The following is a 465547-nucleotide window of genomic DNA, read 5'->3' on the forward strand; positions in this document are numbered from 1 at the left end:
TCCAACAATTACTCAAGGCAATGGTACTTCTCTTCAGTCTCTGTCCAAATTCCCCAGGGAGTATCTATCTGATTATCCAACCCGACTTCCCCTAGGGCTGGGGTGTTCTAGTATTATCACCCCATTTCGTCCTAGGGGTTCACCCAGAAACCCAAGGCTAGTCAGAAACAGATGTCCAGGGAAATCCTTGGTCACAGAAAGGTGAACAAATGGGATTTTTAATGACTGGAGTTTAAAAGTACGATCTTATTGCGAGCAGTGAACATGCTGTGAACACTGAGCTGGTGGGGTGGGGAAAATAGTGTCTCGGACCATCCTTTTAGTTGACCGTGTTTTAACTTGTGTCAAGCTACAAGGCCCTGAAAGCAGCTTAATACAGGTTATTTTAGGTGAGATCTTAACTACAGACTTTTGCAGGCATAGCTATGTCAGACAAGGGCGTGCAAGGTGTAATTTGTGCTGGCAAAAGCCTCTAGTGTAGATACACCCATACCACCAAAGGAACTGCTTGCATTTTCATATGACAGTGAATTTACATAAGATATTGGAAAGCAAAAGTGCTCTGCACCAGGAGATATGTGTATGTAGCTGATGGTGACTGAACTATACAAACCAATTTTTAAAAAGATGAGGCATCAGAAATTAAAGTTCACTTGGAAAATTAGAAGTAAAACAGATGGGAAAGACCTGTTAGACTATTCTGTCCATCTCCCAAATACTGTACATCTGGCAGATATTGTGGCTAAACGCAGTAACTTGTTATGCAACAAGGGAAGAGGCAGAGATCAGAGTGGGGAAGATGAAGAAAAATCCATCAGTATCCAAGCAGAGAGGTCTATTACAGGTTTCGCCTAGGAGTTGGACTGAGCTACTATGCACTATTACCATTTGCTGGAAGCCTAGTGGTTCCTCCATCATTTAAGCCCTCATACATTGGTTTAATTTACACCATAAGGGGACAGAAGCGGGGGCCCTGGCAAGAAAAGCAACAGCAGAGTCTAAGAAAGCAGCTCCCACCTGACTTTAATGCATACCTTTTTACACCATCTTCTGGTTCCTCAGTATGGAAATTACAGCAGCTTAGACTCCATATCATGTTCGCAATTGGATATAAGCAGGTCTAGGGAACTCAGTGTAAAATAATCTAGTTTGCACGTACCACTTTAGCCATCACCTCTGGACACCCAGTGGCAAACAAAGAATAGCATGAACAGTAGTCCAGTTTGAGAGGATTGTGTTTATGACTATGAAGTTAATTCTCTAAATCCTCCCTCTCGCACCCTGAGATCAGAAATGCAGCAGTTTTATTAAAATCAACATACAGCTGGTTATAGCCCAGTGTTTAGGCCACAGAGTTCTCCACTCAGATGCAGTTCCAAGTTTCCCGATACTTTAAAAACTGTGGCAACCAGAGGAATTATTAACCCTCTTGGTCCTCCAGATAAGTCACAGGATAAAGAAAACAGATTATTTAGCTTTCACACACACACAAGCATCTGAGACAAGACCATTTTTCCTGGAACTTGGCATAGGAAATAATACCTTCTCAAATACCAATGTGGGCAAATGGTGATACTGTAATGGTGACCACTGTATCAGTGTTTTATGATACAGAGCACTGATTTCTTTAACACAAGCTGTGCTTTACAAATGAAATAGTTTTAAAAACAGGCCTGTCACCTTCTTCTATGATTTACCTTCTAACGCACCAGAAATGTTATTTTTGGAAGTGACCTAATAATTAGCAGAATTGAAAACTGAAGCCTACACATCTGAGATGAAAACAGAAAGAGGATCTTTTAATCAGAGGCTGATTCACAAGACGAAGCACAAAAGCGATCCATGAATTAAATCCTCCGATGGTTGCAGAAAGTTCATTCAGAATATTTCAGCTCTCTCTGTCAAGGCGTCCGGCAGCACTGAGGAAGTGTTTGGTGCCGTATACTCCTGCATCCCCCTTTTCAATTATTAAAGCTGTTTAGATTTCTGCTGGCTGCTCCATTATTCAAGTAATCTGAAGCATGCAGGAGTTTCAGTAGTGTGATAACTGAGCTGGGCAGAGGCAGGGAAAAGCGGCCAGCGAGAGATGTAATTTGTTAAGATAAACATGGTCTAAGGCTCCACACTTATGTTAAAAAATAAACATTAAGAGATATGAACTCAAACTGGCTTTGCTACATCAGGCTCAGAGGTTCTCAAAAAGACCTTGTCAACCATACAAAATAATCTTCTCCCACCAAGCAGGTGAGAAGGCTGTTCACGACTTTAGATCAGCAATGCCTCCTTTAACATTCAACAAATACTACTTCTGTGGCCCACTCTCAGGGGATCAAAGTTTTGGGCACCCCCAAGGAGCAGGAAGGCAGGTATTCAGTCTCTGAAATGAACATTGAAAAGACTTGGCACAATGACTATGATGATTCCGTGTTAGTGGTTGTTCTTTGCTGCTTCTTTTGCAGCAATAATCAGAGGAGTGAGACTAGAAAGGGGCTTCGCAATTTTCAGGAACTGGTGCTAGGAGAGAAGGAGAAAACCAAATTATTGATGACGCCTTTGAGGTCAAGTCTCACCACAGAGTGAAACGTTTGCACCAAAACCATGTAGAGCTCAGTTTAGTTTAGTTACAAGCTCAAAACTCAAACCAGGTTAAACTCAAAGTTTTGCTGAAGTCACAAACCTTTCAAGCAAGCCTGGACTGAGTTCCAGCTTTGCACCAAAATCAGGCTAAATTCCCAGCTTTATGGGCTTGTGACACAAAACTAGTTGACAGGTTTCAGAGTAACAGCCGTGTTAGTCTGTATTCGCAAAAAAAAAAAAGGAGTACTTGTGGCACCTTAGAGACTAACCAATTTATTTGAGCATGAGCTTTCGTGAGCTACAGCTCACTTCATCGGATGCATCCAATGAAGTGAGCTGTAGCTCACGAAAGCTCATGCTCAAATAAATTGGTTAGTCTCTAAGGTGCCACAAGTACTCCTTTTCTTTTTACAAAACTAGTTGAAACTCAGGAAATTCTTCATGGATTCTGAGTTAATTCAAAAATATAAATTGAAAGTTAGAGGATCTTAGTCCTGGATGGAATGAAGTCACAGAGCTCTGCTCTAGTTCATCCACAAGTTATTGAGCTGGATGTGGGAGTCACTGGGTGATTTTCTACGGCCTGTGTTATACAAGAGGTCAGACTCTATCATAACAGTGCCTTCTAGCCTTTCAATCTATTAATATCTGCAAAGCAGAACTGGAGTTTGGCACAGCTATAGTCAAACTAACAATCCAAGTCATTTACTAGATATCCAGGGGTCCATTTGCAGGACACCTTCCACTTACTACAATGCAACACAGATACTGTTGTGCGTCCATCACTATACGTGGTGCCGCAAAGCACTGTATGGAGAGATCCTCCTGAGCTGCAGGAGGTGGGTTTTGAGGTAAATTTCAAGAAGTGGAAATACCTGCTGCAGTGGGGAAATAATTCCATGTATAGTGGGTAACAAGTAAAGTTTCTAATGCCCAATCCTACTATAGCACGTCTGGGGGGGAGAGCAGAAGACAGATTCAAAGAGGATCTCAAGTGAGGGAAGTCAGGTACAGCCCAACCACTGAGCACTTGAGGGACATGACCATGCCAACAGTCACACATACACAACTCCCACTGGACTTCTGTGGGAGTGGAACATACACAAACTGATGGGGTTGAATTCAGTCCTGGAACTGGACATCCATGAAAACAGAGGGGAAGTGGGTGAGAGGACAGTACTGTTCTGCCCCCTGGACGCATTTTGGCTAGAGCACCCGAGCTCCTGAAACAGAAACAGCAGGGATTTAAGGAAGAGCATTACTCTGAAAAGTGAGAGAATGGTACCCAACAAATGGCTAGCGTTTAAGGCATGAGTAGCAGTGTCTCAGGGGAAGCAGACTAGCAGAGAATGGACAGGGAGGAAGTCCCCTTTGTAGCCAAGCTGAGGTGAATTAAGGAGAGAGACAGCAGGGTCTGAGACATGGTATAAAAAGACACTTGCAGCAGAAGGGCTGTCGTGGGGAATCATGCAGTTGACAAGGCCAAGAAGAGCAGGGAGAGAAGTCTGAGCAATGAGGGAAGAGTGCTGAGACACACAGGGTGGGCACCAGCTGTGGAGAAACCATGGGAATAAGGGGCTCTGCATCTTGAAGGATCAGGCCCCAGGTGAGCATTTTGAATTTGGTTACAGAATATTCCACCCAGCAGTGGCCAAAACAAAAAGATACGGGAACCAGGAAAAGAGTCCTAAAGTAAAAAAATCCTCATCAATCCACTCCCTGTGCCCCTTCAGGCATGTGTGTGCCATCAGCCATGCCATTTTAAACATAAAAGGAATCCTTAGCAAAGGCCAGAGTGCTGACTTGACTTGAGCGCGCCCCTCCACCCCCATCCCAGTGGTTACCTGTAGCAGTTCTTTGGCAGAGCCTCTTTTCTCTACATCCATCTCGAGACAGCGGTTTAGGAAGTCTCTAAATATGGGCGAAAGCTTCTCAGGGTTCTGCAGCTCTGGAGTACCATTGGTAGCAATGAGATACAGGGCCTGAAGGAAATGAGCACCAAGGAAACAAAAGGAAATGAGGGGCAATTCAGATTCACCCCTTGTTTGAGTGAGATCCCTCCTCCTACAGATTACACAGGCTTCTATTTTTCCTGCACATTCCGTTAGGAACAAATTGTTGCATGATTCATACACGCTTATGTCCATCCATGTTTATTATAAAACAACACTGCTGTCTGCCCTATTTTTAAATGGACAGGATCCAGTCCTCTAGTATTTTACCCTATTTAATCCAGGTTTGGATCCTGTAGCCATCTGGAGGGATTTGCAAGAAGAAAAACATTTCATGCCTTGTCTAAGGGCTTTTATATACAGAGGAGTTTACTAGCATAACTATATCAATATAATTATGCCACTGTGGTTTATACTGGTATAACTCCTTGAGTGGATACTTTTTTTCTGCAAGAAGAATGTCAACACAGGGAGTTATACCACTATAATTACAGCAGTGTAACGCTACTGGCATAGTCATGCCTGTAAATGTCCCTGCAAACACAAACCCAGGCCTTGTCTACACTGCCACTTTACAGTGCTGAAACTTTCTCGCTCAGGGGTGTGAAAAAACAACCCCCGCTCCCAGCACTGGTAGCTACTCCCCTCGGGCGGGGGGTGGTTTACAGAGCTGGGAGAGCTCATATAAGGGAAGGTCTGGTGTATATCATATATAGTGTCTATCATATATGGACAATGTCAGGCAGGTTAGAGCCAACATTTTTAGATTATGTAAAAACCCCAAAGTTTTACGAAACTATTAACAGGAACATTTTCTATTTTTTTTAAATAGTTGATGAATGTGCTTGGATTTGAAACTTCTCCTGCAATGCTTGCAGCTCATCCACTGCCTGGGCTCAGCCTTTGCAACCCATCCACCACTGCCACAGTATGAGAACCAGGCAGTGAAATGATGGAGTGGGATTGCACAGGAGGGGCTGGGCTTGAGGATTTGAGAAGCCAGCCACAATTACAAAACACTATGCCTATCGGTGCTCCTGCTGCCACATGCTCATAACTTGGGATAGGAAGTAACTACCCACAATCTGGCCCTCCACATCTTACGAGTGAGTCTACGAAAGCGCTTGCCATGCTTTGAAGTGGGCCACTGGAAAGGTATTCCTGGAAAGACAGCTTGCGAAGGACAGTTAAATCACTTCACAAAACCGAGACCACGGGTTTCCACTATCTAGAACCAAATTCAGACTTTTAAGGCTCTGAAATGGTCAGAATTTTCCTCATTTCTAATTTCTAGGCAGCATAGGGACTGAACAGAGAGAAATGTCACGAAAGGCCATTCACGCATTGCTTCTGGCCTAATATAGCAGAGAGGTTCAGAGAAGCATCCAGGATGCATCCGTTCACCCTAATGCAGAAACTTCTGAGGTTTCCTTATTAACATATGACTATACAGTAACTATCACAAAAGTGAAGCCAGGTTTGACGCATCTGGCTGACTCTCACATGGCACTACAGTGACACAGCATTGGCTTACTCTCAGGGGGTTCTCATTGAGGTAAGGAGGCTCTCCCTCAATCATTTCAATAGCCATGATTCCCAGAGACCAGATGTCCACTTTCGGCCCATAAGCTTTCCGCGTCACCACTTCAGGAGCCATCCAGTAAGGTGTCCCCACCATGGTGCTGCGTTTGCTCTGCTCTGGTGTTATCTGGGCACAGAAACCAAAGTCAGCTGAAAGAGAAAATGAGGGTTGGGAAGCAAGGAGACATTTTAAAGATAAGTTAGTTTGTTCACAAAGATATAAAAGAACATAAGAACAGCCATAATGGGTCAGACCATCTTCTGACAGTGGTCAGTGCCAGGTGCTTCAGAGGGAATGAACAGAACAGGTAATCATCAAGTGATCTATCCCATGTCATCCATTCCCAGTTTCTGACAAACAGACGCTAGGGACACCATCCCCGCCCACCCTGGCTAATAGCCATTGATGGACCTATCCTCCATGAACTTGTCTAGGTCCTTTCTGAACCCTGGTATAGTCTTGGCCTTCACAACATCCTCTGGCAAAGAGTTCCACAGGTTGACTGTGTGTTGTGTGGAGAAATACTTCCTTTTGTTTGTTTTAAATCTGCTGTCCATTAATTTCATTTGGTGACCCCTAGTTCTTGTGTTATGAGAATGCCATTAATGCCAGAGAATTGACTGAAAACAAGGCTGAAAATGGAGTTCATATTATGCACTGGCTGATGTAAGTTACGGCAGCAGTTATGAAAGGAAGGATAGTTATGTGATTAAGACACAAGGCATCTGGATTCTGTAACTGACTCACTGTCATGCCGTTGGACAAGTGAACACCTCCACAACCACGTATAAAATGGAGACAGTATTTCTTGTCTCACAACCTCCCTGAGAAAGTAATGTCCTTATAGCACCTTGAAAGCGTAAAGTGCTATATATGCTGTACATTCTAAATGTCATTATTCTAAGGTGACACTGCCAGAAAAGTTAACTGATGCTAAATCTAATCTGGGATTAAGATAGTCTATGTTTTTTCTCATCAGATGTGTCACAGTCGTATTATTTCCACAGTAGATATGTCATCCCATCTAGCTGTATTTGCTTTACAGTGTGAACGCTTATGTCCATACTAAAATTAATTTACTTTTAGACATTTAAATTCAGTTATGGTCAAAAGTAGGAAGGGAACCTTTAAGCAAAGATTTCTGATCCCCATGTCTTTTCAACTCATCTGCTTATTTTGCTGATTAAAACAAGTGTTTACTCCTGTTAGCCTTGCAAAGCCAACACAGCAAGCTGGTTTCTTTCATGCCTCGTGCACCATAAGAAATGTTTTCTTACTGGAACTGTGATTCTTCGAGATGTGCTACAGATGCGTATAGTCCACGTAAGTGCGTGTTCGCCCAGTGCACCGAGCTGGAGAAATTTCCCTAGCAGTACCCATAGAGAGGCAGCACTTGTGCCTTGTGGCCACAGCCCCTCCCTTGGCTACATGGGACCACGCTGTCCTAACCCTCCCTCAGGTCCTTAGCACCAACTGCCTGGAAACGAGACTCGAATGCAGAGAGAATGGAGGGTGCGTCATGGAATACATGTCTGCAGTATATCTCAAAGAGCCACAGTTACAGTAAGTGACCATTATTTCTTCTTCAAGTAGACACAGCTGTGTATTCCACTTGAGTGACTCACAAGCAGCAGCCCGCCAGGAGGTGAGGATCCGTGTCTACCTAAACGATGACTGCAAGGACACTCTACCAAAGCCTGCATCCACCCTGGAACGTGCGGTTATGGCATAATGGTTCATGAACGTATGTATCGATAACCACGTAGCAGCCCTGCAAATGTCCAATATGGAAACGTCACTGAGGAATGCTATGGATGTTGCTTGAGCCATCACAGAATGAGCTCACACTCGTGGAGAGGGGGTAACCAGAGCTATTTCCTATGCAGTCTTGATGCAGGATGCTATCCATTTGGAGATGGTCTCTGCAGAGACTGTTTGACCCTTCATGCGATCTGCATACGACACAAATGAGGCAAAGCATGAAATGGTTTAGGCCTGTCCAGATGTCAGGCTAGCCTGACATCTAAGATATGGAGATGCTGCTCCTTTGGAGATGAATGTGGCTTAGGAAAGAACACAGGTATATACATCACCTGGTTCAAATGAAACTGAGAAACCACTTCAGAAAAAAATTTTGGATGCAGGCCATAAGGTCACTTTGTCTTTGGAGAACTGTGAATAAGGAGGCTCTGCCATCAAAGCCTGTAACTCTCTCACTCTCCTTGGGGATGTGATCACTACCAGGAAAGCAGTTTTCTGACACACAAGCGGGAAGGGACAAGATGCCAGGAGCTCGAACAGAGGTCCCATTAAGGCTGCGAGGATGAGGTAAGGTCCCATAGGGGAACTGGTTCTAGGAATGGAGGATGCAGATGAAGAAGCCCTTTTAAGAATCTTGCTACCGTGGCACTGAAGACAACTGATCTTCCCTGAATGATTGGGGGTGGGGGGAGGGGATGAAATGCCGATATCGCTGCCAGATATACTATCAATTAACTAAATACAAGCCCCAATGACAGAAGGTGCGGCAGGTTCTCCAAAATGCCCTGGATAGAGGTCACCAATGGTTGGATTCTGCGGGCTAATGGTCACACCAAAAGTCACTTCCATTTCACTGAATAGGGCACCCTGGTGGAGGGTCCTCTACTGTTAAAGAGGACTTGTTGGACAGCCACCAAACACTGTTCTTCCTCCTCATTCAGCTGTGCCACAACCATGCCACTTCCAAAGCCAGCAGAGAGCAGATCTGCTCAAAGAGCAATATCTCGTGAGAGGGGGCCCTGAAGGGGGATGGGGAGGGAGGGTGGGAAGGAGTTGTGGAGAGGAACTGGATGGCATAACCCCATCTGATGGTGCTTAGGACCCAGCTGTGGGTGGTGATCAAGCCCCAAGCATTGTGAAAGCAGGCCAGCCTGTCCTCAAAGCAGGGAGATGAGGAGAGGAGCAATGATTGGAACAGTGCTCTGGACCAAGGAGGCCCAATGGGCGCTTGGAGGACAGTGTGTGGACTTGCCGAACCCCAAGACCAACTGCTTTTTCCTGCTGAATCTATCCCTCTTTCTGGGTTTGTCCCATTGCCTTGGAGGAGGGCAAGGCTGGCCAAATGTGTGCTATGGACGATACTGCTGCTGAACGCCTCAGTGGCACCTCTGCCCCACTGGTGTGTACACCCCCAAGGACCGCAGGGTAGTCCTGGAGTCCTTGAAGGAATACAGCTTCTCGTCAGTTTTGTCCAAAAACAGCAGTTGGCTATTGCAGGGCAAATCCTCAATGGCTTGCTGGACAGCAGGGGCAATGCCCAGATTCTGCAGCCAGGAAGCCCTCCTCATGGTGACTGCAGAGGCCGTCACCCAGACCAAAGTGTTCACCATGTCTAGCACAGGCTGCCAGGTCACCTTAGCCACCAAGCAGCCTTCAGTGACAAATGCCCAAAATTCCTCTCACAAGGCCTCGAGCAGCTGGTCTGTGAACTCTGACATGCTGTCCAGTTAACAAAATCATACTTGGACCACAAGGGTTGCTAGTTAGCAATTCGCATCCATAAGGAAGAGGAGTTGTAAATCTTCCTGCCCAGGAGGTCCAATCATTTAGAGTCCCTATCCTTGGGGGACTACCCTGCTGGGCTCTGTCATTCACCACAGTTACAACTAGGGAATTTGGGGCTGGAGGGGAGTAAAACCCCTCAAATCTCTGCATGGGAATGAAACAGCACTTTTCAATGCTCTTAGCTGCAGGTGGTAACGAAGCCAGCATGCTCCAGAGGGCCTTAGTTCATTCAAGGAGCGCATACTTGACAGGAGGGCAACTCTCACAGGAGCAGACTGCTGCAGGATATCCACTAATTAGTGGGTATTCTCTTGCAAGAGCTCCGCTTGGATACTGAGGGAAGAAGCTATGCGCAATTCGCATCCATAAGGAAGAGGAGTTGTAAATCTTCCTGCCCAGGAGGTCCAATCATTTAGAGTCCCTATCCTTGGGGGACTACCCTGCTGGGCTCTGTCATTCACCACAGTTACAACTAGGGAATTTGGGGCTGGAGGGGAGTAAAACCCCTCAAATCTCTGCATGGGAATGAAACAGCACTTTTCAATGCTCTTAGCTGCAGGTGGTAACGAAGCCAGCATGCTCCAGAGGGCCTTAGTTCATTCAAGGAGCGCATACTTGACAGGAGGGCATCTCTCACAGGAGCAGACTGCTGCAGGATATCCACTAATTAGTGGGTATTCTCTTGCAAGAGCTCCGCTTGGATACTGAGGGAAGAAGCTATGCCCCGCAAAAGCTCTCGGTATGCCTTAAAATCCTCCGGTACCTAAGGCAAGGATGAGCCAGGCAGCACAGAATTGTCCAGAAACGAAGACTAGGCCCTTACTTGAGCCAAAGCCAGATCCTGTTCCAGGGCTGATGGACCCAGATGGAAAGACTGCGGAGGCTCCTCAGGGAGAAGGACCCCCAGAGCCTGGGACTGCGGTGTACCATGATGGTCATCACTGCAGACCTGGCCAGCAATTTTGCCTTAAAGCAAAATGAAGAGCAGGACCTCTGCAACCGAGGAACATCCCATGGATTCCATGGAGACCATTGACATGGATAATGGCCAGTAAGTGCCAGGCCACAGGACTCCCTCCTGATCATGAGACAAGCACCAATCCTGGTACTTGTAACGTTCCATCAAAGGGCCCCAATGCTGGTCAGGCCATGGAGAGCAGGAGAACGACGACCCTGACTCAGTTGCCAAGGAGCCTTGGGATCCTGGAAAAAAGGGTGAAGTGAGACCAGAGGGAGCAAGTAACTGGTCTGATGAGTCCCCCGTCCAGAACAAGTCAGGAAGAGGCGCTATCCATGGAAACGGTACCATCAGTATTGAGCGTGCTGGTTCTGGAAGCGTTGTCGGGCCCGAAGTCAGCAGCAGTACCAGACTGTCTGACGGTACCGACGTTGAGGGAGGTGAAAGCCGCCGTGGAAGCACTTGCAGAGCCAACGGTAGCAGTGAAGAGGAGATTCCTGGTACTGAGGTCCCTGTACTGATTCTGGCACCGACCCTGCTTCCAACACCTGTGGAAGGGGAACATTGGGGTATGGTGCCAACAGACCCGAGGGCTCAGCAGCTCATTCAATCAACAGGGCTACAGATGACACAGCCCTGGCGAAGTTCTGGACCAAAGGAGAGATTGGGACCAAGAGGCAGAGGAGGTCTGTAGCTGCCTGATACACCACCAATGTGGAAACAGTCAGTATCAGTATCTCCCTTGTCGGTACCAGACTCAAGATGCCAGAACCGGAGTCAACTGCACAGGGTTTCTAGCCTTCCTTCTTGGTACCGGGGAAGGGTTAGAGGTACCTGTGCCCTCCCACGCGCCGGCAACAATTCTGTGCTGGTCCGCGCTTTTCCTGGGTCAGGCAGAAGAGTCACCCCCAGACCTGAAGCAATCTCAGTTGGTGTCATGGGACCTTTTCCTCGGCGCCGTCAGCAGGTAGGGCTCCTCAGTTTCTTTAGAGAGGTGACTGCTCCAGAACATGAAGTGGCAGCTCTCTCAGAACCCAAGGGTGATCTGCAACCCAGTGAGGGCCCTGGTACCGAAGCAGGCCTGTTCAAGCAGGGGCTGCTTCAGGCAAAGGTCCCACACCTCGAGTCTGTTTTCTTAAACGAGTTGCCAATCCCACAACACTCTGATGTGGGCCTCACCGAGGCAGAGCAAGCACTGGATGTGCAGATCGCTCCTCCACAGAAAGGACAATGTTTAAACATTGATGGGGTCATCACCAAGGAAACAAACTACCACAACTAACACTACTCTAACACTAAGGCTACTACAAACTAAAAGAACTAGATAAGTTCATGAAGGATCGGTCCATCAATGGCTATTAGCCAGGATGGGCAGAGATGGTGTCCCTAGCCTCCGTTTGCCAGAAGCTGGGAATAGGCGACAGGGGATGGATCACTTGATGATTACCTGTTCTGTTCATTCCCTGTGGGGCACCTGGCATTGGCCACTGTCGGTAGACAGGATACTGAGCTAGATGGACCATTCGTCTGACCCAGCATGGCCGTTCTTATGTTCTAACTACACACAAGGGAAAATAGTAAACTAGTTGAGAGGTAATGAGGTTAAGATCACACAGGGCTCCGACTCCAGCCACAGGCAGTAAGAAGAAACTGAGGGAGGGTCAGGACAGCATTGCCTCATGTAGCTAAGGGAGGGGTTATGGCCATGAGGCATGAGTGGTGCCCCCTTTGGGTACTGCTAGGCAAATTTCTTCAGCTCTAGTGCACTGGGTGCACGCACACCTAAGTGGAATACATATCTGCATCTGCTCAAAGAAGAAACATAACTACCAGCAAAGTTCTGCCGGTAGAATTTTATTTCAGGTTGAGGTAAGGGGGAAGAACACACACAGCTTAAATTTTAGATCCCAGGTTGAGCCTTGCACCCAGGCTAATAGTTAGAAAAATCATCTATGGGTTACAACTGAGTACATTTGTATTGGAGCCATTGAGAGAATCAGCCTGAAAGCTTACTGCACCATTTTCACAGAGAGACTTTTCTAACTTAATCCACACTAGGCAGCTATCAGAATACAGTTTAAAAAAAAATTCTATAACGCACATGGCATCTTTGCCTCTGGCTAGCTATTCATAGCTTGATACAAAGTCAAAACAGTGGGATATTGAACTGCAGTTCTACTCTGAAAAGGGATTACGTAAAAAATATAAATGACACCTTCTTACTCAGCAGATCTGCTCCTAGAGTGAATTTGGAGTTATATCTGCTCGTGTTACTGACTAAAGCAGAGGTTTATTTATTTATTTATTTATGTCTCCTGTTAACCCTGGAGCGGGTTTCTCTTCCATCCAGTACACCATCAACAGAGTTCTTTACTAGGTTCCAACCAATTACCCCTGTGCCACCCCATGGAAAGCAATATGATTGCACAGGTGACATTAAGGACATAATGTGGCATGCAGAATCTTTACCACTGGTGATAATGTGCAAGAAGGAAAGAACTCAGCTTGACTCTCAGAGCCCAGGCTGAGTGGGCATGACTGACAGTTTGTAAAGATGGAAAACATGGAACCCCCTCAATGCTAGTTCATTGTTTTTCATACTAATGGTGCTCAGTCTGCAAGTAACGAGATCTCTTCTGCCCATCCTAAGTCATCCTTTTTAATCTAGCCCAACCATATCTAAAGCTATGGTCTCAGCGCACAGCTATTTATCCCTGCAGCTACCATTAACGCAAATAGGTGTCACTGCCTATTGCTATCCTCACAACACAACTGTGCCTTGGAAGGACAACCTGCCCTTTAATTTGCAAGCTCACAGTTCGAGTCATCATCAAGGCTGCCTTCTGCATACTTAGTTTGACGGAGCCATCCATTCCTAGTAGAATGTTGTCGCTCTTGATGTCTCTGTGAATGACTTGGCTTGAATGCAGGAATTCCAGAGCCTGAAGACACTATGAGAAAGTTCACAACATGGTATTTTTTTAATAAAGCCATTCAACAACCTAGGAAATTGCATTTAAAAAGGAGCAACTGACCAACTAGTCGAATCTGAAGATATGCACTTTTAAATAACATGGCCTTAGTTCCTTTACTATAAGCAACATATTCTATCTCCACAGTTTAATGACCGCATTTCTGATGTGACACACAAGTGATATGTCAGAGTATCTCAAATCTGTGTGTAATGGAGACCGATCTGGGTAGAAACAAAGGACCCAACTTGGAATGAATCATCATGAACTGAGCAAAAAATGGATTTTTCTGTTCATTGGCAATTGCCCCCAAAATAAACATATTCATAAATAAATTATTTTGGGGTCAAACCGAAAAAGGCATTTTTTAAACTTTTTAGCAAATCAAAAAAAAAATTTTTTTTAAGTCAAAACTAATCAAAATGTCTCAATAATGTCAAAACAAAAAGTTTCACTTCTACCCAAAACATCTTGTTTCAGTTTTCCGGCATTTTGACAAAAGCAAAGGGAAGGATTCTCAAACAGGGAGGAGGAGGTTGGGTGGAGCCTCCCGTATAAGCTTTTGCCCACAGATGAGAGCAGCCGCATGGGATGTGGGAAACTGAGGGCTAGTCTACACTGGCAACGCTAAAGCGCTTTCATGTGGTTTGTGTAGCCACGGCAGAGCACTAAAAAAAACCACCTCCACGACGGGCGCAGCTCCCGACGCCGGTGCACTGTCAACACTGGTACTTTATAGCGCTGAAACCTGCTGCACGCAGGGGGGTGCTCTTTCACACCCGCGAGCGAGAAAGTTGCTGCACTGTAAATTGCCAGTGTAGACGAGCCCTGAGATTCTCAACAGCATCCCAGGGCAAGGGGCTCACTGGCATCCGGGAGCGAGTTTCAGCTGCCCTGACGAGTTGATGTACCCCAACTCATTAATGACATACATGACGCCTTGTAGATACAGGTTACGATATCAATAGAAAGCTAATGCCAGATTCTTAATATTATTGAGTGTGTATGTACAGGGGACAAATTCAAATTTACAAACATGGGGAATTATGTTCTTAAAGTGTATCTGCCAGGCAGAGCTGAAGTTACCCTACCCTAGACAAAGGAATGTGGTTCTGCCACCTTGAAGGTACTTCCAAGGTTGAATAAGTGACAATGGGAATGCAATTTACACAGAAAGTTAATAGGACCATCAAGTAAACAAGGGGAGGAGATAACCACTCAGTATTACAACACAGGGGGAGGGGGAACGGACTGCAAGAAACAGATCAATTTGCATTTTAACAAACACCAGCAGGGGAAGAAAACAGCATGAAATTCCCTTCACCAGGAGACTCCATGGTGCCTTCCTCACAGCTTGAATGAACTTTACTTTGGGGAGATTAACCTTTAGAAAAATCCATTGCAACAGTTCACTACATTATGAAAGAGAGGGGCAAAAAAAATTCCAAGTTATCTTCCATCTGAAAAGACAATCTTCCTGGACTTTGTGGAAGAACCCAACCAGAGGGGAGGTCAGCCATCTTGCTGGAAAGTAGACTGGTACATTGAACAATGGTTGTAGCTTGCTTTGTTAAGTCTTAGCTGCTAGAAAGCATTTTTCACTTCTATTTGCCTGTAACCACTTCTAGCTCTATTCTTTATACTGGAACTCACTTAAAATCCTCTCCCCTCTTGTTAATAAACTTGTTTTACTTTTAATCTAACCCAACCCAGCATTGCCTTTGAACTGAACTGATAGTTAACTCCAGTTAAAAAGTGATGAGTTGGAGCAAACAAGCCTTATTATTCCTCTGAATAGTCCAGGAAAGGACTGGACATTTCAGAGTTGGGACAATTCAGGACTGGGGGCTGTTCGTGGGCTAGGGGCTGTTCATATCGTCATGTGTGACTAAAGAGAGCAAGAATGAACCTTCAGCCTTGCAGTGAGGGCACTTATTTAAAACTTGAGCTGGGAGAACAAAGTTGAAGTCCCAGTTCGGCATCAGGCAGATGAGGAAACTGAACCCAAGTCTCCCACATCCCAGGTAACTGCTCTAGCCACAGGGCTATTATAAGGAAGGCACCACCACCACCATTTTGTGAAGCCTTTGCTTTGTTTTCTTCAAAAGGCCCAAAAACTGAAATGAATTGTTGTGGGGTTGAAACAAAATATTTCCTTTCCATGGTACTGAAAACATTTCAACTTTTTCTGTTTGGCTGAAACATGTTGGTGAACTCAACACAAATTTGCGAATAGCTTCACTCACCCAAAACTGAGTTTTTCAGGAAAGAAACTTCTGGACAAATTTGCCTAACTCTAGATCTGAGGGTTAAGGCATCAAAATGTTACCATGCTGCAAGGGATCATGTGTTGGGAGCCCTAAAAGTGATTTTGAGCCAAATTAACTAGATGTGGGATCTGGGATTGCCCTGAAAACAGGGACTATCCTAGAAACTCCAGAATAGGTTGCAAGCCTGTCTGCAAACTGAATGTTAATACTGAGATGATGGATCCACTAACGAGGCTGTGAAGAAATAGGTCAAACCAAATTTAAAAAATAAACACTGTGTATGGGCTCCTCTGGCACAACCTGGAATAAATAGTTTTGCAATATCACAAGAGTACTCCCAGAAAACTCCTCTGTAGTAGTGAGCTGGCCCATAAAGGCCCAGGAAATAACAGAGCTTCCACAGTTCTTCTCTCTGATGCATGTTTTTCAAAGTTTCTTCGGTATAATTATTGAATTGTAAACAACATTTGAAAAGGAGAGAGATTTAAGAACTGCACCACAAGTGGAAAAAGAGCAGCTTTACATTCAAGATTTTCAGGCCAGATGGGACCATTGTGATCACCTAGTCTGCCTTCCTGCATATCGCAGAGCACAGAACCTTACCTAGCATTATTTCCATCAGGCCCATAACTTGTTTGAGTTATAGCACAGCTTTTCAAAAGGTATCCAGTGTTGACTTAATGATTGCAAGTGACGGAGAATCCACCATGTCCCTAGGCAGACATTGGCAGGCAGGCCTTACTTCAAACAAGGAACTTTAGGTAACAGAGATTCAAATTGTTAAAGATTTACTCTGTTAACAAGACTGCATCCATTAGCTAATGTTTGAACAGCACTGTGGCATGCTACTTCTGTGCTCAACTCATTGGTGATATTTCTTTTAAATGTTTCTGTCGCAGTTAAGCTATGTCCAACAGAACTATTAAATATCTAGTACCAAGTCAAAGCAATCTAGCTCCATGTCAAAGAACGTTCCAAGTTATACTGTAAAACCATGACACTTCATGGAAACTTTAATTTTATTTATACATTTCATGGTAAGAACTCGTTCTGACGAGCAGAGCATAATCTTACCTCTCGACACACAGCTGCTATTTGTCCTTCATCCATGCAGGTCTCTGTTACAACATCCGTCAGGGAGCCGCCTGCCAAATACTCCATAACTACCCACAGTTCGTCTCCTACAAGGTAACTATAAAGGGCCAAAAAAAATAAAACAGACGGTAGTTGTATTTCTTTAGCCAAAAAAACTCTGAGTAAAGCTATTTTTAAAAATGTAGTGGGCCACTAGGCATCTGTGCCTCATTGTAAAGTCCAAAATGCCTGGAGAGAGAGTGTGGAGTGATGGGAACAGCTTACAAGCATGGCTGAGAGCTCTTTTTTGTTCAGCATATCACCAGGTTGAATCATCACTGGGATTCAGTCTGTTATCATCCAACTTTAAGTTCTTGGCCATTTTTACTTTATGCATTACACTTGTGTGGTGTACAGCGATAGTAATGCATGCATCTATGCCATGCCAAGAGTCCCAGACCATTGTTATATGAGAGGTAACTCAACCAATCTCCACCCTTACTTTGCAGCTTTCATTGGCTGTCTGACGGAAACTGCGCAGATGATGGATTAGTGGCCAAATCGCCACACCTCTGTACCTAACTGCCACCACACAAACCCACACAACTCTCCCAGCACAACACAACCACCCCTACAACACCAAAACGAGCACATACAATAAACCCCAAAATGCGCACACACACTGCTTAACCGCAGCACACTCTCTTCATTCACCACTTTTGTACAAATCAACAAATATTCTAGCACAGTCTCTCCTGGAGACACAAATCAACACAACCACCCACACGACATAACCAGCATACACATGGAATTTGCTGTCTGTTATATCCAATTATTAAGTTCTCAGCCATTTTAATCCTTTTATTTTATTTTTGACATATGTGACTATGAATTAACCCTGTGACGGCATGGGCTTTCAGCTATTAGTTAACAGACAGTTAATTTAGCAGTGCTAGAGATTTAAGTTACTCAGATAATATTTCTGGTACTCCAGTGATTTATGATTTGATGTACCCGCCCCAAAGATCTTCGATCTTCGTTTAAGACAAGAGAGAACATGTAGATAAAATAAAAGGTGTGGGAGGGGAAAGGGAGGATGGGGAAATAGTAATATGCTCCTGTTTTGTCATGGATCAGCTGTGTGCACAGTGTAAGAGTCATTTTTTTAGAAAATATTGTACATCCTTAAAGTCTGATCATTAATTTTTTTCTTGCACCTATGACACCTAAGGATCTCAAAGCAATTTGTGAATGACAGTATCCTGCAAGGTATGCAAGCATTATCACCATTTTACACAGAGGGAAAATGAAGGCACAGAGGTTAAACAGATTTTCCCCAAACAACATCACAGAGTAGCAGAGCCAAGCTTACAGACCAGGCTTCTGGCTCCTAGTTCTGTGGGTTAATCACAAGAACATCCTTGGGCCAGATTCTCACCTGCATCAAGCTCTGCTTGGTGCAGGGGCAAAGGGCATGTCCACTGGGGAGCTGATTATGGCTGCCTGATCCTCAAATTGCTCTGGCTCAGGCATTAAATTAGAGCTACCTAAAGGACCATAATGCCAGCTGTGAATCTAGTACAGCAGGGCTCAGTCCTGACCCTTTCCTGGTATGTCCACAACAGAATGGGACAGGTAAGGAGATGGCTGCATATGACCTGGTTCTGTTGGCCAGTTCCCAATTTCCCTCTTCCAGGGGGCTGTGGTGAAATCCTAGTCCCTTTAAGGAATACATGTGCTCTTGAGGTTATAAACAAGACATTGGGACAGCAGACAGAAAAACAAGAACTCAAATCAGATTAAGAGCTGCTGTGCTGGTGTTGACATTGTGCACTAGCATCGATTAAAGGACGCTTCAGCCTGATCAGATGATCAATCCTACTGCATCTTGAAGGCCAGAGGAAAATGTAATAGACAGTCTCAAAGTAATGAATAATTCTCCAAGTTGTCAAAGGTAGAAAGCAAGGTGAGTGTCTCATTCAGCGATTAGCTAAAATCTTTCAAATAGGAGAATCAAGAAGTTTTAAAGCATATTCTGGCTTTAAAATAGACAGTAATGATTCTGAGGCCACACAGGACTGCTTCGGGGTGTGGGCTTTTGCTCCAAAGTAACACAGACCATTTACACTTGCACTAAAAAGGAGACTCTTTAGTTAAATGAGGACAGGTACGGTCTAGTGGTCCGAGCATGTGACTAGGAGCCAAGGAGATCAGAATCCTAGCTCAACAATGTCTTTCAGAGTAGTACTGGGCAAATCCCTTGAGAATCCCTGCAGGAGTGTACACAGGGCCCAGGAACATTCACCGACTGGCCTACGTTTCCCTGCACGTGCAGAGAACACAGTCTCCGGACACCAGACATCCATGGGGAAAGGAAGCGGTGGTGCAATGCCCCCTTTGCTGCTCTGTTTGGAGTCTCTTCCCCAGCAGTACAGATTCCATAGGAACTGGGCTATGACTGGTTCGGCTGCCTGTGCAATAACTCCCTCTTGAAGGGGACTATAGGGTTGGAACAGTACAAATTTCTTCACGAATATTCTGGCTGACCCTATGAAACTGGGTTATCCTCCTCCTAATGGACCACCAAAGCTATTGTATTCCAAATTCCCCCCCACCCACTTTTAAGGTTTTGTGTCTTACCCATCATCATCATCTTTCCAGCCAAGTACAATTAGACATGGGTGCCTTGCAGATTCCATCAGTACCTTTAATTGATCAGTGGCACTTTCCTTCCCTGCCATTAGTGTCTTCAGCAGCATAACTCAACTTGCCCAATGGGCAAGAAATTGGGAGATCACATGTCCCGCATGACCATACACAGCGCAACCCAGTGAGCACCAGCTGGAAGCTGAAAGTAATTTTGAGCAGCGGACAGTACAAGCCAAGAAGCACGCTGGGAATCTGAAGCTAGGCCATCAGCAGCCGTATGTGCATGCCAGAGCCTGGGCACCTAAATAACTGAGAGATCTTACACAACCTGCAAGGATGCAGAATTAATTCAAGCTTCCTGCCAGCTCCAGCTGAGTAAATGTGATTTGAGGAAGCAGGCTGATGCCACCTCCAGGCTCGTTTTGATCTTTAACCACAGCAGAGGCCAGTATTAGTCACTGAATTGTTTATTGCAGATATGTTTCAAATACTTTTTTTTTCCCCCTGGCAGTTTGTGAGACAGGAAAGGGGACTGTGATTACAGATACAGGACTGAGTTCTGTTCCCTCCTACTGACCTGCTGTATGACCTTGGGCACATAACTTGGGGTCAAATTCTGCTACCCTGACTCATGCTATGTAGTCCTACTGAAATGGGGCTCCTTATGTGATGAGATGTTACTCAGCGAGAGTCAGGGTGGGAGAATCAGGCCCAGATCCTCTCTGTACCTCTGTCTCCCCAGCTGTAGAACAGTGATATGTGTTTCTCAGGCTTACAGTTTACAAGGTACTTTGAGATTTTTCTATAGAAGACAACATATAAACACCAACCATCACTATAAACCCACTCTTGTGAAAAATCCTATAGAATTCAGTAGAAAATGATAACTCTTCCACAGGGTTTTTGGACAATCACAAGGTATTTGATACAAAGTTATATTCCTACTATAGAGCACTATTAATGTTTTAAAATCTTATAGAGAAATTAGCATTAGCTATTAAATTTTTAGAGGCGCACAGTACAGTATTACATTCCTGGTAGCCCTATGAGTCTATTCCTATTCAATTGCATAGGGCTTTTCCATATAGGTGACTACAACTGAAGGTTTTTATTTCTGTGGGGCTGGTTGGTTGGTTGGTTGGTTGGTTGGTTGGTTGGTTGGTTTGTAAAGGAGATTTCTCTCAAAAGTTGAGAAACAAAAAGCCTCTATGTTTACCTCACTGGGGCTCTGTGTTGGTACAGGGGTCCATCCGTATGCAAAGCACTAGAAGATTGGGATTCAAAGTAAAAAATACATTGCACTTGCATAGTATTTTTATACAGCACCTAGCACAATGGGGACCCAATCTGGTTGGAACCTCTAAGCACTCCTGTAATAAAATACATTTCAGATGGAGTTCCTAGTGATGTTCAAACGTGGATAAAGCATGATTTTACAGTCAGAGGAATTGGGGCACTAGAAAGGCCTATGATCTGGTTTTCACACAGCTGCTGGAAGCCTATAGATCCATAAGGGGCTTAGATCCCTCTCTCCCCAGTCCAGTCGCCTAATTGCAAGGGTATCCTTCCCCATGCTGCCTTTCGTAATAATAGATTTGCTAAAGCAAATTTGGGTTCCAATCGGAAATGCATTCAGTGTCCAAGAAAGGACAGGCCTGATTCACCACTACATTATTCCCTTTTTACTCACCAGCAGAGCCCCAGGTTCACACTGGTGTAAAACTGAAGTACTGCAGTAGACCTAATCTCTACATAGCATTCCCCCATCTTGTAAGTATTACAGAACTATTTGGGAGCTGCTTTGCACATTGCCTACAGCAGTAGAATGATCAGTTCTATTCAAGATGTCTTTTGAAAGAAGGGCGATGACAAAAGCTGCAGCTTGTTTAAATGCCTCCAGTACATAATACGACAGGGCATGTAATTACCTTATAGCCCAGATTTTCTTAACGGAGAAGGCAAGTGCAATACATGTACTGTTGCACAGCTTCTCTAATTAGATAATAAATGCCTCTTTTAAGCAACCTTATTGTCAAAGGAAGTTGTCACACTGCACTCCATCAACCAAGTTAAATTCACAGCATTTAATCTTGTGTTCTTTGCAACACTCTACACAGATGGGAAGAGACATTTAAAATATAAACCAAAAAAGAGAACAGTCAAGAACTAACTCCCAGAAGTCACATTACAAGTCACTGATGGCCAAATATTTATGAACGTTCTCCATTCAATAGTGGGACAGGTTCAGCCCTCTGCAGGGCTTGAATTAACAGCTCTGTTTTAATTGTGAGAGGGTTGGTGGCAGGGTGCAGGGGTCTGGATCCCCTTCTCCTGCCTCGGTTCACCTGGATTCAGAATCCCATACAGATGTGCTACAAGGCTCACTCCTCTCCCAAGTTTTCCTGGAATCATGGGGAGAACTGTATAAACGGGGTATGGTGGGTGGTGTGACTGAAGGTTCTGGTGAACGTGTCGGTGGTTGGGAAGGATTCTCAGGACTTACTTGAATAAAATTAGTATGTGATTTAGAGGATTATTGTATGTGATGTGCTGAGAGAAGCAGATACAGCAGAACCTCAGAGTTAGGAACACCAGAGTTACAAACTGACAGGTCAACCACACACCTCACTTGGAACTGGAAGTATTCAATCAGGCAGCAGCAGAGACTGGGGGAAAAAAGCCAATATAGCATAGTACAGTGTTAAACAAACTACTAAAAAAAATAAAGGGAAAGTTTAAAAAAAAAATTGACAAGGTAAAGAAGCTATTTCTGTGCTTGTTTCATTTAAATTAAGATGGTTAAAAGCAACATTTTTCTTCTGCATAGTAACTTTCCAAGGCTGAATTAAGTCAATGTTCAATTGTAAACTTTTGAAAAAACCACCATAACGTTTTGTTCAGAGTCACAAACATTTCAGAGTTACGAACGAACAACCTCCATTCCCACAGTGTTTGTAACGCTGAGGTCCTACTGTAGGCAGAAAAATAGCTAGACTGATCAATAACGGACTGGTGTCTGTCTCAGATACACACTGGGAAAAAGCTGAAGGTAATATAACCCTCCAGTGCCTTTGCAATGTCACTTCTCCATCTCAACACACCCTTTGTTTTATTCATAACAATTTACATTTATATAGCTGCACCTGTCATCCCTAAAGGTACTAAAATGCTTTACAAGATTGCAGTATATAGAGCTCCACTGAACTGCAGCTCACTGATGCAAAAGTGTGAGGAGCAGCATTTTTCGGTAAAAAAGGGCAGACCCCTTAAGAAAAGATCTTGGGGACTTTAATATCTGTGCAGAGCAGATGCGTATTCTGTTACACAGTCTAATCTGAGAGATCCAGAGACAAAACTTCATGGCTATTTACCTACAGTGTTTTTGAAGGGCTGGAGTAAGTCAAGATTTAAGTGTGTGGCCCAGAGCCAAGGGGCTGTATTCAGGGCCCTGAATGCTCTGCAGCAACCCGGGCCTTAATTCTGTGGCAGTTCCATTGAAGTTAAATATGGAGAACTTTAATAAAGTATGAAAATGGCTCATGCAACCAATACACAGTGCTCCACATTATTTGATACTAAATTCAAGTCACTGTATGCAGTCCCCACAGTTTTGGACATGCCACAAATGTTTGTTCTGACAGCTCATAATTGCATCTTAATAGTTACTGGGGGAGGTTAGAGGTTCTGGAAGCTGGGAAGGAAACAAGTGAAGTTTTTGGCAATTGGGAAGGTAGTTTGGGATTAGAGTAAAAGCCTTTTAACTGGATGTTCCTTCTAAAATGGTCAACAATAAAACAATTGACAATGCTGATGTTTCTGCCGTCATTGTTAGGTTTCAGTGTGAACACACTGTTGGGCTGAAAGAGGCAGTTCACGGCTCTCACAGATGTGTTTCAAACTGTCTACAGCAGTGGTCACCAACCGGTCGATTGCGATCGACTGGTCGATCCTGGACACTCTCACAGTCGATCACGATCTCCGGCCACAGCAGCCCCAAGCCACTCCCAGAAGCAGCCAGCATGGACCTGCGGGGGGGGAAGGGTCTCTGCATGCTGCTCCTCTCTGCGGGCACCACCCCTGCAGCTCCAATTGGATGGAAACGGGGACCTGTGGCCAATGGGAGCTGCGGGGGCGGTGCCTGCAGAGAGGAGCAGCACACAGAGCCATGTTTCCCCCCCCCCCCCAAGGGGCTGCAGAGGCATGTTGTCCCCTTCCAGGAGCAGCGTGGCCACGTGGTGCACTACTGGCTGTCAGGGTGGGGAGTGGCCAGGCTCGTGATGGGGAGGAGGTGCCGATGTGCCTGAGTGGGGCCGGGGTAGGCAGGGAGCCTGCCTAAGCCCCGCTGTGCCAACACCCGGGAGCCACCAGAGGTAAGTGCTGCCTGGAGGGAGCCTGCACCCCAAACCCCAGCCCTGAGCCCCCTCCCAGAGCCAGCACCCCATAAGCCCTCCTTCACCCCAACACTCTGCAAAGCCCAGAGCCCCCTCCTGCAACCAAACTCCCTCCCAGAGCTTGCACCCTGCACCCCACCCCCTACCCCAGGCTCAACCCAGAGCTCTCTCTCGCACTGCGAACCCCTCAGCCCCAGCCCAGAGCCTGCACCCCCTGCTGAACCCCAAGCCCCTGACCAAGCCTGGTGAAAGTGAGTGAGGGTGCGGAAAAGCAAGCGACAGAGAGAGTGGGGGATGGAGTGAGAGGGGTGGGGCTTCAGGGAAAGGGTGGGGCCTCAGGGAAGTGGCGGGGTAGATCCTGGGTTGCCCTTAAATTCAAAAAGTGATTTTGGGCGTAGAAAGGTTGAAGACCACTGGTCTATGGACTCGGGGAAACATCGCCGCATTGATATATACACTGGGCACATATACATGGCGATTTTCACGGTCATGAGGACTAGAAGCATTTTATTTTTTTTTAAAGGTGAAAGCTTAACTTCTGTGTGGAAAGGTGGATTTTGTGGCTGTGGTATCAGAACGCACAGCGCAGCCAGAACGTTGTGCCCCAGGGCTTGTCTACACACAGTTTTGTACGGATTTAACAATATTGGCTTAGAAATACAGACAGCTAAATCAGTACCAAAAGTACCCGCGGACAAGCACAAGAGGTGGTGCTGGGGCACAACAGTCCAGTGGGAGCTCCAGGAGATGGCATGTCTGAAGCAGGCCAGTGCCTCCAGGGGTCTAACAGGAAAGCAGCAGCTGATGTGCTCTTCCAAAGGGCACAGCATGTGCTCCCAACCCTAGGAGGGCCAGCTCTGTGAAGGGAAGAGCCCTGCTCCCTTTGGAGAGGTTACTGCCACCTTGGGCAATACCTCTGCTCAGCCCTGGGGCTCCCTGAACAGAAAGGGCTTGGATTGTATCCAGCCCCAGAGAAGGGGTGCGTAGGATAGGGAGAAAGGCTCCTTGCACTCCATTATTCATACCTAGATTGTGCCCAGCCCTGGGTATGTTTTCTATTCAGCAGCTAAACTATTATATCCTGACTCAGAGAGGAACAGTCATCTTAAGAAACTGCTAAAGGAGAGTGTTCCCTGGGATCCTGGCAGGCTTATTTCTCTGCAAGCTGAATGTCAGCACCAGTACAAGAGGAAAGAAAATGTACATATCATGGCTTAGTTTCCATTTCTCCTTGGGTGGCCAGAAGGAAATTGCTTTCAGTGTCTAAAATGCAGCAAAGGAGAGGGATACAACTTGGAATCCTGACTGTATAGCACTAAAGCCTTCCATGCCAGCATTTTTACAGTGAATCAAGTGCCAGCGAAGGCTATTTGATGCAGACACCTGCCCACTAAGAACTGGACTGAGAGCACCAAACTCATGGCACATAGTTACTATACAGTGTTACTGTCATCACCCTGGGTTGGATTCAAACAAGATCACCGAGGAAGGTGAAAGGGCTGCCAGTGGCTATACACAGCCCATCTTTTAAATCAGAACATACCTGTCCAGGTAGTTGACAATGTTGGGGTTTTTGTTTTCCCTCATTACAAGGATTTCATTAATTATAAGTTCTTTCTTGGGCTGCTGTTGCAAATTCATCTGTTTGATTGCCACCTAAGAGTAGGAGAGAAAAAGATATGTAAAGCATTCATATATTAACATCCCTAAAAATCTGCCAGTTGCTACTCTCTGCTACTTAAGTCCAATTTTCAAATAAAGTTTAACACCACTTTATTATCTCAGGGTACTCAGCTGTTTTGTAACAGGGCAAGTACTTTCATCCAGTCCACTTCCAGAAGCATTCAGTGTCGCAAGCAAAAAAATATAGAGAGGCAAGTATTTTCCTACTAGAAGTCTGCGTCATAGCTGGACAGGCTTGCTCCTTGCAGTGCTCTTGGCAAAATAACAAATAGCTCCTTACTACAATATGGATTGATTTCTCTAAAAAGCTCATTCTTTAAGGAATCCAGCTCTCTTTATTTTGGATCAGCATCTTCTTTCAAATGCAAGTCAGGCTCCAAGAAATTTGTGGGACAAATTCATTTAGCTTAAGTGCAGTTTTCCAAGGTACTAATTTCACTCTGTTATAACTAGAGCTACAACGGTGAGCAGCAGTGTTCAGATCCAAAGTTTGGTGGTGTTTAGATCTGAGAGTCTGGTTCAGGCCCATCTCTAGCCAAAACTTGGGGGATGGGGTGGACTCTTATTATAGTCTCTTGGTCTGTATCTTTCTGCAGTGCATCACTGCACATACACAAATCTGTGTGTGTGTGTATAAACAGACAGAATGGACAGAGGTCTCATGCAATGTGCTCTTCGCCATTATATCCAAATAGTCACAATACCAGTATACAAAGGCCAATTCAGGCACTCTTACTCATAGTATAGTCACTTAACTGTTAAATCAATGGGACTGCTCAGTGTGAATAAGCTGGCAGAATCAGTTTGACTGTATTAACGTCCTGTTGGTTTTTTGTACAATATTTAGACCAGGGATCTCAAACTTGAATCACCACGAGGGCCACATGAGGACTAATACATTGGCCTGAGGGCAGCATCACTGACATCCCCCGCCGCCCCTGCTGCCTCTGGCCCCGTCGCCACTCCACTCCTTTCAAGAGGCCCACCCCTTCCCCGCCCCCATTCCAACCCCTTCCCCAAAGTCCCCGCCCCAACTCCGCCCCCTCCCTGCCCCTATTCCAACCCTTCCCCAAATCCCTGCCCATGCCCCGCCTCTTCTCTGCCTCCTTCCCTGAGCATGTGGCTCCCTGCTCCTCCCCCTGCCTCCTGGAAAGTGCTAAGTGCCGCCAAACAGCTGTTTGGTGGCAGGAAGCGCCTGGAGGTAGGCAGAGGAGCAGGGACGCAGCATGCTGAGGGGAGAGAGAGCAGGAGGGAGGGGAGCTTGATGGCCCCAGGAAATAACCCTGCAGGTCACATGTTTGAGACCCCTGATTTAGGCAAAGATAAAGTGAAGGGAATGTAGTTGTGCCTTTATGGCGAAGAGCTATTTGCAGAAAAGGCAGCATTTCTAATGATGGGAGCCAGCAAGGAAAATGCCAGTGTAGACAGTTTTGGGCCCCACACTACAAGAAGGATGTGGAAAAATTGGAAAGAGTCCAGCGAAGGGCAACAAAAATTATTAGGGGACTGGAACACATGAGTTATGAGCAGAGGCTGAGGGAACTGGGGATGTTTAGTCTACGGAAGAGAAGAATGAGGGGGGATTTGATAGCTGCTTTCAACTACCTGAAAGGGGGTTCCAAAGAGGATGGATCTAGACTGTTCTCAGTGGTAGCAGATGACAGAACAAGGAGTAATAGTCTCAAGTTGCAGTGGGGGAGATTTAGGTTGGATATTAGGAAAAACTTTTTCACTAGGAGGGTGGTGAAACACTGGAATGCGTTACCTTGGGAGGTGGTGGAATCTCCTTCCTTAGAAGTTTTTAAGGTCAGGCTTGACAAAGCCCTGGCTGGGATGATTTAGTTGGGGATTGGTCCTGCTTTGAGCAGGGGGTTGGACTAGGTGACCTCCTGAGGTCCCTTCCAACCCTGATATTCTATGATAGGTACAATCAGCACTTAGATATTATGGTGATAGATGCTAGAGGAAACCCTGACACAGGTGAGAATAGAGAGAACGTGCTGCTTGTCAACAGTTTGACAGCCAAACATGCAGTGGTAACATTTGTTCCCTTAGGACAGGAGGAATGAAAAACAGAGGGTATCTGCTCCAGACCTCACAGAGCTGGAAGACAAGAAATCCCTAGATCAGGGGAATTTTAACCACCCATATATCAGTTAGATAACAAACAGCCTAACAGTCAAAGAGATTCCTTTTATAAACAAGACAGTTTTATGACACATGGAATATAGAACACAGCCAGAGGAGAAGCCATCTTGGATCTAAAGAAGAAGTGGTGAGAACCTAGGAGCACAGGAATTGCCAGACTGGATCAGAACAGTGGTCCAACTAACCCACCCCTCTATTTTGTCTGACAGTAACCAGTATCAGACACTTCAGAGCAAAGAAGGCCTCTAGTATATAGTTATGGGATAGCCTGCCCCCACACTCCCCTGGGAAAGTTTCTTTCTAATCCATTAGTCAGTGTGTGGCTTATGCACTGAAGCATCCATCCCTTCCAAAATTCTGGTTTCATCTTTTATTTTTAATTCATACACTAGTAACTCTGGATGTTCATTATCCATATAGTTGTAGAGTCTTTTTATAATCCTACTAAGTTCTTAGCCTGTTGTATATTGTGACAAGCAGTTGCACAGGTTACATGCATTGTATAAATAAAATATTTCCTTTTATTACTTTTAAATGTGCTGCCATTCAATGTCAATGAACTTCAGAATAATAGGAAAGATTGATACCGCTGTCCAAAAATGACTTGAACTCCGTGTAGCAAGGAATGGGTTAACTGAATACAAGGAAGGATTTCAGGAATGTAAAGTCTAGGGCCTGATCATGCTCTCACCAAGTTGAGAACCAGGAATTACTGGAAGTAATTTAAGTCCATGGGTTACGCAGTTGTGTATAATGAGTTTGAGTATCAGTATGGAACTCAGCAAAGGGATCCTAAGAGGCAACATACAGGGACAATGAACTTTCATACTACTTTTCCAAAGGAATTGCAAGAAACAAGCAGCAGTCAACATGGTTCCCCTTTTCAAAAATGCGAACTCAAACTTATATTAGTGCTTTGTCATCTCCCCCCTTTTCAGTCCCTAATAGTGTCAGCAAAAAGCAGATAGTTGCAAGACTACTGGTATTTAATTGTTGGCTTTGTATAATTGCAAAATTGACCTATATTTCAAGTACCAATAATACTACAAACTTTCCTGTTTATCTCAACACTAGCTTTAATATTATTAGAATGAACATTATTCTATCATTGCAAAATTCTTATTTGTCTAATAGACGTAATATATAGGACCTTATTTTCTGAGGTGCTGTGAAACCATCGTCATTAGTTTATGGTACTGCCCATGATGTGCTGGTGCTTTCTAGACATTCAGAATGGGATCGTACCTGCCTCAGTGATCTATCAGCCTTAGGGCAGACAAGCAAGTAGACAGAGGTTGTACTGAGAAAGAGAAACAAAGATTTTCGGAGCAGGTCAATTAGATTCCCTGTAGGCAGTGGATAGAAAGTGGGTCTTTAAGGGGGACTTAAATGAGGATAGAGTAGATGGGCCCCTCTATGGAAGAGCTCAGGGAAATTGAACTATACAGGTGAATATACAACATGTATGTTAATATCACATATAATTAGTATATTTTTACACACACACCCCCATCCTCATGGCTGCAAAAAGAAAAAAAAAATCCTTCCAAATGTGAAGTTAGGCAGGGTGTAGAATTTAGGAGCGCCTCGTTTTTTCCAGTCTTATGCTCAGACCACTAGCCCAGGCCTCTCATTAAATTAAACCAAGCGTTCTCATTAAAAGCTACATGTCATGAATCTTTGAAATAAGCTCTATATTTGGTAGTGTCAATTAGAATTTGTAGGGCCTCTTCCAAAGCCCAGTGAAGAAGTAATCTGGCAGCACTCACCTCCTGTCCTGTAGCTACATCCATTGCAGTATATACTGTGCCTGAAGCGCTAATCAAAGAGGAGAGAAAACACATGATTAGTGCTAAGCAGCAAGAGGGATATCTTTACATAAAAGAAGAATTTTCCAATCCATTAAATTTTTATCTTAAATGAACATTTCATTTCAACTCTGTTTCCGCACAACACTTCCAAGAGCAAATAGCAATCGGAAATATTTATGAGCAAACCCCAATGGCTAAAAAGTGACATAGAACACAACAATCTCTTGACATGGTTAGGGTCTTGGACTGAACCTTGTTCTGGAAAATCACTAATTCGGAACATTTGATCCCATCATTCGATTTGATCCCATCTAAACTGACATGACAGCACCAAGGTTCCCGCAACATGGCAGAGATTAAAGGGTAGACTGAATCAGCGAGGCAAGACAGTCATGGCATTTGTAATGAGGGACAAAAAACTTGATCCTGCACCCACTGGATTCAGTAGCAAATCTTCCATTGTCTTTAATGGCCCAAAGAGAGAGAGAGAGAGAGAGAGAAGCCTGCATAGTTTTAAATGGAACAAAAGTTAACCATCTGTATACTCACTACAGGGAGAAAACATTTGTACAATAGATCAACAGCCATCTTAAAAAATAAAGTCAGTAAAGAAAGAGGTAGTACATCTGATACTCCTCCTCCTACACCCCATTGCGAGGGGACACAAAACCAACGCTGAGCAGAGAGGGTTAATTCTGAAAGCAAATCTGTAATTTGAAGATGCGCACTAGAAATAAGCAGTTCTTTCCCTGCACACAGATATATTTAGCAACACGGTCATCTAATGACATGTATTTTAATATTAAACAATCACACAAAACCTCACAGTCACTATGACTCAAGAGTATGAGGGGAGGGGGAAGGAAGGAAAATGTTATGATACTGTTTCCAGCAAACAAACCCAGCTTGGGTTTTCTGCTGTGTGTATAGTGAGTGGGGGGAAGCAGCATATACTAACCCTTGCCCGATCTTCTCAAACCGTGTGTATTTCTTTTTGGGGTCCCCCACGCTCACGATACTTCCTTTAAAAAAAAAAAAAAGGAGGAAGAGCGTGATTTAAAATTCTTGTTATACACCAATGCAAAAGCAATCCGTTATGCATCAAGGCCCCAACCTCACAATGAGCTCTGCATGGGTAAATGCCTGCGGCTGCACTGGGCAGATGCAGGAGCTGCTCACATGGAGTTCTCTGCAGGATCAGGGCTCAAAAGAGAACTCGTTTGCTGGAAGGCCATAAGCTTCACTGTCACCACAGTTAACATGCGGTGGATCCTCATACTTTCCCACCAGCACGGCTGCTCAGCTCCCTTGAAGGGAGAGGGCTGAGTGTAGAGGATAGGGATTTGTACCTAGTAGAGCTGGGCAGAGGAAAATATTCCATTTCACAGAGGATTTTGATAGCTGGAGATCTGGTTTCATTCCAATTTGGAACAAAACCCCAAAATGTTGAAGTTCTCCATGGAAGGGGACAGAACCCTCGCATGGGGCAGACTGCTTAAGGGGCTGCCCCAGTGCCACACCTTGGAAGCCAGGGGGGTCCCCAGCTGCAGGGCATATTGCTTGGTGGGCTGCCCCAAAGCCACAGACCCTGGAAGCCCTGGGATGCCTGGTTCCAAGGCAGTCTGCCTGGCTGGCAACCTGGCAGGAAACCAGGCAGGATTCTGAGAGAAACCTTCCTGGTTTCTAGAAGACCTTTGTCAAAAATCAGTGGAGTGTTTCGATTTCAATGTTACTTGTCCTTCCAGTTACTGTTTGCAAAGAGCTTTGATCTTCACAACACCTGTGAGGGGTAAGGAAGTATCATCATCCCCCTGGGTAGGTTGGGAATCAGAGGGGAAATTAAAGCCAACCTTTCTGAAAGCACAGGCAGATGGAAAGAGCCAAAGCGGTGCCATTCTAGGAGTTAATATGGGAATTGGGAACAGAAGCGTTTTTCAAAGTTAGTGTTTGCAAGTTACCTGAGCAGTCAGTATATGGTGGGATTTTCACAAGTGCCCAGAGCTGAGCAAGAAATACCAACTAGATGCATAGTAGCCTTTGCAGACCACTTTGCATTTAGTAATGAGGCCTGGAAACCCAGTGGCAAGCGATGTAAAAACAGGCTATTTTCAGACACCACTGGGGCGCAGCCAAAACACAGGATCTGGGGCAGACAGAAGTAATGGAGAGGAACAAGGGGGCAGCCCAACTACACAAAGCAAGAATTGACACCACAATTATAAAAATGACCATTGCTCCTTGAGGATGAACTGCTAGGCAAGGGCTCAAGACACCTCTTTTCCAGTGTAAGGCCTGGGCCTTGGGTTCAGACTGTAAGTTTGATAACTGCTAGAGAGGGGTAATGACAGGATTTAGGAGGAGTTGGGATATTATTAAACGTTGGCCTTAATCTCTGCTTCAGAGTCCCCATCTGTAAAATGGGGTAATATTTCCCTGCCTCACAGGAGGTTGGCAAGATTAGTAAGGTTTGCAAAGTGCTGCATATGCGCTAAAAGTTCTTTAAAATCTTTCTATATTTGCAGGTGCAAGAAAAGCTGTTAAACTTTGCCAGACGCTGGGAAAGGGTGATGGGATGGATCACTTGATGATGACCTGTTCCGTTCACTCCCTCTGAAGCACCTGGCATTAGCCACTGTCAGAAGACAGGATACTGAGCTAGGTGGACCTTGGTCTGACCCGTATGGCTGTTCTTATGTTCCTAATTATGTTTGCAGGAGCTCTAAGTGGTTGTCAGAAAACCCATCTATGGGCCAAACTTGAACCCCAGTATGAGCAAGTTCAACTCTGCTCTCTTCAACAGAATTACACTGGGGAGACAATGGATGGCAAAGCTAGCAAAAAAACAATCTTGCAGCTGCCAGAGGGTGTTGCTAAAGGCACCAATGTGAAAGAATTAACACAATGCAGAACACATGGCCCTTTAAAGCAGATCCAGCAAGGCTGACGCATTTAACACAACACAGCTGTGGTGACTTTGCAAGTGTTGCACTCACATTGCCTTAAATTAAATTATTCAGCGGATTCTATTTAATAGCCTTTTGTTACACAATAGTCACTCCTTTGCTCTCTGGGGCCAGGGGCTGTCTTTTGGGCCTGTATTTGTGCAGCACCGAGCACAATGGGGTCCAGATCCATGACTGGGGACCACGGTAACACAAACAACAGTAAATCACAGAAATGTCAGGCTAGAAGGGACCTCGAGAGGTCATCTAATCCAGCCCATTGTGCTGAAGCAGGGCCAAGTAAATCTAGACCAGCCCTGACAGATGTTTACCCAACATGTTCTTAAAAACCTCCAATGACAGGGATTCCACAGCCTCCCTTGGAAGTCTATTCCAGAGCTTAACTACCCTGAGAGTTGGAAAGTTTTTTCCTAATTGCCTTCAGAGGCGCTACCCTAATTTATACCAGTTGAGGAGCTGGTCCTGGATTTCATTGATTCATATTTGTGTTACAGTTGATCTGCAAGTCATGTTTTATTGTCTTACATTTTTAAAATTTGCTTGTGCCAACTGACTACTTAAACGTCAGAGGTTGGGGACCTTCAGGATAGCAATTTTACCCAGGTTTTGGAGCAGGGCCTGGTAAAGGCTTCTGTTTAAGGGAGTGGGAGTTTTAGTGGGGAAAGTCCCTTTTATTTGGTTTTGTTGGGAAGAATGTGAATTGCCAAGGAATGTGTGGGCCCCTTACTGAATGAGGGAGGCAACCTAGTGACAGAGGATGTGGAAAAAGCTAATGTACTCAATGCTTTTTTTGCCTCTGTTTTCACTAACAAGGTCAGCTCCCAGACTGCTGCGCTGGGCATCACAAAATGGGGAAGAGATGGCCAGCCCTCTGTGGAGATAGAGGTGGTTAGGGACTATTTAGAAAAGCTGGACGTGCACAAGTCCATGGGGCTGGACGAGTTGCATCCGAGAGTGCTGAAGGAATTGGCGGCTGTGATTGCAGAGCCATTGGCCATTATCTTTGAAAACTCGTGGCGAATGGGGGAAGTCCCGGATGACTGGAAAAAGGCTAATGTAGTGCCAATCTTTAAAAAAGGGAAGAAGGAGGATCCTGGGAACTACAGGCCAGTCAGCCTCACCTCAGTCCCTGGAAAAATCATGGAGCAGGTCCTCAAAGAATCAATCCTGAAGCACTTGCATGAGAGGAAAGTGATCAGGAACAGCCAGCATGGATTCACCAAGGGAAGGTCATGCCTGACTAATCTAATCGCCTTCTATGATGAGATTACTGGTTCTGTGGATGAAGGGAAAGCAGTGGATGTATTGTTTCTTGACTTTAGCAAAGCTTTTGACACGGTCTCCCACAGTATTCTTGTCAGCAAGTTAAGGAAGTATGGGCTGGATGAATGCACTATAAGGTGGGTAGAAAGCTGGCTAGATTGTCGGGCTCAACGGGTAGTGATCAATGGCTCCATGTCTAGTTGGCAGCCGGTATCAAGTGGAGTGCCCCAAGGGTCGGTCCTGGGGCCGATTTTGTTCAATATCTTCATAAATGATCTGGAGGATGGTGTGGATTGCACACTCAGCAAATTTGTGGATGATACTAAACTGGGAGGAGTGGTAGATACGCTGGAGGGGAGCGATAGGATACAGAAGGACCTAGACAAATTGGAGGATTGGGCCAAAAGAAATCTGATGAGGTTCAATAAGGATAAGTGCAGGGTCCTGCACTTAGGATGGAAGAACCCAATGCACAGCTACAGACTAGGGACCGAATGGCTAGGCAGCAGTTCTGCGGAAAAGGACCTAGGGGTGACAGTGGACGAGAAGCTGGATATGAGTCAGCAGTGTGCCCTTGTTGCCAAGAAGGCCAATGGCATTTTGGGATGTATAAGTAGGGGCATAGCCAGCAGATCGAGGGACGTGATCGTTCCCCTCTATTTGACATTGGTGAGGCCTCATCTGGAGTACTGTGTCCAGTTTTGGGCCCCACACTTCAAGAAGGATGTGGATAAATTGGAGAGAGTCCAGCGAAGGGCAACAAAAATGATTAGGGGACTGGAACACGTGAGTTATGAGGAGAGGCTGAGGGAGCTGGGATTGTTTAGCCTGCAGAAGAGAAGAATGAGGGGGGATTTGATAGCTGCTTTCAACTACCTGAAAGGGGGTTCCAAAGAGGATGGCTCTAGACTGTTCTCAATGGTAGCAGATGACAGAACGAGGAGTAATGGTCTCAAGTTGCAGTGGGGGAGGTTTAGATTGGATATTAGGAAAAACTTTTTCACTAAGAGGGTGGTGAAACACTGGAATGCGTTACCTAGGGAGGTGGTAGAATCTCCTTCCTTAGAGGTATTTAAGGTCAGGCTTGACAAAGCCCTGGCTGGGATGATTTAACTGGGAATTGGTCCTGCTTCGAGCAGGGGGTTGGACGAGATGACCTTCTGGGGTCCCTTCCGACCCTGATATTCTATGATTCTATGATTCTAAGAGGGGAGAAGATTTTCTGAGGGTTGCTGCTGCTCTCAGCTGTACCAGAATGCTTTTAAAATGTTACAGATAGAAAGCAATTGTTGAACCATTGGGAGACATGATGGAAAGCTGGGCCTATGTTTTCCAAAACAACCAGTGATTTGGGGCATCTCAATTTTTGAGATGCCTTACCAGGACCTGATTTACAGAAAATGGTGAGTGAGCAACCGACCCTCTGACCACCAGTCCCCTTCAAAAAGGTGCCGGCCTCATGTTGGGCACCAGTCCCTTTAGGCCATGGTGTCTATGGGAGGAGAGCAATGTGGAAGTTTTCTAGCTATATCCTTTTGCTGATTTTATTTAGGTTTTTTGGGTGGTTTTTTGGTTTGGGTCACAGTAACACGCTTTGCTCACCTTCAGCCTAACAAAGTTAAATATAATTATCCTAGAGTTGAGAAAAAGCAACATCTAGGTTGGCTTCAGCTTTCACACTGAAAAAAATATATATGTCTATATTCAGGGCTTAATTGCCACAGGGTTTGAGCATCTGCAGCTCCCACTGGGCTTCACTTGTAATCATCATACTCAGCATGCCCGAAAATAAGTCTCTCGGTGCTTAAATTTGCACTTGAATTGGTCATTGAATAACACAAACATTGAGTCATCAAATGAAGCCTGAAGTGAAAGATCTCAGAATGTAACTGTCACAGGATCTCTGCTTATTAAGGATTTGGGAACGGAATTTGCCTCTAAGTCACCAAATAAATCAGAATATGGATTTTAAAAGATGACATACTTAATTTTTCCAAGATTTCTTCATCTGACATCTTCGGCTTTTTCTTCTGTTTCTCTGTATTCCTGGTCATTGTGTCAGGGGATGCTGTGTTGTTTTCAGAGGGTGAAGAGATAGGCGAGGTGGCCACATCTCTGGTAGGAGGCGGTGGAAGGGGCTCTATCACAGAACGGGTGTACACCTTTGCGTTGGGAGGCAAATATGTTTTATTAAAGGAAGATTAAAAATAAAAGACCGCTATGCACAAGACATATGTCCTTAGCAGTAGCATGTGCCAAACACTGAAAGAAATATTACTACAGTAAATAGCATTACAACATTAAGAGCTCCATGGTTGGATGCACGGAGGCTACTCCATTAAGCTGCTCTATGAAAAGCCATGAAGTAATTTACTCCTCTCCCAGAGCAAAGGAGTGTGATTCCCAGCTCAAGGAGACATACTCATGCTGGCTCTGATCGCCTAGCATGCTAAAAATAGCAGTTTGGCTGCAGTGACATGCAACAGGAGGGGTAGGCGCTCCAAGTATGTACCCATCTCAGACCATAGATACGTATTTGGGGAGGCTAACCCCCACACCTCCTGCCACCCCGGCCATATTGCTATTTTTAGCATGCTAGCTCAATCAGAGCTAGCGTGACTATGTCTCCTCGAGCTAGGAATCACACACCCAGCTCAAAATATAGACATACTCTGGGTCACAATTTGTTCTCAAGTATGTTCCTGGGGAAGTGCAGCTGTGCACCACCCCTTACCCTGGCCAGACTCAAGTTGCAGACTAGCCCAAAGTAGTGAAATCTGTAGGAAGGGAACAAAGATTTCCAGCTTGCTCACTGATTTTGTGTGTTCAGGTCGTGGAGCTATCACTGGGGGTGGAGCAGCATCATCCTCGTCATCTTCATCTTCTGAAACTGGCGGTACTGCAGGGGTCTCTGATACAGCCTTCACATTCTGCATTTTGGTTAAAAGACAAAAGATAGCCTTTGGAGTCCCAGAATAATTTTTTTTTTAAATCACTCCCCACAGAAATGGAATCATGCTTCTAACATTTAAGCCCTTCAAATCACAACTGGAATGATTATCAAATGGGTTTGACAAGAAACCGTGGTCAGATCTCTTGGATTATGCTATAAAGTGACAATTTGATGGCCTACGCATACAAACACTTAAACCCACTAGGAAAGTTATGGAACTATTCACATGAGCACATGGGTGTTTGCAGGATCAGGCCCTAAAAAAAATCCATTAACCAGGTTTCTTGGACTCCTGAAGGCTTGCTCAAAATTCTCTGTTGGATAGTAATGCACGCTGGAGGTAATTTGAGATGCATTATGCAGCAACGCCTCAATATCAGATATTTCTGGTTGTTTATAGAAATAGTATTGCACTATAAATTACTAGCTAAGGCTCTGATCCTGAAATGTCCCTGCAGGGAACCTGTTAAGAGCTTAACCAACACATTCCATTTCAAATGGGTTTAGCACAAGCCCTCACTTAAGAGAGAGGGCTGCCCAGAAATTAGCATTATGTGGGTGGAGAGATCCACTGGGTATGGTTTGACCAAAGGTGTCTACGCAAAAAGCATGGGAGAGACACTGAGTAAGCAGCTGGCAACTTAATCCTGAAAATAACCTAAAGAAATCTAGGGTACTATCTGGAAAGAGTAGTTTGGGTGCTGAGAGCCAGAACATTGTACCCTGTTTGATTCATTCTCAGGGAAACAGGATTTTCTACATTCCTTGTAAATAAACAATGTTGCAAAATACCAGACTCCATCACTGACTTCTATTCCCAACTAGAAAGCCCTAGGGCCTCGAACTTTGACTAGCTGCTCAGATCAGCAGGGGTATGAAGTGTCATTGAAGGCGATGAAGCTCTACACATGGTCAGATTGTAGAATGAGGCTAAGTCAAAACTATACTTTGCTACATGATTTTTTTCATTACATGAAACCACAAAGCCAGATAAAAGGGAGTGCAATTGCACATGGCTGTATGAAGAGACTGATCTTTAGAAGCAGGAAAAGCTTGTTTTCAATTTAAAGAGATCTGTGCCTCAATTTCCCCTCTATACAATGGGGATAACTTATGCTCATGGCATACAAACAAAAATCAGAGTATTTTATGGTGGGTTTTTGGGGGGTTTTTGGTCTTTCTGGAAGGTTGGAACATAATTACTTTTATTCTTAGAATCCAGAATGATAACACACAGTAACCAAAATCAGAGATAGACAAAGCAGGCTGCTCCATAAGACAGCAAGGCACAACTCACCCCACCTTGTTCTTGAATTGTTCTCTGCAGATTGATGAGTGAGTGTATGTTTCCCTACAGACCCCCTAACTTACGAGCAGGACCAGGAAACACCCCATACCACTCAAAGTGATAGCTTGCAATTCCAACAAGTTTCTCAGTGCACCACAATAATAATAATAATCTTTCATCTGACTAGGTTCTAGGCGCTCCCGGTGGGGACTGTCTCTCACTGCACATTTGTAATGACCAAAACTGAATTTAATAGAAGTCAGTTTGATCTAGAGATGTGTCCAGGAAACAAAATTTTGGGTGCAGATCCAAACTGCATAGTTCAGGGGTGTTTGGATCCCATGTTTTGGTTCAGGTCATCTAAATCTGATCTAGTGCAAAGTACACTGCAATTTTAGGTAAGAGGCTTCCGATTTTAGGACTGGACTCAACAGCAGTATGTCCAGCACCCATATTTTACACAGCTCCTACAGTGTGGATATCTGACTTGTTTTTAATCTGGTCTATATGTGCTTAATACCTATGTCCCTGAAAGCAGCATGATTTATGCATAAAATGTTCCCAAATCAAAGCAACTAGTGGTGACCTGCATATCCAAATCGACATTATGAAATGTGCCTAGGACACCTGTCCCACTGGGAATTGAACGAAGTCTACCAACAGTCATCAGATGGTAATGATCTGGGACAGATCTGAACAGGGCTCTTAGAGAATAAAGGGCTCCTTCTTCATTTACCATTCTCCTGAGCCATCATGTCACCCAGCTACAGGTGAAGGTAGTTTTCAGTCCTCAGATTTGTTTTGTGCCACTTTGAGTCTAGGGACTGTGAGAGTTTTTCTTCAAGTATGGCAAGCAAACAGACAGGCTCGCTACTTCTTTCCCAAAGATATTATTAAAAATAGTGACCACACCTGTGATTAGTACCAGTACCGCCCCCCCCCCCCCGCCCCCCGTGCAAAAGAAACCAACCTGCTTTTCCAGTAGATTCTCATTCTGGGACAACCCTAAGTGGCAGGAATAGATCCTGGGCAGATTGTTAGCACAGCTAAAGCATGTTGCTGTGCCAACAAAACAAGGGTTGGCAGAAGCACCACACTGATTTTAATAACCAGAGTAATAAATAACACGGCTCTGGGTGCAGATTAACTTCTGTTGCACGGTGTTTGTTATGGTCTCACCTACTGAGAAACAAGACTGACTTGTTCTCACCTAAACAGATGGCTGAGATCACTGTGGCCTCAGCACCTCTATATCCTTACAGCGATACCATATTCTCCAGCAGCAGTCAGACACTGTCCCCTGCACTGATGCTGTGGAAGGTCTGCATGCCACCCCTTTCCATATTATGGTCAGGATTGGGCCCAAGCCATGAAGTTTAGATCCAAATCCACACACTTTTCCAAAGTTAAAGGATCAGGCTGAAATCAAATTTAGTGTTGTGGATCAGGCTCAATACTGACAGGTCCTACTTCAGTAATACATATGGGATATAGTAGCTATATGGATCTAGAAAGCCTTTTCAAATCTGATAGAGTCTCCTTATTTCTACATATTCATAACTGAAAAATAATACACTTCACAATCCCTTCCTACATAAGGGACACAGTCAACAAACAAAAACCAAAATCACTACTGCCTGAATTTTTTGTAAACTTACTATTGATAGAAGTGACAGCCTAAACTGACTATAACAAAGACTGGTAAAAACAAAACTTCTCTATTTTTCCAGTTTCCTTTGTTTATCTGAGCACACTTTGTATACAGTCAATTTCACAGTTTCCCTGTTATTGTCATTCTCCTGTTCGTGTGGGACAGAAACAGGACAAATTTAAGTGTGATTGTAAAACTACAAAAATTAGCAAGGGCTACTCAGGGAGAAGAGTAGAACCTGAAATTATTTTTATTTATTATTTTGAAATAGACTAGATTTAAAAATCCTAGTATTACTTTACAAAATAGTGACTGTATCAAAGTGCATATTTCCCCTGATCACCACAACAGTAATATTTGTCTTCATGCTTTGGGTTCATTTTTAGTTTTGATTGTTCGGTTTCCCACCAGTTCCTTAGAGCTGGCAGAGAGACAATAATATGACAATATTAAACCAAAGTTACATCCGTAAAAGTTAGTAAGTTTAACTGACCCTACGTCTCCAGCCTTCCTCATACATTTAAAAACTGAGGGGCGCTTGCTTTATCAAAATTTGAGGGCCTAATTCTGCAAGACATTGAACGTTACCTAAGGAGGTTCTGACTCAAAAATTAGTAAGATAAGGCTGCTGAGCTCCTCACAGAATCAGGCCCCAGGTCAACAGCCGGGCAAGATGACAGCTTCCCGCTTCCTTATTAGATGTTAGCACAGTTAAACAGTTTAAGTTACTAATGACAGACACATTTTTACAACAAGAGGAAACAGTTACAAAAGCTTACAATGTAAGTTTTCCGTTTCCTTTATAAGGCAGACCCAAACATAGTTGGATAGGCATGCATTGCCTCTGGATGAAGAGACAGCAAACTCACTCCAGATAAAGGTATTGTAGTGAGGAAATGCATTTAGGGATTAATAACAAGAATTTTAGTTATAAGCTAGGGACGCATCAATTAGAAGTAACGGAGGAGGAAAAGGACCTTGGAGTATTGGTTGATCATAGGATGACTATGAGCTGCCAATGTAATATGGTCGTGAAAAAAAGCTAATGTGGTCTTGGGATGCATCAGGAGAGATATTTCCAGTAGGGATAAGGAGGTTTTAGTACCGTTATACAAGGCACTGGTGAGACCTCACCTGGAATACTGGGTGCAGTTCTGGTCTCCCATGTTTAAGAAGGATGAATTCAAACTGGAACAGGTACAGAGAAGGGCTACTAGGATGATCCGAGGAATGGAAAACTTGTCTTATGCAAGGAGACTCAAGGAGCTTGGCTTGTTTAGCCTAACTAAAAGAAGGTTGAGGGGAGATATGATTGCTCTCTATAAATATATCAGAGGGATAAATACCAGAGAGGGAGAGGAATTATTTAAGCTCAGTACCAATGTGGACACAAGAACAAATGGATATAAACTGGCTACCAGGAAATTTAGAGTAGAAATTAGACGAAGGTTTCTAACCATCAGAGGAGTGAAGTTTTGGAATAGCCTTCCAAGGGAAGCAGTGGGGGCAAAAGATCTATCTGGCTTTAAGATTTTAAACTCAATAACTTTATGGAGGAGATGGTATGATGGGATAACATGGTTTTGGTAATTAAATATTCATGGTAAATAGGCCCAATGGCCTGTGATGGGATATTAGATGGGGTGGGATCCTAGCTACCCAGGAAAGAATTTTCTTTAGTATCTGGCTGATGAATCTTGCCCATATGCTCAGGGTTTAGCTGATCGCCATATTTGGGGTCGGGAAGGAATTTTCCTCCAGGGCAGATTGGAAGAGGCCCTGGAGGTTTCTCGCCTTCCTCTGTAGCATGGGTCACTTGCTGGAGGATTCTCTGCTCCTTGAAGTCTTTAAACTACTATTTGAGGACTTCAATAGCACAGATATGAGTGTGAGGTTTTTTGTAGGAGTGGTGGGTGAAATTCTGTGGCCTGCGTTGTGCAGGAGGTCAGACTAGATGATCATAATGGTCCCTTCTGACCTAAATATCTATGAATCTAAGATGATGATGGAGCGGTTATATTTTTGTAAATTATTTTGTTTAATCCTTTTGTGTTTGCTTACTTAAAAAATACCGCACACACGCACACACACACACCTCCAATGTCCAACAAACAGCAAAACTTTTAAATTGTATCTTCTCAGTAAAAGGAGGTGCTGAACATGTGCTGGAATAGTTGGAGTACAGGTCAAGAAGAGAGAAGACCTTTCATTTTATTTGTCAAGATTAATTTAGTTAATCATCAACAGTGGTTCACTAATCAGACCTTGCATGCTAATAATTAAATTTGGTCAGACCATAGACATTTATTGATATCTGATAAAAAACAGGCTGGCTTTCATTTTCCAGATTATTTCGCATAGGGGAAACTGCTGTTCACTAATATAGAGTCCAGAAATAGATCTGTTTCTATGAACGCAGCAATATTCGCTAACAAAAATCACTTGGAATATAAAGCAGTAAACTCAATAGCAGAGTTTACAGGAAAAGGAAAAGAAACATTTGTAGGCCAGAATGACAGACACCCCAATTTATACCAATTTTTAAAAGTTAAGATGACAATTAATTCTGCTTAGCAGTGTTCCCTCTAATTCTTCCCACACATGTGTGGGATGAATTTTGTTATGTGCACCAACATAGGGATGAGGGGTTTGGGATGTAGGAGGGGGCTCCAGGACTATAGTGAGGAGAGAGGACTCTCTTCCCACAGCAGCTCCGGGCTTGGGCTGGGTTTGGATCGGGCGCCTCTCCGCCGGCCGCAGCACGTCCCTCACCAGCAGCCCAGAGCAGCAGCAGCGGCTGTGGGCTCCTTTCAGCCCCCTCCCGCCCCACCTCTCCCTGTCACTGGCAGGCAGCCAGCGGCTGCTGCCTACTGGTGGGTGATGGAGGCAGAGAGAGGAGCCCTCAGCCGGCCACCTGAGAGGAGCAAGTGGGTTGGGGGGAGCGGGGTCGTAGAAGCCCTGGGCCAGTGGGCCTAGAGAAGCGTGAGGGAGGGGCTGGAGAGGAGCCAGTCTTGCAGCCGCTGGGCTGCAACACAAGTGAAGTGGAGCACCGGGCCGGGCTGCGGGGCCCCTGCCGAGTGTGGGCCCGGTGCCATGATAAACCAGGTACTGTCTGGGCCAGGCTGGTTCTGGGGTGCCCCGGCAGGTCCAGGGCTGGGGGAGAGGCATCTCTGCCCTCCGCAGCTGTAAGCACGTGCGCAGTGCTTGACAGACAACTGCACGGCGACACAGCCTCGCTGCTTAGAGGGAACTTAGCTGCTCAGCCATATTTTGGGTAGGCTAGAAGTGAAAGAGAATGTTGATTTTAAATATAAAAATGTCTCTACAGCTATAGTTTTATTTTATGCACATTGTTAAACTTAAAATATAAAAAATATATGATGTTTTTAAGGCCCGGCTTGACAAAGCCCTGGCTAGGATGATTTAGTTGGGGTTGGTCCTGCTTTGAGCAGGGGGTTGGACTAGATGACCTCCTGAGGTCCCTTCCAACCCTGATATTCTATGATTCTATGAAACAAACATTAATAAAAGAAACAGAAAGCTCACCAGTGTATTTGATGAACTGTACTCCTCTGCAGATTTATCTGAAAACAAAACAGAACAGATACAATTGGAATTATTATAAATTACTTGTATTGCTGCCCAAGCATGCCAGGCACTGCACGAACCCATAGTGACAAACACTGCTCCTAAGAACTTTCAAGCTAAACAGAGGGTAGGAGAAAGGAAGTATTATCCCCAATTCACAGATTGTGACTCATGGCACAGAGTGATTAAGGGGTTTAAGTGACCTACCCTGCATCACACAGCAAGTCTGTGGCAGAACCAGGGATTCAACCCAGATCTCCTGGGTCCCAGTCCAGTGCCTTAGCCACAAGACACCAGACTAGCATACTGAGCCCCATGAATACAAATGGAAAACTCAGAAGTGCTCAAAGGTGTTTTTCTTCAATCTTTGGCCTCTAGAGAATGCAAGGGTAGCAGATGATCAAGAACAGCTTAGCACTTAAAAAAAAATTAAAAAGGGACAGAGTATTATGAAGAAGACTTAAAGTATAGTTCCAGGTGTAGATATTCCATGTTTTTGTCCCACTACTAATGTGACACCTTTTGTTCCGAAAAGTCCAGAAGTGCTTTCCAAGATATACATGTCACTTCCCCCAGCACTGGAATGCAGCCATCTCAGATGCTGAGCCACCACCAGGGGTGTTTGGTGGGTAACAAACCTGTGACCTTAGCTGGTAGCAACAGCAGGTTCTGATCCTCTATGTAAACCAGCCCCTACTGTTGGCGCAATACATGTAGCCAGGGCCTTATGCAGGCTTTTCCAGAAGAGTGAAAAATGCCAGTGAACAAAAGTCTGTGCAGAAGCACTCAAGAACTGAGGATGGAGCACACAGACCCCAGCAGGGGAAGCTATTACAAATTCCAAGACATTTCTCGCTTCTTTGAGCAGTTTTTAAAAGAGGCCCCAGAACCATGACTTCCCCAGCCCCAACCTCACTGCCACAGACAGAGCCGGCTCTAGGCACCAGCAAAACAAGCAGGTGCTTGGGGCGACACATTTCTAGGGGTGGCATTCCGGCACCGGCCATGCCGCCCCTAGAAATGTGCCCCCGTCGCCCCAGCTCGCCTCCGCTCTGCCTGCTCCCCTGAGCGCGCCACCGCCACTCCGCTTCTCCCCCTCTCCTCCCTCCCAGGCTTGCCGCGCGCAAAACAGCTGTTTCGCGCAGCAAGCCTGGGGGGGAGGGAGGAGAAGCCGAGTGGAAGAAAATCGCATTTCCTTTGTAAAAACAACTCTCAAGGTGTTTTGGCATTTGTTTGTTCGTTTATTTTAATTTTTAAAAGAAAAGTCACAAGGACTTATCAGGGAGTCACATTCAGTAATGCAGAATCAGAGATTTACCACATACCTGTGAAACTCATGTACTTCTGACTGTTGGAGGTCTTTTTGGAATTGTAGAATTCTAGCACATCGAGCACTGCCTGGGGGTTTTTCTTCTGCTCCGATTTGGTGATGTTGGAGGTCTGCAATAACCGAGCCCACTGCTCTGGCATACCCTGTTTGAGACATTCCAAGCAGTTACCACCAAACTCTTGGATGCAGTCTACACTCGGCCTAAGGTTGTTTAAAACATTTAGTTCGGCCACTCAGTTTTTGGGATTTTTCATTGTTTGTGAGAAGGCTTATTGGATTCACACCTTCTCTTCGCCCAGCAACCTAGGTTTGAAATCTAAATCCAGATACTGCAGTCCCATCCATGCAGGCGAACCCTCATGCTCACGTGGAGTTTCACTGAAATCAGCAGGCTCTGAATAGCCCCATAGCTCTGAATCCCGAAGTTCAGATCCAGCTCCCAAAGTTCAAAAGAGGAAGAGGCAGACCCTGTGTTTTGGTTCAGGAAAGTCTTATATGCAATATAAGAAATGTATTATTATGTGACTATCCACTTGTAAAATGACTACAGTGGTAATTTAGATTGGAAGCTCTTTTACCACGTTTGCACAGCACCCAGCACAATCGGGGCTCTGATCCGGATTCAGGCCTCCTGGTGCTATTGTAATGCAGTAGTTCGATAGGCACCAAATCATATTTTGGCCCAGTGCTGGTTGTGACCATTTTGTAATTCTAACAGCATCTAATTGAGTGTCTCCCAAACATTAAATACAGAATTTCAACACAGAAACGTGGCTTTAGCCACAAGTGAAATAAATTTGGTGACCGCATTTGTCAAGCTCACAAAAGACACTGAATAATTTGGTATTATTGTTTTTCATACTAGTGTGTTAGGGACTTTACAGGTTACGGCTCCGCCGCCCCTCCCCCAATAGCTAGTCTACATTCAAGGATAGATTGGTGGATCTGCTAGTCAGATGTGACAAACTGTTGCCTTTTGGTTAGCTCAGGAGAGCCCCAGAGGCAGTGATATGAACTACTACTGAGTGTAAGCAGGATTACAGCATAACCCTGTCCTCCCAATATTCTGCACATCAATAAAAAGGATAATGCGAAATAGATGCCATTAGCCTAAGGAAAGCACATGCTGCACACGAACAGGAGTGTTTGTGGGGAGCTGGCTGCTTCCTAAAGGAGAACTTTGAAGCTCAGTGAGACATAGCTGTCAGGGACAGCTTAACCTTTTCTGTTGCCCTGGCTCAGCAATGCAAAAAAAGCTGGCTCACTGTCCACTTCAACTAAGAACAGCTAGTGAAAAACTGGCCCACAGACCACCTTTCTGGAGCATATTGGTGCCAGGTTTGACAACTGGCAAACTTCCGGCAACCAGGTTATATTACTCCTGAGGGAATTCTGTGCCAAAAAAAAAAAAAAAAAAATTCTGCGCACATTTTAAAATTCCACAAAATTCTGCAAATTTTATTTGTCAATAAATAAATGTGGAGGCTCCAGCAATGGAGGCAGTGAGGAACACAAGCCACTGGCTGTACAGAGATGGGAGATCACCTGCAGCCCCTGCCCCAGGACAGGGACTCAGCAGTGAGGCTGCACCTGACCCTGACACAGCACAAGGGCCAGGCCTCCTCAGAAACACCCGGGGCCCTGCCCCTCTGTGCCAGGCGCACCAGGTGTGGACGGGCAGGCTCAACCCAGCAGAATCCAAGTGTGGAGGGGCTCAGTGTGGGTTGAGAGGGTTCTGTGTGGTGCAATCTGGGTGTGGGCAGCTCAGTGGTGAATGTGGATGCACAAGGGCTCATTGGGGGGATTCCAGGTGCAGGGGGAATGGGATTCTGCAGAGGGGTCCAGGTGAAGGTGATTGGAGCTTGGCAGGGAGGGGGGGCCTCAGGAGGGTGGGGGTGCTGCTGCTGAGGGGACACCGCATGCCGGGTTTCTACTTCCCACCCCCATTCCTTCCCCCTTCCCCATTCCCTCCTTTTCCCCTCCCCATAGTCTCCTACCCCTATCCCCCTCCCCTCACTCCTATCCCACTCCCCCTGCCCTATCCCACCCCCCTTACTTCCGCACTGCCCTGCCCCACTGTGGGCACTCAACCTTGTACAGAAAACAGGAAGGCTCCCAAGCACACAGAAGAGGAGCACAACCAGCACTAGGCCCCAGAAGGCAACATCCAGCTGCAGAGTCAGCAGCCGGAGCTGAACCTTCCTTCAGCCAGGTAGGTCTGCTCTTGCAGAAATGGGGGGCCTCCCCACTGGAGGCAATGGCATGTGACCCCACATGCTCCCCCACACCTTGCCTCTGTTGGAGGGCTGGGGCAATGCCTCCCCCAAACTCGCTGCTCTGTGCACCAGAAACCATGTGGGCGCATGACTGCTCTTGAGGCTTTCCTTTGCTTCCTTGTTATTTTCTGCAGAGAAGCAAAGAAATATGCGGAGGAACCTGAATTCTGCATCCACGCAGTGGCACAGAATTCCCCCAGGAGTACTCTACACATGAATTACACTGGGTGGGATTCTCTGGCCCGTGTTATGCTGGCGATCGGACAAGATGATCACAATAGTCCCTTCTGGCATTACTTTATGAAAGATGAATATGTCCCAGCTCCATTAATGATAAACAACTGTGTAATCCTCCTTTCCCCCCAGAAACACTTACCGTGAATTCTCCTGTGACAGCATCAAATCCAACATGAATCGTGTGTTCAAAATCTGAAGGGAGGGAAATTTCTGGCCGTTCTTTCTCCTTCTTTTTATTGGCTGTATATGAGAGAGAGAGAGAGAGAGAACGAACATCAAGAACAAAGAATACTTCCATGGCAGTTCACAGTACATCCTCTGCAACCAAATACACAACAAAAACATATGATCTGTGGCAACGTGAAAAAGATTCTGACTGCACACTGATAAAGATTTAATCTTATGGGACAACCATATTCTGATATTCTTGATATTTGCATTTGTAGGCCACACAGAGCCCAGAGAGGGTGATGAGTCCACACACAAATGGGAGAGACTGTCCCGCATAGTTTATGTTTTCCAGCTGCTGTCTTGTCAAATGCAAAACAAATGCTACTCAGCTATATAGGCAGACCTTGTTCCCCAAAGTATTCATATCACCAAAACGGAGGTTTTAAAGACACCCACCTACCCTAAAAGCCACCATTTTAACCCATTATATTGCAAACATGTATTGTGTTTTCCAAGTTTAACCAGGTAGTCTTATTTGAGTCCTGTGCTCATAAGACCAGATTCTGCTCTCAACTGTATCCATAAAAATCCAGAGTAACATTATAGAGGTTAATGGCTTTACTCCAGATTGATCATGTACTGCGAAACAGAGCAGAATAAGGTACATAGCCTTAAACGTTTGTCTAAAACAACATTAAGTCCTTGGGTATTTTTCAGTGTAAGTGGAGAGAATGTTAAATAGTGACAGCTTTGGAAAAGGGAGGAATGAAAGAAGGGCAGATGGAATACTGGAGGATCCCACACGGAGAGAGACACTAGGAGGAACCAGAAGTATCTTCTGGTGAACAGATGTTGAGCATCTGCAGCATGCAGGGCAACCAAAGAGGGGAGTAGCAGCCGCAATTGGCAGAAATACAGAGGAAGCTGAGGGCAGGGAGAAGGAAAGTGAGACAAAGGTATGCTGAGAAAGCCAATAGATCAAGGAGGCTCAGGAACTCTAAGACAACTGAAATGGATGTGTGAAGTACTAGAACAGTGGTTCTTAACCTTTACTGCAGCCTGCACCCCTTTGGTTCTCAAAATATGTTTTTGCACCCCTTATCAAAAATTGTTGAAATAGGTCAGTTCTTTAAACCTAGATATATCATAATTACAGCATGAAAGAGAGAGAGAATTATATACATATAAACATAGGTTTGATTAAACAAAGTAGTTGTACTTACGTGCCTGTGCTTAATTTGTGTTTTCGATGATTTACCAACTAAAAAAATCTGGCATGTCTCGCACCCCCAGAAAGGGCATCTTGCACCCCAGGTTAAGAATCACTGTACTAGAGCATTAAAGAATGTTAGAACATTTACTGTCGAGAATTCATGGCACGGAACTTTTTAACTTCTATATTTGGATTTACTGAATACCAGGATATCCTGCTAAACACCTAAATTCTGCGTCTGTAAGGATACAACTTTTCACTAACCAACATCTCCAGCATCCATTTTCAAACAGCATAATGAGCAAGTCAAGCTTTGCTCCACTGATTGCAGCTACTGCTTTCAAATTCATATTAAATACAAAAATGCATATTCAAGAAGAAGTCTCAATAAAACAGGGCTGTAGCTTGGATAAGCCTAAATTACAGACTGGGTAAACAATGTTTTCAATAATGAATTAAATAATTTAATTGCATCTACTGCATTAAAAATTCATAGTTCTCTCAATATCCAGCTCTCATGCAGAGATTAAATTGGAGATAAAGCCGCATTGGCTCATTCTAGTAAACATGACTGTGCTTTGTATACATGTGGACATGAATTGTAATCTTTGTCGGGAATCTCACGATTCTTTTGAGGCCCACGTAACTGAAGTGAGTAACCATGTGATCTTATGGCTGTAACATTGGTCTTTCCTCAAAGCACCAGCTTCCTACTGCTTATCCACCAGTCATGTCATGTCATGTCTAAAATTTGATTGTAAACTCTTTGGGGCAACCACCAACGACCTGATTCTAATCTCTCTTAATTTGTGCGATTCCTAACCGATGTGAGCAAGATTAGAATCAAGCCCCACGTTTTCCTATTTGTCCAGTAGAGCCCCAAACACAGCTTTGGAGGTGGTAAAAATAAGAATAACTACTTCTAGACCCGGTTTAAATAAGCAGGCACTCAATGCTTAAACAGGCTTTCTGATTCTAATGAACTTGCTCAAATCGGAGAAACAGATCTCAAAGCATAAATGCATTAAAATATTAACACTATCATTGCTTTTCATTGACGATACTGTATATCACAGAATGAGGTATAGGCTAAAAAGGATTAGATTTAAAGACACTGCCAGCCTTGCGCTACACTTTAATCCCACTTTATAGCCTTTATGGATATCTTACCCTGGGCTTTGTAATGGCACATATGGGACAAACGAAAACTCTTTAGGAGTTTCAGAAGAAAAACAATCTTCCTAGAAATACCCATCTATTGTTGATTACTTTATTTCCATTAATGCCCCCATTAAACTGTAAGGTTCTGAGGAATAAAAGTAAACTGAAATGTATGCTTGAAAAATTTCAGTGAGTGGCCATGATTACATTCTCACAGTGAACCTTTCATAAACTAGCAAGTTTTTTCTGTAATGTGCCAGACACTGGGTATGAGTTCCTCAGATGAAGATAATAATTCTCTCTCAATACAAGGGGGACTTGCTAACTCAAAATCCTCGGTTGAGAATTCCAAGACAATAATAGACTTTCCAACTAATTAATATCTCGCGAGAGAGGCTGAGCACCCACAAATCTCACTGAAGACAACGAAGCTGTGGATCAGCACGTCTAGGCATGACACCCCCTCACCGTTAAGTCTATATCCAAACATCAGAATTATGTCAGAAGCTGAACTACCCAGTAAGGAGGCCAGAATTCCACAATGCTACCCAACCCGCACAATGGAAAAGCTAGCCACATAACACCATAGCTCCCAGGCATTCTAAGTTGGAGCTCCACCAGGGACAGCTTCTGATTCACCCCACAGAACCTCAAGTCATCTTACCACCTCTTCCTGAGCCACTTGGAAAAGTCACCTGGAACACTTCCTACCCCTCTAGCATTTCAGTAGGTGGTGCTATTGTAGCCATACAGCAGACACAGCTCTGCAAAGGAGAAACCATCATCATTCAGCTCATTGAATCAATGAGGTTCTTTCCATAATTGTTTTATATGACTTGCTACCGAAGTATTTGCCAATACTGCTTTCTGCAATCCTCAATTTATAATAGTATAAAAAAATCAATCTAAAGTCCAATATTATTGGTCAGGCCTGCTCCTCAGTGTGCCAGAGCTGTACAGTCTTTATGCAGTTCCATCACAGTAGAGATTATACCCTACCTTAATTAGCCCTTCTTTTACTCCAGCCAACTCAGTAGCTGAACTGTAAGCCTTAATTAAGCTGGGTTCTTGTAGTAATTAGGTTCGTGCATTAGGAGATTCTCTAAGGCTGATCAGCCAACGGATTTTCTATTGACAATTCATCAGCACTTCACGTCAGGAGTGTGGTAGGCAGTCGGAGGTTACTTGAATGAACTCACATATTGGTCTGTCAGTCGTCCTACCAGGAGCCAGGGTGGCAATCAGGCTAAAAGGCCTCTGACAGAGGCAGCAGGAGAAAGCTGCCACTCTGGTTCGGGCAGGTGCATTGCAACAGAAGACTCTTCTGGCCTTGGCAATGATTCTCTTTTGCCTGAGTGGCTACCATGTTGGAATGTCCACAAGAAGCCAACATCCTCTGACATCAATGGTGGTCTGCTCACGGACTTCAAATTGGAGATGGATCACACCCTCGATGCAAAGAAAACCCAGAGTTGCTGAAGCATCACATTATGGCACTCCTCCTCTTTAGCTCCCAGTTTTGGTGGGGAAGGAAACAATCATGTCAGTATAGAAACAGACCTGGTAGCGTAGCCCTTTTATGGGAAGTATGCAGACAGTGGTCAGCAAACAAGCCTGCAACAGCCAACAGCAAGGGTGCTGTCCTATCTGCTAGAGACAAAAACTACGCAGGACTCAGATCTGGAAAGCTCCTTTGGAACAAGTTACATAACCTCAAAAGGCTCTATTACCTTGTCGTCGCCTATTGGTAGAAAAAAACTATGTATCTGGTGCTGAGACACCAAACACTGTACTTACCATTGTATACACAGTGGGAGAGAGAAACCTGGGCCAGTTTAAAAAAAAAATAATAAGTAGATGTTTTATTAACATTTGAGAGCATGACAGGTAAAGGGGGGATAGGGAAAAGTTATAGACGTGTTATGACAGCCAAGGCTTATTTTCACCTAACTGCATGTGAACTGACTCACTTTTAACCAAGTGCTTTGCATTCATGTTTAATGGCATCGCGCATCCTTAACATACCTACACGCCTACTGGAGAATGGCACTGTAATAGATATGAAACTGACTGTCTGCTTCCCAGAGGTGGTTAACTAGTATAAACAGCAATTAAGTTACTCTTAGGCCACAGAACTAGGATTAGTCTTTTCCTTCTAGCAAGGATTTAGGAGCCTGACTCCTTATTGAAACAGCTGAAAATGTAGATACAAAAATTAGAGAAAGATCTTATTTATTTAGCACCCAACTACCATGGCGATGGACACTATGAATCCTTAAAAAGAGACTGAAAAAGGGATATATCACAGAGATGGGCTCCTTACAAACAGATTAAACAGAGATATAAAAGGAAGCAGCACAAATTAAGGACTAGAGAATTTCTTTCATCATTGATTCATGTGATAAATGTACAACCTTCAAAATATACTAATGGAAGAAATTAAAATTGCATGTACAGTACATCAGTTCTGTCCCTTATTCCCATCTTGCCTGTTATATTCCTTATTATAGCTGAAGGAATTCATTCAATACAAGTTAATGGGCAAGAAGTTATAGGGATAGATTATTTTTAGCAGTGGACAATGTTGGTTCCAAAATTCTGAAATAAGATAGGATGACAAAGACTCATCTTAGACATTAAGCTCTTCAGGGCTATGGCTCACATAGCAACATGTGACAGGACTGGTAAGAAATAGTCTTTTAGGCATACTTGCACTCTTCCAGCCTGCTTTCAGTTTCACCAATGCAGAAGGCCAGCAGAGCTCCTTCAGAAGGCCCATCTGCAGTGGTTGCAAAAACCAAGACCAAAAAAACCCCAAAAAAACCCAACAAACAAACCTCACTGAACTTTGGAAAGGCAGCTGTGACAGGCCCTGAGAACAGGGACATTCCCAGTTGTCAGGGACAAAGACACTGTAATCACAGATCTCACAGAAACACACACACACATACTTTATCAACCAACAGACTAAGAGAAGGAATGGCGAGTTTGTGAGAGTAATGGCATGAATTATTAGGAAAGCAGATACCCAGCTAGTCACCACAGGCAGTCCTTATTCCCAGTATGGCCAAAAAATTTATGTGAACTATTAGACCTTGTGAACTATCCTCTACATTCTAAAGAATCATTAACATCATTCCCCAGCAACATGCAAAGAGGAAACTATTGTAAAGATTAAAATACTGTACTTTTATCTCCTGGCAATATAGATCGGTAAAATCGGTCTCTCTTTTTCTTTTCTTCAGGGTTGGGAGGCAAAGGTTTTGAGCCATGATTTAAAGTCCCAGTGTCTTTGCTTCCAGATCCAATCATAGTGCTGGTATTTCTCATTGGAGGGGCTGGAGGCTTGTCTTCCGCTTCCACACCATTATTAGACATCTTCAGCAAAAGAAGCTGTTACTAGGACCAGGAAAAAGAAATAATCACTTTTGTGCATTTTTTTTTAATTACAGTAGCAAATTGATCCTTCAAATAAATTGTGCATCAGCTCTGTCTTTTAGTTTATGTTAATTACCTGCAGATAACAAACTTGCATAAAAAATTTCTTATGGGGGCCAATGCACAGTCCCACTGAAGTGGTGCCAAAATTCCCATTTATTCACTAGCAATCAGGATTTGGCCCTTGGACCACAACTCTTAATCCGGTCATAATTATTTCCCATACAAAGACAAAGTTTAAAGGTTCTTTCAGAGTTACTGACATCATGCACTGCCTTTTAGGGCTATTTCATTTCATTGAGCTGGTAAAAAAACCACTGGATCCTCCACATGCATACAGTAACTCTTCATGTAAATCATCCTTAAAATGCAGATTTAAACAAAGAAGCTACTGTACTTGCAGAATAACCCATTAGCAGCACAATTAACTCATTCCTCTCACCAAGTGAGATCAAAAGCAATCTTTATACAGCCCAACTGCACATACAACCTGTTGAAAAATGTTGAAATTTTTCATTAAAAATTCAAACAATTTCTGACCAACTCTAGCTGTAAAACAAACCAACCCTATTCCTCAGAATAATCAGATAACTTTCCAAATTTCACAAACAATTAAAAACAAAAAACAAAAACAAAAAAAAACACCTCCTGATTTGAGTCCTTTTATTTGGTAGCAGGTTCTGTCACTAAGAAAAGCCCAGCTCCAAAAAGTGATACAGTAAAATCAGAGCAAAGTTAATTTACAACTTCCAAATCTCCGAGTTGCTCCGGCAGGTGAATCTATGCAGGGACACAGTAATTGCAACCCAGTCTGAGGCGACAGCTACACTACAGAGCTTACAGTGGTGCTGCTGTAGCACTGACGGTGCAAACGTTTACACCAATGGGAGAGAGCTCTCCCGTCGGCTGAGTCACTCCAGCCCCTGCGAGCAGGGGTAGCTACGTAGTTGGCGGGAGAAGCGCTCCCACCGACATAGGCCACCCACTCCAGCACTTATGTAGGCGTCACTTACATCGCTCTGGGGGGTGGCTTATTCACACCTCTGATCAACATAAATTATGCCAACATAAGCTATAGGGCATGGCGTAAGAAAGCCACATTCCAGCAGGGGGCTTTAAAGTACAATAACCCCTCACTTAACGTTGTAGTTATGTTCCTGAAAAAATGCGAGTTTAAGCGAAACAATGTTAAACGAATCCAATTTCCCCATAAAAATTAATGTAAATGGGGGGAGTTCGGTTCCAGGGAAATTTTTTTCACCAGACAAAAGACTATATTATATATTTATATACATATATATATATTATATTACACATACACACAGTATAAGTTTTAAACAAACAATTTAACACGGGTACACAGCGACGATGGTTGTGAAGCTTGGTTGAGGTGGTGGAGTCAGAGGGGGGGATATTTCCCAGGGAACGCCTTGCTGCTAAATGATGAACTAGCCCTCAGCTGAGCCCTCAAGGGTTAACCCATTGTTGTTAATGTAGCCTCACAGTTTACAAGGCAGACAGAGACAAAGACACACACCGCATGTGAGAGAGAGAGGCGACACTGACCCTACTCTAAGTACACTGCCTTTTTAAGTAGATCAGCAAGTTGAAACAGAAGCTGCTGCCAGGAAGCTCCCTCCATCCTGAGCCCTGTCATGTCCCCACCCTGCTCTATATGGAGAAGGGGTAAGCGACAGGGCGGGAGCAGGAGTGAGGGGGACACCCTGACATTAGCCCCCCTCCCTCTTCCTCCCCCCCAGCAAGCAGGAGGCTCCCTGGAGCAGCTCCAAGGCAGAAGGCAGGAGCAGCACACGGCAGTGGGGGGAGGAACAGCTGAACTGCCAGCAATTGATCACCTGCTGGGCAGCTGCCACACAGGGAACTTAGGGGAGCTGACGGGGGGGCTGCCAGTCCACCCTGGTTCCGAGCACCCCCCAGCTCGCTCCAACGGGCTGCTCTTCCTGCAAGCAGTGGACAAAGCAGGCGGCTGCCAAACAACGTTATAAGGGAGCACTGCACAACTTCAAATGAGCACGTTCTCTAACGGATCAGCAACGTAGCAACGAAACAACGTTGACCAGGACGACTAAGTGAGGAGTTACTGTATCAAAGCAGAACTTCATTGATTAGTCTGGCAGTCACAGCAGAGCTTGAGCGACACATTCAAGAGAGTCCCTAAGATCCTAATTTCCAGAGATACAGATGCTCCGCACCTCTGCAAATCAGGCCCTAGACCTAAGTTTCCCAGAGTGGCCATTGATTTTGAGTACCTCCTGCTGGACAGTTACAATGGAGACACCTTGGGCCACTGGATTCAATGTGACTTCTGGGTGCTGATGGCACCCAGTATTTGGAACCTAAGAAAGCCAAACCACAGCAAAGGCAGGTTATTACACCTCACCGAACATGTTTAACTTAGAAGCAGTGACTCCACACAAGCCTGTCTGGAGTCAGTGCTCCTAGAAATGAAATTTGTTTAAAGATTCTCATTTGGGACATTGGTTTGAATGTCAGAGGATAATTTTTGGCAGCCAGGTGGGGCTATTCAGCTTTCCACTTGTCTGGGCGTGTTCTGGCATCTACCTCCTGCCTCCTCCATAATTCAGGTCACTGGCCATCAGCCCCATGCCATTCCCCAGTGTGAAAATGAGCAAGAGCAAAAACAAAGCTGACAGCTGGAGATGCAGAGACCAGGAGCTGCATAAGAAGTTTGGGGGATTTCTTTTGGCACAAATGAAAACACACCAGTAACTCTGACAGCCTTTGGTGAGTAAATATCCTGTTTGACATGAAAACACCCGAGACCATGCTTATACTGAGCTGTCTAGCGTACAGCAGCATCTCTGGTGCCTATAAAATTAGCAGCTCATCTGGATCCAACTGAAACAGAGAAAGGAACAAGCACAGGCTGCCCGGCAATCACTAAAGAAGCCCTGTGTTCATTGCCCTCACACACCTATGATCAGGAGGAAGCAAGTTACTAGGAGGCTGCTAGACAAAGATAGCAGCAGAAAGAGAGATAAATAGCCTCATACTTACCCAATGCCACTCCTCGGGAGCGAGAGTCACTTTTGTCACTGCTGCCTCTTTCCCACTCATCCCAGGTCAGGAAGTGTTGAGGGGGAATGATCAAGCTTTGACAAAAGTGACTATCGCTCCCGAGGAGTGGCATTGGACAAGTATGAGGCTATTTATCTCTCTTTCTGCTGCTATCTTTGTCTAGCAGCCTCCTAATAACTTGCTTCCTCCTGATCATAGGTGTGTGAGGGCAATGAACACAGGGCTTCTTTAGTGACTGCCTGGCAGCCTGTGCTTGTTCCTTTCTCTGTTTCAGTTGGACCCAGATGAGCTGCTAATCAGCCTCCTGGCTACTAGGAACTAGTACCTGGCCTGGTAAGCAGCCAGGCAAAAAAACCTACCTCCCCACTGACTCCCTCTCTCTTGCTGTGCCTTACTGCAGCACACTACCAGGAAACAGCGAGAAAAAAGAGGCAAAAAGAAAAGGAGTACTTGTGGCACCTTAGAGACTAACCAATTTATTAGAGCATAAGCTTTCGTGAGCTACAGCTCACTTCCTCAGATGCATATTGTGGAAACTGCAGCAGGCTTTATATATACACAGAGAATATGAAACAATACCTCCTCCCACCCCACTGTCCTGCTGGTAATAGCTTATCTAAAGTGATCATCAGGTGGGCCATTTCCAGCACAAATCCAGGTTTTCTCACCCTCCACCCCCCCACACAAATTCACTCTCCTGCTGGTGATAGCCCATCCAAAGTGACAACTCTTTACACAATGTGCATGACAATCAAGTTGAGCTATTTCCTGCACAAATCCAGGTTTTCTCACATCCCCCCCACCCCCACACACACACAAACTCACTCTCCTGCTGGTAATAGCTCATCCAAACTGACCACTCTTCAAGTTTAAATCCAAGTTAAACCAGAACATCTGGGGGGTGTAGGAAAAAACAAGAGGAAACAGGCTACCTTGCATAATGACTTAGCCACTCCCAGTCTCTATTTAAGCCTAAATTAATAGTATCCAATTTGCAAATGAATTCCAATTCAGCAGTTTCTCCCTGGAGTCTGGATTTGAAGTTTTTTTGTTTTAAGATAGCGACCTTCATGTCTGTGATTGCGTGACCAGAGAGATTGAAGTGTTCTCCGACTGGTTTATGAATGTTATAATTCTTGACATCTGATTTGTGTCCATTTATTCTTTTATGTAGAGACTGTCCAGTTTGACCAATGTATATGGCAGAGGGGCATTGCTGGCACATGATGGCATATATCACATTGGTGGATGTGCATATATCATGTGCATATATCACATTGGTGGATGTGCATATTCTCTGTGTATATATAAAGCCTGCTGCAGTTTCCACGATATGCATCTGAGGAAGTGAGCTGTAGCTCACGAAAGCTTATGCTCTAATAAATTGGTTAGTCTCTAAGGTGCCACAAGTACTCCTTTTCTTTTTGCGAATACAGACTAACACGGCTGTTACTCTGAAAAAAGAGGCAGTGAACACCAGCTGATCCCTTCACTCACCCATCTCCTGCCATGTTGGAAGGGACGCAGGACCAGAGGGGTGACCACAAGAAATAGGGAAGGAAACTGAGGAGAGCTCTGGGGACAGGGCTGGTGGATACAGTGAGGAGAAAGGATGATTGGGTGAAAAGGAGGGAGATAGTGGTGAAGAGAGGAGAGAACCATTTAGATAAAAATGGGGAAAGGGCTTGTAGCTAATGCCCGAGACCAGGAGACAGTTCAGCCACTCACCTGCTGTGAAACCCTGGAGAGGTCACTTTATCTACATGTGCTTCAGTTTCCTCATCTATAAAATGGGGATAATACCCCCTTCCTCACTAGATGGAAGCACTTTAAGATCCTCAAATGGAAGGGGCTACAGGAGTGCCAGTTTCAGCTATTTTATTAAATAGGGGAAACTCGGGTGATCTGAAAATGCTCACTCACTTTACACACGCCCCCCAAAAGTGACATTGCTCACCAGTGGATACCAGTTTTTCACATCTATTTGAGAACTCAGATTTGCAGCTCTCACCTAGGCAACATACACTGGATTCCTCCTCCCATTCAAGCCAGCCAAACCCTTCCTTGGGATTGCCCCACACAACATCTAGGATTGTATTAAAATCTACACTTCCCCTGCTCCTCCAACCAGTACACAGAATGTGTATGGTCAGCCTCCTTCCTCCCCACAACATTTGGAAGGGGGAAAGGGGGAAACACTCCAAGCCACAGGTTTTTTGTTTGTTTCAGGAACTTCCTTGGAAAGCCCTGCAAGTTCCAGCAGCCCAGTCCTAGCAGCCCCGTTCCATATGCATACACCTGAGGTGGTGTTTTCACAGAACTTTGGGACATCAGCCTGGGATGTTTACTTGCCTGAAACAGAAAGAAAACTCACATATTCTGAAGTCCAAAGATTAAAATACAGAACACTGTCAATAGGACAGAGATTCTAAACGTACATTATTGTCAACATCCCACTAAGCTCAGGTTTTGCAGGATAGGTAGGAGCCTCGAGCGGAGTATCCCGATTTGCATTTTCTTCTTAGCGTATGCACAACGTGCCTCACGTGGCAGGTGACCAGGATTCATTGCCAAAATTTGGTCTGCTGGTTGGAGCATTAACTTCCCTGGCAGGGCCTGTGCAATGATATTTTGCACCCTAGGCGAAACTTCCACCTTGCGCCCTCCCTCCCCCCAGAGCATCGCTTATTATAAACTTTCAGAAATGAATACTGCATAATGTGGCATTGTTCATTAGAATTAATACACATTCAGCTTTTTTCTCTATTTGCAATGAGGCTGCATCAACTGAAAACGAAAAAAATGAAATTTTATTCCTATCAGTTCTTTTTCTTGTTCACTATTAAAAGTAAAGGATAGAGAACACATGTCACTTACTAACTATGAGTCACTATTAGAATTTCATCAGCTTTTTGATGTAAACATTGATTAAGAGATCAAGATGACTTTTCCTTAAAATTAAGCAATGTTGATTGTAATCGGAAATACACCCTTTTTAGTCATGTATACTTCCTTCCTTCATTCTTTCATATCAAAATCTACTTCATTTTATTCTACCTTTAGAATATCCAATTATTGTTATTAATAAAATTTATAAAATTAGATTGGTGGATACTCCGTTATACAACAACTGACAATATCAATATGACAAATTTCAACAACCTACACATGCATATTCGCACAGGATAAACATATACACTCAAATACTGAACATACACACACAATTGACACAAAGGATTAGCAAACTGATGCAGCAGCAATTGCCAGAGTCTTAGATCTGAAACAACTCAACGAAAATAGGTTTCAGAGTAACAGCCGTGTTAGTCTGTATTCGCAAAAAGAAAAGGAGTACTTGTGGCACCTTAGAGACTAACGAATTTATTTGAGCATAAGCTTTCGTGAGCTACAGCTCACTTCATCAGATGCATACTGTGGAAAATACAGAAGATGTTTTTATACACACAAACCATGAAAAAATGGGTGTTTACCACTACAAAAGGTTTTCTCTCCCCCCACCCTACTCTCCTGCTGGTAATAGCTTATCTAAAGTGATCACTCTCCTTACAATGTGTATGATAATCAAGGTGGGCCATTTCCAGCACAAATCCAGGGTTTAATTCAGCAGTCTCTCATTGGAGTCTGTTCTCGAAGTTTTTTTTGTTGAAGGATAGTCACTTTGAGATCAGAAATCAAGTGACCAGAGAGATTGGAGTGTTCTCTGACTGGTTTTTGAATGTTATAATTCTTGACATCTGATTTGGCCTCAGTCAACAACCTCCGAAAACTAGTAAACTAGTCAACTTAGCACTAAAAACAGCCTGTCAGAACGGGGAACGGCCGCGCGCGAGGAAAAAAATGACGTCTTTGCCACTTTGTACCGTAGTGAAGCAGTACACCTGTGCCCGCAACGCAGAGCTGGCGTAGGCTATAGCTGTGATGTACAAGAGAACGACAAGTTAAAATGCAAGTTCAACAACGTTTGTCTTTTCTTTATTAATTTGTTTTCCAGCAATAGCGGAAAAAAAAATTGGGGGGGGCACTGCTTTTTGGTGCCCCCAAATCTTGGAGCCCTAGGCGGCCGCCTAGTTCGGGTAGTGATTACACCAGCCCTGTTCCCTGGCCCAGGCTGGGTACTGGCAGGGAGTGTGATGTGAACACTGATCCAGGCCAGAGTTATTCTGAAGGTATCGGAAGGTGGCATTCTCCCCTCAAAGTGCAGCGTCTATGCAAATTATTTTCTTACCATGATAATCTGTAGCCAACTCACTGCCCTTTCCATCTTTAAACATAAAGGAGCAGTTTTATTTGCATTCTGCTTGAATTCCAGTAGCACCAGCAAGTACTTGCTTTCAGCAAACCATCACAGTTGTCAGAGCTCCATTACACCAAAGTGAGTCACTGAATAATCTCTGCTCTAAGCAATCAAGATTGCAAAAGCCAGTCAAAGTAACGTCAATCAACCTAATTTCCTTTACTTTTCACAACACTATGATTGTTCTGTTTGCAATGGCAGAACACTCCACAAGAAACGGATTTTATATTTCAATGACAGGACTAACAATGGAAATGTAATTACCCAGCAAACGAACCTTTCATCTGAAGTTAGATAAGGGATGCCTCTCAGAGCATGTCTTCACTTGCAAGGTTAACACGGCTGTGTAGTCACGGCATAGCGCTGGGAGAGAGCTCTCCCAACGCTACAAAAAAACCCACCTCCACGAAGGGAATGGCTCCCAGCACTGGGGCACTGTCTACACTGGCACTTTACAGCACTGAAAGTTGCAACACTCGGGGGGGTGTTTTTTCACACCCCAGAGCAAGAAAGTTGCAGCGCTGTAAAGTGCCCGTGGAGACCAGCCCTTAGATATAGATACAATTTGCTCAATTCCCATATATTAAAATGCCAGCACTCAGACCAAATCCCACAGTCACTACTACAAGGGCATCTCCGTTGTCTAAAGCTATTGTTTCTGTGGTCACTCTGGAGCATTACATTTCAAAAGAACCATATGGTTCAATCACACAGCAGGTCCTGGAAATACACTGTGGTATATACTAAGAATAGTAAGAAACTTTTGTCCGCAGTGAATCCAGAATACAGTTAGTATCTGTACTCCTGAAATCTCTTTTTACCTTTTCAAATCAGCTATCAGCCAAAGTAAGTGATCCCAGTGGCCCAATATAAATGCACTCACTGAATGTATATGTCCTATCCACATGAATAATTATGAATGGGAGAGGAGGTGATCCAACAGATCATCTCTCCAACACAGATTTGATATGCTGTTCGTCCTAAGAGCAGAATTTTACCCTTAACAGATGCATAAGAATGGTTTCCAAAAACACTATATCTAAAACTACCTAGACAGATTTGTAATTTCTCCCAGTTTGTTTTAAGCAGATATGGGCCCAAACCACAAAGTTCACGTCTGGAGAGGAACTTTCCTAAACTTTGGGGGTGTTTGGATCTGGGAGTTTGGTTTGGACCTTACCTCTAGTTTTAAAACTTATATGCTATATGGGTCAAGGTCTGTCTCTTACTATGTATGTCTACAGGGCCTAGCACAATGTAGCTCTGATCTCAAATGGAGCCTCTCTAGGCTCTATTGTAATAGAAATAAAAAGTAATAGCTTTATCCTAACTAAAAACAAAATAAGACCATCTAATAGAAATTCTACACTAAACATTTATGATATGCAAATAATGTTTTCCTTTGGAAAGCCAAGTCATTTTAAGTTGATGTTCCCACCATTGAACATCAAGCTGGATTATTATTTTCTTGTAGTATTTTCCTTTAGCAAATCTAATTGCTAAAGAGAAAGCAATTAGGGAAAAATCAGTATTATAGCTGAAACCTACCCTAAAGTAGATGCCATAAACATAACTATGTCCAGTCCATACGGATTGCTTGAGTCAACATGAAACTCAAAAGAGCCATCTATAATGCATCCGATGAAGTGAGCTGTAGCTCACGAAAGCTTGTGCTCAAATAAATTTGTTAGTCTCTAAGGTGCCAAAAATCCTCCTTTTCTTTTTGCGGATACAGACTCACACGGCTGCTCCTCTGAAATCTATAATTCAGGCAGTCTGGGAAGACAATAGCTGAGAATTACTTACTATAACTTCTAGATGAAATAAACCATACTAAAAAAAGAGATTAACTCAGCAGTTATTCTCTCAGCAAGTACAAAATTTTAATTGCTGCTGAAGCACTGGTTTTCCACTGTTACCACAACTACTGGTCATCTTGACCAGATACCAAAACAAAGAAGTCTTAACTGTTACGCTGATTACGATCAGCCCGGTTATGCATTTTACCTCTGTGTCAACATTCCTATTCTACTCTGATCCCCAGCAGGATAACTGATCCTAGTAAAGTACACACACATTAAAGTCTCCTTCTTCCTTATAAGACCAATTGTTCCCACAGCTAAGAAGGGGAGGGAAAGGGGCAAAGGTACTGCTGTGACACATACGGTGCTGGGATGCTATAAGTAGAGGAGATTCAAAACACATGAACTAGGTGTCACCCAATGAAATTAATAGGCAGCAGGTTTAAAACCAACAAAAGGAAGTATTTCTTCACACAATGCACAGTCAACCTGTGGAACTCCTTGCCAGAGGCTGTTGTGAAGGCCAAGACTATAACAGGGTTCAAAAAAGAACTAGATAAGTTCATGGAGGACAGGTCCATCAATGGCTATTAGCCAGGATGGGCAGGGATGATGTCCCTAGCCTCTGTCTGTCGGAAGACGGGAATGGGCAACAGGATTAGACATTTTAATGAAAATTCTAGCAAAGTAGAAATCAATGGAAGTTGTGTTTCACCATCCCTCGCCCTTAACTCTCTCTTGCACCATTCTAAAAACGGTAAACTCTTTCTCCGTTACACGAACTGTGGTGCGCGCCCCCCTCCATTAGATTATAGCTACTGGTTGCAGTTTTCCTCCACTGCTAGTTTTATTATTTATATAGCGCTAAAAGATAATTCACCAAATCCCTTGGGAAGGTGTTGCAATGGCTGAGTCTCTTCCACTTTGAATCTTTAAATCAAGACAGAATGTCTTTTAAAAACATGCTCTAGTTTAACCACAAGCTATTGGTCTTGATGCAGAAATAACTGGGTGAAGTTCTATGACCTGTGTTACGCAGGAAGCCAGACCACCACCACAAGGATGCCTTCCAGCCTTAGACTCTATATAACAAGGTCCCTGCCCAGGGGCAGTGCTAGGAGGGGCTTGTAGGGGCTATAGCTACCCCAAAATTTTCCTTAGCGCCCCCCCCATAGTCATTCCTCCCCACACAAAGGTCAGATGTTACGTGAAGTAAGGACGGCATGGTCTGGCATTGCCACCCTTACTTCTGTGCTCTCCAGTCACCCAGCTCTGAATGTTGATGATGTCCAGGACCAGCCTTAGGGAAAACGGCACCCTGGGAGAATGGGGGGTGGGAGTTCCCCATACAGTGACCCTCTCCCCGTGACTGGGGAGCGACAGGGGTGGGGCGGGAACTTCCTGCAGTCGGTCTGACCTTAGGGTTACCCCGGGCCTGTATTTGACAGGCCTTGCCAGTTTTTTTAGGGCTTTGCCAGGTGCCAGAAAAATAAGTTAATCTGCCAGGTTTGGTTTTTTTATGTGGGTCTAAAGATTTGCATTATCACCACAATACACTGGGATATCGAAAGGTAAAAGTTTCTGTGTCCAGCATGCTGCAGTGTGTGCTCTTCTGCAGTTTAAGTAAGAAAATGATGTTGTCAGTCTTATCTTAATGTGTCATCTCTCAGATACTACAAGTGGCTGCTGAAGGGGGCAGGGTGTTGCAGAGTTGTGTTGTGGTTGGGACTGCGGCAGGCTTGCCTTGTGGGGAGTGGGAAAGATGTTGGTGTTTTTATATTTCAGACATGCTAACCCTAGTCTGACCTGGCCCCAGGAGCAGCCTGTGCAGAGGAAGAGGATGTCTCAGCCCTCCCCAGCGCCCAGCTGCAACTAGCAGCAGAAGCCCCTGCCAGAGCACCCCCAGTCCAACCCCTCCCCAGCTCTGAACCCAGTGCTCAGAGTTAAAGAGGCCTTGTGTTGAGGTGGGGGGGGGAGGGATTAATATGTATAGCGCAGCCCTCCCAGCTCAGCTACCCAACACCGGGAAGTGGCTGGCACCACCCCTCTCCATGCCCCTTACGTGGTACATTACATTAGTGCACATGATCACCTCACTTTATTAGAGGATCCTAGTTATCTCTCTCTCTCTCTCATAAAGGCCTAGGTTCAATCCCTGCTGACTGCCATGATGTCCGCACATCGATAGCCGTTGTTACACTAACCAAAACCCATTGGTTACTCAACACCATTAAATTCTCTCCTTCGAATTAACATATGTCTTTGTATGGCTCCCATCACGGAAGTATTTGAATACTATGTTAGGTGCTTATACTATAGGACTTCAGTAGGGTACCTACAAGTCCTTCAAGGCTGGACAGATAGCAGAGGTATCCCTCATACCAGAAAGAAAAGGAGGATTTGTGGCACCTTAGACACTAACAAATTTATCTGAGCATAAGCTTTCGTGAGCTACAGCTCACTTCATCGGATGCAGAGACAATCTTTATTTCTCCAAAATGCCATTGACAGACTGGTCAGAGTGCTTTTCCATTCCAGCCATAGCTCCATGTGACAGAGGGGATCTTTCGGTGGTTTACTTCTCCGTGTCAGCCAACTCTTAGCCTGACAAACTCACTACACCCAACACATAGCTGTCATAATATTTATCTATAAAGAATGTTGTGTAAGGTATCAAATGAAAACTTGCATCCGATGAAGTGAGCTGTAGCTCACAAAAGCTTATGCTCAAATAAATTGGTTAGTCTCTACGGTGCCAGAAGGGGAGGCACTGAGGCGAGGCGGAGGAAGGGACGGTTAGGCCGGGGCTCCAGCTCCCTCGCCACAGTGGGGCCGCTTGGGCGCCTCTGCTGACACCCCACGTCCGGTCCCATCCCCTGCCTGGGCCCCTGCAGCGGGGCGAGGAGTGCGGCCCCCAGCCCGGCTAGAAGCCGCTGGGCGACCGGCTAACGCCAGCGCGCACCCATCTGGCCCCGGGACCGCACGGCACGAGTCTTGTCCTCCGCTATGGCGGGAGGAAGGGGGTGGGGGCGGCGCAGGCTCTGGACTGGGCCTGGGGAGCCCTGGGCTCCTTTCCCAGCTGTGCCGCGGGCCGTGCAACCAGGGGCGAGTCACTCCGTCAGCCCTGGGCGATCGTGAGCAAGTCATTCCCTCAGTCCTGTTCCTCTGTTCTCCGGCTGTGACGGGGTGGGGGGGATGGTTCCCCGCCTCCCCAGGCCTGCTTGTGAAGCTAGGTTACAAGGCTCTCAGCTCCCACGTTGCTGAGACCCATGGAAATGCCGAATGTCAAATAGCAAAGATGGAGGTTGGCCAAGCCATCCAAAAACATCTCAACAGAAGAATCAGCCCCTCCCCTCGAGCAGGATCCACCCTCAGCCTCATCAGAAATGTCTAAAATAGACAATCTCCCTAAGGCGGTAGCTTGGCATATGTAAAATGGAGAACCTTTGGCCTGAATCTCAGTCCGGGTCTATGCGGGGGGGGCCGTGCACAGTAGACTGTTTTGCTGGGTTGCTGTTGGTGGTGGTTTGGGTTTCCTTCCACTCCACTGCTTTTGCTGAAATCATTGGTATTTTCTTGTTGACATAGTTTCCTATCGGATTGCCAAAGCCTTCATGGCCATGTGGGTTTGCTGGTCCTTGGTAAACTTTCAGGTGGAATGCTTTACTCATGATGATGATATAAACTGATCTTCAACAAAACTCAGGAAAAGATACATTTCCAAAACTCCTCTCTGGCAGAAGGTAAATCCTCCCCTTTCTATACTTTGTTGAACCCTATTCTACACTGAAGGTAGACTACAAGCATTCCCCCACTGGATACATTTTATGGTGCTATGAGTTTTGGTCACTTACCAAAGGAGACCTGATCAAACTAATGAGACCCAGAATATTCGCTTGAGGTTATGTTGAAAGTTAGATGGACATTTAAGCCTAGCTTCTCAAAGGTATTTAGGACCCTAACTGCCACTGAAATCAATGGAAGTTAGTCACCTAAATACTATTGGCAATCTGGGCCTTGTTCTAGGAACATTTTGTGCTCGTAGTCTAATGCAGTGTTTTCCCAAAATGTGCTTTGTGCAAAGGACTGTCTGCTATGGTAGGAGGGCACAGACAGGTCTCTAGAATCTCAGCTTTCATTTTAAAAAAAGAGTAAGTCTCGAGCTCAGTGGTTCTCAAACTTTTTTTTTTCCCCCTCCTATGGAACACTTGAAAATTGCTGAGGGTCTCAATGGACCACTTAATGATATCTCCGAATGTGGTTTGTACTGTTAGCTAACTATTGCAAAGCACTTTGGATAAAAGTGCTGTATATAAAAAAAAAAACCTTCATGATAAACTTTGTTTGTTCTACAAATAAAAGCACACCTCCTTTTAATATCAGTAGTCTTACCTTTCTAATGTGATGGATGTGCCCTCTCTCCCCTGCCATGGCAGTCCCCAAGCTTGGGCTGGGAAGTGGGGGGTCTCTCCCCTGCCACAGAGCTTAGGCTGGGAAGGAGGGCCATCTTTCCCTGGCAACTGCAGCCCTGGAGCTGGGGAAAGTCGCCTCCTTCTCTGGCCACCACCGCCCTGCACATCCCAAATTCCTCCCACCCCCTCTTTTCACCCCACTGCCTCCTCCCACCTACTGCCTATTCCCCCCCACAAGGCCACCACCTCACCTTACATGTGTGTCTTCTCCAGGGTCCAGGCACCTAATTAGTGGAGCCATGCCTGCACAACTCCACTAATTAGGTGGGTGGCCCTTCATTCTCTCATGTGCAGCTGCCCAGGCACGTTCATGGACCACAGTTTGAGAACCTCTGCTCTAGCTGTTACATTTGCAAAGAAAACCTTCAAAGTGTGATACAAGGGTAACTGGTGCAGAGATGTTTTCAGAGATCCTGAAACAACAGCTTTGAAGTGTGAACTGGTCTATTCATTTCAATGTTGCTAACTTGGATGCCAGTAATTATACTATTAGTTTCAACACTGAATGACTATTTCACTGCAGGGTGGATAAAAATTGATGATTAAAAAAAATTTGAATCAGATTTTTTTATTTCATTTAAATTATAAAAATGAATATGAAAAATAAACCTGTTTAAAATGAAATTCAAATTTATACAAAACCTACCACAAAACTTTTCAAAAAAAATATGCTGAATCCATGAGCCTCTACTAAAAAATGTAGAGTTAAAGGCTGCTTTTCTATGTAAAGAAAGATGTTTTCCCCCTGATTTCTAACTTTTGAGGTCAAGCTCTGTAACTATGGCACAGTAGGTCATGTACTGTATTAAGGGTTTGATTCTGTGGGTTACCCAGTGTGACGAAGTGGGACCGTTCTTAATGTTTCCTCTGAATACCGTAGGGGTGCCTCAGTTTCCTCTATGAATTTCTTAAGTCTCTAGGTGGTGGGATAAGGGGGTGTAATTGTTGCAGAGCAAAGGGCCAGTGTACATAAATGGCTGACACTCTGTCTCCTGGCAACTGATGGCCTGGGCCCTTCCCCCCTGCAAGGTAATAGCTAAAGGGTTGGAGAACAAAGGAATCAGGTGACCTCCTGGCCCTGGAAAGGGACAAATCCAGAAGAACTTGACTCAGTGGTTTGAGCATTGGTCTGCTAAACTCAGGGTTGTGAGTTCAATCCCTGAGGGGGCCATTTTGGGATCTAAGGCAAAACTTGGGGATTGGTCCTGCTTTGAGCAGGGGGTTGGACTAGATGGTCTCCTGAGGTCCCTTCCAACCCTGATATCCTATGAAGTACTCCTTTTCTTAAATCGTACTGGCCACTATAATCACTGCGTGATATATGTATGAGCAACTGTCATAAACATACAGCTCAGGGTAGCATAAAATCCCTCCTTTACCTGTAAAGGGTTAAGAAGCTCAAATAACCTGGTTGGCACCCCACCAAAAGGACCAATAAGGGGAGAAGATACTTTCAAGTCTGTGGGGGAAGGTTTTTGCTTTTTCGTTTTGTGGGGGTTCTCTCGGAGCCAGAGAGGGACCAGGGGCAGGAAAAACCATCTCTTAAAACCCTGCCTGAATTAAGACCTAGGATTACAAAAATTGTAAGTAAAGCAAGGAAAGGCATTAGATTATCTTTTGTTTTAGCTTGTGAATTTTCCCTGTGCTAAGAGGGAGGTTTATCCCTGTTTTTCTGTAACTTTAAAGTTTTGCCTAGAGGGGAATACTCTGTGTTTTGAATCTGATTACCCTGTAAAGTTACCTTCCATACTGATTTTACAGAGGTGCTTCTTTTACTTTTTTTTTTCTTTATAATAAAGTTCTATTTTTTAAGAATCTAGTTTACCTATTTGGTTGGTAATTCTCAAGCCTCCCCAGGAAAGGGGGTGAAGGGATATTTTAGGGAAACAGGAACTCCAAGGGGTCCTTTTCCTGAATCTTAACTTACTTGGTGGTGGCAGCAGTACCCATCCAAGGACAAGGAAGGATTTGTGCCTTGGGGAAGTTTTAACGTAAGCAGGTAGAAATAAGCTTCGGGGGTCTTTCATGCAGGTCCCCACATCTGTAACCCAGAGTTCAGAGTGGGGAGGGAACCTTGACAGCAACAATTACAAGTTGTAGGTATGTACTAAAAATATGCTCACACCGGGAAAGCAGATAGGTTGGTGAACAAGTTTGCCCCAGACAAAGGAATGATTGTCTGCCTGAGTATTGAGTGTAAATGAAGCAGGGTAAGCCACAGACCATGGGAATTATATTTGCATCTTCAGTCAACAGAAAAAGAAAATTAACAAAGGGATGAGAAAGGGGACATGGTGCCAACACTCTGGGGAATAAACAGTAAGAATACTTTTTGAAGGTTTACTGAGAATGGGAAAAAAGACATTGTGGTTATCCATCACTGAGGGGAAAAAAAGGAAAAGCAACATTTGTATCCATGAATGGCAGATCCACAGCCACATGGTTTGGTGACACAGAGGGGTGGCTTTGGGTGAGAATCTGCCGTAGATAAGGACTGCAGCCTGTTAAGTTCTAGTCACTAGAAAGCATGTTATACTTTTTGTTTTATCTGTAATCATTTTCTGTGTTTATTATCTTTGCTTAGTATCCCTTAAATCTCTGTTCTTTTTTTTAAATAAACGTATTCTTAGTTTTACTAGAAACTCATCTCAGCAATACGTTCTGTTTATAGACATAACGCAAAAGGACACTCAGATGGAGCCAAGTGTTTCTAATTTAAATGATCTCACTCAGCAAATAATCCTCAGCATTTCAGGGAAGGGGGAACTGCTGTTACCATGCCAGTTCTACGCCAGACCAAGCAAGCTCACTTTATTGCTGCCGTTGCCGTCAGCGATGGCTCCTCTTTTGCTACCACACTTGAAACTCTCCCTTGGCTTTCGTTCTGCTTGAGCTCACAGAATGGCAGGGTAGGGTTTCAACTTTCAGCTGCAAAAGTCAGAGTAGAGAGGGGAGCCAGAACTGGCAGCAGAAACACACACACAATCTCTCTCTCTCTCTCTCTCTCTCTCTCTCTCTCTCTCTCGCCCCCCAGCCTCCCGCTCAATAAAATCTTCATCCCTCACCCAAGTCTCACTCCCCCTGCCCCAGAATGTAGAAGATGATAGTGGTGGGAGTGCTTAACATATTAAACCACATGTACAATAAATAAAAAGAACATTTGTGGGGTACTTAGCAATAATTCAAATTGAAACTGCGCTACAGGCAACTGCATTATGAATTAGCTCTCTGCTGCAAGGAATCCGTTCAGAGGATGGGCCTGGGCCACAAAGGTCAGATTAGACTCAAGCTTCCCTCTGGATCTCAAACTGGTCTAAACCTGGAGTAACTCCATTGACTACAACGGAGTCACTTTGAATTCCCATGGCATAACCAAGATAAAGAGTCTGATCCAAAATGCTTCAGCTTTGAAATGGGGACACCACCTTTAACTACAACAAAAAGGTTATTAGTCTCTATTCTTTTTCAGTACTTAGCATCCTTGTTGAGACTTCCAACACTGATGCTAAATGTTGAGTTGTTCACTTAGAACTCAGCTTGTGCCAGCATTTCACACGGATCAATGAACCACGAGAGTTTAAAAGTCTTTCAGTCACTACCAACCCAGACCAGTTTCAAACCAGTGACCATTAACCCTGAGCCCCCTGTTCAAGTTTTTATTATTTTTAGACAAACTGTAATTTGACAATCGTTATTTTAGCTGTGCGAGTATAAGATGAACATCTTGCCATGAAGATGGAACACTGGCTAATGATATCACAGAATGCATGGTGGACCAGACAGCGAGGGGGTGGGTAAGAAGATATGGAACCCAAGTCTTGGGAAACCTGCACTAAAGCTGCCAATAATGTACCTGCTCTGATAACAATAGATTTCACTTTCCATGGTAGGCATCTTTCATGAGCACTCATTCATAGAACCATAGAATATCAGGGTTGGAAGGGACCTCAGGAGATCATCTAGTCCAACCCCCTGCTCAAAGCAGGGCCAGTCCCCAATTTTTGCCCCAGATCCCTAAAGGGCCCCCTCAAGGATTGAACTCACAACCCTGGGTTTAGCAGGCCAATGCTCAAACCACTGAGCTATCCCTCCCCCCCTTATTTAACTCATTTAACTCCATCCCCAAAAGGATAAATTTCACAGGGAGGCATGCAATTTTCAAGACTAAAAAACACATTAGCCATGACCGTTTGTGTAACCATAGTTTCGATCTATTTAACAACATATCAGACTGATAAACAGGCATTTTAAGTGCAGCCAGAATGTGTTATAATCTGAGGGTTTACACTCAGTCCCAGCACAGAGTCCGTGAGGGAAAAAAGTCTAAGTGGGGCAAGAAGAGGTTGAGGTGGAAAGTCTGCGAGGCAAGGGGATGTTGTGACAGTGGAAAGCAGAGGTAGCTTCCTGCCCACTGGGAAAGGGGTGCACAGGGGAACAGCAGTGCCCAAAGGCTGGGTGGTGTTGGCTGGGAGCTGGCTTAATCAGCGCTGAGAGGGATGCCTGGATTCAGCATGGTCTCTCTGCCCCCTCGCCGGCAGGGCTCCTGTGGAATCCACAGTAGATTTAAAAGCACGAGAGAAGAGAGCAGCAGCGTTACTTGGGGGCACAGGGCGAGGCTGATGCGAGGAGGTACCGTTAACACATCCCAGCACCACACTACACTGAATCTAGCGCTGAGCATATGGAGATTACAGGTTGATCCTGGAAACGTAGTGACTCCTTGCATGGGTCTGCAGCAGGTTCTGAAAATGGGACTTTTAGCCTCACAGTACAGCCATTGTCATTTGAGTTAAATGAATACAACTCCACTTGCTGGTAACAGTATTAGGCTGTTGTCCTCTAGTGGCCAGCCCTTAGAGAGGGATGTGACATCTTTGCCAGTGAGTTACCCTACTGAATACGGTGCTTCCTACTGGCAGTAGTCTCACTGAAGGCAAAGGAAACAGTCAAGGGAGCAAGCACAGCACTCAGTTACAAGTGCTTGTAGGTTCAGGATGCATGTTTCTAATCAATGCCATACTGAGGGTTGTTATACTGACAGATCATATCAATCGCTTTAGCTTAATATTGTTTCCTTAAGTCTCATGGCTTTTGAGCTAGACAAAAGAAAGAATCACGAATGTTCCAATATAAAGTCAGCTTTGCACAAAATCTACAAAACTTCACAGCAACTGGATTAGAAAACAACAAGAATAGCAGCAAATTTAGGGATCCGCCAACTGAAAAAGGAGAAGCTAATTTAGAGTCAATGGAGACAAACTCATTAAAAACTGTGCATCTAAATTCTTTGAGTTTGCAACGATTATTCCTTCAACTGTCACAGCATTAATATCCTAACAGCATTTTATGGAAGATGATAAACAAAGCTAAAGTGACTAAAATATGCTAGGGTTTCCTCCAATTTAGCTTTTAAGAATCTGTCCTTGCTGCTACAGCATTAACTATATATGTTTACTATGATATTCTATCTGATTCTAGTGGAACTTCACCAATATGCACAATTTATAATCCACATATACACAAAAATATCTGCTGGGAGGTGGGAGGGAAAGAACAAGCTAAGATATGATACCCGAATGCCACAGTGAAGTCTCATATTACTAAAACTTCATTACTTTTCCTAAGTGTACTGTATAGATCATTTACTAGTGCATTAAAAATCCTAATCAATAAATAATTAAAAACAACTACAATTGTCACAGTCAGCAAGCAAAGTACATTTGGTGATACATTATCTTGCCTTTTATTGTATTGTTCACTTAGACCACAATTCTGCAGGTGGATGGAGCCCCATTAAAGTCAATGGAAGTTTACATAGAAACTGGGATCTACCCAAACACACCACATTGCTGGATTGACTTGTGAAGTTTACACAGTAAGGTACTAGTCATATTCATTAGGTCTTCCAGTAATTAGTGAGATTCTACTGCAATAACTTATACTTCGTATATAGTGTCATGCATCCGAAGATATCAAAGCATTTTAAGATGCCTAAACCCAAAAAACCTCTCTTTTGCAGTTGCTAAATATAATAAAACCTGTAGCCCCACAGAAGGTTTAGAGCTGAACCTCCTGCTTCAAAAAACACAGACCCCCACCATTTAAGCAAAAGGTGTTTCTTCATTAGCTGTTAGCAGTAGACCCCATGAAACACAGTTGGGCCCTTCAGATTCCATCCAATTGAGGGTAGTGGTAAGCACATACGCGTTTATTACGGTTTATGCCCATTTTACAGATACTATTTCTCAGTGCATCTTGTGGTTAAAGAACACAAAGTCAATAATGGAACCAGAAATAGAACCTGGTGTCCCCCGAAGACAGAGGCCTAATCCTATGATGTGACCTCTTTGGGGCATGGATCATCTTTTTGTTCCGTGTTTGTAGAGCGTCTAGCACAATGGGGTCATGGTCTGTGACAGAAGTTCCTGGGCACTAACTGCAATACACGTAACTACTATACCACACTCCCTGCACAAAGATGTTTATAAATAAAATATCTATGATAAAACCGCATTAGCACGATTCATATGCACAGTTACTTCTGACACCAATATCTTGTTTAACTTATTCCTTCTTAATGCCTGTAAAAGGCAACAGCTCTGTTATTTATATTTAAGTTTCCATGCTTATGAAAGTGATGGTGTAACCTACACCCTGCCTGGGTGCAGCGTTCTGTCCCATCTTGTGACACCAAGACCACTTAGAGAGTTAAATGAGTCTGCTCTACAGCCTTAGCTAAGAGGCAGTTGGCTTTTAGCTCATGCAGTAGAGGCTTACACACTAAGATCCAGAGGTCCCCGGTTCGATCCCACCTACCAACAACTGGGGTCTGTCAGCATTACAAGTTGGGGTTCATCTGGGATTTCAACTGGGAAGTCTCTGAAGCTTGGAACGCGATTTCTCAGCTAGGGTAAGTATGTAACCCACACACCTCCTGGGTGCGGTGTTCTGTCCCAGTTAGTGGCACTGAGACCACTTAAGAGAGCGCAATTAATGAGTCTGCTCTACAACCTTAGCTCACAGCCAGCTGGCTTTTAGCTCATGCGGTAGAGGCTCATGCACTAAACTCCAGAGGCCCCTGGTTCAATGCCGACGACCGGGGTCTGTTGGCATTACAATGGCACCAACTGCAGCTAAGCACAATGTAGCAGGGGCACTGCAGACTTCTACACACAGCCCGGCACCAGTGTCCATTCAAAACGAGTTGGTTGCATCAATCCAATTCCTAGTGGACAATGTCTACCTCACAGAATTACAATAGGGCTGGCACAGTACTCTTCGGATTACAAGGACAAGCAGCTAGTAAGCATGTTTTTACCCTCCATATAGGGTTTCGATATCCGTCACTTCTAAATCCTTCAGAAAATAATGTTGCTTCACCATAGGATGGCTAGATATTTTTTGCTGCTGTTGTTGTTACTAAATTATGGAAAGCATCCTCATTGCATTGGGCCCCAACATCAGCTCCGCATCTAATCTATGTTTGGTCTGGGAAGTGATGACGAGGGCTGGTTTCCCCATTGAATAACAGAAACGGGTTGGTTGTAACAATTTACAAGTAAGAGCGTTTTATTTTGCAACAATTCTCCCTACCAAGCCAGGTGAGCTGCTGCCCGTCGTGAGGATACAATTACCTATCTAGGCAGTAACAGGTGGAGAGAGGCTCCGATTACTCTTACTTTGAGTGACAAAGGCATGTGCATTAGCACACATCCCATCCAGCAGGCAGATCCAGGACCCAGAACTTTCTGCACATTCTGCCCAAGGTTTATCTGTATTCTTGTACAATGGAGCTCTGGTGGGAAGGGCCAGAAACGGAGATTCAAGGATGTCTAATACATCCTGTCCAGTTCAGAATGTAAAGTTATTGCTAGCTACGCTACATATAATGCCTCCTCAAATACAAATGGGACACACTATTTCTGAAAGGGCCCTTCCGTAGCCTAGAGGAGCTTATACGTGTAATTTAACGTGCAAGATTCAAGCAGGAGCTACTTACTCTTGCTGGAGAGTTTCCACAGAAAAATCTAAAAGTAACCCTCTTATCAGGCCATGGGAGGAGTGCTTAGAGGAGGTGATCTACAGACCAAGCACAGTCAGAAATGGAACATAACCTACTAGGTTAGCTAGTCCATTTCGCTGCCAGTGTAGGATTATTCCCCACAGTATGTTCTCCTGAGATTTTTCCAGGGCAAATTCTTCTTTATCTTGGTGTTTTCATACTTCAGGTATTTGCAGTGGTCATCCTGGCCTCCCATTAACCAAGCTGTGCCTATTTGGCACTTTTAATTCTTTTCTTATAAGAATCCTTACAGCTCCCCTAGTAATTTTTGTTGTTTTCCCTGAATTCCCTCCAATGTCCAATATGGTTTTGGTATTATGGAGCCCAAAACTCAAAGCAATATTCAAAACATAGTCTCAACAGAACTGCCTTGGCCTTTTTTTTTTGCCACTCTCCCATGTTTCCAATACACAGCTAATTTATGGTCTACTGTCACTGCTAGGTCACTTAGAGATGGGCCAAAACCAGAAACCCTATACTACATAACCTTTCAGAAGGGTTTGGCTATCTGAACCTACCCCTATGATTTTGTTCCTGGTCTGATCCCAAGCTGCTTCTAGCTCTGATTCAAATGAGGCTGACTCATGATGAGATTTCAGCCCAAGAATGTTGGCTCCAAAATGCCACCATTTTGATATGAAGTCTCATCAGAACCTATCACTAAATTTTAGAGCCATCCCAACTAAAATCATCTCTCTGTTTCAACCTCTAATCCAATCTCCAAACCTCAGCCTATAAACTAATCTAGATCTGAATCTAAATACTGTCCCCGGGCCCACTGCTTCTCCAGTCTTCTCCCTCCCATTATCTATGTTTTGGATTACTTTCCTCCAGATTTGTTAGCTCTTTTTAAACAACCTAATTTTGCTGTTTTCTGCCCATACTTCTAAACTCTTTAAAAAGACTAGTCAGGCCAGAGCAATAAGAAAAGGGGATCTATACTCCTTTCAATTCAGTTTAATCTGCAAGGCTGTGTCTAAACTAGGAAAATTGGTCATGTTTAAAAACATTTTAACTAAATAGTTTTTAAAACAGACAATTTTTCTGATCTAGGCATGGTGTGTATGTCATTTAAGCATGGTGATAGTCCAGTTCACATCATTAATGTCAGAGTCCAGCAGGGAAAAATGGAAAAAATTACAACCTTGGTATTTCTAATGTAAAAGACAATTATATTAATGTCAAGAACCTAAATGGCACCGAGTATTAAAAAATACAACTAGATGAATTTTATAATAGGATTATTTGTCTGATTTAATTAGTGTGGATTACCTACTAAGAATTATGCCACGTGAGCTAACTTCCTTGTTGCTTTTAGTTGTTAATCAAAAAAAAAAAATCAACTTTTTTATGGAGAACTGACGAGAACTACATTTTCTTTTGTAAAACAGATTCTTTTTACCTTCATGCACACTATTCTTTCAAATAGGGATAGGAAAATTTTACAGAGAAAGGGTGATTATTTCTTAGTTTCTTTCAGTTACCAATTGATTAGCTGAATTATTAATAGAAAAGAGCCATCTCGTGGAGCTTAAATATTAAACTTCTGTCCTCATCTCACCCTCTTTATATTTTCCCTACTACCCACTTACCATATTTCAGCCAGTTCATCTCATCCCCACTCTTTTTTCCTATTTGCTAAGCACACTGTGCAGGTTTTCTATGGCTAAATAGAGTTCATGGTAATAAACCAGGATCAGACTCAAAAATCTCAGACTGTTACAATTTCAACTACACACAGATCATCTTTAGCTGTCACTAGCATTAGATATCATGCGCCAGACCCTCCCTGATTTCAGTGGAGCTATGCTCCATCAATTGTGGATCTCGCCCCATATCCTTTCGTAGGTTACCACCATGGATAAACAAGCTACCTAATAGAGCAGAGGTCCCCAAACTGGGGTGTGTGCCCCCCTAGGGGGGCGCAGAGGAACATTCAGAGGGGAATGGCTGGGGCCCGAGCTAGCCCCCACATGGGGTGGGAAGGGAGCACCACACAGCTCCACTCCTGCCCTGGGGACCTGGCACCCAGGCTCGGCTGAGGCTCCACTCCCAGTCCCACCCCCACCGTGGACCCAGTCTCAGCCCCCTTACTCCTGTCTGCCCCACCCCCCGCCTGAGCCAGGGCCCTGCTCCAGGGGTGGGGTGCAGACAGGGATAAGGCAGGGCGCGAGGTAAAAAGTTTGGGGACCACTGGAACAGAGTATGATGATACATGGACAAACCCACTTGCCAGGACATTACAAGTGGACTGAAGCAATGAGAAGGGCTGGACAGAAGGGAATGATTAAATGTTGGGTTAGGGAAGGGAAAGGACAAGTTCAAAACCCAAGTTCACAACAGCACTGAGTTTTGGGCATAGGTGCTGGAACTAGAGGTGCTGGGGGTTGTCAATTTTGGTTGGACATATTCCTGGAGGTTTCATCACATGACAACCTTTAATTCCTGGAGACTCCAGGACAATCCTGGAGGGTTGGCAAACCTAGCCACAACCCATAGCTTGAAGTGGATTCTATTATATACAGCAGTTTGGTTCTATGGCTCTCACCACCCCCACTATAAAAATTGCTCCAGCACCCCTAGTTCTGGGGAGATTCAACATTTGCATAAGACTGATCTTTAGTTAGAAGAAAAAATGAAGGAATGTTTAAGGTGATAAGGAGGAAGGAAGCAGAGAGATTGAGGGAGAGTCTAGCCATGTGGAAGATGACAGAAGGGAAAAGAACAAAAATAAATAAAGGAAGACAGTCATCATTTAAATATCTTAAACATTTTGCAATATAATGCAAAATTAACCCTAAATGGCTGCAGCATTTATGAGCGGGATATCAGAGACAGTGATCAGCAATGTGGCGGGACGCTTATGTGGCCTTGGTGCAGCCTTAAGATTGATAGTTGGCCCCAACTCAAAAGCTGGAGTATTATTTACAAAGTGCCAACCACGCACTACGTGCCTTCCCAACAGTCAAGGATTAAGAGCTTGCCCCTGCTCCAAGATGCTTAAAATCTGAGGCCCTGAGTCAGCAAAACACTTAAGGGCATGCCTAATTTCCACTGGGAGTAAGTGAATCTGACTCCAACAGTACTTAAGCATGCACTTCAGTGTTTTGCTCTACTGAGGCCTAAACAGGAGCAGGGATGGGATTTACCAGAACAGCAAAGAGATGGATCAGTGTAGTGGAGTACACAGCTTGCTAGCTACATGTTTTCTGGGTTTGTTTAGCTCCTATCTAATTTCGTTTACACTGCCAGAGGGACGATGAAAGTTTTATTGTTATTAGAACACATATGCTCAGAAGTACTTTGAGTGGCTAACCTATCTGAAAAACACACGGAACAAAAATGCACAGTATACAATGTAAATTCTTGTTCACTTGTTAAATCAAATGATAGGTATGTGAAGTTTGGGCATAATTCATCAAATAGCTATCCATATTTTGGCACTCCACTAAAAAAAATAAGCCTCAAAAGGACACAGATATTTGCAAAATTATTCATTTGCTACATGTGTGTCATCATGACAACACCACATACTATGTTATAATGCACACTGAAGGAAGATGTAATGAGGCCCTCAAGAGGAGATGATGTTTATTCACATCTTGGGTTTTCATCTCCTAATGGCAACAACCAATTGTGTAAAATATGGATAAAAGCAATCAATAGAACAAGACCTCAAGTTTTTTGTGGTGGATGAAATCAGATTCTTTATGCTTCTCTAGAAGCTCCAGGGAGCTGTTTTCCCTTCCCTCTCAAAAGTACACCCTAGTATAGTCTAAGTCTGTGGGATAACAGATGGTGTTAAAAGGAGGGGAGGGAAGCAATTTGCATTTAAACAGTTGAAATAAAAAAGGGTCATGGCACAAAGACCAGCAACATTCACCTGCTGTTTAAATCCTCTGAGAAGCATCCTTAGTTTTTAACATCTGTGCACGCTATATTTACCCTCAGAAGCATGCTCTCCTAAAAAAAGCTACAAGCCCATCTATCACACTGGATTGACACAGTTTCAGTCACTGGAAATGTGACAATATGCAAACTCCACTGTTTAACTAGGAAGCACATGGCTGTTTGATGAATGAGTACAACTGGGTTCTTACCATGAGGCCCTCAATCACAACTACCACTGGAGAAGGACTGCTTTTGGATAGAGTAGCTGGTTCTGGGCAAACAAAAACACTGCATATGGTTCTTCAAATACAACCACCAAGTTTTCCAAGTTGGTGTTGTATCCATATGGCTCTGCATAGGAACCAGTCTACAAAGACAAAATTTACTATGTCAGGACATAGCACTGTAGCGTATATGCTTCCTACATGGACAGAAGTGTTCTTTTCCATCATGTAGCAAATCAACCTCTCCCAAGAGGCGGTAGCTAGGTCATCAGAAGAACTCCTGTGTTGGCCTAGCTGCCACTGGCGGTTAGGGCAATGTAATTACATCACACCGGACAAGAACATTTTCACAGCCCTGAGCAATGCAGCTAGGTCAATCTAATTTTAGGTGAACGCCAGGCCCCAGGTTCTATTCCCAGTTCTGCCATTGACCTGCAGCATCATCTCCAGAAGTAGAGCTCTCCCACCTTAGCTGGAGATAATTTCCTGCCAGGTCAGGTTAACAGTGCACCATTTTAAAGGTTCTTGGCAATGCAAATTTTGCCCAAGAAATCATCTCACGATTTGTCCCATTAGGTTACATCCCACAAACATGAAACTGAGCCTAAAACTAGCTGACAGGGTCCCTTTATTATTGGCACAAGAAAGATGGCATGCTAATACCTTCTGAAATGCAGATCCTGTGTGTTTATTTTGCAGCTATTCAGTTCAACGGCTAAAAAAATATTCTGGAATTTCCAAATTCGTGGGCGTGGCTGTTTCTGATTTTGTTTAAAGGTGTACCATGAAACAAGCCAGTAGAATAGCATGCTGCAAACCTATTCAACAGTCAAACTCAAGCAGCAGTGTTTGTGTCCAACATCAGTAGAACTGTAGCATGTCATCAATAACTATTCAACAATCCCCAGTGTCTCTTTAAAGGTGCTTAGATTCTTTCCTTCCAACTGTCAGCTATTAAAAACAGGATCAAAGAACAGCACTGGAGATGGAAATTGTCTACTAGGACATCTATATCCTGTATCTATCCTTCTGGGAGGACCGTTTCCCAGAAAATAAAATTGTTTCTGTAACCAGTTGAGTTTTGAAGGTCTTCAGGAAGAGGGTTTGAAGGTAAGGTAAAGCTCAACTGATGTAAAACCTGCTTGCCCACATTGGAAAATGCTGTGTTAGAACAGGTGACAAATAAGATGTTAAAACATTACTTGCATTCTGTGTAGAAAAAAGACTGTTGCATTTCACGTCACATCAACTGGTTCTGATTTATTCCAGGGCTAACCATAACTAGAGCTGATTGAATATTTTAGTTTTTAGTTTGGTGGCTGAACTTTGGAAAAAAAATATTAGACATTGTTTGACCCAAAACAATTCCTCCTCTCCCCCTTCCCCCATGGTTTTGGTTATTTTTTGGCTTCATTTTTTAAAATAAATCTTGCTAAATTTTAAAACAAATTTCATTTTGAAATGAAAAGTCAAAATGTTTCATTCCACCCTTGGGGTGGGGGGAAGGTCATTTTTCCCCCCTGGAAGAAACCATTTGATCAGTTTGACCCGGAACTATTCCCAAGTTCAGTCAACCCAAAACTGCAGTTTTTGGTGAACTATTCATCCAAAAACTTTTGCCCAGCTCTAACCATGACTAGCCATTTAACTTATTCCTTTCTATGTACTGCATCTTTAAGTTTCCAGTAGTAGCTGTTTGCAGAAGGCTGCCGCCATTTAGCAAAGCAGAGATAATGCAGTACGTTCCAGAGGAGATGCGCTCACACAGCGCTTTCCATAACTGACAATAAAAATTACATAGGCTGGAAATATAGGACTGCACTCTGTGGACAGTATACAGAACAAAAGAATTCAACCTGGATACATGATTCTCCCTGAGCAAGGACTGAAAAACCCACCTGCCCTTGGCAAGTAGGAATCTGCTATGAGATTTTCAAAAGAACCTGAGTTTGGAGCACAAGTCTCCCTGAATTTCTGAAAATTCAACTCATGGAGCTTTGGTATAGATAGTAGAATTGTTAGTGTGTGTTAATCAAGATCCTTAACAGACGTTCTCATTAGGAAACCCTAGGGATGGAATGAATCTTTCATTCATAAAGGAATATATTACTGGTATACAGCTATTCATCTCTTACGGGGCAACCCAAAGCAGCCACAGAAGAATAAATATGGCCACCAGCATCTTGATCCAGGAGAAGCAGCATAGGAAAGAGACGACATAGCTGGGGGACATTCTGATCTACCCCTCTGAACAGGGAGCCAACAGCTACATTCACTTTTCCTGCATGGGCGCGCTGGGTACATACAGACTGTAACAATATTGATACCCAGGAAAGCTCTCCTGCCCCTGGCTTGAGGGCACCTGCCCATGCTCTCTACTCCTAGGTAGTAACTATATGTTTGGCTGTCTAAGATAGATGGCAGTTTTCCTCCAGGGCAACATTCAAACAAACCTGTTTACCCTTGCTCCAACCCTCCTCCTGTGAGGACTAAAGTGACAGGCGGCTGATGTTTTGACTCGTATGAAATGCATTTTAGCGCAGTATCCCCTTAGAGAGCGATTATTCTCCCACTGCAATCACCGATTTCAATGAGCACAGGATTGGGATCTGAGAGCCTGATCCTCAGGTGCACCTTTATCTGGAGTAGCAGGTGCTCCACACATTTCAGGATCAGCCCCTCTTTTGCAAACCAGGTCACAGCCATTTAAGTAATCAATGCAGTGCCTAGGTAACAATATGTAATATTCAACACTGAATCTCCAGCTATCAGAAAAGGTCCTTGGCACAATGATTTAAAAAAAAAGTAGCCAAGGGGAAACTTGACAGTGGATCTTCTGGGGATTGAATTAGGACTCATTTTGGAACAGGGGCATAAGAGGGAATGTAAGCACACTGTTGAAATGACAAGACAGGTTCTGATTTAAATGAAGCAAAAGCATTTCTGCTGAAAATCGCACGGTTATCAAATGCTAAAGAGACTTCCACATAAACACTGGATTAAAGAACTCACATAAAGGCAGGATTATTTTTCCATAAGTAATTTACATTTGAAGAAATAGGCTGAATGAGAAATATACAGTGATATTTTATTTACTCAGAGATCAGATGGACATAATCCAATAGTTGGTCATTGTCACAGAAAGGTATCAAACATATACACCAAAAACTATTATTCTTTGTATTACAGTAGCACCTAGAAGCCCCAAATGAAATCGGGGCCCCACTGGGCTACATACTGAACAAAACGCCTAGTAATAGACAGTCCCTGCCCCAAAGAGCTTGCAATCTAAAAAGGCAAAACTAAAAAGGGGGAAAGGTTACTTTTCCCACGGTCATGCAGCAGAGCCAGGAACAGAAGGCAGGTTTCCTGAATCCCAGTCTGACTCCCTATCCACTGGACCATGTTGCCTCTCAGTGTTTCAGGATCTATATAATACTATGTTTCAGTACCTTCAATGGTGCCTAGCTCTTGAAGTGAATTAAAAGGCAACCTCTGAAAGCTTAGTGCCTGTGATGCCTTATATCATCTCTAGTGCTTCTAGTTTACAGTTTAACAAGAAAGGCTCACTGCTTTCAATGCCCTCACCGCTTCAAACAGAACTTTCTTCTGCACTGGCCAAGAGTGAGGATGTTCAACCCCGTGTGCTCACTTCCAGGAGTCAGTTTAGCAACTTGGCTTCTGAGAAATCTGCAGAGTAGCCCATTGCTGTATTACCTGACACTATTTCTTACAGTCCACACAGACCTAGATCTTTGAAAGCTCCAGATCAGCTGTGTAGCAGAATTTAGCCTCTCTGACCCACAATACTTAAAATTAAGGGCCAGGTTCTGACCCCCTTTGAAAATGCCTTCCAGATGGGTGTGCACACACAATGTAAGATATAAGAGTAGCGTCATCTTTCATCCATATTCTCACCACCAATATCATTTCCCTCCCAACCAGTTCCTGATACAATCCTCTATTTTGGAGATTTTTACGTATCACTGCAGAATCAACAGGAACATACTCACAAGCATACAGACCCTCTGCCAAAACCCAGAATGCATCTGCAGAGTGGCCTCTTCACAGATTTTGTGGGTGTTACTGTCAAGCACCAGGTAGCCAAATTTTGTTCCCTCCCTTATTTCAGGATATTCTATGGCCCCAATAACCCTGGCATATGAGCACTATGATGATGAGCACTGTATAAGAACACCACACTTTTTTTTCTTAATGTATTTATCCTCACAACATCTTCATTGCTATTATCCCATTTTACAGATAGGCAACTGAGGTAGAGAGAGACTTGGCCCTAGTCAAATAGGAAGACTGAGGTGGAGCAGGGAATGGAATGCAGGTCTTCCAAGTCCAAAGACTAGTGCCCTAATCAGGGGACCATCCTTCCTCTCCTGCTCCCCAATGTAGCTAGCACCAAGTTTCTGTATGAAACCTATGATCCAGTTCCTATTAGGATTCTTTCCCTTGACTTGGATCAAGCCCTAATCTTGTTTAACACACACACACACACACATAACCAAGCTACCTCTCTAAAAAAGAAATTAAAAAAAAAAGTTTTTAAACTAGTCATCTGTACTAATTTGCAGAAAGCATATCTGAACCTGGATTTCACTTGTTGCACCACCCCTCAGGAAAAATGCAGATAAGGTTTTAATATGGCAATTAGGTACAGAAAGCCTTAAGTACAAAAGCTTGTGTGACAGTAGCACACAGTAATACTGCATATGAAGACTGAGCTTGAGTAGTTTTACCCCTGTTATCTGGAGTTTCTTTCAAATGCATACGGTTCTTCCTCAACATAAGCTTTCAGCCCCAGGAGCTTCCCAAATGAGACCCATCTGGAAGAAAACTTGGCAGTGACAAAGAAGGGAAGAAAAGTTCATCTCTTCTCTCAGACCTACTTTTGTTAGTAGCCGGCAGATGCAGATGCATCTTTGTATGCTTATGATCTTAAATATCAGCTTGATGATAAGGCTGAATATCCAGAGATGTGAGAGGGTTTCCAAACAACAACTTAGAGGAAAGGCAATCCTATACTTTCGGTTGCATAGAACAAAGGCATCACAAATCCATTCTTGCCCTGTATTCCCCTGGATAGAATTCCACACTGCCTCATATCTTGCATTTACACCTATGCAATGTGGGTGTAACGACCATTTTGCTCTGGTAGAACTGTACATCCATTTTGCACGAGTGTAAGTGACTACACAAGTAGTAGAAAAAGTCAGGCCCTCCATCTCACCTCTCATTTTCTGTCTCTCTTCCCCTCCTTTCCCAGGTCTAATCTCCCAGTAGGATGCAACCACCAGAAGTAAACATGATCACACTTAATCAGGGCCAGTAATGACATGCCAACCAGTAGAGGACAGGATTCTGGAGAATCACATGAAAGACTTGTACATTATCATTCAGATGTTTATTCCATTTTGTCTTAGGTTCTACTCCATATTCTCTGCCCTCTCCTTCCCTCCCCCAATATACACACACTTCCTTTTTGGGATTATATTTTTTAAAGGCAGTTCTTTTCTGAAAAGAGTGACTCTGTAGAAATGACAGGTTTCAGAGTAGCAGCTGTGTTAGTCTGTATTCACAAAAAGAAAAGGAGTACTTGTGGCACCTTAGAGACTAACAAATTTATTTGAGCATAAGCTTTCGTGAGCTACAGCTCACTTCATCGGATTCCGATGAAGTGAGCTGTAGCTCACGAAAGCTTATGCTCAAATAAATTTGTTAGTCTCTAAGGTGCCACAAGTACTCCTTTTCTTTTTGTAGAAATGGCACCTTCTTACCTCAGCAAAAGTTTCCAAGTACACTGAGGCTCATCTGCTGGCTCCTTAAAAAAAAAAAAAAGAGGATTTTACTTATTTATTACTCCATACAGCCCGACAGTCAGTACACTTGAAAGAGTGAGCAGGATTGTACTCTTGCTTGTGGATCATCAACAAAATTGTATGCTAAGTTTCAATCAGTTACACTTGTGCAAACCCACTGACGGCAACTGGGTTGCATCAGTGTCACTGAGGGCAGATTTTGTCCTGCAGAATGTCTAGTGCTAGCTATGAACCATGAGAAGGAAAAGACCTCACTTGATACTCCCATCCCCAGGCTGAGCTTGCAAGGCTGGCAGATAGAGAAAGCATCTCTTTAACTGTGAGCAGAGTACATTTGATCCGGAGACACTGAGACAAGCACAGAGCCCTATAAAGCCACTTTTGAGAGTCACTTTTCGAAATTGTACCACCCCAAGACCCCCCCGTTCAGCAAGATATGTCAGCATGTGCCTAACTTCCAGCACATCAGCAGTCGCATTGACTTCACTGAGACTAGTCAAATGATTAAAGTTTGGCACATACTTAAATACCTCGCTGAATCAGGGTCTAACACAGGGGCAGGCAAACTTTTTGGCCTGAGGGCTGCATCAGGTTTTGGAAATTGTATGAAGGGCCAGATAGGGGAGGCTGTGCCTCCCCAAACAGCCAGGCATGGCCTGGCCACTGCCCCTTATTCCCCCCACCCCCGATTCTCGCTCCCTGATGCACCCACCCCCTTGTGACTCCTGCCCCGTCCAACCCCCCCGTTCCCTGATGACCCCTGCCCCATCCCCTGACCGCCCCCAGAACCCCCACCCCAACTGCCCCCTGCTGCCCCATCCAACCCCTCCTCTCATTCCTGACTGCCCCGGGACCCCTGCCCCATCCAACCACCCCTTCTCCCTGACTGCCCCCAGAACCACTGCCCCCCGCCACCCCATCCAGCCCCCCCCTTTCCTGCTCCCCCCAGGATCCCTGCCCCCATTCAATCCCCCGGTTCCCTGCCCTCTGACCGCCCCAATTCCCCTGCCCTCTATCCAACACCGCCCCCCCCGCCCCACTCTGCCCCCTTACTGCGCTGCCTGGAGCGCCAGTGGCTGGCGACGTTACAGCTCCACTGCCCGGCTGGAGCCGGCCACGCACCGTACAGCACAGAGCACCGGGTCAGGCCAGGCTCTGCAGCTGCGCTGCCCCAGGAGCTCGCAGCCCCCTGCCCAGAGCATGGCGCCAGCAGCTCAGTGAGCTGAGGCTGCGGGGGAGGAGGAGGAGCAGCAGGGGAGGGGCCAGAAGCTCCAGGGCCGGGCAGGAGGGTCCCGTGGGCCAGATGTGGCTCGCGGGCCTTAGTTTGCCCACCTCTGGTCTAACAAATAACAGGCCTGCCTACCGATTCTTGTAATCTAGGATTTAATCTGGTGCCTTGGAATATATAAATAACTTCATTTAGAAAAGTTATTACTTACAGGGCCTGCTGTAAATCTCACTAGGATTTAATAGGCTAGTTTCTCAGAGATCATTGCAGCTTTTTTAAAAACAACTTTATATCATTAGTTTTAGAAAGAGTAAAAACAAACAGTAACAGCTACATTTATCTGTGCAACAATTGTCAACCTAGTCATCATTGGGGATTGTAGCTATGACCTCCAGAACAAAGAGCAGGACCACTACAGCTTGAGCGGAAGGACTAAGCCATATGGCTCAGTGGCTCTCAACCTTTCCAGACTACTGTACCCCTTTCAGGAGGCTGCTTTGTCATGCATACCCCAAGTTTCACCTGACTTAAAAACTACTTGATTACAAAATCAGACATAAAAATACAAAAAAGTGTCACAGCATACTTTTACTGAAAAATTGCTCACTTTTTCATTTTTACCATATAATTATAAATCAATTGGAATATAAATATTCTACTTACATTTCAGTGTACAGTATATAGAAAAGTATAAACAAGTCATATGAAATTTTAGTTTGTACTGACTTCACTAGTACTTTTAATGTTGCCTGTTGTAAAACTAGGGCAAATATCTAGATGAGTTGATGTAACTCTGGAAGACCTCTGCATACCCCTAGCAGTACACATACCCCTGGTCGAGACCCATGGGTGAAGCAGTCTAGTATCCTCTGTGGATCAGGCTCAGAGGGAAATGCATAACACACTGTACGACAGATTACCTATGCGCATGTGAATAAGATGAACACCGCAGGAGTCTGACGTGGGAGAATCTTTACATACCTAGGGCATGGCTACACTTGTAGATGTAGAGAGCTTTGAGTTAAACCCACCTTCATAGAACGCAGTAGGGAAAGCACTGCAATCTGTTCACACTGACCGCTACAAGCGCACTGGCATGGCCACATTAGCAGCTCTTGTAATGGCCACAGAGAGCACTGCATTGTGGTAGCTATCCCAACATGCAAGTGGCTGCAACATGCTTTTCAAATGGGGGTGGGGGGTTTGGAGTGTGACAGGGAGTGTGTTGTGTGTATGTGGAGGGAGAGGGAGTGGGTTTGGGGGCAGCTGAGAGCATGTCCGCATGCTGTCTTGTAAGTTCAGACAGCAGCAGACCCCCTCTCCCCTCCACCTCTCTCTCTCTCACACAGCATTCCACAGTAATGGCTGCTTTGTCTCGGAGCAGATAAACATGCCGGCTGTCAGAAACGGAGCTTTCAAAGGGCATAGCCGCATTCCTACAGCGAGTTCAAAACAATGAGAAGAGTGGCCACTTGACTTAAGGAGATTATGGGACGTTTCCGGAGGCTGATCAGAGCACAGTAATGCAACACCTCGTCCACTCTGGCGCTGCGGCACTCCAGTGGGGGCGCAGCAAACGTTATTCCACTCGCTGAGGTGGAGCTACAATGCTGCTGGTACCACGGAGTCAGAACACTCTACGTGATTTGCCAGTTTGGATGAGTAGTGAGCTAGTGCGCCCGGGGCTCCTTTATTGCGCTGTAACTTGCAAGCGTAGCCAAGGTCCTAGTGACAAGAGTGTTAGGCCTTGTCTACACTACAGAGTATTGTCCGGAAAAGACAGCTTTTGTCAACAAAACAGTGAATGCGTACACACTGTGATGCAACTTTTGCTGGCAAAAATGCCCTGTTTTGACGACAAAATAAAATCACCCCAATGATGCATCAATGGTGTGGTTTCCAGCCTTAAAGCTGAATTTCCTGTAGGCTTTTTTGTGATTTTAAAATGAGATCTATAATGTTACCCTAATTTTTTTTGTCATCATCGTTTAGTAACATCTTTTAGCTACTGAAATGTTAAGTCGGGGGTGACAGTTTAAGAATAGGTTTAGGTCTGAAGCCACAGTCCATTAAATCAGGGATTTGTGTCTAGTTATGTAAAACGTGAATTCAAGAGCATGCTCCTATAATTTTGCCACACCCACAATATTGTGTTTAGCTAGTGTGTTAAGTCGAAACAGGCCTTTTCAAGAGAGCCTTCCTCTAGGAAGGGTACCTACAACAAAGTTACATCCACAGACCTCTGTTTATTGGCGAGCAGAGCGAAACTGCAGCATTTTTGTTCTATAGACAGATACTTAATTGTACAGCATTTAGACATTCAGGTGACAGGCATCTTTCTACAGGAATAAGCTATACCCATATAAGAACCTTTATATCGGTATAACTATGCCCACATTAGGAGTTTTTTTTAGAAAATTAACTATTTCTCTATTAAAAAAAAAAATCACACCCCTAACCAAAAACATACCAAAAATGTTTGTAGACCAGGCTTTAGAAATGCCTTAAGATGGGCTGGGCAGCCTAACCAATGGGTCAGTGTTATTTACAGTATCTGCTGGACCTATATTCTGATCTGCTTGAAGAAAGTTGACATTTGACTGAACACAGTTGAGCGGCTGGGTGATTTTTATTAGAGGCCAGCCTGAACCCGGAAGTTTAAAGCAAGATTCAGAACCCTTCTCGGAGATCAGCAATGTTCCTCTCTAGGATTTTGCACACAGACACAGGCATACACTTAAAGGACACTCAAATCTGGGGTTTTATTCAGATCCTAACAGAGATAGGAGCCATTTGTAGAAGTTCAGAGTTAAGGTTTTGGCTCAGGCCCATCCCTGATTTCATCTCTAATTTCTCTCTTCAAACCCCACCCCCAAATATCACCCAAAAAAAATAAAGCTGCCAGTAGCTAAAACAAAGGTTTTAGGGGATTGGGCAAAGAACACAACATTCCTGTCTGAGTGCAATGAAAACAGTTTGAACAAGCTTTCAAAGGTCATTATCATGACAAACTGCCAGAAACAGGTCATCCATTTGCAATTAGGGTTGCGCAATTCAGCTCATTTCAAGCCCAATACTTTTGCTAAATTTGCTCAGTTTCCCTGAATGGCTTCCAGAGTACTTGGCCCCCCACACTGGCTGCCACCCGAAGCCAGGTCAAACGGAGCACTTTGCCTGAGTTTTGCTTTGAGATATTGGGGTTCTGGATGTCTTTGTACAAGGAAAATCTGAGAGCATCATTTTTTCAGTTACACAGCATTCCATGGAGCACCAAGCTCTGTATGAGGCAGGAAAATGCTCGTAATCCCAAGTGCATAAGGATCATTCTGACTGAAAACGTTAATTAACTGAATTGCTTCGTAACTGTGAAGCAATCTCTGGAAATTGATCTGTTTAAAGGGAAGAGGAAAATATACACAGACCACCTATTGCGAGCAATATAGCTTTTCCATCTAATACTTATGACTTCTGTTAAGAACTCCACATATTCTTTTGTCCTGTCATTTTTGTGGATTCAGAATTCCAGGATCAGTGCAAGGCATACTAGCTGTCAACCAAATAGATGGGAGACAAAATAGAAGAAATTACTGCAGGGAAGGAAACGGTTGATATTCCTTCAGCACTTGTCAATACCGGTCACCGTGAGAATAACTCTTCCGGGGAGTTTTTAAAGCAGTCTATAGCAAAAGTTCTCTCTGCTATAGACTTTTATTGGACTCTCACCCACACCAAGAATTTCTATAGAACTATCAGTTTCATTTCCATTCAACCCTATAAGGTTTTTCCAAGAGGGTAATATAGTGTCTCTAGAACAGTGGTTCTCAAACTTTTGTACTGGTGACCCCTTTCACATAGCAAGCCTCTGAGTCTCTAATAAATTAAAAACACTTTTTTATATATTTAACACCATTATAAATGCTGGAGGCAAAGCGGGGCTTGGGGGTGGAGGCTGACAGCTCACGCCCCCTCAGGTAATATCCTCATGACCCCCTGAGGGGTCCTGACTCCCAGTTTGAGAACCCCTGCTCTAGAACAACAATATTTGCAAATGGATAGCATTTATCCATAGCCTCATTTCACAGTGGTGTAAACTGAGGCACAGAGATGAAGGGTCTTGAACAAGGTCACAAAGCAAGTTAATGGCAGAGAGGAGACAGAATGCAGATCTACAGACTCCCAGTGTGGTGCCCTGTCCCCTGGATCATGCCATCTGCCCCTCCTTTCCTCCTCTCCACAAGAGAGACTTCCCATCAAAAGAAGCAGGTTAGTTTGTGGTTATCAGATTATAAACCTGTTCCAACATTTTTTCCCTCTACAGACTAGAAGTGATGCTGAACTGTGGAATCCAGGTACGGATCCACATTCTTACAATGTTAGGAAGCATATTCATTTTAGCCATTAGAATTAGAGAGGGTTCTGACCCAAAACCCCGGCTCCAATTCATTCCTTTTCTCCTCATGAAGATTTCCCACAGTTTCTGCACTTCGAGCAACGAAAAGTCCTTAAAAGCTCTTTCACAAAGCAACCGTAAAATGCCACCAGATCAGAATATTCACATTTAACATCCATTTTGCACTCGCATTACACTGGAGTAAATGACTGTACATGGTGGAAGGCAACAGGGAATCAGATCCTCTTATTCTGCTTTCCATAGTCCACTTAGAATATGAGCTCAAAGTTCAATGCTAGCTCAACTCTTCTGGCCCATGCTGTGACATGATCATCAGCTGAAGTATGTAACATGCGCTGAAATACATTCATTTACCCATCTTTGTTTCAAACATCCCAAGAATATCTTTTTGAACTGCAATTTGCTTATTCTTGATGCCCCTTCTTGCACACACACTTTTCAGTGTCTATCTGCATACTTTTGCGGGTGACTGAAGGCAGGTGCTCAGTCTCATTTACTTACAGTTCCAATAGGACATGTCCCTGAAAACAAAGAGTATCCCAGTTTATCCTGATGTTTTTATGTAATCTTAGGCAGACTCAGATCCTAGCAGTGTCATTAATCCGCTAATCCAATAAAACTGACAGGTACCTGGCTAAGCTCATGGGCCCCCTCAGGGACCATTCCTACAAACCTGTCTCACATCACTAGCCTTCCCCATCCAAGTAGGGTTAGCAGAGGTTCCAGAAAACAAATAATCTCCTGAGTTTCTAGGCCTATCAGGTAGCATCTCCCATGACAGAGAACAGCCAATATTCTGTTGCAATGAATACAAGAATGATCCTTCATGTAAACTGCAGGATAAAGACCAACCTTACAGTTTTTTGGCTATCCATCTCCAAAACTGCCTAATGCCTCCCTGCATTGCCTAGAATCACTATATAATCTCCCTGTATTTTCTCTCAAACTAAGCAGCCATGAAACAAAGTGATAACTGCACTGCACATCACAGCCCAGTTTACGTAAAAACTGCTTTTGCTTGTGTTATCTTTCCCCAGAGCTGCTCCTAGCCCACTTGTGTTCCTACAGTAAGGAGAAGGCATATTTCTCCCCACCCCCGCAGTTTCAAAATTCTCCTGGCCCTAGGAGAGCCCTCTCTCCTTGTGCCGTATCCTTCTAGCTCTTCACTTTGAAAATCTGTTGAGCCTACAATTGAATCATTAGTGATGTTGCTGATCTATTAGCACACAGTAATCATTAAGTACAGCTGCTGCTTGGATTTCTCAGCCCAGGATCTAAGCTTTTGGGGATACGTCCATAAAATATATGTAGTGCTCCGATTCACTCCCCTAGGTTAAGCAAGTGTGCCATTTATTTATTTATTTTTAATAGGAAAGATGGTGAAACATGTACACACAGAGATAGATAAACTCAGCTTTGTGCGAGGATCAACTTTCAAAACACGGTGTCAATTATATCCCCCTGCACCAGCTTGGGTGACATTGGCACATAGTATCACACATTTTAATAGGATTATTACCCTGCCGGCAGTAAATCAATAGAGTGAAACCTGCAGTAAAAGCCACCTCCAATCAGTAACCCGCTGTCTTAAATGGTCACTCAACTTAATCATATATTAACAAACACCACCGGTAAAAATGTGCTAGCCACACCTCAGAATATTAGAATTAGGGAATTTTTTAAATCCAATTTACTTGCCTTTACTGTGCTCATGGTTTACTTTTGGTATTTCTCTCAGTGAACAATGAAAATCAATTATGCTAGTTTCACTTTTGCGTAATGTTTGGCTTTTAAAAATTGCAGGGGAACTAGTTGTTAAAAAATTACTGATTTCATTGGATTTTATTTTAAATTAACTTATATGAACTCTTGCTGATTTTTTTCCGCTCTAAATTTTAAATCTGGTTCCAAATTTAAGTTGACAGCATCTCTTTACAGGAACCCCTTTAAAAGGTCCCTTTGAGTTTTCCTGTACAATTTTGTTTTCCAGTTTTAACCTTTTGATTTCAATGAAATTACACTGGTGTAATACCTTGTCCGCACTAGGGATTTCTCCCATTGGTGGCCAGCCACCAATGAATGAAAATCCCCAACATAGGCTGGCAATACCATAAACCGCAATCTGCATGTGTGCACTTTACACTTACTTGAAGCTGAGACAAGCTCTGCTGATGCAAATTGCTGCTTGCAGTGGCTTTACCCCAGAGAGGGTGGCCAACCAAAGCTTTTATTGGAGTAGATCCCCAGGATAAATAAGGCCTATGGCTATACTAGAGAGCTTACAGTGGTGCAGCTGCATCGGTGCAGCTGCACTGCTGGAAGCGCTCTAATGTAGCCACTCCAAGCTGATGACAGAGAGCTCTCCCACCGGCTTAACTATTCCAGCCCCGCGAGCCGCGGTAGCTGTGTCGGCGACAGCAGCTCTCCTGCCAGCATAGCACTGTCCACACTGCACTTATGTTGGTGTAACTTACATCACTCGAGGGGCTGATTTATTGGACATAAGCTATGCCAACATAAGCTGTAGTGTGGACATAGCCTAAGAGAGATCAAATTTAGGCTCCGTGTCTACCAGGCAACTTATTTTTGCTGGCCCCTCAGGCTGTCCCTCAGGGCAGTTTCACTTTCTAATGCAAAGCCTGTACCGAGCAATATAAAATAGATTCTTTGCTCTTAATTAACATGCATACATTGCTGAAGGCAGTATTTAAAATCGCATCAATCAGGGATATGTCACCTGTAATTAAAAATCTTAAAGCATGCACAGTAGAGCCGTGTATTAATCCTACCAGAGGCCAGATAATCACCTCCCATGGAAAACTTGAGAAGTGGGGTCTGAGAAAGAACGGTCCGTGAGGATCCTCCATATCCTCCTCTTGGGAGGGCAAGGGACATGGGGTTTGCCACAGCGTAGGAAAAAATGCTGCAAAATCGACCTCTAAATGTGACAGATTCCTAATCCCCCTGCACTGGCTCTGGTCCCCGGCAACCTGTCCCCACACACCTTTGTCACATTGAAACTGTGTTATCAGAAACTCTCCCACCACTGGCTATCTCTGTACTCCTGACGAGAGCTCCATGGAAGACGCCACAACCTTCCGTTAATTTCCACCCCCCTCCTGCATAGAATCTCCCAAGGGGCCAGAAAGAGGTGAGGGGGAAGAGAGATGCATCTGCCTCAAACCTTGCACTGCCTCCACCCAGCCCATTCCTCCTTCCTACATTACACCAGAAAGCTGTTCTCCAGGGTGTGAGTCACCTCTGTTTGCACCTTTGTGTAATCAGTTACATCTGTGCACCGTGGCTGTAGAAATGCTGCCATGCTGGTTTGGTAGCATTTTCCACCCACTTTGAACCGATTTAGGTGACTACACAAGATGGAAGGCGGTGGAGAATCAAGCACTCCGAATCGGCCCAAACTCTCCATTCTTCAGAATGCTGATTTACACACTTTAAGAACAACTTGTTTCAGATGGACACCAGTAAGAGGTTCCAGCCCAGAACACGGTTTGTAACTTACTGGAAAATTCTAAATTGTCTTTTTTGGTTTTTGAATTGAAGAATCCATTTACTCACCATCAAAGGAGGACTAATTGATTCAGGGATAATGCAGGCAGGTGCAGCGGAAGCACCACACAGCGCTCCGCCTCTGCCAAGAATTATAATAATTTTATTTCCGAAGCTCCTGCTGGGCAAGGTGCTTGGGGCCCTGCATAACATTCAAAACCAGGATCAAATCCAATAATTACAAGAGCTATCCAGGCTCAGAATTTGAAATGAATAAAAACAAATTGAAGGGCACTCCAATGCCAGGAAAACAAAGGAGACTCGAGGAAGTAATAATACAAGGCCCGACAATGATCGTTAGTAAGTACCTTAGGGAGAAGATGCTAAGTGTTTTCAAAGGAGACCCAATCAACTTAAAATACAGTCAGTGTCAAAGAGCACGTTAAAATTAGTTCCAAGTACTGAGAATGGGCTGGCCAATGGCAGGAGTAGACAGGATGGGTACAATAGGATCACACTTCATTCCCCGTCAGTCCTACAGAGAATCCTTGAGATAGGAAGAGGGAAATAAAGTCCCAGGGGAAAGCTGGGGCTACTGGAAGATAGGCCCTGGGGATCCACTATGCTTGGCTTTTGGATTTGAACTACCTGTAGTTCCATGCTTTTGGATTTGAACCACCTGTAGTTTATTTGTTAATGTTATTCACCTATATGTCTTAATATTCTCCAAAGCTGAGTTCTGCTAATTAAGATATACGATGAGGAAAGTAGCAGGTCCCTCTGTTCTATTCAACTCCGTAAAGGACATCACATAAAACTTTACTGACAGAGCATCTGGAAAATGATAAAACACAAAAACACCCTGTCACCAGTGGGTGAATTCTTTTCACAAAGCGATTGCTGTGTCTGACCTATCAGTCCTCAAAGGAAACCTGCACACCACTTTCAGAAGACAAGCCTGGGAGCTTAAATTCATAACTCTGCTAGACACTAAAAATCATGGATTGAACAGAGACACTGGATTTATAGCTCATTGTAACAATCTGTAACCCACGAACCCCCCTCATTTTGTCCTATGACTGAAGAAATGTTAACGGACCACTCTACCTTGAATAGTCTCTTACAATATGTGGTAACTACTTAGTCTAAACAATCTATTCCCCCTCGCATTTAGCTGTGACGCTCGAAGTACCTTTCCCATATATGAAGAAGGGCTCTGTGTGGCTCAAAAGCTTCTCTCTCTCTCTCTCACCAACAGAAGTTGGTCCAGTAAAATTACCTCACCCACCTTATCTCTCAAAAAGCACATGAAGTTGGATTTAGAAGTGTAGTCTTTATCCTTAAATGTGTGCGTTACCCAACTAGTACATTTCTTACGACTGTAAAGGCAAATGCTTTAAGCTATTTCTCGACTGACCAAAAACACTATGGGCTTCTGTTGCTTTTACAAAGCAATCTGCATAATGCTCAGACACTGACTTTCCAAAAAGCCTAATTTGAGACTGTTCTCCATTGGATAGGAGAGATTGACACTATAAGGTCTTCACTGTCCACACAATGTCCTAAGAGTTATTTCAAATTAAAATGTACATTAATATTATGTTTGTGTCAAACAGACCAGAAGGACAGCAGCTGCAGATATGCACATACACAGCTAGAGTTGCTAAAGATCTCTAATCACATGCCAGATTCACAGGAAGACCATTTTTCATCTGCCCATCTTGTTCACATGAAAAAGTCAAGGTCAGCGACAGAATTTCTCCATTCTGCAATCCCAAATTAAGCTTATGTTGAATTTCGATTCCCAGGCTGGAGCTCACACAAGGAACACAACTTTCTAGGGCCAAAACACATTATGGCTCTGGCCTAAAAACCCAAACATACTAGTATTGCCTCAGCTAAAGAATAACGTAAATACTACTTGAAAAAATGTAGGTAAGAGGAAGTTGTTTTATGAAAGTGTGTGTCTCAGGCAAATAAACCAGATCAGGCCCTTGAATACTGAAGCCAAGAGATTAGTAGGATTTAAGAAGTGACTGGGCATTTATATGGATATATGAGAACATCTGCTTTTAGACCCCTTGCACATTTATAGCCAGTGTAAGTCATCATGCTGTAAGACACAAGTCCATTACTGTCTGAGGTTAGGAAGAATCTTCCCTTATGAACAGGCTACTACACAGTTGACTTCTTGAACCATTCTCTAGAATATCTGATACTGGCCACCGTCAGAGACAGACTACTACTAGATGGGCCACTGGCTTGATCTTGTATAGCAGTCGTTAAGTTCTTAAAATCCTTTTTACTCATTAAGGTTCTCATTTACTTAAATAAAAAGAACTAGGAATACTTAGAGACTAGGTACCTTAGAGACTAACAAATTTATTTGGGCATAAGCTAAAACCCACTTCACCAGATGCATGGAGTGGAAAATACAGTAGGGGTAGATACATAGATTAGATAGATAGATAAGACAGATTCACACACACATGGAGAACATGAAAAGATGGGGGTTGCCTTACCAACTCTAACAAGACAAATCAATTAAGGCAATGGTGGGATCACATCGTCATGCATGTCTGGAATGAGGAGCAGTGGCTGCAGACCTTTTGCATGAGGAAAGTCACATTCATGGGACTGCGTGATGAGCTCGCCCCAGCCGTGCAGCGCAAGGACACAAGAATTAGAGCCGCCTTGCCACTGGAGAAGTGCGTGGCTACTCCAGACTGCTACCGATCGGTCGCTAACCAGTTTGGAATGGGAAAGTTGACCTCTGGACTCGTGTTGGCGGAAGTGTGCAGGGCCATTAATTGCATCCTGCTTCGAAAGATCGTGATTCTGGGCAACGTGCGTGACATTGTGGATGGCTTTGCACAAATGGGCTTCCCTAACTGCAGGGGGTGATTGATGGCACGCATATTCCAATTCTGGCACCAGACCACCTAGCCACTGAGTACATTAATCAGAAGGAGTATTTCTCTGTGGCTCTCCAGGCGCTTGTGGATCACCGTGGGCGTTTCACAGACATTAACGCAGACTGGTCCGGAAAGGTGCATGATGCATGCATGCATCTTTCGGAACGCTGGCCTGTTCAGGAAGCTGCAAGCTGGGACTTTCTTCCTGGACCAGTAGATCACCATAGGGGAAGCCAAAATGCGGAGACCCCGCCTATCCCTTAATGCTGATGTTTTATGAAGCTGTACATGGGGCACCTTGACAGCAGCAAGGAGCGGTTCAACAACATGCTGAGGAAGTGCAGAATGACTGTTGACTGCGCTTTTGGCCATTTAAAGGCCCGCTGGCACTGCCTATATGGAAAGCTAGCCCTTGCTGATGACAATATTCCTATGCATATAGCAGCATGCTATACGCTCCATAATATTTGTGAAGAGAAGGGTGAGAGCTTCACTCAGGGCTGGACCGCTAAGGCTGAGCGCCTGGAGGCTGAATTCGAACAGCCAGAGACCAGGGCTATTAGAGGGGCACAGCGCAGGGCCATAGGCGCTGACTTCATAGGTGCGCTGGGACTGGAGCACCCATGGGGAAAAATTAGCGGGTGCTCTGCACCCACTGGCAGCCAAGCTCCCCTCACCCCCTGCCCCACCTCCTCCTCCCCTGAGCATGCAGCATCCCCGCTCCTCCACCTACCTCCCAACGCTTCCCACCCAGCTGCCACCAAACACCTGTTTGACAGCATTAGCACGCTCCAGGGGGCGGGAGGGAGAGGAGTGGGAACGTGGTGCGCTCAGGGGAGGAGGTGGGGCCGGGGCAGGGATTTGGGGAAGGAGTTGGAATAGGGGCAGGGAGGGGGCAGGGACTTTGAGCACCCACAGGAAAGAGGGGAAGTGATGCCTTGAGGCAGCAAGTTGAAGCTGAAAGCCACTAATACTTGTTACTATGCTCTGGAATGCAGTGCTTGTAATGTTAGGAGGTGATTGTGATTGGTGCAGATGATGCACTGTGAAGGTTTAAGATAATTGTCTGTTGCTTTGCAGGGCTGTGTCTGCTTTCAATTAATGGAATAAAGATTGCTTTCAAACCAACACAATTCTTTTATTAAAAAACAACAACTGGAGGAGAGAGAGAGAAACAAAAAACACACATCAGCACTGTGGGGGATGGGGGAAGGGAAGGTCTCAGGAGGAGGTGGGGTCCTGGGACGGTTAAAGATTTGTGTATGTCCAGGGATCATCTCCAACCTTCTCCTTTGGAGTACAATGCAGCGGGTACTGTGCTTCAGCAGGGCTAAACTGCCGAGGGACAGGTGTTGAGTGCAGTGGGTACTGGGAGTCTGCAGTGCTGGACTGTGACCGGGGAGGAGTGGAATGCCGTGGGTACAGACTGGAGCCAGGAGATGGAGAAGAGCGTGCTGGTGGTGTCTGGGGGGAGCATGGGAAAGAGTTTTGTGACAGCGGCTGCAGGGGGGGGCGGGCACAGAGCTGCTCGGTTTGCAGTGGTAGTAGCACCTGACGCGTGTCCGCTTGGCGCTCCATAACTCCGTGGCTTCGTCCCAGTGTGCCACAATCTCCTTTCGGTCCCTCTTCTTGCTGTCCCCGCCACTCCTTCAATTCCTGCTTTTCGGCCGCGGAGTGCATCATGACGTCACGCAGAAAGTCCCCTTTAATTCTTTGTGGCTTCTTTCTAATTCTGCGCAGCCGTTCAGTTGGCGATAACAAAGAGGGAGGGCGGGCTCCCAAGGTCATACCTGTGAAGCCAAAATGCAAACAATACCGTGTCCGTAAAATGTTGCAACACACAGACCTCTGATTCAGTGATTTAAAACACAGCCACTATTCACATACCTGTCACTAACTGTCTGACCCCAGGAAAGCACACATGAGCCACAAGACCCCCAAAATGGTGAGTAGCTGCAGGAGCAGGGAAAATCACTCCCCCTAGATTCCGCTGTACACTGGACACGTGGCTCTTGGGGAGAGCCAGCACTGTAAGGGGTCGGGGGGGGGGGGGCGGGGGCTATAATCATTCCTGTCGCCACATTTTCCACAGGCTGCTCATTAAGGAAGATATCTTGCTGCTGAGGGTGAGCAGGGAATCAAGGGAGGGTCTTCTCCAAGACTGCAGCTTCTGCCCTGGCCCTTACGCGGCTCGCCTGTGTGCAGAAATACTTCCCCACCCCCATGACAGCAAAGCAGCTTGGGAAAGTTACTCTTAATGGGGCAAGAAACAAAGCAGTTCTGCCAAAGAACCTGTGGCAGCGGATTGCCCAGTATCTCCATCAGAGTTTCGTGGAGATCTCTGAGGCAGATTCCATGAAGTGAGGGAGTCAATCACTAACCTTGTTCCGCCGTTCAGACTAGGCATATGGTGATATGCACATCATACAGACACAAGCCTGCTTTCTGCAACCCTCCTGCCCCCAACAACTTGCTTTAGCAATTCCCAAAATCAAAGCCACTTACCAGGGGCCTCCTCTCCTGTTTGCACTTCGTCAAGCTCCGACAGCTGTGACTGGCTAGCCTCCACTGGGGTAAAGAAGAGCTCCTGGCTGCATGCATCTCTGACCTTCAAGTTGTCCTCTGCCTCTGGGGCCCCCTCCCCCTCCACGTCCTCGTCCAAAATTTCCTCCTACTAGCTTGGTCCACTCTTGACTGGCATGTGAGCCACTGAAGTATCCACAGTGGCCTTCGCAATGGAGGTGGGTTTGCTACTGAGTATCACGTCCAGCTCTTTGTAGAACCGGAAGCTCGTGGGAGCAGCACCGGAGCGGCGGTTTGCCTCCCGTGCCTTGTGGTAGGTGTTCCGCAGCTCCTTCACTTTGACCCTGCACTGCAATGTGTCCCGGTCACAGCCCCTTTCTGTCATGCATCGTGAAATCTGTCCGTAGGTATCATAATTCCTGTGGCTAGAGCGCAGCTGGTACTGGACAGCCTCCTGTCCCCAAATGCTGATGAGGTCCAGCACCTCGGCATTGCTCTAAGCGGGGGATTGCCTGGAGCGTGGAGCAAGCCTGGCCACCTGGAAAGATGCGCTGAGACCACTGCACGCATCACTGAGCAAACAGGAAGGGGACTTTCAAAATTCCCAAGGAATTTAAGGGGTGGGGCTCACAGTTGGTCACCTGAGGGCAGGGCAGTAGTGTTCCAACCGATGACCAGAGAGGCGAGAACAAGCAGCATTGTGGGTCGCCTCCCGGAGGCCAATCGCAGCGCTGTAATCAACCAGGGTGTCTACACTGGCACCATGGCGCTGTAGCCCCGGCGCAGAAAGCTCTACGCCGCTCGTCAGGGTGGGTTTTTTCACAGCGCTGCAACTGCACCGTTTCTGCTCACTAAGTGGCTTGGCAGAGAGAACACCTCAGGAGTTACACCGCAGAAAGCTGCTTTACTGCGCAGAAATCTGCCAGTGTAGACAAGGCCTACGTGCTTGATCAATCATAGACACACAGACACGTAGGACTGGAAGGGACCTTAGTAGGTCATCTAGTCCAGTTCCCTGCACTCAAGGCAGGACTCTGGCCTGGTCTACACTACAGATTTAGTTTCACGTAAGGCAGCTTACGTCTACCTAACTGTGTAAGCGGCTACACTACAATGTTCCTCCCAATGATTGGGCACACGGTGACATTTCTCAAGGTACAATCTGGACCACTGAACAGCTGTGTCCCCTCAATTCTCCAACCTGGGGTGCCTTTTACACTGCTTCGCTGTGAGAGCAACCACTCCTGGTCTGCCCACACACAGCTTCCAGCATGTAAATCACTCCGTTATACTGTATGAATGCTGTAGCCAGCCACTCTTGAATTACACTGCAGAGAAACACCAGCAAATTCCTAGTCCCAGGCTTGCCCCCAGAAATGTGCATCTTCTACTGCCCAGCTTTCTCCTTCTGGATAACATAAGCTCACAGAAAGTTTGTCATTTTATTAATAAACAGTGATATGCAGAAATCCTGTTATCTCAGATGGAGTTTTCCAAACACTTCAATACAATCACACTGGTTTAGATAAAAGAGTACCCGACGCTGAAAGTGCTCCTGGCCAAACAGAAACCGAAGGAGTCTCTTGCGAGATGGGTGACTCATGCTATGGATATACACATCCTGAAAGTCAAGGGGCAAAAGCCAATCCCCTGGATTCCCTGATATAATAGCTGTAAGAGTCACCATCCTGAATTTCTTCTTTCACTTTCTTTTTTGGGGCCAGAAGATACTTCAAAACGCCTTTTCCCTCTGTGCTAACTAGGAACTGGTTCTACAACTCCTAAGCAATTTTCTGTCTCAACAAGTGTTCATGAGAGGGCGTGGAAGGAGGGTGGGAGATAAAATGGATGGAGTAGCCTAATGTTATAAACCTCCAAGACCCATTTGTCTCATGTAATCTGCTCCCATGCCAGCTGAAAGGGGGGGGGGGAGGAGAGGCCCAAAAGGGAAGGAGGTAAACTGTTGCAGCTGAACATACAAAAACCAGGACTGATTCAGTCCCTCAACCAGACCATCAAAATTCTGATGAGGAAGATTGAATGGTTGAACCAGATGTAGTACGTGGTCTCTCTCTGAAACCCTGGTTTCTTCCCAGGTGGCTATGAAGGTCTTTCGAAACCAGAAAACTGTACAGAGCAGGATCTCTGGGATGTTTGGGATTTATTATATTTCCATTTACTTGCAGGTGTATAAATCTCAGAAGATTGCAAGGTGGCTCTGGAGTATTTTGAAGTGTAAAATGACTCATTGGTGGTCCCAGCAGAGAGTTTTAAAACATCAAGAGGAAGATCTTCAACTATATTTTGGATGTTCCTAAGGATCCCAGAGAGCTGGCCAAGATGTCCAACACATGACAACTGCTGTGGAGATGGAGTGAGCTGTCACATCAGCGGCAGCCAGGGCAGCTTATAAAAATGCTCTAGTTATGACCTTTGGGCTAGGATGGCCTGGAACTGTTTGCGATGTTCTGCTGGAAGGTGTTCAACAAACATGTGAGACTTAGACAGGGTGATTGTATTTTGCCCTACGAATTTGGTAATTTGCTATTCTAAACTGCAGGTCACAGATGAATAGTTCTTATGGCCAAAGAGGTCACATGGGGTCGATTTAGCATGGGGCTATCTTTCACATTCATTTACAGCTTCAACATTCCAGGAGTTAGGAATGTGGTGAGGGGAAAAATTCAGACAATACTTGGTTGGGCTGGGACAGAATACATTTTTATCAGCACACAGATGGTACTGCTGCTGAGGTCTGCCAGATGGTCTTGGCAGAAGGGCCTTGTTAATGGGCAAGGCCATTCGAGGAGACAGTGCTGTCTGCCAAGTGTGCAATAGTTTGTGTTGTGACTCTCTGACTTCTTCAGGGGGTGTCTGCAAAGAATCTGCTTTCCATTTCGTGAGGTCCTGAAACCATTTGAAGTCATCGGCCCGAGAGGGTGGGGAAGGCATCATGGCCTTATCTGGGGAAGAAGAGAAATATTACTCTTTTGGGTGGCCTCCTTGTCTTCTACAGCCTGTTGCTCTTCACAGGTTTCCTCCAGCTGCTCAGGTAGTTAAGGAGGAATAGATGGGGTAGGAGACTGGCAGTCCTGATGAGAACAACAAGGAGTACAGTGGCACCTTAAAGAGAGAGGCTGGGGGCTCTTGAAAGCTGCTACCAGTAGGCAGCCACCCCAAGGGTCCCAATACGACCACTTAGTGGAATTCGGAATATGGAGTGGAATTCATGGCTGCTCATACCAGTGATGGGGACTCAGATCTGTCCCCTCCCTGTAAGTCAACCCTCTCCTTGTAGGTGTCAGGGAAAGGGTTCCTATAAAGGTAAGTAGGAGGGTCTTGCACCAAGATGTGTGAGACTGAGGAAAGTTGCTGCTCATCATCCAACAGAGGAGCTCTGCCAGAGAATGGTGGGGAAATCAGGCAGTACCAGAGAGACATGTAATTCCAGTGACCATGTGGATCTTGCTACCAAGGCACTTGGTACCATCAAGAGTGGAGGCTCCGGTTCATTTGACAAAAATAGGTCTTTCCAATATCTAAATTCCTGCAGTACCAGATGAACTAGAAGTACTGAATTAGGTCCCTTGCAGTAGCAGGTCAATGGTACCAACAATGCTGACTGCTTCTAAGCTATCATGGGCTGAAGCATTTGCTTGGACTTCTGTGGTAACTGGGGGAATCACAATTCAGGCTACCAGAAAAAGTAACAGGGGGTCCATCAGTATCAACTTGCTAGAAACAGGCTGCTTCTCTCTGCTGCCCCAGTCACTTTTTATGGTACCAACGTTGACTTAGGTACTGAAGCATGCTGAGGGTCGTGGCTCCTGGAGGAGCCAGAGTCTGAGGAGTGCTAGCAGTACTGGAGGATTCTGGAGACTTAGCGGTGTCCAGCCCAGAACTTGAGGGCTTGGACAGATTGAACAGATTGATTTTTGTAGAGACTTGAGATCTTTTTGAAGTAGGCTCTTTCGGAGGAGAACTAGAACTCCTTTTCTCAGAGACTTTCCCAGGACCTTCTGACTCTTCCCTTAAAGGTTGAGGTGAACACAGCATCAAGGTGGACAGGGCACGAGGGTCACTCGGAGACTGATGTACGGGGGCGGGTCCCCTGAGCTGGGTCTGAGATCAGGCGAAGAGGTTGCTCCATCATAAGCAGTTCCAACGTAATCTCCTGGTTCTTCCTGGCCCAGCTCTTAAGGGCACTTCTGAGGGACATGCGTGTCCCCCAGGCAATACATGCACCAGGACTAACCCCTGCGGACCAGGATAGCCTCCTAGCAAGTAAAACAACATTTGAATACAGGTGATCCTGGCACAGCCCCTCAACAGAGAGAGAACCTCCCGGGGGGGGGGGGGGGAGAGAGATTACAATCCTCTTTAGAAAACAAATTTAACTAAACCCTAACCTCACTTAACTAAAGGCTAGCCGAAGCAAGACTGACAATTGAAGTGAGCACTCTGAATGCTCAGGCCAAGGTTATGGAGGAGGAACTGAGGGCAGTCTGCCCATGCAACCCTATATAGCCTCAGTGTGGGCCGCAAGCATGTGTAAGGTGCCTCTGCAAGCCAAAGAGTCACTGCTTCCAAACACCTTTGATGGAAGACGCAGGGGGCCACCTGTGCACCTGAAGCAGAGCACCCACCGGGACACACAGCTTGAAGAACTTATTGCTGTTCTTACGTACCACAGAGCTGATTTATTTTTAACATACATAAAGGTGACCTACAAAGGAAACAAAAACTGGTTGTGTGTCATGTTTGGCTTTTCACACGTATACAGGAGGCGTGAAAGGTTGGGGTGGAGGGGCGTAGGTTTTCTTCAGCACAGAAAAACAAGTCTGCTTTTTTTTGCCTTTAGAAATATCAGGTGTGGCCTTGCTTAGTTTTGCTGGTAGACTGCTTGGACAATCCCAAATGTGGACTATAAGCTTTGGACTTAAAGAGAGTCAGAGTGTTGAACATTTAAGACATCTTTCCACCCAAGTGTTTCTCAGATATATATATATATATATATATATATATGTGTGTGTGTGTAGCTTTAACCCAGTCTCAAATATCATTTCCCTTCTCAATTAATTGGTTTTGCTTGACTGGCGTCTCCAGTATCACTCATGTATTGGTTCTCTATTTGTCTAAAGTCTTTCAGAAAAAACAAGGCAGACAAAACAAATATTTAATGTAGAAAGCAAGCACAAAAACAAACTTGGGGTGGGAGAGAAGGAAGCAGAAGGTACGAGAGTGCTTACATAAAACAGTCACAAACCTAACACTTTTCCTAAGCAAGTTACATCTAAAGTGATTAGTGTCAGGGCTTTCATTAAAAACAAAGAGGAGTCCTTGTGGCACCTTAGAGACTAACAAATTTATTTGGGCATAAGTTTTTGTGGGCTAGAACCCACTTCGTTAGATGCATGGAGTGGAAAATACAGTAGGCAGATATAAATATACAGCACATGAAAAGATGGGAGTTGCCTTACCAAGTTGGGGGGAGGGGTCAGTGCTAATGAGGCCAATTCAATCAAGGTGGATGTGGCCTATTCCCAACAGTTGACAAGAAGGGGTGAATATCAACAGAGGGAAAATTACTTTTTGTAGTGCTAACAAGTCCAATTCAATCAGGGTGGATGTGGCCCATTCCCAACAGTTGACAAGAAGGTGTGAGTGCACTGCTTCTAGATTTAAGGGAGAAACCAGCCTGACAGATTATATACATACTTATACACAAGATACAAGGTCAGCTTAATTTTGTGCTTAAAAATCTCTTAATCTTGTTTGGGAACATCAGCAGGGGATTAGGACAGGTCCTAAAGGAACAATTATGTCCCTATTCTCAGTGCCTTTTGGCACTGGATTGATGGCACAGGGAGGAATACATTACAAAGAGGTGAAATTCATTAAATTCCTAAGAAAGGAAGTCAGAAATATACAAGTGATGGGTTAAAATAGCAAAGTATAGATATTTAAAAGAATTGTGGGTTTTTACTAATCCCTTTATTAGAAAGATGTGTGGGCTGGTGCAGTAGATTGAGAATTTATTTAAACCAGAAATGAAATATTTAAGTGGTTTTATTAGGTCAATGCAACAGCAATCCAACATGCTCATTTATTGTCCTGCAGCACTTCTCCCCACCCCCAAACAGTTTTACATCTCTCACTCTCTCCCCACAAGGATGCCTAATGGACATTTCAGTGGATATATGGAGCTTTTGCAGACTAAGCAATGTTGTTACTGCAACTTCATTATACTTTATAAAGGCAGTATTACCAACTCCAGACATTCAACAAAGATAATGAGTTGGGTTCTCAAAAGTAATATATATATTTTTTTAATCTCATTTTATGTTCTTAGTACTTGCTTACTAGTTTTCACATCTTTAGAGTGCACCTGGGCCACTTTTTTGAGCTTTTCACCATAGTCATTAGGGCGGGAAACTTACTTTGTTTTTTTAAACAAATGCTGAGAATCTCAGCACACTGAACGCCTCCAGGAGGCAGGACTAAGAAAAGCTACCAAATATTATGACACTCAGGATATAGATCACAAGAGTTAGCAACAATCACAGAGACTCCTAATAAAAGTACTCGTAAGGAAGAACGGATACCTTAGAGGTCAGTGGTGCGCAAACTTTTATAGTCACACCCCCTTTACTGTTCACTGAATTTGTCACGTACCCCTGCCCCATTACCTGTAATCTGAAACTGGAGGTTTTTTGCAAGTTGGCAGAAGGAATGAAAAAATTTGTTTTTATTACTAAATGTATGTCACCCTACAGTGGGACTGGGATCCCGCAGGTCCCAGAGCCATAGTAGTGGATGTGGGATAAAATTTCAATAAACAATGTGGAAGCAGGTGGGAGTGGGTACTGTGGGGTGTGACAGGAGCAGGATTAAAAAAAAATAATCCTCCTGCACCGCAAACAACATGAACACCCTGGGCAGCAGCAGCCGCCATTCTCCAGCCGCCCAACTCTGAAGGCAGTGCTGCCGCCAACAGCAGCACAGAAGTAATGGGGCACAAGTCAGTCTGCTGTAAAAAGTGATGCGTGTGTGTTTGTTTTTTAAAAGGGTGAAAGGCCAAAGTTTCTTCACACACCCCAGTTTGCACACCACTGCCTTAGCTCATAAATCAGATTGCCATCAGCATTTATATCTAGGTTACCTCAGCAAGTTAAGTTCCGGTATAGAATAAAAACTGTTCCCTTCTGGGAGCCTGTGATATCCAGTGACTAGGATTCAGGAGCCCTAAACAGAGCAACTGAACTATTTTCTTAGCCCTGGAGGTCAGCATTGAGGCATGGTGGCAGGATAGAGTAAGGAAAGCATCAATGGACTTCTGTGCTGAAACAAATAATTTAAAATCTCTTGGGGAATCTGGCAATAAAATTCATACAAACATTTGTGAAAGGAAAAAGTTATTCACTGGGGATAATCATTTGCTACAAGATAATCACCAAAGACATAGTGATCCATCCAATATATCATTTTCACTTTGCATCTTACGGTTTTTTTCAGGTGGAAGCTGGCTATTCCTAGGACAATTTCTATTTTTAGAAACAGGCTTCCAGAGTTTAGGAATTCAAATCATCCTCAAAAAACCCCATAACATTAAGGATGTTACTTAACTCCACAAAATATAGGGATAAGCATAGATAGGGATTCATGCTGGAAATCCAGCACTAAATCTTTTTAACCACTAAGGTCCATCAGGTCACCAATACTGCTTGAACCAAGATAGAGCAACATACAGTAAGACCAGTGGTCTTCACAGGCAACATTTCCGTATTGAAGATGCCCTCCAAAGCAGAAGAGGACTGCTTTTTTCTCTCCCTTCTTTAAAGTGTGCCTAAAGACAGCTTTTTTTTTTTTCCCCCAAAAGTTCCTGTATGACTTTAGTTGAAAAGGCAGGGTTGTCAAATCCTTAAAGAAAGTTTCTCTCCCAAGTGTTTTAGTTAACTAAATATCAACCAAACCAGAAGTGACAAAGTTTTAAACAATCAAATAAAAATCCCTTCCCCTCTCTAACCAGGCTGTTCTTCTGCAGTGCCCATAATATCATAATCCTACCATTTCTCCATTCATCCATAGATTCTTCTAGGGTACAAGACCTGACTCTACGGTGGTTAAAAAAAAAAATCCTCCAAGCATTATATATAAAATAAAAGCCTTCCGGGAGCGCTTTATAAAGCAGCGAAGCAGACAAGCTCATTTCTCCCCCACCTCCCTTCTGCTGGTGACCTTTAACTACAATATCATTGGTCCAGTAATAGAACACTCACATTTGGCACCATCTCACTGAATGCCTGTTGGCTAGCAAATGCTGCCGGTGTTAACCTGCTTGGTGTCACTGGTCCATTAAGAAGAATGTGTTATAAAGCAGGAAATCTAGGTTCCATCAAGATTTAATATGTTCTGTAGTTTCTGAAGAAAATGAGCATTTCACTCATGATATTTATTTGCATCACTTTCAGGTCACTATATGCAAATTACTCTCTTTCCAGAAAAGATGCACAATGTAATGGAGTTTTATAATTGAGTGTCTGATTAATTTTAATAAACTAATCAATATCACATTTCAAAGCCCGATGTGTCCGTTTGCCTTTAAATCTCTTTAGATTATATGCCCCTCACTGACAAGCTGTTACCTGACCGTTAGCTTTATCTTTGAATGTGAAGGGTCACAGAAGTTCATGCCCAGGAGGCTGGTTTAATGAACTAGTGTAATGAAGGGATATCATCAGGACATCATCCACTGGGCCTTGTTATATTTTTTTTCCCCTGACCCCGTGGGTCTGAGAACCCAATTATGCCTTCACATGCACGACTACTCACTTTGAGTTGCACCTTGTATTGAGCTAAGAATTGCACTTTAAATCCCTATCACAGACACAAAGCTAGATACTTGTCAAATTGTTAAAAACCTCAAAACAGCCCAAGTTCTGTCTCTTGTTATACCCATGCAACTGCATAGACTTCCGATGGGTTATACTGGTGTAATAGAGTACAGATCATTTGGTGCCTAGCCTTAGTAAACAAATTCATAGCAGGAAAAAAAATCCTTAAAGCGTAGGATACCATCTTAAAGAAAAAAAAAAAACTTAATTTTTCCTTTATCCTGAACTGGTATGAACTAAAGATGGACCTGAGCTGTTTAGTTCCAGATCCAAATAGAAGTTTCCCCAAATAAGACAAATTCTTGAAACAGTTTACAAAGGGAAAAAGGTAAATCCAACATCACATAAAGTCTTTAAATTGAGGTTGGATGTATTTCTAAAAGACATGCTCTAACTCAGCAGTACTCAAAGCAGTGGTCCGCGGACCGGAGCCATCGGCTGCCGGTCTGCGTGCACATTGGAAAAAAAAATGCCGGTCCCCCACATCAGATAGCTTGAGAAGCACTGCTCTAACTCATTCACAAGTTTCTGTGCTGAATAGTTTTCCGTACTGTATGAGTGAACATTAATTCCCTCCGCTGGAAAAATCACTGGGTAAAAATTCTAGTCTGACCTCCTGCCTAACACAGGCGAGAGAGAGGATCATAGTGATCTCTGCTGGCCTTAAAATAAACAATGTGTGTGCATGTCTGGGCACATGCATGTATATAAAATGAGAATTATTAAATCTGGAACCATATTTAGCATAAACAGTTGCAAAAGAGATCTGACGAGGCATATGTATTTCACAAGCCACAAAGCTTTCTATATGCAAATATAAGAACACATTGTAACAAACACCACTATCTGAAAGCCCCACTATCTGAATGAAAATTATTTCTCTTCCCCATCCCCCACTTCATGAATAAAACATAACCCATAATCCATCAGAAAGTAAAAGAGAACCCCTGCTAGATAGGGGTACGAAACACTTGTGTCATTTGAGCTAGCAGGTATTTTAACAACCATAAAGCTTTAGTTTTATTGCATCAGGAAGACTGTTCTTTCTACCAAAGTTAAAAAAAAATAATAATAATCCAAAATCCATCACTGCCACCATGACAGACAACACGTCAGTAGAAGGAGTTATAACCACACCAAAACTGGAACTCTTTGTTCTGACCTTTGGTATTTCTGTTTTTTTTAAAGTCAGTGATTGCAGTTGACATTTCATCAACACAATCAGGGATGATGGATGGTCTTGTGCTGAAGACAGTGGACTGGGACACAGAAGATCTAGATTTAAATTCCCAGCTCTGCAACAGCTTAGACAAACCATTTACCTCAGTTCTCCATCTGTAAAATGGAACAATTGTACTTCCTTTCTCCCATCCTCTCTCATTTGTTTAGAGTGTAAGCTCTTCAAGGCATGCACTATATATTATGTGCAGCGCCAAGCACAGTGGGGTCCAACTGTCAGTAAGGGTCTCTGGGTGCTACTGTCAAATAATTTCAAATGCAGGAGTAAAACAGAGTACACATGCTATGCTGTTACAGCCTTTGACATGGTCTGTTCCTGTGTTGAAGAAAGATACACATCATTGGGGACAGAAAAAGAGTGTTGTGCTAAATCTCTTAAAAAAATAAAATCAAATAAAGCACCTGATTCACCAAACTAGGGATGCCAGTTAACTGCTGTTAACTCAAGCAATCAACTCAAACCAAATTAACTATCAAAAAATTGCAATTAATCTCAGTTTTAATTGCACTGTTAAATACAGACACTCCCCAGTTTATGCAAGACACGATTTACGCAAACCTGCATTTACAGAAAAAGTTCCATAAGCTAGAAATAGGAAGGGGGAGGGGGAGTTGGCCTAACGGTCAGGTATGCATTTCCGACTTACGCAAAATTCGAGTTACGCAAGGCGTTCCGGAACGGAACTATTGCGTAAGTCGGGGAGCGTCTGTAATAATAGAATACCAATTGAAATTTATTATAAATATTTTGGATGTTTTCTACAATTTCAAATATACTGATTTCAATTAACACCACACAATACAAAGTATACAGTGCTCACTTTATTTTTATTACAAATATTTGCACTGTAAAAGAAGAAATAGTATTTTTCAGTTCACCTCATCGAAGTACTGTAGTGCAATCCCTTTATCGTGAAAGTCCAATTTACAAATGTAGAATTTTTTTTTTTAACATAACTGTACTCAAAAACAAAACAATGTAAAACTTTAGAGCCTATAAGTCCTACTTCTTGTTCAACCAATCGCTAAGACAAACAAGGTTGTTTACATTTATGGGAGATAATGCTGCCCGCTTCTTAGTTACAAGATCACCTGAAAGTGAGAATAGGTGTTTGCATGGCACCGTGATAGCCAGCACTGCAAGGTATTTACATGCTAGATATGCTAAACATTCATATGCCACTTCATGCTTTGACGTGTAGATTGCACTCTCTTTTGTTTATCTTTTTTTACAATGCAAATATCTGTAATCCAAAATAATATAAAGTGAGCACTCTTCACTTTGTATTCTGCTTTGTAAGTGAAATCAATATATTTGAAAATGTAGAAAAACCTCCAAAAAGATTTACACTACATTTAAATTGGTATTCTATTATTCTTTAACAGTGGGATTAGTTTTTTTTTAATCTCGTGATTAATCGCGATTAATTTTATCATTTGAGAGCCCTACTTTGTTGCACTCTTCCACTGATGTTAACACCATTGATTTCAGTGTTGAAGTGGACTAAAGCAGGTACAAAGAGCACAGACCATCCAAAGAAACTGCACTGGGAAAAAGCTATTGTTTAACCTGCACCCCAGATCAGAGGCAAGAGGTCAAAAAAGCCCCTGTTTTAGCTTTAATAACAGAAACCAAATGTATGGTGCTCCAGTTCACATAATCATTCTGAAGTCTGGATGATTACCTGAAGCACCGTAATTGATCTGCAAAACAGAACAGGATGCCTCCACCATTCTTCCATCCTCTCCTTCAGTGACTCTGTGACACACTGTACTTCAAAATAGCACCCTGAAAAAACCCCAAACTCATCATTCGTAGATTGTCATATTTCATACAAAGCATGCCATGTAAGATGCTATATGAAAGGTCACGATCTGCTGAAACCCATTGTTCTGGCCAAATATGTAGATCATTAGTGTGTATAAAGTTATAAAAGTTGCTGTACAGTGTTACTGAAATATGCTGTACATTTACTAGTGACATACAAAGGACCTCCACCCAGAAGGCCATTAATTAGCAGGGGAGTTGTAATCCAGGGATTTACAATTCTATGAAGGCAACCCAAGCACCACACAATGGGAACTGCTCAACTCTATGACTCAGACCACACCAGGTTGATTGCTCAACCCAGGCACTCAGCAAAGCCTACCAGGACATGTCTGGGCGAGTGCATCTAGGCACATGGACTAAGGATATAAAATAGGGAACAGTAACAGCAGGCCTTTACCTTTCTCCTCCCCCACACCTATGCTAGAAGCAACAGGAATGTGGAGAAGGTGAGGGTAATCTGAGGAGATTGGTCCGGGCTTAAGGAGAAGCCTGTGCATTAAGAAGTGTAACATCCAGTGGGCTGAGAAAAATTCTGATCTAAATACTGCCTTGTGTAATAAGGTTTAAGATTTAGATTGTACATTTATATTTTATTTTCTTTGCTAACTTTCTCTGATCCTTTATGCCTACCACTTAAAATCTATCTTTCTATAGCTAATAAATCTGTTTTATACTTTACCTAAAACAGTGTATTTTGTTTGAAGTGCTTGGGAAATCTCAGCTCAGTTACAGAGTTCGGACCAGGGCAAGAAGGTACAGCCCGGAGTGTAAGGCTGGGGAGGAATTGGCTGGAGCCTCTCTATTGTTGGTTCATGAGTGGCTGGTTGGGTTCATTGGGTACAAGCATTCATGTAACTAGGTTGGGTGTGTTCCTGCTTGTGGATGGCTGTGTAAATTCAGTAACTGCCAGACAACAGTGAGAGGGAGTGCAGGCTGGTGGGTCAGAGGGCTCAGCAGTACCCCAGTTCCAAGTTGCACTCCAGGGATCCTGTCACACCCTCCTGAAAACACATACGAATTCAAAAGGCCTCTAAACCCTACCTCTCCTCATCCCAAATAAGCATTAGATAAAGGAACTTGCAATTCCTATGTGAACAGAAAGAAAAGGAGTACTTGTGGCACCTTAGAGACTAACAAATTTAAGTTTTTTCATGAAATTGGTTAGTCTCTAAGGTGCCACAAGTACTCCTTTTCTTTTTGCGAATACAGACTAACACGGCTGTTACTCTGAAATATGTGAACAGAGTACTTTGTCACTGGACTTGCTGTTGCTTCCCCTTCCTCTGTACTTCATGTAAACTGTCTGTTTAGACTATAAGCTCTTTGAGGCAGGGATCCAGTCCTCATACTTTGCACTGGTGATTTTTAAAAGTTACCCTTTCAAAAGAAAAGCTTTGCAGGACAGCTGCACCAAAAGGGAAAAATGAGAAAACATGTCTCCGTAAACAGGATTAAGAACTCAAGCCTGCCCCCTCTCAAGTTAATAGGAATATTGCAATTGGCTTTGATGAGAGTAGAAGGGCAGGCTCTAAGTCAGCAAGGAAGACACTCAGATACTACACTTATGAATGCCATATAAGTGTCTAGAGAGAGCAAAACATAGGACCAGTGATTTCCTCCATGCAAACACCACAAGTGTCTGACATAATGGTGATTTTTCTGATCAGCTAGATGTTAACAAAAATAAACCCCAAATAGCTAGTAATAGTGAGGTAGATAGATGTTTGGAGCTCTGACCTATTTGATGAGAAGGTTAGCACTGAATTTAAAACTGTTGCAAGCAAACTGATACAAAGAAAACTCTCATTCATTTTTTGTAAATAACTAATTGTTGGGGGAGGGGGGAGGAGAAACCAGGCTTGACATCTTTAAGGTATTAGAAAATTCAAATCTTTCTATTTATATTTCCCCCCCCCCAACACACACACACAGACACACTTCTTCCTCATCTAGGAAGAAGACCTGAAAAGCAGCCCTATGTAAGCTCCAAAGCTTGTCTCTCTCAACAACAGTTTGTCCAATAAAAGATGCCATTTCCTCCACCTGGTCTCATCCATAACATTCACTGAGCAGATATACATGATGGTCAGTGCACTAACGTTCTTATTCTACAAGAGTGGTTTCTTCCTCAGGTTTAACTTTTATTTCAATGCCACATATAGGACGGGTACCTGAGTAGCTTTAGCATCACATCTGAAAAGAGAAAAAAAAAATCCAGTCTCCCTGCCGAGTTCAGGTATGACAACTATCCACCTGGCTATCACCCTCCACCCATTACTTTCAGTATTATGTGGTGTTGTATGTATACAAGGCCAAATTCTGGCTCAAGGTTCAAAAGAAAAATAATCAATCTTCAAATAAACTAAAGCAAATACTGGAATAGCAGCATTAATGTTTTCCTATATTCTGGCTGTCCTCTCTCTAGACAGATTACACCTGTTTATAGGAGCAACCTGCATTAAGGAGGGTGGGGGGCATCAAGTAACCTCAACTGCTCACTGGACACCTATAAGGATTGCATCAAAGCCTTTCTGAGGGCAGGTCTACACTACTGCATAAGTCGGTCTAAGCTATGTCGCTCAGGGGAGTGAAAAAGACACCCACACCCCATAGCAATGCAAGTTACCGTGACCTAAGCACGGTCATAGAACATACAACAGCGCAGCTGCACCGATGTAGCATTTCTAGTGTCGACCTGCCCTGAGCCTGAAAAGTGACAAGCATCCTCGACTTCTCCTTAAGTCCCTGAAGATTGAAAGCACTCAGGACCTCGTGGGATAAGGCCTAACTCATCAAGCAGCTCCCAAAATATGGGGGAGAGGGAGGAATGCAATCACTGTACACAGAGGTTAAGTACTGTATTGGGATTACTCTCTAATTCCCAATGGAAGGAACAGACTTTCTTCCTTCTGCTCCTTGACTTGCTGAAAATCTTTTAGAAACATTACCTCACTCTAAGAAATCCTGCCTAGTGACAACACCTACACTTCTTTTGCTTTTAAAACTTGGTTAAGACTAAATAGTTTAACCATGCAGTCCTCACAATTATTACCACATATTATAATGTACATAATAATCATAGGTTTCAGAGTAACAGCCGTGTTAGTCTGTATCCGCAAAAAGAAAAGGAGTACTTGTGGCATGTTAGAGTCTAATAAATTTGTGTAGCTTACAGCAGATGATGTTTCTCAAATAACAAGCCAAATTCTGAAGCCTTTTATTCAGTTTCTACTCATCTTTCTCCCCAGGAGAAACTCTTACTGGAGGTTGGGGATGAATAAGGACGGAGTAATTGCCAGTGCGAACAAATGTTCTGTGACATCCAGACAGCTCGCATAGGGTTGTGATTTTTAAAGCCTCTGGAAGAGGAAAGTAGCCAGAATCACAGTAGACATCAGGTAGGAATACGAGGCTTTCTGAATCCGGGCAATTTCACATTGCAGTATGTGCAGAGTTGCAGAATGAGATAAAGTCATTCCTCCAGCAGAACCCTCCTGTGGCTGCTCCCCTTCCTCCCCAGGAACAGCCTTGAAGAAAGCCACCCACTGAGACACACCCACGCTCCCTGAATTCTCCGTTCATCACATTCAAAAAGTTGAGTTCTGCCGCCCGAGTTCTCGCCAAGCACCAAAAATAAAACCCCAGAAGAGCTGCACTTTGCGTTTTCACCCAACACCGACACACACACTGCAAGAAGCTATACCAACCTCCTGTCCCCGCCACCTATGGCTCTGTTCACTGGGCACACAAAGCCGGGGGCGGGAGGGGTCGCATCTCCATTCCCCAAACCCCTCCCCACTTGTGTCACTAGCCACACAACCCGCTGGCTGGAGGTGCAACCCCCTCCTCAGGATTCCTGGTCCTCAATTCTCTGCCTGCACCCCAAACCCCACACAACCTCCCCTTCCCCCCGCCAGCTCTCAGTCCGCTCACCACCAGCAGAAGGGCGCTCCGAATCGCGACACGATCTTCATCTGCCCTGCTCCTTAAAGACTCCCATCAAGTCAGGGCCGAAGCTTCTGCCAGCCCCAGGCACCCCCACTGCTTCAGTTCACTCGACAAAAAGCCCAACAGCGCTGAACCCCGCGACTGCCTCGGCGGCTCTCCCCCTTCCCACAAAACCCCAGCGCCCGTGCCCCGATCTCTCTACTACGAGCTATGAGAAAGCAAGGGGGGGACCCCCCGCCCCCGGTTCTCTCTAGTCAATGAGCCCCATCAGAGCCAGGAAAAGCTGCAGCTCCAGGGTAGGTCCCAACACCCCCCCCCCAACACACACAATCCCTTCGGTTCACGCTGGCCCAGGCTAAGGGGGGGGGGGCTGGGAACGACGCTCCCTTTGTTAAATGAACCAGCGTCGTGCGCAGGATGGAAGCAGCCGGCCCCTCTCCCTGGGCTGAGCGGGTCTCCCCCAACCCCAGCCGCGCGGCTTCGCCCACCGGCGCGGCTGGGAGCCCGGCTCGCCAGAGCCGCCCCCGCCCGCCCGCCCGCCCGCCCGGCAAACTCGAAGCGCCTCCGTGCGCCCCGCGCCCCGGTTAGCCACTTGCCGCCCGCCAGGGACTCCGGGCGCCGCAGAGCAGCGGGGGACCGAACCAGCGCCGGGCAGGAGGCGCCCCAGCGCCCGGCACTCACCGCGGGGCGGCAGAGCGGCTCCCTGCCTCTCGCCCGGCAGCGGCGTTCGCTCCCCCTCTTTCTGCTCCCTCCGAGACCCGGCCCCGCCTCCCCCGGCACGCCGCGCCGGCGTCCCCTATTGTCAGCCGCGCCGAGCCCAGGCGGCAGCCCCCGGCCGCCCTCCCAGCGGCTCTGCCCCCCGCCCTGGGCTGGGTCCCTCTCCCATTGGCTGCTGGGGGTGGCCTCTCCCCTCCCCCCCGGGAGGTAAGGAGTGGGAGCGGGACACGTGAGGGTGAAGCAGACAGGAGGCTTGCAGGGTGATGTCATTTGGGAATGAGGTAGAGGCGGCTGGGATGGGGCGGGGGGGCTGCGAGCCGGCAGCGGGAGCCCAGGCAATCCGCCCCCCCCCCCCCCCCCACTCCCCAGCCAAGCTCCCTGCGCCGCAGTATCTTCCGCAGTTTGCCCGGCCCACCATGTGCTCGGGAGAGTTTTGGGAGAATCAGCACTTTTCACCGTCCGAGCCCTTCACAGACATCCACTCATCGAGCTCCCCACCCCGCCATAGGCACTTTGAGGTAAACGTGGAAAGAATTACCTCCCATCCCCCTTTTACAGTGTGGGAAACGGGAGATTTGTTCTGCTTCGGAAACTATATGACCACACCTTCGTCGCGAGGAAACCTGCTCCCTGGGTCTGTTCAGAGATACCTTTGCTACTTGCCTAGAAAAATGCCTGCTCCTTTTGTTTTACTCCTGCTAGCCCCACAAAGCCACATAAGGGACTCAGAGAGCCAGCTGGGTTCTGGTCCTTCTTGTGCATCATCAGCTGAATTGTTTACTAGATCAGTTACATCGGGTGCCTGTGCAAACCTGCCGATGGTATTGGGGCTACCATAAAATCTCCCACGGTTTCACTACCACTAGGGGCTTGTTAATCTCTATGGTGCCACAAATACTCCTTTTCTTTTTGCAGCTACAGACTAACACGGCTGCTACTCTGAAACTAGGGGCTCTGTGTAAACTCAAAAGTTTGTCTCTTTCACCAACAGAAGTTGGTCCAATGAAAGATATTAGCTCCCCACTCACCCTTTTCTCTCATGTTATTTGTGTTGTGGTACAGCTAGGGCTCCATTGTGCTCAGCACTGTACAAACACATAGCCAAGGATGGTTCTTGTCCAAAAAGACCTTACAATCTGAGCCCTTGTCTAATCTCAGAAGTTGTGTGACTTTATCCTAAATGTGTTTTTAAACTGGTGCAACTCCCTAAGCGGACCCTCTTATTTTGGAACGGTAGCCGTGTTAGTCTGTATCAACAAAAACAATGAGTATTTGTAGCACCTTATAGACTAACAAATTTATTTGGGCATAAGCTTTTGTGATGAAGTGGGTTTTAGCCCACGAAAACTTATGGCCAAATAAATTTGTTAGTCTCTAAGGTGCTACAAGTACTCCTCGTTCTTTCCTCTTATTTTGGTTTAGCTTAAACCTGTTCCTAACCTATTTAAGTTAAATTAAAGAAAGCTGGTTTAAACCAAAATAAAAACATCCCACTGCACAAGTTTAAAATCACAGCTTTAGTTAAAGGTGCATCTTTCTCATGAGAACAAGCTCTAAGTAAGGGATAAGAGACAAGTGGTGGATAGGACAGACAAGGGGAACAAAAAACAGCAGGACAACACTGTTTCGCATGATAAGCTGTGGTCTTAGAACACCAGCTGGCTATCTGTTGTCATGGTGGTAGAGAGAGCAACAGCAGGCCCATACGAGGAATCCCACTGTTACTAGCATCAGTGGAGCTGCATGATGCATTGCAACAGTGAGAGATCTGGCAAAAAAGCTCAGTGTAGACACACCCTTAGATGTGTGGGCAGGGACTGGTAAGAAGTGGACATACATGGCATTTTACACCTAGGACCTTAAAGACTGAAATGGCAGGGAGTAGCCAAAGCATTTCACACTCCCCAGGAAAGGGGGATGGGTGAGGAATGACCCATTGCAGGGGGATAGTGTGAAACGGCACCCTGTAAATATTGTTAGTGTCTGCATCCTAATTCAGTGATGAATCAGAACACATAGTCCCCTTGATTACTCCCCATTCCTATAGTGGAGGACCTGAAGCAGATGATCAGTCCCAAACACACTGAAGCACCCCTCTCGTCCTATTGGGATAATATACATACCAAATTAAACATGAACCACTCCTAAACCAATTTAAATGTGTCCACACAAGGGAGTTCCACAAGTTTAACTCGACCTGGTCTACACATAGTTTTTGTATCACTTTAATCATCCCCCAGTCTGGATGTAGTTATGCCAGCAGTTCTCAAACTGTGGGTCAGGACCCTAAAGTGGGTCAGGACTCTGTTTTAATGGGGTCGCCAGGGCTGGCATTAGACTTGCTGTGGGCCTGGGCTGAAGCCAAAGTCAGAGCCCCACCGCCCAGGGCTGAAGCCCTTCTGTCCCTCTCTGGGTGACAGGGCTCAGACTTTTGGTTTGGTGGGGCTTAGGCTTCAGTCCCCCTTCCCCATGTAGTAATTTTTGTTGTTAGAAGTGGATCACGATGCAATGAAGTTTGAGAAATCCTGAGTTATACTGTATAAAGGCATTTATATCGGTATAGTTTAGGAAACTAACTCCATCCCAGCTAGGGGTTATATTGCTTTTAACTAGTTGACACGGTTAGGTTAGGTTAGGTTAGGCTGACACAGCTATGGCACTCAGGGGTGTGAATATTTTCATAGCTATGCTGACCTAACCCCTGGTGTAGATGCAGCGAGGTTGAAAGAAGAATTCTTCTGTTGACCTAGCTACTGCTGCTTGGAGAGGTGGATTACCTACAGCAACAGAAAAATCCCTTCCATTCCATGGCAGCAGCTATAGTATAGATATGACCTATATCTCTTACTAAAACAATATAGTTAAAGTGATACAAAAACTGTGTGTAGAAAACCAAGCCTTAAATCAATTTAGAAACCAATTTAGTTAAATCTGTACAATTTTTGTGTATAGATTAGAGCTAAGGAAGCAAAAAGGGGGCACAAAGGCTTTTTCCCTTTGCAGATCGCCGTTAAGAGACCATTTCAAAGTATCCCCAAAGGAATAGAGCATACTTCTGCTCCATTATTATTAGGAGCTTAGGACAGGTGGTGCCATAATTTGGGACCCCAAAGGGGTTCCTTGTGGTGATGGTACTCCTAGTGGCAGAGCCAGGTTTTGCAAGCAGGGGTCAATGGGTCATTGGTGGTAGGCTGGAGGGTGAGCCTTCCCCATGCTCACCTAGAACAGCAGTTCCTCCTTGCTCTCCATCCCCATGTGAAAATTTTACACCTCCTTTTGTCAACTGCATAAAAGCCTTGAAAAAGGACCACACATACACCTGAAGGCTGCTGGGGGCAGGGTGGGGGGCAGTTGCCACTCTTGTTCCTTTGTTACTCCACCGCTGGGTACCCTGTTTCTTGAATCCAGACAAACTCTATCAGTCCTTCATACCTACCTACTGTTGGGCATCTAAGACCTGCTCGATGACCAAAGACAGGAGGAGATGCTCAGGGATGTCTGGCCATAAAGTGGCAGTAGTAAATGGACTTCTCATCGTAAAAGATAAGTCTTGCTTAAGAGGTGACTGATTGAAAGCCAAACAATGTTTTTTTTTTATTTGTGTTCTGAACTTAATAGGCAGAGCAGATGCACTGAGAGTCTTTGGGAAAAGACTGTGATTTTCCTTGGTACTGAGAACGAATTCATATGGCTTCATTCCAAAAAGTTCTTTTCCACCGTTACCTCAAAAGGGTCCCTTGTGTTCTGTGGGCAGGAATTGAGCACCAGGCCCCAACCTCAAAGACCAACTCTGTTAATTGATTTTTGAGTAATCACTTGAGAAGCTAAATTTCCTCCTTTTTAGACTAATAGCAAAGAGTGTTGGCTTGCAGCCTGAGGCCCTGTCTAGACTAGGAAAATAGGTAGCAGCTAACAGGATTTTAAACACCACTTAGCAATCTTTCAAAACATGTTAGATAGTAGTGGTCAGCTCTAAGGGGGAGTCTAGGGCTGATCATAACCATCTTAGACCTCTTTAAAACTGTTAAACCTTTGTCTACACTAGGTGCTAAGTAGAGTTTAAAAATTTGTTAATTAAAACATGTCAGCTACCACCCATTTTCCTCCTCTAAATAAGTCTCTAGTGGTCTTGCTTTGAGCGTTAACAGCCATTATTTATCCTAGTCTACATTGGCAACTGTAACCCTATTGGTCTCATTCTATGAGCAGTAGACCAGAGTTTATGAATGTCCTACAGAACTACCACGTGTGAAGAACACAAAACTAATTACAAAGTGTCTAAACCTTAACCTGGTCTATGTCTGGCTTCCATCAACATAGCTACAGTCTCTCCAGAAGGTGGAGTTCCTACACCGATGGACAAACAGCTAAGGCACTATATCAATATAGTTCCCGTATCATAGACATGGCCTGGTTCTTCAGTCAAGTTTAGGGGAATAGCTGCATCCCTTCTAGGGGTTTGTACTGCTTTAATTATATCTGATTCTAAAACAATATAGTTAACATGGTACAAAAACTCTGTGTAGACAAGCCCCATATTTCATATATATATGAAGACACAATATCTGTCCTGAAAAACTCATTAAGAAGAGATAGCAGTGGAAGATAGTGAACAGCAAGTTATGGCTCTCATTCTTCTCTCACTTAAAGTATTGTAAATCAAGAGAAACTCCATTGAAAGTAATGTAGTTACACCAGTGCACAATTCTGTGTTAGAAGAATCAGAGCCTCAGGGCCTGATTCAGCAGTGACTTCCTTCTTGTGTAGTTATTTTCACACCTATGCAAAGTGGGTGTAAAACACTGCCAAATCAGAATGGTAACATTTTAAAACCATCTTGCCCAGATGTAAATGACAACATAAGGTGCAAGGCAGTAGAGAATCAAGCCCTAGATGTGAATTTGTGATGCAAAATGTTCAATGTATTCCTAGCTACATATGCAAAAGCATGATAGAGAATATACAGGTAATAATCCCTCTCTGTACAACTCTGGTGAGACAACTCTTGGGATAGTTCTGGTTGCCTCCTTACCAGAAAGGTGTACACTGATTAGAGAGCGTTCAGAAAAGAGAAACAAGGTAATTAAAGGACTGAAGGGATAGACTAATAAAGAACTGTGGGACTAATTCTCCTCTCACTTACACTGGGGTAAAAATGGTGTTACACTGGTTTAACTGTTGCAAATGAGGGGTGAACCAGGCCCTAAATATATCAAAGGTGCACAAACATTGGTTTTGGAGTATTTCCACCTAACTATAAGATCTACTTCTTTTTTTGTCATCCTAGAGCAACCATCATAATCGTAGCCAACTAATTTGAAGAGCTCAGCCCAAACTCAGAAGTACATGCTAAAATTTTATTAACTATGGCTTATACACTCCGTTCAAATATTGGGACAAACCCCAAGAATGCCCCTTGAATACAGGCGTTTCCATGCTTCAGTTCAACAAACCTCACTCCCAATCCCAGCAGTGTCTGCAGTTTTATCAATTAAAATTGAAAACCCTCCTCATATGTTCCCTGCCCCTACAGTATCATTTCTCAGAATTTAACCACATATTTCAATCAGTTCATTTCTGGGTTGTATTGTAGAAGTTTCCAAATGCTGCCTAATACTTTCATCCCCATATTGCTAGACTTATCATGGAGAATAATGACTTGCATAGCACAAAGCATGATGGTACAAACAATCAAGTACAGTCTCCCTTAATAAGCTTCTGGGAGTCTTCAGTTGCTCCTTAAAGGTTCCTTTCTTCTTGGTCAGTATATCCAAGAAGTTGGGTGCTCATAGAAATCTTCCTGCCATTCTGATTTTACATGATCTCTCCCTACTTAATTGAAGACCTGGTATGTGGTGAAACTTCTGGCAATTAATTCACTTTTTACACCTCAGATAATTTTGGCCAGAAAATATTCCAATAACAGCAAAGATTTCCTTTGATGGAGGAGTAAGGTAAATAAGGTAAAGCCATAAATGATTACATGATCTTGGACTTACTGTGAAACTCTGGAAGTCATAAAATGCAAATGGGGTCCATAGGTTAGCAATGATATCATACTTTGATTCATCAGCTAGTAGGTGAGTCTGATCACATATACGACAATATCAAGGCATGCTGCTGATTCTGAGCTGAAGGTTGGTGCTTTTGTTGGCTGTATAGTCTCAGTTTCTGCTGAGCAGCATTGCTCCAAATTTTTAGCATAGAATCTGTGGTGTTTATTAGTCATCTGAAGTTTTTTGCTTCTTGAAAAGGTTATGAATATTCATAGTTAACCTGAGGTGGAAAACAAATTAAAATACATTTGAATATTTAAAGTGGAATTTGAATACCCTGGATCAGCCAATGGGGCTATGCTGATTTACAACAACTGAGGATCTGGCCCTTTAAATTTTAATCCTACAATTTGTAAGGCTCTATGGAGATGAATGATTGGCATGGCAGATCGACCTACACTCAAATATCAATGGAGGCAGTGATATGCAAAAAACCCAGAGTTTTATCCTTAATTTTAATTATGCTATTTATGTCTTTAACTGAACATAGAATTCAACTAATGAGTGCACATAGGGCATGTTACAAAAATCTTCTCCTTCAGTCTCCCAACCCCATTAATCTCATCTATGCCTCTGTGTCTCTAAAGTCGTGATTCTGCCCCACTAAAATCCACCCTTCTCTACCCTCTCCCCAGCCAAGGTCACCATCTGAAATATTCCTCCTCACTCCTCCCCCCACCTCCATATCTGCGCCTTTCCACACAATATCCCAGGAACTCCCCTCCCTGCCAACTTCCACACCTATCTTTGCCTCATTCCACACATTGCCCCATCATCCAAGAATGTCCCCCACCCTGTTTTGGCTGGAAATTATGATGGCAGCTGAGCATAGCAAAATACATACATCATGGCAGCATTACAGGCAGCCAGGGAACAGGAATAGGTACCAAGAGGCAGTTGGAAGGGGATATCACTGAGGGGGAGAAAAAGTTGGGGGGGGGGGAGAAGGGGAGACAACTCTCCCATGCTTCCCTATGTATTGAGCCTTTGGATGGCTATAGAAAAACATTTGTGAATGACAAGATAATATTGGGGAAGGTAAGACAGACTGTAGAATCAGCAGAATGGCAATGGCATGCGAAGATCTCACCCACGAATCCACTTGTGTGTAACGTTCATACCTGCCAATGCCAAGAACATGTACCGTGCATAATATGCAATCAGTGGCAGCAGGTGTAATAATAGTGCATTTCACTATTTGTGTTTCAAATCCCTCTTTTCACACTTTACATGCATTTTTAATGGAAATTTCAGAATGAGTTGGGGGGGGGAATATTGTCTCTTACCCCATTGTCACTATGAGCAAATAACCCTATCCTATTATTTAATTTGGTAAAACTTTCTCAGTCATCTTTCAGATACTTTTCTGGATGCTGGAAGGAGACTAGCATCAAAATCAGAACTATTTTTCTGACCCTTTCCCCTGAATCTAGAGAATTCAGATAAAGTGGGACCCAGAGACTGAGGTTCTGTAAAATCTAAATAACCGACTGCTTCAAGCAGCAACTCTCTATTTCCCACAGGCAAAGCCATTTGATTTAAGCTTTTCTTACAGGGCCAGAATTTGGCCTATAGGGCCAATATTTGCCACCAGCCCAGTATGGTTTTATAAAATACATCTAGAAGTTCTTGTCATGTCCATGAATCATTTTCTATTCAATTTATTCTATCCATGTTTTAATCCAGTGATGTGGTTAATTCTTGTCTTTCAGCCTCTGAAGGAATATAGTGGAGGCTGATATAATCAGAGCTCAGTGGGCCAAATCCTGCTCATAGATCAATCATGAAGGGTATATCTACACTACGAAATTAGGTCGATTTTATAGAAGTCAATTTTTAGAAATTGATTTTATACAGTCGATTGTGTATGTCCCCACTGAGCGCATTAAGTCAGCAGAGTGTGTCCTCAATACCGTGGCTAGCATCGACTTACGGAGTGGTTCACTGTGGGTAGCTATCCCACAGTTCCCGCAGTCTCTGCTGCCCATTGGAATTCTGGGTTAAGCTCCCAATGCCTGATGGGGCAAAAACATGTCGCCCCTCCCTCCCTCCATGAAAGCAATGGCAGACAATCGTTTTGTGCCTTTTTTCCTGGGTTACCCGGGCAGACACCATATCACGGCAAACATGGAGCCCACTCAGCTCACCACTGCTGTTGAGCATTGTAAAAACACCTCACACATTATCCTGGAGTATGTGCAGAACCGAACTAAGAGACGCCAGCACGAGGATGATTGAGGACATGGACACAGATGTTTCTGAAAGCACGGGCTGTGGCACTTGGGACATCATGGCGGCAGTGGGGCTGGTTGATACAGTAGAATGCCGATTCTGGGCCCAGCAAACAAGCACACACTGGTGGGACCACATAGTGTTGCAGGTATGGGATGATTCACAGTGGCTGCAAAACTTTGGCATGCATAGGGCCACTTTCCTTGAACTTTGTGAGTTGCTTTCCCCCACCCTGAAGTGTAGAAATATCAAGATGAGAGCTGCCTTGACAGTTGAGAAGCGAGTGGCGATAGCCCTGTGGAAGCTTGCAACGCCTGACTGCTACCGATCAGTTGGGAATCAATTTGGAGTGGGCAAGTCTACTGTGGGGACTGCTGTGAGCCTGGTAGCCAATGCAATCACTGATGTTCTGCTATCAAGTGTAGTGACTCTGGGAAATGTGCAGGTCATACTGGATGGTTTTGCTGCAATGGGGTTCCCTAACTGTGGTGGGGTGATAGACGGAACACATATCCCTATCTTGGCACCAGAACACCTTGCCAACTAGTATATAAACCGCAAGGGGTACTTCTCAATGGTGCTGCAAGCACTGGTGGATCACAAGGGACATTTCACCGACATCAACGTGGGATGGCCGGGAAAGGTACAGATGCTCGCATCTTTAGGAACTCAGGGCTGTTCAAGCAGTTGCAAGAAGGGACTTACTTGCCAGACCAGAAAATTACCACTGGGGATGTTGAAACGCCAATAGTTATCCTTGGGGACCCAGCCTACCCCTTGCTCCCATGGCTCATGAAGCCATACACAGGCAGCCTGGACAGTAGTAAGGAGCAGTTCAACTCTAGGCTGAGCAAGTGCAGAACGGTGGTAGAATGTGCCTTTGGACGTTTAAAAGCTCGCTGGCACTGTTTGCTGACTAGGTTAGACCTCTGCGCAACCAACATTCCCATTGTTATTGCTGCTTGCTGTGTGCTCTATAATATCTGTGAGAGTAAGGGGGAGACGTTTATGGTGGGGTGGGAGGTTGAGGCAAATCGCCTGGTAGCCGATTTTGCGCACCCAGACACCAGGGCGATTAGAAGAGCACAGCTAAGCATGCTATGCATCAGAGAGGCTTTGAAAACCAGTTTCATGACTGGCCAGGCTACGATGTGACAGCTGGTGTGTGTTTCTCCTTGCTGCAAACCCACCCCCTTTGTTGATTTTAATTCCCTGTAAGCCAACCACCCTTGCCCCTTCGATCACAGCTGGCAAAGGAAATAAAGTAACTATTGTTTTGAAACCACACATTCTTTCTTTATTAATTAAAAAAAAAAGTGAGATAACTGACAAGGTGGCCCAGGTGGGGTGGGGTGCGGGAGGAGGGAAGGACAAGGCCACATTGTTTATTGTAGCCACCCTACAAATCAAAACTGTTTGAATGACAGCCTTCTGTTGCTTGGGCCATCCTCTGGAGTGGAGTAGCTGGGTGCCCGGAGCCTCCCCCCGCGTTCTTGGGCATCTGGGTGAGGAGGATATGGAACTTGGGGAGGAGGGCAGGCAGTTATACAATGGATGCAGCGGGGGTTTGTGCTCTTGTTGGCTTTCCTGCAGCTCCAACAGATGCTTCATCATGTCCGTTTGTTCCCCCATTAGCCTCAGCATCGCCTCCTGCCTCTGCTCTTTGCGCTCACTTAATGCTTTCCTGGCCTCTGCCACTGAATGTCTCCATGCATTAAGCCATGCCGTATCAGTGCGGGAGGACTGCATGAGCTCGGAAAACATGTCATCACGAGTGCGTTTTTTTCACCTTCTAATCTGCAATAGCCTCAGGGATGGAGATGATAGGGGGAGTGTAGAAACATTTGCACCTGTGGGGAGTTAAAGGGAGAGTAAAATTTAAGATGATACATTTCTGAGAACAAAAGGGAGACTCTTTCACAGTGAATCAAGCAATTTACAGCAGACAGCACATGTGCTTTAGGTACAAGGTCGCATTTTGCCTTTTATATTGAGCGCCTGCCAGTGTGGTGACACATCACACATGGCTGGGCAACAGAATTCGGTTTCCAGGCACCCATGGTAAGCCTTTTGGTACGTGAGCTTGGCTTCTTACGCCTTCATAACATATGGGAATGGTTTCAAACTGCAGAGCCATCCTTTCCAATAGCAAGTAATGCAGTTGGATTTCACATTTAAAAGAAGGGGCTGCGATTTTCGGGTGGATGTGCAGCACACACCTTCCCCCACCCCACCACATGGCTATTCTCTGGGATGATCCCTTCACCCCTCTCCCCACCACATGGCTATTCTCTGGGATTATCACTTTTAGCCAAGTGCAAACAACCCAGCATGAACAGGGTCCTTTTACTATTCCCTTACAAAAATTCCTCTATTTCAACCAGGTGACCATGAATGATATCACTCTCCTGAGGCTAACACAGAAAGATAAAAACCGAATGTTGCTTGAATGCGACCAAAACCCAGGACCATTCGCTGCCATGCTTTGTGCTGCAATGATTCCAGACTACTTGCTACTGGTTTGGCGTGGTAAAGTGTCCTACCGTGGAGGATGAAATAAGGCAGCCCTCGCCAGAAACCTTCTGCAAAGGCTTTCAGAGTACCTCCAGGAGAGCTTCATGGAGATGTCCCTGGAGGATTCCTGCTCTGTCCCCAGACACATTAACAGACTTTTCCAGTAGCTGCACTGGCCGCGAATGCATCCCAATTCTTCAGGGCAAATCAAACATTAAACACTATTACTTTTAATCCCTGTACTGTAGTTACAAATGTGCACTCATCAGAGGTGCCTTCTCTGGCTTCAGGGTTGGGGATCCCACCTTGGGAGGGTATTGGCTCCAGGGTGAAGAAAAGGTCATGGCTGCCAAGGAGAACGGATTCACCGCTTGCCTGCTCCGCATTCTCCTCTGCCTCCTCTTCTTCATCCACAAATTCCTCCTCCCTGTTGTGTGAGACTGCCACCTTGCCCGTGTCCATGGACAGTGGTGGGGTAGTGGTAGGGTGCCCCCCTAGAATGCCATGCAGCTGATCATAGAAGCGGCATGTATGGGGCTCTGACCCAGAGCAACTGTTTGCCTCCTTTGTCTTTTGGTAGGCTTGCCTGAGCTCCTTAACATTCACGCAGCACTGCTGTATGTCCCAGTTGTAGCCTCTCTCCACCGTGCCCTGTGCGATTTTAGCATATATATTAGCATTTCTTCCTTTTGATCGGCGTTTGGCCTGCACAGATTCTTCTCCCCATACAGCAATCAGATCCAGTGTCTCCCGTTCATTCCATGCTGGAGCTCGTTTGCGATTCTGGGGGGACTGCATGGTCACCTGTGCTGCTGAGCTCGCCACGGTGACCAAATAGGAAATGAAATTCAAAATTTCCCGGGGCTTTTCCTGTGTACCTGGGTAGCGCATCGGAGTTCAAAGTGCTGTCCAGAGCGGTCACATCGGAGCGTTCTGGGTTAGCTCCCGGAGGCCAATACCGTTGAATTCCATCAGCACTACCCCAAATTTGACCCAGCAAGGTCGATTTTAGCGCTACTCCCTTCGCCGGGGAGGAGTACAGAAGTCAATTTTAAGAGCCCTTTAGGTCAACAGAATGGAGTTGGTTGCATAGATGCATTCATTTTAAAATCGACCTAACGTGGCTAAATTCGACCTAACCCCGTAGTGTAGACCAGGGCTAACAAATCCAGTTTCATGCCCTTTAAATTTACATTTAATCCAGATTTACATAGGTGTAAATGATAGAATAATTTGCCCAATACATATGAGTAGAAGACGTGGTAGCCATAGAATAACAAAGGAAGAGTCAACTTTGAGTGAAAGTCGTGAAGGTTGAAGTTTATACACTGAATCTCAGCAAACCTGTCTTTCATTATAGACAGGACAAGTTTAATAGGCTTTCCTCTAGTTAAAGAAAATTTTAAAAAATCAATCTGCTTTTCCTCTCTTTATTGATTTCTTAAAGTATGCTTTTGGAGAGTTCCCATTCCCATTACCAGTGTAAAGAGAGCTAAGCACTGCAACAGCCAGCCTGAGTGAGATATCAGGAGAGACTGAGGAGTACTTGTGGCACCTTAGAGACTAACCAATTTATTTGAGCATAAGCTTTCGTGAGCTACAGCTCATTTCATCGGATGCATACTGTGGAAAGTATAGAAGATCTTTTTATGCATACAAAGCATGAAAAAATGGGTGTTTACCACTACAAAAGGTTTTCTCTCCCCCCACCCCACTCTCCTGCTGGTAATAGCTTATCTAAAGTGATCACTCTCCTTACAATGTGTATGATAATCAATGGGCCATTTCCAGCACAAATCCAGGGTTTAATAAGAACGTCTGTGGGGGGGGGGGGAGGGGAAAAGGGGAAATAGGTTACCTTGCATAATGACTTAACCACTCCCAGTCTCTATTCAAGCCTAAGTTAATTGTATCCAATTTGCAAATGAATTCCAATTCAACAGTCTCTCGCTGGAGTCTGGTTTTGAAGTTTTTTTGTTGTAATATTGCAACTTACTTTCCACAGTAGGCATCCAATGAAGTGAGCTGTAGCTCACGAAAGCTTATGCTCAAATAAATTGGTTCGTCTCTAAGGTGCCACAAGTACTCCTTTTCTTTTTGCGAATACAGACTAACACGGCTGTTACTCTGAAACCTATCAGGAGAGACTATTAATCCAGGGCTATTTTATCCGTTGAGCACTAACAAAGAAGCTCATTTTTATGTAGAAAATCTTGCCTGTGAAGAGGCATATTGTAAATATATGGGAGAGAGTGAAAGAGAATATAACAGCATAATAGAATTAGGGTTTTTTTCTCTTTTGCTTTTTTGATGTGCCTATTCAAGACCCAGTCCTTCTCCAGTTGAAGTCAATGGGAATTCTGCCATTGATTTCAGTGTGGACAGAATCAAGCCTTTAGTCATTGCATCTCTGCCAGATTTTATTTCATACCCTGCCAAAACATCACCACATGAACCAATCCATAGCTTGAGTCATTTAGAACTGGACTGAACAAAGCCTTAGAAAATAAAATGTAGGGAATAATCCTGCTCTGGCAAAGGAATTGACTGAATGATCAAATGCATCTTTTTCCATGCCTTTGTGATTCTGTCTTGCTGCATTACATGAGTGACAACCAGGCGGTGCAAAGCATTGACAGACACTCATTCTTTGTGAGTGTTGTGCAAATATTTCACAAATATCATGCAGTTTAAGCAAGCTGTAAAAATATAAAATCATGATGTCTCTTTCCTATATATTTGTACCCACCTAACACTTCTTGGGTGGATCTCAGTATAAATAATAATAGAAAAGATTATTGCTGATAATTGAAGATTAAATCTGTGTTTCATGAAACTTATTTTTTTATATCAGTGCAGTTAAATTCATCCATCAAATGCATAGCTCTTCTATAGTAACACTCTGAGTTTATAGCTGCTCCATATGATGTCATTAACAGCAAGAGGATCCAAATTCAATATCCTGGTCTCCTCTAAAAAAAAGGGAAGTGGGGTCCTCATCTGTGGCTGATAAAGTAGCAACTTCAATAGTTAATCCAGCAGAGAGAACTGTAATAAACAAACAGCTGTATTGCAATCTAGCAGAGGACAGTGGTATGCAAATAATTATATCAGCTCTAGACTGATTGTTACAGAATGGGCCACATGGGGTTCAAAACCACTTTGGAGATGCACATTGTTTTAGACCTGATGCTAGAGATTTCCTTTAATATGATGTACTTTCTCTCAGCTCTCTCGGAACTGCTGATGAGCGGTGTATTATTCTTGGGGAAGCAGGGCATCTCAGGTTTTAGTGAAACACTTTTATTTAACTATATCATAAACCTGATGGATGGAACTGGATTCAGTGTCAATTAGAGAACCCCTAAACTCAGTCTGTCTCCATGTCTCTCTATAGACTACTTCCTGTTATGTACCTGCAAGGTCCACAAGATAAACAATGTCACAAGCTGGACTCCTGCTCTGGGCTTTTCTCAAATCTAGTACATCACCTTTTAGATCTTCTGAGATTTTGGGGTGAAGCTGCTCTGAAATCTGGTGAATATGCCATTCAAGATCATTCCAAGGCTGCTTCTGGGAGTCATTTGTATGGTATGTTGTACTAGTTGCTGAGTCTTTTCACCCTAGGCGTTCTTTTCAGTCCAAATTCCAGAAGTACTTTTTCTGACACTGATGATAATCTCTCCGCTGGCTCTGATATTGGTTGGGCCATGTGTTCTGCAATACAGAATGTATGGTTTTCTCATATAAGTGCCAGGGCTGGCTTTCTTCTTGTTTCCTCTTTTCTGGGATACATAGAGACATCCAATTCTTGCCCATAATTCACTTTACAAACATTCGTGACTTAAGCTCTTACCTCATTTTCCCCATCTGTAAAACGAGGGTAAGAATGCTTACTCACAGGATGCTTTAAGGATTAATTACAGGTTTCAGAGTAGCAGCCATGTTAGTCTGTATCCGCAAAAAGAACAGGAGTACTTGTGGCACCTTAGAGACTAACAAATTTATTTGAGCATAAGCTTTTGTGGGGTACAGCCCACTTCATCAGATGCATAGAATGCTGATAATAGCTCATCTTAATTAATTAGCCTCTTACTCCATCTTTTCATGTTCTCTGTATGTATGTATATATATATCTTCTTACTACATGTTCCATTCTATGCATCCGATGAAGTGAGCTGTACCTCACAAAAGCTTATGCTCAAATAAATTTGTTAGTCTCTAAGGTGCCACAAGTACTCCTGTTCTTTTTGCGGATACAGACTAACACGGCTGCTACTCTGAAACCTGTAATTAATCCTTAAAGCTTCCTGTGAGTAAGTATTCTTACCCTTTTTTCCCTTGGGGAAAATGAGGTAAGAGATTAAGTCACACAACAAAACATTGGCAACACTGGAATTTGAACTCAGGGGCTCCTGTCTCCCAGTCCTGTGCTCAGACCTGTAAATTGCACCCTCTCTTGCTAACATCTTTGAAAGAGTCACATTTTCAGCAAATGTAACTTGGTAGACTGCTGCAGAGTATAATGTACTACTATCCTCCAGAACGGTGAGTTGAAGTGTGAAGTGATTTATGGGAGGAAAGTTTTTTATTTATGGGGGAGTGCATCAGGTTGGCAGCATTTATCTGAAATCTCCACCTGCTAGCAGACTATGGTCCTGCTAGAAAATGTTAAGTATGTTTTTCTGTTCATTCACAGTTGCAGGTAGCTCACTGTCCTACCGGACATAAGGGAAGAAGGAGTGGCTCTGTTCAGAGAAAGGACATGGGTCATGAACTGGGCAGTTCTCAAGGAGCAGCCAGTCTGGGGAACTGGGGGGATAAGGTGCATTGCTTCCTTTCTTTTCTGAATAAAGCCAAACCCCAGGAAGGGGATGACCCACTCTAGTGACTGAAATGGACTGCATCTGAAACTGTGAGGAAGCTACCCGCTTACAGTAGGTTTGTAGAGCTGTGGTTGTAAGGTGGACAATGCTCCACTGTGAAATTTGTATGTATTGTTCTTTGCATGTATATCCAGAGCTCTGGATTAGCACATTTAATCAAATGAAATAAATAAAATAAATAAATAAATGAAAACATACATTGCATTTAAGAGGATTGTATTAAAGTAACTCTTCTTCCCCTCTAAGTGGTTACAAAACAATGAAGCTTTCAGTGCTTTACACTTCACAGGGTAAAAAGTACAATGAGCTGCTTAACATCCCTCAGTTCAGCTCTTCTATCTCATGGGTATCCAGTTGCAATGTATCCACATCAACCTCTCAATTCTCAGCTGATCCCAAAGCAGAGAGCATCTGGCTATGAGCTCTTCTGTTTTAAGATGCTGCTTCAGGACCTACTACGTTTCAGCACGAGTGTACAAGGTTTGCTATGCTTAAATTTGCTTGATATTGGGAAAGGAGCAATATCACAAAATCCTACAATATTCATTCTGTTTATGAAATGTGCAGTAGGCCCTCTTGCACCTCCAAGCTAATATTAACCACAACGTTTGCAAACTAGAAGGAAGCCAGTTATATAACAGCTAAAGCAGGCCTGTTACAAGGAAGACTAGATTTCAGAGTAACAGCCGTGTTAGTCTGTATTCGCAAAAAGAAAAGGAGTACTTGTGGCACCTTAGAGACTAACCAATTTATTTGAGCATGAGCTTTCGTGAGCTACAGCTCACTTCATCGGATGCTGTAGCTCACGAAAGCTCATGCTCAAATAAATTGGTTAGTCTCTAAGGTGCCACAAGTACTCCTTTTCTTTAAGGAAGACTAGAACACTTCTTGGTTTGTTTTCTAAATACATTTTATATTTGTCTCCAACAAAGTCCAGCTTGCAATCCATGTACAATACAGTTATAATCCTTACAATTGTAAAATTGGTTCATTCAAAGAATCAGACCGAAGGACATAAATCTCATCCTGGGATCAGCTAACTGTGAATGGGGAAGCCAGACAACCAGAATATAAAGGAATGCAAATAAAATTTTCTTTCATTATTGACAAGTAGTCTCAATTGCAGAAGGAAGGAAAGGAACAATAAAAGTATATTATTAGCATCTGGATTCTAATTAAGTTATATGTGTACTTGCTCATATCAAACAGCTGGAAGGATGCTTGCCAGCGCAGGTAGACAGACACATGCTAGCTCTGCTTGAATTAGCCTGATAACAATAGCAGTGTGGCCGCAACAGCATGGGTGGTGGCTAGGGCTAACTGGCCAAGTATATGCCCAGGGGACTGGGTGGGATTGTACTTGTGGGGGAAGCAGGGAGGGTAGTCCATGCCACCACCCCTGCTGCGTAGCCACATTGCTATTTTTAGCACACTAACTTGGGCACCACTAACAGTGACTGTCTACCCCTGCTGGAAAGCACTCTCCCAGCTGCTATGTAGACATAGCCTAAGGGAGAAAGAGGGGAGTGTGAGGAATGAAAAGGTTAGGACCATGGTCTCACTGAGCGCATGTAGTTGGCATGTCCTAATTCAGTCAAAAGTTTACTGTATGAGAGGCCCCAGATCTTGTATAATTTCTCACTCAATCTGCTATGCGCTTATGTTGTGTTGAAGCAGGGATTATAATTGCTTGACAGAGCAGGAGGAAGGGATGAGAATGGATAGTCCAGACACGTTCCAGGTGGGAGAGGGAAGGGTTCAGAAAATACTCCATGCAGGAATATCATCATACTGAGAGAGCTATAGAATAGGTTGATGGAATTTAAAAGTTGAGGCCTAAAATTAACTCTCTCCATGACATCCACAGCAGATGGGGAATAAGTTCTGCCAGTGATGCCTGCATTTATCATTGATCCACCCAGTTTTTCTTCAAACACCTTTGCATTTTCTCCAGTGTTCCTTTATGCATAGGAAGAGTTTCCCAAAATCCACAAACACTATTTTATCCTCATTTCATTAAAACCCCCTTCTGTCACGATACCTTCAAAGCACTGTACAATGGTTAGGCAGTTGGTACCATAACTGCTGCTTCTTATTCTGATCCTAATCACTCATTGTTACTTTGTGCGTCCCATGTCTGTCTGTCGTATCCACCTGTTGTCTCTCATCATATACTTTCAAACTTGTAAGCTCCTTAAAGTGTGGACTATCTTTTTGTTAAGTGCGTACAATGTCTGACACAAAAGGGCCACAATCCTTAATTTACAATTTGAGGTCCTACCACTATTCAAACAACAAATTGATGAGAAAAAAGTGTGTAAAATTCAACACAGACTCCACCTGGCCTAGGTGTTACAGTAACTAAAAAGCTTGGTGAATGAGCAGTCAGATCATAGATGTACCAAATTAACTACGTAGGCCAGATCACAGACACTGTGTCTTTCTGATAAGTTTTTAACAATACCTAGCATGATGGGGCCCTGGCCTACATGCTGTACTGTAATAAAGATAAATAATTTTATTAAGATGATGTTAAGATAAAAAGAAAATGGTACAGAGTTTAAGCATAGAAGTTTCTGGTTATCAGGGAATAAGGTACAGATTATCAAGGGCGCGAAGTTCAGTTTAGGAAGGGGTGGCGTAAGGAATACATAAGCTGCAATCTCCCCGATTCGGGGTAAAAGGTTAACAGGTCAAAGTACAGACATTGAGATATGGGGGTGTGTTGTTCATATAATGGCTATGTTCAGGGGTGGAGTATAATGAGTGGATGCGATGATGAGGATGGATTTACCCTCATTTGGTGAGATTTAATGTTCAGTGAGTTCATGGTTCGAGTTCCTTTTAACTGACATCTAATAGACACAGACAATTCCCAACTGCCCATTAGTATTAAAGAGAAAGAATTCTTGTGTTTCAATATCTACCCTAAGGAATGGTGTGCAAACATATTATGTTGTTGTTCCTTTATATTGGAAAGTTTAGGACTGAAGACTCTGAAAATGTATTACCATGAGGGTAAGAAACAGGCAGGGAGAATAGCCTCTGGAGATAGTGGAGGAGGTAAAATAAACAAACAGGGCCTCAGTATAGGGTTGCCAGGCATCCAGTTTTCAACAGGAATGCCCAATTGAAATGGGACGCTGGTGGCTCTGGTCAGCACCACTGACCGGGCCACTAAAAGTCAGGTCGGTGGTGCAGCAGGGCTAAGGCAGGCTCCCTGCCTGCCCTGGCTCCACGAGGCTCCTCCCAGAAGCGGCTGGCATGTCCCTGCAGCCCCTAAGCGCAGGAGAGGCCAAGGGGGCTCCTCGCGCTGCCCCATCCCCTAGCACCAGCTCCCCTGCTCCCATTGGCCAGGAACCCCTGCACCCCACACCCCATCCTGCACCCCAACCCCCTGCCCCAGCCCTGAGCCCCCTCCTGCACCCAAACTCCCTCCCAGTGCGCTCATCCCTAGTCCCACTTCAACCTCCTGCCCCAGCCCTGAGCCCCCTCCTGCACTCCAACCCCCTGTCCCAGCACAGTGAAAGTGAGTGAGGTGGGGGAGAGCGAGTGACGGAGGGAGGGGGATGAAGTAAGCAGCGGGCGGGGTCTCAGAGAAGGGGCAGGACAGGGGCGGGGTGGAGCAAGGGTGTTCGGTTTTGTGCAATTAGAAAGTTGGCAACCCTACCCGAGTATTCATTGGCCTGCACCTTGTACACTCATTTACACTTCTACAACCAGAGTGTAAGATGCTATCAGATCAGAATGGTAGCATTTTACCCCTAATATAAATAATTACACAAGGTGCAGGGCAATAGAAATTCAGGCTCAAGGAGATAAAATATTCCACTTGTGATATATTAACATCAAAGCTTTTATTAGCTTAAGTAAGATTTCCCCAGTGCCCTTTTCTACTACAGTCTTCAGCAGCAGAAGACAGGTTTCAGAGTAACAGCTGTGTTAGTCTGTCTTTGCAAAAAGAAAAGGAGTACTTGTGGCACCTTAGAGACTAACCAATTTATTTGAGTATGAGCTTTTGTGAGCTACAGCTCACTTCATCGGATGCATGCCGTGGAAACTGCAGTAGACATTATATACACACAGAAACCATGAAACAATACCCCCTCCCACCTCACTGTCCTGCTGGTAATAGCTTATCTAAAGTGATCATCAAGTTGGGCCATTTCCAGCACAAATCCAGGTTCTCTCACCCTCCGCCCCCACACACACAAACTCACTCTCCTGCTGGTAATAGCCCATCCAAAGTGACCACCCTCTTCACAATGTGTATGATAATCAAGGTGGGTCATTTCCAGCACAAATCCAGGTTCTCTCAGACAATCCCTACACATAACTGGAAACAGAAGAGTAAACTTGTGGGGAAGTGTGTGGGAGAATTAAGCAGGATTTTATAGCAAGGAAGCTTCAGATTAGAGATTATCAGTGGCTATGATCTCTTAAGCTTAATTCTTTTTCCCCCCTCCCAAGACTCTGTAAAATGCTGTCATGACAGAGCAGAAAACAACACAGCAACAGGCTGTAAAGTCTGCTGAGTAGGAAAAAATCTCTATAAACACAAACCAAAAAAACGTTCCCAGCCTTACAAGTAAGCCAGCCCTCAACTGGGTAGGAATCCCTGCCTTCCCACATGCACTCTCCTCCTTCTGCTCCCCAGCAGACTTTTTTTATAGCTCATCCTTTTAAGGGAGCTGGAATTAACCTCTTGTGTACTGGGGACGAGACAGTGCTCCTCTACCCAAACCCACTCCCCTAGGTTGAAATCTCCTCTTTGGTCAGGCACTCATGGCTACACAGAAGACAATGCATGTACATTATTCATTACTTGGCTATTTTGTCTGACAAACTTTGTTGGACTGGTGACAAAATATTCCTCCCTTTCCAAACTGCCCAACTCTCTTCTCTCCATCCTGATACCGCCAGCCTGTGTGCCCTATTTTTCTCTATCCCAAGGTGGGTGGCCACCCCTCTCACTCCAATTAAGTCAATTTCTTGGCCCACTTCAGCCCACTTCTTCCAGCACCTTCCCACATGCATCTAGAAACCACAGTGACAGCTGCTTTAGATTAGACAGAGAAAACAGATTTTAAAAAAACAGATACAGACTCCCCCCTCTGATCAGCCTGGCTCATTCCCAGCCCTGCAGACAACCTCCAGCACAGGCTAATGAAATCTGGATTTACTTTGCAATAGCTGCAATAATAAATAATAATAAATAATTCTTTGCACTTCTACAGCACATTCCATCTGAGGATCTCAAAGCACTTTATAAATTTGAATTAATAAAGCTTTACAATATCCCTGTGACATAGGTAAGGAATACAGAGAGTCATTTCACCCAATACTGAAATGTAGCAATTGTTTAACAATGCACTGAAACACTACGCAGCTGTTTAGGAGATGACAATTACCTTATCCGGTTAAAACTGCAGATGGAATTCAGGGAGGCAGGATGTAACTATGTTTGCTTGAATTTAGAATGCAATTATTTGTTTGAATTTGGCCAGACCAAAAGTGCCCAGAGGATCTTAAGGCTATGTCTACACCAGTGGTTCTCAACCTATTTACCATTGTAAGCCACATATGTGGCCCACAATGTGTTATGTGGGCTGCATCCAATACTACTTCTATGGCCTTGAGGATGTCACATGGGCCGCAGCTCTGTGCTGATTGGGTCACAAGTGGCCCACAGGCTGGAGGCTGAGTCACTGGTCTACACTAACACTTTTGTCGATCGGGGAGGGGAGGGGGTTAAAAAAACACTCCCCTGACCAACATACGTTACATGGACAGAAGCAACAGTGCGGATAGCAAGAGTGCAGGCTACTGCCGGTTGTTGAAGGTAGTTTAATTATGCTGTTGGGAGAGACCACATTTTGGCGAGGGCCTTAGTTTTACATTTCATTCAGGGAAGACCACCTCCAGCAGTACAGCAGCCCTTGTCACCGGACTGGAGTACTGATTCAGTACTGACTGCAAGGGAAGAGTGCCAGCTACTGAATCACCAACATCTTTTTCGAATCACCTACATATTTCTTTTCCTTGGAGATTTTCCATGCAAGTACGGACCTAGTCCAATCCTACCAAGCACATGAGACATCCCAGGGTCACCGGACAAAGCAGTAAGGCTGCAGTTTGTCAGCCCTTCTGCATAGTGGTCAAAAATGCATCAATAAATTTGACACCTCTACATTTGTTCAAGTTTTGTTTCAGCTAACACACTTTGCTCACAGTTTTCAGAGTAACAGCCGTGTTAGTCTGTATTCGCAAAAAGAAAAGGAGTACTTGTGGCACCTTAGAGACTAACCAATTTATTTGAGCATAAGCTCAAATAAATAAATAGCTCACGAAAGCTTATGCGCAAATAAATTGGTTAGTCTCTAAGGTGCCACGAGTACTCCTTTTCTTTTTGCTCACAGTATGATCCCAAAGGAGTGTTGCTCAGCACTGAGTCAAAGTAATCAAAGCGTTACTTACACTTTGATTGCAAAGGAACATTTTTGCTGGCTTTGCCCCCTATTTTTGTTTGTTGTGGTGTCACCTCTCAAGGCAGAAAAAAGTAATTAGCAACATCAACAGCAGCACTTCTGCCTTTATATCCATAAGTCATCCTTTGAAGTGTGATCAGCAGCAATATGCATAGCATAAGTGGATAACTTAAGTTTGTCAAAAAAAAAAAAAAGGAGTACTTGTGGCACCTTAGAGACTAATCAATTTATTTGAGCATAAGCTTTTGTGAGCTACAGCTCACTTCATCAGATGCATGTATCTCACGAAAGCTTATGCTCAAATAAATTGATTAGTCTCTAAGGTGCCACAAGTACTCCTTTTTTTTTTTTTGCGAATACAGACTAACACGGCTGTTACTCTGAAACCTGTCATTAAGTTTGTCAGGTAGTGTGAGGTGACTGTTTCTTCAGTTAGAACAAAAAGTTTAATTCTTGCAGGTAATATTCACCCACATGCTTGAATACTGGCCAAATTCTCCTGTCAGTCACACTTTTGCCACACATATCAGACCAAAATCATTTAAGACATAACTCCATTGCCTTCAATAGAATCACACCAAGATAAATTTGGCCCACTGTTTTATTTAATTCATTTTTTTATCCAGGCATCTAGGATAGTATAGCAAATTAAACCACAACAGACATAGCAACCCAGGAAACCCACTCCCTATAATAGACAGACAAAGCAAAAAGGAAAATAATCCAAAAGAGAAAGAGCCGGCAACAAAGGGAAGCCAAAACTGTCAAAGATGTACTGAGCCGACTAGAACAGCTGCACACCAAGACTAGAAGACTGTACAAAGGGACTCTGGCAGGTCTCCACAGGGAGGGAGTTCCACAGACAAGCTTCCTGAACTGAGAAGGCCTTATTTTCCCTGTTAATTCAGAGGGGACCATGGGATGATGAACAAGACAGTTAGACTGTTCTCCTCAGGAAGGCCATTGAGACAAGTGACAGTCACTGAAGTACTTTGAGACAAGATTATTTTGTATGTTTTGCATATTAGGAGGACAGGTCAGTTTTATGGATATTGTAACAAATGCACGGTCGTCTAGGAATGTCACCGTTGTCACTGTACTGCATATCATGGTCTCTCAACTTTATGGTGAGAATTCTCCAAAAGCACAGATTCCTACCACTTGAACAAAAGGGGAATCTCCATGATCTATTAGCAGTATAAGGCCTATAACATACAGTTGGGCAGTTCTGTCAAATACCGTATTAAATATGTGTAACCCCTTTGGAGGGGCTGCTCCTAAAATACCACATGGAGCATCTAGGAGACTCACCCCAGGACTACAGCAGCAATTCTGGCAGAGATTCAGGACTCTATTTCTCAGACTGCCTGTGGTCCAGGGCAGAGATAGAATGGGCTAGCAACATTACTAGAACCAATCATAAACCAGAATTCAGAGACAAAGGGATTGGTTTTATTTTCAGTTTTGGCTGTGTTGAGCATAGCAGAGAGAGAAGCATCACAGCCAGAGAGGACCCTTCTCCCCTCCACATTCCTACCCAAGGGAAGACTTGTGAGTCTTTTGGGGATTTCTGGGGCATTGAACAGTGTCATCCCAGCAGAGACCTAAGGATGCTGAGGAGAGTCATAGTCAAGCTACCAAGAGCCCGCCTAAACATACATTGGAATCCAGACTAAAGAGCCACAAGGCTGATCTTCCCATCCTTAGTGTGGATACTTTGCAAGAACACCATTGTTTATTTATTTTGCTATTCTGTTTTAAGATGGCCACCAACTTCAGAACTGCAACAAGCATCAGACACTGAGCTTAAATTCACTATTTGCCTAGGCAGGTGCTAGGAGGGGACACAGGGTGGTTTGTCCTGGCTGTATATTTGGTAGGGACAGAGTTTATGTATTATTGGTTTTTGTCTTTTACTATCCCGATTCCTCTTTCCATTGTCACCTATCCTGAATTCCCCATATCTAATAAGGCCCCAGTTACTGTTTTATTACTCTGGGAATTGTGATAGCTATTTTTGTGTGTGCTCTGACTGACACTCCTCTGTAACAAACTGTGTGTTAAATATTTCCCAAGTGACAAGCCCTCTGTGTTCTCAGCACTAGGAGGGGTTTCCTTGAGTGGAGGCACCAAGCACCCTTATAGGTGAACACAGCACCCATAACCCTGAGGAGAAAAGGGAGAAGGCTGTAGTCACACCTCAGGGATGGGTTACATATGTTATGTTTTACATTATTCTATTAATCACGTTTATTATGGCAATGCCCTGTGATAAACCAAGAATGAGGTCTCAATGTGCTAGACACTGAGGTTATGTCTACACTGCCAGCTGATTGGGGCTCGCGGAGCTCAGGCTACAGGGCTGTTTCACTGCAGTGTAGACGTCTGGGCTCAGGCTGGAGCCCGGGCTCAAGGACCTTTTGAAGTAGGAGGGTTCCAGAGCCTGGTCTCCAATCCAAGCCCAGAACACTACACTGCAGTGAAACAGCCCCACAGCCTGATTCTCACAAGCCTGAGCCAGCTGGCATGGGTCAAGTGAGGGTGTTTAATTACAGTGTAGGCATATCCTGACAGTCCCTACCCTGAAACACTTACAGTTTAAACAGACAAGACAAACACTGGGTAATACAACACAAGACTATTTTTATTATGACTTGAGGAGCAACTCATCATAATATTGTTTCCTGAGGACATTCATTTAACTCACCCTGTTTACTGGTTCAAATCTAGTCCAGCTCCGTGGCAACTGAAAAGTTTTAGCTTCTGATGGCCATTCAGTGCTATAACTACAGTGCCTCTAGGTGGATTGCTACATAAATAAATTATACAAAACTATGCTGAAAGAACGTTATTAAGGTTGCAAAGTCAAGCACTCAAAAGCTAGGAAATGCCAGAAGTCAGATTGCCTGTGCAACTTTAATTCAGCCCCCTTGTGCGTATGGATTATGATACAGTCCTTAGTTACATGATCGTGTGTTATATTTCCCAGAGAACAACTCCATCATTCAGGGCACATGATGGGCAGTGCTCACTGAATGTGCAGTTTTCTCCTTGTCGTTCAGTGTGTGGGCCCACACTTTAATTACTCCTCACTACAGAAACCCTACTCTGAAGACAGGATTATTAGATTTATCATGGGCTTTTCTCTGATTTTCAGCACTATTGTGTCTGAAAGCTTCACTATACAATGCTGACCATCCCCAGAACAGGTCCATCACATGCATTTAATGAGGCAGGGATTCGGTGTGGAACAGATTCTTCTCACATGTAATCCTTTCTGCCCCTTTCCCTCCAACCCATCCCTGTTCCAGTTCTGTCTCTTCCCCACCCATGGCTCCTCATCCCAGTCCCATTCTCTTCACCTAGCTAGTCCCAGTTTGCACTCTGGCTTCTCATCCCACCCCTGTCTCCTTGCCCAGCAAATCCTATTCTAATGCCCCTAGACTCCCCATCCCAGTCTCCCCAGATTCAGTCCAAGTCTCCACACTGTTCCCAGTTTCCTTGCCTGTCCAGTCCTAGTCCCTTACCCACTCAATGCCTCCTAGTCCACAGATTTCAGCCTGTCCCAGTTCTCCCCCTACCACTCCACAGATATGTCTCTCCTCCCTCCTGACCTGCAGTTACTCCCATCTCAACCATGTTCCCCACCCCCTCTGGCTCCCAGTCTCCCTGGGATTCTTAACCAATCTCAGTGTCCCTGCCTCACCCAGACAATCGCATTCCTCCCACCACACTATGGATCCTCATCAGGTCTGTCTCCACTCCCCTTTCCAAACTCCCTCCTCCCCACCCCACTGATTCTCAGTCCCAGTTTCCCTGCCAGGCCAGGCTCTATGTTCCCACCCAGCTCCTCATCCAATTTCAGTCTCCCCACACACACTCCAATAGCTTCTTTTAGCTGCTAACATCTAAGAAGTCTTTACTGAGTATGTGTGAACTGAGATTTTTCAGAGGCTGATAACTTGGCCAAATTTGGTGAAGGCACATCCTTCACACAAAAGCCATCCCCTCCCCGAAAAGTTCCTGCTTCAAATCATGGAGGCTCTAGAGCAGCGGTGTCCAATACAGGGGTCTCAAACTCAAATGACCATGAGGGCCACATGAAGAATAGTACATTAGCCCAAGGGCCGCATTACTGACACCTCCCCCGCCACCGCCCTCAGCCCTGCCCCACTCCACCCCTTTCATGAGGCCCCGCCCCGCCCCTTCCCTGCCCCCATTCCAACACCTTCCCTGAGCCTGAAAAAGGGAGTGGCACAGGGATGAAGCGCCGAACCCCGGTGCCACCCATGGGCCTGAAGCTGGGAGCAGCACGGGGCTGAAGCCCCACCCCTGGCACGCTGCCATGGGGCTGAAACTGGGAGAGATGTGGGCCGAAGTCCCATCCCTGGTGCCCCCTTGCAGGGCTGAAGCTGGGGGGCGGCGCAAGGCTGAAACTTCATGCTCCCCTTCTCCCTCTCCCCCTGAAGCCAGGAACAGCGTGGGGCTGAAACCCTGAGCTCCCCTCCCACCCTGAAGTCAGAACAGCAGGAAGCTGAAACCCTGAGCTCCTCCACACTGAAACCAGGAGCGGTGGGGCCGAAGCCCCGACATGGGCAGAATCCCTGAGCCCATGGGCAGAGTTGAGGGGGCAAGAGGATGTTGCCCCCACAAACTGCAGTACCTTACCCAGAGTGGGGCTGTCCTGGGGGCAGCTCCCCGCCCCCAACTCCTCCTCTCCCTCAGCCCCCTTCAGGCCCCACCCTCTGGCCAGATCCTAGGTGGGAGCCAGAGAGTGCGGGGCAGCTGCTCCTCTGGCTGGTGGTGCCATGGAATGGGCAGCTGTGGCATCCCCCATCTGCTGCTGGTGCCCAGGGTTCTGGCTGCTCCTCAGCTCCCAGCCCGCTTTGACTGCTCATGCGGCCGGTCAGAGCAGCCCAGGTGGGGACCTGGCTCCGGGGCCGGCAGAGCCCTCGGGAGCAGCCACTGGCTCACAGCCCCAAACAAGTGGGTGGCCTGCTGAGGTGAGCCAGGGGGTGGAGGTAGTGCTGCCTCCCTGGACCCTGCTGTGCAGAGCTGGCCCGAGCCCTGCCAGTCCTTGCCACCCTCACCATCCCCAAATAAAAGTCAAACTACGCCTATGCCCAAGGGTCCCACCCCTGGCCCGGAGCCCCGAGTCCCCCACCCTCTGCTGGGCCCTGGAGTTTTTAATAGCGTGTTGAGGGGGGACTCAAAGAAAAAGGTTCAGAATCACTGCTCTAGATTACTTTGAAAAGTTTCATTTGATTCATGTAAATGACTGAGTCTAGCAGGATATCAAAGAGCAAAAGATAGTCCCTTTTCCTTCAGCCTTCTTTTTGCAGGAATCAACAGCAGTCTTCTTCTGAGTGGCAGATTACTGAGTCTACTTCCTTAGCTAATTTCAAGGCCTTTTCTTTGCCTTAGAATATTAAGTACTTTATTAGCCCTGTTCTTGGTGGTTCATCAGTGTAAGAATATGGAAATGGGCTGCAATTAGCTCTTTCTATCTCAAAATCCTGTATCACAGATTTCCTTGATGAAGTTATTTATAAAAGAGAGCATATCTCCTCCTTCCTCTACTTCAGGGAGACATACTAATCAGATTCAATCTTTTTGTTCTATCCCTCAGGTCTTCCACTTTTTCCTAGATCCTAGCTATCTTTGATTTTTCATTCTGTCTTTACTGCATCCAAACAGGCACTCCACCTTTGAAATCCTCTCTTGGAAGTCCTCCATCCCAGGCAGTTAATATAATTTACTGTTTTATGAACACAAGTCAACTGTTCTGCATGGATATTTATGCCTTTCTGCATTTCTTTTCAAGCTGTTTTTGTGTTGGAGCTTCAGGGTTTCCTATGCAGACCTCCTTGTTCTCTACCTGGTACTGGAACAAACTGTAAGGGGCCAATTCCACATCAGAGCAGTCTGGTGAATCCTGATAAAAATAGGTAATTTGACTTTTGCTTTTCTCCCAAGTCTGTTTCCTGGGCTTCTTCAAAGTTGCCATTTTGGGGGTTGTGGGAGAGAATGGGAGGTATTAAATCAATCTTTTGATGGATTTTCTGATCATGATCAGCAGAACTTCAGAGCTGTCAGCCCTCTGCCACCTTGGATGACCTCACTATCAGTGCACTGCTTTGTTTCATATCCTTTCCTTGCAACCTTTCCCTCACTGTGTGTAGTTTTGCTATTAATGCATAGCAAAGCAACGCTACCGCATAAAGGCAGCAAGAGAGACTTGATTGTGTAAGTAGTTTAGCTATTTGTTGCCACTGTCATTTTCTCCCGATTGTAGATTTCCTAAAGTCCTACACAAATTTGCATTGTTCAGGGGTAGCATAACCAGTGGGGAGGAAAAGGTGTTAGTACTCTGCTTAAACTCCTCCCATATTTCCAACCTAAAATGATCACCAGTGAAATAGTTGATCTTGACACTTACTTTGTCATCTTTAAGGCTTCAGCAACAACACCCACTCAGAAGAAAGGGAGCAGTTCACACTGCTCAGTTTTCTTCTGACAGACTGAAAAAATACCTCTGAGTCACATTCAGAAAGTTTTCTTTGCAACCATAAGAGTTAGATGTTTCTTTAAAAAACAAAAACAAAAAAGAAAACAACCTAAGCTCTGGTTTCAGAGTAGCAGCCGTGTTAGTCTGTATTCGCAAAAAGAAAGTTGCATGAGTTGGTTGAGTTCAGGATCCTGACACAGGGAAGAAAGGTAAGCAGCAGGATACGGACCCTGGACTTCAGGAAAGCAGACTTCGACTCCCTCAGGGAACGGATGGCCAGGATCCCCTGGGGGACTAACTTGAAGGGGAAAGGAGTCCAGGAGAGCTGGCTGTATTTCAAGGAATCCCTGTTGAGGTTACAGGGACAAACCATCCCAATGAGTCGAAAGAATAGTAAATATGGCAGGCGACCAGCTTGGCTTAATGGTGAAATCCTAGCGGATCTTAAACATAAAAAAGAAGTTTACAAGAAGTGGAAGGTTGGACATATGACCAGGGAAGAGTATAAAAATATTGCTCGGGCATGTAGGAATGATATCAGGAGGGCCAAATCGCACCTGGAGCTGCAGCTAGCAAGAGATGTTAAGAGTAACAAGAAGGGTTTCTTCAGGTATGTTGGCAACAAGAAGAAAGCCAAGGAAAGTGTGGGCCCCTTACTGAATGAGGGAGGCAACCTAGTGACAGAGGATGTGGAAAAAGCTAATGTACTCAATGCTTTTTTTGCCTCTGTCTTCACAAACAAGGTCAGCTCCCAGACTGCTGCGCTGGGCATCACAACATGGGGAATAGATGGCCAGCCCTCTGTGGAGATAGAGGTGGTTAGGGACTATTTAGAAAAGCTGGACGTGCACAAGTCCATGGGGCCGGATGAGTTGCATCCGAGAGTGCTGAAGGAATTGGCGGCTGTGATTGCAGAGCCACTGGCCATTATCTTTGAAAACTCGTGGCGAACCGGGGAAGTCCCGGATGACTGGAAAAAGGCTAATGTAGTGCCAATCTTTAAAAAAGGGAAGAAGGAGGATCCAGGGAACTACAGGCCAGTCAGCCTCACCTCAGTCCCTGGAAAAATCATGGAGCAGGTCCTCAAAGAATCGATCCTGAAGCACTTGCATGAGAGGAAAGTGATCAGGAACAGCCAGCATGGATTCACCAAGGGAAGGTCATGCCTGACTAATCTAATCGCCTTTTATGATGAGATTACTGGTTCTGTGGATGAAGGGAAAGCAGTGGATGTATTGTTTCTTGACTTTAGCAAAGCTTTTGACACGGTCTCCCACAGTATTCTTGTCAGCAAGTTAAGGAAGTATGGGCTGGATGAAGGCACTATAAGGTGGGTAGAAAGCTGGCTAGATTGTCGGGCTCAACGGGTAGTGATCAATGGCTCCATGTCTAGTTGGCAGCCGGTGTCAAGTGGAGTGCCCCAGGGGTCGGTCCTGGGGCCGGTTTTGTTCAATATCTTCATAAATGATCTGGAGGATGGTGTGGATTGCACTCTCAGCAAATTTGCGGATGATACTAAACTGGGAGGAAAGGAGGACTTGTGGCACCTTAGAGACTAACCAATTTATTTGAGCATGAGCTTTCGTGAGCTACAGCTACACATTCTGCAGAAAATAGTGGTACCACTGGTAACATGCTACTATGGTGTACCACCCAGTACTGATTGAATCTGATCCCAATCATATCATTAGTTTGTTTTTTATTTGTTATATTTTATTCATTCTTCCCCAGAAAGTAAGGAAAGAACAAACAAACAAAAAGTAAAGAATGGAAAGGGAGGTGGAAAGGAGAATGATCTCTCAGTTCTATCCACTAAGAGTGAATCCAAGATTTCTAAAAAGTCAGACGAAATCTTTTCAAATTTATCTGAAGTTCCTCTTCTCCTGAATGTTACCTGCTACTGAGCTGCCAGGTCAACCAAGTCGCTGTGCCAAGCTTCTATACCTAGCGGCAGGCTGCTCTTCCCTTCTAAGCAATATATGCCATTTGGCTACAACCACAGTTCTAGAGAACCGAGCTTTCTGTGAGGTGGAGAGTTTCCAAGATGATAGGATATATCCCAAAACACAGTTCTAGCAAGTAACTTTTAAGGAAGTATCTATTATTATATTAATCTTCCTGCCTGCATCTAGCCAAAAGGATTGTATCCTGCGACAATCCCAGAATATGTGAACCAGCATCTTCAGCAGCAGTCTACTGGGGGAAGACCCATGCAATGTGAGGACCAGTGTGAACAAAATGTACCTTTTTGCTGAAGCACTCTTAATCATAGATCAATAGCAGAGTTTTTAATGTTTTGCAAAGAGTGACTGGGTGCATGGGGTAGACCACATGAGAATGCCACACTCAGAGCAGACTGAAAGAAACAGGGCAGACAATCCTCAAAACTGTTGGTTTATACTATAATTAGGTTCACCAGATTAGTAAGAAAAGAGCTTCTGTAGCTCCACATTGGTTAACAAGAAGCCAAACATAGTACCCCTTAGGCATTCCAGACCTTGGTTACAATCCAGACAAACTGGTCTAATATAGTGAGAGTTTACTGAAAACCCAATTCACCATATGTGTGGGTCTACCAATCCCAAAGGATCAGACACTTACCCCCAGGTCAATAGAAATTTCAGATCTTATCCAAATATCATGCTGTCAGCCAATCCTTAGTAAACTAACTAAAGATTTATTAATAAAAGAAAAGAAGAGAGTTTTTGAACTGTTAAAGAATCATACATACAAGTGATTTTCAATGTTCACAGATCAGGATCATAACAATAATGGAATAGATTGCTGGCTTTCAAAATTCTCTCTGGTAACTTCCAAAAGATTGGAAGGTGCTTAGTCTAAGGTTGCCAACTTTCAGTTTCTTAAAACCAGACACTACAGGCCCCTCTCCATCACTCGCTCCCCTCCTCCCCCAGTCACTCGCTTGCTCCCTCCCACCACTCTCCCCCTTCCCCTGGTCAGTTGGTCACTCCCATCAGCCGCTCACTTGCTCTCTCCCCCCACTTCTCCCTCCCATGGGACTCACCTGCCACCTGCACAGCCAGGCTGGAAGCTGATACAGAGCCTGCCTGCCAGCCCATGAGATGGAGCTAGGAGGTAGCCCCAGGCGAAAAAGGGCTGGCATAGGTTGATGACCTGGCACGGGTTGATGACCCCCCTGCACTGCTCTGACCCCTGGCCCCTCCCAGTCCCCACACCCCTGGCCAGGCTGTAGCATTTGCAGGCAGCACCCCTCCATTCCAGCACCCCTGTAGGCAATAACTGGACTTTTGGTGTCCGGTCAAAAATCTTGTAGATTTTCAACAATGGGACTTTTTGGTTGAAAACCGGGCACCTGTCATCCCTATATCTGCAGCATTCTCAGGAAGAGCTATCTGGAAAGTTGATTCTTCTTAATGGCCCATCAAGCTTGAATAGCCCATTCAGAATGGTCTGGACTACCTTGTGGGTGTCACCCCAAGAACAAACATTTTAGATACAAATACATAGCCAATATTCCTAAAACTTCAGATATAGTGATGCTACATGGATTTAACCAGGATAATCATACTTGACAGACTATAACTTTTCCATTGACACCTTACTTGATACACTTTGTATAAGATTTGTTGCAACTGCATAATAGTGGTAGCAACAATGATACAGATGGTCATCTTATATACACAGATCTTTATTCCAAGCCTGGCGCAGTCAATCTAAGTTAGGGAGAGTCTTTTAGGCCAGGAAATCAGAACAGCTCGTTGTGTGAACCTATGGACCTTTCTCTATATAAGCAATTCTGGAGTCTCTGATGCTCCAAGCAGATCAGGACCAAATATGTCTTTCAAGAGATGTTTAACCTGCATGTAATGCCATACAACTGGACCAGGTAGGTTGTATTGTTGTTACAGTGCTTGGAATGGCAGAACTTCGTCCTCTAAGATCTGTTGAGAGACCCAATTAAACTTTTATCCATCCACCGTCTCCATATTAATGGTTTTTGTAGATTTTCAACAATGGCTTGCCCCAAAGTATAGCATCAATATGTGAGAACGGATGGAATTTAAATTTTGTAGACAAACTGACCCATGTTTGTCTGGTAGCCAATATTGTAGGGGACATTTTCTGATCAAAATAATAATAGTCTGAACCCAGTATTCCTGAGAATGTGAGGGAATGGCCAAACTCCCATTCTACCAATAGCCAGGGAGTGGCCTGCAACTTCATGTTCTGGAGCCACAGTGCTGCCTGACTAAGAATAAAGGCTGTATGACACTACCCCATGTTGGGGAAGCAGAACCCTCCAGATGTGACTGGAAGTTGCAGTTTATTCAAAGTCAGTCTTAGCCTCCCACTCATCCAGTAGAGAATTTTTTAAATATATATTCAGTTTTATTTTAGGAAAATTAACTAAAGAACAGTAATAGGAGACCATCTTTCCATTGTTTAATGGTAACAGAGGTCCATCTCTCACCCCCACTGAAACCTGCAAAACTCCGATTTATTCAGAGTAGAATTGGGTCTAGAGTCTCCAAACCTCACAACTATCCCAAGACTCAGTCTTAAGACCCCAAACACTCAAATGGCAACATCTGGAAGGGAAAGAAGTCATCTCAGAGCAGCGCTTACGCTCCATACCTCCCCATGCTCCTCATATAGCGTGACATCTTCTAACACCAGCTTCCAATTTATAATACTCTGTTTATAGATAAGAAAGAGGGGCGAGGAAGTATTTGCACATTTATTTTGCAGTGACAAGTATTTGCAGTGATGGGACATTCAAGACCAATTTTATAATTGTTTGCTTTGCCTTGATCTTGGGTTTAAGACACAGGCTGGCGAGTCAGGGGATCTGGACACTACTCCACATTGCTGGGTAGTAAGCCACAGCTTTCCTTTGTGGTCTTGGACAAATCACTTAACCTTTCTGTGACCCAGGGATCCCTTGGTGCCAACTGATAAAGGAAACAGGGTGTGCATAGGGTTTTAAAGGGATCCTCTGCATTATATTTCACCAAAGTGTGGCACATGAAATCTCTACTGAGAGCCAGTAGCTCACTGGTCATCTTAATCATTGTGAAATGTAGGTATGGATAATACTTAATTTTCACTATAGACACATCTTATGCCTTTAAGAGAGACACACTGGATCCTTCACCTGGCAAACTGAGAGTGTGCATATCTCATGAAAGAAGGGTCATAGCCAGCCTGGCTGTAAGGCAGTGTGTCAGGGCCCAGAACAGTGCAGTCTGACCTAGTGGTCAGAACCAGAGGTGATGTCAGGGTCGCTCTCAGGAGTCACACCAAAGACCAGAACCAGAGTGAGAGCCCAAAGTCACATTATGGGTCAAACCCGAGCTCGAAGCCATACCAAAGGTCAAAGATGGAGTCAGAAGCAGGGGTCAGGACATAGTACCAGGCATAGGGACAAGGAGTAAGAGCCAATCAGGGATTTGGTGTCAGTGGCATCTACACAGCAACAGGCCTAACAACTAGTTGCTCAGACAGGGGAGGGACAGGAACACGAAGCTTTATACCCAGTGGGGTCCCATCAGCAGTCTAGTGCTACCTGGCATCTACACAGCAACAGGCCTAACAACTAGTTGCTCAGACAGGGGAGGGACAGGAACACGAAGCTTTATACCCAGTGGGGTCCCATCAGCAGTCTAGTGCTACCTGACCCTGCTGACTCAGTGGGTGTAGCCTCTGGTGGTGGGGCATTAGCTGCAGTTCCCTCATCTGATCCTGCTGTATGAAGGAGCAGAAGGTAAGCGTCTTGCTTGGCAATGCTGTAGGCCTGGGTTCAAGATCTGTGGTATTTGACACCAATCAAGAATTTTGGGTGAGCAACAGTTCATTAGACATGAAAGTATTGTGTTAATTAAATCTGGGCTCTAGATTGTATGTTATGATCTTATTTTATATGCAACCATTTGTTTTCATTACTTCTACTTGCTACTTCTTGAATCCCTATACTTTGTTAAATAAAAGTATACTTGATTTCACTATAAATGAAACTATGTGCTATGGTAGGGTTGCCACCTTTCTAATTGCTGGTAACAGACTCCCGAGGCCCCACCCCCATCACTCGCTTCTCTCTCTAACCTCCATCCATTTCTCGCTGGATCGTCTCCACCACCCTCCCTACCCCCAGCTGGGCTCCCTCTGCTTTGGGGCTGGGACGGGAGCTGCTACAGCCTGACAAGGAGCCTGTCTGCAGGTAGGAGGTGGCCCCAGCTGAGCAGGGGCTGGCATAGGTTAATGACCCAGCGCCTCCCCCCACCCCACAGTAACCGGACTTTTGGTGTCTGGTCAGTACATCTGACCGGACGCTGCTAGATCTCCTTTTCGACCAGACTTTCCAGTCAAAAACCAGGCACCTGGCAACCCTAAATGGTACCTGAACACAGAAGCCAAAAACTGGACTGTCTGGTAAAACCCGGAGGGGTGGCAACCCTAGCTATGAGTTAAGCAGAGTAGTGATCTGAGGTAAAACTGGTAAGCTGGGGGGTACTACTTCTTTGGAAGCAGCGGACACGTGAATATTGTGAGCGTCCAATGGACCAGGGGTTGTACACTTCAGGGAGATGCTTGGAGGGCTTAAGGATTGGAGTGTCCCTATCCCTAACCTGCAGTGACAGCAGAGCCTATAGGGCGTGGAGGGAAGTGCTTGTGTTGCCTGTCACTGGTGGAGCTGACCCATAACAGGCACAGACAGGCTCTCTCACTCTAAGGACAAGTGGTAGTGAGGTGCCTCACAACCCTGGGTGGCCCTGAAAAGCATCACACTTTTTATTCATGAGTTTACGCATCTGCAAAATAATACTCTCTTACTGTATCTCACAAGTGTTGTGAAGCTTAATTTTTTAATGTTTGTAAAGTGATTGATATTATTATTAATAATAATATTTTTTTGTATTACAACAGTGCCTAGAGGTCCCAGCTGAGTTTGGGGCCCTATCGTAGTAGACACTGGGCAAACATATAGGGAGCAGCAATCTCTGTTCCAAAAAGTTTACATCCTAAATAGACGAGAAAGGATGGAAGAGGAAACAGAGGCATAGAAGTAACTTGACTTACCCAAGATCACCCAGCAGGTTCGGGACACCGCTAAGATTAGAATCCAGCTTTCCTGAATCCCAACCTAGTACTCTAGTCACCAGACTGCACTCCTTCCTGAAACTATGCTGGGATCCCTACCTGGAAAGCACTATAGAGGAACAAAGTATTATGCTCTTCTTATGCTAAAAAAAAAAAATAAAATACTACCAGCCTGAATGAATGAATGATAAAAAAAACAAAACAAAAAACAATAGCATATGAAATAAGAATAATAATTAGTCAGTCAGTCTCACAAGAACATGTTTTTTCATATAACTTCTGATACTTCTGGCTATCAATGCAATGGAAACAGGTTTTTCACAGAATTTCAGCAATTCCAGCTCCCATCCCAGACAACAGCTCTAAGTAAAAATCACTTAGTTGAATATTCAGAACTGGGTGATAGTCTTATTTTATCCAAATCTATGCCCCACCCCAGGTAGAAAGAAACCACAGTGTCAGTTCAAGAGATAAAGTGAAAGAAATTCAATCAGGTTAATTAAGCATTAATCTTATTAAACTTCAAAAGCAATTAGACAAATATGTTGATAAACAAGCAGCAGGTGTCTCTCTGCACTTGCAGCAGCAACTCTGCTGATTGAAACCCATGCCATAGGCGTCCACTCACCCATACTGAACTGACTGCCTGAAGTTGAAAGGGAGTAACTCCACTTTGTACTGCCTTCACAGCAGTTCGCTGCAACAGTGTCAGTCACAGTTTTGCAGGCTAGAGAGGAGAAACAAAGCACAATTGTTGGAGCCCCTGAGGGTGAAGCATAAAGCTGGCCTTACAAAGTAATCTCTTTAGGAAGATCCTCATAGAACTAATTGTACAGAGCAAACAGAGAAGCTGTAGATAAAATAAGGAATAAATCTGAGTCATTTTCTTCCTTCCTCATTCTACAATCCTTTTTCCCTTGAATTATTGTCACAAATAGACATAACCACAGGAGTGAAAGGCAGGATCATTCACCTAATTTATTTTCTTCATCTTTGGTCAGTAGCTCTTTGATAACACTGGCTAGTTGGATCCCTTTTAAGAGGATTGTTGTCTTCCTCCCTCTCCCAAAATCTTGCACCACATGCTTATGAAACCTCACATGTTCACAAAGAAAACCAGAGCTCCCATTTACTTTCTGAACTGCTGCTATTGTTTATGGCCTTAAAAAGCACCAGATGTATTATCATCACCATAGCAATTGAGAGAGAGAACACAAAGTCTAACCTAATTATTCTCTGCAAAGCAGTTACTGGCCTGACAAACTCTTTTTATCTGTTGAGTGAATATAGCATCTGATAACAGGCTCAAAAGGGCACTTGGCAATAATGTGCCACCATCACAGAGCCAATGCTAAGGTTTGAACTAGCCATTAGACCTCAGCTCTGTACTAGTTTAGTAGCTACTTCTGCTGGGCCAGGGGATTTGCTCTGCTAACTTGGGCAAAGGGAACCCTACGTGGGCACAGCTCTAAGAGGTGGAATATTACTTATTAGGACTTGCCTACACTACCCCTTATGTCGGCAAAACTTATGTTGGTCAGGGTCACACCTGTGAGAGACATAAACTTTGCTGGCATAAGTGCCCATGTGCACAGTGCTATGTCAGCGGGAGATGCTCTCCTGCCAACATAGCTACTGCCACTCGTTTTGGAGATTTTATTATGTCGGTGGGAGAGAGCTACACGAGTGATCTTACAGCGACCCGTTACAGCTATGCCACTGTAAGCTTCTTAGTGTAGACATTTAAGAGTAGGTTAGAGACAAATACCTGTCAGGGATGGTCTACATAATATTTAGTCCTGCCATACACGCAGGGGACTGGACTAGATGCCCTCTCGGGGTCCCTTCCAGTCCTACAATATTATAACTATGATTCTATGTCCTTAGCCTTCTCCTCATCTCCTTTGTCCATGGCAGCAGCACATCTGATCTGTGTGGAATGGGCTCTGCAGGGTTTTGACAGTGGGGTTAGAAACTAGAGAAAGTGGAAAACAGGAGTGCTGGATTTTGTACATCTACACTCCAAAAAAACCAAAACAAAACCCTGTGCCAATGAATTTCAGAGCCCAGGTCAACTGACGTGGGCTCACGCAACAGGTGTAAAAATAGCGGTGTAGACATTCCTGCTCTGGCTGGAGACCGAACTCTGAGACTCTCCCCTCTTGACAGGTTTCAGAGCCCTGTTAGACATGCAGCTGTCCAAGTGGATATATTAAAAGGAGTCAATGCTGCTTAACACATCAGAGTCCCCTAGGCAGCCTTCCATGTCAGCCTAGCACCCAGAGGTTTACAGCCCATTAAATAACTTGAGCCTCTTTAAATTCCAGTAAGAGTCAGTCTGTTCCACAGCACATTACAGAAATATAGAGAAATCTAATTTTCAGTCAAAACAACTGAAGTCGAATTTTTGTACTATTTCAATCTTAAGAAAATATTGCATTTTGTTTGACGATATTATTCATCACTATCTGCTAGTCAGAAACTCATAAGCAAAGCAATACATGACTATGATGTTCTGTTGAACGATAGGACTGTGGTTGGTAGTAAGTGATTGTTAGATAGAATATTTTGGAGACTATTGCCTTAAATGGACACTGCTAACTTGAAACTAGTCAATTTACCCTGAGTCCTGCCAATTTTTATGGTTTTACAATCACATTTAACTATATTACTAAATGTTTTTCTCCCCATGTTGCCATTGTACAAAGTAAACAAACTAAAATAGAGATTTTTTCTCTCTCTGTGTTATAGCCATCTTAGGTATTAGTCATAACTATAGTAAGTAAACCCTTTTCAGACCAAAGTGAAATTTTAACTTGATTTGGTCTCTGTGGGAGGAGCAAGTTGCTTGGGAGTAGAAAACACAAAGAAGGGGAACACTGTGTTGTGGAATTACTACAGATGTGCCTGAAGAAGGTAGTGTGTATGTGTATGCATATAAACTCTGTGTGTGTGTGTGTGTATATATACATACATATATATATATATATATATATGTATATAAACTGAACAGGTGTAAACCTATTGAATGCAACAGGATTGCATAGCTGTTAGTGACAGCATAATTTGAAGACAACGGGGATTCACAGGTATACCCGAAGGCTTAATGTGGGCTTTGGAACTTTTAATTCTAGTGGTGATCCAGGAGACAGAAGAGACCCAACCAGACTCTTAAATCCCAAGGTGAGTTTGCAGGTTTGGAACTCTGAAAAATATTTTTCTACTTTTAAACTGAGCACAACTGATATGGTGAGAGACAATAAACATGGAGTCCCTTTATGTCATTTTTTACAGAGTCGCATTTTAGAATATGACTGCATTTTAATCTAAATAGTTTGACTCCCATTGTATTGATGGGAAGTAACATAAAAAATGAACAAAGGACTAAGGACTGCACACTGAGCTATTTATGCTAGTAATTCTCTTGTCAATACCATGAATAAGCCTACCGTAGCTAACACCAAACCTAATGAAAGGCATAGCCAAAAGTAGTTTTGTAAAACCAAACGCAGAGGTTTTTCACAGAGGTATCACTTTATCCAAACTTTGACATAGGTTAAGGCTTTCAGATAAATAGTTTCATGTTAGACCAATCCCTAACCAGCGATGCCATTTAAATAGAGTTGTAACAGCTGCTTAGAATAATTAAAATGCATTGCACAGAATCAGTTCCCTGGCAATTATAACAATTAAATGGACATGCCATACATCATGATGCCAATTTAGTGGAGTCATCTGAATTATGATTGAGTCCTAACCTGTGCATTTATACTGGATACCCAGATGGCTGGGCACCATCACTGGCTAATAATATTACTTCTTGTATTTGACTCATTTGAGTAGTAACAAGTAAGCAATGTAATGACACTTTGCAGAGTGGAAAAAAAAGGATCTTTGATTCTTTAGTGCAGCTTATTAAGATCAATGTAATTAGCCCTCTTCCTTCGATGGATAAAGAGAGAAAATGGTTTTGGAAAATCATGCTAGTGTGATATCGATTCTGAGAGCTACATATTAACCTGTCTAGTATACACATTCTTTTTGGTGGCATTAGTTCGCTGAAGTGTACCTAGAATAAGTTATCTCTGTCTTGATATGCAGTCAATGTTCGTTTGCATACCCTATATTTGAATATACTGTAATGTACCTATGGAAATGTTGCTTTGTTATTGGAGGGGGAAAAAATTCTTTTCCTTTACTTTTTACTTACAGTTTTAAGAATGAGACGTGACTTCGAGAACTTGGTGCATATAGGCTATGGTGATGAGTGAGATATAAAGGCACAGATGGATATAATAATTTACAATTCCGAGGGCAGAGGCTTCATTCCATTTTACTTAAGATGCAATGCTGAATGCAAAATAATACCTTGTCTTTCTTGAAGAACATTCAGTAACTTCTTGCAAGTAGAGTGCAGTTTAATAGAAGTTTATATAGGTGCACAGATAATAAGGTGAGGGATTTCCTAGCTATAACAGAGATTATGTGCCATTTAAGCTTGCAGCATGCAACAAGAGAAGGATTTCAATTCATCACCATCCAGAAAAATCAAATTTTATCCTCTCGCAAAAGATCCTGAAATCCTTATTGGCACTATCAAGCAGATGTCTAATCTAATATTGCCAGCCCCAAACTTACCAAAATCAGAGTCAGTCCCCGCAAAATTATGAGATTGGCTTAGAAACCATGAGATTTAAAATAAATGTTGGGTTCTTTTTATTTGCCTTCTGACTTGTGGATGCACTTGGACCATGTTTTCAAGGTTTTTGCCACAACTAGGAGGGCTTTAAGAAAAATGTCAAATATCACAAGATTCACGATGAATGGCAAAATTAAATAACACCTGGCCTTCTTCAAATAACCCATGTCTTCAAATCATCATTCATTTAAAAATAATCAATTGTATTTTTGACATATTAAAAATCTTATTTTAAAACCCCATTTCCACAGGATTCTACCAAGGATCCTCTATTATTTAAAAACCTATAGTGTTCATGCAGATAAATGTTTGTATATGTATTGCTATATATAACTTATATCCTATCCTTTAGCACTGGGAAGGAGAAGGTTGGAGGAAATATGTGAAAAAAGAAGTTTCAATTCTTTGCCCAAGAAATAACCTTTTTCTTGGTTTTATGCTGTGACAAATAAATAAAATAACCTTTATGCTTGGTTTTAATGACAAATATGCTTAATAAAGTAAGCAATACAATCTGAAAGAAAATGAAACAGAGAAATGTTACTGCAAGCTGGTGCAGTGGGTCACCGAGTTCAGCCAGAACTAAAAGTCACTGGTCAGCAAGGCTCCATCCTCTAGGTTTTATTCTTGAAGAAGGTTAGAATGCATTGGTTACTACCAGAAAAACAAAGGAAAAGTTGTTTGCCATAAATAAACCCAACTTCATGTACAATCAGTCTCTACAGCAAACGGATGAGAGCTCTCCCTTCTCAAAGGCTATCTACTCTTCTGCCTGGTGAACATAAGAACAACCATACTGGGTCAGACCAAGGGTCCATCTAGCCCAGTATCCTGTCTATTGACAGTGGCCAGTACCAGATGCTTCAGAGGGAATGAGCAGAGCAGAGCAATTTCAAGTGATCTATCCTATCTTCCAGTCCCAGCTTCTGGCAGCTGGAGGTTTAGGGACACCCAAAGCATAGGCTTGCATCCCTGACCACCTTTCGCTCATAGTAATTGATAGACCTAGCCTCCATGAACTTATCTAATTCTTTTTTGAACCCAACATTCCATAACAACGAGTTCCACATGTTGACTGTGCATGGTGTGAAGTACTTCCTTTTGATTGTTTTAAACCTGCCACCTATTAATTCCATTGGGTGATCCCCAGTTCTTGTGTTACGTAAAGGGGTAAGTAACACTTCCTGATTAACTTTCTCCATATCATTCATGATTTTATAGACCTCTATGATATGCCCCCCACAGTCCCAGTCTTCTTGATCCCTGCTTGGATGGAAGCTGTTCCATACCCCTAATAATTTTTGTTGCCCTTTTCTGTACCTTTTCCAATTCTAATGTATCTGTTTTTGGAATGGGGTGACCAGAACTACATGCAGGATTCAAGGTGTGGGTGAACCATGAATTTATATAGTGGCATTAGGATATTGTTTTTCGTCTTTTATCTAACCCTTTCCTAATGGCGCCTAACATTCTGTTAGCTTTTTTACTGTACTTTGACTGGATGTTTTCAGTTATCTACGATGACTCCAAGATCTCTTTCTTAAGTGGTAATGGCTAATTTAGATCCCATCATTTTGTATTTATGTATAGTTGGGATTATGTTTTCTGATGTGCATTAAGCTGTGAGAAGAGTTCCAGATTTTTCTGGATTCCCCTTAGAATTTGATCAAGTGTCCAGTGCCCAATCCTACTTCATTATCTGCCCCTAAGTTCCTGCTTGCTGAAAATCAGATAGGGCCTCTGTCACATGGATTATAGCCTTCATCTCATAATTCTGCTACTGTATGTGTTGAATGGCTCATTTATATGACCTGATTGTTATGAACAGTTTAAAAGTATAACCTAATCCTTTGAAGTCAATTGTAAGAAGGAGCTCCCTTATGGCTCTGGTACCTCCTAGTGGCCCATCTGGGGATTGGCTCATCATATGGTCTGACACCCCTTCTGATTGCTCAGCCTGTCGTCCCACTCACTTTGTAGTCTCACTCATGCTTCCTCATAGCTTAGCCATCCAGGCCAGTCACACTGAAGTTCCCCCCATTCCAGAGTATTATCAAAATCCATTCCAAACTGTCCCCAGCAGTCTCCAAATAGGCTGCCCCTTGCATGCTACTCCCACAATGGCTTGTAAGGGAACCCAGGCCCATCCTCAACACTGGGTTCCAATCCAACGACCCTTGACCCAGCAGCTTAAGTCTTTATTCTTCCAGCTCTTACTACTTCCCTGGACCACTGCCTATTACAGGCCTTGCCTCTCTTCCCTCTGTATCAGGGAGTGTGACTGTAGGTTTCCTCAGCCTTCCTCTCTGTTGTCAGCTCCCTGGCTTTATAGAAGCCCCACCTGTTTCTGCTTAGGTGAACTTCATCCTCAATTAATCCTCATTGCACTCTAGCTCCCTGCCAGGTGCAGCCTGTGGCTAATTAGCCTCTCTTGCCTATATTAACCCCTCCAGGGCTAGTGGGGTGGGGTGAATGTCCCATCACATCACTACAAAAAAAAAAAAAAAAACTATGTCAGGGTTTTGGTTTTGCATTTTTATTCTTCCAAAAATGTTATTTATGGCAGCCATGTATTCTAGTATTCTGTATATTTGTCCGTCCAAAGATATTAACACAATGGGTTCAGAAACAAAACTGTGGATCTAAGTTATTACAGTGGTTGAGTGTATGTGATCAACCATATCTCAGTCTAGTGGCTGGACTCAGAGACTAAAAGAGCCTGCTAATTTCTCACAGCTAGAAGAGTTCAAGTAGTAAAGGCCTGTGTTTTTGGTGCTGACAATCCAAAGTCCCAGCCTCACTGAGGACCATGGTGTCTGCATGTATGTGGCCACTGATTGTTACACGAACACCTCACTACTTTATTTAATTGGATTTATAAAAACAAGTTGAAAAAAAAAAACTACTCACAGACACTAGGTACCCATTAAAATTGTTTAATCACACAAACTTTATGGTTTGGGCTTCTCTCTAGAAAATATGTAATCTTTTCCAACAGAGATAATGTAAATTAAAGCTGCTGTAGGATTACCCAACAAATCATAGATCATAGAATATCAGGGTTGGAAGGTCATCTAGTCCAACCCCCTGCTCGAAGCAGGACCAATTCCCAGTTAAATCATCCCAGCCAGGGCTTTGTCAAGCCTGACCTTAAAAACCTCTAAGGAAGGAGATTCTACCACCTCCCTAGGTAACGCATTCCAGTGTTTCACCACCCTCCTAGTGAAAAAGTTTTTCCTAATATCCAATCTAAACCTCCCCCACTGCAACTTGAGACCATTACTCCTCGTTCTGTCATCTGCTACCATTGAGAACAGTCTAGAGCCATCCTCTTTGGAACCCCCTTTCAGGTAGTTGAAAGCAGCTATCAAATCCCCCCTCATTCTTCTCTTCTGCAGGCTAAACAATCCCAGCTCCCTCAGCCTCTCCTCATAAGTCATGTGTTCCAGACCCCTAATCATTTTTGTTGCCCTTCGCTGGACTCTCTCCAATTTATCCACATCCTTCTTGTAGTGTGGGGCCCAAAACTGGACACAGTACTCCAGATGAGGCCTCACCAATGTCGAATAGAGGGGAACGATCATGTCCCTCGATCTGCTTGCTATGCCCCTACTTATACATCCCAAAATGCCATTGGCCTTCTTGGCAACAAGTGCACACTGCTGACCCATATCCAGCTTCTCGTCCACTGTCACCCCTAGATCCTTTTCCGCAGAACTGCTGCCTAGCCATTCGGTCCCTAGTCTGTAGCTGTGCATTGGGTTCTTCCGTCCTAAGTGCAGGACCCTGCACTTATCCTTATTGAACCTCATCAGATTTCTTTTGGCCCAATCCTCCAATTTGTCTAGGTCCTTCTGTATCCTATCCCTCCCCTCCAGCATATCTACCACTCCTCCCAGTTTAGTATCATCCGCAAATTTGCTGAGAGTGCAATCCACACCATCTTCCAGATCATTTATGAAGCTATTGAACAAAACCGGCCCCAGGACCGACCCTTGGGGCACTCCACTTGATACCGGCTGCCAACTAGACATGGAGCCATTGATCACTACCCGTTGAGCCCGACAATCTAGCCAGCTTTCTACCCACCTTATAGTGCATTCATCCAGCCCATACTTCCTTAACTTGCTGACAAGAATACTATGGGAGACCGTGTCAAAAGCTTTGCTAAAGTCAAGAAACAATACATCCACTGCTTTCCCTTCATCCACAGAACCAGTAATCTCATCATAAAAGGCGATTAGATTAGTCAGGCATGACCTTCCCTTGGTGAATCCATGCTGGCTGTTCCTGATCACTTTCCTCTCATGCAAGTGCTTCAGGATTGATTCTCTGAGGACCTGCTCCATGATTTTTCCAGGGACTGAGGTGAGGCTGACTGGCCTGCAGTTCCCAGGATCCTCCTTCTTCCCTTTTTTAAAGATTGGCACTACTTTAAATGATTGGTTTGTAGAATGCTGCTATATCTTGTGGTCATAAAAAGCAATTATATATACACAGCTTATGTAAAGAATTTATATATGCCAATTAAAATTGCAAGCTGGTGACCTTGAGCTGACCTTTTAGAGAACTATGACTGCTTGATCCTTTCTTCATGTAGTCATATGAGCATATAATGGAAAATTCCATGCTGACATGTCAAGCAAGCTGCAAATCAAAGGAATGAATGATGATCCATGTCAGCAAACTGTATATCATTTCATGTTTATATATATATATATATATATATATATATATATATATGAGCCAGTCCAATCTTCCTCTTCTCTGGCAACTTGACAAGAATGTGAGGAATCTCACCCATAGCAGGACCACAGAAGTGGGAGGCAACTCAGTGACTAATTCCCAAATTGCCCTTCATGACAACTTAGGACACCATAAATAGTAAGGCTGGCCCTTGATAACCCACTCCTTCCCCATTTGTCTGTCTTAGCATCATAGAAGAAGGGACCTCAATATGTCATCTAGTCCAGTCCCTTGCACTCAAGGAAGGACTATATAATAACTAGATCATTTCTGACAGGTGTTTGTCTAACTTGTTTTTAAAAACTTCCAATGATGGACATTTCACAGCCTCCCTAGGCAACTTGTTCCAGTGCTTAACGACCCCAGACAGTTAGGATGCTTTTCCTAATATCCAATCTAAACCACTTTCAGAAGCCGTCCCAGAATGCCCCACAGTGACAGTACAGTTGGTACAAACACTCCTGGTGAGGACACACACCCGCTGACACAAGGATTGTAGTGTGGACATGCAAAAACTGTTCAAGTACTGCAGTGGCTGTATGCTGACATAATTTAGGTTGACATAATTTCATAGTGTAGACATGCCCATAGAATGGAAGAATTACTTCTCCTGTCTTGCTTACAACACTCCTGCTGATACATCCCAGAATGTTTACTTTTTTGCAACAGTGTTACACTGCTGACTCATATTATCTTGTGGTCCACTACAATCCCCAGATCCCTTTCCACAGTCCACAGAAGCCCTTTCTGAGCTTTGGGGGAGGTACCCACAGGTGAGGGCAGTGCGCAGAGCCCTCTGCCCCTCCAGCCCCCAGGGGCTGCAGGGACATGGTGCCGGCTGCTTCTGGGAGCGGCGTGGGGCCAGGGCAGGTGGGGAACCTGCCTTAGCCGCGCACTGCTCCCACCCCGGAGCTGCTCAAGGTAAGTGGCGCTGGGCCGGAGCCCGCACCCTGAACCCCTTCTGCACCCCAACCCCATGCCCTGAGCACCCTGCCATACCCCGCATCCCTCCTGCACCCCAACCCCATGCCTTGAGCACCATGCCGCACCCCGCAACCCTCCTGCACCCCAACCCCCTTCCCTGAGCCCCTTCCTGTACACTGCACCCCTCCTGCACCCCAACCCCCTGCCCTGAGCCCCCTTGTACACTCCACACCCCCTCCCACACCCCGCACTCCCTCTCACATCCCAACCCCCTGCCCCAGCCCTACATTCATGGCCCTGCATGCAATTCCCCCACCCAGATGTGGCCCTCGAGCCAAAAAGTTTACCACCCCGATGTAGACTTCAAGATCATCAGGGCAGGCACTATCTCTTACTATGTGTAGTATGTACAGGGCCTACCATAATGGGGCCCAATCACTAGACAATACTGTACTATAATACAAATAATTAATAATAATTATTATTATTATTATTATTATTATTTCCTGAAGTGAAGACAAATGGAAGGCATATTTTCTTAGGAGTGGGATGATGTATAGTGCATATTTGAATGTATAATAAGCTACATATGCAAAAACAGGTTTGTACAATTGTGACAAAGGCTAAAATTTTGATCCTATATGAGGCAATTGTTAACTTGTAACTACATGTGTGTTTAGAGCATATGAAGTGCTGCATTTTATTTATTTATTTACTTTGATGTCCTTGTTTGTTTAATATAAAGTAGCAGCACATTTTAAACTCCTAGGAACCCTTATGTTCATGCTTGCTCCTAATTGTTGATCCCTGATTCAGCACTGGCAGGGATCAACAAAAGATCAGGTGGTAAGGCACAGCTATGCGAGAGAATTTATTTGTTCTGTTTACTATGAAATGATTTTGCAACTTTGCTCTGAACATTATACTGACCTTAAGCTAAAAGTAAGGTTTTGTTTTTGTTGGTGGAAGGCAACATATTCATCCCAGTAGGCACTGCCTCTGCAAAAAATTTACTGTCTATATCAGTGGTTCTCAAAAAAAAATGTTATGGACCACTTGAAAATTGCTGAGGGTCTCAGCAAACCACTTAATGATCTTTCCAAATGTTGTTTGACTGTTAGTTAACTATTGTAAAACACTTTGGATAAAAGCACTATATAAAAAAACCTTAATAATAATTAACTTTTTTTGTTCTACAAATAAAAGCACACACCTCATATTTTAATATCAGTAGTCTTACCTTTCTAATGTGATGGATGTGCCCTCTCTCCCCTGCTGTGGCAGCCCCCAAGCTGGGCCTGGGAAGGAGGGAGGTCTCTCCCTCTCTCCCCCCCCAGCAGCCACAGAGCTCAGGCTGAGAAGGAGGGCTGTCTCTCCCCAGCAGCCACAGCCCTGGAGCTGGGGAAAGTTGCTTCTTTCTCTGGCCACCGCAGCTCTGCACATCCCAAATTCCTCTCACCCACTCTTCTCACCCCACTGCCCCCTCCCATCTACCCCCTATTCCCCCCCAAGACCACCACCTCACCTTACATGTGTGTCTTCTCCAGGGTCCAGACATCTAATTAGTGGAGCCACGCAGGCGTGGCTCCACTAATTAGGCGGGTGGCCCTTCATTCTCTCGAGTGCAGCTGCCCAGGCACACACCTTAAAGGGAACTATCCGCGGATCACCTGAATGGAGTTTGCGCACCACTGGTGGTTCACAGACCACAGTTTGAAAACCTCTGGTCTATATGAACCTTGTTCAACAAATTGCAAGTCAGAAAGTAATTCCTGAAAGTTTTGAAAACATAAGGTAATCTTTGCTGCCATCTTCTGGAAAATTATGTGTATATATGCCCAGGTATGCTGAACTCTGTCCTTTTCTGCCCTTGCAGATACACTCTGTTTAGTACTAGCTCAGCTGCAACAATCACTGATAACCACTGACAGCAGTGGTTTAGTTTCATAGTGCAAAGGGACTCTTGTCCCCTTACTAAAGCTCAGTGGGCGTGTTTTGGTTGGCTAGCTCCCGGTACCAAAAGGGGAAGGGTCGATGGGAAATCAGGACCCTGAGACTGACAGTCCCCAGGGGCAATGGGGAGAGGCCAATGCTCCAGGTCAGCTTGATTGACAGGGTGGGCAGGCTAATCAGGGAGTCAGGAGGCCAGGGTAGGTCCCATCTTCTATGTGAGCTGGAATTGCCTGGGTCAGAGAGAGTGTGGCCAAGCTAAGGAAAGAGCAGGGGCCCAAGCTGAGCTGGGAAGCAGAGCCATGCCAGCCAGAGGGGCCAGAAAAGCAGCCCAGGAAGCAGGTCAGAGCTGGAAGCAGAGTCACAGAAGCAGCCCACAGAGCAGACCTGTCCTGGGGGGAGAGCTGCAGCCACAGAGCCAGAGACACAGCCCAGGGAGAGAGCAGATCCTGTGCTGGGAGCAGAGTTGCAGCCACAAAGCCAGAGACACAGCCCAGGGAGAGAGCAGATCCTGTGCTGGGAGCAGAGCTGCAGCCACAGAGCCAGGTGTGGTGAGCAACTGGGGCCAGCCAAGGCAGGATCCTGGACAAAGGGCCAAGCGCAGAAAGACACCCCCAGCCAAGGGTCCTTGCAGGCCAGACTGGGAGGGGGACCTTAACCCAACGGGGGGCTGATGCTGGGAAGAAGGGTCCCACCACCCAAAGCCCGGAGGTGTGTGGCCACCACCAGAGCAAGTGTCCAACCTGCAGCCTCCCTGTAGCACAGCCAGGGACTTGGAAGGCCTGGGACCTAAAACGAACAGACTGTGAACTGCCCTGACGTTCCAGAGACACTGTAATGTTCCCTGCCACAGAGCGGGGTGATGTGTTTCCTTTAACCTTCTCATTTTGCCTTATTCTTTTTTAAATTAATTGTTGATTAAACAACTTGTATTTGCTTTAAATTGTATGTAATGATTAGTGGGTCAGGGAAGTCCCCAGTGCAGAGATAGTACCCCAGAGTGGGGACACCCTCGCCCTTATCCTAGGTGACCACAGCAGGGTTGGGGGTCGAGCCCCCCAGGAATCCTGGGCCCAACCTTGTCAGGGTTACGAGGTCTCTGCCAGACAGGAAAGTGGAAGAGAAGCCCTCAAGGGTAGGGAGGCCTCTGGGTAAAGGCAGTTGGAGCGAGGACTCAGATTCTTTCACTAGCCCACTTCACCGGGGTAGTGCAGAAGCCAGGAAAGTTCCCCACAATAGCAGGACCATTCCCCGGCTTGCTATAGGATAGATAAGACTCTGGAACCAGTATCTTTACTAACCACTCAGAAGTCAGGACAATGTGCTTTCTACCTTATGATCACAATTACAGAATGTCAGAGGGGTAGCTGTGTTAGTCTGTATCCACAAAAACAACGAGGAGTCCAGTGGCACCTTAAAGACTAACAGATTTATTTGGGCATAAGCTTTTGTGGGTAAAAAACCCACTTCTTCAGATGCATGGAGTGAAAATTACAGATACAGGCATAAATGTATTGTGACGGTGGTCCCCATAAGGCTTTATGGAGATATGCTTATGAATATATACATGATATAACTGGAATATGTTTTATGCTACATATGCCATGTAACATATCTATGTAAAGGTCATGATCTATTGAATATATTTGTCCTATTTGTATGCATGTATCATTGTTGTATTTGAAGTTATGAATATTGGCTGTATACTTGTTTGATTTTAAATAACCAGATCTGGTCTGCTTGTTTAGAAAGGAATTTGCAAGTTAAGTGTCCATTCAAGAAGCACTTAACGCACAATGGATCTTGGAAGGCTCCAATCCACATAAGAAGTCTTCCTGGAGACATTCAAGACAGCATGTGGGCGATGGCTGTTGCCTGTAAAAACTGAGTCATGCATGGATATGTGACTTGCCCATGTGACCCCAAAACTCCATTTTGTAGCTAGATTCTACACAGGGGGAGGGAGGGGTGTCCACCCACAAGAGAAAGTCTATTTAAACCCCTGGAAGACCCCTCCATTTTGTCTTCAGCTGGCTCAAGAGATAGCCTCTCCACCGCCAAGGATACCTGAAAGAAACTGGAACAAAGAACAGTAACTATAGGAGGTGTGAGTGATTGCTGGACCCAGACTAGAAGGAGTCTAGTCTGTAAAAGGAAGCTTACCAGAATTCCTCTGCGGGTAAGGTTTTATCTGTATTCAGTTTTCTTAGACATAGACTTGTGTGTTCTATTTTATTTTGCTTGGTAATTCACTTTGTTCTGTCTGTTACTACTTGGAACCACTTAAATCCTACTTTCTGTAAGTAAAAAGTGATTTTATTAAATATCAATTAACCCAGAGTATGTATTAATACCTGCGGGGGGCAAACAGCTATGCATATATCTCTATCAGTGCTATAGAGGGGGAACAATTTATGAGTTTATCCTGTTTACGCTTTATACAGGGTAAAACGGATTTATTTGGGGTTTGGACCCCATTGGGAGTTGGGCATCTGAGTGTTAAAAGACAGGAACATTTCTTAAGCTGATTTCAGTTTAAGCCTACAGCTGTTAGGGGACATGGTTCAGACCTGGGTCTGGGTTTGCAGCAGGCTAGTGGGTCTGGCTCACACCAGGCAGGGCACTGAAGTCCCAGGCTGGGAGGGCAGGGAAAGCAGGGGCAGAAGTAGTCTTGGCACATCAGCTGGCAGTTCCCAAGGGGGTTTCTGTGATCCAACCCGTCACATATATATTGGCGCATGAAGAGAAGGGAGTTACCTTACAAGTGGAGAACTAGAGCTGAAGGCCAATGTAGTCAGGGTGGATGTAGTCCACTCCCAATAATTGATGAGGAGGTGTCAATACTACAGAGGGGTCTAGTGCTGAGATAATGAAATTCCTCCTGAAGGATAAAAAAAAAAATGACACCATCAGAAACGTTTCTTCTCCACACATTCCAGAAATAAAAATTGTAGGCCCAGTGTGAACAGCATAAACCCACCTACACTCACAGCCTGGAACAGGTAGATCTTCACTTCTTCCCTCTGCAGCTGAAAAATACTCTCGGGGAGTGGAGGAACTGTCTCCAATCAAGTGAGAACTAATTCTGTATGTGAGAATGGAGGCAAGAAACCATCTTCCTGTGTAAAAGTAACTGGTTATATTTATGCTGAGTAATTTAGAATTCACCATCCTTCTTTTCAATTGACCAAACATGAAGCTATCCCAAAGGAGGGACAATACCTATCTTCAGGGCTGGCCTGAGACAATGCAGGCCTTCTATATATATCAAGGCAGGGCCCTGTAATGGTCTCAGAGGTACCCAGGACTGAAAGTCATTTTGTTACATCCCTGCCCCCCAACCTACAGCATGAGGGAGTCTTGCTTGTGCTTAACTGGATATCAGCTCCCTGACATCACCAGCTATTTAGCCACCCAAGCACTCTCCTCTGACCTATACCAGCCTTTGCTTTGCCTTGTAGGTTAACAATGGGTGCACCCCAATCCCTTTGAAGCATTCCCCCTGTAGTGTTAAGCCCCTTATAACTGAACACTCACAGAAATACCAGGCCTGCTGTTTCCAAAGGAACAGTATACACACTAGTTTATATGATTCAACTGAGAATCAGCGCCTTACTTAATATCACAGCACTGAGATATATTTATAGTGAAAACAACAATATGTTCCCTAGCCTCTGTTTGCCAGAAGCTGGGAATAGGGATGGATCACTTGATGCTTACCTGTTCTGTTCATGCCCTCTGGGGCACCTGGCATTGGCCACTGTCAGAGGACAGGATACTGGTCTAGATGGACCTTTGGTCTGACCCAGTATGGCTGTTCTTACATTCTTAAGTTTATTTTCAAGTGACAGCAAGTCAGGAAGTTGGAAACAAAAGGCTACATATAAAATAAAATCATAACATGCTTTCTAGAGACTAAATTTAACTGCTTAATCTCCTGTCTAAAGACATTTATTTCACCTCCAAGGTCCTCTGAAGTGTTTCAACCAAGGTTGGTTGAGATCCCATTTTGATGAATGTAAAGGCACTGCCTGTTTAACTCCTAGGGGCAGCATAAGGGAGTGTGTTGTTTGCCTTCTATTTATATCCCCAAAGTTCACTGATTGTCCCTCATAATTTCTTTTCCTGTGTGCTGCTTCCCTGTGGACTTCACATCTGTTTGATAACGTCATATGTAAATAGGCATCCATTGTGTTAGCTTGCAATGCTTAACTTACATCCGACAGAGAGAGAGATGAATAAACATCTCTTATCTGACAGAAAACCTTCTTCTCCACATCTGCTGTGATACAGAAGCTAAGAACATATTTTCAGTGTGTATAAATAACTCCTTACATAGTATCTCTACATACATTTCACAGTAGTATTAATAAGCAGTGTGACCCCAGCTTTCGTTTAAGACCTCACATGACATTCTTTGGTGAACCAGAATGTACATACTGTACCAGAAACAGGACAGTTGGAGTTCACTGTATTAAAAATGCAAATGCTTATATACTATTTTGAGGTTGTATGGGGCTTCTTTATCAGGATGATAAGGTTAATGCAATCTTTGGAAGGTATTAGGAAAGCCAAAGGGCTTTTTGGAACAATATGTGTGAAGCGGGTTTCCTAAAAAGTACCTTGGGGTGAGGGGAATGCACATTTTTCCTACCCAAGCCAAACTTTTGAAGATGCATCATGTGGAGAGAGATCCACTGTGTACTAATGACCTGCTTCTGGAAACGCTAGATGGAAGATCCCTGAAATGTATAAAGTGTGGGCTGAATGTGCTTGTTCTCAGCTGAAGCTGTGATGAACCTATAACCAGAAGGAATCCAATTTGGGTGGAGGTTTGAGGGGCTATCCGAACCATGATCCACCTAAGGTTAGAGTGATCTCTGGTAAGCTTATTAGCATGCATGTAGGTTCTTTTAGGGTAGGGTGACCAGATGTCCCGGTTTATAGGGACAGTCCCAATTTGAGGGGCTTTTTCTTATGTAGGCACCTATTACCCCCATCCCATCCCGGTTTTTTACACTTGCTATCTGGTCACCCTATTTTAGGGTTTTTAATATGTTTTTTTTCTCTGTAATGCTTTCCCCCTTGAGAATAAAGTAGGCTTGCTTAGAAAGACCTGTGCGGTAATGGTAACTGTGGGCAGTCACACTGTTACCCACCTCTGAAGAGACAGCAAGCGGGCGGTGCCCTTAAGCAACTTGCCTGTGCTGGGTAGGACACAGTGAAGGCAGGGGACAGTGTCCTGAAGTACTGGGGGTCAGACAGAGGCGAGACGCGCGTCTCCACCCGAGAAACATCACGGGGGCTGGGGAGCTGGCAGCCGGAGAGTGGGCGCCCCTCGGCTGGACCCCTGAGGAGAAATCCACCGGCAGGGGCCTGACCTGTGACAGCGCGGCAGGGACCGCAACCCAGGGGGCCGAGGTCACGCCCTCAGAGCCATGCGGGTAAGTTCATGCCCGGGGCTGTCAAGACGCCCAAGTACGGCTGGGGGCAGAATCAGGCTGAGGAACGCGGATAGCTTGTGAGGTGGGGAGGAGGCTTCTCCCCATGACGGTGTGCGGGGGGCGCGCCCCTGGGGTGGAGCCCGGGTGTGGGGTTAGATCCGTGTGAGGGGACGCGGCTCCCGCCCCCGGCCATAGGCAGGGCACCAAGCCCCGCCCCTCGCCTCCCCTCCGAGGGGACCCGGCTCCCTCAGCAAGCGCGTGAGCGTCACCTCACCGGACCAACGGTCACAGGCGGCAGCGCGAGCTCCGCCGGCTCGGGCGCCAGGCACCGGAGGCAACGCGCTGCCTGCGCACGCGCCGGGTTCGCTCGGGCTCGGGTTCGGGTTCGGGTTCGGGCTCGGTCTGTTTCTATCCCGCCAGGCGGACACGGGCCCGGAGCAAAGGCTGGTTCCTTCGCCGGGTCCAAGCGCGGTGCCGCCAGCTGCCGTTTGGTGGAGGCTCCTCGAAGCGGGGAGGGGGAAGGGGCGCTTTGCCACATAGGCATTGCGGAGCGGAGAGGAGGGGAGCTGGCCAGGAACTGGGGGAGCTGGGAGTGACCCCCGAGCGGGAACTGGGAGAGCTGAGACACCCCCCGACAGGCTGTGGGGGGAGCTTGGCAGGAGAGGGGGGAGCTGAGTCACACACACACACACACACCCCGACAGGCTGTGGGGGGAGCTTGGCAGGAGAGGGGGGAGCTGAGTCACACACACACACACACACACACCCCGACAGGCTGTGGGGGGAGCTTGGCAGGAGAGGGGGGAGCTGAGTCACACACACACACACACACACACCCCGACAGGCTGTGGGGGGAGCTTGGCAGGAGAGGGGGGAGCTGAGTCACACACACACACACACACACACCCCGACAGGCTGTGGGGGGAGCTTGGCAGGAGAGGGGGGAGCTGAGTCACACACACACACACACACACACCCCGACAGGCTGTGGGGGGAGCTTGGCAGGAGAGGGGGGAGCTGAGTCACACACACACACCCCCCGACAGGCTGTGGGGGGAGCTTGGCAGGAGAGGGGGGAGCTGAGTCACACACACACACACACACACACCCCGACAGGCTGTGGGGGGAGCTTGGCAGGAGGGTGGGGAGCTGAGTCACACACACACACCCCGACAGGCTGTGGGGGGAGCTTGGCAGGAGAGGGGGGAGCTGAGTCACACACACACACCCCGACAGGCTGTGGGGGGAGCTTGGCAGGAGAGGGGGGAGCTGAGTCACACACACACACACACCCCGACAGGCTGTGGGGGGAGCTTGGCAGGAGAGGGGGGAGCTGAGTCACACACACACACACACACACACCCCGACAGGCTGTGGGGGGAGCTTGGCAGGAGAGGGGAAGAGCTGAGACACTCGCCTGACAGGCTGTGGAGAAGCAGAGTCCCCCCCTCACCGGCAGCAGGGGAAGCAGGGCTGGAGAGGGGTGAGCCCAGGACCTGAGTATAATTGCCCCTGTGCTGGGAGAAGTCCTGGCCTCTGTCAGCCTGGGCCTCACTATGGTTCTGGATGAGACCTGGATCTCGCTCCTGCTGATGGCTGGCACCATGATGTTGGTAGGAGGGTGCCGGAAGCTAACCCAAGGTCATATGTACACCCGACGCCCTCGCATGTTTCTCCTGGAGGTGTTTGCCACTTTCCAAATCTGTGCCTGCACCAATGAGCTCCGGCTGCTGGCCAATGTGCAGCCTAAGCCACATGTTGCCCTCACCCTCACCTACATTTTTACTGTCCTGCATGGATTGACACTGACTGGCAGCACATGCAACCCCTGTGGCACTCTGCATCAAATCTTGGATGGTGGGATCTCAGTCAAGCAAGGCGGGCTGAAGATTGGAGCCCAGTTCGCTGGTGCAGTGCTGGCCAGAATTTACATGCACTGCATCTGGTCCATGGGGATCATCAACGTGCACTCTGAGGCACTGTCCGAGGGCTGCTGTAATCCCATCCAAACCACTGAGACCCAGGCTTTTTGCATAGAGCTGCTCTTCTCCACCGTGTTCCAGCTGACCATACTGCAATTTGAGTCAGTTAAACCCAGGCTCAGAGTCCACCTAATTGCTCTTCTCATTACTATGCTGGTGTATGGAGGTTAGTTCCCTTTTTTTTTTTTTTGTCAATGGTGGTCTCAAGTTATAGATATTTATGAATTATGTGATGTGTTAAAAAATGTGTGCATGCAAAATTGTTTATGTAGTGCTGTTGTGCTTTACAGCTTACAAAAAACACTGAACAAAGGCCTTGATCCAGTAAGCTGAACAGGATAGGGATACTTCATTTGGACTCTGTATAGATGTAAAGGTCTACCTGCATAGATCCCATTCCAGGATTGGGGCCTGAGAATGAAGTGAAGTGAAATCTCTGTTCTAAAGAATTTGCAATCTATAACAGTTTTATAATGGGTAAAACTAAGTATAAAGAATTTCTCCAGATGGTTCTTTTAAATATTTTACTGAAACAAACAGAAAAATCATTTCATAATACAACTTTATATTACATGACATCTTTCATACAACTTGTGTCAATACATTTGCATCAGTTTAACTACATCATAATACATCAGGTACATCAGAGGTTCTCAACCTTTTTCTTTCTGAGCCACCCCCAACATGCTATAAAAACTTCATGCCCACCTGTGCCACAACTCTTTTTCTGCATATCCAGTAGATTAAAAGCCAGGGCCTGCGTTAGGGGGTAGCAAGCAGGGCAATTGCCTACCAGGGCCCCATGCCACAAAGCTAAGTTGCACAGGCTTCGGCTTCAGTGCCGGGCCAGGTGGTGGGGCTTGGGGCCTCGGGCTTCTGCCCCACACAGCGGGGCTTGAACTTTCCGCCCTGGGCTCCAGCAAGTATAATGCCGACCCTGCTTGGCCGACCCCCTGAAACCTGCTCATGGCTCCCCACAGGGGCCCGGACCCCTGATTGAGAACTACTGAGTAACATCAATGGGCAAATCCTTAACATAGTTATACTACTCACACGTAAAGCACGGTTTACACCAGTGTGATTTAATTAGGTATATTACATTGAGACTTCAGGTAAACCATGACTAGACCCCTGCAAATCGGCGGATATCCGTGGACTATGTTTGAAGATCGTGGATTGGCTGTGGATACAAATTTTGTATCCGTGCAGGACTCTAACGATGACCAGGAAAAAATGTGTCTCAAGTGTATACACGGTAGTGTTAATTGGCAATCAATTAATTCAGGTTACAGCACAACCAGCAACTCTAATCTAAACAAGACCAGGAAGAATGGAGCAAGTCCATAAAGATTTGCAGAAAAAAGTTTAGCAATTTTGAACTACATTCTGAAGTGAAATTTTGAGGACAAATGCAACGTGGTGATGATTCCTAACAGATTTTAAGTGTCTTATCTGAATTTTTCAGCAAAAGTCTTAGAAGAGGGGTATACACTAGATTATAATATTCTGACAGCATAAAATATAACACAAGATTACTAACATTCCTCTGCTGTCTAGCAAATATATGTGTAAGCCAAAGTATGTTCATGTTATTCCCTTAGTGGCTGGTCCTCGTAGAGGATAGTGGCCTGTTACTGCTGTTAGTTAACTCAAATGGTAGACTTCTGCACTGTGGATAGGGTGACTAGACAGCAAATGTGAAAAATCAGGACGGGGTGGGGGGTAATAGGAGCCTATATAAGAAAAAGTCCCCAAAATCAGAACTGTCCCTATAAAATCGGGACATCTGGTCACCCTAACTGTGGATCTAATGCTCTTGGGTTCCAGCCCTGCTGATGATCTATGCAGGAGATCAGAATGGCTCAACATGAGGGAATGTTTGTATTTTTTTAATTTGTTTTTTAAAAACACTGGAATATTACGTATAAAAAAACTACATTAAAAGAACATTAAGGTTACAAAATCAACCACTCAAAAGTTAGGAAATTCTAGAACTAAGGTTGCCTGAGCAGTCGTAATTCATCCTTCTTTATGTAACATTATGATATAGTTGTTAATTACATGATTACCTGCTATTTGTTTTACTGGATCCCTGCCTCATTTAGTGCACAGGATGGATACTGAATGAAGCAGTGGGTTGCAAGAAGAGAAAGAATGGTCTCCTGCTGTTAAGGCAATTGGACTGGGACTCTGGAGAGCTGAGTTCTCTTTCTGCCTCAGTCTTCCTATATTGGGCAAGACTGTTATAATGCATACATGAAAAGAGGCTGAATTGTGGTTGCCCAGGCAAACTTAATTATGGTATTTCTTAGCTTGAATGCTTGACTTTGCAACCTTAATGTTCTTTTCAGATATTACTGAAAATCATGTATAGGTGAATGAGATAATCCTCAAATATAAAAATCATGAGGGATGAGTCCAAAAGCTTGTTTAGGCTTTGAGATCCTAATTCACAATGCTGCAGATTAATATTTATAAATTATTAAACTGGGCCATTTTCATTGTTATGTACTTCAAGCATTCAGTTTTTTTCTCCAACAAATACCAAATAGATTAGACCAGTGGTTATCAACCAGAAGTCTGGGGCCCACTGGGCAGCCCAAGCAGGTTTCAAGGGATCTGCCAAGAGGGACCGGCATTAGACTTGCTGGGGCCCAGGGAAGAAAGATGAATCCCCACTGGTATGGAACTGAAGCCTGGGGCTGCAAGCCCCACTGCTCAAGGCTGATGTTGAAGTCTGAGCAATTAAGCTTTGTGGGGTCCCCTGTGGCGGGGGGCCCCCGGGCAATTGCCCTAATTTCTGCCCCCAATGTTGGCCCTGGCTTTTATATGCAGAAAAACAGTTGTTGTGGCACAGGTGGGCTGTGAAGTTTTTGTAGTTATGTTGGGGGAGCCTCAGAAAGAAAAAGGTTGAGAACCCCTGGATTAGACCATAATATGGAGTAGTAATTTGCCATTTTTAAAATTTTACATTATTTTACTTGTGTTATAAAAAGTATACTAAATCTGTGAATTTGAACCAAGTTAGATGGTTTGTTTTTAAAAGCCAAATTGTGGGTGTGCTTTTCAAACTGACATGTGGTTCAGTAATGAATGACCCAGATATATCAGAGTACATTTCTTATATGTCAGGCTTCAGCCTAAGGTGAATGTTTTATGACCTAGTAAACGTTAAAGAGCTTTGTGCTGCAAGTGTAGGTGTGACTATATTCTAAAAAGCGATTGTTTTTTTAAAAAAAACAAACATGTTTATTATTTGCTCCATAACAAATTTGCTTTGTGTACATTTTTTAAAACGATTTTTTCCTCTATTTTTTTCTGTTCTGGACAGAGACTTGCATGCCGTAAAGTACCTAGCAGCATACTTGGGGACAATACCAAAGATAAACAGGGTTTATGAAGTTATAAGGCAATTTTTTTCACCTGGGCATTTAAGCATAAACTGCTGTCACCAACATTTTTCACTAGGATCCTAAAGTCTAGCTGGGTTATTTCCTTATATATAATTACCAGTAAACCTGACCCAAAACAGTGGTGTTACACCTCAATTTATTTTAACTACCACTAATATACATATCAGATGGGTCAAATTAACTGCTGATGATGTGCAAGAAAGTTAGAAAAATCATCATTGTTATTTGTAAACTGAATGACTTTTATAGGGAGTGATTGAGAGAGAATAAATTTGGAAGCCCTCAATGTCATATTCTTTCACTTTTTGAAAGTACAAACAGCTTTTATAAAAACTAACCTTTTCTGCCTTGTTACTCTTCATATAGTATTTATGGAAGTACCAAAAAACACATGAGTAATTGGTCCCATGTAATTTAGGTCTTTAAATATTTTCTGTTTGAAGGAAGGCACTTATATTTAAAAAGCATAGTGTAAAAATGGAAATACACCTTCTGTACCTTTCACAGCCCATAATTTTCACAGTAACTCCCAGTCTCCCTGACCATCAAAATTCAAGTGCAAAGAGCTTATTAAGTGATGTGCAATATTACCATTATTTTAAAAAATATACTACAAAATATTTACTGTTGTACTATGAAGTGTTATATAGTATTAAAACTACACTTGTCAAATTAATAAAGAATATTTTGATGCATTATCCTTATGAGACCAGTAGCTCAAAATGTGAACTGGCTGTGATACCTACACACATGTATCATCCTTGAATGCAGGGAGCCCAGCGGGATACAAATATGAGTGGTAGATACGCTGGAGGGGAGGGATAGGATACAGAAGGACCTAGACAAATTGGAGGATTGGGCCAAAAGAAATCTGATGAGGTTCAATAAGGATAAGTGCAGGGTCCTGCACTTAGGACGGAAGAACCCAATGCACAGCTACAGACTAGGGACCGAATGGCTAGGCAGCAGTTCTGCGGAAAAGGACCTAGGGGTGACAGTGGACGAGAAGCTGGATATGAGTCAGCAGTGTGCCCTTGTTGCCAAGAAGGCCAATGGCATTTTGGGATGTGTAAGTAGGGGCATAGCGAGCAGATCAAGGGACGTGATCGTTCCCCTCTATTCGACATTGGTGAGGCCTCATCTGGAGTACTGTGTCCAGTTTTGGGCCCCACACTTCAAGAAGGATGTGGATAAATTGGAGAGAGTCCAGCAAAGGGCAACAAAAATGATTAGGGGACTGGAACACATGAGTTATGAGGAGAGGCTGAGGGAGCTGGGATTGTTTAGCCTGCAGAAGAGAAGAATGAGGGGGGATTTGATAGCTGCTTTCAACTACCTGAAAGGGGGTTCCAAAGAGGATGGCTCTAGACTGTTCTCAATGGTAGCAGATGACAGAACGAGGAGTAATGGTCTCAAGTTGCAGTGGGGGAGGTTTAGATTGGATATTAGGAAAAACTTTTTCACTAAGAGGGTGGTGAAACACTGGAATGCGTTACCTAGGGAGGTGGTAGAATCTCCTTCCTTAGAGGTTTTTAAGGTCAGGCTTGACAAAGCCCTGGCTGGGATGATTTAACTGGGAATTGGTCCTGCTTCGAGCAGGGGGTTGGACTAGATGACCTTCAGGGGTCCCTTCCAACCCTGATATTCTATGATTCTATGATATTCTATGAGGGAAAAGTTCAAGGTTGATTAAGGTACCTTAACGTTGCATTTCTATGTTTTCTGGTGTTCCTTTCTGTTTTTGTTTTTAAAGTGTAACTTTAATTTTTATCGCTTGTAGATTTTTTTTTAAAGTAGTGTTTTATTAAGGTTCAAATTACATTTTTGGTTTAGAATAAATATCTCAATATTTAAAACTGTCCAAAAGCATGTGAGGTACCTTGGAGAACAAACAGAAATACGGTGATACTGCCTTGAAGACTTTTTAATCTAAAATTTATACTGTATGTAAAATAACCTTTTAAAATGTTGTGTTAATCATTATCTGTATAACGAGAGATTATAGAAGTTCTCCGTTTCCTATGCAAAATTAGCTATGGAGGACTACTGCTTCAGTTTCTAATACTCCATTATCTACTACGTTATTATCTGGGTTGAAGAGGAGCTGATCCCTCATTCACCAAATTTGGCTACTTGATGCTCTTCGGAAATAGCAGGAGAACAGGAGTCAGAAAATCTCCTACTCCTCTGTTTTATGAACATTAAGTTGTTCTAGCAGCTACAACGTTGTTAAGAGGAGGGGACAAAAGAAATCACAAGGGGAAAGAAGCAACAAAGGATGGAGGAGACAGGAGAACATAGGAGAGAGGCGGGGAGGGTTAAAAATCCCTGGACTGAGAATGTGGGAGGGAAAGAGCAAAGAAAAAATTGAAGCAAACTTTTAGGGTGAGAATCATTCTTTGTTTCTTTACTGTTTCAGGTGAGTCTCTTCATTAATTAGATCAACAGCCAAAAGAAGGTCAAACTATAATTTACCCCCTAAACAGTAGTTAAAATAGTTCAAGGTAAATTGGAGAGTTCACCAGTTTTGGTGGATACCATCACAGGTCTGGACATTGTGAAGTAATGTAGTGCTGCATCACCTTGTTGTGATGAGTCACTGCAAGGAAAAGAGAATAAGGATGACAGGAAAAATGTCCAAAAGCAGACCTTTGGTCAGCAAACCGAAAGTGTAAAAGTATGTGTGCGCCTCTACCCAGCTGCACATCTCTGCTTTTCCACGCTTCCATTCTGACCATGATGGACAATCTGTTTTAATGTAAAAACAGATAAGAAGTGGCAGCTGGGGTACTTTCCCAGAAAATTTTGTAATATACGATGCAGTTCCATACAATTTAGAAAATCAAGACATTTAAAGAGAAAGTTTATGTTAAATCTATATATTTATTTCCCCTGCCTCTTCCCATTAAGGGCTGCAAGGCACTTTCTCCTAGTGCTGCTACCACTTCATGTTCCTTTGGTTTGTGAGTCCCCACTTCAAAGGAAGGGGGGAGGTTTGGGGGAGCAGTGCTCCCCCAAGAATAATTTCTCTTAGCTTTTAGTGGAGGAATGAGAGCTGTGTTCCTGCACAATAACTCCTGCCCCTAAAATTGTTGAGTTCTTCATAAGAACATAACATAAGAATGGCCATACTGGGTTAGACCAAAGGCCAGTCTAGTTCAGTATCCTATCTTCTGACAGTGGCCAATGCCAGGTGCCGCAGAGGGAATGAACAGAACAGGTAATCATCAAATGATTCATCCCCTGTCGCCCATTCTCCGCTTCTGGCAAACCGAGACTAGGGACACCATCCCTGTCCAGTGTCCAATTCTGGGCACCACAATTTAGGAAGGCTGTGGACAAACTGGAAAGAATCCAGAGGTGAGCAACAAAAATGATAAAAGGGTTAGAAAACCTGACCTATGAGGAAAGGTTAAAAAAACTGGACATGTTTAGTCTTGAGAAAAGAAGACTGAGGGGTGACCTGATAAGTCTTCCAAAATATTAAGGGCTTTTATAAATGGGATGGCGATCAATTATTCTCCATGTCCACTGGAAGTAGGACAAGAAGTAATGGGCTTAATTTGCAGCAAGGGAGATTTAGGTTAGCTATTAGGAAAAGCTTTCTAACTATAAGGGTAGTTAAGCTCTGGAATAGGCTTCCAAGGGACGTTGTGGAGCCCCCATCATTGAAGCTTTTAAAAACAAATGAGGCAAACACCTGTCAGGGATGGTCTAGGTTTATTTGATCCTGCCACTGTGCAGCAGGCTGGACTTGATGACTTCTCAAAGTCCCTTTGAGCCCTATAATTCTGTGATTCTATGAATGTTAAAAATTACATAAAAAAGTAATTGTTAGTCTAATATTAAAATTGTGATCACTGTTTTCATGTTCTGTTATCATTTGGTGTGTGGCGTGTCACGTGCAGTCTGGGCATTGTGTTTCAGATTTCATGGAAGCTTAAATTGATGGGTTATTACACTGAATTCCCAAGGTACAGAGGTCAGAATCTCTCAATCTATAGTCTGTAACCTTTGGAATTTGCTCCCTTTGGGCATTTGGCCAAGGTTTTTTGGGTAGTTTACAGGGAAAGATGCAAAGTACATTTATATGCTTTGGTTTCTGGTTTATTGTTTGGGGGTTGGGTAGTAACAGCAGTAGTAGGTTTTTTGGTTTTTTTGGTTTTTGGTTTTTTAAATTTACCTCACTGTAAGTTATGTATGCAGTTATGTTTATTAACTTTTGTAAAGTAACACCGACTTATTAAGGCAAAAGGTTCAATAATGAATCATTAAGGAAATGGAACAACAAATAGAATAAAATTAGTCTTTTAATAAATTTCCTCCATTGAACAGCCATTAGAAATGGAGGTTATTTGTAACTGAAGTTCTTCAGTAGGCACTCTGCATATTCACACTCCTGGGATGTGCTGATGTGGTGCAGCTACAGTGATGAAACCTTCCAGTAGCAGAGCCTGTTAGAAGCATTTTGGTCCTCTCCTTTCTCCTCCTGACCAAGAGTGTGCACTGGAGAATAAATGCTAAAGCAGAATACCAAGTAATGATACAATTAGGACTCCACAGAAGCAGGGAAGGAGGGCAGGGAGTGTGAATATGCAGAGTGTATATCAGAGAACTCCAGTTACAAATAACCAGCCTACGTTTCTTCTTAGAATGCGCTTTGCATATTTCCAGCCTTGGGAAAGTTTGGAAAGCAGTAGAGTAACTCCTTGCTTAACGTTGTAGTTATGTTCCTGAAAAATGCTATTTTATGCAAAATGATGTTAAGCAAATCCAATTTCCCCATAAGAATTAATGTAAATAGGGTGGGGTTAGGTTCCAGGGAAATTTTTTTCACCAGACAAAAGACTTATTTTTATATATATATATATATATATATATACACACACACAGTATAAGTTTTAAACAAATAATTTAATACTGTACACAGCAATGATGATTGTGAAGCTTGAGATGGTGAAGTCAGAGGGTGGAAGAGGGGGGGATATTTCCCAGGGAACGCCTTACTGCTAAATGATGAACTAGCCCTCAGCTGAGCCCTCAAGGGTTAACATGTTGTTAATGTAGCTTCAATCTACAAGGCAGCAGGAATGGAGGGAGGAGACACACAGTGTGTGTGTCTGTGAGAGAGAGACAGAGAACATAACATAAGAGGCCATACTGGGTCAGACCAAAGGTCCATCTAGCCCAGTATCCTGTCTACTGACAGTGGCCAATGCCAGATGCCCCAGAGGGAGTGAACCTAACCTAAGTAATGATCTAGAGATCTCTCTCCTGCCATCCATCTCCACCCTCTGACAAACAGAGGCTAGGGACACCATTCCTTACCCATCCTGGCTAATAGCCATTAATGGACTTAAGCTACATGAATTTATCCAGTTCTCTTTTAAACCCTGTTACAGTCCTAGCCCTCACAACCTCCTTAGGCAAGGAGACACACACCGTGTGTGTGTGTGTGAGAGAGAGAGAGAGAGACGTGCATTGCCCCTTTAAGTACACTGACCCCACTCTAGTACACTGCCTTTTTAAGTAGATCAGCAAGTTGAGACAGCAGCTGCTGCCAGCAAGCTCCCTCCATCCTGAGCCCTGTCATGTCCCCCCTCCCGCATCTCCCCGCTCTGTGGAGATGGGGTAAAGGAGCTGGGGGAGGGGGACAACCTGACATTAACACCCCTCTTCTCCCGCCAGCTCTTGCACAGCAAGCAGGAGGTTCCCTGGAGCAGCTCCAAGGCAGAGGGCAGGAGCAGCACACGGCAGTCAGGGGAGGGACAGCTGAACTTCCTGGCAATAGATAGCCTGCCGCACAGGGAACGGGGAGCTGATGGGGGGCTGCCAGTCCACCCTGGTTCCAAGCCCCCATCAGCTAGCTCCAATTGGCTGCTCTTTCTGCAAGCAGTGGACAAAACAGGTGGCTGCCAAACAAAGTTATAAGGGAGCACTGCACAACTTTAAACATGCATGTTCTCTAATTGATCAGCAGTGTAACAACGTTAACTGGGAAGACGTTAAGTGAGGACTTACTGTACCTCAGTAAAGGAGGGACAGAGTCCTAATTGAACAATGATTGAAATACTGACCTGCCAAAATGAGCATTGGTCCTAGATTCTAGATCTAGTGCATAGTGACTTGTAAAAGCATGGATTGTTCTCCACGTAGCAGTCCTGCAAATTTCAACAATGGGAATGTGCTTGAAAAATGTTGTCGATATAGCCATTCCTCTAGTACAGTGTTTTCCGAAACTTGGAACGCCGCTTGTTCCCGCAGCCCCCATTGGCCGGGCACAGCAAACCATGGCCAGCGGGAGCCGCGATCGGCCAAACCTGCAGACGTGGCAGGTAAATAAACCAGCCCGGCCCGCCAGGGGCTTTCCCTGAACAAGCAACGTCCCAAGTTTGGGAAACACTGCTCTAGTACTATGAGCTCTAACAGGACCTGGAGAGGAAAGTAAAGCTGTCCTATAACACTCCTCAATACAGAGTCTGACCCATTTAGATAATGACTGAGCTGAAATGGCCTACCCTTTGAAGAACTGGTATAAGGAGATAAACACCTTGGGAGAAGATCTGAAGTCTTTAGTTCTATCCAGGTAATATGAGAGTATTCTTTTTTTATCAAAAGGAATGTAATCTAGCATCTTCCTTACCTATATTAGGTTTTGGAAAAAATAAGGGTAAGCTAATACATTGATTCTTCTTTGAGTAGTGTCCCTATAAGTGCTTGTGACAGACTTCCCTGGGTTGCAGCCTGGAACTGGGGTACTGCTGAGTCCTCTGGCATTCCAGTCTGGGCCCCCTCTCATACTGTGGGGCTGTGACAAGCTGCAGTCCTCTCTAGGTCTTGCACTTATACAGCCGTACATAAGCAGGGGCACACCCAGCTACAGTTACATGAATGCTTCTCCTAGCCACTCATGAACTAACAATAGAGAGGCTCCAGCCAGTTTCCCCCAGCTCTCCAGCCTAGGACCCCAGAGCTGTACTGTCTTTCCCTGGTCAGAAGCTTGACCAGTGTAAGTTATTACCCAGTCTGCCCCTCCCTCCCTCAATGTGGGGAGGATAAAGCACCAGCCCCTGTTCCTGAGCAAATTTCCCTTTCACTTCAAACAACACCCTGTTATAGGTAAAAAATATATAACAGAGTTATTAACTACAGAAAGATAGTTTTTAAATGATTATAAGTAATTACCTAAGAAACAAAACCAAACTGCAGTCTGTTCTATAAACTAGACAGGATTTGAATCAAGCAGTGTCTCACTCTGATAGTACAAACAGTTCAGCAATCTTCCATACACAGGCTGGGATTCCCTCTTTCCTGCCTGGGACCACCTTCCCCTGTTCAGTCTTTGTTCCTAAGGTGTTTGCAGGTGTTGAGTTGTGCGGGGAATGAGGCCAAGTGATATCACTTCCCCATTTTATAGCTTCTTCCATGTGGAGGGAACTTCATTGTTCCAAGCAAAGTCGCCACTCCCCAGCACAGTTTGTGGGAAAAGCACAGGCACAAGGTGGAGTCCAGTATCACATGATCTAGTTACATGCCCTTGAATCATAGAATATCAGGGTTGGAAGGGACCTCAGGAGGTCATCTAGTCCAACCCCCTGCTCAAAGAAGGACCAATCCCCAACTAAATCATCCCAGCCAGGGCTTTGTCAAGCCTGACCTTAAAAATATCTAAGGAAGGAGATTCTACCACCTCCCTAGGTAACGCATTCTAGTGTTTCACCACCCTCCAAGTGAAAAAGTTTTTCCTAATATCCAACCTAAACCTCCCCCACTGCAACTTGAGACCATTCCTCCTTGTTCTGTCATCAGCTACCACTGAGAACAGTCTAGATCCATGCATACTTCAATGAGTCATAGCAGGGGCCATTATCCTTATTTTGGCTAGAATGTTCACAGGAAAGCCCATCAGGTGGGGATACCCTTCTTTCATGGCCTATTGTGTTTCTTAATGGGCCATTACCTTGAATGGTTCATCCACAATGAGCTGGTTTAACTGGATGTAAACTACCTTGTGGGTGTTACCCAGGAGCAAACACATTTGAAATATTGGCACATAGTATTCATAACTTTAGATACAAAAATGAGACATGCATATGTTGGATCATATTAAAGAAGTTCTGTATTAAAATCACAAATGAGTTTGCTTCCCCATAGTTTAAATTCCAGGGTATTACTAATTAAGAGGTCTCTTGGTTTTTGGTACTGTTTCTTTCCCTCTATTTGTGAAACTTGCAAGCTGCTAATTGCGTTAGTACATTCTAAGACAGAGTCTGTTCTCAAAGCAATTCACACAGGGAGAGACTCAAAGCAATACTCTGTAATAACAGAAACAGCACCCAGAGACTCCCCGCCCTTTTCTTGTATTAACAATTGTGATTAAAATAGAGATAGAGGATGTATGTGGATGAATGCTTGGTGTGGATAATAACTGAATGATCAGGGAGGTGCCAACCTAAGAATCCAGTGTCCATCGGCTGAAGAAGGCGTCAAGTGGAAATAACCAGAGGACCCCCAGAGGGCAGACTGGAATCCACCCAACAGATTCAAGAATGGGAGAACCAAAGAACAAGATAACATCTAGCAGCGCAGAGCTGTCAGGAATGTGCTATCTGCTGATTGATTCAGCAACAGCATGATGAGGGAATTCCCATAGACTAGCATAGGAAGAAAGTCCTATAAAAATAGACTCTAGAAAGTGAGAACTTTGGGGTCTGATTCTGCAAACCAATTTCCAGGAGCATCAGATGAGCATCTGACAAGGCCCTGCTCCCTCCTCATGTCCAGGCCACCTGGCCAGTGGCTTGGCGTGAGCAACTCTAAGGCTCACACTCTAAGGTAACTATGATGATAACCTTGCAGAACCTGTGTGTGTGTGTGTGAATGAATGTGTGAATAAATATGAGATTGAATGGAATGTTATAGCTATAACTAGCTGCTTACTGTGATTCTTTCTGTATTCACAATAAATGCGGTATTTTGCCTTTTTCCCTTTAATAAGATCCTGCTGGTTTTTATTTTATTGGTATAACAGATACAAATAGGATAATCCTATTCAGCAAACCATAACTTTTCCTTTAACACCTTACATGACATACTTCATATAAAATGTATCAGAATCATATCGCCATGGTAAATATGGGGGTGCCAGGGTGTTGCTTTGGGGTACAGAATATCACAGTGTTCCACTGTAGATGTGCTTGTGTCCCTGCACTACTGATTGGAGAACTTTGGTAGGAGTGTCCTTTAGGCCTGTGCTGTCTCTCCTCGTGCTGCTCCACCAGGTTAGCCAGCATGCACAGGCTAACCCACCTCAGTTTCTTCTCAATCGCCCCAGGCTAGAAACAGAGCCATTAGCAGTCTGTTAAGACTATTGTTTCTTATTTTACATACCTATAGTTAATTAGTCTCCTACTTATAGTTTTAGTTTTCCCCTTTCTTATTTACCCTTAAAAAAAAAAAAGACTTTATTTTCTTTCCTCCCTTTTTACCTGCTCTGGACCCTTTCCCCCAACAGGGTATGCCCGGTTCACCAGGCTTCAAGAAGTGCTGCACCAAGAATATAACAGGGTTCAAAAAAGAACTAGATAAATTCATGGAAGATAGGTCCATCAATGGCTATTAGCCAGGAACCAGGATGGGCAATGATGGTATCCCTAGCCTCTGTTTGCCAGAAGCTGGGAATGGGTAACAGGGGATGGATAACTTGATGATTACCTGTTCTGCTCATTCCCTCTGGGGCACCTGGCATTGGCCACTGTCAGAAGACAGGACACTGGGCTAGATGGACCTTTGTTCTGACCCAGTATGGCCATTCTTATGTTCTTATGCCCCTGTAAAGAGGCAATCCCAATTACAGATAAGCACTGTCACTGCATTCACTGCCTCTAGGAAGGCCACATACAACAGAAGTGTGGTCTTTGCCAACAACTCCAGCCAAGATCGCGCAAAGACAGAGAGCTCCACCAGAAGATCATTTTCATGGAGGCAGCTCTCTGGCCTCACCTGCCAGGTAGTCATGCATCTTCCCCACTGCCTTCTACATCTTAGGGATGTGGGTTGAAGAAACAGGCTCTGGACCCTTCTCACTAATCATCTAAGAAGAGAGCAGAAAATCCCCTCAGTGAGCCCAAAAATACCTGTAAGTGATCACCATCTTGCTCAGTATCTTCAGGATTGAGACCATCTCAGTCTGGCATCCATGCCTCATGAAGACCGATGGCAACTGGTACTGCTGACAGGCCCATAGACCAGATGGGCATGGGCACCAGGTCATGGGTACCAAAGGACAAGAGTAAGCACTCTAAAAAGATGCTCCTTGTACGCAAGTCCACTTCTGAACTGCCAGCAACAGCTTGCCTGGCACCAGAACGACCAGTGTGGACAAGGTCTCCTTCCCCCCCCCAGCATCACCATTGATGCCAGGACGATTAGTTCTGGCAGAATCTCGCCATTCCAGAGACCTCTGCATGCTGGACGCACCAGAGTCCCCACACCTTGTTACGGAGACCTCTGCACTGAGCCTCTACCAAGCATGGGAAGTATTCCCACTGCTATGCCATGTCTCTCTGCTCTCTAGCGAGGGTTCAGACAGTGAGCCCAATACCCACAAATGGCCCCATCACCAACCTCTTGGTACAGCCACTCATGGGCATCACCACCAGGCACTGTGCCACCCCAATGGCCATATTGGGACCCCCTCAAGCTTCAAGCTTTGCCTGAGAATCCTCCAGGCACACCTTCTTAGCCACAGCATCCAAGGATTTGGAACTGCCTCAAAACATAGAGGAACAAGAAGCCAATACTGAAGAGGAAGTGACACCAAGGATCATATCCTCCTCTTCTCCAGATAAAGCCATCATGCCTCCCCCACCATTTTTGGCAGACGACTTTGATCTCTTCCAGGAGCTGGTGAAGAGGGTGGCCGACACCTTCCTGATACCACTGGAGGAAGTTAAGGACACCCACCATGAGCTTTTTGACATCCAGTCTTCCTGTTCCAACGTTGGAATGATCATCGATAAGGTGACCATATTGACTTTTTGAGCCTTGACAAACTTGATAGGTCCTAGAGATTGTTCGAACCAGACACTCCATAAATTTTACCTCCCTACCCATACCACAACACCCTTCCCCTTCCCTCTTCAGGGATCCTTCTCATGAGAATTTGCTATGACAAGAGAGAGATTGTCTCCTCCAGTTCGGAGCTATAGAACTAGTTCCTCAACATCTATGCGGCAAGGGTTCTACTCTCGTTATTTCCTCATACCCAAAAGGAAGGGAGGTTAGAGACCCATACTAGACCTCAGAGCTCTCAACAAGTTTGTCAAGGCTCAAAAATTCGAGATGGTCATCTTATTGATTATTATTCCAGCACTGGAACAGGGAGACTGGTTTTTGGCTCTCGACCTCCAGGATGCCTATTTTCACATCTCGATCATACCGGCTCATAGACCATTTCTCAGATTCACTCTGGGACACGACCACTAACAGTGTTTTCCAAGGTTCTCTCAGTGGCAGCCACTCATTTACGCTATCAAAGGATAATGATCTGCTAGACAGGAAGGAAGGAAGGAAAGAAAGACTGCCAGAAACAATACACATTTTTTGAAACCATGCTTCTTCACTTTGACCTCTGTCATGATCAGTAAGTTAATTATGTTGTTTTAATGTTTAATTTAATTTTTTTAATTTAAGTATAACTATACTATTACAGTACTGCAACTAACATTTAATTTAATTTATTTATTTGTAGACAATTGTACTAATTATGGAGACAGACAGCTCTAAGGTGTCCTAATGTTGTGGCAGTTGGAAGGAACTGAGGTGGCAATGGCGCCAATGATCCTCCTGTAGCCACACCTCCCTAACTGCTGGCACAGGATCTGGGGATGGGAGGGGAGGGACAAGGCACTTCTAACAGGCACTACTACAGAAGGTTTCGCTGTCCTAGCTGCACCAGGTCTAGCTGCACCCGAGAGACTGACTATGCAGGGGGCACTCGTAGAAGAACTGATACTATATAGTATCAATCAAGGACAGTCACAGAGATAGGGCTTATCACTATGCACTGGAAACTCAGATGTTGTCAGAAAGGGAGCTGAGTTATAGCCTGTGTTAGAGCATGTTTTTTAAATAGTTTTAAAAATAGTTCTGTCCAGTTCACCTGACCAGACAAACCAAATCAGAATTAAACTGTATTTAAAATCAGTTCTGCTAGTGCTGTTTATTACCAGTGTAACAAAACATACATTTAATATAGTATCATGGATTAACATTTGTGGCCCCATACCAAATATTTCCGCTCAAAGAAATACAAGTCAAGAGAGATGGTTTAGTTTAATTTTGTTTAAAATTTATTGCAGGAGGAAACCTCACTGGAGCAATATTTAACCCAGCACTGGCCTTTTCATTACATGCAAGTTGTTTCCATGACAAATTCTGGGATTATTCAGTAGTGTATTGGATGGCACCTTCATTAGGTAAGTGCCTTTATGCTTTTTTGCACTTAAAAAAACATTGTAACAACATGTGATTTAGGGAAAGAAATCACAATCCTTTATTTTCACAATCTACTAGTTTTTCATTTCAAATTGAATCCAAAAAGCTACATTAATGCAATGTTAAGGTTAGAACTTGAATCAAGTCAGGACATTCAAGGTTATGGTTCCCAGATGAATCATAATTTGTCCTTGCATATATAGAGAGAGTTTAATCTCATGCCATATAGTAGTAGTACATATGACTTAGGTGGATGAGATTGTATCTTTCATTGAACCGAGGAGACAAATATGAGCTCTGTGTCAACTTGAAAGCTTGTCTCCTTCACCAACAGAAGTTGGTTCAAGAGACAAGCATGAACTCTGTGTCAACTTGAAAGCCTGCCTCTTTTACCAACAGAAGTTGGTCCAATAAAAGATATTATCTGACACATTTTGTCTCTCTAATATCCTGGGCCCAGCACTGCTACAATACTGCAGACATACATATGATTTAGTAAGGTTTGCTGTAGGGAACATAAGTTTGACTTGCCTGACTGTGAGATTTACATCTCAGCCTTACTGCCATATTAACATAGGTGTTGGAATTATTATTATTATTATTCTGATAAGAAAAAGTGAGATTGACTATGTGATCTTTAAATTTGTAAGTTAGTGGTCACATAGTCAAAGTCTGTATGCTCACAGGGTGCTTTCAAAGGAACAACAGCAAAATTCCAAATTGGTGTGCAATACAAGCGGATCCATTTTAACTGATCAGTTTTAAATTGACATACCTTATCTACTTTGGCTCTGCCAGAATGATATTCCAATCTGATATAGCTGTCTTTCAGTTGGCCCTGGTGCCTCGGTTATAAAATTCTGGTTGTTTGAGATGTGGAACATACTGTAGGACTGTACAGGTTCTAGAAAAATATCAGCCGCATGTGCTGGGCTCTGGCAGATCCTAAAAGGGAGGGTGAGCTGTGAAAGTGAAAAATAGCCTGAGAGAATTTGAAAATGGACAGAAATTGGTCAGCTGGTATCCATCCAGTTAGATTTTGTACTGCTTAATTACAACACACAAAAACTAAGAAAGATGGATTTTTCTTAAATTTTGGGCTAATTGCTCAAAATCACAAGAAAAGGAGAACATCCAGTATGTTGTTAATGTGAAAATGTACCTTTTCCTCCTCCTTATTAAAGTCCTGACTTGGCAGCTTCCACTCCATGAAATCTAAATGTGGTCTACTTTGGTGGTGATACAGCTGTCATGGAACCCCACTGGAGGTTAGAACTGGCCTGTAGTAGTAAGATGTCATTTTTAGGTACAAAATGAGGATATTAAAAAAGCAATTTAGCAAAACTGCACAAGACAGTACCTCGTTTTAAAAAACCCTGTTAACTTATTCTACTTCTACTTGTCAGTCATCACCTCCCCCATGGATTTAATGTGACATCACTAGCTTTGAAAAGAAGCTGGCAAGTCAAAGTATGGAAAACTGGAAATGGGGTGTGGAGGCAGAGTAAACTAAGTCAGTGTGCTGAATGCTCCTAAGCCTTGTTACTTGGATCAGTTGGCACATAACTTCAAAGTTTTTGGATTATTATTGTATTTTCAAGTCAGTTAAACTGTATATGCTCTGTTTGGCTTTTAAAAGTAGATTTTTCCACACAATTTCTGTCTTTTGAATAATCTATTATTATGGTAAGAAATCTGACACAGAAGAATTAATTAATGCTGCGATCTTCTACAGGTTCTGCAAGATTTCTCTTTGCAGAAAACCATGTTTGCTATGATTCTTTGCTTTTTTTCTCCAGTCTCCACCGTTCTTTAGACTCTCAAACATTTTAAAAATGCTTTTACTGTACATAGAACCAGGACTGTATGTTCCTCAAATGTACTTACTTAACTGCCTTTTTGTATTTTGTCCCGTCAGGTACAGTACTTGTGGCCATTGTGTGGGGTGAAATCCTTCCTTTGATATTCTGAGATATTTTTAAATGGTGAACTCTAGAACTACATATGTTAAAAAGAGACTCTTAAAAACAGAACTGAATTGCAGCAACACAGTACATAGAGGGAAGACACCAGGATACCAAGCGTTGAGAACGCTGATTTCCTTACAGGCTTTCCAGATGATTTTATGTTTTGAAATACAGTGTTAGAACTTTACAGTAGAACTTAATTACATAACAAATTGGTGAGAACAAGAATGAAACTGTTTATCACATATTTCTCAGTTAAGCCATGTATATGAAGAAAAACACTATTGCAAAATGAACTTGTCACTTTAAATTTAATCCAAAATGCCATTCATTGACCTTTCTTCCAAACCTATATAAAATGTCAATTGTAGAGATACCTAACTACTTCAGATTGCTTTTGTGTATCTGCCACTACTGGTTTAATTACATCAGGCTCTTATCCATATATAATACCCACAAGAGAGGGGATGGGTTCTGAAAATTTCATTCTTCAAATGATCTTTGCATATTCCACTTGTGGCATATGTAGCTTCTGCAAGGGGGCAGGGTGGGGCATGTGGCCCCAAAGGATGCTACTTGCTAGAAAAATTCCAAAGCTTGACACCAGAGGCACCACTTCCTACAAGTGTGAACATACAGAGGTGACACTTGATAAAGATGAGTTACTGATAAGTACTAACCCATCTTTTCCTCTTGTGACGAATCTGCCTCCTGCCACCTCGCTATCATGTATTGGCTCATTAGGGGCCAGTCCTGCATGATAGTAAAAGTTGCAGAATCAGGCCCATACTTCAATTATTTTTGTCCTCTCTTCTTCTGAGTACTAAGTAATTAATTCTTGGTCCTGATTGACAGGAGCTCATTTTCTATTGTTAACTTTGCCTAAGACTAATCAGTATTATGAGCATGAGGAGTCTGATGGAAGAATTTATTAATACTAGTCAGACTGATGACTATTCAGAGAGCTTGAATCATTTGTGACTCTGTTATGTCTCTTTAAAAGCTCTCAGTGGGCATGTTTAGGCTTTAGTATTTTTCTTTTACATGGAACAGTACTCTGCCGTACAAAAAATAACCAGCAGAGCAGCTCTGCTGCCTCCGAAAAAGGACTCCTGCTGCACACCAGGCCAAACTGGTCAGAGTACACCTGTGCTTGTGATGAAGACCACCCACAGGATGTGAGCATTCCACAGTACTGTATGCATTGTCATATGGCATTTTTCTCTCTATGCTTTTAGAATATCATTAACATAGAAAACACTTTGTTCCCCGCTCATCTGCAAAAACATAATTGTTTAAAATTATATGTAGAGGGGCTGGTTGTATTTCTCCATTTATGTTTAGCAGGTTTGAAAGGGGATAAAGTTAACAAGTTTTATATGTAATTGAGATACTGAAGTATGGGACTCTCAAAGCAGTCAGGAGATTTTGCACTATTAGATTCTGGTATAAAACAGTAACCCCACCCAGACTTTAAAAAGCTATAAGGTGAATATTTTATGGATACCATTAGGTATTTTGCCTGTAGCTGCTCTGATTAATTTTTAGAGCAAGTGGTACTGCCACAGATAAGCACATTTTGCCTTTTTTGTTTTAAATAGCTGTGCATATGTAAGATGTTACAAATGGCCTTCTAGTCTCTTGGCTGTTAGCCTTATCTCAGCTAAGTTTCCTCTCGACTTAAGATGAGTGGGTTTACTTCAGAGCCAATCCAAGTAGTGCTGTGTTAGTAAGACATAAAACTGAAAAACAAATGTCACCTCATCAACATACTTAGTCTACATTAGTCCAGGTCTGCAAATGTTGCAAACCCTTGATCTTTCTCCCAGCACACAATATAATACATTTAGGAACAGCCAGAGAGACATTTGAAATTATTTTTGACACGTTGCTGTTAGGGATTTCCAGAATCTTTAAGATGACTGACAAAGATGATTCACCTCTAATTCATTTAAAATCTTAAACAAAAAAATAGTGAGACCTGCAAAACTGAACTCTGAGCTGTAGCCTAAACTCAAGATTAGAGTTTCTCAAATTATCAGTGTTGACCTAATAATATTGGTCTGTTTACAGATTTGATTCTTGCTAGTTATTTTTTTTGTGAGATTTTAAATCTGTCCTTTGGTAAAGTGAAATTGCTACTCAGTACAGTCTTATATAAACAAAACAAATCTGTTAACACCAAGATTACTTAAGGGATGATGCATCAAATTGCCCACAAAGCAAAAAAATATTTCAGAAATATTTCAGAAATATAAAGCTATGGATGAATAAAATCTGCTCTTTAAACATTGAAATAGAAATTCCTGGCCTTGATTACACTGCAGACCTCATTTTGCTGTAGGACCAGATCAGATTGTTTTTCACTACAAAAGTACTTGGTAGTGAATGAACTAAGCCTTACTGAACAGATATTTTTCTTAATCTCTTATTTTTACAAGTGTTCTGGAGATAAATTCTATATTGTTTGTTAATGCTTTCTTCAGATAACTTGTTTTAAATCTCGTGTTTTGTTCTCAATAAAATCTGTGCTTGTATATTTTTCCTTGCATTTTAGATACACGTATTCAGAACTCACTATGAGATGACATGACTACTAACTTAATTGCCCAAACTTTCATACAATAGGACCCCAGCACACAAAATATTCACTGCTGTATTTCTGTATTCAGTAACTTAAAAACAAAAAGCCTAGCTTGCCATGTGCCAGTGTTGGGAAGGCTTCTAAGATCTTATCCACTCGGTTCTCAAGAACTCAGTTTGACTCCAAACTGATCACTGAGGTTTATTTATTAGCATAAAATCAAACACTTGAGTTGATTAGGCTCCAGGATAGAGGGTGGTTACAGGGCATACCAGATAAAGTTACAGAGCAAACCTTTTTCTTTATATACATTACATTGAATTTACTACATTCCACTGCTTTTGTTTCTCTTTTATATTAGCATGTGTTTTATTTGTATTATATTCCAAGCTTCCTGTGCTTTTTTAAGTTTGCTACCTAGCAACACATTCCCCAAGACTACAGTAGTTGTAATAAGTTAAACCACTACTACTACTACTACTAGGCTCAATGTACAAAGGGGGTGGGGGGCTGGAGGGTGCAAACTCACCTTCTGTGACATAGCTTCCCAGGGTATAATCCCACATTAGCTTGCTCTCCCTTTAAAGCATGCTTCTGTAATTTTAATTTTACTTTTATTTTAATTACATTATAAAAACCTGGTACAAAATGTAAATTTTTTTCTATTTAGCACCATAGGAGATTGTTTGAAACAGAACATATGCCAGTTAAAACAACATCCCCTGGGTTCATAGCAGAAGTGGTCCTTTTCAGCCATCACACAAGACATATCAGCACAGGCAGTTTTTACTTTACCAATGTCCCAGCATCTTAACCATATTGTGCAATTTGGAGAGTGAACCCACATGCCAGCAACTCTGTTTTACACCTGCACATCAGTATCCCTCAGGTGCAAATAGAAGTACAGATCAGTGGTTTTCCAGACCTTGCATTGCTGTGTTTGAGGAGGGAAAAACTTCCATACCCTATGGATTGCAGTGGTTTCACATTGAATTTCATGATATTTAACACTAGTTAATTCTCATTTCAGGGGTTAAAGGACAATTGTACCCACTTTCCTACTCGTGGTCACAGTTAAAAAGTGGGAGGGAGCAAGAATGGTGGAAGGGTATGAGTAAGGTCCATGTTGGTAACTCCTCTTCCCCAGCTCTGATGGATTTAGTTAGAAATGAATACTAGGTGTGTTTCTTATTCTAACAAACTCACTTCTCTGCAATCATCATTAGATAGCTGTTCAATTACACAGCTTCTGCCCATGCTGTTCCTGTTCTGTAGCTGAAAAGGTAAGAGTTTTCAACTACAATGTGATAACATTTAGAGACTACATTCTCAGTTAGTATCAATGGGTGTAGCTCCATTCATTGTCTTTAATGATCATGGCCATTGCCTTTTTCCTGTTGGCCAGTAGCTGACAGCCACAGTATCAGGACTCCTAATTTCTATCTGCAACTGTGTCACTGACTCACTGATGTAAGGCAATTCACCTAACCTCATGGTGCCTCAATTTCTCCATCTCTAAAACAGGCATAACAAGCTTGCATACAGGTGGAGTGTTGTGAAAATTAATTTTCACAGAAAAAAGAAAAACAGAAAAAGTTTAACAGGATGACTTAAAAATAAATCTAAAATATGCCCCCCCACCCAGGATTGTATTTAAAAAAAAGGCTGATTGAGGACAGATTTAACATTCATGTTGCAGTCCCAGTGGAAAATAGAATAGAAAGGAGGGAAGTGGCTACACTTGCAGTTAAACAGTGTTCAGCACTGGTTCAGCCGCACCTGTTGTCCGCAGCAGGTAAATTTCATTGTGAAAACACAATGATTGGAGGTGAACAAAGACAAATAGTTGAAGGTTACAAAGCATCATAGGAACAGAAGACGAAATTACTTGCCAGAATCTTTCTTCCCTTTTTTGAAGTCTGGTACTCTATCTCCTTTTCTCCAGTCTTCTGTGCCTTTCCAGTTCTCCATGACTTATCAAGTAATTTTCAGTTTCAAAAGCATATTAGCCAATTTGCTTACCAGCCTAAGATGCATATAAAATCTGATTTACAAGTGTTCCCAATTTCCAGATACTTGCCTATGTTCTTTACCAGTAAATGGTCTTTACTATTTTCCAACTGTGCCAGCACTTTTATCTGAACAGGCTATAAAAGACGCATCAATAATTTTAAAATAATCAAAGCTTCTTGTAATTGTTTATAATATGGTTAGAAGACCATTAATTTTACTGAAATAAGAATGCTCTACAAAGAGCAGCTATAACTAATGCATGTTATGTACACTGTAGCGGTGATTATGCCACCTGGTAGTTTCTGGTATTCCACAATAAACAAGTCATCCAGAGAGGGCAGAACCAGTTCAAAGAAAAATTCTCCTCAATACTGTGTCTGAAATAATTATAAGTGTCATAAATTCTAACCAGAAGTTTAAGAGGGGAATAGTTGTGATTGAAGCAGGTTCTCAGGTTGACTTCAGAAGAACAGATGGGTCTCTACCAACTGCTCCAGGCAGCCAAACTGACCTGCCTGCGCTGTTGCATGACTGTTCTTGCAGCTTCCCTTTGCTTCCCCATCAGAAGCCATTTTTCTGCAGGGAACATGAATTCTGTGCATGTGCAGTGGCGCAGAGTTCCCCCAGGAGTAGAATATGGAGAGGAGAGTTTATCTGGCAGAAAACTGTCTAACAAATCAGAGTGCACAATGGAGTGGGATGAAAGGCAGCCTCAGCAGATCTGTTCATTGTTCTTGGCAACCAGAATCTCCTAAACCCAGGATAAGTCACAGTGAAGGTAGCTCTACCATACCTCAGTACAGTGCATCTATACTGGGAGTTTGCATCAGTGTTGTTACAATAGTGCAAAAATCCCATATGTAGACAAGACTTTAAATGGGTTCAAGGAAAACATCCCCTTTAAAATGCACTTAATTAATACCCCTCCCACCCCATTCCTCGCAAAAAACACAAATAAGAACTGCCCAAAAAGAGCCCTGAGCAACTAAATGAGTCTTCCAAAGAAAATGATTGAAGGTTGCAACGCAAGCTTGGATTGTGAGATACAAAAGTCTAAGTTTATTAAACAATTTTGTTAATGTTTATTACAAAGAGACAAAACAAGTCTCATCTGTGGGACTTCACTCTACCCTCTCCCCTACCCAGACTCTGTCAGTAAAAAGTGACAGACAAAAGATCTGAATAGATAAAGCTAGTTACTTGGAGGGCTAAAAATTTAGTTAGTTTTGCTTTGCATCCTCAGCTGACTTTACTTTTCTTTACCAAACTCCTGTTTCTATCATACATGGCTGACTCAGTGGATAAACAGATACAAAAATATGGACAAATTCTAGGACAACCTAGAATTCTGTTCTAATTACAATTTTGTTTCTTAATTCCTAGAATTCCTACAAAGGCTTCCTAGAAACGAGCCATGATTAGCCCCATTCAAGCATTAGATAAGAGGAGTTATTGTTTTTATCTTTTAAATAAAAACCCCACGGTGGTCACAGAAATATCAAACTCTGTTTTAAGCACATCTATAAAAGCATTTACAAACATGGATGTCCATGCTTAGGTCATTAATAGAGAAGTTATTAAAGAGGTTAATTCCCAATAGTCACTGCAATGCCTTCAGTTTTACAGCTTATTCTGGAAGTGCCAGGAGAGGAATCTGAAAGATACAAGACATGGGGTTTAGATAATTGGCGTTAATGAGGTTAATAATCTTTACAAAGAAGTCTCTGAACAGCTGCTCACAACAGCCTGGGATAACTATTCACTCTCAACATGTCCTGGGCCGGATTTTCAGAAGGGTTGGGCACCTGCAGCTCACACGGACTTCAGGGGGAGTTCTGAGTGGCCAGCTGGTCTGGAAAATCAGGCTGTATACACATACTACTGCTTTAAAAATCAATATCACCAAACTGCCAGTTTCATATATACAAAATTGTTTGAATAAAATGTGAACTTTTGTAAGTGGCATAAATAAAAAACTACTCTTGACAAGACGAAGCACAAATTTCACACTTTTATCATCAAAAAGTCTCCAAGAGCTTCCTCAGGCAACTGTGACATCTCATTTGCGTAATGAACAGGGACATGCAACGTTAGTTTCACATGATGGTGTCACTTCAGAGGCATGGTGGTTCCTTGCTTTCTAAAGGATCACTGGGACGTGATGTTCCTGCAGATTGTTTGCTCAGTCTGCTTGCAATGTTAATGAAACTAAAAAGAATTAAATCTAAAATGATTTGCTCCATAGCGTACTATGAAAATCTCAGTAAACTTCCTCTTTATTACAGTAACCTACATGCCAAAAACTTGTTAGCACGGTGATTAGCAGAGACAAAGAGCTGTTTGTTCGTCACATGGATTCTGTGATTACTTGGGAGTTATTTTATAATTTCTTGTGTTTTGAACTTGGTTAAAATTACATCAGCAAACCAACCTGGTGGCCCATTCATTATAGGGCTTTTCATACCAAAGGCTCTCAAGTGCTTTAGGAAGTGACGTAATACTTAGCACTACATACACAGATCACTTTATCCACCACTGAACTGGAGCAGCTGGTTAACTGCACAGCAACAGAGGTTAGGACAGGAAGCAAAGAATAGCAAAACCAATTAACACCAGCAACACCAAGTTCTGTAACATTCTGGGGCATGTATAGTGTAGACTCAGGAAGAGAACCGCCAACTGAAGATATTATAACATAACATATGCTAGGTGCTTTGCCAGCAAAAGCATTACCAATACACAAGGCTTCTCATTTTAGGTTTTAACTGATAAACATCAATAAAACACCCGGATACAAAAAAATTAAATCAGTGTTTATCCAACACACACCAGAACTGGTTACCCAATCTGTGTTGACTTCACCCCCTTCCCAGTGCAGTTTGTTTATATAGTCCCTACTCCCAGGCTTCTACCTAAGGGCTAGTCTTCACAGAGCACTAATGCAGACTTGGCGGGCGGGGGAGGTGGGGGGTGATTTCTAAAGCACACAAATGTATTGCACATTAATTGTTCCATGTAAACTAAAAGTTCCCTAGGGTGCTTTCATTTAGTACTGTTTCAAATAGCACTATGAAGGTATACAAAGAGAAAGCCCTGACACCTGCCCTCCCCCCGATTTTTGGACATCTACACAGAGCTTTACCACCACCACCGCCCCCCTCCCCCCAAAAAACCCAACAACCCATAAGCCCTACAATACCACTTCCTAGGCGTCCTTAGATGCCTCCAATTCTACTGCTAACCCAGCCTGACCCAGCTCAGCTTACAGTGTGACCATTTGGTGGTAATGTTAGTACAGAAAGTAGCGTGGTTGCAGTGATATTACCACCACAAAGGAAACCTGCCTTTAGATGTGGCAGATGGATTCTTAATCCATGGGTTGATAGCCCTTGGAGGGAAAACACAGCTCTCAGAACTCCATCTCTATGGTAATAAGAGCGGATCTCTTCAAGGTGCAGATGCCATGGGTATCCCTGATACAGAGCGAGGAATCTGGACATAGATGGAAGAGTGACAAGAATCTTGATGTACCCGTAATAGCTCCTCTTTGAACCACTCATTGCTTCAGGAGGGTGGCAGGGCTCTGTTACAGACCTCTGAGTGGCAAAGAGTAAGGGAGGCAGAGCCCGAGTCCCTACAGCAAAGAAGAAAGAGAATGAAAGCTTACTTCAGGGCCAAGCCTCCCAGGATCAGTATGTGACCAGGGGGACATTCAAAAGCCCCCAGATAGTAGGAAGAGCTGAGTCAGATGTACAAGGAGCAGCACACAGGAAGAATAAGTAGTAGCAGGGGAGAAGAGGGTGGGAAAGCCACATATGTACTGACTGTCCACACACCAGCACCCCATAGTGATTCCCAGCCTCCCCCTTGTGCAACCCCTGTTGAGACAGCTGCCTGCCTGCTTCCTACACTTGCTAACAATTATTTTTGATTCATTTTCACTTGTCCTTTTTCAGCCATTTTTTGCACTAACTTTCGGTTAGTTTGCTGTTCCTCTCCTTTTTCCCCCCGCTCCCCAAAGGGTGACACGTTGCTTGGAGTGAGGCTGTCTAATGGTGGCTTCTTGAGGCAGGATTTTGTGCTCTTCTGGGTTGAGCAGGCCAGAGATGCTAAAGCCTATGCACTGCTGCCAGCACGTGTAAGCTGCTCCTGTGGCTGGCCACCTCAACAGCTGCTGCAGAAGCTGGAAGACAGGCAACTTTAATGGAACTGTACAAGCCCAGTGCAGAATCTGTATGTGTCAGAAGTCAATTCTTCTCATCTTTTCCCAGATTAAACTGCTACCTGCCTGCCCGCTGCCCCTCCCTCCTGGGAAATACTGGCACACTTTGTTATCCCACTAAGATCAAACAGACAGGAAGGGTGACATTGCAGAAGAGGGGACATAAAGACTTTTTTCTAGACCTGCTCCAAAGCTGAAAGCTTTCAATGACACCTCCACTAAGAAAGAAGTCCTGTGCCACCCACAGTAAAATAAGAGATAGACTTGCCACAGAGTTCTACCCCCTTGAACAGTCTGACAAATCTTGTATGTTAAAGGGGGAAAACAATAGATACCAGGGACAATAACTTCCCAGCAACAGACCCAGTACTTGTGTAGCTTCCAAGAGACTTCATGAGATCAGACAATTCACGTGACCCAAGGATCTAGATCTACCAACAGCCTAATCTACCTTTCTTTGAAGTGTGTAAGGTCAGTGCCTGAATAAGAAGGTAATTTAACCTGATCTGGCTGTTCATTTTACAGTTTAACTAGTTTCCAGAGTTTTGATAAACACTGTTATTTTTTTTTCAAAGTTGCTGTATTTCTTCTTTTACTAGAAGATACAATCCCTGGTTTATTCACAGAACTCTCAATGGTTTCCAAAGTAATTTAACACAGGGACTTATGGTCAATTCTCAATTCATCGAACTACAAAAGCATACGGCTCTGCAGGATTGAAGAACCTCACACTGAAGGCAGAAAAAAAACTAAAGGTTTAAGCTTACAGCAGCATCCAACCTCCTCAGTGATCAACTTCTGCATCTTCAAACTGCCCTGCAACCACTGGTGCTGTGTCCACCTCCATCCCATCTGAAAACAAAGTCAAGGCAATGAAATACTGCAGCACTCACAAGCTGAACACAACGTGACAAAGTCAGTGCCCTCTGCTGGTGAGAGATTAGTGATGCAGGAGATACTAATATTGTGTTGACAGTATTCTAGGCAAGTTGAAAACACAGCAACTCCCCAGACCTATTTCACCTACTCTTAGCAATACCCCTTTTAAAAACGTCAGTCAGATAATAATAAGTCACTAAATTGCATGTTATAAAGAGATGCAAGGTTGTTAAACTGCAGTTTCTATTACTCTCCTAAGAAAACTTTTTTTTAAAAAGCAAGACCCTTATTTGTTTCACAGATTTGAACATTAGACCCCTGCAACTGAGATGGACACGTGATTAGAAAGCATAACATTGCAGGTGTATATGAAGTAGTTTAGTCTCAAATAAAAATCAATCTAGGGCCTGTTCTGAGAACGTCTGACCACGCTCATTAGTCTCCCATGTAAAGCCATCATGTTGAGCAAAGTCAGGATTAGTCATTTTTTCTGAGATTTCTTGACACTGCAGCTAAATTCAGAAGATCAGCAGCCAAGGATCTATCATGGAACTAAGCAAACCCCAACCCAACCCACTCTTCAAGAACAGAGCAACAGCCAACAAAATCCAGGAAGGCTACTAAGCTTGCTCAGAACAGGTCCAAGCTGTGCCATACACGGTCCATTTTATTTCCAACATCCAGAATTTTGGGTTCAAAATCCAGACTGAACTTTGAGGTGAAGGGAGATTTCACAAGAACAAATGAGATCATATAAAAACATTTTAATACAAATGTAATGTTCCACAAGTTTGTGGATTAAAAATATACACTAAGTTAACCTATAAAAAAGGAAAGAAAATGCAAAGGTAACGCTAAATAGAGTTGTCACTCGGCTGGGTCTCTTATTGCAACCCGTCACACGTACCCAGTTACCACAGTGCTGTGCTCGGCTACAAAAAGGATGGGCTAAGGACAAAGTTTCACAGAATGTTTCAAAAGGGGTTAGGTAACGGGCAGAGGGTCCCGGGGGACAGTCAGGGGGCAGTTGGATGGGGTGGAGGTTCGGGGGGCAGGGGCGCAGTCGGGACGGGGGGTTGGGTAAGGGGCAGAGGGTCCCGGGAGGCAGTCAGGGGGCCGTTGGATGGGGTGGAAGTTTGGGGAGCATGGGGGGCAGTCGGGGTGGGGTGGGTTGGATAGGTGGTGGGATCCCGGGGGGCGGTTAGGGGTGGGGGTGTGGATAGGGGTCGGGGCAGTCAGGGGACAGGGAGCAGGGGGGGTTGGACGTTCTGAGGGGGGCAGTTAGGGGGCAGGGGCCAGGCTGTTTGGGGAGGCACAGCCTTCCCTACCTGGCCCTCCATACAGTTTCACAACCCCGATGTGGCCCTCAGGCCAAGAAGTTTGCCCACCCCCGATTTAGAAATTCTAAAAACCTTACCTGAACTGGTGCAAGCCTATATTCTGACACACACACTGCACATTTCTGACCCAGGGAAAAAGCAAGAGGTACTACCCTTTAAAGATTAAATGGCTAATAGCCCACAGCTTTTCCCCCATGTTTTCTAATATTTGTCTCCAGGTTGCTAAGATTGCATTCACAAAGCGTATAACAGTGATCGACCTACAAAATAGGTATTTTAAATGATAATGGAAATACTTACACACCAATGTAATTTTTCTTAATGTTTCAAATAATGTTATTACTCACTGTCTATACCATGAAACCGGCTTCTTTTTCCCAAACACACACAGAAGTTTATGATATTATTGCTCACAAGCCAATTTCACCATTGCTACTGCCACATAAAGCTGCATGCAGCAGGGGTCAAGAAACCTCACTACCTGTAGTCTGGTGGAAAGGGGCACGTCTCACCTTCAAACTCTCTCACTGAATCTTCTGTTCGCACTCCAGCCATGTTGTACTGGCTGCTCACAGACTGAGCTAACATGCCCTCTAATCTCTCCAAAGTGGCTTGACCCTCTGCAGTTAAGTGTGACAACCCTTCTTCATATGTGTAGAAGGAAGGGATATCGCCTTGTCCTTGTTCTGCAAAGACAAATTTGTATTTAGCAGATATGAAATTATAAGATACTAAACCACCTTAAAAAAAGATATTTCCGGACAGGGATCAGGTAACGTGTACTTATTTATTAACCAGGTAGGCTATTTTTAAACCAATAGTAAGAGTCAAACTGAAAAGGATTCACTAGCATTGACTACACAGCAGGATCTCTTGATGAAAACAACAGACCATTTAGAAAGAAATCCATACACTGTCTAAAATGCTTTTAAAAGAACTCTCTAATGAACAGCATTTTGCACTTTCATTTGCAGATCTCAACGTACTTCAATCAATACACTTCTCCTCAATGCTCCTGCAAGGCATTATAGCAGATGACAGCCCTGCTATAGTTAAGGTTCAGACCAGATTTCTGTTTAAAGCCTGAATCTTTTAAGTGCTCTAAATTCAATACAGTTACTCAGATTGCCTTGAAATTTGCAGTGCCTCATGAGAGCACAGGTTTCCATTAGTAGACCAAATCTGGGGACATTTGACCAAGGGGTTCCCGAAATACAGGTCTCCCCCATACTAAAAAAATAAAAAACCCAGCCTCTCTCTCTCTCTCTTTTTTTTTTTTTTTTTAAAGTTGACATCCTGGCAACTGATTTGTCCTTACAGATAGAGATCAAACAAGGGTGCAGATCCTTGCACCAGGATCTCAGACAATCAAGGGTTACCCTGGCAACCACCAGCCCATTGGGGAAAATCACATTAAAACTTTATTTGACAAAGATTTTGTTACTGTACTGTAGCACATCAAAACCATCGTATGCTAAATGAGATGCTAATGAAATTACAGAGCATGGGGCAGAGACTAGAAGAGGCTGGATGGCATATTGCTAAAATCTGTCGGTCAGATATTAATTTTTGGGAAAATGTATTTTGGCAAAACAATTAGATATGCAAATACGTGATGGCAAGGGAGCTGCATTTTAGAGGGTGGTGAAGTGGAAGGATTAGGGGTGAGAAGAGTCTGACCCCCCTCTTTCAGCTCCCCGCATGGGAGCCAGGTTCTGCAGGGGCTTGCCTTACTGGGAGGGGGTCTGAGCCCCTGCTGCATGCCCCACCAGTGTGAGCTGCGATCTTGGTCTCCTGCATCCCAGAGTTGTTTGCGCCCCACTCTCTTCTCCCTTGTTTGTGCGCCAGTATTTAAGGCACCTCAGCACATCTATGAAGGTCTAAACCCCCCCGTCCCTCCCCATGTGAGCTGGGATCTGAGGAAGCCCTGCCTCTCTGGATGGAAATGGGCTTAGAATGGGCATGCTCAGAACGGGCATGCTCAGAACAGATACTAAGACAACACTGCTGAGACTGGCATGAAAAGCTGGGAATGGGCACTGGGGAGTGGGGAAAAGAACATCCATGGACATGAATGGAGCCGTTCACAAGTCTCAGAGCTATTGTTTCAGGCTGTATTCAACTCCATAGGGTATTCAGCGGAGAACATCTCAGGGGGCCTATTAACACTGCCCTGAGCCTGCAACTTGGGCAGAAATCTGAGAACAAAAATTTTTCCCAAATATTCATTAAGTTGTTTTTTAATTATTATTTTGGAAAAATGTAATCTGAGTACACCAGAATATTCAGAAGATGCTGAAACCATATTTGAAAAGAAAATAAATTACACACACAAATGCTCACTGGGAGGGGAGTTGTGATTAAGGGTGCGAAAGTAGTTGGTAATATGGGAAGTGACGTTTGGGTCTACAGCAAGGGCAGAAGATAAATGGGAATGGATGGTAGAGGAGGGAAGAAGGCTTGGGGGACTCATCTCAGAGGGAAGGGGTCAGAACATAAGAACGGCCATACTGGGTCAGACCAAAGGTCCATCCAGCTCAGTATCCTGTCTTCCAGCAGTGGCCAATGCCAGGTGCCCCAGAGGGAATGACAGACTAGGTAATCATCAAGTGATCCATTCCCTGTTGTGCAAACAGAGGCTAGGGACACCATCCCTGCCCATCCTGGCTAAAAGCCACTGATGGACCTACATTCCATAAATCTATTTAGGGATTAACTGGAGTGGGAGGGGACAAGATAGGACAGGATGGACAAACTAATCCAATTTCCTTCTTTGACAGGGTTTACTGGCCTAGCAGATGAGAAGCAGTAGACATGATATATCTTGATTTTAGTAAAGCTTAAGCACACTAGGGAAATATGGTCTAGATGAAATTACTATAAGGTGGGTGCACAACTAGTTGAAAGACCGTACTCAGAGAGTAGTTATCAATGGCTCACTGTCAAACTGGGAAGATGTGGTCCTGTAGGGGTCAGTCTTGGGTCTAGTACTATTCAATATTTTTATTAGAGACTTGGATAACAGAGTGGAGGGTATGCCTATAAAATCTAGATGACTCCAAGCTGGGAGGGGTTGCAAGCAGTTTGGAGGACAGGATTAAAATTCAGAACAACTCTGAAAAAACTGGAGAATTGGTCGGAATTCAACAAGATGAATTCAATACAAGACAAGTGCAAAGTACTTCACTTAGGAAGGAAAAAAAAATGCACAACTACAAAATGGGGAATAACGGTCTAGGTGGTACCACCACTGAAAAGGATCTGGTGGCGACAGTGGGTCACAAATGGAATGTGAGTTACCAATGTGATGCAGTTGGAAAACAGGCTAATATCATTCTGGGGTGTATTAACAGGAGTGTCATATGCGAGGAATGGGAGGTAACTGTCTTGCTCTATTCGCACTGGTGAGGCCCCAGCTGGAGTACTGTGTCCAATTCTGGGCGCCATGCTTGAGGAAAGGTGGACAAAGTGGAGAGAGTCCAGAGAAGAGCAACAAAAATGATAAAAGGGTTAGAAAACCTGACCTGTGAAGAAAGGTTAAAAAAACTGGGCACGTTTAGTCTTGTGAAAAGAAGACTGAGGGGGGGGAACCTCATAACAGTTTTCAAATATATTAAAGGCTGTTATAAACGGGATGGTGATCAATTGTTCTCCGTGTCCACTGAAGATGGAACAAGTAACGGGCTTAATCTGCAGCAAGAGAGATTTAGGTGAGACATTAGGAAAAACTAAGTTCTGGAATAGGCTTCCAAGGGAGGTTGTGGAATCCCCCATCAGTCGAGGCTTTTAAGAACTGGTTGGACAAACACGTGTCAAGAATGGTGTGAATTTACTGGGTCCTGCCTCAGCACAGGGGGTTGGACTTGATTTCTCTAGGTCCCTTCCAACCCTACATTTCCATGATTCTACTACATAGGGTAGCAGAAGTTGGGGGTTCAAGGAGGAGCTCATATCAGCCCTGAGTTCTCCCCTTCTGTGTGTGTGTGTGCTGAGATCTAGAGACCCCTAATCCCTCTGCAGCGGTTTGAGACCTCTGCTTGCCTGCTACATATTCTGGAATCTGGGACACCCTGCTCCACTTAGGATGTCTGAGCCCCTTTCTCTGCCCCTCCATATGAACTGGGGTCTGATGTGCGGGGAATGAAGATAACATTAAATAAGAATCCAGAAAAAGAATAGTGAAGATACACTGTGGCCAGCCCTCCCATCCCACACACAAGTGATGCATATCGGGGAGGGGAACGGTTTGGAGGTGGTGTGAACTGGGTGGACTCAAGGTACGGCTGGCAAAGTCTGGCTGAGGCAGGGGCAGGAGTCCCAACTGGAGGTAGGTTAGTGGGAGTGACTGCCCAGTTCAGCATGCAGCTGGGGCTACATAACCCAGGTAGCATGCAGCCCTCCAGCAAGCTGCAGCATAGGGAAGAAGATTGCACTGTAAAAAGTTGCTCCTTGCTAACTAATGGTTTCATGAGAAGGGGAGGGGAATTGGAAGTGTTGGCGGGGGGGGAGGAGGGGAAGCTACACATTGTGGGGAATGGTGGGGCAGGGAGAAGGAGACACACACCAATCTTTTCTCACATGCTTAAAGTTATGGTGATAACCATATAAAACACATGGTAAAAGACAAAAACCACTATCTCCCCTGGGCGAACACATTTCACAAAAAGATTACTCCGCATCCGACTTCTCACTTCTTGTCCTCAAAGGAAACCTGTCAGAGGCAACTAGTGAGAGGGACACAAAGGGGGCACCAGCTAAAGGGGGGCACGTGACCTCCCCATGTGACTCATCCCCACCCCCCAAGTGACTCGTCCCTGCCCCGCCTCCAGTCCAGGACCCCCGCACTCTCCCCATCTCACATTACCTGGCAGGGGAGAGGGGCTCTGCTCCAGTCCCCCTGCACGTCCCAGGCAAGCAGCGTGGCCAGAGGCTGCCTGGGAGAGTCCAGCCGCTGCGTGCCGAACCAGGGCTCTTCCCATCCAGCTCTGGCCCTGCCCCTTCATCTCCGCAGCTGCCAGCCTTGCCCACCTCCCCACTCCACTATAACAAAACATGTAGGAGGGGGAGGAGCACTGCAGAATCACATGGCAACCATGTGGCCTAGTGGAAAGACCACTGGACAGGGACTATCCCTAGCTCTGCCACTAGCTTGCTTGGTGACCTTGGGCAAGTCACTTCATCTCTCCATGCCTCAGTTTCCCAACTGTAAAATAGGGATAAGGATGTGAAGCTGTTTGAGATCTACTGATGAAAGGCACTGCATAAAAGCTAGGTCTTTTGATTATTACCTAGCCACAGCTGCATACAAACTGCAAACCTTGGTGAGAACTACAATTGCCTAATTGACCACTAATGCTTACCCACAACATTTCTCTATTTAAAAAAATAGGAAATTAAATGGCAAAAAATTCACTAGCACGGAGTTAAGGCTGCCCAGTGATAGCTCATGCCCTTCCTGAATACTGAGTTCAGCAAAACTCAAACTTCTGAAAACTAGGAAAGAGAGTGTAAGGTAATTGCCCAGGCTACCTTAACTCTGCCCTCTTTCAGCGATGCCCCAATACACCCAGAATACACACTGCCTTCTCACTCTAAACGACAGGCGTTACCTGCACTTGCCATACGCTCAAACACTGAGCCTACTCCCCTGACAGAATACCACACCTGTAAAATTTAACAACTATTTCATACCATTTTATAACCCCTTCCCACTCACTCACAGAATACCATCTCCACCTACACTCTCCTTTACTCCTCATTAAATCCAGACTGTTCTCGTACCCTATCTCACTACTGACAATACCCAGGGCAAAAAAAGGCCCCAGTGCCCTGTTGCTAACACAACCTACACAGTTCTTCACTGAAACAATGCAGACCTCGAGGTATATTTCCTGTGACCACACACATGGGGGGACTCAGCTCCAGATCTCCTCATATCACAATCATTGCTCTTCCAATCTGCTTTGACTTATTCCTCCCTGATTCAATACAGTTACACCTAAAACAGTAAATGCATAAAATTCCCAGGGACTAAAACCAACTCCAGGGGAGCAGAGTTAAATTGTGTGGGCATTTACCTTAATGCTGTATGTCCTTGTTTTCAGAAGTTTGAGTTTTGCTGAACTCAGCATTTGGAAAGAGCACAAGCTATCACTGGGCAACCATAACCCTGTGTTAAAGTCTTTTGCCATTTAATTACATTTTACATACAAAATATGTTAAGAGAACAGTAAGGTTGCAAAGTCGAACACTCAACATTTAGGAAATCCCAGAACCAGGGGGCCTGTGCAACCTTAATTCAGCCCCTTGCACATTTGGATTCTAGTACAATCTTTAATTATATGACCACATATCTCCCCACACAAGATGCACAGGATTAACGGTGTTCAGGGAATGAATCAGAGTTGTGTATTGAAGGAGACTGTGGTCTGTAGGGGCCCCACTTCCCTTGTTGCAGAAGTTGGAAGGTGTGTAGTGAATGAGGCAGGGGGATTTCAGGAAGAGAAAGGATGGTCTCATGGTTAAGGCCGTTGAATGCTGTCCTGGAGAAGTTAATTTTATCCCAGTCTCTGCCACAAAGTTCCTATGTGATCCAAGGAAAGTCACTTAAACCGAGCTTATAATAAACTTCAAACTGCTAGAAACTTTACAAAATAGTTAGGAATAATACTTCCTGGTATACAAAGGAGGAAACAGAAATCAGTTGTCCAAGCTCTCCAGGAAAACTGTGTAATAGTGGAGAACAGAACCTACCTTTCCCGTTCTGTGCTTCAATCACACACACACTCCCTGAAAGTTCCCTTTATTACCATTTCTGGACCAGACTTCAATTGGCATTATTTACATGAGCAAATGCTTTATTTTAAGCAAGTGCTTTGCTGAATCAGGACCTTTTACCACTGACTCTTCCACAACATGGCTGGAACCACCTAGCAGTTATTGCCACGTAGAATCCCATCTCCAGCAAAGCAAGTTGCAGGTCATACCTCTGGAAGCAGGAGGAGCCTGAATCAGAGGAGAGCTGCTAGACAGGTCAAGTAGAGAAAGCTAGTGTGGTGCTATCAAGGGACTCTAAGAGTGTGTGTAAACTAACAGTCCACTACACATTGTGTTCAAGTGACCAAGCCATAGGGTAGGTGTTGAAATCACATTAGCTTGTTGACTGGGAAGGCTGCTGTCAGTGTCTTGATGCTTCTGAGAATACAAACAAGGCTGTGTTTGGATTTTTGCTGAACTCCAACTAACACGCTACAGTCCAATTAGTGATTTTCTGCTCATTTCTGAGCTTCTACGCCCCAGAAGTACAATAGAAAAAATTATTTACATTTTTAAAATATAGATACCACCAGTAACAGCCAAGGAACTTCTTCTAAAAATACAATAGACACAATTCTTAACCTGAGAAAGGCCTTCTAAGACAGGCTCCAGATACACAAAAGTTGGTAGGAATTTAAATGGTAGCTTATCACTAACCATGGGCTTCCACGTCATACTCCTCCCCTTCGTAATCATTGTCTGAATCTTCATCTTCAGGGTCTGGGTGTAGGGCTTGGCATTCGCACATTGCTGAAAACATAGCTTCCACTGTAAAAACAAATCACACAGAATTTTCCCATTGGTGAATGGCCAAAACAGCTCTATAGACACATTCCAAGGCCAGATGGGACCATTGTGATCATGTAGTCTGACCTCCTGTGTAACACAGACCATAGAACTTCCCCAAAATAAATCCTAGAGCAGTTATACATTAGTAGGGACGTGACAAAGATACTTGTTTTAACCAAACACTAAATATCTGCCCCTAAAAAAGGATGGATAGTAAATATAAGTCTTCAGACTGGGAGGGGTCTTCATCACATACATGGCAGCATCCAGGAGTGGTGAAAGGGCAGAGTAACAGAACCCCCCCACCCCAATACACCATGACAGCACTCAGGAGGTTCTGGGGTGGGAGAGGAGATCAGAGAGCGAAGAAAATAGGAATTCTCCTTCACTAAAGCAGCCACTGAATTAAAATTAAAAGTTACACTATACTAAGATTACAAACTCGCAAGCAAATTAAGTTACTGCTTTTTAGATATTTCCCTTGATAGTCTCTAAAGTCATCACAGGGATGAGAGATAAAAGTTCTGTCATGGATTAGAAATCATCTGAGACACAGAACAGAGTAGGAATAAAAGGTCAGTTTCCAGCATGGCAAGAAGTTAACAGCAGGGTGCCCCAGGAACCCATACTGGGCAGGGAGGTTAATATATTTTTGAATGATCTGAAAGTGGACAGGCGGAGAACAACATTTGCATACAACACAAAATTCTCTTTAGTCAAGACAGAAGACGACCAAGGAATGCCAGAGACACATAAAAAAACTAGGAGAATAGGCACACTGTAAACCTTTTTCCCTGCACTTATGCATTTTTGAGTTTAGACTCACTGTAAATACCCAAAAAGAAAGCCTACGTTTCACCCCTACAGAAAATTTCATCCCAATTTGCAGCAGTCAAGAAAGAAAAACAATGTTGGGACATATAAGGAATGACAGAAAAATACTGAAATCACTTTCCATAGATCAAGGGCACTCATTCACCCGGAATGTTGTGTTCATATATTGTCACCGTATCTCAGAAGAGACAGAGGGGAACTAGAAGAGGTTCAGAAATCGGCAATGGAAGTTGTTAGAGGTATGGAAAGACTGCCACAAGAGAGATTAAACTAACAGTAGTTAATGAACACATTTGTTACACTAGTAAAATGGCATTGTAGATGAATTAGGAGTTGCAGACATGTAGTCTGGTTATTCTCAGAATTATTATTCATCAGATATAGTCTGGGTATTCTTAGAAATGTTATTCAGCTACAAACTGCAACTGTACTAGAATACTCATTGAAAACTGACTGCCCAACACATCCCAGCCTTAACTGAGATACTAAGACTGACAATAAATTAAGCACAATCTACTTAAGGCTATTTCTAGAAAGGCAGAAGTCTAATAGTTACCAAAGGGTAGTGGGAGTAGGGTGACCAGATGTCCTGATTTTATAGGGACAGTCCCGATTTTGGGGTCTTTTTCTTATACAGGTGCCTATTACCCCCCCACACCTCCTGTCCCAATTTTTCACACTTGCTGTCAGGTCACCCTAAGTGGGAGTCATGTCACTTGACCACTCTGTACCTCAACTCCCCATATGCGTCAAGTCCCTACCTCAAAAGGGTAGGATGGCTTAACTCAGTGTTCATAAAGAGCTTTGAATCTCTTAACAAAAAGCTATACCATTATCTTATTTCTTTACTTACAGGCTGATTTGTCACTGGGTACAAATCTGAATTCTGCAATTGGTTCATCATCATCATCACTGTCTTCCTCCTCTTCCCCTTCAGCCATGGGAGTTTCTTTTGGCTCTTCCTCTAAGGAATTCAAGTGTTCAAAAGAAATCTAAATGTTTGCATTTCCCCAAATTCTGGCCCACTTGTTCTTTTAATGCACATACATATTACATATATAACAGAATCAGGGACCTGGTTCCAAAATGAAGCAACAGTACCAGTGTCCCATAATAGAACTAAAGTCACATAAAGAACACACAGGCAAAGCATAGCTAAGGCCCTTGTCTGCTCTGCCTCTTAGGAATTTATAGGATGTCAATCACCATAATATCCTGGAATAGCACTGTAATTGAGCCCCTTTGCCTTACTTCTATTTGTAGTATAGGCAGGCCCAAATAAATGACTAAGGCCATGTCTATGCTAGCATCACAACTGTCTGAGTTACAACCATACTTACATATTTTTTTGCAAGTGTCCCCACTCTGTGTCCAATGGGGCAAGGGTTTCTCTTCTTCTAAATGCAGCCTATAGCATAGCTTTAAAACGATAATAGAAAAAGACACTCATCTACATGGGAATGCTTGTTTTCACCAGTCTAGCAGTTTCCCTGAACAATGTGGATTGGGAATTTTTTCCCCCTATACTGTAACATCAAGGGTTATAGAGAAACCACAGTCCAGTCTGGTCAAGGAAACTGACCTAGACTCTTCCTAAAAACAACTGTGTTCAAAATATGGTTTTGTCTCTATATGCATGATAATTTCCAATTATAAGAATGACAGTAAGTAATTACTTGATATACCATGTTTATTTTATAGTGCTGTGATACAGTCCCCATTAAATCAGTCAGCTTTTTGGATTGGCCCAGTAACGACAGAGTTAACCCATGTTCGATTTCTGATCTCGCTGCTCCTTTTGCTAGGCAGGCACAGGTGGTGGAAGTGGTGGGTAGGAAGCATGCTCAGCCTCCAAGGAGCAGGTGTGGGTGGGTGCCTCATGACTTCTATGAGTGAAGTCTCTGGACAACTAAGAAGCAGTGCTGAGAAACTCTACAGAGATTCATGTTAGAGCAGTGGTTCTCAAACTGTGGGTCGGGATCCCAAAATGGGTCACAACCCTGTTTTAATGGGGTCACAGGGCTGGCGTTAGACTTGCTGGGGCCCTGAGCCGAAGCCCGAGCCCCACTTCCCGGGACTGAAGCCCGAGGGCTTCAGCTGTGGGGCTCAGGTTACAGGCCCCCTGCCGAGGTTGAAGCCCTTGGATTTCGGTTTGCCGCCCCACCTGGGGTGGTAAGGCTTTGGCTTTGCCTCGCCCCCCTCATGGGGCTCAGGTTTTGGTCTCCCCTCCTACTGCTGTTGTGTAGTAATTTCTGTTTCAGAAGGGGGTCTCAGTGCAATGAAGTTGAGAATCTGTGTTAGAGGCCTGCTGCATTTTTACATCTACTGAAATAAATAAAATAAGGAAGATGGCTGTAACATGGAGCCTTGTACCTGGAAGGTTTAGCATAGGGGTACAAACTAAGCCCACATCCCAGGAACTGCAGATTTTCTAAAGGAATATGGATCAAGTCCAGCAAGGCATCCATTTCCATGAAGAGCGTCTTGTACCACCAGAGCCCAGAAATTCTGCAATGTAGTAATGTCAAGACTCAAAACAAGCCAGCAGAGTGTCCACTGGCTACCTCCAAAAATAAAGGATTCAAGGAGACTACCCAACACTTTGCAGGCTGACATCAGCAGGCAAATCTCACGATTGTGGTGCCCAGCTGCTTGTTCTCAGTTATATCAATCTCATGCTAACCACTTTATAAAACACAAAGATGCTCACAGGCACACACAACTCACTTGGAGTATGACAAAACTTCCAGAGAAAATACTATGGACCTTAACCAGCCACGCTACACAAAACATGGAAATTCCGGCAATAATTGAAGCAGTGAGGTTTTGCTTTAATGCCCTGAATTCCAACCAGCAGATAGCAGCAATATGGTGTTACATACCAGGAATGGACTGGAAAACTAATTGTTCAGGTTTCCACAGGCTATAGAAGATTTACTGTAGCCTGAGTTTGCACGGAAAAATAGCCAAATTGCTGTTACAACACAGGGGAATCTCTCCAGGTAAATTTCAGAGTAGCAGCTGTGTTAGTCTGTATCTGCAAAAAGAACAGGAGTACTTGTGGCACCTTAGAGACTAACAAATTTATTAGAGCATAAGCTTTCGTGGGCTACAGCCCACTTCATCGGATGCATAGAATGGAACATATAGTAAGACATATACATATATATAAATAAAATAGCTTCTCACAATTTGTATGGTAACTTCCAACTTATCTGCATGTGTGTGTATATATAATCTTACTATATGTTCCATTCTATGCATCCGATGAAGTGAGCTGTAGCCCACGAAAGCTTATGCTCTAATAAATTTATTAGTCTCTAAGGTGCCACAAGTACTCTTGTTCTTTCTCCAGGTAGAAGCAGCTCTAGGTTCCCATGTGGTAATGCCAAAATTAAGAGCTTACCCTTATTTATTTATTTAATTCAAGAAGTTTACAAAGCTTTTTCTCTAACCTAGATTCACTCAACATTTTGGAAGAAGCGTAGTTAGAAAGAGAAGGATTACAGAACTTGAATAAAAAAATATATACATTGTCCATTTCTCCCTCACACGCTATCTGAACAAGGTTCAGTGGAATGACTGTCTTTTTGTATTAACAAGCAATAGGCTCCTTAAAATATACCTTAAACAGACATTATCAAAGCTGGGACACTTAATAATTTAGCTACCAAACTGCTCCTTTCCCTCCTCATTTGCTACCTGCACCTACTATGATGTTAGTGGGCTTCTTTCTTAAGGAAGCACTAAAAAAAAAGACTTTAAAAGGAAATTTGCGAAAAATATGAACTGTGCACACACTGTTGCTTCTTTAAGATGCATAAAAGTAGCACAAAAGACTCAGCCCAAAAACATTTTTTTATAAGTAGAAATCCATGTCTTGTCTAACCAGGAAGACTGTTAAATAGAGTATTTATTACTACATTATTACAAGTAAAGTTATGACATCAGAATCTTTAACAGTTCGAAAGCTGAAGCAAGTGACTGGAGAGTGGGGAAAGAGGAGAGATTTTTAGTCAGTCTATTTAAAACTTACTTTTAGTTTGTCTTCGTTAACACTTATTTAACTGCAAAGGACGAGTGTTGTGGAGAAAAAATGTTTTTGTTAAAAGAATACAACACCCTACCCTTTCAGCAGAAGTTCATCATATAAGAGCTCCAAAATCCCCAAAAGCACCTCGAGAAAGACAGACTTATCAAACCTGGTATTTCTAAAGGGGTTTAAAAAAAACACCACTTTCAGGTCTCCTTTCTAGATCATGAAGAAACAAGAAAGAGCATAAGACTTAGTTTTCTTAAAAACCTCTGTGGGACAGCTTTAAAGATTCAGTAATACGCTTCATACCATAAATTGCTCTTACACACCTGAAAGAATTCTGAATGAAGGCTTCCAGCGTAATTTCAAATCGCAGGCATGCAAACACCCATTCACTACCCAGAGGAAGGGAAGGAGTAGAGTAAGGGGAAGCAGTGGAGGAAAAGGGCACGAACACAAGTATCAAAGGAGCAGATAAGCAGGTTTTTATTCTGTTTAAATAGGACAAAGAGAGAAGGAACAACTAAAAACTGAAGTTTAATAAGAATACTCTCCTGCTATACATTTTAACAGGTCAAGAGGCAGGGTAGAAAATGTGAATAGTAAAAGTGTACAGTCAGGCTTCCAGAAAAGGCACAGCCTTTAAGAAAAGGAAAGTAATGGGGTAGAGTGTTTGAAATAAAAATAAAAAATTTAAAAACAAAAAAAACAAAAAAACCCCAAGGCCTGACACTTTTAAATCTCAATTTCCTCACTGTTCATTATGAACAGTTCAAGTGACAAATTACCCCAACAGGAAGACCATTTTCATTTCAGTTAGTTTACTGAACTACAAAAGGAAGGAAGAAGAGTATGTAACAATACAGACATACCATACCTTCAAATTTGGCATTCACCATGACATACAAATGTTCCCATGGATAGGCATTTAGGTCCCTGGAGACAGCATGTAAACTTATGGTGGGATAGTCCAAAGAGAAACCCAGTCCAGACTTATCTAACCATGAGAGGCGACTGGAAAAAAAATAAGTCAAATTAAACAACTCCAAAGAAGTTCTGAGTCATGTGACTCAACCTTACAGATGAAGTTCAACAAATCAGAAACAATAAAATCTACGGAAGAGATACTGTAGGCAGCACTCATCCCACTTAGAACTGAACAAAGGCCCAAGAACTATGCTAACAGGTCCTTGTGTTTAAAATGAGACAACTTGTGGTCACAGATGCTATAACATTTTTTTTTTTTTTTTTAACAAGAGATGGAGTGTGAATCCAAGTGTTCTGGACAAGTTTCATCTTGGATTAATACATTCTGATACATTTCATTTTCTGTCCTTTACTCCTATATGTGCTGTTGATATCTTGCACCCCAGAGGTAGCTGCACCAATCCATGAGTATAGTCCATACCTCAGTTTGTAAAGTGCTTTGTGATCTTTCAAAACAAAGAGATCATCATAAAATAAGATCTTCCAGAAGTTGTGGTGAGGATAACAAATGCAACATCAATACAGCTTACATCAGTGAGTGTAAATGAGTTTCTATGGGACACCAGGAAGAAACAGGATTTGATGAGGTGGGGAATCACTTTCCTAATTATGATAGGCAAGCTGTTTCTTTCCTAAGTTTTAAATGTTGACAGCTGTCAAAGCACTGAGTCTGTACTTGGATCTAATGCCTCATTGTATTCAGCAGCGCCTGGTTCTCCCACACTATGGAACTCCAGTAATGTAACTGGAGTGCATACTGGCTCATTCTATTCATTGCTAGTAAATGGTTCTGGTAGAAGCCTCCCAACACACTATATGAGGAAGCAGGGAGAAATATTTGTGTAGACCTCAGACAAAAGTCTATTGAAAGCAAAGTAAAAGGCGCAACTCAGTATTATGCATAAATACCACACCTAAACTTAGCTAAACTTAACTTGGCTTAGCTACGTTGCTCAGGACAGAGTGACGGCAGCACAATTACCTGGTTTATAACTTGGATTTCAGCACAGATAGCTAGTTTACTTATTTCAGAGTAACAGCCGTGTTAGTCTGTATTCGCAAAAAGAAAAGGAGTACTTGTGGCACCTTAGAGACTAACCAATTTATTTGAGCATAAGTTTTCGTGAGCTACAGTCTCTAAGGTGCCACAAGTACTCCTTTTCTAGTTTACTTAAGAAGTGTGTCTCTAAGCTCCCCAGGGCAGTTCTACAGCACTGGGCATAGTCAGCAGTTAAATGAGGAAGAGCCGTGCACAGAAAGGCAGAGAAGCAGATCTCTGTACAAGAGTCCAAGAAGAGAGCCCTAGCCAGAGCGAGAGAGAACATCCTGGGATAGCCTAGAGATGGAGCCTAGAGATGGAGGGACCGGGAGCAGACTGGCAGGCTGGAAGCGCTGCTCCACACTGTGTCTAGGTTGCGGGCACAAGGCTCTGAGCCAGCAGTGGGCTTCAGGCACACAGCGAGCATCCCCAGAGCAGCACTGGGCATCCACGCGATTCCCAACACAGCCTCCATGCCCAACACGCTATTGCAGACCGCTACTGCTCGGATAAACACCCTGCAAGGGGCGAGAGCACTGAGCTCTGAAAGTAGAAGTCTGAAAACGGAGCAGCCCCACCGCACCAGGGCCCGCCCCGGCCAGGTCCCCTCGCCCGGGCCTGCCCCCCCCCGCCGCCGCCAGGTCTCGACCCACCCCACCCGCCGCCGCCCGTCTCCTCGCCAGGGCCCACCCCGCCCCCAGGCCAGGTCTCCTCACCAGCCTCCCCCCCGCCCTGGCCAGGTCTCGCCCCCGCTCCCCGGCCAGATCTCCTCGCCAGGCCCCCCCCCGGGCCCAGGTCTCGCCAGGCCAGGTCTCCTCGCCCCCCAGGACAGATCTCCTCGCCAGGCCCCCCCCCGGGCCCAGGTCTCGCCCCCGCCGCCCGGTCTCCTCGCCCGGGCCCAACCCACCCATCGCACCCCCAGCCAGACGCCGCGCCTCACTCGCCCCTCCCCCCAGCGGCTCCCCGGGCCGCACCTCTCGGCGATGTACAGCGTCCCGGTGCCCAGCCCGCGACCTCCCAGCACCGCCTCAGTGTCGGGCTGCTGCTGCCGGACCCCCTCGGCCGGCGGCGGGAACCGCTTCAGGAAGCTCATGGCAACCGTCTCCCTCCGCCCGCCGCTCCGAGCCAGGCCGCCGGAAGCGGAACCGCCGCTCTGGCCATCGATATGCCGAGGCCCGAGCCGCTCTAGGCAGCGCTCTATGGTGAGGAGGCGGAGCGCTCGGCCGCGGGCGTTCCAGTACCCCCACCCCGGGGGCGTCACGTGCCCTGCTGTGTTATTGTAGGGTCTCCTGCCAGGGGAGCCGCTTGGGTCCGCGGCACCTTACAGGCGGAGAGGCGTAGCGGAGCATAAGCCTTCGTGGGTGAACACAGGGGTGCATGCAGGCATCCCACGCAGGGGGTCTTCACCCACGAAAGCTTCTGCTCCGATACACGTCTGCTAGTCTGTACGGTGCCACAGGGCGCTTTGCCGCCGCTGCCCGGGGAGGCTCGTCTCCCAGCTGGTACTGGGCCAGACCCCACGGGGCTTGGTCCAGACTGGCCCAAGGTGCTAGGGGCCTGCGGTCGCACCAGGCGGTGGGTCACTCCAGTGCCGGCAGCAGGGGGGGAACGGCCGGGAACACGGGAGGGCCCATGCCCCGGCCGCCCTGGAGGGTCATGCTACGGAGCCCTGTCTCCACAGCAGCAGCCAGTGCTGAGCACGCAGGAACTAGGGCAGGAGCGTGAAGACACATAAACCCTGCAGGGGGGAGGCCAGGTCTACACACAAAAATAAGTTGGCTTTACTACATTGCTCAGGGATGTGAAAAATCCACACGAGTGGTATAGTTAAGACGACCTCAAACCCTCCCTCCCCCCGTGGACAGGGTTAAGTCAAGAGAAGAATTTGTGTTGATTTAACTATCAGTTCCTGGGACTGTGGATTACGTATACCCAACAGGAGACAGCCCCTGCGGCAATAGCACATTCAGGGACCTTCTACCAACCCCTCTAGGAAACCACCCGATGTGACACGTGCAAGAGAAATGCATGTTATAGACTCCTGTGAAACACAACAATGAAGGAATGAGAAAGCTGAGCCCCTGGAGCCTGATTTTATTTCTACAGAATACAAATAATTGCTATTGTCTTACATAGGAATTACTCTTATTCTATGGCAGGAAAATAGGATCCCAAAACATGACAGTTAACACTCTTAGCTCTCAACATAAAATAGCACAGGACCTTTAACAATCTGTTCGACCCAAAGACACCCAGTCCTTACGAACAGAGGTGGAAAAAATCATTGCGGAAATTTATTCATTCAGGTGCAAAGAGCCACTGTGGTGGTGATGACGGAACTTACGAGATTTCATGCACACACCACAAAAAAAGATAGTGACAAGCAAAGTTTTACAATGCAGCTTTGGAGTTGCCTCTGTTTAGGGAGAGGGCCCAGTGCTGCTCCAGGTTAGCCGCTAGTTTCAGGTACACTAGATACAGCAGCGGCTGGTACGCTTTTCTATTTGAGCCTTCCACACTCTGCAGTTGATTGGGAAAGGAGTACCTACAACCCATCCACCAGCACAACTGCTCTCTCCTGTGTTCTTCTGTCCCTTTTAACCCTCTCTCCTTTCCTATCTGCAAGATTTTTGTTTTGTCCCTATTTCCATCCTGCTGGCTGATGCCTTCCACTGTCTGTGCCCACACCCACTGGAAGCATACATGATGATCTTGCTGCTTCCAGGGCAGGCAGTGGGTAGAAGACTCTAGTGGCAACTTTTTACGTATAGACCTATAAAGTGAACGCTAGCGGCTGAGACTGCATTGTGCACCAGGACACTTGCTACAGGAACAGAGAGAGGGAGAAGATGAACATTTCCAAGGAGGTACTTGCCCCACATACCCCTACCTTTCTACAGGGACAGAGGGGTTGTCCTAGGCATACAGCAATTTCTGAAGCATCTGGCTCCTTTACCCTCCATAAAACAGGATGGAGGTGCGGGAAGAGAGAGAGGGAGATGGGGAAGAGAGCAATCCATCATGTTCCATATTTGATTCAAGAGGTTCTTTGCACTACTCATTGACCACTGAGCCAGGTTATTTTCCAATGCACAGTCACTGATCTTCCATCAAGTGTATACAACTCTTTAATAAATAAAATGAAGGGGGATTTCACCCAGAAAAATCTGTTTTCTTGCTTTTGGGTTTAGGGTCCTGACCAATTGGTGACCTGACTTCAAAACACACCTCCAGTCTGGGTTTCAGAAAGCATGTGTCTTTCGCCGTTTCTTTTTTAAAAGATTATCATCTAGAAAACAAAAAGCAAACAGAAGTGTTACAGTCAGCACCAGTTCAGATACAAGAGATGAACCTACTCAGTACACCTTAGTGACAATGCTGAGAAACTAATGGAGGACACTAGTTAAGGCATGGAGGCCTCAGCATGAAAGGTGGCAAATTTAAGAGGGAAAAAAAAGGAACAAAGTAGCCCTTCTTCGATCTTCATCGCAGCATGTAAACTGAGTTATTAGTTAGATAGGCAGAGGCCCAGGCCGCATCCCACCTTGAAAGCTAAAGGTAGGAAAGTCATATATACACCTTACTATTTAACTTACCCTTTGATGACTGTGTGAGTACTTCTTGAGATATGAGTTTGGAGGCCTGGAATCAGATTCTGCTGGGAAGCTAACTACATCACAAGCCTCTACTACTTAGCCCACTTGTTGGCAGTCTCAGGACTGAGGTTAGTGACTTTGTGGCTCGGAAGACTGGACTACCCTCTCAGATCTAGGCCCTGTCTATACTGGGTTTGTTTGGACCCTTTTAACTATACCACGGCAAGTCCCTAGTGTAGACATGCTGTACTGGTCTAAAGTGGGGGCTTGCACCAGTACAGGTAACTTACTAAATCAAGTTTCACCAGGAAAATGTGTCTGCATTAGGGGTTTGCACCAGCATAATGACATCAGTGGGGCTACACCAGCGCAAATTTCTTGTCTTCTTGAGGTGACCCCTCCACATTGCACAAGACACGTCCACTACAGATCATGAACTAGAGGTTATGAAGCCACCATTTCAATTTGACCCACTGCCCGGCTTCTTAATATACAGACCATCCTTAGGCATTTTCCACTGCTTCTGGGGCAAAATGGAAATCCTGCATCAGATTCAGAAGAATTTTTTAAATGGAGGGTTTTTATTGAGTACAAAATTTAAACCAAACAACAGTACAGTGACTTGTGTTAAATTGAAGTTTACACTCCTTCCATACACACACTTATTTTCATTGTGCCACAGATTTCTGTGCTGACCATGAATAACTACCTTGCAGAAGACGGTATGGGGGCAGAGGGTGGGGAGGGTTAGAGTTTGGATAGGAACTGAAGGGTAGATGGTTTGGATACGGCAGCTATTAAGGGCTTTTAGCACTTGGGAGGGGAAAAATCTATAGTATCTTTCCCTGTAACAGCCAGCTGACCCATATGCCAGCATTTGCCGCTGGATCTAACAATAAGCTCATTAATTGGTTCCTGCTAAAATAATCAGTGAAAGCCAACACTGACATTTCCATTCACCATTATTAATCTTCAGTGTTACAACACTGAGATACTGAGATAAATTGGAAGTTCATACCCTTCAGAGAAGTCATCTTAGGTTGTCTACAGATTCAGTAAGGAAAACACATTGCAGCCATTTTACACAGTTCATAGTCGAAAGCTTTTCTTCCCAGCCGCAAAGGCTAGAAACAGTTTGTTTTAAATGCTCTTGACTTATATTTAGATTTTAAGATCTGGGGGACAGGGGCCATCATTTTGTTCTGTGTTTGTACAGCACCTAGCACACTAGGGTCCTGGTCCATGACTGAAGCGCCTAGATGCTAACACAATACCAATACATAATAAACAACAATAAATCCAAGCCTGGCACAATCCTGCAGCAAGTAAATTTCACTGTATCCCAAGAAAAATAAGGGCCTAGATTTAAAGTATACTGAGAGTAGAAGGAAATAGATTAAGAGAGACTTCACAGAGGCTAAATTCAAATTGATCTCCAATTCAGCTCCTGCTTTCTTCCGTACTTTCTGGGGCTGTTTCCTGGTTGGCCACTAAAAACTCCTTTCCTTAATGTTATGATTGCCCATTGCCATAAGCACCTATCAGACCGGCTATCACAAGCTGTAAATACATTTCTCTATAGATTTGTCGCAGTTAGTGGTTCTAATATTCTCTGCAGGACTTGGCTCAGCCCAGATGTACCTCTTGTCATGCATGAATAAGTGAACAAAGAAGCAGAGCTCTTGCAGTCCCATCTGAAAGCTTCAGAGCCTTATGCCTGGAATTGTCTGGCTTGGATATCATATTGCTGGTTGTAAGTTATGGCTAAAAAGCTGTGATCCATGTCAGGAGATGCTGACGACACCTGGAAAACCTTGTCTATACAAACAAAGTTCATGGCTGTAATTCATCACTGGTACAGCTCCACCGGTAACAGAAATGGTGGGAGCTGTAGCATAGACATGGCTTAGGTGTTTTAACCACAATAATGCTGTGGTAAGAGAGACACTGAACCAAACCACTTTCACCACTAGGTGAGCTGCACCATTAAGTGGATTATGGCAGACAAAGCTGAAACGGTTAAGGAAAATGAATATGTAGAGTGATCAGAGCCTATTTACAGCATCACATAAATGGCATGCTGTCTCCAGCTCAGAACTGCATAGACAAAGCTTACTCTGCCTACCTTGAGAATCTACCATTTATCTGTATCCTCTACATTTTCTTCTCAGATGCATGAGTTTGGTTCTTTCGTGTCCATACAAAATGATGTTTCCACTTTCAAATTCAAGATGACCCCCTTCCTGTATTAAACTCTTATTAATATTAGGGTCGCTATAGCCACACTGTACTGCAGAAAAAGAAGAACTATTGTAGATTTAGGCGTTTCTTCCACTTGTGTCAGCGCTTGGCAAAATCCAGTTGGTTTGGAACTCTGTGTAGGGTCATTGAACATCATTTTTGTGTACCACTTACACAGTCCATTCCTCCTTTGCCTCCTAATACTCCAACAAAGCAACAGGTTCCAGCCAGGATCTCCCCTTTCCAAAAGTCTCCATAAACCACATCAGGAAAAAAACATTACAAGCGATAAAGGTTCCCGATCAATTTACTTGCCATCAACATGATTTTAAGGAATCATCAAATGTGTTTCCTTTCCTAAACTGGACCTTTAACTGCAGCTGTTTCTTTAAGGAGGCCTCTTGCCAAGCACCAACATTCCATTCCCCAGGTCTCAGCAAAGTTGATCCTTTTTCAGGTTATGTTTAACTTGCCTCTACAATCCAATTACTGAACTCTGATCTAGGAGATTGTGAACCTCTGACCAAGGCACCCATAAATGTCTGGCAGGCTCTGTTGACAGACTGGCTTCAGATGTCTCACTTTGAGGAACTTATTTAAGCCTTACAATGACAAAGATTTTGTACAAACATGGGTCTAGTTAGTCAAAGAGAGCAGGTGGCAGCAGAGCTAAAGCAATAAGGGCCAGATTTTTAAAGATATTTAGGCACCTAGTGGGATTTTCAGCACTTAGATGCCTAAAACTCACTGCTTTCCATGGGTGGTAAGTGCCCCAGATGCTTTTGAAAAATCACACCAGGCACTTAAATTAGGATTACCATATGTCTGTATTTTCCTGGACATGTCTGGCTTTTTGGTTCTTAAATTGCCGTCTGGGAGGAATTTTTAAATATCTAAAAATGTCCGGGATTTTGCCATTATTATTTTTCCCACAAAGAACAGTTGATCATTCAAGAAAGAGAGTGAACGTTGATCATTCAAGAAAGAGAGAGTGAATGTTGATCACTTGAAAGTGCCCGCTTTCCCCCCCTAGCTCCCAGTGCTTGCGCCATGAAACAGCTGTTTTGCACGGCTGAGAGGGAGGGGGAACGTGGTACGCTCAGGGGAGGAGGCGTGGCCAGGACGGGGATTTGGGGAAGGGGTCTAATGGGGCAGGGAGGGGGCGGAGACTTTGGGGAAAGGGTTGGAATGGGGGCAGGGAAGGGGAGGAGTTGGGGTGGGGGCCGGGAGCGGGGGGGCACAGCAAATACACCCCTGCACCCCTCATTGGAGTGTCCTTTTTTTTGAATATTCAAATATGGTAACCCTACTTAAATTCCTTTAAAAATCTGGCCCTAAGCAGCTAGTCTCTCAATTTGCCACTCTGGATCAACTAACAGAACAGCCCTATCTTTATTTTTAAAAATAGTATATTTAGAAGATACAGAATACAAAGAAAAAAGAGAAATCCCCCCAGGCTAAACTGCCATAAACAAAACAGCACAATTTGCTACTTGTAGCCAAACAAATGTCACTTTCAAAGGCTGGACCGATTTGCACAACCATTTTCTACTATCTACCTTAAAGTCAGACAAAAAGAAGCCCCTCCTTGCTATTTAGGTGCCAGGATAATTAAAAGCAAACATGCTTCTCCCAAACACATTATACTTTGTACATCATCAAGTTATTTAATTTTTTTTATTATGACAATTTACATGTCATATTTATAGGAAAGAAATGACAGTAGATATTATAACAAAAACATTATGAAAGAAAAAGTTACACAATTAGGCCTACAAGCTATAAAATGGCTTCAGGCCCAGCTTATACACAAAGAGTTCTGACCAGACTGTAGTGACAGACAACAATGAACATTTCATTAACAAAAATATTGGCACCAGCCTTAACATTTTTTTTTTTTACTTCATTTACAAGGAATACAGTATTTAAACAGTTGTGTACTGCAAATCTAAAAACATCAGCTGTTATTAAACTGCAGTTAACCCCTTTGAGCACTGAGACCACCATGACTTTTGTTTTAAAGTTTTTAACGTATCATGTTTTACATGCAGGTGAAATTACTGGTGGGAAACAAAACAGTGAAAGCACCACCCAAGTTATGTGCAACAAGAATTACACTTCCAGTTTTTTCAACATATTTCCCCCCCTCCACACACACAACACATGCAGTGTGTGCACCTCAGTCCTTTCCCTTCAAAATATAGCAAGCCATGATTTCAGAGAAAGATTTAAAAATCAAGGTTTAGGACTCAAGCAAAGCAAGGGTTAAACTCTACAAAGAACGGCTAAGCGTTTGGAAATTTACCATGTTACCTCTTAAGAGTAAGATAAAACAAAAATGAGGCCATCAGTGAATTTGAGATAAACTTTAAGGAACTGTAGGTTTCTCTGCAACATTTAAACAGCACACAGAAGTAAGACAAAAACTGTATTTCATGTAAGCATATCTTAAAATTTAAGAGACCATATTTGGGAGTTTTGACCTAATTATCACAGAGTATTGGAACAACCATTCTGCTAGCAAGCAATCTGTACTAAATTTACTGGGACAGTGAATAGAGACATGAACATCAGGTATAAACACACAGAACATGCCCATTTGACAGCCATTATACACCAAAGCATATGATAGCTGCTATGTATTATAAAGGAGAACTGTGAAACAAGAAAGAAATTAGCAACCATTGGCATTTAAAAGAATTTAATGTCAGTTAGGGGGAAGTACCATTTTAATGAATGTACTTGTAAGAATAAGACAAGATTTCAGAGTCAATATGAGTATGAAATTAAAAGCAAAAGATTTATGATCTGATTTCCTTTTCTACCACATTAACTTTAGTAGCAGATTAATATCTATTAAGGACCTTATAGTCATCTAGCTAATAAATGGTGTGCCAGTACTAGGCCTATTACGGCTTTCAGTAGAACAGCTTTTTTCCTGTAGAATCATTTGTTAAGTCCTGAGAGAGTCAAGGTGGGGTAATCTATTTTATTGGACCAACTTCTGTTGGTGGAAAGTACACACTTTCTGTTCTACGCGGAGCTCTTCTTCAGGTCTGGGGAAGGAAGCAGAGCGCCTGAGCTAAAAAGTTGGGACTAACTACAAACAAAAATCCCGACTTGTATTTAGCTCAGACACCCGATGAAGAGCTCTGTGTAGTTTGAAAGCTTGCACCTGCCACCAATAGAAGTTGGTCCAATAAAAGATATTACCTCACCCACCATTTCTCTCTCATATCCTGGGACCAACATGGCTACAACAATTCGTTACGACGTCCTAACAGGCTAAGCTAAATATTACAAATCAACATAGCTGTTTGGGTCATAAGAGGAGGGATAAGCATACAGAGTGGCCTCCATCAGATTGTGCCAAAGCCAAACAGTGTTAAAATATCTAATGTATTGCTCCAAAACCCCCCACATCCACACCTACCCTATAGCACTCATTCATCTGTTGTAGGAAACCACCTTTTCTAGCATACACAGATTTTTATGCAGCTGTGGGGACAGGAATGAGGTCAAGAGGGTGTCAGCCTCAGTGTCTTAAAGGGGCACAGTCCATTTGAAATAGTCAGTTTTTAAGAGTGAATTACAAGTTGTTTCAACACTATGCCTTTCTGAATCCCCTTCTGCAAATGGTCGTGAGTTTGCAATCACATTTTGCTATTTTTTCTTCCTGTCCCGTACTGCCATTTGAAAGATCCATTCAAAACGACAGGGGGAAACAATTTCTGACTAGCCCTGGGAACCAGTGAGGCTCACTATACACAAAGTGCTATCCAGTGCACAAAGTAAACAAACTGGAAAAAACAGAGCAACGTTTTCCTCCTCTAATCTTGCAGCTCTAGTTAGTAACTTTTGGGGTTATTTGTAGCAATCTCAGATATATTTACAGCCACAAGTACCATTATTAAGCAATGTGTCCCCTCTGCCTGCATTTCCCTTGTCTCTACTGCTCATGAGAACAGGTACTGGGTGCAAGCAGTTACAGAGTGATAGCTCAAAACCCAGGTTGTCAGACTTTTTACAGTTGTAATTGTGTCTGGAGCCTTTACACTATATGCTCAATTGTAAAAATCTATTACCTACTTTAGAGTGTTCTACTCTTTCCTTCAGAAACTGTACATAATTTAAGTATTGTTATAAGCAATATAATTTTTTTGGAATGTACAAATAAGTTAAATTACTCTGAAGCTTTGGGCAATTATTTCAATTCCCATGCAACCTTGTTTTTTGCTGTTTGGAATTCTGTCATTCAAACAAGGAGTTATACTGATGCTATAAAAAGAGCTTAGTAAGTGACTTAATTTTCAAAAAGGGACTAATGATTTTCAGTGTCTCAATTTTTGGTTGTCCAACAGGAGACAAAGGGGCCTTATTTTCAGTGAGTGAGTATTCTGCTGTTTCTGAAAAGTCAGGCGTCTTTAACATGTCTCTGACTGGACACCCAAAAATGGAGGCATCCAAAATCATTCGTAATTTTTGAAAATTTAGGTCAATACATATTGCAAACATTAGTTCAATTAAAATTAAGGCCTCTCTCTGCTCACTTCATATTTCCTGCCTTCCAAAACAGTTAAAAGCAACATATCACCCCAGGTGAGGGGTGAAACACAAAAGCTAAGATTGGCAGCCAGGATTTCCTAGATTGCGTCAAGAATTCTAGTCCTAATCCTGCAAACCTTTATTGCTAAAAGCAGTCTTAATGACTTCCATAGACAAACCTGTGCGTAAGGACTTGCAGACCAGGACTACTTAACATGAACTGCTTTCTTTCTTCCCTCTCCATTCAGTATAGGTTTTTTTCCAGTAAAGATTTGTTTCTGTTTGAAGGATTTAATATTTATTTATATACAATTTTTTAAAGGTTTTATTTACCCAATGGACTGGAAGTGTTCTTACATAAATACGCACATAGGATGCATCCTGTATATTAAAATCTATAATACAAACCTGTGAACAGTAGTCACTGCACATGTTTCACAATCACTTTTTCAAGGCTTAAAGAGTGCCATTTTGAGCCAGTTGACACATATCTTGATTAGACCATTTTTGGACTAGCATGACTGCAAAATATTATTTAATTAATGTATACAAAGGGGATTTAAAAAACCCAGGTGCCTTTATCTTGTTTACTTTTAAGAAAGCTAGTTTGTGAAACTGTGTGATTGGAAGCAAGTTTTAAAAAGTGACTGTTGGGCCAAGTCTTCATGCTGAAGAGCTTTCAATGCAAAATTAGAAATGCATGAAAACAGAGGTTTGTAATGGACACCCTGACAGTGTACTATTAGAATTATTGAACTACTACAGCATTTGGATAGTCACATAGTTCAAATGATAAAGATACTAAGATAAATTAGAACAAATGGACTGCCATGCAAAGATTTTTTCTTTTATGAACATATATGCTGCCTGAGGTTCTCTGAATAAGTCAGTCTCTCATGAGGTGTTCAGACACAGTGAAGACAAAACAGAAGCAAATGGAATACAAGCCAACTTCCATTAGCAGAAGAGCAACTGAGGCACCTTAATCCAAAAGGATAGTCTTAAAGACAGTGACATACCTTATAAACATAAAATATAGAAAAAAGCATCACTGTTCTTCTCAAGTGCAGTTACAATGCAAAAGCCATTAGATAAAGAAAACGTGTCAATCTGTTCACGTAATTTAATGTGCACAGCTCTGAATCAACTATCAAATGCTCAAAGAGTTCATTGTTTAGTATTGATCTTCCTGTACTCATAATTAAACAAAGAGACATAAACTGTGTCTACATTTGTTTTTTAAAACCAGGAATACACTCATTTAGAAGAATCAAAGACGACAAAAACAGCCATGGTGAAGTTCTTACTATATTACGGGCTTTGTTAATGTAATCCATCACATCGATTTAGAGTGAAGTGAATTTACTGTACACTTTTGACACCAATGCTCATACAAGTGGTTTGCAAGCCAGCAAATATTACTCTTCTCTTTGTGAAATGGATTAGAAATTTCCATCCCTCATTTCATTCCCTCAACTTGTACCTTCCTCCACTCTACAATGCTGCTTAAAACCTAAACTGCACTTAATTAACTTTCTTCCCAGTCAGTTCTGCACTAAACAATGTTCAACTTAAAAATCTGCAATACCCGTATAGCAACTTTTAGTCACAACCTGATGGGTAGCTGTTTGTGTAATCAAATCCTTACATATAGGATTGATATCTGCTTATTCTTTTCCAATTGGAACTATTCTGTTAAATAACCCAAGGCAAGTCTCCATTGTGTTTCTAAAATTATTTGATCTTTTGCTTATTAACTTAAGCCACAGCTGAAGATTGGTATTCATTGTGGACATTAACATAATCCAAAAACATTGCACTTCATTCCTTACCAAGATTACAGTAGAACACAATCTGCAAATGACACTAAATCAACTGGAAGACATTTCCATAGTGTGGACTAATGAAAATATTCTTAACATCTGACTAGGGGTCACTTGTGCTCTTATCAAGAAGTGCCATTTCCCAAAGAAGATACTATACATTTCCCATCAAGCAGAAAATCTTCAAAACTGGGGATTGGGAGCGTGTTGAAAATGTAGCCCTCTCTTTGAGCCAAATGTTGCAGTCTTTACTCAGATATGATTCCCATTGATATAAAAGGGAGCTTTGCCTGTATAAGAGAGTTTCAGGCTTGGACTCTTTGGGATGACATTAACACCAGAGATGACTTTTTCTTAATCAAATAGAAGGTCAGTCTACAAAACTGACATACAGGAAGTAAAGCTCCGAGCAGTGTCAAAGTCATGTACATATTTTCAGAACTGACAGTACCTGAAAAATAACTGGATCATCTGTTCCAGTGTTCTGACTGGACTTTATGATATTGTCTGCTTTTACATCATTCCCACAATTAAGCCACAATATTTGATTTTTTTCCTCTGGTTGCATATCCAATACTTCCAACTCTTTTGTATTTTTCTTACATTGAAATTAGTTGCCCGCTACGTGTCTATAATTTAGAGTTAATGCAATAGCAAGAATGTTTGCTACAGCACTGATCAGATACTAAAAGGCTAAGTCAGAGAGCAAAAGGGTTATGGCACTGCCTAAACAAAACAGAAGTCTTGGCTGCAGAGTATTGCATATGTGAATCAGACAGTTTGCATTGCAAATATTAAAAATGCACAGTTACTAACATTGAAAAATGGGAGCCACATGTCATTGATCATTTGAAACACAAGTATATTAGAAATGTAGCAGCACTACATTGTTGCATCACCTAAGGGGGAAAAAAAAAGCATATACTGTGTAGTAGCTTAAAATGCTACATAGGCTTTTAAGAACACTTTCTAAACTTCTCTGGCTTTTCGCACTACCCTGTTTAAACATCTGTTAATGAAACCTGTTAACTATCAATTGACATGGTGGAAATAATTCGTTGTTTAAAAATTCAAATGGAATAAACTCATTGGGAAAGAAAGAGTGAATTCTCATTTTCTTAAGTTACAAACCTTGCTTACCATAGCAAACGATGAGGGGTCCTAACCTTTTGCAGCTTTGATGGTTCTAGTTTTATATGTGAGGATATATGAACTGCTAGAATTCCAATGAAATAACATTAATGCAGTCGGTTCTACAGAACTAACATGGACAGAGGGGAAAAACAAAAACAAGGACTTTCAAGGCTAGAAGGTAGGTATTTTTGGATCTAGGTTTTCTAGAGAGGTATTTAGTAAAGGCCTAATGCCAGCTTTATTACAATGAAATAGAAGTGCTTAACTACTGACTGACTCGTCAATACGACATTGAGGAGGTGGGGATGGGGGTAGGAAGGAGAATTCTCTCCTTGGTGCCAGCAGCAAATTTGGTGTATCCATTGCCGGCAATGGACATAACACCGGGGGGGGGGGGGAGATCCAAATCTCAGCGCAAAAGGTTTAATAGATGTGACCTTATTCGATTTCAACATTTGGCAGCTATGTTTTAGCTGTGGGCTACAACATGTATAAACTTTACAGCCTGCATCTTAATTAAGAGCGAAGAGAAAACTGAGTGCTATCCAAAACAAACTTCAGCTTCACTGTCTATTATGTGCCAAATAAACTGTTAAAAAAAAATCTATATACTTGAGCTAAAGTATATGCCACTCAAAGTGATGAGATATTGTCTTGGAGTCAAGCATTTTCTCCCAGAAATACTGCCTTCTTGAAATCAGTTGGTCACATGACAACTATTAAAATGTATTTTAAGAAAATTCTAATGGCCAAAGGCCAACACTACATTCAAAACCTGCTAGTACATCCAGGCAGATAAGTAAATCAAAACAGAAACACGCAAATCCAAAACAGAAAACCTCCAAAAGGAAAACTGCTCCATTTGTTTACTTCAATTTGAAGTAGATATTAGGGGCATGAATGGACCAGTCAAGGTTTATTTGAAAATCCCTCCATCATCAGATGTGCTGTAATCCTGTGGTCAATGCAGTATGTACAAACATATTCCTTTCAAAATACCCTGATATATGGTTTAAAACTCAAATGGCCAGGCAGTTACTTTATACAGTGGTTCTGGCATCTGTAAAAGTTTACAGCACTCACATGGTATCATCCCACTTACAAACTAACTTCACACTGAGATTCCCTCCCACCAGATACTGTACATTAAAGGCCATCTGATGAAATATGCACGGAAAACCTGTTTTATAAATTCATTGCTGGCACGTTTCAACCGTCAAAACTTCATTACAGTACACTTTACTGTACAAACACTTTAAAGGATGTTTATCAGGAAACTCTGCAAGTCAAAATGGATACTAGAGTTCTTGTTTATTGTACTTTCTCGGCCTCTTTATTTACCGTGGTTATCTCCAGTCTTAAATCAAGCTGCTTTCATGAAGGTGGTTACTAAAATGAGCTATGTATGTTAACCTACAACTCACAAAATGCAACAGTAGAGACATTAATTTTTAAACTTGTCTGTTAAATTGTAATCTAAGTTGTGAACATTTAAATATAATATATATCTCATATGAAAAAGCTAGAGCACAAGTGTTTCTGCACACACACCCCCATTCCCGCCTCCCACTGCCCCCTGCCCCAGTTACGTTTTGGGCCCAGACCGATTTGGAATGCTTTCATAGGCCACACATTTCAACAAATTTGTATGCTTTCAGGAAATATAAAGTCAAAAATATACAAATCTCTTGTTGTTATAAGGTTTTTGTGAATGAAATTACCCAGGACCATGGACTTGGAAGGAGAGAAAAAAATTAAGAGGGACTTTACAGCAATTTATCTTCAAAGTTCAAAACTGGTCACTTCACAGAAAGACTGCAGAACTGGTGAAATTCTTGCTTCTAAAAAGTGATACTGTAGTGGAGAGTCTTTTAGGAAAAATAAAACAGCTTTTAATAACTGGCCCGCTGGTATGAGCTACCGTGGAATAAATTAGCACAAAAATGGAAGAAAGTCTTATAACTGTTCACTGTTACAGACGTAATCAACAAGGTCAGTCACTCTCAAAAGTTCATCCTCCTCTTCCTCTGGCCCTACTACCTCCTGCCCACCCCCTGTCCCATTGGGTGCCAGGGTGGCATTGGCTGTGCTGTCTTTGGGGGCTTGAGTCTTCTCACTTGGTTTGCCAATCAAGGTCTCAATAGTTTTACCTGGGCTCTGTCCATTGGTGGAAGGCAAGTCCACTAGGCTGTAGTCCAACGGACTTTCTACTTTCCCTACATTATCAAAGTCATCTTCATCATCACTTTCTATCCGGTAGCAGGGCTTCTTGGTGCTGTCATGAGGAGCATGAGGTGCTGATGGCTTATTTGCAGGTGCAGGCTTTTCTGCATCTTTGTTCGCATTGTCGCAGTTATCTTCATCATCTGTTTCAATTCGATTCAGCCGTTTGCGGACAGGTCTCCCCTCCTCTGGTTCATCCCCATCCTCTTCTCCTTCTGAGTATTCATCTGTGCTTCGGCTACGTTTTCGAATAGACTGCTTTGATTCCTTTGCTGGTTCATCATCTTCAGAGTTCTTGGACATGTAGCTCTCTGGAATGAGGAACAGACTTAAAGCCGTTAGCAAAATCTGACGGCAGGCAAAACATTCACAATTGCTCTTTATATTGTCCCTTTTATCCCTCTCTTCTGAAATGTCAATCCTTTCTGTCTTGCACCCTGCCGCCCCTCCCCTCTCACACCAATTCTGAAACTTTGTTAGCGTACTCACACATAAAATAAAAGAAATAGAAACTGCCATATTAGATCAGACTAGTGGCCCATCTTGCTTGGTATCTTGTTTCTGACACTGACAGCTTGAGGGGATGGTGTAATCCCACATAATGGATAATTATGTAACAATATGCATTCAGGGGAGTTGTGGAGAAAGTTTATTCCTAATCCCTTAACACCCACTTTACACTCTTCCAGACACTGAGAGCCCAAATTATGGCCATAAGCCTTCCCAAAGAGAATTGTAGGACTCCTTTCAAAGCTCATCAACACTGCCTTAAATTTCAGCTGGAGGGTTTGCTACTATATAATGTAATGTCTTTTCCCTGTATAGGGAGAGTATGCTATAGCCCCTCAGCACTTGTAGCTTCTGCTAGTCTGGGGAAGAAGAGGCTGGGACAGAAAATCAAACACCAAGCAGTTTGACTCATTGGGCCATCTTGAACTACCCAGAATGCATGTACACGGCCATCTGAAAGTACGTTTGTTGCACAGGAAGTTTACAACAGGCAAGTCTTTCACACAGCTAAGCAGTCTCTCACACAGTTCCACAATAAATCTGCCAGGTAATTATATATCCAGTGACACTGTTACACACTGTACTTTGATATGCCTGGGGAGAATACCAATGGTATCGCTGTGCTGTTTTTACTGCACAAAAAGCCTGTAACAAATTTAATACTATGCAAATTATTTCACAGAACAAATACTATTATTTAACCATTGGCAAGCCAAAAGTCTAGGAGTCAAAGGACTGAAGTTCCCAGTGAGGCTATTGTATTATATAGCAGATTCTTGGCAGAGATGTTCTCTCTACAACCAATTTACGGGAAGAGAATGCAAATTACATTTTAAGGCTCAGTTTGTAAAAGACAATAAGCTTGTATAATACAGTCAAGCTCCTTTGATCCTGAAGGATCCTACAGCACTTTATAAATTTAGGCCAACACTTGCCAAAATATCTTCTAATTATGGATGCCCAACTTGACACACAGTGCCTGCGCTTTGAAACATAAGAACAGCCATAGTGGGTCAGACCAAAGGTCCACCTAGCTCAGAATCATGTCTTCCGACAGTGGCCAATGCCAAGTCCCCCAGAAGAAATGAGCAGAACAGGTAATCATCAAGTAATCCATTTCCCTGTCGCCCATTCCCAGCTTCCCATTCACACCATTCCCGCCCATCCTGGCTAATAGTCACTGATGTACCTATCCTCCATGAATTTATCTAGTTCTTTTTTGAACCCTGTTGTTATAGTCTTGGCTTTCACAAAATCCTCTGGCAAGGAGTTCCACAAGTTGACTGTGCATTGTGTGAAAAAATACTTCCTTCTGTTTTAAACCTACTGCCTATTAATTTCATTTAGTGATCCCTAGTTCTAGTGTTATGAGAAGGCGTAAACAGCACTTCCATTTTACTTACTCTACACCAGTCATGATTTTATAGACGTCTATCATATCTCCTCTTAGTTGTCTCTTTTCTAAGCTCAAAAGTCCAAGTCTTAATCTCTCCTCATATGGAAGCCGTTCCATACCCCTAACCATTTTTATTGCCCTTTTCTGAACCTTTTCCAATTCCAATATATCTTTTTTGAGATGGGGAGACCATATCTGCACACAGTATTCAAGATGTGGGTATACCATGGATTTATATAGAGGCAATATAATATTTTCTGTCTTATTGTCTATCCCTTTCTTAATGATTCCCAACATTCAGTTCGCTTTTTTGACTGCCACTGCCATTGAGCGGATGTTTTCAGAGAACTATCAATAATTACTCCAAGATCTCTTTCTTGGGTGGTAACAGCTAATTTAGACCCCATCATTTTATATGTATAGTTAGGATTATGTTTTTCCATGTGCACTACTTTGCATTTATCAACATTGAATTTCATCTGCCATTTTGTAGCCCAGTCACCCAGTTTTGTGAGATCCTTTTGTAGCTCTTCACGGTCTGCTTTGGACTTAACTATCTTGAGTAGTTTTGTATCTTATGCAGATTTTGCCACCTCACTGTTTACCCCTCATGGAGTGCACTGTCAACGTGGGGGCAGGTATTTTCTCCAGACATGGAGATGTAATCCGTGACAAAATTCTTTCAGAAGAGACTGGGAGCGCCTTCATTCTGTCTGCTACTGTAATGAATAGTTGGGTAGATTTCCAAAATGGCTTTGTTCGATATAGAAGGCTAACACCTAGCGAACATCCAAAGAGCGAAGTTTCTGTTCCTGGCTGTTTGCGTGTGGCTTAGGGTAAAAGACTGGAAGAAAAATATTCTGATTAACATGAAACTGGGAGATGACCTTCGGGAGGAAGGCAGGGTGCAGCCGAAGCTGAACCTTGTCCTTATAGAAGACGGTGTAAGGAGGCTCAGATGTTAGGGCCTTAAGCTAGGATACCTTCCTGGTAGATGTTATTGCCAACAGAAACACTACCTTCGATGATACATAAGAGCAAGGAGCATGTCGCGAGTGGTTCAAAGGGGGGCCTCATTAGTCTGGAAAGAACCAGGTTAAGGTCCCAGGGTGGGATCGGTTGTCGTACTTAAGTGTTTAAGAAAGCATCCAAATATTGGGTTGGCAAAGACCGACTAGCCCACCACGCCTGGGTGAAACGCGGCAATGGCAGGCAAGTGGACTTTTATTGATGAAATAGAAAGCCCTTGCTGCTTCAGGTGCAGAAGGCAGTCCAAGATAAGAGGTATTGTTGAGTGTGTAGGAGACATGTGTTTCTGCGCTGACCAAATTGTGAATCTCTTCCATTTGGCTAGGTAGGTGGCCCTAGTGGATGGTTTCTTACTGCCAAGGAGGACTTCCCTAACTGGAACACGGCAAGCAAACTCCATTGGGTTTAGCCATAGAGCTTCCAAGCCATGAGATGGAGAGATTCGAAGTTGGGGTGCTGAAGACGGCCATGGTCCTGAGTTATCAGGTCCAGGAGCAGCGGTACAGTGATCGGAGTTTCCACTGACAGCTCTAGAAGAGACACATACCAGTGCTGATGGGGCCAGGCTGGAGCTATCAATATTACCGAGGCTTCTTCCCTCCGAATCTTGATTAGCACCTTGTGAACGAGTGGAATGGGTGGAAATGTATAAAGGAAGTGATCCTTCCAAGGAAGAAGGAATGTGACCGTGATTGAGCCCAGGGTGTGACTCAGGAAGAAGCAGACACTTCGTAGTGTGTCCTGTCACGAACAGGTCTATCTAGGGAAATTCCCCACTGTTGGAAGATGGTGTTCATGACACTGGGTGGATGGACGACTCGTGGTTGTGAAAGGACCTGCTGAGATAGTCTGCCAACTCATTTTGAACTCCAGGAAGATAAGGTGCCTCCAAGTGTATTGAGTGGGCTATGCAGAAGTCCCACAGTTTGAGGGACTGTTCCTGGCACAAGGGAGATGAGCATGCTCCCTCCTGTCTGTTAATATAAAATATTGCTGTCTGTCTGTCATGATTAATACACATCTCCCCTCCAAGTGAGCTTGGAAGGTCTGGCATGCCAGACGGACTGCCCTCAGCTCCCTGACGTTGATGTGAAGTAAGAGCTCCGCGTGGGATCAGAGGCTTGAAGTCCTGAGCTCCCCCAGATGCGCTCCACACCCCATCGCTGACATGTCTGTGACCAGGGAAAGAGATGGTTGAGGTCTGCAGAAGGGAATGCCCGCACACACAGCTTGCGGGTTGAACCACCACAGAAGAGACTCAAGAACTGGTTGGGAAGGAGTGACTACCTTGTCTAGACTGTCCCCGTTTGGTCAATAAACCTAGGCTAGCCACGCCTGAAGGGGTTGGAGCCTCAGTCTGGCATGCTGCACTACATAAGTACAGGCGGCCACGTGGCTGAGGAGCTTCAGGCAATTCCTTGCCGTAGTGGTAGGGAATTGTCTGAGACCTTGTATGATGTCACAAAGGGTCTGAAACCGTGACTCTGGTAGAGATGCTCTGGCCTGTCTTGAGTCCAACACTGCCCCTATGAATTCTATCCTCTGAACAGGGGACAGGGTTGACTTCTGCATGTTCAGTAGAAGGCCAAGGTCATTGAATGTTGCTCTTATCAGGCTTACATGTGCCTCCACTTGTGTTTTGGAGCGGTCCTGGATCAGCCGGTTGTTGAGGTATGGAAACGCCTGCACCTGGCACTTCCGCAAAAAAAGTGGCCATAACTGCCAAGCACTTGGTGAACACCCAAGGTGCTGCTGACAAGCCAAAGGCAAGGACCGGGAGCTGAACAGGAGAGAATATCCCAGTTCTATCATGCTACTCCTGGGGGAATTCTGCACCAAAAAAATCCAAAATTCTGCAAATTTTATTTGTCAAAATAATGCCATATAATCACACCAGTTTCACTTATTTTGGTAATTTATTTAAACTACCGTACAGAGAAAAAAAAATCATACTAACCGTACAGCATTTCCTAAACACATGAAAATTAAGTTACAAATACTTGGTAACCAAGACCCTGCATTCCAGTTATCCTGGATTTTCATTTAGATTACATGACTTTTATTTTGTTGTTTGGTGTTCTGTAAAGTAGAATGACGCTTTAAATTGCTCAGACTTTCACACAAGAAAGTCACACAGTTTTGCTAATCACGGTCCCGCATTTTTAAAAATGGGTAAGTAAAATAGATCCTGAGCTGTAATCTGACCCCCCTGTGCCTCTCTGGCAGAGGGAAAAAAAAGCGAGAAAGCCCACACAGCCCTTCCTAGCTGAGGATTCCCTTACTGTCATTTACAACAAGGCTCCTTTACCCCACCTGGCAAAGTAAAGGAGTCTTAATTGACTACAATTAACTAACAATGGGAACATTAGCAGCCTGCCAGTTTAGTTGTTACATTTCTGCTCTGCCTTAGGGACAGAGCCTGCTTCACACAGCCCTATCCCTCCAAGCCCAGGGTGCAGCAACAGCAACCAGAGGGACAGAGAGCGTCTGGTTGCTCACTCATTCCACATGCAGGCAGGCACCAACCCCACCTCCTTGACCAGCCTCCCTCCTCCCCTCCAGGGTGATCTGCGCTCTGCTGCTGGCTGCTCCCAGCAAACGTGCCCGGGGATTAAAATGAGGGGAGCAAAGAAATCTGCGCACGGTATGCATTCTGTGCCCCCCGCAGGGCACAGAATTCCCCTGGGAGTACCGTGCGGAGCACCCAGCAATCTGACGTGATCCAGGCCCACACATGGTAGAAGTGAGACAGCTGACACGAAAAGGATGGGAAGTTGGATCCGGTGTCTGAACTGGTACATCGCCCTTGGGCGCACCTTCAAAAGGCTTATTTTGAACCAGAGGACTTGCGGCTTCATAGCCTTAAGGACTCAAGAGCCACTCTCAAGTCCCTGAGCCACCATATTCCATCTGTGCAGTGGAGGCATTTTAAGCCCCAGCCCCTACCTTGATTCTACCAAAGTCTGTTAGTAGAATCAAGGCAGGGGCTGGGGCTTAATATGCCTCCGCTGCACAGATGGAATATGGAGGCCCAGGGACTTGAGAGTGGCTCGAGTCCTTAAGGCTATGAAGCCGCAAGTCTCTCAGAGAAGAGGGTCGAGCCCTCAAATGGGAGGTTCTGGATGTCTGTTGGACCTCATACGGGAGCCCTGATGCCTGCAGCCAGGAGCTCCTCCAGATGGCCACCACTGAAGACATGGTCCAAGCGGCTGAATGGGCAACATCTAGGGCTGCCTGTAGCGGAGCCCGTGCCACAAGTTTGCCCTCCTCCACCAAGGTGGAAAACTCTGCCTCTGATTCTTCTGGCAGAAGCTCAGTGAATTCTGACACAGCCCCGCAGGAACTGAAGCTATATCTGCTAAGGATCACCTGGTGGTTTGAAATCCAAAGCTGGGGCCCCCTGGTAGAATAGACTTTCCTCCCGAAGTGGTCCAGATTCTTTGCATCTCGGGCTTTAGGTGATGGACCTTGGTGCCCTTGCCGTTCTCATTCGTTTGCCACAAGTCTGGTGGTGGGTGTGAATAAAAGTGTTCAAACCCTTAAGAGGGAACAAAATATTTCCTCTCTGTCCTTTTCACCACCAGGAGCAGGGAGATGGGGGTTTGCAGCAGCATTCTTGTGGTATCTTGTATGGTTTTAATGAGCGGCAGGGTAACTTGGGAGGGTCCTCAGGGGTCCAGGATGTCCACCATGGGGTCTGATGACTCAGAGACCTCCTCGACCTGGAGCCCCAGCTTCTGGGTCACTCTCTTCAGGAGCTGCTGGTGGACCCTACTGTCCTCGAGTCCAGGAGCTGTGGAGGTACCAGCCACTGTCTCATCTGATGATGAAGATGACGAGGTTCTACCTGGAACCAGCTCTTGCTCCTGGCCTGTGTGGCGACCAGTAGCGTGTGGGATGGCTGGTCCTGCACCAAGGGAGATGGGGGAGGTGCATGGTTTTCTGAAGCTACCAACACTGACCTCCTGGAATAGGATCCCTGGCTTTGATGAAACGCTGAGGGGGTCCAAAACAGCCATTGGGCTAGAGCTCGCCATTGCACGGGCCATGGCATCGGGCGAAATTGCTGTCTCTCCCTGTCCAACCTTGAGTGTCTGCGCTCCGATCTGTGCTGGGTCCACCTGGACACAAAGGATTCCACCTCTGAATCCAATTGGGAGGTCTCACTCTGGGAGGACCATGGGAGAGCAGTGCCCACCGGTGCTGTGGAGCCGTGCTGGGAGATTGGTGACCATTGCGGCTTCCCTGCTGGTCTGTTGCCAGAAGGTACCTGGGACTGGTGGACCAGATGATGGTGATGGATGTGGTACCATCACTGGCTTGCCTCGGGACGACACCAAGAGTCTTGGGGGTGCCATTTCCCTTGAGCTTGGTGCCCTGTCTCGCCTGGGCGGGGAAGGCAGTGCTGTGAAGGTGATGAGCTCTCTCGCTGCCTTAAAGATCTCTGGTGTGGTGGGCAGCTGCAAAGCCTCTCCGTGACTCTCCCGGGGAGGGGAGTCCTGAGGAGTTGGACTCCACTGACCCCTTGTTGGGGCAGGAGTCAACGGCGCCGGGCTAGGTGGTGCTGCACTTACGTGGCCCAATGCGGGTCCCACTGTGCCAGAGTCCTTCTGTCCCGGCCTCAGCGTAGGTGAGCACCCCCGATACAGCTTCTTTTTCTTGAGGGGCACCGGGGATTGGGAACGGTGCTGCACTCTGCCATGCATGGAGCCCCTGTGCAGCGAGCTCTGTTGGTGCTGAGCATCTCTATCCCAGTCCTTTCTCGGTACCAAAGTTTCCCGTGTCGACGTCGGAGCACTGCGCACCAATGCTGAGGTGCTAGGCATCAGTTCGGCCGAAGTCGGTTCCAAGTAGGGATGGAGGATGGCCTCCATCAGAAGGATCTTCAACCGTTGGTGGCTTTCTTTTTGAGTCCTGGGGCAAAATCCCCTAGAGATCTTGCAATGGTCCTTCTGATGCGATTCCCCCAGGTACTTCAAGCAGGAAGTGTGGGGGCCGCTCCTAGGCATAGGCTTGTTGTAAGCTCTGCAGCGTTTAAACCAAGGGGACCGGGGCATGCCCCAGTACCGGGGGGTGGGGTAGGGAAGTGGGGGGGAGGTCCCCCAGAATAATTCCCCACTGGAATCTAGCTATATAATGACTGACTAACTACAGCTACTAGCTAACTGGTTTAACTATTTACAGAAAGACATTCTGAGGACTACTCGGGAGAAGGCTTGCCGAAGCAAGAGCAAATGAGCTTTCCGGCTAACCGTCGCAGGCAGTAAGTAGGAACTGAAATGGCGGCGGGTCGGCGGGGCCCAAAGTATGGCACCATGGAGGCGCAACTCCAGGCGCCTGAGCCGACCCAACGGGTACTGCTAGGGGAAAAACCTTCCGCACACACCTAAAAAACGCGCACACACCTAATTGGAATCAACATGAGCAAGTACTCGAAGAAGAACCAATCTTGCCAAACAAACCTAATTTCCTTCATTGATATGGTTACTGGCCTAACGGATACAGGGAAGCAGAAAACATGGTATAATCTTGATTTTAGATAGGCTTTTGTCCCACAGTCCCACATGACATTCTCATAACCAAACGACGGAAATGTGGTCTAGATGAAATCACTGTGAAAGTGGGTGTACCACAGCGTGAAAGCCTGTACTCTATGTGTAGTTATCAATGGTTTACTGTCAGACTGGGAGGATGTATCTAATGGGGTCCAATGGGTCAGTCCTGGGTCTGGTATTATTCAATATTTTCATTAATGACTGCAATAATTAAATGGAGAGCATGTTTATTAAATTTGCAAAAGACCTCAAGCTAGGAGGGGTTGCAAGCACTTTGGATGACAGGACTAAAACTTAAAACAACCTTGACAAATTAGAAAAATTACTCTGAAATCAACCAGATAAAAATTAATAAAGATAAGTGCAAAGTACTTCACATAGCCCTGGTCTACACTGGGGGCGGGAGAGGGAAATCGATCTAATTTATGCAACTTCAGCTACGTAAATAACGTAGCTGAAGTCAACGTACTTAGATCGACTTACCATGGTGTCTTCACCGCGGTGAGTCGACTGCTGCTGCTCCCCCGTCGACTCTGCCTGTGCCTCTCACAGTGGCGGAGTACAGGAGTCGACGGGAGAGCGCTCGGGGGTCAATTTATCGCATCTAGACTAGATGCGATAATCGATCGCCGCTGGATCGATTGCCGCCCGCCGATCTGGCACGTAGTGAAGACATACCCTTAGAAAATAAAAACCAAACATACAACTACAAAAAGAGGAATAACTGGCTAGGTGGTAGCACTGCTGAAAAGGATCTGGGGGTTACAGAGTGGATGACAAAATGAATATATGAGTCAGCAATGTGATATGAAAGATTAATGCCATTCCAACATGTATTAACAGGAGTGTCTCATATGAAAGACATGGAAGGTTAACTTCTGCTCTACTCAGCACTGATGAGGCCCCAGCTAGAGTACTGGATCCAGTTCTGGGTGCCACAGTTTAGGAAAGATGTGGACGAAGTTGAGGGAGTCCAGCGGAGCGCAACAAAATGATAAAAGGTTTAGAAAACCCGGCCTATGATGAAAGGTTAAAAAAACTGGACATGGTTAGTCATGAGAAAAGAAGACTGAGGGGGGACCTGATAAGAGTCTTCCCATATGTTAAGACCTGTTACAAAGAGGACAGTGATCAATTGTTCTCCATGTTGACTGAAGGTAGGACAAGAAGTAATGGGTTTAATCTGCAGCCAGAGTTAGATATTAGGAAACATTTTTAACTATAAGGGTAGTTAAACTCTGGAATAGGCTGCTAAACAAGGTTGCGGAATCCCCATTACTGGAGGTTTTTAAGAACAGGTTGGACAAACACCTGTTAGGGATGGTCTAGGTTTACTTGGTTCTGCCTCGGCACAGGGGACTGGACTAGATGACCTCTCGAGGTCTCTTCCAGCTCTACATTTCTATGATTCTATTAAAGTTTTAATTACAACTACAGGCATATTTAGGGGGACAGAACAAAATTACTAAATTTGGATACAACCAGGACACCAGGGTTAACGCCCTTACTCTTACGAAAGGGCTGTGGGATCTTTAATGACCACAACTGAAGTGTGACAAATACTCCTGTCCTCCACAATAACCGCATTTCCTCCTTTGCAATCCCAACATTTAACTACCAGATGGAGTAATTTCACACCAGGAAGTCAAGATAAGGGAAAGCATGAAATTTGACAAATAGCAGTAATAATGCCTTGTTATATAAATTGATAGGGTGCATCACAAGGATACATTTAGATTTTGGGAAATATCAAGGATCTCAGAAAAGAATTCTCTGTGTATCTCTGACTAAATGCAAATCTTGTGTTCACTTTATGCCCCGTATTTCTCCCTTTCCACTATCACTCACACATCAGCTCCTGCAAATGGTGGAGTGCTTGTTTTACCTTCACTGTCTGAACTGGGAAGCCTCCGTTTATGAAGTCGTCTTAGCTCCTTTCCATATCGAACACTTTTCTGTGAGCCATCGCTTTCTGAATCCTCCTTATAGTTAACTTGTCTCTTTTGATTCCGCCTTGATCTTCTCCGCCTAGTTTCCAGGTAATCATCATCACTGTAATCTGTGTAATCACCACTTTCTGCAAAGAAGAAAACAGCCATACGCTTTATTCTGTTAAAATGAAAATGCACAGACCCACTGTCACATTTCCAAAAGGTATGTTTGTTCAAACAAAGTGCAACCTTGAGTGAACAAAATCAACCACTCTAGTCACAGGAAAACCTCAATCTTTAAGCCTCTAACGGGAAGGTTGTGATCTTGACTGGGTCCAGCCTCATACTACTCCACTGGCTCCCCATTCATTTCCAGCTTGAAATTGCCATCAGTTTTTAAATTCCACTATGGATTTTTCCAGTTACTTTCACACACCTCTCCCACCCTCCTCTAGCATTGGTTTCCTTCTATACAATCTTACCCCTACTTGTGTGAAACATACTTCTCCTCTACAGCTCCTGCCAACTAGAACAACCTGCTTGAATCTGAATTGATGATACAATCTCATTTCAATCTCCACTGGAAAATACCTCTGGCCCTTGATTTTTATTTAACTCTAATTTTATTATATGCAAGCATTTTTAGACGAAGTCCATGAAAGATATTGACAGAATAACAGTGAACTGTAAGCAGTGGTAAAAAATGAAGTGGATAAACTCAATTCCCCAAACGAGAAGTGGCTAAACTCTGTGTACCTTAGTTTACCCTTGACTATACTACCGATGGTAGGAAAGTACAGATTAATTGTTCTCAAGTCAGCAACAAGGAGATCAGTCCTATAGGTTTCAAAGCTGCAGCTACACGTTTGGTCGGAATACCAGATGAGAGTGTTTATAACAACCAACCCAGTCGTTCCTAGTTCTCGGTGCACCAGACTTCTGCAGAATTAGTGCCTTTTTAAGGTCTAGCTTGTCAGCCACTTTTTCCAGCAGCTGAAAATAACTGTGGTAGCGGGATCTTGTTTAGCTACTTTTTCTTTGAACCATGTCAAAAACATTATTCCACAGTATTAATGCTGCCTTTTCATTCCAGGGCCACCCAGAGGATTCAGGGGGCCTGGGGTCTTCGGCAGCAGGGGTCCTTCTGCTCCGGGTCTTCGGGGCACTTCGCTGAAGACATGGAGCGGAAGGACCCCCGCTGGCCAAAGACCCAGAGCGGAAGAAGCGGCGGCAGGTCTTTGGAGGCGGGTCCTTCACTCTGCGTGTGTTCGGTGGCACTGAAGGACCCGCTGCCGAAGTGCCGCCGAAACCTCTCGTGGGGGCCCCTGAAAGGCCCGGGGCAAATTGCCCCACTTGCCCCCCCCCCCCCCCGGGCCGCCCTGTTTCATTCGCATCACAAGCTGCCCTGTCGTGTTATTAACTGAAATGACTCAGACTAAAACAGCCGTGTTTTTCCCTCAAAAACATTAAGGAAAAAGGTGAGAGCAAGTCAACAAGAGAGCTCAATGAGAAACCTCAAATCTGGAGAAGAAAAAAACCCTCCGTGTTTGTTATTTCTTTAGAACCAAAGTAAGGTGAGGCAGGCTCTCCAGAAAGAGAGTTTGTGGGGGTAAGGAAAGGAACATATAGTTAAGGCCACCACCCTTTGCGCATGCGGTGGGGAGGTGGTGAGGAGGGAAGAGAGAGAGAGAGAGATATACACTGCCTTGTGGAAAGGAACAGGACTGAAAACCTTGAAGACTGAGGTTCTTTATTTGTCCACAAAACAGATGAATACTGGGCAGCAGCAGTGCAAGCTTCTCCAGGGGTCAGTCCTGGAGCCGGTTTTGTTCAACATCTTTATTAATGATCTCAACGATGGGATTAATTGCGCCCTCAGCAAGTTCGCAAATGACACTAAGCTGGGGGGAGAGGCAGACAGACTGGAGGGTCGGGATAGGGTCCAGAGTGACCTAGACAAATTGAAGGATTGGGCCAAAAGAAATCTGATGAGGTTCAACAAGGAGAAGGGCAGAGTCCTGCACTTAGGAAGGAAGAATCCCATGCACTGCTACAGGCTGGGGACCGACTGGCTAAGCAGCAGTTCTGCAGAAAATGACCTGAGGATTACAGTGGACGAGAAGCTGGATGAGTCAGCAGTGTGCCCCTGTGGCCAAGAAAGCCAACGGTATATTGGGCTGTATTAGTAGGAGCATTGCCAGCAGATTCAGGGTGATTATTCCCCTCTATTTGGCACTGGTGAGGCCACATCTGGAGTAGTGTGTCCAGTTTTGGGCCCCACACTACAAAAGGGATGTGGACAAATTGGAGAGAGTCCAAAAAGAAAATGATTAGGGGGCTGGGGCACAGGACTTATGAGGAGAGGCTGAGTGAACTGGGGTTATTTAGTCTGCAGAAGAGAAGAGTGAGGGGGGATTTGACAGCAGCCTTCAACTACCTGAAGGGTGGTTCCAAAGAGGATGCAGCTAGGCTGTTCTCAGTGGTGGTAGATGACAGAACAAGCAGCAGTGGGGGAGGTCTAGAATAGATATTAGGAAACATTATTTCACTAGGAGGGTGGTGAAGCACTGGAATGGGTTACCTAGGGAAGTGGTAGAATCTTCATCCTTAGAGGTTTTTAAGGCCTGGCTTGACAAAGCCCTGGCTGGGATGATTTAGTTGGTGTTGGTCCTGCTTTGAGCAGGGGATTGGACTAGATGATCTCCTGAAGTCTCTTCCAACCCTAATATTCTATGATCCTATGATCAAGCTGCCATGGAGGAATCACTTCCAGAGATAAGAAGGGAGCTCAACTTCCAGGCACACTGAGCCTTTGACCTCTCTTCCAGCTGTCAAGAGCATTAGTGCATATATTAATTAAGGTGGTATTTTTTGTGATGGCCACATGACCACTAGGAACTGCTCCCAAGTATTTAGCTGCATTAAGGTGTAGATTAGTAATAACTTCAGATCCTTTAGCTTCTGCATCAGTTGCTGTCATATTTTCATTAATCATAGACTACCACAATTTCCACTATGAATCTCTGTATACGTTCAGACTCTAACCATTTCTTTCTTACACTCATTGTTGGTCTCTTAGTGGCATACAGAAAAGGAAGACAGCTTACGGAACAATCATTTTAAGCTCATACACCTTTCTTAATTTGCCCATACATAAAAACTCACATTGGAGACCAGCCATTCAAAGAAGAATAAATGGACACAAATCAGATGTCAAGAATTATAACATTCATAAACAAGTCGGAGAACACTTCAATATCTCTGGTCACGCGATTACAGACATGAAAGTTGCTATATTACAACAAAAAAACTTCAAATCCAGACTCCAGCGAGAAACTGTTGAATTGAAATAAATTTGCAAATTGGATACAATTAACTTAGGCTTGAATAGAGACTGGGAGTGGCTAAGTCATTATGCAAGGTAACCTATTTCCCCTTGTTTTTTCCTAACCCCCCCCGCCCCCCCTCAGGCGTTCTTGTTAAACCCTGGATTTGCGCTGGAAATGGCCCACCTTGATTATCATACACATTGTAAGGAGAGTGATCACTTTAGATAAGCTATTACCAGCAGGAGAGTGGGGTGGGAGGAGGTATTTTTTCATGCTTTGTGTGTATATAAAAAGATCTTCTATACTTTCCACAGTATGCATCCGATGAAGTGAGCTGTAGCTCACGAAAGCTTATGCTCAAATAAATTGGTTAGTCTCTAAGGTGCCACAAGTACTCCTTTCCATTTCATTCTGCAGCTCAGCTGACTTCAGAAAGATGGATACAATAGTGAAAAGGCCATTCAATACCTGCAATGAGCTAATCCTGCAAGGTGCTGGTGCCTTCAACTCCCAATTGCATTAGATAGTTTTGGGCCCAGTCCTACAAAGTAAGTGACACTCCTGAGAAAGCTCTTCCTGAAAAGTGCTATCTCCTCATGGAATGCTATGAGAATACATTATTAAGAGACAAAATTTACCTAGTCTCTGATTTATTTCTTCTTGATTAGTAAGGACAAATACACGCAAGAAAAAAATATCTTCTCCCCTTAGTTCATCTGCTTCCATTGCTTATTCCTCTGTGTAGGAATCATTTTCACACAGTCAGTTGTATTTCAGACAGAGGATGGATTTTGATTGGGGAACAGGCAGTATAAGGCAAGGAACAAAGACGCTGTTGTCATGCAAGTGTCCCTAGTAATTAAAGTTCAAAAGCGAGAAATATCGAAACCATAGATTCATAGATTATAAAGTCTGAAAGGATCACTACTGTAATTTACTTTGTCCTCTTGTTTAACATAGATCATAGTACAATAATTCCTGCCGTTGAGGAAATTATTCTTCCCTCCTAAGCAATCAGGGATTGAGTTTCTCTAAGCAGTGGGCTTTTGAAAGTTTTCCATGAGGCATTAGCAGATCTCTGAGTACACACAATGAAATAGTTCTTTGAACTACTTTTCCTGCTAAGTTTAAACAAAATATTGGGCACCCACAAAATACGCAAAGAGAGATGCAACTGGAAATGAAGCATCAGGAATCTGCCAATTCTGCATACAATTGCCTGTTTTGCCCTCACAACTTAAGCACCCATTTAAAAATGAATGTGACCCAAAGAACCTAACACTCAACACTAATTTCCTTTTGTGCATTTTGAACAGAACACTCAGACCAAGTGAAAACCTTAAATAAGGAACATAATTATTAAAAAACAGTACTTGCATGACACTTTTCATTTCCAAAGCAACTCACAGAGACATCTAATTAACTAACACAACACCTCTATTGCAAAAGCAATAGCCCTATTTTTACAGCTAGAACCTTAGAAACACAGATGACATATGACTTGACTGAATCCATATAGCCAAGTTCAAAGTCCAGGCCAAGATTAGAACTCAGGAGTGTGTAAGCCACCTGTCCTTTTGCTTGGGCCCTCTTCTCTGACACACAACAGCTAACTCTTCAAAAGTTAAGCTTACCAGACTCCCTACTTAAATTGTCCTCAGAGTCTTCCTCTTCATCATCCTCTGAATATTTTTTCTTGACTGTTTTTCTTCGTAACCGCCTGCTTTGTCTCATTGGCCTGGAGTGGTGTCGCTTGGGTCTACGGGCACAGAACTCTGTATCACTGTCTTCGTTTGACAGCTGATCATCTTCACTTTCATCTGGGTTTTCCTCTGATACAACAAACTCGTCCTGAGATCTGTTAAAAAAAATTACAGCCAAAAGAGAGATACTTGAAATAAATGGACTAAAATACTGTAACATATAGGAGTTAGATATATTTAATATAGCTTATAATAAATTTAGATGTTATTTCAAGAATACATTTCTCTCTCTCTCTCTGTTTGGAAAGCCTAAGAGTGTTTCACAAAAATGAATGAATCTTCTCAAAACTAATGTGAGGCATCAAATCTTTACGCTGAGATCAACATACACAACACTGAAATTAAACACTTGCTGCATACCTGAAGGTGCCTTTACAGAATATAACGTTACACAGTAGATTAGGACAGTAAGTGAATTCAAATGCTGTATGACAGGTTTCAGAGTAACAGCCGTGTTAGTCTGTATTCGCAAAAAGAAAAGGAGTACTTGTGGCACCTTAGAGACTAACCAATTTATTTGAGCATGAGCTTTCATGAGCTACAGCTCACTTCATCGGATGCACACGGTATGCATCCGATGAAGTGAGCTGTAGCTCACGAAAGCTCATGCTCAAATAAATTGGTTAGTCTCTAAGGTGCCACAAGTACTCCTTTTCTTTTTGCAAATGCTGTATCTAATTGAAACTGCAGGTGGCTTTATTTAGGCTGCATTCTAATTGGCTCAGTACTTCAGGATAAACACCACTATTCTTATGAAACATTCTTTAAGTACCCACAAATGGTCAAGACTTCAGTTTGTGTGTCTTGTATGAAATATGGCACCCTCATACCTACAGTGCCTTCTGTCATACTGGTTCAGTAATAGTTCAGGCAGAACACCAGCTGCGAAACAGTTTCATGTTTCACCTACAGTAGGTGTTCCCTTGAGATCTCTCATTCAAGCACTGACTAAATACAAATCTATTCACTTGTGAGAGTTGAAAGAATCATATCCATGAAGCTGATGCATTTATGAATAAACTTCTAATTCACTGATTTATATTACTGGTCTTTCAGCCCTCCTGTCATATAAAGACTGAGCCAATTTATATAACAGTTAAGCAGCCTACCTGAAAAAAAAGGTTCATATGCAACAGTAATAGGCATCCAACTTTCCTATATGAATGCAAACTCTCAAACAGCCAACAGGTAATTAGTAGAGATTATTGTTGAAAATACGTGGACTCATCAATGCAGCGCTAATTCAGTGAGATTTTTACAGGCTGAATTCACTAATTAGGAAAGTTCCAGCACATCTTGCTCAACCACTGAAAAACCTTCAACACCATCACATGTGGAAAATGGAGCGGAAGAGATTTAAATAGAGATAGTTCCAAAACACAACAAGAGGGGTAATGAACAGCATGTCAGCTTTACGGGCTCTCAGCAAAGGGGGGGGAACAAAGTCTTGTACCCTTTAGTGAGTGTTTAGGAGGCATAAAAAAAGGACTGAAAGGATTTTTAACTTTAGAAATTCAGGTCTGTCTGATCTGGAGAATTCTGATGACTGAAAAACTAATGAAATGGCAGCATCCCAGGAAAGTGAAAAGCTGAGCAATTCAGAAGGGGAAGGGATTTTTAATCAGACTGCTTAAAATGTATTTAACATTTTAGGTTTCATGTTCTTGAGAGGGTAAACTCTACCTTTTCCTGATCTCCACATCTAGTTCTGCTGGTTTCTGAACCTCAAATCTGTAGTATGCTAAAAATCAAAAGTTGATTTCTATAGCCTCCTTTAATTCTAAGATATCTATGAGGTCTTGTCTACACTAGAAAGCTGTGACTAGATTTTCTATATTGATAGTATAAGATGCCTTATACTAGCACTGCAATTCCCATACAGTAAGAAACACAACTCTATTGGTATAAGTCACCTTTATACCAATATAAATGTGTCCACACTAGGGCTTTCACTGATGTGACTATTTTTTTTTTTTAAACAAAAACACCATACCCCTAACTGAAAGAGTTAGACTAATAAAAATTCTAAGTCTAGACCTGGCCTTAACAGGAAACCCACTCTTACAGCTTCAAACCGCAAAGAGACAACCCAGTGGCATTGTAAATTCACAGAAACCTGCAGTGGTTAATAACCCAAGACTAGTAGTTTAAACAGCTACCTACCCATCACTGATCCTGAACTCATCCTCACTCTCTTCCTCATCCAGGTTACTATCACTATCGAGGTCGTTCAGTCGCCGTCGTTTCTTGCGACGTGCTGCAGCAGCCCTTTGTGGCCGCTTATTTTCTTTCCTTTCTTCCTCTAGGATGGTGGAAATGTCTTTTCCCCGGTGACCTGTGATATTAGACATGTCTTTGCCTCTGCCAACACCTGTGTTAGTGGGAGAGGGGGAAAATAAGCTGCAAGTTAATTATAGCATTTCATATTCAATTTCACAGAGACCTTCCCATCCTGCTGCTAATTTCAACTTCCTTTTATAAAGGAGACCCCTCTCATCATCCAAGACTCAAGTTCTTGAACCCAGCTTTCTTACATCCACAGCTATACTAATGTGTCCAGTTTTGGGCCCCACACTACAAGAAGGATGTGGATAAATTGGAAAGAGTCCAGCGAAGGGCAACAAAAATGATTAAGGGTCTGGAACACATGACTTATGAGGAGAGGCTGAGGGAACTGGGATTGTTTAGTCTGCAGAAGAGAAGAATGAGGGGGGATTTGATAGCTGCTTTCAACTACCTGAGAGGTGGGTCCAGAGAGGATGGTCCTAGACTATTCTCAGTGGTAGAAGAGGACAGGACAAGGAGTAATGGTCTCAAGTTGCAGTGGGGGAGGTTGAGGGTGGATATTAGGAAAAACTTTTTCACTAGGAGGGTGGTGAAACACTGGAATGCGTTACCTAGGGAGGTGGTAGAATCTCCTTCCTTAGAAGTTTTTAAGGTCAGGCTTGACAAAGCCCTGGCTGGGATGATTTAGTTGGTGTTGGTCCTGCTTTTGAGCAGGGGGTTGGACTAGATGACCTCCTGAGGTCCCTTCCAACCCTGATATTCTATGATATAGAGTATTTTTTTGGAAGAGCTATAATCCCTAACACTTGGGAGCAGAAACCAACTATTAACCCAGGGGATTTTAGAAAGAAGTTTCCCTATGGGCAGGTTACTGGAAAACTGTGCATTACAGGAATGCCAGCACCTTTCTCTGAAGCATCTGATATTGGCTACTGTCTGGGACAGCATACTGGGCTAGATGGACCACTGATCTGATAGGAACATATTAAAATGCTATGTCATAAGACAAACTCAGGGACACACACAAAAACAAGATTATGAATGTTCTTGGACGACAAGAAGTCTGAATATGATGTGGGACTGAAGGAAAGCTAGGGAGTAGATTCAAGGATATAACGTGCTTGGGATAACTGAAAGGGAACAGTATTATTAAGAGTATTGTTATTGTTATAGACAGAATAGAAGAGTGCGGTGGGGGAAGAGGTGAGACAGGAAAATGAGAGATACGGTTCTCGTAATCAAGGTGAGAGATGCCCAAGTCATGGATAAGTGTTGTAGTGGCGGAGAGAGAGATAGGAAAGAACACACCGATTTTAAAGTAGTAACAAAACTTAGTGAGGGAACTGCGTGTGGCTGAAGGAGAGTTGGGAAGTCTGAGATGGCATTAGCAGCTTGGGAGACAACGGATAGTAGCAGAGTTCTTAGTGATGCCAGAGAGCGAATGAATGGAGAAGGACGAAGGATTAGGAGGAAAGATGAGCAGCCCTGTTTTGGAGAGACTAGATTTGAGTTGATAGCAAGACACCTACAAAAGGTGTAGTTGTGAGATGTGAGAGTCAATCAATCAATGGCACCAATGGTCTTTACAGAGCATGGTGTACATCCCGATGATTTCTTTGGCAATCATCTATAAAGGACTGCCAAGGGAGATGGGAGTCACCAGGCAGCTATATCCATAGGCCTTCTACCCGGCGTATTTTACTCCAGCCACTTATGCACCAGTAATTAGCATATGCTAACAAACTATTGCCATAACTGAATGCAAGAGGTGGGCTGTGGTTGCACACCCTATCACATACAACCTGACTGGGGAACTAGTTTTGAAAACTGGCCGATTAGGAGGTGACACGAGCCCTACCACAAGGAAATAAGTAGTGGGAACATTAGCTTAGCAGCATTTAGATAGCTAAGCTGAGCAGCAGTCAGGGTATACTGACATTTATTGATGCAATTATAAAACAAAAAATAAATACGAAGTGTGTGCACACGCCCACACTCCCAAACCTGAAAGAGCTGTGTGTGGCTCTCTCACCAACAGAAGTTGGTCCAATGAAAGATATTACAACCTGAGGCCCTATACCCTCACACAACACCATATGAGAATGATGAAGCATGGTAACTCCCTCTGCTGTCCTAACCACGTCTGGTCCTGAAGGCTCAGGGTGTTCCCCATGATAAGTAACACCATGTCTGGATGGAAGTGCTCCAGGAGATAGATACCACTTTTAGTGTTAAAAATATTTTGTTTAGTTGTTTTTATCTTGGGGGACAGAGACTTAATTTACTTGTATTAATTGAATTATTAATTATGTTAGGGTCCTTAGAGCCTTGAATAAGTACATTTATTACTTTAAATCTAAATAAATAGAAAAATAATCAGGCTTGATTTTCAGACTGCCTGTGCACATCCATAGGGCTTTTGAAAAAACAGGCATAGTTCTGGGGATTCAAAAAGAACAGGAGGAAGGGATTATCTGAACATTTTAAACATGCAAGAGATGTTGAAGCACAAATCCCACTGACAGGCAATAGGCACCGAGCTCCTAAATCCCTTGGGCATATTTGGAAAAATCTCCCTCAGATCTTCACCATGTCACAAAAGAAAAAGGTTTCAGAGTAACAGCTGTGTTAGTCTGTATCTGCAAAAAGAACAGGAGTACTTGTGGCACCTTACAGACTAACAAATTAAAACTTATGCTCTAATAAATGTTAGTCTCTAAGGTGCCACAAGTACTCCTGTTCCTTTTTACAAAAGAAAAAGAAAGACAAATTAGAATAATAAGATTAAGTTATAATTTTCTAACTTCGTTCTATTTTATTTTTTTTTAAGCTATTAGCTCCTTCCATCTGAGGATCTCAAAGAGATTTACAAGCATTAATGAATAAAGTTTCACAACACATCTGTGCAGTACGGAAGTACTGACCAAGATTAGGGCCAACATTTTCAAGATGTTCACTAGCTTTGGGTGCCTCAATGTGAAAACACATATTAGCCCAATTTCCAGAGGTATTGAACACCAGCAGCACCCAGTGGCTTCCTAATCTGGCCATCCAAAGTTAGGGAGTTATTATAAAATGTTTGGTTCTTGATGCCGAGTTTTATGTTTAGATATTTAAAAAAGTAAAAACTTAAATTATTAACAAAAGCTACATGATTTTTCTCTACATGGACTCTCCAACACATGATACCCATTGCCCCACAACCAGGGAAATCGCTACAGTATTTGCATTTGAAAGTCCAGTAGTAAAAATGTCAAGTTATGCAGAGATTCAGATGAGGTATCAAAGGTCAGGACTACATGCATTCCCTCTGGCATTGTAATAGAACGTGCGTCATACCAGCCCAACATGTCACCCATTTTAACTATACAAATAGTAAGTAACAGAAACATACCTCCTCCATCGGCCTCCTTGATATCATCTTCTATTGCTTCATCAATTGCCTCATCAAATTCATCAAATCTAAAAATAGTATCTTTTATTTACTACTTTGAAACAGAGCACAATTCAGATATATTTTGAAGTCACGTCTCAAAATCTAAAATAGCGGTAAGAATTCAGAGTGCTTCAGACATTCCAAAAGTGAGGGAAAGTGGTAAAATAATCAGAAAATCATCATACGTATTCATAGCGTACTAGACAGATGCTCAATGGGTTTTTTTAAAAATATGTAGAGCATGTCCAGCTTCTAGCACAATCTAGCAGGACGGATATATATTACTACCTGGGCTGACTTACTAATAATTTAGATAAATTCACAAAAACACCTCTTTCTTACAGGGTATGCTACTGAATTAAAAAAAACACAATGTGAATATTTTGTTTTAAAAGTATTTCAGCAAAAATTTTCACAAGAAATAGTTGCTTATTGATTATGCCAAACACCCCGCTCCTACCCCGATGGCATATGCATCTTTGTCCACCCCCAGCTTATGCAGTCAGGGACTAGAGATAAGCAGAGCATGGGATTGCATCCCTACCTTGGCTAATAGTCATTGATGTTTCTATCCTTCATGAGTTTATATAGTTTTGGCCTTCACAACATCCCCTACAACTAGAACCACAGGTTGACTGTGTGATGTGTGAAGTACTTCCTTTTTTTGGTTTAAGCCCACTGCCTGTTAATTTCATTGGGTGACCCCTCCTTTTTGTGTTATGTGAAGGGATAAACAACACTTGCCTATTCACTTTCTCCACCCCAGTCATGATTTTATAGACCTCTATCATATCCCCCTTAGTCGTCTCTTTACTAACCTGAACAGTCCCAGTCTTTTTAATCTCTTCACACAGAAGATGTTCCACACCCCTAATGATTTTTGTTGCCCTTCTCTGTAACTTCTCCAATTCCAGTATATCTTTTTTGACATGGGGCAACTAGAACTACATGCAGGATTCAAGGTGTGGGCGTACCATGGATTTATAGAGTGGCGTGATGATATTTTCTCTCTTATTATCTACCCCTTTCCTCATGGGTCCTAACATTGTTATTTTTTTATTTATTTATTTTTTGGACTGCTGCTGCAGCACATTCAGAGGATGTTTTCAGAGAACTATCCACAATGACTCCGAGATCTCTGTCTGGAGTGGTAACAGCTAATTTAGATCCCATCATTTTGTACGTATAGATGGGATTATGTTTTCTAATCTGCATTACTTTGCATTTTTCAACATGGAATTTCATCTGCCATTTGGTTGCCCAGTCATCCGGTTTTGTGAGATCCACTTGTAACTCTTCACAGTCAGTTTCGGATGCAACTATCTTGAGTAGTTTTGTATCATCTGCAAATTTTGCCACATCCTTGTTTATCCCTTTTTCCAGATCATTTATGAATATTTTGAATAGCACTGGTCCCAATACAGATCCTTGTGGAACACCACTATTTATCTCTCCATTCTGAAAACTGACCATTTACTCCTACCCTTTGTTTCCTGTCTTTTAACCAGTTACTGATCCATGAAATCTTATCCCATGACTGCTTACTTTGCTTAAGACCCTTTGGTGAGGGACCCTGTCAAAGGCTTTTTGAAAATCCAAGTATACTATATCCACTGGATCATCCTGTCCACGTTTGTTGACCCCCTCAAAGAATTCTAACAGATTGGTAAGGCATGATTTCACTTTACAAAAACCATGTTGACTCTTCCCCAACAAATCGTGTCCATCTATGTGTCTGATAATTTTGTTCTTTACTATAGTTTCAACAAATTTGCCTGGTACTGAAGTTAGACTTACCAGCCTGTTATTGCCAGGATCACCACTGCAGCCTTTTTAAAAAATTGGTGTCACATTAACTATCCTCCAGTCATCTGGTACAGAAAATGATGTAAGTGATAGGTTACATTCCACACTTAGTGGTTCTATAATTTCGTATGTGAGTTCCTTCAGAACTCGAGTGAATAATATCTGGTCTTGGTGACTTATTTACTATTTAATTTATCAATTTGTTCCACAACGTACTCTACCGATACCTCACTCTGGGACAGTTGCTCAGATCTGTCACCGAAAAAGAATGGCTCAGATGTAGGAATCTCCCTCATATCTTCTGCAGTGAAGATTGGTACAAAGAATTCATTTAGCTTCTCCACAACGGCCTTATCGTCCTTGAGTGCATCTTTAGCACCTCAATTGTCCAATGGCACACTGATTGTTTGGCAGGCTTCCTGCTTCTGATGTACTTTAAAAAAAATTTTGTTGTCACTTTTTGAGTCTTTGGCTAGTTCCTCTTCAAATTCTTTTTTGGCCTGCCTAATTATATTTTCACACTTGACTTGCCAGAGTTTATGCTCCTTTCTATTTTCCTCAGTAGGATTTAACATCCAATTTTTAAAGGGTGCCTTTTTGCCTTTACCTACTTTTCCTTAACCACCTTAACCATGGTAGCACTTTTTTGGTCCTCTTACTATGTTTTTTAATTTGGGGTACACATTTAATTTGAGCCTCTATTATGGTGATTTTAAAAGTTTTCATACAACTTGCAGGCATTTCACTTTTGTGACTGTACCTTTTAATTTCCGTTTACCTAGCTTCCTTATTTTGTGTAGCTCCTATTTCTGAAATTAAATGCTACTGTGGTGGAATTCTTGGTATTTTCCCACCCCCACAAGGATGTTAAATTTAATTATATTATGGTCACTATTATTTACAGGTTGAAATATGCTGTAAAGTAAACTGGAAGGACAAAAGCAAAAGTATTCTTTTTTCATATTTTGTATGTTTGCTATAGCAGCCTTTACAATTTTGAATATGACTTTGTACATGAGAAAGCAATTTAAAGGCAATCTGCAAATAGAAGAAAACAGGGTCTGTTCCCTCTTTGGTTTGATGTACAAAAGACGACAGGTTTTTGTTTAAAAAGATATGTTTAGTTTAGTTTCTTCAGTTGGAAACTCAGGTCTCGTCTACCTTGGTTTCCCTGGAAGACTCTATGGATGGGCAAAAAGCTAGTAGGCCTATGACATCTGATGCATGGAAATGAAATTGGATTAATTGTCTGGAGAAGTACATTTTATTCAGGTTTCAGAGTAACAGCCGTGTTAGTCTGTATTCGCAAAAAGAAAAGGAGTACTTGTGGCACCTTAGAGACTAACCAATTTATTTGAGCATAAGCTTTTGTGAGCTACAGCTCACTTCATCAGATGCATTCTGTGGAAAATACAGAAGATGTTTGTTTTTATACACACAAATCATGAAAAAATGGGTGTTTATCACTACAAAAGGTTTTCTCTCCCCCCACCCCACTCTCCTGCTGGTAATAGCTTATCTAAAGTGACCACTCTCCTTACAATGTGTATGATAATCGAGGTGGGCCATTTCCAGCATAAATCCAGGGTTTAACAAGAACGTCTGAAGAGGGGTGCAGGGTTAGGAAAACAAGGGGAAATAGGTTATAAACCTCAACCTAAGCTGTCTCTCTGAGATTGACTGTCTCTAAGTTTTGCTTCCAGGACCTCCTGTGTTCACAGAAGGGTGTTCCTACCTTTCATATATCCAGTTAATGAGTGGCACCTGCCACACAGAGCCTGTGGGACTTCAGCAGTTTGACAGACAGATAAAATTCTACTTCCTCCCCCCCTCATATTTTTTAATTTAAATGCTTACCAGCTGGAGAAAACCTATTTTAATAAAGGTTCAGCCCTTAACTGAATGAGCGAGAGAGATCCTCATTCTGTACCTTATATGCAAAACAGGGAAACTATTCCTAATATTTCTTTGGGTGAAAACCAGCAGATTTTCTTCATAACAAAAGATTTCTGGCCTTCTTTGTACATCATAAAGAAGCAAATCCTCACATTTGCATGTCACCTTTAAAGTGCATTTATGGTAAAATAAGCAACTCTGAAATACCACCTTTGTGAGGTTTATTCTAAGGTACTTCCAAACAAGATTTTTTTCTTCTAACAAAAATCTTTTCACTTCATTTTGTCTTTGGAACAATTAAGCTATTCCTTCCATTCCACATATCACTACTAATAACTATTTTGGAATCAAGTGTTAGCTGACAATTGTCTTTCCATATATGAGGCACAACACAGGACAGCTTGCTCTTCTGCAGTTTTAGTAGTTCAGTAGGTTTGATTTTTTTTAACCTGTTCATCAGTAAGTGATGCCGATGACTCCAAAGACACAGAAAGCAGGTATCTGAACAGAACTAACATATATTTTATAGATTCATTTATGAGCAAAATAAGACTTTAGGATTTATTTTCCCTCACTGAAGGAGGGCCTACACAGTTCCCATTAACACATACTAGACTTCCATTGTATATGTGTGAATTTGAAGTCATGTACAGACAATACACACACACACATTCACAAACTCAAAGACATCTATGATGTACTGTGCAAGAGACACTTCTGTCATTTTAGATAGTAAGACTGAGTATCAAATGTAATGCTGTATGAAACAAATTATTTCCATTTAAAAATCGCAAGCCCTGCAGGACTTTATAAACCCATCGCAGTACTGTCAAAATATCCTAGAGGCAAAAACATTTTCCATTGGCTCAGTGACTGCCTCAACTGTCAGGAGCATGATAGCAAATCTATAAAAACCTGCCCTTAGCATCATGTCTCTTACAAGCGATATTGAATTTTATATACCAGCAGTAATATTTTCCTCAGTGTGGCATGTGTTGTTAACTAAGGGAGGTTACTCCTGAGGCATTCTGTTATAAAAAAATTAAAAATTCTGCACACAATATTTTTAAATTCTGCAGATTTTATTTGTCAAATAAATGTGGAGGCTCCAGCATGGCATTGGGGAGCACATGCCACTGGCTGCACAAAAGTGGGAGATCACTGTACAGTTCCCTGCCCCGGGACACAGACTCAGCGGTGAGGCTGCACCCAATCCCGACAGCACAAGGACCGGCCTGCCCCAGAAACAACCCAGGGCCCTGCCCCTCCATGCCAGGTGCATCAGGTGTGGGCAGGCAGGCTCATCAAGGCAGGATCCAAGTGTGGAGGGGCTTAATGTGGGGGGATCCAGGTGTAGGTTTAGAGGGTTCTGTGTGGGGCAATCTGGATGCAAACGGCTCAGTGGGGGGATCCGGTGCGGGGGGAGGGGGTTAAGTCTGGATGCACAGGGGCTTGTTGGAGGGCTCTGGGTGCAATGGTAATGGGACTCTGCAGGGGGTCCAAGTGAAGGTGGTTGGGGCTCAGCGGGAGGGATAGAGGGGTCTGGTGTGGGGGGATAGAGCTCTGAACGGGGGTCTGAGTGTGGGGGTCTCAGTGGCGGGGTGCCGATGTTGGGAGAGTGGGATGGGGATCCAGGTGCAGCTGGTTGGGGCTCGATAGGGTGGGGATCTGGATGAGGGTGGTTCGTTGAGGTGGTCCCGGTGCAGGGGAGTAGGGCTCGTCGGGGGGGGGGGTGTCTGGGTATGGGGGGAGGGTGAGGCTTTGCAGGAGAGTCTGGAGCAAGAGGGGGTCTGGATGTATGGGGGTTGGGTGGAGGGGGGAGCAGCTTCCTGTACAGGGATCCCTCCCCCTGCAGATGAGGAGCGATGGGTGCAGGAAGCGTGTGGGAGTTCGCAGAGCTTCCTACAGCCAGCAGAGAAATCTGGGGGTGGGTCTGACACGGCCCTGGATGCCAGGCAGGGGAAAAGTCAGTCTCGTCCTCCCCAGCTCTGCCGGGACTAGCAGCTGAGCCCGGTGCAGGGTAAGAGCCACCAGCCAGGTCTTCCCCAGTCCCACCTGCTGCCACACAGTGATTTACCTCTCTGCCAGCTGCCCTGGTTACCCAAAACATGCTGCTGGGGAGGGTCACATGATTGCTCTTGTGGCTTCCCTATGAGAAAGTCACTTTTCTGCGAGGAAGCAAAGAAATCTGCGGGGGACAACTTCTGTGCATGCGCAGTGGCACAGAATTCCCCCAGGAGTAGGTGGTACTGAAAAATATCAACAGTTAATTAAGATAAAATTCCTGAGTGCTCAGTGAACATCACACTGGCAAATTCATCATGTTATACTAATGCCCTATCATTCACTGAGAGGAGAGCCAAATTAGTTATTGGCTTAAACATGGTTGTTGCCAGCACGGTTTTAAACAGTTTTCTTGCGGACCAACGTGGCCATTGATCACTTAAAAGCAGTACTAGCTATGCTGTACGACAAACTACTTCAGGAAGTAATCTACAGCACAGTTCTAGAACATACTTGGGGCGGGGGGGGGGGGGGGGGAAGAGGAATCTTATGAACCTGCTAGCAATAACTGTCTAGAAACACAGGTGACATGACTATTCTGTTTCCAGCTATTCTGCAGAAGTAAAGTTCATTTTTCTCACTTTGTCTCTTGTGATAAGGTTTTTATTTGTACATTCCTTCAGATGTTTTCAGAGGAAAGGGGCAATGGGAAAAAAGGAATAGGAACGCAAAGCTTTCAGACATTTGTATTAGTCAGTCCTCCATTAGAGGGGAGAACAGATGTATTGGCCAGTATTAGTATTTTGCATATAGTGCAATAAGAATAAAGTATTTTCTAAGATGGTTTTATTTCCCATATCAGTGCGCTAAACACTGTATCTGCTCTTATATGTCGGTCATCCAAAGTGGCACCTTTGCTCTATGCTTGGTAATCATGTATAGTATTCAAAAGCAAGACTGAAGACACTATAATTTGATCAGTTGGCTAACCATAAAAGTACCCTCTAAGAAGCAGGTGAGTGGATGGACAGAGGAAATGGCAATATATTATTATTATTATTATTCTCCAGTTGGAGAACAAGCTGCCTACCTGTAACTTATGCATTTCCGTGTTCTAGTAGACCTCCTTTCAAGCCGTTTTGATTTTGACTTTTTGGAGTCTTTCTTCTTTTCTTCCTGACTTTCCAGTATTTCTGGCTCCTGTTGAAGTATGACAACAAGTGTTAATTATGCTGGAGCAGATATCAGATAGCTTTGTCTCCCCTCTTAAGATTCACGAAGACTGAGCTGGAATTGTCTATTTTCATGTCAAACAGATAAGTGGTGTGTGCAAAACATTTCAAGTTCCCAAGTGGCTGACTTATATACAGGTACCTAGTTCACAGGTACCCAGTTGTCTTTGTGGTACTACAGATAACAAAGGCAAGATTTACTAGCAACATAATCCTGTAAGTACCTGGATTGAGGATGTAGATTACAGTTACAGTAGTGACATTATGATTCTAGTTGAGGTGACACTATGCTACATTGAACAAGATAGTTGCCAACAAGTGTTTGCAGCCATTGTAAACTGGGATTTTTTCCTGTGTGTACCATTATATTGATCACCTCCTCTAGACATCTGACAGTTCTGGAGAAAAAGATCAATATTATGTCCCCACTCTTTGCATACCTTTTTGTGGTACAGTTTCAGTCCCACTCTGGACAGGGCTTTAAATTCTATGCCATTATTTCCAGAGCCTTAGTTTTCAATAAAAATTGACCTTTGGGCTGAATGTTTTGTTCTTATCAAGAGGTGTAGTGATGGTTTGTTTTTTGGGGAGAAAGAGGCTTGTGGTGTTTTGTTTTTTTAAGTTTGGTGAAATCCCATTGAGCCATTTCTCTGTTATCCAAGTGTGGAGGGAGAAAATTTGTTTTAGCACAATGAGTTACAGTGGATAAGTCTACCTGACATTTATGGTTTGAACAAGTTTAAATGTAAAAGCTCATTTACTGGGCCTGGATTAAATCATCTGTTAGGAAGGCATAAGAAAAAATCACTTTGAAATGAGTTTATGAGGGAAAAAGCACAAGCTCTGAAGGAGCACACCATTTTTCTCCCATTTGGGGAGTTGGCGGGTGGGGGGGGGGGGGCGAGGGAAGGTCAATAAACTTTTGCCACAACATTCTGGCTGAAATCTTGCAAGGCAATGGAAAGAATTATGATTCCTTCAGCAGCTGTAACTCACAGTGTACACTTGTATTAAGACAAACAGTTAATACAATATCCAGTATCAGAAGATCCTGCCTTTAGTAAGAGAGAAGTTATGGATGCTGTGGGCACCATAACTTGGAATTTTCTGACTTTTGTGAATATAAAAACCAAAATCAAAACACTGTTATTGTAGTCTTTTTGCAGAGAAAGTGAACTCCGGACAGCAACTGGTTTCTTTCAGGAAGTCCCAATATGTCAAATTACATTGGCACCAAAAATGAAGACCTGCTCATTTATTTAACAGTGTAGTTTTAAAAGAGGACAAGAAAATTTCTTTGGGGGTGCACAACTGACTTCCCCTATCAATTATCAGGAAAGTGATAATCAGAATTGAAAAAGGTAAACAATGTCTTAATTGCCTGTGAAGTATTTTACTTAGCACTATTAATAAAGCTTTAAGCTCTTAAAATTTGAACAGATTTTCTTGATCCCAAAATAAAGCAACAGCAATTAATATCCTTGCCTAATTCTTACACTCTCACCAGCTAAAATGTGAGCCACTGAATTAATTCTCATCTACCTGTTAATTAATGTATTGCCTTGAAAGAGCATTTGCCACTCCTAACACTTCGGTGTTCCGTTCCCTGTGACCACATAGGGACTGTTGAGTAATGATGCAGAGTAGACAACATCTTTGCGAAGCCACTCTTTTGAGCAGTTCCAGAAATGATTTTTTCACCAAGCTAGATATACTAAAAGGACTCAAATTATTTTCATTATCAATACACAAAACAGCAAATTACAATATAGGGCAGTAAACTGTACTTAGGCCCTGATCCAGCAAAGAACTTAAGCATGTGCTTAAACACCACAGTAGTTTTATTTGGTAAAATTTTGAACCTAAACAACGTTGACAATTTCCTTTTAAAAATTATGCAAATCTTATGTTAGTATCTTTGTTAAAAAAAGAAGACTGAAGTAAGTCACTTATTGCAGTAAGCACATTTAGGAAATGAAAGACCACCACAACACAGCTGAATCAACTTACTTGTGGTGGGATGATGTTCTCAATACTGATACCCACATACACCAATCGCTCTTTCCTTGGGAGAGAAAGAAAATTAAAAATAGTTCACAAGAAGCCTGTTTGTAAAATGGTACAGATTTAAAACAATAATCTAATCAGTATCATTCAGAGCTGTTCATGCAGTCACGCAGAAGCAGCCCTATGAGTTGTCTCACTGCAAAACACAAGTTTCCAGACCCTGATTAAAGTTAGTAAGTATTATTTGTCTTGAAGGATCACAATTTCCTTTACATGTGAAACTGGTGACACTACAAACAGTTCAGACAACTACAAGTTTCTGAAGGGAACAGACACTGAGGAAGGAGAGGAATGGGTTACTGTGGTACGAGGGAGGGTAACTAGTAGTAACAGACCAAAATTAAGGAAAATTTAGAAAATAAAGGAACGGTTGAATATCTAGAAAAATAGAGCTGTTAGGCTGTGGAAGCGTCTCCCAAGGGAAGCCACATCTTTTGAGGAATTTAAATCTAGACTGGACAATATAATGTGCTAAGAAATATACTGTAGAGAGCAATTATATGCTGGCAAGGGATGGCCTAGATGTAAACTAATAGTCCTCCTTCATCTCCACACTACAATATTCCATGAAGCATTGGTAGAATAGAACCTCAAAGTTACGAACTGATTGGTCAACCACACACCACATTTGTAACTAGAAGCACTCAATCAGGCAGCAGCAGAGAACCAAAAAAAAAAAAAAAGGCAAATACAGTAGAGTACTGTGTTAAACATAAACTACTAAAAAAAGAAAAAAAGATTTGACAAGGTAAGAAAACGGTTTCTGTGCTTGTTTCATTTAAATTAAGATGGTTAAAAGCAGCATTTTTCTTCTGCATAGTAAAGGTTCAAAGCTGTATTAAGTCAATGTTCAGTTGTAAACTTTTGAAAGAACAATAACGTTTTGTTCAGAGTTACAAACATTAGTGTTACGAACAACCTCTATTCCTGAGGTGTTCATAACTGAGGTTCTACAGTACTGTTAAAACAGAAAGTAAGAATTAAGGCCAAAGTGCTAGACTTATGTATTTTTATGAGCTGAAACAGATCCTGGACGGCTGTTTTGTCAATCAGAACCAGTTTTTAAAGTTAGCAGTAAGCAACTGCATGTATAAATCACATTTGCATGCATTGTCTATGGACCTAACTATTCACACACATGCACAAATACCTGATATGCTTATTAACTTTATATTTGCATGTGTTAGTTAGGAACAGACTGATATATGTACACAGCTGCAAGCATCTATCTTCAAAAATATGTTTCCTAATGTTTGCATTTGTCTAATAGCAGACCAAGATTTTCGAACATTCTGGTGACGGGGTATCTCCACAAGACTTCCTTCTCTCAGTACCCTTCCAATTAACAGATCGCAGAACGAGTACGTCCAACCTTTTTCTTAAGTAAAAGCAGCAAATACTGGTTTTAAAATAAAGCTGACAAAACAGTAAAGTAGATTCTGGATAGTTCTCCTATAGCTGTAGTAACGAGGCTGCATGTGGTCATGGTTTTATATTACTGTAGGGTAACACCTGCACTGACATTTTTGGCTTTATTTGAAAGTACTTACTTTTCTATCCTAGTGCCAGTTCCCTAACCTTATAAATCAAAAAGAAACTCTCTCTCTCTCTGAGTGCTAGGAGACCTGGGTGGAGGGAGAGAAAATTGCTTCATTTGTCTAGCAGATTTAAAGTAAGGGAAATGCATGAAAATAATCTGTTGATGCAAGAGAAGCTGCTGCTGCTAAAGGGGAGAACACAGATGTAAAAGCTTTAATAATCATCACATTTTCTTCTGTACGGAGATTCATTGCCTCTTCCACTTATTTCCTATGAAGCAAAAATCAAGTACAACAAGGGAATGAACAGTAAAATTCAACCAGGTTTTACTAGAGAGTGTCTCAAGTTCTGCTCCTAATTCTGACAGTCAGGAACCCAACAGATTATGTAGGAAATTAGGAGATAAAAAATAGCATTAAGGATGTAGCCTGCAATGTTGTAGCAAAGGTCTTATATTACACAGGCAGATGAAATAGCGTTTACCTTCTTCACCAAGGAGGAACAAATGAAGGCTCAACATTTAAACTAGCAGTTCTCAAATTGCCTGCCATGGAGATGCACTGACTTTCCTTATCTCTAACTGTTAAACTGCATTAAAAGAATCTACATACACATTATCTCGTACCATTATTTTTCAGAGGGGTAGCCATGTTAGTCTGTATCAGTTTTTAATTATTTTTCTGTGTAACTAACTGCAGCAGTTGCCACAGGGATATGATATGATATTACGAATGAGAGGAGGCGATCCATGAGACAGGGCATGGGTGAAGAGGTGACCAGGAACTGGAAACTAGTCCCAGGAGACACTGTCAAAAGATATGGTACAACCTCTGACAAGGTTTGAGAACCCCTGACTTAAATGCAAAATAGCATCAGCAAAATCTTCAGTGTCCTCTGCTTCCATCTGGTGGCAGAACATGGTTATAAACATTAGTAGGTGTATAAATGAAAAACCTGAAATTCAGTATGCCTGGAGTAGAAGGAGAAAGATTCTGACCCAAGTCTACATTTTTGTCACAACTGTTATTGCCACCACGGGGTCAATGGTTTTCATTAAAAATAAGTCCCTCAAAATGGCAGGTTATGGCTAGGTGTATGGAAGTGTTGCTGAATAGCTAAACCAATTTCAATGAGAACGTTGAATGTTGCCAAATTAAACCCTGGGCTGCATGGGAAATAATCAAAACTAGGAGACTCAGCAATGTCACTGCAGTGACACAAAGGATCAGACCATTGTACTCTTAGTGAGAGTTTTAATTCCTTCAGGGGGTTCTTTTTCCACCAAAGGAAAAGACTAAAAAACATGAAGAGTTAACATAGGTTTACAAAGTTGAGCTCTCGTATAGCAAATAGTGTCTTAATACTGGTCTATTCTTGTGCCCCAAATAACCTTTATTCTCCCATTTTAGCTAAGAATTGTACCTGTACTGTGATAAAAACCAGGCCCCTGGACTTTCTTCAACACCACTGTGTCATGATTCCTACCCTCTTCACCATGATTACCCTGTAACACACAATAGAGTGGCAGTGGACTCCTGCCAGATCAGAAAATTATGCCATCAAGTTTACTGTACTGCCTTTCCTACCAATAGAGATCAGATGCTTCAAAAAGCAGCAAAAATCAAATGTAGAAGAGGAAGCTAGACTATTTTGGCTGGAGGATCAGGACGTGGAATGTTTGTTCTTATAGGTTTCAGAGTAACAGCCGTGTTAGTCTGTATTTGCAAAAAGAAAAGGAGTACTTGTGGCACCTTAGAGACTAACCAATTTATTTGAGCATGAGCTTTCGTGAGCTACAGCTCACTTCATCGGATGCTGTAGCTCACGAAAGCTTATGCTCAAATAAATTGGTTAATCTCTAAGGTGCCACAAGTCCTCCTTTTCTTTTTGTTTGTTCTTATAGTAATTTTCACCATATAAAACAGATGTAACATGTGAACAGCATGCTGTTCTGTAAAAGTTACAAAACCTACAATAATGCAACACTTAGACTGACTGGCGATGAAGATGACAAATCTGATAGCATTAATAAATTGTGTGCTACTTGAACATTTAGGAATGCAAAAATGCTATACATGAGCTATGTGAAAGAGTTAACATTGCTAGAAGGAACCTTAACTTTTCTGTATTTCCCACCTTTTAAAGTTTTCAACTGTTAATGTTACATTAATATAACTTTAATACAAAACCCATTTTATAAAAACAGACAAAACAAAAGCCATGGCTCTGACTTGTACCACATACAATATCATAAATAAAAAGAGAATAAAAATTTCTTTATTGTGCATGTGTTAAAGTTGATTTTTAAAGGCACACAATGTTTTAAGAAATTCTGCACCTCTCCCAACTATTGATTGCTACTCACAAACCTGTTTCAGATATCTGTACTTGGAACTGTGGGACTGCTATGCACGATGCACTGTTACTGCAACAGTTGGAAGAAATTCTGTTGATTTACACTAACCAGGATGATGGCTAGGATGGACACAGAGCTCCATCTCAAGTTACAACTTGAGACCACTGTAACATGCAATTGTGTGATCCTGTAGTATAGATGAAATTTCAGACTAATCTAGGTGAAAATGGCAACAGGAGTCTGTAAGGCACATTACATTAGAAACTTCTGTAGCCAAGTCAGGTGATTCAGAACTTGCCTACACCAGGAAATTTACACATTGCTGACTGTATTAGCAAAGGGTGCAGATGAACCAGTGCTGAAAATTGTTTAACTGCAATTGTAGGCAGGACCAAACCGTGTTCAGGAGCCATGACTGAACCTTAGTAAATGCCATCCCCTCATCTTTAACTACTGGACTTCTGTTTTACCCTCTTGTAAGTATCTCCAGATTTGCTGCCAGCAGTAAACTCCCTGATTAATAGGAAGTTCAATTAATCAAAAACAAACGTATCAGCTCAAGGTCTCATTAACACACTTATCCAGGTCCATTTAACACTTGATCAATTACTTCCACCTCTTTGCCTAGCAACTCACTGTGAGCTGTTTGTGAACACAACCAATTAGGTTTCAGTACCTTCGCTCTGCCCGCTCCTTCTTTTTCAAGACAACATCCAGATCTTGCAACTGTTCTTCTAACTTCTCACAGAGTAATTTCTGAGAGGATAATACACAGTATCAGTTTCTTGCGTAAGCAAATACCTTCATTAATTAGTTTATTCAGACACTTAATGCACTGTTTTCACATTTGCCTTAGTGATATCTGGAATAGGGACAAGTGTTTACATGTGGAATACTTAAAACTAAATTCCTAGTTTTCTTCGCATTTCCCTGTATATAGCCTAAGATTATGTTAATTTAACCTCTGCCAGAGACTTTAGTGGTGTAACAACACAATATTACTTCTGTTGGAATACCACCCGGCAAGAACAGGGCATGTAGTGAAGGTTCAGTCTTCTAAATTTAAGGTACACTTTAGCATAAATTTTGCTAGACAGATACCTCTCACCAGAAGAGTTTATCTATTGTAGAAAGCAGTCTGCCCAGTGTACATATTAGTACATATTAGATGAGTGTTTAGAATAAACATACTTCTAAATGTTTCCCTTTTTTAAACTTTTAAAATCTGTATAGTTAGCAGAAAGGTAACTGGGAGGTACTTTGTATTTTATTTTATTTATATACATACATACAGTGCGTTTTAGTCCTCTTTCCCACACTTCATTTATTGTTTATCTTTAGGTTGTAAACTTTTATTATTTCATTGGAAAACACATAGCACTCAGTTTTCATCTATTGATTACTACTGTGGTGCTTTTTAAAAAGAATGTTTTGTATGATATAAGACCCTATATCCACATCTAATATCAAGATAATGATCAAGTCATCATGTAGGTGGCTATTATTCACCTGCTTTGTAGGGATTCTAACATTATGTCTTAGGTCAGCAACTGAGTTGATCTTTGTTACAAGTAAGTGGCCCCTATGAGAAGAACTTGCTTTGCTCTCTCAACATGAGACTTGCCTTTTCCCATTACACTTGTTACATGTGCAAAAGTTCTCCCCAAAAGTGTTATTGCAATCACTGTAGAACCTTTCCCCTTTGATCACATTTAAAACTTCTCTTTCGCAGATGTGATTTGTTCTCTCCCATCCATTCCTCCTCTCCCACCATATACTTTCCGTTGGACTTTTTTGTAATTTTAGGGGTTTTTTTTTTTCTTATTATGTACTTACTAGGAATTAGTCAACATTGCCCTTAGCACCTTGGTGAGGAGGTGCTTCATATATAATCAGGTACAAGTAGCACTTCTAACTTCATTTGTAAAGAAAAAAAATCTTACACACTCAACCTATTCATTATTTAAATTAAAAAAAATACTTAAAACCACAGAAACAGGCAAATTTTGATGCACAATACAACTATACATCATCACTGATCAGGATCTCCTCTTGCACAGCAGCAGCCCTGCCTTGTGACATGCAAGTGATATAGCTGTTTTGGAAGCAAAGATGGGGTATGAGATCCACAAGGCTGCCTCTATAATGTGCTTAATTCTTCCCCAATCACTGCAGTAGGAGAAGTACTAGTCACACTACGGCCTTTAAAACTCCAGGCACCTACCTGGAGAACTCACTATTTTTGCACTTTATATTTCACATGAAGACCAGCCATATGTTTGCACTGAAATATTTTTATAGTAGCATCCAGCCTCATTAGAGGAAGCACTGAAATTTGCCAGCCGCTAGGCAATGACAGCGCTTGTTCTCAGAAAAGACCGACTGGCATATCACAAACATGCTCCTGCTGGCTTGCTACAGGCAACTGGTGCATGTTCCAACCAGGTTCTGAGCAAATAGGTCTGGGGAGGGAAGTGGGTTTCAACCAGAGATGCTGCTTCCTTGATTAGTGCCACACTTCCCACAGTCTTTCTTACAGGAAAAATTAAGAGAATGAATATTTCCAATTCTACTGTTTCCTTGATGCAACCTCTGCAAAGGTAGGAAAGAACGGATTCTGTGAAGCAGTAGAATTGCCATCTACAATAATGAAGAAAAAAAAAGAAAAAAGCATGAGGAAAAGGAATCTCCACTCAGAGCTCGGTTAATAACAGAGACGGGGGATGGTTGAGGCAATGCATCCCAAATGAGGGGTTATTTTTTAACGGAGAAAGATGGATACTAGAAACAGTTTGTTAATCAAACAATGATCCTCCACAACATCTAGCAGAGACGAAAACTAGTCAACTAGAAAGCATACATGTTGGCAAGGTGGGCAGAACCACTCTCCATCTGGGATTATCATCAATGGGGGTCGAAGGCAGGCTGTGTGATATCCACTGTCACAAGAGTCACACAACAGAATCTGTGGAAACCAAGTAACAGATTAGCATCACTTTGCACCTCTTGGCAGGTAACAAGTTCTAAAGCTATTTCCTAGGCAGTGTTGAAACATCTGCATAAATACTCTGATCTGTACAAACTTCAGAACCTCCAAAATCACTTATTTGTAGGGTTTTATGGAAAGATGAAATATGTCTTTTCATGGAACAGTTGGTGTACCAGGATGTTCAGACTTAACTCTGGATTGTTTATCATGCGTACAGACACAAACAAACCCTATCTGGATTGCCTAGAATCATAGGTGAACACACAATGTTAAAATGCATACTGATTTATCAGGATAAACCCTAGATGCCTCTTTTCCATCAAATAGGAGATGGCAAGTTGATGTGAATTGTGTGCTCATCCACTGGAGTTTACAAATCATTCAAGGAGCTACTATAGTGGGCTCAACCATGCTGGCATGTCTGTCACATAACTAAAAGAACGCTTACTTTGTGGATTAATGGCAGGAGTGAGCATTATGATTTGCCAGATAAATATAAATGTTAAAGATGAGTGGCAAGTGTTGTTAAATCAGAACTGTAGAAATTAGAGATAGAAGGCTATTCTCTATAGTGTTTTATCTAGTCCTTTGTTCAATTTAGTGGTAAGCATCTCAAGCAATGGGGTTTTCAACATTTCACTGAGCAGATAATGCCACTTCTAAAGAAACTCGAGGTCAGGAAGTCTTCCCTGATATTCAGGCTATACTTTTCTTATAAATTCTATTCCATTTAAAATATTGTAATATTCAGCATCTTATAATACTGAAAAAATAAAGGAAAACTCCAGTGATAAGTTATGATCCTTAAATAGTTAATTGACTGTATATGGACATATACTTATTCAAAATGGATCTCAAGAACAGTTTTTAGGAAACACTTGTCACATTACCTTCACAAATGAGAATGGCCTCAGATGAAGCTGCAAATGATGATACTTCTCAGCAAGCACTCTAGACAGATGATGGAGATTGAGACTACGATTGCTGCTTCCACATGGAAGAGCAAGGACTTTCAAAGCTGAACATAGCAGTGGGTTTTCTGAAATCTTACCCCTTACATTTCCTTTCCTATCCACACAAATGGGTTCTCTGTTTCTCTTAAGTCCTACTCTGCATTCTCAGATACCCCATATTGTAGCTTCCTATTTAATTCATTCTTTGTTATATGTAAGACCTAGCTTTTTGGTGAATTATTCAAGTAATCATCAGAGGATCGTATATTGCACTGGAGTTTTCTTTTACCGTTCACGCACAGTAAACCCCATGTCATTTGAGTTAAAGAAAAAATAATGACCTCTAAAAGACACAGATTGTTGCCCATGGCTTATTTAGGGGGAAAAAAGTAATCAACCCTTATTATTCCAAAGGACATATCCAGAATATAAAACCCAATGTTTCATCACCAAACTGCCTGGAGTTTCAAATTAAGGATAAGTCATAACTGTCTTATTTAAAATTTCACATAAAAGATGTTTTTAATGTTTACATTCTGGGTCTGGTCCTTTATGGGCCTGGACTTTATTACACATTAAATGGCACCAAGCTGGATGATTTCCGAGCACTTGTTTTTTATACTGGGCTGCAAGTAGTTTTCAAACTACTTGATTGTGCACTTACTTCATAAATATCCAAACTGATTTTTAAAAACAAAGCAAGAGTGAACCAGGTGAGAAGCCTGATAGTTTCTTTTTATTCAGTTTATCGTGGAGAAAGAAAGCGTTCTAACTTCAGTCTGCAATTAAAGTGAATATTACATGCCAAAAAGCTACATTCGAGGAAAATTAAGGTTGTGAAGGCAAGCACTCAAAAGTTAAGAAACGCCAGAATTAGGGGTTGCTTACCAAACTTTAATTTGCTACTCTTGTATTTATCATAAAGTCTTTAGTTACATATTTATTTATCACAGGATCCCTGCCTCATTTCTTGCAGAAGTTGGAAGGTGTGTAGCGAATGAGGAAGGGGACTACAGGAAGAGAAAGGATGATTTCATGGTTAAGGCTATGAAGTCTGTTGTAAAAAATTGGTTTCTATCCCTGCCTCTGCCATAGAGTTCCTCAGTGATACTCTGCAAGCCACTTCAACCCAACTTTTAACAGGCGGCCACTAACTGTGTGCTTCTCATCCTCTGCATGCCTAATTTGAGATCCTGGGTTCTGATTTGCAGATGTGCCAAGTACTCACAAAAAGAAAAGGAGTACCTGTGGCACCTTAGAGACTAACCAATTTATTTGAGCATAAGCTTTCGTGAGCTACAGCTCACTTCATCGGATGCATACTGTGGAAAATACAGAAGATGTTTGTTTTTATACACACAAATCATGAAAAAATGGGTGTTTATCACTACAAAAGGTTTTCTGTCCCCCCACCCCGCTCTCCTGCTGGTAATAGCTTATGTAAAGTGATCCCTCTCCTTACAATGTGTATGATAATCAAGGTGGGCCATTTCCAGCACAAATCCAGGTTTTCTCCCCCCAAAGACACTTCCCCCCCCCCCCCAAACAAATCCACTCTCCTTATGCTCAAATAAATTGGTTAGTCTCTAAGGTGCCACAAGTACTCCTTTTCTTTTTTGCGAATACAGACTAACACGGCTGTTACTCTGAAACAAGTACTCTCAGACACAATTGAAGTCAATGGGAGCTGTGCTTTAAACACAAAGCATCGTATAATGCTACATACTCTGAAAAATCAGGTGCTGGAAGTCTGAAATTGGAAACCCAAAATTAGTGGACACTTTCAACCTTAAATTGTCCGTGCCTTAGCTCCCCATCTATAAAATGGTGATGATAATAGCCCCTTTCCTAACAAGGTGTTCTGAAAATAAATTAACATTTGTGAAACACACAGATATAATGTAGTCTGAGTGCCATAGAAAGTCCATGAAGAAATTAATAATTCTGTTTCCTGAGCAGGGTTTAAATAGGGTACAGTAAATAAGGTCTATGGCTACATATTGAAGAATGGAGGATAAAACAAAATATTGAATAGCTGCTCATTAATTGAGCACCATCCATCCTGTACACTGAATGAGCCAAGGGGCCTGCGGAAAAATAATATGTGATCATGTAATTAAGACTCTCCCATAATGCATATATACAAAGGTGCTCATTTAAGTTTGCATGGGAACCTTAATTTTGCCTTTTCCTAACTTCTGAGTGGCTTGATTTTGCAACTTTAATGTTCATTTAGAATAGTTTGTGTGTGTGTGTTATTCATTTATATTACAGTAGTAGGGTTCAAAAAAGAACTAGATAAATTCATGGAGGATAGGTCCATCAATGGTTACTAGCCAGGATGGGCAGGGATGGTATCCCTAGCCTCTGTTTGCCAGAAGCTGGGAATGGGCGACATGGAATGGATCACTTGATGATTACCTGTTCTGTTCATTCCCTCTGGGGCACCTGGCATTAGCCACTGTCAGAAGGCAAGATACTGGGCTAGATGGACCTTTGGTCTGACCCACTATGGCCGTTCTTATGTTATATTCTAGTAACCTAGAGGCCTCAACCAGGTCAGATCTTCATGGTGCTATGTACAATCATAACAGAGCATACACTATAAAAGGTAAGACATCCTAGGGGGCGAAACAAACTTGCACTTTTCCCTCTTGGTTCCAAGTAAATGGTCCCATTTCTCTGCCTGTGATGTCAAAGGGATCAAAAACATCACACAGCTTACCCAGTAAAGGAGGTTAGAGAATGATCTACTCCTGGGGGAATTCTTCGTCACTGTGCATGCACAGAATTCAGGTCCCATGCAGGTTTTTTTTTTTTCTCTGCAGAAAATACTTTCTCCCAGAGAGGTGCTGCAGTTCTGCCTTTTGCCACCAGAGGCTGCTATGGCACCAGAACAGAGGGCAGATGGCTCACCAGCTGTAGCAGTCAGCAGCTGATAGGGTGGAAGAGAGGCTGCATTCCTCACAGTGCCATGCCCTGCCAGCGGGGCCAGGAGAGGAGGCACGGGATATGGGGGGGACAGACAGAGTGGGGCACATGGTGCTCCTGGGATGGTGTCAGAGTGGGGTTCAGAAGGGCTAGTGGCTGGGGACAGACTAGGGCAGGGGCTGAATGGAAGTAGGAATGCAAGGCCAGATAGGGGTACAGGGACACATGGGGATGGCGAGGAGGTGTAGCTGAGTGGGGGTGCAGGGACATATGGGGACAGAGATGACCCATACCTGCTGATAGTGGGGGAGGGGGGCACAACCCCAGAACAGCTCAAGTCACTCGCTCCCCAGGTGGCCCCCCCTCCAAGAAAGCAGGACCCCTCCATCCCAGAAAGCAGCAGCCCCTCCCCACAGATTCCATCTGTTCCTCCTGCCTCTGCCTCTCCCTGTCTGGCACAGCTTGCCAGCTCAGCCGCTCCACAGGGAGGGGGCTGGCCACACCATGTGGTTGAGCAATCCCCGGGGGGGTGGGAGGGGGAGAGGAGATATGCATGCCCCCCCCGCCATGCATCACCTCTGCATGGGGACAGGGACAGTTGTGTCTGACTGAATGAGAGAGACTAGGGGATCAGCTAGGGTCTGCATGGGGAAGGCTCCCCAACTCCATAACACTCCCCCTCTCCCCCACAACAACCCTCCAGGTTCACTCCCAGGCTCCTTCCCAGCAATTACTTCCCTCTCCTTCAGCTCCTCCATTCCCCCTGACTGCCCCAAGCCTTTGCACTACTTCTGTGGGGTGTGGGAAATATGTTTCTGTATTGTAGTTTAGATGAATTATTACTCAAAGTTCTGTATTAATATGACTACTAAGGAATCTATTTGTCAGAAAACATTTCCTGAATCTTTTTTGTCATCTGTATTGTTACAGACACACTTGTTGACAGGTATTTTGAAATAAATTACCAAAATAATTGAAACTGGCATGATTATATTGTGTTATTTTGACAAACAACATATGCAGGATTTTAAAATACTGTGTGCAGAATTTTTAGTTTTTTGGCGCAGAATTGCTCCAAGAATAATGATGACTCATATAACCTCCCTTTTCCCAGCTTGAGACTCAGAACTGGTAGGAGGAAAGGAGAGAGAGAAAATGTTGGGGAAGGCTGAAGAGATCAAGCTGGATTCTGAACCCTGCCTCCTCCTCCTACTCAGGCCACCATTATGTCAATCAGCAAGATCCAGACTGGAAAGCAGACAGGACAAGTGATGTGAGTGGGGCCATGCTGGAAGCAGATTTCATCTTAGCTTCAAGCCATCAAGGCATACCCACAGCATTAAAAGCCTGTTTGTATTAAGATGAATAGCGGACATATTGCAGCCTCATCCATGTCCCCTTACTGTTAATACCTATTAAACCTGCCGTATCACTTTTCCCAGGGAGGGATTGTTTATTGTAAAATACTATTACACATCTCTCAGAAGAAAGCTCTCTCATGGCAGAAATAACTATGTTTTACACATTACTAGTCTAAAAAACCATCGCTTTCAGGGTGATTAATGGAAGTTTTTTCCCCCATCATGCTATTTTGTAGATCAAGAACATACTAGCTCAGGGTGATTGGGAAGGCCACACTTCTTGCATGGTTCATCATCATCAGCAGGTGCAGGTTCCTCTTCTTCCTCTTCCCCCTCAGATTCCTCCTCAGAGTTTTCTTCGGTCTCAGACTCCTCGCTCTCTTCATTACTTGAATATCTCCACCTGCCACGTGTTCGAGTACCTGTCCACCGCACTTTGTTTCTCTGTGTGGCCTAGTGTTCCAAAGATAAAACACAGCAAAAGGCACTTACATTGCCTCGTCATTTACACCAGGGGTTTTCTAAGTTAAAAAGACTATCGCGTTTAAGTTTGAGTAAATGTTCTCTAAAATGAATGGATTCATTTCAATCAGAATAGCTAGAGGAAAACATAGCATGATACAGCAGCTTCAATGAGTAGATCTTTCATTGAGTCCAAAAATCCTCACAGAACTCATTAAAACTAAAGGAAAAAAGAAATTAAAGGGTATAGGCAAAGAAAATGCTTCAGATGAGGTTTAAAAGATGTGAGGACAAAGCCTTAGAATGTGACTCCACCCCTTTGTTGAGCTATCAAAATCTAAAATTTCTACTCTGACAAGGTAATTTTGCATAGTGAACATGAGAATTTTGACATGTAAACTTTTCCCCTCCAGAGTACAATAAAACCTTATTTTGAAGCTGCCTTTCCTCAATCCAAAGAGAATATATTTCTAACATTGCTTGCTTTTTGAGAAACAAATTACAGAATGTGACTTATTTTACTTTTAGAATCATCATATTGTAAGAGATAAATTGCTGTCATCAATACGTGTGGTCTCTGCCTGTGGGGTTGGAGGAGGAAAATGTTTGAGAGGATTGTGTGCATGTGTGTGTTTTATACAAAGAGGCCAGGCCCAAAAGTCTCTATTATATTAATTTTTGTATCTCACTACACATATTTAGATCACTAAGTCTTTCAAAAGCTATGTCCATTTAAGACCATACTTGTATCAATTTTAACATAGTTACTTGTAGCACCTATTACCAGAACTGAAAGATGAAAAAAATCTCAGTACTTTTGCAGTTTATGTAAGGCATTTGACAGCATTTACTATATAACAGTTTCACTTTGTCCCCTATAAGGTCAATTTCTCATTTTGTTTGTGAAGGTTATTCACACCGCAACGGAAGAGAGAAAACTTTTTTTAAACCGAGGAAAAGGTGTTTGTAGAACTACAAAAGCTAGTACGGAGATTCAGAACAGGAATAGCGCCTGAAAAAAACCTAGTTATTCATTTTTTAAATTAACCAGATTTCAAGCTGACACTGTTCTTTTAACAAGGGCACTTTTTAAAAGAAAAATATTGCCTCTATCTTCCTGTTTTTTAAATTTATTTTAATTAGCTTTTCAGGAAGACATACAGGTCAAACAAAGAGAACACAAAGTCACAGCAGGGCTAATAGCAGGATGTACGTGCCTTCTACCTGCAAGCTCACTATCATTTCTACTCTATAAACTTTAAAACTGTGCCTGAAAGACAAATTTATCATGCAAAACACACTTTCTGAACCCAAAATAAAACCTACATAAGAGATTCCCTCATAATCCCTCTAAAAGTGGTTCAGCTACTCTCAAGAACAAAACTCCTGTTAAATTCTATATAGCATTACTACTTTACACTAACATTTTCCCTGTTCCCATCTATCCACCATCATCATCAAATTGACCAAGCATCAACATATACATCACACAGTCAATCTTTGCACTCTCCTGGGGGCTGTTTTCAGATCAGTCACTGCCCTAACCAAGTTACTGGACTAGTAACATGCATAAATTGACCATAATGGCATGCTTCTCAACATTCCTCCACAAATGTGTTTTCCTTAGATCGAAAACCACCATCTCCTCCTTAGATCGAAAACCACCATCTCCTCCTGTTACCTTGCTCACTTTAGAATTGGACTCCTTCTCTTGTTTTTTCACATCCTCTCTTCGGTCTTGCTTTTGCAGCACTGCCAGTTTCTCCTCTTCCTCTTCACCTCGTTTTTTGTCAGGTTTCTGATCTCGAGTCTCCACCACTTTTGGAGTAGGTTTAGATATTCTTGGAGACCTCCTTAAAGTGCGACCAACACTGACTTCCTCCTCTTCCTTCTGCTCAGTGTCCTGAGTCTTCGGAGGTGGATCAGGCTTTTTCTTTCTACTGGAGATCCTGATGGTTAACTTGATCCCTTCCTTTTGCCTCTCGGAGGTTATTTCCTTGTTATCTGTTACACAGATGTTCTCTTCAGAAACCAGTTTATATTTAAATTTGCTTTTTTGTACTGCAGATTCCGTTTTAGTCTCTGAAGACTCCTCTACACTAGAGGTTTGGGCATTATCTTGTTTATCTGGTTCTGTCTGGGTAGCTTCAAATTCCTCCTTCTGTTTTTTTAAGTCTGATCCTTCCTGTACTTTGCTTTCATCAGCAAGTATGTTTTTGGAATCTGAGCCCTCTTTTTCTGAAGCAGATTTCTCAGAAGGAACAGGAGGAATAGACGATGGAGGTGTTTCAGCGGCTTTTGGAGAATCAGATTTCTTCTCCAGTTCAATTTTACTTTTCAAACATTCTTCATCTGTTAGACCAAGCTTGGGTGACTCCTTAGGAGTGGATGTCTTCATGGACTTTTCCAGCTTTTCTAAACATTCTTTGAGTGGTGGTCGTCTGTCCTTCCTAGTTTTCAAAGCTAATTTCTCTTCAGGTTTCTTGGGGCAGTATCCTGTTTTCCAAGAGTCCTCCATTGCCATCTCAGAAGTCATACTGTCAAGGGACTCTTTTTCTATAGGACTAGATTCCTCCTTTAAAGGCACTTTCTGATTAGAAACCTCAGAGACCATAGCAGCTACCTCTTTGTCTGTAGGCACATTTTTCTCATCTTCACATGTTCTCACAATTTTGCTAACAGAGTTTAAAGAGTCTGATATTTTCCCCCCACTTATGCAATTTTTCTCCTTCGATGAGCTGCTGCTGTCTTCCTTTGTGCTAATGGAATGTTCTGACTTATTATTTTGGGTGACATTTTGGGTAACTTTTTCACCACTAACCTCTCCATTTACTAGCAATTTCCCATCAGGACATAAAGCAGTGATTGTAGGGACTCGTCTAAAACCCTCCTCCTCTGGTTTTCCTTCCTCTTTCAAGACATCCTTTGTTGGAGTAACACATTTACACAAGGACCCCTTTACTGGACTGTCATAGTCATCTGTTAGCTTGATCTCTCGCTTTTTCAGTGGTATCTTTGCCTGCTGGTCATTTTTAAGTTTCTCACTTTCTTCTGCAGATTTCTCCACAACTTCTTGAGGGGTTTTGACATTGACAGAAAACTCTAATCTCTCAGGCTCATGAACTATTATTTTATCTGTGCTGCTTTTTACTTCTTTTAAATCTTTTGGTTCTACTTTATTTTCCTTCACTTCTGCTTTAACAGGCTTGACATTTTCTTTAAAAGAATCACTTTCTTCTTTGGTAATCTGCTTTTCCTCATTGTTTTCTGAAGGCTTCTCTAGCTTTACTATGACTGGCAGTTTTATAATTTCCTTTTCTTCCACTTTCTCCTTTTTCATCATGTTTTCATCTGCTGGGACTGTAGGTGGAGGAAGGCTTTCCAATTCCTTTGACTGTACTTCCACTGTCTCCTTTTCTTCTTTTATTTTTAATTCATTTCCTGTTAAAATAGAAACAAAACAACATAACATAACCAGATGAATTCTAGGATAAAAAAAATAAAGCTAAACAATGCATCCTACAACAATCAAAATGAATCCTCTCTAATGAAATTAAGGGTTTGGCCTAACACTGGCATTTGCCACCTGATTGACAAATACTAGCTAAAGAATAGGACAGAACGGCAGTTCAGTTTAACTAAAAACCAGAGATAATTTTAAACTTGACAGAAAATATCAGCAGAGCCCCAGATCTATCTTTTCTATGCTGACCTTTTAGCTCCCTAATCAATTTTAGAACAGTTTTTCTAAAAGTATGTGTACATAAAATTTAAGAACGAGGTCTGCAAACACTAGTTTTTAAAAGAAGTCTGACTTAACAGTTTGAATTATTTCACTATAACAAAATATTTTACAGAATTCCTTATACTAGAATTTCAAGTGATGTGTCCACATCCAAACCACACTCTTGTTTATACACACTGATATTTTCAGAAGGGTTTACTTATTATTTTTTTCTGTTTCAGAGGGAAGAGGAGAAGCTGCAATACTATGTCCTGAACCAAAATTCACCCAGATTTGTTGCACTCTAGTGGGGCCACGGTCCATGACTGGGTCTCCTACGTGCTACCACAATACAAATAATAAATAACATTCTGCATTCATTTCACACGCAAAAGTCCCGTTGACTTCAACGGGACCAACACATACAAAATAAGTGCAGAGTACAAGTATGTCAGAGAAAACTGCAGGGAGCAGATCTACCCAGAGTTAGATGGTATGGTCTTTGCACAGAAGTTGAGGTATATCACATACCTACTGGAAATTGTAAGTCAACAAAAAATGAGATGTAATAGCACTGCATATTCTGCATTGTGATCTTCCCACACTTGAAAGGCTCTTCCTATTCCAAAAGGCAGTAAATCCCAGCACCAAGTTATTCCTTTCCCCTGCACTAATGTAAGCCCTTTCCCAGATGAAAGCTGGTTTAGTTCTAAATGAAGAGGGGGGATCCAAAAGCTAGCTTAACTCACATTCAAACAGGAAACTGTATAGAAGGATAAAATAAAATGGTGAGGAGAAACTCACGGGACGTTGAAAGAAAAAACAAAAACAAAACCAAGTTAGTTCATTTCAGAAGTCAGAGAGAAGTCAACTCCCCACAAATGCAAAACCAAAGACAATATTTCAAAGGGTCCAGTCCCATATTTTCCTTCTTCCGTAGGTGATTTACACTCTGCTTTCCCCTGTAACTTCTCAATGCTGCAAGTGGCTTTCTTGAAGGCAGTGCTTACCTGAGATAAGAGTAGGATGCATTTTCTGTGTCTACTCTTTTTCCGCTTCCTCTTCCCTTGTCTCTGACCTCGTTCTTTCACAACCCTTTTCCCTTAGCTATGACTCTCCCTCAGCTATGCCTGTCCCTCAAGTTTCTAGCATTAGAGGGCAGCAGCCATTCTAATTCTTGTCTATGCTAGACAAATTCTCCATTCTCAGAACCAATTTAGTTCCCTACATCAAAGCATTCACATCCACTCACAAAGAGGATGTTAGCTGTTTACAAGTTCTCAAAACAGCATTTGAGTTGAGTAGACGTTCAACAGATTTAAGAACTGGTTCAGTTTAAACTGTTTTAGTATGGAATAATTTAGTGCCGGTGTAGATCTGGACAAACAGTACATTTGGGGGTAGGGTGTTATTTCAAGATCTCCCAGAACGTACTGTTTCTGAAAGCAGTGCTTGGATTGTGTGATAGGTATCAGAGGGCAGTGCAATTGGAATGGTTTTAAGTGCTGAACTGTTTGTACTTAAACCAGCTACAAGTAATTCCATTGTCTGGTATAGACACAACCCCATTGTCTAGCACTAGAAATTCTACAAGCAATACATATCAGATGCTAGCCTAACATGAGTAGTGACATTAGCTAACTTTGATGGATTGGTGTACCATGCGGTCTTGGGGCTTGTCTATGCTGGAGAACTGTTTTAAAAGGTTTTAAAACTGGTTCAGCTAAATAGCCCTGAGTTTAGGTAGCTTAAACTGGTCTGACCAGTTTTTACTGAACCAATGCTTGAAATTAACTCTGTAGTATCAATGATAGGGGAGATTTTATCATCTCTTATTTGCAATGTAATTGCAACTTTAGCCATTGTAAAATATCTTAGTTATATTAAACTTATAACAACCAATACAGATCACACTCTGTATTAATTATTGATATCAGCAATGATACAATTGTACAATAAGATTTCTTAACTTTTTCTACAGCACCTCACAATATAGTATCATTGTATTAATTGCTTCTTCCCTTTACCAGTTCTTTGGAAGAACATGCATAGTATGTCAATGAAACAGCAATGCTTCCCCTTGTAGGCCAGAACTCTAGGCCAAATTCTGCCCATAGTTACACCTATAACACCCACTATCTTTAATACTATTGGCATGGGTGTAACTGAGGGCACAATGTGAGCCTGAAAGCCTGTCCCCGTTGTGGAAGCTTCCCAAAAAAATGCAAACCAATTTTAATATCAGATTCCCCAGGGGAGATAGGCCTTTAATTGCTTTGAACCTGAAAAATTAGGTCTTTTACTACAAGGAGAAGCATTTAACATTAACTGATTCCTAATAAAAAACCAACACATCAAATAAGTTAGGCAACATATCAGAAATATGCAGTGACAAAGCAGTAAGGAACGAAGTAATGTTTCTTCACTGGTGAGAAAAATAAAATGTGCACAGTTAAGGGCTTTTTATCAGACAAAACTCATCACAGATCTTCACTGGGATTAAGCTACTTCACAGTACTGTACCTAAATCCAACAATTTAAACTATCTTGAACTGATGTGTTGCTCTTGATTTTAAAGAATAGATTACTAAAGTGAAGAAAAATCCATATTTTGTGATACAAAGCTAAAGACAATGTCAACACAACTATGGGTGTGGTGTTTGACATCAATTATGCCACTCCACAAATTTGGGGGGTGGAAGGAGTTTCACACATCAATTATGCCACTCCACAAATTTGGGGGGTGGAAGGAGTTTCATATCCATTAGAAACGTGAAGCTGGGTTGAAACCTAATGCATGACAAATGAAAGAAAGATAATGGATAGAAAAGCAAACGTCAGGTGTCAGTGGTGTTACACAAAATACCACAAAAACAAAGTTAAGTTTTTTTAAAAGAATGGAAAGTTGTAGATGTAATTTGTTGGGTGGTTTTTTTTGTTTTTTTTAAAAGTAAACTGAGTACACACCCAAATTATTTTGAATTTTAAGATGTGTGAAAAGGTTTAAAATGTATCCTAGATACATGGATCACAGATTTTTAGCTCAGAGAATAATAATAAAAAAACCAGGCCTATTCTAATGGTAAAAAGAGGATAGAAAACCTGGTGGAGATATTTCTTCCTCCTTTTTGCTATCTTCATCTTCTATGCTAGGGCTTTCACGTGATGAGCTGTCCTGCTGGTTGTTCTTTTTCAACAGTGCAGGATCGATTTGTGCTTTCAAAAGTTCAAGCGTCTCAGCTAGCTCATTTCGGTTTCTGGATGACAAAGGAAAGAAATAAGTTATTTGATAAAGCTCTTTACTGGCTCTCCCCAAAGCCATCCATCTAAACCAAAACACACCACCTGCTTAAATGAATGCTGCATTACAAACTACAAGACCAGCGGATCGGCTTTGTCCAATCAGAATAGCCATCATTTTGTGATTAAACGACTTGCTATTTTATCTATAGTAAAACTAAAACTACCTTGCTGACCCTTCCAGACATCCTGCTTTGGATCTAAGCTTATATTGTTTATTAGTTTTGTAATTATTAGCCTATCATCATCAATGCCCATTTTTTCTGTTTTCCTTCAGCAATCATCAGATTCCCTCACTGAAAGGGGTAGCACTCATGTAGTGCAGTACTCATGAAACAGAAGAGCAATTATATCATTTAAAAGTGGATTTTCAAAAAGCACTGAAGTACTTTCAAAAATCCCACCCTAAACAATACACAGAAGGCTAGAAAAACTTGAACATTTAAAATTAGTTACTATACTGATGTAGAGATTATGGGGGAAATTAATGCTCAAGCAAGTAAAATAAATTTGATTTAAACGTTTACGTAAGGAAGTAGAGAGCAGTAACAGACAATCTGTTTTGAGAGCTGGTTAAACGGATGCAATGCTGCACTACAGGACTAGAAGTCAGGGCTCTCATATTTATGCTCTCAAGTAAATACCTAGCAAGTTGTTTTGGATAGGAATTTCGGTTTTACATACACAGAAAACCAAAGCCTTGAAGCATGCGCAAGTTTAGCATGGGGAGTTTGGTGGTTTTAAAACCACTTCAGATCTCAGAGACCATTACCGTGTTTTACCAGCGGGAGATACATGGTGCCAGGGCTCCCTCAGCATAAGACTATCCTATTTTGATTTTTGGCCTGTCTTTTACCTGGCAGTCCCCAGGTGCATGATGCAAGGTGAGCATAGTTTACCTTTTGGCTGATTTGGTTTGTTGTGTTTACTTTATTCACACACAGCAGCTACTAAAATCTCCTTAGTGGTAACACTGGTCATATTATGTAACCCATTGAGAATTGACTTTACAGTTTAAACTTTTTGTTCAATAACCCTAATTGCTAAAGCTATAGCTATATACACACACATCATTTAAATTACAGACAGTATTTGGCATTTATGAGATCTCTTTCACCATATTTGTTTACCATTTTACTCAATGCTGATTCTCTTTTGATCAGAGTCCAGCTTTAAACACATTTGGAATTGACTAGATTTTTTTTTTAAATAAAGATTTTACATGAGAATATATTAAAAATCAGTCATTTGAAAATTTTAAATAAATAAATTCAAAATTAAAAGACTCTTCCATGGAGAATATGCCACAGTACACAAGGTACATGTTAGAAAATGAAATATTTACATAGTACAAAGACACTTTCTTTCATTTTAATAAGAATGATGAAAGGAAATTGAGTCCAGAAGATCATGAAAAGGTCACCAGGCTAAACTGCTGGAGCTCACTGAGACTCAGAGGAGCAGTGAGCCCCTGCATTTCAGCAGTTACTAGACTGTTAATCATTAGTCATCCAGGATCTGAGTTCGATTTCAGAAGGTTTTTGTGTTTGGCTTTCTGTACTAGATTAAGGAATTATTTTTCATTGTATGAGCCTAGAACTCAACCCTGCAATTCTAAGAAGAGCATAATGTTGTCTATTACTAATTTGTGACCGATAGCATGAGAGGTTAGAGAATTAACACAGTCTTCTTCCATGTTCCCGATAGCACATTGTCAGCACGTAGTGGAACCATTCTCCAGGGGGCACAATTCTCCTCCTGATCTTACTGCCCTATAACCATTGTGCTCTTGAAACTCTAGATGGTGTTTCTCTTATAAACCATAAAATGACATCTGCATTGGCTATTATCCCATAAACACTTAAGCTGCTTTTCTTCATAAATTGTAGTTGTGCACGTACTGTGTACGTCTGAAGGTAGAGAATTAAATTGACAGGAATACTGCTCTCTGAAAAGAGGATACTTATTGAAGTCAACATCTGAACTTCATAGTCACAGATAATCACATTTAAAATTTGCAGTTACAAACAAGAAAAAAAAGTTACCTGACAATGCATTTCCAAGAAGACCCATCCTGGTCATCCTGTTCTTCTACATACATTCTCACATTATGTTCTTGATCCAGCTGGTACCAATACATTAAACCATCCTTGTCTCGACCAATTGGCTGGAGACGCATAGCATCAGCATCCTCTTCGTTAATGATATTCTTAAATTTTAGATTGTCATCAAACTGACACTCACAGAGGTACTGAAAAAAATCGCAATGTAGAAAGATTTTTTTAGAACACCAAGATATTACAAAAAAAACTTATTTATTTGGTTCTCTTTTTATACCTGCCTTTATTAGTTTTGTGACTTAACTAGAGAAAGGGGGATACAATGCATAGGCCTCTCCAGATTATACTCTTTTGGTAAATCAGAGATTAGTTTTTAATTTCTTGTTAGTGGCCATTTAGAATGGCATTAAACCTGTTCAACAGCAAACTTTAAACAGCGGAGAATGAAGGCATCCTTACTGTACATTAGAACCTCAGAGTTACGAACACCTCGGGAATGGAGGTTGTTCGTAACTCTGAACAAAATGTTATTGTTTTTCTTTCAAAAGTTTGCAATTGAACATTGTCTTAATACAGCTTTGAAAGTTTACTATGAAGAAGAAAAATGCTGCTTTCCAGGTTTGTTTGGTTTTTTTGTAGTTTACATTTAACACAGTACTGTACTGTGTTTGCTTTCTTTCTTTTTTGTCTCTGCTGCTGTCTGATTGTGTACTTCCAGTTCCAAATGAGGTGTGGGGTTAACTGGTCAGTTCATAACTGCTGTTTGCAAGGCTGAGGTTCTACTATAGGAAACATTAACAGCTACTACAGCAGGATGAAATCAAGCCACCACCAAAGCATACATACACAGCGTGGTGTTTCTATTTCCTCTTTTAAAAGTAGCCATTGAAACTCTAAACCTCTGTATTTTATATAGATCTGAAAGCAATGTATATGGAAGTTTCTTTTTTGTGAATGACCTAGCTAAACGGTGGATATTATTTATTTAGTATATTAGTCTACAGTAAAACTCCATGTAATTTAAGCCATCACACACGAGGCTCATTACTCCTGACTTTTCTCATGATCTGAAAAGCTGAAGATAAGCCCCACCTCTCACCATTGCACTTAAGATAAAATTGCTTAATTACTAGCTCATGCACATAACAAAAAAGAATACTGCACGGGTAAACACCCTCCGAGGGCAGAACAGTAACCACAAATATATTTCAGTGTGAACAAGTATGAAAACAAATAGAAAACACCGTATTTAGTTGAGGCTTATCCCCATTAACAAGACCATCAGCAACTATGATTGGTGATATTTATTTGTTACATGCTCTGACGTCAGCTCCAAATTTAATACATTTAATTACTACAATGTATAAGTTTTCAAAGGGTCATTTAAAAAAAAAAATAGTAAATACATTACCTTCAGAATTCCCAATTTGCATTCAACACTTGTTTCCAGGTATCCTTTCTTCTCCATCTCCCACGCCCAAGTACTGTTGAACTCTTGGCATATCTGTCAGATAAACAAAATATTAAATTAACTAGTATTAGTGGATTAATGTCACTTGAAAACTCTACAGAGGAAGAGTATTTTGTTGCAATACCAATGTTTACTTTTATCTACAAACATTGTAACTTCTGTAAGCAAAAAAGCCATAGACAAAAACCAGAGATAAAGCCAGGTGTAGGAAGGCAAGCACTGGGCATGTCTCCACTAAGTCCTGAAAAACCATATCACCAGGATCTGGACTATCATCACCTCCATTTTCCTAGCTCTGAGCAACTCTTAAGAGACAGCATGATCTACAGCTAGGGCACTAGACTGGGAGTCAGGAGACCCAGTTCTATTCCTAACTCTGTCATTGACTTGCTATGTGACCTTGGACAAGTTACTTCACCTCTGTGCACCCATTTCTTTTCCCATCTCCCTTTGTCTGTCATGTCTATTTAGACTACAAGTACTATGGAGCAGAGACTGCTTCATACATATCTGTACAGCACTAAACAGGGTATGTCTCACTGTGTTTTAAAACCCATGGCAGCAAGTCTCAGAGCCTGGGTCTACAGACTTGGGCTTGTGGGGCTCATGCTAGAGGGCCAAAAACAGCAGTGTAAACATTGTGGCTTGTAATGTAGTGTGGGTTCTGAAGCAACTTCTTTTAGCCGTTTTTAGCCCCGTAGCATGAGCCCGTATCTGCAGACCCAGGCTCTGAGACTTGCTGCAGTGGGTTTTATAATGCAACGTAGACGTACCCACAACGGGAATCCCAGTCCCAGTTGTGGCCTCTAGGCACTGCTACTGTAATACAAATAGTAAGTGAGACTACCATTCATTTGATGTTGTAAAATGATGTAATTACATATAAAATGCTGAGGTCCTCGGAGCACATACCTCAAACCATTTAAAATGTGTTTGAAAACATAATAAAAAGACCTTCTTTAAAAATATAAACAACTAACACTGACTAAATGGACCACTGAAAGTGGGTGGTGGTGGAGAACGAATATATGGGATCAACAGTGGAAAAACAGGGTTGGGATAATAAGTTTTAGATTTTTTTTAAGTGAGAGGGTCAAAATAATTGTCATGAGGGAGCAAGTTTCACATCCTAGGACCCATAATAGCAAAGGCACTAGTGGCCGCTTACTTATTTAAGATACAATAGTGGGATCCCTAGTAGGTATGCGGTATCTTAGTGCAAGTATCCACTACAACAAAGTTCAAGGTAGTCTCAAATATACCCAGAGACTACAATGTTAAGACAGTCGTTTTAAAAGTGGCACTGTTGTACCATGGATGCTTAAATCAGTGGCTCAAAGTGCTGCTGCATCCTGAACAAATTGCAATCAACAGAAGTTCTCTTGAAAGCATTAAGGGAATTATCAATCTTCCTGATCAAGATGTTATTGTTAAATAGAGGGTGCACCCAGGGCAAAGTAAGCTTCTAAACCACATCCAGCATGTAGCTTTCGATAGAGCAGCACAGCTGAAAGTGAGGCCAAACTTCACTAGCTAACGCTGAATGAGTTGCTTCAGAAAGTGGTAACAAAAAAAAAGTACCATCTCATAAAAATGACTTCTGCTCAGCAGCAAGTCTGCCTGTTTTGAGGACAAGCTATGTTGTCCATTCTTCCAATGCACAGGCCAAAACTTAGAACAAGAGATACAACTGTTTATTGCCAACAAATGAATACATTCTACTTTATCTCTTGTATTCAACATTCTAAACATGAAGATCATTGGGGGATGCTGCATATCACAAACATTGGAGAAGACACATCAAACATCCATGACCAACTCCTATGTTTTATGTATCACTCAAACCAATGGAGGGAAGTTTCAGAAACACTGGAAATGCCTTTTAATTGCCCAAGCAACTACTCAGTGGCATCAGAGCTGTTGAAACCATTTTTCATGAACACAATGACCAAGTTTCCATAAACTAAAACCAGCAGATTATTCTTACTCCTGATAAATGCAGTCTCAACTCCAAAGAAAGCTAGAACCCAGTCTGAAGCCTTCCACAGAGGTCATGGGTTTAAGCACATCTGGTATGCTAGAACCACTGCCTTTTCAAAAGGAGAGTTTGAAACTGGCAGGCACTTCAGCAACAGGAGTTGGTTTCTTAAGGAAGCAGCTGATTTCTGCGCATGAAAGTATGACCATACCCTACCAATCTGTAAAGCGGGTGCTGATATGGGTCTCTCCAAAATACTTCTTAAGGCCCTTACACTGGCATCTAAGTGCTACTTACTGGCACCATGCTCAAATTGCTTGCTTTAAGCAATAAACATAGGAAGGAATCAAACACACAGCTGGTGAGAGTCTCAGAGGACCACAGACATCTGGATCCCAAACCAGCACTGGTGGAAGCAGCCTACTGGAAACCTGTAGATTTCACAGTCAAAGGGTCCAGAGAGACTACAGATGAGTCGCATCATATGCGCATTTAATTTACGCGAATTCAACTATACGCGCTCGGCAAAAAAAAAGAAAAACAACAAGATACCTTTAAATAGTGCGGGCAATTCCGCCCACCATTCCACTCAATGAGCGTATGCCCCGGAGTGAGCATGAGATGGGAGACATGCATCTGCTGTTCCCTCAGACGGTCTCCGTTCCCACGTGCCTCTCATAGTGTGAGCATCTCGTCGCACTGAGTGTGATTCTAGTGTTTTAAAGATACTGTACGTATTTTTCGTACAACATGGCCCCGAAACGCAAGCCAACTACTTCCTCTGGTGCTCAACCAAAGAGACAGCAATCTGTTCCAATGCTGGAGGAAAAACAGGCTGTGTTGGACTTACTGAGAGACAATATGTCTGTCTCCAATGCGGCGCGTAAATATGGCCGCAATGAATCTAGCATCCGTGCCATCAAGATTCGAGAGAGAGAAATTCATCAAGCCGTGGCATCAAGTGCTCCAGTAACTGCTAAGGTGATGAGACAGGTGCGTGATAAGACTTTAGTGAAGACTGAAAAGGCATTAAACTTATGGCTGGAAGACATGAACCGTAAACGTGTGCCTATTGATGGCAACACATGCGAGAAAAGGCTCTTAGCCTCTATGCGCTGTTCAAACCTCCCGCCGAAGAGGGACAGCCTTCTGATGAGAAGGAATTCAAAGCCAGCAAAGGCTGGCTTAACAGTTTTAGGAACCGCTTCAACCTCAAAAACGTGCAGACTACTGGTGAAACTGCATCTGCCAATGAAGAGGCAGTAAAAGCCTACCCCAAACAATTAAAGAAAATCATAGAAGAAAAGGGCTATCTTCCGGAGCAAGTTTTTAATGCTGACAAGAGTGGGCTCTTCTGGAAAAAAAATGCCCATCTGCACTTTCACTTCAAAATCAGAAAGACAAGCCCCTGGCGCCAAAGCAGCTAAAGACCGTGTGACTGTGTTGTTTTGTGGCAATGCGGCTGGGCATTTAATAAAGCTGGCCTTGCTCTACAGGGCTGCAAATACCCGTGCCTTAAAAGGCAAGAACAAAAATTTCCTGCCTGTGTTCTGGCAATCAAATAAAAAGGCTTGGGTGACGGCAGCATTATTTATGGATTGGTTCCACAAGCGTTTCATTCCGGAGGTCAAGGTGTACCTAGAAGAGAAAGGACTTGACTTTAAAGTGTTGCTGATTGTAGACAATGCTCCTCGCCACCCTGTGGCACTCTGGTTTGCGCATAACGACTTTGAAGTAGTCTTTCTCCCCCCGAATACCACCTCATCCTCCAACCTCTCAACAAGGCATGATTTGCTGTTTCAAGGCCACGTACACGAGGCTTACATTCTCACGGATATGTAGCGCTATGGATGCTGATTTCAATCTTAATGTGATGGAGCGTTGGAAGTCCTTCAACATTGCCGATTGCATCACTTATATTAAACAGGCAAGGGATGCAATCAAGCCTGAAACAGTCAATGCACGTTGGAAAAACCTATGGAAAGAATGTGTGAATGACTTTAAGCGTTTCCCGACAATTGACAAAGAAATGAAACACATTGTTCAGGTGGCCAGGCAAGTGGGTAGTGATGGCTTCGTCGACATCCTTGAGGAAGAAATTGAAGAATTAATTGAGAGCCATAGAGAAACACTGACTAACGAAGAGTTAGAGGAACTGATAAAATTGTCTACAGAAGACGAGGATGACGACGACGAACAGGACAAGCCAGAAAGTTGGAATCTTCATAAATCTGCTGAAGTGTTCTAAGCTGCGAAAAACTTGAATGATTTAATTTCTGAATACGATCCCTCTATGGAAGGAAGCCTCAAAAAAAAAAAATCACACGTAGTATTACGGACAATTTGAGACCATATCAAGAAATGTTTGAGCAGCTCAAGAGACAACAGCGACAGTTACCGACCACCATGTTTTTCAAGGAAAAACAACCAGCAGCAGATGAGCCTACGCAATCAACTTCTCGAACTGAACCAGAGCCAACCACTTCGTCTACGAATTGCTCTCCATCACCCAAGCTCTCCGTCACCTCCGTCTCCTGAATCGACATCAAGGCCTGACGACCCCCTGTAATTACCCCCCTGTAATTAAAAATACAGTACTGTAAAATTACATTTTTCATATGTACTCTTTATTATATACTGTACATTACTGTAAACATTATACATTTTACTGTACAGGGTTGTATACACAAAACCATGTACAGTATACTGTATTTTATGGGCAATTTAAGGGATTTTCAAGAGTAATTTTGACTATACGTGAATTTTCACCTTATGCACTGACTTTAGAACCTAACCGCCGCGTAAGATGCGACTCCACAGTAGTCCAAAGCCAATAAATCTTAACTGCATAAGAATGTAAAAAACTTTTGAGAGTGATCAAATGAAGGAAGTACTCATGGGACAAAACAGTCTGCATTAATCAGACTGTGCACTTCCCAAAAGGGCTAAGCAGTCTATATCGGAGGACAAACAATGTGTCTTTGCCTAAGCCAGAACCTTCTGTATGACCACATGAGAGCCCTGCATAGACAACACCAATGAGACTGCAGAAGCACACCAAGTATCTTCTCTTCAGTAAGTGTCCCAATTACTTCCATTTGAACAGATCACTGTTAGCAAGGGGGACAGAAAAGAATCACCCATCTGCCATTCAGTAATTTGTGGTCTACGTGTAAAGTGTTATATATTAAAAATTTCAGCAAAATTGAAAAATAAAGCACTGCTAATAGTTACAGCCACTTTAAAGTTGCAATGCAAGCTTAAAAAGCAGGCCTTATGACTGGACGCTGTGCCTGGTGTTGCAATGCAAGCTCTGTTCTCCTCCTGACTTAATTACTGTTGCTTGTTACAGGAATCCAGAAGTGTAAAAGTGAACAAAGCAGGATTGTCTGGCTTTGTGGACTCTCTCCTCAGGCCCTATGTTACCAGCATGCCCAGCTATCTTCGAGACACCACTGACTTCCTGAGGAAACTACAATCCATTGGTGATCTTCCAGAAAACACAATCCTAGCCACTATGGATGTAGAAGCTCTCTACACAAACATTCCACACAAAGACGGACTACAAGCTGTCAGGAACAGTATCCCCGATAATGTCACGGCAAACCTGGTGGCTGAACTTTGTGACTTTGTCCTCACCCACAGCTATTTCAGATTTGGGGACGATTTATACCTTCAAGTCAGCAGCACTGCTATGGGTACCTGCATGGCCCCACAGTATGCCAACATTTTTATGGCTGACTTAGAACAGCACTTCCTCAGCTCCTGTCCCCTAGCACTGCTATTCTACTTGAGCTACATTGATGACATCATTATCTGGACCCATGGGAAGGAGGCCCTTGACAAATTCCACCAGGATTTCAACAATTTCTACCTCACCATCAACCTCAGCCTGGACCAGTCCACACAAGAGATCCACTTCCTGGACACTACAGTGCAAATAAGTGATGGTCACATAACCACCACCCTATACCAGAAACCTACTGACCACTAAACTTACCTACATGCCTCCAGCTTTCATCCAGACCACATCACACGATCCATTGTCTAAAACCAAGCCCTCAGACACAACCGGATTTGCTCCAATCTCTCAGACAGAGACCAACACCTACAGGATCTCTATCAAGCATTCATAAAACTACAGTACCCACCTAGGGAAGTGAAGAAACAGATTTACAGAGCCAGAAGGGTACCCAGAAGTCACCTACTACAGGACAGGCCCAACAAAGGAAGTAACAGAACGCCACTACCATCACCTACAGCCCCTAACTAAAACCTCTCCAGCACAACATCAAGGATCTACAACCCATCCTGATGGACGATCCCTCACTCTCACAGACCTTGGGAGACAAGCCAGTCCTCGCTTACAGACAGCCCCCCAACCTGAAGCAAATACTCACCAGCAACTAAACACCACACAACAGAAACACTAACTCAGGAACTAGCCCTTGCAACAAACCCCGTTGCCAACTCTGTCCGCATATCTATTCAAGGGACACCATCATAGGACCCAACCACATCAGCCACACCATCAAGGGCTCGTTCATCTGCACATCTACTAATGGGATATATGCCATCATGTGCCAGCAATGCCCCTCTGCCATGTAAACTGGCCAAACCAGACAGAGTCCACACAAAAGAATAAATGGACACAAATCACATATCAAGAATCGTAACATTCAAAAGTCAGTAGGAGACCACTTCAATCTCCCTGGACATTAAATAACAGACTTAAAAGTTGCCATTCTTCCACACACACACAAAAAAAAACCCCAAACAGACTTCAATGAGAAAATGCAGAACTGGATTTGCAAACTTGACACCATCAAATTAGGCCTGAATAAAGACTGGGAGTGGCTGGGTCACTAGAAAAAATAATTTTCCCTCTGTTGATACTCACCCCTTCTTGTCAACAGTTGGGAATGGGCCACATCCACCCTGATTGAATTGGCCTCATTTGCACTGAGCCCCCACTTAGTAACGCAACTCCCATCTTTTCATGTGCTGTGTATTAATACCTGCCTATTTTTTTTCTCTCCATGCATCTGATGAAGTGGGTTATATCCCACAAAAGCTTATGCCCAAATAAATTTGTTAAATAAATTTCTCTAAGGTGCCACAAGGACTCCTCATTGTTTTTGCTGATGGAGACTAACACGGCTAGCCCTCTGAAACAAAGCACTCAGTGACAGCCAACCAAACTACTAAAACAACAAGGGAATAACCAAAGTTCAAATTGAAGTATTCCTGATTAGCACGATGCTTTATTAACAAAACATGGACCTTTCAGTCTCTGCAAATTCTCTGGAGCAAGGACTATGTCTTATATATGTTCAGACATTGACAGAGCACCTTATAACATTACGTAAGTGATTTATAATTCGAATATAGAACCACCTCGGAGTCAGAGCAAAGGAATGGTGTACCACTATTGATGCATAACTACAATTTTTTCCCCCGTTATGCAATTCTGGGTACTCTGATAGCATAATCACAGTGTCCTTATTTATCAATAAGCACACAGCATACAAATCTCTGTATGGTTGTCAGCTAAAGTACATGGATTTACATCATAGAATTACTGATAAACTACTGTATCATTAATATGGAAATCTCTCTGCTCTGACTGGCCACTATAATTCTTATACTCCAATCTGCTCCTGTCTTGCACGTGCTATAGAGCTTGCAGGTTTGCAGCCTTCTAGATGCAGAAGTTGGTATCTAGTTTCAGAAATTTGTGCGCAGACCCAGGCAGGCTGAAAGTTAGTTAAACTAGAACCTTAAGCAACTCCGTCTGGGCACGCACACACAGATTTTGACTACAGCACTAGGTTCACTAAAATTCATACTAGGGATTTCTGACATAAGATTTCATCAGATCCCAGCATTTCAGAGTAACAGAACAGACATTTACTGTACCTTGATCAAGTATTTTTCCCATCTGTCTGCTGTGACAGACTTCCCAATCTTCCTCATCAGTTTCAAGTGAAGTTCTACCAACTCTTTTGGAACTGCAGTATTAAAAGGGGGGAAGAGGGAGAGCAAATGTTAAAAATAACCAACATACATAAATCTTAATACTAAATATTATAAAGGTATTGAGATGAAGCCATACATTGAGAATTTTTAAAAGTGCATAACTTGAAAACACTAACAAGAGTTCCACAACTAAAAACAAAGCAAGATCTAAAATAAATGAAATAGGTTTGCATTTAGATTTAAAATAAAGACATCTATCCAAAGCTTCAGTTACCGTAATACATCATTGAAAATACAACAATATCCCAGGAGGATTAAAATAATCATTTTACAGGAAATGCGCCAGCTAGACAACTACAGAAACTAACTGCCACCCTTTCATCATTGTGAGAAACACAGACTCTTCAAAAACCCTATCAAACAGGTGTCTTTTGCTGCATGCCTGGAAGGTCACCAAATTGGAGCTATTCTGGACCAAGTGGGGTGGCTCCAAGTTCTTGAGACTCCGAACACTCAAAGAGAACAATCTGCCCTCCACCTCACCCTCTTTCATAGTGCAGGCCATCCAGCTTGCATGCCCCTGCTTGACTGCAGCTGTGGCAATGTGGCACAGGATCTAGGGTTTCTAAACCACAGCTGTGCTGAAAGCTTAATGAGTGAGAGAGGTTTACTATTATTTCATCATTGACAAAGAATTGCTTTGCTGCTCATTAAAGAAGAGGTTACTCACCTTGTGCAGTAATTGTGGCTCTTTGAGATGTGTGTCCCTATGTGTTCTCCACTTTAGGTATCTTCACATTTCTGCGCCTCAGATTGGAGATTTTTGGTAGCAGTGTCTGTTTGGCCCTTGCACTGTGCTCTGTTGCTGTATAGCGCTGCATGGGCAAACCACCCTCAGTTCCTTCTTTACTGCAGCTCATATATAAGAGCTTCAAAGCAGACAAGAGCAGGGTGGGTAGTGGAGCACCCATAAGGAGACACATCTTGAAGAAGCTCAGTTACAACACAAGATGAGTAACCTCCTCTTCTTCAATTCATGTCCCTATGGGTGTTCCACTCTAGGTGACTCTATAGCAGTGTCCCTGATGGAAGGGTGGGGCATCGGAGCGGAGTCCAATATTGATGATAATACAGCCAAACCAAGTGTCACATCAGATGCTGAATCACGAGTGATTGCATAATACTTGACAAACGTATGAGTAGATGCCCAAGTCGCTGCTCTGCATATTTCTGTGATTGGAACATTATTGAGGAAGGATAGAAGTTGACAGAGATCTTGTAGAGTGCGTTCAGGCTCTCAAAGGGGGCTGTAAGTCATGCGTGCAATTGCAGTAGTTAATGCATTCCGACATCCATCTAGAGAGCCTTTGCATAGATATCGGGGATCCCTTAGATCTGTCTGCGATGAAGAGCAATAGTCTTGGAGATTTTCTGAAAGGCTTAGTCCCTTCCAAATAGAAGGCTAACACTCTCTTGAGATCAAGTGTGTGCAGTGTTGCCTCCCTTTTATCCCGGTGTAGTTTAGGAAAGAATGCTGGAAGGTGAGTAAGTTGATTACGTGGAAGGCTGAAGGTATTTTGGTAGGAATTTGGGGTGTGGCCGCAATGTGGCCTTGTCCTTGAAGAAAATTGTAAAGGGAGAGGATATACCATTAGAGCCCCCTCTCTCCTCCACTCTCCGAGCAGATGTGATAGCCATGAGGAATGCAGTTTTCACAGAGAGGTGTAGAAGTGAGCAAGTGGCCATAGGCTAAAAGGGTGACCTTATCAGACAGTTTAAGACAAGATTAAGGTCCCATACTGGTGTAAGATCTCTGATTCAAAGGTAGAGGTTACCCATACCTTTTAAGAAATCTTTTCATTGTAGGATGAGCAAACACCGAATAATTGGTATGGTTGTGTTTTGGCATGAGGGCTTGATAGTTAGCGATCTTAAATTCTAGAGTGGATAAGGAATATGATTTACATCCAAATAAATCCAGTCATTTCCAGTCCTTATTGGTGTCATTTTAGCGTGGTGCTGTCTGCCATGTTCATTAACTGCATCAATGACTAGTGAATTAGGGGATGGATGAAAAAAATAAAAAAAAGTCTCCATCTTTATAGGACACAATATTTTTGTCTACCCTTCTGCACGTTGAAGGTATTGTGGGTGGTGTCTGCCATATAGTTTTCACCCAATCAAGCAGTGCCTCATTGATGGGGAATGCAATATTTGCTGATTATGTCAACCAGTTTGCACTGTGATTATGACTTCATTAAGCAGGATTCGCAGGAAATCTGCTACCCTATTAAAGAGGTCTTGAAATTGCTTGAAGTGGTCTGTTGTAGTTGGCGTGGGAAGCATGGCCACCTTATCAGGAGATGAAGAAGAAATGTTGGTCACCTGAGTGGCTTCCTTGTCTAGTCTCGCCTCCTGTTCCTCAAAGGTCTCCTCTTGAGGATCAGGTGGTCTGGCTATTGAAGCTAAAGGAGACTGTTTTCCTCTAGCTCTCTGGATGACTAGTACTAGAGTTCCTCAAAAACTGTTGTCTATATGCCACCTGTGGGTCCCAATATGGCCATTGAGGTGGTGAGAGAGGGCATGGGTGGAAGCATCCAAGGGTGTCCATACCAACTGGGTGGGTCTCTTCTACTCTGCGGATAGATTGAAGATACATGACTTTCCACCCAGCTAGCTCCCTGGTGCTGTAATGGAGAACCTTGGAATGACACTGAGTATAGGTCATCCCCATCATCTTCCTCATCATCACTTGACAGGTGAAGCAGTCATGGAAGGTTGAGTAGAATGTCTTGGTACTGCATGGAAGCCCAGGGACCTAGGCATAACCCATACCATGGTTATGTCAGTGCCTAGTAAGGGTGATTCAGGTATCTGAGACCATCAAGTCTTTGGGGAACCAAAATTCCTGTGGTACTGGAACAGCCATCAGCACCCGCTAAGGTCAGTTGAGTAGGTGCCATTGAAGTGGAGAGAGCTGTTGGTACCAGAGGCTCTCTGCATTGTGAGGAATGGCCACCAGGTGTCGCCACAACCTTTTGTGATGCTGGTGTATGTAGTACTGATTGTCTAGAAGACTCCTTCGTTTCCATTTTAGAGGAACTGGGTCAGCCTTCATCACTCCTTTCTCCCAACAGTACCATTCTGCCTGAGCCACCCTCTTAAGGCCTTTGGGCTTATCCATGGTACTGGTAAAGGAAGATCTTGCAACCTCATAGATACCTGGTCGAGGGTCAGTTAGTAGAGGTTATCGACTGTGCCAGGGACCTCTTTCTCTTGGCCAATTCCCTGTTCAGGAACTTGTGGCCTGTTTTTTCAAGACTTTCTGAGAGGAATCTGAGGATTTCGTCTTTGAAGTCACTAGAGAGTGTTGATCCGACGATGTAGACGGTATCAGTCTTGACAGGGACTGCTGTCCGGAGTGCATCCCGGGCCAAGGGTTGAAGGCTGGTCAGAGTGAGCTTTCCATCATGAGCAGTCTTAATTTTAGTTCATGGCTCTTTCTGGTTCCAAATTTTACTTTGAGACACTTCTGGAAGCATGTGTGCCTCTCCAGGGCAGCAAATGCAGCAGAAATGACTGTCGCTGACAGAAATGGCTTCCTGACATGAGAGGCAGCAGTTAAACCTGGGCATACCCTTTTCAAGGGTTACTTCCCAAAAAGGAAGAGCTAGGGAAATCTAATTTATACTAAGGAGATAACTATTCTACAAGCGAAATAAAATATATATTTATATATTTAAAAAAAGAAAAAGAAAAGAAGGAAGTACTAACATTAACTGAAGCTCTATTACTACTAAGGAAAAATTATTAAGAAAAACACTGGGTAGAATCTCTTTTAAGGGGCTCTACTAAGGCTCAGTTTCAGGCCAACGGCAGTTGAGAAAGAACTGAGGGAGGTTTGCCCACATAGCGCTATATAGCAACAGAGCACAGCATGAGATGGGGAGAGCGCATGTGAGGGCCAAACGGACACTGCTACCAAAAATTTCAGATCTGAGGTGCAGGGACATGAAGACTCCTAGAGTGGTCCACCTATGGGGACACTACTACTTTATAAATCATCTGTGATTTATATATCAACCTGGCACCATCACACGGCAAAACCCCTGTGCATCATCATTTTAATAAGCTATAGACAATTCAGACCATCCATTATTATAATATAATTGACTATTAGTAATGCAATGCCACAGGACCGTCAAACTAACCCTTATTTATTTATGTATTCAGGAGATTCCATAAAATTAGTGATTTATTGTCCAAGAACCACAAGGATCAACTTTTTTTTTTTTAAATACATGTGATCATCTATTGTTTACTTGTAATAATTTGGTTGTACACAACGTTACAGTGTATTTTCTAAAAGCATTTTGCACTAGTCACTTCAAAACACATGCACACACAGGCCTGGTCTACACTACAAAACTGAGTTGGCTTAACCATATCACTGGAGGGTGTCAAAAATCCACACTCTTGATCAGCTTAGTTAAGCCGACCTAACCTCCAGTGTAGACAGAACTAAGTCAACAGAAGAATTCTTCCACTGACCTACCTACCTCTTGGGGAAGTGGATTACCTATGCCAATAGGAGACTCCCTCCTGCCAGTGTGGGTAGCGTCCACACTGAAATGCTACAGTGGGGCCATTGTAACATTTTAAGTGTAGATATACCCTTGCTAATTTTAACAGCCGTAAAATGTACAAAATGAGAGATTTTATGATTTTGCCTGATGTTTTCTTACACAGGCTACATTTAACAAGAGTACTGCTTACTCACTCCAACTGCACTTTGTCTACACTGCTTCTTTTATTGACATATTGTTTCTTCCCTTGTTGTTCCTTGTTGTATTGTCATTTATCCAAGACTTACATTATGGAGTTAATTTCTTCACCATTTCACTTATATTCTTCAACTAGCTAATAAGAGTCTTTAAACCAAATGCCTTGATATTCAGGTTAATACAAAGGAGTTCAAAATACGTAGTTTGTGTGAAAGTTTTATTGCAATGGCACTAGATCAGTTACATAACTTATAGCCAGTTTAGTATAGAGAGGTCCCACATTAGATGTACAAAATCACCTGTTTTGGGGGAAAATATCTACTTTAAATATAGACAACTGAGAGTATCAAGATTATCTCTAGCATTTATTGATTTTTTTTTGTCCATTTATAGTTTGCCATTATTTATCTTAATTTTGAATCGTCAGGTACTGCTCCCATTTGGTTTTCTTGGAAGAGCTAGTCCATGTCACTGTAGTGCCTGAACACCCGTTTTAGAACAAACAAATACAATCTCAGGAATCAATTCTGCTAGGTGCTAAGCACTATGGGCCTGATCCACTAAAATAATATTTTAGCACAAACCACTTTAAGCATGTGAACAAGTTCCACAGAAATCAACTCGACTACCCATTTGACTAAAGCTGAGAATGTGCTTAGGTGTTCTGCTGGATCAGACCAGAGAGTGCCGCACTTTTCAGGATCAAGCACTTAGTTCTTCTATCAGTCTATTCTCCAGGCAGAGAGAATGTGTGTGCATTTAAAAAAAACAAAAACAGTTACTGCAGGACAGTTAGCTTGGAGAAGTGTCTCACATTTTTTCTGAATGCTGAAATTCATGGTCACTCTGAACAGCCCTTGTTGAGGAGTCAGCTCTTTGAGGAAACAGGGCTGAATTATAAAGCTCCAAAAGTTACAGAAGTAACTGGAAAGCCAATTCTTAGCATGCTCAGTGGGCATCCGCTACTATTTTAAAATAACCTGTTGATATCCTGCCATTTTTGTGACATCTCAATGTTTAATGTCCTGGGTCAGCAGGCCCAGGAGCTGCAAGACATATTGATGCAGTTCTTACTTTACATAGACTTCACAACACATTTAAAATCCATTCTTAATTTATTCATCATTCTCACAGAACTTCATTCAAAAACCATGCTAATATGAATGGCTGAACCAGAAAGCAAGAAGGCTAGAGGTAAGTTGGTTTTGAAAATTTACCTTGTACATTCCCAGATCCTTACACTATTCCTGGAGCATCCTAAACTACTAGGTGGATCTCTGAGGTGGTAAATGAGGGACCCCCATACATGGTATGGGCTGCTCTGAACGTATTGAATAAGCAGCCATGGACCTATGGTTGCGAGTTAAACTAACTTCCTGTCCACATTTTTTTAAAAAAAAGCTTACAGTTATGGAAACAACTTATCTGAAGAGTCCATCTCCATTAAGAGATGGCAACACTGGTTCCCACATGCATCATAAGGTATGAGAGCATCAATCCTAATAATCTACAGTACTGGTGATAAAATGTATGAACTGCACAGATAATTCATGGGGGGATAGAGGGGAATAGGGGGTGTGTGTGCGCGCACGCGAGCGCATTACTGCATATTTTCAACTGTGAGCCATAGTTTGTATGTTTGGGGAGGGGAAGGACAGGAATGAAGAGTATTTCATGGAGATACAATAAGTTAGTATCTTCACAGAATCTGGACTCATTGCACAAAGGAGTACACAAGGCCCTTATGATAGTTAAACTTTATAAAGCCCCATATTTTGATGTTTTTCCAATAATGTTTTATAATGTACTTAGACTGCATATTTATAGCAGACAATCTACATATAACTTTTGTAAAGCTTTTCTTCTAAAAAATTATGCCAAAAGGCCAAATACATTAGTACAATAGTGCCAAAGTGGAGTCACTGTGTTTAAATATTAGTGTCCAACTCAGATTCAATGACAGCAAGGTGGATTAAAGTAGCATCCTGGGCTGTATGGGACCTGAGTTTAACAGGGTGTCTACATGGCAATTGAAGGTGTGATTTCACGTTGGGTAGGCATACCTGCAAAAACATTAATCTAGTTAGCACAAGTAAAGTTACCAGTCAAGACATGGCACCACAGGATGGTCCTCCTGTTATACTGCATGGCTAGCCAACATGGGAGCCCATGCCTCTGCATCTTCACTGTTGGTTTTAGCTGTGCTAGCTATATAAAGCTGGCATGGGTATGCCTATCCAACACCTGAAAGGTGCCAGACGTACCTGCTGGGGCAGGCTGGGCTGACTCACTAGAGAGAAAAATCAAGGAGTCAAGAGTGGAAAGATGACAAGTGTGTGTCTAGTAGGTTGGAAGAAGAGTCTGTTTAGGGGGAGAGAGGACACAGGCTACATGGTAAAATTCTAGGGGTGTCTGAAATTTGTAGGATCCAGCTATCTTCAAACTTACTCCTTTCTTGACCAGTATATGAGAGTCATTCTGCCCTGTCCAGATGCAGAGGGGTACTAATAATTACCATTTTAAAAATGCTTCTGTAACTCCACATTTAACACTGTCAGAGGATTGAAAGTATGATGGCTTGAACTAATGTTTTTATTCCTTCACAGCAAGTGTTTTCTTCTCTGTATTTCTTATGGAGCACAACCCAACAAGGCTCTGCATCATTTACTTTCATTGTTTGTGGACCAGCATCTGAGGAGATAAGCTCTGCTCTAAGAACAGTGTAGTAATTTTGTTCTCTGATAGCTCACTCTGCAGCAAAAGAAAGGGAACCAAATATAATCAATCTTACAAGAAACAGCCTGTACATAAAGTTTTGGCCATAGTGTGCTGGATTAAAACCAAAATTAAAATCTGAATGACATTCCCCACCATGTTATACCACTTAAGATAAATCAAATTTGAACAGTCCTCTAGATTCTGAGCTAAGAGAAAGCCATCTGGGAGCACAGCCGATTAAAATAAGCTTAACGGGTTAGGAAGTAACCATAGGACTCTAGCCACTGTGCTAGGAAAACTTGGAATACCACACATGGTATGTTAAAGGAAGAGTGTTAGGGGGCTTATTCCTTCACCCACTTACTTCCCTGGTCCTTCTGGCATCAACAGAGAGCAACAATACCCAAAGTCCAAAGGTGCAAACAATTCGGTGTCCAGTTTCCTTCCTTAGTATCCTCCTTCCCAGCTCTGACACCACAGAGCCTTACACTTGTGTCCCTGTTCCCATTCCTGCCCTTAGCAAAACATGATTCCAATTTCCCCACCCCCATTCCCTGTTCCCATCTCCTCCACCCACACACCCACCAAAGCAACAACCTGATCCCCCAGAGCCACCCCTAGGCTCAGTGCTCCCATCAAAGAGACTTATTTAACTTACAATTTCATTATGCTGTCTGCTAAGCTATTCTGAGATGACTACGGGCAGATCTGATAAAAGTCTACAAAGTCATGAATGGTATGGAGACAGTGAATAGAAAATTGTTATTTACCCCTTCACATAACAACACAATAAGTAAGGATCACCTGATTAATTGTCAGCAACTTTAAAAAAACATAAGGAAGTACTTCTTCACACAACACAGTCAACGTGTTAAACTCATTGCCAGGGGATGCTGAGAAGGCCAAGAGTATAAATGGGGTCACAAAAGAATTAGATAAGTTCACGGAGGATCATGAATGGCTATTAGCCGAGATGATAGGGGTGCAACCCCATGCCCCAGATGTCCCTAAACCTCCAATTGCGAGGAGCTGGGACTTGACGACAGGAGATGGATGACTCAAAATTTCCCTGCTCTGTTCATTCCCTCTGAGGCATCTAGCACTGGCCATAGTCAGACAGAATACTGGCCTAGATGGACCATTGGTCTGACCCAGTATCACCATTCTTACATAGACTAGCAATTATTTTTTTGGACAAGCACGGTAGAACTTGCAAGGCCTTACAACCAACTTGACGCCATTTCTCCAGTTGTCTGACGGACAAAATGCAATAACTTTTGAATGCTGCATCTCATCAATTCCACAATTTCAGAGGCATCAATGGAGAGAACCCTACTTTTTTTTATTTTCCCAAATCAAAAAAGGGGGAAAGTGGGGGACACAGAGCCCATGCCATCTATATAGCAGAGCAATAACTTCATGCACCTCAGCAACTGTCTATACATCAAAGAACTGGCTGACACCCCATCTCATCTCTGCCCATCGTCTCAGAGTTTAACATGCTGACACCCTGAATGACTTAGCTCCCAGATAGAAGGGATAGAAATAATAATTGGGGGTGGGAGTGTGCATAGAGAGCCCATGGCATGCGGGAGAGAATGGGGGGGATCCTGCTATAAGGGTGGGAGAACACAGATCCTCTGGTTTGGGGGAGGAGTACACAAGGGGGGAAAATGGGGGCACACAGCCCTGGCATGGGGAAGGGAGGATGGGGATCCTGATATGGAAGATGGGGGTCACACAGAACCCCAGGCAGGGGGGCTAATGGGAGACATCCTGGAATGGAGGGAGAAAGAGGGAATGGGAGCCACAAAGCCTTGGCATGGGAGAATGGGGAACCCTAATATGTGGGGAGGGTGGAATAGGGGCACACAGTCCTGGAATAAGGGAAGGGTGGGGAGGTTGCAGCGAGTTCTTGAAATAGAAGGGGACGGAAAGATTGCACACAAGGAGTTTGTGGAGAACAGAGGGATGCAAAGAAACCCTGGTGTATGCAATGTGCTTGGCTTAAAGAAGCAACAAAGAATGTAACCTTCAAATTAACTGTAGTGCCCCACTATGTACTAGGCCCCTTCCAAACATGCAAAAGCAGCAGCTCTCGCTCCAAGGAGCTCACAATCTAAACTCACATATTCTGGCTGAGCCACTCTATACTACCTCCAAGTTGTTTGTCCATAAACAAATTGTACAAGAAATGAAAGAACTGCAACAGCCCAGGCTTCCAAGTGAACATAAAAGAACAAGCAAAAAAGCTGTAATTAGATGGAAGATTCAGAAAGATGGAACAGAGTTGCCTACCAGCACTTAAAGATCCTTTTTTGTTCCTAGAAAGATCTTGACATGCATTTAAAAAACTAAACAAAATACCATAGACACAATTGAGTAACACATTCCTGTAACTATTTCAATTGTTAAAAACACCTGTCAGAAAACACTTGGCTTGCCTAGAGTCTCTAGCATATATTCATTTTTAGTCATATTATTTAATATTGATATGGGTATTTTGCTCTTGGGATGCAATGGGCTGGGACTCAGAAGCCCTGGGTTCTATTCCCTGCTCTGCCACTGGCTTACTGGGTGACTTTTGGCAACTTACTTCACATCTGTGCCTCTACTTCCCCATCTGTAAAACTGGAACAGAGTCACTTTGAGAGGTCATCTAGTCCAGCCCTCTGTGCTGAGGCAGGATTAAGTATACCTAGACCATCTCAGAGAGGTCTTTTCCAAGCCTGTTCTTAAGAACCTTCAGTTATGTGGATTGCACAACCTCCCTACATAATCTGTTCCAGTTCTTAACTATCCTTATAGTTAGAATATTTTTCTAATATCTAATCTCCCTTGCTGCAAACTAAGCAATTTACTTAATGACCAACTTTTTCAGTGGATGTGGAAAACCACTGATCAAATATGTTAAGGGCAGTTACAAAAAGGATGGTGAAGACTTATCAGGTTTCCCCCCCCAGTCTTCTTTTCTCAAGACTGGACATGCTCAGCTTTTTTGAAACCTTTCCTCACAGGTCAGGTCTTCTAACTTTTACCATTTTTGTTTCTCTCCTCTGGAACTCTAATTAGTCCACAACTTTCCTGAAGTGTGCCCAGAATTGGACCCAGTACTCCAGCTGAGGCCACACCAGTGCAGAGAACAGCAGGACAATTACCTCCTGTGTTTGACATACAACACTCCTGTTAATACATCCCACAACAATATTTGCCTTTTCCGCAAATGCATCACATTGCCTGATATTCAATCTGTGATCTACTAGAACCTCCAGATCCTTTTCTGCAGTACTACTGCCTAAACAGTTGTTCCCCTTTTTATATTTGTGCATTTGATTTTTCCTTTCAAGCTGTAGTACTTTGCACTTATCTTTATTGAATTTTATCTTATGGATTTCAGACCAATTCTCAAATTTATCAAGATCATTTTGAATGCTAACCCTGTCCTCCAAAGTTAGATGTCATCTGCAAATTTTATAAACGTACTCTCTCCTCCATCACCCAATATGTTAATGAAAATAGTGAATACCAGACCCAGGAAAGACCCCCACAGGACATGTCCTCCGAATTTGATAGTGACACATTGATAATTACTCTGGGTATAGTTTTTCAACCAATTATGCACCCACCTTATATTAATTTCACCATCAAATTTGCCTGGTTCGCTTATGAGAATGTCTCGTGCAACTGTGTCAAAAGCCTTACAAGTCAAGGTAAATCACGTCTACTGATTCCCCCATCCACTAGATCAGTTACCCTGTCAAAGAAGGAAATTAGGTGGGTTTGGCATGATTCGTTCTTGACAAATCTATTTTGGCTAGAACCTGATTTTCCTGTAGGTGCTTACAAATTGATTAATAATTTGTACCAGTATATTTCAGGGTATTGAAGTTAAGATGACTGGTCTATAATCCCCAGGACCTCCTTTCGCTCCTTTTTAAAGACGGATATTATGTTTGTCCTTCTCCGATCCTCTGGATCATCACCCATCCTCCATGAATTCTACAAGATAATTGCTAATGTTTCAGAAATTGCTTCAGCAAATTCTTTAGGTAATTTAGGATGAATTTCAGCTGGGCCTGCTGACTTGAAAACACCTTATCTAAATATTCTTTAACCTGTTCTTTCCCTGTATTGTTAAGTATTGGGTCACAATTAACAGTTGCCCTCACAATTAATTATACTTATCGCCTTTATAAAGTGCTTTAATATCTACTGATAAAAGTGCTATCTAGGAGCTGGGTATTATAATCCTTGTCATCTTATTTGGGCCCAACAGTCTTTTAACCATCAGATATTTTTTCCAAAGTTTGAAACATATCCCAAGGCCACCCCAATTACCCTTGGTTTTTGTTCCATGCGTTTGGAAATATGACAACCATATTTAAACATCCTTTAAATGCCCAAGAATAAGTTATCACTTAGGTCAGGTGGCCCACTGTTTGTTCACTAGCTTTTCATCACTACTCAAGAGAATCAGATGGGAATATTAAGTTTCTATTTGCACACAAAGCTCATGGTGCTGTGGCAGAGTGACGTAGGAAACTTTGCATAGCGCCCGATCATACAGTCATCAAAGTTGGTGATAGAAAAGAACAATTAGTTTATCTGAGTCCATCTTCCAGTCAATGCAAAATTATCCATACTACTACATTCTCCAGGTCTTCTATCCCTTCCCTGGAGAGACTACTCTACTATTAACACTAGCATGTTACAGAGTGATATTCCCCAGCTTATCTCATGGAACAGGATACGTTTTTCAAGTCTTGATTTCCTGATGTCTACTAGACAGATGAAAAATACCTGCGATACCATGCTTCTCCTTCCCCTACAAGTCATGGCCCTACCATTTTAAAGGGTGTAAACTGACGTGTATGGTATTTAATACATTTCTTATAAAACAGCAACTCTTGCTTTTGTTTTACCTTATTCCCTTCCTGGCTTCATTCCAGTTTCTATAATATATGATGGGTTATCTTCCTCCTCCCCCGCCCTGCACTGTTTTCAGTGTCAGTTTCCTCTTTTCTGTCACTCCTCTACCTCTTTATTTAGTATAATAGAATATTTTCTGATTTTTTTTTTACTTCTGCCCCAAATCTCTCAGCTAATTCTACTGTTTTGCGAAAATTAGTCTTTCCTTCTCTTACTACCCCTCTCCCATCTACCATCCCGATTTTGAAAAATGTAATAGGCACCTAACAGCCAGAGAACTAAACAGAGGGGCCTTTTTGTCCAAGGGCAATGTCCAGGTTTAAAAAAAAAAAAAAAATAATCAAGCCACCCTCCAGCTTCTGGGAAAATATGTGGAGAGTCCTATCAGGGTTTAGTCTCTGGTAATCTCCAGCTAATCCAGATATCTGAAATGCAGAGTCCCTCCCCTGTTCTTCATTCCACAGCCTCAAGGCTTCTAGTGCTGTAGGACTTTGCTGAGCTATCCCACCCCTAGCCTATGGTTTTGGGATCCCTCTCTACTGTGTAGCTCCAGTGTTGGTAATGATTTGAATGGCAAAAGCCAAGTGCAACAGAGTAAAGCTCTAAATCTTGTCAAGATTCCCAATAGTAGCACTGAAAACTGCAGCTGCAACTTGGGAAAGCTCTGAGCAGCAGAAGCAATGAGTGTGAGGGATACTCTGCTGGCAAGGCTATTCCAAGCGTGGGGGGAGGGGGGGGGGAAGGGAATGGGAGGAAGGGGAGAGAGAAGCAGGTTTGCACTGCAGCTAGAAGGGCTGGGGTAGCTGTCCAGGACCACAGGGAGAGAAAAGGACTAAAAAAAAAAAGAGTGTAGGTGTGGCTGAAGCCACTGCTATGTGGAGCATCGAGGGCAGAGATGTAGGGTGATCCAAGGCATGATTGGAGTTGCAGCTAGCAAGGAATGTGAAGGGTAACAAAAAGGGTTTCTACAGGTATGTTAGCAACAAGGTGGTCAGGGAAAGCATGGGACCCTTACTGAATGCGGGAGGCAACACAGTGACAGATAATGTGGAAAAAGCTGAAGAACTCAATGCTTTTTTTGCCTCGGTCTTCACAGACAAGATCAGCTCCCAGACTGCCGAACTGGGCAACACAGTACAAGGAGGAGGTGAGCAGCCCTCAGTAGTGAAAGAACAGGTTAAGGACTGTTTAGAAAAGCTGGACATGCACAAGTCCATGGGTCCAGATCTAATGCATCCAAGGGTGCTGAGGGAGTTGGCTGATGTGATTGCAGAGCCACTGACCATTATCTTTGGAAATTCGTGACAATCAGGGGAGGTCCCAGATGATTGGAAAAAGGCAAATATAGTGCTCATATTTAAAAAAGGGAAGAAAGAGAACCCGGGAAACTACAGACCGGTCAGTCTCACTTCAGTCCCTGGAAAATCATGGAGCAGATCCTCAAAGAATCCATTTTGAAGCACTTGCAGGAGAGGACGGTGATAAGGAACAGTCAACATGGATTCACCAAGGGCAAGTCATGCCTGACCAACCTGATTGCCTTCCATGATAAGACAACTGGCTCTGGGGATATGGGGAAAGTGGTGATGTGATATATCTTGACTTTAGCAAAGCTTCTGATATGATTTCCCACAGTATTCTTGCCAGCAAGTTAAAGTATGGATTGGATGAATGGACTATAAGGTGGACAGAGAGCTGGCTAGATTGTCGGACTCAACAGGTAGTGACCAACAGCTCAATATCTAGTTGGAAGCTGGTATCAAGCGGAGTGCCCCAGGGCTCGGTCCTGGGGCCGGTTTTGTTCAACATCTTTATTAATGATCTCGATGATGGGATTAATTGCACCCTCAGCAAGTTCGTAGATGACACTAAACTGGGAAGAGAGGTAGATACACTGGAGGATAGGGTCCAGAATGACTTAGACACATTGGAGGATTGGGCCAAAAGAAATCTGATGGGGTTCAACAAGGACAAGTGCAGAGTCCTGCACTTAGGACTGAAGAATCCCATGCACCGCTACAGGCTAGGGACCGACTGGCTAAGAAGCAGTTCTGCAGAAAAGGACCTGGGGATTACACTGGATGAGAAGCTAGATATGAGTCAGCAGTGTGCCCTTGTGGCCAAGAAGGCCAACGACATATTGGGTTGTATTAGTAGGAGCACTGCCAGCAGATTGAGGGAAGTGATTATGCCCCTCTATTCGGCACTGGTGAGGCCACAACTGGAGTATTGCATCCAGTTTTGGTCCCCCCACTACAGAAGGGATGTGGACAAATTGGAGAGAGTCCAGCGGAGGGCAACAAAAATGATTAGCAAAAATAAAAGGAGTACTTGTGGCACCTTAGAGACTAACCAGTTTATTTGAGCATAAGCTTTCGTGAGCTACAGCTCACTTCAAGTGGAAAATGCAGTGAGGATGTTTTATACACACAGACCATGAAAAAATGGGTGTTTATCACTTCAAAAGGTTGCTAGGGCATATGACTTATGAGGAGAGGCTGAGGGAACTGGGGTTATTTAGTCTGCAGAAGAGAAGAGTGAGGAGGGATTTGATAGCAGCCTTCAACTACCTGAAGGGGGTTCCAAAGAGGATGGAGCTAGGCTGTTCTCAGTGGTGGTAGACGACAGAACAAGAAGCAGTGGTCTCAGGTTGCAGTGGAGGAGGTCTAGGTTGGATATTAGGAAACACTATTTCACTAGGAGGCTGGTGAAGCATTGTTATGGGTTATCTAGGGAGGTGGTGGAATCTCCATCCTTAGAGTTTTTAAGGCCCAGCTTGACAAAGCCCTGGCTGGAATGATTTAGTTGAGGTTGGACTAGATGACCTCCTGAGGTTTCTTCCAACCGTAACATTCTATGATTCTAATGAATATTTACAATGCGGGTGATAAATGGATTTGTGTTAGGTTTTCATAAACCAGGCCCATAGAGAGGTACTATTGAAAGAGGTGAGCTTGCATTAAGTTATTGCATTACTGAAAAGGAGGCAGAGGACCACAGAGCCAACCCTAGCCACAAAGGGGCACGAAGGAAGCAGCCAACCCTGTTACACTTAGATTATGTAGAAGTTGGCAGCATGCATCTGGGAAAGCTTCCTACTCTTCATAGGTACATGGATTTTCAAGCTTTGGAGAGAGGCTCTGGTGCAGCCACACCTACAATTTTGCATTCAGTTCTGCGTGCTAATACTATAATGCTATTGACAAGTTCTGTGGAAATCAGACAACAGCAATAAAACTAGTCAGAGTGACTTTTGAGAAAAAAGAGTGAAAATATTAGGAAGAGCAAGTACTTGGGAAAGGGATAGCAAAGTGGATCATTAGTCTGAAAATATCTGAAATGAGGTAAACACCAAGGATGAAGAAGAATTCTTTAAGATGGTAAAATGGACTACAGGTGAAAGAAAACTTCCTGACAGTGAGATTTCTTAGGATGTCCAAGACACCTCTGAGCACAAAATCCTCTAGTTTGTTTTTCGGTATTGTTTTTATCATAGAACTGCCATGGTGTCCCAATAATTCTGAGTTAGATGATCAGAGTGATCATACCAAATAGGAAGAGTGAAGTTATAGAAATATCACAGGGGGAAAATAGTCTGAAGACACAGGCATTGTAAAGATTAAACTAGATAAAGGTTTTATTAAGAAAATACAAGAAGAAACCATGCATCCTTTGTCTTGACAATGAACTATAAGGAACACGCAAACAGCTGTATTTGAGCAGACCATTACGGGTATGTCTACACGACAAATAAAATAAAAATAAAAAATAAAAATAAAATAAAAAAACACAAAAAGGCAATTAGTTTTAGAGCCCAACTGACTTGGTCTCACAGGGCATGTGCTATGGCACTAAAAAGAGCAGTCTGTATCTTCCTGGTTGGGCTGGACCTTGGAATCCAAGACCTTCTGCCCTTGCTGCGTCTTTACCGCTCAGGCTGGAACCTCTACACTGCTATTTTTAGCCGTAATGCAACCTGCCGCACGGTGGTTTTGTTTTGTTGGTGCCTTATAGACGTAACCTACATCTTTTCAGTCTCATGCCTCAGAAGGAAGCTAAACTAAGGCACCTGGCCAAGTAGTCAACTCATAAGTCTTAAGGTTTATTTGGGTACAAAGACATTGAGTACTCAAACATCCTTGATAAACCCAATATGAGGCTCTAAATTTTTTAGCTTTTATTGAGCTTTGAGAGGAAGAGGAGACCTAATAACCCCTTGATGAATTATATTTCTTATTGAGAGGCCACTAATCTGAAACTATTGTAATTAGGGGGACATTAAGAATTTAATACATGGAAATAAAGTTACACGTTAATAGCTGGAAAGGTTTTGGCTTCATTTCAAAGAGTCTTTTCCCTCACATATAAAATAATATTTATATTCAGAGTTAAACTCCTATGCCCTGTTAGATGTTAAATAAATTGATTTGTGGTGATTTTGCTTCATTATATGAAAAGAAAGGCAGTCTGAAAGCTTTTTCTGCTTGTTTTGGGAATGCCATGTCTGGTGATCTTTGGTTTTGCTGAAGAACTTTAGCAGTCTCAGATGTGGGCTGAGAATTCTCTCAGCCTTTAATTAAAAGGGAAGCCAATGGTGTTGACCTGCTTACAAAGACATTGACTCCCAAGTGTTTCTTGAGTTAAATACATGATGTTAAAAGAAAGCTTTAACAACAGCCTCAATTAAAATCTTGTCACGATCCAGAAAGTGAAACCTGTCTGTGAGAAATCAGAGAACTCACGCCTAGTCACCTATAATCTTCAAAGAGAAAGAAAAGGAAGAAGTAGATTAAAAATGTTTGAAAAAGTTTCTTGATTTCCTCAGACATCAAATAAGATTGGCCACAAACATTTTGGCACCTTTTTGCATTCATCTGCAGAAAGAATTCCCCTCTTCCGTGTTTGTGGTGACTTTCCTGAACTACTGTTTGCCTCATCCACCTCACTCATGCTTGGAAACATATCCTCACTCATGCTTTGAAACATATCCACAGCTTTACTTCTCCCTTTCCTAGGAAGTCTGCTAGTCATGCAGAAGTGTATGTGATTTTTAAACATTTAGCTAGATACTAACACTACAGGAAAAATGTCAAATTAACAAATACTGCAGCAGCCTCCTCTACACACCTGGTCCAGCAGCCTTAAGATTTCATATACTAAACATTATTTTTAATTTTAAAGTCTACCCTCTAGTACAGGACTGTTACCCCAAAAATTGTATAGCAAATATGATCATATTGCAGGCATTTTCATCATATGCTCTGCAAGACAGTCAAAACAGCTATGAAGTTCAATAGAAAATGCAAGTGCCACATCATTGGCACTGTGAATTGTGACATGGGTGTCATCCAAAGACAAGCATTTCATTTAAGCAAGCGTTCGACTACATAAGTATTCAAACAACCCAGTTTATAAAGCATAATTCAAACTTAAAATGGGGCCAGTGCAAGACATCCTTCTGCACTTTAAATAGCCACTTAGCCTTTTAACTGAACAGAATCATAAAATGTACAATAATTGCCAATATTTAACAGGAAAGGTTATCTTCAATAAGAGATCCTAAATCATCCAAATGTATATTCTTCTTTCTTTCTTGGTGTCTGAGAATTTATCCTGTCCTCACAAAAGGGATTTTGATGCTTCTTTCACAAGTTTGAGATGTAAATCAAGTGTCATTTCCTGAGGCTTGTACATTAGACATGCCTCCAACTGAATTTCTTGAATGTAATCTTAATGTTAAAGTGCTCTTTAGCATACCTTGAGCCTAAACTGTTTGTTAAACACCTGCAGCTGAATGTAAAATAAATGAACACCTCTAAGCTTCAGATTTTTCTTGCTGTCCTCTAGTTATTATATAACATTTACATGGCAGCAGCATCTAAAAGCCTGAACCAGGTTGGGTTTCTAATGTCCCAGTTCTTTGTACCTGTGACACCAACAGACTGGTCAACTTGGGTATGACCCACAACAACTCAACAAAAGGCACTGAAATGTAATCAAGACAATTTACTTGTATTTGAATTTCAAAGAGATGTACTAGATCAGCAATCATTAACCCATTTATTTGTAGTAATAGAAATCAATGGTAGATGCGAAGTGTATTTGTCTGTGTTTACCCATATCTTGTTAGAAGTTAACAACATAACCAGATTACCCTGTAGATGCTAATTCCCTTTCATGTCTTAATAGCCTTATATTACGCATGCAGGTAGTTCAATTAACCTCAAAGATGTAAGATATTATTAGTTTCCTGCAGTATTATCTAAATCTTCTTCAACTTGATTATCTATGTTATAATGAAGTACCGGCTAATTGCTTTATGTCAGTGGTTCTCAGCCAAGGGTACATGTACCCCTAGAGGTACGCAGAGGTCTTCCAGGGGATACATCATCTAAATATTTTCCTAGTTTTACAACAGGCTACATAAAAAGCACTAGCGAAGTCAGTACAAACTAAAATTTCATACAACAATGACTGGTTTATACTGCTCTATATTACACACTGGAACCTAAGTACAATATTTATATTCCAATTGATTTATTTTATAATTATATGGTAAAAAGTAAGCAAGCAATTTTTCAGTAATAGTGTGCTATGATACCTTTGTATTTTGGTGTCTGACTTTGTAAGCAAATAATTTTAAAGTGAGGTGAAACTTGGGGATCTGCAAGACAAATCAGACTCCTGAAAGGGATACAGTAGTTCAGGAAGGTTGATAGCCCCTGCCTTATGTGAATGAATACAACTAGTTTAACTGTGTAGGCATAGGAAATAGAAGATGAGCTTCAAAGCAACTATCTGCACTACCTATTCTTCCTCAGGGGAAAGTCCTGCTGTGACAAGAGGCTTATCAGCTTGCTATAAAACAATAAAGAAAGCTTCAGGCCTGATCCTTTTCATCTCAGGTCTGCTTAAACTTTAACAGGAAAGGTCTAAGCCATAAGACTGAAGTCTCCAGGTTTACCTTGGATTACTCTGGAATTCTCATGGAAGAACTTGAACAGACTCTACACCAGACTGCCTATCGGACTATAACCTTTTAAACTGATTCCAGAATGACTTTTACAAATCAGCAACCTCAACATATCTGCTATGAAACTGACCTAAGGACTTTACACATCTGTATGTATACTGATCTTTTGACCACAGCAACTCTCTTCTTTTTCTTTTTATTATCAAGCTTTTAGTCTTTTAGTTACTAAAGGATTGGCATCTGCATGATTATTGGTAAGATCTGAAACTCATACTGACCCAGTGAAAAGTGTCCAGTCCTTTAGGATTAGTGGACTTCACATACGGTAAATCAGGTTTTCAATAACCTCTCACTATATTAGACTTGGTCTAGATGGGAGTCAAGGGCTGGAATGCTCAAAAGGGACTGTATCTGGCTTCTTGGAAACCAGTGTGGTATTACAGAAGCTGTTTTGTTACTGGCTTGGTAAATCTAAGTATAGAATAAAACACCAGATTGGGGGATTGTCTGCCCCATTCCTGGCAGTCTGCCCTGTGTACAACATCCTCAGTGTGGCCCATCGGCACCCAGTCACAGCACATCATGATTATCCACCTCCCTCGATGCTGATTTTTCTTGTTACTATCTCTAATATTTATAGGTCACCAGTTTATGAATGGTTTCTAAGGTTATCAATACTGCCATGCCCAAGTTGTTTAAAATGTCTGCTCTTGGAGTGAAGGAATATTTCTCATGTTCTGAATATCTAATCTTGCCAGCGGTGAAGTATATGACAGACACTTTCTTAGGTCTTTCGTTATATTTCTTATTCAATTAATTTCAGTCAAACAAAAATATTTGACCTTTCTTCTCAGAAATAATTTCAATCTTCCTGGTCTATGAGCCGCCCACCTAGGTGGCACAGCCTCTGTAGATCGTGAAATGCCTTTGCTTGCATTAATCAAATCCATGGGCATTTAAGCATTTCATTGTTTAACTAGCTATTGTTGTCAACTTCCTAATTAAAAGGCGATTCACTGAGGGGTAACTATTCATTGCATGCTCCTATTGAGAATTAACGTGTCCATGAATACGTTTAGAGCAGTTGTTAGGCTAAGCTATAGCACTCTTGTAATGTTTGTTTTGACAGAAGAATCTTGGGAACCTCTGCCACTCACTCGTTAGTGCTCTGCCAAATCCATCAGAAAACCAGAAAAATCAAAAATTTCCCTGGAGAGTTGGTTATAATCTTCAGGGATTCCACTGGAAATTTGCATCTGCAGTCTTCTGGAAAGATTTTAGGTCTAAACCTACTCATTCTTTTTGGGTAGCCCAAAAAAGGAAATCACATAACCAAGTACGGGTCAAATACTGCCTATGACCAAATGCACAGGTTCTATTTCCATGCACTTGCTCCAAACATCTATATTGTGACACTGAAGGAGCTAGAATCCTTGCACAAATATTTAGCCAAACTCATCATCTACTCCAGTGGTCGCCAACGTGGTGCCCACAGGCGCCATGGCACCTGCCGGGGCATTTTTGTGTACTCACAGGACAGCGTGCTGCCAAAACGCCACTGCCAGGCGCAGCTGCCAGAGAACAGCCCGCCGAAATGCCACCGAGAAACGTTTCTCAGTGGCATTTCGGCGGCAGGGTGTCCAGCACCTGCCACAGTCTTCTGGGAATAGCAATATGCTAGTCCCACAGAAAGGTTGGGGACCACTGATCTAGTCCTTCCAGACCACATCTAACACATACAGTAGAACCTCAGAGTTACAAACACCTTGGGAATGGAGGTTGTTTGTAACTCTGAAATGTTCGTAACTCTGAACAAAATATTATGGTGGTTCTTTCAAAAGTTTACAACGAACATTGACTTAATACAGCTTTGAAACTTTACTATGCAGAAGAAAAATGTTACTTTCCCCCTATTTTTTTTTTAGTAGTTTACGTTTAAACACAGTACCGTACTGTATTTGCCTTTTTTTTTTTTGGGTCTCTGTTGCTGCTTGATTGAGTACTTCCGGTTCCAAATGAGACGTGTGGTTAACTGGTCAGTTTCATAACTCTGATGTTCATAACTCTGAGGTGCTACTATACCTTGAATTTCTCTCATGGTTCGGGAATAGGTCTAGTAGGATCTTCTATTTCTATTCTCCCTAGAAACAGATCAACCAGTATCAGACACTGCAGTTGAAGGAATTTAGCCTGACTTGCATCTCTGTTTCAGGTAATTTCATGTCTTTTTTCTGTTCCACCTATTGAACGCAGGAAACACACCTCCTCAACAGAAGGTTCTAGAGCAACTAGAATGTTTGCGGGTCATCAGTTTTCCATTTTAGGCTTGCTCACCATTTTATAAGCATCCAATTTATCTGATTGCTACTACGCCTCTGCGGATAGAATTTATTTTTAAAATGATTCTAGTCAATGAAAATGAGTAATCCTATCAAGTTAACTGCTTAGGAAGTTTCAGAGGTAAGCGGGGGAAGAGGGGAGAGGAGGGACAGGGCAACTGTTATTTTACTCAGTGCACTAAAAAATAATCCATAAATGGAAGCTACTTTGATTACTTAGAAGCAAAAAATTTCTAAACCAGATTTCACAATAGACCAAAAATAGCATGGGTGGACATGACTGATGTTTAAAAACTTGATATTTGCATGATAAAATTATTTCAGCAAAATCATAATTTGGTTTTGTACAATTCTCAAAATGCAGTACTGGCAAAGGATGATGAAATAGCCACACTTTTTGGTAAGCACAAAAATGATACAAAACATTAGATGTTTTAAAACGTTTGTGTTTGCTTCAAGTCCTAGTCAGTTTCACGATTGGCAACTGAAGTGATACATCACAGCTCAGAAGCTGACAACCGAAACGAGGCACAGAGTGGGCCAGAGACATAGAAACAGAGCCAGAATCCACCGGAAGGGACAATAGGCCCAACAACAAAATGAACACAAAGTTGTTGAACTTTAAAAGCCATTTAACAGAACAAGGATGACAAAGGCAAGGCAAAGAGACAGGACATGAACAGGGTGACTGTTTCAACTTCTGTGGTCAAAAAACAAAATGGTCCACTGGAGCCACAGTTCCTTAACCAACTTCTGACCCCACTCACCTCACTCCCCCACACAAACATTTAAGGTTGCAGTGAACACGGCTGTGCACAAGGTACCAAACTCACAAGCCAGCGGAACATGTGTGAAAGTGTTGGTAAGAAGTTATTTTGCCAAATCAATTTTGAAACTATATCTGCTATCCAGGGTGTCTCCTAATGGTAATATTGGAAAGGATAATTTTTGCAGAGATTTTTAAACCAGTCAATGAAGTTTGAAATAAGGCTTTTCTTGTACTTCCAGTAATCTCTTCTTTTCTGTCTTTAGTGAAAATGATTTGTTAAGAACCACACCAGAATCCACATCAAAAACATGGAAGAACAGTGTACTGCAATGGCAAATCTAATAAGGGTCAAATTTATAAACTGTGTCAGGCTCACTATTTTTTTGTGCCTTAACTCAGGTACTTAGAACGTCCCTTAGCTATCATTCTGCTTCCACAGGTCTCATGTGCCCTTCCGGGCCGCAATGCTTTCTCCAATTTAAGCAGCATGGTCTCTGTGAAGCTAAGTTTCTCTTTCCTTGTGTGTACCTTTCTTGTTTTCTATCTTCTCACTTTCTCTTCCTCAAATCTGAAATTCTCTCCCTTCTTGCATCATATCCTCATCTTTGCTATTCCTCCACATCACTTTGTAAGCCTCCTCTTTGTTCTCTTGCCACTCTTCTTCAGAGCATAAGGCCATACTGAGTCAGACCAATGGTCCACCTATAAGAACACATTGCTATCATTCAGCCAGGTTCTTGCAATGGTGCAATTGTAGTCTCAGAGCACCTCCTAAAAGAGGGTCACCAGAGTCACAACAGGACAATGGTTGATAACCTAATTTTCCTCCCTACTTCACATGAGGTAGCCAAGCCTATGTTTTTGGGGGGGCATCATTATCCAGCATCTGTAAAGAATCCAAGAGGACCCATAAGCTGCAGACCAATTTGAAAAATTAGAGGCAGTCTCCTCCACAGAAGGGTAAATTGATAGTGGATACTAGGTCTTACAAGTATTTCACTATGCCCATCAACATCCCATCTCTTTCCCTGGTTGAGCTTTGGCCAACTGCCTACCATGCAGCCATTTATCTCAGCTAGGTAGGGAGATGGCACTATCCACATTGAAGAAAGGGGACGCCTTGGATATCATCTGCATATTGCTGGTATTTGAGACAATGGTCTCTCACAGTTTCTCCCACCCCCAATAAATGCACGTAGATGTTAACAAGAGTGGGAGAAGAGCATGATGCCGTGTAGGACTCCACAGATGAGTGTTCTGGAGGTAGAGGAGCAGTTGCTAATCACCATTTTGCATATCCTGGAAAATAAAAATAAAAAAATGGAGCCATATCAGAGCTTTCTCGTCAACCCCTGCAATAACTCTGGTGAGAGAGCAAGACAGCAGCACACCATACAAATACACATCCAGAATGAGAGTGAATTTCCTCCTCTGATCTTTTTTAGATCACAAAAATCTAGTTTCCTTCTCACCTTAGCTGACACAAATCAGAACTACAACAAGCTGTGAGAGAGGGCATGCTTATAGTTGTAGCGTTTCTTCCATTTGATGAGAACGTAGGAAGTGTCATAAGAATTCAGACCTGTAGTCCATCAAGTCCAGTATCTTGTCTCTTACCATGGCCTGCCCCACATACTTCAGATGAAGGTGCAAGAAGCCCCACAGGAGATGTGGGGTAACCTGCCACCTGATTAGTATCTAGTCCTCTTAACCGTTAATAGTTAGAGACTGGCTTATGCCTGTACATATGTATATCACTAAGTTAAGTATTTTTATTGCAATTCTGGATATTAGTTATCCAAATGACCAACATTCCCTTTAAAACTTGCTAAGTTTCATAGAATATCAGAGTTGGATCTTGGCTTCAAAAATATATTGCTATGGCAATGAATTCTATTGTCTAATTATGTATTTTGTGAAAAAGTATTTCCTTCTATCAAGTTTGAGTTAGCCACCTTTCAGTTTAATTAAATGTCCTCATTATTTTATTATGGAAACAGGAAGAACACAAGTTCCCAATATACCTTCCCAACTCCACACATTTTTGTACACATTTGTCTCCTCTCTAAAATAAACAATGCCAGTATTTTCAATTTCTCTTCATGAGAGCTTTTTCGTGTCCTTAATTATTTTAATCACTCATCTTTTAACTCCCTCTAATTCTTCGGAGATGGGGAGATCAGTGTTGAACACTATTCCAGATTAGAGAAAAACACTGATTTATATAGATGGCATTACATGATTTTCCCTTATGCCATCTAACATTTTGTTCTCTTTTTAAACTTTTTCCACCAATGCACATTACTTTACTCCTGTGGGAATCCTGCACCACTGCGCATGTGCATAATTAATGTGCCATGCATATTTTTACTTTTTTTACACCGAAAAAAAAGCTTCTGCCAGAATGTTGCTGCAATTCTGCCTTTTGCCCAGCAGAGGGCACTGCAGTGGCTAGAGCAAAGCAGCAGCTCCCAGTAGAAAATAACTTCTGCAGTTCTGCCTTTTGCTCACCAGAGGGTGCTGTGGTGCTAGAAAACAGCAGCCGCTGCCAGCCAGCCAACTAGGGAACAGAAAAAGCCTGCCTTCTTCACAGCGCCTGCCAGGCCAGGTTAGGAGACAGGGGCTATGGAGAGATAGACAGCATGGGGCTGCTGGGGGTGGGGTCAAACAGGGGCTCATAAGGGCTAGTGGAGGACAACAGACTAGGGCAGGGGCTGAATAGGAGTGGAGACACAGGGCCACACGCCGGGAGAGGGAGCAGAGCTACACGAGGAAGGGGGGTGGCTAAGTGGGGGCACAGAGACATGGGGACGGGGGAGAGGGTGCAGGCCACACAGGAGCAGGCCACACAGGAGCAGAGGGGTGCATGAGTGGGGGTGGAGGGACACATGTGGATGGGGGTGGAGGGACACATGGGTCCTTGCACATGGGGGTGCAGGGACACATGGGGACAGGAGCAGATGTGCCTGACTGAATAGGAGAGGCTAGGGGTCAGCAAAGGTCCACATGGGGGAAGCTCCCTAACAGTCCCTCCCCACCCCCCAAAAAAACCTGTTCCATACTTTTCCCCACTTATACCCAACAACCCTCCAAGTTCACACCCAGACTCCTTTCCAGCAATTACTCTCCTCTCCCTCCGCTTCTCTGTTATCCAACTCCCCCAAGCTTTGCACTGCTTCTGAGGGGTGAGAGAAACACCATTCTGTATTGTAGTTTAAATAAATTACTACTCAGAGTTCTGTATTAATATGTCTAGTAATGAATCTTTTTTGTTGTCTGTATTGTTATGGTAGTGCTGTGGTGATACTGGCAGAGAACGCAGAGCCTGAAATCTAATTGTTACTTGAACTTTTTCTGGAATGGCTTCGCTTGGTAGAGCGCCATTTCTGGGCTTGGCCAACTAGCACTGACTGGTGGGACAGGACAGTTATGCAGACCCAGGCTGACCAGCAGTAGCAGCAGAACTTTGGATGATATAGGACACTTTCCTAGAAGTCTGTGCAGACCTCACCCTAGAGATGCAGTGACAGAACATCTGTAAGAAGGTTCCCCTGAGCATGGAAAAAGCACATGGCCATTGTTATCTGGAAGCTCACCACTGACAACTGTTACCAGTCAGTTGCTAAAAAGTATGGTAGATCAACTCTCAGGGCTATTTGTGTGCTACTAAGAGGGTATTGCTATCCTGAGTCACAAAGCTTGGCAATGCACAGGAGGTTATAGATAAGATTTTCTGGTTGGGTTCCCAAGTTGTATTGGGGCCACTAATGGGACCTACATGCCCATTCTTTGCCTATCATACCAGCCTTCAGAGTTAGTCAACAGAAAGAGGTATTTCTCTGATGCTGCAAGACCTGGTTGAACACCGTGGAAGGTTTGCCTATACTAATGTGGGGTGCTCTGGAAAGGTCTATAACACTTGGCTCTTTAGAAACTCAGATCTGTTTTTTGCAGTGGGAAATAAAATTTTTGCTCCAGAACCACTGTGAACATTAATGGTATCGTGACTTCCTACTGTCATTCTGCGAGACCTTTGCTACCCTGCTTATAAAGCCTTTTACTGTGCATTTGGACAGGAGAAAGGTGCTAACTATACCGAGTAGCTGTAGAGGAACAGTGAAGTGTGCATTTGGAAGACTGAAGGGAAGGTGGAAGTGCATCATGACAAGGCTGGAGGCTGTTGAGTAATATTTGCCTTGTGTTATAGGTACTTTCTGCATTGCACAACATCTGAGAGAGAAAAGAGAACCCCTGCAATGGGTGGCACGCAAAGATGGAGACTTTCTGACCATCATGAACAACGAGAGAGGCTGAGTAGGTCAGTGACACACCGTGCTACTACTATGAGGTCTGGGCATAGTGGTGAAAAATGTATACACCTTTGTGCAAGGGTTTTATTATACTTCATACAAGCATTTTATGAAATTAACAGTTGTAAATTATGAAATCCTTACAGAGCATAACAGTGAAAACATAAAATCAACAGAATGGCAGCAGGCATGCTTGAAGTGCTGAGTGCACAAGTTTGTGCTGATGAGGTCACAATCACGTGTAGGTAGGGAAATGGGTCAAAACTGTTTTATGTCTTGGTGTGTGAGACAGCGAGCAAAGGACCTGTTCCCTGTAGTAGAGGAAGGGAAGGGGTGTTCAGCATACAGTATTCTCAAGCAGCTGCAGGACAAAGCTAGGTTCAAGTGATGGCCATGAACATAGTAACACTATGCTCTTCACCAGGGTTGTCTGCTTCTGCATCGTTTCCTCCAGTATCTGTGCCCGAATAGCCTTTTCTTTGTCAGAGTGTAAAGGTCAGAGAGGACCACTAGATCATTCAGTCTGACCTCCGTATATCAAGGCCACCAATAGCACTCAGCACTCGCACACTAACCCAACAACTGAAATGAGACCAAAGAACGACAGCCCACAGGAGACTAGATTAGGATGTGCAACAAAAAGAGAATAGGAAGAACTGAAATACACTAGTACCTGATCTTAAGAAAGATAATCCTGGCAAGTGACCCGAACCCACATGCTGCAGAGGAAGGTGAAAAAATCCAAGTTCACTGCCAATCTAAGCTGGGGGGAAATTCCTTCCTGACCACATATATAGCAATCAATCAGACCCTAAGCACGTGAGCAAAAACTAGCCAGGCAAGCACCTGAGAGAAAAAGACTGTTCAGTGCCATCTCAGAAGCCCCCACTCTAATGTTCCATCTCCAGCCATGGCTATATCCTGATGCTTCAGAGGAAGGAGGTAAAAAAACCCCTTCCAGAATAAATGGGGGGGGCGGTTTCTAGGAGGAGGGGGGAAATCCCTTCCTGACCCCCTGCCGGTGGCCAGCTGAAATCCTGAAGCATGAGCTTTAGGAACACAAGACATAAACCAGGAGTGAGTCCCAAGATGGTTACGCTCAGCCCCCATCATCACAAACAACCCAGATATTTGTCCAGCTATCAAAATTAACTTAGTTTTTTGCCCTCCACAACTCCAACCCTCTGATGGTTACATACCTTCTTCTAATTTCCAGTTAGAGTTTGTCCATGGCCAGTTTATATTCGTTTGTTCTTGTGCCGACACTGTCCTTTAGCTTACATAGCTCTCCACCCTCCCTAGTATTCACCTCCTCTCCTGCTCCTCCGCACATGTATTCTCAGAGAGCAGTCATATCCCACCTCAGCCTTCTTTTTTGCTAGATGAAAAAAGCTAAGCTCTTCCAGTCCCCTCTCATAAGATAGGTCCTCCAATCCTCAATCATCCTAGCTCTTCTCTGCATGTGTTCCAGTTTAAACTCATCTATCTTGAACATGGATGACCAGAATTGTACACAGTATTCCAAGTGAGGTTTTTCCCAGTGCTTTGCACAATAGCATTCATATTTCTCTCTCTCTCTCTATTGGAAATACCTCACCTAATACATCCTAAGATTGCCTTTTTCACAGCTGCATCACATTGTTGGCTTATAGTCATCCTGTGATCAACCCACATACCCAGGTATCTCTCCTCCTCTGTCACTTCCAACTAATAAGCCCCCAGCTTGTGGCAGAAATTCTATTAAACCCTAAGTGCATGGCCTTGCACGTTGTACTACTGAACTGGCAATGAGATCCCTTGTCAGTTCCCTCTCCTCCTCAGTATCATATTGAAGTAACCCTTACCTCCATTCTTTAGTGACCTCATAGCTGCATCCCAGGAGAGGCAGACGATGACCCCCCCACCCCAAGATTTGCCATGTCTTCAGACTCCGATAATGCTCCTGTCTGTGGGGGTTGCTGTGTGTCAGGTACTGAAGGGCCGAAAAACAGCACAAGTAGTTTTTGTCCCAATTCTAGTTTTCATGACAACACTGATAAACTATCGCTTTTTCCTCAAACTGGAATTTTATTCCCATGGGCTCAACCCAGTCTAGGGGGAGTTTGGAGATGGTAAAATGTATTCCATTTTGCTACCCCCTTGTACAGCAACCCTGTACCAATGCTGGCTTGGTGGTGGCCGTGGGGGGGGGGGGGGCAGGGCTGAGCAGCAGAGAACAGGTTAGTAATTGCATGTGCACCTCTACGGGCTTTCCTTAGGTTGGAGGATGTTACCCTAAGGAGCATCCCCAACAGGCAGAAAAGGATCTTGTTCAAAAGGCAATGGACAAAGTGGGAAGATATGCCAAGCTGTTATTTGCCAGAATGGTGCCCACCACATCTGGTACAGGAATAGAAGGGAACCACCTCTTATACAGGCAACCACAAGAAAGCTGCATTTTTTGCAGTGGAAATGCCAAACTAGAGCACTATCTTTTCCTTAAGTTCTCTTTTAAAATATCTGCAAACTAGCACAAAGTGCCCTGCAAAATAAATACTTTTGCAGTAATTCTTTTGAACCCTAGGGATTATCAATAGTGAGTGTGTGATTAAAAGCAGCCACAAACACATTACAATCTCTATGCATTTTGAAATATCTCTGTAGACAAATGTGGGAGATTTACCTCAGACTACAGGGAATAGGTCAAACTGTGAGCCAAAGTACCTTTCCTACTGCTTTTTCACTTTGTATCTGTAGCTAAAATAAATATGCCTGCCATGCAATGTTGTGTATGATTTTTTTTTAATCCCTGTGGTGCTGCCATCTTGAACAGAGGGAGGGAGCAATAAGCAGCACAGAAAGAGGGGGCGGGCACATTTGGCTGATGGTTATGGGATTTGATATTTCAGAGAAACAACACTTTGGAGCTTAAAGAAGCCTTTTGAGCATGTCAGGTGGTTAGGAGGATAAAAGCCAAGCAAGTGGAAAGGGGATACCAGCTCACATCCACCCAACACGGTGGTACCCTGACGATATCCAGAACAAAGTTGTTTAAATCCCGCTATAAATGTGTATTATAATATAGCACACAATCCTTACTGGAAAAGGTCCCTCACAACTACTGTCAGGCTGGTTGTCTGAGTTTTCAGGGTCTCCCTCATTCTCTCTGCCTTAGGGTTTTGCAAGTTGACGAGATTTTGGCTGGCCTTGGCAATCTTCCCACTTGAGGTCCTGTTTGGGTGTCTTTGCATGCTCGAGTTCAGTGATGGACTCCCTTGCAAGAATCCAGCCTGGCTCTTCATAGTAGGTGAGAGTTTTGTGACCTTTGCCAGAGATGTCATTACTGTACCTGGTACTTTTATAACACTGCCAGAACTCCACTCCTTCATTGTGGAACTGCACTGAATCCTGGACTGCCCCCCAGACATTTGGTCTGATAGCCTCTTATGTATCTTCACATTTTGTGTTCAGACTGGATTAGACCTGCTCCTCTTCTCAGAGGCCAAGGACATCCAGGACCTCTTAAAGGCCCACACACAACATGGCTACTAAAATCAGAATGGACTCCAGATACACCATGAGTTGATTTTCTTTTTTGGTGTTCTTAAAACAAACAACATGCTGGGTCATCATCCGCGACTGCTATAACATGAAATATATGGCAGAATGCAGTTAAAACACAGCAGGAGACATACTCACTTCTTGGGGGAGAACTGTAACAAATTTAATTAATACATTATTTAACAAGCATCATCAGCATGGAAGCATGTGCTCCGGAATGGTGGCCAAAGCATGAAGGGGCATACGAATGTTTCGCATATCTGGCACGTTAATACCTTGCAATGCCGGCTACAAAACTGCCATGTGAATGTGTTCTCACTTTCTCGTTACAATGTAAATAAAAAGCAGCCAGCATTATCTCCCATAAATGTAAACAAACTCGTTTCTCTTAGCAATTGGCTGCACAATAAGTAGCGCTGAGTAGACTTGTAGGCTCTAAAGTTCTACATTGTTTTGTTTTTGAGTACAGTTATTTAACAAAAAAAATCTACATTTGTAAGTTGTGCTTTCACGATAAAGAGATTGCATTACGGGACTTGTATCAGGTGAACTGAAAAATACTATTTCTTTTATCATTTTACAGTGCAAATATTTGTAATAAAAATATAAAGTGAGCACTGTACACTTTGTATTCTGTATTGTAATTGAAATCAATATATTTGAAAATGTAGAAAAACATCCAAAATACTTAATATGTTTCAATTGGTATTCTATTGTTGAACAGTGCAATTAACTAAACAAAATTAATCGCAGTTTTAGTCGCTTGAGTTAGCTGTGATTAATCAGCCGCCCTACTTCCTATCTTCCCTTCGTGCTGGGATAGTTTGAAGTTGCACCTTTAATATAGCCTCATTGAGAAACTGCCAACTCTCCTAAACTCCTTTATCCCTTAAGATTTTCTTCGCATGGGACCTTAACTACCAGTTCTCTAGTTTTTAATCTGCTTTTTGATACTGTTGCTGCCTCGAAGTGGTAGTGGTCCAACTTTTTTATGTCACACCACTTCTAGATCACAGACCCAGTCCAGCATGTGATCAGCAATGTGTACTGATCTGGAGATCACATGTTTAAAATCCTCAGTGGATGGAGGATTGAGCCAATGTAACAGAGATGTTTTATCTGAGGACTGGTGCAGTTTCCCAGGAGAATGAAGCTTATGTCATCTGCTCAGTTCTTTACCCATCCCAAGAGGGTCTAGCAGTAAAAAGCATCCCACAAGCTTCTAGAAAGAGATGTTAACAGCAATTCTCCTGTCCAACGTTAGAGTATTATCAATGAGATGTCCGACCTTGTTCATGGACTAGAAAGGACAGGGCCCATCAGAAATTGGGACTTCTATACTGATGCTATAAACACTGTGCCTTAAATACAGTAGTGGATAGTCAGGTTATTGGCCACAACCTATGACACTCTTGTCTGGTACTGCTTCTAGCATTGCATACAATTGCTGCTAATATTGATTGATTAATTAATATAGAAGGGACCATTATAGCAACCTAATCTGACCTCCCATATAAGACTGGGTGAAATTCTGTAACCTGTGATTTCTGCAACAGATACAATAACTCAAGAGAGTGTTTGGGTTTATCTTGTAGAAAGATATTCAATTTAAAAAGTCTTCAAGTGATTGTGAATCCATCCCTTCGTAAGCTGTTTCAAAGGTTAATTACCCTCATTGTTAAAAGCAGACAAGTCTAAATTGGAAATAACGTGCCTAACTTCAGAAACTAGAAGACTTATTAATGTAGCAGGACATCCAAAACAAGATTCATTGGCTGGAAGCTGAAATGTTCTCCCCATGTAGGTACTTACAAGACAGCAGTCAAATCATCTCTTGCTTTTAGTTTTATCCAGATGGTTAAACTAGAATCTTTTCCACAAGCTTTAATCCAGATATGTGAAAATTGTAAGAATGGCAACCTTCACACCAACACAAAAAATGACTCTAGGATACAGAGGAAAAAAAAAACTCAGAAAGTTTTATCCCTTTGCACCTACCATAGATACTCTCAAGAAGAACCAGTGCTAAAGGGAAGCTAGAGGGGGTTAGAGTTCAGAAATCTGTAAAGCAGCTTACTTGTTGCTTTGAAGCATGGCAACTCATTGAAATAAGTATTTTTTTAAAGTCAGGACAGCTTTATGGTTCTATATATAGTATAAGATATGCTCTAATGGAGACAAAGGAAAACTAAAGCATAGGCCCTTCATGTATTACCAGAGATTATCGGTCACATCTTTAGCTATTTCAAGATGTATCTCTACCTTAAATTCCCTCTTTAATGCAAAAACTGCAGAGGTAGAGAGAAAGGTCTATGGAAGCAAAAGAGTAACTACGTTGCACCTGAAGCTAATACACAATAGCAAATCTGTCACATTTTTATGTTACATCATTTCTGGACTCTGAACCAATACTTTACTTATACAATTATCAAAATCAAAGCACTTAATATAACAGATACATGCTGATAATCACCCATGTGAGAAGAGGGACTTCAAGGTTGGACCAGCTAGTTAATACAAATAAAAGAGACAAAGGAAATTAGACGAACAAGAGTTCAGAAAGGGGCAAGAATGCAAATATACAAGGAGTAGACTTAAGACACACCATGGTAGCATCCACCTCAAAGACCTCTCTCTTCTACAGCACTTAAAGAAATGGAAGAACTACTTAGAGGCCATCCTACACACCTGAATATGTGAAGAGCAGGGAAGGAAACAAGGACTAGAGAAGAATGTAATCACAAGCAGCAGCACAAAATTTCTACTGAAGTCAAGGTCCCTATACAGTTTTCTTATAGCACTAGTAAGTCCCAATTTTAAGGGCAATACACTACAAACATGTAACTATCATATTTGTCTTCCAAATATCCTTCTTGAAGATTACCAACCTCTTACATCAGTAACTTCTTACCAGTCCACTGCTGGAAGAACATCCAGAGTATTCATTCCTCTACTGATACAGTTTCAATCAAGTACAAATCAAGTATAGTATGGCTAAGGAAGGTTTATAAAGCTGATAATCGCTAACATAATTCAAAACATGCCATTTACACTCATTCATACACCAAGGAGCCTGGCAAACCAGCAAGTCTTTTGCATAGTCATGTGTAAAATTTGATCTCTGTTTTGCAAGCTAACACTACTAATATTTTCATTCACAGGTGATTCAGTGAATAATTAACATTTATACGGACTCTCAAGTATTTGCAAACACAATAGAGAGTATCTGATATTTCTCTGACTAAATACTGTACTAGATATAGTGCTGTGTTCTTACTCCCTTCCAGTCACATGTATTTTTTACATTAAAAACATACCACCATCTCCCTTTTGCAAGGGGAACTCTTAGTAAGACAATGCATGATGTGGTCAATACTGCAAGTAGAGTTCCAGTATGACAAATCATTTCAGTCTGCACAATTTTGCCACTGGAAGCAAAAACAGTTTGCTTAAAAAGGCTAGGTTCTTGAGGTACATTGTAGGATGATCCACAGCTGGTACCTTAGATTTGAGTCCACCCCATCCCCATCCACTAACTACAGTTTATATCAAGTTTAATGAAATTTCCCTGCCTTTATAAAGAATTTATTTATTAACCAATATAGGGTTTCTTTTTAATCGAATCTCAGTGCAAACAAACACCAGTTCACACACTGCGCAGCATCTACACAAGCAACTGCTAAAAGCAGCTATCAAGATTATGGTAATTCTGCTATATATTCCACTCTCCTCTTTTGAAACCAAGCTTTCAAGGTTATAGTTATGATCACAATGCTAGCTGCCTTAGATATAGCATTACAAGAGGGAAAAGCCTTTTAACAAAGACCAAATTATTTGTCTTAGCCAGAGCTGTCGCTAGGGTACGGCGAATCAGGGCAATCGCCACGGGCCCCATGCTTTGGGGGGCCCCCGTGGGCCGAGAGGTGAGGCAGGAGGGCAAGCAGGGTGAGGAGGCAAACGGGGAGGCGAGCAGCAGACTAGCAAGGCGGAGCCCCCCTATTAGAACCTCCCCCTAGCACCTCCTGCCTACTGGTGGGCCCCAACAATCAGCACCTCCCCCTCCCTCCCAGTCCCCACCGTCAGCCGCAGATCAGCTGTTTTGCGGCATCAGGAGGTGCTGAGGGGGAGGGCGCAGCATGCTCAGAGGAGGGGGTGGAACTCAGTGGGGAAGGGGTGCAGTGGAGGCAGGGCCTGGGTGGAGCCAGTGGGGAGCATCCCCCAGCAGATAGACACCAAGTGTCTAATGTCCCGGGCCCCACACATCTAAGGATGGCCCTGGTCTTAGCAGTAATTCACTAAAACACCAGGGGTCTCATTATTTTGTTCAAATAATGTCAACTTCCAAATGAGCCACTAACAGTACAAGTTAAAAAGGATTTTTTTTTTTTTTTAACATATATTTTCTCTGAGAATCAGGCTATTTCCATGGCCACCATTTCACCTCATCATCCTACCTAAATATAAAATAAAACTGAGACAATCATGAAACTGAATTGGCATGTTCAAAACATCCTCATTCAATCACATTGTTTGTCATTATGTCCCATCCTTCACCTGTATACTGTAATATAGGAAGAAGTCAGCTCTTTGGGGAAGGCCTTGTCTTAGTACTTGCCTTCAGAGCACTTAGCATACTGGTGGTGCTATGTAAATTAGAATATCTAACCAGATCAGACTACAAAAAGAAAGCTATTAATACTTAGGTATAGAGGTGATCAATATATTTCTTGATATAGTAAAATACAGAGGCAATATAGTACTGCACAAAGGCTGACTGAGCAGTAGTAACTTTTTAAACTTCAACAGTAACATATCAGAATCAATATTATTTGATAGTCAACTAGGCAACTACCAAATCTCTCCTCTGCACCCCTAAATCATCCTTTTTTGATAATGGGAACAGAAAGTAGAAATTATACCTTGCTTCCTTAGAACAAAAGTACCGATAGCTTGTCCATTCTCACTCATTAGCAGGAAGGATTTTCTTGATTGCTTTTATAGAACTACAGAATGTAGAACAGTTCATTCTTGAGTTCATATAGAATTGTTCTACCTGAATCTTTGAATAAAGGTTTGTATGTAATATAATGAAAAATAAATGGCTTAAACAAGTTTTACACATATGCTCCAAAAGGCTCTGTGTCTTAGGCCATAAGCCTATGAAAAATTTCAGCTTGGAAGTAATTTTGGAGAGATTTGTGATAGAGTGCTCACTATGAAACTACAGCATCACTGTTAATACACCAATAGAACTCCCAAATGTGCAGACAAGACATTTTGCCACTGTTTTTTCCCTATGAATTTTTTTGCTTTCTTCTCTCCTTTTTGGTGGGGGAAGGATTTAGTAGTAAGTGTTAAAAGCGCCTGAATTAAGACAGCAGCAATGTTTACATTAGGAGGTAAGGGTATGATTCCCAGCTCGTGTTAGACATATTCACGCTAAGTCTCCTCAAACCAGAACACTGTGGATACATACTAACCACGACTAGCCCGAGCTGCCACTCGCCGCTGCCTATGCTACCATGGCTACTCTACTATTCTTAGCCCGCTAGCAGTCCTGAAGCTAGTACAAGTACATATAATGTGAGTGGGGAATCCCCCCTTAGCACTTAGTGTAGAAATAGCCTTTAAGACACTATCAGGTTGGTTAGGGCCAAAACCAGGTTTTGTAAAAACTTCCTAAACACAACCCATTAGAACTGTTTGGATTTAAATATTCACTCCGCACTATTGTAAACCTCAACACTGCACAAGTGTGCTAGTGCATAAAAAGTGAAACTGATTACACATTTAAATTAACCAGCTTAATTTTTGCTACCCAAGCTGAATTGCATACAGTAAACAAACAGCAAGTATTAGGGGGAAAGGATTAACATTTTCCAGTTCTAACAGTCCATTTAGTAACAGGCAACAAAATTTGTTTTACACTTATGTCATTAAAAAAAAGGGTTTACAAAGGCTCAAAAATAATTTTATAAAATAATGGACATTAAATTTAGTCTTCACAACAGTGTTACAGAAAATATACAGATGCATCTTTTGATAAGATAAAATAGTACAACACACGCAGAGGACAATAGTCCTCACAAATGTAGTTCAAGGGTTTGTTTTTTCCTTTTGTCATATAACCACCACACAAGCTTTCCCAAAAACCCTAAAAGATGGTCATCTAAGCTTTTGTTTTCCATCTCCACACATTTCCTTCCCTGAAAGACAGCGCCACCATAAACATGAGCACAAGCACCTTTTAACCTTGTCTGAATAAATGTCCCAAAAATAAAAAAAGTTAAGATAGTGTTTTTAAGTGTTCAAATTTCTTTCAATGTTGGGTCACACATGAAAAATATTTATTGGTTTGCTTCCCATTCTTCCTTCAGATCTAAGGGACCAGGAGTGGGTTGAAATAATGTAACAACGTCTTATAGATACAATCCAATATATAAACTCTCCTGTAAGACACAGCTAGAAGCTTTCAATTAATAAACTATAAAGAAAACTCTTGGTGATTATCACTGTCTATTAAAAAAGTGTTTTACTCATGCAATTAAAGACTATTGTAAGGTTAAAAGTCAGTTTATACAGAATTTACAAGATCTTAAATTAGAACTGAAAACTTTAAATTTGATTTTTAATTTTCAACACAAATGCTATTAGTTTATTTTTTGTACTTCAGTCAGATTGAGCATAGTGCCTCTTTTTAAAAATATTCCTTTACATACTAAAAAAAAAAAACCACACTGAAGTCTTGGGGAGGTAGGAACAATTATTTTATTTGAGAAAGTAGTAGTGTAGGCTGCAAGACCCAGGCAATGGCCACTGCATTTAGAAGTGTCTTGTTTGCATGAAAAAAAAAAAAAAAGTGATACTGGACATGTAAAGGAGGTAGTAAATAAATGAACCTTGGCTGGTGTTTTGTTTTGTTTGTGGGTGTCATAAGCATACAAATACAATGTTTGCACTGCATGAGCCAAGAATTCTCAAGAGAGCAGACCGATGCCGTGGACCCGATTTACAATATATGCACATGGAAGGGGCTCTATGGCGGGGGGCTGTTGGACCAGCAGCAGCCCCGAGCTGGGATTCTCTAGCAGCAGGAAGTTTCTATGGGGCCGGGGGAGCATGCGCCTTGAGGCTCCTCGTCTGTCTCTATGTGGCAAGAGATCACAAGTAACCAGCACCGCACCAATAATAGACAGAGACCAAGAGCAACAAGCACCTTTCCTTTCGGTATCCGTGCGTCTCTCCTCCCCCCGGCTTTTCTGCTGCTCTGCCCTGCCCCCCTCCCCCGCCATCAACCTCACACGTCAGGGACCGGGGAACAGGGGAGTCCGGCATCCCAAACATGTCAACAGCCCATTCCCTGCAGCCTGCTGGAGGGGGGACGGGACGGGGGGAGACCGGCGTGAGCGAGGAGCAGCTTGAAAGACAGGGGAGCGCGTAACCCTTCCCTCGGCCGGTCCAGGTGGGGGGCGGGACTCGCTTAGCCCCCAACCCAATAGGAAAATCACACACCGGGGGGGGGGCTGCAACGTCTGCACGGGGGGGGGGGGGTCTGGTCTCGCCTCTCCCTCACACAGAGCCCGCAGGGGCAGCAGCACACGGGGCCCGACCCCTGTGGGGGGGGAGACCCCCCCTGAGGGGAGGGGGTAAGCCCCACGGGGAAGGGACTCCCAGCCCCCACAGGGCCCAGCGGGAGGGGGCAGGCGCCGGAATGAGGAAGCTCTCCCCTCACATACCCCTCCGGTGGGGCTGGGGAAAGAAACCTCCCGCCCCAGCGGCTGCTCCCCCTGGACCCGGGAGGGGGGGGGGGTAAGGACACAGCAGAACTCTCCCCTCCCCCACCGCTCCACTCCGGGAAAGCCAGGCTCCTCCTTCCCCTCGGTGCGCTCCTCCCCCGGGGCCACGGGCGGGGGGGGGGGATAGCCCCAGCCCCCACCCCCCCCGCCGGTCTGTGAGGGGTGGGGGCGTCCGGGCCGCTTACCCTGGTCGCCGGGCTCCTGCGGCGGCTGCAGGACGCGCTCCAGCTCGGGGAAGGGCAGCTCGGGCAGGTCCAGCAGCGCCCCGTAGCGCTCCAGGAAGGAGCAGACCACGGCGAAGTTCGGCCACGAGCCGGGGCAGCACGGGCCCGGCGGGGGCGGGGGAGGCGGAGATGGAGCCGTAGGAGCCGCCGCCGCCGCCATCTTGGACCTGAGGATGGAGAAGGAGACGGGGAGGGAAGAGAGGGGGGCGCTGGCGAGCCGCGCTTGGAGGACCCCGCTCCCCGGCGCCACGATCCCACAATGCAACAGGGGGCGCCGGCCAGAGCGGCCCTACCCGCCTTCTCCCCTGCCCGCCTCGTGTGACACGGGAACGAAAACAAGGCGGGGGCAGGAGGGAGGATGGGAGGGGGGGCGGGGCCGGAATCCGAGGCAGCCAATCAGATCGGGACGGAGGAGTCGGCTCTTGTTACTCTCCGAGCGCGGGGGGCGCGGCCTGTGTCGGGGAGCTGGCCAATGAGCGGCGGAGGGAGGGGCGGGTCTCCCCCCCCAAGGGCGCAGCGGCCTCGCGGCAGGGGGCGAGCGGAGGTGGGCCTGCGGCGTGAGCGCGGGCCGCTGGCGGGGCGCTGCCAAGGGGGCGGGGCTGCCCGGGGCGGGGGCGGGGGCTGGCTGGCTGAGGGGACAGTAAACACACCGCCGGGGGCTGGGAGAGGTAAGAACAGGCCCCCGGGAGGTGGGGCGCGTGCGCCTATCCCCGTCCCTCAGGCAGGGGCAGAGGTGAACGGGCCGCCCTGGGGTGGGGAGGGGGGTGTAGGAGCTTCCTTCCCGGGGGCGGGCGGTCGGTCGGTCGGTCGGTCAGACAGACGCCCTGCGCGTGGCTTTGGAGGGCGTGAGGTAACTGGCGTGTCTCTGGGGTGGGGGGTAAATTGGACTCTTCCCCAGAGTGGGGGATAAATGGGGTTTCCTTAGAGGGGGCTGGAGGGGTAAATGGGGTTTCCATAGAGGGGGCTGGGGCGGGAGGGGTAAATGGGGTTTCCACGGGGGGGGGGGCGCTGAAGGGGAGGGATTTATGGGGTTTCCCCCTCAGGAGGAGCCAACTGTCACAGAATCTGCCAGTGCCAATGTTCCATCCTGTTTCCAACATTCCATCCGGTCTTCTGTTACAGAGATGTCACCCCCCGCCCCCCCCCCCAAAAAAAAAAACATCTTGCTTGCTGCGAGCCTGATTCTGCCACCCTCATGCTGGGGTGTGTTCTACTTAGCTGGTGGGGCTACAAGCAGAGTAAGATATGATTATAAGAAAGGATAGTCCAGTGATTAAAATGTAGCCTTACTTATGGTCATGGCTATTTTTAGTAAAAGTCACAGACAGGTCATGGGCAGTAAACAAAAATTCACAGCCCATGACCTGTCCCTGACTTTTCCTAAAAATATCCATGACTAAAACTTGGCGCAGGAGCTGCCTGGGACCCCTGCTGGTGGTGGTGGGGGGCAGCATGCAGCCCAGGACCCCCACCGGTGCTGGGGGAGGGGACAGGCAGCAATGCAGAGCCTGGGACCCCACTGGTACTGGGGGGGGGGGGGGGCGGGTTGGCGGTGCTGGCAGGCTGCATACCTGCCTCTGTGCCTTCCCCCTTTTTCCCCCAGCAGCAGCAGACTTAGTTTGGGTATGGTAGGGGGCAGGGGCATGGGACAGGGTGAGGAGGGCTCTGGGCTGTGATTACCTGGCTGGGAGGCTCCCTGGAAGTAAAAACAGCCCCCTCACTCGGTTCTGTTCTTGGCAGACACGTGGCCAAGCAGCTCTGCACACTGCCTCCACCAGTACGCACCGCGCCGCAGCTCCCAGCCAGTGGGAGCTGCGAAGCCAGCACTCTGAGCGGAGGCAGTGTGCAGAGCTGCCTGACCCCACCTCCACCTAGCAGCTGAGCAAGGAGGATGTCACCACTTCTGGGAAGCCCCCCAAGTAAGCACCGCCCAGAGCCTGCCTCACGCCATCCCATGCCCCAGACCCTCCCCCTCCCACACCCAAACTTTGCTGCTGTGGGCACAGTGGCCTGAGACTGTCCCAGCAGTCCAGGTGCCTGGCTGCTGCAGAAGTCACAGAGGTCATGGAATCTGTAACTTCAGTGACAAACTTGCAGCCTTAATTATAAGTATGTTCAATAAATAGTTATTGTGCATAAAGGTGGCAGAATCAGATGTTAGTTAAACAGCAGTAGAAAAAAGAATGTATGTTCCTTCTGCTTTAGCAACCTATCATAGCTGCTTGAATGCACCTATAATGGGCAGTTGGCTGATTCCCAATAACTAGGCTCTTTTTCTGGGTGCTGACATTCAGATACACTGCTTAGGATGCAGTAAGAAGGGACTATTTTCTCCCAGATGGCCCCATGGGGACATTGGTTCTTGATCAGTAATACTGTCGCTAGACCATTACCTCGAGGACAGGTCCAGGATTCAACTTGCTAAATACCAAATGTGTGATTGTCCTAAAATTAGTACACACCATCAAATGTCAGAGGAAGGAGACAGAAATTAGTCCCATGTATCATTCCAACAAGATATTTTAAATAAGTTTCAAGAATTAATTTGTGTTTTATCCTCCCCATACAGGGCTTTATGTAATCTTGCCCCACTGTGTTTCTGTTCTTGATTCTCCCATTACCCCCACCCCACTCCATACACTCCTCCCAGTTCTTTGTCCTTCACTTCTTTTTACCATTCTCAGCTTTGTGCCTTCTGTCATGATCCCCTTATGCCTGGAGCAATCTGATCACTAGTTTACTTTCTCCGGATTAAACAATGAAGCTAAACTAATCATTTCCTAAACCAGAACTTTTTGATTCTTAAACACTAAATCTGCCGCCTCTTCTGATCCCCTTCTTTTCTATAATTTAATCCTGGCCCCCCCCATTCCCTATATAACTGTCCAATCATTGTTTTTGATATAAACCTCCCATAACCCTGACTCTTAACGGCTGCACCATCTCTACTGTTCCCTTTTTACAGGTGCATAAAAAAGTCACCTTATCTCACCTATTTATCCACCCCTCTCTCAGCAGTCTTGAGGAAATATTATTGTCCTCTGATCAGAGCTTACAAACTGCTCTCCTCCATAGTCAAAACTCTTTGATGGTGACTGACTCCTTTGTTCTCATCCTCCTTGATCTCAGGCCAGACTTGGATTTTTATGAACCCCTTTGCTCTCCTACACCATCTCAATGCACAGTTATCTCTGATTCCCTCCTGCCATACATACCTTTCTGATCACTCTGCCTCTTGTTACTCTGCACCAAGATCTAACTCCACTGGGAGTTAGGTGCCTAGTGTTGGATCATATTAAAGAAGTTCTGTATTAAAATCACAAATGAGTTTGATTCCCCATAGTTTAAATTCCAGGGTATTACTAATTAAGAGATCTCTTGGTTTTTGGTACTGTTTCTCTCCCTCTATGTGTGAAACTTGCAAGTTGCTAATTGTGTTAGTACATTCTAAGACAAAAAGGAAAGGAGTACTTGTGGCACCTTAGAGACTAACCAATTTATTTGAGCATGAGCTTTCGTGAGCTAAAGCTCACTTCATCGGATGCATACCGTGGAAACTGCAGAAGACATTATATACACACAGAGACCATGAAACAATACCTCCTCCCACCCCACCCCACTGTCCTGCTGGTAATAGCTTATCTAAAGTGATCATCAAGTTGGGCCATTTCCAGCACAAATCCAGGTTTTCTCACCCTCCGCCCCCCCCCCCCCCCCCAAACTCACTCTCCTGCTGGTAATAGCCCATCCAAAGTGACAACTCTCTTCACAATGTGTATGATAATCAAGTTGGGCCATTTCCAGCACAAATCCAGGTTCTCTCACTCCCTCACCCCCCTCCAAAAATCACACACACAGACTCACTCTCCTGCTGGCAATAGCTTATCCAAAGTGACCACTCTCCCTACAATGTGCATGATAATCAAGGTGGGCCATTTCCAGCACAAATCCAGGTTTTCTCACCCCACCACCCTCATACACACACAAACTCACTCTCCTGCTGGCAATAGCTCATCCAAAGTGACCACTCTCCCTACAGTGTGCATGGTAATCAAGGTGGGCCATTTCCAGCACAAATCCAGGCTTTCTCACCCCCCCCCCTTCCCGGGGACACACACAAACTCACTTTCCTGCTGGCAATAGCTCGTCTAAACTGACCACTCTCCAAGTTTAAATCCAAGTTTAATCAGAATGTCTGGGGGGGGGGTGTAGGAAAAAACAAGGGGAAATAGGCTACCTTGCATAATGACTTAGCCACTCCCAGTCTCTATTTAAGCCTAAATTAATAGTATCCAATTTGCAAATGAATTCCAATTCAGCAGTTTCTCGCTGGAATCTGGATTTGAAGTTTTTTGTTTTAAGATAGCGACCTTCATGTCTGTGATTGCGTGACCAGAGAGATTGAAGTGTTCTCCGACTGGTTTATGAATGTTATAATTCTTGACATCTGATTTGTGTCCATTTATTCTTTTACGTAGAGACTGTCCAGTTTGACCAATGTACATGGCAGAGGGGCATTGCTGGCACATGATGGCATATATCACGTTGGTGGATGTGCAGGTGAACGAGCCTCTGATAGTGTGGCTGATGTTATTAGGCCCTGTGATGGTGTCCCCTGAATAGATTTGTGGGCACAGTTGGCAACGGGCTTTGTTGCAAGGATAAGTTCCTGGGTTAGTGGTTCTGTTGTGTGGTATGTGGTTGTTGGTGAGTATTTGCTTCAGGTTGCGGGGCTGTCTGTAGGCAAGGACTGGCCTGTCTCCCAAGATTTGTGAGAGTGTTGGGTCATCCTTCAGGATAGGTTGTAGATCCTTAATAATGGGTTGGAGGGGTTTTAGTTGGGGGCTGAAGGTAACGGCTAGTGGCGTTCTGTTATTTTCTTTGTTAGGCCTGTCCTGTAGTAGGTGACTTCTGGGAACTCTTCTGGCTCTATCAATCTGTTTCTTCGCTTCCGCAGGTGGGTATTGTAGTTGTAAGAAAGCTTGACAGAGATCTTGTAGGTGTTTGTCTCTGTCTGAGGGGTTGGAGCAAATGCGGTTGTATCGCAGAGCTTGGCTGTAGACGATGGATCGTGTGGTGTGGTCAGGGTGAAAGCTGGAGGCATGTAAGTAGGAATAGCGGTCAGTAGGTTTCCGGTATAGGGTGGTGTTTATATGACCATCGTTTATTAGCACCGTAGTGTCCAGGGAGTGGATCTCTTGTGTGGACTGAACCAGGCTGAGGTTGATGGTGGGATGGAAATTGTTGAAATCATGGTGGAATTCCTCAAGGGCTTCTTTTCCATGGGTCCAGATGATGAAGATGTCATCAATATAGCGCAAGTAGAGTAGGGGCTTTAGGGGACGAGAGCTGAGGAAGCGTTGTTCTAAATCAGCCATAAAAATGTTGGCATACTGTGGGGCCATGCGGGTACCCATAGCAGTGCCGCTGATCTGAAGGTATACATTGTCCCCAAATGTAAAATAGTTATGGGTAAGGACAAAGTCACAAAGTTCAGCCACCAGGTTAGCCGTGACATTATTGGGGATAGTGTTCTTGACGGCTTGTAGTCCATCTTTGTGTGGAATGTTGGTGTAGAGGGCTTCTACATCCATAGTGGCCAGGATGGTGTTATCAGGAAGATCACCGATGGATTGAAGTTTCCTCAGGAAGTCAGTGGTGTCTCGAAGGTAGCTGGGGGTGCTGGTAGCGTAGGGCCTGAGGAGGGAGTCTACATAGCCAGACAATCCTGCTGTCAGGGTGCCAATGCCTGAGATGATGGGGCGCCCAGGATTTCCAGGTTTATGGATCTTGGGTAGTAGATAGACTATCCCAGGTCGGGGTTCCAGGGGTGTGTCTGTGCGGATTTGATCTTGTGCTTTTTCAGGGAGTTTCTTGAGCAAATGCTACACCACCCTTGTTTTTTCCTACACCGCCCCCGCCCCCCCCAGACGTTCTGGTTAAACTTGGATTTAAACTTGGAGAGTGGTCAGTTTGGATAAGCTATTGCCAGCAGGAGAGTGAGTTTGTGTGTGTGTCCCCGGGAAGGGGGGGGGGGTGAGAAAGCCTGGATTTGTGCTGGAAATGGCCCACCTTGATTACCATGGACATTGTAGGGAGAGTGGTCACTTTGGATGAGCTATTACCAGCAGGAGAGTGAGTTTGTGTGTGTATGGGGGTGAGGGAGTGAGAGAACCTGGATTTGTGCTGGAAATGGCCCACCTTGATGATCACTTTAGATAAGCTATTACCAGCAGGACAGTGGGTTGGGGGAGGTATTGTTTCATGGTCTGTGTGTGTATATAATGTCTTCTGCAGTTTCCACGGTATGCATCCGATGAAGTGAGCTTTAGCTCACGAAAGCTCATGCTCAAATAAATTGGTTAGTCGCTAAGGTGCCACAAGTCCTCCTTTTCTTTTTGCGAATACAGACTAACACGGCTGTTACTCTGAAACCTGTCATTCTAAGACAGAATGTGTTCTCAAAGCAATCCTTTGTAACAACTACTCACACAGAGAGAGACTCAAAGCAATACCCTGTAACAACAGAAACAGTATCCAGAGACTCCCCGCCCTTTTGTTGTATTCATCTCGCTTTGTTAACAATTGTGATTAAAATAGAGATAGAGGATGTATGTGGATGGATGCTTGGTGTGGATAATAACTGAATGATCAGGGAGGTGCCAGCCTAAGAATTCAGTGTCCATCGGCTGAAGAAGGTGTCAAGTGGAAATAACCAGAGGACCCCCGGAGGGCAGACTGGAATCCACCCAACAGCTTCACGAATGGGACAACCAAAGAACAAGATAACATCTGGCAGTACGGAGCCGACAGAAATGTGCCATCTGCTGATTGATTCAGCAACAGCATGATGAAGCAATTCCCATAGACTGGCAGAGGAAGAAATTCCTATAAAAATGGACTCTAGAAAGTGAGAACTTTGGGGTCTGATTCTGCAAACCAACTTCCAGGAGCGTCAAATGAGCATCTGACAAGGCCCTGCTCCCTCCTCATGTCCAGGCCACCTGGCCAGTGGCTTGGCATGAGCAACTCTAAGGCTGGTAACTATGATAACAACCTTGCAGAACCTGAGTGTGTGTGTGTGTGTGTATGAATGTGTGAATAAATATGAAATTGAATGGAATGTTATAGCTATAATTAATTGCTTACTATGATTCTTTCTGTATTCACAATAAATGTGGCATTTTGCCTTTTTCCCTTTAATAAGATCCTGCTTTTTTAATTTTATTGGTATAACACCAGGTGCTTTTGAAAATCCCATTTGGCATCTAGCCGCATATTTAGGTGCCTAAGTAACTTTAAAGATCTGGTCCCACACCTCTTCTTTGGAGTTCCACTAGATTTAATTCCTGGCCCATTGCTGTTTTCTTTCTATTTTCTTCTTGTGTGAACTTCTGTCAGACTAAATGTACTTGCCACTATTATGCTGATGTTACCAACTGTTCACATCCTCTGATATTTCTAATGATTCCTTCCTGTCCACTGTCTCTGCCTGTTTTGAATATGCAGAACATGTGGTTTCATCTTAACCTACTTTCTCAATGTCTCAAAGACCGTGAAAGGGCAAGAAAAGCATCCCCAAGCACAACTCCATTTCCCTCCTTGACTTACGTCTCCTGCCATAACCTCTTACATTGCCTCCACACAGTCTGTAACCTAGGCATCATCCTTGATTTTAAGTCTCTCTCTTCCTATATTGCCTATGTTTGCTAATCTGCCTAACTTAATCAGCTCCCTAACACTGCCCCTGTTATGCATGTCATGGCTGGAATCCTCATCCATTCCTCCACTACCTCTTGCCTTGGCAGTTGCAATTCATAGGAAAATAGGAATTGCTATAGAAGATCAGAAGGAGGCCTGGTATCCGGTCTCTGACCTTAAATCAGGAATCTCAAACTCAAATCACCACAAGGGCCACATGAGGACTAGTACATTGGCCCGAGGGCTGCATCACTGACACCTTTTCATATGAAGGTACAAAAGCCCCCCACGGCTCCACCCCTTCCATGAGGCTCTGCCCCTTCCCCAAAGTCCCCACCCCAACTCCGCCCCCTCCCTGCCCCCATTCCAACCCCTTCCCCAAATCCCCGCCTCTTCTCTGCCTCCTCCCCTGAGCATGCGGCTCCCCGCTCCTACTCCATCTCTACTGGACAGCTGTTTGGCAGCAGGAAGCGCCTGGAGGTAGGCAGAGGAGTGGGGATGCAGCGCGCTGGGGGGAGGGGAGCTTGGTGGCCTGCAGGAAATAACTCCGGGGGGGTAGGGGAGGCGCGCGGGGAGCTTGGCGGGCGGGCCGCAGGAAATAACACCACGAGCCGCATGTTTGAGTCCCCTGCCTTAGACAGTACCTCATGTTTCAAAAGAACATACAGGGCAACCCATAGTGGACAGTTAAGGGATAGTTCCCAGAATAATGGAGACATATTCCTTCTAAATATAATTGTTTTTAAATGCAACTTTTAGATACAACTTTAGATGTCCTCATGAACTGTATTAAGCTGTTTACCTCAATGATATCTTGTGGCAATAAGTTCCATAGAGTAATTATTCCCAATAGATACATATTTCCTTTAACTAGTTTTAAGTTTTGTCTTTCAAATTCAGTAAATGCCTCCTTATTCTTATGTTATTGGAAAGGCAAATAGGAGCTCCTGATGTACGTTCTGTATCCCATTCACATCATGTTCTGGCGCTCGATTATACAGACCCAGTTATTTCAACTTCTCTTGCTATGGAAAGTTTTTCATACCCCCAATCACATGTTACCTATCTAAAGAAAACTATAGCTCCATTCTGTATAATCTCGAGCTATTGCAACTCCATAATACTTGTTTCTTAGTAAACTCTCACAAATATTTCATGCAGAAACTCTCCTGTTCAGAGCTAACTTCTAGATGGTCTGCTCTGTAGCTTTTATTCTTTGGTCTGAGTCGGTGAACAGAGGTGAGTGACTGATCTTTTCTGTCTTGAGACTTGTCCTTGTTCTTCCTTTCTTCTTCTGTTGCTGCCTCACTTCACATACCTCTCAGAAATGAAGATTTGAGTCTCCACATGAAAAGAAGCTGGCTCCATGGCATTGATTGCAGACATGTACTGAGAGAACATAGATCTGGTAGAGCTGTAGTGTTATGCAGGGGACATCCCCTGCGAACAAGAGTATCAGGCACTTTGTCCTTAGCTTCGGAAGGAGGCAAAAAAAAAAAAAGTTGTCCTATTATCATGCTATAAGCATAAATGCTGAGGCAGTCTAAAGCCTTTGCCGACTCTCAAGTAGTAGTGCTGTTTGCTCTTGATGTGACATTTGAGGCAGCAAACTCAAATTCATTCTTGGCAGTCAAAGAAGAGTATCTACTGTCTGTCTGGTGTCATAGTTTGCCTTGGTGTATGTAAGGGGGGAGAGGGGCTGTATTGCAAGGTTACTGTAATGTTATTTGAGCCTTTGTGCAAATGTTAGCAGGTTTTTCCTTAAGATTTTCCAAGAGGACTGAAAATCTGTTAATCCAGAGATTGCTCTTTTGTGAGGACTCTTTCATTAATTAGCAACACCAGGCTTTCTGTAGTGGATTTTGCTGTTGAATTTGAATAATTTAACACAACTTCAGGATGGGGAAATGTTTCTCTGGGTGGAAATCTGGATAGACTAGAGAAGAGAATGTAGTTTTTAAGTGGGCGGTTGAATTCCATACATTTAATTAAGGGGCCTTTTAACTATTCACTTTATAAAGAGAGTCCACTCTTCAGATTAGTTGAAACAGAATGAACAGAGCTCTCTTCAGTGCAGAGATAGCATTTCAATAGAAAACTGGTTGTTTTCAGCCCACCCCACTCGCGAACTGAAGGACAGAAAAACAAATCTCTAGGATGGTGGTCTAATGTCTATCAAGCCAGTCTAAAGCATTTCTGTTTACCTGCCACCCTATCATCTGTGTGATGAGCTGAGGTCTGGTGGAAGATTCATATCAGAGATCCATCTCTGGTGCTGTAAAGACAGTCTGGCTCCCCCTCCCTCCCCCACCGCCCTTCCTGGTTTCGTGGGAAAGGGAGCATTTTGTTCCTTTATAGTATCTTCCACTGTCCCTGATCACTGCCTGTATCAGACTGTGATGGGTGCATTAGAAATGCCTAAAGTAGACTGACAAAAGAATGGTGTAATAGCTTTCGGCCATCCCTTCTCTGCAAAATGACCCCACACACAAGCGGGAAAAAGCGAGGGTGGAAGAAACAATCCAGTACGCAAACATTCTTAAAAGTTAGTCCTTTGTATAGCATACAGTTGTCTTTCCTTGTTCTACTGAATACATTTGAACCTTGATTTAAAACTAACAAGGCAAGTATCTTGCATTTTATCTTCCTCCTCCAGCTCATCTTAGGCACCATAACCATCTATCTAAGTGTTGATATTACCATAGTATCTGAGCATCACCCAAGAATTTATGGCTTTATCTTTGCAAAACCCCAGTGAGATAGAGAAGTAGTATCATTCCTGTTTTACGGATGGGGATCTGAGACACCAAGAGGTTAAATGTCTTACCCGAGGTCCCAAATGAAGCCATTGCCAGAGCTGAAGACTGAACACACATCTCCTGAGCCCCAATCCAGTGCTCTAACCACAAGACTATCCTTCCTTCCTTCCTCAGCACTCATTGTGAATAACATCTATATTTACTTACATTTCAAGCTCCTCAGGGCATGAACACTTATTTTTCTGATAAGCGCCATACATGTTATGGTGCCATGTAGATAATGTTGTTTATTTCAGACCTTTTCAATTTGACGATGTCTTCTCCTGAAATCGCTTCCCTTTCTTGGGGTCAGATGATGGTGAAAGGTTGTTCTACAACTTATAAGGACTGCAAAGTGTGGCCAGGTGGGAGCCGAACCTGGGATTGGAGAGAAACGGGGACAAATGTAAGTACATTGCATCCAGAACTGGACACAATACTCCAGTTGAGGCCTAATCAGTGGAGTAGAGCATGGAGAATTACTTCTCATATCTTGCTTAAACACTCCTGCTAATACATCCCAGAATCATGTTTGTTTTTTTTACAACAGTGTTAAACTGTTGACTCATATTTAGCCTGTGCTCCACTATGACTCTCAGATCCCTTTCTGCAGTACTCCTTCCTAGGCAGTCATTTCCCATTTTGTATGTGTACAACTGATTGTTCCTTCCTAATTGGAGGACTTTGTATTTGTCCTTACTGAATTTAATCCTGTTTACTTCAGACCATTTCTCCAGTTTGTCCAGATCATTTTGAATTTTAATCCTGTCCTCCAGAGCACTTGCAACCCCTCCCAGCTTGGTATCGTCCACAAACTTTATAAGTGTACTCTCTCTATGCCATTGTCTAAATCATTGATGAAGATATTGAACAGAACTAGACCCAGAACTGATCCCTATGGGTCCATACTCGATAAGCCCTTCCAGCTTGATTGAACCTCTGGGAATGGTTTTCCAACGACTTATACACCCACCTTATAGTAGCTCCATGTAGGTTACATTTCCCTAGTTTGTTTATGAGAAGGTCATGTGAGACCATATCAAAAGCCTTACTAAAGTCAAGATTTACCACATTTACTGCTTCCCTCCTATCTACAAAGCTTTCTTTGACAGGGTAACAAGCCATTAGGTTGGTTTGACAAATCTGTGCTGTTACTGATCACCTATTATCTTCTAGGTGTTTGCAAATTGATTGCTGTTTGAAAACCATACAATTAAAGCAGTGCAACCCCTCTAATGTGGATGCAGTTATATCAATATGAAGTGCTTATACTGCTATAGCTCTTCTGCTATGGGAAGGGAAATAAGTTTATACCAGGATAAAGCATCTTTATCAGGGATGGGCAAACTTTTGGCCCGAAGGCCACATCTGGGAGGGGAAATTGCATGCAGGACCATGAATGTAGGGCTGGGGCAGGGGGTTGGGGTGCGGGAGGGGGTGCGATGTGTTGGAGAGGGTGCAGTGTGCAGGAAGGGGCTCAGGGCAAGTGATTGGGGCACAGGAGGGGTGTACAAGGGGGCTCAGGGCAGGGGGTTGGGGTGCAGGAGGGAGTGCGGGAGTGGTCTCGGCAGGGGGGTTGGGGTGCAGGGTGTATCAGGGAGCTGAGGGCAGGGGGTTGGGGTGCAGGAGGGGTTTGGGGTGTGGGCTTCAGCCCAGCGCTGCTTACCTGGAGTGGCTCCGGGGTGGCAGCGGTGCACACTGGGGCCAGAGTAGGCTCCCTGCCTGCCCTGGCCCTGTGCTGCTCCCGGAAGCGACCTGCACCAGGTCCCTGCTGCCCCTGGGGGACGGGAGGGCAGAGGGCTCCACATGCTGCCCTTGCCTGCAGATACCTCCCCCAAAGCTCCCACTAGCCGCGGTTTCCGGTTCCCGGCCAATAAAAGCTGCGGGGGGTGGTGCCTGCAGGCAAAGGCAACACATGGAGCCCTCTGCCTCCCCTCCCCCGTGGGCCGCAGGAATGTGGGGGTTGACAATCCTGCTGGCCGGATCCAAAGCCCTTCCAGGCCGGATGCGGCCCGTGGGCCATGGTTTTCCCACCCCTGATCTTTATGCAAATATAACCGTGTTCTCAAAGCAGAGGTTGTACTGGTATAACTATATCAGCAAAAAACCCCACACACCCCTAACCGAAAGTTAAATGGGTGCAAAAGTTATGAGTAGACCAGGGCTGATGCTCTTGATCCTGAACCTACAACTATATCTTGTGTGGGTACACACAGAACCCCACTGAAGACAAATGGCCTGGTGCAAACCCAGTTGCAGGCCTGGAGCCCTTGTTTAGGAGCTCAATATAGAATCTTTAGAGAAATTTCTTCCAGCACTGAGTATTAGTTTGATACTTACAGTATACAGCGCCCTTTGTGTAGTGATCTTAAGTGACTGGCAAAGGGGGAAAATGTGGATTAGTAAGCCCCCCCCTTCCTTTTTTTTATTGTGCTACTTTATTATGGAGAAGAAAGGCCTGAGGGTGAGGGGTCAGTTTTGTTTTTTCTTTTTACATTAGAAATTCAGATCTTATCTACCCTATTTTTTCCTTTAAGAGTCTCCGGATGACTGGAGAACTAGAAGGTTTATAATAGTAGAAAAGTCATGCAAATGAAACCTGATTAATTGAGCAGGAAGTGATTTTTAGTTAGACTGTTTCAAACTTGTGTTTTGTTAACACCTACAATATGCCTGGGAGGAATATGCTGTTTATAAAGATTCAAACCAGCACCCTTCAGCTGAAGGCTGAGAAAGCTTTAAGTCCATAGCAGCCTCATCCGAGGACTCCTCCAGCTAAAGCAGGGAAAATAAGATGCAACATTCCTGAAATCTATAAGGTTAAAAAAAAAATACAAGAAAAAACAGACCACCTTTATTCATTATCAAGAAGCAAAAACACACCCATATTTTTCCCTTTGCAGGTCACTTTTAAAGCTCTGCACTTAAGTATTATTTTCCTCTTGCAGATAGGGAAGCAAGCAAGGAGCAATTATGTGACTGGGCTAAGATCATACAGCAAGTAGCAAAAAAAGGGAATAGAACTAAGGTTTCCCAGCTCCAAAACTGCTAGGAAAAGGTTCTCTTTATTTGATTAGCAGACTGGGAACGTTTGTGATAGTCACAACACTTGCCTCATGACCCAGACAAGGGTGTGCTTCCTCTGGGGATGTTTCCATGGCTGGGGCTGAAGCCTGTGCAACAGGTGATGTCATCAAGGGTGCCCCTCGTGCTCTGTGCTCGTTAGAAATAAATTGTTTCCTTTGCTGCTGTGCTGACAAATTGATGCCTTGTAGGTAATTCTCTCCTTGGGAAAACTGCATAACTGGCTCTGTGGGGTTCTGTAGCTTTAAGGACTAACAGTCCCCCTGACCTTAACCCTGGGGGATAAAAGGCAGCCTCCCTGGCTGACTGCACTTCTGTGGCAGCTGCTAATGGGAAAAAAGGAACAGGATTCCTGAGAGGTAGAGTGGAGAACAGAGAACAACAGACAAAGAAATTCTACTGCAGTTTCTCTCTCCCCGAGCCCCCAAATCAGGAGAATTGACTGGGATAATGTATTTGCACCCATGTTAGATCTCCCTCCCCATGAAGCTTGTTTGTTAAGAAACAGACAGCGCTCCCCTCAGAGAATCTTTGTGTAAACAAAAGATTTTTTTTTTTTTTGGATCCTAGGCTTTAACATCTCCAAAGTGTTGATCACAGGCAATGAACCCTCACAAGCATCTAATTATTGTAATTACATTAAACCATATCTTTTCCTTTTGCTTAGGTCTAAATGACTATCGTTAAAGTACACAAAGGTTTCTAGCATACCTCAGAGGCCCATAAGGAATTTTCTCTTTCATAAACACACTTTTTAAAAACGGTTAAATCCACCCAGGTGAGTAGGAGAGGACATTCAAACCTACATAGGCTAAAGGGATGGGATACTCTCTATTTCCCCTGTGGGGGCTAGAGCAGCCTGGTGTTTATGCCACGTTCCTAGCCTGAGGAACTAAAGATGAGACCCAGATGTCACATGGCATTGCAGAATGGGGATGATAATATTGCTGTAACATGGTGGTTTCCTTCACTTGGAACTTAAAGAGCTGGTGAAAAGTTGCCTTTAGCTTGGAAAGACTCCTGCTTAAAAAATAAATCTGACAACTGACAATAACAGTACACAGTGATTAAAGAACAGGGGTGACATGCAATGAAAAGAGTTGTCTGGTCCTCTGTAATACCAAAGATTGGGGAAGGAAGAAACGTAGATCCCCAAACCATCAGAGTATCTGCCAGATGGCGGAGTTGGGAAACTGATGAAACACCAAGAACAATGTTATTAAATTGTAGGCTGATGCTTTGGCCTTAGTTTCTACAGTGAATGGGATATTTTCTGGGAGGGAAGGAATGGTTGCAAGTTAGCAAGTTGTCTGATTACATTTATGTGCCTTTGATAGTGGTCTTCCAGAAGAATTGTTCAAAGATCTGCTACAGTGCTGCCTATTTTGTAAGGAAAGAAAAACATGGTCAGTCACTCGGTCACATTCTTAAAGAATATTTTAAACTCTTTAAAGACTTGAATAAATTAATGGTAACAATTTTCACACTGAAAAGAGCCCATACTATAGCCAAATACAAGGCATAGTTCTTCTGTTTGTGTTTACAGTACATTTACTGCTAACCTTATACAGAAAGAAGCAGCAGGAAAGTTAATGTAGGAAAAACAGTGGTAAAACCTTTGCAAAAGTGTGGGAGGTTTTGGTGTGTGTGTTTTGTTTGTTTTTTGTTATTACAGGGAATGAGTAGATCGGGGGAAATTCACATTTTTTTAATTGTCAAAATCTTCCATAAATATTTTAAGGAGATTAATCTCTTTCATGAAAATAATTGTCTGGATTTAAACATTCCTCTACTAAACATTGCAGCATTAGGATAGTACAGGAGAACTAAAAAATGAAACAGACTATAAACTGAAGTAAAACTGACCGGTATAACTATCCCTACTGAATGAAATTCACAAAATCTACAATATAAACAAGTAGAAAGTTGCATTTAACATTTTCAGTTTTAATAATCTGGGGTTTTGTTTTTTTTTAAAGGTGGGGGTGAATTTTACTCTGTCACAGCTGTGTAATCCTATTGACTTCAATAAGGTTTTGTTGAGTTTAACACTAAACTTTTGCTGTTGTTTTAATCTGACAGTATTAATTTAATTTTTTAGTATGTTAGACGTTAGCTGCCAAACTGAAATACTATATAAATGTGCAGAGGGGCTACACATCCTCTCAGTTTATAGGTGTCTATATAGTATGTTAGCATATCAATCATATGATCAGTTGATGACAATCCTCTTTCACTGGTACATTTAAACTACCTAGAGTATCCTCCTTGTGCAGTGTTGTTGTAACCATGTTGGTCCCAGGCTATTAGAGAAACAAGGTGGGTGAAAATATCTTTTATTGCACCAACTTCTCTTGGTGAAAGAGACAAGCTATCAAGCTTACACTAAGCTCTTCTTCAGGTCTGGGAAAGTACTCAGTGGCCTGATCTACACTACAAAGTTAGGTTGAGGAGAGGTGTCTTATGTCAACCTAATTGTGCATGTCTACACCTAAATTTGTCTCCCGCCGCTGATAGCACCCCTGATGGCAACATATTAACACTACCTCCCTGAGTGTCCTTGTACTAAGATCGCTGCCACAGAAGTGTAGACGCTGCAGTACCTATGTTGACCCTAACAGTCCTCCAGCAGCTGCTCCACAATGCTCAACAGTGACTGCTCTGGTCACAATTGTGAACTCCATTGCCCAGCAGTCATGGAGACTGGAAGCCCTTCGCTCACCCCTTAAAATCCTGTGAATTTTTGAAGTGCTTTTTCCTGATTGTCCAGCTTGACGAGCCCACCTAGCAGCTCCCTCTTGTTGTGTGGAAGTGCCCAGCTGATCGTACTGGCTACATGATCAAGACACACAGTATACTGTCGGCATACCAGAAGGGCAGGGAGGCCAACACTTGATCTGGTGCCAAGCCACAGACTTGCCTGTTTTACAAAGAGCTGCATGCCATATTTGGTGGAGAGCCCACTAGCACCCCGCAGACCACCCTGGGTACCTCAGAGAAGCCTGACATGTCGCTGCTGCAAACAGCAAGGAGGAGGATGGGGGACATGCAACCAGGAAAGGATCGAACTATGCCACGAGCCAGGATCTGTTTGAGACTCCACTACAGTCCAGTCAGTCGAGCACAAGCAAGCAGGGGAAGGAACCTTGGGTTAGTGCGTAAATGCTTTCCCATTACAATAGTGTACTGATGACACCTCCAACTTAACAGGACACGGTTTTTCACTACTTTACTTATACTAGGCGAGGTAGCTGTACAACAAAGAGAAGTAGAGTTATCTGCTTCCTATACCCTTGTAGTTAGGTGGGAGGGGGACTGCTGTACAGAACAGTTTGCTTATGTATCAAGAAATGGCCCTAGCACCCTCCTGAGAGAGCTCGATGTAACTTTTGTGGAGGCACTCTGCAATCCTCTCCTGAAGGTTTCTAGGGATGGTAGCCTCATTTCTTCTTCCACAGTAAGACGCTTTCCCATGCCAGCTGACAATAAAACTTCATTAGGCACCATTGCAGTAAACAGGCTAGCAGCACAGGGTACCAGCTGGCTTCAGGACCCCAGCAACAGCTGTGCGCTCTGCCTTTGTTACCCTCAGGAGTCAGATATTGACTAAAATCACCACAGCCTGTGGAAAACGGTGCCAATATTCAGTGTCATTGCCCTATACTCAGTTCCATGGAACCAAGCAATTCCCTCCTCATTTTCCTTGCCCCTGCCATGCCATACTTACTGTGGCTGGGGCTGTGCACAATCATTCCAAGGCAGAAGTAGCAATGAGCATGTCTTGTGTAAAACTTCAGGAGAGCAAGGGAAGGGAGTTATAAATCTGAACTTTTGTTTTCTGTTGTGATTATACTGACAGTGGCACCTCTGTGTTTTATCTGTACTGCTGGTGTTGCCCTTGTGGGTTTCCCCTCCACAACTGCAGCATGCCTTAGCCAGATAAGGAGGAGAAAAAAAGGAGGACTCAGGCTGCCAGATCCTGCAAGCCAGAGCTATATCAGATTATAAGCAGAGGGCCTGGGGGAAGGGGGTGTGAATATTTCAGGCTGTATGGAAAAGGAAAGAGCAGACAGGAGAAAGGCTCTGGAGTCCTGGCAGGAAAAGGAGAGGGAGATGCACCAGGACATAATGGGGCTTCTCTGGCAGCAAACACAGCTGTTGCAGATTCTTAGGAATCTACAGGTTCAACAGTCGGGCTTGCTTCCCATTGCAGTCCACAGAGAACTCCATTATAGCACCTGACATGTTTCCATTACTCAATTAAATTGTATTGTTTGGGATAATTCATTATTAGTTCCCAACATATGCTGCAGAGTGCCTAGTGGAATTGAAAGCACCCATTTACTTGTTTTTGTATAGTGTGACAAAACTCATAGGCTCAGTGACAAAAACAGTAATAATCAAATGTATAGCAAGCACCACAACATTACATAGGTGCATTGACAGTGTTTCCAGAAATTATTCCTCAAGGTGGCCCATGAAGAGGTTGGCATAGTGGGGAGTCATCCTAGTACCCATGGCTGGTCCCATGGTTTGGACAAAGTGTTTGTTGTTGAATGTAAAATTATTATGGGCGAGAATGAAATGGGTGTTTAGCGATGTTTGAGGTGGCTATCTGGAGTGTTGTCCATTGTCTTGTAGATATTTGAAGCAGGAAGTGAGGCATGTTGGTGTATAGGGAGGTGAAATGTCTGATGGCAAGGATGGTGTTCTGAGGGGGGTTGTTACTGTTGCAGAGTTACTGGAGGCAGTCAGTTGTGTCCTGGAGGAAATTGGCCCTTTGTGGGGGGTGTGGTTTGAGGATTGGTTCTGAGAGTTCCACTGTTCCTTCTATAGTTCCACTATTCCAAGTAAGAGTGCCTTGACCAGATGTGATGGATCTACCAGGGTTCCCTTGTTTGTGTATCTTGTTTGAGTATCCTTTGACTGGCTAGTGTAACATAAAATGGGTGTTGGGAAGAAAGGGATGTCAATTAGTTCTTGTAACGTTGTTACGCTTTGTCTTATAGCCTGGGATACTGCCACTTGAAAATATTGAGATGAAGCGTTGCTGTTTGATGCTCTCAGCATGCAAACTTAGCACTTTTTTCTTCAAACTTAGCATTCTCCAGGTGTGCAGCCAGCTGATCTTGAAGAAGTTGTCAAGAAGGGAGTTAAAACTTTAGTGATTGGTCGTGGCATGAACGAGGCCTTGCAGGTAGGTTTTTGGTCTGACAACCACACCTTGGAACTGCTGATTTTGTTTCCTCTTTAGACAGAGATCATTTTTAACCTTCACAGAGAACAGTCTAGTTCATTTTCAGCCCTGTAATCTGAACCTGTTTTTTTATAAAGCCCAGAAACACTTATGAAAAAAGTTGTAAAAATGGAGAATCAGCATTTTGGGGTTAGAGACATTTGCTGAAAGTAACCTCATTTGATGCCGATACATTGGCAGCCCAGTGTCAAACTGTAAGTGGGTTTACAACCTTCAGGAATAGCAGCAACAATGAAAATCTTTAAACAATGTGTTAATTTTTAAACCCTTAAAACTGTTTGTAAACCAGCTCCCCAGCCTGTTGTAATAATGTCTGTCATTGATTACCCTTGCTAGTAATGGTATAGCCAAGTGTCACTTCAGCAGATGATCTGTATCAGCAGAAAGCTCAAGAAATGTTGATCTTCAGGGAAGCTTCATTCACCATGAGAAGCAGTCCACTAGCTTTTTGAACTTGGTTGGCTGAGCGAAATGGGCAGAGACATCCTTGTAGCACTTTCCATACTTGGGAAGGTCTACATTCTGTTACATGTATTAATTCACAGTCACTTCCACCACTATCTCCTGAATTTTCTCCTAATAGTTCAGTTCAAAATTGTATTTAGGAACACGTTAGAGAAGAAGGAATACAAGATGGATATACTTTAGCTATTATTAGATAGTGAAATAAAATTCCCCTTCTCTCCACTATAACAAATTCAAAGTTTATTCCCAGCATATTACCAATTTGGTTGTTACCACAAGTTTATTTTACTGCCTTTGAAACTAGATTTAATTAAGCATTTTTATGAACAAGAGCAACCAGTACTTGTTTCTTATTAGGGGGTATTGTCTGCAAGGAAAAGAATCTAGCATTTGTTCTTACCTTTTCCTTTCCTCAGGTACCAGCATCTACAGTGGACTATCTCAAGAAAAATGGGATTGATGTGCTAGTCCTGCAAACAGAGAAGGCTGTGAAGGAGTACAATGCACTGGTTGCTCAAGGTGTCAAAGTGGGAGGTGTCTTTCATTCAACGTGCTAATGAATTAAACAATACGGCCCTCTTCCCCCTTAGCCAAAAAGTCTTGTGCCTTTTGACTGAAGAAACGATAGTAGTCAGTATTGTGGATTTATATATGGAATTTAAATGAATCTGATTGCTCACAAATGTTCTTCCATGGTGCTGGATATGGTAGACTATTTAATCATGATTCCCTACGCTTGTGATTTTGACCTAATCCTCTAGGTCTGAAGGTGTAATTCATCCTCTGACCATTAATGTTTGGCCCAGCTGCTGAAGTAAAATATTCACTTTAAAAACCTGTTAGGAAATGATCTGAGACTTCACTTCTTTTCCGATTTGCAATAGCTATTGGATGATCACATTTGGTCAGTACCAACATGTGCCAGTTTTGAAAGCTCCCAGCACATTTTTAAGAGCTGTATAAAAACAGTGAAAAGCTCTGCCTTCCATTGCCAATCCCTTGAGCTGTCCAAACTCTTAGCTGTGCATGCAGAGTGAAATGATGGTGGATTTGCTTCTTTGGGATGAATACTCTTTTCATAATTTACGATTTGTAAATTTTACATTACATGAAATCAAGTCACTGGGAGCTAAAGAAAAGATAGCCTTAATAGTGAGAAAGTGAGCCCTATATTGCGATATGTAGTAGTACACCTCAATAAGGAAAAAAACTAACATATGGTATGAGCAGTGGGATTACTTCAAACCCTGGCTTTATAGTTAATGAAAAATAAAGCTAGTGTGCAGCATACTAGACGAGCTGATCATTGCTAACTAGCTGGGGAATGGCGGGTGGAATATTTAGATCCGGTGCAGACTATCAGTTGAACATTAAACACATGCATAGATTTTTAATAAAAGCTGCAGATTTTAAACCTAATGGTGCCTGTCTTTTTCACTTTTATCTTGTGCTGGACTTACTGTAGCATATGCCCAATTATAAATTATCTGTAAGTGTCATAGAATCATAGAATATCAGGGTTGGAAGGGACCTCAGGAGGTCATCTAGTCCAACCCCCTGCTCAAAGCAGGACCAATTCCCAGTTAAATCATCCCAGCCAGGGCTTTGTCAAGCCTGACCTTAAAAACCTCTAAGGAAGGAGATTCTACCACCTCCCTAGGTAACGCATTCCAGTGTTTCACCACCCTCTTAGTGAAAAAGTTTTTCCTAATATCCAATCTAAACCTCCCCCACTGCAACTTGAGACCATTACTCCTCGTTCTGTCATCTGCTACCATTGAGAACAGTCTAGAGCCATCCTCTTTGGAACCCCCTTTCAGGTAGTTGAAAGCAGCTATCAAATCCCCCCCCCCCCCTTCTTCTCTTCTGCAGGCTAAACAATCCCAGCTCCCTCAGCCTCTCCTCATAAGTCATGTGTTCTAGACCCCTAATCATTTTTGTTGCCCTTCGCTGGACTCTCTCCAATTTATCCACATCCTTCTTGTAGTGTGGGGCCCAAAACTGGACATAGTACTCCAGATGAGGCCTCACCAATGTCGAATAGAGGGGAACGATCACGTCCCTCGATCTGCTCGCTATGCCCCTACTTATACATCCCAAAATGCCATTGGCCTTCTTGGCAACAAGGGCACACTGCTGACTCATATCCAGCTTCTCTTCCACTGTCACCCCTAGGTCCTTTTCCGCAGAACTGCTGCCTAGCCATTCGGTCCCTAGTCTGTAGCGGTTCATTGGATTCTTCCATCCTAAGTGCAGGACCCTGCACTTATCCTTATTGAACCTCATCAGATTTCTTTTGGCCCAATCCTCCAATTTGTCTAGGTCCTTCTGTATCCTATCCCTCCCCTCCAGCGTATCTACCACTCCTCCCAGTTTAGTGTCATCTGCAAATTTGCTGAGAGTGCAATCCACACCATCCTCCAGATCATTTATGAAGATATTGAACAAAACCGGCCCCAGGACCGACCCTTGGGGCACTCCACTTGATACCGGCTGCCAACTAGACATGGAGCCATTGATCACTACCCGTTGAGCCCGACAATCTAGCCAGCTTTCTACCCACCTTATAGTGCATTCATCCAGCCCATACTTCCTTAACTTGCTGACAAGAATACTGTGGGAGACCGTGTCAAAAGCTTTGCTAAAGTCAAGAAACAATACATCCACTGCTTTCCCTTCATCCACAGAACCAGTAATCTCATCATAAAAGGCGATTAGATTAGTCAGGCATGACCTTCCCTTGGTGAATCCATGCTGGCTGTTCCTGATCACTTTCCTCTCATGCAAGTGCTTCAGGATTGATTCTTTGAGGACCTGCTCCATGATTTTTCCAGGGACTGAGGTGAGGCTGACTGGCCTGTAGTTCCCTGGATCCTCCTTCTTCCCTTTTTTAAAGATTGGCACTACATTAGCCTTTTTCCAGTCATCCGGGACTTCCCCCGTTCGCCACGAGTTTCCAAAGATAATAAAGGGAAGGATAAACACCTTTAAATCCCTCCTGGCCAGAGGAAAAACCCTTTCACCTGAAAAGGGTTAAGAAGCAAAGATAACCTCGCTGGCACCTGACCAAAATGACCAATGAGGAGATAAGATACTTTCAAAGCTGGAGGGGGGGGGAACAAAGGGTTCTCTCTGTCTGTGTGTTGCTTTTGCTGGGACCAGAGCAGGAATGCAGGTTAGAACTCCTGTAAAGGGTTAATAAGCAATCTAGTTAGATATGCGTTAGATTCTGTTTTGTTTAAATGGCTGATAAAATAAGTTGTGCTGAATGGAATGTATATTCTGGTTTCTGTGTCTTTTTGTAATTTAAGGTTTTGCCTAGAGGGATTCGTATGTTCTGAATCAGATTACCCTGTAAGGTATTTACCATCCTGATTTTACAGAGGTGATTCTTTTACTTTTTCTTCAATTAAAATTCTTCTTTTAAGAACCTGATTGCTTTTTCATTGTTCTTAAGATCCAAGGATTTGGGTCTGTGTTCACCTATGCAAATTGGTGAGGATTTTTATCAAGCCTTCCCCAGGAAAGGGGGTGTAGGGTTTGGGAGGATTTGCGGGGGAAAGATGTTTCCAAGCGGGCTCTTTCCCTGTTATATATTTGTTAGACGCTTGGTGGTGGCAGCAATAAAGTCCAGGGGCAAAAGGTAAAATAGTTTGTACCTTGGGGAAGTTTTAACCTAAGCTGGTAAAAATAAGCTTAGGGGGGTTTTCATTATGGTACAGATGTGGGGACCTGCGAGTTCAGAGTGGGGAAGGAACCTTGACATGGTGGCAGAGCGGTAGGATTAACTTGAAATCATTTCAAGATTTTTTTGAACCAGAAGCACAGATTTTTTTAAAAGGAAATATTATTTTTCCTTTGGGCTGCTGGAAAGCAGGTTTTAAGCTGAAAGCAGTTAGGGTTTTTTTTGTCTCTGCTTGGGGGCCAGAGCAGAGACAAAAGAGAATTGTCTTTTGTGAGCTGGAGTTTTCTCTACCTAAAGGCAGGGTAGTTAACCTCCTGCAGAGAAATTCACAAGTCTTCACAGACCTGAAGTTGTTTTTACCTAAGAGCAACTGGAGGAGTTTTCTGTCTGTTTGCCTGGAGACAAAAGTGTTAGTTTTGTTTTTTTTTAAAGGATTTTTCTCTAGGCGGACAATCACTATCAGAGAACATCGGTATCCGGTTACAACACAACCTATTTTTGTTTTGACAAGCCACGTTTTTTGTTTGTTTGTTTGTTTTAGTTCTAACTCTCGGGTGTAAAGTTAGTTAAAAACAGAGAGGCAAACATGACAGAAACCAAGGAAACAGCCAAAGAGGCTGTCCACAGGAGAGCTATGGAGGCAAAGGAAAAAGAAATGGAGGAAAAGGAAAAAGCCCAAGAGGCTGCCCACAGGAGAGCTATGGAGACAAAGGGAAAAGAATGGAAGCATGTTGAGGAGGAAAGGGAGGCTGCCCACAGGAGAGCTATGGAGGCAAGGGAAAAAGAAATGGAGTTAAAGGAAAAAGAGAGGAAGCATGCACTGGAGATGGAGAGGGCAAAGGCTGAGCAGAATCTACTGGATAACCCTAACAATCCTTCCCCAACAATCCACAAATGGGAGCGACTATGTCCACAGTATGATGAATCCAGTGATATTGCTGAATATTTTCTCACCTTTGAGAGACTGTGCACTCTCCATAAAATTCCTGAAGCTCACAAGATGACCACATTGGTCGCAAAATTAACTGGAAGAGCTCTGGACATATTCAATAAGATGCCTATTGATGAGGCTTCTGACTATAATTTCAAGGATTTGGTTTTAAAGCAATTTCAAATTACATCTGAAACATACAGAGTAAAATTTTGAACCCTTAAGAGAGGGCCTGGACTAAGTAATGTAGATTATCTAAACCAGATGAAGGATCTGTTAGATAAATGGGTCCAAGGAAGGGGTGTCACTAGCTTTGGCGGAATGTGTGATTTGATAGCTCAGGAGCAATTCCTGAATATGTCCAAGGAGGAAATAAAACAGTGTTTATGGGATAAGGAAGTGGACTCAGCAGAAAGTCTTGCTTCTTAAGCTGATCAATACGAGCAGTCCCAGACCGCCAGAGAGGCGGGGCAACCCGGAACAAAATGGGTGGAGGGAGGAGAGAGGAACAACCCTGGTCACAGTTGGAGCAGATAGCAGACGGGACACCCTCAGACCACGCCCTACTACCGGGGGCAGCCCAAGGCCCCAGCTACACACCAAGGAATACTCCAGACACCTTATCGTCCTGCCACACCGTTCTCCAGCAACCCACCTCGCCCCAGTGACCTGTCAGCTGGACGATGTTTTAAATGTAATGAGCCGGGGCATGTGAAGGCCAACTGCCCCAAGAACCCCAACAGATTACAGTTCATTGCACCGGAATCACACCAGAGGTCCTCAGGCCCAGATACCTCCCAGATACCCTCAGAGTGGAGGGAAACTGTGAGTGTGGGCGGGAAGAAGGTCACCGCGTGGAGGGACACTGGAGCACAAGTGTCTGCTATCCATGCTTCCTTAGAGGACCCCAATTTAATCGACCCAGAGATCCAAGTGACAATTCAACCCTTCAAGTCCAACTCTTTCAATTTGCCTGTTTGTTAGACGCTTGGTGGTGGCAGCAATAAAGTCCAGGGGCAAAAGGTAAAATAGTTTGTACCTGGGGGAAGTTTTAACCTAAGCTGGTAAAAATAAGCTTAGGGGGTTTTTCATGCAGGTCCCCACATCTGTACCCTAGAGTTCAGACAGTAAGTAATATAGGCTTCATTCCACAGGGACTGCTAGCTGTTACTTAAATCTGTATCTTATATGTATTACAATAGGGCACAGAGGACATCAGAAGGGTCCTACTGTTCTAAGTGCTATACAGTCATGTTGAAACAACTCTTCCTGATTCCTATTTTTTGGAAAGAATTCCTCTTCCTTTACCCTGTTGGCTTTTCTCCATTTTGTATTACAATTAAATGTAAATGACTTCATAGAGCAAATAAGAGGAAGAACTAGTGTTTGTAAAACACAAACTTCATTTTCATCTCTTTAATTACAATAATATCCTTCAACACTAGGGCTATGTTGAAGGATATTATTGTATTTATATTGATATTGTACTATAATTTAATTGATATTATTAACGTAGCCCTAGTGTTGAAGCCTTCAACATTAGGGCTATGTTGAGGCAGTAGCTCACTAAAATAGCAGGAGCTTCTTTCTGGGTGTATTTGGATTCATTGATGTGGCAGCCAGTATAATGAGTAGGTGATTATTCTCAGTATAAATGCTATAATATAATTCTGAATAGTTGGTGTGGTAAGCAATAAAAGAAAGCATTGACCCAGAGGCTTTAGCTCTCTGACAGAAGTCAATGGAACAAACTCTTCTCTCCAAAGACTCTACAAATTATGAAAAACTGTTAATGCAAGGCTGTACTTTAGTGCTTGGACCAGCATATGGCTCCTGCCCAAATCCAGCCATCATGACATGCAATCTCCTGAGCTGCCAAAGCTTCAGAAAGCCTCAAGTAGTAGTTACTTGGCAGAAGCCCCACCACCAAACAATCTGAGCTCCATCTGGTGATGCCCATAATGTGCAGAGAAGTGATGCAAATGAGCAACTCAATTCCTAGACTCCTTTTCTTTCAATCTTCCCATTCACATAGCACATGATATTTAATCCAGTTTCAGACAGGAGCCAGATTTGTAGAACTGAGGCTGGATGAGAGCCAGCCCTGTTTATTTAAGGGGGTTGCACATTACCGGTTCCTCAAACTGCTGCAGTGTGCTCCATTCCCATCATGGTATTTGGGGCAGTTAGCTCCTTTTACTTTTGCCTGATTGACTTCCATCAGATGCCTTCGCTGTACTGTACCTTTATGCTGCAGCCATCTTAAGTTTCTTCTCTGAGTAACTTCCATCCCTTTGAATCTGGTGATGAGGAAAGGGAGGTAGATTTCCTATACAGTTAGACTGCATCCCCTGCCATTGTGACCATGTCCCTGCATTAGCATAAGTCATGCATAAGTCATCCAGTCTAGTAGAGCTTTTCCAGCCCTAGCTTCTAGGATTCCAGTTGTGATGTGAGTCAGCGTGGGTGGCTGTTACCTTCAACCCCACAAAAAGTAATTCTGTGGAATGCTACAGTCACTCATGAGGCCAGACTTCTGCCTCAGTAGCTTCCGTAGCCTCAGAGGTAAGGTTAAGATTTTGCCACAGTTATTTTTAGGAAATGTCACGGACAGGTGGTGGGCAATAAACAAAAATTCACAGGAGCTCTGACCTGCCAGTGACTTTTACTAAAAATAACGGGGAAGAGGAGGCGGGAGGGGGTAAATGACACCTGGATCCCCATTGGAGGGACTGACAGCCACAGCCCTGGCTCCAGGCCCTGCCGAAGCCACTGGGGCAAGGGGACACAGCCCAGCTCCAGCCCCGGCTGAAGCCACAGGGAGCAGAGGGGCACACGGTTCCAGCCAAAGCCACGGGTGAGGGGGACACAGCTCCGGCTCCGGCCAAAGTCACTAACAGCTGAAGTCAAAGTCACAGGTCTCATAAAGCCACAGAATCTGTAACTTCCCTGCTCTCCCATACACATAGGCCAGCCAACACCTGGCTGAATTGTCATTGGATCAGGCCCCACTGGGTACGTCTATGCTGCAGCTGGGAGTGAGCCTCCCAGCCCCAGCAAACAGATTGGCACTAGCTCGGCTTGAGCTAACAGGATGCTAACAGTAGCAGTGTGGATGCTGAGCTGTAGGCTCTGAAACCCGTCCCATCCCCTGGCTGTCTGGCCTGAGCTGCCACCCAAGCCACGTCTACAGTACTATTTTCAGCACATTAGTGTGAGGGCAGCTAACACAAGTCTCTCTTCCCAGCCCAGGAGGGTTACTTGCAGCTGCAGTGAGGACATGTCCATTGTGTCAACTAACCAGCACACTACAAATGTAAGACCTGCCACGCTGGGTCAGGCCAATGGTTCAGCAGGCCCCCCCCCCGATCCTGTCTCAGACAGCGGCCAATACCAAAGCTTCAGGGGGAGCGTAGAGAACAGGGCGCTTTTGGAGCTTTTGTTGAAGCATTAATTAGGCCACACGTCCTTAAACATCCCACGTGGGCAGCTTTGTTAAATCGTGATGTCTGTCCAAAAGACAGGCTCTATTTCAGAAGCCAAACAGCTCCAATACCACATTACAGGTAGGAAGGCTCAGGGCAGGGCTCTCAACCACAAACGGCTTCTCCGCTCCCTCCCACCTCCCCTCTCCACCACAGCTAGCAAGAGAGTCTGCCTCCCAGCAGGCTGTGAACACCCACCCCAGAAAATTCTTCAGCACAGAGCTGCTTCTGGGCTCAGGGCCAGCAAGACTCCATCCCAGTTCCTACTGCCACGGAGCAGCTCAGCCCACACATTGCTTATCTTTGTGAGGCAAGGCGCAGGATCAGGCAGCAGGGAGAGGCAGGACACACACGCACGCATGCCCTATCAGGACCAGTACTGCATTATCCCTTCTCTGCACCACTGTTCCCTGTGAAGGCTCCTCTTACCCAAGGGAAAAAGGAGTGTTTTGAGAATAGTTCAGGGCTAGCCAAGCACCTAGGGTTTAGTCTCTCGCTACTTTTGAGTTTATTTTCAGGCAAAATGAAAAAGAACATTTGTTAGCTGCCAGCCTCATAGAGCCCCCAGATCCATCTGCCACAGCCACAGGAGTGAGTATTTTCTTCACTATTGACTTGAATTCGTCATGGTTTGAGAGCAAGGCTTGGGAAGCAGTTACACCAAGACATCCTGGCTCTAGATAAACCCATGGTTGCCAGGGAAGTTCTAAGAGTTGTTGAAGATGTTTTAAGGGCTTCTAAAATCTTCCTCCCAACAGATTGCTGTGTTTTACAAGGAATGCCATTGGTGCGTCAAACCTGGGAAGGAACAGACGGGACTACCAGGAATTCTGTAGAATCTCACAGCTGGTCAGTTCATCTATTTCCTTTTGTCAGCTGCTTCACACTCCTCCCTAATGACCTCTAGGAAGGGGGATAGCCTGTTGGTTTAGTTTTCAAGAGGAGGTTATCTGCCCTTGGCTTTAGGCCGCTCAGCCTCTCTCTGGCTGGCTTTCCTTGGTGGCCACTACTTTCATCTACACTGCTTCAAACAAATCCAGTGTGACAGGGTCAGGCCAGATGGCTACAGGAGAGTGTTCCTATTGGGATCCGGGAAGTGGGCGGACAAAGCCTGAGCTGCCACCCAAGCCACATCTACAATGCTATTTTCAGCACATTAGTGTGAGCGCAGCTAACACAAGTCTCTCTACCCAGCCCAGGAGGTCTCTCTACCCACCGCTAAAGGATCCCCCCAGCCTAAGAGGGGGATCCACAGGACCAGAACACCAAATGAGTACAGGGGACAACTAATGAAATAACAGGGACCGAAGTGTGGTCAAAGGGTGAAACAAAGGGAACCAGACAGGGACACCGAGCAGAGAACCCCGGACAGTGCCCACTGCTCCTCAAAGGCGTCAAGGGAGTCGGTGGACGCCGCCCAGAGGAACTCTGCCCAGATACGTGAATGGACGGAGGATTGGAAATAGGCCCCACAGTCACAGGAGACTCCATCAGCCAACCTCCTCACACTGGTTTTATAGATGGCCACTTTAGCTAGGGCCAGGAGGAGGTTGGCCAGGAGGTCCCGCGACTTTGTGGGGCCACAGATAGGGAGTGCATAAATAAGAAGGTGAGGGGAAAAGTGCAACCAAAACCTTAAAAAAATGTCTAAGAGGAGCCGGAATAGGGGCTGCAGCCTGGCATACTCTAAGTAAATGTGTGCCAGGGTTTCCCTCACACCACAAAAGGGGCAGGTATCCGGGATAGGGGTGAACCATGCCAAGTACACCCCTATGCTCACGGCCCCGTGGAGGAGCCACCAACTTATATCCCCGGCGGGCCTCGGGACCAGGGTAGAGTATAGGCTGGCCCACCGGGGCTCCTCACCCTCTAGAGGTGTCAGGAGGTCCCACCACTTTGTGTCAGTGTGGGATGCGAGGGTGAGGACGTGAAGGGTGTGGAGCACGAGCGTGTATAGATGCTTCCTTGGCGCGGTCTGGAAGCAGACTGGCCGCAGATTGTGCAGCTGGCTCACAGTGATGCGGCAGTGAGCCAGGGGTGCGCCCTCGTGCAGGACCCGGTCGAGATAAACCCGAGCAGCGGGCGACAAAGCGACCCTCACCTCCTGAAGTACGCGCCAGGGAGTACGAGGCTTAGAGAGCCCCATGCGCTGAGCGAGCATCAGGGGATCCAGCCAGTCTCCCCGGTCGTAATCCAGGTCTCCGACCCTGGTGACTTCTGCCAGGACCAACCTCTGGTGCACTGAGGGGGACTCCGCCCACGGAGCTGGGGATTGTGTAGCAGGGGCTCTGCGAGATCTGCCCCCTCGGTGGCTGCCACAGACCTGGTCACCGAGAACAGTTTCCAGGTCCAGTGGAGGTCTTGGTAGAAGACCGGCAGCCCGGAGAGGTCTCAAGGAAGACCTCTCGGATCAAGACAAAAGGAGCTGCCAGTCGTATCGGAGCCCTCAGAAGCGGCGCAGGAAGGCATGCGCCAGTATGCTCCATGCTGGGCTACCTGCACCATAAAGGAGCCTCTGCAGGGCCTGGAGGCGGAAGACATGGACCTGAGTGTGCAGACACTTCAAGCCCTGCCCTCCCTCCTACAAGGGTAGATGGAGAACCCCTACAGGGACCCAGTGCAGTCCTGACCAAAAGAACTCCAAAATCGATGTCTGAAGGGTGACCAGGAAACCCAGGGCTGGGACCAGGGTGTGAGCCGGTACCAGAGCATGGACAAGATTAGTTGATTAAGCACCAGCGCTCTCCCTCGAAGGGAGAGGCACCGGAGTATCCTGTACATTTCCAGAGCCGCTCTATCACCCTGCCCTCTAAATCGTGCCAGTTCTCCGGTGGAGAGGGATGAGTGGCAGAGAGGTAAATGGCGAGATAGAGCAGTGGACCCGCACTCCACCGTGTGGCCTGAAGCATGGGTGGGAGGGAGCTCGCCTGCCAGCCGTCCCCGACCACCAGGCCAGAGCTCTTGACCCAGTTGACCCAGGCCTGGCAAGCCTCCACCCGCGCCAAGTCGCCTGGGTCCTGGACCACGAGGAGCACGTCATCAGGGTACGCCGACAGGACCAGCTGCAGCTCCGGCTCCCGCAGCACCAACCCTGTCAACCTCCTTCAGAGGAGACCGAGGAAGGGCTCGATCGCCAGAGCGTACAGCTGGTCCGAGACGGGGCACCCCTGCCGTACTCCTCACCCGAAGCTGACCGGTTCGGTCAAGGTCCAGTTGAGCCTGACCAGACACTCTGCAGAGGTGTACAGTGCCCGGAGAAAACCCACAAACTGGGATCCGAAGCCAAATGCCTGCAGAGTGTTCAGGAGATACCCGTGATCCACCCTGTCGAACGCCTTTTCCTGATCCAAGGACAGGAGCGTGAACGACAGACCATCCCTACACCCGAGTTCCAGAAGGTCCCGGACCAGATACAGATTGTCAAAAATACTGCGGCCCAGGATGGTGTAGGTCTGGTCTGGGTGGACCACGTCCACCAGCACGGACCCTAGCCGCAGCGAGATTGCTTTTGCCACGATTTTGTAGTCTGTGCTGAGGAGCGAGACGGGACGTCAATTTCGTAAATCATGGAGGTCCCCCTTCTTCGGCAATAAGGCGAGCACCGCTCACCTGCACGAAAGAGGGAGGACCCTGCTCTGCAGAGACTCAGCCCAGACAGTGACTAGATCTGGGCCGACGACGTCCCGGAACACGTGGTAGAACTCCACGGTCAGCCCGTCCAGATTTATTGGTGGGCATGCAACGGAGGGCTTCCGAGAACTCGGCCAGAGTGAGAGGCAGCTCTAGCCAGTCTCGGTCGCCTGCACTGACCGTAGAGAGCTCCTCCCAGAGTACTCTGCAAGTGTTAGGATCAGTCAGATCCGGGGAGAAAAGGCTTGCGTAGAAGGCTCTCACCCTCCTGCACATCTCCACCGGATCCATGAGGGGGGTGCCGTCTTCTGCCAGAAGGCAGGTGACGTGTTTCTTGGCCCCCCTCCTTTTCTCCAGGGCGTAGAAGAAGGGGGAGCCGTGATCCATCTCCCGAAGGAGGTGGATGCGGGATCGAACAAAGGCACCCCGAGCCCAATGGTCCTTGAGGGCCCGGAGCTCCTCCCACTTCTCCCGGCACGCTCCGCAGAGGGGCGGATCCTCAGGGCTGGCGGCCAGACGCCTCTCCAGCTCTAAGACCTCCTGTTCCAACTGCTCTATCGCCGCATCCCTCCGTCGGCTGGCGCCCCGGGTGTAGTCACGGCAGAAGAGCCGGGCGTGCACCTTCTCCAGGTCCCACCACCGCTCAGCCAAGGGAAAGGCACGCTGCTGCCCTCGCCAGGCCAGCCAGCACTCCCGGAAGGATGCCACAAAGCCCACATCCTCTAACAAGATGTTGTTGAAATGCTAATAGGCCAGCCCCGGCCTCTCCGTGCAGAGGGAGGCTGTCATGGTGGCTAAATGATGGTCAGAAAATGGGACCGGCCGGATGCTGGAGGAGTGGGCTCATGAAAGGAGGAAGTGTGATAAATAAATGTGGTCCAACCAGGAGTGGCGCGACCGATGGGCCTCCACCCGGACAAAGGTGAAGGTGGAAATGTCATCCAGGTGGTGGTTGCGCCAGACGTTCACCAATGTTCGACTATCTCCTGGAGGACGTCCGCGGCAGCCGGGCACTGCTCCGTCGCCGAACGGTCCCGCTCCTCGAGGGTGGTGTTGAAGTCCCCACCCAGGACCAGGCACTCTTGAGGATTGAAGGTGCCGAGGAAGGCAGATGCCTGCTGATAGAATCTCAGCCGCTCCGGGCCCGATGTCGGGGCATAGACGTTAACGAGGTTGACCATGAGCCCCTCCATACGACCCGGAGGTGCAGCAGGCAGCCCGGCACAGCCTCAGCAACCCCCAGCACCTTGGGCCGTAGGTCAGGGGAGAACAAGGTCACCACTCCAGCTGTACGAACTATGAGATGGCTAAAGTAGACCCTGTCCCCCCATTCCAGCCGCCAGCTGTCTTCGGCGGCCGGATCCGTATGGGTCTCCTGCAGGAAGACCACAGAGTACCCCCCTCCCCCGAAGGAAGGAGAGCACCTGGGACCTGCGAAGACCCATCCTACAGCCCTGGGTGTTCAATGTTGCGATGATGAGTGGTGCCATGAGGAGGGCTGGGGGGGATCCTCGCTGGCAGGGACACTCGTGGCCCCCATTGGGCCACACAGCAAACCATGACCTACCCTGTAGGTGAGTAACGAGTCTTGACTGTGTTTGTGGGGACAGGGGGTGTGGCGTGGAGCTGCCCCCCGATCCATCTGTGTCCGCTCCCAATCCCCACCACTACCACCACCGTTGCCCCCTCCATCACCCCCACCGGCCATATACCATCTGCCTCTGCTCCTGCCTCTGGACTCGGCTGCTTGCTTGGCTTGCCACGCCCTATTTCCACCATTTGGGCCAGAAGCAGCAGCCAGCCTAAACTGACTTTGTGCAAGGACACGTGGGTGTACATGCCCCCGCCCCTGGACTGCCCACCTCACAGCTTTGCCCCTTGCTACCTTCCCCATTTGCCCCAGCCCCCCTTACTAGCTTCAGTTTGTTCGCCTGCTCCGGCCATTTCCCTCTGCAGCCTTTGTTTGTTTGCCCCACCCCAACCGCTGAAGCTAGCCCCTTGGTTTCCCTGCCCTAACTCCAGCCCGCTTAGCCCCTCGCTCCGTGCGCCCATGCCCCCTCCCATGCGCTTGTGCCACTCCCCCTTTTAGTTTAAACCCTCTTCACTGCACCCCCAATGCTGTTGTATCCCCCCCTCCCCTAGTGCAGCTAGAGGAGCCAGAATCCCACCCAGTGTTGGTCATTGACCCCTAACCCCGGATTGCCCCCCCCCGTCCAGCCCACCCCCTTTAGCACCCTCCTCCCCTGCATGCAGCCTAGCAGGGAGGAGTGGTCGACCTGCTCCCTCTTTTTCCCCTTCTCCTTCTGGTGTCTCCCCTTCCCTCCCTGCTCATGATGGCGGGGACCGAGACAGGTGGGGCCCCTCCAGAAAACCCCACCGCCCCTCCCCCACCTGCCGCCCCATTGCTCCCTCTCCTCCCCCCCCCGAGCCTTTACCTCCGCTGCTGCAGCCGAACCACCTGCTGGGGCGTGGGCACCGGAACGACCTCCGTTGCTGCCACGTCCCTTGCCCCCTCCGCCTCTGGAGAAGCCCCCCAAGCCAGCGGGGAGGGCCCCGCAAAAAAGACCAAGCCCTCCATGGCAGGGGCTGCCCCCCCTGCCGTTGCCCCACCACCGTCTGCGGCGTCCCTCCCTGCTGTTCCCTCCACCAGCTCTATGGGTGCCCCGGCCCCCAGGGTGTATGCCCAGGTGGCGACAGCCTCCCCGCCTGCCACTACTTCATCTCTCCCACCTGCCTCCTCCGCTACCATCTATAGCGGCCGGGGCCCCTTCCCGACCTTGACCAGGAAGCACGGCGTCCGTTGCCTCCTGGTGCCCGCTGCCTCCTGGTGCCCGCCTCACCCCTCGGGGAGACCTGCGGGCGGGCCTTGGCGAGGGTGGTGGGGCCCACAGCCATTGTGGCGGCCTCCAAAATGTACGGAAAGGTCGTCGTCTTAGCATCGTAGGCCGCCGCCCAGGACGCGGTGGAGAAGGGCCTGGCGGTGGGGGGCGTGTTCGTCCCCCTAGAGGACCTGGGCGTCTGGTTAGTCCTGAGCTCTGTCCCTCCTTTTCTTCCCAATGTCGCCTTATTACCCGCTCTCTCCACCCTGGGGAAACCCATCTCTGTTGTCAGCCCTCTCCCGTTGGGCTGCAAAGACCCCGCCCGCCGTCACATCCTCTCGTTCCGCTGGCAGGTGCAGCTTCAACTGCCGCCGGCGGCGCGTGGCGGAGAGGCGCTCGAGGGGTCGTTCCTGGTCCCCTGCCAGGGGGCCCATTGCCGGGCGCACTACTCTACAGGGCACCTCCCCCACTATGCCCAGATGAGCGGGAGAGCCCCGCCTCCGCTGCGTGCAATCTGGCGGGGCCTGTGGAGGAGGGTGTGGCGGGGTATTGCTGGGCATAGGAGAGGGCCCACCCCAGGGGGAATCTTCCCTTCCCCTTGCTGCCCCACCGTTACCCCCTCCCGAGTCCCTGAGCCATTGCCTTTGCCCCCTGGCACGACCTCTGCGAGCCAGCCCCCAGATGATGCCATGGAGGGCTGGGCCCGAGTACAGCGGAAGTGGGGCAAGCGGAAGGCTCGAGCTCCGCTCCTCCCATCTGATGCGGAGGCCTCCCGGAAAACCAGAAAGGGAAACATTGATGCCGAGCCTTCTGCCTTGCCCACAGGTGCGATCCACCCACCGGTGCCGGCTGGGGAAGACGTGGCAGCACCTCCTGCCGCGGTATCATCTGAAGCCCCTGTGAGCCCCGAGGTGACCGTCGCGTTGGGTGCTGGCGGAAAGTGATCTCCCCTCCATTTACGAGGAAATCGAGGCCCTGGGTCTGACCCTGGTCACCCAGGGGGAGGACGACCCTTTGCCAGCGGGCCTCGGTCTGGGCGACCTCACTCCAGCCCCACTTTCCTCATGCTCCCTCCCCCTAACCGTTGCTTCCGCTCCCACCTCCGAGGAGCCCCTGCCCCGCAGAAGGCACCCTGCTGATGGCTGCCAAGCCTGTTGAGGCGACGGCCAGTGCCACGCGGCCAGGATCCAAGCCACAGGGGCACGCCTCGTTGGTGTGGAGCAATCGATCTCCTTTCCGGGTGGGGGCCCTACAGAAGACAGTCCACCTCCTGAGGCCGTGGCTGCCAAACCCACCATAGATCCTGCACCCGGCGTTGCTGAGAGGCTCAAGAGTTTGGGGGGTGGGGAGGGGGCTGACTGGGAGGTGCTACCACCCAGCTGCTTGGCTTCTGGAGCCCAGACTCTCACCTCTGCCCCTGCCCTTGTCCCTAACCCCGGCCCTACCACGCTGTCGCCCCTGTCCCTATCCCCTATACCTCCTGCGATGTTATTGCCACTCCTGGGGCTGTCTCCTTCCCTTTTCCAGCAAATGACCCCCAGGGAGCAGCCTTTGTGTTTCTCTGTCCAGACCCACTAGGGGCTGCTATCTTCCCTCCGCCGCCCCCTATTACCCCAGGGTTCGAGGTGGGCCGGGTGGCGCCAGCCCATCGGGCACCCCATCGGGGGTCCGCACCTTGCCTTCCCATCTCGGGGGGCCCCGGGGCTGTGTCAGGGGCCCTGTCAGGGGATGACCAGGAGACAGTAATCCCACCCCCCACCACAAGAGCACAGTTCGAAAGTCACTCAGTTCAAAAGGCCCCTTCCACAGTGGTCTGCAGAGTCTCGAGGTGCTCCCCCAGTGGTAGATAGTCCTCCTCTTCTCCTCCTTGGGGCTTCAGCAGCTCCAGGCAGCAGACTCCACAGCAGGAACTCCAGCTGGTGGTCCGGGCAGGCAGAAAGGACCCCTCTCAGGTGGTGGTGGTGTCCACAACAGTAACGGCTTGGGCTGGGGTGCCTCACTTCCCTCCTCCAGGGAGCGGACCAGCAGGCTCCCCCCTCAAGGGGCTGCAGTTGGAGCAGTAGCAGCCCCGAGGGTGGGGGGTCCAGCAGCTGGCCAGCACCCAGGTAACGGAGAAGGGGAGGGGGGTGTCTGGCCCAGCCAGGGGAGCAGCTGGAGCAGTAACAGCAGGGAGAGCCCAGGGCCTAGCAGCAGCGCCAGCAGGAGCAGCAGCCCTCTCCCTCCAGGCCAAAGGGTTATAGGAGAGTGAAAGAAGGCAGATATATTAGGCCCAGATTAAGCAGGTCCATTTTCCCAGGGTAAGGTAACAGGGGCAGTTCCAGAACAAGAAGGAACTTGCTGGAACAAATGCAGGCAGGCAGGCTAATTGGGACACCTGGAACCAATTAAGAAGCTGCTAGAATCAATTAGGGCAGGCTGGCTAATCAGGGCACCTGAGTTTAAAAAGGACCTCACTTCAGTTTGTGGTGTGCGTGCGAGGAGCTGGGAGCAAGAGGCACTAGGAGCTGAGAGTGAGAAGGCGTACTGCTGGAGGACTGAGGGAGTAGAAGCATTATTAGACACCAGCAGGAAGATCCTGTGATGAGGATAAAGAAGGTGTTGGGAGGAGGCCATGGGGAAGTAGCCCAGGGAGTTGTAGCTGTCATGGAGCTGTTCCAGGAGGCACTCTAGACAGTGCAGTCCACAGGGCCCTGGGCTGGAACCCGGAGCAGAGAGCGGGCCTGGGTTCCCCCCAAATCTTGATCAGACACAGGAGGAGTTGACCTGGACTGTGGGTTCCACCAGAGGGGAAGATCTCTGGGCTGTTCCCTCTCGCACAGGGTGGATCAGCAGAAACTGTGGGAATTGTTGTTCTTCCTTTTTCCAATGCTGGCCAGTGATGAGATTAGCTGAGTGAACGGCAGGTCTGAGCCACTAGCAAAAGTGGCCAAACTGAGGTCTGCCATGAATCTCTGAGGCAAGCAAATCCGCTAATAAGCACAGGACCCACCAAGGCAGAGGAGGAACTTTGTCACCCCAGGAAAACCTTCTCCTGCTTGTCTAGCTCAGTGTTACTGTGATCTGAGACAAGTGCCCCTCCTTCCAGGAAGGAGCTAGAGCTCACTGAAAAGGAGGATCAGAGCTGCACACACGTGCATGGCCTTTTTGGTTCTCTTTTCCCTCTTATGGGAAGGCTGCTCATCCCCAGAAGAGATCCATCTCTTTTCTTAGCCTGCACCAGGGTAGGGGTCCCTAAACTGAAAGGTCCACAAATAAGGTCGGAGAGCTGACATGACTCCAGAAGTGGTATGGCCAAGTCCCAATGCTTCATGGAAAAGTCTGAATTGTCTCCAGCATATCCCAGGATGAGAGCCTAAATGTCTCAGAGCTGAGGAGAAAAAGGATCCAGAAAAAATTTACCCTGAATAGTATCAAATACAAAAAAAGACATGGAGCCAATATCCTAAAAGAAATAGTTTGATATGTTAAGTAAGTTAGCAGGAGTTAACCCATAAAATGAACACCCATAAAATGAAAGACATAGTAGGAGGACCTGGACAGCTCAGAAATCTGTGCAGAAAAGTGTAAGATAACATCTGGGTGAAAATAATCCTCAGAACAGGTTAACTAAGAGGGAAAAGCCTAGAAAAGCAACAGCACCAAAAGAAAACGAGGTCTGATAGCAAACTATAAAGTGAGTGTGCAGTGCAAACAAGGCAGTAGGAGAGTCAAAAGTAAAATCACAGGCATGCTACAGTCCCTCCCGCTCTATGATAGGCGATACTCAGTTCTATCAGCCTGATGCTAGGAAAGACGTAGATGCTCTTTTCTAAATTCCAATGTAACAAAAGTGTTTGGAGCCACAGCAATTGAGTTGGGTTTTTAAAGGGTGACCTGTGTATAACCAGCCCTAGCTGAGCCAAACAATGACAGAAGGAGATTAGTTGCCATCTGTTTGAATGGCAGAAGACACACAAGAGAGAGAATTCCTTTGGATTTTGCAATGAGGTGGAACTAGGAGTAATGAAATGAAAGAAAAATAGAAGATGAGCACCAGGAAGACTTTAAGGACTAAAAGGAATAATCTCACAAGGACAGGGGAAGCCCCATTGGTCGAATCATTCAGAACTGGAGAACATACAGTGGGAAGCAAGGAAACAAAACTATTGGATCTTAATTCTCCTTCTGAAGTTTTATGATTTTACAGATCCGTAGTTTTGCCAATGTCTTTCAGGGCCAGATTTTCAAAGATATTTAGGTGCTTAAAGAGACATTCGGTGCGTTTTGTATATCCCACTAGGCATCTATCTGCATTACTAAGTGCTTAAATACCTTTGAAAATCTGACCCTTGTTCCTTACCAAGATGGGCAAGGGAGGGAAGGAAAGGACACTTTGGTCTCATATTTTACATACCATGTAGCAGACTGTTAACATTAGCCCAACGTAAGAATAAGGGATTCTCCATCATGTCATTACCTTCCTTGAGTTAATCAGAACATTTTCATTACAATGCTTAGCGATAAGGATGCCCAGCTCTCCATTTACAATATGACATTTCCAGAAGAGAGAACCTGATTAATCAATGGTCCTAAACCAGTTGGCTATCCATAGCTCAGAACTTCTTAGCCCCAGAACAACAAAAGTAACGTTTTTTTCCCCCTTTCTAAATACAGTACTCCTGCAAGGCATCTCACTAACAATGGAACACGATGGTTTATATGAAAGAGGCAGTAGCTGTCAAAAGCTTCCTTCTATTGCCCAACAACAGGTTTCACCCTTACATGGCAGGACAGCTTTTAAGGTTGATCGGGTAGTTCACTCTCCATGGCTCATTCAGTCCTTGGATTCTCAGCTCTGACTGCCAGAGAGGGTATCAATTGTGGTGGCTTTTATAATATGGACATAAATTGAATCCAAATTTTTTATTGGGATGACAAACTATACAAATATTGCCGAAGTGTAAAACAAGTGTAAGAACATCCGTAAGGAGGTAGCTCAATACATCAAGAATTTGCCCAGGATACAGCTTCATAATAAGAGATGTACATCAAACCCTGTCCGCTGGGAACTGAACTTAGGCCGCCATACAGCAGTTAGCTGGTAACTCTGTTGCTACAGACGCAGGCTGTTTTCAAACCAGGGCCCTAAAGGTGAAATATAAAAACAATTTGTAAGAGCAATAATGTTATGAAGTGAGGTTTAATTCAGGAATACCTAATACAGCTGAGTGGTTACAGGCATTTGGCTTCGTGCCTCAACTCCTGAAGCATGCCAATATCTTAGTCTAAACAAGTAGTGACCTCTCATCATTAGCACAAACCCCTACAACAATACATGTTAACTATTATAATAAATAGAAACTGGCTAGGTTGGGGTTTTCAGTTTTATTGTAGAAAAGCACGCTTAAAGGGTATTTTATGCAAAATTATTTATGTTAATTTGTATGCAAGTGAAAAAGCATCTCTTAACAATTCAGTTTACTTGCTACAAATGCACATTTTTACAAATAATTGATGAACACAGGCAACATTTGGCTATTGGGCTAAGTGCTTCCAGTAACTCCTATCCGACACAGCTGGAAATCACAGAAGGCACAGCCCTGTGTTACAGAGCGGTGCAGAGACACCTTCCCAACAGAAGCATCTCTCAGGCAGGTATAGCACCTCCCAGAGCATGGGGCAGTGGACACGAGCCAAGAACAATCCTCCTGCTCCTTGACTGAAGGGTTGCAAAGGGTTGCAAACTGTGCCTGTCCCTTAGGTAAATCTCCTTATGCCTTTGATTCCACCACTTGCGTACCTGCTCAAAGGATAGGCACAACGTAGCTCAATAGCACTTAACTGACTATGACCAGCTACTAAAGCAGATCTTAGAGTTCCTTTGTTGGATCATATTAAAGAAGTTCTGTATTAAAATCACAAATGAGTTTGATTCCCCATAGTTTAAATTCCAGGGTATTACTAATCAAGAGGTCTCTTGGTTTTTGGTACTGTTTCTCTACCTCTATGTGTGAAACTTGCAAGCTCCTAATTGTGTTAGTACATTCTAAGACAAAATCTGTTCTCAAAGCAATTCTTTGAAACAACAACTACTCACACAGAGAGAGACTCAAAGCAATATTCTGTAACAGAAACAGCACCCAGAGACTCCCCGTCCTTTTGTTGTATTCATCTTGCTTTGTTAACAATTGTGATTAAAATAGAGAGAGAGGATGTATGTGGATGGATGCTTGGTGTGGATAATAACTGAATGATCAGGGAGGCACCAGCCTAAGAATCCAGTGTCCATCGGCTGAAGAAGGCGTCAAGTGGAAATAACCAGAGGACCCCCGGAGGGCAGACTGGAATCCACCCAGCAGCCTCAAGAATGGGAGAACCAAAGAACAAGATAACATCTGGCAGCACGGCACCATCAGGAATGTGCCATCTGCTGATTGATTCAGCAACAGCATGATGAAGCAATGCCCATAGACTGGCATAGAAAGAAATTCTTATAAAAATGGACTCTAGAAAGTGAGAACTTTGGGGTCTGATTCTGCAAACCAACTTCCAGGAGCATCAGACAAGGCCCTGCTCCCTCCTCATGTCCAGGCCCCCTGGCCAGGGGCTTGGCATGAGCAACTCTAAGGCTGGTAACTATGATAACAACCTTGCAGAGTGTGTATGTGTGTGTGAGAATAATTATGAAATTGAATGGAATGTTATAGCTATAACTAACTGCTTACTATGATTCTTTCTGTACTTACAATAAATGTGGCATTTTGCCTTTTCCCCTTTAATAAGATCCTGCTGGTTATTATTTTATTCGTATAACACCTTTGACTATCAACACTGATGCAGAGTTGCACAAACTAAAAGGCTAGTTATCTAACCATAGCAAAATAAGCTCAGCACAAGATTCCAGCAACAGTCTGCATTATACTGGAACAAAACAGCTATTAACTCTGAAGCCTGGGCCACTGGCACACATTCTTCATACGGAGAGACGCAAAAAGTTGAGAAGAAGAGTTTAAGTTCACTGGGTAAATATATATTGCCTCCCTGTCATTTTAGGGAAAGGAAAGTAAGTCACTGATTTTACACAGCTGTTGCATTGCTAAGTTAGGTAACCAACCTAAGTATGCAAAATAAAGTCTCATTGTTGGTGACAGATTTTTTGTTTTAAAAACAGACAACACCCCAAACGTGGCATGGATTAATATTCCATGCAATGCCACTAACTTCAATACGGTGCACAATGTTTAAGCCAGCCCAGGTTATATAACTAAGTACCTCCTGCACCAGGATGACAGCTCTTTAGAGAAGGATTTTTACTGGACATACAAGGACCAATGCACAAATACACATTCTAGACATTCCTAAAACTCTGCCTGATTTATCATTGTCATAAGACTGTAATACGCATCTACATCTTTACTATAGATTTGCATAATAAATATTGCCAGCTGTATCTACCACTCACTCAGGAAAAATCTCCCATGGAAGCCACTGGGTGTTTTGCCTAGGTAGGAACTAAGGACTGCAAAATTTGGCCCAGTGAGAATATTAATGGAGGGAATGCCAATCTTAATTAGGAATTGTCTTGTTTTTGTTGCTTTGATTTAGAAATGTCTGTGTATTGAATGTAACCATTTGTGTATTCAATGTAACCATTCACAACCATCTGCAAAATCTGGTACATTTTATAAAAATCAACCAGCTTTTTGATAGGGGCTGCCATTCGTTATTTTGTCTTCTTCTGATGTACCCTTTTTTTTTTATTTATTTAAAAGGTAACACTGTTTTGGTCTGATTCACTATCTTGAACATAGCAATTTGTTTACATATAACCCAACAATCCCGCAAATAAAGTCTATTAGTGATTGACTTCACCGTCTGGCAGGTTTGGGCATTATATACACTTTGACAGGTTTGCTGAATGCTATGGTTCCCTCAATGCCACATTCAGACGGTGGAAGAGCCTCCATGCTGTCAATCCAGGTGGATTTTGAGAGTCTAGTGGACGCCTTGCTCCTACTGGAGTTGTATGCCAGTAGTAACCTCACTTCAATCTGACATGGCTCTGAAAAGAAAAAAACAAACTAACTCATGTAATACACAGTCAGCAGATTACTGGACAACAAAATACCAAACAGAAAGTGAATTTTCATATGATTGATCTTGTATTGGTGTCAGACATTGGACACATCCAACCTCTGTGCTGGTGGTCTAGACACTACAGCCCCATATTGCCAGTTGCTGAAGCACTTTGCAAATGAAAAGCCAAGTAATAGTGAACATTAATATCAAACTCGCAGATCTCATCAGGGATAAATGCCTTTTTATATGGCATAGAGTAGCAGTTCTCAACCAGGATTCTGGGGGCCGCGAGCAGGTTTCAGGGGGTCCACCTAGCAGATCCAGTGTTAGACTCACTGGAGCCCAGGGCAGAAAGCCGAAGCCCCACTGTTCAGAGCTGAATCCCAGGGACCCGAGCCCTGCCACCTGGGGCTGATGTCAAAGTCCTAGCAACTTAGCTTTGTGGGGCCCGCTGTGGCATGGAGCCCCAAGCAATTGCCCTGCTTGTTATCCCCTTACGCCAGCCCTGGCTTTTATATGCAGAAAACCAGTTGTGGCGGCACTGGTGGGCAACGGAGTTTTTAATAGATTGGGGGGTGAGGGAGCTCAGAAAGAAAAAGGTTGAGAACCCCCGGGATAGAAAAGTGTAAACATAAATCAGCCGTACATTTACTATGTAGGGTACACACAGTTCCAGAAGTTGTCTGCCATGACCTCGACCAACGAATTACTAGGATCATTTTAACACAACTGCTTGCATTTAAATTAGAATAGGAGAATCCTAGAACCAAAGGGTGAGAAAGGACCACAAGGATCATCTAGTTTAATCCCCTGCCAAGATGCAGGATTTGTTGTGTCTAAACCATCCAAGACAGATGGCTCCAGCCTCCTTTTGAAAACCTCCAGTGAAGGAGCTTCCACAACTTCCCTAGGTGTCTGTCCTACTGTTCTTACAGTGAGGAGATTTTTCCTGAGATTTAATCTTCCCAGGTACTGAGGTCAGGCTGACTGTCTATAGTTCCCTGGCTCCTCCTTTTCCCCCTTTTACAGGCACTACGTTAGCCCTTCTCCGGTCTTCCAGGATCTCAGTACATTCTGAGGTCTTGGGCCAATGCTCTGTGCTGAGAGGGGTGACCCCAGTTTAGCTTCTGGTGTCCCATTCTAAAGGCTATAAGGTCCGTGAAGGTGTTGTGTCAAACAGCAGCCCCTCTGGTTAATTAACAATAGTATCAGTCACCCAGAGGGGTGCAAGTACCTGCAGGGTCAAGCGGATACGAAGGAGATTCCTCAAGGATGTGGAAGCTCAGTGGGAGGAGGCAATGGCAATTGCAGAATCCACAGAAACCCCCCAGAAAGGTTCTCTCCTGTGTGTGAGCTGCACTCTATGTACCAAACCACTGAGGCAGAACAAGATACATTCCTCTTTATAAAGATACAGCAACATTTAAGCATATGAACTCACACGGATTATTCCTTACCTGTCCAGGCAGTATGAGAAAGGTAAACCTGAGTTATCAATCTGTGCCTTCCAGGACCAGGATTTCGAAAGTCAGCTGGTTTAGGGTGGATTAACTGTGCCTGTCCATCTGGATATAATACCTATGGAAAAAGAGGCAAAACAATCCAACATTTACTGTACTTGGAATTTACACATTATGGGGGTACTTTTTGGCTACCACTAGGAAGGCAGGAATGCATAGCCTACCTTGTTGATGAGATTCCATATCCTCTAGTTTAACTGGCTGTACACCAGCCATTCAGGACCATGGTATACAAAAGATACAGTGAAGGTGGCACTCTCCCTTGCACCAAACACGGGGGTAACCGTCCAGTAGTGAACACTTTGTAGGGCTATATAATCTACTTAGTATCATTCCACACGCATCCTCTTGGTGACATTTAAAAAAATAATTCCCTTCCTGCAGTTTAGTTACTTATCTCAAAGGAGAGCAATGGGCTTATATCTTTATATATACACACTTGAGAAGAGCATCTTCCGCTTCCATAATTTCATTCATCCCACTGGGATGTACAGATTTTTCTATTGGCGTTTATTAGTTGTTTTTGCTAATGTCCACAATGTGCTAGGTGCTTTTTGAGTACAAAAGGTGGCACCATCTGAAGAGTCTGCAATCTGAGAGCGGCATGACAGTGTTCCTGACAGACCAGTGTTGTGATCCGACATATCATACATATTTGTTATGTAAGAAGAGATGGACTCAAACCAAACTCTTACCATCTCTGGGTAAGTGAAGATCTGGACTCTGTGGGTCAGGCCAGTCTCTAAATGTACTGTTGTGTTTAGCTACACAAAAAAATTCCTCACTGCTACTAAAGTACACAATTATTTATAATTTAGAAATACTAATATTGCTATGGTGCGCATCAGGGGAAAATGCAAACGTCTCTTCAAAGACTTTACTTTCTTGTTTCCCTTTAGGAAGGATCAGTCATTACCTGAACTTTAACTGTGCTCTGAGGGTCTTGCACGTGTTCCAGAGTTGCATCGACATCCAATGCCACCACTAGTCCTGACGTAAACCTCAAAGGGTTATCAGATTCGCCAGCAGGTTCAATAATAGCTGCAGTAGCTCTGTGGATCTGGGAGGAAAAGGGAGGAGGGTGGAAAGGACAAGACAAACATCTAAGAAAACACGATGTAAACTTTTAAAAATTCCTGACACTATCTAAAAATTATTCAAGCTCCTTAACTTTTTGAGGACAGTCCTAGAAACACTGTGCAATATCTGAAGAAATATCCCTCATAACTAGCCAGCCGAATAGGCCATAAAAGCCTCCTGCTCCACCAGGACAGGGTTAACTCTAGAACCTGGGGCTGCTCTTCATTCCTCTATGGATTACTGACCTGCTCTGGGAGAGGAAGGTGAAGGAAGGTGCTCTGGCGTAGGGTTGTTTGCAGGATCTTCACCGCTTCTGAAGGTTTGGAGGTCACAAGTCTGGGCATTAAATCCAGCAGCTTATCCACAAAGCTGTCTTGCATATGGGGCAGTTCAGAAATAAAACATCTGTGCGTGTTAAAAATATATTGAACAAAAATCAAATGCTTATTACAGTCATTCAATGAGACTCTGCTGCTCAGTCAAACCACTTATTGCTTCAGCTTTACCTTATTACCTCTATCGTGACAACAGAAACATTCTAAAAATATCAGAATAAATGGACAAGTTTCAAGCTCGGTTTCAGCATTAGAAAAAATTGGTATGCTTCTCAGAGAAGCTGCCTGGGCCCAAGCCCGAGTGGGCTCTAACCTGTCTGTGTGGATCTAATCTAGCTAAGTCATCGCATGACCTAATGCAACTAGATAGTCATTTAAACCAGTCGCTGGGTAGATACTGCCTGACATTTCACCCTATCAGCAAATGCTACAAATCTCTTAGGGGAGCTTCTGTGAATGGTCTTTTCTGTCAAGGTAATAGGAAATAACCCTAACTACATCAAGGGTGAGCAGTTTGGCTTCCCCTTGGTTGGCATGGGGTGTAAGAAAGAACATCTGATTCAAATGAAAAATCAAAGATGATTTTAATAAAAAACCTAGGATGAGGCTTAAGGGTCACTTTGTCTTTTGGACTGGACCAGCCATGAGGGCCTGAATTTCCTCTAGCCTTCAATCTGCTATTACAGCTGCTAAAAAGGCAATTTTCATAAATGGATATTAAACAGAACACATTTCTAGGGGGCTCAAAAGCAGGCTCCATTAACCAAACTAAGACTATATTAAGATTCCACGAAAGGAATGGGGGAGGGCAGGAAGAGACACATGAATATGGTCCTTAAAGAATCTAGTTATTGAAGGGTGGTGGGAAAAAATGGTGTGACTCTGAATAGGAGGATGTGCTGATACTGCTCTAAACGTATCCTTATAGAGTTAATGGATAGCTCTGAATGCTTTCGGGATAGCAAATAAATAGGAATTAGGATTTCTAAAGGAAACAGTGTTGTGCTGCCCAAATAGAGAACCTCTTCTGTTTTCCTGTGCAGGTCAGTTTAGTAGAGTACTTTCTACTACGCGCCAATATGTTCCAGACCTCAGCTGAGCAGCTTCTTTTAATAGTAGTTAACCACGCTATCAGATGCAACAATGCTAGGCCTGGATGTAAGAGCTGATCTCTGTTCTGAGAGATCACATGTGGCAAGACAGGTAATCTTGTTGGGGGCTGAGTTAACAGGTTCATTCAGTCTGAATACTGAAACTGCCAGGGTCAAGTTAGTGGTAGCATGATTATTACTGTTGAATTGTTTGAGTTTCCTTAATCCTCTTGATAGTAACAGGATCTTGGAAGCCACAAGTTATCCCTGGAGTCCACGAGATGAGTAAAGCATCCGACAGGGAGCCTGGGCACAGACCGCACCATGAGCAGAATGTTTGGCATTTCTTGTTCCAGTCTGAAGCAAATGGGTCTACTGTTGGGTATCCCCACCTATGGAAGATGCTCTGCAGGATCAATTATATGATGATCCATTAGCAAGGAAGTTCTGCAAGCCTGGTAGATGCATACCTACTAGCATGATTTGGTGATGAATGCACCAGTTCAAGAGATTAACCAGCTTCTTGGCAAAGCAGAGATGACCATGCTCCTCCTTGGCTGTTCACATAAAGCATTGCTATGTGTTATCTATCATCTGTACTGATTGTCCTTGTAGCATGGGTAGGAATGCCATGCACACTAGACAAATAGCTCTACATTCTGGAACATTTTTGTGCAGATGAGATTCTTTGGCAATCCAGAAGCCCTAGCTCTGAAGGTGGTTTAAGGTGAGCTCCCAAAGACAACACTGAAGCATCTGTAACCAGCATCCTGGTTGGCAGAGTTGGAGAAAATAGTACTCTTTTGCACAGCAGCAGAGAGTGTTTCCATCAACTGAATGAGAGGACTCCTTGGGGGAGTGATCTCTGCTGCGTAAATATAAAGATTTCAACTACCCTTTCATGAGAGGCGTCTAGTATGCTATGTGATGTAAGTGCAGGAAGCCATGTGACACAGGAGTCCGAGGCAAATTCTTACTGACATTTGGGGGTGAGCCTACAGCTGGTTGATGAGATCTTCCTTGGTCCTGAATCTCCCCTGTGACACAGAGAAGCCTTTGCCAATATGGAAACTAGCACTGCCCCCACAAACGCCATTCTCTTGGTCAGCAACAGTGACAACGTTTCTTTGTTGATCCTGAAATTCAGTGTGGTGAAAAGATGTAGGATCAGGTGAAGGGAATCAACCACCTGCTGTGGTGACCTTCCTTGAATGAGACAATTGTCAACGTGCGGATATATCGGGATCCCTTGTCTCCTGAGGTAAGCTGCCATGACTGCCAAGCGCTTGATGAATACCCCGGGTGTTGTTGAAAGACCAAAGGGCAGAACACTGTACTGGTAGTGGAAAGCGTCCACTTGGAATCTCAGGTATTTTCTGTGTGCTGGATGCACTGATATGTGAAAGTATGTGTCTTGTAAATAGAGAGCAGCGAACCAGTCTTGGGGATCCAAGGATGGGATTATGGAAACGACAGTTACTATCCTCAATTTGAAATGATGGACGAACTTGCTGAGACATCTTCAGTGTGGCATGGGATGACAGCCCACCTTCTTTGGGACTAGAAAATAATGTGCATAAAACCCATCTCCCCTCTGAATTCCAGAAGCAACTCTTTCCAGTGCTCTCAGATTTAGAAGGGGTGGCAGGTGGGAAAGGGTACAGATCCTCCAAAGCTCTGTAAAGCTCTTGACAGCAGCATCAATCTTGTTGCTGTAAGGGGGACATGCTGTGTGCAATAGCAGAGGAAGAGGCAGCAGGCCTTCTGCTTCTTCCTCAGTGGCTCTGATGATCTTTGTCAATTATACAGGAGAACCTCAGAATTACGAACACCTTGGGAATGGAAATTGTTCAGAACTCTGAAATGTTCGTAACGCTGAACAAAATATCTTGGTTGTTCTTTCAAAAGTTTATAACTGAACACTGACTTAATACAGCTTTGAACCTTTACTATGCAGAAGAAAAAGGCTGCCTTCCTTTTTTTTTTTTTAAAGTAGTTTCCATTTAACACAGTACTGTACTTGCTTTTTTTGTTTTTGTTTTGGTCTCTTCTGCTGCCTGACTCTGCACTTCCGGTTCCAAATGAGGGGTGCAGTTGATTGGTCAGTTCGTAACTCTGAGGTTCGTAACTCTGAGGTTCTACTGTAACATGCGGAGGGCCTTTGTCTAGAGAAGTTTTGTTACCCAATATGCTTAGAGGATGGCATGCAGACTCAAGGAATGGCTCTCAAATCTTTGAGACTCAGTGGCTCTCAAATCTTTCAGAGACCGCAGGACTTCATCAGTTCTAGCACTGAACAGGTCACAGCCTTCAAATAAGAGGTCCTCAGCTGTTGTCTGGACCTCCCTCAGTATTCTAGAAGACTGTAACCATGAACTCTTGTGCATGGCAATGAAGGTGGCTATTGAGCATGCTGCAGTATCCGAAGTATCTAATGCTGCCTGCAGTGATACATAAGCCACCCGATGTCCCTCAGCTACAAGAGATAACAGTTCCTCCCTATTTTCTTGAGGAAAGTGTTCAGTCAATTGTGATGCCTTGTCCCAATTAATGTAAATCTACTTTTGACAAGAACACCTGGTAATTTGCAGGCTCAATGGGGATTATTTTTTCTACCAGGTAAATCTGATTTTTTCAGATCCTTCTCTTTGAGTCACTTTTGGGGGTCCCTGCTATCTGGATTTTTCATGCACAGCTGCTACTACCAAGTCCCACAAACTGGGTGCACATAAAAATATTCAAGCCCACCTGAAGATATTTTATAGTGCATATCTGCCTTTTTTGAGGAAGGTGCTATAGATGCCAGGGTTTACCATAATTTTTTTTTGCTGGTTCCGACATTAATTGGTAAGGCCAGCCTTCTGGGCATGGAGGAGAGTAGAATGTCAAGAAGCTTATGCTATTTCTCCTGCAATACCTCCACAGGCATTCCTACTCTACCTACCATATGACACACAAGTTTCTGAACCGTTTTGAAACCATCAGGTTGAGTGGAAGTAGAGAGGACTGACTCCTTCATCTGGTGAAGGAAAGGAAACCACTCCTTGGGGCACGTGCTCCTCCACTTGCCGGTGTTCCTCCTAGAGCACTCACAGAGGAAGCCTGTTCAGGCCCAGTAGGCCCTTCTTCTCCATATCTGCAGCGGTGCTTGCTGAGCATCCGGGAGAAAAAGTTAAGATGAGCCTCTCTAACTTTCTGTATCATCTTGAAGGAGCAGCAACAGGAGCAAGTTTTGAACCCAAAAGGCTTGATTGCAGCCATACAGGGAAGTCCATAACACTAATAAGAGGGGTTTTATTCACACTAGTGTAACATAATGTAGTGTCTTCTCCCCTCCCCCCCATTATATGTACTCAGTAAAGTTGCACAGTGTGCAGAGAAGTGGACACTGCAGGGGATCTGTCTTGCAGCCATGGATGGTAACAAGGAACTGAGGGACAGTTGGGCTCATTCTGTTTTTATGCCCATGGGTGTGTGGTGAGCAAGGGCATCCAGGCACAACCCCAAGCTCCAAAAAATCTCATCTGGCACATGCACACCGGAAGTGGAATGCATATGGACAATCACAGATACCACAGTGATAGCCACATTAAAAAGTGGAGAAATCAACTGTCAGCCTATTAGAAGCCAAAAACTGCAGAAGATTTTTAAATCCGTTAGCTAATAATCTGAGATGATTATGATCTTGGGGCATTTGCTACAAGCCATAAGAATCATAGAATATCAGGGTTGGAAAGGACCTCAGGAGGTCATCTAGTCCAACCCCCTGCTCAAAGCAGGACCAATCCCCAATTAAATCATCCCAGCCAGGGCTTTGTCAAGCCTGACCTTAAAAACTTCTAAGGAAGGAGATTCTACCACCTCCCTAGGTAACGCATTCCAGCGTTTCACCACCCTCCTAGTGAAAAAGTTTTTCCTAATATCCAACCTAAACCTCCCACACTGCAACTTGAGTCCATTACTCCTTGTCCTGTCCTCTTCTACCACTGAGAATAGTCTAGAACCATCCTCTTTGGAACCACCTCTCAGGTAGTTGAAAGCAGCTATCAAATCACCCCTCCCCCCCATTCTTCTCTTCTGCAGACTAAACAATCCCAGTTCCCTCAGCCTCTCCTCATAAGTCATATGTTCCAGACCCCTAATCATTTTTGTTGCCCTTCGCTGGACTCTCTCCAATTTATCCATATCCTTCTTGTAGTGTGGGGCCCAAAACTGGACACAGTACTCCAGATGAGGCCTCACCAATGGCGAATAGAGGGGAACGATCACGTCCCTCGATCTGCTGGCTATGCCCCTACTTACACATCCCAAAATGCCATTGGCCTTCTTGGCAACAAGAGCACACTGTTGACTCATATCCAGCTTCTCGTCCACTGTCACCCCTAGGTCCTTTTCCGCAGAACTGCTGCCTAGCCATTCGGTCCCTAGTCTGTAGCGGTGCATTGGGTTCTTCTGTCCTAAGTGCAGGACCCTGCACTTATCCTTGTTGAACCTCATCAGATTTCTTTTGGCCCAATCCTCCAATTTGTCTAGGTCCCTCTGTATCCTATCCCTACCTGCCACCGTATCTACCACTCCTCCTAGTTTAGTATCATCCGCAAATTTGCTGAGAGTGCAATCCACACCATCCTCCAGATCATTTATGAAGATATGAAGAAAAGAATGAAGAAAAGAAGCTTTTCAATAATCTACATGGTGCATTCATTAATGAAAACGGGGGGAAGGAGAGATTCTGTTTTTGGAACTGCCCAGTGATTCTCTCCTTACATGGTTCTTTTCTGTTTTTGCTAAAACCCCAATTCTACACAACTGATCTAATTGAGTTCAATAAGTGCAGGATCAGGCCCTATATGCACAGATCTCATTGGTGGCAATAAGAACTGCAAAGAAAGCCAGATATCAAAGATGAAACCCATTGTGTAGATTGAGAGCAGAATATTTCTATACTATGCAACTTTGGATTTTTTTATTTTTTAGAATTACACATATCTTAAAAGTTTAAGAGTAGTTTGACACAGTCTATTTGAGATTATTAATTACATATAACAAGTTTATTTTCAGCTTTCTTGAGAAAGGATTTTGTATCAATGTTCTTGAGATTATATATTTTAATAGAAAGGGAAAGAGCAATGGGATACTCACCTCTGAAAAGAATCCACTTCCTGTAAAAAATTTTCACACATTCCAAAAAGGGGTTCCACTCTGAAATGAAGATAAAATGTTCCTTTTATTTTTCTCCCCCAATTAAAAAACTGGCTATAATCCTACCAGCATGATAAAAGTATCTAGAGATTTTGGAACATCTTGTGCTTGTGGAAAGCGCAAAATCTTAAAGATGAAAGGCCAGCATGACAGTTTCATAAAATTAATCTTTGCGTTTAAACAGAGTCTTTACCTCTGTGAAGAAAGTATTAACTTCCCATTGTAACATGGGAAACTGAGAAGCAAATAGGTTAAGTGACTTCCCAAGGCAACTCTGTGTTACAGCTGGAAATAAAAACTAAAAACCCAGCCTCCTAATATTGTGCCCTAACCATGACAAACTAAGGCTATGTCTACAGTGCACCTGGAAGGTGTACATGCCAGCTTGAGGAGGCATATCCGCACTAGCTTTTATTGAGTTAGCACACTAAAAATCCAAGTGTAACCATGTCAGCCTGAGCAGTGGGAGGGACTAGCTGCCCAAGTACATAGTTAGCATCTTGAACATGTATGTACTTGGGATGGCTAGTCCCTTCCACCACTCATGCCATGATAGTTACACTTCCATTTTTAGTGCACCAGCTTGATCAGAGCTACTGCAGGTATGTCTCATACACTTCCAGCTCCAGTACAGACATAACATAAGGCTCTGATTCTGCAAACACTTAAACTCGTGTGTAACTTTACTCATTTGAATAATCAAATTGAACTAAACAGGGCCACTCATCTGATCAAAGTTATGCACATGCTTAAGTATTTGCAATACTAGTGCCTAAAACATCCACTGCAAAAATAAATCAGTCAAAAGATTTTTTTTTTCTTTTCTAACAGAAAAGACTCATTAACAAGCTTATAGGGTAAGCCATTAATATAAACATGATGGGTATTTTTTTTTTTAATATGCATCTGACATTTTCCTATTTAAATAAACTCCAGATTTTCAGATCTAAAATGAATGATGCCCCATCAAATTAGAAGTGATTAGATATGTATTTCATATCCTTGTGTCAGAGGTAAAAACCCAAATGATTTGTACACTGCTAGCAAGTTCATAACTTGACTTTATGCTGTGTAGCTCAGCAGGTGCTTTGAAGATAAATGAAGAAACCATCTCATTCTCAACACACCCGTTATTTGCATGTGATTTTATGTAAGTTATCTTTGTCATTTGCAACCAAGCTTGAGAGAACTGGATTTTTACAGTTAACCCAATTCAAGAAGCCTCCCCTGCAGGTAATTCTTACCCTCTAGTAGTACGTGCAGTCACTATAAGTTGTAATGCTTTGGCTTGCAGTCTCATGTGGTGAATAATGACCACTTGTCTATTTTCCACGCCACTGTACATAAACTCCATTTTGTAAGTTTCTTCCATAATCTACAATATAAAAAACATGCGATTAACGGGGTCAGATTTTGTTCAGCTGCTGTGTGGGTGTGGTCACCAGAGTCAGAAACCTTTACTCATGCATCTCAGTCTCATAATTTCACTTGAACCATTCATGGAATAAGGTAGTACCAAACATGTGTAAGGGGGATTAGAATCAAGCCCTAAATAAATTAAAAGAAATACAATGCATGAAACCTTCCAAAAACAAGGATGTTCACAGAAGGTGTCTGTGTGCTGTTTACCCATTCCTCTCTCTTTCTTGATATCATCTCTCCCTGCATCCTATCTCAAACCACCCACAATGTAAGCTTTTTGTGCCCACTAACCCACTCCTGTAATAATTGTCCTGATACCTCTTGTGCTATCCTACTGTAAGCAGGAAACAGCACCCGCAAAGACCCTGTTCAAGTTTAAGATCTAAATGGGCAGTTTCAGGTTTGTCTGGATTTTGATTTTTAAAAAGTGTCCAATCCTCTTGCAATCAACTTTACAGTCAGGAATGCTCCACGTTCAATTTCAAGCTTCAGCTACAAAACCAAATATACATGTCGTTCTGGATTCTCTAAAACATATAGTTCAAAGTTTAGGCAATAAGTTATCCCATTTGCGATGTTCTACGATAATCAAATAATGTAACATATAAAACGTGCACAAATAAATTGGAGAAGTGCTTAGATTATTAAAGAAGGTTGTTAACTTCTCTGCAAGTAGCACTTCATATTGAACTCAAGTACCACCAAGTTACACTATAAGAAAGGTTGCCCTCTCCTCTCATTTTCTGGGAGTGAGCTGCATGTGCAATCAGACCAAGTATCTTAGCCGAGGGGTCTGTGTACTGCTGGGCAGAGCTGCCAGTAAAGTTATTGCCATTAGAAAAGGAGGACTTGTGGCACCTTAGAGACTAACCAATTTGTTTGAGCATAAGCTTTCGTAAGCTACAGCTCACTTCATCGGATGCAACGGATGCTGTAACTCACGAAAGCTTATGCTCAAATAAATTGGTTCGTCTCTAAGGTGCCACAAGTCCTCCTTTTCTTTTTGCGAATACAGACTAACACGGCTGCTACTCTGGAAATTGCAATTAGAGAAAGCTATACAAGCCTAATAGACTTTTGTTTCCATCAGTCTCTGGAGACAGCTGTTTATAGCATAGTGGGCTCTGACAGACAGTGATAGCTGTCTCTTTACTACATTTTAATTAACTGGAGACTCAAATAATCAATATCTTCTCTCAACAGGACTAGACACTTGTTTCCGGCTTAGGTTTGTTTCCAGGTTGCTGAATAGCTCTCTCTCTCCTCTATTTCTATTTGGAGTCTCCGGTTCTGGCTTTTCTGTGCATGCTCTCTGTCATTTTCAGGGTAGCAGCATCATGGGTCTTATCAAAATTAAACATGGGTAAAGCTTAGATTTGTATTTAGATTTTCAGAAAGCCTTTGACAAGCTCCCTCACCAAAGGCTCTTAAGCAAAGTAAGCTGTCATGGGATAAGAGGGAAGGCTCTCTCATAGATTGGTAACTGGTTAAAAGATAGGGAAAAAAGGGTAAGAATAAATGGTCAGTTTTCAGAATGGAGAGAGGTAAATAGTGGTGTCTCCCAGGGGTCTATACTAGGCCCAGTCCTATTCAACAAACTCATAAATGATCTCAATAAAGGGGTACACAGTGAGGCGGCAAAATTTGCAGATGATACAGAACTACACAAGATACTGAAGTACCAGGCAGACTGCAAAGAGCTACAAAGGATCTCTCAAAACTGGGTGACTGGGCAACAAGATGGCAGATGAAATTCAATGTTGAGAAATGCAAAGTAATGCACATTGGAAAACATAATCCCAACTATACATATAAAATGATGCGGTCTGGATCAGCCGTTACCATTGAAGAAAGATCTTGGAGTCATTATCATTAGTTCTCTGAAAACATTCACTCAATGTGCAGTGGCAGTCAAAAAAGTGAACAGAATGTTGGGAATCATTAAGAAAGGGATAGATAATAAAGACAGAAAATATCATCTTGCCTCTATATAAATCCATGGTATGTCCACATCTTGAATACGGAGTGCAGAGGTGGTCACCCCATCTTAAAAAAATATATTGGACTTGGAAAAGGTTCAGAAAAGGGCAACAAAAATTATTGGGGTATGCAATGACTGCCGTATGAGGAGAGATTAGTAAAACTGGGACTTTTCAGCTTGGAAAATAGACGACTAAGGGGGGATATGATAGAGGACTATAAAATCATGACTGGTGTGGATAAAGTAAATAAAGAAGTGTTATTTACTCCTTCTCATAACAGAAGAACTAGGGGCCACCAAATGAAATTAATAGGCAGCGGGTTTAAAACAGTGTTACATATGGCCTATACATATTCAAGGCTATTTGAGCTCGACTTTGCTGACAACATCGCTCTTATCAGTGAAGATGCCAACGGACTACAAAAATGCACAAACCAAGTAAAAGAAGTAATGGAGAAGATAGGTTTGAGATAGACTGCAAAGAAATGTTAAGTCATGTTCATGGGGACTAAAGGGAGAGAAATCAAAATTGAAGAAGAGAAACTGGAGAAGGTGGGCAATTTTACATATCTTGGAAGTACCGTCAGCCAAGATGGTACTAGATCCGAGGAAATAAGAAGACAGCAGGTAATTGCGTTGCTCTATTTGGCACTGGTGAGGCCTCAGCTGGAGTGCTGCGTCCAGTTCTGGGCGCCACGCTTCAGGAAAGATGTGGACAAACTGGAGAAAGTCCAGAGGAGAGCAACAAAAATGATAAAAGGTTTAGAAAAACCTGACCAAAGAGGAATGGTTAAAAAAACTGGTCATGTTTAGTCTTGTAAAAAGACTGAGGGAGGACCTGATAACGGTCTTCAAATATGTTAAGGGCTGTGACAAAAAGGACAGCGATCAATTGTTCTCCATGTCCACGGAAGCTAGGAAAAGCAGTAATCGGCCTAATTTGCAGCAAGGGAAATTTAAGCTAAGTATTAGGAAAATCTTTCTAACTGTAAGGAAAGTAAGCACTGGAATAGGCTTCCAAGAGAGGTTGTGGAATCCCTGTCCTTGGAGCTTTTTAAGAAAAGGTTAGACAAAACACCTGTCAGGGATGGTCTAGGTTTATCTGGTCATGCCTAAGGCAAGGGGGGGCGGGCTCTGAGGACCTCTCAAGGTCCCTTCTAGCCCTACATTTCTATGATTCTAGGGTGACTTCAGCACAGCTGATCTTGTAAGCGACTGTCAGACCAGTTAGTCTCAGACTCAGTTGCAACAAAATCAGCCTACGTAGATCTTCATTTGAAGACGACATGCAGAGAGCTTTTAGTTTCCCACAGGCATTTAAATATGTTGAATGTGGAGTGCTACATAATTATAATATCTTCAATCAGATGGTTGACTCATAATTTAGATATCACCCAATTATCTGCTGTGTGTGTAGTTTTCTCTTTTAAAAAAACAAACAAACAGCATCCAAGCAATCCTGAGTATCTTCGGTACATGTGGAGTTACATACAAGTCAGCCTAGCATTCATCCCACACCTCACACACAATTCACATTGCTTTTGGAATCCAAGATTACTAAAATAGTCTATTTTACTTAAATAGTCAGAGACATATGGCACATCTAAACACATGAGGGAAGGTCCTTGCCCAGAGGACTTGCCCTCATGAAGACATGGATCCTACAATCTCACCTGTTTTGCAGCAGCTGATGCCAAAGCATTCTGTTTCAGGTAGAGAGGAGCTGCCACATTCCAGAGTTTTTCCTGAAGGGCCTACAAAAGAAACCCATGGAATACTGCTACATGTCCAACACGATAATTTGAGAGTGAAAATGAAGTTATATTCCTGTGCTAACAGGGCTTGGGAACAACACAGGAAGAGGGAGTGCTTTATGTCTCCCAGACAACCCCTCCTTGCTGCTCAAAAGACAGCATTCACAGTTTCTTCATTCCTGGTGAACGTGTCAGCCTGATGCAGGGGTGCTTTTAAAAATATGAGCAAAATAGAAAATGGAGGAATCTGAAAACTCCATAAAATAAAATAAAGTAAACACATATGCCTTATCCCCACCATAGGTTTCACATGTAGAAAGCTATACTTCAAGTATGAATTTATTAACTATTTGCCAGAATATCTTTAGTATAAAGTATTCTTTAAAAGATACAGGATATGGATATTGAGAAAACTAGAAACACTCTCCTATCCTGGATGATTACCACTTTCTCAGACCGAGATCAGGAACCATCAGGTTTCAGGCAACCATAACAGCCTGTTCTCAGAAGGCCAGTAATATTCTAGGACACCTCTGTAGGCAGTTCCATCCCCACCAAAAAACAATGGAGAAGATTTGGTGAGTTACTAAGACTACTGGATAATCACAGCTACTGACACTGGAACCAAAGTATCTACTGTTTTCTGATGATTTGTGACAGAATCAACAAGGGAGATCCACTGCCATGCTCCACCCCCTACACTGTCCACCTCTCCCAACCCATCTTCCCTTCCATATGACTGCACAGCAACACTCCAGGAGCCAAAGTTCAGAACATGCAGTGTATCCACTATCTGGACCGGCTCTTAAAATCCTGGCCCACCAGCCCCATGCATGAGGGAACAGCTTTAGTTCTATGTTTGAGACCCCTTGATCCCAGAGAGGCTGAGAAGGGACAGGATTTGTTCCTAAGTGCTTCTATTCTGTCACAGGAAATACTTTAGTCGAGTGTTAATTTCCTAATGAAAGGAGCTGACGTGGCACTGGAAGGGTCACTTTCCAATCTGTTTAGGATTTTAAATTGTATGGTCTTTCCAGGTATTATGAAATCATGAGTAGTTTAGAAAGATCACTGCCTTTTCCATGTTGCTTTGCGATGGATCTTCTCACCTCGGCATGAGCATTTCCCTCACCTGAGACAACCTTCAAGTAGAGTCCATCCACCTCCTACAAAAAGAACTTATTTTTGCGAGGAGGACAAGGTAGCATATCCCCTTCTCCAATTTAAACAGGTTCATGCCAATCAACCCTCTGAAGGAGAGGAACTGTCAAGGTAACTCTCAAGCCCCGATACTCTGCATGGGCAGCACATACTGCTTCTGCAAAAAGCTGCTGTCCCAGCTACTGACTAGTGCATTGAGCTGTATCTGCTTATATGTAATACCGTCTTTGGGTTGCAAATTTACTTGAAGATTTGCCTGGCCTAACATTGAGAGAAGCCAAGTGGAAAATTCACACAGAGCAAAGAATGACATTTTTATAACCATCCTCTATTTTAGTAGGCAATTTAGTTATTTTTCTGGAAGGGAATCATTCAAAAATCATTCATGCTTTGCACTTATACAGTAGATCTTCAAAGCCTGTACAAACACTAAATTAATCTTCACAACATCCCTGGAAGTTAGGTAAGTACAGTAACTCCTCGCTTAACATTGTCGTTATGTTCTTGAAAAATGCTACTTTAAGCAGAACAGTGTTCAGCAAATCCAATTTCCCCATAAGAATTAATGTAAATAGTGGGGGTTAGGTTCCAGGGAAAATTTTATCACCAGATAAAGACTCTATATACACATACATACATATATGTATATATACACACACACAGAGTATAAGTTTTAAACAAACAGTTTAATACTGTACACAGCAACGATGGTTGTGAAGCTTGGTTGAGGTGGTGGAGTCAGAGGGTGGGATATTTCCCAGGGAACGCCTTACTGCTAAATGATGCACTAGCCCTCAGCTGAGCCCTCAAGGGTTAACCCATTGTTGTTAATGTAGCCTCACACTCTACAAGGCAGCAGGCATGGAGAGACAGACACACGCACACTGTGCGAGAGAGAGAGAGAGACACACACACACACAGTGTGTGACAGAGATGGATCCACATTGCCCCTTTAAGTACACTCACCCCATCTAAGTACACTGCCTTTTTAAGTAGATAAGCAAGTTCAGACAGCAGCTGCTGCTAGGAAGCTCCCTCCGTCTTGAGTCCTGTTGTGTCCCCACTCCTCTGTGGAGACGGGGGGCAGGTGTGGGGAGAGGGGGATACCCTGACATTAGCATCCCTCTTTCCCCACCCCTCTGCACAGCAAGCAGGAGGCTCCAGGGAGCAGTTCCAAGGCAGAGGGCAGGAGCAGCACACAGCAGTGCGGGGAGGGACACCGGAACTGCCCAGCAATGTATAGCCTGCTAGGCGGCTGCCGCACAGGAAACAGGGAGCTGATGCGGGGCTGCCAGTCCACCCTGGTTCCAAGCCCCCACCAGCTCGCTCCAACGGGATGCTCTTCCTGCAAGCAGTGGACAAAGCAGTCGGCTGCAAAACATTATAAGGGAGCACTGCGCAACTTTAAAAGAGCATGTTCCCTAATTGATCAGCAACATAACAACGAAACAACATTAACCGAGACAACGTTAAGTGAGGAGTTATTGTATTATTTCTGTTTTATAGATGAAGAAATGAGGCAGAGAATTTAAGTTCCAGTCTATGCTAAGAAACTGACCTTCTGTTGACAACAGTTGTCCTAGTGGGTGAAAAGAGTTTACTTGCTATTGTAAAATGTATGGAACTGTTTTCAATATGATAACAGAGAGCACATCTAAGACTGCTCCAAGTCTTAGGAATCTTTTCTGTATAGTACTGAAAACAGCTTTGTTCCATCAGCAGGCAAACCACTTTCAGCACCAGTTTTGCTAGAACCATTACCAACGACCATCGTCCGCAAAGGGTCCATGATCTTGTCTCCACTGGGATTTCAAGCCAGTGTAGCTGCACTGTGCAAACCCCTTGTGTACACAAAGTTTCCTCTGGTGCATGGTTTATACCAGTGGAGCCACACTGGTGGCTAAAATCACAGTATAAACAAAGTCTAATTGATTTGCCCAAAGGCACAGAGGGGAAGTAGTGTCAGAGCTGGGCTAAAAACCTTAGCCCTTAGGGCCAGCTTAGCATTGATTTTATCTAGCAGTAACACAAGGAACCTACAGGCCTGCATCTTGTAAAACATTGGCTTAAGCAAATTAGCATAAATGAAGCATAGGCCTATGACCTTTTGCATAGATCAAGTGGCCCAACAGTCACCCTAGAGTTTGGGGAACTAGGAATAGCTTGCTTAAGAGAAAAGTTGGCATAAAATGAGACATGGCAATCGCAGGAATACTGAACTGATACTAAGCTTGGATATTTTAGGATAGGATCGTTGATAGATGTTTAACCACAAACTTGCTTTAGCGATATAGTAATGAGCAAATAGGGATTAATATGCTAGCCTACCAGGTAAAGGAATCCCACTATTATGAGGGCGAGGAAGTTGGATATGGACAGAGGAGGCTAGGTACTTGTATGACTATTCATGGTGCTTCCCTGGCTCTATATAAGCAAGAACCCACATGAAGAGGAAGCTAGCCCTTCACCCTTCAATATTTTAGAGCTATTATCTATCACCTATCTTCAAGCATTAGGGATCAGGTCCATCAAACCCATTTGGCATGCCAGAAACAGGGCTGGTCCTTTGTCTCTTACCACTTTCTTGGAGATCTGGTGGTATGCGAATATAAGCCTGTGAATATATGCTATGCAAGAGATAACATTTAAGATCTCTTTAATACTCTATTAATGCTATTGGTTTGGGGCTTCCTTTTCTCTATTAACTGTATTAATAAAGATGGTTAAGGTTGCGTTTTGATTCTGTGTGTGAATGCCCTGGCCATACACCCCAGGGTTCCCTAAAAGATACTGACCTTGTCAATTTTGATTCTGTTGTGTCTGATTCTGGGGCAAGAACCATACTACACTCATCTCATTAAATGAGTTACACTGGCAACCATTATAGGATCAGGGTACAAAACTCAAGAGCCCTTTACTCCCCGTCTTATGCTCAGAGCACCATTGGATCCACGATTTCACCATAAATCACTTTTCCTAAAGCAGACTTTGTAAGTGGTTAGACTCACTAGCACACATGAAATATGGAAAGTGCAAGATCTGCCCAGCACTGTGCTGGCAAACACACACAGCCAATTACAACATAATTCTAGGCCCTAGGAACACAGATGAAGCTTAACCTTGATGAGGAGCAGCTGACACCGAAGGTAAGTTGCGGAGAAGTCTGCCACCCCTGCCAGTTCTGACTGAAGTTCTCCAAGCCTCTGAAGATCACTGGAGCAAATACGAGAAAATGCAAAATTCAGATACACTAAAACACCACCATAAAGCACTGTAAAAAAGAGACAGTCTGTCAATTGACATATGTCAATTTTAACACATTCCAAATCCTGCAGCAGTGGCAAGGCCAAAGATACCTATTTCTGTATTTTACCTCTGTCCACCCCTATAACCACCCCCATTAACAGCAGCAAAACATGCATGTCAGAGCAGCCTGCACCTGGGGACCTGTTAGCTTCTCTCCCCTTCTTGTAGGCTGACATGAGCAGCAGTTAGTCTGTCATCCTGCATTACTCTGCATCCCTATGGGAACCATACAGCATGGTGGCTCCAGATTTAATGCCAACACTCCAGATATTCGTAGAGCAGCAAACAACCAACTTGTATTAAACTGCTGGGAAATCTCTCTTCTGATGCTAGCTAGAAGAGATACCTTGGAACATATTGGATTCATGTAGCCAATTATATTTGGAACATAGCTGCATTTCTGAAATACAACTTATTTTGTAAGTCTGATGTATAGTTTACGAGAGCCGGTTACTTAATGCAACGCACAACAGGTAATCGCTCAAACACCAGTAGAACAATCAGCCACATCCACTGCCTAGATTATGCTGACAGGGCAAACTAAAGGCACATCTACAAACACATTTTGTTTAGATAAGCTGGGGTGTAAATTTACCCCATACAAGCCTGCCATGCATTAAATGTCAGTGTGGACACTGCTAATGTGCATAACAGTTCATTACTGCACATTAATCTACTCCTGTTTCAAAGTGGGATAGATCAAAGCACATGAATGAACTTTCAGAGCGCGTCAGCAGGATCCTCAGGGACACTTAGTGTGTGGCAGATTCACACCCCAGCTTGCTGTGAATTAAATGTTTGTGTAAACAAACCCTAACTGAATATGCAGAGTTTTATTACTCCAGTTTGTGTGGAATTTTAAACAAAATCTGGATTTCTACTAAAAAAGAAACCTTATCTTCAGCTCTGTAGAAATCAGAGATACAAAATGCAGAGTCCACCTTCTCATTTTTCACTCTGCATTTTGCTTTGTGATTTAGTCTTTCCAGTTTTTAAAAAAATCACTGTGTTGTTTTCTTGCATCCCCCTGCTGTAGGTATGCTATAGAAATAAGAAATAACTTATTTGACTAAGAAAGCTTCATCTCTCGTATTTTAGCCAGGCTGCTCCTGTATTTCTGAAGTAGTTCCCAGATTAAAGCTCTACTGAACCTGAAATTTGCCTCAGCAGTCATCAGCCTACAAAGGGTCTGAGAGAATCCCAATCTCTGTACCCAGAGAAGCTACTTCCGAATCAGAGGGGCAGCTTCTTCCTTAGATGCAACTGCAATAAAGCCAGTCAAGTCCCCCCTTCTCCTTGGTAAGAGAGGGGTTATAGGAGAAGAACTGCAGACTCCCTATTGTCCCGTCACCATGTCACACTCAATTTGTCCCCAACATCCTAATGGGAGGGAAGGGAGCTCTTCCCTGGCGAATAGTCAGCCAAATAACTAGAACACCATCTTCAAAGCTTCTGTGGTTGACAATTCTGTACTTATTTCTGTATAAACATTCTTAAGCCTCCACACCCTTGCAAGGTAAGCATAAGCCCCACTGTACACATAAGGAAACTGAGGAACATATCAGAGATGTTAAGTGACTGGCTAAAAAACCTGTGATACCTCCACTCTCAGTCATGTGCTCTAAGCATTAGGGAACACCACCTCACTGGCTTGAAAGGAAAATTACTTTCCCAGCTAAATGCAGTTACAAGAAGGGAGGAAGCCCACTGCCATGAACTCTTTCCACCCCCACCCCACCCAACAGTCAAGGTAGCAGCCTCTTGCCCACCCCAAAAAAACCCATGAACAGAACAAAGTCGTATCCATATATTTTTAAAAAGCACAGAAGTCCCTCCCTCCCTCCGAAAAAAGCCAAAGGGCAAGGAGTTTAGTACAGTCCTAGGATTGCGGTACTGCCTGTAGTCGCAGCAGAAAGGCAGATATGGAGATAATTCCCAATGCTGTCTCCTGATTAAGTTGTCTCTTTGTACAAGCTGCACATGTGGCCCTCTGCCACATACACACCAGAAGTGCATCTCGTCACCAGCTTAGGGAAGCATTCACAGCTCCTATGAGATTTCTATAGCTGTTTTGTGCTTCAGAGATTTCAGATGTTCTGCTAAGAAATCACCTACATACAGCTACAACATTTAATTCCTAAAACATTCCCTAGATAATTTTTATTCTGTGTGCAGTAGCTTCTGAACAGCTGGGGACCAGAAACGCATCATCCACCTTTCACACTCACGTTTTCAATAATGAATACCACTTTGTTTATTCCTTACAATGTGTAGCCGTAAAGGTGATTTATGGCTGCACAGCAAAGATAAGTTGGGAGAGAAAATAAACCTATATGGAATGCTGCATCCACCTTTGAGATCTTTTTCATTGCATTGTCCAGTACTTTCCTGCCTTTCAACTAAGGATCCTTTTCCTGTCCAAGAGACAAGGCACATGGAAAAAAATTCTGAGTCTTTTGTTCATGCAAAACCAACCAACCAATCAGTAGATGAATTGGAAATGGAAAAGGCAGCACAAAACCTTCATTTAAAAGCCATACTGAATCCTTATCTATACCAAGGCAGACCGTGGTGCATAATAATGTTGCCTATTTGGGGAGAAATCTCTCCTGTGAATTTAGTATTGGTGAAAATGACCAAACTATTTGATGATTAGGACTGGTGGGCAGAACCCACCAAGCAGCGGAAATCTGTACCCTCCAGTGAGTGAGGGGCCACAGAACTCAGAAATCAATGGAGTAGAGGGGACAAAAATTGAATAAAAAGGGACAGGTATGCAGGTCACAGGGTTGAAATGAGTGACCCAGAGTGGGCCACTGAGCAGAGAACCCATGGATATTATTGACAGCCCTAGAGACTGAAGTCCTATTTATCCCCTGCCTGCAAGGCTGGATTAACACTCCTGTGGGCCCAGGGCTATTAGATTTTGTGAGACCCCTGGGGATTTAGAGTGGGGGAGTGGGCTCAGGGCTGGGATGCGAGAGGGGTGCTGCTCCAGCTGGGGGGGTGAGCTCGGGATTGGGGCCAGGGATGAGACTGGAGGTTGGGGCGCAGCAGGAGGTTTGGGGTGCGGGATCTGGGTGGGAGTTTGGGTGCAGGATGGGGGCTCAGGGCTGGGACAGGGGGTTGTGGTCAGAAGGTGGCTCCGGGCTGGGTTAGGGGTGCAGGGTGCATGCTCCGGCCAGGAGGCGCTTACCTCAGGCAGCTCCTGGTCGGCGATGCAGCAGGGCTAAGGCAGGATTCCTGCTTGCCCTGGCTCCGCACTGCTCTGCTCCCTGAGGTTGCTGGCATGTCCGGCCCCTAGGCAGAGGGGCCAGGCTGCTCTGCACAGTGCCCGCGCCTGCAGGCGCTGCCCCCCGCAGCTCCCATTGGCTAGCCAAAGGGAGTTGCGGAGCTGGTATTGAGGGCAGTGGGCAGAGATTCCCTGAATGCCCCTTGCCTAGGGGCCGCAGGGGCACATCAGTGAGATGGTGCTTGCGGCTCCAGCCCAGGGTGGTGAGGGGGGCGCGCTGAGGTTCGGGGACTGGTGTCCGGCTCACAGCACAGAGACTTGCTGCAGGACAAAGGAAAAGAAGCAGTGGGCTACATCCGGCACCTCCCTTAGCCCAAGACCCTGGGCTGCAGCCCCTAAAGCCCCTGCATTAATCCAGCCCTGCCTGTCTGTGCTGCTCCTGTTCTGTGAAGTGCAAGTTTCCCCAACGTTATCCTGTCCTGGAAGGACCTCCTCTCTAAATACAAGATGGTAGTTCACTCTACATGCCTGTTAAAGCTATGGCCCCTGTTGAGACTGTCAAAGGAGCCAACCGCATCTGAGCAGAAATAGGTCTGGGACCACACATTTCACTTCATATAGGCCTAATCTTGTTCACAACATTCTCTTCAGAAGGTTCAGTCTAAGAGCCCAAACTGGGAAATTAAACAACATCTAGAACCACAGTAGGCATTTCAGAGAGCTGGGAATTATAACAATTTTCCTGACAATGATTAGTAATAATAATACTTAGCTCTTATTTTCATCACTAGATCTCAAAATGCTTAAAAGTACACAGCCTTACCGAATGGTGAATTCAAGCAGCTCCTGTGTGCTCTGTGGGTCTAGGTGCTGAAGGCTGTAAACTCTCTCAAGACTCTGCTGCAGGAACTGCTGGGAAGGATCTTCATGAGGGGTAACACTGGGGGAAACAGGGGAGGATACTAGTTTTCTACCTGGCAACTGAGCAAAAGGGAAAACAACAAAAAACAAAAAAGCTAAATCCAGATGACAAAATTCACATGGTCACAATTTTGTGTGTCACCATTTAAACAAGAATCTACAAAGTGGGAACTACAACATACTTTTCTAGTTCAGAATTTGCATCAACGCCTTCAGTTTCACATCTTCAATATACAACAATTTGCAGTTCTAGAGACCCCTCCCCATCCAAGGATCTCAATGTACTCTACAATTAAACTTCAACCCCTGAGAGGGTGGCATTCTCCATCTATAAAACAGGGATACTGATGCACAGTGCTTGTTGAAGTGTCTTTGCCAAGTTCGCACACAGTGAAATTCTTCCCCATGTAGAGGGGGCACACTGGGGCATACAGCATGAAGGGGCAATCCTACCCGTAAGTACAGGGCGTAAGTGGAACAGAAGTCAAGCATGGGCCTTGTTGCAGGTCCTCTGCAAAGGGGTGAATTTCACCCAGTTGCTGCAGAGCTGTGAAAAGAACTCAGGAGTCCTGCCTCCTAGTCACCTTTTCTATCCAGTAGATTATACTCTTCTCTTTTATATGGAAAAATAAGTTGATTATTCTCTCAGACACCCCAAAATATTACAAAATCCATACTGTAATGAGTTAATATTTCGTGTACACACACACACTTCACAGATACAGCAGCATTCACCCCACTGACGGAAAGCCAGTCTTCTGAAAACAAAAAGTTATACCAGTGGCAAGTGAACAATGTTCTCACTAAATATTCACAGCAACTGAGAGAATGACTGGTTACCCCAAAAACAACTTACTCTCAATGGAGGGACAAGATGAGAGAGACTGTCACGAAGATAGGCATAGTGTCTGAAAGTATGATCCGAGAACAATGCTGGCATTGTTGGGCAAGTTTTAGCAGCATTAAAAATGAGAACCAGAACAGCAATATCTATTGAAGTGGGATGTTATGGAAAAAATGGTCATTTTCAGTTTCCTCATGGTAGCAAGTTAAAGAAACATTGAACACTTCCTTTTCTGAAGATTTATAAAGTTCTGTACAACAGGAGAAAAATGCTGAGCAAAAAATCAAAACAGCTCTCTGCCTAGATACTAGGTACTATGTTACAGTATGCTCCACTGACAGGCTGGTGCAAGGAGAGTACCAGCATCAACCAGTTATAGTTAGGAAGTAATGTGAAGACGATTTTGTAAATTAACCTATTTTGGACTGCAGTAAGAAACAATTTAACTCAAATGGAGTCCTCTTTACCCAACTTTCTCCAAGCCTTTACTCAAAAGGACAAATGTATTCAATTAATTGCATTAGCCATCTGGTTAGATATAAACCCCTCCTTGCATTCAATTCAGATTCTCTTCAATTCCTAAAAGGGTTATATTTGCACAGGAAACTCTGGTGGATGGCGCACGAGACAGAAACTATACTTTGCAGAAGTAGAGGGGGAGAGAGAAGTTCCAGTTGAACTGTTGTCAGGCATTTTAAACAAAATTTTGTGTGTGTGTGTGTGTGTGTGTGTGATTACAGAGATGAGCAGTGAGGAGAATGAACAGAAGAACAATAGAATTTTATATTTCTATTGCATCTTCCGTTGCCAAGGATGATGATGACGACAACAACACTTAGCACATACAGTGCTTTAGATGTCCCAGTGCAAACATTAACTTATTCAAGATTTATGAGAGAAACCGAAGTGCCCCACAAACTATAAACTTATAGTTCCACTATAATTTAGTCACCTCTGGAGTGAAAGACACCAGTCAACCGGAACTGCAGAACAGTGGAAGAAGGGGAAGTTTTAGTTAAATGCTCCATGGCAAACCCTCCACTTACTGAAAGGGCTGATGGATCTTTAAGGTTCATGCAGACTTTGGTCTTTAAAGGACTGATCTGACAGACCCATACACATCAAATTACAATATACCCAGTTTACTCACCTCAGAAAGTTGGTCCTATAAAAGATATTACTATCATCCATCTTGTCTCTCTAATACACTGAGACCAGCATGGCTACACCAACACTGCATACTGAAATAGCTGTAAGAGTTTACTTTAATCTAAAGCAGTATAATGAATCTGATTATTAGAAAACTATGTATAATTATTCTACCAAGTCGGCAAGGACTTTCTGTCAGATAGCAAAAAAAAAGGATACAGGCTGGGTCATCCATGTCAGGTTCTGGGGTGTCAAAAAACGGATGTGTACTCAGCAGCTCTGGGACCAGTGGAAGCACCAGAGTAGGATGCCTGCATCCCAGGAACTTTAAGCACCTGAAAATGCACACGTTAAGAACATCTCTGAATCAAGGAAGATTTAACAAAACAATGGTGTTATTAATACTATTTCAATAGCCCTGAGAGGCCCCAATCAGAATCAGGGCCCCAGAGAGTTAGGCACTGCGCATACACATCCAAAGACACAGTCTGAAGAACTAACAGTCGTAGTTTTGTTGGACCCCAAGTGTTCATGAAACAAAATATAACGAAAAACATAACTAGAAAAAAGAGGGAGCAACAATTAACATGGTCTGCTTAAATTGTAATCACTTTGGGAGTAGGAACGTGTCTTGCTACATGTCTGCAAAATACCAAACACTTTGGGGTGCTATGTTACAAAAATTAATAACCATGCCACCTTTACCAATCCTTTCCTTTTTTTCGTTAAATATTCAGAATATACTATAAGAGGCTTTTAGAAAAAGCCATTTAAAATAAATGCTTCTAAGGATAAAAATAGTTAAATTTGAATCCACATTTTCTATAGTATTAACTTGCTTGTTGCTTCCATTTTAAAAAGTGCAAAGCAACTCTCTTGTGTATTGTACATGAAAATCAATGTTTGCTATGGAACTCAAATAGAACCCTCCCCACGCCCAAAAGCAAAGTGTGCCCATAAACAATATAGCTGTCAACTGGTATAATAGGATCCAAAAACCAAGGTAACAAAGCCAATATTTAGTGGAATCTTTTAACTAACCAGAAACATATGGTTTAGTAGAGGTTAGTTTTTAGGTTGAACTAAACTGTACTGGAAACCACGTGAATACGTTAAAGTGGCTGTTTATAATTTGGTCACTAGGATGGTCCTTAGTGAGGTTCTCCTTTATGCAAGCAGACAAGCACATATGCAGATAGAAAAAACGGCTACTCACCTTCTTGTAATTGTTGTTCTTTGAGATGTGGTGTTCACGTCCATTCCCATCAGGTGTGTGCACGCCACATGCATAGTCATCAGAAAGTTTTCCCTTAGCAGCTCCCGTTGGGTCGGCTGTGAAGCCCCCTGGAGTGGCTCCTTCATGGCGCTCAATATATGACCCTGCTGACCCGGCCCCTCCTCATTTTCTTCTTGCCGGCTACTCCGACAGCGGGGTAGGAGGGTGGATACTGGAATGGACACGAACAACACAACTCGAAGAACAGTTACGAGAAGCTGAGTAACCGTTTTTTCTTCTTCGAGTGCTTGCTTATGTCAATTCCAATCAGGTGACTCCCAAGCTCCACCCCAGAGATGGGGTCAGAGTTAAGGAAACGCTGATTGAAGCACTGCTCTGCCAAATGCTGCATCATTGCTGGCGTCTGGGTAACAGCATAATGAGAGGTGAATGTATGCACCGAAGACCACGTTGCTGCCCTGCAAATTTCTTGTATCAGGACTTAAGCCAGGAATGCTGCTGCTGAGGCCTGTGCCCTCGTGGAATGAGCCGTGAGTGCCAGGGCTGGGACCTTGGCCAGCTCATAGCATGTGCGGATGCAGGACTTGATCCAGGAAGATATTCTTTGAGATGAGACTGGGAGTCCTTTCATCCAGTCTGCTACTGCTACCAACAGCTGGTTTGACTTCCTGAACAGCTTAGTGTGTTTGATGTAGAAGGCTAGCGCCCGCCAAGCATCCAGAAAGTACAGCCTCTGCTCATGGTTACTGGCATGAGGCTTAGGATAGAAGACCGGTAGAAAAAGGTCTTGGCTAGTATGAAAGAGTGACACTACCTTGGGAAGAAAGGCTGGGTGAGGCCTGAGTTGCACCTTTCCTTGTGGAAGATTGTGTAGGGTGGACTGGAGGTAAGGGCCTTTAGCTCTGACACCCTCCTAGCTGATGTGATGGCCACCAGGATGGTAGATAGAGAAGGGAGCAAGTCGCTATTGGCTTAAAAGGGGGCCCCATTAATTTGGAGAGGACCAGATTGAAGTCCCACGCTGGGACAGGCTGTCTGGTCTGAGGATGTAGGCATTCCAAACCCTTAAGGAAACTGCCTACCACGGGGTTAGCAAATACGGATCTGCCAGACGCTCCCGGGTGGAAGGCTGAGATAACAGCGATGTGTACTTTGATGGATGACACTGCCAGTCCTTGTTGTTTCAGGTACAGAAGGTGCTCTAGAATGAGAGGTATAGACACCTGTAGTGGAGGTGTACGCTGCTGGGCACACCAGCAAGTGAATCTTTTCCACTTAGCTAGATAGATATAGGATAGAAGTCCTACTTGCCAAGAGGAAACTCTTACTGGTTCTGAGCACAGAAGCTCCATGGGGTTTAACCATGAACCTTCCAGGCCGTGAGATGGAGGGACAGGAAGTCTGGGTAGTGAAGACAGCTGTGGTCCTGAGTGATCAGATTAGGATGATCAGACTTGAGACTCTACCTGGAGTGCCCCCGTAGCAGCCAGGTGTCAAGGTAGGGATATACCGGAGGAAGGCTGCTACAACCGACATGCACTTGGTGAACACTCGGGGGTCTGTTGACAGGCCAAAGGGGAGGACCGTGAACTGATAATGTTTTTGGTTGACGACAAACCATAGAAATCGTCTGCGTGCAGGTCGAATAGCTATGTGAAAGTACGTGTCTTTCATGTTGAGGGTAGCGTACCAGTCTCCCGGATCCAGGGAAGGAATAATTGTATTGAAGGAAAGGAATACTTGTGGCACCTTAGAGACTAACCAATTTATTAGAGCATAAGCTTATGCTCTAATAAATTGGTTAGTCTCTAAGGTGCCACAAGTACTCCTTTTCTTTTTGCGAATACAGACTAACACGGCTGTTACTCTGAAACCTGTACTGAGGGAGACCATGCAGAACTTCAACATCATCATGAATCTGTTGAGTCTAGGATGGGTCTGAGACCCCCCTTGGCTTTGGGGATTAGGAAATAACGGAAATAGAATCCCTTGCCCCTTAGGAACCTCCTCCACTGCCCCTGCTGCGAGAAGCGTCTGCACCTCCTGGATAAGGAGTTGCTCATGAGAAAGGCCCCTGAAGAGGGACGGGGAAGGGAGGTGGGAGGGTAGGGAGGAGCAGCAGAATTGGAGAGAATATCCACTTCTACCATGCAAAGGACCCAGCAGTCCGATGTTATTTCGGACCAAGCACGGTAGAAGTGGGACAGACAATTCATAAAACAGGGGGAAGGATCCAGTGTAATGGCAGGTGCATCGTCCTCGGGCGCACCTTCAAAAGGCCTTTTTAGAGCCTGATGAAGGTTGGTTGGGCCTTGGCCCTGCCCAGAAGGGGGACTGGAAGGTTTGTGCCTGCTCTTCCTGCCCCTACGCCTATAAAAATCCTGCCTCAGCTGAGGAGGATATAGGCGCTGCAGTTGCAGTTGGGGCTTGAAATATTGCCGGGGTGTGCATACCCAATGACTTCATAGTTGCCAGGGAGTCTTTGAGACTGTGCAGCTTGGAGTCTGTTCGCTCCAAAGATAACCCTGTGCCTTCAAATGGTAAGTCCTACAGGGTTTGCTGCAGCTCCGGGGGCAACCCAGACCCCTGTAGCCATGAGCTTCTCCTCATGGCTACTCCTGAGGAAAGGGTGCGGGCAGCTGAGTCCACCGAGTCCAGTGAAGCCTGGAGGGAGGTTCACGCCACTGCCTTCCCTTCATCAATGATCACCGAGAACTCGGCTCTGGAGCCTGGTGGAATCAGCTCCTTAAACTTCAACATGGAGGCCCACAAGTTGAAGTTGTACCTGCTGAGAATAGCTTGCTGGTTAGCTATCCTCAGCTGCAGGCCCCCAGTTGCATAGATTTTCCAGTCAAAAAGGTCCATCCTTTCCAACACCTTGGATTTAGGGGGCCGGCCCTTGCTGCCCTGGTCTCTCTCTCTCTCATTCACCGCTGATACTACGAGAGAACATGATTACAGGTGACAGGAAAATATGCAGGAAATAGCCCGACTTGATTATGTAAAGAGTTGTCACTTTGGATGGGCTAGCACCAGCAGGAGAGTGAATTTGTGGGGGGGGGTGGAGGGTGAGAAAACCTGGATTTGTGCTGGAAATGGCCCACCTGTTGATCACTTTAGATAAGCTATTACCAGCAGGACAGTGGGGTGGGAGGAGGTATTGTTTCATGATTTCTGTGTGTATATAAAGTCTGCTGCAGTTTCCACGGTAAACATCTGATGAAGTGAGCTGTAGCTCACGAAAGCTCATGCTCAAATAAATTGGTTAGTCTCTAAGGTGCCACAAGTACTCCTTTTCTTTTTGGTGACAGAACAGGTATTCATACCCCTTGGAGGGAACAAAGTACTTGCACTCTACCCCCCCGGCGGTGGGCAGGATTGAGGCAGGAGTCTGCCAGAGTCTTAATATTGCTATGGATAGTTTTTATTCGTGGCAGAGCTACCCTGAATGGTCGCTCTGGAGCAAGGCTGTTGACCATGGGGTCTTCGGACTCGACCACCTCCTCTGCCTGCAACCCCATGTTACGGGCAATCCTTTGTAGAAAGTCCTGGTGGGCCATGTGGTCAATTGGGGGAGGGCCCGAGGTTGAAGCTCCCATTACTGCCTCGTCCAGGGACGAAGATGAGGAGGCCAGAGGTGGTCCGGGGTCCTCCTGACCCTCCGGCTCCCTAAACTCCTCCTGTTCAGCATCTGTGGCCTCTGTGGCAACCGTAGCCAAGGTGGCAGTAGCCTGGCCTTGCAATGGGTCATGCCTCGGAGGTGACCTGGGCTGGCTGTGGGGCTTGCGCCAAGGTAGCCTCAGAACCACGGGGCGTAGGCCGGTCCTTGACTATCTGGGGTGGTCGGTGCTTGAGGCCACCAAATGGGAGCCCCTGAAAAGGGAGCCCTGGGCCTGATGGTAAGCCCAGGGGCTCCAAAAGGGCCATTGTGCTGGAGGCTGCCACTGGGCTTGCCATGCCATTGGCACCTCCCTCCGTTGCTTGTTGGATCTATGCCTGCTGCGACGGGAATAGTGCGAGCCACCATCCAAGTCCGAAGACACGGATCTCAGCTGAGATGACCACGGTGGCGCCGCATAGTGCTGCGCTGGAGAACTGCGCCGTGTTGATGATGCAGGGGACAGGTGCCGAGATGTCTGGGCCGGGGACCGAAACTGGGAATCTGGCATCGGGGACCGGTGCCTTAGATCTGGTGCCGAGGACTGGTCCTGGTACGGTGCTGGTCCTCTCTTGGAGCCGGGGATTGCTGCTGCTCCCTCCTTGGTGCCGGGGAACCCTTTGGGGAGTCTGGTGCCGGAGAACGGTGCCTTGAGGATAGTGATCTGGAGTGGTGCTGAGGCAAACAGCACTGGGCCGGAGAGAGTGACTGCGGCATCATGGCCATCTTGCCTCTAGATGGCGTCAATTGCAACAGCACCAAGGGCTTATCTCTGATCACCGAGGGCTGAGGAGCAGTCATCCCTATCAAGTGTCTGGTGGCTCCAAAAAGTGTCTGTGGGGGATGGTAACTCCAACTCCTCCACTTGGCACTGCCCATCCCGGGAGTCGCTGTGCGCCGCACTCAACGGACCCCCGTGGGAACTGAAGTCGACGGTGCCGTCTCTTGTTGCCTAAATGCTGAGGGCTCCCCCACAGGATGCCCTGGTACCGCGCCTGCAGGTCCCACTGTTTTCTGCACGGGGAGCGGCCCCTGTCGGCTTGTCTATGCTGGTTGTACGGCATCAGTGAATGCGAGGGGTGCTGGGTTGTCTGTGCCTCCTGCGGTGCCAGACGTCAGTGCCAAGGGTCTCTTAGACTAGAGTCCTTCCTCAGCACCGTGTCATGTACTAATGCTGGGGAATTCCGTACGGACACAGTCGGTGCAGGGTCCTGACAGTCTGCAGCAGACTGGGGACAAAGTGGATTCCATGAACAACTGCTTCAGCCAGAAATCTTGCTCCTTTTCAGTTCTGGGGAGGAAAGCCCTGCAGATCTTGCACCTGTCTGTCTGGTGCGCCTCGCCCAGACACTTCAGACGCGAGTCGTGGGGGTTGCTCGTTGGCATAGGCTTGCTGCAGTTTCCACAGGGTTTAAAGCCTTGGGCTCACGGCATGCCCTGGGGCCCAAGGGGGAGAGGGGTTGGGAAAACCCCGCTCCCAAACGTCTATATTGTATAGACAATAACTAAGACTAACTACAACTAAACTAGGCTAAGCTAACTATATGAAAGAACGCTAAGGGAAGCATTTGTTAAGCAAGCGACGGCAGTTCCATCGGCCGTCACTGGCGGTAAGAAGGAACTGAGGAGGGGCCGGGTCGGCAGGGTCATATATTGAGTGCCATGAAGGCACCACTCCAGGAGGCTCCACAGCTGACCCGAAGGGAACTGCTATGGGAAAACTTTCCAACAACTATGCATGCAGCGCGCCCACACCTGATTGGAATGGACATGAACAAGCACTCGAAGAAGAACCTCTATTTCAGGTGTCAGTGTGAAATGCTTAGTACCACTTCTGTTCAGAATATTTACAGGATAACAAGAAATCATGCAAGTAGCAACTGTACCCCTCAGCTAAATAAAACATTTACTGGCTTTAAGACTTGGTCATTAGAATAAATATGAAAGCTAAAAAAAGTGGACAAGCAAGAAGCATGTAGAAAAGCAATACTTACTTCCATATCGACTCTCTGTCAGTAGGATATTTGGTTAGGTTTTTCAGCAGCTCCACCAGTGCAAGATGGATGCCTTCTTTAGTCGAGACATTGGTGCAGCACAGTAGTTCATGAAGTGCTTCCCGAATGTCTCGGGAGGAATCCTAAAAACCAAGCACTCTAACTATTAGCATGCATGTGTGTGTGTATATATATACACACACACACGCATATATACATACATACACACACTTTAAAGATTGTAGAATTATTCCCATAGGTTCCCTAAATCCAATGTCTATTTCTAGTAGGTTACAGCAAAACCCAGAGGAACATCAGTCCAGCCCAACTGCTGCAGGCTCTGTCTCTTTTGAACTCAGCCAAGCTGTCTCACTTACACATGCGCTTCCTTTCACGGATGAAAACTTTTCCACTCTTCACTCTCTCAAATGAAAATCACTAGGAGTGATAAATATATCAACTGGTATCCTCAGGCACAAAGGATCTGGTAGATATTTAGAGGTGCTGGGTAACTATTGCATGGCCAAGCAGATGATGGTTGAAAACTACATTTAGCCATTTAGGAAGAAGTGTTCCTTTATTCAGCATTTGAAGCTAGAGCCTGCAGGCCCTTAATCAGGCAAAATTCCCATTCAATTCAGTGGAAGAAGTTATGCCCCAGGCAGCCTTAAATGGGTTTGCAAAGGTGTCACTGAAGGCCATAATCTGGCCTGTAAAATCTATTACTGGAGATGATGTATGGGATGAACAGAGCCCAGCATGACTTAGTTCCTAGGTTGAGTTTGCCAGGCTGGCAGGCAGTGGGGGTATCTTTTTACTTTTGAAGTGCACAAAGCTTGATATTGGAATCCAGTGAGACAATAAATATGGAACCCCACAATGTCATTTTTGCAGTCACCATTTAAGGCAGAAAAACACTTCAAGAGGCACCTTGCTGCCAGAAGTGTCACCTTTCACGTATACTGTAACATGGAGGTCCTATAGCTCTATTTGTACAAGTGTTTACTATGGTGCCATAACTGAACTCCAATTTGAAAAATTACATTCTACCTGCCTAAAATACACTCCGTAGTTTCAAATGCACACATTATTCTTCCTCTTTACCAGTACTTATGTAGTGTTACTGTGTGCTGTTAAAAAGCTTTTGTGTTCTGCTCCAGAGGTAGTTGCATTTCAGTGGCAGATTTTTTTTTTTTTAAATTTACGATTTGCAGAACACCAACACCATGAGAAGAAACAGAAGCCCTGCTGTTAAGAATCTCAGTCTAACTAAACAAATAAGATAGTGCAATGGGTGATCAAAGGGTGAAAGTATCACAGGGCTGTGCAGAATGCTGAGTGTTTTTTTTTTGTTTTTTTTTTAAATAAAAACTGCTGAGTGGACAAATCTTCACAAAGAAAGTGTGTTCTAAGGAGGGACTTGAGAGAGAGACAATGAAAGCATCGCATGCAAGGTCAGACATAGGGATTGCAAGGAAGAAAGCATGGAAACAAAAGTGGGAGAAGATTATAAAGGGCTGGATAGGCGCGTGACTTGAGAAGAGGAAAGTCAAGTGTAAGAAGACATGAGAACCAGAGCAGAGTTGTGCTGAGACTTGAAAGCAAGTACAAGGAGTTTGCGTTTGATAACAAAAGCAACCAGTAGAAGAAGAGACAGACATGGTAGGAGCAGCTGGCGAAAGCAGTGGGGTTAAAAAAGAAAATGGTAAAGGCAAAGGCCAACATTTTCAAACAAGGGTCCCTAAACAAAAGTGGCATGATTTACAGAACACTTATTTTGGTGTCCAAGTAGGCATTTAGTTACCAAGTTAGAAAGTATTAGCCAAAGTGCTCAGAAATCCTTCAGGATCAAAGATGCTATATAAAGCATCAATTATCACGTTTCAGCTGACATAACATGAATGATCAATCATTGTAGAAATACAAACAACACAAAAAGATGTAGGACTAAATTTTCAAACATGATTAGTGATTTTAGGTGCCTTGATTTTTGGGCATCCAACTTCAGCTTTTTTGAAAGTTTAGGCCATACTCTGTATCAGCATATATCTTGACTTTTCATACGAAAAATCACAGGTAATAAATTCTAGGAGATCAAAGACAGTGGCCATGGGAAGCTCTTTCCAAAGAGAACACTTGCCTCTAAGACAGCTAGCACGGTATCGAGCTGGTCCTCTCGCAGCGTTATGTTGTTGGAGATTTTTCTCATCGTGTGTATCGACTGCAATCTTACCTCTTCAATCTCATCATTAAACATGTCTACTAGAAAATCAAGACACTTCTCTGCAAAAGAAGGTGAAGATTGAGCCAGCATACAGAGGGCCTCAACTGCAGCAATCCGAACCTCTGAAAGAAGGAAAAAAGAATCTTATTTAGGGTTATTTTTAATACTAATCAAAAGCTATATCACCTAGTGGCCAGACCTCAAGCTATGCAAGAGTAAGAATTTTGATAGGAGACCCCTAAGGAAAATTTTGAATCACCAGAGCTGTCTCTGTTAGGTATCATTCACTCCAGTTATCAGTTCTGAACAGCACAAGCTACCATTTGAAGTGACACTGGAGGCATTTTCAGGTGAGACAAAAAAAACAAGATTATTATTAGATTATTAGAGAGCCATGGCATATTTTGCAGGAGTAGGAGTTCGATAGTTACATTCTGCCTGCCTGTACACTTCCTGCCATTTCAATTGTCGCGAGTGTTCTTCACATCCTTCCTTCACTTGCTGTGTAGTTCTCTATAAAAGTTACATTTCACCCCAGGGTAATTGTGTTTCAATAGCAGAAGTGAACCCTGCAGCAGTTCTCAAACTGTGGGTAAGGACCCCAAAGTGGGTCAGGACCCCATTTTAATGGGGTCACCAGGGCTGGCTTAAACTTGCTGGGGCCCAGGACCAAAGCTCAAGTCCGAGGGCTCAGGTTACAAGCCCCCTGCCTGGGGCTGAAGCCCTTGGGCTTTGGCCTCCCTGCCTGGGGAAATGGAGCTTTGACTTTGTCCCTCCCGCAGGGTGGTGGGATTTGGGCGGTCTCAGGCTTCGGTCCCCCTCCTGGGGTCATGAAGTAATATTTGTTGTCAGAAGGGGGTTGCGGTGCAATGAAGTTTGAGAGCCCTTAGTTTAGAGCTAAGTATACACATGTATTCATGCTGTAAAAAACACTGTAGGTATTTGAAGTACCTCCACATGTAATCCATTAAATGAAGGCAAAAGACTCTCTCATCCAGTTTCTGCAAGCTTTTGTGAATGGTGATCATAAAAACAACAGAACCAAATCTGGCATGTTATAAGATATTTCTATTTTTCATCCAAAAAAGTTTAGCTTGAAAACAGTGAATTAAAATTTGCAAATGTAGCATGTTAGGCTTATTGTTCTTGAACAACATGGTGTGATTCCAGATGTCTCTGATTAACTTGAAAAAATACAATCACGGTAAGACGTTGCTTATTTAGTTATAGATCCTTTCCCCTCATCCACCAACCTACTCACTCAGTTAAGGCAGCACAGATTAAAACACATTTCAGTGACTGCTCTGACAAGGCAGACTAAGATACAGATTAAAAATTAGTACAAGGGAAGGCTGCAGTGCTGGGTATAAGGTGGAACTGTAGCCAGTAGCATTTAAAGTGCAGTAATGGTCAGAGGGGTGACTGTATAAATAATTTCCACATCAGTTCACCAGATCTGTGTGTATTCCGAGCCAATCATTCTTCATTGATAGAAATGCTACCTTTGGCACTGCACAGCGAAAATTTATGTGACAGCAAGTTGGATATTATGGTATGGAAATCCGAATTGTTTCAAGTGAAAAATCTTTATTATTAAGCCAGAAAGAATCAAGGTTATTTTTCACATCCCAGAAGGATTTTGACAGAAAACACCATGTAATTTTAATTGCAAATTGAGCAAGCCTAATACAGAAGTCATAGAGCAACAAACCAATCTTTACAATGTGATTTTACAGAGCTACTTTTTAGAGCACACCCTGTACTTTCTAATGTTGCTCCATCCACGCTGTAAATTTTAAAAGCAACAATCAGCAATTACAGCTCATAGAAATGTTCATCTTCAAGGCACTTCACTAACATTAACACTCTCAATAGCCCCATGGAGATACAAGGGGTAAGAATTATCCCTATCCACAGATGGGGAAGCTGGGGCATAGAGGTGAAGTGACCTTGGTTAGTCCCATCAACAAGATCAGTGTCATAGCCAAGTTTAGAACTCCAGGGCTTGGGTCCCAATGTTGTGCTCCAAACTACTGCTGGCCAACTCTGTTAAAACTATTTACAGTGAGAGAGGACCAACATGCTTTAAACTGTTGTAAGATGAATGTAGGTTTCCCCTTTCTCTAGGCTCTAGAGAATCTGGCCATTTCCAGCAATAGCAACTAAAGTTTCCAATTTAGGATTCAATCTAGCTTATTGAAGTCAATGAAAACACATCCAGTGGGAGCTGGATCTGATCCTTGAACAGTAGAAGTAGACACTTTTCCCCACACACTTACCTAAATTAACCGTTTTAAAAAATTACTGATTTCCGGGTACCCTAATACAGAATGCTTTGCCTGTCCAAAGTGCTGAGCGAACGTTAATTCAGTCTTGCAAAATCATGAATATTTACCAACCAGGAACAAAATCTACTTGCTCACCCTCACCGAGATGGTAATGAGGAAAAAAAAAAAAAAACCAACCTTGCAATATATTAGTCACTTTTTTTTTTTTTTTCCCCTCATTACCATCTCGGTGAGGGTGAGCAAGTAGATTTTGTTCCTGGTTGGTAAATATTCATGATTTTGCAAGACTGAATTAACAATAACGATCTGTTCCAGGCAACATGAATTTTGGAAAGCTACGTTATCCAGTATGTTAGGGACTTTACATTCAGATCCTCCTTTCTTTGGTTGCCACATACAAAGTTAACACTCACCATACATTTCATCTTCCAGGCCATGAACAAAAGCCCCACAAGCTCCCGATTCAATCAAGTTCACAGCGCCTGTGTCTATTTCTTCTTTGGGTGCATCGTCTCCCCATTTTCTGCCACTTGAAAACTCCCCAGAGCTGTAGAGCTCTTTGGCTCGTTCATGTGCAGTGCGCTTCCTCTGTGAAAATAAATATTATGTATCATAAAGGCTATTAAATTTTAAAGGAACTATTGGTGCATTAACTGACTTGCTCTGGTTCCATAACAAGGTTATCGCGAAAGACTTCAACGGTGATAGGAGGAAGAGATGTAATTGCTGAGAGACATGAAAGCTACCCTCCTCTTACGTGAAAAATCACTCAATAATTATTTTGTGCTTTGTTTTCACTGGGAAAAGAATAATATTTAACATGTTTTAATTAACATATTGTTGAACACGATTCTGTAGTTACCCCTGTTAAACTGGGGTTAAGCCCTACCACTTTAACATGACTGTGTGTCTATATTAGATAATAACTGGCATTAAATCACGTGTTAATCAAAATGTCTCCACATTTCCTAACACACTTCATTTGTCCAGTGCAGACAAAGCCTTACATTCACTTTCCATCCAACCAAGGATCTCAATACACTTTAAAAAAATTAGTGAATTTAGCCCTATCATCCTTGTGAGACACAGACGAGTTATCCCATTTTGTAGATGGAAAAATTGAGCCAAAGAGAAGAAGGATTTTGCCCAAGGTCACTATGTGAATCAACTACAAAATCACGATAAAAAAAAACAAACAAGAGTCCCAATTCTAAGCATTAAGTCATTTGAAATGACTGCCAAGCAGATCCTGTATTATAGCATGTTCCCAAAACTGGAACACAATCTTTCTGTTCACAATAAATAAGAGAGAAGCTCTAAAACAAGATGGTGTCAAGATAGCATGCTAATCCCACTCTCTCCTCAATGAAACCTGAACAGCTTCAGGAGTGATTTATTACAAGAACACAAAAGCTAATGAAGCAGTTTAGCCTTCGTTTTCTGTTAGATTAAAGTCAACCTGTCACGATCAATCAACTCTCAATTGCCCTGAGGCATGGAAAAGATAAAGAAATATGTTAGACATTAACATACCTGTTGTGCAATTATAGTGCTAGGGAGGGGGGGGGAGAGACAGAACGGGAGGGGACAAAATAATAAAAGACAAGGTTTATGTACCCTCAGATCTGACATCAGCTTCTTGTCAAGTGTCTGCTCCAAGAAATGGGAACTAACTTGCTGCATAGATCCCTAAAAAAAAAAAAAAAAAAAACCCACATTAGGTGAAGAACCAAGATGGTTATCAATGTAAGCCAATAGAATCTGCTGAGTGACACACCCCAGCACAGCGACCACTCATTTCTGTATTTCAAGGGGTTTATATAGTGCTCATCACTGCAGTATTTAGGAGCTTTTAAGAGTTTATGAGTGTCCGCATATAAATTCATCACAGCACCCCACTCTCTCCATATAGTTGGTCCTAGCTAGGGATCTAAAAACCTGGCCTTGAAGTTGGGGGCCATAAATGAGATTTTGGTTGTGCTGAGGAGTCCATTCCCCGCAGAGGAGAGAACAGCTGTGAATAGCTGGGAAGCAATTTTCTAATGGATCTGCATATACGCTAGCTCCACCTCTCCCCTCAAAACTGCCTTGAAATTTGGCAGAAATCAATTGATCTGGACACTGATATCATACACAGCATCAACTAGCAAATCCAGTAAACAAAAGTCAGAACATGAATGCTCTCTTCACCTCCTTTCTTCCCAAATATAGGCAAAAAAGGTAGAAGGTCACGGTATGTTGCCAAGAAGACATGAAAACAACAAGGAAACTCACCAACAGCTTAGCAGCTTGCACTCTAACAACCCATGAGCCATCACTGACCATATGACATATTTTTCCAAATGCATCATCAACTAAGCGAATTTCTTCATTGGAAGAAGGAATTGGGACAATGCTGAATAAGACAGAGGCGCACAACGTAAGTCACTGTGCTGAGACTTTGTATAAAACGTGTTCTCCTTCGTGGCAAAGGCCAATGAAATAAACAGTGCTGAGCTACTGCTATAACTCATAAGGCATCTTAGGAACAAACAAACAAAAACATCATCTCGTCCAACATGTCCACTTTTGGCTTCGGCTACAGGCATTTAATATACACAGCCTTTCAAACCACAAGGTTTAAGACAAAAACCTTCAGAACTAGCATGCTTATTCCTATCCTGTATAACTTGTTGAATCAGTCTGCATACAGCACATACCTCTCAGGATACAGCTGACTGAGGACCCAGATCAACTGAACGGCAGCACTGCGTACCTGTTCATAATCATCTGAGAGCAATTTGCAAGCCTGAAATGAAGGTTTCCAAATATTAATCTTAAACCCCTGCACCAGGTTTACATTTAAGCTTCCATTAAACTCTCTTATATGATAAAGTACAGATTCTATACCAGATAGGTGAGATTATGAATCAAAATGTATTTGGTTATCTCAACCTAGTCCTACCAGACCTTTGTCCATTAGACAAACCCAGTGCAGTACTTATCAGATTGGTTAGCCCTGCTCAGGTGAGCTCTAGGACTGGCTGAACTACACAGAGACATGAAGAATGTTGCATAGCACCTTTCCTCGCTACAACTGACTATGATCCATATTATTCTCATTTTCATAGGCCTTGATCCTGAAACCTTATCCATGAAGGTAGACCCCATCCTCATGGGAACATCAATGAGACTATTTAATTCTATTCAGGTTCTTATGCTGCGCTCATCACCACAGTATGAGCACCTTCCAGTAATACATTAAGCAATGCTACTACACACCTGTCACATGATGTTTGTTCACTCACCCTCTCTTCAAAAGGAGAAAGCATGTGCAGTGGAGTATCTTGTTTTGGTAGGGTTTATTTTTTTCCCCCTAATAAATATACCTGTTGCTATGAGTTTACATAATAGAAGGCAGATAAAAAAAATGCACTTTGCACTAGGAGCAGAAAGAGGAGGTGTTGTGATGGTCCTTAGCTCTTGGTGGAGCTCATTCCACAGTCTCAGACCCCAGGAGAAAGTTCTGTCTCCTGCACAGATGAGCTTTACTCTTAAAGTAGAGAGTTTCATTGTGCCAGAGGAGCATAGTTGTCAACCAGGTCTTTGTCCCAGAGCTTTAGACAGTATTTTAGATATCCTGGGCCTAGGCCATGGAATGCTTGGAAGACTCTGCATGTGTGCAAGATTCCACTTGCACAGATTAGATTGCAAGATCAGGGCCATAATTACTAAAATGCCTCACCTTTTCCCCAACCCTCTCCCTCCTCCAGTAAAAGTAAGCAAATTACATCTCCACAGCTTCACTGTCTTGAACATACTTCCTTTCCTATTGAACTACTTTGTCACAGAAACTAAAAAAGAACTTGCACAATATTTAATAAGGCATTACCTGACTGTAAATAGTCTGCTGCAATTTTAATCCTCTTTCATGTAGCTGCAGCTATAAAAGGAGGAAAAAAACAAACAGATGCATCATCACATGGTTTTAAATAAGATAGTCAATTTTCATTACTATTGTCTCTACCATTTGATTACCATTGACATGAATCCCATAATAATTGCTTGCTACAGTAGTTGATTCTCTGCTACATTCAACCATTTCATGGCCTCTGCTGAATTAGATATTCTCATCTTATTATAATAAATAATTATCTAGACTTTGGTATAAAGTTTGTCTCCATCATACTTGGTTTTTACATTAGTGCTACCAATAACACCACCTTTCTCCAGTCTTCTGAAGAGTTGTGCTTCACAACATGAATTCTCAATAAAATCTTGTCCTAAAACATTCTCAACTACTGATCCAGCAAAGCTGTAGACCCTTCTCTAGCAACTACAGACAGTTTCTACACAGAATAATGTAGCTCCATATGAGTTTCCGAAGTATAAATAGTAAGACAGAATTATATATGTTCCCTATACATGGGAAGACTATCCGGTAGGCTGTCATCTGAAAGAAAAGCATTTATCTTTTCTAGACAGACCTCTGCAGACTACAATTTACAAATGAAGAAAAAATATTAAAACAGTAGCAAAGTAGTCATGGGCAAGGTTTTTTGGTGCCTCCAAAGAATGCTTTCTGGTTTCAAACTACAGAACGATGGAGGCTTTTGTGTTGTGATAGTATATTGTCCTGGCAATAAGAGTCTAGGTTTGGACATTCAATTTAACCATAAAAAGTCACATGAACACGTTTAAAAAAAATATCTGTAAAGAGAGTCATTAAAATACAACAGAAGTGGATGGAAAGAGCAGAGGGAGATCCCAACCAGACCCTACTGAAATCCTGTATTAAATGCTGCCTCTTTTTCAGAAGTTTAACGAGCGTTAATTTGAATACCCTCCATCCCAACATGGAAATGGGTTTACCTTACTAGCAGTTGCTGAACACCCAATTAACATGATTACTGAGCCCTGCAGACATGCTATTTTTAAGCATAAACTTTCTCTTGGATTTTTCCAGTTACTGAAGTATTTCTTCTTCCTTCAGCAACTTCCTGATGGATACAGTCCTATCTTAGCTAGTTAGCTGCAGTCCTAACACGAGGGTCCTGATCAATAAAGTGGTCCCCTATTATCTTCTGGACATCTTCCCAACAAGCATTAGTTGGAGTTGTCAGTATTGACCATAACGAAAGCTAAAGCAAGGAAAGCATATTTATTGCTAATTGGAATGTGCCTGATTTTGTTATATATACACACACCAAAAAATCTGAAGTCACTAAAATGATAAACTTCCAAAATATATATTTATCCTCTATTAATCTATTGTACAAGAATCTGGATATTCCCCTCACACTTTTTCAAGGCCAATTTAATTGAAACTTGGGTAACTTTCATTTTGGTAAATGTGAAAATTACTTAATAAATCACCTTCCTGACTGAGTTTTTCTCGCTCAATTTACAACCACTTACAAGTCTTCTTGAGTGACTCCTAATACATTTAAGAGTGCAGCAGCACTTACCATAGCTTTTATAGCTGCAGTCCTAACACGAGGGTCCTGATCAATAAAGTGGTCCCCTATTATCTTCTGGACATCTTTGGTAGCCAGGCTTTCAGCTTCTTTTGTGGCACCTTTTTCCACAGATCCAAGATAACCAATCAGTTGGAGGCACTTGTTTCTGACACCATGGGAGGAGTCCGTCAGATACTGCGTAATGGGATAGAATAAGAAATGTTTTTCTTGGTATTTTATCCTTTCAAGCTGCAGACTGTTTCACATGAGATGAAGCCTCCCAAAAGTTTGTGTTTTGTTTTAAAGTTACAACAGTTTTCAGGGATAAAGTCCAATAGTAGCTTTCCTTCAAATATTTGATGCTTACTTTATTCTATATATTATCAATCCTACAGAACAATAATTTCATGAAGAAGTTTAATCAGAAATTTTACACACACATACATTACAGTTCTCTCCATAGAAAACAGCTTTTTCAGCAAAGAATTAAAATAAGCTTTCTCATGGGGCATAATTTTCAAAAACAGTTGCAGATGTAATGTAGGCAAAATACTGCACAGCCTAAGCAGCATACACAAAATGAGTAACTGCTCATGCAGCAAGGATATTTGGCACTTACAACCATCCTCCCCATTTTGCAATTAAGAATAAAAGTATCCAAGTTGGAATTCAAGAGTTCCAAGTTCCCAGTCTTGTGCTCATACCAAAACTGCCTCAGAGTTTATATGACTTAAAAGATACCCTTAAATTTAGTAATCCTACCAAGGATTCCTATCCTGCAATAGATTGACACTGAAATCTCCTATTGATTTGGTACACACACAGAAAAACAGTTGTGGATACAGCTTGCCTCTTACTACAATTTGTAGAAAGAAAATCCTCCTCTACAGATATATTTTCAAGTGGTGAGTAAAATTAGGTAGCATTTCACCAATCAATGAATTACCAATCTTCTGTATCAATGAAACACACACTATTAAATCCCTCCCAAAAAAACATTTTAAAGATCTTTTAATATAATACAATTTCTTCTTATATATTCTCCAATCCTCTACTAAAGTGTTAGAGGAGATCATAAACCAAGGAAAAGCAGAATATTTTAAAATTAAATTTAAAGAAGGGGAGTGACTCACTGACTCAGATAATTTTTTCATTAAAATACCAAAAAAAAAATAGGTAATTATGGATAATTTATTAACTCACATGGCGATTCATTCTGTGATTTTTATTCAACGCGGCTACTCCATGAACAGAATGTACTTTCGTTACCAACATAATTGTAACAAATTGAGAATGGGCAAAAGACTTATTGGTCAAATCAAGCATTAGAGTCAGTATATTTTCTCCCTTTAACAACAAGATTACCTTAGCTATAAACAGACACTGTTTTCTTGAGACTAGATGGGTGTGGTAATATTGTTTATTGGACCAACTTCTGCTGGTGAAAGAGACAAGCTTTCAAGCTTCCACAGAGCTCTTTATTTCTTTTAATAGGGCTCTTATGTGAGACATAAGTACTGAGGGAAGAGTTAGCAGGTGTGGAAGTCAGATAACATTAATTGCACAAGCTTCAAAAATAATACCCCCTAAATGCTGCAAACTAATGTCAGCTAACATTATCTATGAACTCTGAGCTTCATTTCCTTTGCTTTTTAAATATAAAAGGCAACTGTGGTCTACTGGATTGAGGACAAGCCTACAAATTAGGGAATCTGGATTTACATAGAACTATTGGGATGCTAGGTGAATTGCAGACAGGTAGAAAGACAATATCCATATCCAAATTTAAGATCGTTCTATTCACCTGGCTTCTCCATGCACCAGTAATGCCATCAGGAAAACAGGAACAACTTTTAACACGGCTGCTACTCTGAAACCATTTGTAAATCTGTACATGAACAGGGTTACGTAAGTGGAAAGTATGAAAACTGATATGAATACGATTTTAACAAGTAGGTCATAGCTGCTATTTTGAGGCTGCAAGAGTCTCATTGATTCAGATTTAGAGGGTTTCAGTATACTGGACACTTTTTGTTATGTAGATTTTTTGCATTGATGTTATCAGAATTTTTATGATTGGCATATTTAAAATTTAGAGTGAAACTCTCCTCCCAGATATGTGCAGGCAACTGCCTTTGATTTCAACACAAGCTACACGAGTATCTGGGAGCAGAATTTGGCCTCTAAAGCATATTTACTTCATCAATAAGACTATATTACCTTGCAGGCTACGTCTAGCAGTCTCATTCTGACAGCTGGGTTCTCTGTGAGTTTCGTCCCAATCACCAACAGGGTATCCAGCAGTTGAGCAAGAACTTGGTGGGACTCTGTTAAACAAAACAGTGAAAGGTTTCATATCTCTTTACTAATTTCGTGAGCCTACAGAGATCTCACTGTCTACGTTGCAAGTAAACTGATAAACCACTGTGCGTATTACATAAATGATGTTCTCATGGGATGGAATTTCCAAAAGTGCCTAAGTCCCACTAATTGTCAATTGAACTTATGCTTCTAAATCCCACTGGTGACCTGCATCCCCACCTCCCACGAAATGTTTTTTACATAAAGTGCTTGGAGGGATGAAATTCTTTTAAAATTAAAACAGACTTTGTTACAGCAAGAAATGGGGGATAGTTTGTCCTTCACCCTCTTATGAAAACAGTGCTCGTGGAATGATGTTTTTGTGCAAATTAAAAATAAACTTCTGCCATTATCCTGCAGCTGGGGTGAGGAAAGATTCCATTACAGTGTTCCACTTGCAAACAAGGCTGTCCCCCAACACAGAGCAGTTAAGAAACAATGTCTCTGCCTCTGTGATTTTACAGCAGGAACACACACTCTGTACCGTCTGCTGTTCTACAATGACATTATATAACAGTGATGCTGAAAGATTTTTTTGCCTTGAGAATGTCATGATAGGATTTTACAATGGTCATAAAAATAGAGAATACAGTGGGGGGGAGGAAACAATGTTCCCTCTGAGCAATAATCCCCAATCTTATACTTAGGCTGTTTGTGTTCACATAGGAGTCTTGCCACAGTCCTTAGATCACTGGTCACCAACTCGTCGATGGCAACTGACTGGTTGATCCTGGAGCCTCTGCCAGTCGATCGCAATCTCCGGGGCCGACGGTGCAGCAGGGCTCAGGCAAGCTCCCTGCCTGCCTGCCGTGGCCCCACTCCGCTCCCAGAAGCAGCTGGCTGCTGGCACATCTCTGCGGCCCCTGGGAGGAGGGGAGTCAGGGAGCTCTGTGTGCTGCCCCAGCCCCCAGCACCGCCCCTGCAGCTCCCATTGGCTGGAAACCAGCCAATGGGAGCTCCGGGGGTGGTGCTTACAGGCGCAGGCAACGCGAGGAGACCCACTGCCCCCATCCCACCCAGAGCCGACAGAGACGTGCCAGCAGCCAGCCACTTCTGGGAGCGGCATGGGGCCATGGCAGGCAGGCAGCCTGCTTGAGCCCTGCTGCGCTGCTGACCGGGAGCTGCCTGTGGCAAGCGCCTCCCAGCCAGAACCTGCACCTCGCAACCCCTCTTATACCCCAACCCACAGCCCCCTCCTGCACCAACTCCCTCCCAGAGTCCGCACCCCTCACCCCCTCTCGCACCCCAATCCCCTGCACCAGCCTGGAGCCCCCTCCTGCACCCAAACTCCCTCCCAGAGCTTGCACCCCTCAGTCCTGCACCCCAACCTCCTGCCCCAGGCTCAACCAATACACACCCCACAGTTGAGATTGTTACATTGATTTGTGACAATCCCTGAAGGATTTTGGATCTACAAACCACAAATGAGACTAATACAAAGTACAACTCATGAAATGTCCAGTGGATTCTATGAGATTAGGTGCAGTGCGACCGTATGACCCCTGCACACAAACTCCCTCCCAGAGCTAGCACGCCTCACTCCTGCACTCCAATCCCCTGCCCCAGACTCAGCCTGGAGCCCTTTCCCACACTCCCAGCCAGAGTAGGGAATGGAGTGAGCAGGGCGGGCCTCGGGGAAGGGGGCGGGGTAGATCCTGGGTTGATTTTAAATTCAAAAAGTGATCTTGTGCGTAAAAAGGTTAGAGACCACTGCCTTAGATGTACAAAATCTGGAGGATTCTGCCTTGATTTCAAATTAGATCTGAAGTGTGACTTACTCTCATTTTGAAGTGTGTTAACTGCATCATCCATAATGCAGTCTGGAGAAAATCCTGCCGTCTTCGATAACAAACCTAGCAAGGAAGCAATCTTCAATCTCACAGAGGGATCATTCTCCTAGGGATGAAAGAAATGATGGTCTCCTCTGCTCTCTTTTCGGCTTAAAAGATCATAAAATAGTGAAACACAGGCCAGGACCCACATACAGCACAAAACCATGGACACCAAGACTGCAGCCACCCCCCCACCGGCCCTAATTACTGCAGCACAGCAACGCTAAATTCGATGGCATATTGAGATTCCCGTGGTAGCTCCCAGAACATTTCAAAAGAGTTCTTTCACTGAATATGAAATAAGTAACGCACTGAAAGTATTCCCTGTTATTTTGATACTAAATTCAGATGGCTCAAATGGTTTCAGTTTTACACCGTACATTTTCAGTTTTCAGCATGCAGGAGAGTTTTCTATTGACAACACAAATGTATTGTAACAATTATTGATGAGAAAGATGGAGGATTTTAGAAAGTGAGTAGAGGGAGTTGGGAGTTCTGGCACCCAGAACGTGTCAAAAAGAAGTCTGGGGTTTAGCACAAAGGAAGCAGTTGAGCCTTTTCGCACTGGGAAGGATGTGCGTCTTGTGCGTCTGCCTACAAACAAAGGAGAAAGCTGCCTCACTGCAACCAAAGATAACGGTAAGTGTATTAGCTATGGATTTCTGCCAATTTATGCAATGGTGAAAGTTTCTGGTGATAATCATGTTGCCATCATTAGGCATCAGAATCAACATTCCATTTAAATTAGTCCACATCTCTCAGAGTTACTGATTCAGGCTGTCTGCAGCGTTAGGAAGACAACTATGTCTCAGGTCATACTTGGAAATTTTCCCTACCATAAGGGTGTAGGAGAAATCTAACTAAGGCCTAGTCTACACTGGCAACGTTAAAGCGCTGCTGTGTAACGTGGCTTGTATAGTCGCGGCAGAGCACTGGGAGAAAGTTCTCCCAGAGCTCTAAAAAAACCCCCAGCTTCATGAGGGGAGCAGCTACCAGCGCTGGAGCACTCTCTACCCTGGCGCTTTACAGTGCTGAAACTTGCTGCCCTCAGGGGGTGTTTTTTCACTCCCCTGAGCAAGAAAGTTGCAGCGCTGTAAAGTGCCAGTGTAGACAAGCCCTTAGACTGTGGGGACAAGATCTGTAAGAAATAAGGTCACATTATGTGGCCAAGCAATCATGGGGCCCTGAATATCAGAACTGCAATAATATCACACATTAATGGTGTGACATTCTATACCTTGGGGGAGTGCCCCATATTCATCATTTATATATAATTGTGATTTTTCATATAAAGCACACCATGTGAGGTATCAGGGGAAAGGTTATAATCCACTAAAAGCCATGGTTCTATCTAAATATGTGTATCATTAGGGCATATGAAGTTATGAGAATTATGTTGTATGGCTGTCACTAAAATATGCAGTGGATCTGAGAAATGCCCAGATACTAGCTCTCCAGAGACAATGACAAGGGAGGTAATCAATGCCCAGGTGGGTGCTGAACAGACATCACCAGCCATTGTCCAGCAGAAGAGTTACAATTCAATGACTCACTCACAGGAGACACTATGAACGGCAATATCCAGTAGGGTGAGAACAACTGCTTGATCTAGATGTTTCCCAGTCTAATAGGGTTGAGTTTAGATTGCGTGCTTATTAGGGCTGTCAAATGATTAAAAAAATTAATCGCAATTAATCGCACTGTTAAGCAATAATAGAATACCATTTATTTAAATATTTTTGGATATTTTCTTCCTTTTCAAATATATTGATTTCAGTTGCAACACAGAAAAAGTATACAGTGCTCACTTAATATTTATTTTTGATTACAAGTATTTGCACTGTAAAAAAAAGTAGTATTTTTCAATTCACCTAATACAAATACTGTAGTGCAATCTCTTTATCATGAAAGTTGAACTTACAAGTGTGGAATTGTGTACAAAAAAACTGCATTCAAAAATAAACCAATGTAAAATTTTAGAGCCTGCAAGTCCACTCAGTCCTACTTCTTGTTCAGCCAATCACTCAGACAAACGAGTTTGTTTACATTTGCAGGAGATAATGCTGCCCGTTTCTTGTTTACAATGTCACCTGAAAGCAAAAACAGATGTTCTTATGGCACTGTTATAGCCAGCGTTGCAAGATATTTATGTGCCAGATGCACTAAAGATTTATATTTATATGTAACTAACTCCGACTTTTGGCCTATCACTTAAAATCTATTTTTTGTAGTTAGTAAACTTGTTTAACTGTTTATCTTTACCAGTGAGTTTGCCCAAAGTGTTTGCTAAGGGTGTTTGCTCAGGTTTACAAAGGCTGGTATATATCCACTTTCCATCGATGAAGTGGTCAACCAATTAATAAATTTGCACTGCTCGCCTTGAGCAGTACAAAATGGTATACTCCTGAGGTACAAGGCTAGGAGCTGGGGTGGGGATTTGGCTGGTGCCTTTCTCAGTGTGATTCATAGAATTATAGGACTGGAAGAAGCCTTGAGAGGTTATCTAGTCCAGTCCCCTGCACTCATGGCAGGACTAAATATTATCTAGACCATCCCTGACACGTCTTTGTCTAACCTGCTCTTAAAAATCTCCAATGCTGGAGATTCCACAACCTCCCTAAGCAATTTATTCCAGTGCTTAACCACCCTGACAGTTAGGAATTTTTTCCTAATGTCCAACCTAAATCTCCCTTGCCGCAATTTAAGCCCATTGCTTCTTGTCCTATGCTTAGAGGTTAAAACAACATTTTTTCTCCCTCCTCCTTGTAACAACCTTTTACGTATTTGAAAACGTATTTGATCATGCGTGGCTCTGGGAGCATTCATGCAATCTAGCTGAGTATGGGGCTCCACATGCAGTTGTACTGAGTAATAACAGTGTCTGGAGGGGTTTGCTGCTTGTCACTAGCAAAGCATTATGAGAGAGAGCCCAGGCTGGAGAGTTAAGGGGGCACAGCAGTCCCACGGTCCCAGGCTGCACCCTGGGGATTCCATCACAAATGGTTCACATGGTTTAATGTTCTGCCTGAAACAGTGGCCAATGTCAGAGGCATCCACTCCATAATGCAATAGGCCAATGAAGAGCAATTTCTTCATAATTCTAGCTGGAGAGCAACCTATGCCCTGAAGAATGAAGACTTAGTGCTCTTGCAATATTACTCCTCGGGGAATTCTGCGCTGTTGTGTGCATGCATAATTAATGAGCCATGCATATTTTTAATATTTTGCACTGAAAAAGGCTTCCGCCAAAATGTTGCTGTAGTTCCGCCTTCTGCCCACCAGAGGGCGCTGTGGAGAAAGAACACAGCAGCAACTCCCGGCCAGTAAGGGAAGACAAAGAGCCTGCAGAGCCTTCTTCGCAGCGCCTGTCAGGCCAGGTCAGGAGACAGGGGCTATGGGGAGACAGAGTCTCATAAAGGCTAGTGGGGGAGGCGCTAAATGGGAGTGGAGGCACAGGGCCACGGTGGGAGGGAGGTGCAGGACCACATGGTGATGCAGGAGGGGGTGAAAAGTTACATAGGGACAGAGGGTAGCAGGGCCACATGGGGATGTGGGAGTGGGTGTCTGAGTGGTGGTGGAGGAACACATGGAGACAGGAGCAGATGTGCCTGACTGAATGGGAGAGGCTAGGGGTCAGCCAGGGTCTGCATGGGGGAAGGTTCCTAACAATCCCACCTTGAGCCCCCAAAAAACTTGTTCCATACTTTTCCCACCCACACCCAACAACCTTCCAAGTTCACACCCAGCAATTTACTCCCCTCTCCCTCAGCTCCTCTGTTACCCCTGACTTCCCCAAGCCTTTGCACTGCTTTTGAGGGGTGCGGGAAATAAAGTTGTGTATTGTAGTTTAAATGAATTATTACTCCGAGTTCTATATTAATATGCCTAGTAAGGAACCTATTTGTCAAAAAATGTTTCCTGAATCTTTTTTGTTGTCATCTGTATTGTTACAGACATACTTGCTGACAGGTATTTTGAAATAAATGACCAAAAATAATTGAAACTGGTGTGATTATATTGTGTTATTTTGACAAATAAAATATGCAGAATTTTGCAGAATTTTAAAATATTGTGTGCTGAATTTTTAATTTTTTGTTGCAGAATTCTCCCAGGAGTACTATATACAGTATAACTAAACTATTTACCTGAATAACGTGAGGCACAGATTTCCACAGAATACACTATGTGCTTACACAAATTTCCAATGCCTCTGATGTTCTTATATTAAAAGAATATATTAACCTAGATTTAAATTAAATTAACTATTTCTAATAAAGGTATTTTTTTAATCCTACATGAATGAGTCTTGCAGTTTTATTTTAAACAAGTTTAAAAGATTATTGAGGTGTCTCTCTCTCTCCCACTTCTTGGCCGTGAGCAGTGGATTAGGGAAACTGACCTTAGCTTCCAGGTCTCGTCGTTACCTCATGGACCAGTACAGAGGAGGAACCTCCAGCTCCCTACTCCTGGCCAAGTGGACAAGTCAGGAAAAGGCTCCAAGGATCAGCTCAGCTGCAAATGACTCTGAGTTCTTAAGGACCAAATTTTCTAAAGATTACAACTCCCATTTATGCACTTATTTAAATGACAGGATTCTCAGAAGAGCACAGCATGTTGGGCACTCAGCTCTTTGGAAAATCTGGCCAGAAAATTACAATGGAAGCTGTTGGGTCTGAACACTTTTGAAAATCTGGCCCCAATTGTGGCAGTGGAGCACTTGAAATATGAGGCTTATATGTAGATTTAACCATGTATGTTATCTTGTATTGTCTTCACAGAATTTCATCTCTGTCTTTTTGTTGTCCAATTATAATTAGATGTTGCCTTGTGGCTCCTATCAAGTTGTCAGTATGACCCTCAGTTGGACAATGCATGGGTAAGACCCCTGAAGTATGATATCCAACCCTATTCTAAAGAATGATAATTATTCTTCCCAGACATATTTTCATGCAATTGTTGCCTCTGAGAGATGAGCAAAAGAAATTCACATTATGGGAAATCTGTCCCAACGGCTTTTCTGGGACATGGCCAGGATACATTAGGTTTCTTATGTTACGTAGTCCTTCAGTTTGTTGGAAAGTCATATTTGGAAAAGAAGTTTCCATCAAGATTTTAGTGAAGAGTAAGGAGAAAGCCACCAAATAGTCTCAATTGGCATGGCAATGCAGGAAAAGTGTAGAAATAAATCTATATGTCTTAAAAATCTTAGATTGAGTTCAATATGGGATAGACTCAAAAGATAAAATGTAAGAGAATACAGAAAAAAGCATGTTGAGATTAACCACCTAAGTATTCATGAAGCAGTTACCACCTTGGTACGATTGGTAATGTTTTTGAGGACACTGTAGGAACAAGCTAACTCTCAGCTTGTGCACATACACAAAAAGAGGGCAAGAAATAGTCTTCAACCAAGCACTTTGGAAAGGGAGTAACAGCCATTATAACAGGAAACTCCCACATAATTTGATAAAACAGGATGGGATTCACAAAATTAAATCTCAGAAGGATTGTTCTGAATTTCATACCTTGGCAGATATCAGGTTAGTTGGCTGAAAATGACCAAAGCAATTCCCCTTGTGACTTCATCAACAGGGGAAGTAATGATTACTTAAAAAGAGAACCATCATGTGGATGTTCAGAAGCAAAGTTTCAGTGTGCAGTGCAGATCTATTATTCACAATGAGGTCTGGATGTATAGAACAGACCTGGAAGAGGATTAAGTGGAGGACTATTACCTAGATGCCAAAAAAGTATACATTGTTTCATTATTCATTTATTAGTTAGCTGAGAGCTGGTGACATGGATCAAACTGACAGCCTGGAGTCTAAACTAAAATGTCCACAGACCAGGTACAGCGGGGCAACAGAGCAGCTTTACAGGCTTCCTGCACACTGCCCTGCTTGTATGACACAACCATGACCCTTAAGTAGAGTCCCGTGAACTTGCAGATATCTGCAGACCATGTTTGCGGATGGATGCGGATCCTATTTTACAGCTAAAGCCCTGCAAATCTGCAGATATCCACTTTATATCCACAGACCATGTTTGCGGATTGGATACGGATACCAATTTTGTACCCGCACAGGGCTCTACCCTTAGGGACAATCTGCAGAAACAACATACAGTGGACCCCCGTTTATCCGACCCTCTGTTATCCAACTCTCCATATTAACTGAACAACCAGCACACACAGGTCCAGAAGTAAGCAATCTCATCTGTGGCCACTAGATGGTGCTGCAGCCTCGCACCTTCCCATTCTCCGGATTATCCGAATATTGGATTATCCGATCTGGGCCCGGTCCCAATTAGATCAGATAAACAGGGTTCTGCTGTAGTTCATCCTGCATGCCAACTTGCTCCTTGGCCTGTCTGCTGAAATTGCCAACCAGAGTGCTAATTAACCACAAATCTGGGATGATGGTTTTATGGGGCTTAGATCAGTGGCTCTCAAACTTTCCAGACTACTGTACTTCTTTCAGGAGTTTGATTTGTCTTGCGTACCTCAAGTTTCACCTCACTTAAAAACCACTTGCTTACAAAATCAGACATAAAAATAAAAAAAAAGTGTCACAGCATGCTATTACTTAAAAATTGCTGACTTTCTCATTTCAAATTATTCATATAATTTAAAAAAAATCAAGTGCCGTATAAATATTGTACTTACATTTCGGTGTATAGTATATAGAGCAGTATAAACAAGTCATTGTCTGTATGAAATTGTAGTTTGTACTGACTTCACTAGTGCTTATGTAGCCAGCTGTAAAGCTAGGCAAATATCTAGATGAGTTGGTGTAACCCTGGAAGACTTCTGCGTACCCCTGGTTGAGAACCAGTGGCTTAGACCACCAACTCTTTTCACATAGGACACCGAGCAGCCCAAAGGAGCAGCAAACAGGAGAGTTTTACAAGGGAGTTCTCCAGGTGAAGGAGGAGCAACTACGCGAACCTTGGGGTGATTTTGTTGTCTGTCGTTGTGTGCATGCTTGCTTGCTTGCTGTGTGCCTGATTCATTGAAGTTTATAAGGTGGTGTGTTTGGGGGGCTCTGTGCTGAGCCTAGCTGCCTGCTAGGCCAAGCTGAGAACTTCCTAACAAGGCTCTAGCCTGCCATCCTTTCATCCCTAATCCCTTTAGGATGTCCTGACAAAGGAGTGGGGCTAACGCAGAGACCAGGGGTTTAAAAAGCCAGCTTATAAGTGATCAGAGGAGCTAGCAAACAGGAGGCTTTTGCATGGGAGTTTAGAGAGCAAGCATGGAGAGCCAAATAAACCTAACAAATTCTCTAAATTTAGGCCAATAAACACTCTCCCCCCACCCAACCCTTCCAAAAAACCACACACACAAAACCCCCCAGAAACCATACAAACAATGCAGCCAGAAGTCCAGTAACAGAGTGGGGGCCATCCAGTTTACTGCACTGAATACATCATGTATGAGTACCTGCCTTGTGGGCAGGTGGAATGCACATGCATTTGGTGCAAGCAGCTTATGGCCCTCAGATACAGAGTACAGGGTCTTGAGACCAGAGTGGCTGAACTGGAGGAGCTAAAGGAGACAAAGAGGAATCTAGACAAGACTTTCCAGGACACAATTGAGAGAGATCCCACTCCCATTCAAACAACCTCTGTGCCACTGAGGAGGAGGAGGAAAGTCTCAGGGAAGGAGATCATCAATCTAGAGCAGACAGAAACAATCCCATAGTCGGAACCTTCCTTCCAGATGATGTAATGGCATCCTCGCACACTGAAGATAGCATTCTGGGAGAGGGGACCCCTGTTATTGGGAAGCGACAGGTAATAGTAATGGGGGGGATTTGATTATCAGAAATACCGATAGTTGCGTTTGTGATGACCGAAAGAACTGCACGGTGAATTGCCTGCCAGGTGTGAAGGTTGTGGACCTCTCGAGACATAGACAGAGTGACTTATGTGCAATGCTGGGGAGGAGCCAATGGTCATGGTACATGTAGGTACCCATGGCATGGGGGAAGGGAGGTGAGAGGTCCTGGAGGCCAAATTTAGGCTGCTAAGTAATAGATTAAAGTCCAGAACCTCAATGGTAGCATTCTCTGAAATGCTTCTAGTTACACGCACAGGCCAGTTAGACAGGAAAAACTGCAGGGTCTCAATGTGTGGATGAGCTGATGGTGTTTGGAGGAAAGATTCCATTTATTAGGAATGGGGAAACTTTTGGGAAAGGAAGAACCTATACAGGAGGGATGGGCTCCACCTAAACCAAAACAGAACCAGACTGCTGGCATATAAAATTAAAGAAGTAGTAGAGTGGTTTTTAAACCAAGGGCTAGGGGAAAGTCGACAGGTGCAGAGGAAAAACACGGTTTGGACAACCACATCCATTGGGGAGGATTAAAAGGGATACTCTATAATCTCAGTAAGGAGAAGAGGATAGAAGTTGATAGAGTACAGGTAAGAACTAAAGAGAAACAGTCAAATGAAAAAGAGTTCCATTCAGTTACATCACGTGAAGGCAGACAACTAAATATTGACAGATTTTATAAGTGCTTGTATACAAACACAGGTTTCAGAGTAGCAGCCGTGTTAATCTGTATTCACAAAAAGGAAAGGAGTACTTGTGGCACCTTAGAGACTAACAAATTTATTTGAGCATATGCTTTCGTGAGCTACAGCTCACTTCATCGGATGCATTCAGTGGAAAATACAGTGGGGAGATTTATATACACAGAGAACATGGGTGTTATCATACATGTTGTAAGGAGAGTGATCACTTAAGATGAGCTAATACCAGCAGGAGAGCGGGGGGCGGGACGGGACATCTGATTTGTGTCCATTTATTCTTTTACATAGAGACTGTCCAGTTTGACCAATGTACATGGCAGAGGGGCATTGCTGGCACATGATGGCATATATCACATTGGTAGATGTGCAGGTGAACGAGCCTCTGATAGTGTGGCTGGTGTGATTAGGTAAAAGAATAAATGGACACAAATCAGATGTCAAGAATTATAACATTCAGAAACCAGTCAGAGAACTCTTCAATCTCTCTGGTTACTTGATTACAGACCTAAAAGTTTCAATATTACAACAAAAAGACTTCAAAAACGGACTCCAACGAGAGACTGCTGAATTGGAATTAATTTGCAAATAGAGACTGAGAGTGGATTGGTCATTACACAAAGTAAAACTTTCCTCATGTTTATTCCCCCGGCCTCCCCACTGTTCCTCAGACGTTCTTGTCAACTGCTGGAAATGGCCCACCTTGATTGTCACTAAAAAAGGTTTTCTCCCCGCCCCGCCCCGCTCTCCTGCTGGTAACAGCTCACCTTACCTGATCACTCTCCTTACAGTGTGTAGGATAACACCCATCGTTTCATGTTCTCTGTGTATATAAATCTCCCCACTGTATTTTCCACTGAATGCGTCTGATGAAGTGAGCTGTAGCTCACGAAAACTTAGGCTCAAATAAATTGGTTAGTCTCTAAAGTGCCACAAGTACTCCTTTTCTTTATACCAACACAAGAAGTTTAAATACTACGGTGTGTGTGAGAACTTGAGTGCCTGGTACTAAATGACAGGTTTCAGAGTAACAGCCGTGTTAGTCTGTATTCGCAGAAAGAAAAGGAGTACTTGTAGCACCTTAGAGACTAACCAATTTATTTGAGCATAAGCTTTCGTGAGCTACAGCTCAGCTCTCGAAAGCTTATGCTCAAATAAATTGGTTAGTCTCTAGGGTGCCACAAGTACTCCTTTTCTTTTTGGTACTAAATGAGGATATTGATATAATAGGCATCATAGAAACTTGGTGGATTGACGAGAATCAATGGGACACAGTAGTACCAAGGGTGCTCTAAAGTTCATCCACCTCCCTACACTTCAGATCCCAAGCAGCAACTTCAAAGCACTATCTATACAGTTATTTTATTAGCAGGAGCCCGGCTAACCCAAGTCTGTCAACCCAGCCTGGGGAAGTTCGCTCCAAAACCCTGTGTCCTCTTGGGGACTCCACATGCTATCTTCAAATGCCTGAGCCACACATCCCTCCAACAAGAGCCATGTCAAGAAATACAACGGTACAAATGGGCTTCCACTTCCTGCTGCTTCGCGTGTCATGCAGGTTGCTCCCCAGACCCTATTTCCCTACCTTGTAGTAATGCTCCAGCAAGATCCTGACAACTCCTTCCACGCTTTCCGCCTCCACTGGTTTCCTGGCAAACTGAAGCAGATACTGCAGAGCCTCTGCCGGCGAAGTGGCCTTACACAGATCTACGTGGAGCGCCGCCGATTTACTGGGCTTGGTCAGCCGCAGCTTCTTGGCGGAGATCTCTTCGTGCTGCTGCTGCGGAGCCATGACACGGCGTGAGGCGGGACGCCAGAACAGCGGGGAGCCGCCGGGTCTGTGCGGCTAACCCCAGCCCCCGCCGCCCTTTGCCAGTAGGGCCCACCGCTTGGAGGGGTCCCTTGGGCCCTCCCGGGGGGACCCCCTCACACACCCACACCCCGAAGGGGTCCCCGGCGGGGCTGGCAGCTGCCCGGCTCCCCTGTGCGGCCCTCCCAGCAAGAGGGGCTCCAGGGGAGCAGTAGCCACCTGCGGGCCCTGAGGCCTCTCCCGGATCCAGGGTTGGGACCGGGAGGCCCTTCAGTGCTAGGCCTCAGGCTTCCAGCGGGCTTTCCTGCAACCCCAGGCCGCCCAGGAGTCGCCCTGCTCGGGCAGGGGCCCGGCCCCCTCCCCCGGGGAGTCCCCCTTCCGTGCTCCAGACTTCGCCCTTTACCTGGACGACCTTAGTGAACTCCTCATACACCCGCTTCTTCAGGTGCGCCGCCATGCTGAGCCCCGCCACCCCCGCCGCCGTTCGCCTTCAGCAGGGCGTGAGCCGCCGCAGCCACCGTACCGTGCCGTGCCCTCCTTCTCCTTCCCCCTCACCCGGAAACGAAACCATAGAGATGCTGAAGATGACGGGGAAGGGAAACTGTCCTTCCTAGACACCTGGAGGTCTCCTCTCTATGGCCAGGGACTCTCAGGCTGGGGAGAGCTCCTCCAGTGGCCTTGGTGGGTGCATCTGAAGAAGTGGGTTTTTCACCCAAGAAAGCTTGTGCCCAAATAAATCTGTTAGTCCTTAAGGTGCCGCCAGACTCCTCGGGGTTACAGTGGCCTTAAGTCAGTGGGGCAGGTTCAGGCCAGCACAAGGAGGCGGTGCCCTGAGCTGGCCCCACCCCGGGGGCTGCCCTTCACTGGGAGTGCCTGGAGCTAGGAAAGCCACCCTGCTAGTGGGAGGGTGCACAGTCCCTGGGCTAAAGCACTGGGCCGGGAGCCAGGAGAGCCGGGAGCCAGGAGAGCCGGGTGCCAGTCCCAGCGCGGCCACGTGCGGCTCACGCGCGGCTGGATGCGACTCGGAAGCGTGAGCCCCAGGAAAAACAAAGCGACCCCAGCAGGGCTGAATCAGCAGGGGCCGGGGAAGTGGTGACTCCAGCTCAGCGAAGGGAATCATACCAAGCCACCCTTCAATTTCTAAACTAGTAGTTCTCACACTTTTTTTTCCCGCGGACCACTTGAAAATTGCTGAGGGTCTCGGCAGACCACTTAATGATCTTTCCAAATGTTTGTACCGTGAGATAACTATTGTAAAGTGCTTTCGATAAAAGCACTGTATTAAAAATAATTAACTTTTTTCTTCTACAAGTAAAAGCACAAAACTCATATTTTAATATCAGTAGTCTTATCTTTCTAATGTGATGGATGTGCCCTCTCCCCCCTGCCATTGCAGCCCCCGAGCTGGGGCTAGGAAGGAGGGCTGTCTCTTCCCGGCAGCCACAGCCCTGGAGCTGGGGAAAGTCATCTCTTTCTCTGGCTGCCACAGCCCTGCACATCCCAAATTCCCCCCACCCTGTCTTCTCACCCCACTGCCCTGTCCCACCTACTCCCTATTCCCCCCAAGGCCACCATCTTACCTTACCTGTGCATCTTTTTCAGGGTCCAAGCATCTAGTTAGTGGAACCCCGCCTGCTCGGCTCCACTAGTTAGGTGGGTGACCATTCTTTCATGTGCAGCCTCCCAGGCACACACCTTAGAGGGAACTATCCACGGACCACCTGAATGGAGCTCACAGACCACTGGTGGTGGTCCATGGACCACAGTTTGAGAACCTCTATTCTAGACTATTCGGTACATCAGTTTTGATAAGTGGCTTCCGTGGGCCCCTGTAGTGCAGATCAGGATCCCATGCCAGATTCTCAGCTGGGGCAAATCAGTAGCACTTAGGATTGGGGGGGGGGGGGAAATAGCTCAATGGTTAGAGCATTGGTATGCTAAACCCAGGGTTGTGAGTTCAATTCTTGAGGGGGCCATTTAGGGATCTGGGGCAAAAATAAGGGACAGTACTTGGTCCTGCTGTAAAGGCAGGGGATTGGACACAATGACCTTCAAGATTCCTTCCAGCTCTATGAGATAAAAAAAAAAATCTAACTTCACATTCACATTTTTAATTTTCTGAAAGATTTTTTTTTTAATTCATTGGGTCTTTTGTTACCACACAAATAGATTTCTATATCTACCCCTTTTAATGTATTGGGTGCTGTGTATGTGTCAGTAACAAATTTATTCCCTTGATGGTCCCAGAGGGGCCCGAATTGTTATTTCCTTCCAGACATTTCCTCAGCCTGTTGCCTTAGTGGCGTGACCACATAAAGCACTGTCCCCAAACTTTTGAGGAAAGGAGTGGGGCTGTGACTCGGGGGGGGGGGGCAGGGAAAGAGGTAAGAGGGCTGAGGCTGGGGCTGCAGTTGGCGGTGAGTCTGGGGCCAGGGAAGAAGCCATGGCCAGGGACCAAGGCTGGGAGTGGGAGCGGGGCCAGGAGCAGAGCTGCAGCAGGGCGACATTCAGGCCATGTGCAGAGCCGTGCCGAGGCTGGGGACAGGGTCAGGCACGGGGTTGGGAGCCAGGGCTGCGACTGGGAACGGGGCTGGAGCAGAGCTGGGGGCTGGGTGGCACTCCCTCCCCACCCCCTGTGGGCACTAGCCCAGCTTTCGCACCACCCCCAAGTGTTCCTCTGTTGCCCCCCAGGGGGTTACACCCCACAGTTTGGGGACCTCTGTCACAGAGTCATAGATTCCAAGGCCAGAAAGGACCATTGTGATCATCTGATCTGACCTCCTGTGTAACACAGGGTGTAGGACATCCCACAAATAATTCCTGTTTGAATTGAGCAGATCTTTTAGAAAAAACATCCAATTGTGATTTAAACTTTGCCAATGATGGAGGATCCACCACAACCTTTGAGAAATTATTCCAGTTGCTGATTATGCTTACTATTAAAAATGACCGGTTTCAGAGGGGTAGCCGTGTTAGTCAGTATCAGCAAAAACAACAAGGTGCCACAAGGACTCCTAGTTGTTTTTACTATTAAAAATGTAAGCCTTATTTCCAGGCTGAATTTCTCTGTGGGGAGAGTATTTCAGTTCAATTTAGTGATATAGAAGGGAAATTCACTCCTGTTATTGTTCTCAATAACATGTTTTCATAAGTACCTGCAAATGTACTCTGAGAGTAGCCAGAAGGTGCAGTTAAAAATGTTAAAATATATAAAAAACTGCCTTGCTTCATGCCAAGACTGGTTTTACTGATTTCTTTATACAATATGCCTTTCAAATTCTAGGATAGCAGTCTATGAGATTTACTATTATACTGTGGCAGGAGAACTATCTTTAATTGTGTTTCTTAAGTATTTGATGTAGGTTAGGTAAATAAGGGTGAAACATATTTGCTTGAGTTGTCCTGGCCTTGCCCATCTGCGAAGGTTCAGGCAGCAATTAGACATACTTAACTATCTGGAGTTTACCCTTTTTTCCCCCAAACGGAAAGATTTGAAGTTATATAAAGTGACCCAAACTTTCCAGAAAAATTCTATCCTGGTCTGAGATGTGGCATGCAAAATGTCATGGGGATGCATTTGGTTTTGCTGAAGTCAGGAGGGGGTGGAAAAAGCTTCCCATTGAAGTTTGATATCTTTAACTGTAGCCTTTTGTGAATACAAGAACTAAAAAGGGACCCAGACTTCAAGTTCCCTGCCTCCCAAAGAAATAGGGGTCAGACATTAGTTCTGGATCTGAGTACGGATTCTGAACACATTTCTTCCACAAAGTTTGGAGGTGTTCAGTTCTGAGAGGTTGATTCAGGCTCATCTCTCTCTCTCTTTCTTTGAAGAGATTAGATTTCTATACACTAGTCATTCCTGTGTGAACCCACTGAAGTCAGTAGAGTTGCACCAGCGATATGTGAATTTGGCCCAATAATGTCTAGAAATAATTTTCCCCCCAAAAAAGCAGTTTTAATTCTGTGTTTGGGATGTGTTATCCCCCAACCTGAGCTGTGTTTTAAGTTTGTAATCAGACCCCAAACTGAGTATGTTTCATGTGCTTTTGGCTTTGGTTTGCAAACGTTTTACTAGCACTGAGCTAGAACCAGAACCAGAGAAGGGTTGAGTGCCCTCAACTCCCATTGACTACAGTGGGAGTTGAAGGAGGGTGGTACATCTCAGGATCGGGTTCTTTGACCATTGAAGTCAAGGGAGGCTGTTATTTCAATGGGCATTGGAACAGGCCTTGGGTACGGAACTCCCCGAGAACTAAATGCATAAGGCAGAGCATAGTGGATCAGGGCAGAAATTTTCAAAAGTGACCAGTGATAGTGGGTGCTCAGCACTTTCTGAGAATCAGGCCCCTTTAAGTGATTTTGGGCACACAAAATCATTAGTCACTTTTAAAAATCTTGCCCAAGCCTTCAGAATTTTAGGGGGCTGAAGCTTCTCACACTTACACCAGTTTTACACAGTGTAACTGCACTGACTTCAGTGAAGTCAGTCCTGATTTACACCACTGGAAGAGCAATAACCAGGATGTAGGCCTTTTATACTACATTTCATGAAGATAGATTCTAACCCAGTAGTGTATAAGGAAAGCTTTGTGGGTTTTTAAGGGGATAATAAAGAAGGTAAATTTATACTATGCAAAGAGGCTTTTAAAAGTGTATTTAATTACTATCCCAAAACACATATTGTCCTTTATAGGAGGCAACCCATATTTCAAGAGCAAAAGTAAACATAACCATGATCTAGAATAACCAATATGATTTTCAGATATCCCTGGAGTAGTAAATAATTGAAAATCATCAGCTGTCTTGAGTATAAAAATAAATAAAAAATAAATTTGTGAATATTAAGGTTTTAAAAAACAATAGAGGACCCAATCCAGCACCCCCTACTCAGGCAAAATTTTATGGAAGTTGAAGGGAGTTTTGCTTTAGTAGCGACTGTAGGAACTGGGCTGTAGTTTGTACTATTGGAAGTACCTTATGAGACTCTTCCATCTAATAATCATTGTGGGGTTTCATTATGTCTCCTGATGCATATATTCATTGGTAGCACTCAAAGAGATGTAACTGATGGCACAAAAAATAGCTAAACACTGCTGCATTAAGAAGTAGAACGCCTTCAACTTAAACTGGAAAACCTTTGGGGCAGACACCATCTTTTTGGTCTGTGTTTGTACAACACCTTGCTCAATGGGGACCTGGTTCATGACTGGGGCTCCTAGTGCTACCACAATACAAATAATAATAATAATATTTGCTAGAGAATGGGTTGTCAACCTGGGCATTGACACCCTTTTTCTTTACAGCTAGAGGAGAGGTAGGGGTCCTGAAACCTTATCTGTTTTAACACAAGGTCCTGGTATGGACCAGGTTAAGAACCACTGTCTTAGAGCATTGGTTTTCTCAGCAGAGGGCCAAATTTTGCCTTGGCATGAGCGAGCGCAGCTGCCAGTGGGTTCAGTGGCAGCTCATGTATAGAGGGCGTCAGGGCACTGCCCCACCCCCACCAAAGGCTTCAGAGCACTCTGCAGTTATTCAGAGATGGGCAGTGAATTCAGCACCACAAACCCCACTCAAAATCCCCACCACTTGCTTCCTCTCAGATCTTGACTGCACAGTCTGTTGGAGAGGAGAAGCGGCAGGAGAAATTGACAAGGAGCTGTGGGAGGCCCCAGAAAATCAAGAAGAAAGGCAAGAGGCTCAGGAGAAGATCCACTCTGGTGAGTGGGTAAATCTTGTCAGTCACTCCAGGCCTAGGAGGTGAAGAAGCCTCAGGGGCTTGGGACTAATGGGGAAGTGTGGCTGGGGGAGTAAGGAGAAATTCAGGTGAAGGGAGGGAGCAGGGAGGAGACTTAAGAGGCCAGGGCTAAGCAAGGTGGGAATGATGGGGAAGAGAAGAGCACCCAGAGTTCTGGGACTAAGTCGGGGGAGGGGGGCATTGTGGTGTGGGGGAGCCCTGGGGGTTTCTGCTATGTCCCACTTGCCCCAAAGTTCACCATCAGTCACTGAGTTGCATGTGCTTATATAACTCCTTCAACTGAAGTCATATAATTGATCATACGCAGATGTAGCTGAGAGACCAGTGAGTATGTCTGCCCTGGTAGCTGGGGCTGTGTGATTCTCCCCTCGAGGAGTCATACCTGTGTGAACTCCCACTGAGCTAGTCCACTAAAAACAGAAGGTAGCCATGGCAGGGCAAGCTGCGGGATGGGTTAGCCGCCCTGAGAATGTTTCTAGGGCCTCAGAGGGGCATGTCCTCAGGGCAGTTAGCCCCTTCTGCCACTCTCACTACATTGTACTTTGAGCATGCTAGTTCAATTAGAGCTGGCATGGGTATTCTCCTCGAGCTGGGAATCACACACCCCGTCCCTAGCTCCAAGAGCAGAAGTACCCTTAAGAGTAAAGCTATATTCAGACTAAGGACTTGGTGTACTCCCATATTTATTCCTCTCTCAATGACACTTCCAGACCTGATTTGCTGCTTTACAAAGATGGGTTTCAGAGTAACAGCCGTGTTAGTCTGTATTTGCAAAAAGAAAAGGAGTACTTGTGGTACCTTAGAGACTAACCAATTTATTTGAGCATAAGCTTTCGTGAGCTACAGCTCACTTCATCGGATGCATACTGTGGAAAGTGTAGAAGATCTTTTTATACACATAAAGCATGAAAAAATACCTCCTCCCAACCCACTCTCCTGCTGGTAATAGCTTATCTAAAGTGGGGGGTGAGAAAACCTGGATTTGTGCTGGAAATGGCCCAACTTGATTATCATACACATGGTAAGGAGAGTGATCACGTTAGATAAGCTATTACCAGCAGGAGAGTGAGGTGGGAGGAGGTATTTTTTCATGTTTTGTGTGTATATAAAAAGATCTTCTACACTTTCCACAGTATGCATCCGATGAAGTGAGCTGTAGCTCACGAAAGCTTATGCTCAACCTCAGCCTGGTCCAGTCCACACAAGAGATCCACTTCCTGGACACTACAGTGCTAATAAACAATGGTCACATAAACACCACCCTATACCGGAAACCTACTGACCGCTATTCCTACTTACATGCTCCAGCTTTCACCCTGACCACACCACACGATCCATCGTCTACAGCCAGGCTCTGTGATACAACCGCATTTGCTCCAACCCCTCAGACAGAGACAAACACCTACAAGATCTCTGTCAAGCATTCTTACACCTACAATACCCACCTGCGGAAGTGAAGAAACAGATTGATAGAACCAGAAGAGTTCCCAGAAGTCACCTACTACAGGACAGGCCTAACAAAGAAAATAACAGAACGCCACTAGCCGTCACCTTCAGCCCCCAACTAAAACCCCTCCAAAGCATTATTAAGGATCTACAACCTATCCTGAGGGATGACCCAACACTCTCACAAATCTTGGGAGACAGGCCAGTCCTTGCCTACAGACAACCCCCCAACCTGAAGCAAATACTCACCAGCAACCACATACAACACAACAGAACCACGAACCCAGGAACCTATCCTTGCAACAAAGCCCGTTGCCAACTGTGCCCACATATCTATTCAGGGGACACCATCACAGGGCCTAATAACATCAGCCACACTATCAGAGGCTCGTTCACCTGCACATCCACCAATGTGATATATGCCATCATGTGCCAGCAATGCCCCTCTGCCATTTACATTGGTCAAACTGGACAGTCTCTACGTAAAAGAATAAATGGACACAAAACAGATGTCAAGAATTATAACATTCATTAACCAGTCAGAGAACACTTCAATCTCTCTGGTCACGCGATTACAGACATGAAAGTTGCTATATTACAACAAAAAAACTTCAAATCCAGACTCCAGCGAGAAACTGTTGAATTGGAATTCATTTGCAAATTGGATACAATTAACTTAGGCTTGAATAGAGACTGGGAGTGGCTAAGTCATTATACAAGGTAACCTATTTCCCCTTGTTTTTTCCTACCCCCCGCCCCCTCAGACGTTCTTGTTAAACCCTGGATTTGTGCTGGAAATGGCCCACCTTGATTATCATACACATTGTAAGGAGAAAGAAAAGGAGTACTTGTGGCACCTTAGAGACTAACCAATTTATTAGAGCATAAGCTTTCGTGAGCTACAGCTCACTTCATCAGATGCATATCGTGGAAACTGCAGCAGACTTTATATATACACAGAGAATATGAACCAATACCTCCTCCCACCCCACTGTCCTGCTGGTAATAGCTTATCTAAAGTGATCATCAGGTGGGCCATTTCCAGCACAAATCCAGGTTTTCTCACCCTCCACCCCCACACACAAATTCACTCTCCTGCTGGTGATAGCCCATCCAAAGTGACAACTCTTTACACAATGTGCATGACAATCAAGTTGGGCTATTTCCTGCACAAATCCAGGTTTTCTCACATCCCCCCCACCCCCATACACACACAAACTCACTCTCCTGCTGGTAATAGCTCATCCAAACTGACCACTCTTCAAGTTTAAATCCAAGTTAAACCAGAACATCTGGGGGGGGGTAGGAAAAAACAAGAGGAAACAGGCTACCTGTCTTGTAAGGAGAGTGGTCACTTTAGATAAGCTATTACCAGCAGGAGAGTGGGTTTGTGGGGGAGGGGAAGGGGGGGCGAGAAAACCTGGATTAGTGCTGGAAATGGCCCAACTTGATTATCATACACATTGTAAGGAGAGTGATCACTTTAGATAAGCTATTACCAGCAGGAGAGTGGGGTGGGAGGAGGTATTTTTTCATGCTTTGTGTGTATATAAAAAGATTTTCTACACTTTCCACAGTATGCATCCGATGAAGTGAGCTGTAGCTCACGAAAGCTCATGCTCAAATAAATTGGTTAGTCTCTAAGGTGCCACAAGTCCTCCTTTTCTTCTTACAAAGATGATTTCCCCCCAGTACTGCAAACATGACCTGGGATCTGGAAGCCAAGCAAAGTTCGTTCTGCCTATTACTGTATATGTGTAGCAACAGTAAAAATTCTGTACCAGATCCTCCAATGTGGCTACTTTGCACTGCACTGACAGCTGTTTCTGGCTGTAAAACTGGTTAACTCAATCCCAGGACGATTGCCCCACAGCTGGTGTAGAGACTACACTACCTGCAGCTCTGGCTGTTTACACAGAATGAGGTCAGAGTAAAGAGGATGACACCCTCTACTGCTCTGGTCCCCTGAATGTGGTTTCAGCCCCTTGGGGCTGTTAGCAATCAGTCTAAGGCTGCTCTGACTTACACTGGAAGACCAGGCCTGTACACGATAGACTCAGTTTTGGAATAGCATGGGGGCGGGGAGGATTTACACTCCCGTTGCACACACATCTCAACTTGTGAGGTGTGCAGTTTGGCCAGATTCCAGAATCTGATCTCTGAGAGATTTTCTATATTAAAACAACAGAAGTCTATTTATTTTAATAGCCATTTAAAAATCACTGCCAACCCTTCCCTTTTGCTACCACCAGGTGAACAGAAATTTGTAGAAGAAGACGTAGGATTTGATCCGGAAGCCTTTCTCCGTGACGTGGGGCTGGAAGGAAATCTTGTATCCTTTGGCTTCAATGTCCATTTTAATGCAATCCAATAGGTCAGAAATGCTCGGCGTTGCCTTCCAAGGGCCAAACTTCACCACAGATTTCTTATCCATGTCCAAGCTGTTCAGGGTGTCGTGACACTTGGCTGCATCCTCCTCGGTCCTGACCACACACACTGTGACGCTGGACTGGCGGGAGGCTACCGCCTCCGCCCTGCCAATGCGAATCATCAGCTCAATGTTCTCGTTGTAGTTGGGCACGTGGGCCAGAAACTGCTTCCTTGCCACCACCTCCCCAAAAATCTGAGGGGAGTCCTCCAGCTGCTTGACCAGAGGCTCAATGTCATAGAACAATGCCTCTTTATACACATCCTGGATGCACTGGGTGGGCACCTGGTTACTGCGGAGGTATTCCAAGATGTACTTAAAATAGGTGCCTGGCCTGTCAATGAAGAACCTCCCCTCTGAGTCAGTCCTGAGCTTGGGCTGGCCAGTAAACATCTCTGCCAGCTTGGAGCCAGGGTGTTTCTTCAGGGTGCTTAGCGTTGTTGTGTACACCTCCCCGCCAATGTTTAACTCCACGATTGGTGACAGCTGCAATCACAGTGGGAAAATACCACACCCATTACATGTCAGAGCAGTGGGGAATTGGAATTAACTGGCTAGTGTGTCACTGCCCCCAAGTGGATGGGCTCAGAACTGCTCACCTCTGTATCTGAGTTCATATCCTGCTAATAGCTAACCAAGAGTCTGTCTAAGATACTTATATGATTCCCATTGCCATAATATCTAAGCAGCTCACATTCTGTAATGGATTTCTCCACATAACACCCCTGTGAGGTAGGGAAGTGCCATTATCCTCATTTTAGAGTTAGGAAGCTGAGGCACAGAGAGAGTAAGTGACTTGGCCAAGGTCACACAGGGACTTGAACTTGGATTTCAGATGAGTGCCCTAACTGCTGGACCATTCTGTCTCTGCATTTCCCATTAGCTGACGTGATAGAGGCCTATGCCTTGGGAACAGAAAGTGCTGAGGTCGCTCCCTGCTATTGTGAAGTTTCATTGAGGTGATAGCAACAAGCATGAGGACAACCAAGGATTTGTTACAGTATTAATAACTAAAGTTTTATTTTCCTCTCCCCTTAATTTGGGTTTTCCCTTAAGAGCTGGGACAAGAGCTGTGTGAAATTTTAGTAACAAAACCCCAAATTAGTTTTACCTATTTTGGGGCATTGTTATAAATCCCAAAACTGGACCAGATTAGCTGATCATGCACCACTGAAATGCCGCCATTTCTGGGGTGGAAGATAACAGCTGTTTATCAAGGCAGCCTAAACCTTTCCCATAGCGTTTAGGCCATGAAGTGAAGAAGAATATGGCAACCTAACACTACAGGGGAACTTACTCAAATTTGAATTTCTGCAGGCCATAATGTCATCACTTTTGTGAAAAATGCCATGGGATCCTTGAATGCCCAGAGAGGTCACAATCTTAGGCCTGGTCTACACTGGCAAAAACACCCTGAGCGCAGCAAATTTCCGCTCTGTAAAGCACCAGCGTAGACAGTGCACCAGCACGGGGAGCCGTGCCCCTCGGGGAGATGGTTTTTTCAGAGCGCTGGGAGAGCTCTCTCCCGGTGCTGCGCTGCGACCACACACGCCACGTTAAAGTGCTGCCGTGGCAGTCCTTTAGCGTGGCCAGTGTAGACTAGTTACTTCTGATGGCTCCTCCAGCAGCACAATATCCCCAGTGCTGAGTGATGAAAAAGTGACACCTCCCCCCTTTCTGCAGAGCCACTTTATTCAGTGCTCAGTGCAGCAAAGCGTGTGTGGGGGGGGGAAGGATGGTTTTCTTGTTTATTTAAAAGTCAGGAACCAAGCAGGTTTGTGTTCTCTAACACAATTATTGCTGGAATGCAAGTCATGTGCTCTAAACTGCTACAACCACACCTAGCTGCTGGGAAAGCATCAGGCACAAAACTGATTTCCTGTTGTAGCTCATCTGCTCTTTTTCGTCCACATAGGGCTTGATCATGTAAGGATCAACTTCAGCAGAACTAACTGCAAGCTTAAAGTGCTTTGCTAGGTCAGGGCCCAGGTGCTCAGGATTGAGCCTGTAGCCAGAAAATGTAGGGGGAACATGAAGGTTACATATAAGCTTAGGTCCAAGGAACAGTGAAATAAAAAGGGCCTGATTCTCCATTGCCCTGCACCTTGCACAGTCATTTACACCAAAGCAAAGTGGGTGTACAATGGTGTCATTCACATTGGGAATTATTTTCACCCACCTGACAGAGGTGTAAATGACTGTGCCAGGTGCAGGAAAAAGAGACCAAGACCCAACAATACTTATATAGTGGAACCTCACTTAATGTTTTTACACTAGCCCACAAACTCAGTAAGTCCCACCTGAAAACCAGCAATTTCACCCCACTTCCCAGCAAAGATCAAACAGCAGGGCTGGGAAGCGAGGTCTTGTACTGCTGAGCCTTCGCTCTTTTTACAGAAACCTTTACAAAGGGTTGTCATCAATGACTAACAGCAAACTACTCTGTCAAAGGAAATGAACACGTTTTACAACTCACTAATTAGTAACCCTTGGTAATGTGGTCTAGTGGCTAGAGCATTGGCTTTGGACTCAGGAGACCTAGGTTGTAGTCCTGCTTCTGCCACTGGCCTGCTGGTTGGCCTTGGACAAGTCACGTCCCAGCTCCGTGCCTCAGTTTCCTAATCTATAAAATGGGGATTGTGATACTGACTTCCTTTGTAAAGCACTTGGAAATCTCCTGATGACAAGCGTTATATACCAGCTGGGTATTATTATTGGGGACTCTCACTAAGGGCAAGTCTACACTTAAAACACTCCAGCTATGCCACTGTAGCACTTCAGTGAAGAGGCTACCTACGCTGTGCACGTAGGTACTCTGCCTCCCCGAGAGGTGAATTCTCCTGCTGACTTAGCGCTGTCCACACCAGGGGTTAGGTCGATTTAACTGTGTCACTCAAGGATGTGGATTTTTCATACCCTGAGCAATGTAGGTATACCAAGCTAATTTCCTAGTGTAGACCTGACCTAGGTGTCCTTAACATTAGCGTGAATTAGCAAACCTGCTATTCTAGTCTGGTGTCAATGTTCTGCAAATCTAAAATGCTAGGATAACTTCCTTGCAATTGTCAACTATATAATACCCCATCGAGCAAGAAAAGCTTGTGTTTTTGTTTTTTTTTAATTTTCCAACAAATACAAGTTAAACCCTTCAGTTCAGGAGCAGAAATCACTGCCGAGTGCAGGCCGTGTCATTGTCAGAACTCTTGAGTCTAAGTTGGAGGCACCATTATGCTCAGAATGGACAATGTGATCAAACTGGAACTAAAGGCTTTTCATAAAGTCACCTCTGGGTCATATCTCTGGGTGCTGGCTGACCCCTGCGTCTCAGAAATGGCAAGCAGGCTAAAAGCAGCATAACATCCAGAATGGGGCAAAGGAGGATGCTGTTCCCACCCCCAAACTGCAGAGACCCCCCACCAGGCAGAAGATTGCCAAGCCCCCTCACCGTTTGTAGACTGCTCGTGACTTGTTTCCCCAGGGATCGGTGCTCAGATGAAATGCTCATCTCCCCCAGGCCTGCAGGGCAAAGGAAGGGAGCGGGAGGCTCAGAGGTACAAGAGGAACTTGCTGCTTGGCACTCAGATCAGGGCTTCTCTCTGACTCTCCCGGCCTCTGCCAAGGGGTACAGGATAGCTCCAGGCTCCCTTCTCTAATTCTCCCTCAGCTTCTGTGCAGTGGCTCAGGTCTGTTCTCCGCTCCTGTATGTGACTCCAGCCCAGCTGCTGTCCTAAGGGTGCAAGTGTGCTCAGGTGCTGCTGTGCGACAGCTTACAGGTGTGACAGAGCGGGGGGGCTGAGCCTGTAAGCGGAAGTGTGTATTCATCAGCCCTCTGGCAAGTCGCACACAACACCTTGTGAGGGGCAGGGTGGACCTGGGCTGAGTGCCCAGTGCATCCGCCTGTGATACAGTGCAGTGACTAAACCCCAGACAATCCCTCCCAATGCACAGAGCCTGTCCGGGAGCACTGCCATGTGTGACAACTCTCTGGCTGAACTGGTTACTCCCTGCTGTCCCTGCCCTTTGGCCTTCTCACTCTGTTTAAAGACACAGTACGTGGGTTAGTCTGAACCTTACAGCCCATAGTTCACATGCGCTTTGGCCAACGTGTCCAGACTCGGATGCCCATATGTGCCTGTGTTTTTCTGGGGTGCTCAGACATTCATTAATTGGTGCAGGTAAAATAAGATCAGAGCCGAAGCTCCATTCAACCCTGAACCTTTTTTGATAGTTCACAAACGTTTGGTTAACATCCTCGCCTCACCGCATTTTTCATACACCTGGATTCACCTGGGATCAAAGGTGGAAAGTACCAGAAATTCCTTGGTTGTGGTATTGCCAGCCTAGCTGGAGTCAGGCAGCATCAGAAAACTCGTGGGGGGAGGGGAGGGGAATCTATGCTAATGAGATTTCCAGCCAGATTTTTAAACCACAGAGGTTCAAATAAGAGTGAATATAAACAGGAACTCTAAAGGAGATAGGGTGACCAGATCTCCTGCTATTATCGGGACTGTCCTACTATTAGGGACTTTGTCTTTTATATGCAACTAGTTGCACTCTATCCTCTGGAAAAAAAAAGTATCCCAATTTTTCCCACTTGCTATCTGGTCACCCTAAAAGGAAAGGAGAGTGCTGAATCCAAGACCTGACCCAAAAACGTTGCTGAAATTCAGATCCATAGCAGAATCTTGCAATACAGCCTCATCTCTGCTCCAGATTTTTTGAGGTTCACCTGTTACGTCAGAGGCCAGTATATCCTCTCCTTAGTCTGTCTGTCTTTCTCTCTTTGCACCTCATTCCCACAGCTGGACTGTGTCAGTTTGCAAATGTTCATGCCAACTCTTTTTTGGTTTTGCTTTGTGTGGGTTTGCATCCCTCTCCCCCGGCAAGAACCAGGCTTTAAGGTTTGATCCAGAAAGAAGCTTGCAGCACAAAGTGAAAGAGATTTGAATTTGACTCGTGTCACTAGTTTTTGAAATTAAACCCATCATCAGCCAAGGCTTGATCAAAGCTAGGCCAAGATTCCACTGAATGACTCATGCACCTGAATGAACCTTTCAGTGAACTTGGCCCAAGTCTTGACTTTATGATGCAACCCAGACCAGATGAGTGTGACATCCTGTTAGGTTATGTTCAGAGCTTCCTGCACAGCTGTAACCATTTCTCCCCAGAGATCCTCACGAATAATCCATGTCTGAGTTACTATGCATTCTTTTTAGTGCAGTGCTTGGATTTTCTCTTGCCAGGCCTAAAGAGTTAACAGAGCTGAGTGCAGTGAAACCTGAGACGTCCTTGGAGGTAGGAGGTTGTGTGAGCCTCTTAACACATAAACAATCAAGACTCACTGGAAAACAGTGAGGGTTGGCAGGTCTGAATTTTCTAGGTCACTGATTTTTGCAAATCCCATTCTTACATGGGGACAACTCACTTATGCCTTTCGAACATCCTGGATTTAATTCACTTGTAAACCTGAAGCTGTTGACTGATATAAATTCAAAGTTCGTTCTGTACAGTGAGTTTTTGTTACTGGAGTCACCAGCCTCTGTTCCTGCAGTTGCAGGATTGGATGGATGGAACCTCACCTCTCTGCCCTTGCAAACTTTTAACTAGAGCAGTGGTTCTCAACCAGGAGTCCGGGAGCCCCAGGAGGGCCTTGAGCAGATTTCAGGGGGTCAATCAAAATAAACCAGAGAGGGGCCGGTGTTAGACTTGCTGGGGCCCAGGGCAGAAAGCCAAAGCCCGAGCCCCACCACAGGGGGCTGAAATCGAAGCCCGAGCAGCTTAGCTTTGTGGGGCCCCCTGTGGCGTGGGGCCCTGGTAGGCAACTGCCCTGCTTGCTACCCCCGAACCCTGGTCCTGGCTTTTAATCTACTGGATATGCAGAAAACGTTGTGGCACAGGTGGGGCATGAAATTTTTATAGCATGTTAGGGCCCCCCCCCCCCAAAAAAGGTTGAAAACCCCTGAACTAGAGCATGGCAAATAAAGAGGGGAGAGGTTAGCTTTGTTAAAGCTCATCAATAGGATTTTCCAAAACCAAAATCAGGGGTGCTTATGGCCGCCTCAGGATCTGAACACAGGCCCTTCAACAACACAGCACAGATCTCCCCCACTTAAGCAAAGGTGGTAGCAGTAGTAGGCTATTTCCTCTGGTGGACCAGCCTCTTGAACGGGTTACAGTTCCTGGGTCTCAGCCTCCATTCTCTTACCCCTGCTTTATGCTGGGGTCACTTACACCAGCATGTGACCCTGAAGAATCAAGGCCAGTGTTTGTGAAGCATTTTGAGTTGTCTGACTGAAAGGTGCCATGTCTGTGAGCTGTAGGATCGTTGTTGCTCTGCTGCTGAGCTTGCAGAACCCTGCTGACAGCATGGCTAGTTTTAAGATGCTGTTTCACGGTCCTAGTATATGAGCTTCTCCCAGTTGAATTTTTTTTGTTATGGGTTTTTGATTTCCAACTGCCAAATCACTCCTGTTTGAAATGGGTTTAAGAACCCCTTCCCCCCACCCTTTCTCCCCAGGGGGCACGTCACTGCAGAGTTGTGGGCATTGTACACCTGCCTCTGAAGCTGCTAGAACTGGCCCCGGTAGAGACAGTGGGCCCACTGGTCTGGCCTGTTTGGCTGCAGCCCTCCACCCTGTGGGGCTGCAATTGACTCCTGCAAGTAGCTTTGAACTGTCAGTGTCTGACTCCGGAACAAAGTCCTCTGTACTAGCACTGCATGGAAACAGTTGCTCTTGCAGCCTGGTGCTCTTCTCTTTTCCTCCCCGTCGAAGGGAGGCTACTGGGGAAGGTGTGGGGAGAGCAAACAATGCCCTGGAAGAGCACAGTCAATGATTTGGGGGGGATGAGAGAGGCGGAGCTGAGAGAGGGCTCTCATCCCCCCCCAAAACACTGACTGTGCTCTTCCATAGCTCCCCACAGCCTGCTGGTTTGCGTCTCACTCTCCCTTGGGAAAGGGAAAAAAGGCAGAGAGCTTGAAAGGCTCCATAGTCTAGAGTGACAAGGTTCATGGGTTTCCCACCATCGGCATCTTCATTGTCGCTGCTATTCTATGTGCCCCAGGAAAAGCCACGGCGACCATTGTTAGGGCAGTTAGTTAGGCTCCTCCTTTAGGGGAAGTATAGCCTAGAAGCCTAGATTTTACCTTATATTGGACTGCAACATCAGCCCGGATCTCACTGTTGGGCTGTGCCTTGGCAAGAAGCACTTGGAAAATCATTGAAAGCTGCTCCTGCACTTCCCCAACCGCCCTGTCCACCAGCCTGAAGGAGAGGAGAATTCTTAGAACTGTTAACTGAGCAGGCCCAATCTATGAGGACCACAAAGGTCACAGCCCAAGCCTCGACAATGATAAATGATCTGGAGAAAGGGATAAAGAGTGAGGTGGCAAAGTTTGCAGATGACACTAAACTGCTCAAGATAGTTAAGACCAAAACAGACTGTGAAGAACGTCAGAAAGATCTTACAAAACTAAGGAATTGGGCAACAAAATGGCAAATGCAATTTAATGTGGATAAATGTAAAGTAACGCACTTTGGAAAAAATAACCCCAACTATACATACAATATGTTGGGGGCTAATTTAGCTACAACTGATCATAGAATCATAGAATATCAGGGTTGGAAGGGACCTTGGGAGGTCATCTAGTCCAACCCGCTGCTCAAAGCAGGACCAATCCCCAATTAAATCATCCCAGCCAGGGCTTTGTCAAGCCTGACCTTAAAAACTTCTAAGGAAGGAGATTCTACCACCTCCCTAGGTAACGCATTCCAGTATTTCACCACCCTCCTAGTGAAAAAGTTTTTCCTAATATCCAACCTAAACCTCCCCCACTGCAACTTGAGACCATTACTCCTTGTCCTGTCATCTTACCACTGAGAATAGTCTAGAACCATCCTCTCTGGAACCACCTCTCAGGTAGTTGAAAGCAGCTATCAAATCTCCCCTCATTCTTCTCTTCTGCAGACTAAACAATCCCAGTTGCCTCAGCCTCTCCTCATAAGTCATGTGTTCCAGACCCCTAATCATTTTTGTTGCCCTTCGCTGGACTCTCTCCAATTTATCCACATCCTTCTTGTAGTGTGGGGCCCAAAACTGGACACAGTACTCCAGATGAGGCCTCACCAATGTCGAATAGAAGGGAACGATCACGTCCCTCGATCTGCTGGCTATGCCCCTACTTATACATCCCAAAATGCCATTGGCCTTCTTGGCAACAAGGGCATACTGCTGACTCATATCCAGCTTCTCGTCCACTGTCACCCCAGGTCCTTTTCTGTAGAACTGCTGCCTAACCATTTGGTCCCTAGTCTGTAGCGGTGCATTGGATTCTTCCGTCCTAAGTGCAGGACCCTGCACTTATCCTTGTTGAACCTCATCAGATTTCTTTTGGCCCAATCCTCCAATTTGTCTAGGTCCCTCTGTATCCTATCCCTACCTGCCACCGTATCTACCACTCCTCCTAGTTTAGTATCATCCGCAAATTTGCTGAGAGTGCAATCTACACCATCCTCCAGATCATTTATGAAGATATTGAACAAAACCGGCCCCAGGACCGACCCTTGGGGCACTCCACTTGATACCGGCTGCCATCTAGACATGGAGCCATTGATCACTACCCGTTGAGCCCAACAATCTAGCCAACTTTCTACCCACCTTATAGTGCATTCATCCAGCTCATACTTCTTTAACTTGCTAACAAGAATACTGTGGGAGACCGTGTCAAAAGCTTTGCTAAAGTCAAGAAACAATACATCCACTGCTTTCCCTTCATCCACAGAACCAGTAATCTCATCATAGAAGGCCATTAGATTAGTCAGGCATGACCTTCCCTTGGTGAATCCATGCTGACTGTTCCTGATCATTTTCCTCTCATGTAAGTGCTTCAGGATTGATTCCTTGAGGACCTGCTCCGTGATTTTTCCGGGGACTGAGGTGAGGCGGACTGGCCTGTAGTTCCCAGGATCCTCCTTCTTCTCTTTTTTAAAGATGGGCACTACATTAGCCTTTTTCCAGTCGTCCGGGACTTCCCCCGATCACCATGAGTTTTCAAAGATCATGTCCAATGGCTCTGCAATCACAGCCGCCAACTCCTTTAGCACTCTCGGATGCAACGCATCCGGCTCCATGGACTTGTGCACGTCCAGCTTTTCTAAATAGTCCCTAACCACTTCTTTCTTCACAGAGGGCTGGCCACCTACTCCCTATGCTGTGTTGCCCAGCGCAGCAGTCTGGGAGCTGACCTTGTTCGTGAAGACAGAGGCAAAAAAAGCATTGAGTACGTTAGCTTTTTCCACATCCTCTGTCACTAGGTTGCCTCCCTCATTCAGTAAGGGGCCCACACTTTCCTTGGCTTTCTTCTTGCTGCAAACATACCTGAAGAAACCCTTCTTGTTACTCTTAACATCTCTTGCTAGCGGCAGCTCCAGGTGCGATTTGGCCCTCCTGATTTCATTCCTACATGCCCGAGCAACATTTTTATAAGAGTAGAGTATATTTTTATAATATACTCTTCCTTGGTCATTTGTCCAATCTTCCACATCTTGTAAGCTTCTTTTTTATGTTTAAGATCCGCAAGGATTTCACTGTTAAGCCAAGCTGGTCGCCTGCCATATTTACTACTCTTTCGACACATCGGGATGGTTTGTCCCTGTAACCTCAATAGAGATTCTTTGAAATACAGCCAGCTCTCCTGGACTCCTTTCCCCCTCATGTTATTCTACCCATCAGTTCCCTGAGGGAGTCGAAGTCTGCTTTCCTGAAGTCCAGGGTCTGTATTCTGCTGCTTCCCTTTCTTCCCTGTGTCAGGATCCTGAACTCAACCAACTCATGGTCACTGCCTCCCAGATTCTCATCCACTTTTGCTTCCCCCACTAATTCTTCCCAGTTTGTGAGCAGCAGGTCAAGAAAAGCTCCCTCCCAGTTGGCTCCTCCAGCACTTGCACCAGGAAATTGTCCCCTACATTTTCCAAAACTTCCTGGATTGTCTGTGCACCCCTGTAGTGCTCTCCCAGCAGATATCAGGAAAATTAGTCACCCATGAGAACCAGGGCGTGCGATCTAGTAGCTTCTGCAAGTTGCTGGAAGAAAGCCTCATCCACCTCATCCCCCTGGTCCAGTGGTCTATAGCAGACTCCCACCACGACATCACTCTTGTTGCTCACACTTCTAAACTTAATCCAGAGACACTCAGGTTTTTCTGCAGTTTCGTACTGGAGCTCTGAGCAGTCATACTGCTCCCTTACATACAGTGCTACTCCCCCACCTTTTCTGCCCTGCCTGTCCTTCCTGAACAGTTTATAACCATCCATGACAGTACTCCAGTCATGTGAGTTATCCCACCAAGTCTCTGTTATTCCAATCACGTCATAATTCCTTGCCTTCACCAGGACCTCCAGTTCTCCCTGCTTGTTTCCAAGGCTTTGTGCATTTGTATGTAGGCACTTGAGATAACCTGCTGATCGCCCCTCATTCTCAATATGAGGTAGGAGCCCTCCCCTCACAGACATTCCTGCCTGATCAGGAAAGAGATCTTGGAGTCATCATGGATAGTTCTCTGAAGACGTCCATGCAGTGTGCAGCAGCAGTCAAAAAAGCAAACGGGATGTTAGGAATCATTAAAAAAGGGATAGAGAATAAGATGAAGAATATCTTATTGCCCTTATATAAATCCATGGTACGCCCACATCTTGAATACTGCGTACAGATGTGGTCCCCTCATCTCAAAAAAGATATACTTGCATTAGAAAAGGTTCAGAAAAGGGCAACTAAAATGATTAGGGGTTTGGAACGGGTCCCATATGAGGAGAAATTAAAGAGGCTAGGACTTTTCAGTTTGGAAAATAGGAGACTAAGGGGGGATCTGATAGAGGTCTATAAAATCATGAGTGGTGTGGAGAAAGTGAATAAGGAAAAGTTATTTACTTGTTCCCATAATATATGAACTAGGGGCCACCAAATGAAATTAATGGGGAGCAGGTTTAAAACAAATAAAAGGAAGTTCTTCTTCACTCAGCGCACAGTCAACCTGTGGAACTCCTTGCCTGAGGAGGTTGTGAAGGCTAGGACTATAACAGGGTTTAAAAGAGAACTGGATAAATTCATGGAGGTTAAGTCCATTAATGGCTATTAGCCAGGATGGGTAAGGAATGGTGTTCCTAGCCTCTGTTTGTCAGAGGGTGGAGATAGATGGCAGGAGAGAGATTACTAGATCGTTACCTGTTAGATTCACTCCCTCTGGGGCACCTGGCATTGGCCACTGTTAGTAGACAGGATACTGGGCTGGATGGACCTTTGGTCTGACCCAGTATGGCCATTCTTATGTTCTTATGGGAACCTGAGGATGTGGCCAGCTGTTGATGGGTAAAACTGAGTGATCCTTGATAGAATATTGCTTTTGCCTTCTCCCTCCCACAAACTTATCCCCCTTTGTGCCAGTGTTTGTGTCCTGGCTGGTTCCTTGTCTCTGCACAGAACCATGAGTAATGTGTGCTAGAACTGTTCTCGGCAGCCAGGTGAGGCCCATTGTGTACATGTCCTCAGGAGACCTGATGGTGCCATGCTGACACCACTAGTCAATTAAGCCAATTCCACTTGCTTTTAAACAGATGACGCCACAAACGAGATCAACTCTATCTTGACTTAGGAACGCAGCCCCCACCCCTCCCCCGGACATTCAGCCAGCTTTTTGTAGGGGAGCAGGAGTTACACAGCGCTGCCTTTGTTTTTATGACCATTGTGTATGTAAAAAACCCACATCATCAACTATCTTGGAGAAGAAGTTAGTGTGTAGCCAGATGGGGAGTAGCCAAAGACTTATGAGGGAACTTTGCTGCTCAGGAGGGTCACAGAGCAGTGAGGCGGAGAAGGGCTGAGATCTCTAGGTTGTGCCCCACTTTCCCCATAGCTCCTTGGAATCCATGGTGCTCATGATGCTTGGAATCATCTGCTCCATGGAGCTGTAAACCCCTTCCCTCATGGACTTTTCACTAGTAGCTTTTCTCTTTTCCAAGGCAGAGGAATAGTATTTAGATTGTAAGTTCTTTGGGGCAGGGAATGTCTTTTTGTTCTGTGTTGTACAGTGCCTAGCACAATGGGGGTTCCTTTTATGACTGAGGCTCCTAGGCACTACCGCAATATTAGAGTAGTATGGCCTAGTGGACAGAGCACTAGATTGATACTCGGGAGAGCTGGGTTGCGTTCCTGCCTCTGGTGTGCTGAGTGACCTTTGGCCTGGGTTTCCCCACTCATAAAACAGGGATAATGATATTCACCGCCTTTGTAAAGTGCTTTCAGATCTTCTGATGAAAACAGATGGGATCCTGGTGCCTATCCAGTGATAAATAACTTGGCAATGCCTTTTATTGTGAATAAATAGGTGGTTTTTATATTGTATAAAATATGTACTTAACAATAAACTGGAACAGCTCCAAGCTGTTATTGTGGGTCTGCTAGGAAAATAACATCAGCTGTAAAAGTGTTTTTTTTTTTTTAAAGCAGATGTATTTTTCCAATAGATTGGAACTGCCTCTTCTGTTCCGGATTTTAACATAAACAATACAGTACAGTAGATGAGTATTTTATAGCTCTTTCTAAAAATAAAATAAGACCTGGTAAAAATTAAATACTTACAGAAAGCTGATGCTGTGACACAAAGTGAAATAAGAAAATTAAAGTATAGAAGAGTGGGTAAACTAGAACTAGGGGGAATTCCTCTCTCTCTCTCTGTAACCACCTGTTGTCTCTTATCTTGTACTTAGATTGTCAGCTCTTTGGGGCCAGAGGACTGGCTTTTTGCCCTGCGTGTATAGTGCCTAGCACAATGGAATCCTGATCCATGGCTGAGGCTCTCAGGCCCTACGCAGTAGAAATAATAATAATAATATATAATAAGACAGCAAAGGAAAACTTGTAGACACCGAATACCAGGAAACATCTTCTACCAGGGAGATCTGTTCGGCTGTACACTCCCATGAAAAGCCCAGCAGGAGCCATGTTGCTTGGGTTGTTTTAAGTCGGACTGGACAATAAAATGGACTCTAGGGGAAAAGCAAGGGGACTAGATTACAAGTCTAGCATCCATAATTCTATGGAGGTTATACCTGTTTTTGACTCCTGCTGCTTTGTCTTTTATTTTGACAGGGTGTTCACTAAGACCCCAATTCAGCAGAGCTCCCCAGCTAAACCCAATTCGGATCACAACCCCCCACTTCCTCGGGCCATTTCTAACTTCTTTGAGGCCCCCGCATGTAAATTCAGGGTCAGATTTAAGCCCAGCGGGTCAGAGCGGTGCATACGGCCCCTCCTTGTGTCTGCAGGGGTAGCTGTGCTGGAGTTGGGATTCACCCTGGGGATGGTGGTTTTACATGCTAGCTGGGACTCTGCCCTCAAGACTGCCTGGGAGATCCACTGAATCCGCTTATCTCTGGCTGGGCTGCCACCTCTTGGACTTTTTCTAAGGACTGCAGGATGGAACCTTGTCAGGAGGGCACAGTAGAATCTTATTAGTCTTCACTAATGACTGGAAGATAGCTAATGTAACACCAATATTTAAGAACGGCTCTAGAGGTGATCCCGGCAATTACAGACCGGTAAGTCTAATGTCAGTACCGGGCAAATTAGTTTAAACAACAGTAAAGAATAAAATTGTCAGACACATACAAGAACATAAATTGTTGGGCCAAAGTCAACATGGTTTCTGTAAAGGGAGATCATGTCTTACTAATCTATTAGAGTTCTTTGAGGGGGTCAACAAACATGTGGACAAGGGGGATCCAGTGGACATACTGTACTTAGATTTCCAGAAAGCCTTTGACAAGGTCCCTGACCAAAGGCTCTTACGTAAATTAAGTTGTTATGGGATAAGAGGGAAGATGCTTTTATGGATTCAGATCTGGTTAAAAGACAGGGAACAAAGGGTAGGACTAAATGGTAAATTTTCAGAACAGAGAGAGGTAACTAGTGGTGTTCCGCAAGGGTCAGTCCTAGGACCGATCCTATTCAACTTATTCATAAATGATCTAGAGAAGGGGTAAACAGTGAGGTGGAAAAGTTTGCAGATGATACTAAACTGCTCAAGACAGTTAAGACCAAAGCAGACTGTGAAGAACGTCAAAAAGATCTCACAAAACTTAGTGATTGGGCAACAAAATGGCAAATGAAATTTAATATGGATAAATGTAAAGTAATGCACATTGGAAAAAATAACCCTAATTATACATACAATATGATGGGGGCTAATTTAGCTACAACTAATCAGGAGAAAGATCTTGGAGTCATCATGGACAGTTCTCTGAAGACGTCCACGCAGTGTGCAGCAGCAGTCAAAAAAGCAAACAGGATGTTAGGAATCATTAAAAGAGGGATAGCGAATAAGACGGAGAATGTCTAATTGCCCTTATATAAATCCGTTGTACACCCACATCTTGAATACTGCACACAGATGTGGTCCCCTCATCTCAAAAAAGATATACTGGCATTAGAAAAGGTTCAGAAAAGGGCAACTAAAATGATTAGGGGTTTGGAACAGGTCCCATATGAGGAGAGATTAAAGAGGCTAGGACTTTTCAGTTTGGAAAATAGGAGACTAAGGGGGGATCTGATAGAGGTCTATAAAATCATGAGTGGTGTGGAGAAAGTGAATAAGGAAAAGTTATTTACTTGTTCCCATAATATAAGAATGAGGGGCCACCAAAGGAAATTAATGGGCAGGAGGTTTAAAACAAATAAAAGGAAGTTCTTCACTCAGTGCACAGTCAACCTGTGGAACTCCTTGCCTGAGGAGATTGTGAGGGCTAGGACTATAACAGCATTTAAAAGAGAATGGGATAAATTCATGTAGGTTAGTCCATTAATGGCTATTAGCCAGGATGGGTAAGGAATGGTGTTCCTAGCCTCTGTTTGTCAGAGGGTGGAGATGGATGGCAGAAGAGAGATCACTAGATCATTACCTGTTAGGTTCACTTCCTCTGGGGCACCTGGCATTGGCCACTGTAGGATACTGAGCTGGATGGACCTTTGGTCTGACCCAGTATGGCCATTCTTATGTTCTTAATGCCTGGGAGACCTAGTCCAATTTACTGACATCTGCAAATTTCCAGGGCAGCAATAGCAATAGGAGACCACCCTACACTGACCCCACTGCAGTTAATTGTCTCCTCAATTAAGGGTCATGCCCTGAGCCATCATCAGTCACCACTGGTAGCTCCTAATCACTCCTGCGAGGTGCTGGCCACACTCAACTCCCACTGACTGCAGCAGTTAGTGAAGGATGCTGGATCAGCACCTTGCATGGTCTGATCCTCAGTGAAACACTCCTAAATTAAACAGAAGCTGCCTCAGCCTGCACAAACATTGCTGTGGGTCCCACCCTTTGCTTCCCAGCCATTTATTAGCGCCACCCTGTAGGTACACAAATCCCATTTGAGGAATGCAAATCCACCCCAAGCAGGTTCTGTGATGGATGCCCTGGAATGTAGGGATTTCACTCCCACAATGGAAATTGCTTATCAGCATCTCCTTGCCAGAGATCACTGCTTGGTGACCCTAATACAAAGTGCATTATGGTTTCTGATCACCCTTTCGGAGCCGGCTCACCCAGCACCTCCCTTAGCACTTCCAAAATTCTCACCCTTGCCCTGAAGCCCATGGGAGGGGAAGAGAGCATACAAAACTAACTCCTGAGATCAATTATAAATAGCCCCGCTGAGCTATCAAGATGTTCCTGTGCCTGAGAAAACCAGATGAGTTTATTATTGTCTCCAAGTCCTTTCCTGTACCTGCTTCTCCACATGCCTCCCTCACTTGTGTCACATTAAACGTAGTTTGTAGGTGCAGGGCAGTTTACAGTAGTGGTGCAGGGCCCATATCTTTACAACAGATGTGGGGCATTTAGTGTGTATTATCAGGAGTATGCTCTCCTCTGGATTATCTGCTAGGATCTGATGGGATCCCTGACTAGACAGACCATCAGTCTGTTCTGGTCTTGCATTTTCTAGTCTCCTTTGTTTCAACTTTTCCTTCCTTCCCACGCTCTTTCCATTAGTCTGACATACACCATTTTCTAGCAGCTGTAGCTGTGTGGGTGTCATTATTTATAACTCCCCCTAGCACAGCAGCCCTGTTAACTGTGTTGACATGAGCCAACTCGGCTGCTGAAAGAGATCTGTCTCCCTGCCAGCCTCTTTAGGAAAAGCAGGAGTATTCTAACACCCTGGGCTGCCTCCAGTCCCACATCAGAATCACGTTAATGCTGCCAATCTGGACAGGACTGGGAAAACCCACAGCATAGGGAATAGTGTGCGCCTCAAAATGGTTCAGTCCAAACAGGGGTTCAGCCTGCAGCACAATCCCTGACTCCCTCCAGACCCAATGCAGGCCACTCTGCATTGAATCATAGAATCATAGAATATCAGATTTGGAAGGGACCTCAGGAGGTCATCTAGTCCAACCCGTTGCTCAAAGCAGGACCAATCCCCAATTAAATCATCCCAGCCAGGGCTTTGTCAAGCCTGACCTTAAAAACTTCTAAGGAAGGAGATTCTACCACCTCCCTAGATAACGCATTCCAGTGTTTCACCACCCTCCTAGTGAAAAAGATTTTCCTAATATCCAACCTAAACCTCCCCTACTGCAACTTGAGACCATTACTCCTTGTCTTGTCCTGTCCTCTTCTACCACTGAGAATAGTCTAGAACCATCCTCTCTGGAACCACCTCTCAGGTAGTTGAAAGCAGCTATCAAATCACCCCTCATTCTTCTCTTCTGCAGACTAAACAATCCCAGTTCCCTCAGCCTCTCCTCATAAGTCATGTGTTCCAGACCCCTAATCATTTTTGTTGCCCTTTGCTGTCACCCCTAGGTCCTTTTCCGCAGAACTGCTGCCTAGCCATTCGGTCCCTAGTCTGTAGCTGTGCATTGGGTTCTTCCGTCCTAAGTGCAGGACCCTACACTTATCCTTATTGAACCTCATCAGATTTCTTTTGGCCCAATCCTCCAATTTGTCTAGGTCCCTTTGTATCCTATCCCTGCCCTCCAGCGTATCTACCACTCCTCCCAGTTTAGTATCATCCGCAAATTTGCTGAGAGTGCAATCCACACCATCCTCCAGATCATTTATGAAGATATTGAACAAAACCGGCCCCAGGACCGCCCCCGGGGCACTCCACTTGACACCGGCTGCCAACTAGACATGGAGCCATTGATCACTACCCGTTGAGCCCGACAATCTAGCCAACTTTCTACCCACCTTATAGTGCATTCATCCAGCCCATACTTCTTTAACTTGCTGACAAGAATACTGTGGAAGACCGTGTCAAAAGCTTTGCTAAAGTCAAGAAACAATACATCCACTGCTTTCCCTTCATCCACAGAACCAGTAATCTCATCATAGAAGGCGAATAGATTAGTCAGGCATGACCTTCCCTTGGTGAATCCATGCTGACCGTTCCTGATCACTTTCCTCTTGTGTAAGTGCTTCAGGATTGATTCTTTGAGGACCTGCTCCATGATTTTTCCATTGGCTGGGGTCCATTTTGGAGGAGGGTACTGGAGACTGGGTGGGCCAGAGGATGGGCTGAGAGGAAGGGCCCCATCCAGCCCCATGGCAATGAGGTGGAAAGATAATACAGCTCTTCCTGGAGTCCGGGGGGAGGGAGAAGGGGGCTATTGCAGCCCAAGGGAGACCCTTGTAGAGCTCCAATGGAGCTGTGCCTCTGTGGAGCTAGGGGTTAGAGCTAGCATATAGGCTAGGGCCTTCTCACTGATAGCCCTGGGGTCCTCTGTGGAGCAGAGTATCGCAGGCTGGACCAGCCCCCGCTGTGCTCTCTCACTGACTTATGCAGAAAAATACCCAGAAGGATGAAGCAGCTACCAAACCCCACCCAGTTTATTGTGTATGTTCACTGCTCACCCTGTGTGGGGCTCATTGCTATATGAAGGCTTTACACACCTCAGTCCCATTAGCGCTTAGTCCACAGCAGCACAGACATTCCCTATCTGTGCCCATCATCAGGAGAATGTCTTTATGTAACCCTTCCTTGGCCCTGGGCACCTTACATTACCCTCTAACCAGTAGAATAATCCCATACCAGAATATAGAGTGTTAACACATTCCCATGTTAATCCTGTTCCCTTCAGAACTAAATCTTTAAAGGAGCCAGCTATCCCACATACCTGGGACAGGCTCTGCTGAAGGGAATGAGCAACCCAGATCCGCCTGGGGATAGGTTAACTGCTGAAGCAGCTGGAAGACAGTTAGTTAAGCAAGGAGCACCTGAACCTGATAAAAGGCACAAGAGAGCTTAGGTGGAAGTTCCTGAGGAGAAAGGGGAGCTCCCAGGAGCCTGAACTAGGAAGAAGGGATGCCCCTAAAGGCAGGGAGATAGAAGCACCACTTCCGCCTGGCTCAAGGGCAGAGAGAGAAGGGATTGCAGAGCTCTCCAGGCAGGGAGGCCAGGGAGAGAGCCTGAGCAAGCAGAGGAAACACTACAGAGCTGCCCAGCCCGCAGGGAAGCCTGTGGCCTTACAACAGAAGGAACTGTTGCTGTCACTCAGGGACTTCTGGTTTGGAACTTAAGTTTTATTTGTGCTCTGGCTTAAAAGGGGCTCCTTTCAGAAGGCTTTATTAAAGGGACATCTGTGTAGAGTATTTGACTTCTTGATCAGGCTGTTAAAGGGACCTCATTGTTACCTCATTGACACAGCACCCGAGCTTTGGTTTCTATTGCAAAGCTGCCCTGTTTCCCTTTCCATGTCTGCACCAGACATTAACAGTTGATTTAAAAACTACAGCTGCTCTATGAGTCTTAATGGGCTGCAGAGCAGGCAGCTGAGAGCCGGTTGCTGAGAGCAGGGCTACACTTAACACCCTGTAGCTGTAAGTGCTGCAATAAAGATGCTCCTATACCGGCAGGACAGAACTCGGCCACTGGCACTGCTAATGTACCGCCGTGAGAGGCTGTAACTATATTGAGGGGAGAAGCTCTCTTGCCGACATAACGCTGTCTACACGTGGTGGTAAGGTCAGTATAACTATGTTGCTCAGAGATGTGGATTTTTCACCCCCCCAAGTGACAGTTATCCCATTGTTAAGTCTGTAGTGGAGGCAGACTTGAAAGGCACTGAGGCCCAGATTCCCCCATTGAATTCTGTAGGAGTTAGATGCCGAAACACCTTGGTCCGAGTGCCTCCTTGTGAGTGGTCTACACCCTGCAGGCTTGAGCCATTAGTGCATCAAACTGAAAAGTCACCTTGTTTAGTCATTTGCACCTTTCTTGGGAGGATCTCAAATCACTTGAATATTAGTTATCACCCCACTTTTTCCACAGAAGGACAAATGGAGACACAGAACATCAAGGGGCTTGGCAGTGGCCACACAGCAAAGGAGTGGCAGAGTCAAGAATTGTGCCTCAAAGTCCTGACCCCCCCCCCCTTAAGTGTTGCCAACCCCAAATATTCAACAGCTGTGAGTCAGGCCCCTCCACATCATGAGATTTTAAAATAAATACATGGATGTGTGTGTGTGGTATTTGCCTTCTGCTTTTTGAATTATTAGGGAGCACTTGGGTCCTTTTTTCAAGCTTTTCTTCACAGTTTCAAGGACTGGATATTTATTTTTTAAATGAACAATGAGATTGTTCACCTAACACATGACTCCAGGGGCTTTAGAAAAGACACCAAGTATCACAAGACTCAAAGCCACAGGAACTGGGAATGCTGCATTCTTGGGCTCTAACCAGCAGACCACACTCCAACAGATCCAATGACCGAGCCTAAGTTACTAAACCTGTGCTGTAGCCAACACCAGTTCATCGCAGATACGCTTTCCGCAGAGTTCAGTGTGCCTGTGAGGGCCCAGGCCCATCTCTAGTTCCTCTGACAATCAGGATCAGGCCTTCACTTGTCAACAGCTGAGCTTTTAAAATTCTGAGGCTTTAGGGACCCCTAGTGGATGGAGTGAGGCCTCAGAACCTCTTAGAATTAGGCCACTTTTATTTAGGAGCCTAACTAGAGACTATGGGGACAGATTCTCAGCTAGTGTAAATTAACATAGCTCATTGATTTCACGGGAGGGACAGCAATTTACATCAGTTAAAGATTTGGCCCTTAGTTGCCTAACTTTAGGCTCTCAAGTTTGAAACCGTGGGCTAGAGGACAAGCCTGTCCTGGCAAGAAGGAGTGGGTGACTTGGTAGATCTTTGCATTCTTTAACCTCAGTCTATACGACTATTAAAAAATATTTTTTTATGGGATCTACAACTGGATGGATCCTGTTTTTCCTTTTAAACTGGCATATTTTAAAATCTTTGAGTGCTGGTAATCAGTAAGCATATTTATTTACGAATACTGGGCCAGATCTTCAGCGGATATAAATTGGCATAGATAGCACCAGTGAAATCGATGGCATTATGCTGATTTATACTAGCTGAGGATCTGGCCCATGAAGAGCACCTGTGCTAGGAAATCACAGGGAAGATTGCTTTGAGAAGAGCACTGTGTCTTTAAATAACTGAGAAAACATCAAAAGAATGGATGTAATAAAAATTCCAAGACAATCCTTGCAGGAGATATTTTGGGGACTTGCTGGAGTCATTCATGCAGTGGTTTTGTTATTGTCAGTGAGACCAATCCAATCCAATGCACACAATTCATGTTCATCTGTAAAATTCTTTCCCAGATTAGGACTAAATTTATTAGCCCACTCTTAACACCACAAAGAGAAGGGAGTAACTAATGAGTCAAGCGAAAACAGGATACTGGGATACCATAAGTAAAGAAGAGGCTGTCCATTATGAAAAGGATACCCTTCAAATACAGGACACCATAGAATGCCTCCTAGCACTCTTGTGAAGTGTTGTTATTCCCATTTCACAGATGGGGAAATAAAGACAAAGAAATTCAATGACTTGCCCAAGGAAGCACTGAATCAAGAATAGTACATACCCAGCCTTCTCCTCTAAACACTACACAACACTTTATTTTCCATTTGTTTCAGTGGGTTTAATTAATGGAGTCCAGGTGGGGCTCATTTCTCCCATGAATTTGGTATCCATATTTTCAAGTGCGTTAGCTCCACTGGGCTGCTTCCCTTTCATCTGCCACTTAAAGATCATTTGGAGGGTTTTTTGGATAGCAACTTAATCTATTGGCTAAGGCACCGCATTGGGAGTCAGGGGACACAAGTTCTATTCCTGGCTCTGATCACAGGCATTTCACCCCTTTGTGCCTCTGTTTCCTTCCCACCCCTCATCTGCCTGCTCTATTTAGACTGTAACTCTTTAAGGCAGGGATTGTCTGATAGCGTATATTTGAACAGGGGCTAGCACCATAGGGCTCCAATCTCAGCTAGGCCCTCACCACACTACTGTAATACAATCCTCAAAAAGTGAGAGTCTCTTCAAGATGGCTAAAAATAAATCCTCTTCACCAGCTGAAAATATGGTTTGCCAGTGTCTGTTCTAACACAGTGAAGTCTAGGACCATCTGCTAATACAGATTTTGACTAGATATATTATTCTGTCATCTCATCATTCCCCCCCCCCGAATCTAGACAAACTTCCGACTCTCTCTCGGCCTCAGCTTAATAAAATGTATCTGGTTTGCTGATCACTTGTGAGACACATCTTTGTTGAGTCTCAAGTTCTAGATATGCATATGGGTTTCAAGGTTACTCAACTCTGCCGTTGCTGGCAAGCTATGTGCAAATGTAATGAATTAGGACAAAAGGGGAAATCATTACTCTATGCAGCCTTCACGTCTTGCATCAGCTTTTCAGACACCAGCTTTTCCAGTTTTTTTTTTTTTGGGGGGGGGGGGGTGGGGGGGAAGGGGGCAGGAAAACTCAGTTCCAAACAGCAGTTATCCTCATGGCCATTTTCTTATCTGGTCATTGAAAGATAACGTGACCTATGAAATTCCTGCTTTAAGGTCAAGTTCTGAAATTTAGTTAAGGATCATTTTGGGGGAGGTCCAGTTTGCAAATACAGACCCAATGCTGACTCTGAACAGATTACTAAACAGATTTTGAGACCTGCAGAGGCTCAGTGGTGTGATTAGCTGGAAATAGAGGAGTGTCTTTAGCTGGTAATACACACCCCTTCCTTCCACTGTTAAAAACCACCTGTCACCTGTGCTCCTTTCACTCTCATAACAATCAAGCAGCCAAAAAGGCTTCAGCGCCATCAGCCAGCATCCCTGTTAAGACCTGCAGAAGCCAGATTCAGAGCCGGAGAAGCTGTCTGACCACAGCCATGGAAGAGTACTTCTCTGCCATCCACAAGATGGAACAAGCGGTTATGTTTCCCAGCCTCCTCAGAGGCGTCTACATGGAACAGCAGGATGACACATCCACTGGTGATTTTGGCAACAGGGACCTGTATGAGTATTACATCCAACTGAAATCCATCAAACTTACAGTGGAGGGTAGACTGGAGCCTCTAAATGAAAGCAAACACCAAATCACCAGCAGAGAGGAAGTACAAGAGAACGAAGAAGAGGCCGATCTTGAAGGACTGCTTTATCATCACTTTACAGGCTTGTATCGTGTCCTGACCCATCTGACCAGAAAAGCCAATGCCCTGACCAGAAAATACAATGAAATTATAGGACAGATCAACCAGAGTGAAATGACGCATACCTGGTGAAACATCCACCAATAACTTCAAAAGGTGAGACCTCATATATTACATCTCTGTTGAAGTTTTCTGAGATGCCAAATAGTGTCCACTCCCCTTTCTCCAAAATCTAAGTGATTATCAGTCTAGTTTAACTGATAATTATGTGATCAGCACCTAGAAACAGCAGGACCCACAGGTTCAAATCCTAGCAGGGGGGGATTAATCACTTTCTTCCAGGTAGATAAATTGCGCTGAATCCATTTTACTAAATGGGGGTCTTTTACTTGCCTCTTAAAAATCATTTTAAAGAGGGATTTACTTATTTGTTTTAAGGCAGACACCTCACATTGTCCACCAACTTTCAGATGAGACCTTAATAACTACGGTTCTCTCTCTGTGTGCAGAGAAGAGAGCACAGAACACTTGTAGTAAGACTAGTCTTTTGGCTGAGGATCCTTGGGAGTGCCATATATTGGGGACCCTACTGGCTACTGTATAGTGCTGCTATACATCCTGTAGTTGGCAGAGTGCTTTGGGGTGAAAGCTGCTCTATAAAGATGACATTAATTTTTCTGACATTAGAAAAATACAAGTACTTGAAATTCTGCTTCAAGTTTGAAATTAACTGATCAGTGAAAAGTTCAAATGCTTCCTTCAATGACAAGCTCTTGGAGGCAGGGACTGTATTTTGTGCATGTGTGCGCATGCTCTTGTACAGCACTAGTAAAGATTTTGATTCAGGCCTCTAGGGACTCTCACAATGTATGTGGTTAATAGGAACAGAGCTATGCTCCCGGGGGAAACCTCATCTCCTGTACTTCTTGTAATAAATGGAGGGTTAATGGGGGTTAGTATGTGGCAAAGACTTAAGAAAAACAGTACTTTGTACTTTAAAAAGTTAGGTATGATTCAAGCGCTGGAACCTAGAAATGCCCTCCTGTGTTGGCTATTCTGAATGACAATACATGCAGTACCAAAATCAGTACTTCCTCAAACACGTACATCAAAGAGAACATGCCAAAATTGCTAACTATTTTGTGATTATCCCACAGGACAAACTACCACCCCTGTGCTGCATACAGTTGACGTCGTGCGGCAAGTACTGCTGGTGAATTACTTGACTGACACCAAAGAGGCTGGCCATCTGATAGCCAATGGTTTTGTAATAAGCAGAATAAATGTGATCATTCCTTGCTGTAACATGAACTCATTGTCCATCTCAAATACATCACATGCATGTTAATTTTCAACTACCTGGGCAAAAATCATTGTATTATGCTGCTGCTGCTGTGTGAGGTGAAAATCATGGGTAAGGTAACCCTCTTTTCTTACTTGTAACTGTACTTTTAAAAGAGGGCTGCTTCCACCCACTACTTGGTAATAAAACATCACAAACTGAAATGACCTTTTAAGTTTGTTTGCAAAAAGAAAAGGAGTACTTGTGGCACCTTAGAGACTAACCAATTTATTTGGTTAGTCTCTAAGGTGCCACAAGTACTCCTTTTCTTTTTGCGAATACAGACTAACACGGCTGTTCCTCTGAAACCTAAGTTTGTTTGGTTTCTTTAAAAACCTGGCCTAATAAAGCCAATTCTTGAGCAATATCAAACCTATCTTCCGCTTGCTATGCTAGCTGCCCATTGAATACCATGTCAAAGTCAAGATTTTGGTCCTTATCTTCAAGGCATCACTGGTTCAGGCCCAGGATACCTGAAAGATCAGAGAGAGTTCAAAGATGAGGAACTAAGTCCATAGCTCCACTCCTCAGGCACATGTAACTTTGTACCTCAAGCATAAAGGCTGCTGGTGAAGGAGACAGGGTTTTCTCAAGGGCTGGTCCAAGGCTATGGAATGAACTCCCCAAGGAACTAAAAACTTCACCAACCTCACCATGTTCCACTCCAAGCATAAAGGTGCATGTTTTCAATCTGTTTCTCTAACACCCACAGAGCACAGGGGATATAACACATTAAATTACTTATTAAAAAACCCACTCAATTTCTCCTTTTAGAGAAGAGGAGGGAAAGAAAAAATGACATGGGATGGTTGCTAGTCATGACTTCAAGGGGGTCAGCATTTTACTCATGGGAGTTTTTCCTCTCCCTACACCAGTGAAGTCATGGGCAGCCAATAACCCAGCCACTGGGGGAGGCTAGCCCCCGGCCCCTCCCCTTCTACCTGAGGCCTGCCCCTCCTGTACCCCCTCCTCCCACAGGAGCCCAGAGCACCCCACTGTGGCTCCCAGCCCCAGTGCACCGGGCAGCGCAGCAGCAGTGCCCCCAGTCCTGGAGTGCCAGATGGTCGGCGTGACCCCAGTGCCAGCTGCCTCAAGTCCCTGCGGCAGGCTGGCCAGCCCCAGCCCCATCCAGGGCAGAGCACTGGGAACTGCAGGAGGACTCCTGGGGCAGAGCATGGGCAGGACCACGCCAGGCTGTGTAGGGGGGCACAGCCTCCCACATCCTATGATACCTGCCACCCATTAGTGAAGGTCAGGTTGTCTGGGAATGAGGCAGGAGGGGAAACACTTTAGCTCTTGGGAAGGAAGGTGATGACTGCTTCCAGCAGAAAGCACAGTGCTAGTTGATTCAGATAAGTGTTACTGGCAGATCTACTACAGGATATTTGTCCACTCTTCTGGGTGCAGGATAAACCTATTGTTCACTAACAGCTTTAGCTGGCTGCTTGTACAAAACATACCACAACAGACAAATGGGATAGTCAAAGGAAGGGAATAAAAATACGGGGTTTCAATCACTTAACAAAAAGTTATGCCCCCTCCCTTTCCCCTGCCATGTTTTAAACAGAGCCAATGTACGCCTTGCTGATTTCACCATTTGTTACTTGTCAGTTGGTTTGCTTCTATAAACTCCCAAACTACTGTACATTGCACTGTATACCCCGGTTTTTGGGTTGTGCATCATAATTGTCTGATCTCAACACAGCTCTGGGAATGTTGTTTGTTCACTGCTAGGGCAGAGGCACAACAATTGTTGCAGATCACATGGAAGAAAGTGGTTCTGCTTTCCCATTAGGTGGTCACTGCACGGTAGTTATTATACAATAACCCATATTCCTTCTTACCCAGCATATTTATCATTCAAAATATTCCCCCCTCAAAGTAATGTTTAGAAGGTAGAGAAAATGAACAAAGTATTTTAGTCTCAAAATTTAAAGGTCACTTTTAAGCAGAAACAGTGATGGAGGCAACCTGATTAAGGAAGGTTAATCAAGTCTCTGCCACGTGTCCTCTGGAGGCAGGAAAGATTACTGACATGTTACACTGGAGCTAAGCGACAAAAGCAGAGGGCATGCTACCTCAGCAGAGATCAAACTGTAATGGCTCCTCTAGGCAAGAGGCATTCTGAAGATTAATTTCAGACACTGCAGGAAGTAAAGGCAGTGCCTTAGATAAGATTGCTGTACGTTGGGATTTAGTAGCGTTGGAGTAATTTGTTAACAGCACATCTTGGGAAACCAATTTGAGAGATTAGTTTATCAAGTGGTGTTCCCACCAAGTCTTTCCTAGATCAGGCATTATTCAGTATTTTCATTAACTATGTGGCTGATGGAGTGGACAGTACACTTATAAAATCTGCAGGTGACACCACACTGGGAAGGGTTACATGTGCTTTCGAAGACAGGATTAGAATTCAAAATGATCTTGATAAATTGGAGAGTGGGTCTGATATCAATAAGCGGAAAGTCAATAAAGACAAGTGCAAAGTACTACACTTAGGAAGGAAAAATGGGGAATAACGGGCTTTGCAGCAGTACTGCAGAAAAGGATCTGGGGGTTCTAGTGATCACAAATGGAACATGAGTCAACAGTGTGATGCTGTTGAGAAAAAGGCAAATGTCATTCTGGGCTGTATTAACAGGAAGACTTGGGAGGTAACTGTCCCACTGTACTTGGCACTGGTGGGGTCCAGGTGAGAGCAACAAAAATGATAAGAGGTTTAGAAAACATGATCTATGAGGAAAGGCAGAAAGAATTTGGAATGTTTAGTCTAGAGAAGTGAAGGATGAGAGGGGACCTGATAACAGTCTTCAAATATGTAGAAGGTTGTTATAAAGAGGATCGTGACCAATTGCTTTCCACATACAAGGGAAGGACAAGAAGTAATCAGCTTAATTTGCAGAAAGGAAGATTTAGGTTAGATATTAAGATAATCGTTCTAATGATTAGGATAGTTACCTAGGGAGGCTACGAAATCCCCATCTCTGGAGGTTTTAGAGAACAGATTAGACAAACACCTGTCAGGGATGGTGTAGGTATACTTAATCCTGCTTCAGTGTGAGGAGATGGACTAGAACAGACAACCACTTGAGGTCCCTTCCAGTCCAACATTTCCAGGATTCTATACATGGATGAAGAAAAGTTGGAACAGTAACAGCAGAAAAATAAAAGGTTTAAATACAGCAACAAATTCTGCACCAAACAAGGGTCATGAGCTTAAAGCATGGCCCAAAAGTTATAAACCAGGATGTGTGCCAAGGGCATGAGAGAGCAGTTTGTGCAAACTTGGAAAAGCTTATTCAGGAGTTAAACTTTAACTAATTTTTCAGATATTTGTCTTGGATCTCAACTCAATAATGAGGAAAGAGACTGGGTCACACCACCCTATAGGTCAACAACTTTGTTTCAATGTCTAATTTTAGAGACATCTGTATTTAGGCATTTAAATAAGTGGCCTGATCTTCAGAGATGCTGAGCCCCTGCAATTCCCACTGAAGTTGAGGAATTGTGGATACTCAGCATCTCTGGGGAAAAGAAAAAACAACAAACGTTGGTGCC

The 465547-nt window shown here is 44.0% G+C and overlaps 8 protein-coding genes and 1 long non-coding RNA gene across 31 annotated transcripts; 3 read left to right on the plus strand and 6 right to left on the minus strand.

Annotated features, from left to right (window-relative positions):
* Window positions 1-1006: 1006 nt before the first annotated feature.
* PAK1 (p21 (RAC1) activated kinase 1) lies at window positions 1007-116060 on the minus strand. 10 transcript variants are annotated; one of them, XM_073335313.1, is made up of 16 exons: window positions 115977-116029; window positions 84758-84801; window positions 52896-53106; window positions 47302-47402; window positions 44645-44792; window positions 43278-43315; window positions 36653-36769; window positions 35824-36001; window positions 30572-30635; window positions 29572-29620; window positions 25515-25627; window positions 16932-17049; window positions 13467-13566; window positions 6064-6260; window positions 4422-4559; window positions 1007-2514 (listed from the first exon to the last, which is right to left on the minus strand). In XM_073335313.1, the coding sequence occupies exons 3-16, from the start codon at window positions 53083-53085 to the stop codon at window positions 2428-2430; spliced, it is 1638 nt and encodes a 545-aa protein (XP_073191414.1). In that variant the 5' UTR covers window positions 53086-53106; window positions 84758-84801; window positions 115977-116029; the 3' UTR covers window positions 1007-2427. The 10 variants fall into 10 exon arrangements, with proteins under 10 accessions (XP_073191414.1, XP_073191418.1, XP_073191408.1 ...); XM_073335317.1 differs by lacking the exon at window positions 115977-116029 and adding an exon at window positions 115281-115612; XM_073335307.1 differs by lacking the exon at window positions 84758-84801 and having other exon boundaries at window positions 115977-116060.
* Window positions 116061-170822: 54762 nt separating this feature from the next.
* Window positions 170823-191901, plus strand: AQP11 (aquaporin 11). The gene is made up of 3 exons (XM_073335366.1): window positions 170823-171687; window positions 187297-187413; window positions 189351-191901. The coding sequence occupies exons 1-3, from the start codon at window positions 171096-171098 to the stop codon at window positions 189401-189403; spliced, it is 762 nt and encodes a 253-aa protein (XP_073191467.1). The 5' UTR covers window positions 170823-171095; the 3' UTR covers window positions 189404-191901.
* Window positions 191902-195027: 3126 nt separating this feature from the next.
* Window positions 195028-216089, minus strand: CLNS1A (chloride nucleotide-sensitive channel 1A). Its single transcript, XM_073335382.1, has 7 exons — window positions 215913-216089; window positions 213790-213926; window positions 209730-209840; window positions 207911-208021; window positions 200950-201123; window positions 198986-199070; window positions 195028-195650 (listed from the first exon to the last, which is right to left on the minus strand). The coding sequence occupies exons 1-6, from the start codon at window positions 216029-216031 to the stop codon at window positions 199003-199005; spliced, it is 720 nt and encodes a 239-aa protein (XP_073191483.1). The 5' UTR covers window positions 216032-216089; the 3' UTR covers window positions 195028-195650; window positions 198986-199002.
* Window positions 210236-211923, minus strand: LOC140908391 (uncharacterized). The gene is made up of 2 exons (XR_012157846.1): window positions 211250-211923; window positions 210236-210295 (listed from the first exon to the last, which is right to left on the minus strand). It is a non-coding gene; the product is annotated as an uncharacterized lncRNA (long non-coding RNA).
* A 1927-nt stretch (window positions 216090-218016) lies between the features above and the next one.
* Window positions 218017-340870, minus strand: RSF1 (remodeling and spacing factor 1). Of its 4 annotated transcripts, none has more exons than XM_073335516.1 (16): window positions 330187-330546; window positions 291784-291875; window positions 283827-283919; window positions 282401-282606; window positions 280158-280312; window positions 275013-276772; window positions 273119-273322; window positions 267496-267600; window positions 265312-265391; window positions 260684-260738; window positions 258532-258641; window positions 251694-251761; window positions 248177-248384; window positions 245885-246108; window positions 240876-241067; window positions 218017-218227 (listed from the first exon to the last, which is right to left on the minus strand). In XM_073335516.1, the coding sequence occupies exons 1-16, from the start codon at window positions 330383-330385 to the stop codon at window positions 218181-218183; spliced, it is 3798 nt and encodes a 1265-aa protein (XP_073191617.1). In that variant the 5' UTR covers window positions 330386-330546; the 3' UTR covers window positions 218017-218180. The 4 variants fall into 4 exon arrangements, with proteins under 4 accessions (XP_073191617.1, XP_073191608.1, XP_073191598.1 ...); XM_073335507.1 differs by lacking the exons at window positions 218017-218227; window positions 330187-330546 and adding exons at window positions 222439-230811; window positions 340754-340870; XM_073335497.1 differs by lacking the exon at window positions 218017-218227 and adding an exon at window positions 222439-230811 and having other exon boundaries at window positions 275022-276772.
* On the plus strand, window positions 330690-350944 carry AAMDC (adipogenesis associated Mth938 domain containing). Of its 4 annotated transcripts, none has more exons than XM_073335608.1 (4): window positions 330690-330769; window positions 340982-341130; window positions 348910-349005; window positions 349947-350944. In XM_073335608.1, the coding sequence occupies exons 2-4, from the start codon at window positions 340999-341001 to the stop codon at window positions 350085-350087; spliced, it is 369 nt and encodes a 122-aa protein (XP_073191709.1). In that variant the 5' UTR covers window positions 330690-330769; window positions 340982-340998; the 3' UTR covers window positions 350088-350944. The 4 variants fall into 4 exon arrangements, with proteins under 4 accessions (XP_073191709.1, XP_073191688.1, XP_073191699.1 ...); XM_073335587.1 differs by lacking the exon at window positions 330690-330769 and adding an exon at window positions 330838-330893; XM_073335598.1 differs by lacking the exon at window positions 330690-330769 and adding an exon at window positions 330970-331075.
* An 18023-nt stretch (window positions 350945-368967) lies between these two features.
* INTS4 (integrator complex subunit 4) lies at window positions 368968-429089 on the minus strand. 8 transcript variants are annotated; one of them, XM_073335463.1, is made up of 25 exons: window positions 428286-428340; window positions 423694-423873; window positions 420090-420258; window positions 418115-418232; window positions 416196-416302; window positions 413985-414170; window positions 412409-412459; window positions 411237-411325; window positions 410812-410932; window positions 410155-410226; window positions 408951-409125; window positions 406166-406371; window positions 404026-404168; window positions 397356-397471; window positions 396000-396133; window positions 395046-395203; window positions 390804-390897; window positions 386443-386523; window positions 382611-382741; window positions 381307-381366; window positions 374984-375143; window positions 374575-374718; window positions 373596-373716; window positions 371932-372121; window positions 368968-369204 (listed from the first exon to the last, which is right to left on the minus strand). In XM_073335463.1, exons 4-25 carry the CDS (start codon window positions 418146-418148, stop codon window positions 369192-369194), a joined length of 2586 nt encoding a protein of 861 aa, XP_073191564.1. In that variant the 5' UTR covers window positions 418149-418232; window positions 420090-420258; window positions 423694-423873; window positions 428286-428340; the 3' UTR covers window positions 368968-369191. The 8 variants fall into 8 exon arrangements, with proteins under 8 accessions (XP_073191564.1, XP_073191512.1, XP_073191503.1 ...); XM_073335411.1 differs by lacking the exons at window positions 420090-420258; window positions 423694-423873 and adding an exon at window positions 428914-429089 and having other exon boundaries at window positions 428286-428477; XM_073335402.1 differs by lacking the exons at window positions 420090-420258; window positions 423694-423873 and adding an exon at window positions 428914-429089 and having other exon boundaries at window positions 428286-428480.
* Window positions 429090-437227: 8138 nt separating this feature from the next.
* On the minus strand, window positions 437228-441924 carry KCTD14 (potassium channel tetramerization domain containing 14). Its single transcript, XM_073316769.1, has 2 exons — window positions 441585-441924; window positions 437228-438625 (listed from the first exon to the last, which is right to left on the minus strand). The coding sequence occupies exons 1-2, from the start codon at window positions 441642-441644 to the stop codon at window positions 437954-437956; spliced, it is 732 nt and encodes a 243-aa protein (XP_073172870.1). The 5' UTR covers window positions 441645-441924; the 3' UTR covers window positions 437228-437953.
* An 18440-nt stretch (window positions 441925-460364) lies between these two features.
* THRSP (thyroid hormone responsive) lies at window positions 460365-460779 on the plus strand. Its single transcript, XM_073316903.1, has one exon. The coding sequence runs from the start codon at window positions 460387-460389 to the stop codon at window positions 460777-460779; it is 393 nt and encodes a 130-aa protein (XP_073173004.1). The 5' UTR covers window positions 460365-460386.
* The last annotated feature ends 4768 nt before the right edge of the window (window positions 460780-465547 follow it).

This window comes from Lepidochelys kempii, chromosome 1 (assembly GCF_965140265.1).
Source record: "Lepidochelys kempii isolate rLepKem1 chromosome 1, rLepKem1.hap2, whole genome shotgun sequence".
NCBI lineage: Eukaryota > Metazoa > Chordata > Testudines > Cheloniidae > Lepidochelys > Lepidochelys kempii.

What these genes read in the sequence shown, in the direction of transcription:
- THRSP (XM_073316903.1), top strand. Translation starts at nt 460,387, where the DNA reads ATGGAAGAGTACTTCTCTGCCATCCACAAGATGGAACAAGCGGTTATG.
- AAMDC (XM_073335608.1), top strand. Translation starts at nt 340,999, where the DNA reads ATGTCTTCTCCTGAAATCGCTTCCCTTTCTTGGGGTCAGATGATGGTG. An exon ending in GGAGAGAAACGGGGACAAAT is followed by an intron (nt 341,131 to 348,909) that starts GTAAGTACATTG and finishes CTTCAAACTTAG; the next exon opens with CATTCTCCAGGTGTGCAGCC. An exon ending in GCATGAACGAGGCCTTGCAG is followed by an intron (nt 349,006 to 349,946) that starts GTAGGTTTTTGG and finishes TCCTTTCCTCAG; the next exon opens with GTACCAGCATCTACAGTGGA.
- INTS4 (XM_073335402.1), bottom strand. Translation starts at nt 428,967, where the DNA reads ATGGCGGCGCACCTGAAGAAGCGGGTGTATGAGGAGTTCACTAAGGTC. An exon ending in TAACACACTTCAAAATGAGA is followed by an intron (nt 416,303 to 418,114) that starts GTAAGTCACACT and finishes TTTGTTTAACAG; the next exon opens with AGTCCCACCAAGTTCTTGCT. An exon ending in ACTGCACGTACTACTAGAGG is followed by an intron (nt 381,367 to 382,610) that starts GTAAGAATTACC and finishes TCTTCATTTCAG; the next exon opens with AGTGGAACCCCTTTTTGGAA.
- KCTD14 (XM_073316769.1), bottom strand. Translation starts at nt 441,644, where the DNA reads ATGAGCATTTCATCTGAGCACCGATCCCTGGGGAAACAAGTCACGAGC. An exon ending in TCACGAGCAGTCTACAAACG is followed by an intron (nt 438,626 to 441,584) that starts GTGAGGGGGCTT and finishes CTGTGATTGCAG; the next exon opens with CTGTCACCAATCGTGGAGTT.
- AQP11 (XM_073335366.1), top strand. Translation starts at nt 171,096, where the DNA reads ATGGTTCTGGATGAGACCTGGATCTCGCTCCTGCTGATGGCTGGCACC. An exon ending in TACTATGCTGGTGTATGGAG is followed by an intron (nt 171,688 to 187,296) that starts GTTAGTTCCCTT and finishes AATTTATTGCAG; the next exon opens with GAGGAAACCTCACTGGAGCA. An exon ending in TTGGATGGCACCTTCATTAG is followed by an intron (nt 187,414 to 189,350) that starts GTAAGTGCCTTT and finishes TTGTCCCGTCAG; the next exon opens with GTACAGTACTTGTGGCCATT.
- RSF1 (XM_073335490.1), bottom strand. Translation starts at nt 330,385, where the DNA reads ATGGCGGCGGCGGCGGCTCCTACGGCTCCATCTCCGCCTCCCCCGCCC. An exon ending in GCAGGAGCCCGGCGACCAGG is followed by an intron (nt 291,876 to 330,186) that starts GTAAGCGGCCCG and finishes TTAATACTGCAG; the next exon opens with TTCCAAAAGAGTTGGTAGAA. An exon ending in CAATTTAAGTAGGGAGTCTG is followed by an intron (nt 241,068 to 245,884) that starts GTAAGCTTAACT and finishes TCTTCTTTGCAG; the next exon opens with AAAGTGGTGATTACACAGAT.
- CLNS1A (XM_073335382.1), bottom strand. Translation starts at nt 216,031, where the DNA reads ATGAGCTTCCTGAAGCGGTTCCCGCCGCCGGCCGAGGGGGTCCGGCAG. An exon ending in ACCCAGTGACAAATCAGCCT is followed by an intron (nt 208,022 to 209,729) that starts GTAAGTAAAGAA and finishes TTGTTTTTACAG; the next exon opens with TGGAAGCTATGTTTTCAGCA. An exon ending in TTCAGTGAGAGAGTTTGAAG is followed by an intron (nt 199,071 to 200,949) that starts GTGAGACGTGCC and finishes CTTTGTTTTCAG; the next exon opens with ATGGGATGGAGGTGGACACA.
- PAK1 (XM_073335307.1), bottom strand. Translation starts at nt 53,085, where the DNA reads ATGTCTAATAATGGTGTGGAAGCGGAAGACAAGCCTCCAGCCCCTCCA. An exon ending in CTGTCACAGGAGAATTCACG is followed by an intron (nt 44,793 to 47,301) that starts GTAAGTGTTTCT and finishes TGTCTCAAACAG; the next exon opens with GGTATGCCAGAGCAGTGGGC. An exon ending in TCAATGAGAACCCCCTGAGA is followed by an intron (nt 4,560 to 6,063) that starts GTAAGCCAATGC and finishes CATTTCCTTCAG; the next exon opens with GCCCTGTATCTCATTGCTAC.